Below are 446,019 nucleotides of genomic sequence, written 5' to 3'. Positions count from 1 at the left end.
GAACTCCCCATCTGGAGTCGATGGCTCCTCTGCTTTCCAATTGAAAGCAGACACCGTGAATGCAGAGTCACCTGAAATATTTACCTCTCACTTTGTCCCGACAAACGGGTCAAAACGCCGTCACGCCAAAAACTTTGCTATGTGCAGATGCCACTACTCTGTGTACGCACGTGACGAGAAGAGTGCAAGTTTGGTGAAAGGGGGACTGGATAGGGCATGAACGGAGAGAGCGCTTTTCTCAATGAGTCCAATGTTCTGCTCAGCATGTGCTTGCCTTGCATGCCACCCCCTTCCCTCCCAATCTCTCACTCTATTCACTTCCTTCCTCTCTATCTTCCACAACTACTTGTGCCCCATCCCCCACACATCTCTGCCATACCCAGTCCCTCCGTATGTGGATGGAGACAGCGAAATAGGTCTACTCTCCCTCTGTGCGTGTGTGTGTGTGTGTGAGAGAGAAGAATGTCCTCCTGCTCAACCACTGGCACCACCTGGAGACGGACAAGGGGACTGGATACTTGGGACTGATCAGTGATGGAGCAAAACAAATGAAATTTGCAGTCTTTCTGCGATGCAAAATGGTTTGTTGTAAAAAAGAGCAAAAATCCGTGTAAGTGGTGGAAAGTGATGACCGACCAGAGAAAGCAGCGTAATCCTCGTGTAATTATCACATTTAGTTGAAATGATTGAATGAGGTGTTTATTCATAGTTTGTAGTGTTAAGCTGAATTACACAGCGGCTGCTCAGACAACAAGTGGGTGAACGCAGCTACTGTCTCAAGTCGTCTAAAGTTGAATTTCACATCTTTCATTTTACTTTTGATGATTCTCAGCCAGAAAATAATAATAATAAAAATTGCAGATACATACAGTAGACCAGGGAAAAATGAATGAATTCTAATAAAACACTCCTGCACAAAATCTCACCTTGATGGAGATTGTTATTCAGCATTTGTTAACTTGTTGATTCAACTTTATTTTCATTTTAGAGACAATCCCCCTAACTTTTTAATTCAAACTTCAATGGTAACATAAAGTTGAATTAGCGTCTTTCTAATTCTCCTTAATTAGTTAATTAATTAGTTTTTGGTGTCCCGTACGTGTAACCTGATGCAGACTTCAGTGAATGAAAACCATTTTTAGCCGCTCTGTGGGGCCACTTAATTTGGTTTACGGATTTTAAAAACGTTTCCCTTCGTTATCGCCAAACCTTCGGCGACACAAGGAAACCTCCAAACCGGCCGATTTCAAACACTAATCAAATCTCACAGGAGACACTTCACCCGTCAGACGCCCTCTTCAGAGTCGTCTCCTGGCTTGAGAACTTAGCGGCAGCTTTGGGCAGACAGAATCCTATTAACCATCAGGGGGGTCTTGGCCCACTTTGGCATGCTCGCCCATCCCCCACATATATCCTCCTATATCGCCCCCTCCTCCTAAACGCGCATCCGTCTCTCCCCTCCGGCGCGCTTTCTTGCTCATTCTAGCAATCCATTTTTAGGTGCTGTGTAAACCGCCGGAGTGCTGCGGCCAAACCAACTAACAGATGTGGACAAAACATCCTATTCCTGCCTGTGCTTGGGTTTCCCCCTGCTTGTGCTGCCGTTGGCCCTGGATGAGCCTGAACATGACTAATACACACACACACACACACACACACACACACACACATCCTCCCTCTCATCCCCCAAAGAAGAGATGAAGGGGGGAAAAAAACAAGGAAGAGAGGAGCAGGAGAGAGAAAATCCACTGGGAGGGGGCGGATAGAGGTTAGTGGGCGGGGGATGGGGCCCTGGTTGAATCAGCCCGCTCATGAGTAGTATCTGACTCACACAAACACAGGAAGCAGCGCGTGCTGCTTGTTTAGGGAACACAGCACTGTATTTATGTGATACTCCTATATGCAGGGAATAATAGGCCGTATTACACCGCCTTATTTCACCTCCTTACATTGGTCACTGAGTCAACGCTCCACTTTCCCTTTCAAATAGTTTCATTTCCACATCCTGACATTTTTGGACAGAGATCCAGCCGGTGCATCAGTCATACTCTGACTCAAGCCTATGAAATTTTTTAAAGGAGAAAACAAAGCCATATTTGAAACTTCCTCTGGCAACAACAGCCTCAAAATGCTCAACACTCCTTCCTTTTTTTTTTTTTTGGTTTGGAATTTGTTAAATTGTTACTCACCTAAAATCTGAAAATCTACTCTGTGTCTTCATTAGATTTACAATGAACCCATTCATTCAGTAGTATATTATCGCACAGTTGCCTCAGTTGTGCAGCTACTGCATTACAAGGTTACAAGATGAAGTACCGATCGCAATTTCTTTATTAATGTTAATATAAAATGTGCTCGTAAAATAACTATGGACTACATTTTTCCAAGCTCCAGGTTGGAGGACAGGGTCAGCTATGCTACAACAATTATATGATGACAATTATTTAACATCTTACCATCCCAGACTTTTTTTTTTTTTTTCCCAAAAAACACCTGTGTAGGGACATACCCAAAGTAAATTAAATGGTGTCCATGAACATTTTGGAGCTCATGCATGGTCTTGATCCCTTTTGAAAGCTAAGCCCCCGAAGTTTCTGTCACAAAAGTCACACTCACTGTAAGTGTTCTGTTCTTGAGTAATCAAAGTTGGCACACAGTTAAAAATAAGAAGTTGTTGGGTTCGCCTGAATTTTTTTTTTATTTTGAAAAAAAAAAAAAAAATGTGTTGGTTGTGTCGGCTGTGTTGGTTGAATCCTATAATGACTTTTATCAATGAAATCAGAAGAAAATGACATGTTGCATCATGCAGCATTTACTCAAACTCCTGTAGCTACAGAGCTCTGATTGGTCCAAAAAGCCACTGCTGTCCCATATACTACCCAGAGGAATGTTAAAGGGTTAAATTTAATTTTTCACACGTAATATTAAATGTGGATCATTAAGAATCCTTTTATACTTTTACTGTGAGCCATCACAAAAAATAAATAAATTATACGCCAGAAAATGTGGAGTAAGTATCTGCAGTCTTGATTAATAGGACACATCCTGCAGTCCTCACCAGTAGATGGCAGACAGATTTGGAAAGTAACACAGAGACATGTGACATCCTTGAGAAATGATACCATCTTGTGGTGATCTAAATACATAACCAGCTCTTGTACTATTCTTCCCCCCTTTTACTTTAAAACATGTCTTACAGCTTATTTACACATTAGAGGAAACAAAGAGGCAGCGGCACGTCATCTCATCAGCAGCACGACACAAACAGATGTGTTGACGTTAGTACTCCTCCACATGTCTGGGTGATAAAGCTCACCCTCTGCTCCTGTTGACAGGACGTCTCTCGGCAGCCAAGCGCATTGCGGGTCATGCCCGGCAGGGGGCAGTCTAACCCTGAGAAAAAGTGGATTCGGCACCTGAGTCTGTTGTGTGGCAGGTTTCTTGACACGGAGGAATAAAGTCAATACAGCATCAGTCTAGGAATTGTTCCAGCAACATGGTTTCCAGCCTCATCTATATTAATGTCTGCACACATTTACAGGAGATTTTTTTATTTTATTTTTTTTTAAAAGCCAGTGAACACAGGTTTGGAAGGTGTCCCCGTTTCTTCATTAATTTTCTTAAAAAACAGAGCCTGCATTGAGCGCAGTGGTTTGATGCCTGACAATCAGATGCAGCTGAATTAAGTTACTACTTAATTAACTTATAACTTAATTCAGCTGACCCTTATTGGGTTTAAAATCCAACAAGAGTAGAGAAAGCAAAGGGGGTCTGTCACTCTGACAGATGAGCATATGTTCAGAGCGGCTGGGAGGAGTAATAGATGAGAGTCACCTTGGTGATGGTGCATCTGGAGTTTTAGGATTCACGCTACCCTCTCTGTCTTATCTGATGGATCAAAAGGGAAGGGGGCCCGCCTGCCCATTTTGGGCCTGTCACATCCCCGTGTGGCAGTTGCAGTCCCTAGAGAGCGTGTCTGGCTTGGGCTGCATCTGGCGCTGGTTACTTAGAGGAGCGATCTGCGCTGAGTTTTATCATAGTTTTTTATTTCCGTGGGGAACAGAGAGCAGATTCTCCCGGCAGAGCGCTGATGTGATGACCACCCCGACAAATAAGCATCCGGGCTTTACAGTGGGGGGATGAAAGGTTTACAAAGTCCGCCGCAAAACAGGTGCTAGCCTCAGCTGCAGAGTCCAGTCCCTTTAACATTTGTCTTATTGATTGCATTTTGACTGGCATTCCTCCATCAGGCAAATTGGAAGGAGGGCATTCTAGCTCCTCAAGCTGAGTAAACAGAATTAGGGCGTACAAACATTGGCCAGACTCTGACATTTTAAGAATATCGCCCAAAAAAGTGAAGCAACAGAATATGTTCAGCCCTCTTCTCTTCTACACAGTCTACACTCTACGGCCGTTTTTAAAGAGGCAGTCCAGCAATTTAATATTATATTCCTTCCACAATTTTGGGGGACTTCACAAAAGAAAATTTCAGTCTTTAGACACTCAAGCTCCAAAATCCTCAGAGTGTTAATACTAGTTTCATGACCAATCCTGCTCGTGCGAACTTTGAGAGAGAGCAAAAGAGATGGAAAGCCGTGTCGTACCCTGTTAACACATCACGTTTGTCCAGTAAATACCTGAAGCCAAGCTAACTGAATGAACAAGGTCAGGTCATAGAAATCTACTATCGACTCCATTCAGTAGTGTTTATGTGCTACTCAGACTGTAAACAGTGATGACCAGTGCACAGGACAGGTAGTCCTGGCTTTTCTTATCTGTTATCTTAATATCTGCCGGCCACACCAGAAGCTCCCATATACTGGCCGCTGACCCCAGAGGCTAAGTCATCAGACGATAGCCAATGAGTTCCCAGGTTGTCCATTAGAGCTATTTTAGACTTTGGAAAGCAATTTCAAGAGTCACACAATTCACTATTAAATTGCTTTCGCGGCCTGACTTGTACTGTGAGCGGGTTGCCCTCATGAGTGCCACTCGTGTGACAATATCTGACTCGTGATGGACAGTTTTAAAAAGGGAATGAAAATCAGGTCGTCGTCCTCCTTTCTTGGTAAAATCTGGGGTCTACACCAAACACAGCGCCGGTCGATCACGAAGGGTTCGGAAATTAGTAAGTGTTAACGGGAGCAGCGGTGGCTTACACGGCCCCGTGTTGCGTGCTTCAAGCATGAAAGAGTAGGAGGCTGCAGGTTCGCAGAGGTAAGCTCACATCTGTCTAGCGCCACACTTTTTTTTTTTTTTTTTCATTTTCAATCTTGTAGATTTCTGCCCCAGTCGATGCTGACTCAAGTTGAAATTTATCAGACTCCTTGCAGCTCCCTCTGGAGCCACACAAGGCTTTAAGGCTTTTTAACCACTTTTTTTTTTTTTTTTTCCCCCACACATATGCAGTAATATTCCCAAAGACCCGTGAGTAGACTTTGATGTCTAAAATCCCCATCAGCCACGTGATGCATTTGTCTGGAGAATGACACGTGTGATTCTTTGTCCTTGTTCGGTGTCTACACAGCTCAGAATAGAGGGGAGGGCGGCGTTCAGATAACCAGATTGTATTTGGAGCCTGCAATCCAGCTGTTGTAGCTGGGCAGACCCACAGTGGTGTCTGGAGTGATATCAGTTGACGGATCCCCTCCCTGACACCAGGATGTCCGTCTCTGGCCTTGACCACACCGCAGTGTTGGGTGTCCTGTGTAAGCGGGTGTCAGGTAGCCTATTGATGAATGATTAGAGTTGCTGAAGACGGACTGTGGGGCTGCCACCCGCGGGGGTCCACACGAGACGGATGGGTCCATTTGTAATGCAGAGGGGGGCTCACAGCTGCATTAACTATTTAAGTGTGGTTATCTCAGGGTAATGGTACGCCGGCAGCATTCAAGTAAACTACGGCAAGAGAAGGTGTAGTCCTAATGCTGACGTGTGTGACCTGCTTTTGTTCTGATGATGAGGTCCTTTAAATCGAATCTGACTGAATTCAGCTCATTATTAAACTAATGTTGCAAGGACCTGACAGGAACGGTAATGAACCAACTAGAGGAATATTAAACCTTTCAACAGCAAGTTTTAGGACAGATGTTTTTAAAATAATAATAAGAAAATCATTAAATGGACAGAGTCTGGTTTTAAATCCTGCATTAAAAATTATTTTTATTCTTAATTCAGTGTGAGAGCTATTTTTGATCAATGAGAATTTTTAATTTCTTCTTTTTCTTTGACTGCGTTTTTACGTCTTCTGTAACTTTTGATGGTGATCTGCTTCTGTTGTTATTAAACGTGCTTTATGAATAAAACTGACTTGATTTAAAGCAGGTTCGTAGGGTGCAAACGGTCGTGCCTTTGGCTTACTAAATGATTCAATTAAGACTCTTCACAGTCCACTTGTAATTCATCTTAACCGCACACACACACACTTTACTCTGCACCGTGGGACCAAAGAATCCTAACCTCAGATAAAACTGTGAGGGGGAGAAAAAGGAAAGCTTGGCACAGAGGCTCAGCTCCTCAACAAGCCTGAAATGATATAGTTACCACCGACGGCCTCACAGCCCCGGCCAGTAAATGAAACAAAGACCCATGAAGTGGAGAGGGCAAGTGTCTAAATGACTTTACCTTTGGCTGGCTCTGGTGTTTGTTTTTACTCGTAAACAAGCTCAGCGAGGAAGTTCACTTGTTAAACTTTCTACAGATGGTCAATATCTTTATCTGTTCCTCTGCTATTACCAGCAGGAGTCCTGAATACCGGGAAAATGGAGGGAAATTGATTCCACTGTACCTTTCCTCCTCTCGTTTTGTCACCACGAAGTACGTCTTGTAAATGTACCCTCGGATTCGATTGGCCTGAGGGATGGAGGAGCGGCGGGAGTGGGCCGGGTGCAGGAGTGAGCCATCCATCCTTGGCACCTGGAAGGAGGGAGGAGGTGGCACGGTGTCGTTCCACCTGCCTGCTGAATAAATCATCGCTTAGTCCGTTCTCCAGCTGCAGTCCAATTAACCAAAAGGGACCTGTGAATACAGTTAGGTGGTATGATTAATTACACGCTACTGACAATACACACTGTAGCTCACAATATCCCAAAGGGCAAACACTGAACATGGCTTTACTGTGCAGATTCCGCCTCCCTTTGAAGCATTGTTCTCTTTGAATGCATTATTATTGGCCGTTTTTTCAATTTTGCTGACATACAGTAACTAATTACGTTTGTGTCCAGTGTCTGGTCCATGTTTGAGAGTCTTGCACACGTCCCCCAACAAGCAAACGCATGTATACTATCCCTGTGCTTCACACATGCATAAATCATCTGCAGCGATCTAAAACTTTAGCTCAGCAAAGACTTTCACTTCTTAGATGCAATTCTGCCTGGAATAGTAATTTAAGGCGCCATTATTTCCTTTTCCTTGACCCATGACAAAGCTCTAATGCTTACCACTCCAGCTAATTTAAATAGTGCCTTTAATTGAACATAAAAAGGCAGAGAAGAAGGTGGGAAGGAAAGGTTAATGGGATTGACACAAAGGGCAGACAGCAGAAGAAGTCTAGCCTTAAGTGTCACATCCTCCTTGCATCACGGCCCATACAAGGAGCCAATTAGGCCCGGCCAGTAATTAAGCCAGCTCCAGTGGTCAGGCTCTGGCCTGGGCTTTCCGGTGGTTTAAAGCCCTCTCCAAGACAACTGCTGGTAATGACCTCCATCCTTCTATCAATGATAGGCTCACGCTCTGACGTTTGACTGCTGCCACATCAAATAGAAAGGTCACGGAGGATGTAACAGACGAGAACAGAGGGAAAGGGGAGACAAGGAAGTAATTGCTCGAGGGTTTGGTCAATGGGAAAAAGACTGTTTACTCTTAACCAATCTTCATTCAAGATGTTGCAGAAAAGAAAATCACTGACCCGGTCAATCTATTTCCAGCACGTTTGGCTCGTTTCAGACAAGTGCCGGAAGGAAGACAAACACGACTGTGACAGCCAGCTTCAGCTTAAAGGTTACATTCAGTTTCAAAATGAAAGTTAACTTGTGCAAGTATGCATATTTCTTACAATGTTTAGAAATGCTATGTTTTTCTTTGCACTTCAAATGGTTCAGAATTAGTCATATATACAGCATATACGCCGATCAGGCATAACATTACGACCCCTGACAGGTGAAGTGAATAACATTGACCATCTTGTGACAGTAAAGTGTTCTGCTGGGAAAAGGTTCGACTTGGCATTAATGTGAATGTTACATGTAGCACCCATCTAGATCAGACCAGACACCCCCACCCCATAGCAATGACACTCCTTGATGGATGCAGCCTCACACACACAAAAAGGAACAATTGAAAAAAATAAATAACATGAAGAACAGCACAAGGTGTTGACCTGGCCTCCAAATTCACTAGATCCCAAACTGAAGTATCTGTCGCCTCCCCTCAACCCGTAGGACTCAACGTCCCCCACTAACAACATCCTGTTGCCAGACACCACAGGACGCCCTCAGAAGACCCGTGTCCATTCTCTGATGACTCACAACTGTTTTGGAATCACAAGGACGACAACCGTGTCCTGTTTCAAATAAATACTTGGTTAGCTCATCTAATTCATCTCATTGCTATCATTTCCACCAGCAACATGTAGCTGCTGTCGGTGAACACCGCTGTGTGCTTCCTGCAAAACGCAGCAGACAGACTAAATTAGTGACTAAGAGGTGAACATAGTGGATTATTCAGCAGCTAAAGCACTAGATATGTCCCTCAGGAGTCATTAGAGACCAGAACCGGAGCTGAGAGGCGACTGAAGCGTGAACAAATAATATGTCAAGTGGACAGAACACAAGTGGAACGTAATGTCGCCTGCTGGAAGCCGAGCAAAAACAACAACTGTTGCTTGCAAGTTTGCCATGACAACTTTGTGGGGTGGCAGCATGTCAGTGTGGCGTTTACAACTGGTTGCTAAACAAAATGTTAACATAGGAAATACAATGCTCATGAAATACATTACTTCATGAGACTTAGTTGATACCACTTTTATATCTGTAAGGTCTATAAGGCTAAAGGCAGCAAGAGGTTGAGTTAGCCCATTAGCTTAGCATAATGATTCAAAACAAAGGTAATAGCATGGCTCTAAAACATCTAACAAAACTACTGATTTATCTGAAGGTTGTTCCAGATATACGTAGAAGGAAAATGTGAATTTCCAGGCATGTAGTTGACCTTACTCACGTTTTAGACAAACATTCAAAACTCAGATGTTTGTTCAACAACATCCCGAAGAGAACCATGTGAAAAAAGAGCAGTATACCAAAAGGATCAGTGTAAACTTCCTACAGATCATGTCTGCTTTATGCATTGACTACGAGCAAACAGAGAGAAGCTGTGTACGCTGATTAAAGGACAAAAGAAGCGGAGATGTTGCACAATCCTGCCTAATGCTGCAGCTGAATAGAAATCAGCGACAAATGCTGAAAACATCTGATGAATGCGTGTATAGAATCTGTCGTGAATGCATAATAACTGGATGGTATTGAAGCTGGATTTGTTTTTTTTATTGTTGTTGTTTTTTTCTTTTTTTAAAAAAAAAAAACAAAAAAACAATTTGTGCTCATTGCTGAACACAAGCTGGAGAGTGCAGCAATGTGTCCCAGCTTCTATCGCCACCAGACAAAAGAACAGATGCACTAATTGGAGCCTGAGAACACACACAAACAAAAAAAAATAAATAAAAAAACAACACATTACGAACCAGACACTCTAAATATCAAGTGAGAGTCTTAAAACGGAGGTCAATGTTTGATATTTTGCCACAGAATAAAAGGAAGGATTTATCCAGTTCATTCATTTTTAAAAGGACTTTGTCAATTATAAAACAAATCTATAGCTACATCAAAAATTTAGGCCGTTCCCTAATTAATATTTAATGCTACAACTTAAACACAGCACCGACAACTGATGATGAAAACACAAACTACTTTTGAGACTGAACGGTTGCAGAAACACATGTCCTGATTCAACACGCTTTCAATTTTTATGTCATTTTGCAATAATTTAACTTTAATAGCCATTTAGAGGTTTCGTTACCTGTAAAAGCTAACGAAGCTAACAAAGGCTTTTTTTTTCTATTGCTCCTGGCAATTCCTAACAATTCATTTCATATTCTCCGGGTTTGGAGGTTTATTAGTGAGCGCTCAAAGAAGAACATTTTAGTGGTTTTAATCCCCATAGAAGCAGCTGTGGCAAGAACACAAGCTGAGTTATCCTCGGCAGTAAAGGGGGTTTAGTTCTGATGGACCGGTGAGGAACATCACAAGCAAAAGCAATTAAGATAAGCTGGAATGCTCAGTGTACTTTTTGCGTGTTCACAAGGAGCCATATCGCCTTTTAAAAATATTTCTTTGTGACTGGGGGGGGTACATCTTTGCGCAGTTACGGGATACTGTATGCAAATGTTGCTGCACCTTCATTTGCATTTCAACAGAAGCTAAATCTTTGGCTATTTTGCTAATATAACCTCAAAGGCTTTTTTTTTTTCCCTTTTCTTTTCTTTTTTCCCCCTGTAGCTGGCCATTGATAATCCTGTTGAATAAACAGCATTTTCATGTGTAAATATTTCTGTGGTTTCGTTTTAGGGAGGCTTCTCTCCTACACGACACAGGTTCATCTGCTATAAAATACATTGTAGTTGTGCTCAGCTGCTTCTGAGGATTAAAACCAAACATGACTTATCCTGCACGCTGCCGTGATTGTATAGGCGGGTTGGTGGCGCTTCCCAGATACGGTGTCTCAGTGTATAACAATGACTCTTGGCCACAGTTGCAAACATTTGTCTGAATTGGATTACATTCACACACGCAGGCAACATTCTCATCCTAGATAAACTGTGGAAAGGGATAAAGAAAGAGATGGAAAAAGCACATCTCTGAGAAGCAGAAGTGGCAATTTATTTTGGAATGAAAGGGGAAGTTTGTGAGATCGCTGTTCTTCTTCTTCTTCTCAAATGCGTTCCCAGTATGCGTTTTTCATTAAATTCGTTGAAGGACTCGTTGGAAGTTTTCAGAAAAATGCTTCGTCAGATGTTTGATTTCTCATCACTTGTCATGTCTGTCTGTGAGAAGCAAAAGCCAGTAGGCGGTTAGGTCAACTGAGCCTGAAAACAGGAAGTCCCTTCAGCCACGACATCTCCTGCCAAATCTCATAAACGCTAAGGTGACACATTGAGTGGGTAACCTGACACAAGACTAACTACACATTATTGCCCTGAACTATTGTTCTTTTGAGGTTATATTCATGTAGCAATACCACTGGTGTACACTAGATGGAAACAAAGCACAAAGATTTCACCTCATGTTACAAATTTCTTCAGTCGACGACGAGTTTGGCAACATACGACAGTATTCCACTATGATCATCATCAGACATACTACCCTTTATCACCATCATTCAGTATCTTTCATCGTGAAGCCAACTACTTTAGTAGTAAAAAAAAAAAAAAATCAGTGGACTCAGACAAAGAATAATAAGCAGTGACAGTGGTACTGTCAACGTGCAATGAAATAAAACATTTACAATTCAACTGTTGCAGCTCTAATACAATCTGAACAATCACGCAACGCATTATTTAAATCACGTTATTATGTGTTCCTGCACAGCTCCCTCCTCACGGAAAGCTTGACCAGCACATTCAGACGTTTCTGCCCTTTCGCTTTTCTCAAGACTGTCTTCAAAGCCAGCTAACCGTCTGACCCAGCGATACAGAAAACACAGGTTACTGTCCCATTCAGATTGCTTTGCAGAGTGTGCGGGTCAATAAACTACCTTAGCATGAGAACCTGTGAGAACAATCTGGGCAATTTACGACCAGACTGAAGCTGCTCAGCTGTACTCCATCGAACACAGCTTGATGCTGAAGGGACCATATTCAGAGGCACTAAGACGAATGCCCAGTCACTGACAGCGAGCTAAACACTGTGGTTGAATGTAGTGGAGACATCTTTCTTTCTTTCCCCCCCTTTGGCGGTGCATCACCCCAGCTTATCGACCCACGTCGACCCGGGTTTTTCGCTCGATGTGAAAGAGGCTTTAGAAACTAGCCGTGCTCTCCAGTTACAGCGTGGATTAAACAGAAACGATAGAGGTGAGAGGACACAGATTTTGCCAAAAATGTAAAATTACTGCTTACATAAAAACTGAAGAAATTTCCCATAATGACCCCAATTCTACAGGCAAAAAAAAGGGCCTCAAATGATATTTTTCAGCCCTGTAAGGATTCTGGTTCATGCGCAGGCTAAAACCTGAATATGAGGAGTCTCTCGAGGTTCATCATTTTCTTGTTTATTTTCTTGAGGCACTGGAGCTGCATTAATATATTAAAATGACTTAAAACCGACCGTTGGAATCAGCCTCTTCGAATGAGCAAAGGGATGGCTGTGTGAGAAAGGAGCAAAGCAACCTTTAAGCTTACGCCCCAGGTCCCCAAATGACCCGGACATGTAATTTAAAGTGAAACAGCTGCTCCATGTTAATGCCTGCTCTGCTTTCATCACTGCACTTTAGCCTCTTCTCGTGGTTTCGATCAGTTGAGCGATGAAATATTTTAGCTTAATCACTTGTGTGAAAGCTGCACTGTATCAGTACTCATTAGCAGTAGATTCATTTCTGTGGTGTATTTCCTACTGGGACGTAACATTGATTTCAGCATGTAACTCGAACTACTTCTGTATTTCTTCTTTCTATAATAATTTTGCTCTGTTAATTACACGTTTCCTTATTCACATGGAATTTTATTATTATTATTTTTAACTAAGCTGCTTTCACTGTTTCACAGGCGCTTCTCCAACTGTTTTCTTCAGCCCTCCCGAGTGTTGCAAGTGTTTAGCATGTTCTCCCACACAGAGAGAACAATAGCCTGACAGAGAAACACTTTCACAGGAACATGAGAAAAACATGCTAAATGACAAAATATTCATTGAATAGTCTTTATTGCACTAACCTAAAATAAAAGTCTTTTATCATCCTTTCAATTTATCACATGCAATTTGTTTCGTATTGCTGATTAACAATTTTGTCGGTCAAATGTGAGACAATCTCACACATCCTGAAATGATATTTCCAGTGCGTGGTTTCTGTTAAACCAAGTACACATAGCTCAAAAAAAGAAGCGTTTGCTTGAAAAAATATGATAGGAAATGACTTTTCTTTCGATCACCTGATATATTCCCTGGCTCTAGTTCTGATGACAATTTCCTGTGTGGAGTTGAGGTAGTCTGAAATGGTTTACTCTCAAAGATTAAGGAACGCTGAAAGGGTTCTGTGATCTCGTGTAATATCCCTTCCACAGCTTTGAACGCAAAACCGCAACAAACATCTCAAAGCTACATTGTGACAGATATACAACAAAGAAATGAAACAAAAGTGAAGGTCAGGCTTCCTGAAACCAGAGTGCAATATTGTTTTTTTTTGTTATGGTTGTTGTTGTATGTTAAAAATGACATTGCTACACCGACTGCCACCCAGTTATTACACCACTTTAACATGATTGTTGGCGGGACAAATGTAAACTGAAAAAAGCCCCTGAAGGTTTACGTTTCACGGAGGAGCTTCCCAGTAGGTAGTTACCCTCAGGCAGTCCCCACAACGGTTTGGTCCAAAAGCGGCAGATGCCGACAGCATGGCCATTATTTGTCCAAAATGAAATATCCACCAGCGTGGAGTCATTTCAGACGGTACTACACATAGAACAACGCATGGTGTACATTTATACCCCTAATGGCTTTAATATGTCCAGTATGGTCCATCTGAAGGACTTTCCCTTTCTTTTCATTCATTCATTATAACTGTTCACCTTGTTCTGGTTGGGCTTTTTTTCTTACTTTACTGTGATTTATTGGTATAGGCTCCTTCTCTGTAAAGCCCTTTCAGACGTACTGCACGTCTGATGAATGGCAATGGAAAGAAACTGGTCTAAACAGACTTTACTGCAACTTGAGTGAGAGAAGTCAACTGTTAATTAAAATGTAATTTAATGAATAAACCATCAATCAACTTATGTTATATCATAAGCTGTTATTATGAGCTGGAAGCGGGTCTGAGGTAAATTTTTCTCTTCCTAGCGTTAGCGTTTGTATTTAGCGCCATGTTTGATACTGACTGCTTGGTTTGTAAATAGGAAAAATACACTAAGAGACTGCCAAGGCATTGTCTGAACTTTGATACAGGTGAACATTACGGCAACTCAGTGATACATGAGTAGACAATATGTTTAAAAAAAAAACAATACACTGTATTGATGTGCTCCCTAAATGACTAAAAATATGCTTAGAAAGTATTTTTGCAGTACTTTGAGAAATGCACATTTATGTTACTCACCAGCAGGTGGCAGAGCACGCTGACTGCAAGGCACATAGAAGTTAATAGTGTGTGTGCTGCAGAAGTACTGAGAACGGAAACACTCTGCTTCACCTCTAATACAGTCACAGCCTGGGTGGTGTAACACTGATGTACTAAAGATTTCACCACGCCCATCTCACGACTCATTTAACTCAGGCTGGCGATGATACGTACGCTGAGCCTGTTTCTATACCTTCCAGTGCTCATATCGTCATCTCGCTGTTGTCTCAAGGCACACTTAAAAAACTGCGAACCCATCCTTTAAGCCATATTCGCTGCCAGCTCCAAAGGTTAGACAATAATGTCCAACACTGCGCTTGAAATCAGTTGTCATGGTGAGACTGCTCATTATTCAGGGAGGTTGAATGGCTTTCGCGGCTTAAATCGGTCTACTCTGCATTCTGTCAGCAGGTATGCACAAAAAAATGGAATAATAACAGAAAATGTCAATAGGTCGCGCTCAAACAATAAACATTTCAGAGAGCGCTGGGCGAGAATAAAGCACGTAAAGTGGCAAACAGCCACGTCAGCACTGATAAAAGTCTGCGTACGAGACCGGAGAGGTTACAGTGCTGTTAAGTAATGCTCACTGCTGTGAAGGCCACCTATGGTTACATTTACATCTGTGGAAAACCGCGACGTTGCCAGCCAGGCCGGGCCAGACAGCTCCGTGGCTCGATGCCCAGAACTCTGCTTCTCAGGGTCCCAGAGCTCAAACTGCTTGTCCCAAGCAAGCTGCTAATGTAACCTCTATCATAGCATCCCATAGTATGAACGGCCGACGCAGATTCATACGCAGGCTGGGACACAATCGGATGATATTGTGTAATGTTTCACAACTGTGGCTTCTCGATGCCATCTTGTTGATGTTTGGTTTATGTAATGTGCAGCACATTACTGACCCATCTGTGGTTACAGTAAGGTGTCGTCACAGATGGATGCTTTCATCTGTTGTTGGGTTAGCAGTGTCTAACCACCAGGTTCCTGCTGCTGGATTTAAGTTGTTTTTTTTTTTTAAATGTATCATTTTCACCCCTCCATGCAACGACTATGATAACTCATAAACACATGCAGCCTGACTCACAGTAACATGTATTATGGAAGAATGATAAGATCATATGATTTATGAAGAACATGCTGTGCAGCGCGTTACTGGTTTTCTTCCGTTTGTTCCATGTTCTGCCCCTAAATACGTGATTAACTGAAGAACATTGAGGAAAAATAAATCCCTGACAACTATGAAATGACCTGAATTTCATTGTGGCACTGCTCTCTCTGTGAGCTTTCATTAGAAGCTCCCTCACCTTGCACTGCATCACCACCCTGGCAGGACACAGATAGCTATAAATATGAGCAGGGATATCTACAAGTAACAGCACATCATCTGCCTTGTAAGAGCCTCTACCCACTGTGAGCAACATCACACCCAGCCCCAGTAATTACCAGTTTTATTCCAGAGGCGGTGCACAATTCATTTTGATTTATTTGTTATTTCATTTTTTTTTTTTTTAAACCAGGCTCTGACTCTGCTTTTACTGAAACTGAATCAGTCTCTGGATCCTGAGTCTGTCACCGCGGCACGAGAGCACAGCTAATCAAATCCTGCTGCCCACCCAATTGAGATGGATCACGGTTAGGGGAGAACAGAATAATTCATGGACCCCCGAGCTCATGTGACTGGCCAAGGTGAAAATGGGCAGAATTTTATTACAACCGGAGATTATTTATTAATCCTGCCTCAGCCCTCATCAATTCGGTAATTACAGCTGCTCAGCGCAGCGGGGTTAGTTTTAGATTTCACGTTTTGAAATGTATAAAAACTATTGTGCTTTCCAGTCTCATTGTTCTATTCATTATTTTTGTGTGAGAAGTGAGAACGTTCCCAGTGGAAAAATGCATTTAGCCTTTAATTGTTTCAGTCAAGAGGTGAGAAAAATATATGTCTGGAACTTGAATGCAGATACATAATTAAAAACCTGCGTAATTCTTCTTCCAGCACTTTCTAGCGGACGTTTTGATCTTGTCCTGGTATCTCTGGGGGTTTAAATGAGTGACAATGAAATGATAATAGTAATATCCTAGCGTAGCCTTGTCATAGCATGACTGCGCTGCTGTTCGAGCAACACAGGGAAAGCGATTTTAGGGAAATAGCTGCTGACACGCTCTCCATGCTTGGCAGTTTCTCATAAATTTTGCACACAAGCGCGTAGAAGAAAAACACAAGGCTGTACAAAGTTGTTTATCACAATGTTGTTATTTATTTATTTTTTAAGCGCGGCCACAAGAATGCCAGTACATACTGTAACTAGATGTTCTAGATAATAGGACGCTTGTGCCAAAATGGCTCTGCTTTAAGTGACTATACATGCAGGCTTGCAAGCTTCCTTTCTTCTTTCAGTTCTCTTTCAAATACTTTTACTATACTATACTTTCAAATGCGCTTTTGCATAATTCATTAAACATCACTGACTAAACTATAATAATGTCTGACTTCTTCACAAAAACAAACCATTTTCCACCTTTTTTCTAGTATGTTTTGCACCAATAATCCATGAAGGCATACATTTTGGGTGCGAGCGGTGCACTGTATGGTATGTTAAGAGCATTAGCATAGCTTGTAGACTGGGAGTTCTGCACACATTCAGTGTGTAAAGAGTAAATACAGTCACTCGCAGCCACCTGCAATTGCCAGGTCTCTCGTACCTGCTCATTACTGCAAATTGCCAAGAATCTGCACCGCATACTTTCTGTGCTTTCTGCAAGATAAACATCTACGGCAGTTTTTGAATAAAACTGAAAATTATCGTTGACAAGTTTGGAACCACTTTCTTGGTGGATGTAACACGTTATTTATAAGGTATATTTGCTTATAAGTGTGATAATAAAGATTGTTAATTCCGTATTGATCACTTATAACATTCATTTATTGTGTAACATACAACAAAGTGCTACACAACCTCAGTTAAATCATACTTTTAATAAAAAACAACAAGAAGAAAAGCATATAGACAGATTTAGCGATCACAACTCATTTACTCATTCACTAATCAACAATGCACACAAGATTTAAATGGGGTTTGTACTAAAAAGACAGTAAAAGAAAATATATATCATCAAGTTGTGAACACCAGCAGGGAGGTTCTGGAGTTCGAGATTGCTCTAGAGAAGGTCCATGTAACTAAGTGACTTACACAAGACATATGATCAGAGATACAGTCCACTGAAACATTTACCGACACGCAACTAAGCTTCATATTTAACCCTAAACTGAAGAAGAAGACAGAGTCAGGGTTAGAAAGACGTACCAGTCAGGAGACAATCTGCAGAAATTTGAACCTGGAAATAAACTGCAATGATAAAACCTGGAAGTAACAGACGCATGAGTGACCTTGCTAAAGATTACATTGGATTTTTAAGAGGTTGCCATAAACTCGAGGTACAATGAGATGAAATGAGAGCAATGATTTATTGATCAACTGTTTCAACTCTGTGTATTTATGTATTAACCTAAAATAAAGGTTTAATCAATACGATATTAGAAAAGCATGAAAATACGCCACATTTGTACAGAGCTAAAGACGATGTATTCGAGTTTTTACTAGTTTCACCCAATTCACGATAATGTAAAAGAGATAAGCACCACATCCTCTCATTTGAGAAATGTAAACCGCTTACTTTTTTTGAGTATTTTTGGGATTTGATTCAAAATAATCAATAAAATAATGTCCATCCTCAACTGTTCAGCAGATAAGATACTAAAAAAGTGCAGATGACACTGTAGTGAGGCTTAATGATGAACACTAATCGTTCTTTCATCCTGATTAATTAATTAATTAATTAAGTCTAGTTACAAAACATTTAATCAAAGCTGAAGGTATAAATGTTACCAAGTCCCTCACATTCAGTCTGGGGACTTTCTTCCTTTCCCTCATATTCAGGTATAAATGTTTAATTTATTAGGCCAAAAGGCTTTTATCGCCATCAATCACGTTTTATTAAACGGTGGTTATTAAATTGATTTTGATCCTCTTGAATTATCAGTCCAAATAAAAAATTGTGTAAACAATCGGCCAGCCAGCAAAGGGGTATAATTAGTGAGCTATTTACTAGGCATAATAATAAGATATTTCTCTAATCAATTCTACATTAACGATGATAAAGACATTAATAACCCACAACATGCTGAGATCTCACTTGAAGTCATCTTCAATTGTAATAAATGCAGACAGATAAAGGGGACTGATGGTGGTGGGAGCGATGGATGGATTTTGGTCCTGATAACAAAAGATCCCTCTTGATGAGTCTTAATATTTTTTTAATTAAAAAATATGAACAAATCAAATTTCGTGCTGGAAGAGGAATTCCTTCTAAAACAATATAAATGACTTTTTAATGTTTAATTAGTTGCAGATGATACAGCCTTGTGGTTGGAGACTTACAGATAGTAATGCAGGTAAAGACATGGACAAAACAACAACAACAACAAAAAACACAACTGTAACATTGTCCTCAGCTCTGAACACTGTCTGCTGCTGTGGTTACTGGGGGTCCTCTGAGAGGCACAACAAACAGAGCCCAGATTAAAGAGCAGCTTGAGGTGGAGGCAGCCGGTTCTGCTCGGTTCATTCATTACACGGAGAGAGAGGGAGAGACGGAGAGAGGGCGTCGCAACTGATTAGACTGATGAATCAATAACTGCAATCAGCGGAGTAATGATAAACATATAAAGAAAAGCGATTCCAGTGAACAAGTCGAGATTACCCGAGGGATGATCCGAGGTGATCATTGAACGGTGAACAGTACATAAACGTCCGGAGTTAGACGGGTGATTGAAACGCACGCGTGCGTGGCGTGGATGAGCAGCTTCAGAAACTTCACAGGCTCCTCCAGTATTCACACGAGCAGACTGACAGCGCCAAGGTGCGGCGGCAGTGGAGCTCAATATGCGCTAGTCGGCGCCTTAAGAATGAAATTCAATAGTGAATTAGAGCACTCTGCACTCAGAGGAAGACTAAACCCGGAGAGGGGCCCGCACGGGCTGTTTAACCAGGTGAATCCCTAAACCTCAGCCAATAGAACTCTATAAAGCATCAGACAGAGACCACATCACATCCGCAAGGATCACGCACACTTTTTCACTAAACCGGCCCTTTAGGACCAGACGTCTCAGCGCCTCACTGCCAATAATGTTTTAAAACCCCGTGTGTGCCCGCATCGTTATATATTGCATCTTAAATGCAGGTGTCAGCAAAAAGCGAGAGCCAGAGGTACACCCGGTCGGGAGAGTGGCTACAGTTTTAAATCTCAACAGTTGCAGGTTGGGATTGAGCCAATTCTTTCCGATCTCAAAACTCTTGAGATGACTCTCCAGCTGCGTGAAATCCGCTCAGATCACACGAATTGTCCCTTTCAGGATGAAACATCCATCTCTTTTGTCTGATTCCAATTAACGATTCATTAGACGCGACCCCGGGCTTAACGTATTGATCTGCTTTTCAAATGCAGCTGATCTCAATGTAATTCACCAAGAGGCGATTTTACGCAATCACCGCCCCCTCCCCCTATTTTTTTATTTTTTAATAACTATTGTGCGCTGCCAGTGTCCGTGCTGCATAAAATTTCCCTTTAGTGGAGATCTAATTAGTCGCGCTTTAAGAAAGAAGAGAACATTCACAGCACAGTCTCGAGCTGTGGGAGGGAAGAACATAAAGAAGAAGAGGAGGAAAAGTAGGGGGTGGTCTCTGCAACCTCTGGAGTCTCATTCAGCGCCACTCGCTTCTGGACAGCGTCTGAGCGGCGGAGTTGATCGAGAGACGGGAGATTTGTTCGAGCTTCGAGTCTGGGAGTTAACGTCGCATCTGCGCCTTATTTCCCCCACATCTAACAGTTGACGCGTGCATTTTCACCCCCCATATCTGTCTTCTTTTGAGTCTTTATCCGTGTGGCGCGTTTGGCAAGCAGCGTTCAAACAGCAGGGGAGTCCAGAGCTGACTGGAGCTTTACGCTGAAAATAAAGGCGCAGGAAGGAAAAGAAACCAAACTGGACGAGATCAGTGACCGCAGAAGTTCTCCTCCTCCACTTTAAGCTCACTTGCATCGGAAGGATTAAAAGGTAAGCGTGACGTTTACCACGTTTGCTTCAGTGTGGGTTCAGAGGTGGTATGACAGCCATGCATCACAGAGTTACGCAGCTGTGTTGTGGCTTCTGTATGTGAGAGTATGCCGCACAAACACACAGCCTGTTTGCCTATTACTTGTGAGCATGTTGGTTTGCTTTATAGTGAGAGCCTCATCATGAAAAAGTAGGGACAGTTAACATGGTTCTTGTCTTGTCGTGGCTTTCTCATACTGAGCACAATCGAAAATTGGGACTTTACGAACCCCTTCTTTACGAATGTTGGTGCGTATGCGTGCGTTGCAAGGTTTAGCCCCGTGTCGGGGGGTTGTGGCTGTTCTCTGATCACAGACTCAACAGATGAATCATCTTTGCTGAAAGGCTTTTGGGGGAAGAATGAGGCTGGCGTTTTCTGGCGAAGCCGATAGGGGACTTCACTACACAATGAACCCTTTCATCAGCTGTAACTATGGGAGCCCCCTCCTCTGCAAGCCCCTCTCTCTCTTTTTTTTCCCCCGCTCCACTTGGCTTGCTGCTGTTCCTTACTAGGTCTGTTTTCATCAACGCACAGATGAAAACAGACGGTCAATTTAAACTAATGGAATTCAATTAGGGCAGTGGTATGTACTGGTGCCATTCTCAAGACGCACTGCGCGCCGACACCAGGTTCTTTGCACGAATCCATCTTTGCATTTAATACATTTCAAGTGAGACATGCCGCCCTGGCGGGTCATACGGGTTATAATGCTTCACTTGATTATGCATTTCTGCCAGAGAACGCATTCATTGCTGCTCACGTTTCTGCTGCTGGCGGGCACCTACTCATGATGCTCAGTTCAGTATGGTGAGGCATTCAAAGAATTATTTCTTCAATGTTTGAGCTGCTTCCTCCCAAAGGAATCTGTTTGCACACACTGTTTGTTCTGATACGAAGCGTTTCATTTTCTGTCAGAGTCACGTTCAGTAGATTTGCTCTATTTCCACTCTCTATTTTGTTTTTATTTTCGGGTCTGTTTTTTTTTATTTGGTTCCACTCTAAATCTCTCCACAGTCAAACATCCTCATCTACTTCAAATGCCTCACTGGATTTCAGTAAGTGAGAATGATTTCATTTGAAGCGACTCTCTCCAAAAAAAAATCCCACAACAAGAAGTGAAATCCATTTGGTAACAAATGACAGCAGCCTACAAAAGACCAGTCAGAGTTTCCCTGAACGCCTCTTGAAAACAGCAGTCACCGCACAGAAATGTTCCACCAGGCCACTAACATTTAAATGAAGCAATTTCATTAAGCGCCTGGAATCTTTTGAAGGCCCCAAAACAAGCGTTGAAACCTGTTACTGAACCTTCACTGCAATTACCCTTCCCCTGTTCTTTATTCATACATTCATTCTCAGAGTCAGAATGAGACTCATTGAATATTTGCAGCACTAATTCTCCTCCCAGTCTGAACCCTTTGAGTAATATCACACTGTCTGGAGTGCAAATCTCCTTCAGCAGCCTACGTGTGCAGTAGTGGTTATCCAGGAGAATGTTTTTTTTTTGTTTTTTTTTTCCAACCTTCACAAGGCTTATATCATGCGTCACTGTGGACAAATCCATCCTTGCATGAAGTCAGCTGGATTGTACATTTGTTATCATTCGTATGATAATAAAAATGAGCGGTTTCTTGGCAGAGCAGAGTGTTTCTGAAAGCCTGAACACTTTTATACCTGCTAATCCAAAATCATGATGAGTCACACGCTGCTGACTGTGATTTAAAAATGGAGAGAAAATGTGGACTTCATCGCAGCATATTTATTCTTTATTATCCTGATTTTCTGGATTTTCATCTGTTGGTTACCTCTTGCGTGTGCCGCCTTCACACGCTCTCCTCCTAACACTGCGTCTGAGAAATAAATAAATGTCAGCCACTGTAATTTCCCAAAAGACTCGACGTGCAAATTTGCAGTCATGACCTTTTTCCGCCCTGGACCGAAGCTGCGCGCCGCCCCCCGACAAGATCCACCAATTAAAGCTCCGCGCTCGGTTTTGGTTCCCGAGGTTAGGGTTCAGGCCATAGATCAATTTAGGGGCTGCCAATCTGGAGGTGAGATCTGTATGCAATCTAAGAGGAAGTGCAGCCCCAGAGGCCCAGTTCAAAGAAAGAACAGTAACTGCTGAATGTATTGCTGACTGCTCGAAAAATGCCTCACCCAACAAAAACCTTACAACGCCTATTCTTTGAAGGGGACGCTTGAACAGTTTTGAGTGTACCTGCAAATTCTCCAAGTTTCTGATGTCACAAGACGGTATCCAGCGTTTCTCCTCATTAACAACTTTCTGCAAGAAACAACAAAGCGTCTCATTAAGAATCAGAGCGTGGAGAAGAGACAGACTGACAGCACAAACCGTGCTACTTTTAAACTTTACGTCCCAATGGGTTACGCTGCGCTATAATCCATTCCAGACCTGATAATGCTCTCCCCCCGCCCAGAAAATCATCCAGGATATGTTTGCTGTCATTTCCTCCGTCTTTCGCAATTCGTTCTTCGTGCTGCTGTGAGTTAGTGTGACATTATAGGAACAGGGCGGGATGAATTACTTTCCCCGTGCGCTTCTCTTCCTTTCCCCTCTCACACGGAGCCGAAGGCGAGCGCATACGTCAGCGTCCAAACTCACAGCGAGGGGACCGACTGACGAGGGGAGACGGGGGGGGGGACGGCGGCCTTCTCAGTGTGTTGGACATGTTTTAGAGATCCAATCCTTTGTTGTTCCTTATCACTGCTTCCTGATCATGGAGTGTCCACAATCTGGATCACCTCCTCTACTTTCTCCTCCTGGCCGTCCATCTGTTCATCAGGGGGGCCGTCTGTGTGGCCTTGCCGCGCACACCACAGTCTGATGATCTCCAAAACAACAGCAGGCCCATTCCTCACACTCTCAACACAATCCTATTTCTGAACTGCTGATTTGTTTCGTCTCTGTGATCCCCCTACAAGCGTTTCTCTCTTCTTCTTTTTTAAAGCTGAGTCATTTCTTCCGTGTGTGTCTTCTGGTGAAATCGCTTTGTTGCAGACTTCGGACGCATGAAGTTTTGTTTCGTAAGTTTTTTCTTTGACAGTGCATTAAAGACCAGATGTTCTTGAGCTATAAAACGTGAATAAACTCTCACCGCAGTGAGTGAATGAGCGCCGCAACACGCCTACAGGTTGGACATCTTCATTAGACGCCTGTTGACACTAATCAGAGATGACATCCACAGGCACTCCGGTTAATTTGCAAGATTTACAACGCAAACAATGAGGCAACTAATCTCTCCATCCCAGCAAGAGAGTCCGTCATATAGGAGACACATTTGACAAGACGTCGAGTTAATCTTTCCGTCGTATCAAATATCATAAAGCCGCATGCTGCCCTCTGCGAAACAGGATTAATTTTTAAATAGGATTTAATTTGTCTCCTGTTGAGGGGGAGATTTTGTTCAAATGAGTCAAGAGTTGGACGGACACGTACTGCAAATACACCTGTTATAACTCAGACAATGCCATGTTTTGGTTCAGCCTTCAGTCAAGCTCATGGTTTGTTTAATTACTTTATAAAATAAAGTGTCGGCGGTGGTTTGGCCATCAGCTGCTGCAAACAAAACTGACCAGCGCTTCCTTTCCCATTTAAGCCTCTTAATTTCCTGGTTCGGTGGCTCAGTCCTCAATATTTGTAAATGGTTTCATGACACACATGGTTTCCAATGGGGACATGGTGCTTTTCCTTGGGTGTCGGTTTTGCTGCGTAATTGACAGATTTGTTGATTAGCGTTTGATTAAAGTGTAATTTCACAGGGGACGCTTGTGATTTGGCTCAAATTTTCTAAACCAAATTCCATAAGAATGAATTCCAAATTACAGCGATAAAGGACATCTGCATGCGCCCTGCCCGTCAGCCAGCACCAAGAACAAACTGCGGCTGGTTAACAGGCTTTACTACAGGAGCTGCTCATTCTGTCTGCACTTCTAGTGATAGTGTTGACAATGTCAAATTAATCAAGCATCTGGGCCATACATGCATTTTGCTGTCATGGCTGCAGCTTTGGGAGGACATTAAATAGGTTGTCGTCATCAGAAAATGAATGTGTCCTCTTTCTGTTGAGGCTTGAAAGCGCACACATTCAGAGAAAAATTAAGGTCCTTTTTGTGCCATTCATTCAATGCAACCTGCGCAGGGCATTTTTTCCCCTTCTTTCCAAATCATGTGGCCACATTTGCATGAACATAGTATTCTGTTAATAATCAGAAATATCAAAATAAAACCATGCAAACATGTGATACTGTCGTCTTCCTCAAAGCACTGTCAAGTGCCTCTTGATCACATTATTTCTATTAAATGAATCCAGTGTTGTCAGTACACTAAGGAATAAAACTGCTCCGGTTATATTTTCAGGCAGATTTTGTGCTCTCAAGTTGGCAGAACCACTTTGCGCAAAAAATAAATAACATCTTCTTGGACTTTGCTTCAAACAAGATATTCTGACTGATGCACTGCGGCACATGCTGTACATGGGATCCTTTTATTATGCCGCTGTGAAAACATTTAAGTCTCCGATCAGGATACTTTCAGTCATCTCGAAGAAACGTTATTTATGCAGGTTCAGCCACAAGAATCGGTCTGTTATGGATAAATCTGTTTTGGCAGCTCATAGTGATGTAATTAAAAAATACTTAGCTAGGTTTAGGGGCAAAAAATAAGGATTGAGGGAAGTTTTATTAAAGAAAAATCTGAGGTTAAAGTAAGATTAGGAAAGATTAAACCCCCTTAATTGTCTGTATGAAAAGAGAAACTGTAGTCTCCTGTGTTTACATGTTTCATTGTCCTATCTATCCTCCCCGGCCTCCTCCCTGTGCAGACTTTATAATAGCCTCCTTTGACCATTACGTCCTTTGACTCAGGCAAGAACCACTAGGAGGCTTTGTTAGAACAAATGTCTTTTTTTTATGTGTGTGTGATTTGCTGAAATGACTCCTGTCGTCATTTATCTCAGAAAGACAGTGTCAGTAATTGCTTTGTGTTGTTTGGTGTCAGTAAAAAAGGATAAATCAGCTACTTTTTCATGCAGGTATTCATGCTCCGCCACTAGTCCGAATGAAGTATACGATCCTTTAATTTGGTTACCTGTTGGTTTGGATATGGAGAAGCCACTGAGCTGTCTTTCAGCGAGCTGGTTTAAGATCATCTGGTTCAGGACCTATTTTTCGTATGTTTTGTGTTAACTGCACAGCTTTGTACTATGGTTAATCGGTCACCATAGCAACCTGAAGCGAGTCAGTTTGTTTTCAAGCGATGATTTGAACGAAGAGCATGATCTTCATGCTCACGGAACATAAATATTCTTACCACAATAATAACTTTTTACGGAGGCTACGGTATAAACATTTAATAGTTCCATACATCCCTTGCGCCATGAATTTATATTATGGTGGACGTGGAGGATTGCGTGCATGCTTAAAATAAAATACCATCGCGTCACACTTTGTAAAATGTCACGTGCGGCCGCGGTGCGTGACACCCCCTGGAGGCTAATTTATTAGCTGCATATGGGCTCGTAATCGTGCCGGTTGTTCGCTGACAACCTACCGCCCTCCATTGTCTCATTCCCATAAAGAAATGTTCGGCCTGTGTTTAAAAGGGGGCCCACATCTGCATTTTTCATTGATATTCCCAGTGCGTCAGCTGAGGCATTTTCCCACTTTCTTTGTCAGTCTAAAGGCCTGCCCACTGCTCATGAATATGTATGAGAGTATATTCCGACTGGAGCCCACAAACTCCCGCCCAAGTGCGTTAAAAACCAAATCTTTGTGCAATCAAACCGATCGTATCGTACAGTCAGGCGTAAAGCCTAAACAAAACATTCCTTCTTCTGTGAATTTGAACGGGAAGAAATCTGACTTTGGTTAGACGCTGAGACAATCTAACAACTTATTTTAACAGGGACGGATCTGATTGTGTATCAGGTAATGGCCTTGGATTGATAGATGAGTTAATGAATTTGTTTCAGGCTGAACAGGCAGTCAAGAGGAGAAGCCTGAATACCGATTTTCAGTATTTAGCAAAATGTTCTAGAGGTTTACAGCAATAAAAAAATTGAAGGAATGAGTGGGGGAAATTATCCCCACTCTCCCCACAAAGCGTGACTCCAGGGCCAGTTCCTTTTAGCTGCAACAGACCACTCCAGATTAGTTCTTGTTCTGCACACGAGCGCCTGGCAGAAATCTCTTGCCAGCAGCAGTGGGAAGGCTCTGCTGAGTTCCTAAATCCTGCAGTCAACAGCCACCCATCTCTCCGTGCGCTATTCCTGGCCTTGATTACAATTTGTGAGTCACAGTGGTTGGCTCCTCTTGGAAATATTCAATTAAAGGGTCAGTTGGATGGTATACGCGCGAGCTTCCCGCAGTAACTTCTGAATTAATATAAAGTCGCGGAACTTTTCAGCCAGTGTTTGTGACGAGGCAGGTTGCAAATGCAAATCAAATCCTGTAGAAACATCATGCACCAGGGGGTAATGTGATTTCGCTCCTGTTCTGCTCCACAGTGAAAGCATATGGATCCACCATTCAGATCAGATATTCTCATTAGCCTGCAAATGTCTTTGGGGAAGACAGATGCAATAAGCGTTCTTCCTATAGACCTCACTGGCTCAAAGACCCGTATAGGTATCAGTGATGGCGGACGCTGGACATGATTAATTGCAATCCCATGCTCTGCTTGCTTTGCTTAAGTCCAGTCCCCACAATCGAATATAAACAAAGCCAGACAGGATGCCCAGGGTAAGTATGAGGAAGCACAATGTCATTGTTTCTGAGCAAAATGCATTAACATATTGACTTCTCAGGAGTGCATGCGAGTTTCCCCAGGTCACTGGTGATTGGCCGGTGCAAATTAGCTCAAATAAAACATGCAAGCAATTAAAACAACCCTGCAGGACAATGTTTTATTCAGTGTCTCCTTCACTCTTTGTCAATAGTTCAGACTGGCAATCATATTGCACTCCTCAACAGCATCCACAGAGCTGTGTTTAACAACGTTAAATTGTAAAGGGAGACTGCCATTAGAGGCTTTAGTTGTCTCACTTGGTTGTGTTTCGCCTCATAATGGGGCGGTAGGGCTACTATGCGCACCGCAGGTCCACTTAATGGCGTGCTGATCTTTTAGAGCCCATTACTCAGAGAATCCTTGTCACTGCCCTTGCCCTTCCTCGATACCTCACTTCAGCTCACTGGTAATGAGATGTCTGTATTTACACCAAGTCCTGATTACTAATGCAGAGGCAGCGAGAGGGGAACCGTGTCTACCGTTCCCAGTTTTCATGTCTGACACCTGTAAGTGGGGAATTATTCTCTGTAGCTCATATCACAAACATGCAGGTACACTGGGCTGGATCTGGAGGGATGGCCAAGAAACAGCATCTCTCTTCCACAAACAGAAGAAAAAGACATATACTGTACACCAGAGAATAGAGTTTTTATAAACACTGTGCATGAGAGCTGCTAGAAACAGTGATGGTGAAACGAAATATTCAACGCTAAACATTCCTGAGGAAACATTTGAGGGGGAAATATTTTGTGTTTAAGGTGATTTGGCTCATGATTCAAGTCTCAAAAGTCCCACTCAAAAACCACGATGTTATAGATTAGATCCAGACTGTTGCTTTAACTATTGATTAATCATAAATTTCCATTCTCTACAGTACTATTTAAATACTCACAGCTGCCTAACCCTGACCTGGTCTAACATGTAACAATCATCATGCTGTGTCAGGGCCTTTATGTGACATATACAACGACACATGTTGACAGTGAACATTTTGCTGGCATGTTCGGGTTCAGTTTGAAAAATCGTCAACTTTGTAAATCCAATTAACTTCCAAGGTATGTTGGAAAATAACCAAAAAACTCATTATAAAGCAAAAATTCTACACAGGTGAAAAAAAACAAAAAGCACTAGACTTTAACCAATGAGGTCAGTGTGCGTTTCCTGTTTCCACTCAACAATGTTTTGTTAATGGATTTACTCCATCACTCCCTGAGCTGGACCAAGAACACAAAGAACATCCTTGAATACATTTAAACCAGTGTTTTTCTTTCTTTCTTTTTTCTTTTTTTTACTGCCTGTAGAAAATGTACTTTCAATAGAAACAACAGGAGTGTTCATTATGTCAAGACAATTATGCATTGTAAAATTAATGCAACAACAAAAAGCGAACCCATGACAGCCTCGCTGTGTGGCCAAGTGTGGACAGGCTCTTTAATAAGCTGCTGTGAACCACGTTTGTTTCGCGATTCACGGTACCTGCAGCCCATCTGACTTACACACTGTGTCCGGGCTTTGTTTACAGCGCGGCTGTAATGGGAGCACTGTAGACTTTCCTCAGTCAATACAAACACGATTCCAGACCCCGGCTGCTTCATAACTTGGCAGCATGAAGCTGAAGCACGCATAGACACACACGCAAACGCGCACGTACACAAACACAGCAATAGCTCTACAATGCCTTGGGCTATTCTTCTCTGGATGTCTTACCCATGTAGAGAAATATTAGTACATGGTATGGAGTGGATTTGATATATGGGAGTGTTTCGCTAGATTACTTCTACTGGTTCCACGGACATACTGTGGACTGCAAGTAAAAGAGCACACATTCTCCTTTTAAAATTGCTATATAAATATCTGAATAACCCATATATGCATACAATAATTGCTCCATATGAACAGAAAATGTACTCTTGTGTGTCATAACTGTTTTTGTACAGCAGTAGTAGTAGGTTTTTGGATCATGAACTGCTCTCAGTGGCTTGTTTTCTGACCTCCTGCTTTTATTTTGTGTGATTTACCTCGATCCACACTAAAACAATTAGTTATTAAATTAACTAATCAATCACTCTTGATACTATTAAAATAAAGGAGGAAGAAATACAGATTCCCTTAGATGTTGGTTGTTTTATAACATGAGCTCAACAAGTACAGGTATTTTATCATCTATATCCAACGCGGCGCTGGCTCTCAGAACGTCTAATTAAGGGTATTGTGTGAACAAAAGGCCATCTTCCAGGTGCACTGCGTGGGCACTCTTAACTGCCAGTCTTTCATCACAGCACCAGTAACCACCCATACAGGCTCCAACTCAGGTTTCCTAATGAAATGCTCCATCTCTGTCATCAGACTGCCATTTTCAAGATCTATTACACCCCATACATCCATTGCACTGTTATGCATTATGTGCCATTGCTTTCTACTACCCCGCTGCATTGTTTCAATTACAAGGAGGAGGAGAACCGTGGCCGGAGCTTCATCAGAAACTCATATCATTACTTTCCCTATCATGGATTTTTTTTTTCTGCCTACAGAGTTCGGCTTGACTTCCCGTGTAATTCTCTCACCTTGTGTGGTGGCCTTTCCCTACATTCAAACCGAGGCAGTGATGGCAACAGAGGTTCAGTGGCTGATGTTTAATGCATGTGTGTAGCTGAGTTTTCTTTGAAGTTAATGTGTTTGCAGGGTTTAGCATCCACCGAGTCCAACACACAACACATTTCCTCTAAAGTTGCTCTACACATAAATGACCACAGGGTTGAATTCAGGAATAATCTCTGGAGTGGTGCATGTAATGGCGTAGCGGAGATGTTTATTGGAATTTAGACCACTGCATTTGCCCACAGGGTGCAAAATAAATTACAACTTTCCAGCTTCTTGGATCATCCAATGCGACAACTTGGGCAACCAAAAATAAGAATTTCCAAGCAGCCAATCAGGACAGGATTTAATAAAGTGAGTTTTTAATAAGGGTGAATGTTCAGAGGGAAAAACCTCATTTCAGTTTCATTTCAGTGTCAGTCCGTACTTAAGTATTATTTTCCGTCCTTGTATTGAATGTTAACTTGTTGTCCACTGAATGTCAGAGGAACATTTTACCACATTACACTCAGTAATGTGAGCTATAATTACCAGTGTTGGAGCAGGTACAACAATTCACCCTTTAAACTTCTCACATTTCTCACTTCTTGCTACCTAGCTGAGGCTGCTGTCTCTGGATCCTGAAAGCTGAATTAAACCGTCCAAACACGCACCGATGAATCATCATCATCAGTGTTTTAATGTAAAATATAGTAATGCATTAGTTAAATGGGTTAGTTTTACTGAATAATGGTAATTATCGTATTTTTAAGTGCACATTTCGAATAATTCTCATGTATTTTTCAGTGAATGGGGGACTTTAATGTGCAAAGGAGCATCTTATTACCTAGTCCTACTTTTCACTTGTCTAACAACTTCAATCAATGTGTTCAATGTGAACCTGAAATAAAATCCCAAAAATGTAATGTTATGATGTTTTATCCTGATAATAACAGAAACTACCCAGAGTGTGTTCAGCAGCCAACGCGAGAACAAATGTGAACCTGTGAGCAATCCAAGAGTAATATGGCCTGGGAATTGTTATTTCTGACAGATTTTAATCTATAGCTTCACATTTTGAAGAAGAACGAGCTGAGAATGCCTCTCATCAATTGTTAACTGCAGTGATATGTAGCACTATAATATGAGTAGACATCTAGTGGGAGTCTTCAGTTCTGTTAACTGTACTTGTGAGACTGATGAGATTGTTTTTATCACAATCCCCCAATACTGCCAAAATTAAAGAGTGTTTTTCATCAATGTCTGAATGAAGCTCAACACTTTCCTTATCCTTTCAGGTCACAGATCATTAAACAATACATATAAAATAGCTGGAGGCCTCGCTTTTTACACAACAGTTCAGCGCTGTTCAGCATGACTTGACCGCAAACAGGAGGATTAGAGCAGACAGTGGACTTTTATTTTATTAAGAACTCAATCATCGTTAATGTTTTGATTGTAAGGTGAAAGAAATAGACCTGAAATGATCAGCTCACGAGTCCATAAATGGAGCAGAAGAGAATTAGTATTATAACTAATTTAATAGTCGATTAATTGTTATTTCAGGCGTAATTGTTTTAAATAATGCTGCCAAATAGTCTCCAATTCAGTCTTGGAATTTTCTGTTTTAAGTACAGTTTGACTGAATATCTTTGGGACATAATGTGTACTTACACAACAGCACACTACAGGGATTCACAAACATGGAACATTAACGGTGAACGCACACGACTTACACAAACATTTACCTATTAAAGGGCCGTGCTGAATTATTAATGGTAATATTGGTTAACAAACCCCATAAACGCGATGCTCTGCTACACAGAGTTGCCTGTTCCCTTGAGCTTATTGTGTGGGATGCACAGGATCATTAGGAGTTAATGTGAGTCTGCTTGAGGTCAGCCACCGTAGTGATGAATACACACCGCCTCAAAGGACAACATGCTAAGCTTCGAGGTAACTCGTGTAGTAATGCATTTCTACATGTGCTGTGATAGCGTCGTACATGTGCCACCTACACTCTACAGTCCCCGTGATCATCTGCTAGGTGACTGATTTCAGTATTTTAAATAAATACAACACAATAAATATTTGAAATTATTGCCTGGTTTATTGATTTATAGAATGTTGTTATATTTTAATAACTGATTGATCAGGTGAGAAATTTTAGGCGGGTCCTAAACTTCTAAACCAGGGGTCTTCAACGTTTTTCAGGCCAAGCTGATGAGAGATTAACCCCGACCTATTATATGTGTTCTATATTAAACTCGGCCAAGTGCTATTTATAAATATACATTATTATTATCATCATTTTGTATTCAGTATTAAGCCATCACTTATCCCCTTACTAAAATATGTTGGATACATGTTAATGTGTATTTAAAGAAATATATGAAAAATGTCTAATCAACCAAAGATTTTGAGACCACCCCCTGCAGTACCTCTGCAGACCCTCTAGGGGTCGTGGACCCCCTGTTGAAGACCTATGTTTAAACCGTGATGATTTGCTTCTTTGTTTTGTTTAATGTAAATGTAAACTTAATATGTTTTGGGAAACATTTTGTGCTTCAAACTAATCAAGCAATCGCTTCATCGATCATGAGAATAATGGTTAGTTTCCAGCCTAACAATCTGCTCAGTGAATATGTACAATCTGATTACGTTTCCAATCTCTACTGACAGTCCTCTCATCCCCTCATTGTCTAGAGATCAAGCAAACTTTATCCGTGCTATGATGAGCCTCGGATGAAAATGAAGGGCTGTGAAATCCCTTTATGAATTATTTTCATACACTTGCATTTGGCCCTCTTTGCCTTGTCGCATAGAACATGCCTAATCTACTTAAAACAAGTTGATAGGCTGGTAATATAAATGAGACTGCTTGGCCATCTGAGGATATGTCTTCATTAGGAGCAGATCTGGAGAGAGTTTCTATTAGCTCACTATCAAGATGGGAGACTGTGAGGAGGAAATTACGCATGACACAAGACAAAGTGCGGGCGGCCCAGAGCTGTGCCCAATGGAGGATGAAAAGTCTTAATCAACGACAAGGACTACCGGTGACAGGGCACCATGATCGCCCCATGCGTCACAATGTAGGAGATTATATCCAGCCTCTGACAGATTGACACTTCCTCTCTGAGTTTCCGGCTGAAGAGAGGAAAAGAATGGCACCGTTCCTCTCGTCTCCATTCCCTTTCCTTGCTTTGTTCCGTGCTATCAAAGATCTTCCTCAGATCTAGGTTATTATTTTTCTTGTTTCATCTAAATTACAGTAATAAAGGAAGAGAAGAGTCAGAAAACAGGATGTTTTGTCAGGGAAAATATTCAGTTTAAAGGCCATGATACCTCTGAATGAGCATTTTCGTATCTGTTTCTTGTTTTACTCTCTCGTCCTTGTCGTATCACTCTTATGAATTGTCAGCAGAGCTTTTTAAAACCTCTTCTCTGTGCATTTCAGGCATTCATATGGGCGTTTGAATGCCTAACATTGGCATTTTAAGAGGCTGCACCGTGAAAAATGTTTTCACTCATCTGCTGCAACAAAATGTTCTCTGCAGGAAAGAAATGGCTTTTGGAAAAGAAAGGATCATTATTTCCAGCCGGATCCTCTTGTTAACTTGCACAAGATATGTCTCTAGAAAGAGGATAATGAATTAAGGAGTAGTACATGGGGCATGCCTGACCTTAAAAAGACAGAAATGAAGGAGTTTGTCTCCCGGCTTTACACAAAGTCTTTAGCCGTCTGTTGACCACATTTGTTTGAAGCGTCATCCATTGCCAAGGTTGCTGGCAACTTGTTCTTTTGTCATTCTTCACCTTCATGGGGTACCGGCTGATAATTAACTTGATTTAATAGCCCTGGTCCTCTGAGACGACTGTGCTAATTAACAAACAAGAAGCCGATATTTTCATCTTGCTCTCTAATGAAAAGGCTGCTAATTGTTCAAATCATCGCCCGGAGCTCAGACTGTTATCTGTAGGCTGTACCTGTGCCAATTGTAAAAAGTTATTCATTTTAGAGCATGTATCCTTTACTAAAAAAAAAAAAAAAACATATCAACGTCATTACTCAATTGACTCCAGCAGTGATACAACAGCATCACATTCCTGTAACTCTGTTAAACTCATGACAGATACTGACTGTTTCCTTATCAAACTCTGGTGCCACATCACCCACAGTGTATGTCACTGCATAAATAAGAAACTGACCTGGAGATGATTAAAGTCCTTGTGTGAAACCATAATCACTAACAGCACTAAAAAACTGAGTAGCTTAACCAAACTGCAGCAACAAGTCTCAGAATGAACTGTTGATGTTCATGTCAGGAAATGTTGTAAACATATTTGGTAGATCATATTTTTTGGTAGATCTTCACAACCATTCACCCAGAAACCAAGCGAACCTGTCTTACTGCACGATCTAAAACCGTCGTCCTAAATCCTACCATTTTCGTCGTGTAAGGAGCTAGCTTGGAGGTTGTTGCTGTTTACCGTGTCAAATGGGATTTTGAAAACGGTACCACACAGATAGCAGAGGGGGAGATAAATGCAGTTTGAAAATATGTGTCCAAAAGCAGGATATATGTAAAGATTCTGTCTTCCAGTGTGGCCATAAGCAGGCTGTAAACAAACTGTCTAAATGTGATGAGTCACACTAGTAACCGTCGAGTGTTCAAGTGACTTTGTAACAATATAAGGTATATTACAAGTATACTGTATATTTCCATTTGTATGACTGACAGATGGTTTGTCAACAGAAAACTACAAAGGGTGAAACATGAAACCTTGCATCCTGTGTCTGCTCTGGAGCAGCAGTATTCCCCAAGATCTCCAAACACACAATCTATATACAGTCACAACATTATGACCACTGACGGGAGACGTAAATAACATTAACCATACAGTGACAATACAATGTTTTGCTGGGAAACCTGTGGACATAGCATTAGCGTGGATGTCACATAGTCTTGTGGTCTAGCAATGGTCCACAGAGCCCCCTTCCCTCAACCCACAGGACCTAACCCCCCCACCCCCCCTGCTAACAACATGATGCTACCAAACACTACAGGACACCATTGGAAGACACATGTCCATCCTCTGAACTGTTTTGGAGGCACAAGGGAGACCTGCACAATATTAGGAAGGTGGTCATAATGTTATGCCTGATCTGTGTATGGTTCCCATTTAACGTTGTTTACTTCTCTTTTTGTAGTGCGTAGTAATTAGTCCTAAAACTACTTTTATTTCAAGACGAGCACTTAGAGAGGAGATCAGCTCAAGTGGCTACAGCAGGCATGCCACCTTCTTGCAGCTCCAGTGCAATTTATTTTTTTCTTTTTAACAAGTTTTTCAAAGCTTAAAATATTATTCCGCTTTGCCAGGAAGTCAAAGACTAAAATACGGATCTGTTCGTACTGCTTTTACATTGTTTAGGTTTCATTCAATGTATTCGATAACTGGGTTATCGCAGTCCTTATTTCCATGGATTTTCTGCTAACAACATCAATTATGGCGGGAAGAGAGAGGAACAATTTAGATGAAGGATTACGCGAGGAAGACAGAGAGGATAACTTAATGCGGTGGGTTGAAATGAGGACACCCGTGAGGCACAAAACGCACAACAGAGGTTATATGACTGCACTCATACAGGCTGGAAGAATATAGTGTAGGTTGTGAGAAAGAAGAAAAAAAGAAACAGAACAAAACGCAATTAAAATATACATAACTGGTTTTGATACTTGGGTGATAAATCTGCCCCTGTAAAGGTTAACACCGAGATGATCTACTGTAGATGAGCTACCTGATTTAGTTAAAACTGAGAGAAAAGCAGAGAGACGGTTTCAAAGCACATAAAGGAAAAAGCTATGTCCCATCTAAGGAGAAGACTCTCACTGTTTCAGATCACCTCACCGAGGGTCGTCATCTTTACTCATTATGTGTTATGCCTGACATATTAAAGGCTATTTTTCACAGTAGAGGATGTGCCTCTTTGTTGTTGGAGTTTTGCAGCATATTTTATTGCAGTTTTAGCCAGTGGTTACGTAATGAGGCTTGTTTCTGGGGCTCGAGCTACCACGAGGGACCCTGCTGTCTTCTCTGAGCACGATCCAACAACCTCGGTTTATATGGAGGAGGCACAGAGTGAAAATGCCTGATCCCAAAAGCTTTGTCCAAGATTGAATGCTCAGGAGCGGGCGCAGCATTCTCACAAAAGCATGAGATACTGTAGGTGCAGGACTTTTACTTGGATAAAGAGCTACAGTATACAGGTTTACGAGGTACTTAAGGGGTGATATGGAGTGTTTGTCTAATGCGTCTTTTCTGACCTTTACAAGACAGAGCCTGCAGAAATGACCGGGGTTCAGCGTATTCCTGTGGGCGGTCAGGCTGTGGTTTCAGAGAAACGTATCACAGTGACACTTGTCAGCCTGAATGGTTGGCCGGGAGTGGTGACAGGGCCTGCTAGTCTGCCGTCTGTCTCCACCCGCCCGCCCACAGTGATTAAAAATGGCAGCGCGGCTAAAACCGCAATAACGAGCGCTCCTCAGGGTATCATGTCATGATCACTTTTAGGCAGACTCCTGATGCAGCATTTAAAAAACTTCAAAAAACATTACGCTTCTCTGCTTTTTTTTTTTTTTTTCCCCAGACTCTTGACAAATGCACACCGAGAGATCAGACATCAACAAAGTGTTTACGCCCGTCCAGGGAACAGATGCGCAGTTATCTTGTAATGACACTTTCTCTGTGGGGTGATGCTTTGTGGTCTCATATTGTAATTAAATTAGTGTTGCGATCCCCCTGCATACATTAATCGCGAGTCTTATTTCTGCTTGGCACATGCAGCGTCTTCAAGTTGAATGAAGCCTTGTAGGATAAGCAGCAGCTCTCCACTTTAGCTGTGGGATCAGAACCTCGGGGGAGCGTCGGGGTATATCTTTCGCTTTGAAGCTCCGAGAGCTGCGCAGAGTTCACCAAACTGCCAGTTTAATGGATTGAGCCTGCCTTTCAGAGGTGCCAGAGACAGAGCTACTCGCCGCGCTGGTTAAAAGTCAGGAAACTTTGCCTGTCTCTTTCACTCTCCTGTTATCTATTTGCTCCATTTACACTTGGCAGATGCAGAAGATTAATATATTCGCCGTGGAACTGTGAAACGAGTAAGCAAAAGGCAGTTGGGAAATACTGTATCTATCATTCATTTCTACATTTAGTTAGTCTCAGAGAGCGTGAAGTTTGAACTGCATAAATTAGCGCTGTAACCCTTCTGAGTTTTTATTCGATTTCATGAATTAAAGTCAAACATAATCTTCATCCTAATTCAATAAGAGGTTCCAGGTTGGCCATTTCAAAGGTGTGTTCTTACTGAAGGGTTTACAGCACAGCGGCCGTTACTAGTGTTTTGAGCATTTAAATTTGCTGGTGTGTAAGAAAGTCTGTAAGAAAATAAAATGGAAGCTCACAGGAGACGAATGAGTCACATTATGGTGAGGAGTAAATACAAGAAAGCATTCAGACCAAATGTGGAAAATGGTTGATTAGGGCTTCCATCTCTGAAAAGTTCAGGCTAAATTAATACGACCCAGGTATATAGACTGAATTGAAGAAACAGTTAGGTTTCCTTATTACGGCCCCGCAGCCTCAAACGTAATTCTAGTGAAAAATGGTAGTATTACATTTGTCCACCTTTTTTCCCCAACCATGTGAAAACAGAATGCCTCTTTAGACGTTGTTGTGATTTTATCCTTATTTCCATTTGTCTCCAGGTTGCATTACAAAGAGAAAAACAAGTGTTTCAGTGAATCAGTGCAGAAGGGGAGATGCACTGGGGTCAGAGAAATAGAGCAACTGTACGAGGTACAGGGCACACACTGATCATTTCTGATTTACAACTGATCAAATGTATAATTTAATCCAAGTTCAAATCTAAGCTTCCTACAAAAGTCCACATGCCTCAAATTACTAGAATAACAAACATGGTTAAACTATATAACCAAGTTTCCGACTTTCATTTGAAACTCGTGGAATCAATGGGACAGTCTGTAAATTCAGAAAGCGTTTAAAAAGCCTCTGTCACAGACGATAATATAGTGGCCTATATAATAGCACATTTAAATAGCAGAAAAAGTGTACTCTGACTTGCAAAGAGATTGGCACTAACCAAACAGCAACTCTTCTATGGAGTATGTGTGTGGATAGATAACGTCATATTTAAATATTTTAAGAGTGAGATAACTTCAATTACAAGAAGGCAAAGTATAAATTTAAACCACACTGTGCAGAATACTGGAAAATGTTGAACAAACTAAGCTCTTTAGCTTTGCGGCATCGCAGCCAAACATAATGAGGCCTTTTTACAGGCTAGTTCTGGACCCGTTCCCCCAACATTATGTTCCAATAATCTAAGCTGATAACATCACCGCGCACACTGCAGTTCCTTCACAAGCACCGAGATGAAGTGAAACAGCTCCTGTGAACTCCACAAACACAACCACATGAAACCTTTATGGGACGTTCTTGAGTGTAAAGCAGAAACCCACCCACTTCACCCCCTCTAAACAGCTGGAGGCTTTCTTTCTTTTTGTCAATCATCCCACTACAACCGGTAGGCACAGCTCTGCAGCAGAGAGGCAGCATTCAGAGGTAAAATGTCGGTTCAACTCATCAGAAATGAACTGATACTGAGAAAGTCTGAATGTATTTGGTTGTGCTTAAGTGCTTAAACCAGTGAATCTGCAACAGTGAGGATATGGATTAGAAGAGGCAGCAGTGATGTTTCACGTGTTGGTTTCACTCTGATTAACATAAATACGCCTTTTACTTAGGGCTACCAGAGTCTGCCTCCTTATGTTTACCCTTTTCATCAATTGGTTTAACTCATAACTTAGATTATCCAACAAAATGCTCTATAAACGGCACGTCACCAAAAAGAAATGATGCTCCTAACTTCCATTGTGGGAACCTTTGGGTGTTTCCTCCAAATTCAGTTCTGAAGAAATATCTTTATCAACTATATCCAAGAAAAAAAAAGAACACTGTGACCTGGATGCTTCAGAACCTTCCCAGACATATCTTTACCAACCCAAATGTCTTTCCTTGAGGAGGAGAACTTTTCAGAGAATGGGGCTTGTAGTCCTGAGCTTTATCGATTGGTAGAGATCTCACTGCATGTTATGTCACCATTTCATTTCATCTTTGTAATAGCTTGTACAGACTCGTTGGCCATGTTGTTCATATGAGGACTAAGTGGAAGCCCAGTCAACCCTGAGCTTCCTTGAAAAAAGGCTGTGGGACTAAAAGTGCTGTGGAGTACCTTTATTTGTACTTTATTTCTGTGGTAAACACTCAAGTTTCTCTCTTATGGTGCGGTTATAATAGAGCGAAACAGGAGGAAGTTACCCATCAATATGTGTGAATTACTCCTCATTTAAAGGGAAAAGGAACTTCTAAATTGGACCCTGGAGTAAACAGGTCCAGCGGAGTAACACATGTATGCAAAGTGTGTTTTGGTTTTAATAAAGGGATCCATCATGCTTTTTAAACAGGATCCGAACTGACAACATACTGCAGGGAGACTTATAACAGAACTCAGAAGTGATAAATAAAGGCTTAACAGCTTTAATTAGTTGTCAGTATGAGGTCTGATGATGTGAATCCTCCTCCCACTCCTTAGACACAACTCGCTCCCTTCTCTGTGTTTTAAGGCAGGCTGTCTTCAGCATGGTCCTTCTGTAGCCCCTTATATCAACCTACTTTCCGTCATCCACACACCCCATGCGTAAATTGACGGAGGCGTTTCAAGGTTGCCTCCATCTTTGATCGTCACACAGCGGACCCCATAGGAAATATCAAATATTAAAAGCAACAGAGCTGCTCCATGGCGCACGCAGGGTATGCCATGAGAACGCGCAGTATGATGTGGAAATGCAAAGCAGCGATGCTACAGACTTCCCAACGCAGTTCTCTGGGGAACGTCTTTCCACTTCTTTGAGCAGTCTGCTATTTGAGCTACGGCACGGCACAGCGCTGCAGCTAGAAAGCGGATGACAAAGAGTCTAACCCTGGCATGGCAAATCGTGTGCCATGAGGGGCAGGGCATTTTTAGATTATACCTGGTGATCATACTGAAGGGAAGAGGGGAGGAAGTAATTAGTCATGTGGCACGGGGTGGCATTCATAAAACGTTCAGAGTAATCTCCCAAAGAGTGCCTCCGAATAAGAAAATTCCACCAGTCAGCTTGAGCTTAGAGGTGATTTAGAGAAGTTCTCTGAGCAACGAAAACGAGTTTTACCTCGGTGGATTGTGAAATGGGACGGCGGAAAACTAAAAACATCAATTAAACATGTTTTGTAGGTCACGAAAATGTGAAGCTGAGCACCGAGCCAGCAAATTAGGCTATGGTGAGACAGCAAAGCAATGTAAATGTAAATACTCCAACACAAAAGAATGCAGACACGGCATCACGCACATTCCCCCCAAACAGCCCCTCTGCGTGTTTGCTTCCACGCACCAAGGATAAGTATGTTCCAGCGTCTGTGTGGGTTAAGGCAAATACGCCTTCCTCAGAGCACCGAAGCATCTTCCTTCGTTCACAGAGAATGAGCAATCATTCCCAGGTGTGTGGGGGAGGCACCAACAGTAACACACAATAGACACTTGGCACAAAACATGCCATTTACACCTCAGTTCATGCATCTTGAGCAGATTGGATATTATGGAAAGAATCGGCGTAGACGCACCTACAAACGATCAAGATGGACCGAAGCCTCAGTGTACTCAGTAAGCGGTCTGCGGGATCTCACACCTGTAATACCAGCAGCTGGAATGACTCCAAAATTAAACCAAAATTACACATCATTCTCCCTGCCTCATTAAAACTTCAGGAAAAAGCAGCGGCGGCAATTTCAATTGGCCACGCGGAAAGTGCACCAAGCTGCGACAGAGTTTATCTGGGCCTCAGTCAGTTCAGCCGTGTTGATCGGTGCAGGTGAAGGCGCGACGCCAACGAGCGTGTTTACATGCTCAGGATATTTCTTCAACCAGGCTATTTATTTTTGATCATTTTTCATCAGAACTTCTGATGTAAGTGGGAAGTAAACAAAAGCATCTTGGGTCCACATACCTGAAAACATCAATTGGGGCAGACATTTTTGACATCCACGCAAGTGGTACAGCCCACTGCATCTGCCTTCAGAATCAACTCTACAGCCCACAGCAATTACAGCTGCACTCATCTTTTCAAAACTTTTATTTCCACGCACCATGTTTCTGTCCCTCCTGGAAAGATCTTGCATCACCCGATGTTTACCCCACATGGACAAAAAGACAATACGTCTTCCAACCACATAGAAACAACTGTATCAAGACTTCACATGCTTACTAGGTGATAACATTTCCCTTTGAAGGCTTTATGAAAGGTTTATACTGTCTGTCTCAGTCTGATTGAAAGTTCCTTGTGATCAAGTCGAGTGAGGAGAAAAGAACCAAAAGGTAACATAATAATTCAGTTTTAGACTTAAGTGGTTACATGGTCATTTTTGTGGATGACCATGTAACCACATAAGTGGAACACTAGTGTATGTAAATGAAAAATATTTTGTTTGACTTGTAGTCCATAATTTGTGTCGCCGTCTATGGATACTAACAAGCAAGCTAAGCTAACTGCTAAAGTTACTCAGGACAGATTCAGGACCATCTGCACAACATATTTTCAAGATTGGTGATCAGGTCAGCATAATACCAAAGTGAATTTAAAAGCCTCTTTATCTGGACACTTGATGTGACAAGTATAAAAAAACACTCATACATTGTCTTCAGTTCACATCACCAGCACATTCAGTCTGTTTCTCCGCCGGCCTATGCAAAGCTCCGAACATACCAGCAGCCAATTCAATTCTACATGACTTATTATGTTACAGTTGTTTCGTGCAGCAGGCTCAGTTTTCAGATTAGTTTAATAAAATTTGTTTGCACATGCACCGAACGCCTCTGGCTCTCGCGGGTTAATCAGGAATATAAATACTCGGTTTTAATTTGCACAGATAAACGCCTGCAGTTTTATCAGTTGCGTGTTATGGGGCGGGGGAAAAACAGGTCACAACTTTGCCCGCTCATCTCCACCGAAGAGGCAAACGGGTTATGGAGATGTGTGTCCCATCAGCCATTTCACACAACACCAGAGAGGTCTGTTATATCGATTGCCGCCGCTTTATTGGATCACGAGGAGGACAAATCGTACGCTAATGAAATTAATTGATGCGGTGGAACAGTGTTAATGGTGTTATAGCATTGATTTATTGAGTTAGAAACACAAACTCATCTCCCATTACATAAAGAACACAAATATCATGTATGTACAATCTAATCCATGCAACTTTTCTGGCTCATTGTTACTCAGGGGTTGATGCAGTTCTCTGGTCATTATCGTCATCCCTCCTGTCATTTTCTCCGGTCTTAAAGGCGGTGTAAAGATCAATAAAAGACCTTTTAAATAACTCTTGACCGTTCCTGGCTTTATGACAAGTCTTACCGGCCATACTAATTATCAAATCATATTTAGTAGGATCTCATCATTTAATTTAATGAGACTCGAACAGCGCGTGAATGCAGACGCTGGTGTCCTCGCAGTTAAAATAAAATCAGCATTCTCATGGCCTTCAACAGCGTGATTTGACACCACTGCTGGAAACTCTGATGTCACCCGAAAGAAGGTGGCAGCGCTTTCACGGGGGTGTGGATATTTCATTTTCTGGGTCAAAGCTTCTGTTCTTACTGAAACTTGGTAAAGCTAAAAAATTGATTTGCTGTTTTTTTTTTTTGTGCTTAGTTGACAACAGAGAACCTCTTGAGAGTAGCTTGATCAAAAGATGCTGCTGTGGAGACGTTTGATTCAAATAGAAATCTAAATGTTTTGTGCCTCCGGCATCGGAAGTTATCAAATAACGTCATACAGAAAATACCCAGAAAACGATATTCTTGTTTGCCAATTTTTCATTATGCCAGGTCTCTTGATATGGATAAATGAAGAGGTGACCCGACCCTTCGTCCAGCGGCGCTCACAGAGATGAGAAAAGCTACAGGGGCTACGAGAGTTCACCTGACAGGTCCACGGGGAAATGTCACCGCGAGCACATTAGCTCTTCGCTCTCCTCGCCGCTACTGTCAAATGTCAGTATGCTAATAATCAGGATTTAATGTCAATAACGTTATAACGTGCCAAGCTCGGCTTCCGGTGCTCCTGCAGCATTTTGAGAGAGGCGATCCCCTGCAGCATCCCTGTGAGCGCGCGGCCTCTCCCGGTATGTGCCGAGGCACAGAGAACCAGATGAAACATTAAAGTTTCAGAGGGGGTTTCAGGTCTCTGCGGACACCGAGCAGATGCTGAATGTATGTTCCACGGTATAAATCACATTTTCACCCTTTGGGCACTAACCAAGAGCGTAATGTTTGATAATGGAGGCACAGCAACGAGGCAGTTCCCCGACAGACAGCTACAAAACATGTCCCAGTGTCGTGCAATTATTCTCCATCTTCTTTGCTTCATTCCCGTATATTTATAGTAAATGCTTGCTGTAGCATGCGCACTTGCGTTTTTATTTGAAATATTTATATTCTCAGTACCAGAGTGGATTTAATTATCAAAGTGTATTTAAAAGTGACTATAGGCACCTCACACATTCAAAGAGCCTTGGACGTTCCATTCATTAATGAGAGATTTTTAAGCTTATTCTTTTTTACTGGACACTTTGATCATAAATGCTGTAACGTACAATGAAACCTCGTGAGACGTACTTTTCTATAACGGGAGGCTGCAGACTGAAGATTAACCCAACTCATAATGCACACAACACAACACAACCAAAGAAATGCATCAGAGATCCAGCTACAGTGCAGAGCAGCACACACATGAAATTTTGAAAAAATAAAAATAAATAAATGTATAAAAATCTATGCGGCTGCCAAAAGAAAGGAAAAAACAACAATCTTTTGAAGAAAGTCTCTTTCCACACTCCAGCGTGTGTTGCAGTAGTGTGTGTCGGTGTGTATGTGTGCGCGTGTCTCACTACGTAGTCCAATCACACACCTGCTTCATGTCAGTGAAACATTCCCATGTTGAGATAAATGTCAACAGTACTGTGTAAAACTCTGGCTAAAAACGTACTGTACACCCCACGGGCAGTCTCCAGGAGTTTGGAAGGTTTCACAGCAGAAAGCTTAAAATAAGCTCATTTCTAGTTACGTTCACATTGACATTCACTGATCACATAACAAATATAACTGCATTTGGACTCAAAGGATGTATGTTCTGTCATCAACTTGATAAAACGGGCAAATTAAGAAAACATTCCCATTAACTCAACTAGTGAAATATTCACACACACATTCACACAAAAAAAATGCAATTTAAGTAATGTGTACTTAAATTGCATTTTTTTGTGTCAATAAATGATCACAACAAGAGCAAATATAGAAACGCACAAACGACAATATTTCCACAGGACCTGAATAAAAGGATGAAAAAGGCTCGGAATAAGTTCATTAAAATGTTATGGATTGAGTCAGCCTGCAGATGAATTGTCTGCGTTGTCAGATTATTTGACGAGCTACGGAAAAGCAAAAGACGAAAACAAAAAACAAGCTCTCTCGGCCACCGTATGTCACCGACTCATAATTTAAAACCTCATTGTCTGATCCTCTTCAGCTGTGAAACGTCTCTTTTATTGCTGCAGATCACAGATTACACTATTCAGTGTAAACTCTTGTGTTGGAACGGTTGAGAGAAACAAACAAGGATTCCATAAAAGGGAATGGCCGTCAGCACGAGGTGAATTATACTAATGTTATCAGCTAATGCCACCTTCTGGCCCTTACTGTGGCGTCTCCCCACTGACACATACATCTCCATACACACTTAGTGAGGATGACAAATTCAAACTGATGCTGCTGACCCAGAAACTAAGGTGAGCAACGTCCATCAAGCAACATCTAGCAAGACTCCATCACATTTATTATGTTATTGATTTTCAGCCTTATTTTGTGTAAAAAAAAAATAAATAAAAAAATCCACAGAGGCCCCTCCTCTCAACCCATAGGACCCAAAGCCCCCCCCCATTAACGACATCCTGTAGCCAGGACACCCTCAGAAGACACATGTCCATTCTCTGATGAGTCGCAACAGGAGGTGGTCATAATGTTATGCTTGATTTGCGTAGTATCAAAGTCTAATTGTGTCTGCATGAAGCTGAACTGCAGCACATAGATTCAAGTATGAAATCTATCTTTTTTTTTTTTTTTTTTTTGCATAATATCATGCAGGCCATGTATCAGATTTGCATACAGACATGTAGTGATTCATCAGAGAAGACAGATGCCAAACATACGCACACAGACACACCGAGACACAGTCCTATCAGGTGTGCTGCTTGACTAGGGAAGCGTCCTGTGCTTTCTTCGTTTCCGCCACAGTATTGTTGCTCCATCTGCTGCAGTCAGTAAGACTGACGGTGTCCAGTGGAAAGTGACAAAAAAGAGGGAAAAAAAAAAAAGAAGTGTGTCCCATATGCTTAAGGACAAGAGGAACCATTAAGATCTGAGAACCACTACGCAACCTCACTTCAAAGAGATGAACAACGATACTCGGAGTGCTTTGTCTGTGCCCGTCTTGAGTTTCAGCGCTATCAGCAGACCGTTAATAACGCGCCGTGGAAGAATGCACGGAGAGATACTTTACACAGAATCAAAACTCACACACACGTACATTTGCTTCGGCGCTATGACTACCAGCACAGGACGAGGGCTTTCCTTGTTACACTAAAAATTAAGGGAGCTCTGATTGTGGCGATTACGTAAGGAAATTTAAGCGATTACTACGACGCGGAATCATTTCTAGCCCTCACAGCAGTTACAACAGCATCCGCCAGGTTTATTCTCTGCAGTAATTAGAGCTGTTCAGAGACGTAGCCTGGTCTTTAAGGAGAATGTTCCTTAATTGCTACCTTTGTCGCGACATTGCCGCTGTTTGAAGGGATAATAACAGCCAGTCAAAGTAATTGTTGCTTTATGAATTCATTTGTTGAATTGTGCCGGATTGTTCCCCCTAGAAGCTGGTTATTGTTCTGCACTCAAAGCTGCTGCATCCTCGCACAGATGCTGCTAAATTATGTTGCACGACAAAGAAATAAAAAAATAAAACTGCTCATATGCTCGCGCAAGAAATTCAGATTATTCGAAGTGACGGAATAATTACAACATACAATGTAACGACACAATGATTTCAGCAGCTGGAAAATAATCTGCGCATGAATTAGTGTTATTTAACAGGAAACACAAGCACATTGCAGGAGTGGTCATTACCAAGCACGCATTTACGCTTGCTCGCGAGCGGAGACCTGCATCTTGGCCCCCTGAAAATGATAAGCTGGTCAGTGACAGTGATTACCATGCCTGTGGTTCTCTCCCACGCCCTTCCTGTCAGGGCTGCAGAGATAATGAGACAGCACACATTATTTGGCCCCGCTGTGATCATGTTTTACTAACCTAACCGAAGCAAAGATAACCTAGCCGTTTTTCAATCGTCCCGCGTCCTCAGAATACAAATAAACCCACGGCGCTGCTGTAGGCCATGCCACATATGACCACAGATACATCATCGTATAAAGACTCGGTGACAGCAGAGTGGGAAAAAAAAAAAAATCTATCTGGTTTTAATCAGTGGAAAATGGATTGCTGTAGATTCGAAAATTGCACAGTGCGAGTAAAAGCTGCAAATGGAGCGTGCACATACAAGCTCTAAACATAGACGTTCTCTATTAGCGGTAACAAATCATGAATATTTATCCAGCGCACATGTATGCGCGGACAGAAATCTCAACTTTCCATTAGTCTATTTAAAAAAGAGCCCGTGTGCACTTTGGTGTAAAATGCGACTGCTGAATTAGCGAGGGATATCCAAAGTGTTTATTTTTACAATATAAGGTGCTTAATGGGGAAAGATCACTGCATATGTCATTAAGCACTTTTCAGCATTTGCAGAACATCACAGGCGGTTGAGCGAACCGTCATGCTCTATTAGTGTTTTTGTAAAATCGCCAATTTTTGAAACGAAAGAATGACTTTAATGACCAGTGTGCAATGACAAATGCTGTCAACAATCTGTTGTTAAAACTGATGGGGCTATTGCTCGGGAATTCTGCTCTAATTTGACCTGCTCTCTCCCATTAGATTACTTTCCTTTCACAAAATAATGAATGTCAAAGAATAAATTGAATGCCACCGTAATGAGAGGGGGATCCACATTATTCACACTGCAGACCAAGCACAAAGAGCAGATTAAGGGGGGCTGTCGGAAACACGTTCTCAGCCAGGGTCAGACGAGAAGATCGATTCGAGCATCGCGCCTCTGCGCTAAACGCACCGTGAAGATGGAGTCAGCTGATGCAAACTTAGATTTGGGTGAGGACTGGCAGAAGTTGGGCTCTTTCAGAAGGCAACAGAATAACACTAATAGATATTCTACAGCTTGGTGCAGTTACCTACACAGATCAGGCATAGCATTATGACCACCTTCCTAATATAGCGAAGGTCTCCCTTGTGGCTCCAAAACACTTGTGACTCATCAGAGAATGGACATGGGTCTTCTGAGGGTGTCCTGTGGTGTCTGGTAACAGGATGTTGCTAGTGGGGGCCTTTGGGTCCTATGGGTTGAGAGGGGGCCTCTTGTTCCAGTGCATCCACAGTCACTTGATCAGTTTGGGATCTAGGGAATTTGGAGGTCAGGTCAACACCTTGAGCTGTTTGTCAAGTTTTTTTTAGTTTTTTTTGCGTTGTTCCCTTTATGCTGTGTGTCTGTGTCAGGCTGCATCCTGCTGCCCATCAAGGAGTGTCATTGCTATGGGGTGGGGGTGTCTGGTCTGGTCTAGGTCTCTCTTGACACTCCAGCTTCCACCATCCACAGACAAGCTAAGGTTCATTGGTGATTCTAAATTGTCCGTAGGTAACGAACAAATGAACTTCACAACATCTGTTAGTAAACACAACAAGGTTAATAACTGTGATCCATTATCCATGTTGAAATACCGACTATTAGTCAAGGCTGATGTCTTCATACGGCAAAGGGATCTCATGAAAACTGCATGACGAACGGGGGAAGGATACATAGCAGCTGATAAAACCCAATCCCGAAGTCAATGTGGATGCCTGCTTCATCATTTTCTACAGTCTCTGTTTTTAGGCGTCCTAAAAGGTCAGAGCATTGTGGGAAACAGGGCGACCAATTATGAAAAACTGCATCCTAATTATAGCTTATTATTTTTAATGATGATAAAAATGACAAAATATATACATACACCGGACATAACACCCCCCCTAGAGAAAAAAAAACAAAACAAACTAACAAACAGACCTTATCCCCTGAAATGTAGATACACTCAGAAGGGTGAGCCTTTACACCGATTGCATCCCTAATCAACATCCACTGAGAGAGTTCGGGCTCATTAAACAGGCTCTTTGTGCGGGCATTAATAATGCAGAGGCAATGTGGAAGTCGTGATGTGCTCAAAGACCTGTCATCTCGTTAATGCACCATTAATCACACAGGTTAAGACAACAGCCTTGGGGGCAGTTGACCCCCTCGCCCGTTTAGGGCGCGGGGTCCGAAAAGTGCTCACGTGTTGTGACACTGGGCGAACCCACCTGGAGTACCAGCACGCCTCCACATAACAGAGGGGCTCCATCCCATCAGTGCTTCTCAGCTCCTTCTGTTTGCCTCCTGCTACATTATTTCCATTTTTACCTTTCACCTCCCAATGGGGATTTGCACGCCTTGAGTGTAAATGAAAGAAGTCCTGAATTTCATCACTAACTCTTTTGTTTCACGTGTTTCCGTCCTCCTAAAGAAAAACGAAGACACTGATCTGCAGTGTGTAAGCTTCCCGCATATCTGAAAACATTCTCGGTGCGGTTATATAAACCCCTAGGCCTACGGATTGACACTTTAAAGTGTTTTATTCCTGCTTTCCCTGATTTCAAATGTGAAGGTGCGTGGACGGAAGAGGGGGTACAAGTAATTACAGCTGTCAGGGAAGTGACCTAAATGATCTTCACTACACATTTTTACACTGTATCTGAATACATTTCCCTAAGCCAGGGATAGACTGCTAGTTTGAAGCCGTTCTGACTCGCTCCTATTCCCTTTTCCTCCCACCTGCTTCTTGAACTGAAATCAATGTTCCAGCCCTTTCATCCTCTCTGCAGATTGCCTCAGCCAGGGCAGAGTCTATCAGGCACCACCAGCCTGACATTTCCCTCTAGTTGGAGCACCTACAGGGACTCCATAACTGACTCCGGCCCCCTAGGGATGGATAATCCCAGGCTAAAACCCACAGATTGTGTGATTAATGATATGTCTAGTGGTTGTGACCCTTGTTCTCTTGCTGTGATGCCTCGCGTCAAGCCGAGGGAGCTACGGAGCGCCGTCAAGTGGGACCTGTACAATTATGCACTGGAAAAGCAAAGCAGACCCCCGGCAAACAAAGACGGATCTTGACAGGACCTTTATTAGCAACGCGACATATACAGCAGAGTATATTAAGAGACAAAGCCCGAAACGCGGCCACGGTCGTGTCTATACAGTGTGACGTTCACAAATGTTGCAAATTTATTCAAAATGTGAACTCGTGTGTGGTGAAACTCTCTGCTGAATGTATTCTGTACGTTGTCACCCATGAGGACCCTTAGGAATTTTGTTTCCTGACAATTTTGCTGCATTACATTTGCATACGTGCCGCATTTTTTGGGGCCTGATTAATGTGCTGCATGTAATCATGAAAAACTGCAAAGTAGTTCTGCCTCAGTTGCATCCACGCTCACATCTGCCACCAGCCCTGTGTCTGCAAATGCGGGGTCGCATTTAAAATCACCGTACAACTACCAACGATTGATCAAACTGTTGATCAGGACAAGAATACCTTGTGTCTATATCATAATCTAAAGAAATGTGCACTGCTTTAAGTGCATGCTTGCACATAGATTTGTGTGCATGTTTATAGAGCACACGATACAAACGGACGTATCTTTACCTTTAAGTAGCTATGGCCTAGTGGTGCTTTTGCTAATGTTGTCTTTATGTGATAAGACTGCAAGGACACACAGTTTAGGTGAATCTGAAACTCACATGTGGGTGTAGGTTTTAATTCCAGTCTGAATGTGTTTGTCTAAAACTATCATGTTAGGTGTGTTACGAGTTAGAGAAATAAGAGAACGGCATGCCGTCTGCTCTGTTAAGTTGTTTTTTCAGGGTTTCTCTTTCAGACAAAGTAGGAGCAGTAAGTCAAGGGCAGCAGCCACAGCGGGGCCGCTCAGTGACCAACAGATAAAACTGGGAGTGTACTGTGCAGCTCCCAGCTGTGACTGTGTGCAACTGTGACAGTGTGCAGCAGGGCATATGTTGAAAAGAGCATTCATGCTCAGCTAGCATAAACACTGAAAAACACGGGACAGGAACACTACGTTTTCATAACTGTTTATTTCTTTCTTTCTTTTTTGTACCACAACAAATACACAATAGTCCCAGATGTGTATCATGGAGTGGGTGATAATCTTTTCAGGTCCAAACGTGTAGCACCTCAGGCTGAAGGTAAAGTTAAGTGAGGTTTGTGTGCAGCTGGTGAGAACCTGGTTGATTTTCCGTAGGTTGTACGTCTGGAGCAACATTACGCACAACCTGCCAAGTTTCTGATTGGACGTCCTCCAATGGAAATTGTCCTAGAGACTGGGTGATTTCAGCCAATGATGGCCCTTAATCTGCTTTCACCCTCCCAGACCAAAACTTTAGCGTTAACAACTCCATGCTACCGTGTAGGAAAATGTGAAAAATAACTGTTTTAGAACAGGTATCTCTGGTACAAATGATGCAGGCCTCGTTTAAAAAGGCCTACTGTTGTCTCCTTTCAGTCATTTCATCCGCAAGGACAACTGAGTAATTTATTGGTGAGGCATTTGGACATTGAGGTTTCAGGCAGAGCCACAAAATACTGAGAAAAGATAAATGTTTGATTAAAAAAAAACTAAAAAACTAAAAAAAAACTCAGGGATAGTGAAGTATAATTTTGAAAATCATGCTGTCCTTTGAATACTCATCTCCTCCAAAGTTGGAAAGAACTACTTGTTTCACTCTTGAGCAGCTAATCTCCTAAATAAATTCACCACGCTGCAACACCAGACAAATAAGCATCTGAGCGATGGAGCCGTTTCAAATGCACCGCAGATTAACACAAAGACGGCACCTGATGGGCTCAGCGATCAGCTATTGTTCCCCCAACCACAAAAGATCAGTGCATCACCAGAGGACAAATAACACCCCTGTACTAATCTTCACCAGACGATCACCCAGTACCCAGCTGCCCTATATTTTACAACAAACCTCAGACGGAATCTTTCACGCGATTCCTTTATGGATCAAAGTCTGTCTCAAGGCTTTCTTCTCAGAAAATCCCAATTGCTCAATCAGATACCTATTTCCGCTGAAGAGCCTAAAGTTAATGACCCTGTTCCTCATCTGGGCTCCTCCCTGTTTTCCTCTGCCGTTGAGGGTGAATGCTTAATCTTCGGGGGTAGCTGTCAGAACATGATGAATGCCGGCAGTAGACTGGCTCTCAAAACCTGCATTAATTTTTAAGCACAATTACTAGAACAAAAATTTTTTAATTCAGCGGTGTGAGACGACCACGCGGGGCACATGCACGGCCCAGGAATGAGAAGACAAAATTGCGCTTTTGGCAATGCTGAACGCAATGTGAATGGCGACCGTGACAGACAGTTTTCCCCGAAATGTTTTGCCTGGATCTCCAAGCACAGATGGCGGTGGTAAGGGGGCTGCTAAACCGTCCGATGCTTAGCTGTGGTTTGCAATCAATGCCCCATTCATGCTCCGCCTCATCTCCTTTGATATAAGAATTAACAAGACGGAGGGAAGTGACAATTATCAGGTCCCACGCTTCACTTAAAGGGCCGTCGTACAGAAAGTTAGCTTGGTTGATGCTAAGCTTCGTTACAAAAGGGGAGGGCTGCGTTCTCCCGCTATCTGCGGAGGAGAATTCAACGAAAGAGACTGAAGGGAGAGATAAAGAGGACTAAGGAGGCTGTGATAGAGCAGGGATGGGTGAATAATTAATGGGTTGTATTCAATTGTAAAAGCCCAAGATGCACACAGCAAGCCTGTAAATATGGATACTGCAGAGGCAGATAGCGGCAGAGGGAGGGAGGGAGAAGAATCATTGCATTTCAAAATTCTAGTCTATCAAAGGACCCTGAATTTGAGGTGCCTCCTTTTATCCCTGTGAAAATGATGTTTGTGAGACAAAGGCCTTGAAGTTCAGACACAAGGATTTAACAGCACTAAGGCTATACAGGAAGAACCCTGGAATCAAATATGTTTCCTCTTGAAAGCCACAAAGGAGGCTCAAGGCCGTGCCCAGAGTATCCACTGGTTCTGTGTATCGACATGGCAGGCATGCTATCTATTCTGCTGCGGTCGGTGGGGGAGAGCAATGAGTCAGCTCAGCCTCAAGGTTCCTTATTATACCAAGATTTGTTTGTGGCCTTTAACGAACAATGTACATGGGGCAGATCATCTCAGAACGCTTTCAGTAAGTTTTTCATAAGGTTATGTGTATGTTTAATAGGGCTCATCAGTAGCTAGTCAATATTGCATCCCTATAATCTGCTTGTTTAATTTCCAACACTTAAGCAAACTAAATATGTTGGTAATATTTGTAGAGGTTGTCACTAATAATTACTTTCCATTATCAGTTCATTTGTAATTTGAATATTTTCATGATCAGTGTCCAAATAACTTTTCAAAATCCCAGGGACTGGCAGTCCTCCAGAGAAGAGTTCAGCTATTTATAATTGAGAAGTTACAGTTTAGGAACTAGGTTCAGGAGGTTCAGGAATAATTACATCCAATCTAAACACATACAGCATGAAACCGTGTTTAATACCTGGGCTCTGAAGGCAGACAACAGGTCTGTGTCAGTACTGATGCAAGTTTATGTTTAATCACAGTAGAGCTACATAATGTTCAACATTTCTGACGTAAACGCCTCATTCCCATAAAGCTTTGCTTGCTGCCCGTAATTGATTTAATGTGCTTGAATTATTTTAACATACAATGCACGGATCGTGCTCCCTTAGTGTCCGAAGCAAAAAAAAAAAACATTTCTTTTAGAATCCGCAGGAAAGCTCAGGGGCACTGAGAGTGTCTATCAGCACGCACAAATAACAGAAACTAAACACCTGACCTTGCCAAGTTTCTCAAACAAAAAAGTAGCTGCCTGCTTCAAAAAGTTTCAACATTTTTGCGTGATGATGATGGCCACGTTGCGGCTTTTATACATGAAAGGCTGGGCCACTCAGGGGTGGTATATCAGCAAATAAATGTTGGCAAATTATGCTTCATATATAATTATACTTTTAAAAAAGAAAAACAGATTCAGATGTTTCTTAGTCGGGATCATGGTAGAGTGAGGGGTAAGGGGGAAAGGGGTATGTTTCAAGCTTGTTATGCAAATAAGTCACTGAACTTGTTAACACCTGGATACTGTGGAATATATTTTACTTGTTGTTAATTGTGATGCTTTGGACTGAAGGACAGTTGGCAGGGCAGGAGTAAGTTTGGTGGTTGAGATGTGGAAGGACGTCACAGGGAAGTTGGTCATTCTGATTCTCAACGCAAAGTAAGTTATTGCCAACCTCCTGATACAAAGTTAACAGCTGTGCGGTATTGGAGAAATCCCTGCTCTTATCACGTGCACTGGACTACAACTGGCTCTTGTGCCATTTTACCATGTTTTATTAGCACTGAAAAAGTTAAATAGCTTACAGACTAGCTTCCATTTGCACCAGTGTAGGACTGATGTTTGCTTTCGTAGTGTTGTCATATATAAGAATCTCTCATCAAAGGAACAGTTTCATTGCATATCAAACGGATTTCCGAGAAGGAATTTGTCCACTGTGTCCGAACCTTGTGTTTCTTTGGTTTTGACATTTCTGGTCATCTGTGAAAAAAGTTTTCTTTGATTATTTCATGCGTTGGGGAAATGCTCCAGCATTTAAGGAATTGGAGCCATCTGTTAGCTGTTAACAGGTGGCTCTAAAGCTACAGTGCACATGTTTTCAATAAAAAAAATCATTCATTCATTCATAATTATCAATTTCACGTACACACCACGTGAAGAGCACACGTGGCTCTGGCCAGTGAGCTGTGCTTGGATTGATGGACGGACGGACAGGACATGGTCACATCTCATCGGGCCATTAACACTTTCAGTGACCGTTGCTCATTGACACTGATTGAGAGCCGAAAGAATTTCCAGTGGAGCCAGAGGTCGTCACTTCTCAGTCCTCAGACTGCCTCAGTAGCATGATGGGTCAGAGACTTCTGAAAGCAGCCGGATCACAGCAGACAGGCCCTGCAGCAAACCTAGGGGCAACTGTCACGAAGCCATGTGTTGGACTTGACGTACACTACACACTGTAGTGTGACTGAGTTCAGTGCTTCTTGACTCTAAAAGCTGCTCTAAAGTTGAATTTTAGATTTTTGTTCAACAAAGTAAAGTGCGGTGTGTTTGCACAGCCATTAGTGACAACCTTGAAAGGCTTCACAATAGCAGGATCATAAAACAATAAACGATGAGTCTAAACCCAGAGAATAAGTACGACGTTACGGATCATCCACTGCGATGAAGAAAATGAAAGTGAAGAGGAAACCAGTAAGGGTATACAGGCGGAGATTAAGCCCTGACAAAACCTTGAACTTGCTCTTACATTTTTTTGTGGTTTGTCTACGCTCAGTTGGATGTTACACAAATACGGTTTCCAAGCTACTAAAATATTAATTTGACTGTAACAATCAGGCTGCACTATTTGCTTGCAGAGCTCAGCCGCATCTCTCTAATGGTTTGCACGACACCTTCTGCCAAGAATTACAGAATAGGGCTTGAAAGATAGAGGAAAAAAAGTATCAGGTTTCAATCAGTGGTACTGACAGACCAATTAGCAACGATGTAAAGCCTACAACCTAATCCCCTTTGATTCACTGTTTGTATTCCTGCATTTAACTCCTCTTGGCAGACTCATAACATGCTCTTTCAGCCATGCACCAGCTGCCTAGCACGCACATGGGACAAGAAGGGAGGGGAAAAAGAAAAAATCACTTTTATCAAATCTTTAGTCTGGGGATTAAATCCATGTCATGCGACCAAAGGCCCACTGGACGCCCCTTAAAGCTGGATAGATTCTTCTAAGAAGAGATGAATGGCAAAACAGAGGAGAGATTTCAGTGTCGGCAGATAGCATCAAACAAGCTGTGCTGTGCTCTCCAGCCTTTCAGTAACGACGCCACTAAAAAGTAAAGACGGCAGCATGGGGAAGTGCCTGAAAGATTACTGGTGGCGATGATGAGAGGGACCCATGACGGAAACTCAGAACTGCCATTGAGTATGTGGTCTGCTTATCGCCCAGTGGAATTACTGTACCACAGTACAAAGCAGTGGGCGAGAACACCACGTCCACAGAAGCCTAGAAAGAAAATTACTGTGGAAGAGATGGTAAAAATAACCATCGCTATTTTACTGAGACCGTGCTGCACCAATAACTACACTTCAACAAGCAGTTGGCTTAAGTTTAGGCAAAATGCACGTATTTGCTGGTGATAGTGAAACAAAAAGATCAATACAACTCTGTATGGTTGCAACATTGGAAGTGTACTATCAAGACTGCAGAGCAGGAAAAACAGCTCGTCTGCCCAAAGGTAACAAAACGGGCCTCGCAGAGCAACGCTCACCAATTATGACAATACATGCCGTTTAGTTAATCCATCCAACCAGGTCCAACCAAAATGTACAAACGACAAACCGCAGTTTTACACAAACTGTGAGTATTTCTTGGCTGGGACCAGTTGCCAGGCAACCAGATAAGACTCCAGGAAGTTACTGATGAAAACGGCAGTGGAAATCTTTTCAGACCTTTAGGCTTTCTGGAGCTACGTGATACAGTTGATTCTTAAATATTTAATCATAACAACTAGTTAGTGTTAAGCTAAAATAACTGATCCGTTAATTACCAGCTAATTTGTTACATGACTGTAAACTGAAGGTACTGTGTTTATTAGCGCTGAAGGACAAAACAATACATCTAAAGGACTTCGCCTTGGGCAGTATTTTCCCCCCATTTCTGCACCTCTCGTTTCAGTCCAGCTGTCCAGTGAAACCAAAACATGTTTGTCACGGCTCGGCAGCTTCATCTGTCATGCCTCTGTCACCGAGAGGGCGGTGAGGTTTGAAGTTACACCACATTAAATACCTAATATTTGTGGAAAGGGAAACCGCAAAACTGATAAATACATCTACAAACCAATGGTTGCAACTGAACAGAAAACAAGAGGTTGTGATTCCTGAGGGTTCAGCAGAGCTTTCCCACAGAGGATGAATGAAAGAGCATCAGTGCTTTGCTTGGTCAGAAATGCGTTATTCCTGCCCTGCTGCTGTGACCTCCTGACAGCCATTTAAATCACTCAGGGACTACCCTCTCTGGCCTTGCCCGCGTATCACATGCTGTGTAGTGGCAGGGGTGGAGACAGCCACTTAAATTACAAGAGCCAAATATTACACTGAATTCCTTCAAACACCTGACAATCAAACCAAAGTACTGCACTGATTCAGGCGGCGTGGCTACAGCCCTGATAAGTATCAGCCAGCTATGAAAAACGTTAGGTATGAGTGCTGTGAATTTGCAAATGTTGGTAAAGGTCACACCATTTAATTTGATCTGAATGAATTTAAGCCCTGTGATAGACCGGCCACCTGTCCGTGGTGTACCTTCCTCTCGCCCAGTGACAGCAGGGACAGGCTCCAGTTCCCGCCGCGGCCCTCTAGAGGGCGAGCGGTTAGCGAAGATGCATGAATGAATGAAATACCGCGGTCTGCGTCACTTTGGAAGGCCCACGATGTTGCAGGCTCTCGCATGCAGCATGGGCTGCTTTTTTGTGAGCCACATGTGAATGATGTGTCAAACCACACCCATTTGGCGCAAACCAGCATCGTGCCGGTCAGGTTTGGAGCTTGCCCGGGCTTTCCTGCAAACATCAGAAAGTGATGTATGATGATGTCCACCGATAACGGTGCCAGCGAAAATGAGGTCCAGGTGTTCGACAGTGAAACCATGGCAGGGACGCAGAGCTGTGGCTTGTTAAAGTACATAGTTTTGAGAGTGTATTGCTTTTAATTAATTCTTAACTATCTACTTATCAATTTATTTATGTATTGACTATATACTGTTTTAGTGGTTGGCATTTTTATTGTATTATTAAACGTTGGCTCTTGTTTGCCTTATGCATTAATATGCATTTTTAATATTTGTTTCACTTTCACTTATGTTTTATTCCATTTTTACTAATTCAGAGTTCCTATTTTATTTATTGACTGATTTTACCTTGCTGTTGTTGGTTTTATCCAGCCTCCGGTGTTTCCCCACCGACGGTAGCGTTCCCACAGTTCTTGCTCTTGTTTTAATGAACGCTGTTCTTGTGTGCAGTGCTTTGCAAATTATTAAGTTACGTGTCTGTGTTGGGGAGTTGGGGGAGGGGTGAAGGTGCAGGTGGGATTATTATATAAAGCACTTTCTGTATGAAACGTGCCATACAAATAAAGTCGGTTTGATTGATCGATTGTTCCTAGTTTGTTTTTAATAGAATTTAAATCACATAGGACGAAGCCTGAGACAGGAACGTATGAAACTAACTAAATCCTGGTGATCCCTGCTGTTTGAAACTTTGGCTCGTGGAAACAATCCTCCACTGCTTTCTAATGTAAATTCAAGAGAAAAAAACGGGAGCCTCTGATGCTGTTGTTATCTTTTTTTTTTTGAATATAATGTTTCCTCTCAGTCTCTCAGGAACGGTGAGCCCCACTCTGCATCCTACGCCTGTATGTAAAGGAATGCACGAGAGAAGTGAGCGGTGCTGCTCTCATGATAAAAAAATCCACTTTAGCCATTCAAGCATGTCTCAACACTGAAACCCTCTTTGACAGGGTGGCAGCAACCAGAGGGATGCAGTATTCATAGCATCCGTCTCCAGGAGCGCAGATAAACCCGGGCTATACTTAGGACTCAACGTGTGATTTGAAATATGCGATTCCTCACAAACACATCTTTGCCCCCCTATTGTCACCGCAGAGGGAGGTGCATTCGGAGCGTTTACTTTCCGCGACAAAGCTATCTCCTGTGAGCACTGAAATGTGCTCGGCTCTGTTAGCCCGCTATTACTTGACTATTGGGGAGAGATTTATTGGTTTCAGAAGGTGCTTTACATGGAAGCCAGCATAAGAGATGTTTCATTTTTGTCATCACGTTTGAAATAAATTGTCCCATTATCTTCGCCTTTAGTTATGTTACTGTCTAATTTCCACTTTGTTCAGGAAGTACAGGTGGAAATAATGTAAAAGTACCTAATAACACATTACATTCTGACATGGTTTTGCATTTAGTTTCCTGTTTCATTTTATAAGTTCTTGCTTGTTTTTTTTTTTTTTTTGTTTTTTTGTATGTGTTACTCCCTGTTTTCCCTTGATTGCTTTATTGGTTTCTCCTTGTGCTCGGGCCTGGTTGGTTCCACCTGTGTCTCATGCCATGTGTTTTTTTATTTGACTCCTTGTGGATTTTTCAGTTTTCAGATTTTCTTATTGAACACTTTTTGCCTCGATCCCCTGCCTCATCACCCACTGTCCTGCACCTGGGTCCTATCACAACCTTCCAATCCCGACACATTCACCCTTTACTGTGAAAATTACATCAAAACTTCAGTCATTGTTTTCATATTAACTTCATGTTATTAGTCTCTATCCCATGCACGAGACCAGTGTATTGATCACAGCTTTATATGTCAACAAGTCCTATCAGTTTTCTCATTCTCACTCGGTTAAGACCGGCGAATCAGCTTGTGAGGATTTTGTGGTTCACATAAAAGCATTGATCGATAACAAACAATAAATAATCTGCATTAAAATAAAGACAATATAGCCCAGTGATGGCCCAGCTTGCTTGGCGAGTTGCCTGGTTTCGAGTAAAAGTGCATTATACTGTAGTTACACCTTCATATTGACCACTTCATTATTTCTCATTCCACATTCAGGACATTCAGGTTCGACTGGTCCTCATCAACCACGGAGCTCAGCGAGTGCATTTCGCGTGTTGTCGTTGTAAACCGTGGGCCGACATCAGAAATTAGCTCAAGTAAAGTGGGACACCCGCAAAGCCTCGGAGAGAGCCTTTTTGTTCATTGCTTCAATGCCTCTCACGCAGACTTTTCCAATCTTTCTTCCTCTTGGAGGGGGAAAAAAAATCTTGAATTAGAAATAAAGGAAAATACCAGCACCAAGTCATATCTCTCCTCCACCTCTCCCCCGCTCCAACCCTTTTACCATTAATTGCACATATGTTGGCTGAGCTTTAAGGGATATGGCCATGAATAATTCACATTTCACATACATGCAGTGGGAAGGAGACATGGTTTAACACTGTATGGACTGGAAATGGCATCCCGTAGCCCACAATCTGTATAAAAGTGCATTTAAATGCCGCAACACATCTGTTCTGTTGAGAGATAGATGCAGATCCTGCTGTTTAAACACGCAATATAGGGTTTTTTGTTTTCAGTCTGCACTCACTCTCTGCTGAATGATGAGGGATATAAAATATATACAAGAAATAGGCTCATTATTATGCCACCATGACTCGAGTCTCGCTCTGCATTTTCTTTGTTAGATATTTGTATCTGCACATCCCCTTGGTTTGCCCAGGGCGGCAACACAGACTGTTTGTTAAAGAAATCTCCATTTTGCATGAAGAACGTGTTAATGAGCGAATATGAATCGGCCCCACTATCTCTGCTGGAGCGAGCTAATGGACAGTGTCCTGGAGAGGGGGACGAGGGTAATGGAAAAAAGGGTGAATTAGCTTCGAGGAGGGTGTCTGATGTCATAGAGATTGGATGAGTGCAGATAACCTAGAACATGGAGTTACAATGCATGTAATGAAGCTTTGAGCACACTCCCCTCTGCTTTCTATTTTTTATTTTTTTTTCCCCCCGTGCCCCTGCACTCTTCCTCCCTTGTTTTTGTCTTCTACCTTGAATCTGAGTCATCGTACAAGGAACATTTCACACAGAATTAATGTGACGCCGGCACAAATTATGATGCATCTGCGGTGATTTGTGCCAGACTTGCCGAAGAGATTTCTCCGCACTCTTACTAGAAAACTGTGTAGAGGTGGGGCGTGGAGGTCAAGTGGAGAAACTGCGTGAGATGAAAGGCAATTAAAGACTTTAGATCCTTGATGCCTTGTGGCCACAATGTGCGTCAACACGGGTGCACAGTGACAGATCTTCAGGTTTCGTGTGACTTCCCCTTCAGGAGAATGTACAAGGAGAAGAAACTTACATTTTTAAACAACAAGGTGCATTATTAAGACACGATATAAAAAGAATATAAGATAGTTTGGAGGATAAAAAGAGTCAACAGCATTATGGAAAATGTTGTGCAAGCGTGTGTGAGAAGCATCGTGTTTTCCTCAGTGTCAGTCAGGTAATAAATAAAGAGCTAAAAACAACTATTATTGCAAACCGACACCACAGCGGCATCACACCGCCTTATGTCATACGTAATTCCATCAGTGTAACATCCTATTTGCACATACAGTGCATCAACAAGTCAATTACATGAATATAAATACCGAAACGAGACATTTCCAAAATGCCGAATTACATTTTCTCATCTCCTACCTTGAACTGAGGTGTAAATGAATTGTTTTCTTCTCAAATAGCATCACAAGTGACTCACTGCTTTTAGAGGAGATGTCGCTACTCTACGGTAGTGAGGCTATTTATTTATTTTTTTGCCACTGCCTAAAAATAACAGTCATCAGTTTGACGTCAGAAATTATAATTAAACTCAATATCAGTCGTTAAAAGAAAAAGAAAAAATGTTACAGAACATCACACTCCTCTCCTCTGATGGACTCGTGGACGTTTAATGTGGACAATTTAAATTGGAATGACAATTATTTTCAGACAGCTGTGCTGTGAGTCGTGATACGCTTTTACATTTCTACTACGTGTTTTCCTTTCTCTAAGCCCGTCTATTAGAGGGTATGTCTACACGCAACTACTCCACTCGCACCAGGAAAGTATGTTCCGAAGCAAATGTGACGCTGGACGGATTATATTTTCTATTAACATGAGTAGGAAATCCTCCTAATTAATGCATCTGGGAAGTTGCAAAAGTATTAATAATGAATGGACCTGTGGAATATTTACAGCCAGCCCAGTGCCTACAGCTTTATTGAGCTTAATGTTCTGGGCACCTTTGCCAATTAGTTAATATTAGGTGAAGATCATAGTTTAGTTTTATACGAAAAAAAAACAAAAAAAAAACGTCCACGGTGACCAGAAAAAAAAGTCTTTAGAAGTTTCTTTTTAAATTACAACTTAGGGCTAGACACTAAATATATAATTAAATCAATAAACTTTTTTAGAAACTCATCAACTAGACTTGGAAAATGACCAAAAATTTACAAAAATCTCTGTGGTGACGTAGGCTGTTGCAGCACAGTGATGACATGGCTAAGTTCAGTCTACACCAAGCTTAAGTAATGTCTCCTCAGGGGGACGAAAACAAGGAACTAACACTCAGTGCATGCAGTTACACATGTTCCTCAGTGGTATTCCCATATGGTTTGGTTTCGCCATGTCCAATTTGGAAACAAACTACAATGCTGTGTAAAGTAACTGCACAGAGCATTTCCCTGCTTGTAGAACAAAACATGAGAGGAGGTTGCGCCGCAGCTGGAGGAAGAGTTGTTTCACTCAGCAACAGCAAATACAGATCTCTGGAGCACCAGAGCCACGCCGCCTGACATGAGCCTCACTGTTCATTCTACTGATGAGGACTGTTGGTATGCTCTTAGTCTCGTGTTGTTGCTTCTGCTCATCCATTTATCACAAAGGAAGAACGTTCACTTACTCTGCTACACAACCATTCACTGTGGTGAAAGCGGCCATCTTCTTCAGGAAGAAAAACTAAAAACATTACTTGTTCGTAGTGAATAAAGACATTTTCTTCTCTGCATTTGACTGGCAAGTGAGCGAACTTGGAGGAGCGGCTGGCTATGTGCGGCGTTGGGGGAGCTTGAGGGGTTAGGCATCTTGCTCAAGGCCAAATCAGCCATGGATGACAGGGTGAAAGTTCTGCTCATTCACTTCACCCTTGCACGTTTCCTCCCAGCAGTCCTGGGATTTGTACTGGTGACCTTCCAGTCTATGGCTCGCTTCTCAAAGAACCACTCCACAGCTGTCTACAAGTGTGTATTGCCCAACATTGGTGCAACAAAAACACTGGCACCTTCTTAAGTGCGGCCTACTTTGTTGGCCTTTGATGATATTAAAAAGTATTAGGTTATTATACATCAGTTGAGCATAACATTATGTCCGCTGACAGGGGAAGTGATTAACATCTTGTGACAATTCAGTGTTGGGAAACTTTTGGACCTGGCATTCATGTGGACGGACATGTACCACCCACCTAGACCCCCACCCTATAGCAAAGACACTCTGGTCTTAAAGTGTCAATATCTGAAGACTCCCTTGTCAGAGATTCCACTCCAACCAAACTGGCACATAAATGTTGTACTCGTACATAAATGTTGCAGACTAGCCCACAGACATGCAGGCAACACGCTGTAACGCTCCCCGTACTGATGACTCTATCTCCATCTTGTGATCGTACTGGTCTTCTGGGCCTAAGAATTTCGTCTGCCGAAGCATAACGGCCGAAACAGCAGTTCCCCGCTGGATTAGGACATCACTGTCAGAGAGCGCCCAGCTCCTCTTTGACGGACCTATTAGCACTACCCATGTCATTGAGAGGCTTTGCAGCTATGACAGGATGTAAAATTGAGCGCTGTCTTGCTGCATTCATTTGGTGCTTTACAGATTCTTCAGAGACACTGAATAAAACATGGCATAATCATATAATGAAAGCCTTTAAAGAAGACACAGTGCACTCGTTGTGTGAGCAGGAAATATTTGCATCTTACACAATGCGATATCATTAAAGATATTAGCGGCTGTCGCTGCTTGGTTCAAGAGGAAATAACTGGGCTAGTAATCATCAACAGAATCTGGTGAAACAAATACAAGACACTAACATCGCAATTCAATAAATTTATCGTTGCTTATGTAATTTCCTACTGGTCTAGATGCTATACGCAGCACTTGAAATGTTATTTACGTCATTTGGAAACTGGAATGAGGATTCAGCGTGGTTGAATGAGCAGAAGGACAATCACTGCCTTGTCTTGACGTTATATACGGTGTGAGAGGAAACTCAAGCTAACACTGAAGGGCTTGATTTGAAAAATCGAGACAAACAAAGCTCTTTATGGTGAGGCCGTGGCTAATAATTGGCCGTGTATCCTCAGAAACAGTCTGCCTTTGTGGGAGTTTGCTCGTCATTCTGGTTAGGTGGTGCCTGGCCAGCGGCCAACCACTGATTCAAAATTTAGAACTGCTGTCGGCAATCTTCGATCATTTGGCAGGGAGAAAATTTGGACGTTTCTGAACTATTTCAGAGGGACTTCTTATTCGTCCCTCCATTTCAGCATTTAATCCGATAACAGCTCTCCAATAGACCTACTTAAATCCTCAAGAGCAACTCCCTTCCCTTGTAGACACTAAACTTTTCTGCGCTGGGAACAAATTAAAATAAATTGCACCGAGTTGTGTGAAAAAACAAAAAAAAGGACTTCATTAAAAGAAAACCTGCGTCTATGTGATGGGAAAACAAAACGCTGCAAAACCCTCATCACCCTCACATTTACATTCACTTTGCAAAGTGCACAAGACATAAATTATCTCAGCGTTTGTAAGACGTTAAATGGCTGAGATAGCTTAATCGTTTATTTACTGATGCAAATATGATTAATTTTCTGTAAAATGTAAACAGAATTTAATAGTGATTCATTTAACTTTAATAAGAGTTTATTAGAACGGGTTTCACTCACTAATGAAGAAAACCTAAATCCTAGACACGTTCCAGTAAACACCCTGTCTACATTATTAGTGTATGGCGTTGTGTAATTCCGTTTCGGTGAAGCCCTTACTGGAGTAAATCCTTAGCTCTATCAGCTGTCAGTGTGGCAGCGCTGAAAACAGCAGGGGACTCCGGCTGAGTGCGGTATCTGGAGCTCCTCCTCGTCACACTGAGGGGAGACGCTCGCTGTGTGGATTCTGCAATTTCCCCCCCAACTCCTACTCTCAGCAGACAGCTGATGTTTATCTGCTCTGCCCATCTGGGCCCCGCGACTAAACATCTGGTAGAGCTGCCACTGTGTATGCCGTGTTTCGCAGAGTGATGACAGTGAAGGGGCATTTCTGTCCACCCCTTCCAAAAAGATCTCCAGAGGCTGGGAGGACTTCATCTTTCACACGTCAAGGCTTATTCTTTAATCCTGACTCTGTTACCAGAGCATTGTCCAGCCCTCGAGACATTTATCTGGTTGCTTCATCCAGTGGCGCGCTGTAATTATCATGCTTGTGGCTTTATTGGTTTGTAATCACATTGGTGATGGATGGGCTGATTTGAAATAAGAAGTCCCTTGCCTTCAGCTCACGTCCCCAGTCGTCGTGCTTCCATTATGATCTCTTGGAAAATTATCACACAGCACGAACAGCTACAAACAAACATCAAACTCTTGAATTAATAAGTAATATTTTGCGCCACACATGCTGCAAGTCTTTCCAAAGTAAAGCACAGAGTGCTGCACAGGATCATTATGATCCATATTACATGGAACATTTTCATTCTACATGAGGCTTTTGTAAAAAAAAAAAAAAAAAAATGTGGCCAATGGCGGTTAAAAAGCATGCGCCACTCCGTCGCCATCGCCTTGACTCGCCTTTGAACATGCTTGTCAGTTTTTACTCTGCAGCCCGCTTGTGTGTTTTCGACTCTTTTACAAAACCCACACCGGTGTAGCATCCCTTTCCTCTTCCTCTTCTTCTAGGCTTCCCCTTACAACGAGATATTTTCAGTGACTGGTGCGCTTTCATCCATTATGGATGCTGTGTTTTAGGAGGATGATCCGTGCAGAATGATATAAATATCTCTTTTTGGTTCCCAGCAGGATGGCAGATGCAGCGAAACAGGGCACTGTGTAGTGTTAGAAGAGGGCATCTTTATTATTTGATTTGATGTCGAGAGTTAAAGAAGGCGAAGATGCGCACGTGACTAGGAGACAGCAAAACTGTCTATAATTCATGATTCCTGGCAAACCTCTTGACACCTTGACGCTTCTGAGAGGAAGTATCCAAATGTGTACTCAAAACTGTAAAAAAAATACAGCAATAAAAAGAACCATTACTGCTAGCCACTATAACTCCATTAAAATAATTGCAAATTATGCAGCAAAGTGATGAGTTAGACAGCTGCTGCAATGTAGCGCTACTTAGTGATCCTGAAAGAATTTTTTGCCCTTTGTGTCTCCTGTTACAGGCCACACCACAGCAGGGTGCTGTATGTTAGCATACAAAAGCAGCATGTAGATGGATCTGACACGTACTGTATACATATGTGTGTGTGTGACAGTCAACCAAGAGAAAAAGAAAAAGAGATGGGGACAGCAGCAGGCCTCTCCCACTGTGTCCAGATCCATTGCTCTATTAGTGTGGCTGTGGGGTGGAGAATGTACCACGCTATCTATCTACATAGACAGATAGAGAGGATGGAGAGAGGCCACTGTCAGTGCAAGGGGTGGGAGAGACTGCGAGAAACTGAATGATAACGCAAGGGAGACGTTTTCTTTGATTATCAGAATCACGTGCTCTTCGTTTAACGCTGAACTTCACAGCCTTTTGGTCAAATGTTCTGGAGACAATGTACATGAAGAGAGCAGTGCGCCGTTACAAGGCTTATGGAGCAGTGCCAAGCAGCAGCAAATCAGTTATGCTCAAGGCGCATAGAAATAATTCATCACAGTGCTCTGAAAGCAGTTGAGGCATGTGTGCAACACGGAAGAAAACTCCCGTGCAGAATGCTGGCCCAGGTATTATTTCTGCGTAAGTTTAGGGATCGAAATTCACTGTAGACACCGTAGCTTTGACTGACCGGTGTGGCTCTGAATACGATGCTGACTAAACCGTGTGTGCCACTGCAGCTAGTCTCACACACGCTGATAAAACTTTCACTATGACTAGACCAATGCAAAGCAACAACACCACAAATAGCAAGAATTTCAAAAAGTTGCTCTTCAGTATGTCTCAAACTTCTCTTTTTCTCTTTGCAGGAGACGGCTGTGAAGCCCACTGGCTCGTCCTGCGACTTTCAGGCTGCTCAATACACAGAGGGGAAGGCTAAACGTACCTGCGTGATTCTCGAGAACCAAAGAAGAGAGGCAAGCTTCCTACCTTTGTTCTTGGCGTATGAGAGTGCTCTCTGTGGACCCTGCCTCAGCACACTCTGTACTGTTTAGTTACTGCATGTATCCACCACTCTCAGGTGTAGGAAAAGGGAAAGAAAGGATAAGAGATAAAGAGACCTTCGCTGCATAATTAGTGTTACTGAGTTTGTGTCAGAGCTTGAAACCATGAGAAGAGACTTCTGAAGACAACACCGCTTGGCAAAAATACTGCAGCTAACCTTCAGGACATTTGCATGTGTGTGTGTGTGTGGGTATATTTGTACACACCTCTTTCATTTTCAAAGGACCTGAATTTGTGTTTGGATGCGGATTTAGCTTTTCATTATGACTCTGCGAGCAGGCTTTGAGAGAGCGTGGACTGGCTGCCACAGAGGTGTCCGCTGCTGGGGATTGCTGCTGGCTTGTTATTTCTTGATTGCCCTGGCAGCCAAACCCAAAATGCCAGGCCACACGCACCTCAATTCAATACGCATCGATGGGGACATATCTCTGGGAGGGCTGTTCCCGGTGCATGCAAGGGGGAACGACGGCAAAGCCTGTGGGGAGCTGAAGAAGGAGAAAGGGATCCACAGGCTGGAAGCCATGTTGTTTGCCTTGGACCGTATCAATAATGATAATGAGCTGCTGCCTAATATCACTCTCGGGGCACGCATACTGGACACCTGCTCCCGGGACACCCATGCTCTGGAACAGTCGCTGACATTTGTCCAGGCATTGATTGAGAAGGACTCAACTGATGTCAAGTGTCTGAGCGGAGGGCCGCCTATCATCACAAAGCCAGAGCGAGTGGTGGGAGTGATTGGTGCATCGGCGAGCTCCGTGTCAATCATGGTTGCCAACATTTTGCGGCTCTTCAAGGTCAGTTTCTTCTACAACGTCCACGTCTTACTTTTCATTTGTCTTCCATACTGTCTAATTATGTCTGCAGAGCGCCTTATGCAACATATCCTGTTTTTTTTTTTACATTTAGGTGTAACAACAAACAAAAAGCAAGCAACAATGAATTAAATTATGGTATTAATGTGTTAACATCTGCATGCTGTCAGCAAGGGTCACTTTGCTAGTACAAAAACATATATACACAAGCCCCGTTGTCGTTGCCTTTCTTTTGACCTTTTTATTTTCCATATTTTCACCAGCCATTACACCACGGTTCTCTTCACTAATGATATTAATTTGCCAAAAGGTCCTCAGTCTTGTCTTCTTTTAATTAATTCGGGGAAGTCATGCATTGCACCATGTGCTCATTGCACTACAATTGAATATAGTCTATAAAATGAGCACCCACACTATTCTGACTCAATAGAGGCAAATATTAGGCACAAATGGGAGAAAAACAACATATGACATGACTTCTGACATGTCTGTCTAACTGAACATGTGCATGACAGTCTGGCTCTGAATTGCTCCGTGCTCCTTAACCATTGAGATTTAGTGATTACTGAAGAGTAGAAAACACCATTAAAGCGTCCATTAGTGTAATACAGCAATTAGCGTTTGTTCTGTTTGCACAAGCTTCATCTTTTAAACGAGCCAGATAGAAGAGGAAACCTTATGGACCTATTGTGACGTTGATTCAACAGTGTTTTACCTGTTTGACAAGTAGCTGCTCGGCAAGCAAGAAAAGTGAGAAGGTGAATAGTACAAAACACCAAGAAGAAGCTAGATTGTGTTTTTATAGCAACATGCTAAGACCTGTCGAACAAGCTATGACATATCATGGGGATGCACAGACCTGACCACTGAGTACAAATGAAGTTGGTGATATGCACATCTGATAGAGGAACTGTATCATCACATTTCACTTCAGAAAAAACAAAAAAACAAACAAAAAAAAACTTTGCTCCTAGAAACAAGGTTTTGTTTGTTCAGTATGCAAACACGCGATAGAATCACATATATAGACTCATAGCATCTCAGCACCTTCTCAGCCTGCACAGGACTAAATGCACTGAGTTGGTTTCAATAGCAGTCCAAAAGTCAGCATTTCTAATCAAGGCTGTTCTTAGCACAGACCACAAACTGGACTGCCACCATTAACCTAGTGCAGAGCACAAGAGTTATCCATTGAGGCCAAATAATTTGGGATGACTGCTACACATCATGCTACTCCACGATGTGCCAACAGCAAATGTTCTACCAAACAAGCCTGTTTGTGCTATCTGGACTCCTTATGGAGGACACATGAACCGCCAGAGGAGGGCCAGTCCACTCATGGGCTTGTGAGACATCTTCACACAGCTAATTGGCAAGCCTCTGTTTGGGCAGGATTTTGCCAGTGAGTTGTAATGTGTTCCAAACTGAATGCCAAATCCGGCAGGGAGAACAAATTATTTTGCCTTTTCTTTTTTCCTGCTTTAAGGAGCATGGTGCTGTACAATCCAGGGCCCAGAGCTTTGTGTCAAACTCCATTTCTGGCTTTAGATTGACACCCAAAGGGTGGACAAATTACTCATCCTCTGGGCTCAAGTCGGAGTAAGCAGCAATCCCTTTTGATGGACAAAGGTCTTAAAGGTATCTGTCTAGTGGGCTTGAACTACCTCCCTGACAGGGTCTTGAGAACAACTCGGCAAATCCCACAGTGGGCCAGGGGAGAATGCTGCAGGATGCTGCAACTTCACTCCAACATGGAGAGACGGTTGTTGAAAAGCTACTTCTCATTAAAAGCCCTCACGACAAGAGATAGCTGACACACACCAATATCTGGAACTGACGAACAAGTTTCAATGCACGTGCAGGAAACAAAGCTCTGAGTGTGCTGTAGAGAATCTGTGGTTCTTCCAGCAGGAAAGTTATCTTGGGCAGGCCACGCAAGCGTGTCCAATTCAAGGAACAATCCTAGAATCTCAAGTCTGTCCTTGACAAGATACATGTGCTGTGAGGTAGTGTGAGCAGCCATTAGCTGAGCATGTTATGCATATCACAGCACTGCTTCAGAATAACCAAGAGCCACTAGTGTCCACCTGCACAGAAGTGGGGTCAGATGGAAAGGGAGAACAGGCTTTTAGGTAATGCAGTATTCGAAAATGCATTCATCTCCAGTGGTGGATTGGTATTGGTTAGTGGGCATAGGACATAGGGTGTTCTATGTCCACATGATCAGTTCACATCATTTCAGATCTAAAAAAAAGTGTCAGCAAGTCTTGGATTGGATGGATGGAAAAAATGACAGAGCATGGCAGCATACCAGCAACAAACTGGAAATGAGTGGTATGCAGGACAGCTGATGTAAGCTGTTGCCCGTTTACTGAAGGGAGAACGGACTATAGGAATGATTTGTGCAATGTTAACATATCGCCAACTAATTTTTCTGCTTCAATCTGTTCATACAGCTAATGTGACTTAAAAGCTAAAGGAACTTGGTCACAACAACAGTGGCACCGTTCATGAAGCATGCTTTTATTAATATTTATGTCTGAGGTAATTCATACATTGTTAAGAAAAGGGAAACCCCTTAAAAGCATTTAATCAAGTTATCTTTGCTTTTGCACTGTTGTTTTTGCACTCTTGTAAGGGCCTTGGAAGTGCTCCCAGCTGAAAAGAATAATACATTTTTTTTATTCTATCACAACACAGGTCACAAGATGATACTGCATATGCATAAGGCAAATATGAAATCGTATTTCAGAGCGGTAGTGCAACCAATGCAATGCAATTATGTACATAAAACACAGGGTGACAGTGCTACAGTGCAATGCGACATATAGAACTGCTCTTACAATGCAACACACCGGGGGGATGTTATTGAATGCTGGCCTTCAAAGTTTTCATTTTCTCTCAGTGATGATGGAAATGCATAAAGCTCTGGTGACTAAGGAACCAAATTATGCTCATTCTCTGGCAGTTGCCCAAGGGCAAGTAGAAGAAGATGAGTCAGGTTGAGGGAGAGGGGGTGAAGTCAGAAAGTTAAAACAAAAACCAATTTAAATTCCATTGTTATAAACTTTCATTCTGGCCCTTTTGAGCAAGTACTATTTGAATTTTAATCAGAAAGACCAACCAGAGACCACTATGTTGCAATTCAATTCCTCTGTGCTTGTTGTAAGGATACTGATAAGGAAAGCTAAGGTTGGGTTGTACATTCACAGCTTCATACATTTTCTCCACTATTAGAAACACATAAGGGCATCTTTAGGCAACTATGAAGGTATCACTCACCACCACTCGAATGTCTTCAAAAGATAGAGAGAGCTTCTTTTGGCTACTTTCTTTATCTCACCTGAGCAGTTCATTGGTGTATGCCCAACAGCAGCACAAGCTTCACCACGTTTCCATGTTTACTTGATGATTAATGCACACAGGGTACACAAATGAAAACACAACTTCAACATACCTACAGAATTATTTTGGAACTAACTCTGTTTGCCATCTCCATAATTGTTTCCAGCTCCTTACCAACAGGCCTTTCCTCATTCTCCTCACAGCCTTAGAGTGGCTAAGGGGGGGAAGTGTTTGCTCAGCACTTCAGAGCAGCAAGGATTCCGTCCCAACGGTGTGTCATGAATATTTTACTATATTGTTACGTAATTTATGCCCTGGGATTGGGGTTGAAAGCTCCCTCTCTGCATCATCTCATCGCTGGGTCCAGCTCTTGGTCTGTTTTCATCAGCTGAGTCTTTATACTGCAATATAAGCAGGAGCAAAGTGGAGCAAGCACTTGAGGTAATTAGTGGTTGGTTGCTTATGATACTCAAGACAGACTAAGTGTAATTAAAGCCCGGGGCTTTTGATTGTATCTTTTATACATCACTGAAAACAGCTACACTGACTGGCTTTAGGGATATTGCTGCAGCAGTCAGAAACTGCAGCAGCATGCGCTGCGTTTCAGGTGTAGAGGCTGACTTGCTGAGACAATCATAAGCTTCCAGGGGAAGAGAAGGGGTAGCCTGGGCAACTTCCGTACAGCAGCTCTCTAAATTAGGTACAAGTAGGCACACTCAGTCTGCAGGACCATGTCTTTCCTCTGTGAGGTTGGAGCTGATGGAAGGAAGAGAGCAGAGGTGGTAGATGGCTATAACCAGACCAGGAAAAAAGAGGGTTAACAGGTTGCCTGTTGTGCTGTCTGTAAAGCTGAGACCTAGCATCCGCCTCTCTCTTCCCTCATTAGAAACAGAGGCAGAGACCCTGAGGCAGAGTACCTCACTCCCCCCCAGTATCTCACCGTGTTGAGACAGGGCTCTTATTGGATCAGCCCACAGCGAAGATGAGCTGAAAGCTTTTGAGGCTCTCAAAAATATGCACACATGTGCTTTTCACTTGTTAATGGTCCATGTACACATGACCGTGATGATACATGTCTCTTTTTGTCAATGTCAGCAGTGAATAAAAATAGAGCTGCATTAAATAGCATGTTACACTGTATGTTAAACACGCATTAATCAGCTATTCTTAACGAGAACATCAAACATTAAGAGGCAAGAAGAAGCTAGATGCAACGCGCCAATAGGAACCAAGAAATATTAATGGAATTCAGAGATGATCCGAAGAGCGTGGGATGAACTCATATCACTAGTCAAATGTTTACCACAACTCTGACTTTGTTTACTACCACCAAACTCACCGTGCGTGGGATTGGAGCGTTGGGTGATGGAGCAGCGACGTTGTTGACTTCATTTGAAGCAAGGCAGTGATGGCAAAAGGAGCTAGCTCGGTCCGTGCTCTAGCAATGGTTTTATGACGACTTGCTTCACTTGGTTAATTCGGAAACCAAAGCTAGGAGTGTCCACTAGCAACCAGCTGTGAGTTACAAAGCTATGGCTGATGAGCAAATTGCTCTGTATGAGGGCAGGGCTTGAGTTAGGGCAAATGAGTCTGCAAACCACTACACATGTACAATGTACACGTCCCCCAGGTACGGGTGGATGTTATTATTAATTTGATGCCATTTCTAAGGACGAAGAAATCACTTGTCATTTTCCTTTCAGCCCAAGTTTTGTTGAGAAAAATGTGGCGCTTTAGCTGCTAAATGCTCCACTGCACCCACCATGTAGGTACTGAATCTATTTTTTTCTTAGGCAACAAATACATTGTGTTCATCAGAGTATGTTTGATGCAAAGTTTGGTGATAATTCTTTAAATGTTTGTCACAATGATAACTTTCTACTATAATGACAAAGCTTCAACCACTTGAACTTTATGGAAGACGTAGTGTCGTCAAATATGTCCCAACTCAAAAATACCAGTGTGGCCATATGCTACAGTCCTACTCGTTCGTGCTTTATCAAACATGGACAGTCCACCTGGAACTGGTTTATAATTTCGGAGCTTCAGATTAGGACATAAGAAATCACTCCAAGCGCACTCCCATTTTATCTCAAATGTGATTTGGTGCACATTGCAGCAGTTCATTCATGCAGCCTATTTCTGGAAAAACCAGCCACCCATGTTCCACAAATCTCATATTCTGAAATTCCCAGTTACCAAAAAGTCCAGCACAAACAAACAAGGACCGAACCAAGAATTGCCTAAAAACAACCAGTTGTTTTCAGTGTGTTCACAGACCAGTGGGCATTCCCATGGTTTCATTTGTGCCCCTCAACTTGACTTTTTCAACTGACCAGACCAAATCCATGAAGCTGTCTTTGTCGACCCCAGATTGCAAACGTCCCTCATGTGCCATGCCCCAGCAACAGAAGAGCAGCTCCTTTAGTTCAGGATTAGTTCCGACTCAGCTCACTTTGCCCACCCAAACCCGGGCGGTCAATTCCCAGGACAGTCGTGAGTGAAGGCTGCCCAAAACCATGCCTTTTATTCTTGGCAATATTTTATCCTCTTCCTCCTGCTGTTTGCAAATCCCTCTGCAGGCAACCAAACCACTGCTGGTAATCACCACGCACAGGGACAAAAAGCTACTGCGCCGCTGCCTCATTCTTTGCATTCTTTTTGACGACATGTTAGGTTGTACCCAAATTAATTAGGGGCATTTAATTAATAAAGACTAGCAGGCCTGCTGAGGAAATATTGGCAGGAGAGGGAAATGTCTTTTCTTTTTTAAATGTATGATTTCATTCTGCTGAGAAATTCAAGAATCAAAGAGGGACAATGAGTAGCACAACTCAAATACCAACAGATTTAGCTAATGTTCTCCATGTTGGAGCTGTTACTACTGTATACCACAGCACTTTCAATCTCCCAATTTCTAACATTTGATGTGCGCCTGGTTCCCTGCTCTACATTTTCTATAAAAAGTTGCAGAATCTCACATCTTCACAACAAACGAACCAACAAACAAAGCACAGCTATCGGACAGCTTCTTTGAAAAGAGCGTAGGATAAAAGGCTCGGAGCTGTCTCACCTGCTCAATCTCACCATCAGCCCAGCGATCCATCACTGTCCCACTGTGTGAGGCTGCTTAAAATTTACTCAGACTCTAACAGAGGACTGAACCCACAAAGATGAGGAAACAGATATCATCGAGGAGCTCAAAGAGCTTTAAATTAAAAGTAATCAATGGTGCCATGACAGCTTACCTATTGATTGCTGGAGAGTGATTTTCTTTTTCTTTTTTTTTTGGCTTGAGGTGTCAAAGTGACAGTGTCAGCCGCCGGGGGAAATGAGAGTTCAGTTATTTATTCATTTCAGCGCGGCAGCTTCTGTGCACTTTTCCCGACTGATAAATATAAAACATATGACCAATAAAATGTCAGTATCATAAAATTTTCATGGGGCCACTTGTAAAGTTGCCTGAGATTTTAAAGGGATTGTTCTGTCAGCCTAATGCCGGGCGATATCCTCAGCCTGCCCTGCAGCAGGGACAAAGAGAAGAAGTTTGGCTGCCTTCAGGCTAAGGAGCTTGGACATCATCCAGCCTCCGAACACATGAGACAACATTGAGCCTACCATGAGTCATTGCTGCGTCACACAAAGACTCGCTTTCTGGTTGGAGGCATTCGGGACTGACTGTGAAGACAGAGCATTCAAGTTATAATTTTGAAGTAAATAGCACTGGGGCGAGTTTTAATTGTCAAACTCGGACATACTGCAAAGTGACAGTCAAAGTATTTGACTTCCACGCAACAACCAGTTCATTTTTGTTCTGTCAGTGCCTTATTCAGCTGCCTTGACAATGATAAACAAAGGTTTCCACAGAGCCAGAAAAAACCCATCAGAACCAAGTAATGTATTCGTTATCAGCAAGTGTCATTTATTTATTTCATCAGGGGGCCAATTTTATATTTTATTTTATTTTACTGCTTCATTGAGAAATCATATTCAAACAATGAATGTAAGGCTCAATTCAAAGTATGCATCAGTAGGAACAGGCAGCTGGAGTTGGGCCACCTTATTCACATTGTTGTCGCTCTTGCCTTTCACCAGACAGGGCAGTGACTGAACAACAGCTTAAATAAATTTAGATTAACAGCATGTTAGTCAGACGTGTTGTTTCACTGAGGCACTACTACACTTACTCCATCCAACACCATGTGCCATCTCCAGCCGTTGGCCTGATGGTGGTCGGTTGGAACATTTCACCATATTTCCCAAATGTACTCTTTTGTATTTTGTATTGGTGTGTGTCAGGGATTTTTGATTGAGCTGACTAATAATCCTGTGTGTCACTGCCGCTTCGCGTTTTTATATTTAATCTTTTTAATGCATCGCAGTGCAAATGCTGTCATGTCACACTTTATCATCCAAGGTGACCACTCAGGACATGCAATAAAGAAGGAATTAAAAAGGGGAATGGCTCAGGCTGAAGCAGGCCTTTTCTACTAGTCAACTCCCATAATTACAGTTATTTAGCTATATTGTTAAATCTGTCTCCGGCTGGTGTGATGAGAACAGTGATGTGACTGGCTAAGAATTAATTCATCACACCACCCGTCGTCAGCCCTTGTGCACATTGCACTCCTACATAAATACATGAACCAAAATAGCAGGTGCCCTTGAGACACCCACAAGCTCAAGACGTACTACTTTGCACTTGTCAGTTAAAACAGGGCCTCGGTGAACTAAACACTTACTTAAAACTCACCACCACAGGCTGACGGTAATAGTGATACGCATATTTGCCATTAGGAAATCCGCAAGAACAAATGGCCATGTAGAAGCTACATTTTGCTTTGAGTTTTCAAATCCCAAACATCTGTTAATGAATCAAATAAATACTTATAAATACGGAAAAGCCTACAGAGCCTCCATTTCCCACAATTCAGTGATTATGTTACTTTATGGTGTCAAGTTCTACATTATTTTTTTCTCCTACCTATTCCCCTACCTATTATTTGTGTATATTAAACTTGGCCTAGTGCTATTTATAAATACCCATTATCATAATCATTTTTCATACCATATTAAGCTGTTCAAATAATACAGGTTCAAATATTCATTTTTGTTTTACATAAACAGACCTGACATACATATAACTGTGTATCCATTTTGGCCTCAGTAGTTGGCTGATGGGAACGAGCTGTACTGTTAGCTCCTCTTCTGCTAACATTGCAGCGTGCTTCTGGATTTCACCTGGGGACTTTACAGGCTCTCGGGCCAATTGCGGGGAACCTGACAGAGCCAGCGTGTAATATTCAGCCTTGCGATTGGCTCAGCAGTGATAGGAGCGGGGCCTACTGTGTACAGGAGGCTTTGATTGACAGGTCTAGTGTGACGCTCTGCGTGAAAACGTATCACTGAATGTGTGCTGGCTGAAAGATGATGTCTTAAGCCTCCATTCATCCCTTTACTAAAATATGTTGGATTCATGTTAATGTGTATTTAAAGAAATTTAAATTGGTGGGGGAAAATTAAAAAAAAAAAAAAAATAATAATAATATATATAAAAAATGTCTAATCAACCAAAGATTTTGCGACCCCTCTGCAGGACCTATGCACAACCCCTAGGGGTCACGGATCCACTGTTGAAGACCTATGTGCTGTGTACATTAGCATTGCACAGTTGTCCTTTGAGATAAAATAAAAGGTTATATAAATTATTCATATATAAAAATGAATGGTTTCACTGTCAACACACAAGAAATACACGAAATAGAATGAATTATGTCGCAGCTGTTATATTTATGAATGGCATATGTGACATGAGGAAAAAAATAACCTTCTTGGTCTTTAATGCTCCAGTATACAATAACACGTCTACTGCTCTTACACCAGGTGGTAGCACCAGTGTCTAACTTCACATTAATATTTTCTTCTATTCCCTTGAGCTCTCCCGGCCCGCTCTTTTATCACCACCACAAATCAAGGAAGGCTGTATTTACATGACTTTACAGTGTCTCCCACTTCATGAAGCCAGTGTTCACACGGACTCTGTATCGAAACCTATCGCGTTCACTAATTGTTTGCACGCTTTCACACACACATTACCAGCTGGCACAAGAGGATCAATTCTCATTTACAGGCTAATTATTGTCTCCGGCGCTTCCTCACTCGGTAAAAACACAATAAATACTCACAGACAAGCTGTCTGTTTGTCAACACCCCGTCACCTTGTTTCTTTAACCTGCAATCATTAAGCTATCAAGATCTGAAGACCTTCCATTACACGGAGACACCTAGATATTGACCCACGGCCATCAAGCCGGCCTGACAACCTCTAATTTCCTGACATGTTTACCTTGTATTTTTCCAGCTGAAAGTTGCTATTTGGACTTGTTCGCTGTGGAACGGACCAAATTGGTATCGATTTTCTCAAAATATTGATATATAGCTATAGACCAATACGTCAAGTTTCTGCACCAAATATTTCCAGTCGGTCAATCGGTTTCATGTCTCAGCCTCCCTTTGCTTGCTCATGCAGTGACGGCACACTGCAAACGTCTCTGGCTCCTCTGAGAACAACATCTTAACCATTTGTTATGAAATGGTGTGTCAATACTAAGTTATTCTGCAACACTGTGGGCAAATGAACGTTTTGAAATTCAGTATAACCCGTCTGCCCGTGGCACACATTGTTCCCATGTGTCTGTGTTTAGTAGTTCTCACGCTAACAGTGCAAGTAGAATAATAAAAAGGAATCTCTCATGAGGCTGCTCAGCTGCAGGTTCTTTATGAAATCTTGTTCTTAGGAACCAGCATATTATGTTTCCCAGTGACGCACTGTTTTGTATCCTGAGGTGCTGTGTATTAGCCGCTGCTGATCCACCTCATTTAATAGCGTTTGTTCCAGTTAAATATGCAGTTTGCTCCGTGATGTAACACATCTTGTAGGTCATCTTATCCGATCTTAGATATACGACATTATAGAGGACGGGGTTTTGCACTCAGGGATACCCTTGAAGTATTTAAACACTTTATGCGTGAATGATAAATTAACCATGTGTCCTACGTAAGTAATACGAATACGAACTGGATTATTGCTTTGATTGTTTGAGGATGAAATAAATCCAAGACATATGAAGGTAGTTGTTCACAATGTGTCAAAAAGTGAGACTTCCTTCAAACATAACAACATCGTCAATCGTTTCTGTTAGTGTCAAAACTGCATTAAAGTGAGTAAGGTTGTAGCCAAGACATCATCTCTTTCCATTCGCCTTTTCCCCAATGGAACCCTTTTCTTTTTATGACATGTGGGATACGCTCTCACCTCAATCAGGTTAGCAACCGTTTGTAAGGTTGGAACAGATATGCATGCCTGAAAAAGAAAACCTTTACGTACTTTCAAACACTGTGAAAGACTTGGTCTTGGTCGGTGAAAGTGTTTTTGGACACAGAGGAAGGCTGTCCCGTTTAAACAATATTACTGGTAGGTTCGTCAGCCATGTGAAGTGTAGTGCGATTGTCTTTTCAGAATTAGGTCAAAACCTGTACATGTAATCATAGTAAACCACCCAACTACTTCTTCTTCTACAGAATTTGTGGCCCTTTCACAGCATATGTTCCTTTGTTTTTACGGCACAAACTGGATTAGTCAGTTCACATGTAGTGAAAAAACAACTTTGTTTCTCAGTATTTTTAAAAGGCATTTCTGCAATGTAGAAATTTAACTGTGGAAAAGATATGAGCCCAAATTGGAGGAAATATACAAAAAAGAAAATTCTGCTTTTGATGGCTTACAAGTAAATTAAACATGTTTACAGATACATGTATAATGATAACGAATGATATTTACTCTCCTTCTCTAGCTACACATAATTCCTGCAGGTTACAAAGATTTGACTGCAGGGGCTCTGGGGCCGTCCAGAAGGATGCTGCAGTTTTCTGTCTCAAGCTACTTTCAGTGCCTCAGGGTGGAAATCTCTGCCCTGTTGGGCACCTCCATAAAACTTGAGACATAAACGGAGACATGAGCCACGGCCTCACACTGCCGATTCGTACTAAATGAAATGTCAACAGAGGCGCACTTTAATCCCACTAACCACATCCCATTCCTTATTTTGCCATACATGCCTTTCTAAATGCGGAAGAGGATTTACTACTCTTACTGTCACAACCTGCTGTCTTCGGTTTGACCCCAGATTTACCGTCTTATTTGTCTCAATGACGCGGCAAAGTCAGCAGTACAGGTGGTAAACCCACAAGGCCCCGTTGCCCCTTGCTGGAGCGTGACCATGACTTAAAACCCGAACGGTATCGACATGAGGATGAATACAGTGAGTGGATGGACTTGTTCCAAAGTCATCCAAAGATGTTGTGCCATTAGATGAAAGTGCAGTTTGTGTCAGAGAAATCAATGTGTGTGAACAAGCATTACAAATTACATTTTATATTAATGCTGTCAACGGCATGTTCGGAATACAGATGTTGTTGGTTTAGGCTGTTGAGTTTCTCAGCTGCGCCAAACAATCTTTAAATATTATTTTTTTTTGCGTTTGAATGCAAAATGTTAAGAGATGACGTTCCTGGCAGTGCAGGCGTCAGCGACCACAGGAGTCGATGCTCCTCTTAATTTACTTATCATCCTTTCCCTTTAATTAAGTTTCTTATCTCTGAATGAACTCTGAATAAAAGGTTGAATTAAACGTACACTCCATACACGATAGGACTTTGGGTGCGTGCAAAATACACACACAAAAAAATAAAAAATAGCTCATATTTCAAAGTAAATAAGAATAATCGCTCTTACCGTATAGCTGAAAACATTCCTCTCAATAAGCAATTAATGAAGGAGGAAAAGCCTTTGATAATTATATTCAATTAAAACAAGCAAAGTAATTATGCCCAATGTGACTATGAAGCTTATTCTTAAATAAACAGAAGTTAGTTTCACTGGTGCTTAGACTAAATAAACCCTGAGGAAACTTCAAGTTTAATAGTAGTTCTTGCTGGATCAGCAACACAAGCTAAAGGTCAGTGCTGGATCATGAGGGTAATGGGGTTTTTATCATTAACCAATTTATTTTGAAGCCGTGAAATGGTTTACGAATCTGTCTATAATGTGAGCAATTGAAGGAGAGAAAGTGAATGCATCCGGCCACTCGCTCAACTTGTAACAACACGTGTCTCCCCTGAAACTGATTACCTGTGCAGACAGTGACACTCCTGTGTAAAAGCCATTACCATCGACTCAGTGAATACATTACCTGCCCGTGCACTGTCCTCACAGTTAATAAACTAGTCAGGGTTAATGGAGACATCAGATCCTGACATAGACGCCTTCAGCGATTATGCAGCTGCAGCAGAGTCATTTTTTAAAATTTTATTTTAAATCTCACCTTTGTCAAATGTTTTAAAAGATAACTTTTGTCCATCAAAAGTCTTGTGTCTTTATCACAGATAATGCAGAAATAGTAGCAACATTTGCGGTTGACAAACCACACTCATTTATTTGCCCTAACGGCTTGTCCTCGGCTGTCGCTGGGTCGCCAGTCTATTTAGTTTCTGCAAACACGCTGCACATTCATTTCCTGGTAGTTAAATATTACCCAGTTAACTATATGAATAACATTACAAAACCGAACACCCACATCATTTCTCTTTTTCACACATGATAAATCAACAGAATCTAAGTGGAACTGAATGAGCTGCACTTACACACGATGCACAAAACACAAACTCCAACTCCAGTCCTATAATATTGCTTATGACACAACTATTATTGAAGTGAATCTGACTCAAAATGAGCCTGCACTGGGGACACAAGGGGAGGCGTTGATGTGAGATGTCAAAATACCGTGAGGCTTTCAAGGGCCCGCATCTGGCGGTTAGCCAAAAGTATTATTATCACTACCAGTACTGCTATTAGTTCAGAGTTAAAAGATTGGGTTTTCTTAAAAGACTGAACTTTGAAACAGTTCTCCAGCAGTCTGTGGAGTTTTATGATTTTCAGCAAATTTACCTATAGTTCTAAATATTTTATGCTGCCATCAGTCTTTGTAAAAGCCACACCACGAGTATTACGCCCTTGTTTCTTTTTTAATTCCATTTGCAGGTCTTAAACTTCAAAGATCCACCTTAGGTGAAAAGCCTGGTTTGCTTACATATGGAGAAGTTAGCTGTCTGTTGGCATCACTGTCAAAGCACACACAGGAATGACTAGATTGAAACACTCAGGCAATCAGCCTGCACTGCTTGCAGACGTTAGAAAGGCACAGCTTGATTTTGAGCAGGAGAGACTGCAGGCACACTCACTCAGCCCACTCTGTTGTCTCATAACGGCTGCACACTACATGTGCTATCAATGCTTTTCACCGCCCCACTTCTCTTTTCTGCAAGTTAAGCTGGAAAAAGGCGTAATGAAATATTTAAAATCCAACTATTGGGGTTTGCAGAGGAGTGCATTTCTTTCTCTTTCCGTCTCAGAGAAGTCGTACATGTGGGGGGGGGGGTGGAGCTGGCCTTGGGTCGGATGTAACTCTTGATAAAGAATCGCAGAGTGAGTGTATTAAGACTGAGATTTCGTTCACTGGTTCACAGTAACATGAGCAGAGCCAATGGGAGTGGGCCGTCACCCACTTGTTTACATCACGTCTTAACGGTTGAGGCGTCGCTGCCAGAAGATTCTATTAAACTAGTCTCTGTGGGACGGCCTCTAATTTGATTAAGCAGACTATGTAAATAGAATATAATCTCCATTACATTTTGTTCAGTTCAGCACAGTTATTTGTTGGCAATTGAAATGTTGTGGAATAAGAAGAATAACGGCACTGCACACATCTGCAACCATGTTCACAAAGCTCAAAGCACCTGAACACTGATTTAAATTTTTATTTATTTTCTGTTTAATTAATTTGGCTGCACAAGTCATTTATTTTACATCATTTAATATCATATTTCCCTCTATTAAACTCAAATGTTTTTTGTTTGATCCTTAAACGTGTCATCCAGAAACTAGTTTAAATAAAGAATCTTTTTTACTACAGTTTTTAATGATCTGTCACAGAAAAGAAAGCCATAACCCCATTAAATCTTTCTTTTATTTGGGAATAGGTTCTTAATAGCTTTGTAATAGACAATTAAGTGCTACTAATCAGTTGCCTTTGAGTACTTAAGGGATATTCAGATGGGATTCAAATCCCATAATATTGAAAGGACAGATAAAACTTACCCTAGATTCAGTTTAGAGCCACTGAATGACAACATGTGTTCTACATAAGTGTGAGCCGAGAAAGTTTGGGATAAGGATTCGCTGTATGTTCGCAGTTTCCCATTGTTTAAAACTTAAAAATTTTCATCTTAACACTCTTTTCATTTTGGTCATTCCATCCATATCCATTGGGGGTATAGCCAAAGCACACAGATCAATAGTGCAGTCAGAAGGTTTAAAAGCTGGCAGGATGAATGGCTGCCAGAGTGCTTTGAATTATTCAATGGTGTGTGGATTTGTCAGTCTCCTTTGCGCTGACAGGACTGTTTACACGGCTACATTCAAAAGAGCAAGGACCGAGATGTAAAATAATACAACCGACATGCTTCGCCCATAACATTTCATCTGCCTGTGTTAACTGTTGGAAGAGAAGTAACAAACCATTTGCCAACCATTTTAATGCATTTAAAAAAAAATATATATATATATATATAGGTATAGGTATAGGTATAGGTATGAAACGATAAAAAAAGACAACAAACAGGGGGAGTGTTACCTGTCCAGTCAGAGGAAGTGAGACTCTCACCTCGTGTAAAAACATGCCCGTGGCCAAACTGCATTCAAGTCTATTACAGATATCAATTGACACATTTGCCCCGCTCATGACAGGACACAGAGCCAAACAATGGGATGGACCCAGACACATCAGTGGATGATGCTTTGAATAATGCTCAAAGTGGATTTTATTCTAACGCGGTTTGGCAGACGCTGGAATGAAGCCACGGTCCACATACTGTAATGGACGTGGCTGTTCATCCATCCGTCACTGCACACTACATGCTAGGCTGTCTGGACCGCACAAGGCTCCACAAGTCTGAATTAAAATGAGGTTGAGAATGCTGTCAAGGTCACAACAGGGCTGCATGAAGCAAGGATTCTTCTTGACAAATTTCTGAATATGACAGGTGAAACTTCCCGGCGCAAGACAATGTTGCTAAGGTCCTCTATGTTTCTGACAAATACGGACCAACATTGGCCATAATCAGTCCAAGGAGGTTGGTGTGGAATGTCAGGCCAGAGTTAAGACAACAAGATGATATGGGTGAACTGTGGTCCACCAGCCACCCTGCCTGCTTTTAAGCTGATGATACAATCTCTGCCTGTCAACCCACAGGGGTGGGCGCAAATACTCGAGACAACAACACAAGCTCTTAATGTATGGAGTGCACGGACAAATGGACAGCACGGGAGAAAAGGAAAAGTTTAAGCAGAGAGGAGTGTACTAAAAGGAAAAAATGAAAGGAAAGTGCAGCCAATGATGCTAGTGGGGTCAGGACATTGAAGCCTTAGCAAGACCTAACATCCGCAACTACACATGCCATATTGATACTACTATATGTTTTAAAAAATCTATACAGGAAATAAATCCAGACTCGTAACATGGAGCCATATATTCTGTTCTCTCTGAAAGGATCATAAGTTACTGAGATATACCAGGGATTCCTGATGCACAACAGATGTTTGGATGAAACGCCTATCAAAGAAAAAAACACGAATGGAAGTTCATTTGCAAAAATGTAGATGTATGCTTCTGCAACGGATCCACTACACTGTTGTGCAGTTTTGACCAAGTAACTTATACTTCACAAGAAACTCAATTACTGAATGTGTAGTTCTCATCAGGCCTTTCCACTGCAGCGTACGTCTTTTCTTATTATATTCGGATGCCAGTTGTTTTGATGTGCGTGGCTGTTGGATCATGCTGTTCATTCAGCATGCACCCACACACAGCACACTGATCTCTGCCCAGGATAGGTTAGCGTTATTGTTACACTGACAATATTAGCATCTGAGCGCTCACAGGTTGGCCACTAACATTTATGCTATACCGCATTAACCACTTGGCCACTTCCAATTTTGTACTTATTTTAGAGTAATAACCAGACACCACATGAGAAAAAAAGTTCTACCTGGTCGATGTGTTGAGAACAACCAGCAAGAACTCCCAAACAAGGGCCGCGAGTACAAAATGACATCATTTTGTTCTCGCAACATCTCACTTCTTGTGGAGCCTTTATACTTGCGCACCAATGTGTTTGCACCATTCTGTACTTATTAAACCATTAAACCTCCAGTCAGCTGTGTGGAGTTTTTCTGTGCTTCAAACTATAGTGATGGTGACCGAGTTGCTCGCATAAGAGATGCAGCTAATAACGGTTGGAGAACAGCTGTTTTAACTAGAATAGAGCCAATAGGCCACTGAAGGACATGGCTGTTGGTTCTTAAGCCAACGCCTGTCGTGAATACATGAACATTAGCCAGAGCTGACATTAAATTCCCAGCCTTAATTGTTATTGATCAGGACCCAGTTGCCTACGAGCTTCTAAATCAAATGTTATATAGGAGGCTGAGCAGCCTCACCCTACAAGTGAATATGGAATAATAACAAGTGTAATTGGTCACATAAACAGTCCCAAGTTATATCTATTTATAGTGGCGCTTCCGCCTTTGTAACCACACATCGGGCCTTTGGTGAAGATCAGACAACATGAAGACAAGAGTTCCAGGCCCACGTTAATGGGAAGCATGATGGAAATGTGGCTCTTAGTGTTTCTGCTTCACATACTAATTTCAGAGGCTATAATCTACTGCTATTTATTTATCTCTCTGGTAGAGAGCGAACTTCAAATAGACCTTCAAGTCTTACGCCTCATTCCTGTCACAGTTCATTCTCTAAGTCTGTCCCCGGTGTACTCACAGTTCTTTGTCTTTCACATCATTTGAGTCAATTTGAATGTGAATTAAAGCAGCAGGAAATACAATTTGTGATTGTTAACCATGTTTGAAAACCACAAAATTCTCATGCCAGGAGGGTTTGTTGAGAGAAACAAAAGCACCATTAGCTTCTATTTCTAGCCCATGGGACATACAGCACATCTAGCATAGTAATAGTGCTTGGTAATTAATTTTCAGTAATGAAATAAGATCACATTTGGAAGTAACTAAACTATAGAGGGTAGGCATTGATGTCTCTTCCACCCCGAGTGGCAAAAACATGGCGAGATGTGGCAGTAAATACAGTGAGACCGGGAAAAATGTGGATAATCAGATCAAATTAAGGATAACTGGAATCAACACTGATCCATACAAACTACCACATAACGAATGGTCCACGGACATTCACATGTGGCCAGAAATCAATTATCCATTTATTTACATGGACCTGATTTCAACGGCAGGAAATAGTGTATTTATACTGAACTTATACTGAACTCATGCTCCAACGGCTTTGTACTTGGTACCCCCTTATTTGGAAAAGTGGATTAACCTCAGTTTCAGTTTCAGTTAATTTCAGTTATAGTAAATGTAACTAAATAAAGGATGCCAACGCTCACAGCTTAACTGAGAAGTAACATTAGCTACACAACACTGTAGCGTCTCACTGGACGTTAAGAGGATGACGAGGAGTGATCCCACATATTCCGTTAATTGTTTTATTGTGATTTATTGTTGGAACTGAAATAGTTACTGTTGGACATAACTACACCAGAACAACAACATCGACAAACTTATCTGACAGCCCTCCAGAACGTCACTTAAGAAGTAACTTAAAGTACGACTCCATCCAAAAATACAGCATAAATTAATATTACCTGACACAAAATGTGAACCACAACACCAGGTTTCAGTGCCTGGATTCCAGTTGTTTCTTTGTAATGCAGCAATTCAGCTACTTCTCTTTTCTTTTGAAGTCAGAGATATCTGTAAAAATATATCTCCGACTGCTTTTCAAATCTGTTGGTACGGTCAATTGTACAACAGATCTTGTCCATGTTTTTTTAGTTTTACACTTTAGATGCTATTTGAGACTATGATTCAAACTAATGCTGCTAATCTCCGCACTCTGTCACATGCATATCCTCTATATATCACGTTGTTATTTTGGAAAATAAACTAAAGCACAACACGACCTAGCGGTGAGATAAATCTGCCAATCAATGATCTGACTGCCACTAATCTCTTGCATCAAGTGACTATTTGTTGGATACCAAGGTAAAGTTGTGTCTTTTTGCACACTGCAATGAAAAACACACCACAGCGGGGAAGGACGAGTGGAGGGAATTATAATGAATGCAATAATTCAGAAGTAAACACACAAATTTATGTTGAGAACATCAATCAAATTGTCCTGAGGTCTTGTCACATTCATGTAATTAGAAACAACCTTGACGAAGGGAAAGACTATGAGAGATGATGGCAAAGCAGTGGACAACACAAAAAAGGTCCCCTTCAAGTCAACACCTATTCTCATTTATTCCAGGACTGAAACACTCAGACCTGTCAGCTGGAGCTCTGGGAGAACGAATCTAATTATTTTACTCCGTATTGAGAAACTTACAGACCCTGTTTTCAACTCCAAGCCACAACTATTCCTCATTTCCAGAAGCTCCATGGCAGAACAGTAATTATCAACTTCCACTTTTATTAGCTATCTATAATGGCTCTTAACCAATTATAAAGTGGTTGGAAAATTAATTTTCATGGAGAAGGGAAGGAGGGCAGAGTTCTTTGTTGCCTGAGGGTATCTGAAAGGAATTATTGGTCAGAAAACAGACAAGTAAAATAAAACACCACAAAAGAGTGGAAACAAATGTGAATGAAGAGATGGAGATGCCCCAGTGGCGCAGGGGAGAAAGGGCGCCACACTCATATGGAGCCACCTGCAAGCTCGAAAATTTGTGCTGAAGCAGTCCGTGAAATGGCTTCCAGGGGTTGTACAACCCCAAACTGTTTCAAGAAAAGCAGAGTGTACAGTATATTGCTCAATGTATTTTACCTCCTACCCCAAACTACTGAGTAATAATGAAAAAAATGAGTCTTGAGGCTTTGTTTCTGTTTGTGTTTATCAGGCGTCCACAGATCCCTTCCAGTGTAGGCGTCTAGGGTAATGGATTAGAGGGCTGGTGCCCGTGATATCATGGTTGAGAAAGAACCGCATATTTTAGAGTTTCTTTGTCTCCATGTGGGGCCTGTGTGTTTCGCTGGTGAGTTAGACTGTTACTATACGCACCCCTGGCATCGCCGCAGTGACAGTGGCAAAGCCGAGGGTGAGACAGATCGGCAAAAAGTGGACATGGGAGGATTTAACATTAGCCTCAGTTTGTAGCTTACAGAATGAAGTCAGGTGTAACAGGATTTAATAAATATGCTATCTGCCAACGTTTCACTGATGACATTAGTTCCAACTGTTTAAAAAACACACATGTTTTGGTGTTTGTTTACAGACATACCCTGAGTCATATGTTACATATATGCTAAACCTCCTCAAATTTCACTTTTTCCCAGAGTGCGCATTTGGTCAAGCATTCGTTGATCCATAGTAGGGCTGCACGATTCAGGAAAAAATTTGAGTCACGATTTTTTTGCTTAGAATTGAGATCACGATTCTTTGGCACATTTTTTTTTTTTTTTTTACAAAATGTTTATTGCACTGATGAACCTGGGGTTTATTTTTCCATCCATTTAACTCTTTACCGCTGACTTCTCTCTTCTTCACTGTTTCTACACACTCAACTGCAGGCGGGCTTCCTCTACTGACAGAATCACATGCTATAAAGATGCTTTACCATAGGTCGATGGAGGAGTCAACGGCAGTGCTGCTTTTAGGGACGCTTGAAAAAATCCAGGAAGAAATAGGAGCAGTTTTTTTGTGCTGCCGCTTGTGAAATAAAATGCTTAAGAATCGTTGTGTTTTGAAACGAGATGGCATGTATGTGTGAATCAAGATCGCGTTTTTTTAACGATTTATCGTGCAGCCCTAATATGTGCCATCTTACAGACGTCATGCTTAAAATGGGACCTTATGGAATAAACAGATGTAAAGATGAAACCGTTATCAGATCCTCCCTGACATCTTATTCTTGTTGGTGCTCCCAGAAATCATGCACAGATTGTTTCCATGTCTCAAGTGGAAAGTTGCAGAGTTTCGTCTAATATGTGATGTTGTCAGCTCTCAGTCTGTGGCTTTGTTCAAGGGATCCCACATATATTATGTTGACAGGACAGCTTAGATGCATGGCAGCATCGCTTAAAATTCACATTCATGCATATGTTGAATGAGCTGAAGGAGAATCCATTCAAAACGTTAAGTTGCACAAAACATAACTGTATAGATATTAGGGATTAAAGCATAGACCTCCTGATATTACATTCTAAGTGATCACATGAGTCCTGCTTGTAGCCCACCTCGCCTAATCATGCACTACTTAAGTGGACACATATAGGCTACATTCAGCTGGTGCATGATTGCTTTGATGATTACACCCGTCTAAGGAGACACTTTTGGTATCCGCGTGGAGCCGACAGAGGACTCGCAGCTGAAGGGAACTTACATTCCAAGGATTCATCACTGCGAGTGCCCCTTTTGACTTAGACGTAGTCATGTGATCCATTGATTGGATGAAAATGTGCATTCTTGCAGCTTTAAATGCACTGGTTTATTCATGCTGCGTCAACTTTTGCTTTGTCTTTTAAACTGTGAACCAGACCTTGGATTGAAAGAGTGCAGGTGCTGCTCAAATCTAACACAGCGTATAATCATCCCCCCAAGTGTGTTTACTTCTCAGGTAATTTGACCAGCGTGAAGGTTCCCATAGATAAAGGAGGGCAGCTGTGTGCCTCCTGAGTAAAAGGAAGAAACAAAATGTTGATCTATCTATCTATCTATCTATCTATCTATCTATCTATCTATCTATCTATCTATCTATCTATCTATCTATCTATCTATCTATCTATCTATCTATCTATCTATCTATCTATCTCATTTGTTTCCTTATTCATTGTTGACTTTCTCTCTGACAAACCCTCAGTCAAACAATGTCATTCTATGACACATGTCAAACTCAAGGCCATTGATACCACAAATCCCAGACTGCATTGCAATAGCTGACCTGGCATCAGGCAGGCCCATCAATCAACTTCATTGACAAAGTCACCAGTCTCACGGTTGCCTTGGCAACCGTTCATCGTATCGGTAGACACCACTACAGCTAAACGCCAGTTGGTTAGCACATGAACACTAACATGCATACAAACTGAAAGAGTCGGCCAAATAACAGCAGCATGTTTAACATGGGCTCAGCATGCTAACTTAGCCTCATGGTTAGCTCATTGACTACTAAGGTTCTCTCACCATATTGTAACCACCAGAGCCATATATTAGAGAGTTTGGTCAACTCAAATCATGGGCGCCATGTTAGATACATCGGAACGAAGATTCTACAGTGTAACCCTATGCGGCGGATGTGCTATGTTGAAATAAATTGCTTATTTTCACCATTAACAGGCCTATAAATGTTACTGCCAACGTCTGTCAATACGTAAAAGGTCCTCACTTAACTATCCCAGCGTCTGCTTACTTTCATGTAATCATAAATGAGCCTGTAAAATGCTTTGTTGCCCAAATGGCTAATCAGTCACAGAGCCGTGTTTACCTTCTCCTCATTCTCCTGTGTTCATCCATCTTTGTTAAAAGTTTAGAATTAATCTAGTCTTACTGTTATTTAGTATTGTCATTAGTATTATCATAACATTTGCACGCTAGCCATAATAACTTAGTAGTATCCGAGGCAAAATGTCAATGATGTCTGGCTATCTACATGGACATCAATTACATGCACACATGGGTTTCACAGTATATATGACAGTAGTAAGTCTTTAGTCTAGATAACTAGCTAGCATATGGACAGCATAAGGCTTGGTTAACTCCCCCAATATAGTGGTAGGGAAAACACTGGGATACATTTATACCATGGTGACGTAAGTTAACAGAAAATACTGCTATTGCCAGGCCTCCTAGGCCATTTGTATGAGCTGAAGTTAAGCCAATGGAAAGCCAACCAGTAATGCTGAACTAATTAACAGGACAGGACAGCAGCTCTCTGCGCCATAGTTGCCTGGGATCATTATTCAGGGGTTTCTTCAGGTTTGAACAAGTGAAATTTAAGATTTTTTACGACCCTTTTAAGACCATTATGGGTTAAACTTAACACCCACACTAAGTATAAAAATAAGGAAAATCAGAGTCCTAGAATTACTTTAAAAATAAAATTTACCGTCATTCAACCATCAGCCCGGGACATCCCTAGGGAGGACTCTATTAATGAGGAAGAGAAACATAATAGGCCAGGGTCGGAGGGGATCATACTGCAAATGAAGCAGTAAATGGATGTAAGGATTTAAGACTTGATTAAATGTTATTTAAGTTACTTGTTTTTAAGTGTTTTTTTAAGGGCGTAAATTTGGATTGTCATATTTTACGACTCCTGCCTCTCTTATCAGTTGTCATACCATGATGTGTCTCATAATGCCACTGAACATTTTATTCTTTCATCACTGAAACTTGCTGCATAAAGACATTTTTGGAATGACGGTGCCACGCAAGGTATCTTTGAGCAAAAAAGCACATACAACAAATCTCAATGAGGACAACTAAAATTGCCACCAGACTGGCACCAGATTGTCCGTTGCTGCAAACTACTGTTTGTTTTCAGTTCTCTCAAATGTACAGCGAGAACTGGAAAAATGTGGATTATCAGATCAAATTAAGGACAATTTGATGTGATTCAAACTAATGCTGCTAATCTCCATGCTCATATGTCGCCTTTTGCCACTCAGTGGCCGTAACTACGCAGACGTCCGCTAGCTGTAGAGGGGATACCCTATGGAACCCCTGTTGCTAGGCAACATCTTCTTTACTATAATTGTCTACCTACTCTTACTTATTGCCTACATTGCTTTTTGTTCTTAACACCGGTACACTTTGAGTAGGAGCTGCTGTAACGAAAAGTAATTTACCCCTGGCATCGATAAAGAAACTCTGATTCTGAAGCGCAAATAAAAGTGTTCAATTGATAGTTGTAGCTACAGAGACTATGGTTCCATCAAGTGGGAGCATAACAGGCTGAAGGAACTGCTGGAGAAGCAGGAAAACACCAAAGCCAATGAGGTGAAGGATAAGGTGTCTTCAAAGAGTCCCAACAAGATGTTGGACCAGCTCCAGCTGGAGGTCAATGACCTGGAGAAGGAACTCAGCCAGAGAGACCAAGAAATCCTGCAGCACCAGAAGGAGAGGGAGAGTTTCTCTGCAAGCCTCAGTGACAACAAAGAGCTGCTGGCTGAGAGAAAAAAAAAAAAAAAGATGGAGGAAGAGAACGAAGCTCTGGAGGAGCTGAAGAAACAGCTGGAAGAAGAGAAGACAGAACTGAAAGAGCTAAAGGAAAAGAGAGAACTGCTTTCCAGTGACAAGAAGGACAAAGAACATGAAGATCCAGCAGAAAGGAAAAAAACAAATGAAGAAAAAGAAACAGCTAGAAGACAAGAATAAAGAACTGGAGGAGACAATTTAAGAACTGGAGGAGATTATGAAAGAAATGGAGACAAACAGTTCAGAACTGAGGAAGACAATCTTCAGTTGGAGTAAGGGATAAAAGACTTTGACTCCAAAACCATACGTCTGGAAGACGAGAGCAAGAACAGGGAACTGGAGAAAGAAAGGAGAGAACTGCAGGAGAGCATTAAACATCTTGACAAGACTTAGAAACAAATGAAGACAGAGAGTGAAATATTGACATGGCAGAATAAAGTCTTGGAGCGGGAGAAGAAGAATCTGGAGCAGAAAAATAAAAGACCTGGAGGGAAATAAAAAAGATAGTGGAGAAAGGTGAAGAACTGAGAAATAAGTTAAAAAACTTAATAACAGGCAACAAAGAGCTGAAGGAGAAAAATAAAGAACTGGTGGAGCGCAACAGAGAAATGGAGGAGAAAAAACAAAGATGTGGAGGAGCAGAAAAGAACAATGGAGTAGAGAAATAAAGAACTAGAGGAGTGGAAGAGAGGGATGGAACAGAAAAAAAGGAGCTGGAGGAGAGAAAGAATGAAATGCATGAGACAAGCAAAACACTGAAAGAGGAGAACAATGATATGGGACAGGAGAAAAAAAGACCTGGAGGGGAAAAATAAAGATCTGGAGGAGAATATGAAAGAAATCCAGGAGAAAAATGAAGAACTGAACGAGAGGAATGCTCTTTAGAGCAAGAGAAGAAAGAACTGGAGGAGAGGAATAATGAAACGAGGGAGAGAAATGAAGGAGAGCAATCAACAAATGAAGGAGAAGAATAAAGAACTGAGGGAGAAGAAGAGAGAATTTGAAGAAAAATACAAAGAACTGAAGAAGAAGGTGAGAGAAATGAAAGAGGAAAAGAAAGAAATAGAGAGAAGAAACAATACTCTGGAAGAGAGAAATAAAGAATTTGAGGCAATTAAAGAGATGGAGAGAGAGAAGACAGAAACTGACTGAAGGAAAGGAAGAAGAACAGTTTCTGGAGCTGGTAGAGTGGCCATCTTCCTTCATCTTCTTAATCATCCACCTAAACTCCCAACCCTCCACTTTCTTTCACCCTTGACCCCCCTCTCCCTCCCCCTCCCCTCTCTCTACCTTCCCTCCATGACCCCCACCCCACCTTGAGTCCTTGAGCAACACACTGAACCCCCAGTTGCTCCCAGTGTGTGGCACTGGTGAATGTGTATGTGCGTGTTTGTGTGAGTGAATGGGTAGATGCGTCTGTTTTCCTTTGAATATCAATAGGTACGAAAGCAAGACCATTTACCATCATTATAAGCGATTAAAAACAAATTAAAACTAAACCGATTGTCTACATGTCTGCTTCTCTGAACAAAGTACAACTGCAACATATTTCCAGCTGTTCTAGTCAATGTTAATACATTTAATTGTAGAATTAATCAGTGGATAAGGATGATGAAGATGGAGATTATTGTAATTAGGGACAGGATTAATATTGTTTAACAAAGTCTTTTGTTTCTATGTGATATATTTGAGGACACCGGTGCAGTGATGGAAGCACACTGACCAGTTTTCTCACAACATAAAATAATCCTGAAATAAGATAATCCTTTGGATACTGTTTTTCTTTAAAGTTGACTTTACACTATGGTGAAATAACCGCACGTTGTTGTACTTTAAACGCCAACACATTGTAATACAAAAATCAATACAATCCACTTGAATCCACTAAATGAATTACAAATTCACATGTTGCCCTTCACAGAATATTTAGTAAAATCGTGTTAATACAAAAGGTTTTAAAGAAAATCTGCGTCAATTTGGAATTTAATGGAACTTTGTTATAACCTTTTATTTGATGAATACGCAGAGAGTACATTAGTTCCTAATAATGGACTCCCCCTTCAAGAGAAATAGTCACTGATCTGAGTCCATAAAATTGCTAAAATTAGTAACCATAGTAACAAGTACACCATTGCGAACTGACAGCGGTATTATGTAAGTAATGCCTCTTGATGTGTCTGTGATCAAGAATCAATACGTTTATTGGGAGGACATGAAATAATTCATGACTCAGGGGAGACTGTCCCCGTCCTCTTTCTGCAAAGAATGGTTCTATGATTATCACTGAGAGACTCCAGTTTCAAGGAGTGAAAGAGGGGAGAAGAAACATTTGAGGGACAGAAGTTAAGACTGTTCTGTAAATTGATGCCAGATTATATCTGAGTCCACTTCTCCTGTTTTCCATTTCCAAGCAAGGGCAGCCACTTGACTGCCAAGAAACACTTGTACCCAGAAGCCTTCTGCTGGCACGGCCAGGAACTGACTGCCCAGATATACCTGGACTGGAGTCATCCAGTCACCCTCCCAAAAACTGCCCCCACCTGCTTCCTTTTTGTTGACTCGTCAAACATTAGGACAAACGGACCAGCTTTGTTGATGCTCTCAACAAGCTGTTGCTTAAAATACGGCCCCAGCCTGAATCTCATCACGTATCCTGCTTTGTCTTTGTCATATTGACTTGAAGAGATTCCTTCACTGGAGTTGGACGAGTGGCGACTGTGGAGACGCCAAAGAACCTCGGCGTGCATCGTTGGACCCTATGGCTAGCCAACTGCATGTGGGATTTAACTGCATTTATTCCCATCGAGGCAACATTTTTTTTCTTTTTTTGGAATATTTTCAATATGCTTGGTTGTTACCTTCGACAGGCCTTATCCAATCATTAAACTCCAGCATCTTTGGCCAGGAGTCAGTGAACTCACATTTTCCCACTTTGCTCCTGGATGTGCACCATCTCATGGCGTTGCACAGGTACTCACAGGGCCCCAAGGTGATCTGACAGTCTGAGCATGAGCATTGTTGTTTGTAATAGTAAGTTATACGCTCTTGGATACTTTTTATCAACGCTTGATTGCTAACAAAATCCAATACTTCATAAAATCGCGCTTTGATACTTTTAAGGGTCTTAATGTTCCTTTTTAAGACCCCTGTTATTGAATGGTTGGAAATCACTACCAGCACTGACTCAGACGTAAAACAGCTCTGTGCTACTGGTTGCTCAAAAGGCTGAAGTTGTGCGTTCGTTGTCAAGATGTCTTTAACGGTCACCAGTTATCCAATTTGAATAAATCAATGTGGTGAATATATAAAAAAAACACACACACACGCTGACTGACGTTTCCTGCTGTTTCCAGTTATGCTTCTTACTGCTACATTGTTACATGCTACTGTAACTAATTAAGCTGCTGTCAGCGGGCCGCGATACCCGCTAAGAAGCCAAGAGTCCAAACTCGGATTACTTTAAGCTAGTGCCCTTTCATTACATCAAGGCCTTGTTCAGTCAGAAATTTCTGCTTCAGGCCTTGGAAACTGCTCATTATCCTGCAGCTTCAATTGCCAGTCACAGAGGTATTGGGTCTTAAACATTGGAGCTCACAGAGGAGAGGACTTTCTCTTCAGCTCATTAGACACTAGGACCCCCATTTACAAATGCATTTTTGACTCAAAAATCTGTATTTACCAGAAAAGACTGCTGGGAAATGCAGCCTCAACCGCACCACTTAAGCGATGCCTATGGCATTATAAGGCACTTAGTGTGACTCTGTCAACCAACATCTAACAGTTTTTAGCCTTAAAGCAATCCACATCAGTTTTGCTTTAGACTAGGCATCAGTCAAGACTAACACATTTTATAAACGTGTAAAAAAAAAGTGTTACATACTATAAAAACACAGAGGATAGTCCTTTTACTGCCACTGAACTCTACTGCATTGTTACACAGGATTCGCTATTCATTTATTAAAGTTCTCTTATAGTTGTTCTAAGATCATTTGGCATTCTGTATAAGACTCCAGTCTGCACAACAAAAATTTGGAGACAGAACATTGTTTTGTACTGGGTTTTCTTTGTGTTCAATACAGAAACTGTCAGAAGATGCCCGAATATATTAGGGATGTATAGTGGAGAGCGCGGCCTTTCAATTCAACTATTTCTGGGTGAAATGGAGCATGGCATCTGTTCAGGCAGAACACTGCAATCATGCACTCCATCAGGCGATCAGTATTAGCTTCTGCACTCACCAATCACATTCAACGAAGACGTCTTCATAATCTGATAGCGCGGTTTCTGACTGTGCTGATCGTTGAAGCTTGCACGCCGCCACTGACATTCTTTGAAAATGTGTGCTGATTGGACGCAGCCAACAATTTGATGTTTTTTTTTTTTTTTTTTTTTGTTATTTGAGTTGCACCTTCCTAAAGAGAGCTAACACTTATTTATGTGCAGATATATTGCTGCTGCTTCATATAGCAATATTCATAGCCTTCTTCACAAACAGACACATGGAGCGGACGCCTCTGATGAATTCTTGTGGAAAAACCTTTAGACAATTGAATCAGCTTGAATCTGTCAGTCACTTCCACTTCACAGCTAGAGACATGTATGCACTTGACTTTGTTGTGAATTGATTTGCTCTGGACAAAGTCGGAATGAAATGGCCTGGTGACATAAAGGTAAACATTGGGAGATAATTAGCCTAAATAGCACTGATGTCTTTGTCAACAACTATCAGCTTGTAGTTCTATCAGCCGACAGATTGGGCGTCTCAATGTGAATGAGAGGCATAGTTTTACATTCATGTAAGCCACATCAAGTATTTAAGGCACAGCACTTGATCACTAATAGAACTTAATGTTTTGGCATAGACTTCAGCCATGTTCTCATCATAGGTTTAATAAACGCACAGTCTGTTTTGGAGGAGAAACTAAAATTAGTGTGGGTTCATTAATAATAGAACCTACTTTACATACTGTGTGCTTCTCAGTTCATGGGTAGGGGCATACACTTTAGGATATGCAGCTTCCACTAATGTGTTTTCTGGGTTTTAGAAGTGAGTGAGAGCCATACGCCCAGAGTGAAAGTTTTGGTCTGAATTTCAAATGAAACTGCATTCAGTGGAATGACAGCCAGAGGTGAATGGGGATTAGACCGCAGTGAGGCCGAGTGTGGATAGCTCACTCTTGATAGTTTATCCAATCAAGAGGAAGGGAGACCCGGATGAATCAGACGGGCTTATCCACAGAGAAAGTGTAATAAATTCAACACTCTCTCTCATGCTCAGTAAACAGAATGTGCTTTTAAATTCGGGAAGGAGATATTTGGGTGTGTTTGGTTTCAAAATGCTAATCTTGATTCAGAGTTATTTAGTAGACCTGTGCCTTCATGAAATGAAGGAAAATACAACAAAGAGATGGAGCGCATGCCACTTCATGGTATACTCTACATCAGATGAAAGGAAACAAAACACATGACATGATAGTCAGCTGGTCTAATATGTAACATTCAACAACATGTGATGGATTAGCTAACTACAGAAGAGCCAAATGCTAAATAAAGACATACATTCAGGGCAGCATGAATGTGTCATCGCCCTCAGTAACGTTCATCACACACATATGCTTACAATCATCCCCATTTATTGTGACTCCTGCTGCCAGGCGTGCTGAATACATCCCAAAAAGCTCGAACCTGATTGTCAGAAGTGTGGGAGTTGATTAGACAGAGGCCTAACAAAGCAGACACTCGGTTCGAATCAAACTGCCTACCGCAGCAGCATCGCCACAACGCACCAGCACCTTAAACAGAGAAGATCCGCTGGCTTTCCGGCCTCAAAATGAGGCGGCTATGTCAGCATTTGGATTATTACAGCGAATAAAGTCTGATTCGTGGTTTGGTGGTCAGTGCCTCTGAGTCATCGTCGTCATGTATTCTGTCTGCCGGGCTTCCGACAAGAACTGTGAAAATTGGTTTCTCCACATACAAAGCAATGAAACTAAATGACCTAGATTTCCATTAACTTTATGCTCTAAGTGGCCGTGAGCAACCCAGATAAACAATGCAGGTGCATTTCCATTTAAAATCAGCACGAGCCATTATACTCAACTCACCATCTACCCCAATTATCGACAGAATATAGTAAACACACGTCCTAATGAGGCCCACGCTGCATAAATCTTAACTTCTGTGATGAATAGTATCATTAGGTAAAAGATAAAGTTTGAAATGGTCTCTATATTCAGCTACTTCACGTTAAAATATGTCATTATAAGAAATGTCTGAATAAAAAGTTTAAGTATTAATGCTCGACTTTATTGTTACTATTTAATGGTGAGCTATTCAAAGGATTGATCGACATCTCGGAAACTAATCAATAGATCAGTCAACTAATTAGGGAACTAATTGTTTGGAGCATTCGCGGACAAATAATAAGAAAGAAGTGCTACACTAGCTGCTCTGTGAAGCTGGCAACAGAATACTAACATGCTCATGATGACAAAACTGACTGGTGGATAATTAGCTCGTGTCATGTTCCCCAACATTACGGCGCTAACGTTTACCAGAGAGCATTAACACAACAAAATAAACTCATGGGAACGTTGTTGAATTAGAAGGTATTTGGTTCAGAGTATAAATACTGGAAGCACTCATATTCTGACCGGTTGTGATTTAAGATAATACAGACTTATGTATTATTACAATTCAGCTTGAGAACAACATCAAACGTTATCACAGTCGTAGAGAGCCTCACCACATGCAGTACGCTTTATTGTTTGAGATCTGACCATGTCCTTTGTTTAGCTACTAGTACATATCCCCAAACAGACTTAGTATTTTTCAACTAGCAGCAAAATTCTCAATGGAGAAATCTTTATCTTCATATTTAGAAAGGATATTAAAACAATATGTTATACAGCTGTTTTCGCTGGTGTTCATATGTAAATTCAAAACGTGACAATCCCCCGACCTAACATTTGGTCAGGAAAATTAATTTACCAAGTGTTGCATTTTGCTTTTCATGAACTGTTTCATGAACAGTGCAGAACTTCTATGCACATATTTGTGCACCTTCTTTGACCGTATATCAGTGGAAATTTTTCAAAAGCTAAAGGTGCATAGATCGGATATTCTGTAACAGCTGTGCAGTGGCGGCTTGCTGGAGGTGGTTTTCATTACGAGTAACGCCTGAGCTCAATGTCCTCCAACAGGTTTCTTTTCGTCAATCTGAACTTTGATACTATTATGTTGTTATAAAAGTCTATGGCAGCTGTTCATCCACTGGAGTGGAGTCGCTTGTCTAGACTGCTGAACTAATGACACTCTTCGCCGAATGTGAACCTATATGATGAAATTTATCATGCTTTGATGCCACTTGTCACCCTCCTCGTCTTTATTTTCATCAGTCTGAATGATACCTGGCCTTGCTCTGCTCATCTGTTGGCACAGCAAAGCACATAGCACTTCTATCACACTGGCACAACAACAGTAAATAAACTACAATCAACATATCTTGAATACTTATAATTGGATTGAGTCATTTAAGTTAAGTTCTTTAACGTTTTTGAGGCCATGGACCCCCAAACTGATGGAGGGATTAAGTAGTGACCCCTACCTATTATATGTGCTCTATATTAAACTTGGACCAATGCTATTTATAAATATACATTGTTATGTGTATTTAAAGACATTTAAATTTGTGGGGGAAATTTTATAAAAAATGCCCAAAAAATGTTTAATCAGCCAAAGATTCCCAGCTAGGGGTCACAGAGCCCCTGTTGAAGACCTATGATTTAGGCCATTTCTCATCTGGTATCTCATACAGCAAATGTCTGCTAAGGCCATTTTTCAGCCATTTGTCCAAAACATGAGAGAAATCATCTTACCACGTCTAAACGCTTTCCAAAAATCCATTCAGTCTTCCACGGGTTGCAGGAGCTGAGGTTTTGAACATCTCACAGCCACTACCACAAATGCCTCCGAGATACAACGGGCTCTAAAGATGGCCGCCTTAGTATTTCAGGGGGCGTAACACTTTGGGGCACGGCACAAATATATTTCACCAGATTAGACACAATTTCATCACTGTTTACCCACCTGGGGCAAAGCTGAGCTTTAGGATTCAGAATGAGAAGTCAACAGACATATAGTAGTAAGTAGCAAGCAAAAAAAAAAAAGAAAAAAAGCAGAATATTAGGTCGGGGAAAAAGGCTTTGTCAGACTCTGAAATGTGCAAAAAAACTGCAATAAGTCCAGATATTATTCTTCAATGCAGATATTGACTGGCTAATTTCTCTATTAGAATTAATAATTTATTTGTGTAATACATATTTTGTAAGGACATCTATGAAAGTACAGTCAGAACTTTCCTTCTACACTTGGAAAGGGGTTGCGTGATTTCCCTTCTGATGAAAACAACAGCCCAGAAAAGTTACAACAATGACACTGATGAGCAGACATCCCACACCTGCAGGGCCTAATGAGACAAGAAATGACATTTGTTTTCCCACTTTCCGAGTAGCCGACTTTCTCGCAGCTGAAGTGAAGCGGGCGAACACGGTACACAGTGACAAAACAGTTTACTGCCGTTTGAATAATAGGACACAAACTGCAGAGGTGTAGGAGCTTTTGCACGAAAGATAATCATATTTCTTGTGGCCCCTGCAACTTACCAAAGGCACCAAATCCAATAAATGTCAGCAGATAAATGAGAAAAACCTCTCTGCAAAGTTTGGAGAAGGCTCAGTTCTGAGCACACAATAATGACTTGTTCCTAAACAAATAATAAGCTTATTTCCATTAAGTCATGTTTCCCTTAGCATTATTGATGAGGGTAAAGCAATGTCCAACTAATGTAAACAGTGTTGAGTTATGAATTGAAATAAATGCGCAGTCATGCCTTCTGTGGAAAGGATTTATATTCTCTACCCTTCAGCAGAAACATCAGCAGAGCTATCGTTTGTTTTTCTCCCCTCCCCTGTGCACTATTTACCAGCTGGGAGGAAGTAAATCTCCTCATCTAAATCAATTAATCAAATAACACACCACAGTTTACTGAAGAAAGTCCTCGCAGTCACAGGGGTGTACTCAAACAAAAACGCAATGGAGGAACAAATTAGCCTAGGTTAAATATTGTAAGCTAAAACAGATGGATTTGCAGATGACAAGCGATGGAAGGCCTCTAGGGTAGGACCACGTCGTCATGAGTGACCTGTTGTCCATGTATTTCTGTTTCAATCACACATATTCATGTGCACTGAAGATATATATCCAATAGATAGGGTGTGATGGTGGTGTTTTAGCGTCTTGTCATCGCTTCACAGCAAGCTTTCATAAGTTTAGGTTTTGTCATGTATTTCAGCACCTATATATAAAACTATGAAACATCCTGTATCCAACTGGCACGTAGCCTATAGCAAACAGGACATAGATCCAACAAGGTGTTGAAAATGCTCTGCAGGGATGCTGGTCGATGCTGACTCCAGCAGATTCTTCAGAACCAAATTTACACACATCCTGCTTTACCTTATCGTAAAGGTGCTGTGTTGAAGTCTGGGGACTGCTTTGGCCTCGTTCATAGATCTGTCTAGAGATGATACAGCATTAAGAACACTACTGTGATGCAGTAAAATATGGAGTTTAAGTTTGTTTTCAGGGGAAGGTATGAGTGTAGTTTTAAGGAAATATCTTCTAAGACACAACATGCTTCTCATCGTGGAAAACACTACAGCTTCCTGAAGGTTTTTTTTTGTAGGGGTGGAGGGGTTGCTGAGTCAGATTTAATGATAGGCTGAGGGCTCCGGGAGCCGAGCATTAACCCAACAACTCATCTCCTTGAATAGTAATAGAGCATGTCTTGTTTTGTTGTGTTGGTTAAAATCCACTTTCTACTAACAGAAACTTCTTTCAAGCATTCTCCTTTTCTGTATATTCAGACTGATTTATCAACACATGGAGAAGGGGAAACCAGCTAATAGTTTTCATTATCATGCTATATAAATTAGTCAACTGTGCTAACTTGTTGAAAACCTTTGAGAAGCGTTCAATGTTGTTAACTCATCAGCACGGTGATAAAGGACTGACACATGGGTAAGCTAAAAACACATTTTCTTTCTTTTTTTAATCGAAGTATCCATCCATTATTCTAGCGATGCACTTTTGATTTACTGCTAAATAATAAATGGAACTTCAACAAAATCAAAATGCCATATTTAAACATGGCATTTATGAATAAGGAACCTATTTCACCTCAATCAGGCATAACATTAGGACCTAATATCGTGTTGGTCTCCCTTGTGCCTCCAGAACAGTTGGGACTCATCAGAGAATAGACATGGGCCTCCTGAGTGTGTCTTGTGGTGTCTGCAAACAAAGTGTTGTTAGCGTTAGTTGAGGGGAGGGGCCTCTGGGGATCATCCCGCAGATACTTGATCAGTTTGGGATCTAGTGAATTTAGAGGTCAGGTCAACACCTTGTTCTGTTCTTCATGTTTTTTGAGTTGTTCCTAAACAGTTTTTGTGTGTCTGTGTCAGGCTGCATCCTGCTGGGGATGGCTGCCGCCATCAAGGAGTGTCACTGATTGATGGGGTGGGTGTGTCTGGTCTGGTCTAGGTGGATGCCAGGTCCAAAAGTTTCCCAGCAGAACATTGGATTGTCACAAGTTGGTCAGTGTTATGTGTGTCACCTGCCTAATCGTTGTAAGTAAAGATTCATTCATTGTTACCATCATTACTGCTCTCATCTTCTCTGTTAAGGTGCTCGAGCACACCGTGTGCTGCCGTGGTAAGCAGAAAACATTTTTACAGTGTGAACATACCGAGTCTCTGTTAAACGAATGACCCCACTCATGGCGTCTAGGCTTGGGCTGAGCAGAGGCATTCCTTTCAGCTGGAGTAGGACAGAAATGATTCCAAGCAATTTGACACAGACATCGTATGTAATTTATGACGAGTCGTTGCAGAACTGGTGACATATCATTTGTATTAGCTATAAACCACTAGGAAAGCAGTGGCATTCAAGAAACAACCCTGATGTACCATTAGGACCTAGGTATGCCAGTGTAACAACAGTAGGATTCTGCACAGCGTCTCAGCCTCATCATTTTGGTGCATTGTGATTTTTTTATTTTTTTTTACCATTTGTACTAGATTTGACAAGCTGCGAAATGTAAAGTTTCTGGCTGTACTGAGCTTGTATTGTTGGGATCTCTGTGAACTCACTGTACTGAGCTCTTGCTTGAATCCTTAATAGCCTTCCTGATACCCAAGGTCTTGCTACTCTCCCCTGACCTCTCTAAATAATGAGGCACTCTGACCCAGAGGACTGCTGCTAACAGCCGGGTATTGCTTATCATACTACTCTTAATAAACTGTGAAACATGTGGGGCAAATTTTTAAACTTTCTAAACTCCCCGCACAGTTAGAGCGCAGGAGACTCGTGCGGAAAATCACTGCTGTAGTGGATATTATTATATATTATGTGTGTCATTTTCCCTACCCGCTGTACTTACCCTCTTACAACAGGATCTGTCACTCTCAGAGATAGCATATCAAAGGAAATGAATGCATGCTTTTCATTTTGTCTGCCCCAGAGACATTCCTATATAAAAATATGCAAGATCTTATGATACACACAGTATGATAAAAAAAAAAAAAAAGATGAGATAGATTTTCCGTCACAGTCGCTGGGGTACTGCCAAAGTTCAGATAACTTCTAAAGGCGTTTTGTCGACTCACCAGGCTGCGGTTGCTTGAATTTAAATCTCTGTTGGAGCCGAGATGTAAACCTTTCAGACGGCAGTGCAGTGGCCCTGCTACTCTCATCATTTAGAGGTTTTCAAACCACGATATGATTCTGCCTGGGAAGTCCCATTAGTTCAGATAGGCTGGGATGTGTTGCCTAGGGGATGAATGTCCTGCAGCCTAGTTTGACACAGTGCTGCTCTGATCCAGCGGCCGTCTCTCTAGCCGTGGCTGCCGCTGTGTGAACTATCCGTCCCACATAGAGTACTACAACGTCTCCCTGTGGTCCCCTTTAAGCTAGAAATCGTCACAGGACAACAAACTATTGATTTTACAGCGTCCATCAAAATGTAACACACACAACAACCCGCAAAGCTTCTTCAAAACTCAAGTGTACTAATTACCAAGATTTTTTCTGATCGCATCCTCTTGTTTTTTAAAAGATTAATTACTGTTTCTGCCTTTTGGGAGAGCTGAAATCCTGATCTTACCTCTGTACTAGATGGTATTCAACTGCTGCTGCTATCCAGAAGTATGAAAACATGGCTCAGAGGGACACTTGACAACCCAGAAACCAGCATTATGTATAGACTATCTACACAACAATCACCTTTTAATCTTGTTTTTTTAATTTAACATTTCTGTAGTCCGCACCATTTGTACACGATAAGCCTCGGTCGCTGAAATGCCCTGTTCCACCGCATCAGAAAAATGACAGCAATGGTCAAACTATTAAGACGATTCAATTGGTGTAGCTATATACGTGATGCAAATACATGTCAGAACCATTAGAAGTGGGATGTATCAGCATGGGAGCCAAGAAAAAGTCAGAGGAGGTTGAAATGTAACCTGTTGTTAACTTTGTGAAACCCAAACCATTTTTTTTTTATATGTACCTCACACAGTTGTTTAGTTTCCTCAAACAAACGGACTGAGAATGAAGGTAATAATCTCACAAGAGGATAAAAAGACTGGTGTGACAAAGAGGAAGCCCAGTCACTGGTATTACAGTAAAGGTAAGGTAGTAAGGTACAGGTAAGGCCAGACACGGTCAGTGCTCAAACCCTTAGGACACCAAACCTTCTTGTTCATTTTTAATGAGGTATAATTTGTTTCATGAAGGTCACCGACACCAAGTGTTCCAGTTGATGCTAATTTCACTTTTCAGCCAATAATTTACTTATGTGACTTACAAATCCATACATTAAACACTATTACAGCTGGTGGGAACTTTTTTTCAAAGAGCAGTTTCACAGAATGCCATCTTTGTGGATGATTGTACCATAATGTTATAGATAAACACAGCAATAACAACTTCACAACAAATTTAATATTGAGTAATGGTTACACAGGTTAAAGAAAACGTATGCAACCACACACTACTTCAACCTTCTTTTGTACATCTAATCTTTCATATGGTTCTGCAGCTTTCAAATGCAGTTCAATTCATCGACATCGAGTGTTAGGATGCTGTACATTGTGTAACTGTGTATCTTGTATTGAAAGTCTGGATGATTTCCAAATAACTTCTTTGTCAAATGTTGACACCGAGTTTCCTTCTTATGGTTTTGTGTAATTCTTTAGATCGCAGAATTCCTCACAGGAAGCTCTCTGCTTATTTTGTACATGCAAACAGTTTGCTTATTAAATAAGTAATCACATTTTAAATTGGAATCTTGTGTACGGCAATTACAGCTTGTGTCGGCCATGTTTGTTCTTTCAAAGCACATGTATGAGGGGCCTCAGTTCTAAGAGTGATGTCGAATTGCTGGAAACCCCCTGGAAAAAAAAAGAGGCGACAGACGCTAAGTGCGAATCATTTCTGTCCAAATGTTAGCTCCGCTTTTCTCCCCCTCCTCCACTAATGGCTCCAAAACAACCAGCTGAAAGTGGCGCAGCTAAATACGCTGAGCCAGAGAGGACGTATTTAATCATTTGGGAAAAAGTGGAGTACTTTCTTGTTGTTAAGAATGATAATGAAGTGCAAAACCCTCTTGTCTTTTTTTGTCCCTGGGAGAATATAATGAGAGAGGTGGCCTACTTTAACAAAGAATCTATCTTTTGCAGTGCACACACAAAAATCCAGACAAGACAAATATAGATAACATAATTAAATCAAACAATGTGGAAAGAAAATCAGAATTCAGTTAGACAGGGAACTCAAAATGGTGAACTGGATACTGAACAGCAAAGCCCTGGAGACATTCGAGGCATACACCGAGGATCGTTTCTGGGTGATGTTGGACTGTTATTTTTGTGGTCTGTGCTCAATGTCATGCTCTGGGGGAATTCAAATGTGGGTTTGACATGCAGAATTTTTAATTAATGCTCATTCAGTACAGAAAATTGCATGCTTCATTCTTCTGGTTCATCTTCTTAAATGTTCACTCTTAATTAGACTAGTTCAAAGAGTCAAACGTCCCACATGGAAACCTTATCAGGTGTTTGAAGACATTTCAGTGTCAAAATGTTCCAGATTTTTTTATTTATTTTTTTTAACTGTGAAAAACAGACAAGAGCAGTTTGTAGAATAGTGAGGCTGTGTAGTATCAAAGCAGCAATGCCCATATACACCAATCAGGCATAACAGTAACAGTTGTGACTCATCTGAGGATGGACATGTGTCTTGTGGGGTCTGGCAACGAGATGTTGTTACTGGGGGTCTTTGGGTCCTGTGGGCTGAGGGGAGGGGCCTCTGTGGATCATCCCACATATACTTCTGGAGAATTTGGACCTTGTTCTGTTTCTCATGTTTATTTAGTTGTTCACTAAACTGATTTAGTGTCTGTGTCAGGCTGCATCCTGCTGGGGATGTCTGCTGCCATCAACGGGGGTCATTGCTATGGGGTGGGGGTGCCTGGTCTGGTCTAGGTGGGTGTTACATGTCGAAATAAGATCCACTCAAATGCCAGGTCCAAAAGTTTCTCAGCATACCACTGAATTGCCACAGGATGGTCAATCTTTAGTTACAGCGACTTTAATTTTAAGTAATTAGGACACTCTTCTGAGATGTTCCTGTATCTGCCTCACTGTCCATAAATCATTGTCTTCTTCCATCTTCCAAGCCACCACGCATGGGGATATTTTTGAGCCCACTCAGTTTTCGCCACCTTCCCAGCAACGAAAGGGGAATTAAAATGTACGTGGATCTGACAGACAGACAGAATAACAGATGAACACCTGTAAGCGTCACGACCTTGATTGTGCTTCTTTGTGGCAGGTGCCATCATAGCTGTTATTAATAGAATAGCTCCTGACTGCACTACAGCGGGCTGCCTGTGTTGGAAGCATTCAAAGGCTCTGATCGCTGCAAACTAATGGCTTTCATTTGGATCTGACAGCTTGGTATTTGCACTTGCCTCTTGTATTGATAGATTGCATAATTTAGAGTCATTTGTTTACCCAGCCTGTCTTTCGGAGTGTGTGCTATTTCGCCTGTGTCGAGGTATAAAATGACAGAACAGGAATCGGATCTGATTAATAGGATGAGTTATAATGTTGAAGCCAATTGCTGCAAAATAAAATCTGTGTGTGGGATTTGGTCACCACCGCTCACTCCCTGTGGGGCGTCTGGGTCAGTGTCATTTCAAGGCAGGTTAATCAAAAGTCTTGACTTGGACACATCAGTGGAAACATTATATGTAGGATTTGCGCTAAATCTGATTGTTCCCCACTCATGTTACCCACGGTTGTCACTGTACCATGGTATAATCATACCAGCATCCGCACAGACGATAAGCTAATGAAATCTGCCCAAGTAGTCCAGAGGGAGTTGATATATGATGGCAATCTGTGAGCATCCCTAGCACAGGGCCAAGGAGCCTCTTGATCAAAGGATCCAGCGTGTTGCTGTAGGGAGGTAGAGGAGCTGCACTAAACACTACAAGAAACTCACCAGTCCATAGCGACGAAAAGACAAGCATATGAGAGATTATTTTCACACCATGTGTAGTTTCTATGAGGACAATGGAAACAATAGCCTGACTTACCACAAAATCCCTGCTCTTGTTTTCAACCTAAATCTGATATGCTCATGGCTTTCGCCGTCGTTTCTACAAATAAGGTTTGTAAAGACGCATGCCGTAACCGTTGAGTAGGTGCTTTTATTCAAATATAGCTGAAGCCGAGCAAGAACAAAGATTCTTTTAGACTCCATTCACGTGTGGAAATCATTTTGAGAGCTACATGTCAAAATGACTTCTGCGCCTCCTGCAGTGGCACCGGGAACAGAAACCCATAACCAAGACTAATGCGCTTTTTATGTACGTCCTTCGTGTCAAGGTAACCAACAGCATCCGGCTTTATGGGCGGAGAGAGGCGCAGCGGGGAGGAAATAAAAGAGCCCATGCTCGTAGCATGTTGAGCTTTATCTGGCTCAACAGAAGAGCCCCCCATCTTTGGTACTATATACAAATATTGCATGTATTCTTTGAGCTGTTCAAGTTACAGTGACTGATACAGCAAATGACAACAGCAAATGTTCCGCCAGAACTTCTTCACTGCACCATAATTAAGTACGAAACTGCAATCAATCAACTTGCTGACAGCACGGTACCACAAATAAAAACACTATTGTCGGGGTGATAATGCCGCAAGGCAATGTAGCCTCCACTGCTCTAAAAATGCAAACTAGAGAGATACTATTGAGTACTCGTATTTAAGCTGGCCATCTTTTCTCATGACTGTGACTTGGGAACAAAATTATGTCGGCAGTTCTTTGGCAGTTGCCCAAAAGGAAGTGGAAGAAGATGAGTCCAGTCGAGGGAAAGTGGGTATAGTGAAAAAAAATTAAAACAAAAACAGGCTGATGAATTACACATCAAAGTGTGGTTTCATAACAAATATAATGATGGCTCAACTGATGAAGAAATAATGAAGGAATCTCCCACAGATGCTCAATTACACATGGATCCCTGAAAATGGGGAGCGGTGTATAAAAATGGTTTCATTCCTTCACTTTCCCTCCAATTTGGATTTGAATGCCTTCAAACAAAGGTGCAGTCTACACGTCGATTTTGTATAGATCATATTTATTGTAACTTCAGTATGGTTTGGTAAAGAGGCAGTGCCTTGGTGAAGTCAAAAGAATGAAGACAATGTCACTGATTAAAGTTTCAATTTCAGGGGTGAAAAGAATCATGATAGTAACCATTATGGTGGCTGTGATTATTTTTGTCTACAAGAAAGTACATTATTTTACTGACACCAAATGTTCAGCATTGAAGCATAAAAATATACACATGCAGCAATATTACACCTTGATGTATTATATCCATGAACACGTAATAATGTGCATCAGTGGAGGGCAAGCAGCACAGTAGAATAGATTCTCTCTCGGCTTGTGTCAGTAAAAAAACATAAAATTTGAAGGCATTTATTTGAAGACGAATAAGTGTTCCACAAAAAATCTTCACAATGCAGTTCAATGCAATCGAGTCTGCGTCCGTGTGATGAGAGACAGAGTGATGTCTACACTACGCTTGACAGATTGAGAACACATACATGCATCATGATGCAATCAAAGGCAACGGATGTGTATGGTTGCCTTCTTTCTTCACAATTCAAAAGGCAAAAGCAAACGTACAAACGGAGCGCAAACATACACCACATGCACTGAAAGACACCACGTTCCCCCTCTTATACGATCTGGCAGTTTCGGCCTCGTTTTAATGACAGACAGCCAGTATGAGTGGCATGTGGTAATTCTTGCCATTAGTTGGGAGCGGGATGCCACATTCAAGCTGTGACACTGTAATGCAATGTGATGTATTACAGCAACCCAGCAGCCTGCTCTTATGCTAATGCGTATGTGCATGCAGACTTTTGTTACGGCCGGAATTTATGTTGCTGTGTAAATAATTAAAGAGCCGTGTTTGCGCTGCCGCATTCAAGCACAAGTGGACCGTTGATACCGCGGCTCGCTCCAAGGATTTAATTGACTCTAAAGGAATGTCCTCATTATTAGATCTTGGTGGCATGTTTTGGTCAGATGAGTGTGGGAGAAGAGGTGAGGCAGGGAGAGCCTTATGGGCTCTGTAAAATTGGCAAAGTAGTAAACTGTATAGGAGCTTGATGGATGACTTGGAAGAGAGATGCAGGGTAATATTTTGGGAGGGGAAATCTCATTTTCTCCCGGCTAGCTTAAGGGAGCACTAAACTCAATCAAACATAAATGTAATCAAAGATGTCATCGCTCTTTGTAGCTGTGGAGGGATCCCCCTGACCGCAGACTCCTGGTCTCTCTCACTCTCCCCTTCTTCACTCCATAAACATACACATAAACAGTCCGGGGGGTTAAGGTCGCTGTGAGGTTACAGCGAAAAGAGCGAATGAGGAAACCACTTTACAGCTTCTGTTTGATCAAAGATAATCCTGTTTTATCTTTTTTTTTTTTTTTTTGACAGAAGCTCACATCAAGCAGAATCAAGGGTGCAGTTCTCACACAAAACTATTCTTTAAAGTTGGAATTAATTATGTCGCGGCCTCGCTGTGCGCAAACACAGCGCAGTCATCACCTTCCAAGTGAATATAATAAACATTTATACATTCAGACAAAATATCTGGCTCGTCATTTCACACATTGTTTTTATTTATTTGAGATTCATTATACTCACATTATGCCTTAATTGCGACATAGAACTCCTTGTAATATGCTGGAGTGGGTTTGCTCTTAACATGTTACAGAGCGTGCACCGAACATATGGCTGTTCAGGGTTGTTCAGACAGCGTCAATTTGCTGCCTGACAGGAGCCAGACAGCCTTCTGCTGTCGATAGCTACTATATGTGCAAAGCTTTGAGCTCCTCAGCAACAAGAATACATTACTGCACATTACGTCTCTGGGGAGCAAAGAGCCAAGGGAAAGTATTGATTAGCAGGCTTTCCATTTCTAAGACACTCCTAAAGCTGCAAACTTTTAAGATGTTTCCTTTACTTGACAAATGTCAGTCTACAGAAGGACAGGTCACGTTGGACGTTGCAGGTTTGCGACATGCACATTATCCAGTAAGCTGCCAGACTGGCCCTGAATCTTTTATTGAATGTGGTGACAATGCTGAGCAGAATGCTGGTGGTGGCTTGGTTTCCACACAGCTGGACACCAGTAGATACTTGGCAACCACCGTACCTTCAGCTTCACTGTCGCTGGAGCTGTAGACGTGCAGTGAACCACACAAAGTGCAGACGATTGGTCTCAATAAGTCACAAAAACCTCATGGAGGACGTGGTCTAAAGGAGAGATGTTTTTGTATAGCCCACGACAATACTACATTTTTCTTCATGATATGTGTTTCCTCTTGGTCACTGATGAATGACCATCATGGATGAAACAAAAACTGTCTTTGAGGATAACCAGGGAGGAATTATTTGTCTGATATAGTTGCCGTTCTTGAGGTTTCCAATAGAGTGCTGAATGTGAGTGGAAGACAAATAAGGCTGAAGTGAGCTAAAGTTAGAGTCATTACACAGCTGGTACAGACAGCTGCCAGGTGAAAATGAAAGTGATGTGTTCCATCACAGGGATGCAATATCGATGAAAGAAAAGAGGTAGCCACACGTCCGGAGTAGATTTCTGGTAAAAATGAGAAATGCCTTGCAGGGAATTAGGCAGATAGAAGTACACGGCACAGAGGGGCACATTTCTTTACTAGCTTTATTTGTTTTCTATTACATACGTATAGATCCCTTCATCGCCCACGTCACTGTGACATCACGATGTTAACTGTAGGCAAAAAAAGAGCGAAGATTGATGTGAACACTGTGACTTTCAACCATGAAAATGTCATCTTGCTGTATTTTTTTGGTGCTAAAACCAAAAAATCAAAAACACTAACTTCACGTTTTATCACATACCAGCCACTGCCAGTCGTAGACAACTTTGGTTTGGCTTTAGCGATTAAAAGAAAGGATTGGAGTGAGATTAATAAGATTCTCAGATAAGATTAATATGTAATGCATCATGAGTTTCAGCCTGGATAACCTGATGGGGTAGACTAAAGCGTGACTGAAATTACGTTACATTAAGTTAATGTTTATTTAGGGGATTCTTGTTACATGTTAATGCTGCTAACCGCAGTGGTTCCACTTACTTCTTGTAATATCTTTGTAAGAGAGACTTCACTTGATAAAAGAGACCAGACTTCATTCCCTCTGTGTCGTCCCTTAGTCAAATAGTCCATCCAGTGAGTGAGAGTGTAGGGGTTAGTGAATATAGTCCCATCAGTCAGAGTCAACTTTTAGAATAACAATCACGGTCTCAGAGAGTGAGTGTATTAGTATATTCAGTAAAATATGCATTGTCCTCGTCCATTCTTGCTAAAACAGTGACAAAATATGCTAACTGCCATTTACAGGCTACAGTGTTTGAGATGTGTTGCATCCAGTTAAGCCCCGCCCCCCAAAAAACATCATAGGTCCATAGGATTTAATCTATTACTAGTTACTTACTTCGAAGTCTAACTGCTCTACCATCGACAGAAATCAATCAAGAAAGAACATACTCATTTATATGAAAACATATTTTTATAGTCAGTTCATAATTTGTTTTTGATATATTGTCGACCAATCTTTAAAAAAAAAAAAAAAAATCTTTAAAATGTTATCCTATTTCGCCAGACGTGTACTATAATTATATAAGTGCCTCAAGCAATCCTATAATCTGTCTATTGTGGCAGAATGTCACTGTAATCTGTGGTTTGGTGTAGGTTCTACACACTGTTTGATGTTACGTCTCTCTGTGTTGGTGGACACGGTCCCTTTAAGGTAGACGGTTTTCGCATTTATACGTTTAAAACGGGGGGGTTTTATGGAATGAAGAGGGAAATGGTCCAGGTCCTCACAATTTCCACATTATATTTGTTCTGACTCACTGTTGTAAAATAAGAAGGCTCTTCTTCTCATGACGCTGCCAAGCCAACCCTGCTTAGTTTCCTTAGGTTTCCTTTTCTAGCACAGAAACAAGCTGTAAGGTATCAGCAAGGCTTAAATAAGGAAGAACTGCGCTTCAGGAAGATGACACGTCCAATCCAGAGGGATGGGAAAAGAAAAAAAAAAAAGCTATTTGTCCTCTGACTTTACAAATGCAGTGGGCCTTTTAACTGTGCTTTGTACTGCATGCTTGTGCTTCTCAACCAATAAATCTGTGTAATAAAAACAGATTTTTAAAGAGAGGGATTTTCTCAAATTGCAATTTCCCAGTGCAGCTGCATGATAAATAATGTTTACCAAGGGTCAATTACCATATCAAGGGATATTACTAGCTGAAGCGTAGTTGTGCGAAATGAATAGAAAAGGAAAATGTTCACAGGTTCACACAAAGGTCTCTTCCATTAAGGATCAGTTATAAGAGACGGGCGGATTATAGGTTCTGATTTACGCCGTGGATTTTTCTGTTTACTGACGGAAACGTGTCAGAAGCAGAAAAAAAAAAATCCAAATGAAGTGATTGCCCGAGCAAACAAAACGATTCATCGTCAGTAACTCTGTTTTTGAAAGACTGCGTCTGCCAACATTTTCTCGATTGTCAAGTGTATGACAATGCGACAAAAAAACTCAGGACGATGGAGAACCATCTGCACATTAACGTCTTCACACACATTGATCGGACATGGACCTCGCAATTTCTTTATTATGTACTACAACATCCATCATCAACAGCAGAAAAATGAAATGCATTACTTAAATGACTCTCTGGGGTCCATTGAAAAGTGGCCAGGCTCTGTATCGGACGGCACGTTTCATTTGGTCTAAGTATTGATAAGCAGGGCCGTGACTTTGAGTTGATTGAATTTGATTTGAAGAAAAGGTCATGTTTAATGACTTGCGAGTGCTTTACGCCAACCTTGATCCAGTCAAATATTAGGCGGTAAATATCGAATAGGACCCTGTTTAATCAAAGTGAACAAAGATTTAATTAGAGTTTATTTTTTTTCTTTTTCTTCCAGATATTCTACTCAAGGCAGAGTCACGATCCTTCGCACACTGCATGATTAAAAAGTGTCTGGTGTCTTTGCATATTAGATCTTGAAATTCATTTCTCACACTCAAAACAACCAGATATTTTCTTGGCACAACTAAAGATAGAAATAACTTTTCCGAGTGCTATCTGACACCCAGAAATGAAATAAACACCAGTTTCTTATCAATCAGCGCTTGCTCCAACTTGACTCTAATTTCCACTCTGCCATCTTGATTTTAACAAGGACCAACTAGTCTTTATTTTAATCCGAATGTATATAATTCAACAAATCAGGAACAAATATATACATATTTTTTTTTAAAGTTTAGCATTACACTTTGAATACATTAATATTATTACAATTATATTTGATTTAATAATATTTTAAAGTAATATTTTAAGGTTAACAGTCAGACGCTTATCTAACTGTAAAATATATGTCTTTCAAATACAGACAATGAAACGGCAATAACTCTGAAAATCTTAAATGATTGTTCCTGTCTGGAACGCAGAGCCTTGAATAACTACCACAAGTTAATGAGGACTTGACGATAATCAGCGAAATCACTTGAGCTGTCAAAGAAGGCAGACAAAAAAAGTTGATGTGATAAATTATCTTCAGGGACCACTTCAGTCCTGTTGTGCACACAAGGCACAGAGGTACTTAAAGAGACTCTCATTTTGCTTTCCTATTAACTACCACTTCTCTCATCTCTGTCCTCCAGCCTCAGGCAAATTGACTCGTCACAAGAGCCTGGCCCCAGACTGGGCTAAGATTGGTTTAGACTCTTTTAGACTTTTGGGAATTGAATCCAATACTGGAAGGGAGTGTTAAGTGTTCTTGTTTGTGATGTGAAGCATGGCATCAAACCATGCTTTATACTTACAGCAGAGAGGAACTGGCTGGCCAACGACATATATAGTGCTGTTATTTATTTATTTACTTTTATGTCTATGCAGTCTCTTATACACTGATCAGACATGACATTAAAACCACTGGTAGAATACATTAGTAACACTGACAATTAATCTTGTGACAATTTCACACACACACACACACACAAATGGTTTAGGAACAACCCATGTGGGATGCACTGGAACGAGCCTGATCCACAGAGGCCCCTCGACTCAACCCATAGGACCCAAAGACCCCCACTAACAGCATCCTGTTACCACACACCACAGGACGCCTTATACAGGCTATAACGTTTGACAACATTACACAACAGGATATCATCTAGATCTCTGCACCAGATCAGAGAGAATTGAATGAACCACCCTGCATTATCTCATGGGGAAGCGGATTTAAACACAATAGCCTGTGGCGTAACTACTTTTTAAAAATCTCCCGATTCACACTTTCAGTCGAGCAAGTGCCGCTAATGCACCTGCAAGCTGTCCTCCAGAGAGTGATCGGGTGTCTGTTATTCAGAGATGCCTGGAGGGTGAGTTTTTTTTTTAAAATACCTGTCAACAAGAGCACGCTAGCAAACGTCATCGTGCGCTGAAATGCTTACGGGTGCTTGACAGCATTGTCAGCTGTGCCACGCCCTTGTAGGCTTGTTTCCTCTCTCTGCTCTGGGAGGTCTGATAGCACCGTTACAGATTTTAAATCCTAAATATCAAACCGATCAGTTCAGGAGATTTAAGAGTGGATGAGTTGACGCCGGAACACCTCCTCTTTTTTTTTTGTGGAAACTTTTTGATGTTTTATGTCGCGCACAGGAACAAATAGTGACCAGCTCTGAAGAAACAAACAACGCCTGCTTCATTCCAAGAGGAGTTTTTTTTTTTTTTTTTTTACAGTCTTGCTGGGTCGTCTAGAATCAGTCCGAGTCGCACACTGATATCACAGACTTTCCATCATACCATTGCTCTATTTATAAGCCTCCCCATACACCAGTACTGCTCTCCAGGGAGGTCATTAATTTGCCTCTCTGTCAGTGGTATGCCCCACAAAAAGTCCATCAAAACCTGCAGACTCCTTATCTATACGGCTGCATTTGCTACACAAGAAGTTCTAGTTGTATGGATTCTCATTAGAGAGGCTGTTTAATTACTCCCACAAACACTGTAAAAAAGCCATAAGAGAGGCGACCCTCTTATTTTTGCTCCATGTGTTTTAGGTTTACTTCTCACACGCTCTTCTTCATTGCCGTCCTTTGATTTAATTGTATGGTGGCGTGAGACAGAACAACGTGGAGGGGCAGATGTTTTCCAGCTGAGATACAGTGGTCACCAGATAAATGTAATGATACACTGCGCGTCGCTGATAACCTCGCGCTGACGCGTGTGTGCCTGCTCGCTCCCTGCTCCCGTCACAGCATTTATCAGTGAACTTCTACAAGAAGTCGAACCCATGACCGGCACGCGTTCACATCGCGCCCCTCATTCCAAGCGTGCTGCCACAGCGCCTGCGAGAGGTGTTTAATGAACTGTCTTGTAAGGAGAGGGCTGCGCTTGCCCATCATCCCTCCCCACCGCTTCTGCATCACTTTTTTTTTTTTTTTTTTTTTTTTATTTACAGCCACATCTCGTCTGCTTTTTGCTGAGCTACGGCGTTTTCCTCGGATTGAAAAAAAAAAATCGCCTCGGAGGTGCGAGCAGTTCCTCCGTAGAAAAAGATGCATCATTCGTCGGGATTTGCACGTAACAGGGTGTGTGACGAACACACAAAGAATTACACAGTAAGACAGCTGTGATCCCCGACGCTAACACCCAGCTGATGCACTGAATTTGTCCGTGCACACGGTGAGTCATATCTGAGATACAGAAAACGCTTTGTCGGGCCTGAAAGCTAAACTGAATATAATACCTAAAAATATTTTTGGGCGCGCCGTGTAATTGCGTCTAGAAAACCAGCCACTGGTCAATGGTTCTTTGTTGGAAACAGCTGGGAGTGTATTAGATCACATTCATTGTTGATGTATTCAATATTGATCAGTCTACACATGAATACAAACCTTAAAATAGACTGAAGGGGTTTTCATATGTACAGTATTGAATGATTGCCTATTGCTTGCACGATTCACAATTAAAAATTAATAGTGATTAGAAAACAGCTGTATTAATTCGGCCTAATTTACCATGTATATACTGTATAGTATGTACACATACAGTGAGTTTGTTCTGTGCATTTAATCCAGCCAGCAGACTTGGAGCCGTGGGCAAAGTACCCAGGGAGCAGTTTGCGCGGTTTTAGGTCCTTGCTCAAGGCACAGACAGAGCAGGATCGAAAACAGAGACCTCATGGTCCCAAAGCTGCCGTACTAACCACTAGGTTAGGGAAGGCACCCGGGAGCAGTTGGCGAGGTTTTAGGTGCTTGCTCGAGGCAACTCAAACGGCACGGACATCGAATCCCTCGTGGTCCCAGAGATACTCCTCTATCAGCTTGGCCGCTTCACCTCCTAAAAGTCCGACTTCACCTTTGGTTTAAATAAACATGATGCCAAAATGCTTTTGAGAATTTGCTGCAAGGATTTTTAGACACTTTTGTTTAGATTCTCCCTAGATCTCCTATGTATTACAGTCTGGGTCTAACCCACTGTCCCTGGGCTGCACTGGCTGTTTTTTAAGGTCATTAAAACAAGCGGAGCCATGTGAATGAAACTGTCTCCCAGCCACGGTGAGACTTGTCACAACTGTAGTCAGAAGATTGATTCAGATGGGAGAATTTTACTTTGTAACACTGTCATAATATTATCAAGTTGTCTATCTCATTCCAAATCATAACATTTAAATAACCGAGCCTGGCAAACCTACACATGTTCATCCTAAATCTAACTGAAAACAACGGTCACTGTAGGAGACTGAAATCCCAGTCTCCTTTCGAGCTACATCCAAAGCAATGAACTGACCCACATTGTCAAGAAATACAAACACCAATGCGCTGAGCAGAAAGAAATAGCTTCTCTTGAGCAAACTCCCAAACTGCAGAAGGTTTTAGGTTACTGCCGTGCAAAACAAACACAATTAATGTAATGCTTAAAGGAGCAGGAAGTTGCCTGGAGTAAGTGTTCTCATATTTATGGAACTAAATTAGATCAAATCTATGCCGTTTGTTCCCTTACAGATGAAACGCTGCGGCGCGAGGCACGTTACATTGATCTCAGCTGAGAGTCACGCAGAAAAACTCACCGCACGGCCTCGTGTGTTGCGTTTAATCTTAAAGCTTCCTGCCAAATGGCGTGCACAGGAAGGAAACGGCAGCGGTGCGGTGACAAAAGACCACGGTCGAGTTGTAGAGATAAAGGTAAAAAAAAAAAAACATTTGGTGACATGAAGCCCGGCAAAGCAGCTGATGAGTTGGAGCCAACTGATACAGCTGAGTGAGATAAAGCTAAGAGCACTGGGTGAATCCAGATGGAGTCCTCCTGCTAAATAGCGCGCAGTGACAGCAAGAAGAACAACTTCAGCTGATGCACGAGCAGCATTTTTATGCTCTTCTTGTTTCTTGCGGGAACATTTGGGTTGGGGAATATTTAAGAGGGTCGCCATGGCAACCGGAGCCAGGAACGTCCAACTATCAGCTGCGATGAGCGGAAACGCTTTACATGTGAACGGAGTTTATGGTCACAAAGTCACCGTGATGTCGGAACTCTGTGGTGGGTGAGTTTTGATTTTAGTTTGATGTGTAGGAGGGAAATGACATATCTCATGCGCCGTTTATATACTGGTTCTCCACAGAAGGTAGTAATTAAGTCAATGCAATATCCTGTATATTATTCATTTACTTATTTATTTATTGGTCTCCTTTGATTTTCTGTCCAATTTTACATTTTCCTGGTGAAAGACATCACTCTGAAACACATGACTTGTATATATTCAGTACTTCTTGATGGAAATGGCTCACAAACACATTTTACATGTTTACCCGATTGTGAACGTGAAGTAGAAAAAAAAAAACTGATCAAAGCGTGCTTGTTAAGTAGAATATGCTGTCAGACAGGAGTTACTTCAGTGGGAATACTTTCAGATCATTAGCGACGAAGATAAAACATTTTAATAGACACTGTGAGCATACCAACCACCGTGGAGGGGGAAGATAGGGAAATCTGCATATGTGCACTATGTACATTTCAATAAAACAGCTCTTGGTGGAAATGTCACTAATTCAAACTGACAGAATGAAAGGTTGTACCTGTAGTGCAAATTTTATAGCTGTAATAGATCTTCTCCGGTGTGTATTCACCTAATCCTCCCAGCATAGCCTGGCAAAGTTCCTCACTATGTGCATGAAAGACGGAGGGAGATAAAAGCTCATGCAAACAGATTAACACCCACTCCGCCAGTGGGTTATTTTGAGCAACTCTGGCAACGCTGATACAGAGCACCGACTCTTCAGATTCTCAGGTTTTGGTATATCTAAAAGCGAAGCTAAAACACACGCAACTAGACTTGTGAGAGTTATCTTGAGGACGTTCCACTATTCATCTGTCCGGCTTCTCCAGGTCTTGAATTTGTATTTCAGAAACAGCCTTGTAGCTTATCATGCCTCAATAACACTCCCTTGAGTTGTGAGTCTCCACGAAAACTTTCAAGGTTGAGAAGCTTCAAAGTTGATGCTAGCTCACCTTAATGTATACAGAATAAAACACAGTTTCTCCTTCGGTATCACTTATCCTGCTTTACTGTTTCTCCCCCAACGTGCTTCCTAAAGCAGAATAAGAAGCTTTGGTGAGGGGAACAAAGAAGGAGCAGATGATTTGGGACATGGAGCTGATGCCTAAATCTGGAAATGTGGTGATCTGCTACTTATATGAGTTACCAATGACTTTATATCATGTTTTCATTCAGTGATGCTACATTCAGTAATAACAGAAAGTAATAACGTTGTTCATCTCGTGACGATTCAGTGTTCTGCTGGGAAACCTCTGGACCTGGCATTTATGTGAATGTTACTTAGACATGTACCACCCAGCAACGAGCCTCCTTAATCCCAGCAGGATGCAGCTCGACAGAGACACACATACAAAAACAGTAACAACATCCTGATACCAGACACCACAGGACACACTCAGAAGGCCCATGTCCGTTCTCTGCTGAGTCACAACTGATTTGGAGCCGCAAGGTAGACGTACACGATATTGGGAAGGTGGTCATAATCTTATGCCTGCTCGGCGTACGTCATTCAGTACATATGCAGCATGTTGCAAAGGTCAAGAATCTTGAGCCATGATGACTCTATTGCTTTGAGCTTAACGCCATCGTTGGCATGCCAACACGCTCACAGTGACAATTCTAACGTAGCAAAGCAAATGTTCCAGAGCACTGCAGCACAAACCAAAGTCATTATCATGCGTCCCCTCTTGTTGGAAAGTCATAATAAGCAAGTTTTTTAAAGTAACCACACTGGTGATTAGTGGCGGTTGCTTTTGTTGGCTTTGGATTTCCGCTCCGTGTGCAAAGTGAGACAATGTAGTACCAATATAATATGCTCTACTGCATATTTTATAAAACTAACTACGTCCTATGCAGCTCCAGAGAAATATATTTAAGAAAGAATACTATAAGACATCAGTTTTATATTGCTTCCCAGTCATTAATTTAGTGGAATCAACATGATTTTATAGCCATTAATTGTATAGTGTGAAGGTAACATTAAAGATTACTTATGTTTAAATAAAAACTATGCGTTCTTTAATTTAGCCTTGATGCATTTAAATATAAATCTGGTGTGACAAAGCCACATAAAATAGAATACATTTCACACTTATTATACATGAAGGAATTGATCTGGTTAAAAAAATAAATAAATAAAAAACGAAATGAATTATAGTCAATGAACATGATATTTGCCATCAGGTGAGGAAAATGTGATTCATCGTGAACTCATTATTTTTAGTTAGCCCCATCTTCTTAGTTTGTTGTCACCGCTTTCACCCATCACGCTGCTGCCTGTCAGCCTGCTGATGATGTTTACGGCTTCTGCTGACTAACTAGAGGCCTTAACAATAATGAGGTGGCTATGGAAGAATGCATGTGGCACCGTCATTATGCGAAGAAGTTGAAAGGGGGCGGTTTGGTTTTCATGTCGCGGGAGGCACCGTGGCGGCGGTTAGCGCTGTCGTCTCACAGCGAACCTGCTCTTTGATGTGGGTTTTGCATGTTCTCCTCGTGCCTGGGTGGGTTTTATCGGGGTTCTCCTGCTTCCTCCCACATGCTCGGAAAATCGGCGTTTCAGGTTCTTTGCCCGACTGGGATGAGCCCCGGCTCGACCCGCTACAGGGTAAGCTGTTGTAGATAACGGTTGGATTTATGCAGAAACAACAGGTAATGCACTGTTGACGGTTTGTGGACCACCTCTTGATGTTTAAGACACTTTGGAGATAGGTCAATGAATAAACCATGAATCCGGCATAATGTTCAAGACTTGTTCCGAACCTCCCCAGAAATATTAAACCCATTTATATCCCAAGGCAGCGCTGAGAATTTACTTCTTCTCCTTCGCTGATGTCTTTCGAACTGCTGTGGTAGGAAATGCCTGCTGCCTGGGGACAGGAGAAAGAGGAGGGCACCAGTGCAGGATTGTTGAATACAAAAGGGACATTAATTATGTTAACTGCAAATACATCCAGACGTTTCATTATATGAGATGTTTTTCCATGTTTATTAATCATCTGGTGCGGATCTCCTGGGGCTCTCCCAAAATAGTCTGGAACTGTTGAGCGATACTCTGATACTATTGCTAAAACAGACATTTGAATCACACTACACCTTTTTTTTTCTTCTTCATGTTGTTAATGCCGCAGTCCGAGACAGAGACGAGTGTGCATTAATTGGACTTTTTACCACATCCTTTTAAATTTTGGGATAAACAAGTGCTTTATTGTTTATTCGCCTCATTAATCACAGATGCCATTTAGTTCAAATCTCGCAGCATTCTCAACCTTTCGTTGAAATCATTTGCATGCTTAACGCAAGTAATAATTCAATTTGTAATGAGATAATTAATCATAGTTGCCACTGCTCAAATTAATGATTGCCACTGCTTCACAAATATAATAATAATAATAATAAAAAAAAATTCTGTGGTAGGAACAGCACACAGTGGCTTCCAAAATACGGGGTAAACAATAAGTGCGGGGGTCCATCAAATATTTAATTCAGCTGCATGCTTGTATTTTTTTGTTTTTGCCAAAGCAAAGTATGAAAAATGAGCTACCTATTTGTGACGGAAGGCTGAAAATGAAATGGAACGGTCCACCCCGGCAAGAAAGGAAGTTATTTCCTTTCTTTATTTATTTTTTTCGTCTAGTATTGCCTGCCTGCTCTTTTTCCACAGTCACAAAGATTTATGCAAAATGTAACAACGCAGACATGGCTGCTGGCTGCTCTTTTGCGCTGGGCTTGGTATGTTGATGCCTGTGTGGGTGTGTCTGAATGCCGAATTGAATAAACGAGCAATGACAAAAGCACTTGTGTAGATCGGCGCGTACATCTTGTCACACCCAGGGCTTTCACGCAACCGCAAAATCTGTAAATCAGGTCAGGAACAGTCAAGTGGGAGAAACCTGAGGATGCTTGGTTACAAAATGCGAACCGTGCAAACAAAGTGGAGTTCACACCGAATCATCCCATTAATCAATTAGACCTCTGACGTACGGAGATGTTGTTCCACCTTCACATTTCTCCACCCCTGCTATAGGAGGTGGAAGTTTGGATCTTTCTCTAGTATAAAGAAACTTAATGAAGGATCTAGAGATTTGCAGCAGCTCAGTGTTATTTAAGACAGTTGTTAAAGTCACATTAAACATGTTGCTTTTAAATCTTTGCCTGTGGATCAGTGGCTCGTGCTGTAACGCCATATAAAATGTGGGAAAAACATTATCATGACGAAAACATGAATAATACTAAATACTTTATTTCTCGTCACAGAGATGAACTCGTTCATTGAAACCTACAGATAAACCTCAGCACAAAGTTGAAGGCTTTTAGTGCCGTCTGAGATGTTTTATTTCTTGGTTATTTTCCATGAGTTCATAATGACAGAATACTCTTCAAATAGTTGTTAAATCAGGCCCTTATTTACCAAACAGCATCAAGGAACATCTGCCATTAACAAGCGCTGTAAACATGACTGTCACACTTACGGATCTAAACAACACAGAGGGACCCAGAAGTATTTGGACAGCGACACAGTCGTCATGATTTGGGCTTTTTGAAATGAAACAACTGAGATGCAAAAAAACAGAGCAGACTTTCAGGTTTAATTCAAGTTGTTAACCAAAAATATCCTAAGAAACGTTAAGGAAAAATAACCATTTTTAAACAAAGTCTCCTCATTTCAGGGGCTCAAAAATAATTGGACAAATTAACTTCACCATGAATAAAATGTTTGTTTTTCTTAAGCATTGCTGAGAATCCTTTGCAGGCAGTGTCTGCCTGAAGTCTGGAACCCATGGACATCACCAAACACTGGGTTTCCTCCCTTGTGGTGCTTTGCCAGAACTTTACTGCGGCAGTCTTCAGCTGATGCTTGTTTGTGGGTCTTTGTGCCTTCAGCAGAGTGGAGGAAGTGAAATGCAGCTCGATCAGGTTGAGATCTGGTGACTGACTCAGACATTGCAGAATACTGCACTTCTCAGCCTTAAAACACTCCTCGGTTGCTTCTGCTGTTTGTTTTGGGTCATTTTCCATTGTTACTGTGAAGCTTTGTCCAATACACTTTGCTGCATTTGAGCAGAAAATATACCCCTATATGTGTCCACCATGTTTTACAGAAGATGTGGTGAGCTTTGGCTCATCAGCTGTTTTGAAACTTCTGCATACTTCCTTCTTCACATCATTCTGGTACAGGTTGATTGCCAAAATCGCTTTGGAGTCAACTGTTTACTTACTTTTGGTCCCTTGAAAAAGAAGCAGCTACACATTAAAGTATGTGCCAGAATATCAGTGGGGAGTTGTTATGTGTCACACTACATTATTTTAATCAGGAGTCAGGGGAACGTGTGAAGTTCCTGCATCTGAATTCCTCTGAACCCCATTAATAATGCACAGGTTGAATGTTGAACATACACTTGACTGTATTGAGGATGTAAAAATGCGATGTGAATAAATCATCATAAATCAACACACACAGGAAACTTTTACACAAGAAAAAAACATAACTGTAACACGGGTGTAGAGTTACATCTACTGCATCAAACGTGAGACATTATATAAGATGGAGTAAATAAAGAGGGATTTTTTTTTTTTTGACGCAGGTAAAACTTTTGAACGTGAAGTGCTGTGAGTGGTCGGTGGGTATAGATTCAATTCTTGGCATGTTTCAACCGATGCAGAGAAGGAAGGAAAAAGAAACAGATAGTCCTAGAAGAAATCAGAGCCTGTTACTCTTCAGTCCATTACTGCATAAAGTTCATTTGACTGGTTCGGTGAATATTCAGTTGCCAATGGAGAATTTCCAAACCAACTTCCTGCCACAAAAAATTAGTGGGCAGAGAAGTCCGTCTGGCTCCCAGCTACAGTGGACTTGCTCCCTGAACTGAAGTTTGGAGCGGTGCCTGCGTGCTTTAACACCACTTCGTATGTCTCTTATTTTGCTTTCACCTATTGAGAACAATAAACACGTTAGTTGACAGAAATACCTGACACTTCCTGTCTGCCTGATATCAGTGAGTGTTTTTATTTTCACACACTGTTCACTCGGTTGGGCGGAGGCCTGCGCGCTTTCTGTTGCCATCACTTCTGTTGGAACGGAGCTCAGTGGGAAAAGGATGAAGGGTCCCTTTTACAGTTAAAATCTTGTGCTAAATTAGGGTCGTGTGACAGTTGAAAGGCAATTAAGAAGCTGTTGATCTGTCGTTGAGGAAATACTCTTCTTGCAGCGAGTTGTAAACAGGGAATGCCAAAAAGAATTCAATAAACAATCGTGCTACCAGATTGGAATTTGATCCTTGGCACGAGCATCTGTGTGGAGCTCGAATTGTTCACTTTATTCTCACTATATTGATCTCGGTAACAATGGGTGGAAAGACCTCAGTTGGCTTTGACTCAGCAGATTCATTCTGCAGTTAGACACAGGGTCAAACGAAGCGGTAGAGAAAGCAACCTTTGTTACTTGGCAGGCGTGAGGCGTCTTAATGACCGACATGGAAACTGTTGAGTAGCTGAAAATAAGAAAGCACATAAAGGACAACACAATGGCCTTATCAACTTAACCACAGGTTAAGAATGGAAATGGACGCTGCAGGGATTCAGTGACAGGAGGCTTCACCTTGGAAGACGTCCAGCGTTATATTCAGCTGGTCCTTAATTGAACACTGAAGACTGCCACTGTGTGTCTGGAGGTAATTTAACTCCCTAGAACACGTGTAAAAAAAACAAACAATCATGTAAATTAGCAGCAAGAACAATATAACTGAGTTACAGAGGTCAGTCTGATTCAACCATTGCCTAATTCCTTCCTTTACCAATTACTACTGGCTAATGTTTGCCATCCAGCAATGCACATCCAGACAACAACAGAGTCTGATCAGCATTAATCACTGAAATCTGTATATGTTTAAGCAGTGGGTCTTTCAGTTCTCACTGAAGAAAAGTTGGCTTCATGGACAGCAGATTTTGTCAGCTGACATCACAACTGCTATAAGATTTTATCAGCTGCAGCTAGCCACGTGACAGCTACAAACTATACACAATAAACTATACACAATAAACTGCCTCAAAATGAGGGCACATGATGATATATAAAAAATGAGCCTACAGAAAGAGAAATAGACAAGGTTTTGAGGGTGAGGACGACCATTAGCCTTCGCAAACAAAAATGCCATCTCAGGTAATGATCTTCAGTTGTGCCTATGGGGCTGTCAACTTTCCTAAACCAATTATCATCAGATGTGCTGGTGCTGGAGTATTGTTTCTATTTTGAGCCGCTTTATAAGTTAGTTGCATAATGACGGTCCCCTCGGCGTTGAAAGGTTTATCACCGATGTTACAGCAGATGCACAGTTTGAATAAATTCCTCATTGTTACGCTCATGTTTTTGATTTCCAAGTTATCGCTTCTCCCGGCTGTCTGGTACCTTAACAGTGTAGAAATACCACTAAGTCATATCTGCCATGTTTTCTGATGAAGGACTGCATACCACTGTCCTCAGCCATGGCCTTTAAAACGTATTGACAAGGAAGGCGTCCGATGTGGCGTGCTGCTTTCAATGCAATGCCATGACGTAAAGACAAGCGCGTTGTGCACAGTCGTGGTAGCAAAACTATGAAGTTAGAGGTTTAGGAACAAAAACGGTTGATTGCCCTGCCCCTTTGGCAGATGATGATTCAGCTTAATTTGATGCGCAGAACATTTATTTTATTTTATGACCATACCACACACAAGTGTCAGTAAGACCACCACACAAGTTAGCTCACATTAAAACTTTTTCTCCCTGTTTTAGATTAAAAATATTCCGCCAACGTTAATGCAGAAAGTTTTTACTGAAACATTTTCAAAGCCAGACTAAAGCTTTTGATTTTTCTTCCCCGGCAAACAGTGCAGATGTATAATATGTCTGTACAGTTCTAATGAGCATCATTACTCCTGCATTGATGCAGTGCCAAATGAGCTCATTGAATTTTTAAAAAGCCACAGTTATTTAAAGCAAGTGATTTGAACATTAGATCTGCATCAAATATCTGCTTGAGACTCACATCACAGCAATTAAGCATATTTCCCGAGCCCATTAGGAATTAAATGGATGGCGCTCAGGTTTGGGGGCGTTGGTGTCAGCAGAGTAAAGGAGTTCTCTAAACTTTGGGAGGGGTGTATTGGTATTCTCTGTATGTAAGTGACATGGTCACAAAAAGCTCACATGAGAGGACGGGAAGCTCAGCTGCTTCAGCGTCGGTCTGAACAGATGGTTAGTGTACACAGAGTCACTAAAATGGAGTCTTTTCTTGAACAGCCTACTAAGATCTTTATCACTCAATCTGGCTGCGAGTATAGTTCACCATCCTCAATTCAGCTGCTCAGCTCAGTTGTCATACAACACAGCCCTGCCAAGACACATCACGACTTTATTTTTTTTCTCCTCCCAATACCTCTTTCTTTTGATTCTCTAGAGGCGGAGCACAAAAGGCCTTTATAGAGGAATTTAATTTCTTGAGTCAATGCTAAGGAGTGACTGTGTTCTCGTAGAGGAAGCACGGCGTTCAGGAACAACGCCGTAGTCCAGTGAGGAAGAAATCTCGCCAAGACAAACACGATAAGCTCTCCCCGCACCGCTTCCTGACAGGATGCTGAAATTGTGCGATTGCTGCAGCGGTGAAAATCCCTCAGGTGAAACATAAAGCACAGCTCCCACTTATTCGGCAGATATGGGACAAGACGTGTCACGACAGCACCACAATACATGGCAGGAGCCAAATTAAAAATGCAAAGAAAGGAGGAGATGCATTCAAAAATATTGCTCGTTCTCGTTTTTATTGGATTTAAATGAATGTTTGTCAGAAAAACAATTTTCAGGACTGGATGACTTTTTGGGATTTATTTTAATCCTGATTTTCATGTGCATGCCTCTCAATTCTGTAGCATCTAGTAACCAATATGGTATCAAGTGCAGTCGTGAATGTTTGTCTGGGAATCCTAATCCTAATTATAGGTTATATGTTTAAAAAGAAACCTCTGTGAGGAATGGATTCCTACCCGTGTTATTGCCTTATATTTTTATCACGAACTAACATACTGTATTTGCAAAATTAACAGACACATTAACATCCTTCCCTCTGACTCAGAACTCGAGGAGGTTATTGAAGGTGCAAATGGCTAAAAGGCCCATCTCCCCCTGTATGCAAGAGCACTGAAATATCTCCAATGAGATGTCATTAACACCTTCCAAACACCTTTGTGCAACACTTCACTTTCATCCCGTTTCAGTTCCGCCTTATGACGTCAAAGCAGGGTGAGAGAAAAAAAAAATGTTCACGCTTTCATTGCTTCCACGAGTGAGAGAAAGAGGAGATGTAGAAGGAGGGGGGGGAAAAAAAGAGTTTTGTGTACCATTAAGGCAGACAGGGAACGAGCGCGGTCTCCCATGACCTGCTGGTGTTATATCATTAAAGTCAGCTGACTGCTGTCGGCCTGCTGGGTGCAGAATCAACATATGCCACAGACAGTTTCAAGGTATCCCAGAGGAACGTGTGAAGCATGTCAGTTTCTAACACCTACGTCATCCAGGGCTCGCAATTCACAAAGCGGTGCAAGTTGCAGCCCAACACGAGACGACTGATGCAAAAATAGTGTGTGAGCAAGGCACTGTGTCCATACAGGGGAGGCTGACATGCAGCATGGACATGCTCCATTGTTAGCACATATTATTTAGCACACAAACATTTCCTTTTACATTCCCTTCTCTCCTTCAAAAACAACTTCCATAAATCCAGACCACACACAGTCTATCCCTTTTGATATTAATCTTTAAAGCTCAGTGACTGCACAAAATAAAATAGATTTTACGTGTCTTAATTCGCTACAAGGTCCGACCGTCCCGCGCCCCGCTCCGACTTCACCCCGGCTTCACCCTTGCGGCAAAAATGAAAGTCAGGGTGGAGTTGCATGAGTTGTTGGGAGCTGTAGGTCACGGGCACAGACGGAACAGCTGTGCTCCTAGCACAGGCTACAGCAACAAGCAGGGAACGCAGTGGAAGCAGGATCAGTGCGAGGCTGCAGCTGACCACATCAAAGGCCTCTGCTGTGTGAAGCCAGGGAGAGAGGAAGCCAAGGTATCACTCCCTCAGCAGCCTCTCTGAAGTTTGTGCAGCTAATGCTGCCTGAGCAGGACTTTTAGTCACACACCGTAGCACGGCTGAATGTAAGCAAGTGGATAGCACAGGTAAAAAAAAAAAAAATAATAAAAAAAATATATATATATTTATATAATGGAATCAGTTTTTCATATATATATAAAGCAGACGCACAAGTCTGTGAATCTTAAAAGCAGTTATAAATGAATGCTTCAATACACTGCAGGCTTCTAACGGTTGTTCAGTGTCACACTGAGCTTGTCCCTCCGTCCACACATCCACACATCTCAGTAAGGATGCTCAAAGGTGTCACTGTTGGTCTAAATCGCCAAAGCTACAGACAAACCATGAGATGGATGACATTTCATTCACGTGTTCCTCACCAGACAAGGAAGTGAACAGTTTTGACCTTCTAATTTATTGTGTGAAGGAAATGGAATTGTATTTGTAATAAGAACCCTGATAAATTCATTATGCAGCAATCAGGCATAACATTATACTAATATAGTGCAGGTCTCCCTTGTGCCTGCAAAAAGAGACGTTGACTCATCATAGAAAGGACCTGGGCCTTCTGAGGGCGTCCTGTGGTGTCTGGTAACAGAGGCCTGCTCAAACTTTATGCTGTTCTTCATGTTTTTTTTTTTTTTAGTTGTTGCTAAATCATTTGTGTGTGTGTGTGTCTGTGTCAGCCTGCTTCCTGCTGGGGATGGCTGCTGCCATCAAGGAGTGTCATTGCTACGGGGTGGGGGTGTCTGGTCTGGTCTAGGTGGGTGCTACATGCCTAAGTAACATCTACTCGAATGCCGGGTTCAGCAGACGTTTCCCAGCAGAACACTAAATTGTCACAAGATGGTTGATTTACGGTGGTTTTAATGTTGTAGCTGATTGGTGTATATCACTAGTGATTATATATATATATACATTTGTCAACATCATTGTGTATTACTTACTGCGTATTACTTGACAAATGGAAGGAGGAAAAAGGGCATCAGCACAAAAAGTGAATCCACATTTGAAGCTAAACCGTGAAACACATTATTTAGCGTCATAAAACACGGTCAGTTAGCTTCCAAACTGTGCAGCACACAAGCCATCGGAAGATCAGAGAAGCAACGGCGGCCATAAATCTGAAATAAGTGGAGCAAGCAAAAGTTGAGACTAAAAGTTTCCTGCGAGAGGCAGCGGAAAGACTTCTGTGAAGAAACAGGACAGAGAGGACGGAGTTAAACCTTTTAGAGGAGCCGCGCATGGAGTCAAGCAGAAAATTGCACTTTCGAGCTTAATCTGTTATTATGTGTCAAAGAACAGATACATCAAAGGAATAACGCCACTTCCTTAAACTGCTACTTTCTAATTATCCAAGGTCAGCCTCGGACTTGCTTTTGATCATCTTCCATCTGTCGCCATTCTCTTTTATTTTCCAAGAAACAATAATGCGAACTGCGAGACCAACACAAGCTTTTAAGTTTTTCAACACCAAACAAATCTCACATTTTGTCAGAGACGAGTGTGAATTCATGAAGGGATTAGTGTTGTTTGACTGCTGGGGAAAAGACTGGAAGTATTGTAGCTAAGCCTGTGATCATCACGACTATTTAAAGCAACAGCGCGCCAACTGTAGAGGGTGAAAACCACCAAGGAGCAGGAGAAAGACTTCAACAGATGTTAGGTGTCATATTATAATCGTGTTTTTTGTACACCAAACTGCAAGCATCCGTCTTGCCGCATATATATATATATATATAATTCATTTGCATGTATTATTTATATATTTCACAACATGTAACCCTCTCCGCTTCCTTATTCTCCTCTCACAGATCCCTCAGGTGAGCTACGCCTCCACGGCTCCGGAGCTGAGCGACAACTCCCGCTATGACTTCTTCTCCCGCGTGGTCCCCCCAGACACCTACCAGGCACAGGCCATGGTGGACATCGTGAAAGCCATGCGCTGGAACTACGTCTCCACCGTAGCTTCGGAGGGAAACTACGGAGAAAGCGGCGTCGATGCGTTCATTCAAAAGTCCCGAGAGGACGGTGAGTCTTTGTTCAAACACTTCTACAAGCATCGCCGGGTTTTTTTAAACCGATTAGAAAGCGGTTCTCGCTATCTGATTCTCATTTTGTGAACCGCCGCGAGTGGGTGAGCAATTCAGTTCGTCAAATATGTGAAAAATAACAGTAGCTGTGCAGGTGGGAGTTATTGCTTAAAAAGCAGGACGTCTTATTGCTAAAGCTAAAGCATCGTGAGCTGAAAATGGTGAATAGAAAATGTCTTTTCATACCACCATAATAATGCTTAGTAACCAATTATCTGGTTTGGCTTAATGTCAGGCTGACATGAAGAACATGTTGGCTAACTGTCTTCTTAAATGTAGACGACAGTAACAGTTTTCATTTAATAGTGGCTCATCGCTGCTACAATATTCTTTGCATCTTATCTGACAATCGATATTTTTCACTTAGTTGGATTTCATTGATTAATTCCTTAAGGTATAATTACGTCTGAAAAAGTGAAAATAATAAAACTGTTACCTACACTTCTCATAGGATCAAGGTTGTGTTTAGAAAGTTCTTGGTCTTGGCCAACAACCAACAGCCTAAAATCCAATATACTTGTTCTTCACGACTGACTAAAGGTTGCATCTCTAATACAGACATGGCTGCTGGAGTCTGAATTATTTTCCTGCTGTCTCCAGGGAATACTCTCAGCTCCGTGCTGTCGGTGTGTACGGTAGACGCGGTGAGGCAAGCGAATTTCATTTTTACATACATGGAGGCAGCGCCAGAGTGAAACATCTTGAGGAGAGGGTATTATACAGGGTTGGGACTGCAGGGAGCGTGGTGCGGGAGGCTGTCGACACACAAGAGGTCCGACCCCTGACCTTTCCTCTAACAGAATGTAATCCCTACAGACGTGTCCAGTACTCTCTATGACACTACTCCCCAGCTCAAAGCTGCTGCCCATCATTAGTCATCATGGAGAGTAAAGCCCCCCTACACACGCACTGTTTCTAGCCCAGTTTCCTATTTATATACAGTTCTCGCAAAGGAGACTAAACTGCCCATGGGACAGAAAAAGCGTGTGAAAAAGAGTGTTCAACAGCAGCAAGGGCGTCAATAATCACGTTAAGGAGGAATGATTTCTTTGCCGACAAATTGGTGTCAAGGCGCAATATTTGACCACAAGCCACTGCAACAGATTCAAGTTACGATAAAATGCGTTTGAATTAGGAAATGTATTCAGCACTTTCACTGCTTCTTCACTGGAGCGTGGATACAGGACATTTCAGAGGTAAACAAATGTTTGCTTTTCACAGGAGGTAAATGTGATTCAGCTCAAAGCTGGACAAATGTTTTCAGAAACAGATGATTTCCCTAAGCTCACATGAATCTAAATGTCCCCCCCTCGAGGCCCTGCTGGTTATTTGGGTAATCTGATAACCAACGACCAGCTCAGGTTGAAACACACTCCAGACACACAAAGAGATGCATTTGAGACCCCATCGCTCAGACCACATTTGGAGAAGGTCTGAGCCACAGCAGTGTGGAAACACAACGGGTCCCGGGTCACATTCACGGCTGCCCACTCAGCATAGCTGCTCTTGTGTACTGAGTTTTGCCTCATTCATTCAGAGGAAAATGCAGAACCGCTATTATGAATGGAAAGGAAAAAGCACCGTGAATTACATCTATTTATTAGTAATGAGAGCTTATAACATATTAGCCTTGTAGTTGTTCACTAAAATAACAAATACATCTAAACAAGAATTAACACAGGGAACGACTGCATATGAGAAGGCTGTGTTTAATTCTGTCAAAAGAAAAAACGTACGGGCGTCTACGTGATTAGTGAAAGATGAGATCACGCTGGTGTATGCAAAGCAGTGATGTGGAGTTAAGTTATGCAGTTTGTTGGTAACTGGCATGTTTGTATTTATTTATTTATTTCATGTACAGAAGATTTTATTCACAGCTGAAAACCATGCAGTGATGACACTACTGTGAATTTGTCACATGTCTGCTCATTTAGCGGCCATGAAAACAGTTGCAATCAGAAATTCATCGGGTTCAAGAAATATTTTCCATGTGAATGCAGCAAGTGTTTCCTTTACTGTCTCATACTATATTGAGCCAATGAGCTTTTACTTTTTCAGTGTGCTGTACTTTAAAATATGTCAGCTCTAAGCAGTTATGCATTCAGGGATATTATTTCCTCCATTTTCCTGTGATAATGAGTTAATTTCCTCAGTTTTCTCAAGATCACAGGTTATTTATCTTGTAGATCTTGTAGATAATCATCTAGCGAACATTAAATTACACAACAAATGGCTCACCTTACGCTGTGGCAATTACATTAGGCTATATTGTCACTACTACATTATTACTTACATTAGTGTTAAGGGCGTCCATCATGGCTTCTTGAGAAAACAAAACTTAAATAATATGTATGAATGCATGGCCGCTCAGGGCTCCCGTATTAAAATAGTAACCTAACCTCCTATAATTATGCAGTGATGTGAAAAGGCAGCAATTCAACGTCGCTCACACGCGGAGGAATATTAGAAAGGCTCCGGGGCATGTTTGACTGAGGCCTGGAGTATGTAAATTAAATCTCGTCTCATCCTTGCCTGGTCTGATGTCCCAGATGTCAGTAACACTGAGGACATGTCAAGACAAAGATAACATGCAAAACACGAGGCTGGTAGTTTTCGGCGTCTCGCCACGGAAGGTCAAACGTCTGTCTTTGCAGATGCGGCTCCTAAAAGCCACTCGTTCAAGTGTGTTTGCTCAGGAAACGCATGGAGTCTGACTTATGTTTTCAACATAGAGTTCAGTGCCACTTCATTCACCTGACAGTAAAAGACTTTTTGTCAGGCGAACACTGTCAACCATGCAAACGAAATCACCGTTCTGGAGACACACTGTGCTTTTTCCATTGCCTCGCGACTGTAAACAAGAATTTAGACAAAATATTAGTCACGTCAGAGCGCCCGAACCTTCCTTCAAATGTGACAACTGGAGCGAAACCTTCTCATGTCTGCTTTTCCACGCGCTAAACTATTTTCAGATTCCTGCGCGCCTACCTCCAGTTCGGGCTTTGATTGATTACGCGAGAGGGAGATGGAGGACTAACAGGCAGCTCTGTCAAAATCAAAGCCACAGGTATTTGGCTGCTTAATGGCTTCTGCAGTTGTCTGCTCACATAATAAAACAGCCAGATCAGAAATGGCCAAATGTTCTATCTCATTAAACAGCCAAAGGCCACGCTGAGCAGCACCCGCCTCTCGTCGCAGCGTCGCAGCGTCCCGTCCCTGTGCTGTTTAGCGCTGAGGAAACCTCATTTCAGCTCTCCGCGTTGCAGCAGGTTCAAATAAGGTGGAGTCTGTCACGCGATAAAATAAAACCGCGCATTTATTTTGGTTGTTACTGAGTAAGTGCTCGCCACAGTCACTGGAACCATTCAGATTCATTAATTGGAGTCAAGTTTTGCTAATCCATTCAAACAAACAGAAAAACTCATTACACATCCATTTGTTGCATGCGTGCTTGTGTGTAATTGTGTAATAAGCATTTAAAATGGATTGAAAGGGACCGAAAGTCAAATTGAAATTAAATTAAATTAGTCAGGAATAAGCAAATGCTTTGTTTTTGACTTGTTTGTGTACTTGCCTGGTCAATTACCACTCAAATTAACAAAAACTAAAGAAGAATTTCATTTGCCTGAATTACATCACCCCCTACATCATTGTTAACCAGGAAACATCAGTTTTTAGTGCAGATTTAATTTAGGTACCACTATTTGTCCATTCTCCATTTTCCAAATATCTCTCCAGCTACAGACTCTCTATCATCCAGACCGTGATGCATCTGCAGCACTTTCTCAACAAGTCCAGTGGCCTTAGTTTTCGCTGGTCGTCTTGGGAGGACTTCCTATGTTACACAGTAGTCATGTTTCCATCGAGGTATTCTGAAGTAAATGAAAGCCTTGGGAATGGTTGATGAATACAGAAAAATATATATTTTTTCTTAGAATAAAGGAATAAGTTTTTCCTTCCTGCTTGAAGTGGTTTTTGGCTTTTTTAAAACACGCAGTTAATGCGCTTAAACAGAGATGGAAACACCTTATTCCAAATAAGTTCTGATGTAGCGACCTGAACTCACAAGACACCAAAAAGTCTCTTCAACATGTATAGTTATGTATAGTTATTTGTGTCTCTGTACAGAGGTGGTTGATACTAGCAGACGGCTGAAGCAGTTAGTTTCTGCTTTTAAGTTTCGTCTTGGGTTCATGACCTCTTCCACTTTTATGTGTAACACAGCCTGTACCACACTCTTCTATCAATACTATGCAGTTTATTCACTACAAAGCAGTTGAAACAAAAGGAACTTCTGAGAATGAGACATGTTTAATTTGCTTGATAAAAAAGAAGAACTTGTGGCTGTGTCAATAATGTCTTCCACATCATGACGCAAATCACCAGGTTACAGATCTCCACATTTAGACTATGAAAGAGATACAACAGAGACAGCTGTTGTCACAGCAAGTGTTGAAAATAACAATAGAGGTGCTACAACAGACTAAGGTACTTAACCTATATTTTCCACCAGAAGCAACTGACTTGAGATATCCAGCTGATACGTTTCAGGTTGCATTCAAATCTGACAGTAGGAACCTTCTAAACAGACAAATCTTACACCACTACGTAGACTTCAGCAGGCTTTAGAAATCGGCATTTTGCAGGTATAAGCTGAGCCAGGAAATTGACAGAGAGAGGTTAATCATGGGCCTAAGCTTTATATCGTGTTTCAATAACAATCCAGTCCATCATTTACCAATATCTACTGTACAGCCTCTTCCACAACAATTCAAATTTCATATTTTTGCTCAACTCAAAGGACTTAATCTTCAACATTAGCACTTTATTTGTTCTCAAGGATATTTTAGTCGAGATGCTAGCACTGAGTCGACACAGATTGCCGCGTTGCCCCTCAGACCATATGCTTGTGGGGTGCTTTCGTCAACAGACTGCAGCTGGTGTTTCTGTGGTGAGATTTAGTTAAATCTCTGGTGAGCTCAGAGCGGGTCTCAACCTCATAAATGGATATGACATTTTTAATTTTCCCCTCACAATATGCTGCAGTTAAATATTTCTGTCTTACTCTCCCTGGAGGGGAAATGTAAAAATTTCACACATAATGTGAAAAAAAAAAACCCAAAAGATCTTAAAGTTAAACGTAGTCCAGCCATTTAAATATGCTTTCAGTTTAACTCCATATATGTTTACTTAGTGGCAAAAGGGAAGAGAAGAAAATATGGTAAAATATGGTAATAACTGTATTTGGTGTTCCCCAGAGTACAAGCCCTCACAGGCCGATCTATGTTCACAAAGCATTGTTAAGCAATCTGTGTGTGTGTGTGTGTGTGTGTGTGTGTGTGTGTGTGTGTGTGTGTGTGTGTGTGTGTGTGGAGGTAGTCTTGGGGGCTGGGGCAGCGATGTACGTGTTGAAGTGTTGCGCTAGATAACACAAGGTCTCCGGCAGGAAAGAGAATCTGATATCATTTGATCCCAGCTCACTGGGCTTTCAAGTGGAAACAGAATTAAACTGGAAACTCGCACAGTATTTGATCCGACTACGGTGGACCTGAGTATCGGTAGTGTGGAGCGGAAACGGTTTGACATTGGGGCAGTCAATATCTCAGAAGAATAACCTTCGATGTTTCTGTGAAAGCAAGCGTGAACTCTATGCGAAAAGGACGAGAGCAATTAAGACAGCCAGCGGGGACTGCGGGGATGCTCCTTGTCCTTGCAGTGCAGTATCCTGTCTTAACGGAGTTAAAATAGATTCAAATGTTTCCTTTAAAAAACAAAGCTGTGAAAACCAGGAATTAGAGGTTCTGCTCACCAAACACCGCATGTTTGTAATATCCATTGAAAAGTTTATTTTTTCCAGCTGAAGAGCACTATGTGAGCACTCTGTTCTTCAGCTGAGGTATATCAGGAAAACAATCCTGTGATGCATTAGCGTCAACATGCGCCACGCTGAAGTGAAATCCTGATCCTGAGCTAAGCTTTCCACTGGATTTATTTCTGATGACTACCTTATGTTTTCTCAAATTCTGCTTGCTTCTACTTTTTCTGTAGCTTTTAATAGCATTTTAACCATACGCGAGATGTGCAATATTGTAACAAGAGCACATAAAGGGGCGGGAACTTTGATCTTTTTGATCTTTTTGTGTCGAGACAAGTCTCGTTATTAGTAGTAGACTGAGAAAATGATCTGCAGTATTATATTGAAGACCAAATTGTTATACAAATAAACCGACATACTGGAGTACATCTTCATAAAGAATGGTGGCGCTATTCATCTAGACCATGTGACATCATCGCGTTTAAGTGCCGCCATCTTTGTGTCCGAAACGGCCACAGTGCCTCACAGCGTTAACGGGGGAAGAGGTGATGAATTAACTTAGACCTGTCAGTAAAAAAATAAATAAACAGCCTACAGAACTTTAGATAAAGGCTGAATTATTTTTATTGTTAGGAAACTGAATAGGCAACTATGAACAAAATTGTACAAAATAGTATGCTAGGTGAAGTGGTGTGGTGGTCCGTTTGAAAGATTAGCAACATTGCGGGCTTACAAACAAAACCAGCTAACATATATGTAAAATGGGCGTCTGTATTTTTTAAGGCTTTCAGGCTCTCCAGTGTACGGGGAGGGATTGTGTATCTATAAAGCTCTACTCGCACAGGATTAGTTTTACATCCTGTGATTCATGTGGTTCATTCACACTCTGGAACACCTGAATTGAGTTATTTGGATGGGTGAGCCAGAAAGTAGCAATCACTTCCATGGCCACAGGTGTATAAAATCACCTAGGCATGCAGGCTGCTTCAACAAACATTTGCGAAGGATGGGAAGCTCTCAGGAGCTCAGAAAAATGACAGAGCGAGGTCAGCGGACGCTGAGGTGGGCAGTGTTCAGAGGTCGCCAACTTTCTGCAGAGTCAGTGGCCACAGACCTCCAAACTTCATGTGGCCTTCAGGTTAGATCAAGAACAGAGTGTAGAGAGCTTCATTGAATGGGTTTCCACGGCCCAGCAGCTGCATCCAAGCCAAACATAATCAAATTCAATGCAAAGCGTCGGATGCAGTGGTGTGAAGCACAACGCCACTGGATTCTAGAGCAGTGGAGACGTTCTCTGGAATGACAAAGCAGGCTTTTCCATCTGGCAATCTGATGGACCAATCGATTGGCTGTTGCCAGGGGAACGGTACTTGTCTGACTGCATTGTGCCAAGTGTGAAGTTTGCTGGAGGATGGGTTATGATGTGGGGTTGTTTTTCAGGAGCTGGGCTTGGCCCCTTAGGTCCAGTGAAAGGAACTCTGAATGCTTCAGCAAACCAAGAGATTTTGGACAATTACATGTTCTCAACTTTTGTGGCAACAGTTTGGGGATGAACCCCTTCCTGTTCCAACATGACTGTGCACCAGTCCACAAAGCAAAGTCCGCAAAGACATGGATGAGTGAGTTTGGTGTGGAAGACTTTGACTGGCCTGCACAGAGTCCTGACCTCAACCGGACAGAACAGCTTTGGGATGAATTAGAGCGAAGACTGTGAGCCAGGTCTTCTCGTCCAACATCAGTTTCTGACCTCACAAATGTGCTTCTGGAAGAATGGTCAAGATTTCCCACAAACACACTCTTAAACCTTGATCCTTCCCAGTAGAGTTGAAGCTGCAAAGGTGGTGACGTCACATTAAACCCTATGGATTAAGAGTGGGATGGCAGTTCACATGCGTGTAATGGCAGGTGAGCGAATACTTCTGGAAAGATATATATGTAGGCCCTACAGCGCATCAACAAAACTCAACACAATCCCCTCTAGGGACACAGCAGGTCTAGTAAATAACTCTCAGAGGGAGAGGAAGAAGAGGCACAACTGATTAATGCTATGCGTGCAAGCTTCACACACAGAATCTGCTTTTGTGGCGTTCACGATCATAACAGCCTCTGCTTTTTAACATGCTGAATAGCGTCACCATCCGGACACTTTATAAGCCGGCAGTACGTCAAACAAGCATTTCATCTGCTGGACTGTCACTGAAACCCTCCATCAAAACACAGCCATCCAGATAGCAGTGTTTTCATTTGGGTCTTTCCCATCCCTCCAACCACCCCCGGGGATTACTGCTGGAGTGTCATTATGGAAGATGATTACAAAAAAAAGAGGGGTAAAACTGTTTTTCAGTCCACAGTCTTGCAGTCGTCACCAATGAAATGCAAGGCTGTCCTTGATGCGCCGCTCCTTTGTTGCTCACTAGATTTCTTTCAGTTTGTGCTTCTCTCTGAAAAGCTGCTATGCCTCCAGTGTCCTTATTAGAGAGTGTACGGTCCTCTGCAGTAATGGAGGCTGACACTCTGTCATTTTATTCTCACCTTGCGAAAACTAGTGTGATTTTCTTTCAGTGGACAGTGTACACGGTCCTATTATATCACTTACGTAATCACATTTAGCGTGTTTTGCCGATGGTGACACCCTTTGAAACGAACAGATTATTAATTTGAGGCCCAGCTTTGAAAGGAAATCTCAGATATCCTGTCTGAGTTGTAGTTTCTTATTTATTTTTTTCTCGTGGTGGGCTTTCCGATACTAATATTGTCATCTATTATTAAGTGAGCGGATAATTTCAAATTGCAATTAATCTGATTTATGCTTTAAAATGACGGCTGCAGCAGGAGTGGAGGAGGGCAAAGGCAGCGCACAGCAGCACCGGGATGACAGGGAGATTATGCAAATGTTAGAAATGAGGGTTGTGTACTGCACCCTTTGTCATGACGGAAATGTCAAGAGGAATGATTTGAATACTCATTAGCTTGGAAAGCCTCGAGAAAAAAAATATTGTCTGAAGAAGAGTTTTCAGTAATATTTTGTTTGGGAAACACAAACAGCGTATTGCGTATTATGTAAATGCACCTCATGATGAGCTCTAACAACGACCAAGACAAAACTGTTGTAATAAATTCATTTTCATGTTAAAGCCTTAATCAGACCGGATAAACAATTCACTAAATAAGGTGTTAGCATTATGTAAATGTGTAATGTCAATAGTATTTCCTGTATTCTTTGTGTAAGAGATGGATAAAAGAACAAAGGACAGATGAGAGGTAGGAAAGAAGGTGTTCATGTCCCCTCGGCTCAGCATGTCAAACACAGGAAATCCCTGTCAAGGCTAAGACAGCTGCTCCTCCTGCTTCAGGCCTCGTTGAGTCCTGATGAGTGCCGCGTTAGGCTTCTGAGGGTTAGGAGAGACATTAAGAAATTTACTGCGCATCCACCTGGATCCCTAAGTTTTAGCTCGGTATCGAGCCTCACCCGTTGAGATTATTCAACTTCTCGTTTTCAAGACACTGACACAACAGCCCAAACAAATACAGAAACGCAAAAGACATCTACTAAAACTAACATCACTTCAGTTACATTGCTATGCCGCTCTGGCCATTTAGCGCTTCCCTATTTTCCACTGTTCATTGCCTTGTTTGATTAGCAGTCGGCAGCGTTCGGCAAATGGTTCCCCGTCTTTAAAACTGTCACAGCTACATTTCCGAAGACTTGCTTTATGTTTCTTTCAACCACCTGGTGTGCAGCTCTGCAGGCGGTTGGAAAAGCAATGAAGGGTTTTGGCTGCAGGTTTGCAGGGAGAGAAAGATTGTCAAAACTTTGCCACAGATCTTCTATTTGCATAATGTGCTTTATCTCTATCATGTACCAGACTCTTGCCAACACTGCATGGCAGAAGATCCCAAACTCTCACTGACAGCACGAAACTCTAATCTGCAGGTTTACTTTATCTGCTTGCAGTTCCTCAGTTATCCCATCTTACACTTGGCTTGCGCTAAGTATGGGTTGACATTTTCACAGATTTCTTTCAGACTGAATAACTGAGGGCAGGGCAAATGTCAACCCATTTCAAGCCGGCAAACGACAGTTAGCGTGAAAAATGGACAAAGACGACATGTTGCATTTGTAGTCAGTTAATGCAGATAATTTGCGTTAATGAATGGATATCAGTCATTTCTGAATAGCCGATCTTGCCTGCGACACTATGAGGCCGGAGGGACTGAAATTTCTATTTTGAAACGATAGCAGTTGAACAAAAGGGAGTTCACCCGAGGATTGTTCATTACAGTGTCTTGGAGACACTGCACGCCCTGCAAGACGAGTCTGGCCCCTGCCTGTCCTGGGGCCGACAGAGGCAATATTAGAGGTGAGGACGCTTTATCACAAAACGGATGAACCTTCAGGTTGTTGGATCATGCCGCATCTTAAGGGACACCTGTGAGCACAGGTACAGTCTGATGGTGCTGCACATTTTGTAAAGAAACACGGACGTAGTCATTTTGTATTTTCTGCTGCACGTTCTGATTCTGAAAATATTATTTTTGGTTTGTAATAGGCCACAGTATCATGTCAGAATATCACTTAGTACAGATTGTTTAACGTTTCTATAAAGTGAACTATCCTGACATGGCCTTTTTAGCTTTTAAATCTTTTAATTTCCAGATCCCACCTTATAAACTGCCCTATTCAGTGCGTTTGTAACATATATCAGCACTGCATTTTTGTCCAAGCCCAAGCCTTTCCTTTACATCAGCTTCCGCACAGGCCTTGTAAGTAGAGAATGCAACTTGTGACAAGATGTTGCTAAAATGTCAGCAGTGTGGAAACATTTTAAATTGGAAAGCAGTCCAACAGCATTCTGCAAATCATTGTGCGAGGTGGTAGAGACAGAGCTTCTGCACTATCATTTAAACTAGTATTTGATACATAACATCGGGTCCATCTCTAGGAACATGTCTGTCATAACTTTCCGTACTGCAAAGTGGTGTGTACTTAAGTTGCTTATTTTAAGCACTAAAAGAATCCAATAGAGTTACAGTAAAATATCACAAAAGAGTCAAATCTTCAAATTTCAGAATCTGGAAGCTGGAAATCCCAATTATTTTACCAGAAGTGAATGACACACACACAAAAAACAGATCAATTAGTCTATAAATTGTTAGCTCTATGCAGCAGGTGTACTTGTTTTGCAATTTAATTGACACAATAGAAGTGATATAATGGAATACAGAGAGCATACAGACTTGTCATTTTCTAAGTAACAACATTTTAGAAAATTATGGAAAGTCAAACACACCTCGGTGGGAATTAGTAAGTGAAGTAGTAACCGTAGTTATAACCACTGGCTACGTATAACGCTGCAGTTCTTTGAATGTGGCAGCGCACAACGTGCTGCTGGCAGGCATCAGCAGGTTACACTGAAGAATGCCAGCAAAGCAAAAGAGCCATTTATCACATCTGAAGCACTGATTATTAAAAAAAAAAGAAAAAAAAAAAAGAAAATCAAATGCTGGTGCAGGGAAGGTTTGAGCAGCTCGTGGTATGTGAGTATGTGCTCCTCAAGGCCTACTACAGCTCTTCACCAGAGCTCACGTCCGATTAGACAACACGTCTTCGCGTCACCAGAGGAAGCTGTGTACCCTTTAAACTACGGTTTTAACAACATTTTCAAGTAATATCTATGTGGATTCTTCCTGGTGAGAGGAAGGTCCCATGGTTGTCAGGTAAATCAGTTTACCACAGTACTGAAAAGCTCATTTCACACTGCTTAGGGGTCTGCCTTTGATTTATGAATCATTTACACTCACTACATTCAGTCATTCTGAAATCTATCTTGGAGTTTCACCAGAACCCGCAGTCATACAGCTATTTTATTCAGGAACGGAGCAGACAACAACTCTCCAACAAAACAAATCAGCATTCAGGAATGAGACAACATGGCCATGGAATATGAAAATATTTTCAAAATGTCAATATATATCTATATATGCATATTATAGTGTGTACCCACTGGTACACGTGTACAAGAACTTTGCTATTAATACGGTTAACTTGACTCTTGTGTGAAAAATAGGGCAGTGTTGGATTTCTCAAGCTCCTGCCGACACAGACAAATCATTTGTGCTTACGCCACTGAGTTGAAATAATCGTTTTTAATGGGTGTCATGGCAGCTAAAGAAACAGCGCTCACCCTGGCTGTACCAGAGACGGCGCATCACAGAACACACAAAGAAATAAGTGTTCTTATGAAGAGAGTAAAGTTAATGACAGCATTTGAAACTGACCCATTGTTAACAGTAGCCACTAATACAGAAGATGGTATCTATTCAGACTGTGGCAAATGAGCCCATTCTGGTAAAGGACGACAATGTGCTTTCAGTATAAATACTCCACAGTGGAGGACCTACATGTTCACAATATGTAACTCATAGAAGGATCGGTGGGGGATGAATAATATGTACAAAATAGCACGTTGTGTCAGTGCTACCCTCTTACCCTCCAGGAGCTTCCCCTGCACTGTGGTGATAAATAGAGAGTGGGTCCGTTTCCTTCAGGGACTTACCGCGCGCAGATATAAGAACAGAGTCGCTGACAGATGTAATACCAGGACTCTTTGCCATTTGGCTTAAGAAAATAGCCATGCCAACAAATACTTTCAGTTGATCCATCAACTTTGAGGCCAAGAGTGTAACTATAGTTCCACTCCTTCGTGTTCCCACATATGCTTTCACAAACTGTTAGCAGAGTCATCAATACAAGCTTGAGTGGATAATGTTTTTCTTCCAGAGACCAAAGACTAAGCCCTTGCAGTTCATAAGAGTCAATTTGGCAGCAAGTCCAGGGCACAGCACCTGTAGTTTTCCCTTTTCTCTTGGGTTATTGTATTAAAGGTCTCAAATTTATTTGACTCGGCTGCTGGTCCGACGGGTTTTCCATCATGTCAAACATGGGGATGATGCAATCTGAATAAAAAGGGAAGACAGTTGGGAAACAACGTTATCCACGGGTCCTGGAAGCCTGTGTTTAGTGTTGTAATTAGAGAAGCAGCTTTGGGACCTTGTGGTCACTGATCCTCTTTATGTTCATGCCTGATGTGCCTCGAGCAAACACCTAATGACTCCCGGTGCCTTGCATGGCTGCCCACTGCTCCAAATGCGCCTGGACTGGTTGAATGCAAAGAACAGATTCCTTGTGCGAGAGAACACGTACACGGCAAATAAAGCTCATCTGATTTGATTTAGTCGCTGGAGGTTTCATTTGCATCAGCTGAGCCTTCTTCAACAAACGGATGTTGTCCAGTTCTCAGAGCACTGGGGATTTCCACATTTCATATTTTTTTTCTAAGCACTTAAAGAATCGTTGTCCTTCATGGCTTATAAGATTAAACGTTTATCCTCAATGTTGCTGCAACTTTCCATTTGACCATAAGCCTCATCTTCCTCTGGAGATCGTCACAGAGTTGAAGATAAATTACTGCTTTAAAGTTCACGTAGGACAATAATATGATTTCTAGTAAGCAGATGGGGAAAATTTGTTGTCATACAACACCATGCAGATGTCTCTCATTAACGTCGGAGCTTTTTCCCTCCAGAATGTTTCACTTCCTCTTGTTTTGTTTCAAAAATGAAGAGGAGCCACTTTTTATCGAGGTTGCAGAAAACTCTATGGTTATTCACGTAAAAATAAATACATAAATATATAAATAAAAGTATAGAGGTGTCTTGTGCATGGGCAGGATGACCCAAAATTAGTATCCTAGTTTAATTACAATTACAATGAATAAGCACTATGATCAGCAGTTACAACACTTAAATAATACGTTTGGATTAATTGATGTCTCTGATTCAGTTTAGCTCATGTGTTAAACTGTCAAATAATATAAATTTGAAATTATTTTAGGGTATAGCAAGACTGTTTTATCACTATTTTATCAAAGTCCCAAATGCAAACATTAAACTTGGCAAAGCTGCTGTAGGTTTTTGTGCTGCACATACCTGGAACAACTACATATAAAACTAATTAGAAATAAATCTGCTTCTGAATGTAACTACCTTTAACAATGTGACACTGTTGTCTGCTTGTTTATTTTATCATTTCTGTGTCTTTATTATGTTTTATTATACTCTTGACATCACTGAAAAATTACTTCTCCAAATTTAGATAAAGGCCAAATGAAAAATTTAGGCTTGGGTTCAGCTCTGTGTTGTGCTGAGGGAACGATCCCTATGTATAAACAGAACAGCATAAATTAAACAGATTCACAGTGTTCATTCTGCAAAGGTGCTTTACGGCTGAACTGATTCAGGTGGTCTTTTCTGGGTTGTTTACTTTGCCGTGGCTCGATATTTGTGCTTTGTTTGCTTATACATTAAGCGGCCTGGCACACCTCTAACTATAATAAAGACCAATTCAACAGAGTGGATTCAGAAAACACATTTCCAAAAAGCCATTCTGAACACAGACCCATTTACTGCAGTGGTACCCTAATTCATTTTTCATTTCGAGCTCCCCCGCTATATGTCTGGTGTGCTCTCCGGTATAGGTGTTTATTTACACCTGACGGAACAAAGCCAGACGGGGAGCCTGCGTTTGTGTGCCGCTCGGTGATACCTGAGAGGAGAAACTTGACCCTCGCCAGCCTCACGCTAAACACAGGTCAGCCTCATTTTCCCAGCAGCACACAGCGCTGAACCCAGAGCTCATCACGTGTTCCAGCCCAGAGCTGCTGCCTGATGTTAACCTGTAGACTCAGCAACTCCTTGATGAGCTGCCCAGGCCGAGCAGAAAATGCTTTCACACACACATCATTGTGTTCGAGATTAATTTTAGATGGAGATGCATTGCATACGTACGCATGCAGCGCAAACACACAGTGACTACAGGATGACTTATTTGATTGAACGGGGTACGTGGAGGTTATAGACGCGAAAAATGGCACAGATGCTCGCTATAATAAGGACAAATTGCACTGATACATAGGTGGAATCGGGGCCATTCATCTTCTCCCTTCTCATACGAAAGCCATCCGTGTGGTTCAAATAGTGTGCGGTCTCTACCAAGTGCTTCTTTCACATAGCAGCGTGTTCATTTGTGTTGTCTCCTACGCGACGCAGGCGGCCATTTACAGCCCTCAACTCATCTGAGCTACGCTCTTAATGTTGCAGAAATAAAAGAAACGAGTAGTTTGGGGCATCCGCGTGGCTCAGCAGTCTGTAATAATTATAATGGGATATTATACTGTAATTGATCCCCTGAGGAGAAATTCATTTCTTTTTTATCCCCTCAGTCCTACACACTGAGGTGAGCACACAGCATCGGCAACAGACCAGAGCTTCAGGGACACTGGGGGGAAGATTTAGTGTCTTGCTCTGGGATACTTTTTTAGCAGGGCGGTCGCAGTGGAGGGGGACTGAACACAGGTCTTTTCAGTTCAGGGTCAGTTTCACTAATGATTTCAGTCCACCGTTTCACTCCCCCTCTGATGGGAGAGGCAAAAAAAAAAACACAATCTGGAAAAATAGATAGTGTACTAATATGAAAGCAAAGGACGCTTCCTGCAGTTCGCCCGGGCTAACATTTTGCTAGCGGGAGAACAGGCATGATTTTACTTCCACTCTTCTTTTTCTTGCTTAAAATCAATTCCATTTCATTTTTTTCTCTCCCTCTCAGGGGCCTCAGAGTGTCCCAGTATGCGCTGGCTGAGAGGCTGCCAGACACCAGGCAGGTTGCCAGCTTCTCGCAAGCTTCTGATCAACTGTTTTGCAAGAAATAGTTTGTTAGACAACTTACTGAATCATTGGGAGGTAGTATTTATTACCGTTTAGCACTGTCCATATCACTTTGTTTAGCTAGCTCCACACTTTTCTCGCTTTGAACTCGCCAGACAGTATCTGTGCAACGATCAGACCACGGAGGCTGAGCACTGCCGGCGTACCGGATATAGGGAACGATCGATTGATTGATGGAATAACGCTGGTGTTTCAAAGCAGATGGGAATTTAAAGCTCTGTGCAACTCCAACTGGACTGGTAATTATTAACTGATTGTGTCTGTAGCCTAATGAATCACTTGCTCCCATGCAACAGAGTTAGCTCCTAGCGTGTTGATGTTTTCATTTATGCTGTTAATGTTGTCCCAATAAATATGCTACATACACCGATCAGACATATCATTATTATTATCATCATTACTAATATTGTGAAGGCCTCCCTTGTGCCTTCTAAACAGTTGTGACTCATCAGAGAATGGACATGGGTCTTCTGAGGGTGTGGATCATCCCACAGATACTTGATCAGTTTGGGATCTAGTGAATTTGGAGGCCAGGTCAACACCTTGTGCTGTTCTTCATCTTTTTTGAGTTGTTCCTGAACCGTTTGTGTGCGTGTCTTTGTCAGGCTGCATCCTGCTGGTGTCATTGTTATGGGGCGGGGGTCTGGTCTGGTCTGGTCTGGTCTGGTCTGGTCTAGATGGGTGGTGCATGTCTTAGTAACATTTACATGAATGTCAGGTAAAAAAAAGAAAAAAAAAAGTTTCCCGGTAGAACGTTGAATTGTCACAAGATGGTTATCTACTCCACTGTCAGCGGTCATAATGTTGTGGCTGATCGGTACGCATATATACTTTCACCACATGGCACACTTGGGTGTATTTTGTGTGCCGCTTTGTGTCTGCACAACTGTTTACCAGGCACATGAGCCGTGCTGCTGTCAGCCTCAGTCCTGGGGAATATTTAATGTGCATGGCAGCAGTGTCTCTCTCACTGGTGACAAATGAGAAGGAATATTAGTGAGCTATTAGGAAAGCAGAGACTGGGTCTGACAATGAAAGACACAAGAGAGGAGGGCCTGCGGTAACAGATATTTTTAGAAGTGGTTTTTAAGTGTGGCTCAGAAGGCAAGAGTTGTATAGGATGAGAGTTAGGAGGGACGTGCACTGATCACACAGGTTTCTGCAGTCGCAGCAGCATAAAGGGAGCTGCACTTGACACTGTCATTTTATGACCAGCTTGTCGATTGAGGTTTTTTAGCAAACTACAACAGGTCGCCATAACACACTGGGCAGATGATCCTTTATATGTGAAGACATGAATAATAAAGTTAAAGCAGTTTGGTTCAGTTTAAGCAAACGAAGCAAGCGAAGTGGTTTGTAGACAGGAAGAGGGGGACTCCTAAAGTAGATCTCATTAATCACATCCTGCCCAGTGGTAAAATGTAATGAAGCCTAGTGTTTTACTGAAAATTTGATTTCTATAAAGAGGCTTGTTTCATTAGATAACATTAATATAAAATATGAAATGAGCAAGACCTATAATTAGCCCAATTAAAAGCTACTCAGACTGTGTGAGACAGTCATCTTGTGGAAGCATGGCCGAGCTCAATCTGGGTGATAAAGGTATTTCAGCATGTAAACACTAACTTGGAATTTATTTATTTATTGCTTTAACCCTGGCGGATAGAGGCATCTCGTTCAGTGGCTGCTTTGTGCCCTGGAATTTGTACCGAAGTCTGCGAGGGCCGTGTCTTTAACTATCCTATACTTAAGAAACGATGGACAGATGCACAGACGAACGGATGGTATCAGTAGCAAAACAAATGACCGTGTCCACACTACAGCTAACAGAGTTGCAACACTGGCCCCGTGGAGGGCTCGGTTTGAGCATGCCTCAGCTCCCAGAGGCTGGCTTCATATCCCCAGGAAGCCCCTGGTATTCTCTCTGGAAGTTAAGCAACGCTGCAGCCGGCTGCCGTGACACAAAATGAGAAGAAAAGGAAGGGATGAGTGCTTTGCTTCCATACAGCAGATGTTGGGGGAACGGGGGACTAAAGTACCAGTGAGGCAAAGACGCTAGAATCTAATGATTGATTGAGTCTCTGAGAGCAGAGTTGCGGCTGTGCTGCAGCTAAATTTCCCATGTGGTGTAAGCGTAATGACACAGAGAGGTAGACGGATAAACCTCAGCTTCAGTTTAACCAAAGAATCAACAATCACAAGCACGGAGATCGCAGAGAAATATTGCTAACAATGACACGCTTAACTTGTTTATAATGACGCATTATTTACATATTTAATTCCACTTATTGGTCCAGATCATCAAAACTCCGTGCAGGCCCACAGGCATGTAAACAATCAATCACTGTGGAACACATGTACAAGTTTGTCTTTCGGAACAATGGTTCCCTAAATGGACACATCCATCTCTCAAGCATTTGCATATCAATACTAGTGTTTGACAAACTCATCTTCATTGTGTAGTAAACTGAGTTGCATTGCCAGTTCCGCAGCAACACTAGATCAGCTGGCAAAGTGAAACACCCGTGTATAACTCTGGAAGCAGGGCATTCAGCAGTTTATCACCTTGGGAAATATGTATTGACAAATTTATTCACTGTGATGTTCTGGTTAGTTTTAACAAGTTAAAAAAAAAAAAAAAAAAAAAAAAAAAAAACGCTAAATTAGGGCTCGGTTTTGTCTGCGCTGATGAAAAAGAATGCCTGACTACAGACGGAAACGACAAACCCCCAACAACAAGGCTCGGGCCGCTACACGCGAAGAAGCGAATACATTCCTCCAGTGAAGGAACAGCTAATTCATTAACCAGCCAAGTGAACGTACCTAAAAGGCACAACTGTCGTCTTGTACTTGTGGCCTGCATGACCACAGGAAACCTACACACACAGCCTCGCTGAAAAACAACCCCAGTGGGACAGAGGAATGAGAAAGAAAGAAAAAAAAAAAAGAAAAGAAAAGGGAAACATCATTAAATTCATCCAAAAGTGGGCAATCAAAACAACAGCGCAGGCCACTTGTGTGAAGCCCCTCACTGACCGAACCGGAAGTGACTTTTTGTACCCACGAGCAAAGCGGCTCAGCATCATCGCTAATTTAATGGCGTCCCCTATTTTTTACTCATATTTCCAGTTTCACAACCTATTAGTATCTGAGCCGCGGCCAGGCTTTGTTTTATGGTGTGAGCCCGGCTGCCGTGAACTGGACTAGAGGGTATTATTCCTGCACTGATTGTTCACTGTGCAGGCTTTGTACTGGCTCACGAAAGGGAAAATCATTAGCATGCACCTACTCTCTGTGGCATTTTGGCCGGGCGACAAAGCTGTTATCGCGTATTGTTGCATTGGGAATTAAAAGGCCCGAGATTGTTGGTAACCAGGGGATGTCCTCTACTGACCTAAGGCTCGTGTTCAATAGCGTAACCTTTCTAAAAGGGTGAGGACACTCTTTAGACTAATCTGTGGAGAATTACCCTAGTCGTTTATTTATTGTGCTGGAGGGCGCCTTGCGTCATAAAGTAATCAATTTCACTAGTCAATACTGTGAGTTTACCAGCGAGCAGTAAACTAATTTAAAATGGAAATGTAGCTCTTATGTTTCATGTTTTATTTAACTGGCTGTCTTTCAAACATGAATCAATCCCCACGCTAAAAACCAGGATTTGGAAAAACTTAGAAAACATAGTAAACATTGCAATTAAAGTGTAGCGTAAATAAGAAATATGACTCGGAACGATTGGAACTAGTTTTTCAATTACAAAATTTATGTACTTCCAAATGCTACCAAATTTCCCTGGTCTCACTGGCAGGACCATAACCTGAATTGATGGGTAGCCATGTCTCCAAGTTGCCCCTTGTGGTCCGAGGAAAGATTTTTTTTTTTAATACCTTACATTCCTCATGCTGTGAAATACTGCACCTGTACGCGTTTAATAGCGCCTCTATCATAAAAAAAAGTCCGGAGTATTGAAAAAGATTTGTGTGAGTTAAAAGAAGAAAAAGGCCCAAAAACATTTCTGGGGAACCGAGATGTTACACAACGGAACGCTGAAATGACAGCATTAATGTGGAATAAACTTTAACTTATTAATTATTGTAATTCAGAAACTTTTCTCTTTTGTCTTCCAATTAGGTGGCCTGTGCATTTCCCAGTCAGTGAAAATACCACGTGAGCCCAGAGCTGGAGAGTTCGACAAGATTATTCGCAGGCTGAGTGAGAACCCCAACGCCCGAGTAGTCATTATCTTTGCCAACGAGGACGACATCAGGTGAGTGCAGTGAAATCCTGAGTGCCGTCAATTAACCCAATGATGATCCCGCTACATCACAGCCAGTGCTGGAAACTTTCTTCACAACATTTACTTGTCAGTTTAGTAAAAGCTTTTGATGATGTAAAGTCGTTTAATAGGTTTAAGTGAACATCTGAACTGTTAAATGTTGAGCAGCAATGTAGTGTTTCAGTAAACACTATATTGGCATTTTCTCGTTAATGATGATGTTGTGACAGGCACGTAAACACTAAACCTCTGCGGTCAATGTTACAGATATTTTATTTCAACTTACTGACATCTTTATTTACACATTTTGTAGGTTTGTAGTTTTCACACACAACTTTATTACATGTTGTAATGTTAATGCAGTAAGAATAGTAATTTGTTGATATATAGAATTTGTATCACATGAGGATTATAACTAGAGTTTCTAATATTTTGTCCAGTTCCCATGTCCTTGCCATTCCACTCATAGTATTACATCCAGACCTACTCTCCTGCCCCCACTGGCTTCATTGCACAAAGTAACGTTACATTTGTTTTTAGAGACATGACACATTAGTGGAAATTCATTAGGGTGAATAGCCTGAGCTAACTATGAATTAATTAGTTACAGGCTAAATCAACACACACAAAACACTGGTGCAGCTTCGTGTGGAAAAAAAAAAAAAATCCCATCACCCAGGTAGTAGGCCGGTCGTATTCTGAGAGGAAGTGGGCAGTGATTTGAGGCTGTTGATGACCGGAGCAGAAGTCCCACTGCTCATTGACTTAATCCGGTCCTGATAACGGGTAATAGTCTGGATATATAGTAATTACAGAAAGCCAGGGGGATTTCAGCACAGCTTGGTTGCTCTATCCTTGAACTCAGGCAGTGTGAGCCTGCAGCAGCTTAATAGAAACCCAAACCTGCCTACAGAGAAAGACACCATGTAAAGTGATAGAAATACAGAAACGCGTTACCTCATCTCAGAGTCGTACAGGAAATAATAGGTGTGGGTTAGTTTGTCATAATGTGACCGGGTGATGAGAAGATTATTTTACTTTTACAATGATACAATGAAAATATGATAATATAATATATGATAATTGAGGTTTTCAGGTGACGTTTAATGATTGAGTTTAAGCAGAAAACAACAATATATTTGCACCAACACTGGAAAAATTAAGGCGGCAGCGACATCAATGACGACGATAAATATGGTGATTTACGTAAAATATGTTGATGCGTTGCAATGATTACTAAATCAGCCAAATATCAAGAGCAGATTCATTAAACAGACCCAGACACTTGAGGGACACTTGTCATTGTTAATCCTGTATACAGGACAAATAACACAACCAGTAAGTCAGAACCGACAAAACCCTAGAAAGAGAAAGCAAAGCGGTCCAAGTCCATTTAATAAAACTGAAACTACATGTAGCAGAGCCGCTGACTGTTTGGACTACTACGCTGAATTTAGCCTGGTTGGTGGTCCGAGCCTGGGACTCGTCCTCGTGGCCTAATCAGTTGTGTTTGAGAAAAGAAGAGACTCAAGAGCAGATGCTAATTGCAATTTTCAGCATGGCAGCGCTGCCTTCCGATGTGTTCACACGTCGTAATCCGAAAATTACACAAAATTAAAAGACGTGAACTTCAATCAACGTTGCGCTCTGAGTGGGTGTCAGCAGCCTGCAGCGCTGATCCCAGACTCTGGGCTCTAACCTGCCGGCCAGTTTACATGTTCTCCTTGTTCTCCCTGCTGCGTTTCCTCTCGGCGTACACATGTATGTCTGCATGTACGGATGCTGACCCTCTACAGGATAATGACATAATGATGCATTTCCAATTACAATCAGCACAAGCCATTAAAGTTACATCGTAGCAGTGACTTTTTAATTCATACGAAAAAACAATAATATCAACTTTGTTGAACAGTATCATTTGAAATACTTATATTGTGTTTAAACACATACATTATTGTGTTTGATTAACCTTTATTGGGATAGGTTCTGTTATATTTTAGTAGTTAACTGACTGCTAATAAAATAGACTACATGAATTGTTATATGTATGTATATATTATCATAAAGTCTATTATGTACATACAACATAAATAAAAGGACCAGTTACTTCTCACAGTCATGAGGACTTAACGTGTGTAGGGACTGAATCCAGCCTGTCAAAGTCAAGGAAACAACACCTTTACTTCTCACTGTGTTATTTTCACATCAAACTCCTCAGCCCGACAAGTCATGTCTCCGTCTCCTGAAAGTGAGAAAATCTATTTCTCTCATTTTAATACATGGAGCACGTAATTTCATCTTAAGACTCATTTCACTAAATTTCTAGAGACCAGGCTCTGGGGAAAAAAAAAAAAAATCATTACTGATGAAGCATAAATCATTGAAGTCATAAAACTACAGTAAAGAGACGTAAAGTTGGATGAGTCACCGCTCACCCACGCGTTTTATAAAAGTAATTATTTTACACAATTCAAATTGTCTAAATCGTCAAAACCACAACCTGATGAGATGTGTCATGTAAAAGCTGATTGTCGTCCACAGCACAATATGCTCAATATTTATTTTGTCTGAGCATCCTTGGGGCAATATAACGTTTCACATGCCAGGTGGCTGTGTTTAAATTTTATGTTGCTGTGCTCAAGCTTTCGTGATGTAACTCTGACGCTAAGGCAGAGCTCGTTGGCAGTTTTTTTTTTTACGACTCCCAAACTTACGTCTATTGGCAAAAAGCCTGGACGAGTGTGGCACGGGGATCGTTCTGCAAGAGCCAAGAAGAACTCTGCTGCCCGGGGAACGGATTGAGATCCTGTGCTGGCTTCTCATTTCATTAATGTGCCTTTGAGCAATTTCGTCCAGACTCAAAATAGAATATTCTAGTCAGGTAACCACACGCGTGGCAGCCACACTCTGCCTTTAGGGCGCATGTAAACAGCAACATGAGTTCACTGGTAAAGTGTCACCATGAAATATTTCAGAAATTTTATGGTGGAATTATCTGTTGCTCTCTTTCTCCGTCCCAAAGGCGGCTCCTTCAAGCAGCTAAGAAGGCCAACCAAACGGGCCATTTCATCTGGGTGGGTTCAGACAGCTGGGGCTCCAAAATTGCACCAATACTGAACCAAGAAGAAATGGCAGAAGGTGCCGTTACCATCCTACCCAAACGTCAATCCATCAAAGGTATGCAGACTCACAGACCACTGCTTCACAATGATCACGGTTCCTCACCGTTTTCTTAAAAGCAAATTAAATAATGTGGATGTTTTGCTGCTTTAATGTGAGCTGTACAGTTAAATTCTATATTTAATATATAAATTATATTTAATGAAAGTGCTTCACTGCAGTCAGACTAAACATCAAGTGTCGTGTCACAGCTGTAGTTCACCTTGAGTAAATCAACGCTGTGTCATATCGAGTACATTTTGTTGTTTTACTATAAAACTATAATACCATCATGTTAACATGTTGTTACAGTGTAAATACAGTTGTGTTTTGGGCACATTGTAAGTACCTGCATGCAGGTATTGAAATGCTTTTTAAATTGACCTTAACTGGACACAGACACTGGAGTCCACTGAAATGTGAAAACATGAGAAAATAAAATCTTGTCATCTACTTCCTGTAGGATTCGATCGCTACTTCATCAGCCGAACACTTGAGAACAACAGAAGGAACATCTGGTTTGCAGAGTTTTGGGAGAATAACTTCCAATGTAAGCTGAGTCGGCACGCTGTCAAGAAAGGATCTGGCATCAAAAAGTGTACAAGTGAGTCTATATTTAATAGACGAGAAGGTCAACGTAGAGCACTCCGTGTGTGTGTGTGTGTGTGTGTGTGCGTGTGTAGATACATTAATTTGTCAGCCGGGATAAACCCAGTCCCACTCCTATAATTTAGGCAAAATGTAACAAATATGAGTGAATGGGATTCTCTAATTCTGTAAGACGACTGAATGTTTCCTTATAAACATTCGAGTGTTGGTTTGCTCAATTTGCAGTGTGCGACAATTGCAAAACTCCGCCACTGCATGTGCTGAAGATGTAATCAATAGTAAATCCAATCAGCATCTTAAGGAACAAGGTTCAGGTCATTAAAATCACAGGGCTCTCCAACACACTGCATCTCAAGCAGCTCAGACTGACTGATTTAAAGCTGGCACCCGTAATGTTTCCAGCTAATCAATTCTTCATGTAGCTGTCTATAGGCTGGAGTAGCATACACAATCTTTAAAAAATAAATAAATAAATAAAAAGAACCATGCAGGGCTGCTGAGAAACATCCTTCTATTCAGGCGTCGTGACTAAGGCGACTATTATTTCTTCTCATTAAATGAATCACTTGTTTTCTGAGTAGTTGATTAAACTTGTAAATGTAGCTCTAAATAATAGACAAAACTTCAAACATTTAACTCCCATTCAAACACTGTCACATAATGATATATTTTAACGTGATATCTACGAGTGAAGTTCAAACTTTTACCCCTTGATGATCTTCATCAAAAAGGTTAAGATTCTGTTTACGTTACGGCCTGAGAGTGAAACTGACGATCATCACCTAATAACAGATGTTTGGAACAACTAAAAACTATTTTTTTACATATTATTACATATATTATTACTACACAAAACTACCACAAACCCTTAATGTTCCAAAAATAAACATCAAATGATCAGATCTGAAAGAAAAGTATAGAAAAGAAAAGAAACAGATCAAAAAGCTTGATCAGCCTGTAGAAAAACAGCCCCTGTAACAAGCGGCAGCAAGCAAGGGCGGAATGGAGTCGTGCTCAGCTTTGAGTTCTGAATCCAACCTTAAAACCTGTCGACAAGTGACAGGAAGCAGCACTGCCAGTATCATGATTACTTTAAATTCCCTTAACAGAGAATTCAACCTGACGCAGTGAGATCCTCAGAAGTAGCAGTTGATGAGAGAGCAGTCAAATGCAGAGGAGAGAAATATCTCTTCTCTGCTAAGAAAACGCTCCATGTTCAACTCATATTGAACAATTACATTTTCATTGCTTGAGGGCCAGTGATGATTTGTCCCTCAAAGTTAAAAACAAACTTTAAACATAAAAGTTTTAACAAACAAACAAACAAACATTGCTTTCCCATAAAATTTCTGAGGAAGTATGAAGGCAAAAATGAGGGCACACAACATTTGCTTTAATACTCAAACTATTTCACATATGGGGATAAAGATTAAACCAGAATTTGAAGACCTTGTCGTTGTTTCAGTGGTCCCAACCCAATGAAATAATTACTACTATAATTCTTCAGCGCTCCAGTTTCCTTATTTTTGTATTTGGTAAAACGTTGAATTTCAAGCATAGCTCGATTTCGCTGTGACTGTAAACGCACTGATCGATGCACTTATGTTCAGACCTGGAGCATGAGACGCAGACATACATTACCATGCCTTCCCTGCATCAAATTAACAATAACAACTCAAACTAATGTGTACAATGCAGTTCAGAAAAGGTTATTTTACTGCATTTGGACGTGTGAGGAAAACTCCATCTGGTGTTATTGCCTCTGTTTTTACAATTATTCTTTCTTGGACAGTTTCCAAAATAACTTCCAGTGGCACTAAATAAAATGATGACTGTCAGCCTTTTTCAGGCTTAACAGTCCCTCTGTGTCTTATAGAAAAATGACTTAGTGGCTGCTTGGTGAAAAAAAAGTAGCTGCTGAAGACACACACGAAAAACAAATCTTAGTATTTTCTCCATCATTGCTGCTAATTTTACAAACCAGAAATGTGAATTATGCTAAGAAACCCAATAAACTTAATAATAAACTGGAAAGGAAATGTTTTTTTGTACAATATTTGTGGCAGCGGCGAGGCAGTCATTTGCACAGTTGACCTCCTGCTTCAAAGTATTTCACCTCCCTCTAACGTTCCAGACGATGAACAGGGCTGGCATCTTGTTTTGGCTCTCAAGGACGTAGTGGAGCTTGTTGTGTATCATATCTGCAGAATCAGCCAACAACACCAAAGACACCAAGAGCTTTTCTCAAAAAACTGCCTCCTCCCCCAAACATTATTATTTGTGGCATAGCCCCCTTATGATTAGTGTCTTTGGACCTCTTTTTTTATGAATGAATATTTGAGGCAAAACATCATTGGTGTTCTTTTAATATTTAAAAAAAAATGAAAGGACATTGCCTACCGTACAAACGTCTCTCCACCACAGCCGGATCTGAGACAGTCAATTAGCTTTGGCCTCACAGTAGAAGTTTCCAGCCCAGTGAAAACCATGCAGCTGAGACGGTGCAAACTTGTATAAAACACCGGGGTCATGGAGGAGTCGGCTGGAAGTCAAATATGTTGGATTTAAGTTTATGCCGCCTGTTTCCATCCGTACATCATGTGTTATTTCATTTACTGTCAGCTTGTAATGTGGGCACAGGTACTTTCTCTCATTGGCGCGGGCTGAAACTCCTTTAAAATCCCTGTATGCAGAAAGAGCCCTGGTGTAAACTGAAAATGAAAAACACCAAACAGGAGATGCACTGAAGGAGGGCAGCAAATAAACTGGATGAAGCTGAACCGTTTGGTGGAGACTTAATTGTCAGCGCTCAACAGCCGTGTGTATAATAGCAGAACAGAAACGCTGCAAACACACATTCAGGCGAACCCGCAATTGATTGTTGTATTCATCAGGTGTCATAGTGGAAGCTCTTGAGTCAAATTGCTGCTGCCCCTTGTCTTCTGTTGAGTAGCCTCCAGGGCACGGTACATTTTTACAGCCAGGAGGTACAATCTTTTCATTCAGAGCCTTTTGCAAGTACCATCACCACAGCCCCCATTGTTCCCATTGTAGGCACAGACATTTCTGGTTTCCACTTGTGGTGTTTCTTAGCTACTAATATCAAATAGTAGGGCAGGCTGTAACCCTTAGAATCCTGTTTGTCCTGTGACTTTATTTCTAAACAAATAAAAAACACTCTCTGGAGGAAAAAACCTGTAGAGGACTAGTCCTAACATGATAAGATGGGCATGTAATTATTCTATTAGTGGGATATCAGCGCTTTTAATCGCGCAGCACCAGTCGCTGGCAAGTGATTTATGTACCATAACAGCAGGGCAGCAGCAGGTCATCTTGCAGGACTGAGGCATTAAAGTGAATCTGACTTAGTGTGCGGGAGGGAAAACTACACAAAGAGCAGATGTATGATTCACATTCTATTGCTGCTCCCTTTCCCTGAGTCCTTGTATCTCTTGTCCCTGAGGACAAGGTTTATTTTGTAGTTTCAGAACTACATCGTCACCTCCAATCCGCAGGTCGTTTACCGCTGTATTCCCAAACTACGTCACAAACGTTACCAGGACTGTCCAGAACTAGAAACTTTGCCGCTGGAAATTCTCAGTAATATTTGAAAGAGAAATCACTGAAGTCACACAGCTGTTGGTAAAGCAGCCTTTTCATCTCAGTTTCTTAGCTGGCAACAAGTTATTTAACCGCAAATTATGTAAAAGAAAAAAAAACAAAAAAAACACACGCTCAACTCTCCCGCCTGACAGACACACAACTCCTCCACCAACCTGTTACACTGACTCACTTACGTATATGAATACATCTGTATAACTCTACTTTATTTTATTTTGTTTTACAGTGCTTATTCTACTGTTTTTCTATATTTGCACTAGCCAAGAGATACCGCCAAAATATTGTCATGACAATAAATGATTCTTGAATCTTGTATGTTTAATAGTGAAAGTAAGAGCATTTCCACATTTGAATGTGAAGGGAACTCGAGGGACAGAACAGCTGTGTAGCCTTAAGAAAACCACTAATCAATGAGGCTAACGGGGAAAAAAAAGACTTCAATTTACTAGGGAGCATAAATATTGGACTCTGGAGCAATGGAAGAAGGTCACGTGCTGAGTCCAGACTGACCCTGTTCCACAGTGATGGGGCATCAGGGTCAGATGAGAGGCAGATGAAGTGATGCCCCATCATTCCTAGTGTCTAGTGTACTGGTCTGTGGGGGCAGTGCTATGATCTGGGGTTGCTGAAGTTACTCAGGTCTAGGTTCAACAACATTATGTTCAAAGAATGAGGTCAGCTGACTACCTGAATATACCGAATGATCAGATTATTCCATCGATGGATTTTTTTCTTCCCTGATGGTACAGACATATTCCAAGATGATAATGTCAGGATTCATGGGGCTCAAATTGTTAAAGAGTGGTTCAGGGAGCATGAGGCATCATTTTCATACATGGATCGACCACCACAGAGTCCAGACCTGAACCCCACTGAGGATATTTGGAATGTGCTGGAGAAGGTTTTGTACAGTGGTCAGAGTTCATTCTCTTCAGAACAAGACCTTTTCAAGAAAAAATAATGCAACATTGGACATAATCTGACGGCATTGCAGAAACTCATCTAACAATGTCACAGTGAATGCGAATGCAAAGCTAAAGGTGGTGCGACTATTTTTTTTGGCCCTGCAGTGGAAATAACACTGTGTAAAATACTGAAGGTTTAACTGCAGAGTCCAGGCAATAAAAATACTGCATCCTTAAATAAATGATCCATGATGTGTTAAAAAAAAAAAACCTGAGCTGCTTTGTTTTGCAGGGTGCAGCGAGCTGGTCCTAAATATGATTGTGTTGCGGAATAAATAAAACAAATAAGGTTATATTATTGTGTTCTTACACAACCATGTGTGACAGCGTATCGCACAAACACATTTAAAGAAAAATAGAAAATGTTTTTTTTTTTTGGACAAAGCAAGTTGCTATCGATTGCAGGTCATGTACGCTTACAAGATCCATTCATTACTTGCTTGCTTTAATGTTTTTGGTATTTTTATTCTTCTTCAGATATTCATATTCAAAGTATGACAGTCATTAAGGCCACAAAGCATCAAGATGTGCTGTGTCTACTACTAAACAGAAGGATTATTAGGAAACAGTCATTTCAATGATACTATTCAACCTGACTGTACTTCTCTAATAAGAGCAAATATACATTAAACACACAAAGTTACGCTTTCAAATCTAAATGTTAGGACGTTTGAAGAAGTTAACTTTTTATAGTATTTTAAAATTAAGAACTGCACTAGCCAGTTTTTCAAAAGATAACACTATTATGGACCCAGGCCCATTCTTTTTTATCAGTGACATAAATACAGCCTAGCTTTGATTCTGACTGGAAAATAAATTAGGATCTGAGGAACTCCCAGTCACACGAACTAATTAGATCTGGTAGATTCATAGAAAATTCAATCAGAAGTTCACCGTGTCTCCAATTCAAATGTGAAACGATAGCCGAGTAGAATTCAGCAGTTTTCAACTTTCCTATCTGATCTGCTCACCATCACCGTACTGTTAACGGTCACAGTATTTCACGCTGGTGAACCATAAAATGTGATCCTGTTTTGCAGAGCAGAATGAACAAGAAATGGTTGCTGTAAGGCCTGAACTTGTGAGAGGAGACAAATTAGCGGTAATAGAACGACACTGCACAATATCAGCGCATGGCACATCTTTACTGATCTGTAATGAGCGCGGCTGACACGTCAATCAGAGTTACTTTGGGGTGAACAGAAACTCTCGCCCTCAAAACTTCTCGTTACATGGAAGCGTGAAGGAGATAGTTCACTGCCTTACGTGTCCAGCACATTTTTCATTTTATCTTTTTAAAAAAAAAGCAGCTTTTTAATCTTTGCATCCTCATATACGAGTAGTAATTGTGGCAATTTGCCAAATGTCTGGCGATTTAATGCAGCATTTACACAAATTGAATTATTCTATCTGACTGTGCTGATGACAAACGCGTGAGCTTCTGCAGGTGGGATGCTTCTTGTTGACGTCACTCTGCTGCTTTGCATCCCTGAAGACATGAACAATCAAGGCCACAAGATGCAAACACACACCTCCCTGATTGTTGGAATTCCACACCCACTGAAAACATGAAGGACACCACTGAGTAGTGCTCAACAGCTGTATGTTTCTCTAGAGACACAATGCAAATGTCAAGGTTTGCTCCAGTGTCTTTCTTTTCCTGTTCTGGAACGATTATCATTGAGCCTCCATGGGCTCTAACAATGCGGCGATAACGCATTTAGGAACCATCATATTTCATTGTGTTTCTACACCGAGGTATTTCCTACAACTCTTTATTTTCAAAGGCAGCTGGAACTAGAAAAGCTCATTTGATATCTGAATCCAGCAGCTGAAGCACAGAGTTCACTTCTGACCGACCGTGTCTTTGGTAACAACGATGACAAGCCCTGTCAGACACTGCAATCTATTTTTATCTTGTTAGGAGACATTGGCCAATCTTTTAATAAGAAAGTGGGAGGGGTCTGTAATGGTTGTCAACTGAGGTCTGTCAAACTGTTCACTAAGGCCACATTGGGAGATCATTTTAGACACTAGGAAACTTTAAACATTCATATGAATCCTGGGCAGAAATAAACACAAACCACAGAAAGAGGAAGGATGGATGGATGGATGGATGGATGGATGGATGGATGGATGGATGGATGGATGGATGGATGGCTATAGCTGCCCCCTTCCTGTTTGCTTATTTTGTTTCATTTCATCAAACTAATTTAAACATTAGTTAAAGGTGTGGATATTTTTTCCCTTTATAATAAAAATCTTGCGTTATCGGTGACTTATGTGTGTGACAAACATGCAAAAACATAAGAAATCAGAAAGGGGGGAAACACTTTTTCACACCACTGTATATATTACAAGGCAGATTATTATCAGCCATGTTTTACACGTAACCGAACCACAACACAACAAGTCTTCTAAATCTGCAGGCGGTGGGAACATCCACAGGCTAACAAGCTAACCAGCTACAAAAGCTCCGAAGTTTTCCGTCTCACTCCGGTACATAAACAAATCTGACAACCCCTAAAGCTCCGAAGTGGTCTGCTCGGTGCGTTCCTGCAGTCCGGTGTGCACAGGCAGTGTCAAAGGCAGTCAGTCTGAATGAGATCACAATCAGCCAAGTCAAATCGAATACACAGTCAACATACACAGCCAAGTGTAGCAACGCTTAAAGCATATGATTAATAAGGGTGACCTGTTACATAAGACCTTGTTGATGTATTCATTCAAGAGCGTTCAAAGTTATAATATTATTAAAATATGTATAAATTAAGTATTTATAATCAATCCATTCTGCACTTTATTTTGCAGGCGGTTTATGCTAGAAGCTCGTAGATGTTTTCTACGAAATCACTTTCTCCCTCTGTTTTCTGCAAGTAACAAACAACGATTTGTTTTTCTGGACTGAGACAAAACACGTGTAACCAAAAGCTCCAAGAAGAGCTTGAATCGATCCTATAGACACAAACACAGCAATGAAGCTGCCTCCTGCATAGATGTAGTACAGTACATAATGACTTTGGTGGTGATTATTCAGCTGTGAAATGTTACCTTCTGTAAATTATTCTGGACATGCTGTAGTGTGACGTGCTGGATAAAATAAACTACATTCAGTAAGAAAGGACCATCCAGTGTGCTCTGTCATCTAGGCACATTAGTTGGACAGATGGCACATCATTTCCAACGACATAAAAAAAGAAATCGCAGAGTGCACAAGTAATAGCGTTAGATTTTTTTTTAGGTTCTTTTACCTGACATGAAAGGGAGGCACAAAAAAAAAAAAAAACCCAATTTACCTCCATTCAAAGGAAGAGCACACAGTACGACCCGAGGCCTTCTGGATCATCGTGTTCTTTCTCAAGCTCTATTTCTTCAAGTTTTGTGGAAAGAAGTTCATGGCAGACAATGAAAATTAGACACCTGTAAAAAGTATGTTTGAATTTGAATAAAAGATCTAATTTAGATACTTATTATTACATTGAAAATGTTAATTTATTCAGTGAGTATCCTTCCCCAACTATTAAATATTCTACAACAACTCTATTAGCCCACACATCTCCCAGGAGAGGAGTGTTAATGAGAAAACAACTGACTGGTAAAAAAAAAAAAAAAAAAACACCCCTCCACTTGTAAATTATCATCTTCAGCCCCACCTCACTCGTTCCAAACCTGAAATCTTGGGTCCTACATGATAATTTCTTTCACAATTAATAATTTCTTTTACGCCTATAAAACACATCGGCCCCTGGCAAAAGTCACATAAGGACATAGTAACTTAAAATGGCTTATGACTTTATTTCTAATCATTCAGTCTTTACAATAAATGGTTGATTTTAATGTTAATGCTTTCACATTATTTGTGTACGCAACAAGACTTTTATCCAAGCACAATCTGACCTTTCTGTGCTAATTAAATGATAAAAAGCAATGAATGATACGAGTTTATTTTGGTGTCATAAGCATTATCTAGATGCCTTTCATGTGAACCATGAGGTTAGAACTGTGACAAAGGATTATCAGAACAGATGGCTTCATTTTGATTGGTCAAAAGCCAAAGACTATTGTTTGTCCGGTCTGTACTACTTATGAAAACTGAAGCATTAGAGAATGTGGAAACTTTATATTTTAATTAATAAAAAAAAGCAGTTGTAGTCAGGGTTCAAAGAGCGACAAAGACGTTAAAATGAGAACAGATGAAGAAAAAGAGGCAAACTTTCTACGACAGCTTTCGGTAGATCGGGCAGTAACGTGCATTCCTTTCTTTATGAGGGTGACACATGAAAGCTATTTAATTTATAAAGTGACGGCTGGTGGAGAACAGCAGGTAAGCTTTTGGCAGAAGTTTGTCTTGAAACTAAACAATGATCTTTTTATAGACCTAACCAAGGTGTTTAGTCACTAAAGTTAACCAGGCAGCAATAAACAAAAACAAAAGCTAGAATTCATATAATAATAAAATGTAATTGTAAAAGTATATCTGAAAAAACAGAGGTCTAACACAGAAACAATAACCAGTCTCGTAGCCAGTTGACCACTCCACATTTTTAATGTCTGGGGTTGATCGCCAATTGACTTATTGTTTTTTTCAATCATTTTTCATTCATCTCCAGATGTAGCCATGTTTCTTTGATTACTATTATTTTAAGATCCAATCCAAAACAAAATCAACTTAAAGCAGTGTGGCGCATGTTTAGAGCACATTTCCATTGAGATTGGAGTGAGAACGTTTGTTTAGAGCAGATAAACTTCAGTCTGGCGTCTCGGCACCACGCCAGTGTGATTTCATTTTGGAGGCTTGTTTCAATTGTTAGGGAGAAACAAACAAACTAAAAGAAAATGATGAAAACAACTGGACAATGCAACTGGATAGTACTACAACCAATGTGAGCTATTGTGTTGTAAACTAAATCAGTTCAACTATTTGGTTTTTACTCTTCCATCCATGCCTTCGTATCTCCCCTCATAAAGCCGGGCCAAACTTTTATATTGATCCAGCAGATCTTCACCGGGGCATGATCAGTTCTCAGTGGGGCGGCTCTACACCAACGACCCCACCCTACAAATGTTTTGCACAGAGGAAAGTTTGGGCTAACCTCCAGACTAGACCAACTTATCAAGTATCCAACATTATTTAGACAATCAAATGTCATGCTTTGACCAACCAAAGAAAAAAAAAAAAGAAGATATTTTTATGCATAAAATCACCTTTTTTTGTAAACAGTCATGAGAATTTGAGAATTTATAGCTTGTTGTTCGAGTACTTTTAAATGTGTTTGTGTCTGAATGGAAGGAGAATTTAAACTTTCAGAGCTTCATCACTCATGTCGAAACTTCTGCAGGAGCACAACAAAAAAAAGAAAAAACAGAGACAAACAAAAGCCACTCTTTTCAAAATGAAATGTCTCCGCTGAGATAGGAAACCGGCTGCCACAGAGATCGTACAAGGCCTGCGAACAAAACACGATTCCACTTTGTTAACTGCTCCACGTAGTTTTTTTGTGTTTGCCGACCGTGACGCACTGTTTACATTGTCTTGCGCCGCGCTCGTCTCGTCACAAATGAGACAAAGGAGCTTTTGTTGAACGACAAAACACGGAGGTTAAGCTTAATTGAAAGAAAGAACTTCATCAACTTGCTCCCTTGTTGACTGCGAGCAGATCATGTAAATTATATATTTGTGCATAATTATTAACAAATGTCAGAGCAAAAACAACCCGTGGGTAATTAGGAAACCGTTTGCAAAAACACATGGGTCCAATTTTGAGCAGGGCAAAATTACCACACCAAGCTGAGTGATTATGGTCACTCTAGCTACTTTTGCACATTATGTGTTATTGGCATGAACTCTTAAAGGCTTTTTTTTTTTTTTTTTTTTTTTTAAAGGCACAGATGAAAAAAGTTGCTGTAATACAAATCACTCAATTTTCAAATATGTTTTCTTCTCTGAGAAGAAGCCGAGTACAGATCAAAACCAGGGCCTTTAATTATTCTAATAAAGCATTAACCTTCAAACACACGGACGCTGACCATCTACGGAAGCAGATGCAAATGAGCTCTGTGTTGACTTGAATAGGCTCCTAAGGCACCGTCACAAAGAATGAACTTGTCGTGTCAAACGTCATCTGCGCTTTCCACAATCTCTCGTCTTCGTCCATCATATTCACCGGGATCCTTTCAAATGTCGACTGACTCTCAAAAACACATCTCTCTCACGTTCAGGGCCATTACCTTGCAGACAATTAATTTCATGTTAAAGGAGTCAGAAAGTAACCCCGGTGCTTTCAGAGAGCAACAGGAACGTGACTCGTCACTATAAGGGAAGAATAACAGCGTTCAAGTGGGTTTTAAATAAAACATACTGCCTGTGTTCACCCTGTACCTGTAGCACAAAACTACGTGTTGGAACAAAGTGTAAGAGCCGTAAGAGCTTGTCCTGTTCCTGTTCTGTCAAATCTCTCACCATTTTGTTACGCTGAGCTTTAAACATTAAAGTCAAAAGAGAAACTCGGATGGAGGTTTCGAGGGCATATTTAGCTGCATTTGCAAGGAAATTAAAGGTTATTTTCATCTGTATTTACTATAACGACATAACAAGGACACATTACACAAGGGAAATTACATGCAATTAGCTACGGGCCATTTATACTTACAGTTCTTCTTCTAGTTTTTACAAATCCTAATTTGCAAACAAGCCATTCTGGTGCAGCTTGAAAATAGCTAGTACGACATTGGTTTATAAAATGGATCAAGCTGGTAATCGGCGCCTTTCTTGGCCATTAACGTATTTTCGAAGCTTTGGAACAACCCCCGCATTGATTAATACACACCTGTCACAACTAATTACATTAAAAGTGAAAAATGATTGGGCCTGTCTCGCTGTGTCTTCCACTCCTCCTCTGCCACTCTATCATACTCTGCGCTCGTGATTAATAGATGTGAAGGGGCACGTGACGTGGCGTGGATAAACACAGAGATCATGCGAACAGAAGCTAAGAGTGAGAGGAGCTGATTCCCCGGCGTATTAATCCACATCTCAAACGTGTGTTTGTTTAAAGCCCATTTGTAATTAGCGCTGTTGAATGACGCCGCGAAGTCTATTTGAATACATGAACCCAAAGAGTTGTTCAGAATGATGTGGAGTGGTGGAATCGGTGATCGACGGACCGTAACGAGAAAGGCTGCACAAGTGAGCGTTTTAGTTCTGGTGGAGAGATATTCGGTGATTGATGTCCTGAAGAAATAGCATACAATTACCGGTTAACAGGAACAATTCAATGCCAGACTCCACATAAATTAAACGTTGGAAAGAAGGATCGTGTCACAATCAAGTAATCAGGCCTGGTGAAAGGTTATCATTTTCTTGATTTTACACACGCTAGCAATCATTATTTAGCTCTTACATTTTCCTCAGGTTTTTGAGCCGCTTCTTTGTTACAAGTATTGTTCCATTCATATTAAATCTGGTCATTATTGTCAAGACTTCAGTGACTCAGCCACCACAACCCGGCACGGAAACACATATAAAACATATAAGTTAATGTTAATTAGTGATACTTAGCTAATTCATGAAGTAGTAGTGATATTAGTATAAACCCATGAAAGCAGCCCCGTGTATAACATCGTAAATGTCTTTTTAAATGTTCTCTTTCAGATCACGAGCGGATCGGCAAAGATTCATCGTACGAGCAGGAGGGGAAGGTGCAGTTTGTGATCGATGCTGTGTACGCCATGGCTCACGCTCTACACAACATGCACAAAGACCTCTGCCCCGGGAAAGTTGGTCTCTGCTCCAGGATGGAGACCATCAATGGAACACTGCTGCTCAAGTATATCCGCAATGTCAACTTCACAGGTGTGTGTGTGATGCTACTTCCACCTCTGCGCTGCAGGGAAACACACTGCACACGAAGCACATGGTGTTATCACCAGTTAATGCTGCATTACATTTGAAAACAAGCAAAACTGATAAGTTCAGGAAATATTTGTGCCATCAAAGGCATCTAATGTAAAAGTAGCGTAAGTATTCTGTGACAGACAATACGTGACAGTTGTATCATTCTGATGCATTTGTCTTGAGGCACCTATAGTGAATTTGACGTCCTATTTTTGGGTACGCCAACATGCTCATGCAGAGTCTTTGTCAGTATGCAGTGGTCTCCAATTATCAGGATACTGAATGTAATTTATTCCCAGCAAGCATAAGAGGCAGAGATCTGTAGGAGGGCTGACAATCACCCGAAGAACAGCATGTTTTATCATAGTTGGTGATGCACAGGAATTGTGCTTTGTGTGATTTCCTGCCTTATCTTGTCAGCGCTGAATTACCCACGCAAGAGATCTGCCTGAATGGAAGTGCACTGGCTGCTGAGTTACAATTGTTCGCAGATGAGAGTGGGAGTTAACAGATAGCACAACAGAAACAGAGATCACAAGTTTCACAGAGGTTGTCCTATTATCCTATTTAAATTCAGGTTTTTAGTGGTACTGTCAAACAGAGCATGCAGCTATCAGCGGAGACACACTCGAGACGGGATGTGTAAGTTAAACACACGTAGAAATGCAATTATTTTTTAAACTATTTCCCTTATTTGGAAATTCACTCGGTTTGTTAGCACTGCAGTGTGTACACACCTCTCAATTGACTTGTCAAAATCTGAATAGTTAGGGTGTAGAACACATGGACTAAAATGTTGTAGTTAAATGCACAATCGCTGTCTATCACCAGTGAACAAAAGACAAAAATGACAAAAACGCAAGAAAAAAATGACTACAATTAGATGAACAACCTTGACGTAACAAGGAACCAAAGTTCTGTTTATTCTCTTGTTCGACAACTTAAGCTCATCCCGCATTGATCATTCTTGATCAGATAGAGGTGGGTGTCTGTTTCACATTTGTAGCTCTTCAGTCCTGGTATTGTTACCGGAACCTCCCGCGGGTGTACTTTTTTTTTTTTTTTTTTTGTCTTGGCCTTATGGGAAAGTGTGTTTCTTAAAGGTTGCCAAAAACATCAGTTTTAGTATCCAGAATTTCTGCTTCACTTTGTCTCATTAACCAGTTATAATTCTACATGGACAAACACAGTTGGTTGCATTTGTTGGTTATTTTTTTTAAACGCTGTTGCAATACGTGCATAAAATTCTTATATTTTACATAATATATCAAAAACTTATTATTCCCAATTACTGGCTTTAGAAATGATTATCAACCTGTAAGATCAAAGAGGACGGACACAACAAGTAGAGTTCTCTAATTAGAATCTACACAATTTACACTCCGATACTGTAAAAATGCAATTAAGTATAATGTAGTAACAAGTAACAAGATGTGCTTCAACAACTAATTACAGACCTACATGTACAAAAACTGTACACATATAGTCAGCAAGTGTACGGATATAACCTGCTGACTTGTGAAGATACAATAAAAATGTATTCAAAATGAGCTCCAGCTTAGGTTAGCATTAGTGGTTATAACAGCTTAAGTTAATTATACGACAGATGAGTAGAGGGTCATGCAATCAAGAAGAATGCAAGATGAGTGGTTTGACACCACTTCAAACCTGCTTCACTCTCACGGATGATTATAGAGTAACAGATACATTTATTTCTAAGACAATTACAGAGTAGGATCTTTGGGCAAAGGGCAGTTATTTCCCAGCCAAGTACGTGACGGGAATAATTCACAGTTTAAATTAGGATGATAAAGGAACGGATGGAAAAGAAAACACTTCAGAGTCCAGCTGCCGGTATACCTGGCTGCAGATTGTCCGGGCAGCCCAGAGAACACACCTGTCAGTTCGCAGGAGGGAGGCGAGAGACGATGTCCTGCACCAGGAAGTCACACCCTTACTTTTTAAAAATAAACCTTAACAAGCCTCTCCTGGTGAACGTTGTCACTGTCAAGTTAAGCAGGTAGTGACTCCAGAGACTGTTGTCCCAAAAAAAAAAAAAAAAAAATGACAGTCTATTATTTGCTAGAAACCCTCTCACAAGGAATGCTTGCAGTCACCGTCATGACTCTCGTCTGTGAGGAACAAAGGCAGAATTAGGACAAACTTTTGCTCCTTATTTCCTATCAAGAACCAGCAGCTTCTTTTAACAATAGTCTTTCTTAATCTAAAACGTATAGTCATTTTTAAACACACAAGGATCCCCGTTCCAATAAAAATTCCTAAATTCAGCTGCTAAACTGTAAGACCTAAAGAAACAACATCGGCCATTATGCCATACAATACATCTCGAAATCCTGCGCACCAGGCAAGAGTGAGTTTTGAAAATTAAGTTTTCTCTTCAGCTTCATCTGAAGGGGACGTGTGAGCAGAAAGGAAGAAAAGAAAAACTGAAAGATATGGAGCCAAAGATTGATGTTGCACAAGAAAGTTTTCTCTATTCCAAGTTGGGTTTTATATCACAGCACAGAACATGTAACGTACCTCAGTAATAATTAGCACCATTGCTAATGGCAGCCATTATGAAAACTGGACCAAGAAATCTGAAAGACAGTTGACATCCTGAAAATTCAGCCGATCATCAGATAAAAACATTATATCACGGATATTAAACTTCAACTAGCAACATCAAGGACAAATTCACACCCTGTCCTAAAATTATTAGGGCGTAATTGTGATGTTCAATTGGTTGAAGCACATTTTACCCACGGTTTTTACGAGCACGTTTTCCAGCTGATAAAGATGACAAACCATTTTATTTATTTCATCTACATGTTGACCTACAACCCGTGATAACTGTGAGTGTAGGCAGCCAATGTATGAATAGCTAAATTAAAAGCAAAATTGAAGACTAACCTGAGGCATTTAATTCCTCGCAAGTGGCTAGATTTATAAACGAGTTATAAAGGATACAGAAACAAGAATAGGAATTGAGTGTGGGTGGATGTTTTTTGTAATAATGTAGTTAGCATAACCTTTATTGCGAGGGATAAGAAAGTTTAACTCGGCACTGGTGCACGTAGCATTTAATTTTCATCCCTAATGGATGCTGAATGGAAACTCTGCAGCTCTCAGCGCTGTTTTACTGTAGGCCGCATCTTCAAAGTCAACGCTAAGTTCACCTGTTCCTCAGTGTGCTTATTACTATGTAAGCAGGTCAGTCCTCATTTGTGTGAAAGTAAAAAGAAGAAAAACAAATTGCGTGGGTTGCTATCCTTAAGTCATATTTGTTTAGCGCTGTGAGAATTGATCTCTTCTCTAGATCTATACGCTTTAATTCAAAGCGCAGTTTAACAGGCGTGAGCTATAGAATTAAGTTCTTTATGAATCATTTTATTCATGGCGTTATATTACTGGAAGACTTGTCAGCACTGAAGCCATTGGGTTTTCAACGAGCGTGGCCAGAAAATCAATGTTACACATTACCGGAATACTGCATTGCTTGCTTCGCTTTTAAGAGTCGTTCGCAAACAGGAACGAGGAATTTAAAAGGTCTGTAGGAAAATAACAGGGGTGTCCATATGATCCCAGTGTATTCTGGGAATTGTCTATAGGCATCCCTGCTGACTAAATGAAAGAGGAAACCCAAGCACTAAAGATACCGTAGAAGTGGATACTTATCGATGCACGGTATTAAGACTGAAATCACTACAAGACTGAAGGAAACGGCTGTTACTGTTACTTTAAGGAATAACTCCTCACTCAGTGGTAGTATTTTTCCTGAGGACATCTTGTTTTACAAAGCAACTCTGCAAGACATAAACCTGAGAGTAAAGAGGTGTTAAACATGCTGTGATTAAAGGTTGGCTGTTACTTCAGGGTTTCAACGCAGTCATTTAATGCTGCCTGATTTATTACTAATGTTTTCTTGAGGTCGGTCTCAAGATCATATATCACTATATGGTACAGTAAGCTGCTCTGACATTACTAATAGCCATTAAGCACTGTTAAAGGTTATGCCGTGGATATGTCTTGGCCCTGTGAGCTACAACTTTTGAAAACAACCTATAAAAAGAATTCAAATGAATACGCATAATATACACTCACTGGCCACTTTCTGCTTGTTAACACAAATAGCTAAATCAGCCAATCACATGGCTGCAATTCAATGCACTTATTCTGTTGCCTGGTCTGACAAGCAGCTATTTCAGCTGCAACATTCGGATGGCAGGGTCAGAACTTGGCGTAAGCATAATGGATGGACTGTGTGCGCTTGATGGGGCCCAGAGGGAGCGTGTCATGGGGGGTGCTTTGTATGACCTGGTTTCATACTGACCACAGTACGTCTGTGCCCGGCTTAAAGAATCTTCGGGCGGACGCGGTCCTTGGCGTCTACATCCCTCCCTCAGTGACAAGGACAAGGAAACACCTTGCGACACGATCCATGCCACTGTTGCTATGCAACTGGCCAAACAACCTAATCACCTTGGACACTGTTTTGCCAACTACTTTCTTTAAATTGCTAATTCTATGATGTTTTTGATTACACTGTTTATTTTATTTTGCTAGATAATAGTTATTTTTATTTTACTTTAACCTTTTTTTTTCATCTTTCTTGTGGTTTTTAAGAGTGTTTACTTTTATGTGCAAGAAGCTACCGTGACAAAGTAATTTCCCTCGTGGATCATTAGAGTCTGTCTAAGTATAGGTCTAAGTCTTTGGGATGTGGTGGAACAGGAGATTCGCATCATAGATGTGAAAGAAATCTGCAGTGATGCTATCGTGTCAATATGGAGCAAAATCTCTGAGGAATGTTTCCAACAACTTGTTGAAAGTATGCCACAAAGAATCAAGGCAGTTCTGAAGGCAAAAGGGGATCCAACCTTTTACTAGCAATGTGTACCTAATAAAGTGGCTGGTGAGTGTACATCTGATTTGAAGCTGCACATACAGTACGTCCTGTGGTAGTGCACAGAGAAGTGTTAATTTAGCTCTGAAAACATTTATATTAAGTCTTCCATTTGCCAAAGAGAAATGAGATGGTTATTAAACAAGCTATTTGCTTGTATTTTTCTGGCTGCGCTTGAAAACTGTGGTGTCTTTTTTCAAGTTAAGAGGTGAAACTAATCGATTCAGGCAATCAAATTAGTAGGAACGTACATCCCACTCAATTCCTTCTCTTGCTGAGATGGGCAAGAAAATCTTCATAATTGCAATGACTGCCTCCTGTTGTCTTGACATGCCCTCTGGTTAATGCACCAGGATGATACTAATGCAATTAAATCCTATGGGTTTTGATGAGACTTCTGACAAACACAAATCTGCAGGAGGAATAAAAACATCACGACTCAAAGCTCACAGGTTTTCCATGGCTGACTCGCGGGGTCAAAAAGGATTCAACAATCAATACAGTGACCTACTAAACCACTCTGACAAACAGTTCACTTTTTCTTAAGACTTAGAACTCCGTCAACCCCTTCCCAAAAGCTGGAATATATAATACATCCCTTTTATTTCTGCAAAACGTTGCATGTACTGTCCAAAACGCTGCAGATCAACGAGATTATCAGTCCCATTTTAACACAACTGCTGAGTATTAGGAGATTAGCATCAAAAGGCGGAAAGCAAATTCTGCAAGACCAAATAAACAGAGATTGGGATGTTCTTCCTCGGAGACGCTTCTCATCTCCAAATCTGTGAATATTCGTTCCCTCGCAGCACAATTTTATAACGAGTTGCAAAAGCTCGAGAGGGGGATCGTAGGCTGGCTCAGAAACAGGCAGAAACAGGAAGCAGAGACACGAGAGAGACCTCAGAGTGGTAATCAAAATCAGCGCTGTCGTTCGTTAGCACTCTGAGTGGGGACCTTGTGGATAACAGGCAATGGGGCAATAAGCAGAAGGGAAGAGTGTGAAATGATATGGGAACATGAACAGACAGCAGCCCTGGCCCTCCTCAAAGGACCAGGACAACACGCCTGTCAAAATCTATTTTCCTCCCATCATTAACACTATGAACAGTACTGACTTGAAGGCCCCTCACAACCTCATTTCATCTCATCGCTCAACAGTGCAGTTACAATCTACCTTCAAAACAAAAGTAACAAGTTTTGTTTCCTTCCTTGTCTTCCGTAGGAATTGCTGGCACTCCGGTGATCTTCAACGTGAACGGAGATGCTCCTGGTCGCTACGAAATCTACCAATATCAGATCACAAATAACACCACGGAATACAAGATCATTGGTCACTGGACAGATCAGCTCCACTTAGACGTAGGAATATTTTTAATATCAAATAAAGCATGTGTGTATGCCAGAGTTTTATTATAATATGAGTAAGGCATTAGCCACTGACATGAAGCCAGAACAATTCATCAGGGATCTAAATATTCAGAACTTCTTTACTTACTGATTTGGTTTTGACCAAACGTCATGTTGAAACTATATAGATATGGTGACCCAGATCACTGTAGAAAGATACTGATTGGGGGAACTGGTGAAGGGAATAATTATGGCAATTACTTAGATGAAAATAGAACTACAGTGAATTTGCCACCATGATATGTGACATTTACAGCAACTCCGACATATCTATACATAGCAGAGCTTTATTTTTTGTGCCTTCTCATAAATGATCAGTGTTATTAAATATTATGTTTAATACATCTTGCTTATGTCGGGCTTTATATGGCCATTGTCAACAGAATAACATTAATAATAAATCGTCCATTTCCTGGTTGGATGGAGAATTTATAAAAACGGAGGCGGACAGATGCCTTAGGTCAATACACAGCGTGTTGTCCTGAAAATTTCGGTATGTTCACAATAGAACAAAAAGGATATTTTTGCAGTGAACTTATTTTGACATTTGCATCATTTTTAATCCAGCGATCCCAGCTTCAACGTATACTACATATGCATGGGGCACAGAATCTGCTGAGCAGCGCACGTTAACATCAAAACCGCTCCGTTTTAAATGCCAAACTCAGGTCGAAAATGAATCTGTATGCGGCACTTTTGTTGTTATGCATCATACATGAGTCCCCAGGTGTTCTTATTTTCAGGAGCAGGTATGGTATTGGATTATTGTCGACATCAAGGACCCGAATCACTGTTGCACGCAGTCACTTACCAGCATCCCCTGCGTGGGAGAGACCTCAGAGGAAAATCAAGAGAACCATATGGATTTTTTTTCTTGTACTCAAAAGCAATCTTGTAAACTATCCAGATGTTTACTCAAATAATCAAATTTTCTCTATCCATTTCTGAACCCTGCTTGATTTAATAAGAACTCGTAAGCAAACTGTGTTGTACTAAAAATAAATAAATAATGTCGATGCAGTGGCACAGGGACAGGATGCTGCATAGCACTGTGTGAAGACTGCAGCACCAAGCAGCTTGATTCTATTACTTGTTGTTCGGTGCAACATGTCTCGGAAATAATTAAGCAGCAAATTCATTTCTAGTTAAGTTTAAATGCAATGACTTGCAATGAATATCCTATTTACTGCCTATTTACTGTTTCTTCATCCTATCATGCACTTCTGTATATGTAAACTAATCTACCAAGAGTTAATTGAATTGTGTTCTCATGCATAATATAGCGTCTTGTTTAGTATCCAACTAGTAAAACAATGTTAGTTAGCCAAGTTTGGTATAATCCCATTTTAAATAGGCTCCTTAATTCACATTATGATACCGCCCAAATATAATACATAAAGAAGTACACAGTACATGTGAACAAGAGAATAAAATTGTGCAAATAGGATTCGAGATGTCAATAATGGAGGTGTAGCGTGAGCAGCATTAGTGGCAGTTCTGTGTCTCCTCAAAAGTCTCACAAACTTTCCTAAACTTCATTCTTATACTCTTCCCTCTAGATCAATGAGATGCAGTGGCCTGGTGGGTCACAAGAGGTCCCCTCCTCTATATGCAGCCAACCCTGCCGTCCTGGGCAGCGCAAGAAGACAGTGAAGGGAATTCCATGCTGTTGGCACTGCGAGAACTGTGACGGTTACCAGTATCAGGCAGATACGTACACCTGCAAGATGTGCCGCTTTGACTTGCGCCCCAACGTGAACCACACCGGCTGTGTTCCCATTCCCATTGTCAAGCTGGAGTGGAGCTCCCCTTGGGCAGTCATCCCTGTCCTCATTGCTGTCTTCGGCATCATGGCCACTCTGTTAGTGGTTGCCACCTTCGTTCGCTACAACGACACGCCCATCGTTAAGGCGTCGGGTCGAGAGCTGAGTTACGTGCTGCTGACGGGCATCTTTCTGTGCTACGCTACGACGTTCCTGATGATCTCCACTCCCGACGTGGTCATATGCTCACTGCGGAGGATTTTCCTGGGCCTGGGTATGAGCATAAGCTATGCAGCACTGCTCACCAAGACGAATCGGATCTACAGGATTTTTGAGCAAGGAAAGATGTCAGTCAGCGCCCCTCGATTCATCTCCCCCGCCTCCCAGTTGGTGATCACCTTCAGCCTGATATCAGTGCAGCTCCTCGGAGTGTGCATCTGGTTTGGCGTTGACCCATCACAAGCCATCATCGACTACGAGGACCAGCGCACCTCTAATCCTGTAATGGCCCGTGGCGTTTTGAAATGCGATATATCAGACCTGTCTCTTATCTGTCTGCTGGGCTACAGCATGCTGCTGATGGTCACCTGCACAGTTTACGCCATCAAGACGAGAGGGGTCCCGGAAACGTTCAACGAGGCCAAGCCCATCGGCTTCACCATGTACACCACCTGCATTGTATGGCTGGCCTTCATCCCCATCTTCTTTGGGACCTCACAATCAGCAGAAAAGGTAAGTTCAATAACACATTTGGTGGAATTATTATTGAATGATGATCCATATTTGCTCCATCCATATTTCAGATACAGATGCCAATGCAGGCTGTAAACTTTCACCAATTGTTCTGTATTTACAAAAACTCCAATGGCAGCAAGTCGATTCAATTCACTTGTGTATGTCAGATGTCGTTTTTCCATTTGGAGTTCTTTTATATTTCCTGTGCGTCTCATTGTTAAGAAAATGGCCACTCAAATTATGTTTGTTGTGTCGCATCAGCCACTCGTGTTTGTGGTGCTGCCGCTATTCATCATGAGCTGATGGGCTTTGTGCTCCTCTGGGGGATTACAAGGCTCTTAGAGTCGGCTTGTGAGGATGATTCATTCACCTCAACTTTGCTCAGATGTGTTTTCTTTAATTGTGCTTCCATTTGTGCGCATGTGTGTTTGAATCAGCATCACTAGGTGGGAATACTGAGTAGTCAATCACTGCACATTCATGCACACAAAAATAGATAATGCATGTTTGTGAAGTAGCATGGAATTACTGCGGCTGTTGATGTTTCTTGTCAGTTGAAAGTGAATCACAAATTACCCCGCACAAGTGCTACTTCTGAGGCTACACAACACAGTCCTACATTAAAAAAAAAGAAAAAAGGAAAAAAAGCGGAGAGTGAAAAAGTAGCAATTTCAAAAGCAGCATCAGTATGGGAACTCTACGAAGCTGCACAATAACAAACTTGAATGCAGCCTTTAGCGTGTCAACAACACAAAAGAGTGTGTTACAAAGAATGCAGTGGATGAAGACAGATGTATATTTAGAGGACATGTAAATGCTTTAAGAGGGACAAAATAAAAAAAAGTTCTCTCTTTCATTTTCTTGTAAATCATTCTTTACAGAGTTTGTGCTGAATCTAGTAATTGCCACTTACAGAAGTCGTAGACTTGTTACGCCATTAGGACAAAGACAGAAGGTCATGTTAATTCAAACCATCCCAACCCATCAGACTGATAACACTCAAAAATGTTTTTCATATTCTCTAGTTTTCTGAAATGGAATTCATTTTTATTTTCCCCTGATGAAAAATGTCCAGTTTATTTATTAATTACTATCTGATATATACCATTAAATATGAATTCATTCTTATCAGTATTTGTATTATTCAAATACCCATTTGTGCAGTAATTAATCATTCACAGCATGGTTATATATGTTGCATGATTACAGCCTCTAATTTGAGTTGTTATATTCCAAAAAAACTGTAACTGAAAAACAAAACAAAGAAAAAAAACTTTAGGATAAGTCAACTGGATATTTTTGTTCGTTGTAGACCTCGTCATACTACAAACCCAACCTCTGTATGTCCAAAAATATTTTGTCAGATTATTTCAAACGTTATTACAAAGGAACCGTAGAACATACAAGATCTCAGAAGCTATTTGGAAGTGTGTCCCTGTCCAGATGTTTTGTGTTTAAGTCAGGACAGCCCTCTCTGAACGAGGAAGACCAAAAGTGAGCGATCCCGCTTTAAAGACACTCCATGATGGGTTCTGCACCCAGTCCGGTTCCTTCACTGCCCATAGAGCAGATTGGCAATCATTTGGACATGTCAGGGAAAATTTATGTCGCCAAGGCCGATGGAAGTGGACAAGGGTCTTGGCTCCTCTCACAGAGTGACTCCACTCTGTACTCCAGAGGGCTAGCAATATTGTTCCGAACTCACCCCAGGCCATGTGTAATCTTCTCAGGAGATTACAACTCTCACCCTCTATCACCGGGGAATGCTCATGTGCTTCTTCCAGTATGATGGAACACTGGGCTCGTCTACTGACATCTTTTTTTTTTTTTTCTTACACTGACATGCCTTTAGGGGGCTAAATATCTGCCTTTGGAGTTATTTTACATGAACATTGTAATTTCTCAATGACAGGTCATGGTATTCATGTCACCTCTGTTTTACCACCTGTACTCACTGAATCCTCTGTAAATACTGTATGTCATGAAAAAAAAAAAACACTGACAATGCTGTACAAATGTTGTACAGCATTGTCAGTGTTTTTCTCACAGACTGTATGCCATAACCACATGTTGGAAAACCCATGTATAACTGGTGACATGTGGCTCAGAGCCCTGTTGGCTATTCCCACGTCAAACAACTCAGTCATTGTTGATGTCTGCAAATTTAATGTCAGGACCAAACCTCAGGCTAATCTGTTTGAAGGATGTTTCTCAGCTGTGTTTTACTTTACACTGACTACTTCGTGTTCATCAAACTTCATAGTAGAGGCAAAGTCAGCTGTTCTCCTCTTACCCCTTTTTGTTTCCTAAGCGTTACTCACACCGCAGTGTTGTAAAAAGGTGAAGCATGATCACGGTGAATCAAGCCTTTATGTTTCTATGTGTCTTGTTTATTCATGAAACTACCATTTTAAATTCACCAAAGCACATTTTCAGGTTTTTTTTTTTGGCCTGCACTTGGTTTCGTGATGCGCTAAGTGGCAGTGTCTAATGTGAGACGCCCATTATGTTTTTACGTAACCAGCCAGAGGTGGACTGTGTGTATGGGTTCTGGGAGGATGATTATCATAAATGAAAAATCACTTGCGAGCTCTTTTAACATGCTGTAGTATGTTTCTCTCCACTCCCTAGTTGTTGCCTCTAGCTATATATCTACAACCCAGCTGTGAGCTGCAGATGTCACAGGCTTCAGAGAACACGCAATCCTTATGCTGTCGTCTAAAACCTTGGAGTGAAAATGCTGATACACAGACCTCACCGACACCCACTGGGGGGGGGGCTCCTTCTATTAGATCTATATCATAAATAAACAAACACAGAAGTTAAGGGAGAACTCAGTGGGGATGAGATTTAGGAGAATATGAATAAAGGTTAAATATGCAGCAGAAAAACAGAGCGTGAGCTGTTGATTTTTTTTTTCTTTTCACATATGATTTAAATAAAAGTCTTTTCTAAGCACACAGTAACGTAACCAATGTACTGCGTGGAAAGTCTCCACTGGGAGAACTTTTTCTGCATCTAAATCTGACCCACCATGTTTTGTAGTTTTCCAGGCTCTGAGTGACACAATCCTCATTATTTATTCAGCCTAACTTTCTTTCGTGCCCACCGTCTCTTCCATAATACAGATGTACATCCAGACAACAACCCTGACCATCTCTGTCAGTCTCAGTGCGTCCGTCTCCCTGGGAATGCTCTACATGCCTAAGGTCTACGTGGTCCTCTTCCATCCAGAGCAGAACGTACCCAAGCGCAAGCGCAGCCTGAAGGCTGTGGTCACTGCAGCCACCATGTCCAACAAGTTCAACCCCAAAGGCGGCCTGAGGCCCAACGGAGAGGCCAAGTCTGAACTCTGCGAAAGCCTTGAAACACAAGGTTGGTATCTCACCTGTAGTCACAATAAAGATGAAAATACTAAAAAAGAGGCAACCAGGAGTGGATTCTATTCTGATACACTTGTACACAAGTGTATCAGCTATATAATACATGTGTTTACTTGAAATAATCAACTCCTTTTAGGTGAGCGTAACTGATTTTGTACCTCAGCAGTTCAGGAAATTAGAGAGCAATGTGTGAGCATTCAAGAAATTAGGCTGTTATTTCAAGCAGAATTACACTACGGCTTCTTTTTGAATACACAGTAATGTTGTAATAATGCAAACAGGTTTTAGCCGATTACTTGACGAGAGAGAATAAGAGCCGCCTGCACTCATCACAGGCTGCGCTCAGAGGAACAGAAGAAATACAAGATGTTTGACAAAGGTAGAAAGTTTTAGCAGGGATATCTTGCAATTTGAACACACGGAGCAGCAAAATAGTTCCATTCTCGTTCACTCTCACCACGCTGGATTTGTGAATCAGGAGGTGTGACAGGGTGCCCACACTATTCTGATTTTCAAAGGGACTGAAAGGAGGGTAGCTCAGGGATGGAAAGGCGGATATTTCAATCACCGAGATAAAGTGTATGAGTAGGCAGTCCCTGTGTGGGGGCAGGCTTAAATCCAATCAGGCCACCCCACAAGCTCTGATAACCGAGGGTTCTGATTTTATACCCTGACAAGCTGAACAGCATACAACGATGCGTATTAGGACTAAAAAGCCTGCTCCCACACTTGCATGTAAGCCTTTTTTTTTTTTTTTTGTGCTTCTGAATGGAGTTGTTATATCTTATCCAATTATAGAGGCCATTTATAGGTGCTTATTCTCACCCTCTGGTTTGAACTGTGAATCTAACAACTGCTCTTTGTGCTTACACGTCAGACTGTGTTGAGGGAGGGGAGCCTTGTGAGGGACTTTAGACACTCAGGTAACCTGACTAGAAAATGGCTTCGCCCTTTTTATTATCTGTAACAACATTCTTCCTGTTAATGTATGCTAATGTTCACCACAACCCCTGTGCCTGCCTATACCGTGCACAAAGCATCCCGGCTGCCCCTGGCTAAAACACAGCACCCTGAATGACACGAAGGGGTAAACACGCACGAACAAAACCACTCTTGACCACCAGACATTTCCTTGGATAGACGATTTTGGCGCGAGGTGCTGTAAAATGGCCAATCAGCATGGTAAAGCCTGTTAATGTGGGAGGATGACACCACTCTGCCTGAGTGTAGGAGACAAGCGATAGCCATGTGTCCCCTGTAATTTGTTTCCCTGTTGACAAAAGGAGGAATTTGTGGTAATGGGACAACAACAACAATAAGAGTGAACGGGAAAAGACAGATGGGTCCGCCAGCTCCAATTCTTTCTGGACCATCTATTCTTTATCTTGGCCTCGCAGCACATAAATATTCAAATAAGGTTCATTTATCAATGCTTCTCTTGGAAGAGATGCTCTGGATGAAATGGCAAGAATACCGCCCCCATTCACACACCCCAACATGGCACTGACAAATCTACAGAAGCGTTTACCATTACACGTCTCCCCTCTGCAGCACTTTTGCCCCGACTGTGGCTTTCAGCTATCTTCTGATTGGATTCATCCCCTCTGACATATTCAATCAGCCAAGGCTGCAGTGGGCAGATTGGTAGTTTGATTACCACCACGAGCATGCTCGCTGAGGACGGTTTTTACTTAAAGAAAAAATTACACATGCGCTGACACTTGCACACAGATGTATTGTATGTGTGAACACAAGCATGGTGGCACACATGCACACCGACACTGGACGTATGACAGCCACATCCAACCAGCAGTTTGGGCTTGTTATGGTCACCGTGGTCCACCCTCTGGTCATATGTCTTAAATCGTTTTATTCACAGCTAATATAAAACTAACTAATACTAATACTGATACTGATACTAATATAAAAGTATTATCAAATATTGATGACAGCACTTACAGCGCCAAGTCAGATCACATATCGCCTTAAAAGTAATGTACAGCGAACACAATTCAAAACCGTATCACACTGACTGTTGCATGCTTTGCTTGCTCACAGAGATGTTCTCAGGTCTTTGCATGCGAATGGGTACTACTGCATTTTAAAACCCTGTTGTGATCTGCTCAGTGACTCTGGAGCATAATGCATTTAGAATTAAATTTAATGTTGGCTGTGAGAAAAAAAAAAACAATCCGGCAGAGTTTTCTAAGTGACTGTTCTAATAACTATAAACACACTGGTGTGACCGGTTACTCTCACTGTATCTGGTTTAACTATAACCGTCAAATGTCATGGTGCTATGTTGTTAAAATAGCTGCAGTCCTATCATATACCATGTAAATCTGAACAGATTAGTTGAAAATGAAACACATATTGACATATGCGTCAAGACATTTGGCAAAACGATCCAAAGATGTAAATTAATAACATCTACACAAACAAAATCAAAAACAATCAAAATCTAACCTTTAAATATATTTCAACTACAAAAATCTATTTTTCCATGTTACCTTTTGAGAAACTACGTTAACAGCTTACATGACAGAATTTTGTCCTGGAAATCACAGCTGATTTTCCCACCAGGACTTTGATGTACACATCTTCCACACTACTTTGTGAGGCAGCTGTTGAGCATTTGGACTACTGATTGAATCAGGAGAGTATAATGCTGAATCAGGCCCAGGAGACTTCAATTGTGAGTCTTGTAACCTTTTCTATGAGAAACTTGAATGGGACCTCAGAGACCAAGACACCTTCCCCATCTCTTTAAAAAATCAACATCTGTAGAATGTGTTCATTTCTGCACCAAACTTGAGCTGAAAGACAAACTAAGAAACACATAAACATTAAGGCTTTGAACAACAATCAGACAGGCAATAAAAGCTGTGGTCGCAAGTCACATTTTGCACTGCAGCTCAAACGATTTTTCAGACGAGAGCCCGGAGTTTTACATTAAAACACTCCACACATCTCTTAATTGTCTAAATTGATTTTTAGTCCAGTTTGAGCTGTCTTCACCTTCACAGCTGATACATTTCAACTTAAATGCAACAGGATGAGATTCCTTAATAAATAAACAAATATAAAAATAAACAAGGAAGTTTCAGTATATAATAATAAAAAGGATTTACCAACAATCTGGGTTCTGTAAGTTTAACCATCCTGTGTCTATTTGAATGTCGCTCTGTTTAAACCCTTTTCTTCTTTCTCCTACACCTTCACTTGCAGTGTTGGCCTCCAAGCAAACATACATAAGCTACAGTAACCATGCCATCTAAGACAGAGATGAACCGTGGACGGGGATCAAAGGCCCGGCTGAGGAGGAACCACCTGATTCTGGGGCAAACTGGGGGAAAATACTGGAGAACTGTCAAGCTGCAGCGGCAGAGAGGACTGGGGTGGAAAGATGGGAATTTGTCACTCCAAAGGATGTCATATTTTTCTAGGGAATCAGGTAAAGGCTTAAATGCCAAATTTATGGGGAACTAATAGATTGCAGTAGAGATGGGAGATGTAAAGGAGCTTGGACAGTTAATTTTCCTCTTCCCACCCTTCCTTCCTGAGACACGTGTGAGTCTTGATCAGTGACGTGTCCAGACGCAGGCTGAGTGAACCACCTGGAGCCTACAGTGTGTGTTTTAGTTTTTTTGTTTTTTTGCTCTCTGAAGTGTATAGCACATAACTTCAGTTCTCTCTGAGGCTGAATTGTTCCTCTTATTTAAGAAAAAAAACAACAAAAAAACAGGGAAAAAGTGTTTTTTGTCAAATGCAGTTGAAGAATGAAACAGTATAAAAATAGAGTAATTATTTTTGGTTACAGTTTTCACTGGAGTGGAAAGCTGCAGTACTCTTCAAACTGTACATGCCTTACTACCGTACATTCAGTATTCCTATGTGAACTAATCATATCTGAAACACCTGAAAAATAAAGCAGTGGGTCACCCCAGTTGTTTCTAAACGTTTCATAATAATGATGACGACGCCATCGTCTTGGCAAACCTAGTGTACAGTCCCAGAGCATGCTTATGGGAGCATCACGTGTACTGTGCTGTGTTGTCGACGTCTATGGAATGCGACATTTGTCATGGTTGTCATTCACAGTGGAGATGTCATTTTGGACTGTTGCCTGCTGGGTTACCCTCTGCTGGAGAGAAAAAAATAATAAAAAAAAGTAATCAAACACAAAAGGAGCCAAACTTGACACAAACTGGAATGACTTTATGGTTTTCATCTCACTCCATATGTGTATATCAGTCAGGACTTGGAGACTTGACGGTGGGTATTTTAACATCCCAGACTTATTGGCCCTTATTTATCATGCACTTGTTAAAGTCTCTGTAAAGTGGTCATATAATTGTTAAAATTTCTTTCTGAGACACTAAATGCAGGTTGATGAAACGCTCAATATTTTACCTCCTGAGACTAATATGACGTTTTAGGTTTTATTGCAGTTTGTTATTCTGCTTCATTTAAACCCATTGTCCTTGTTAGTGGGCGCTTTAGTCTGACACCTAGCAGTAGCAAAGGGTCAATACAGTAGTCAGTAAAAACACGATCGCGGGCATTTCATCGGACTCATTCTTCAGACAATCACAGGACAAAAGTGGACGAGGAACAAAACCCCATCAAATTATACAGTTAAAACTCATTTATTTATGCTTATTAACATTTGAAGTTTGACGTGACCCGCAAACTTAACAAATTTTATCGATAGCAACGAGCTACAACTTCGCTAATTAGCAAGAACTTGTTTGAGGACGTTGGAACTTCATTGTTCACAATTCTGGTTTTGCTCAGCTATGTTCAGGTATTCAAATAAAGAGTTCTATATTTTGTAACACATTGCTAAAAATATATATATACACACATATACATATATACACACATATATACACACACATATACACATATACACATATACACACATACACATATACACACATACACACATACACATATACACACATACACACATACATATATACACACATACATATATACACACATATACACACACATATATATAATCCCAAATTACTATTTTCTGTTGAAAGACGATGCTTAGTTGTTATACGTCTTAGGTCCTACTGATCCCACGTACCTTGGAGAAATTAAAAATGCATACGGAACAAAAGCTCGGAGCTCAGGAGTTTAATAAGGGGTATAAAAAAAACTCATCAGCTTGTTGTTATAGCAGACATATTATGATTAGAGCCTCATGGTCTATGATAAATAGGACAGTAGCTATGCATAGGGCCTCAATTATATAGTGTGTGGTAGATGCATGGATAATCAGTTTCCTGCAGGAGATTTATGGTCCTCATTTTTTTCTTCTTCTGGGTTATGGATTTTGAGGCTGCAATGATAAATGTGGGTTTTAATAGTATTTTTGATGTAAAATGAAGCTCGTCTAGCTAAGTCCCATTAAATGTGACCACGGACAATATTTCTTCAGCTCGACTCAAATCATTCTGATCAGGTATTCCAACTCTAAATGAAATGATCAAACTTTTTAGTCTGTGCAGTGTGGCTCTACCCACTGTGGACCGTTGAATCCCATGGAAATGCAACTTTAATAACAAGAGTGAAATTAATCAATAGAAAAACACAACCAAGAGGGCTTCCCGCATTGATCGCATCTTGGTTCATCGTTCCAAACTTCCAAGTTAGAATAAGTTTTAAAAAATTTACCCAACACGCAGGCAAACACGGGCCCAAAGAACTGAATTATTTCAGAAAGATCAAGTGTTCGTTATTAAGCGTCAACATTTCCGAAATTAGCATATCATCAACGGTTTCCTCAACCGATATGAACGATCTCTGACGACGATTTCTGATCAGTCCTGTGGTTACATGAGGTATTTTCTTCCTGACTATACTATCATTTTCATTTTTAACAGAGATTACTAATGTCCCTGTAAATGTAGCCAATGACTACACCTCACATTCTATCAGGACATAACGACTAATTGAGCAATGTTAAGTTGAACTGGGCCATAAAAATAGATAAGAAGAACTTGTCTGAAGCTAAAAGTCAATTTAACTGGCAACTTTTTACATGCTGATGCCTGTGGCATCTCAGGTTTGCGTCTGTTTCAGAGCTGATAATGCTCCATACGTACATTGATTTTCACAGGAATAATAACATTTTGTTTTTAGATCAAAAAGGAATAGATGCTCGATAAATAAGGGCCAGGACCTTCATTCTAAGCCTCATACTCATTAAACTGTTCCTGCCATCCTCTCCGTGGACCTTCCATGTTGTTTGCGTTGCATCCATTACCTTTCCAGTGCATTTTGTTCAAGTATTACAAAGTAAGAACTCAATGTACAATTTATTATTAAGTGTTAACCCCATTTCTGTCTCCAGTCTCTGAAGTATTTGTCATGAACAGTTAACTCTGGAATTTGTCTCATTAAATGTTATCCTCAGCGATGCAAAAATCTGTATGTTGCATGTCAGAACCCACAAAAAGTCACGTGAACTATTTGAGAGAAAGGCATAATGTCCAGAGGGAAAACTACTGCAGAGGATTATAAAGAAATATTTTGGTTTAAACAATGATTCTCTCAGCTTCAGCGAAGGTGTTGCCGCAAATGTTTTTTCATCATTTGATAAAGTATTGTTTGTGGGATTGTTTGTGTTTGTGAATATGAAAATTTCTTGTTTGTTCGTTTGTTTTTTTTTGGGCCACAACTTCCCTCCCCCCGTTCCTTCCCTTTTATTTTTCTAAAACACTTTGTCTGTGTTACAAGATAGACTATGTAAGTGCTGACTGAAATTAAATGGCAAGTTAATGTGCGTTATTAAATTGGATTGATCATGTCTGCTTTATGTACTGAATTATTTAAAAAAAAAAAAAAAGAAAGATAAAAAAAAGAGTTACAGTGCCTGGATATTTATGAATTATCTATAGAAAAAAAATACAAATGTGTAGAGCATGTTCATTTTTATACAAGATATTTCTAATAAAAGACTGTTTTGCTAATACTGTTGTGCTGCTTCTTTTCGGTTAGATCATCACAGAGAAACAGTGGACCGCTCTCTCCAAGGTGACAGTTATTTTCTACCTCAAGCAAAGGAAAAAAAAAAAAAAGTTAAAAATATCTAGCCGTTATGTTTCAGGTTATATTATGCGAATGATTTTATCAACATGATTTATGAAGACCGGGAAACCACAATCAGATCACACACACTGCACCTCATACACGGCAATGCCCCGCGGCCACAGCCTGCGCTCGTATGAAAGAATCAGGACTTTCACTTCCATAATTTGTACGACTAAAACCTTAAAGTGAGGTGATTTACCAGGAGGAGCCGACCAGGGACCCGGAAAGAAAAATGTGTTTCACCATCAGTCAAAACTACTAAATTAGAAAGTAATATAAGGGGGGAAGATCTCAAGGTTGAGCTGTGACTTCCCCTCCAGTATGTTCCATATATACATTCAGCTTCGCAGACACTGTCACAAAACAAGTCTCATGCAGCATAGAATTGGAGGATTGTGGATCAATATGGTCAGCCGCACCTGGAGCATAGGCCTTGAACGAATTGAGAAAATATCATAGTATCTATAAAAGTTGACAGAAATATGAGCCCTTCTGAATGAAAAATAGATCTCGCGAAACTATATTTATGGTGGATTTATTGCAGGGCTGAAATTACCAGGTGATACCTGTGATCACCGATATGTCACTATCATTAGCCTTCTGTGTTCTAAGTGTCTCCCCCTGCCCTGTGCAATTAGCGAAACAGCAGCATGTACAAAAAAGTCTATTTTATTTTTCTTTAATATATAGCAGACTGCCCAAGGAGGAAATGTACATTTTTCAAGGCCCACCCCCCCCTCCTCACTCCCTGCTGCTGGAGTCTCCAGACTGCTGCAAAGTGTCGCTGCTGTTTTGGTCTGTGGAGGCAAAACGGTAAATGTTCTTTAGTTTTCTTCACTCACTTGTCGTGCGAGCAAATCTATTTTTACTAATATGAGAAAAGACTAACGAAAAACACAACTACATAAGAAGCGCCTCCTAAGTCTTCTGTGCACTTGGTTTCAGTTTTTCAGTTTGAACAGCCAAAATGAACAGCTGTTCAGTTGCCCCTTCAGCATCTGCTGGGGGTAATCAATCAGTTCCAGCTGTTAACTACAACGCTAACATTTTTTAATTAACTATTTAATAATCAAATAAACAGCATTAGTTTGTAGATTAACATGTTAGTTAAGGCACAGTTTATGCGTAAAACTGGGAAAACTAGACATAAATATAATATGAGACCTGCTTCACGACAGTAAGATTTAACATTCATTTTATGAGTCTACAAGAAATCTAATGACTTTCATAAAATGAAATAAACACTAAATATATATAACTTGTTCCTTTCGCAAGACATTTCGTCTTCAATAGAAACCCACAGGATACATTATTAGACGCCTTCAGTCTACTTAGGCGTCTCAGTAAGCAATGAGACATGGCATGCATGTGTAACACTAAGGACCTGACACTTAAACTCCTGAGAATAATGCGGCTTTAATTAATGTTATTAAATACCAGCGATTTCCCTCTCATGACACTTCAGACAGAATGCCTGCTGTGAACATTTCTGCAGCACCACCACATTTGGTTAATATAGGCCAAATTCGCCACAGCATGTCCAGCAAGCTTAATAAACTACATCGTAGCCACAGCATATTATGAACGGTTTCAGCGTAGAAAATTGGCACCACAGGAGACTGATTTACTTGTCAAGCAGGTGCAGAGTCATTGAATGCAAGAAGCCCCCAGGCCCAAGGGTTGATGATGCAAGACTGGTCCAGAAAGAGGAAGTCCTCGATATGAATGCAACTCTTAGCTATTCTGCACGCTGTCTGATAACCACTTGCCTTTGGAGGCACTTTGCACATCTATTAGGAGCTGCTATGACATAATTTGTCATCAGTCATAACAAATTAAACAAATGAGTACACGCATGAGTGGCATAACCTGACGTTCTTTGAAGCTACAGTGGGAAGTTTGTTTCACCCAGACAGCCCTGGCATAGAATACAGACACTAATATTAATGCCATCAGAAATTGCTTAAAGCCAGACGCCCACTGAAATCAAGGTTGTGTACCGACTCCTCTGCTGAAACTTCCTCATTCTGACTCACCGTTCTGACTTTATTCTCAGTTTATTTTTGTAGCATTCAACGTTGTTCTCTTACCATTATGGAGCTCTGAATATGATGAATCAGGCAAACAACCAGTATGTGTTTGCTGCCAACAGTCTCATTGACTTTCTCGCCTTGATTGTGACTCACACAGTATGAAACAACACTAAGATTAGATTGAAAACATCTAAACTGGACTGAAGTGATAAATAATGTGAAAGAATGCGGAAAAAAGAAACAAGGGGAATGAACGTCTCCGATGATGAAATACTTCTTGTCTGATTCATTATGCAGACAGTTTGAAACTTCTGTGGTGTTTTTGTTTTAACTAGTCGAAAATTCAATGTCTAGACTCAGATCCTGTCTAAAGAAAAGAATAATATCTGGGTCTGCTACCTGCTGCCCCAGATTTGTCACTCAGGGAGGTCCATGAAGACATGGTGACGACACCAGTAGAGGGTGTCCCTGGTTACAGCGTGGTGAAGAAGTGGGTGGGCCGCTACATTCAAGGAAGAGGAGGTCAGTGATTGGAAGTTTAACAGTGATAATCTGCCGTGTATCACTTCTGGAAGTAAAAGACACCGACTTTAAAAAAAAAAAAAGGAAATATGTGTCATAACCATTGACTGTATATAATCAGACAACAAACAGCTGCACTCAACCATATTTCACTTGTTTGGCTCGGTTTTAGACTTCAACAAACACAAATAATAAAGCCCTCTTCTCTGGTGCTGGGACCAGCGCAGCGATGGGCAGTGACTCAGGGAGACGGTTCGGTAAAATCACTGAACAACCGCACCAAATAACTCGGTGCTGTTGGTTTTACTGTGAGACGGATGTACCGAGCAGTACATCTGCTGCTCCGTGAAATTTACCAGTGCTCCTTAAAGAGGAAGATTTTGAATGTACCAATATAAACAAACAAACTCTGACCGCAAAAATGGTGCTTGTGACCCACAAGGTCTTCAACATAAATTACTATATATGTTTTTTTTCCCCGACACAAATTTAAATTAAATTCATATTAACATGAATCCAACATATCAAAATATTTAAATATCTGAACCTGTGTATTATTTGAATACCTTAATATCGGATGCAAGATGATGATAATAATGTAATACTTATAAATAGCACTAGGCCAGGGGTCGACAACCCACGGCTCTGGAGCCGCATGTGGCTCTTTCGTCACTCTGCTGCGGCTCTCTGTGGCGAGTGTTGCGGAGCAAGGACGCTGATCAAAGTCGTTCACTTTTTCACTCTAACTACGTTGGCAACTATTCACTCAGTGGTGAATAAGCGAGAGCTACACAACAACTGAATGACATTAAATGCCACCCTACACTCATGGTTGTAACATCAACCAAAAACAATGAACTCCCATAGTGCGTTGCAGCACACATACTGCTTGCTATCAAGTATTTCCTTCAAATGTATTTTATTTGAGTTTGTTTATTTTTTTTTTTTTAAATATAATTCTAATTTTGAATTCATGGTGATCTTATAACATTAAAATAAAATGTGTTTAATTTTTTGTCGCTCAAAATACGTCACAACTGCCGATGTGCGACACCCGTCGGCAGGTCCAGCCCGTTATTTATTGAACTTTTCGACAGGGGGTAAGACAACCGTTGATAAATCCCTATTATGTATGCATAAATACAATTTTGTTTTCTCTGTAGCAGTTCTTTCATTTCATAAATGCAACACACTATAGTTTTTTTATACATAGGCCTAGCATAGAGGTAAAAATTATATATGCAGTGTTATCTTCATTTCAGATGTCAAAGGGGTTTTGTGGCTCCCACTGATTTATTTTCTGTGGGAAATGGGCCCAAGTGGCTCTTAGAGTGTTGAACGTTGCCGACCCCTGCACTAGGCCAAGTTTATGTAGTAGGTAGTGGGTCCCTCCTTAATCTGATCAATTTTGGGGTCCTTGGTCTGAAGACCCCTGTCCTAGGAACACAGGAGCTAATGAATGCAGCTAAATGACCAGTGTTGCTCAAGCTTTTGAACAATTTATTCGGTTTAATGAATTCGTACTTTATTAGATTAACATACTAATACATCATTCTCAAACGCACTTCACCCTCACCCCCCTAGAAAAAAATGTCTCTTCAAGCTCCAAGAGCCCAGTATATTTAAATGTGATTTTTCAAAAGATAGTCCAACAATGTTTCTGAACGTCTTATAAGTATCAAATTAATTTTGCCAATAAACACATTACTGTCCACCTGTATGCGCTACTATTTTTTTCTTTGAGCTACTAAATTTTTTAACTTGCTAGCACCAGTGCTACCACCTAAAAAGTAAGTGTACATAATTCTATCATAAATGCCAGGCACTGCTGAATTCTTTGTAAACCTTTGGTAATCCTAGCCATCACGCAGTAAGCAATGAGATAAATTCTTCTTGCTGTATCAGTCAAGGAAGCATTGCCACTCGGATTCTTTTTATATTTCCATTGAATATTTCCACTTCCAATTACCCATCGTGTAAGTTAATAAGTAGTGCTCGTGAGATCATTTCGGGAACACAGGCTGAAAGTAAAAAGGTTTCCTTCATTTGAAATATCGCTTTAATCTTTCCACTCTGCACAGCTGACCAGCTCGTGGGTATTTTCATTCTATCCCCAGGAGAAAAGCAATAAATGTGGCTAAGATGTTTGTTACTCACTGAATGTGGTGAAGACACACAGCCAGATGGGAAGGCTGTGGTAAGTGTGGGCCACGGTCACCCTTGTTGTATTCTGGTACAGTGCTGAATGAATTAGGTCAGAAACACTTTTTTCATGTCTCTTTGTGGACAGACACTTTATGGTTGCCCCCCTTTTTGCTCAAATATTCTCGGGCTGCCCCCATAGCTGTATGTGTCGTTCCATTAATCTCAACTCCATGCACATGTGTCTCACTCTGTGTGACTGATGCAGCTTCTGTCAACTAATGCTGGCGCTAGACAGCGGTTTACTGTGAGTGATGAAGCCAGAAAGCAGCAAAGCTCTAATGACAATGGGAATGAACTAGGCCACTTGGAGCTACCTCCCTGCTATGTGAGACTATATTTTATCATGACATGAATAATATATAACGCCTGTATTCTGACATAAAAAAACTGTTTTTATGCTTCTTTTACAAAATCGCGATCCGTGTCATGTATTCATATGTATGCCGCATATATGTGAATCGACTTCGTTTTGATGCATGAATCGACTTCTCTTCCTTTTTGTTCCACCTTTTTTTCTTTCTCTCTGCCTAGCTGGGCTCAGTCAGATGGGTCCGCGCTTATGAGCAAGGTTCCACTCAAGATTTCTTCTTTCAGACAGTGGGTTCGGAGGTTTAAATAATAACTATGAAATAATGGCACTTTCTTGAGAGGGAATGGTCTGTCATCTGGATTATGGCCTCTCAACAGGGCGACAGTTTTCTGATGGGAAAGAAATGTTGAAATGTGAGATTTAATAGAAGTTAACTCTAACCGTGCTGCACAATTAGACCTCACTGTGAAGCCAGCACTCCAATTTATGTCTTCCACGTCTGCACGCTTGAACCATTGAGGATTTGAATGCAGACAGCGGATCTCCTCACACGGACCCTTCTGAAAACAATATGCTTATAGGCAATGTGCTCAGTCTGCATGGTCAAAAATCTTTGGCTCCAACTGATAAAATTCATGTCACGCAGACCCTTGTGGACCTGCAGTGATAGACAGCATGAATAGGCCTTAAAAGATTCTGCTGGTACTGGGGGTCAGCCAAGTGGTTTGTTTCCAACTTCTGACCCTGATTCAGCCGAGTAATTCTGTCATGAAAAAAACCATTTGATGCATTCACTATATATCATAATCAAAAAACACATATTTGTTGTGACTGTAAAAGATGTATTACACACTCTTCTATTCTTCAGCATACGAGTAATCATGTCATATATATGTGCACAGTTGCTGTATTTAAACTGCTGTTGGCACCCGAAGGCAAAGGGACATATACAACTCAACATGTGACAGATTAGTAGCTGGATCCGTAATCAGCACCATGCTACAGTCATTACAGTGACTCATCATGTAACATGAAATCACTTGTTCAATTTGTGTAAACCAGAGCATCAGTCTGCTTCTTCATAAATGATTAAAGGGCTTGTGTATCTTAGGAGGACATGCGGTACTTTAGCGTACGGTGTGTGTGTGTGCGTGTGTGCGTGTGTGTGCAACTTTACTGTGAATATTCTCGACAAGTTGAGCACTTTATAGACACACTCCATCAAATAATCAGACGGAGAAAGACTCTACCCTGGAATCTGATAATTGAAATTCAAATGAGCACATATCTACAACAAACATTTAAATCACCCGGGAAGAAACCCATTATATATAATAGAGCCCTTTTCCTGGACCTCAAATAATCTTAAACTGCATGACAGCATAATGGAGCCCTATTGAGGAAGGATAAATATTCTACCAGCTACACACTTGGTTCCCCCTTTGAAAAAGAGCCGACAAACACATCCAACAACAACAAAAACAAATAAAAAGTCATCGCTTTTAACGCTGAACTCATATCAGCAATGGAAACGACAAACAAGTCTTACGAAACCAGAATTGTAACAGATAAAAGGTCAAACTACTTCAGCCTATTATAAAAATAAATGTACATAGTAACATAAAGTATATCAGGATAAATTATATCATATAGCATTTGATGAGTACTTTTACTTCTTATAATTCAGGTATATTTTACAGATTTTCAAAAGTAAGCAGAATTTATGATACCACTGATATGTAATCATAAAACCATATAACACAGTAGAACTTTGTGAAATTCCCCAGTTTGGGATGAATAAAGCATCAATCTGTCTATAATGGACAAAACACATGCATATTATCATCGTTTTTGCACAATAGTGGCAGCATGTCCACGCTAGAAGGATGAATTAAATGACCAGATCGAAGGATGAGCCCCCTCATTCATCCAATTACACTTAAATGTTTGGAAAAGTTACTTTTAATTTTACTTTTGATTTAAAAAAAAAAAAAAAAAAAAAAAAAAAAAAAAAGGGAAGGATTTAACTATACCGTTGGGTCTGTGTCTGCAGAGCTGCAGCAGTCTGTCGACTATGAGAAGATGTCAGTCAGAACTTGTACATGCCCAGACAGGAGTTTAGTATATTCTCAGTGCTATTTTTACCCAGGCTCCACAGCTGTTTGGTCTCTCCCTCTCTCTCTCCCTCTGTCATATCATAATCTGACTGAATCATGTACATAAATTAGAATTAGGCCCAACAATGTACACTGCACACTAAAATTATTAGTGTGACACATACATATACATGTGCTGCCTGTCTTCTTTAAATTAGAAATGCGGCTACCCTGCTGTGCGTGTGTTTTTGTATATGGATGCTGCTACACTGGTGACACTATTACAGCTCGTGATTTAGGGCTGTCATGACTCTCAGCCATTCCTCTTCTCATACGCACCACTTTCCCTGCTCATTCCTCGGCTTTACCCGCCCCACAGTAGGTATTTACGTGTTCAGTTAACTGTGATACTGAAGAGGCCGGCCCATACGTCTCCCTGAACCCTCTGAATAATTTAGCCTAACAGCCATTCCTATAAAAACCCCATCTATATTAATGAGCAGCCTCCAACCATTTGGATCACCGCGTGAAGGCTGCGGTCCCTCCATCATGCTTGAGGTGTCGTAGAAAGGCCGCCTTCACCAAACAATCTCAAGCAGAGTATGTGAAAGATGGATACAGTGTGAAAACTAGTCTGTTTAAATTTGAAACCAACGCTACAGCTTCTGCTTTCGTCTCATGTTCTCAGATCTCCAACACAGTCCAACCTACAGAGGGTACGTATGTACAGGACGTCACAGCACGGGGAAGTCTACGTGGTTACAGCCACTGAGTGGCAAAAAGTAGCACATAGTTCACCTTTAGTGTGAAGTAATATTAATTTATGCTGTATTTTTTTGTCATACTTTAAGTTACTTCTTAAGTTATGTTCTGGGGGGTTGTCAGATACGTTTGTTGATGTTGTTGTTCTGGTGTAGTTACGGCCGACACTAACTATTTCAGTTCCAACAATAAATCCCAATAAACAGAATATTTGCAATGATTCCTTGTCATCCTTTTAACGTCTGGTCGCTACAGTATTGTTTGGCTAACACTGGCCACGTTAGTATTCGTGGACCATTTGTTATTTGGTGGTTCATACGGATTACTGTCAAGTCCAATTGTCCTTAATTCGATCTGATAATACACATTTTTCCCGGTCTCACTGTATTTACTGCTACATCTCGCCATGTTTTTGCCACTCAGGGGGGCGTGGCCCCGGGCGGAAGTATCATCAATGCATACCCTCTATTGCAGGGGTCTTCGACGTTTTTCAGGCCAAGGACCCCAAACTGATGGGGAGATTAAGTAGGGACCCCCTACCAACTATATGTGCGTTATATTAAACTCGGCCTAGTGCTATTTATAAATATACATTATTATTGTCATTTTACATTCAGTATTGAGCTATTAAAATTACACACGTTCCAATTCCAAACAGCGGGGTGGCCGTGTAACTCCCATAAACATACATACCTTTATCTTTACACATAGCTAAATGTAGTGACAATGAATCATCACCACCACCACCAGTGAATCACAAATTAATATTAATCATAAGTGATGACACATTTCCTGATCTGATCCCAGTACTGGACCTATTTATTGGAAGTGATTAGTTTAGAAAATACTGCTGAACATAAAAACTGTGTCAATATGACAATGCTGTCATTTTATTACGTGGACTCCCTGAAATTGTTCTAAATATTAAATAGTTTACTGACACATTGCCTCTTTTTGTATGCAAAACAGCACACACATGTCCTTAACAGGCATTGTTCTTAGATGCAGAGCTCATCTTCTGCTGAAGTCTGCTGAAACATTTGTAACTTGTCAAACGTGAAGTCCAAAGAGCCCCTCTGCCCGCTGAATTGTTCAGCCTCAGCCAAGTGGCAGGAAGTTAACTGCACCCAGGGATCAATTTACTTTTTATCCGTACTCACTTTGAATCGTTTATGAGAGGTGGGATGTCTGCAGTTTTCCTCCACAGAGCAGAAATGAGTTTGATTTCATTTGTATAACTAATGTGCACGTCTAACGCCATCAATTCTGCAACAGTCGAGGGATGGTACAAATACCGAGGATCTATAAATATGAGGCCTGTTTTGTTCAAGCAGATTCAGATCCAAGTAATTACTTCTGGAAAGTAGATGACATTTTTCATGAGATGAGAGTGGTGTGGAATTAACTTCCTCTCTTATCTGTCTAAATACTTAGTTGCCTCACTTTTCTTTCTTCTACCGTTTGATCTGGAAAAAACTAAATGCATACATACATTTATCACCAGATATACAGTAACAGGAAAGTAGATTAAAGTATTACTGAATATTTATCATTCCTGCTTTTCTCGGGTAGTTTGGAGTTTGCAGAAATAAACTAAATAAAAAAAAAAAAGAGTACTTCATAAATGTAACAAAGCTTTTAATAGAGGCAAACACAAACTCACATTTCTTTAGATCTATGTCCTCCCCCATCTTCTTCTTGCCTAAGCGGAATCGTCACATTCTCTGTTGAGGTTTTCAGTTGTTGCTGTTAAATCAATTTTATTATTGGCTGTGAAATACTGCTGAAGGAACAGCAGATTTCCCCCATTGATGCCTTTATGATGTGTCAGCCTCAAACAAAGCTTTGGTATGAAGCCATTGTTGGGGGAAATCATCTATTGATCACCACCAGTTGGTGAATTGCTTTGAAATGAAGATTAAAGAGCAGTACTCTGCAGAATTACTCTAAACTGCCCTGCCCTTTCAATCTCTCCTTCTCTTTCTCTTGTTCCAATAAACATCCAATAATACTACGCCATTCCTCAGCAGAGCATCTGCTGCCACAGCTGGTCATTTGTCTTTTTGGTTAGTAATTCACTTACCGAAGGGAGAGGTGTACAATCCAAACTCTCATCAGCAGGAGTGTGGTTTTTCATTTGAGAGCAAATGAAATGAACACAAGAAACAAATGAGCCAAGGAATAAAAATGAAACAAACATAAATAGATAAATAAAATCTCTTCATGGCCAACCACAGTAAATTCCTCGTGGAGTGTTGCTGTATGCCACAATGATGATGTTGTGTATGGAGCAGTTATTCACTGTCAATATGCAACAGCTTGCATGTAAGTAGCGTGTGTGGCCACCATCCAGTGGAACAGTTTGCTTTCCTGTCCACCACCTGTCCTGTCAGTGCATTGCTGACATGTCTATTAGAAGAATATGAGTTTGCCCCCAAGATTCCTCGATGCATTTCGCCATCTGTAGTCGGAGTGAAACTGCAGTGATCCCCATGCTGTGTCGACACAGACAATACACCTTTCTTCTGCAGACAAAAGCTACCATGAGCACAATCTCAGCGGACTGGACTGGCAATATACACCGATCAGGCATAACATTAAAACCACCGACAAGAGAATCTTCTGACAATTCGATATTCTTTACACTTACAAAATCAGCAGGGGATCCAATAATTATCTTTAGCGTATATAAGCTGGGTCATCACAATAGCATGACATGTTTGTGAAGGTATAATATATTAATGATAATGTGTTCAGCTTATTGCCTCTAAAGGCACGTCGATGAGTAAAGCATGTATTTTGCAGGTAAACAGTTCCCATATTCCGGTGAAAATATTTTTCTTTATTTATTGTTCTTCAATAGGTTTTGATATTGCTCCTGCAAATCATTCCGTCGTGACCTTTTTTGTATGGTGCTTCATTAAATTTACAGCTTGGAAAAGAAATGTAATGAGGCAATCTTCACTTTCAATAAATGGAAATCATTTCCGCACACCAAGCACCTCTGGTATCCTCTAGAAAGTAATTCCAGAAACAATCACGCATCTGCAAAGACTAAAAGAGGAGACATTTGCCACAGATCAGTGACATTTTGTCTAAAGCAACTTAGTTTAAACACGGTAGGTGTAGGATAAAAACCTTGAACCTTGTACATACCAGTCATGGCACAAAAAGATGCTGAAGTGTTCCAAAGTGTTGACAGGACTTGGATCCCTGTTGGCAGCTTTTCAGACCATGTTGACTTAGAGTGCACCGGTGAGAGAGATCATTCTGATTGCCATTGATGAAAACAGAAACGGAGGCGACGAAAGAAAGAAAGCAAAATGACATGGCTTCTCTTGTTTTTCATCTGCATGTCATGTGGACATTAAAATCTTTTCATATTGCCATCTGCAGATACAAAGAAGTTTTTGAGGCAGGTGCAGAGCACATGTGGCAGCTGGCCCTCAGGGTGTCGTCTTTGCAGCGTGCTCGAGAGCAACTTTTTGTTCCAGACACCTTCGCTGCTGGTTGTTCTTTGATTATTTTAAGAAATCCTGAAGCAGTGCGGAGTTCTTTTAGTGACAAAGAACCACTGTAGAATTACCAGGTCGGTGTCACTCAAGAGTAGCTTCAAAGTAGGTGCTGCTCATCGACAACGAAAACCTCCAGCATGTGATGATGCATTTATTTTTAGTGCGTCTATTAGAGGCATTTGAAAATAGTCACCTTCTCCACAGGCTTTACCAGCAGGAGGGAGGAAGTGACAATATTCTGATGCCTCTCAGCATGATACAGTCTGCCAAAGAGTAATGTGTGGTTACTGAAATTATACACAGTGACAAAAGCGAACCTTGAGAAACAGATCTGATTCCATCTCCAATTTCAGGCTGATATGCTGCTAGCTAATCCTTTTAAACAGTTAGCAGCAGAGGAAATTATTGCTCACAACATCATAACCTACTGCATGCACAGAAGATGACTTGTAATACATTTGCGCCTCTCAATAAATTTCATTTAAGTCGTTTGCATACTGAAACACAACTTTTTAAATCTTCAAGTTATTACATCGTAATGCAATATACTGGGACGGCCGCAGGTTATAAAAATATTGTTGAATTTTTCTGCATTTCATTTCTTGTGTGTCTCTTGTGTAAAACAAGTTATATCTAATGCAACAAAAGTGAATATTCATTAGGAAGCAGTTGATATTTTGTCACCAGTAATAAGGCGACAGAGAACTTGTGCAAGATAAAGAAGAAGTGACAATAAATTGAAGTCTGTTTGCTTCAACTCAGATGTCACGTTAATTAACATTGAACTAATTTTAAAGAAAAAGGAAGTGAAAAACAAAGAGAGAGTGGGTTACCAGAAGGGCTCGGCTCGCCTGGTCTTTTTTTATTGTCTGTTGTTTGTTGTTGTTCAAAGGATATATGAGGGATCAGGAAGCTTTGGACTCCATTGTGTAGCTGGTGGTGGATTAGCGTGTGTTTGCAAAGCCTGTCTTGGCCACGAACTCCAGGAAAGATGAGAAGATGAACTGTCTCACCACATGTTGCAAAATCAAATACAACCCACAATGGCACACAAGAGAATTCCCACTTGGGCGTAAGACAGCACCACAAAGAAATGAAGACACTCAGGACGCCTAAGGCTAAATATACAGGAACAAATCCACTGCAGGATCTGAAAATAATAGACTTGTATCTTGATAAACATAGTAAATTGGAGAGATCACAATCTAGCACATTAATGTAGAATAAAATTTTAATTCCTTATTGTTTGCTGCATTAATTAATTCCTGCGTACTCGATTACATGTGGCCTTTGTTTATTTTTCCAGGTAAAAAGATTCCATTGATGTTTCTCAGATACATGTAGCCACTCTCCATTTTGCTGCTTATTCGCATTTTACTACAAAATTTACGCTGAGTGCCTCTACTGAGCCAATAAGTCGCTCAGAACACATTTCATCGTACAAGTCCTCATTCTTTGTACAGCATATAAGCAGGAGGGGTGAATGTAATTCTGTGGTTCTATTTCCGTGTCCATGTTTTTTTTTTTTGTTGTTGTTGCCGTTTTCTTTTTTAGTCCTTACAGAGGCAGTGCATTAGGCTTGTTTGGAGCCAGGCTTCTTTTGTAGTGAATAATGGTTTTCCGCACAGGGAAAGAATCCAGGTTCTGCCAATAAAGTGACAGAGGTATATCATAGCCCTCATTAAGCAGAGCTATTATGAACCTGCTGGTGCACAGTGTCACCAGACAGGATGAAAAACTGGCTTGCTGGACTTCCACTCCTCTGGTCTGGGCGGGTGAACAATGCAGCTTGCATCTACCTTGATATAATTTCAGCAGTCCCAAAGAAATGGCTCCATATTTATGCTGTGACATTCATGTTTAGCTATAAACCATCTGCTCCAGGTCCCTGTAAATCCATCTATTAAGAAAAACACACAGGAGGAGGAGGAGGACTTCGTGGACTTGATTTGATATTGGATATCTTATTTGAAAGGAAGCACTTCAAATAGAAATAGAACATATATATATTTACACAAACATACACACACACTGTATTGTATGCCACTTGTCATAACTACTGGCAGAACATTGCTGTATGTACCATGTAATAAATGGCTAATGTTAAAAATATGATACAGTATCACTGTACGAAACAACAAAACCATGCAGTGATTAGTCAAAGATAAATTCTGTGCATATAACAGAAACGTATGAACCAGTATATTTCAGATTCAAATTAACACCTATACTATTGGCTGTACTGGTGTTGGGCTCCCTGCTTAGTGGTCTCCTTAGAGGCTAGAGACTATGTGAACGAATGGATGGGTCAAACAGCAGGAACATAATTTCCCATCCGGATCAATATAGTAATAATTATTATTATTATTATTATTATTATAGAAGAGTCTGGTTTGAACAGGTTACCCTCTATCCTCTCAATAATAACAGTAACAGCCACAGAGCTAAATCTTATGTGAGACCCATAAACACGTTACATAACACAAAATAGGACTTTTGCTTTACAGTTTATAGCTTTTAATCAAGCCCTACCCTTATAGGAATCAGAGGCAGAGCACACATAAGCAGGTCAGGCCAGGCCGCCTATTAAATAAGCATTTAAATGAGCTCAACAGTGCACCACTTTGATCAACACAAACAAGTTGTTAGATCTTCTTTATGAAACCAGTGCCACAAAAAGCCATGACCCTGCTAAAGGTTCATTCATGAACTACCGTGTCGTACTCATCCACTGCGTCACAGCACTGCAGCAGTACTGTAACAGAAAGTACTACTTAATAAAGCACATGAACTCACTATGTATGTCGGGTATCTAAGAGTTCACTTGATAGAACAGAAAATATCTGTCAGACTGAGAATACTGCAAATATGTTTGCACCATAAGAAATTACACACCACTCCACTTAGTGAGGGACACGCTGCATAAGTTCTGAATTATTTGAAAGTTCAGTTAATATCACATACCGTGTTTTTGTTCATAGGCTGAATATTCATATTCATATATTCATAGGCGTTACATGTTTCGCAAGGTACACACTGTCTATTAATACGTCCAATCCTTTTCCTTTTTTTTGTTTTTTTTTTACTAAATAAATAAATATAACCGTACAAGTTTCAAAAACAGTGGGACAGGGATATGTTTACCACTGTGCTGCATCACCTTCAGACAACAGGACAGCTTTTGACTTCTTGTCATCTTAAATGAGCTCAGGCCCCAGGGAATACGACAGGGATCCTCAAACTTGTATGAGTTTCAAGATGGATGCAGCAACAACCTTTGTTCACAACAGTGGTTTATTACAAGTGCTCCTTGTAATGAGAATCGTATCCACTTTTAATGCTCAAAGGATGCAGGAGTTTGTCTGAATGAAACCCCAAGATACTGGTGAACTGCCCATGCAGTCTTTCACATGATGTACATCAATCAGGCGTATAATTATGACCACCATCCTAATATTGTGTAGGTCGCCCTTGTGCCTCCAAAACAGCTGTGACTCATCAGAGAATGGACGTGGGTCTTCTGAGTGTGTCTGTGGTGTCTGGAAACAGAATGTTGTTAGTGGGCTTTGGGTCCTGTGGGTTGATCATCCCACAGATCAGTTTGAGATCCAGTGAATCTGGAGACCAGGTCAACACCTTGTGCTGTTTTTCATGTTTTGTGAGTTGTTTCTGAACAGTTTTTGTGTGTGTCTGTGTCAGGCTGTATTCTGCTGGGGATGGGGAGGGTGATCCTGGTCTTGTCTAGGTGATACTGACAAAACGAAAGCACAAAGAATTGAACCAAATATTGAATATATGATGATTTCACACATTATACTACAGGGGTAGAATCACACGATCTGTTTGACTGAGGACGAAGGTGAGGATTTTACCAGAAGTGGCCGGCATTATGTGGATTGATGATCTGAACAAAGCAGTGATGTGGCTGCGTTATTACTGTAAAGCTCTTAAAAAAAAAAAAAGAAAGAAAGAAAAGAAAGAAAAAAAACAGGAACTTAAACATGGCTTCTCTACATTTTTTGTTTTTTTTCTCTTAGTTATGTTTACTTTGTAAGGTTGTCCAAAGTTTACAGTCTACAGTCATGAATCACAGAAACCGTCACTGACTGGACTCCCTGCACTCCTCAGCATTTATTCTTCCTACAACTATGCTTTGAGAAGCAGCTCTGTCCTGTCCACTTCTGATTTAATGCTGAGGAAACATAATACATTTCTAAAAATTAAAGTATTATTCATTAAGACTGTTCATTCACTAAATCAGATCCTCCAGAGGAATGGACATTTAACTGTATGACACATTAATAGTATGAAACAACACTGAAATGTATCAAAATCTTTCTGTGATAGAGCTGAACTGAGCAACACATGTGGGAGTTCAACCATTTTTTTTTTTTTTTTTTACTTTTAGGTGACTTAACAGTGAACACCCTTAATTCAGCAAGAGAAACTGCCATCTACATGCATCTAACAGCAGGTGAGCAGCTCCACAGCAGAAATGTACACAATCTTCACTTAAATGCCTTATTTCAAAAATTTGGCAGTTATTTCATGTGTGGCAGACGACTGTAGCAGGCATCTATTTATCTGCAGCTGACTCAGTGCAGTCCAGGAGTTAACAGACAGCTACATTCATGCTGAGCAATTTCACTGAATCTCCTTTCTTCAAAGTAACTCTCTTAACAAGTGAGAATCAATCGAGTGCTTCGAAATACGCACAATCAATTCGAATTCAAAGTGCCTGACTGTCGAGTCAAGTGCTATAATATGTGCCACCCCACCTATCTCCCACTTTATGGTCTTGCATGAATCGTTTGAGGTGTGAGGGTCAAAACTACTCACAACTAATTAATTGACAAGGTGCATGATTAAAATGCCAACAAGAGTTTATCCTCACTCTTGGTATTAAGGCAGATGGACAGTGATTCATTTCAGCTCAACATATACATATCTAATTTAAGCAGCATGTAATGTATTCTACACATTGTACAGTCTCTTATTAAGAGATGAACCAACTTGTACTGATCAGTTCCATTCAGTGTTACTGATGAAGATGGTTTACAAATCATACATGTGTCACCTCGCTTCATCCTAGAGCTTTTCTTTCTTTCAAGCACACATTCAGAGGCAACAATACACATCTTTATTAGCTATATATCTATGTGTCACCTATATTATTGAGCATTATAAAGGGTGTTCACTGACAAAACAGACTTGATCACATGGTGAGTCTGAAGTTCCCTTCTGTGAAAGCTGCCTTGGGAATTTATATTAAAATCAAAGTGTGAATCAGTCAATCTGTTTAGTCCAGACTGAGTCTGACCTCCACCTTCTGGTATCTTTGTCCACAGAACCAGTTGTGTGTCTGCAGCAAACTGTCACCTAGCGACCAACAGAACAGAATTGACAGCAGGACGACATCAGAGATGCTGTCAGGGATCCACTGACCTGACTGCTTTGCCCCAACATCTGTAGAGAGCAAATCAAACCAATGAAGCCACCAGGAGCCTCATTAAAGAGGTTCTTAAAATTATCTCTGCCACTGGTCAAACATACATGTGAACTATCAATCAGCAAAACACAGAGAACTTTTTCAGATCTGGTAATGCTGAGTTCCTATGACTGATTTAGATGAGGAACGCAAGGAGTTGAAGACCAGTAAACATAATCCTTTGTCTTCTGGAAGCATTTTATTCTTCTCATTTTGTTAAATAGGTGTTCATTTATGTATTTAACATGCAAGATATTACTATTACTATCAAGAGCACTTTTTCATCGGAGTATAGCATCGAGACAGTTAAACCTCCGGGACATTGATCTGGTTGTTGTTAAATTCATTAACACCAAAGCAGCTGACACTGTTTAACAAATCCCTCTTGATTAACAACAGGTGCGTTAGAGAGACAACAATGAGACAACTGCAAAACAGGAATGGTTGCACAGGTGGAGACCACTGACATGTTTCCCTTCCTCATCTTTTCTGACTGGTTTTCCACGAGTTTTCCATTTGGCACACTACTCGTAGCATGAGGCGATACCTGGATCCTACAGAGGTTGCACAGACAGTGCAGCTCCTCCAAGTTGTCATGTTAATATGTGCCTTTGCCAGAGGGTTTGCTGTGTCTCCCTGCACAATCTTAAGAGCGTAGGAGATTCCAAGAAACGGGCAGTTTCTCTTAGGAAGCTGGACAGGGACATGGAGGCAGTGGTGTAGTCTACAGGATACACAGGTATAATGTATACCCATTGGAAAAGGTCCCGAATTTCCATACAAGCGCTGAAAAATGTGCAATACGTATCAGCATGGTTTAGTGACATAACTTTCACTTTCCCATTCATGAATTCACCTTCTCTGTGTTACGAAGTGGGCACTTTTTGACCATAGGACGTGGACGTGGACCCAATGTTAACTACAGTAAAGTTGTATGGCAGGCACGAGTCAACAACTTGAATTGGTCCAACATTATTCAGTGGAGAAGGAATGTGGAGGGAAGAAAAAAACAAAGAAAGAAAAGAAAACGCAGCCAAATGACACTATTTCAGTGTTACAGTAAGTGTTGCCCTGTTACTGCTGCCACTAACGCTGGCGTTTTGGAAAGGGAGCCTGAAGACTGTGAAGAGACCACAGCAGCTTTACCTGATGGTAGGGAAGGATCTGAGTACCTGGTAAGTGGAACTCATATGCTATAATAATAGTAGCTTTAACAGCAGGTGATTGGCACATTGAATTATATCTAAAACTAGCTAACTGGTGGTTTGGTTGAAATGAAGGTGGTGCGGCTGCTGCTGCTCAGGGTTGGAGTTTTGGTTGGTTAAAGTGGAGAAACTGAAAGTTAGGTAAATATTAGCAACATTTAAATAATGTATATGTACAAACTTAATGCTATATACGTTGTTGACAAAGTTCATAAAATCTTCAATAAAAATGTAATTATTTCACTGTCATCTTAAAGGTCCATTAATTAAGACATCATGTACACCATTACAAGACTGTTAGATATACTGTAGTTGCCACATAATTTGAGCTAATGAAAGAGTGGAAATTTGCCTCCTTTTGTCGATTTTTTCATGCATTTTTTTAGCCACGGCTAAAGATTGTGAACAGTTCATTAATAGGTTTTGGCCCTTTTTAAGCGGTACAACTGGTACTATAATGTTAATTACTGATGTTTTTGTCTACTTCCAGGTTGTGCTACCTGTAGTGCAACAAATACAACTGGCATCCTCACAAAGAGGAGGCGTCCTTTAAAATCCAGTCCTCAGGCGCTCGGGCATTTTTCTCATACTACTGATGTTGTAATGATTCAAAACTGGTTGAAAATCTGCAGGTACGTTAGTGCCACTTGATTGCTGAAACTTTATTTTTGTAAGTGTATTGTTATTTATTCATTTTTCCTTTATTTGAAACTTATTTGACTTGTCTTGCCGTGTTACTCGCTGTTCAATGGTTAATTACATTCCAGCTGTTAATATCTATTATACATCTTGTGTTGTTTACAATACATTTAAATTCAGATAATACATAACCAGTCTTTCATGATCTCAGTTATGTGTGGATGCATACTTTACTGGTGCTCAGGGCATGGTGCTATGGGACAAATCAGAGTATACCATCAGAACAAACTAGACTACACCACTGCATAGAAGGTCCTCAACCCTTTGTGCGAGGAGGAAGAGGATGAGCACTGGCAGAGCCCTACACAATGACCTCCAGCAGGCCACTGGCGTGAATGTCTCTGACCAAACAGTTTAGAAACAGACTTCATGAGGGTGGCCTGAGAGCCAGGTGTCACGTCCTGGGAACTACTTGGGACCAATTTGAGTAGCTGCAGTACATTATACAGATTTTCAGGATGTCTTTGAATTCAGCCCTCTATGGGTAGATCACTTTCATTTCCATCAAATGATGTGGCATCTTTGCATCACTAACAAATTATCACCCCCGGTTCCTCTGATTGAAAAATATCAGTCAAATATGCAAGACACTTCACCCTATTTATAATCTTACACCAAACACAGATGTCACTGGAAATTGGTTGAGATGACCAAGTCTAGTGTTTGTTTGTCAGATACACAGGGTGAGAGCAAAAGAGCTTTGTCAACTAATTAATTAGTTTACTCTGGAACAACAGTATTAGTCACACAGAAAATCATGATATTATTCTGTAATCCGTGGTCCTTGCCTTTCCCAAGCAGCCGTCCCTTAAACTCAGGCTAACATCTCAAACAGCCCAGTGGATCATTTATCACTTCATGGGTTGTACAAACTTATCCACAAATATGATTACCATTTTGCAAAGAAATGTACTCCAACTAAAATATGAACTGTCTAGTCAATATTTACTTAAATAAAAAGATGGCTAAAGAACAGAGATACAGATAAAGACAGTATATGTTTAAGTCAGACAGAACTCAAGTCCAGTCCTTCCCTTTGATTCACTTTTCACAGACAGATGGGCAGTTTCCATTCAAATTCATACTAGGTTTTCCAAGTATGAACCACAAAAAAAAATATTATGGTTAATTAATCCGAAAATTGACTCTCATACTGGGAAACTACTCGGAAAGTCTCAAAAGAGTTCATGTATGAGTTGCTGTGATGGAAATTTACACAGTGGGACTCTACAGAGAAAGGATACAACAGGGAGTTGTCAAGTCATTAGTTTAAGCTCTGAATGTTACCGTTGTGTCACTTCAGTCTCCCAAGCACCTCAAAACATAATTTTGAGCAAACACAGATACCAATAGAGATATTTTTTATGCCAATCTTTTGTCATGGATTCCTTGATGCTCCTTTTCTCTTTGTTGTCAAGCAAAAGCATGTACAGCTATTTTTTTGTGTGTTTGTTTTTATAGAACATCAAGAATGTGCTGCAGTTTTAAAATATGTCCCCTAGTTAAGGTTTCATAGTACTAATACATGAAATACAGCAAATGACGAAAATGTTATAGAGGAGAAAACTCACAATCATTACTGATCTCTCACTCAATATCTGTCAGTGCTGGTTTACTGGAAGATTGGACCAAAGGGGTTTCACTAATTGTTAGGGAAAGCACAGGGGATCCATCAGGCGAGTAAAGTAAATTAACACCAGCCCAGAAACAATAACAGCGAAAAGCGAAATGAGGTGGTGGACAGACACTAGTGTCTCAGATTACTAATGACTAACATTAGTACGTTAGTAATGAGTAATCTGAGAAGATTATCACTACTTCCCATTCAATCAGTTTAAATCAGTGGTGTTGGATCATATTGAGACGGAACTCATCTGTCACACTTTACTGATGATGTTGAGATATTTAACCTGAAACTTTAAGGCAGATGAAAGACAATGGCCAACAAACACAACTCACAAGAATAAGTTGAAGCACACATTTGATCCTGTTTGAAACTGAAACTCAGATTTTTACGTCAGTCTCAATCAGTGTAAACAGACAGACAGTCATTTGAAATCTACAAGTCCCTAGCCAGACATCTTTTTCTGTGGGCAAGAGACTGGAGTGGATGGTTCTAATGGAAGTGACTCATCTGATGTTAATGTTACGGAAACGTCTACAAAATGCCTTTATTTCCTCCATCCCAGACACTGATGGGCGACATCCATATCCAGTATACATGGGAGGGAGTATCAGCATGCTTTTGTTCTATGTTTGATTTTGACCCTGGCCATGGAGATCTGCTTCCTAAATACCAGCAGGGAGAAGAGACGATGTTCGGGAAGAATTACGTCCTTAACGACGTTGCTGGCTCTGCGGAGGCAGCGTGATCTGAGGGTGTCTTCCAGAGAGGGTAGGGGGAGTCCAATTATTTTCTGGGTTGTGCTGATGACTCTCTGGAGAGCTCTCCTGTCGGCTGCTGAACAGTTGCCATACCACATTGTAATGCAACACTTCAGTACAATTTCCATAGAGCAATAGTGTAAGGGCGCAAGCAGCCACACAGATACCCTTGGTTTTCCTCTATGTCTTTAGGAAGTAAAGCTGCCTTTAAGCCTTTCAAACCAGGGATATCACCTTTATCTCTGAGCACTGTTTCAAAGAGGATGAGGTGATTTCAAGAGTTTTTCTCAGATCTATTGAAAAAGTTATCAACATCCCTGGAATGGATTTATTTTTTCATGTCTGTATGTCGTGACCAACGTCAACTTTGACAGTACAAATATAAGTCAGCACAAGTAACCAAAGCAATTGATAGTTGCCGCTGAAACCAGGTCTGCATTCAAAGCCATCACGACAGGATGAGAGGTAAATGGGCTGTAGAGAAGCATCCACTCGAAGTGACAAGGAGGGCACAAAACACATTCCCCTGGTGCTTCTGAAGAGCTCTCAGTGACTGACAGCAGCATGTGATTTCTGTGGATCTATTCTGAACGATCTCTCTTCTTCACTTTTCCCACAGATGAGGGCATTTTCCTGCTGGTCAGTGAAGTGCAATCAGAATTCATTTAACCTCCACTTCAAACATCCAATAAGAGAACGTACTGGTGAACTTTACTATTAACAACTGAGTCCACTTACAAACACATTCCCAGTTAAAGAGAATGTGGCCTTGTCTTGTTGCGGGAGAATGAAAGGGAGGAGGCTGGATGGAAATTTTGCCCACCTTTTCTGTCATGTCTGAGCAGTTCTGTGTGTTTTGCATTTTAAGAAAATGTGAAAAAATATTTTTCAAAAAAAAAAAATGAGAAAAGAGAGAATGTGGCCGTGGTTTCATATGGCCTCTCCTTCCTTGTGGGTGTTCAAAACCCCTATGACAACAACGCAAACATTTGTTATTAGGAGTGCTGGTGGTATACCCTAGAGATGGATACATGAATACATTTTAGATGTGTACCATGCTGTAAAATGTGGATGTTTAAAATGTTTACTGTTACTAAGAGCTCACTGTATTAGCAGGGAGGAAGTCACCATTTTGATGCAGATGGCTTGACCATAGCTATTACTAAATCATATAGGCTTACACAAACCATTCAAATCAAAAGTATGGTATATACTTCAAAGTATACACGTGATAAAAAAGTGAGGTTTGATTGTTTGCAATCCTTACCCACACTGCATCTGTGCCAGAAGAAGTTAATATTTTGATTGTTTGTGTGGTCATGCTACAACTTTCCTTTCCTTTAGGAAATTTAAACAGACTGAATTGGATTCGATCAGAGGAATATGTTCCTGAATACCAAAGCTACCAGGAAATTGTTGTTTCCCATTGCTTATGATTGTGCCTCCAATTGCCCTCCAAATTTAATAACAAACTACATTGCTTTCTGATTTAAGCCCCTGCTAGAAGAATGACATGATCCATCTGTGACCACTAAAAACTTGACATTTCTAAAGCTGCTTTATGTTGTGACAACATCAGGTTTTATTTGTTTTAAGGACACAACAACTTTGCAAAATTTTGTAGAAACCCCAATTCGTTAGATTTAGAGAAAGACTATGGTTTTGACTGTTGGAAAGCATTTTGTTTGTTTTTTCGTACTTTCTTTGGGTTGAGAAAACCTCATGCTTTGGAGTAAAATGCTTCATTGGTTAAGATTGTAGCCATTATTCAACACAATAACCTTAAGAAAATGCTGTTGCCACTATAAGATGTTTTCTTGATGCAGCTGTCCTCCAGCTCCTAATTATTTTGACATTGTTCCCGTACGTTATTGTCAGCTCCTTACTTTATTGTTCCAGTTATGGTCACTATGGCCTCCAGCGTCTTTTGAAGTAATCATACCATTTTTTAGGTTTCTGGATGAAATTACTGATTCTCTATTCTTTTAGAAGGTCCGTGTATGACCTGGGTTTAAGAGTGAAACCATCCTATAACAGCCATCAACTAAACTGAAAGATGGGTAAGTGTATCATTTGTGACTTCGTTTGAACCATAGACTGTATAACTGCCCCTAAAAAGTGAAGCCAAAGCAAGCAGAGCTCCCCCTGGTGACTGGCAGCAGTATAGGTCATAAGCTCCACCTCCTCCATGTTAGTAGATGGGACCTAAGCTATACTAAAACACTAAAAAACACTCAAATTACATTTTTTCCAGTCATTTCAGTCAATACTGTATAATGTTAATGCATGTTCAAGAATTAATTTTTTGCATTTCGCTTTAGTTATTTGACGCTAGAGAAACAGGGTGTGACATAATGGCAGCTCCAAAGTTGTAATGACTATTTTTAAAAATAAATAATCCAACATGGGCGGCACAGTGGCTTGGTGGTTATCACTGATGCCTCCCAGCGGTCCAGGTTCTAGTGCAGCTCGGGCCTTTCTGGGTGGAGTTTGCCTGTTCTCCCTGTGTCCGTGTGGGTTTTCACCGGGTACTCTGGTTTCCTCCCACCCTCCAAAGACATGCTCGTTAGGCTAGTGACCCTAAATTGACCCTAGGTGAGAGTGTGACTGCGAATGGTTGCATGTCTCAGTGTTGGCCCTGCGATAGACTGGCGACCTGTCCAGGTTGTACTCAGCCTCTCGCCCGATGACAGCTGCGATAGGCTCCAGCATAATAGGTTGTAGAAGATGAGAGGAGATAATCCAACATTTCCTTGTAACTGGTACCATTAATTAAACAAAACATGGCTCCACTCTCCGACCGTATTGTGCAGACTGTGGCTCAAAGTCACAAAACAGTACAGACGTATCCCTGGGAAAATAGCGTCAGTTTGGCCAATGCAAGGAAGTAAAGTAGTTTAGAAATTTCAGCCAAAACCTTCAGTTATATTAGACTCATCTCATCCTGCCAAGATATTAAGGATCACAGTTCACCCACTGAGACTTATCAGGTCTCATTTATGCCCACACTCTCCTGCCTGTCAGTTCAGTTAAAGAGGCATCCCTCAGTATTTGGATGAAAAGCAAAACTCCCATGGGAATGCAACAAAGAAAAGCAGGGAATATATTGTGCATTGTTATTAAGTGTATTCTCTATGCAGTAGGAGCAGGAAATATAGAGCCCTGGCATTACTGTAAATCACTTTCTCCCACGTTCTGTTTACATGTGTGAAGGTGGCACCTTTGAGGCAGTTCTCTCTTCTTTCATTTTCAACTCTGATCAGCAGTGCATGCTAAAGAAGGTGTCTCAAAGGGCTAAGGCATCTTTTCTCTTCCTAAACTGCATCTCAACTGCAGGTAATCCACTTTCTTAAAAGATTCTCATTCAAAGCACTTTAACTTATGACCTAGGGAATATACAGTAGTGGTCCAACACAATCTACTTGAACATCCAAGTTTCAAAAAATTGCATCAATACAACAAACCCACTGCCTGATCTATATGTTGCATCACTATTTAAAGTTTGCTTTGATCTGTGCATGGTCACAGCATAGCTCTTGGTTATGGTCGGCTCTTCATAGAAAAAAGGAAACAAGCAGCATGCATGTCTCTCACATTACACTCCGCTTTTTTGACCATCTGGCACAAACCCGGTGGACTTGGCGGCTCTATAATAATGTCAAAATATTTTTACTATGCAGCTCCAAAACTTTTCCCTTTGAATATGAAAACATGAATCTTTGGACAACTTCTCATACAAGTCAATTGTCTCTATTGGGCGTTAACCCTCGTTAACATGGTTTCTCTTTGCTTTATTAGAAGAAACGGGTTTCAGTTTATTTTTCCCATAATTTTTTTTTTTCCCAAAAATAACTACAAATGCAGTGATCGTCAACACTAGGACTGCTGATGTTATTTGAATGTGAAAAAATGCTGACTTCCTGGGTTCAGCTGCTAATAAACTACAGCCACTTTATGTCGGTCTTATTGGACAAATATCTGGCACCACTGAGAAAAGAAATAAGTTTGGGTTGTGAAAGCCTTCATTGTTGGAGTGAATTAAGTGTCACTTTTACTTCCTTTCCTGTTCCCCTTTCTTGTTTTTTTTCTAGTTAAAAGATTAAATCTGTGATTCACAACAAAGTAATGTAAGGAAATATCAAGAGCCATGCTACAGGTTATCATGCTTTGTCTTCATGCGTTCATTGTACATTTTCCATTTTTGCCAAGTTCTTTTAGATGGTGTCTGTGATGCGATGGAGTTGTTTTTCTCTAGAACTTCACAAATTGCTGTTATGTTTTTTGTTGTTGTTTTTTTTTTTTTTTTTTTTGCTACAAGTTCCACTTTCCTAAAGGCATGTTCAGTTTAAATGTATTGTTTGAATTTGTTTGACTTTTCTTTAATGCTTGCAATGTTCTTTTTTTTGTAAAATATTTTAAGAAAACAATTTTTCTTTTGATTACGGCAAGAAGATTTATTTCATTTATTTATTTTTTGTATGTGTTTGTGTATCCAGCAAAAGAAAGGAAAGAAAAGGAGAGACAGAGGCACTGAGGTAAAACACTTCTTAACTGCTTTTGGGCCCTTGTTCAAGTTGTCGTCACATCTGCAGGATGCTTTCCTGACTACGGATATTGGTCTGTAGTAGTCACCAGTGCTTTCATCCAAAAAATAAAAAAATATTTTCCCTATAGGACCCTTTAAAGGTTACAGTTAAACTAGTGGGCATGTGATGTGATGTTGGTGAACAATGACGACACATTTGCCTCATGATTGGCTGCTGTTTGTTTGACAATTTGTAGCTGTCTGAATTCAGCCTGAGTCATGTAATTTCAGTACACAAGTCTGTGGAGACTCAAGACCCAAATAATACAATATAATGCATATATACATAGAAATGTTCACAATATAATGACTGTACTTATTTTAATTAAGGGCTAACAACAATATAGCGCAAGCACCATAAAGCATTGTGATGCTGAAATTTATTACTTTTTGTGAAGTGACAAAAGTAAAAAAAAAAAAATGAAGTTTAAAGGGGACATAGAAGGCCAGCTCTATACAACAGTCTGTAGCTCTTGCTAGCTTCATAGTCTCCCAGCTAATAACAGCTCTTCCATTTTTCCCGTTTGAATGGCAACTACAGACCAGTGCCACCTGCTGGTACGGAGAGTAGAGTATTCAAGTGTAAGTCTTGTTCCGGGCAATGGTGACGATGAGGTAACGTCACAGAACCTTAAGACATGGACATTAAGACAGGAATCTTGTCAGCAATCACTGACCATCACCAAATATTAACAACCAACAACCATCAACCATCATGGACAGTCAAGTTTTCTTTTGTTCTAAATTAGAAATTGAGTTTGCAACTGGATTGTTCTGGTTCGTCATGTTTAACGTTAAGGGTTTCACAACTTATGCTTTTGACTGTGTGATAAAAGTCAAATCAACAACAAATACTTGATGATGACGTCACTAATAAAAGCACAGCAGACAACAATGAAATCGGTGTTATTGGCCTGAACACATACAGTACTGTATGCTGAGAACTGACAGCTTATGCACTACACACTGTGTGCTGCAGATATGTACAGCTTATATAAATCGGCACCGTCAGTAGCATTTAATAGTACTACACAGCGTGTTGTTAGATGTTATAGTGTAGCTGTTTGAAAAAAAAAAAGAAAAAAGTGGTATTTCTCTGAACCCTTTTCTAGGTACTGCAGCTAAAAGTCTAATAACTCGTCCTCTGTGTTACCGGCGTGCAGGGTGTTTGGTGGAGCTGAATGACTGCTGTCGAGAGGATTTGGACCGTTCCTCTGCTGGCGTTAGCGGATGCCCTTTAAGATGAGTGTTCGTTGTAGAAGTACTTTTGTTGATTTCAGGACTTGCACATTTTGCATGTCACGTTAGTATGAGCTTCATCGTTGGTGAAGAATTTCCACATTTACTATTACTATTTCCACATGTGCAATGTGTGTGTCCCACTGGGCTCCTCACCTTTCTTTTCAGAGCCGTCTATGTTGTTATCATGACGTGATCAGTGTCTAGGTGAGGTGAGCAGTGAACCTGACTAGTCTGAGCAACCCCTATTTTACATGCGGTAATGGAATGTAATAACCACATATTACTGCGATGATGACAAAAACATGTATTAAATATTAAATATATTAAATACGTCCATATGTCAAAACACATTAACCATCTAATAAAATCCATTGTGTTGCCCTTTATTAGTGATAAAATACTGCAAGGATAATATTTCTTAATCAAAAGCTGCTGCATATTTAAAGTTAGGGAAGCATGTGGTGGTCGGTAAGATAATAATACAGCTTTTATCTACATAAGTAGCATAAAATCTAAAACCAGAAAAATAACGAGAATGAGATTTGCAGAAATTTCTCCGGAAAAGCACAGGGTGACACATTAAATGTAATTATGTCTGCAGGCTGGAAAATTCTCACAGAAGCCCACCGAAAAATAAATTCTGTGATGCTAATGGAAGCTCTGTTGTTTAATGAAATGAAAGCTTAAAAATGCACTTTTATGAGGGGGTTTCTTCTTCATCATCATTGAGGAGCACGGGCCCATTATTATCACAGGATTATTTATTTCCATCATTCCTCAGCATTGCCTACTTGAGGAAGGAGCTGTAAAGAAGAGCTATGGTCTCTAAACGGGGAGATATACAGCAAGCAGGGCTTCACATGACAAATGAGAAGCTTGGGCCACACTTATTTATGGCTACTTAAAGCCGTCACTTGGAGATGATAAAGGGTGACCGCTTGATTAGAAAGTGTTAGATCGGTTCAGTCCTTGTGACCCATGACAAGAACAGATGAGCAGGGGAAACCTGACGATAACGCTGGTGAAACTGTTTTTTTCGCGACAGGTTCACTGGTTTGAGATTTCGGCAGAACAGAAAAGGATGACAGGGGAGGATGCGGATGACAGACCGTCTTGAGAGGTGCACCCGTGTCTGTCTTTTTTTTTTTTTTTTCCAATCTAACATTTACGATGAGTGACAACAAGAGGAGAGCTGCATCGAGTGTCATTCAGTCATTGTCAAGCTAAATAATTTTAAGGTAAAAAACAGAAATTGCGAGATGAAATGGAAGAGTGCAAAATGTAGTGGGAGGGTGTCTGTAGGTCTCGTGGGTGATAGGTGAAGAAACTGATTTGAAGAAAGAAAAAAAAAAATCAATTTGCAATCACCTCCATTACTATATTATGACCTTAACATGAACATTTCAAACATGGTCCTTGGGGCATACAGTTGGAGTGACATGGAGGGTAGTGTTGTTTAATCATTCGGTCATTTTTGCCTTAAAATCAACCTCAAAAATAAAAACAGACTCTTAACAAGAGCACTACGGAAACACAAGATTACACTAAACGAGCCAGCTTAATTCCATTCGCATAGCAATGCCAACGAGCCCAACCTATATACTCCAAGAGAGCTTTGAAATTTGATACCATGAGCACATCATGTAAGATGGCTTATCTGCCGTCTTCTGTATTAAGTGGGTCTCCTGCTGCAATGCAGTTAAACAGCAGTTCAAAGACTGATAGGCACTCTCAGCCCTTTTTTTCTAAATTGCTGCTGCTGTGCCATCTTGTTAAGTGGATGGTTAAGTATCATGGTCTCGCTGAAGCGTGTTCTGTTGGCTGATGGACCAGGATTTGCTGAGAGATAGGGAGCCACAGATACCACACATTACCAGCAACAATCTCACCAGAGTGATCACAACTCAAACTGCCACATGAGTCTTCACACCGAGCCATTAAAGAAAGATTCAACTCGGCTGTTGTTTCTGTCTTGTTGTGGGGAAACCGTGGCAGTTTTCTAAGTTCAAGAGAAGGAGGAGGATCTGCAGAGAGATAAAATAATCTATTATTTGATTTGCAGCTCATTAGTACACCTAATCACATAGCTACCCTTGCCCTGGCGCAGTCATTTAAATGGTTCCAATATATCGTGAGTTAAAGTTCATAGCCTCTGTCCTTTAGAAGTCTGTAAAACAGAAGTAGCTGTATTCATTTTGATTTAATTAATTAGAGGAAAATAGCCCAATATTTTATAATAATGAACCAGTTTTTTTACTGGCATGACTTCCTTTTAGGATGACTGACACTGAGACACAGCAAAATACTGTTGGGATGTGTAGGTAACAAATACAGGTTGAGCAACATACTGCAGACAGCTGTGACCGCTGCTGTGAGTGGATTACCAGTAATAACCTGCTCCTCTGGCTAATATCAGTGCACCCAGAGCAGCTAATATCAGCCTTATGGGCACTGCTTTCGCTGTGTCAGTGAAATCGTTGCAGTCATTTAACTATTAAAAAGCAGAATACATTGACTATATACCGCTTTGCTGTCAACATTATATAGGCATTTAAAATAGCGTGATTATAATGTTGAGCTTTAAAGAACTGTTGGTTTTACAGTGTAACTAGTTATGATTTTTGTTGACCAACTTTTGTTTTGGTCTAAAGTGTTGGAAAATCATCAGATAAATGTTCATTACATCATTTCCCAGAACACAAGTTATCACCGTGAGTCAAAGCTGGTGGCCATAAACGCAGCACAGATGTCATGGGGGACAGAAAGCAGACAGAGTTGTGAAATGAACAAGGGTTAAAAATCTCTGCAAACTGCTGGGGTGAGGAAGAGTTGTGGGCGTTTTGATTTCATATGCTGAGTTTTAACCCTGTTCCTCGAGAAAAACTGATTTCATTTCGACAAATGTTTTCGTTTTGCGACATGCAAAAATCAAGACTTGGACGATCCACTGAGGGTCAAACATAAACATTCATGCTCAGCAAACCATATAATTGTGTGTTCTTTTCAAAACTTCCATCTTTCATTTGATGGACTATTTTTTTTTGCAACTAAATTCAACATAAACTGGCGCTTAAATTTAACAATAATTAATATTGATCAGGCAAAAGACTCTGTCACATTGGATAATACTGCACGGGAGAGGTGGTGATGGCTTTAGCTCAGCTACACAGTCCCCCAAGAACCCTTTTCCATTTATCTCAGTGAAATAGCCATGGCATATAATCATATAGTGCCTTTCTCACATCCAGGAAAATGAATCCATTCACTGGATTGAAAATAGCTTAAAATCCATGAAGAAAATTACTGAATTAAACCTGGATTTAATATACAATATAATTATATGTGTTCTTCATTTTCACAGTCTACTTTTTTTTTTTTTTTTTTTTTTTTTTTTTTGCAGTGGCTCAGGTGAATTTATTTTCAGTTTCACCCGGTGGAGTAAAAAGCACTGAACCCACACAAAGAAGAAAATAGGCTTTACCACAAGACATTGATCAGAAAGTCTTATGTCCCAAAAATATAGAAGCATCACAGGTTGGTTGATAACTACAACAGATATGGTTCATTTCCACGCTGCATAGACACTGCTTACAATGCCACAAAGACATCCATTCATTTTCTTTAACCACGTATGTGGATGGAGCCTATTCCAGCTGTCGCTGGCCAAGAGACCAGATACACCCTGGACTGGTCACCAGGGCTAACACTCTCACCTAAGGCTAACTCAGAATTACCAATTAACGAGTATGTCTTTGGGCGGTGATGGGAACCCCCAAATGGTTGGTGGATTCGAACCCAGAACCCTCTTGCTGTGAGGCATTATTGCTAACCACCACACAAAAATTGCAAACCAAGGAAATTTACTGCCATCTTGTGGAATCAATAGGGAAAAGGCCAACCAGAAATGAAATGGCAAGTCCAATACTATGAAAAATGGAGAAAAATGGAGTTTAATTAGACACGAGCATCACCAACGCAGCATTATCCACGCTACTCTAAGAGCATCTACTTCAGACTATTTCTTTGCAACTTGCAAAACTGAGGCAGTGGCAGCCCTTCACTGATGTCTTGTAATATTTATACAGTCCAGACTGAAGTATGTAGTGAGACTACAAGGTCGATATTCTATCCTATGTTGAAGGCTGCGCGGCATGTTTGTGTCAATCCCAGGCTCTTTGATATCACCGTGGTATGGTGTTGATCCTGGCTGGACAAAGAGAAATGCCTCCTCTTAGACACATGTTTAAAAATCCTAATATTTATGCAGAGGAAAATTGCACTGAATGCCTTTCAGGCTAAGTATAAGCTCTCAAGTATGCAAAGCGTTGCTGTGATTGGTCAGCTCTTAACGGGACTAATTCAAACGTAGCTGTACTGAGGGAGCATGCAGGCAACGATCAGAACGCCAGAGTTAAAGTACACAGATTATTTGTCAGTGAGGGGAATTAATCAAGCTTGGAGCCTTTGGATCTGTGAGTAATGAGTATGGAGATGGGCCACTAGGAAGATGTGATGAGGATTTAGGATGCAATTCATGGCAGGGAAGTACGCTTTGTCAAAGACAAAGCTGCCTTTTGTCTTCTTTTTTTGGACAGTGATAATTCAGTCATATCCCTTTCCCATGTGACTTAAATGAAACCAGCTCTCTTACCACAACTTTGGATGCATGCAATACAACACATGCCGTGACTAAAACCATGGAGAAATACAGTGACAGTTTATTTTCTGTTTCCATTTGTTGCACATCATTTAAATTGTAAAGTTCTGATTCTCATGTTACATATCAATAATAAAACATTAACATGAATCTGTGGAAAGACCAGAGGGATGATGATGTACAGTCTAAACAAAAATGCACACACCGAGAATTATGTTTGTCCAAGGACCAAATATGGGCAGTTTTAACCTTGTATTGGGGAAAATGGGGAAAAAAAAAAAAAAAGAATTTTCTGAACAATAAAAAATGGGTTATATTCATTATCATCTGCTTTAAAATAAGCAGATGATGGTAACTCAGTTCCTGAATAAAAACAAAAAACTGAAGGCAGAATTGAAAATGCTGATTAAACAAAAACTCAAAGATGCTCCAGAATAACAATAATCACTTTTGTACTTGGTCAGACACATCAGATAGAACCATTCGATTATATAGCACTGCACATGTAGTTAATTGCCTCGGGCTGAATTTCTTTCACTTGATTAGGAACATATTTTTGCTGGTTTTATGAGTGAATTTCATTCAAAGCTACAGCTGTTTCTGTTAAACAAAAAAGTAGCACTTATTTTAGTTCTTGAGAAGAATAAATGCAAGAGAAGAAGAACTATAAGACATTCACATGCATATGGTTAATGTAAGGCTACAGCCAGCAGCTGACCTTAGTATTGAAGCCAAGTATTTCCATAATCATCTTAAACTGGAACAAGCAACTTCAAGTGTAATTGCCATGGTGACTTTTCCAGTATTTATGCTATGATGAGCAAACAAGCTGCTGGCTCACATTAATCATGCAGACATGAGCTGGGTGTTGAATGTATTGATCTTCTTGCAAGTGTTTTCCATGATGTCAAACTATTGATTCAAGTCACATTAATGTATAAATAATCACCAGTGACACATGTTACACATTCAGACTGGGATTAAATTTGTACGTCTCATTCCTGATGCATTATTTCTCAAAATTCCTTGCTAAGCCACACCAACACACTATATATCCACGTCCCTATTTCAGCTGCATAAGCCATTCAAATGAAAGCTGCATTTGCCAGGCCTTTTCTGCTGTGGACAGCACATCACCTCTTGTTGTTAATAATCTCATCAAAAATAGCTTTTCATTACTGAGCAAACATGCCTGGAGTGTTCTGGTCTGAAGCCCAGAACTGAGGGACCCGAAATACATTTCTACAAATTTTATTCACCACCTCTCTAAGAAAAACCCTAAAAAGCCCAATACATGTCATAAATATGGCAATTCTTATCTTGATGATGTACAACAAATGCAAGTGTCGCAATCTCACATGTGTCAGGCCGCTGCGATAAGACCTCAAACAGCGGTGGACTGGTTATCAGTAAGGCATCTATCATCGTTATTTCTCAGGAGCAAGAAAATATTTGTGTTCTTTCGGCTGCTACAGAAGACATCCGTTTGGCTCAAAGAATCAATTAAACAGCTGTAAAACAGCCAAGAAATTCTACCAAATCATTTACTCATGGGACAGCCCTGATGTAAATGTGATAGATTTAAGAGGTTTGCTTTAAGTTCTTGTTTGAAATATTGAATTTCAGAGGAGTCAATTGTGACTTCATGGTGTTATGTTAGGAATGAATGTATGTGAATGGATGTAGCATCTTCTGCCTATGAATTACAACATTTCAGTGCTTTAGCATCTAGCAAGGCCGCTTACATTTGCCCCATTTCATTATTGTTAAATATTTTACAAAATACTGTCTCCCATCAAGAAGGTTCGAGGTTTGAATCTTGCTTGTACTCTGGTTTCCTCCCACAGTACAAAGACATGCATGTCCATATTGTCTGTATTTTTGTATTAGCTCTGCAATAGACCGGCAACCTGTCCAGGATGTATGTAGACAGACATGTAGACTGGGAAAATTCACAGTTGCAGCAGCCATGTACAGGCACTCAAGGTCATGCATACTATATAACAGAAAACACGATACTATATACACACAACCCTACCTCTTACTCCAGTAGAGGCCAACTGCAGGCCATGGTTCATTTTTAATGGAATATGGCCCACACATGGAACTTGCACTTGACTGTAGCGTCATGAATGCTCCAGCCTTTCCACAAAACAAGATTAACCAAAAACGACTTTTGCAACGTACGACTAGAAATGGCAGTTCCAAAGAAGCAAGGGTATCAAGTGAGTGTAGAAAATTTCAAGAGAAAAATTAATAATTCTTTACAGCAAACGAGAGTAAGTGTGTCCGGTTAATATGCAATGAAAGCGTATTAAAGAGTATAATATACGACAACACAATTAAACCCAACGACAGACCTACACTGATGCCGAATGAGAGCAGAAAGTTAAGCAAAGGGCAGCTTGTCTGCAACTTTGCTCTATGCTAACACAGGAAATGCCACATTAGCCAGTTCCAAGGAGCTACACACACTGTCCAGCAACCTTTCGCAGACTTAATAAAAGAATGACTCACTAAAGTTCCAGGATTAGTGATTCTATAAAAAAGGAAGGCATTCAGCAATGTTAACAGGTCTAGAAACACAGTTATGGTGCAAATTGAAGACTTGTCAAGTGCATGTGATGAGAGCACGGATTCCACAGACACCTCACAGCTGTTACGTTTTTATCAGGAAGCTGATGATAACCTACTTTGAGAACCAGTATGACCAGCATCTATCTCTGTAACATGCTTCACATCTCAACCACTAAACACTAGCATAATTTACTAATATTCTTCTGCTAATACACCTCACCTGAGTGGCCCAGCTTTTGGTATATTTTTCTAAGTGACTGTCATTAAAAACCTTTGAACACCCAGTCTTACTCAATGGCTGGATTAGGTCCATGTGTTTAACTTTGACAAGAACTGGGTGGACGTAAAAACAGAGGGACAATTACGATTAAAGCATGTACAACATATAAACAAACAAATCAGTGGTCTTGACCCTCGTTCCTAGTACCTAGTAACCTCAGCTTGCTAGCCAAACATATGTGATAACATGCCGCTAACACAGACAGCCGAGTATCCTCAGCGAGTTACCATAGACACTATAGGATTTCTACCTATTTCCTGCCAACAGTCATTTGATGGCTTATGGCGACAGGACACGTCATCAGTGAGCAGACAAGTATCAACAAAAGCATAAAAACTGCATAAAATATTGTTAACTTTAACTGATATGATCATTTTCCAATCATTCCTACCAGTACCACTAATCAAAACCTGATCTTGTCTAGACATATCAATTCTGATTGTGTAGAAGATAAGATCCTTTGCAGCCCAATTAGGAATAACTTGTCTCCTTGTTGAAGAATGAGTGACAAGGTCTTAGCTGATGTACTGTTGAGGTTTCCCTCAAAAGAGAAGTCTACACTTCAGAGAGCCAGGCCAAGCTGTCTAGTTAGCACCTCAGCGGCAGCTTTCTGTGGTTCCCCATGACTGGAATGGAAGCTATGCGGCGTGACATTTCATCAATATAAGGAGGATAGGCTGAGGGGGTTTAATTCCTAATCCAGGTGGTTTATGTGAGCTCTGGGCAATTCAAGAGCCTATTCAGATGCATTACTGCAAGTGGAAGGACAAGCATGACAGGACACTGGCACCGCTTGGACCTTGTCTTAGCTGATTCTATGGCCGTTGAGACACAGACATCCTACAAGTCAAAAGCTTGCACTTCCATCTATTATTCAAGTTGTAAGTTGTAAGAAGCAGCTGTGGTGGAAATGTCACTCATGTATCCATGTCTTCAGTTGTGAATTACAACAAATGGGTTTACCCTCTGTACAACATACAGATTAAGAAGCTTTACATTACCAGACTTGATCAGTTTAAGCTGCCGTGAACATTGAGCACACAAAAAGTATGATAATGTTCACATGGTTTATGACAGGTGTTGTGTTAGCGTGCTGGGAGGCTAATGTAACGTAATGTTATGTAATGTAATGTAACTAGAATAGTTACAAGCATTGTGTTTACTACTTACGTTAGCATGTTCTATGAACATTAACCATGAATTGTCATTAGTTAAGGGGGTATTTTGTCATCAGCAAAAGTTAAAAATAAATAAATATATTTCGGTCATGCTAAATCACCAGAGTCAGTGGATGTCATTGTCTGTGTTGTTTGTGTTAAACACACTTGATGGTAATCTGTTCCGTAGTTGTTTCTCTCGTACAGAGTGGTGAAACCAACAGACTGACAGACGGGACAACACTGGAATATCCAGAGCCAGGCTGCTAATGTGGCAAAAAAACAAACAGGTTTCCATGGAGAGAACATAACAAGAATTAAATATAGTTACCTCCAATAAGGAAACAAAATCAACAACTGCAAAAACAAAGTGTGTTAAAGTCAGCCGCTGATCCACATTTCTCACCTTCAGTCGTGACATTTGTTGTAGTCAATATTTTCTTATGTATGAGAAGCGGTGTCTATTTCACATTTCAAAGACAGACGCAGTTAAAGTCGGAACTGTCGTCTGAACATGTGACGAATGTGATTGACCTTGAGAGCACGAATGGCTTGTTCTTCATTTGATCTTCTGTTCCCAAAGTCACAACAGTCTTAAAGCCACAAGAAGAAGAGCTTGTACCACATAAATGCCATAACCTTGATTACGTAAGTACAGTGAAGACAAGGGGATATGTTCCTATATTCCAGACAAGGCTCAGGCTCAATCCAGAATTCAACGGAATTTGCTTCAGCACCAAACCAGATTAATAATAAAGCCTGCCCATAGCTTGTTACCTGCCAGCCATCACTTAAAATCAATATATTCTTTTCTCTTTTTTTAAAAAATTCTGCACATTTTAAATGCAGCCTGTGGCAGCTCAAACTCTGATCTGTATTTTTTTAATAACATGCCAGCTATATGCATTAGCTATTAACACACCATACTGAACTGGAAATGAAATCCCTACTAAAACAAACATCTGCCTTACTCTTTCACACTGACAGTTATATGTGTCTGTAAAGTGATATCTGCAAGAATCAGGGACTACACAAACAAAATGAACTCACCAATCATTTTCTTGTCAGCAGCTGTTCTGTGAAAGATGAGTATGCTGTCATCAGTAATTACTGCCGTGAGAGATAAACTTCACCACTAACTTGTCATTGGTAGCCCTTCCCTCTCCCTCTGGCTATTCATCCTGTCTTACCTCATCCAGTGGCCCCTCCACCACTTCTCCCCCTCTCAATAATAACCCACCCGCTTTGAGCATCCATCTGCCTAAACTAAAGAAGCCTCTCTCTGACAGTCACTCTCAGGGCACAAGCTTGCAGGCAGCAAAATTACACTGGCTTTCCTCGGGGGTAGGGATTTATACCACACCTGTAAACGAGTGGAGTGAGAACAGAGCGGTGGACAGGTAAACCACTCTTCTCTCTTTGTCTTTCTGTCTGTTTGATCAATGGTACAACCTAATCATGATTCAGCAATCACTTATTTAGGAAATACAAGCGGTGCAGTTTAAGAATTGATAGGAACTGAACAACTAGGTGTTTACTGGACCACCCTGAATGGAATCAAAGGTTTATGCTTAAAAGGAATTCAGATCAAAGTACTGTTTTCTTGTTTTTTTTAACTCTTTGCCTGTTCTGATAATGATGCATGAAAGATCGATTCTGTCCACTGGTCTTCTGTCCTTTCACCCTCTCTGACCATAATTAATGCCAAACTAGTGCAATGAGTGCAAATATCCCTGCGTGGATATGAACAGACAGAAACAAGCATCTGTAACCAATAAAAAACATATATATTCTCACTGTTATCAAGCCGAAGTTATTAAGATCACAGCGGAGACATCAGTGACCAAATTTTTAAACTATGACAGAATATTGTGAAGATCACACTGAGGGCAAACTACATAGGTTACAGCATTAGTGGTCAGTTTCTTTCTTCAAACAGCATCAAACATTTAATTATAGATTCTTGCTTGTACAGAATTCTACACACACGATAAATAAAACTGAAGGAATTCTTTCAAATGACTGATCTCAGACACAACTTGTTGATCTGTAGACTTTCTTCTTGTCCAATTTGTGGTGAGTAGGCAAATTCAGCCACAGCATGGAATATTCATTACTATTTATTTATTACAAATGAACCAGCAAAATGTCATTGTACACAAGTCTCGAAAGATTCTTTAACAAACCCAAAAAACGTCATTATGTTGTTTAACAGATCAACCTCAGCTAATGTTACGGGTTAAGTGCTTGGCAGCGGAAGAAGAAACAGCATCAGAAAAAGCTAACACGATTAACAGATTGGTGTTAAATCTGTGTATAAATGGTATTGCTTTCAATTTAGTGCTTTTCTACCTATTAATACTCAAAGCGCTGTAAAGTTAATGACACATCTACACACACATTCTCACACCTGTTCCCATCACTGGGAGCAACTGTGGCTTCAATTCGGCTTGTGGCTTCAGTTTATGGAAAACTAAAATGTTTGTTGGTGGCATCAAGTCATTTTTGAAAATTAAGTGCTATTAAATTTACACTATTGCAAATATACACTCAAATGAATAACAGAGGATGGACCTTGCCCAAAAATGGTTCACATCTAACTATAGCTTATGTCTTAGCTTAGCTGTGTGTCATCCATGTTTATTGTGAACCAAGTATGCGTCTCAAAGATCATGGTCTTAATGTTTTTTAAGCCCTCAAATCCATCCTAAATATATACACAAGCTTTCTTTAAGAAGTCTTTGCTCAACATGTTTTATTACATCAAGTAACTGCTGCCATCCATATAAGAATGTGTTTGTAAGGATATTAATTACTTCAGAAAACAAAACTATTAAGAGTACATATATTCTTCAATACATGTACTGCCAACCAGAAAGTCGTAAAAACATTACAGTCAACCTCTTGACTTTGTTTCCCGTGAAAGCTGAAAACAATAAACAAGGAGGAAGTAATGGGCTTGGCAGTTTTAAACGAGATCCTATTCTGTGCTTACAAGCATTTTTGGCTATTTTGGTTCAAGCAGTTCCTGTAAAATGCAGCCGACTGTCTTTAGATACAGCAGCCTGAAGGCTCTATAGTAGGAGAAATCATTTTGAATGAGGCTTTGCCAAAAAACTATGAACTGAATAGAAATAGAGACAGAACTGCCTTTGCCTTGTTTCTGGATTCATGACACTGTTCTTTCTGTTTGCAGGTCACGGTTAACTTGCAAAAATGTGGAAAAGAGCGAACAACACCGGCCCAATGAGGAACAGACAAAGTACAGTGCCACAATACTTACATCCTGCCTATTCCTGTTCCTTTGTAGTGAACAGGCTACAGACAGTAATCTGCCGTAACAAACAGTGCAAAGGAAACTCATAAACATGACCAATTGTGGTGATTCACAGAAGGCATCTGTCAGCACTGTATAGTGGTCTGTTCCCTCATCCTGAGACACATTTCTGACATGTACAACATTTTTCTAGATGCTAAAAATACTTTTATTGTCTTTCAGGACACATTTTATGGGAAAGGTTTACACAAATAGAACGTGTGCATATTTGTTAAAGCCTGCAGGTCACAGGCAACGGATGAAATTGGGGCACAGGTGGAAAATGTAAACACAGAGTTAATTATTGTGATCAAAAAATGCCAATGTTGCTTCCTAACTTTATTTTGCAGTTATCCCCCATACAAAGTAACCCAACGTTTGTCTTTGAAACAAGCACAATTAATTAATGTCCCTCATACAGTAAAGTGTGGGCCTCTCAATTCATCTCCAAAAGTAGTGGGAAATGAGCTGCCATTAATCCTGCCATAGTATAACATATTGCTGAAGTCAGCAAACAATAATGAAGTTAGAAAAGGACTCCAGGTTGGACACACTGATAGATGAAGACACATGAAGACGTATGAAGACAGGGGCTGACAATGAACGTAGCTGAACATTCAGCTGCTAAAATGGAGCTAAACTTGAGCCGAGGTTGGACCTATATAAAAATACAATCTTTCAGAGGTGCAAACATTAAACACAATTACATTTACTACATAATTCATGAAAACTTTTACAGTTTGTTCACTTGAGAAATGGTCTCTCTTTTGGTGTTTCATTCAGGCTTCTGTGTGCTTTCCTTTACCACATTACGCCACACTAGGTCTTCACTTCCAGCCTCTTTGCCCACTGTTTAATTCAGACTCAATTATGTTGATGTGTCTCTCCCTCCTCATTCTGTTTACATCCATCTTCCAAAGATCTTCTGTCGTACACCACTTAATGTCCTATCGCCGCAGCACGGCCTTACATCGTGTATTTCTGACTGATCTTCTGTCATTTGTCTTCACACAGATTTCTCCATAGTTCACCGATATATTCAGCATTTTAATGAAGTATCTGGCAGCAAGTCAGGTGAGAGAGACTTTTTATTTTCTGATAGACAAATTTAGAATCTTTTCTGTACATTAATCTGTGATAATGGAGCAAATATTTCATACTACATTAGGTATTATTGAAGATTATGACTCATCCCATCTTTGTCTTGATGACATGAAACACAAATTTACAACTCTGACAAAGCATGACGTGTTTGACAAGATGGCGGATATTTCCACCCTTGTCAAAATAATCATTAATCCCCAGACTGGAGTTATTCTTTGTTGACTTGTGTGTGATCCTCTATCTTTGCACACTTAAGGAAAGACAATGTCCAGCAGATAACCGGGTTGCGGTGTATTTACATACTTCTGTGGGCATATTTTAAATGTGAATAATTATGGAAACCTTTTTGACCTTTTTAAGAAATTGCCACGAAAAGTTTTTCTAATTTAATCAATTGTTTCTTTTCTCTAAATTATATCATGTTAAGGGGAATAAATTTGGTTTGTGGAGATTTTGCTCTGCAAAACTGAAACTCTTGAGCAACAACAAAAATTACCACTTACAATGGAAGATCTACATTTTAGCTATGCAAAATAAATCCAAATGGCAATTAAAGAGTGTTTACTTTCTCCCTGCAACATTCCAACAACTGAAGAAATAGCCAACATCCAAACTGATATTCATAAGCAATGTGCCTAAGCAATTATACAATAATAAACAATTATATAAACAATTATAAAATAACAGAGCTGACCTACACCTGGCACCACAAGAAAAAAAAAAAAAAAAAAAACGGAACTGGAAGCAAACTCGAAAAACAGGGATCTAATTGTCTGGTATTGCTTCTTTTCAAAGCACAGAGAGATTTCTGCACAGTACTTCCCATTTGTATAGACCCCAAAAAGATAACACCGCTGTCAACACACAAGCAAAGCCATGTGTGCATGCGCACACACCCACACACCAAATCCTCATTAGGACTATATTTGACATTCCTGACATCTGCTGGTAGAAAAAGACAGAAAGGAAAAGAAAATCTGCCCTGTTCCACCGGTATCAGCACTAGGTGTTGGTTGTTTGTTGTTGTTTTCAGGTAATTTACTAATGTGTCTGTGGTATAATTTTCTGTCTTTGTTTAGCAGCTATCCGGAGAAAATCTAAGACCCCTGGGGTGATCATCACGCAGTATGTAGTGAACATGCCAGAAGGAAAAAGCACCCCAGATTTCCAGTGTAAACCAACCCCAGTAACCACAGATGAAGGTGGGTTTCTCTATATTATAGATGAAATCGATATGTCTTATTGTTATTACTGTCGAGGAAACAGAATGAACCGGTTATGTTTCTGTTCTTCGCTTCTAATTATGAACTCAGACCTAAACAGAAGATAAATTCATAGATGTGAATAAGATTCTTTTACATGTGCTTTAGGAAAATTAGCTGTTTTCAAAGCTGTGGTTCATGGGGATCCCAAACCAGATGTGTCATGGAGAAGGATGAAAGGAACTATTTCAGACAAAGAAAAGTTTCGATGTAAGTACGATGAGTCAACGGGGGAGCATATATTAGAGGTGAGTAAATAAATGATGACAAATGCTCTAAATAGTTATATGTTCATACTACAAACATCAATGAAATGCACTAATATATTCCACACATTCAATTCAATCAGTTATTTATATTTCCAGATTCACAAAGTGTCTGCTGCAGAGACAGACACATACAAATGTACTGCTGTGAATGAATATGGCAAAGCTGTTTGCACGACAACATTAAGCGTGACTGGGGGTAAGAGTTATTCATTAAATAAATTTCTTGAATCACATGCATTTATTGTTTATTGTCATACGGTCCGAGTGGGCAAGTGTACCCTCATCATGAAAAAAAAAAAATGAAATACATTTGTGATTAGTTTCATTAGTAAAAAAAAATACTATGCTGTCCTAAGTGACTCAATTTGAATGTATAATTGATATATCTTATAATTTATTGTTTATGTTTTAGTGAACAATAATTCAAAAATGCTAACATGGATTCAATTAAATGAAATTTCCCAGATTAATAAAGCATCTATCTGTCTATCTAATGTTTTCAGCTTCAACAAATCCAGCAGATTTCAGAAAACTGCTCAAGAAAAGGCAAGTATTGTAAACTAATAAGATTTTATTCTGGACAGTTCTACATGAGTGTGAGTATTTTACATCCAAATGTCTTTTTTTTCTTATACCTCCAGCAAAGCAGGGAAAGCAGGTGGAGAAAGTGATGAACGGTTCTGGGATGTGATGCTGAATGCTGACAGGAGAGACTACGATAGAATCTGCTCTGAGTTTGGGGTTTCAGACTTCCATTCGATTCTCAAGATACTCGAGGAGAAGAAGAAGGAGAGAGCACAGAAAAACTTTAATGTAAGAAAACACACTACACCACTGTCTGTTAATAAAGAAAAAACAGTCATGTCCATTCATAACATTCACCGAGGCATTACTGCACGTCTGTTCTACTGCTATTATCAGTTGAAATTAGCAGAGAAACTTCATTTGAAATATTTACTTCAGACAATTAACATCTACTTTTGTTGCTCATTTCATCTCATTAATTCACAAGGTCTCTCTGACTCCCTCCTTAATCGTTTGTCTGGCTGTTCCCCATTTGTCATATCGCTATATTACTTTCTTATGTGTACCCTTTTCGGTATTATAGTAGAGTCCCAATATGGTAAAAATTTCTACAATGAAATAACAAAGTTATATGAACTTTCTACTACAATTCCTACCATGCAAGGGGCACCAACGTGGCAGTAATGATACAATACATCAATAACAGTATGTAACCGATCTTATCTCACTGCTCTAAGTACTGGGCTCTCATTGTTGCAGCAGGAATGAAACCTCACTCTTTTCCTGAACTGCTAGAAATTATTTAACTCTGCAGCCAATCTTTCAGTACTCTCACAGGTTCCCCGGCTTAACTGGGGTCCATGAACCAGGGTGTGATCTCTTAAAATAGTCCAACATAATTACTAAAAATGAATGAGATAAGGCACTGCAGATATGACAGAGTAACCTTAAATGGAAATATAATAATATAATTTCTCATCCACCTCTTGTACAAAGAGCAGTCAGCGAGTGCTTATTTCAGAGTCAGATGATAATTTGAAAATAATAACTGCAAAATGTTGATCAGTTTTGATCTTGTTTCATTTTTTCTATGTACCCAGCAAGACGGTGGTAAAACTCCCTATGATGAAGATCCAACACAGAAATATGGCCTTAAGAGTGTTGTGAGGACAAAGGATTTGGTCATTAAGGACGTAATGCAAAAGGACACAGAGCTGAATCGAGGGGAGGTTGAAAAGGTCAACCTCCACAAAACAGGGCTGGATCGAGCCGATGCAGACGAAGACAACTTCCTCCCTACAGACTTTAAAAGTAAGTCCAAAAAAAGATCAGTATTTTTTTCCCACTCCTGAGGTTTCTAGCGTGGTGTATCTTTTGAATGTTACGCAGTCCTAAAATATTTCCATAGACTACTGTTTTCCCACAGAGACTTATTATCTTATTCAAATGCATGGTCACATTTGCTCCTCATATTCACATAGAACTCCACCTTAATCAAAAAGGCATCTCCAAACTCTAAGCAACATTGTTTTGTGCAACAACACATGGCTGCCCCGGTCATTTTTAGTACCCTGTCTTATTTTAAAAGACCTGACAAGCATTTTAGCACTATGGATTAAAATGTGCACATCAGGCAACATATTAAAGATGAGATTTGACCGTTTTATGTAGTTTTATTTTTGGATCCTACTTTGATGTCTAACAAGTTCATCGAGTGTGGAACTGAAAAAAAGTTCTCATGCTATTTATTCAATTAAAAATGTAATCAAATTTGTTTTGTCCAGTTTCCAACGTTGACTTCGCAGTCAAAATTCAGGAGCTTAAAGCCCAAGAGAGAGAGGACGCCCTCTTTGAGTGTGTGCTGACTCATCCACTCCCTAAGATAACCTGGATGTGCAAAGGCAGCATCCTGGAGGATGGAGAGAAATATGATATAACTGTGTCAGACCACAGACTCATTCACAGGCTGCTGATCAAGGACTGCAAGCAGCTGGACAAAGGAATCTATTCAGCTGTGGCCGGCATCGCATCCTGTAGTGCCTGGCTGGTTGTGGAAGGTAATTATAGTACAACATTACAATAATAAAACAATTAATTTGTCAACAAGCAACCTCCTACATATTGCCATGATTAGGAGTGCCTTAATGTGTATGTATGTTGTACTATATAACCTTTAAGCTGACAATAACCCATCAGTTGAGACGACGAAAGCCCGTAAACCTTCAGTTGCTGGTGGAGTTCGGACTGACCTTGAGAAAGTGGCCAGAGAGCAACAAATAAAAAACCGAGAGGAGATGGAGAAGATTTTAACAGCTGTAAAAGCCAAACATGAAGCAAGACAACTGAAAGGCAATATGGCATTAACCACTAGTGGAGGAGACAGTAAAATAACCGAAATCACTGGACCAGGTAAAAATGCAAGAGCAGTAAAAGACATGTCTGCTGCCTCAAAAGCCAGTGCCCAGTCTGAGCAAGGGGGGAGCAAAGGAAAAACAAAGAGCAAACCCTCAAAAAGTGATGGCACAGCATCTCATTCAGAGATTTCAGACTGTGTAACAAAAGCAGCAGGACAAGGGAGAGTGGATGAACCCAAGATCAAGAAACACACTAAAACTGGAGGAGTTGATTTTGACAAGGCGACAGGTAATGTCAATAATAATTTAACTATGGTTTAAATATGTGTTTACATTAAAAACATATAGGTTTACTGCATCTTAACCTTTGAGGAACAAAATCACTTCCGTCAACCAAACAGGCATAACATTATGACCACCTTATACACATAGGTGTGCAGGTATCTCTAGTGCCGCCAAATCACTTCTGACTCATCAGAGATCGAACATGAGGAGGTTATTCCAGTGCATCCCACAGACACGTGATCACTTTAGGATGTAGTGAATTTGGAGGCCAGGTCAACACCTTGAGCTGTTTTTCATGTTTTTTTTGAGTTGGTGGCTGCTGCCATCAAGGAGTGTCATTACTATGGGGTGGGGGTGTCTGGCCTGATCTAGGTGGATGGTACATGTCTTCGTACCGTCCCTGTGAATGCCAGGTCCAAAAGTTTGCTATTTACTTCTCCTGTCAGTGGTCGTAATGTTATGCCTGATTGTTGCATTGTATTCAGAAGATCCAAGGTTACAAGGTGTTATATGAGCCAGTAGAGATCAATAAACAAACTCGATCACTTTTCTAAATAACTGCAATAAATGTTAAAGAATTTAAAATATTAGCTTGGAATATGGCTGGCTTAGGGGGCTGAGTATGTTTATTACTGGCTACCCCAGATGCAAATGAAGGAGAAGAGTCTGAGGAGAATGAGGACACTAGACATGAGATTAATTCAAGAAGCATACAGCAAGATCAAGACTCAGAACACGTAAAAATGGGTAAGAAACAAAGTGCGTTGCCACATCTATAAATATGTGCTGTAACAGAGCATTTATTCTGTTCATCATGTTTTGTGTCTGTCCAGAGTCTGGTGACGAATGTGCTGATGTGGACCAGCCTGGAGTGTTTATCATGAGTCAGCATGAGGTGGTTGAATCGAGTGGGAATAAAAACTCCACTGGGTCTGCGAGACACAGAGAGAAAACAAAGAAGGTCCAATGGAAACAACAAATATCTGGTATTCTGAGAAAATATGGAAATTAGCTACTACGTGGAGATGTACTCAAAAGTAGACATAACCAAACCAGATATACTAAATGCTACACACAAAGAAACTCCAGTTATCTGAAATTTTCTGTTTCTTTGCAATGTCAAAAGACTATGGTTATATACAGTTTCCTGGATTCCAATAAAATCACTAGTTTGATCACAAAGTTATTGTTGTCTGTGATACATCTGCCACAGATGTTAAAATAATTTGTGGTGACACCGTTTTATCAGATAAAACTGTGATGTAAAAGTGTTTACAGTATTAAAAATGTTGAGTAGCCTATTAAATTTTGTGGTTGTTCATAGATTTTAATGAACTAGAAAGTGAAGATGAACTGAGTTACACTGGTGAAGATGAGGACCAGGATTCTTCTGTCCAGACCAAGGATCCAAACTGTTCAAAGCAAAGTCAAAAACTGAAGGACGCAGTAAATGGTAAGAGACCACAAGCAGGACGTGACTATGTGGAGGTGTTGTATGGGTTACAAGCTAACGAATAACTTTTAGGAAACTTTTACTACATTAAGGATATTCATATTGTTGCACTGTGAATGTTGTTCTTTTATGAGAGGAAATGATTTTGTTAATTATTTTGAACTTTCTGGGACAAAGCACAATTTTAAAACAAATTTTAACTCTGTGTGAAGCTAATGACTAAATGTTGTTATTTTAAAAGGTGAAGGTATGTGCTCTGAAGACAACACTGAGTGTGATAATACAGAGGATGTCAACGACTCTTCCACACATACAAGGCGTAAAAGACAAGGACCACTTATAGAAGATTTGGTGACTGGTGAGTGATCAAATACGTGTCACATCCAAAATCACTGGAAAGGCATGTAGTGTCAAAACAGAATTAAGAGAGAGATACTTTGAATACTAATGATAAGTGGTTGTGTCACTTTGCGCTCAATGTAACCCAACTTTACTTGTAAGGGACAATATGGGCCAAGTGTTAAATCATAGTAAGACTGGTCTACAGAATTGCTGTTAGAAAATTACCTGACAAATTCTAAAGATAATGTTTAGCATCATCAAATAGTATCACTGAATTTTATATCACATATGACTTTATTAACTGAATGCAGAAATCAAATCAAATCAAAGTAATCTTTACATCAGAAAACGTTTATTGTCTGGTGTTTATCTAATTTGTATTTATGTTAAACATATACTGTTCACAGTTAATGAAAATAATCTAAGGGAAACCAGTTCTATATTAACTTAAAATTGTAAATATCATGTCAGTATCAAATCACAAATACATTTAGGAAGAAAATGCCACAACTGCAATGACGATTTCCTCTCCAGTGACTCACAGTAGCAATTACCGCTGCATGTTGTTTATCTTGTTCTTGCTGATATGCTATTTTGCAACAGCATGCAATGCTAACATGTTTAGTGATGCTCATTTTCCGCACCTGAGGGCTCCGTGTCGGACTAGTGGGTAGTCCGTTTTCTTTTAGCATACAATACCCATTTAACGGTTATTATAAAAGCATTCAAACAAAGAAGGTAAAACAATAATGTAACAATTCTTGTGAATTTGAGCTCAAAACACTGTAATGACAGATTACAAAGTTCAAACTGCTCCCTGTTCTCAGACCCAGGAGTTCAGTTCATCTGTGGTTTGTCTGATGTCAACTCAGTCATCAATGAGACCGCTGAGCTGACATGTAAGCTCAGCAGTGAAGACTGTGAAGGAGCCTGGTTCAGAGACGGCACAAAGGTTAGTCATAAAGGTCAAACCAATCTGTGGTTTAGCACTGTGTTGTTGGTCAGAAAAGCGCATCATCGTGCTGTACAATCGATTTCTCACAAGTAATCTGATTCATGGAACAAAAAACCCAGTTTCCTCTCTGCTATGTTACTGTGTTCACAGTGAAAACACTTTAGTTCATACTGTATGGACTGACAAGTAAATAATTTGCAGCGTTTGACAGATATCATCCTCTGACAATCAAATTCCTGTAAACTTTGCTGCTGCCTTAATTTCCCACCATAAAAACACTATAAACAGAGCTAATCAAATGTAATTTGCATCAGTTCGTTTGTGCAAGGCCATCATGTTTTGTTTTGTTATATTACATGGCAGAAGCCCAGAGCTCAACACACACACACTTTTTCAGCTTTTAATATTTCACAGGACATATTTCAGCTCAACATGTTGACATCTACGTGCGTTGCCATGGTTACAAAATGATCCAGTGTAACATAGGCAATATATTGCTTACAGACCTGGAGATTGGTTTCTTAACGGTTCAGCATCGGTCGATGGATTTCACAGAGATGTAAATGTATGTCAAGACGACCCATCTACTCTCACACAGTTCTTAAATTGGTCTCATTGCTTTTGCGTTTCAAACGCACTGCTGCATTTGCACGAAGGGAGACTGTGACCCTCCTTTTGAGGAGAGCTAAACAGCATCCAGTAATGCCTGAAAATGCTTTAAAACCAGCCCAAAGAAACTCTATTAAAGGAGCCGTTGCTTTGGTACAGAAATTGAACAAAACGGCTGCCGGCTAGTGACAACACACAGAGACATGACTCATGTAACCTTAATCTAAAAGTCTGTCACTTTCTTCAGGGAGAATATGTTGGCACAGTTGGTGCTTGAAAATTACCACATGTGACACATCACAGCTGGGCCCTGCAGTACTGCTGATCCGAATAAGTGATAATAATTGTCATAACCAAGTTTGTTTATTTTAATCTGTTTGGTGGATTTCTTATCAGATATCCCCAGATGACAATTTCTGCATCACCAAAGACGGCCCGGTGAATAAATTATTCATAATCAAGTGCAGGGAAGAACATTCTGGGAAATACCGCTTTGAGGTAGATGGTCGTAAAACAGAGGCAATGGTCAGCGTCAAAGGTTTGAGAATTTGCCATGACCACAACAATGAACACCAAATCAAAGCCATAACAGCATTGAATAACTCTGATGCTTTTTCAGATCCCCCCAGGTTTGCCCCAGAAGACCTCAGTGCTTTCACCGAGCCAGTGACAGTTAAAGTGGGGTACAACGCCGCTTTCAAACTCCATTTTGTCGGCCACAAACCCTTAAAGATTCAGTGGTTCAGAGAAGGAGATGAGCTCCAAGATGACAACAATACAAAGATAGAGAAATCTGAGAGTCACAGCCGCCTGCTCCTGAGCAGGTGCCAGAGAAAAGACACAGGAGAGATCAAGATCAAACTGAAGAACGAACACGGCTTTACGGAGGCAGTCTCACATCTTATTGTGCTTGGTGAGTCAATGATGGACAGTGCAGAAAATAATGTACTAATGACTAAATAAATCAATCACCTGACAATACTAAACACACTAAGTATTCTAAAATAAACTCACAATTTAAAAAGGGGCAAAAACATATATAAATGTTTAACAATAACCAAACAAAACGTTTTTACAAATTATTCCATTGATAATAAACAGAATCATAGTTTTTTATTCTTCTTCTTATTTTTATATATTAGGTATTTTTATTATATTTTTTCATTATATTTATTACCAATACTACATCCACAATAACATGTGAATATATAATCCCTTTAATTCCTGTTTACAGTTTGCACTTAATTCCTACAGTCATGTTTACATCCTCCAGGGACGGTTCAGGATAGTTAATATATTTATGGCATAGATTTTCTATATGTATATACTTTGTATTGTTCTCTTGTTGTTGTTGTTTTTTTTGTTTGTTTTTAAAAGTTTCTTGCAAACATTATGTTGCTCATTTGTGCCTTAAATTGACCCCTGAAGACAAATGAAGTTATCTGTATTACAGCGAATATCACAATACTCCTGTCGTGATCTACACATAAACTCACTCATCCATTACTAGTTGACATTTATATGCAAATTTGCCACATTCGAGATTTAACCATCATTATCCATCAGTCAAAGTAGTTTTCCCCTTTTTTTAAATGAAACTTTTTTGATGTTTCAGACAAACCGACTTCCCCCCTGGGTCCTGCCGAGGTAACCGAGAGCTCGGCTACATGCATTGAATTCAGATGGCGGCCTCCAAAGGACGATGGTGGCTCGCCAGTGATTAACTACATAATGGAGCGTCGGCAAGTGGGACGAAACACCTGGAAGAAAATAGGGGAAATCCCAGGTGTGCCCAGCTACCGTGACAGGGACGTGGACCGTGGACGAAAATATTGTTACCGCATTCGTGCAGTGACGACAGAGGGTACAAGCGATGTGATGGAGACTGACGACATACAAGCTGGCACACTTGGTGAGCCGATCTGATGCTTAGGCAACACGGTCCGTCAGAGACGTTTGTAATTAATGATTTTACCATCAAAAGTGAAGATGTGCTCCAGATCTATTCATGTAGGCTGCTAGGAACCACTAGTTATGTCCAGAGTTCAGGGATTGAAAACTAATCCAACTTGCGACCTTTCAACCATGCCAACACAACAAAAACAAACACATTCACAACGCCTGTAGGCAACGTTAAGCTAAATTATATTAAGAATATTGAGAATATTTAACTGACCTATAGATGTAAAAACAGGTACTTAATTAAGAATGTCAGCTGGAACTAAATATATAAGGGAGAAATAAGGCAACACAACTCCACTGACCTTTTCAGTGGTTAGAAAAACATGTCAAAATGTCACAACACTGACATAAAGTACAATTAAAATCTACAGGTGACCTCCCATTTTTTTCTCCCACCATTACGCCACTATAACAAAAGTTTTATGTACACAAGCTTGATGATGGCACAGCAGTAAACTGAGAAAAGGAACAAAAGTCGAAAAGGCTTAAAAGGTCACAACCAGCACAGGCTCCTTCACAACACAAGCAAAACACAGTACAGGCACAATGCAAAAAAGGTGGACTTACGGCCTGCAGGTCTTCTGGAAGAATACTCCACAAATCAGCCACAGACACGGTAGCAAAACTTGAAGTTATCCTCGAGTTTTCAGAAGTCCTTCCCACGACCCAGATCCAGTTTACTCCACAGGCTGGAAGAAAACATGTGAATGGCAGAAACATGAACTCCTGAAGGTTTAAGTCCGTAGATAAGGTGTTTTCCCCCTTTGATTCAAAATTCCACGTTAAGATACAGTAGTTGTTGTGATTTTTTCCCCCTATAACTGCTGGATTAGGTAGTTAATTTAGCCATTTGTCACAGGGCAACCAATTTTAATACTGTATCTGTAACTCACATAGTCATTGGTGCACTAGAGAAAAAAAAATAGTCTAATATAAACAGTCTGGAATTAAATCTCCCGACATGACTGTTATGATATTCAGTAAATAGAAACGACATCAAGAAAAAGGTGTTAATTTAAACTATGACCTTTCTAGATGTAGTTTGTGGTTCAGTTAAACTAATTACAATGTGTTTATTTCGCAAAGCTCGCCGACTAAAGGTTAAAAACATGTGCAGTTCAATAGTACTACAAACAACATGCATGGGAAAAGGTGAAAAGTAATTTAACACTAATATATAGCAATATAAAAATAGTCGGCATAAATGACAAGTTGGTTTATGTGTTAAATATTGTTAGCCTTCCTAGCTGAGTTGCGTAACTGCGTTTGCGCACATCAACATAATATGTTATATTTTTATAAGTATGACTAAACAATTCAAACCTTAACATAAAACAAATAGATATGATGGGCATTAAAAAAAATACCAGCCTCTGTCAGGAAGTAGTTTAGACAAATTACGTTTGTTTATTTTGCACGTGGCTCAAGCTAACGTTACCAAACATTTCAAGGGTTAACTTGGTCCAGTCCCGACTTTTGAAAAGCTCTCAGGTTTCTTGACAATACTTACTATTAAACTGACGACACACAACAAATTTATCTTTGTTCCGTTCAGTAAGATGCGCTTGTGTTCATCTTTCTGAAGTTGTTTATCCAACACCGGAACAGCGCCGAGACTTTCTTTAATTTAATTGGTGGATAAAGTGCAGGTGTGGTTTACACTAATTAAAGGTGTAAAGGTTTTAAAGGTAAAGATTCAGCATAAAATTAGGTTGAAAATTAAAATAACTGAGAGAAAGAACTGGTGATAAAAAATAAAATAAAAAGAAAATTGAAGGAAACTGCTGACAAAATAATGTAGTAGACTAGTCGCATTATTTTGTCAGCCTCATATATTTGTCTTGTCAGAGCACATTATTTATTATTTAACTTGACTCTAATCAGACAGTGTGATAATGAACCAAAGAACCGAATAAACTGAGTCGATTATTAATATTATTTCCGGCTGTGATTCTTCCTCTATGTCCGTGTCATTACTGCCCTCTGCTGTTCTTTGATTGGTTCTGTTATGTAGCTATAAAGTCAACATTTTAGTCAAATTATATATATATAAATTATATATATTAACGGTCCAAAACTCAAAATATATTTGTAGTTAATCAAGACAAAAGTTGCAAATGCTTACTCTTTAAAAATGACAATAATTTGGGCATTTTTCTCTGGATAAATCCTTCACGTAACATATTTTTCTATTGTCAACATATGGCTGATAAATATAATTTCAAATACCACTGTTAATTATTTATTTAGAAAATACTGTTTTAATGTATTCTGATTAATACGTAAATAAAATATTTTTTGTGGAAGCAACTTGTATCCACTGAACTAATCTGTCTAAATGTTAGATACGTATAATGCATCATTCTCTGAACTAACAATAACATCTTTGACAACTAGCTATTTTTTCTATGCTCTTCAGCTTTCCCTGGCCCCCCTGCACCTCCAAAGGTGGTCAGCGCCTTTGTCAACTGCATTAATCTTTCGTGGTCTCCGCCAAGCAACACAGGAGGTTCACGTATTCTGGGCTACATTCTAGAGAAACGCAAGAAGGGGAGTAATCTCTGGACTGCTGTCAATGCCATCGATGAGCTAATAAAAGGCATGCATGTTTACTATACTTTACTTCAAACCGAGAGCATTAACAGTCATGTCTTCATCTGTTATTTCTTTTCTCTAAATTCACCCCTAGAGAAGAAATATGCAGTGAAGGATGTTGTGGCAGGTTTGGAATATGAATTCAGAGTTTCTGCCATAAACCTCTCAGGACCTGGTGAATTTAGCAACCCTTCAGAGTTTGTCTTCGCGCGTGATCCTAAGAGTAAGTGTTAGAGCTGTTTCGATGCTGCACTAAATAATAAACAACAGGCTGAAGAAAACATACCTTTGTGTGTTTCTCATTTAATAATCTTATGCATCTTTTATATTCAGTAAAACTCAGTATTTCTTATTTATAACACTACAGAGCCTCCCGGTAAAGTGAGAGGCCTGAAGGTCACAGAGACGTCTTACACCCACTTGGTCCTCACTTGGACCAAACCAGAGGAGAGGCCGGGCGTACAGGATGAAGCGAGGGGATATTTTGTTGAGATTCGGCAGGCGGATTCCATTGAATGGTCCCGCTGCAATAGCACCCCCATCATCACGACTTCCTTCAGGGTGAAGGGGCTCAAGTCCATGGACATGTACTGGTTGAGAGTGGTCGCAGTTAACGATGGAGGAGAGAGCGGACCCGAGGAGCTCGTCAACTACGTCCTCGCAATGCCCTCACCTGGTATGTCTGTGAAACTGAACGTTGTGCTAGTCAGTGGCAGATGTGCGTCATTATTTTGAAGAATGACAAATACATGGTTTAAATCGACCTTTTAAAGTTCATTCTTTCACTGGACTATCACCCATCTTATTGAGAAGTTAAATTTGAACTAAAACCACTTGAACTGTATCTGTTCATTACTTTAGTGAGGCCAAAGTTCACAAACAACAAGATGAAGAGTTTCATGGTGGTGAGGGCGGGAAACTCCGTGAGGATCACTGTAAACTTTGAGGTGAGATTTATATTTCACCTTCTGAAGTAAACACTGTTTTGCAAAATGAAACATGAAATGAATGAAAAGAAAACTGCGTGTACATGAAATACGGAAGACATGACTAATGTGTATACATTTACACAGGCGTCCCCACGACCAGAGATCATGTGGCTGAAGGACAACGTGCCGGTGACTAAGAGGGTTACAGTCAGTAACTCTGATGGCTCCTCCCAGCTGCTCATTCCCTCCTCTGAGCGCTCGGATTCAGGCATCTACTCCATTTTGGTGAAGAATCTTGCCGGACAGGAGACGTTCAGTACAGAGGTCAGGGTCACAGGTAAAAACTGAAGTCAACTAAGATTATTATTTTTTTTAGTTTTATTTTTTCCATTAATGAATCTGACTGCATTTCCAGATGATCCAAAGCCTCCTGGACCAGTAAAACTGGAAGAAAACGTGCCTGGCACCGTGACGGTGATCTGGGAACCTTCCCCCGATGAGAAGCGCGATGACCGCCTCCACTACACTGTATCCAAACTGGACTCTGCAAAGCACTCATGGGCCACCGTGGCTGACAGACTCTTCAACAACAAGTTCACAGTCTGCAACATCATGGCGGGGAGGGAGTATAATTTCCGGGTCTATGCTAAAAATGACATGGGCATATCTGCACCCTCAGAGTCACCGACCTGGGGGAGGGAGAAGAAAAAAGGTTCGTTCATGCATCTCAAATTTCAAATCGCAGCCTTCTCCAGAAAAATATAATCACAATGTGTCTCCTCTAATGTAGAAAAGTTGGTGATAAGTGTCCCGACCACAAAGGACTGTGATTTGCGATGTCCTCCAGCCTTCATTGTACCTTTGAAGCTCCACACTGCACCCAAAGGTTATGAATGCTACATGAGCTGCGCAGTGAAGGGAAACCCCAAACCTCGTGTCACGTGGTACCGAAATCACATCAGTCTCAACACCAACACCAACTACTACATCTCCAACACCTGCGGAGTTTGCTCCATGGCAATCCTCCACGTGGGTCCCAAAGACACGGGCGAGTACACCATCATCGCAGAGAACAGCTTAGGACGAGCTGAATGCTCCACCACACTCAGCGTCAGAGGTGAGCGGGAAAACAACACTTGCACTTAAAAGCCAGGTGGAATAATTAACGCCAGTTCATTTTGTCTTTCTCCCATACAGAGTGAAGAAGCTGAGGACGTTCCAGTGTTATACGAGCAACGTGTATTTTGAAGATCTTGTAGTGGTCGTGCTGCTTGGAAATCATGTGCCTGCTACTCTGCTGTAGACTGGACAGTTACTGGAATGAAGATAAAACATATTCACTATTAAAACATTACATTTGTCTAGGTTTTGAGGATTATTCCAGCTTGTCCAGTGAGTCAAATCAGAAAATCAAGGCATGGTGTTTTAATATATTAGGTCAGTTAGGTCTATATATATATATTAGACATCGAAACTTATTTTCTTTCACTAACAAGACCACAGTATATACAAAGAAGTTTTTTTTGACCAGGTTAAGGGGAGGGAAACGTAGGAGGTATGAAGGGGTCGAAGGGATGGGAGGGAGGAGGATGTTGAGTCCGATGGTGGTCCTCTGATGTTCGAACGGACCAGGGTGGGGTCATACCTCTAGAAGCTTTGGCTCCGTGCGCCCCAGGTTCCTGCAATGATATTTTAAAGGAGACGAGAGAACAGAGAGGGTTGGGGTGGAGGGATTTGAGAACTGTTAGACGTGCCTGTATAGGAAGGTGCGGGTAACTGGATGATTGAGGTATGGAACCAAGTTATACAACTTCATTTAGACTTTGTTTTTATTTTTTTTAGCTGATTATTAAAGCATATTTATGTTATGAATAACAATGTCTCTTTGAACGTTCTGTTTTTGCAGCCTAAGGTCTGTTTCACTTGCAGTGAGAGTTCCTTTGTATGGTTTTCACAACAATTTTCCAATGCAGTGAAGAAATAATGAAAGGTTATCCCACAGTTGTCCACAAAACAGCTTTTGGAGTCAAATCACTCCAATCACTTCTTAGCCCCTGAAAGCAGCGTGTAAAAATGCTTGCAATTACTACAGATTCCACCAATTTGAAAAGATGAGAGTCTTTTATGTCAATATGTATTTCACAACAGTGACTTCAGTGTGTTGGTGTAAAGAGTTAAACTAAAAAAGGCATAGAAAACACATGAATTGACTTGTATAGAGATATATTTAACAGTAGCATTCACACAGTTTGTTTACGCTTATGCATCACAGAAAAAAAAATGGTGAATCATAAAATAAATGATTCCGATTGCAATAAATATTGCATCTTAACAAAAATATTTGTGTAAATTAAATAAATCTTACAAACGTCTTTCCCAGATATACTGTATATGTTTTTTTTTATGTTACCAAGATAACTACAAAACATTCAAACTCTAAAGAGGATATCTACAATAAAATGGTTCCATTATTATTAAACACAACCACCTAATGTTATAGTAGATGAACAAAACGATTCTCATGACAGATTACTCCCTACTGTAGAACCATACAGTATGTGAAAATAAAACTAATTATTTTGCTTAATTAAATTGCCCGAAAAAAAAAACAGATAAGGAGAAGGAGGTTTAAGAGGAGTGCAGATTTAACATTGGGGCTACTTAAATGCATAACACGGAACATGACAATAAAATGCTAGAAGAAAAAAATAATATTCCTTGCGTTGTGGCTCTGGCCATAGTTGCAGATATAAATAAATAAATAAATAAATAAATAAATAAATAAATCGGACAGTGGATGCGCAGAGACGTGCAGTGTTTCTATTAGATGACAGTAGCGCACATGGTATCCAGGGCTCAGCCAGTCCCGGTGGCAGCCCGGCCCCCCACCCCTCCCTGCTCTTCCTGAATGAACGAGCACATTACCTACGGTCCACGCCTCCCTCTCCCTCGTCTCCAGCTCTACGTCTTCATCCACAGCTCGCTCGCTGCAGCCTCTCTGGACTTTATTGAGCGGTGATTGGAAGCGGGCCGATTTGCGCAGCGCCGTTTAAAGGAGCCATCTGAAGCGAATCACCGCTCACAGCGCGATCCAAGCTCTCTGACCCACCGGCTCCTTCAATATCACCCCTCTGCCCGGCTGGGACATTGTGTCCTTTGTTGAAAAAAAAAGAAAAAAACAATGACAGCCAAGCATCGAAAGGGGAAGAGCAACCACAAACATGAAGATAACTTTTTCAAAAATGACGTTATGGAAGCAGAAGTTCGCCCTGGAGGGAATAACTACACGCTTCTGCTGGTTTTACTTGGGATGATTGTAATTGGCGGAGCCGCTGGCGCATGGTTCTGCTTCCAGCAGCATCAAACTTTAACCTACCTGACAGACAACCTCGCTGGCATGCAGATGAAGATAGGTAAACTGCAGTCCTCCCACGAAGAACTGCGACAGTCAGATAGTAAGGTAAGGACCCGCTACAGCGAGATTCCCTGTGAGAACATGTCTCCTGAGCTGGCAGCCATCAGTAGAACATTATCCCCTGTCTGATGGCTAATACATGAATAAATCTTAATTTGTATTGGCTTGTAATTGAAACAAACTCTTTAACAAAGCAAGAAAAGGCCCAACAGCATGGTGCATGTGCACGTTGTCAGTTGCAAGTAGGGAAAGTTAAGGAGCGCAGGCCTCTATCAGATTTCAAAATGCCAAGAGCCTCACTGGAGTGAGTACAAAACATGCACACAGCTGCTCACGTTTGTAATGAGGATTATTCTTGACCTGCTAATGCAATGACTTTGACTTTATCACTGACCCAAATATATATATATATATATATATAAATAAATATTTAATATTTTCAGTGTCAAATGTAGTATAATACCGGTCAGAAACATGCTTCCAAAGCTGCCAAAATAATAACAGTAATAATAATAACAGCTAAATTTAGATGTGTGACACACAACACCAGCTCAGCGGTTGTTTACAGGCCCTCTGGGAGATTGTAGGAGAACAGAAAGTCATGTTTACTTCACTTGAACGTGTCCACGGTTGTGGGGACCACTCTGAAAAAAGAAGTGTTTCTAGTTAATGCATCAGCGAGTTTGAACCTGTTATGTCACTGTAAGCTGAGGTGCCAGGCTGCACTGAGCCATGTTTCTCTGCGCGTGTGGAGAACATAAGTTTTCCAGCTATTTTTGATCTGCTGAACACACCTCTGGGTGGACAGGCAGAATTTTCTTTTTTTTCCCCCCCAATAACTTAAGCTCCGCCTTCAGTCGATGTGGCAAAAACTTTACATGCGAAACAGCTCTGCTAGCTCAGTCCTGCTGGGCAAATACTTTCTGTGTGAGCACTAAACAATTTTGTTCATCACCAATGAACAAATATTTGGATGCTATGGGTGAAAAAAAGAGCATTTTTGGTGAATTTAATAACAGTTGCACAGAATTACCACACAACCCAGCGTTTGAACCCTGGTTCGCCATGATGTGATTGGGAAAAATCACTTGCTTTCTTTTCAGTGTTTCATGTAGTTTATTTTCTCCAGTTTACTCTGATTTTCTCAGAGGCTCGCACACGATCAGACATGTGCTAAATAGTTAAAGTTGAGATTTTCGTGTGGCAGAATTCAAAATAAAAGTGATATCATTCCTCGAAGCGTTTGGTTTATTGACAGGGGACGTGCTTAAACAAGTCTTTTATAAGATGATTCTGAAACACGAATGCTGCTGCGGCGCATTAATAAATCAGTAGCCTCGGGCCTGAGTATAGAAACTTGATTGGGGTGTTTTATCTAATTTATGGACAATTTTACCTGATTCGATAAACCCTGCTGCGGTAGAAGCAAAGTCGTTGATTGCTGTACAGCCCATAGAAAATTAACATAGCACTTTGAAAAGAGCGCAACCCATAATGCTTTGCGTAGTCTCGGAGTGCACTTACAGCTAATAGACTATCAAAGCACCACTTCAGCGAATTAGAGTCACTCGGCTTGCCTCAACATCACCTCTGTTCCTTGTTCCAGCAGCACCTTTCCGAGAGCGTGGAGTCCCGCCTGAATGCCCTCGAGGACTCTTACGCGCTGGCCCAGAAACAGGTGGGCATGGCCCTGGCCACGGCCGAACAGCTCAAGACGTCCGACCTCCCCGCTCAGGTGCTGTCGCTCCACACCGAGATGAAGACCCGCCTGGCGGAGATGCAGCACGCCACAGTGTCTCTGGAGCAACTGAGCCAGCTGCAGGCCATGCTGAAGGGGAAGAGCGAGGAGTTCAACGGAGTCAGGGATCAGGTGCAGGGTCTGGCCACGCTGACCGGCGACCTGTCCCACAAGGTCGAGGTGCTCTCCTGGAGCCTGGAGGAAGCGGAGTCGAAGCTGGAGGAGAAGGCCGGGCAAGTGAAGGCACTGAGCACCACCCTGGATGGACAGGCCGCCGAGGTGCTCCGACTCAAAGAGCAGCTGGCAGCCTATCAGGCTCAGCTGGATGCCAGCACAATGGAGATGGTTACTGTCAGGTAGGTCGTGTGGGAAAAAAAAAAAAAAAAAGGCAGATTTTTGAGCAGCAGAAAATAGCTCACCTCCTCTGACCCATAACTTTATGTTGACATTGTCAAAGCCCTCTTAGCTGCCACTGTCTGCGTCCCTGTGTTACTCCAGACCAGTGTTGGTATGCCTCATCTTCACATTGTGAGATTGTCCAGATCTGTGTAAACATTTCCTTTGTAGTGGTGAGATTTGGAGCTCAAGTGTTGGTGTTATATGTCCGTTGTATTGTACCTAAAACGGGCCCTCTTTGAAGCTAATGCAAACACGAGGGAAATGTCACGCTTGAATAAAGTGATGTCATGAATACACTGGGGTGCCGGTAAGAACTTATAGGCTTCATGGAATACTTTATTACTGTTATTATGTAGATGTCAATGATTTATTTAAAGTCTAAAAAAAAAAAAAGCACAATTTGAAGATCAGCGTTCGCTTCTTACCGTAAATGTCTTCTGTCTTTCAGAGAGTTGCTTGAAAATGAACAGTCCCAGCGGCTCCAGCAGGCCAGCGGAGAGGATCAGCCGAATACGGTACGTCACAGTCTGCAGGATCACAACTCAGCAGCTCAGGGTCTGCACTCTGAACTCGGCTCTACTGAAGAACACACAGAGCCACGTTACCGAGGCAACCGGCATGTGTGTTGCAGCCAGCCAGATTTAGCCTGATAACCCAGCTAAAAAATCACTCAGTCTGATGCTGATGTTTACAGATATGTTAAGGTTAGGGCAAACCACACGATAGTATGCATCTGTGATTACTAATGTGCGAATATTAACATAATATAGATTTTATTTATTTATTTATTTTTTATCCAATCAACCAAAGAAATAGTCTTACAATTAGGGATGTCCGATAATATCGGCCAACCGATAATATCGGCTGATATTAGCCTATTTTTGTAATATCTGTTCATATCGTTATTGGTTTTACCACAGATAACATAATACCCTGTTGTGCTGCTGCTGCTTGTGGGCTCCTGAGGCATTTACCGGCGCGCGATTGATGACCTTATCAAATCGCACCCAGAGCCAAAACAACAACAGAGTGTAGCTAGTGTGGCTAACAGGTTGCTTGCTACCTAAAATTAGTCTGGGCAAAAAAAAAAAAAATGCCTGCATATATCGGTATACTATATCAGTTGATATCGGAATCAGAAATTAAAAATGTGGACAGTATCGGCTATCGGATATCTGCAAAAAGTCAATACTGGACATCCCTACTTACAATCTGAACAAAACCATACTGAACTGAGTATTAAATATCTAAAATATCCTAAAATAGGGCTTTTGGTGTAACTGTATCCAATATATTTTTTTAAGATACTTATTGAAAATAGACAGTTTTAGAAGGAGTTGTGCATAAATAGGTTGTGCTTGAACAGTAACAGCAGAAGATGCCCGACATGCCTCAGCACACATACCGTCATATGACACATGGTCTCTTTACTATTTCTGTTCCCTGTGTGCCCGTAGGGGAGCCTAATGACATTTTTATCACCATTAATTTGAAGCAGCTAATTGCCTGGCACTGAATCTCTAACGCCTTCCTATTTGCACTCATAAATTAATACACAGGTCACTCTTTCACGCGTCACTTCAGTCATGTTAAATTTACAGAGACACCTGGAGGTTCAGACAGCCGACCACTGAATAATTTCCTGTGTGAAGTGATCTAAACTAAAATAACTTTCCCTCTCATAGCTGGCGGGAGAAACTCAACCTCCTGCAGAGCCTCTGGAAGAGACAGAAGAGGAAACGGCCCCCGCAGCTCCAGAGGCAGCGGCAGAGGATGAAGAAGAGGGAGCTGCACTGATCGAAGGAGAGGGAGCTGAAGCACCTGAAGAAGGGGAGGGAAATAAGGAAACTGAAGAAGAGGAGGGGGCTGCTGCAACTGAAGACAAGGAGGAAGCATCTGAGGAAGGAGGCGAAGCTGAAGCAGCTGCATCGACTGCAACGGAAGCAGCAGGACGAGAAGACGAGGCGGCCGCAGCGGCTGTTGAAGTAGAGGCTGCAGCAACAACACCAGAAGAAGAAGAATTGGACGCAGCTGAGCAAGATGCAGCTCCCGTCGAACCAGATGACTCTGTGACAGAAGAATCTATTCCTATGGAGGAGGCAGAGGCAGAGGCAGAAAAGGAGAAAGAAGAGGTAACACAAACAGAAGATGATGGACAACGTGTAGAAGAGGAGACACCAGAAGAGGAGAACCAGACAGCCGATGAAGAGGAGTCATCTGAAGGAGAGAAGGTTCTGAAAGAGTCGCCTGTCCAAGAAGAGAGCCATGAAACAGGAGAGGAGGAGGAGGGAGAAAAAGCAGCAGGGGACGAAAATATAGAAGCAGATGAGGAGCTCGAGAAGGAGCAACTTAACGGAGAGGAGGAAGAACAGCAGGATGTAGCTGCTGAAGAGGAGAACCACAGCGAAGAAGAACAACAGGAAGATGAAGAAGATGAGTCATTAGAAGAGGATGCTTTGCCAGAGGACAAATGTAAGTTTTGTTTTGGATAAATGCCTTTGTCGACATCGATTATAATAATAATTATCGTACTTTTCTAATGCGCTCATATTCCTCTTAATATTTTCTGTTTCACAGAGTCACTGGATCGGACTTTTTAAGCAGCAAACATGTCCTTCAAGAATGGAAACTTTCTCCGATAAACACAGTCTATAAATCCGACAAATCTTGTAGGAAGGCATCACCGGTTGCTGTTGTTTAGGTGCAGCATTCACTGCGTGGTCGCCCTCTGAAAGGCCGAACTCATCAGAAGAATTCAGTCACTATGCTGGAGCCGAAAACCTGTACCTCAAAATCCTCCTAGACGGCTGTTAAGAAAAATGGGTCATTCAGGGTTTACCTGCCAATAACCACCTCAGTCGCCTTAATCCATAAATCGACAGAGAATTTTCCATTCTTCATTACTCGCTTTATTGTCGAGGTTACGCTCTGCAATAAACTGGAAAAGCCATTGAGAAGCCAAGAAGCCAGTGCATACACCGTTTCAGTCAGTGCACTCGAAGCCATAAGTAACGCCCGTCTTTGTGACATTAATGTGTGTGTTATTTTCTTTTTTTTTTTTTTTTTTAAGCGTCACTGCCTGAAATGTATCACATAAACAGCTGCAGTAAGTTAAGTGTCCTAGATGTTTACACAGGCAGAACTGCCAACTGTAGCGCCTACAAAAAGAAGAAGAAGAAAAGCCTCTTTCATAAGATAATCAAGAAAAATTCCTTAATGTTTAGTGTCATAGTTATTAAACTTTTTTTTTTTTACTTTTTGAAGTACATATAACTGGATGCTCTCTTGTCGTAGTTTGAGTCATTGTTTTGTTCTATTTCTTTTTTTTTTGCACTTTTTACCTAATTACAATTCCAGCCTGACACAGCACACCTTTAGTAGTATTGTCAGATACAGGGAGGTCAGAAAGCTCGAGCCCTCTACCAAGAACGTTTTATCATCAACAATTTATGCAAAAACGACATCATTTCATTTTTCCTAAGGTCTTCCACAAATAACAGCCGACGATCTATGCATTAATTTTGGAAAATTGCAGCTTTCAAAAGAACAGGGTGAAGAACCTCAGGGACAACTTGTTTTCCAGGTGAATGGACGACTTATCACGGCCGAAAAGAAGTTAAATGAACATTTGTAGCAGCGTGTAATACGATGTAACTGCTAAACGGCAATCAGTTTCATGCCAAAACGATGAGTGAAAACACTGCAGCAGTTGTTTTTTTTTTTAAAGCCACTTCAAGATCCAGATTAAATAAACTCATCAAAGAGCCACATGACGGGTCAGTGAATAAATCCTAGAGTCGAACAATAGCAGAGATTCACGTGCACAGATTGAGTTACACAAGATCAAACAGAAATACCACTTCACTCTGCAGTGTCCCACTTTGGAGCTTGTGGTTGTTTCGTAGCGGGACTCTAAACGTGGATCCGAACCACTTCCAGAAGGACGAGCCAAGAGAGATGGTTTACCTGCACACTCTCTACCCCGCTGAGTGAAACACAAAGCCACATAAGAGGACTTTTACAAACGCTGATAATGTGAATCTTCAAATAAAGCAGTAGCAATTGAAAGGAGTTCTTGGTAGTGCAGTAAGACTTTTTAGCTCTGCTGTGCATTTTTACTGATGCTGATATTCACTGCACTGTTTCTGTCAAGGCAGTGTTTACTGTCAGTATTGTCATGGTTTTGAAATAAAGCCTGGTTCTTTCACGTATGTACTGTATGCCTGATTTCTCTGCCGTTCTGCCACATTCAGTGTGTTGGTTGCTGCTGCGTTTCCTCCCTCCTTGGATTTCGTGGAGAGAAAACATTGACAGATAACAGATTAACAGAGCTTTTTATAGGATATTCGTCTGTGCCATAGTGCTTGATTGTTATTTTTTTATTATTATTCCTTTATTGATCCCTTGTGGGGATATTCCTTCTCTGCATTTGACCCATCCATTCATTCGCACATTCGTGTGCACAGTTGGGGCAGTGGATTGCAAAACCGAGCCACCATGTTACACTGTGTGACATTTACTGACATTACTATGTACACTGCACTGAAAAAGTCATGACTGTGCTGTGAGTAACTACAAGATAATACAGCCTTTAGTCCTGTTTGCTAAGTGTTCGCTAAAAGCTAGTACTCATTTTTGAAGAATTAATTAAAAAGAAACGGGTATGCGTGTCTTAAGAGGGAAACTATGCAGTACACCGAAGGCATAACATTATGACCACCTTCCTTGTGCCTCCAAAACTGTCTAACTCATCGGATAATGGACATCAGCCTTTGGATCCTATGGGTTGTGGATCATTCCACAGATACTTGATCAGTTTGGGATTTAGTGAATTTGGAGGCCAGGTCGACACCTTGTGCCGTTTTTCATTAACTGCCATCGATGAGTGTCATTGCTACAGTGTGGCGGTGTCTGGTCTGGTCTAGGTGGGTGCTACATGTCTAAGTAACATCCCCTTGAATATCAGGTCCAAAGTTTCTCAACAGAACACAGCAGAACTGTGTCACAAAATTTTCAGTGTTATTAACTTAATGTTCATAATGTTATGCCTGATCGGTGTATCTTACAATATGGCACAAATAATAATGACTAATATTAAAACAAACTTGTTGGGGGGGTCACACCATTGGCATTTTCCATGTTTAATGTGTTCATGTAGTTTATTGTACATTAACATCCCTTTAGGTCTAATTTAGCTCTGCCAGAAGTGACAGAGCCTCTTTGAAGAGTGGTGAAACCTCACTGAGGCTTTAGATATAGTTTTGCTTTAGATATATCAGTGACTGAGAATCTTCACAGACATACAAAGCACGTACAGTATGTTTATTTCATCAGTGTATATAAAGGACCTCTAAACCGACATGCTTCACACTCGTAAACATATCAGATATCATGCATTTCCTTGCGCTTCACACTAGGCTGAAAATAATTCCATGTTTAAGTGCCATGAGCCATTTTGGTGTACAAGTGAAGCGTGCATGGACTTGCTTGCATCAGACCCTGGTCAACAGAAAGTCTGAATTGATTGTGTATGCATCACTCAGACAGGAAGTCTCTCTCCCCCACTCCCTCTCTCTCTCTCTCTTTCCCCTCCAGCCTCATTTTCTCCAGCCTCTCCTTCTCATCACTGCTGCAGTGTATCAGTGCCTCAGTCTCTGACCTTCCACAGGGACCATGCAAGCATTTGTTCCCAGGTAAGTATCAAAAGGCCTGAGTCATCCTGTTCTATTCCTGGATTCGGATTTATGCAATTCTCATTTTCAGATGTTTCAGTCTGACATGTGAGCGTCCTAATGCTGAGTAACTATGTTCTGTACATGTGCTGTAGGCCTCTGAAGACCGATGTAATGTGAGCTTGGAGATAGTTAGACGACTGAACGTTAGTTTGTCTCTTTGATCGAGTCTTTTTTAAATGTACATTAGTAATTATTGCCTTGCAGCTGTTTTTTCTTATACACTACTTCAGCTAGCTAATTATAAATGTTGAGTTACGTGGCTTAAGAGGAGCAATTTGTTATAAATGCATGGTGCTACTTAAGAGTAAGTGGACAAAACTGACTGATTAATTATATGTAACTATACAATTATTAAGTCTGATTGTACATGTTGAAATATCTCCTTTGTTCTATGCTACTTTACTATTTGCGGTATGAGCCTAGTATCTGAATGCAGTCATGAAGTCCACGTCCTGAGCTTTGCACATGATATACAGTGTGCTGCTGACCAGCCCACTGAATCTCAGTCAAGACTCAGGGTGACTCCACAGCTGAGAGATCAATACCGGTAAAAGCGTAGCAGAGGAAGGGCGAGCAGCTCCGGGGGCTAAAACACGAGCCTCTCCACTGTTGCTTGCTCAGCTCTTTGCTTTGTGCCTGTGAAGCCACGGGCAGATATCGTGCTTGCATCTCTTCAGAGAGTCTCGCTTACATAATTCTATGTACCTCTTATTAAAGGTGGATTTGAGAGATGTGCATGATGCTAGCAAAGATTATTCAAAAGAGTTCAAATTAATAGCAGGCCAAGCTTGCTGATTCAGCATGAGGTCAGAATAAAAGATTTACCTAAGGAACTTTTAATTAATAATTTCATTTAATAACCGGAAATAATAATATATCATAATATTTCATAACCTATACATATTTCATAACCTATACAATTAGCACAATTGCTGCACTTCAGATGTTTTGGGGTACTTTTGTGACACCTAAAGTACATCATTACAAACACTGTAAATTATTACTTAATTCAATAATGCACCACTCATAATGATTATAAATAGAAAAATTGTATCACTTAATTTATCTCACATTTTACTAAAACCTACTGAATTGTACACACAAAGAGTAGTCTCTGGTTGAGACTTATTATTTTAAGTTATACTGTGCTTGCTTGCTGCTCAGACACTTTGTGATTGTAACTGAACCTTGACCTGCTTTATTTCCTACTACTTCTTTCTTTTTTTTTCTTTTTTTTTACTAATGCATTTTTACTTGGTCCCTTCATTGGTTTTATAATTGCTGATTGAATTTTCAGTCTTTTTCATCAGTATTAATATTATTGTCATCATTACACGTTCTTTCTTCCAAATTTGTCCTGATTGGATAATTTATTTCACACTGTTATACTTTTTTTTTTACTGGTTAACTATGACAAGTTCCCTTTCTTATCTATCGCATCATATGATATCAGATCGTATTGTATCGTATCGTACCTTACCTTACCTTTTCTTATCTTAGTGTATCGTATCGTAGCGTAGCATATCGTAGCATAGCATATCGTAGCATAGCGTATCGCATCGTACCTTACCTTTTCTTAGAGCATCGTATCGTAGCGTATCATATCATATCGCAACGTATCGTATCGTATCATAGCGTATCGTATCGTATCATAGCGTATCGTATCGTATCATAGCGCATCATATTATATCGCAACGTATCGTATCGTATCGTGTCGTAGCATATCGTACCTTTTCTTATAAGGTATTGTCTTGAGTCCTCATTTCTCTGGCTGTGCCCTCTTGTAGACATATTTGTGTTTTTCACTGACACAGGTTGTATCTGACTCCGGTCAGGGATGAAGAAGCAGAGTCTCAGAGGAAAGCCAAGTCTCGCCACGCCAGACAAACTCGCAGGTCGACGCAGGTAAAATCCTTCACACAAGTTTAGCCTTCAATGGATTATGTTTCACAGATGTGAAGCCATTTCCTGAATATCCTGCAGGGTGTGACTTTGACAGACCTGAAAGAAGCTCAGAAGACTAACAGTCTGACTCTTCAAGAGAGAGAGGAGGAGGAGGAGGAGGAGGGAGGCTCTCTGGATGACAGGTCCTGTCTGAGGAAAGGCTTGACGGATGACAGGAGAGTTCAGACCAGCCACGCAGAGGAAGCGACCCAGATCAGTCTGAAATGGAGGAAATTGGACGAGGTCACCCAAGAATTATTCATTCAAACGTTTAGTGGTTATCTCCTAAATTATAAGATGTTTGTGGTTGTTTATAATATTTTGAATCATTGCATTTTTCATGTCCAGGAAGGGAACGTTGATCCAAAGTTAGAAATCCTTGCAGAGTCTCCTAACCTGTCATATTTGGCTGCTGCTGCATCATCCTGTGGTGTGTCTTACAGCAACAGCTCCTTCAGTGGTAGGAAAAACATTTTTAAACTCGTGTCATGTTGAGATTGTCTGAACTTTCTCAGTATGTAAATAAGTACTGTGTTAAGCTATACTTTGTTGCAAACTGCAAAAATACAGAAAAAACATCCAGAAAAGTGTTGTTATTGCACCAAGCAATAATTTATTTAATGTGTTATCAAGTAAGTTTTTGTTTTTAGTTTAGTTAATTTAGAGTACAGTTGGGTTTATCTCACGATTCATCTTTTAATAACGTGACAAATCTTAACCCTTACAAAAAAGTTGAATTAATTAGTTAATCTTAAAGGACACTGTAGTTGTTGACATTAATGGTAGTGATAAAGTGATAAATACAATATGAACACTTCCTCTTTATGTTCAGTTGGTGAGAGGTGGTGGAAAGATGAGAATCAGAACCTGGTTGAAGATGCAGCACAGCTAACATTTGCCACAAAGCACCAACTAAGACGCCAAATCTGTGAAGGTACAGACTGCACTGCAGAGGTACGTGGAAGTCTTTATGCACCTTTATTTTCAATCACACAGCTGCAGAGAGACTTCTCAATATATTTTGTACCACTAGATGGAGCCAAAGGATTGTGCAACTATTATTTTTTTATGACTCGTTTTCTCAGAAGAACTCTCACCGCAAATGACCGCTTAATACTCAAGGATCCCATGGGAATGCCTCGTGTGCGGCCGTGATTTATTTAAGCTTTGTCAGGTGTTAAATTCCTTTGCAGGTGAAAATCTCATGCCTCAGTATTGCCCTGCGTTAGTCGACATACATGAGGTGCAATGTTTCATGTTCGCGTTCTGATTCTGCCTCCTCTGAAAGCTGGGAAAGCTTCAAAGGCAGCTCCGCTCTGATCTCTGACGCAACATTTTAACATGTGCTGCAATCACCATGAAGCTTGTGTTCTGAGAATCTTTTAACTAGAAGAGCTGGTTAATATCTCATGGAAAGGCAGTCGGGGAAGAGGAAAACCCCCCCACCGCTATGACCACCCCTTGCTCCCTCTCTAAGTCCCTTTGCTTCTTCACATCACATGGCTGAGGTGTCTCAGCATTCCATACCATATTGGGCAAAACTGAGACGCTCTATGCCTCTACTCAGCCTTTGATTCAGAGGGATTGACTTTCTCTTCTCTCTGTCTCGCGTTCTTAAATGATACCACTCTCCCCACACCTGTGTGCGCGATACAACCCGACCATGAACCTCACCGCTAATTCCTTGCAATCTGCCATCTTGTGTCGCAGGGGAGATAATCTACTGTCGGTTTTTGAGACAGGAGATTAAAACAGATAGCAAAACGAAAGGAAAAGAGAAATTACAAGCTTTTAAAAGATTGTGCGAACAAGATTATAGCTGATCATAGACGTCCTATATGTCATATAGTGTGAGTGGAAGGTGAATTCTCCGTGAGCTGACTCCCGGTCTGCGGTCCAGCTGTCCCCCGTCCTGGAATCCGAAGCAGGGATCTGTTAGAAACATGAGAGTCTCTTAGCGTTACCAAGAGGACTATATCTGTCTGTGATAATCATAAAGAGCAGCAAGGTTTCATTAGAGGCATGACAGGCTGCCTATGACTGGAGCTGACCTCTGCATGACTCCGTGATGATCTGAACAGATCCTTCCACGTTTTTTTTTTCCCCCCACCCCCGAACAACAGAGGAAAAGACAGGTGCAGAGCCAGAATCTCTGCTACTTGGTGACAACCAAACAGAGTTTGCGAGAATACATCAGCAGCCAGTCTCTATTCTACACATTTTAAGATAGAGGGGATTAAGAAATGTCATGAACCTCTTTTACATTTGCTGCAGGTGTTTTCTGGTATAGGCATTCATTTACTGCATAATGTTCCCATATGGAAATTACTGAATCTAATTCTACAAGATGAACTCCAAGAAACTTACGGTTCATTAGGTTTGTTTCAAACCATCTGTCAGAACATAAAACAGTGCACCGGTGATGCTCAAAGCTTAGGAACCGAAGCTGTCTGCACTAACCTTTTAAGAAGAGCTTAAGCACGGGTACCTGGGGAGTGAGCGAGCACCTCTATCTGAACCTTATGTGTGTGTGGAGTATTCCTTTCACCCTGATCTCTGCCTCTGTCTTTCCATCTTCGCCCCCTGTTTCAGTTCACTTCTTTTCGGTTTTATCTTCCCTCCCTGTCTGCTCGCCCTGAGCGGGGATGAGATGAGGGAGCTTAGGAACAGGGTAATGCTGCGAACCTCACTATAAAAGGAAGATAGCAGTGATCCGGCTTGGAACGGAAAATGAGAAGCAAGGAAGGGAGTTTCGGGGGGCAGCTCTTAGTGTTCGGTCCAGGGAAGTATTAGGGAATTATATGTGTTTTGTTAACAATTACCCGAGTTAGGTAACAGTTAGACTGGCACCAGTAATTTAGTTTGACCTGCAAAAAAAATAAATAAAAAAATGTTCTGAGCTGTCTGTAAATTCATAACAAGTTAATTAGAGTGCTTTGTAGGAAGACTTTGTCATATTTGAATCCGACCGGTTTTGTCCACTCACTAAGCTAACAGCTTCATCACTCTTCTGACAGGAGTGACTCTGAAGAGAGACGGAACAGCAACATATTTCATCAACCCGTGCCTACTCACAAAAGTAAAGTCAACACAGCTGTGCAATAAAACGGATTTTTCTTTTTTTTATTAACCTCTGGGGGCTGAAGCACGATGTAATAGATTTTAGGCAGAGGAGATAAGAGCTCCGTGCTAACACCGTGTAGCACTCACACTAACAACACCTCCCCTTCGTCGCGCTGTGGGGCGCGCAGTTACCCGGCACTCCGTGGCTGTTGACGGCTCCTCAGGTAGTACTGTGCGCTGACCTTCCTGGGCACAAACCGCTGCAGCCCCGACTCCCCCGGCTCCCCCTCGACCCCCCCCCCCCCCCCTTTCTCTTTGTGCTCCACCTCCCCTTATCCCTGTTCACATCACTGGACAATTTTAGACCTCAGTGCCGAGTCCGTCTATAGCAGAGCCTCTGGCAGGCCGCCACAGAAAGCTGCCAAATCTGAAGAGAGCTGGGAGAGGCAGGGGGCCGTGGGGGATTGGAGGGGGGGTGTGTATGGGGGGGGGGTGAGTGGGTGGTAGTGGAGGGACCGGGAGGGTGACCAAACAGTGAAAGGAGAAGGAGGGAGAGAAAGCAAGAGAGGGAGGGAGATGGCAAGAGAGTGTATAACTTTGGGAAACACAGGAAGAGGCAGCACAAACTTTTCTCTCTTGGTCGTGCTCTTCTGGACATTTTTTTTTTTCCTCCCCCCCTTACATTTCTGACAGAGCGGAGACAAGGGATAATCATTTGTTTGCCTTCCTCGTTAAACACTCGTTTTCTCTGTTTTTGTGATCTGCAGAGATTATTTTGTTTTGGTGCTCTCTGCATTTTTATCTGATTTGTTGCTCAACTGCCCGGGCTTTGAAGAAGACGTGACTGTGCATCTGAAATCCTTCCAAACTTAGGCGTAGCTCTCGCCAGGTCATGGGAGTGTGAGGCTAGACTGAAACACACACACATACACACACTCACACACACACACACACACACACACACACATATATATATATACACACGTACATACACACAAATACACACTCACCTGTTGTTGCCGAGGATTCCCCTGCAGCGCGGTCATGGACATCCGCGTCACCGTTGCTTGAGGGAATCTGTGCGTCCGTTGCGGCTGTTTTCTGGCGGCGGCCTAGGTGAATGTTTCAGTAGAGGTTGACCTGCGTGTCCGGGTAGAGGAAGGAGATGTCATCCTATTACCCACGCACCAAGGACCTGACTCGCACCAGGAAATCACTGACAGAGTCCCCGCCGTCCTCTCCGTCCCCTACAGAGAAAAACTACAGAGTAAGCAATTTTTTAACAACTATCAAACATGTCCAGCAGGAAAGATTTGATCTGGTCGTTTTCACCTTTTAAAGTTCTGTCAAATGCAAAGTGATGCTAATAATTTATCTCCACGAACTGGTCAATATCATTAATATCCTTGTGTCTGTGCAGAATGAGGGTCGTGTAAGACTTTCAGGGTTTTATTTTCTATAGACGTGGACAGATTTCTGCAACAATTCCAATAATTAAAGTAAAAATTTCAACTGAACACGCAAAATATTCTGTGGTTTCAGCTCCTCCGATATGAGAATAAGTTGCTTTTATTTTCTGTAAACTGCATATTTTGAGTTTTTTGAAAGTCTGTCATCTAAAACGAAGAAGTTAAGGACATCGTCTTGAACTGAGAACTTCTCTTATCTTTAGAGCATAGCTGATTAACTGATTAAGGAAATAAATATCTAGACATGTGCTGTCGTCTTTAATCATTTCAGATTGTGAGTTTATTTGTGCACGGCAGCATGCATGCACACGACTAATTGACATGATCTCAGAATTGACCTTCAGGCGTGTTTTTGCTCCAAAGCACCGAGCGTCTGACCACATTTTTTTTTTGGAAAAGTCTTTCGGACTGAAACATTCCTACCGTAATTTCCTGTTATTTTTTTCCCCCACTTCTGTCTAAGTGGCTTATTCTCCCGGGCATAATTTGACTGTTGTGTTTATGTCAGTGCATCAGACTGAGCTGAACGCTGTGTGACAGGCACATTTAAAGGGGAAGACAGAAACGAGAAAACACGTGACTCTGTCTATTTAGAGACACGCACGGTAATGTCATGCAACGCTACAGATGTGCTCGCTGCAGCTCGGCTCCCGGCAGCGTTCGCCTCCGAGCGCGTGTTGTGATTCTTTCGCTCGCTTTTCAAACAGCCCCGCTCCGCCGTATCCACGGTGAACCTCGGGCTCTCCGTTATCCGGGGATGTCGGCTCCGTCTGAATTGGCAGAGTTGTGCTGGGAGAGAAATTCAAAGCAGAGGCTCGAGGAGTCGGGCCGACGCAGTATTTGCTAAAAACTTGCTAAAATGTTCGGATGAGACCCTGATTATCTTTAGTAAAATACAGCGTGTGACAGCCGCGCGCAGCGGGAAGAAAGTAAACAGGGACGCATTTTCGCGCACTCAACATTTGACAGATGTGTACAGTGGTGAAATCAAGTACTTAGTGCCACCTTCAAATAAGGCTGTGTTTATCGTGTTCGTGTGAGGAGTCCCTAAGAGAGATCCCCTCATGAGGTATTCACATGAGGGATAAAGATGATAAATCTATAAAATGTAATTCCATTTATATGTATTTTTACGATTCAACAATTCTGAGGATAGTTTATCATTTAACTTTGCCTTTGCACTTCCCACAGTAAGTTACATGGTCATTGCTAAACCGTTGGTGACTAATAGATGAGAAAAAGAGACGGTTGCCAGGCAGCGTTTATCCCTCACGATTTGTGATGTGACATTGCGACCTGAGCAAGAGTCAAGAGTTCCAATTGGAGGCAGAATCAGTGCGAATTTCATGTGACTTTTGCCTGTGAAAAGCTTAAAAAAAACACACATTTTTAAATATCAAACAGGTTGTTCCAAACATTTTTTTGTTTGTTTGTTTGACTTTTGTTTTACAAATGTGCACAAAAAGGTGAAATTACTCAGCGCATTAAAAAGAAAAAAAAGTAAAACAGGTGCCACTAGGCCAGAAGGAACGTAACCAACAGTATAAGAAGTTACTCAAACTACTTGTTAACATTTCCATGCTGTTGTTTGAGTAGAAGATCTGAGAATGTCTTCCTCCATTTGATGTAGGGTATTTTTAAATACGTGATAATACAAATGAAAAAAAAAAAAACAGATGCCCTCAGGATAGGCTGAGGTGAGGATGATGGAAACCTGTTTTTATGGCCGTGTGTGCGGATTTAGTCCCAGCGCTGGGAGTGAAGAGAGAGAGCGGCAGAGTGTGTGTAGCTTAGCTTATTTTCCTACTGCAGTCGTCCGGTCGACTTTGAAAGAGTGACGCTGTGACAGAAAGAGGGAAGAAGAAGAAGAGGAAGAAGAAGAAGAAAGAGGTGAGAGGGAGTCCTCTAATGAGCCTTTCATTGGCTCCTGCAAAAGCGCTGTTAACATTATCATTTACACACTGTGAGCTCACGCAGGCAGGCTTTTCGCGACACCCGCCAGAGTGCACGGTGAAGTTGGCAAGGTACAAAATTGGACGCAGTTGTGTTCACACAGTGTTCGTGTTTCAAGCGAGCGATGTGTCAGAGGCACTTTCCACCAATCTAACGCCCCGTAGGTTGATCATCTTCTCCCACGTCTGTTGGGCCTCGAATCGTTCGCCGAACTACATGCGCTGCTTCTGACTTCCTCATTTTCTCCTAATAAGAGTTTCAAGTTTGTGCGGCTGCCATCACAATTTCTGCAGCAATTTGTAACTTCAGTTCAGCATGAATGCACTTATTAGCTGTGAGGACTCTTTGCTTGCTTTTTACCCACAAGAAATCAGGTTCTATAATCCCCACAAGGCACCTTTAAGATCTCACTGGAATTCAAATTTGAAAAACCTAATTTCTCCCATTGCATAAGCCTTTACTGTGGAGTAGGTTTGCGTATTGGAACTGGTAATCCGGAAAGGGATGCTTTGTGATAGTTTATTCGTGCAGACAGGGGTCCAATCACATCCGTTGATTAACGAACGAATACCAGATCCGCCCGAGGAATCTCCTTGGTTTTGCTCAAAGAGAACGGAGTAAGCGAGAGCTCTTCTTGCCTCCATCCTTGGCCCTTTTTCATCTGGGGTCACGGAGGTCCGTTTTTTCCTGGTTTGCTCTGCCGAAGCGCATGACCACATAAGGACAGGCAGCGCTGGCTCAGTTATGTAAACACTAGCTGAGGAATAGCTCCTGTGACGCTGCGTGAAATATCCCCCCCGCCCACCCACCCCCGCCACTCTCCTAACGCGTACGCAGGAGTAAGGATTCCTTTTCAAACAAATTGTCCTCCTAAACTAAAATATTCCGTTAACTGCATCTGTTTCTTCTCTCCGACAGCTCGCCCGCACCACACAAGATGTTTACTGTGAAGCATTTCTAAACAGAGGTGTTTAAGGGCTTCTTACCGTGGCAGGAGAGCTGCTCCAAATCTTTAAATTTAGGAGAAAAATTTACAAGACTGCAGCACGCGCCTCGGGCTGGTCTGACCTCATACCACGGCCCCCTCTCTCCCTCACTCTCATTTACAATCATATATTAACCACAAACAGCTGAAGTCACCCTCTTCTCACGCCCCCTCGTCTGCAGTACATTGATCAAGCTTAATACTTTTGTCCTACTACGGTGTGGGTCTCCCTTGTGGCTCCAAAACAGTTGTGACTCATCAGAGAATGGACATGCTTCTTCTGAGGGCGTCCTGTGGTGTCTGGCAACAGAATGTTGTCATTGGTTGCCTTTGGGTCCATGTGGATCATCCCACAGATACTTGGTCAGTTTGAGATCTAGTGAATTTGGAGGCCAGGTCAACACCTTGTGTTTTTTGAGTTGCTCCTAAACTGTTTTTGTGTGTCCGTGTCAGGCTGCATCCTGCTGGGGATGGCTGCCGCCCATCAAGGAGTGTCATTGTTATGGGGTGGTGGTGCCTGGTCTGGTCTAGGTGGGTGGTGCGTGTCTAAGTAACAACCACATGAATGCCAGGTCCAAGCATTTCCCAGCAGAACACTGAATCGTCGCGAGATGGTCAATGATATTTACTTCTCCTGTCAGTGGTTTTAATGTTGTGGCTGATCGGGGTATATACAGAATGTGGTCACAGCAGGCCACTCGGCGGCTGCGTAGACTGGACCAGCAAAAAAAAATTTTAAAAAAACTGCCAGGACAGTGCGATATCAGCCTGTTGTCTGAGGTCAGACGGTGGAACGTCACGCAGGAGATTCTTGACTCCTGATGTCATGTCATCTTTATGCTGCAGGGCATTTGCCTGGCAGCCGCCCATTCTAAAAGATTAAGCGGGCCCACTGGGGGAGTTTGACCCGCGTGAACTCTGTCAGTGCAGCGTTGGGATGAATTATATCTCATTCCTGCATGCACTTCTTCCCTCCGGGACTACAGGCCACCGCGGTAATTCAATTGGAAGTTTTGTTTTTGCTCCATCTCAAAACGGAAAGTATTCTTTGTTTGGTCTTATCAAACAAATAAATCTGGACTTTTTGGTGCACTGTGTTGTTTCCATGCTGCGCCGAGTGATTGAACTAACTAACTATGGTTTGTTCTTTGTTTTCCAGCATGACAGACTGTCAAGGTAAGGACTTAGCTTTTTTTCCCCTCTGGCATTAAGGAACAGTGCATTCTGGAAGAAATTAAAAATAAAAGCCAAAGTGTTTAAAACGATTCGGCCTAAGTGCTCCGTGATCGTGTACTGACTGCGAGCTGTGCTGCCTCTTAGATATGACTCCAGTGGAGACAGTGCAGCAGACAAATCAGCGGGCCGCACGAGCGCTTACACGCGGAGGGAGACGAGGCTGGCTGCCCTAAACAGACAGGAGCAAGACTCCGCTGTCAAAGACTATAAGAAGGTAGTAACTCTTTCTGCTGTTTAAACAAGCACATTCCCTTACAGTCGGACTGATTTACGCATCTATTTTTATAATGTTCCTGCTATGGACGCCTTGTGAAGGACTCTCAGGAGGCCCGCGAGCCTTACCCAGAAACATTTATTGAAACAGCTCGATCGAGAGGAATTACGATGACACAATAGATAAGTGTCGCTCCCAGCAGGGAGCACGATCTCAAGAGTGGTGCTTGAGACACAGATCTGGCCTCAGCGCATTCTTTGCAGCCTGGCACCAGCACTGGGAGGTACAAATTTGAGTGCAAGTAACCTTTATCTTCAGCTGTATCTGAAAGAACATCACGTCTGGATAGGAAGGCGGAACAATTACCACATAGTTCCAATAACCAAATTAGACTTTTAGGGAACAATTCCTACAGAGAATTTGCACATAAAATAAAGTCGAGGTCCAACAAAAACAGCATAAAAAATAAAGTAACATGAGGTTGTGAGGTTGATGGGATACTTACTACGACTGACAAGGCAATAACTTAAGGAGTTTTAATATCTGATTCAATTAAAATCACGCAGCTTATCCAGTTTGCTCCAAAAATAGATACTCTGCAATGACTAATAATTCAAGACACAATTAAAAAATGAATAACTGAATGGTTTAGCTAATAAAAATGTACTTTGTTTAAGGTCTAACTATTTTAAATATGATCAGAGGTCTGAAACAGTAATAGTGGGAATTAGACAGTTTTTGTTTAAATCATTGACAAAAGCATTTTATATGTAACATTAATGTTTACAGATGGCTAAAATGTTTTCATGAATTAAATTGAAGACTTTTTTTATGTGTTATATATGTGTCTGATATACAAACAGCCATAGGCATCGTTGGGCATTTTGCCTTGTGGTGAAACATGAAGCAACTACTGCTGAAAGGCCCTTATAACCCAAAAGCTCTGAAACTGAAACTGTTCTTCTTTTTCAGCGTGACTTGACTTTTATACAGATACCGAACACCATTACAAATAAGCTTGCTAAAAAAAAAAAGTTTCTCAGAAACACTAAAGAGGCGCCTTCAAGCTGCAGAACTTGCCTGTGAATCTGCGGGGTTTTAGGTTTTCTTCAATGCCAGAGTAATCCGGTGAAAGTTGTCTGCCCACCTATGGCTGCACAGCAAACATGAACTCTCAATGTCTAATTCGGCGTATTTATAATATCGCCTATATGTTACACATATTACCATAAAGCCCGAAGCTACATCAAAGTAGCGAAGATGCTCCAAGACAACGTGTTACTTCCTGTTTATGTCCACCAAAGCATTATGGGAGAAAAATCTTTTCGGAATCATTGAAACATCACACAAGACAAACAAAAATTGTAATTTCTCAATTAATAACAGTTATAAAAGTTTATTTAAATTGTGTTTATTTAGCATATACTTTCTGTTATTTGTGCTTCAACCTTTAATAATGTTACACTGATACATGATGCATTTAGATTTTTGATTACAATCTCAAGCTGAAACCTAAATACATTTATTCCTTAATCTTCTTCTTCTTGTTTTTCTTCTTTCAGATGTATGCAGAGGCTTTGCATGAGAATGAGAAACTGAAGTCCAGGTTGCAGGACAGCAAACACGAGTTAACCAAGATACGTTCCCAGCTGGACAAAGTCACTCAGGTACCTCTCGAAAACATGTTTAAAAAAAAAAATCTCACTGATAATTGAATTATTTTCATTACTTTCCTGTAATCACATTCAAGCTAAAATAGAATCATAATTCCTCCCAGTAACATCTCCGCTCTATCTTTTAGAGGCACGACAGGATAGCAGAAAGATCTACAGTACTTGATTCTGAGAAAAGGGTACGTGTCTCTGGTACTGATGGATGGATGGGTGTCTTTTTATTTCCTCCAATTTTCTCGCCTGTTTCAAATTATAGTCCTTTCCCTCTTTAGGTTTCTGGGGGACCATAAAAAGTGTAGTACTTTCAGTTGTTTCTCTGTATTCACAGGAAAAACATGCTCTTGAGAAGAGAGTGTCGGACATGGAAGAAGAAATAAAGGTCAGTCCCTACGCCCTGGATTTAAACGACTCGTATAAATATTTTTATTATTTCTATTATTCTCAAATACAAGTTGTGCTTTATTTATCTCAGCGTTGTGATCTCCAAACACCATTGTAACACTAACGGTTCTTGAAGTTACCCACCTCCAGCAGAGCCCATTTCGCTCATGCTAAATCAAGCACACCTAAAGTGTTTTTACAGCGCTGGGCGCACATGTAGCGCACTCCAGGGTTGTGGCGAGCCAGGTGGATTTGGAGTCAAGGAGAGGGAAGGTTAATGCTTCAGGCTCATTAGCCACAGTGTTCTGCTGGTCCACTTCCTGCCAGGCTGAGGAGGAGTCTGCACTGCTGCTCCCCTGCTCCACTTATCCCACTGTTGGGGTGAACATTGTGACCTAGTTCCAGCTGAATACCAAACCCCGTCCAAGAGCAAAAGACCTAGTTTTGTGAGACATTCCTGTGCTGCTCTGTGTGCATTCTGCTCCACAAAGAAACAGAGGACGCAGCTACAGAGAGATTTCAGGCTTGCCAAGATGTAGTCTGCAGTGTATATGTGCAAGCAATAACAAATAAGATAAATTAAACATAAAGTAAACCCGTGGCTCCAGTCTGAAGAAATATATGATATATTTAGAAAGTGACGAGGATATTCCAGCACAGTACAGCGTGTCCTGCCAGCGACTGATGTTTGACCCCCTTGTTGTCATGGTTCCCTCAGAAGGACCCCCCAATGCGATTCCGCTGTGGGTACCAGCCCTGAGAGCAGGCAGTCTCAGGGGAGGGGGGATGGGTGAGTGGTTGCTACGATCTAGAGGAGTGATTGACACCTGCCTGTCACGTCACACGTTTCTGTTCTGTTCCACGTGTGGATTCATTATCCTCTCAGAAGTGCGTCAGAGAGCAAAGTAGAGGGCACAGGCACAAGACCACTTAGTTCTTATTCTTCAAGATGCTAAGCACCTCGGGAAACTGGCTTGTTCTCACTCACAGTCACTCGATCACATTTAGCAAAGTCCAGAATTTGCACAAGGGGGAGCTGTTCAGTCAGATTTGTGCCAAACTGCACCACCTACTGGGCGGGAAAAATACCAGCAGCTCCCAAAGACCTGAAGATTTATCAGTGTTGACTTTCACAAGCAAACAAGTAACAGCTGGAATCTGAACACTTAAAAAATACATAAAATTGCAAATGCGACGCTCACTGAGCACAAGTGAGAAAATGCATTAAGCTGTTACTGTTCTTGCTTACACACCAGCACATCTTCTTCTCCAGTTTGATCTTGCTTTTCCTACTGATAGGGGGTGCAATTTGGGTTTAGGACAAACTCCTCAGCTTCACGAACGCTGCCTCTCCCTGTTGTCAAGTGTCTCATGTCAACGTCATTGTGTGTCCTAGTTTTACCTTTCCAAAACTGTGTCTCTGTCTGAAGCGTGAGATCACTTTCTTACATCTCTTACAGACATGCTGAATTATTCCTGACAGTCTGTAAAACGTAATGAGCAGAGAGTGTGCAGAATTATCTGCAGAACCCGAGAGTGTGGTCAGATTTGATTTAATATCAAAGAGCTCAGTATTAACAGAGTGTAATAAAGGATGCTGGTCATTATGCATTCTCGCCTCACTCTGTCCTTTTCTTCTCCGTTGCCAAGGGCACCTCTCCAGAAACTGCACTGTTTTATTCCAACACCAAGAGAACATTACATGCATGAAGACCCAAGCACAGCCTGCATCAAATTGCTCTTTAGAAATGTTTTTGGTGTCATAGGAAGCGTTTGGTTTCCCTCTTTATACATAATCTGTGGCCACATTCACCTCGGCAAACTTGAGCTTGGGTGGCTTGAAACACTGTAAGTGCCCCGCGTGTGTGTGTGTGTGTGTGTGTGTGTGTGTGTGTGTGTGTGTGTATGTGTGTGTGTGTTTTGGTTCCGTGGCTTAACTTCAGGAATTGCGTCAAACCACAGACGTCTCAGTCCAACCACTCTGAGGTTTACCTCAAACAGCCAGGCCAAGAAGAGGGAGGGGAATGAATCATTTCCATTCCTTTGACTTTTAGTCTCTTGTGCAAAGTTTGAAACAGAGTAGAGTGTTGGGTTTGGTGAATTTCAATGAATTTTAATTCCCTCTTTTTACAAAGCTATGCACACAATAACAGCTTAAACCTCTCCACACAAGGCCCAGTTTTGATGAGCACACACCCGAGGAGAATGGACTTAATCATTTCCATTTCTGTCTAACTTTGCTCTTTCCTTTCAAAATATCCCTGTTGTGTGAATATTTGTTTGCACAAGTATTTCTCTGATAATTCCCTCAGTTCTTTCCTGTGTAAGTGTCCGAGTGCATGCCTGTGTGACTGGATGCGAGTCTCTTTGCACATGGCCTCGTTCCCCGCATGCTTTCTCTGTCGGCCGCCCCTCTCTGTATGTCTCTGCTCCTCTATGCAGGCTTTCCCTGCTCTGGCTCAGGTCCAGGCCTTGCGGAGGGTGAACGAGCGTCTCCTGGCTGAGAACAGAGCCATGCTGCGCGTCCTCACCCGCCTCTCTGAGACGGCCTCCATGCCGGAGACAGAGGACCTCTGATCCCCTGAGACCATCTGCCCTCCTTTCCTCCCCTCCTCCCTCCCTCCCTCCTTCCTCAGCCACATAACTTCTACACTCCTCTTTCCTTCTGGTGCCTCTACAGCCTCCTCTCAGGCAGGTCCTGCACCCTCTCGATGCTCACTCCCTTCACTCTGCAGCACATCCTTCGCTCCACTCTGTTTCTTTCTTTCTTTCTTTCTTTCTTTTTTTTCATTTCACCCAATCTCCTTTGAGAAACTCTGCTGCCGCCAAAACAGTTCTCATAAATCCTTCTTTGAAGTGTATTTATAGCTGCAGTACATTCGTGCTGTTTCACATGACAGAAACACTACATTAAGACGACTCTGCATCATAAAACATAAAAGCATTTACAGCAGCTACTGATTCCGCGGCAAATATGCAGGTCCTGTTTAATGTGCTGTGTAATCAATGCAAAGTTGTTTTCCTAAGGAAATAGGCATTCTGGAAATGAAATGTGTGAGATCATTAGCTTTCAGAAATGAACGGGAGACGCGTCGCGGGGTGAGACACAGCCGCAGACACACAACTGATTTAGTGTCTGTGTGTATTTCTGCTCATGAATCGTGATTATATAACTTTTTTGGGCAACACGCAGATTTGCAGATTGGTTAATGTCTGTACGCCAAATGTGACGCTGCAAAGTTGAGGCAGGAGGAAGCGACCGGCTCTAGTTGGGTGATGGTTGCTGTTTGTTAGAGTCACAAAGTTACAATGAAATTCGGTTTGGCCTAAATCTTCAGTAACAGCTTAAAGTCAGGTGTTTATTAATTAATCAAATAAATGTTTTACAGATGATGACACACAGAGTTCAGGGGTGCTATATTTCTTGGTTTCTTGCCAAAGGCTTGACAAAAAAAATAGAAACCATTAAATATTCAGTATCATGATGAGAGAAAACACTGTCTCTGTAGCCAGGAAATAGCTAACTAGCATGTGACTGTCCCTTGAAACCGGAGCCAACAACAGATTAAATAAACACCAGTTAGTTTCAGAGGCACTTATAAGCAGATGTATTTATTTATAGACAGAGACAGCTGTTTCCTCATGTTTTCAGTCTTTCTGCTAAGCTATGCTAACTAGCCACAGCTTCATGTCTTCTGTAAAGGATGGTGTCACCCTTCTCCTGTTGTGTATTCCCAAACTGTCGCACTCTTTCTTTTGACTGTGTTTGTGTTTCGCTGCGGTGGAACTTCCGCACAGGGTCATTGTGGAGCGTGACAGAGACAACAGGACAGAAAACTGCCTCCAAACATGGGATTAGCCACAGGTTAAGAACATGATGATGCCAGGTGCCGTTGCTCAAACAAGCACCGTGTCCGAGCTAGATAGAGCAGAGCGTTATTGTTTGTCACCAGCAGAGGGGAAATACTTTGACAAAGAGGGTGGTTATTTTTAGTTGTTTGCTCCACACGAGCGACATGACCTAGATTTTGGGACGCTGACCCTCTATCGGTTAGTTTCTTTCGCTCTAACTTCGGTCGACGTTACTGCATGATGCCGTACTGCAAAGCATGTCCTCATTGCTTGGCCTCAGACTTTAGTGATCGGTTAGTCCACTTGTTGTTTGCAGTGGTTTACGATATTTTATCCAATTCAGCGCATTATCCCACTGAACTGTCACTGTATCGCCTGAAGCTTTTAATAACTTATTCAGGAGCCATGTAAATCACAATCAAAATGATCTTCTAATATCACTCCTGTCCTTGTGTCGTCCCAGATCTTAACAGAGCTCAAGTCAGACAACCAGAGGCTAAAGGACGAGAACGGGGCCCTCATTCGAGTCATCAGCAAACTGTCCAAATGAAAAAGACGTCTGAAGCTGCTGTTCTGCGTCTGTGGATACTCCAACCACAACGTGGCAGTTTAATTATCCACAAGGTCCCAGGTTCTGACTCCTCTCTGCGACGGTGACGGGCATTTTTCAGAAACAGACCCTGATAATGCCCGCTGGAACTTGCGAAGATCCAAAGAGAAGTGTTAATTACTTTCTGTACACTTTCACAGAAGGAGTTACTACAGTTGCCTCTCCTAGATACGTGTTGTTTTTACATAGATTATTTCACGTGTACAAAGCAGGACCAGGCGTTTCCAAAGGTCCAGTCCAAACAGATGCCGGGTTTTGCATGTAGATACTGTACCTGATATTACACACCAACACATTGAGACTTCACACTGCTACATTGTGCACTGCTGCAAAAAAAAAAAAAAAGAAAAGAAAAGAAAAAGAAAAAGAAAGCGTTTTGATATTATCTTTACTGACTGAGACTGTTTTGAAGAGAGGCGTAAAACTTCTCTCATTAGTTTTTACATTAGCTTAGTAAGAGCAACTCATTTCACGTCTAAGTATGAACATTTTTCTCTCCGTGGTGAAGAAATTGAAGCTTAATTAGACGCATGTTTTGGGTTTCTCAGGTTTGTTATTCAGCTGTTCCTGTGGCCACTACTCAGTGCCTCTTAAATTTGGATTTTATAGCATAACAGTAAACCCCAGTCTTCCTTTTGGAAACCCGCGGGTGTGTTTTTCTACAGTTTTCTTATCCAACTTACGGTTCAGTGTATTTTGGCCCAAGGATACATAGTGAATTGCACAAAACAAGCCTTTGGTAAACCCACAGTTCCAACTGGATAAAGGTTTCCGTCCAATTTGTAGCATTTTGCATATTACTTTGTGGTAGGATTTGAGAAATATGTGTGTTTTTATTTTATTTTGTATTGCCTTGCAAGTGATAGTGGCCTTACTATATACGGTATTTTAAATAGACAGTACATTAAGTCTGAACAGTAGAGTACTGGATTGAAGCACCTTGTAGAATGCGTCACATTCAGAGGAGTACAGTCTCCATGAGAACATGATTTAGTTTTACCACATTGCCACGTCTTGGTGTGTTTTCAGTTGTCTTGCTTCTTTTTCCTTTTGTCCGTGTGTCCTTCTGTTTTTTATTTTTTTTATTTTTTTTAATTCAGTAGCTTATCTTCAAAACATCAGAACAGAGGAAAAACCCGGAGTCTGTGCAAATGAAAATGTCCTTATGTTTTGTCATAGAGATATATTTATTTATTTATGGATTTATTAGATTTCCTCTTCATTCTTGGTTTACTCTGTTTTGTTTTTAGGAATACAGCGAGTGCTCGTAGTTGATTTGTCGGCCGTCTCTTTGTGTCAGGTGATGAAAATGCAACTACCAAAATCACTGAGTCATCCCTCTCTCTAAAGCCTTTGTGTGGCCTTCAATGCACAATTCAAAGGACGAGTCTAGAGTGCTACTGCTTTAGTTTGAGTTACTTTGTACTTTGTCTCCACAACGTAAGTTTTAGCCCACTTAATCTATTCAGTGAATTATTACACGGTAAAATCCAGCTAAATCAGCTCCAATGTTTGGATGTTTCACGCAAAGTTAATTCGTCAGTAATAATAATCCACTAGTTCTGAATGTATTATCTTTACTTGTAATCAAGTATTTTTAAATTGTGACATTGTTACTTTTACTTAAAGATCTGAGTACATAATCCAAAGTATTACGCCGCAGCCAGCACTTTTCATTATGTGGCGACTACTCATATTCTAATTTAGATGCAATTTAATAAATTCACTTACAGGGTTGCCAGTTTATTGCAGCATCTAATCTAATACTAGAGCACCGTAATAAATCAGAGCTTTATTAAGATAATAGTGTATTGCTTGTCGGTTATGCGGTTGCCGCGGTGACTGGGGCTGGGACCCACGAAATATCAGAAACCTTCAAAATCCCTCAGTTACACAAGAGACGGTAAAACTGTGAAAGAGCACGCTGTTCGCGATAGTCCCTCATCAGCCAGAAGCTTTATCATATTTTATGAATGGAACTGTTGAAAAAAAAAAAGTGAATTTGCATTAAAATCCCTTTGGAGTCTCTGGACGGAGTGTGACGTAGCTATGAAGGGTTTTGGTATCTGTCTTCTCTTCGCCTGATTGGCGAGTTGACCAAAGTCCTCAGTGTTTCATGTATTCCTTGAACAATGTGACGGTTTTGGAGTCCAACCAGGGCAGCGTGCTGCGACACTGGTTTTACGTTTGGCCACATCCAGTCACGGATTTACTCAGACCTACGAATGGGCTACGACACGTGTAGCTGCTGCAGACATATTGACGTACGCGGAATGTTTTTTTCTGAACAGTTTGAAATGTGTTGAATGATAACTTATAATTGATATGCACACGTTGGTTCACTCACTTGGCTTATTAAAGTGCAAAAGGATGAATGCGTTTGTTTGTGCCTTTAATACGCAATCGGAGGCGGCAGCACATTGAACACAAAGCAGTCATGGTAGTTAAAAGGCCTTTATTTCCTATTTGTTTTTACAGAACTGGTAACACATATGATAAATTTGTAATAAGTTGTTATTTGGTTCCCTTGATAACTTTATAAGGATCCCCAACGTTTGTCCACATAAGGGTCAAGAGGAGCTTGTGAGCAACGTTTGTGTCCAGTCAAGGGCTAAAGCATGCGATCCACAGTAGGCACAAGTACTGACATGAACACGCGCACCACGACACTAGACACGAAGAAACACAGCTAGAGGACACAACCTGACCGTCCTCCGATGGTTTAAAAGAGGATGGAGAGTAAAGAGGTGACGAAAGGAAAGAAAGAATCTTGAGAATACAGCTGCACCAGGGATGAGAAGTGGATTACTAAGAGGGGAGTCTGGTACGGTCTTGCATGTTTGGCAGTATACAGTATGTCCATGTTGTAAACATGAAGGCCGGCATTCTTTACACTCAGCAAAAAGCAGATTCAGGGGAAATCAGTGAGCCTGCTTCCTATTCAGCATAATGACACTGATGGTACGTAGTCGGTCCCACACAAACAAGACAAAAGACACCAACAGAAAACGTGAAAGAGCATGGCGACACATATCTGACAAATACAGTCCTACATTCTACATTAGAGGTATACATCACAGAAACTAACCAACAACAACAAAAAAACAAAACAAAAAAAAATTTAAAAAACGACAGAAGAAGTGATTACACATAGGCACAAGAATACAAAGAAGAAACACAGCGAGCAATAGAGGAGACGTGTTTCAAAGTGGCGCCTTCACCTGCCGAGAGGCTCCTCGACGCGTTTTTGACGGAGATGGGGTGAATGAGCTTTCGAACTTTGGATGGTTTCCCTTTTTAAATCCCAGTAGAACGGAAAAAAACAAAACGACGACAACAAAAAATGTCCGAAGCCGTCTCTGCACGGTTTCAGATGCGCTTGTGCATAAGGTTCAAAACATCTACACAGTCATCAACAGAACAGATGAACCCCCACATTTAAAACCACAACTAAGGTCGTTGCTGGAGCATTACAGTCACACACACGGAGATGTACATTTAAGAATGAGTGATGAGTCCCATGCATGCAGACCTGTACTGTATATTGTGTGATCCAGTGCTGTGCTGTTGCACCATGTCTGATAAAGGGCCTACACTGCTTCTTCTCCTTCTCCTTCTTTATCCCACATACACAATCACACGCAGCTCCCAGTCTCTGTCCCCCATAGAACTTGTCCGGTGGTTATGCGACCCGAGCAGGAAACAGAAAATAGGAAATAAATCTCTTGAATGTGCTCTAAGGTCACACCCGCAGTCACACTTGCCTTCACATCACCTGGCGCATTCTGGACGGGACAGAGGTGGCGACGAGTGGAGGCAAGTGCAGTCGGGTGCTTGGCAGTATTTTAGAAATCTAAAATACACTGAAATCTTGTATTTAAAATTGAATCTCAGTGCATCATTTGGTCACAGTCAATAGCGTTAATGGGACGGCGAAGAAGTTTAATATTGCATTAGACAATGTGCAGCATCGGCGCAACACACTGGAGATGGTTGCCAGTGGAGGTGAGGCGGTTCAGAGAAAAATTTGGCGAGGCTGAGGCGAGCTTGAAGGAAAGGTTCGTCGCCTTGGCAAATTTGCTCATTCGCTTGCATGCCAAGAATTAAATGAGAAGGTCGGTGTCACCCCCTTATCTGCTAAATTAGCACAGAGAGTGGGAAACAATGGGGGAAAAAATCCATCTGCAAGTACCCCTAAAGCTCACTGATTAACATGTTATATAAGACTATTTAAAGTCGAAATGGAAACGGGACAACTTTGATTTCCATTTCATGTCTTTTTAGAGGTGCTGTTTTCACATTTAGACAGGAGCTAGCTAGTCAAGCTAGCTCTTTCTCCTTGTTTTCCAGCCTTCCTGCTACGCTAAGTCAGATATCTGTTCAGCTGTGCATTTAGCATTCAACCAAACATACAGTCTCATCTAGATCTTGGCACTAAAGCAAATTTGCATATTTTGCAAAACTTGGAACAGTTTCCTTAGCTCTGTTTCATGTGGATGACATAAAACAAATACGTGTAAAAATCAGATGCATAGTTCTATGGGAGGGATTCAGGCTTACAACTTGAGTTTCACTGTTTTAAGTTTCTCTCTTTTCACTTTAACCTTTTGCTGCTTGAGCAGTTTGCTAACAAATAAATAAACAAAAATATCCGTGAACCACAAACTACCAGGAGCGTGTTATTGATTGTACATGTAGTCACTAGTACATTCTTCTGCTAAACTGGAAGAAGAGAAACTCAAAGAGTGGCCCAGTTTGGTTCATAAATTGCACTCAGCCCAAGAATAGAACACACTCTCATATAGACACATATATATATGTGTGTGTGTGTGTGTGTGTGTGTGTGTATGTGTGTAATTTTAGCAATATTACTGAGAACCTATTGTGATCTTATGTCTATTATTTATACTATCAAAACGAGGCATATACGTTACTAATCACAATACTGTAAAATCAGCTACGTCTATGAAACAAGGACATCAACAGCTCTGAAAGTAGAAAAAGACACACTCACTCTACTAAACTCACAACTGTTCTCACGTATACAGTAAAATGGATTTTGCCCTCTTGATGAAAAAAAGACCCTTTGAAAGGAATGTAAAAGAGAAACACTGGCCAAGGAAAATGAAGACATTTTTGATTTTTTTTTTCATAAATAAACTCTAGCTACTCAGCTGAGCTCTAAAGAGTTAGTGCTTGAGTTTTATGGCTTTAGTTTTATCTTATTCATTTATCTTGTATACACGTATACACATATTGTATAATCATAAAACACAGTAAAAGAGACACAGCCGAGAGTGAAGTGTTTCAGGTCATTTAAATAGAAGAGATAAATAAAAACCTCCAAGTAAAGACAGAGAGAAGAAGGGATTCCAAGTCATCTGTGTTCACTGGAATTGGATTATTCATATTTTGGCCCCTGGAAATGCGTTTTTATATAAAGATATGACCCAACGTATTCCACTCAGGGTCAGCACTGGCACAAACACCTACAGTCCACCTACAGATCATGTAACTGTTCAGTCATTTTCAGAATAACACAGTCTCAAATCTGGCGTTAGAAAATAGTCCTTACAGACTTGGAGATCCCTTATCCAAAACATTAAAAGTTAAAAATTCCTCTTTTTTTCTTTTTGTTTAAAAAAAGCAACAGCAGTAAAATAATCTCAGATAAGTGCTGAAACAAAATTAATGGCACATAAATGGCATCAAATTAAAAACAGAAATTAGATCACAAGGAGTTAGATAGCAAGCATGCGGCTACATTTTCATCCTACATGAACTCACACACGGTACTGGACGACACACTTGCTTAAGAATTTCAGGCGTGGAAAGGTTCTTATTAGTAATAGTACTCTTAATATTTGTATGACATTCTCTCCAATGACCCTCATGGAAAATAAATACACATTTGTTTCATTTAGAAAATATACAGTGCATCTTTTTTTTTTCCCTTCGTCGTGTTATTAAAATGACAAATGACACCCATTTACGTACACGAGATATTTTTGCTTTGTCTCTAAAACATGCTCTTATGTACAGTAGTTTGTATAAACATGCAATATCACCGTGTATGAACTATGTATATAGGCAAAACTACACACCAATGGGTTGCTTGATTGCTTCCATGTTGCCTTTTCTTTAAGTGTTGCTTCATTAACTGAAGAAAAAAAAATGACACGAGATGACAAACAGAAAGTCGGTCTACGATGGTTATAAAAAGAAAGAAAGAAAGAAAGTCCAGCAGAGAGATAGATACAAGAGCCAACATTCATTAAGTTCCCCGGAAAAGCTGTGTGGATGTCTAAAGGGTCGCCCGAGACCCACGCACACAGTCAGCGGGTAGTTTTTGCTGTTGGAGCTCTCAGACAGCACTGATTTGAACAGCTTGACCAGCAAGGAGGTACACCGGGGTCCACACTCAACGCACATCAGAACTTTAACTAACGAGTAAGCCTTTGCCAATTTATTCAATTTCTCTTCAACAGAATTTGAATTTACAAATATAGAGAGCCAAAGAGAAGCCAAAACTTCTGGGTCAAGAAAGAAAAGCCACTTTTCTTTGTAACGTGCGTAACCTTTAGTCCCACAAACCGTTTTTTACTTAGACTGTTGGTGTTCTGGGTTTTCATCACGGTCTTAAATTTTGTGAAGATTTCAGAAATTAGAGAGTCATTTTACAGACTTAATTTTTGTGCTATGAACCTATGAAACAACATCCTCCATTCCACTCCACTCCAGTAGGTGGGAGTAAAGCAGAAGGCGCTTTTATTTGTGCAGCGACAGTTAGCACGAACAGCATCCAAGCTTCACTGCTCTTGATTTACTGCTTTTCAATGCTGGAAAGAGATGGACTTTCTGGAAGGTAATGTAGACCCTTGTCCCAGCAGTAGTACCCACAAAAGTTGCTAGCGTCTATGAAAAGTTCCAGCAGTGGAGATGCACCAAGTATCTACAAAGGGCGCTGGTTATAGAGGAAGTTCCTGTGGTGGAAACAGGGCTATTGTTGTTTATTTTAAAATAATATTTCAGGAACATTTTTGTTTCAGGTAGTTTTAGGAACTTTTGTAACCAACTTGAATTCAACTACAGACGCTAGCATGACAGAGCTTCATCGGGCACATCTTTGGCTCTCTACACCGAACCTGATACATTCTGTGAAGAAGCCAGGGAGCAGCATCGGACTTTAAATGTGTTTATGTATGAGGAGACCTGTCTGGCATGCCACATGTGCAGTAAAAATTCAATCGCGCAACATTTTTTTTTATCAAAAATAAACAAATAACTACATAGATCAAATTGTCAAATTGCCACAGAACAGAATAACACCCATTAGTGCAATTAAATTCAACAGTTTGGTAAGCTGTGTATAAAATACACATGGATCAGAACCTTCTTCCAGACCACATCCTTGCAATCAGGTGAGAAATGGAATATCTAAGCAATTAAAACGCACACACAAAAAGCTGAGGCCGAAAACAAACAAGAACAACGACTCTTTGCTCTTTTTTTTCCTTTTTTTTAAACCAGCAATTGTTCCTCACACAAATAATTAAAGCTCTGGTTTCTGAGTGTACTTAAACGTAATATTTTGATTTAAAGTGCTCAAGGAATAAAAGCATCAAATAAGAAAAACAAATACAAGTGGATAATTAAAAGGAAAAGAAGAGACAGAAAAAATAGAAATGAAGAGAACAACACCGTTAACTGGAAGGCGTCCCTGGTAGTTGAAAATTGCTTATTTTGTTACTTGGAAGGCTTGTCTCCTTTATGACTGTAAGACGGTTATAGGGATTCCTTTGAAGTAAAACCCTTGTGTCAAGTCCATGACTAATGGCAGTAGCACTGAACAAGTGAGATACAGAATCAGAGGCGTTGGAAGTGGAGGTGGAAGCAGGCAGTAATCGACGCCTTGTAAATATCATGTCACTGGCGGTTGGGATCAGTCTGTGTTGTACCCGCTCTGATATTTCCACACTTTTTGTTGTTGAGATGACAGTCAAAAAATACAGAAATACCCTTTTTTTGTTTTTTACTTTTTTTAAATTGAAAATCCATTTTTCTCTCTTTCTCTCTCTCTCGCTCTCTCTCTCTTACACACCTGACGCACCATTTCATGGAACACTACGTGAGCCTTAGGTCACCGAAGGGCCCAGCTGTGTCTGGATCCGACACTTCTCCCTCTCATCCAGTGGTGTATTTGAATAATAACGACCCGTTTAGAAAAAAAAGGCATGGAGCTTCAGTTTCCTCTCAGTTTTCCTGAGACGATGGGCGGAAGGTTAACCAATCAAAAAAAGGCAGTGCGTTTGTGGGTAACTGGACATGTGCCCTATCCCTACTTTGCTACCCAACTCTAGGAATGTACTTCAAACCAACAGAATCATCTAGTATGATAACTGGCAGGTGTTGGAACATGGTGCACAAGACACCTAAGGAATGGACCTGCTTGTGTTATTTCTCTATCATATGGCAGTATAAAGCATTTTATTATTAAGCGCTATTCTAAGCAAACTGTGTCACTAAAGGGAAGGGGTGGGAAGTACAATATGAATGTGTATGTTTTTATCCCCTCTATCACCACATTTCCATACAGCACTCTTACTCTTCTACATAGTCTACTCTGTATTCTTATTAATGGAACCACAACCCCAATACAAAAATAGATCTAAAGGAAATCAACGGAGTATCTGTCCATCCTGTAACTTCTTTTTTTTTTTCTGTGACATGATTTCATATAACATGAGGCTTTTTTTTTTTGTAAGTATTGTTTCCCATCATGTCGAATGGTATCTATGGATCTTTTTGAAAGGTGGCAGTAGGAGAGGGGAGGTGGTGGAGGGAGAAGATGTACAGTTGGGGGTATTCTTCTGGAATATACACTGATATGTGGGAAATGGTGGGGAATGCATGGGTGGGAAGGTGTGGAGGTGGTGGGAGTTTACTTCTTGGCATTCAGGGCTGCGAGGGCGGCATCCACCTCTTCCTCTGGCTGCAGTGGATGCCACTGGGCGATGGGGCGGCGGGGGTTGGCCAGCATGTCGGACCAGTGTTTCAGCCCGGCCCCCGTGGACTTGCTTCCCACCCAGATCTTCCCAATGGCATCGTTCTTGCCAATCTTGTCGTAATCCAGCACTGTGATCACAGCTTGGATTTTCTGGGAAAACACAGGAAAAGGGATTACAATGATGTTCTGAGAACTGTGGTTCACAACTTGCAGTGAGAGCTGCGTGGCGCCAAATGTCAGCGGCGGTTAGAAAAATAGAGATGGTCACATTTCTCCATACAAGCTGGATTCATCGGGGTTCAGATAAAGCGTATCGATAACTTGTGCTCATCCATGCTCACACTTATCAGTGCACTTCAGAGACTAAAGTTTTCCGCTTCATATAGCCAACAGAAATAACCGTTTATACATTAATCAGCTTAGATGGCTGGGTTACAATCTACATTTTGAAACGCTCCAAATAAAACCAATAATTTAACTTATCTTTGTTTCTTTGTAATCTTTTTTACTTGCCTAACATTGTGTAGTTGTGGGGGTCTTTGGGTCCTATGGGTCCTATGGGTTGAGGGGAGGGGTCTCTGTGGATCATCCCACAGATACTTGATCAGTTTGGGATCTAGTGAATTTGGAGGCCAGGTCAACACCTTGTGCTGTTCTTCATATTTTCTAAGTTAAACCATTTTTGTGTGTGTGTCTGTGTCAAGCTGCATCCTGCTGGGGAAGGCTGCTACCATCAAGGGGTGTCATTGCTATGGGGTGGGGGTTCATGTTTAAGTAACATCCACATGAATGAACACCAGGTCCAAAAGTTTCCCAGCAGAACATTGAAATGTCGCAAGATGATCAATGTTATTAACTTCTCCTGTCAGCGGTCGTAATGTTATGCCAGATCTGCGCAGGAATTGATAAAGCAGATGTTTCTGTCTCTCTTGATAGTAGATGATTTTCAGCCATTTATTTTTGTGACTGCTTCGTTCCTAGCTTAATGTTTTTAATCACTGTAAAAATGTGATGTTTCACCTGGTTGCCTGGCAACCTGATTGTGCTGACATAACTGCACGGCTTTGTACTAAGCTAAGCTAAGTAATTGTTTTCAGCAGCCAACTGCATATCCAACACTTGGAAAGGAGGTGAGTGAGTCACCAAAATGTCAAACCATTGCTGAAAAATAGGCTTAAATATGGTGAGAATAACAAAAGTGTGCAAATGTTGGGACGCCTTCTCAGTAATCGCTCAACTGCAGGATGAGAACCAACTCATACCAGTGTAAACAAAGTTGTAACAAAACTCCCCGGTGTATTTAAAACTGGGGCACACTATTTTTCTCATTAATTTATCTTTATGTGCAAGAGGCAGAATCTTGTATTCAGTGGTTTATATATTAAATACCTTATTATGAAGAGCTGCAGACTGGAAGTAGTATTATATATTTATTATAACTATATCTCAGCTGTGAATACAGCTAGATTTATTGGAAATATACCATGCCATAACATAAAAAAAATGAACATAAGTAGACAGTGGTGTTTGTATATTTTTTGAATTTTATGTGCATATAATTATAACTTATCTAGTCTATCTGAGGCCACATATGTAGCGAGCTTATATTTACTTTTTCACTGTAATTAATCTGTATTTCTATGAGGAAATGTTGCTTCTTAATAATGTCACACTATGCGGTACAGTGCTTCTTTTCACTCCACGTTCTTACCTGCATTTGCTCAAGAGGAATCTCAAAGCTGAAGGACTCATTGTAGTAGGGATTCAAAGTGTTCTTCTTCACTGTTGTCTTCTTCTTCTTCAGCCTCTTCCCGTTCTGCAGCAGGTTAATTTTCACGTAGGGATCTGGAGAGAGGAACAGTCCAGAAACGTGATTGGCTGATAAGCATACCTTGCACACGCACGTTTGGGTCGCAGTGCTGTGATGCACCAACAGATGGGGCCAATGCTGAAGCCGGGAGGAGCGTGAGCTGCTGCATGGTGGGTACTGCAGCGTCAGCACGTGAGCAGAGCGCGACCGACTTAATGGCTGTGCTCAGATGGCACTCCGTAATACACTCAGGTCTTGCAGCAAGGGTAATTTTATCCAGAAAAGTAGGACTATAATATCATTAAACGCAAAACAATGATGAGTAAATGTGATTGTCTGACGCTCCCTTCTGGGTAAAAGATAAAGCAGCCCACCTGACAGTCCACCCACGTCCATTTTCTTCAGGTTCTTAGCCTCCAGAATACAGATGGTGAGTTTGCCAGCAGTGGGGACGTAACGCAGGGAGATGCAAATGTCACCCAGCTTCTCTGGCTGCGAGAAGGAGGAGGAGGAGGAGGAGGAGGAGGCAAGAGAAGAGAAAGTTAAAGGAGATCTGAAGCAGAAACTAAATCTTCTCTCTGCTCCATCACTCAAATACACTGTGTCTTATATAACACTGTAAATATACACGGTCAGTCAGCACCAGTAATTCACAGTGCTGTTACTTCTCTTAAACCAGCAGGAATCTTTTTTTTTTTTTGTGAATAAGATATCTGCAGCATGTAGAGTAACGTCACAAATATATTGTACAGCATATCCTTTACGTCAGCTGATACACAGAAAGAAATTGCAGAGGCAAAACTACAGATATGTTTGAGGTCATATGAAAAAGGTTCTCTACTATATTTGATAAGGATGCTTCTGCTCTTGAATGACGCCCGTGAGAATCTCAGTATTTTCTGGTTACGAGTCGCCTTTATTCAGCGGCTGTCTTATCATTGCCTTTCAGTCTGTGCATGTATGCTGTACACGCTCTGTATACACTTGATGCGTACAGATACACATGTACAATCTATTCCAACTCAGCAAACTACCTTTGTAGAGTTGAATACGTTGACTGGAAATATCTACATTCTTCATATACATCGATTATTATATAGCCTTCTGCTGATGCTAAATAAAAAGACTATGTTTGTGACTGAATGGACCACGGTAAGTACAGCTACAGGCTCTCGCTCTCCTTACCTCCTCTTGATCTGCGCTGTCCAGGTCTCTCCACTCCTCAATTGGCTTTGCCAGGTCCAGGGTGTTCATGGGTATTTTAATCTCTCCAATGACATCATGTTTGGAGAAGCGATCAAAGTCGTACACAGACATAACCAGAGTCTTCCCTCCCATCTCTTGGAACGGTATCTGAAACACAGCAGCCGATCCAATTTTACTCACTTACAGTATGTCGTTTCTAACAAATCCTGCTGCAAATTTTGCCGCACATTTATGTTATTTTATGGAAAAATATGTGTAAAATCAGTCATATCGGATATTATTGGCTGTGACTTTGACCCGGAGCTTAGAGTCGTCTGGCTCCATAACATGCTGCTTCAGCACAGCTGCCTCCCTTTGACGAGGTAAAGCTGTTTGAATTGTTTTTATAGAGCTGTGTCAGCAGGCAAGGTGCACCGGAGGTGGCCCTCTCCTTTAATTTGATTCTCTATCACCCTCTCCTTGTCAGACACCTTCAATATGTCTGCTCCTTTTTATCACTGTTGGCCAGAAGTGTTGGAGTAAAAGAAATCAGAAACTAAGTACCTGCTAAGCCCTGCAAGGAAGAGGAGAGCAGGAGCAGCAGGGCACCTTTAACAGGACCTGCCTACGCATCAAATGTCTTGACGTGTGTGTTGCTTTAATAAGTAATAAGTAAAAGGTGATCATGACTTTTTTTAAGCTTACCTTAAAGGTGAAGGTCTCATTGAAGACAGGATTGAGAGTTTTCTTGTGAACCTTTGTGTCAAACTTCTTCTTTTTGTCAGGGAGGACAAAGACCTTGACGTAGGGGTCCGAGGTGCCACCGCTGTCCATGGAGAGCAGATCAGCTGCTTGCAGGATTCCCACAGCCAGCTGGAAAATAAGGAGTTACGAGATTAATAGACAATGACAATGAATTTTAACATTCGACAAAGAAATACCAGTCCAAAACCGTTGCTGCATGCTCCTGGTTTATAATCCTGAACCAAACTAATCTCTTCGAGGACTCGCCTTGTTCTCCTGGAAGTCATAGTCGATGGAGTACTGCAGCTTCCCCAGCTTTTCCTTCTCCTTGACCTCTTCCTCTTTCTCGTCTCCCGTGAGCCCAGGTTCCACATCGTCTTCTTCATCGTCGTCGTCCTGAGGTTTCTGCAGTGACAGAAGGGGGACAGGCAGCGGAGAGAGCAGTGAGCGGACAGATCCTGCGGTGGCAGCTGTGCTGAACACCAAACCTGGGGTCCCAGCAGCCGGGTTAGTCACAGCACCTACCTGCCACTTACCCCAGTGTACTAGTGCAATCTGTTCATCGATGACCACGGTTGCAACCTGACTTGATTTCACTATTCCTTGGGTGACACCATTTGCTGTTTTCTTTTCTTTTTTTTTGTATGCGTGAATGTTAGAAGGGCGATAAATCTGCTAAAGTGCGAGGCAGGGAATTTCTCCTCAACTGAAAATGTTTTAGAAATGCCATTTCAATAGAACCCTTATGTTACTGTGGTAAGGATGCAGAGACACAGAGAAAGAGTGAGATCAAAGAGAGAAACAACAGGGGAAAAAAACAATCAATATACAGGGAGTGGACAGAAAAGTAGGAACACCTGACATTTCAGTGCAATCATCTATGAAAGTGTTGTAAAAACCTCTGGAAGTCTGTTTTGCACTTGTGAAAATACGCTAAATACGCAAAATGGATCTGAATCACTTGTGTTGTTGCCAGTGATAGTGATATTACAGAGAGTGGACAAAACAACACAAGGTTAAGAGGAAAGGAACTGCACTGCAGCCACACAGGCATCTACACGAATACGACTCATCCCAAATGAGTCATATTAGGTTGTTAAAAAGTCTAAAAATGTCCCACACAGAAAAGGGCAGGATCAGCAAAGATGAGTCAAGGTAAGACGACTAAATAATATTACGGGATATTTAAAGTCGACGCTTTATTACAGAGCTACTGCATTACACTACAGTGCTTAGCGTCCTTGTTATTTTGTCCACTCCTTGTATAGTACTTCCAGTCCAGGCCGAGTGTCCTCGCTGAGAGGAAGTGAAGGACAGAGCTACGAGGCGTGGATGTGATTTCATCAAACCACTGACGCAGTGAATCCTGACACTTCACTTGAAAAGCTTTCAACCTCGCTAAAAACTGCAGATGGAATTTGTCTGATAACGCTCGCGCGCTGTTACCTGATCATGTAAGCAGTCTGACAAACAGCTTTAACACAAGCCAGACTATGTTAATGTCGGCTGGTTATCTCCCCCTGACATCCAAAAGTCTCATTAATGTGTTTACAGTTGTGCTGTCGATAGGCTTCTGTGCTGGCTGCTCTAAATAAGTGAATCGCCGATTTAAGATTTAACGATTAACTCCGAAGGAAATCCAGATTTTTCCAAGTTGCCGTGTGTTACTGCGACTCTGGATCGTACGCCCACAAACAAATATCAGCAGATCACTGACACTTGACTGCTCCTGAAATAATCAGGACACAACGGAGGAGATAAATGAAATCTTTGTGTTATCGTCCATCTTGCCTTCACAGCACGCGCAGAGTGTTTCATGTCTTCGGAGGCGAGAGACTAATCGAGTGAGAGCAATTTGCGCTGATATGAATATTAAAGTAAACGTCTGTTTACTGTAAGATGCTGGATTATATCTCGGTACGGACTACTTTTCCACTGACGTCTTCGTAAGACTGGAGCGTCCAGCCGCTCACTGATGAGCTGGAAGAGGAACAGGGCATACACGCACACACAGGTAATGCACACACCATCGCACCCCCACCACACACGCATTTGTTTACATGCAGACTCTCATGCATGCTTAAAAACTCTCTCCCTCTCTTTATATCTCTCTCTCTTTCTCACACACACTCACGCAGACACGCACACTTACACAGTATCCTTTTATGTGGCATTCTCTATGTCTATTGCGGTAAATGCTTTTCATTCGAGCATGCCAGGCCACACAATGCAGGATCCGAGTTTATTTCTGATGGCAAATGTAAATGGATTATCTCATGGTTTCTAAAGAGAGGCAAACGTTTTGTTTTTGTTTTGTTTTTTTCTCCTCTTCTGGGCCCAGATATTTCTGTGTGATGTGTGCACATCCATGAGGGGATCATGCTACATTGAGAATTTTCCAGTTCTTCTCAAACTTCCAGTGGGGGTTCAAAGATGAAGACATGGTGTGTCGGAATGAATGCCCTTCGGTCAACTCCGTGTCGTCAAATGCGAGCTCACCACGGAGCTTAAATTATTAAATATAATTCAGGAGCTGATTGTGGCCTTAGCTTTGGGATCGACTGAAATCAGGCCTCTGCAGTTGACTGCAAATGCGGGCAAACATTCTGGCCCTCCATTTCTCTTCAGTGAGACCCGAGTGCTTCAGGAGGGAGAAAGAGGGCATCAATGACTGTCACCTTAGTATGTCAGCAGCATGGTTCATCCAGGAAAGTTACTCTCAAGTCAAGTTGTGGCCATTCAATGGTACCTACTGCAAGGGCATATGCTGGTCTTTGTCAATTGATACAAACAGCTTTATCTGCCGTGGAACTTGGAGCGTGTTTGCACATCCGGGGTACGCCGTGTGATTTCTACACCCGGGTCAATGTCAATCTGGAGAGTGGTTGTTCGCTGGGCGTCAGTTTTTTCGGCCGTGCCGCACAATCGAGGTTTGTCACGGTGGAAGCACGCTCTAAGCTCGCAGTTAGGTAAAGTTTATTTCGCTATTATTTGACAAATATCCAGCTTAGCCCTTGCACATGCATGTTAGTGATCTCTAGTGAGTTGCTCAGTGCACTCGGTCATTCAAAGGCTCAACCGTAGGATGAGTTTCATGTTCATTTCAAACCATCGACACTTAAACAGATACTGGCTCTGTTGTTTTTTGCCAAAAATAATAGCAGTCTCTGGGTATTCAAGACATAGCAGTTGGTGCGGCATATCAGTTTCAGTGGATCTTGCGAAGCAGCTTAATCGCTCCCATAGAGTCCTCAAGCACCCGCAGCACCTAAGCTTGCAAAAAACTAAGGAAGCCATAGCACTCATAGTCATCATCACTGCAATCCAACCCCTCCAAGCCCAGCCCTCCCCCAACACCACCACCACCACCACCACCACCGCTCCCACCCCAACCCCCGCCCTGGTCTGCGCTTACTCAGAGCGGCCAGAGAGGGGCGCCGCGTGCTATCAGACCTACCGTAGGCAGAGAAGTCCACCACAGTCAAGATACACGGAGCACACATAAGACACAAAGCAGGAAGGAGGAGAGCAGAGACAAAGGCAGAGATTGAACTCACAGCAGACACCAAAGAAGTGTAATCACAGCAAATGCAGTCAGCTACACTGTGGGGAGTGAGGAAAATGACAGACAGAGGGGCCTCCTCATGAGCACAATCATATCTCGTGCGGCAGGGCCGTTATAAATAACCAACTTTTAGATGTACTCTTATCGTACTTCGTCAAATCATCAGTCATGTGTGTGAAAAATAATAATTACAGGCCCTAAACAACAGTGCTCGCGCTAACTACTAATTTTCATAATGACTCTTTTATGATGGCGAGAAACACAATGGTTGGGCTGAATAGATACTGAATAGGGTCCTGTCATTTTCCACTCAAATCCCAAAGCACAAGAGAAAGAGCAACAATAACAGTCATGACAAATACATAAAAAAAGAAAGAAAGAGAGAAATAAAATAAATAATAGTCATGGTGGATAAATAATGTAACCAACACCTGCAGAGAATACACTTGACCGGGTTAGACATCACAAATCGAATACATATCTAAATTAAAAAAAAGTTGAATGTGATAAATTAGCTGAATCGAATTATCCTGACAGCATTTACAGGTTAACAGGTTTATAAACGTGTCAAAGTTATTAATGGTTGGCCTGGCTTCGTATACAGTGCAAAACACATGACCTCCCGCAGTGGAACATACCTCTCCCCCTTTCATGTTCTTCATCCCCATGTCACCCTTCCCCTTCTTGCCCTTCTTGTTCTTCTTCTTCTTGCAACAGCATTTCTTGATGATGCAGAAGCAGCATGTTAGAATGAGTAAAGCAGCGACCACGGCAATGGCAATGATGGCCCAGGACGGCACTGAGGAGGATATACAAACCAATGTAGAGATGGCACATTCAGAGGAGAAAAGCAAATACTTTGGCATTTGACCAGCCGATCGTTCAGCCTACTTCACGGCAAGTCCCGGGCCAAATACATTCAGTACAAGGTGGTAGGTTAGCAATTAGATTGGGTGAAAATTAGATCTCTCCACCATTAGGAAGAGCAGCCAGTGATCAATACTGAATAAAGACATTATGAGGCTGCCAATGCCTGCAGCAAAAGTGAAAATCTAATTCCAAAATCATTGCTTAAAGTCACATCAATAAAAGTTGGTTGATCTGGAGATGGTTTGGGGCTTTTGCCCGGCACTCACGTGGGATCTTGACGATTTCATTCAGGAACTTGTTTTTGATCTCGTCGAAGGCATCGTTCTTGTTGACTGGCTCGGTGGAGTTGTCAGCGGAGACTAATGCGACGGAGGCTGGAGTCTCAGTCAAGGCACTGGCCCCCGTTGGCTTAGCTGCGACCATGGGCGTTGTCTGATGCTTAAACAAGTTCCACTTCGTCATTTAGGCTGCACACACAGTCCCTGAAACACAGCAGGAAAACGCTGTTGTTAGGAGCGTCAGCGACTTGGTTCCCACCTGCACCACACTGTCACACGGATATCTACTCATCGAAGGGTTGAAGACACAGTTCTCATGTTTTTGGAGACATTTGAAAAACAATTCACGAATAAACATGACTTCAGTTGCCAGAAAACAACCCTAAGAAACAAAGTATTACAGCCTGAATGGGTAATAAGGTTTGTTGCATCACATTACAAAAGAACTGTTTTATATCAAACACCATGCAGAGCCAATAAAGTCCCAGTCTCAAAAAAGCATCTAAAGTTGGATGTAGCTCAGGAAGTAGAGGAGCACAGCCAGATATTTGGTTTGATTTAACTTCACCCAGGTTCAAGGGCTCTTTTGGCCAAACGCTGAACCTCAAACAGCTCTGACCTCCCTAAAATGTTATGGTATCAAAACCAACATCTGCCATGACAGCAGACACGGTCAAGGAAGTTGAAACCGGTTTTGTTTTGCAGGACCCTCAATTTGCATGAAAGTTGGTGAAAGTTGTAGGGGTTTGTTTACATCTGCAATGCTGATAGTTAAGAATGATTTATTCCAGAGGGTGGCTGAGCTGAATACACTGAGTAGAAAGAATAGAATAAATTACACTCATACAACATCACAGCAATAACCTTCACAGTACAGACGTGCTATATATATATCACTAAAATGCTGTTGTCTCATTCATATGCAGAAGGTAAAAACAATATACACAAGGTCAGTTTGTGATATTATTACGTATTTGGGTTAAAAAAAAAAAAGATTTAGTGTGTCACTTAGACAAGTGTATTGTAAAAACGTCTGCTGATGCAGCTGCAATGAACTATATTTATAGATGTAGGATTTTTCAATGAGGGGAAAGGAGACCCCGAAAATATATATTATTCTTACAAGCAGCGGAGTATGAATTTATGTATGAATATGCCAATAAATAATGCCTGAAGGCAATTTTTCCCCTGAAAACAAGTCCCCCTGAAACAACTGGAGAGTGTTATTTGACATTTTTACGTATTCCCTTTAAAGGACAGAGCTATTGGTGTGGGTGTATATGATGTATAGCGCCCGACATATAAAAACACTTAAATGTAAAATTTGATTTCATGCGTACTTTAAAGTCCCTAAAGGATTGACTGTATTAGTGCATAGGAGCAGAACTTTAATACAATATGCTATAAAGATACATTTTAGAAATAACTACTCAACGTAAAGATGAAGCAAGTTGAAACATAATATCAACATACTGTAAATGATTACATTTGCATACTGTATATTGATCAAAGTGTAATGATGTGTGAATTATGATTTTATAACAACTTGTCATATATTCTAATTAGAAACACTCATTAGTAACTACAGTATTTTCACATTTTTTTTAATTTCATAAAATGACAGATTCAGGCTTTTCACACCAAAATCTGTTATTTTAGAAAAGATATTGACAATATTTATGACTTTTTTTTCTTTTCTTTTTTTTTTTACTGATGTCATTCTGCTGCAGCCCACAGACCGAGAGAGCTGTATTTGATAGGTGTTCAAATGTAGAAAGAAACAAGATGAACAACTGCGAGCCGCTCTCCAGCGCTGTTTCCGGAGGGCCAAACAAATGTTCAATCAGAGCTCTTATCGGTTCCAGAAATCACAGTGTGACAAGTGCGGCTGAAAGCAGCCTGCCAACGGAGTGATGAGTGACCGTGTGAGGCCTCGATTCAGAAAGCAGAGAAAGATGACAATCATAACAAGAAAAGACTTCTGCTGTTTATTTTATTCAAGTCACGGTGACACGAGGGGCAAAAAGAGGAATTTCCTATTTCTCAAGTGCCAATTCTCCAAGTTGGTGCCAGAGAATCTGCTTCTATTTATTGCTGCATATAAATTATTCAAATTGAGGCTGACAGCAGGAAGCACGAGCTTATATTATTCAGGGGCCAGGACCAGTTTATACATCTTGAGATATATGATGCTAAAATAACTGAGGCTGATGTTAGCAATGACGAACATCTAGTGAAAACACACTGAGCTGGGAACTGAACTATTGCACAAACATTATTAGAGTTATTGAGAAAATTGAGAAAAATGACTCTGAAATGCTTTCACTCACCACACGTCTGAAAATGAGTGGGTTGTTCAATAAAATAGCAGTCACAGTCTCACAACTCTCTGTTATAGCTTACTGTAGTTGTGGTGCGCTGACTTCTACTTACATCCGAGGGCAATGTGAATTTTATCCTGTTTGTCCCTCATATCAGACCAAGCCAGACCAATGAAATTAACATTCATGGATATGTGCTCAAGCATTTTATCTCCTGCACTCCGAGGGCGAACAGCGAGGACGGACAGAGAGGACACGGACTTACACTCCTCTTGTATCAGAGCCATTAGTTCCACGGCCAGACCTGACTACCCGCTGCAGGAAAATCAACGTAAAACACTTTTGCTTTGAAGAATGTCGTGTTACACCACCAGGTCAGGCCTTTTAACAAAATTAAATAACCTTGGGAGGAATAGTCTGGTAACTGAGGCAGCACAAAATACAATAAACCTAACCTAGTGAAGGGCATATTGCAAGTCTTTCAACCTCAGCGATGTTGGTCTCTGCATTCCAAATATGACCAATAGCAGCATTGGGTGAATTAGCTTGCACAAAAAAAAACAAAAAACAAACAAACAAAAAAAGACCTATGGGGTCATTTTTTAAGGGAGGACTATATCAGGTAACAATAGCTCAATCTCAATGAAAATTGAGGCAGACCGTCTTGATTAAAAATGGAAGCAACAACAGAAACAATGGTAAAGGTCTCCAGCCACGCCAGCAGCTCCACAAGAATGCTCAAATGAAATGCAGGTTTCATTTGTTTTGCCATGCCTGTTTAGTTGCTAGCATGCTAACATTTGCACCATGCTATTGGGTTTCAAATTATTGCACAATAATTTTTAGGCTGATGTCTAAGGGAAAACTTCACATAAGTTATTGCTGACTGCTTATTCCTGATTTCATAAATGTGGAAACATCTGATTCAAACCCACGAATGTTGATCACTGTTAGTTGATTCATGCATGTGAATACGCAGAATTTGTAGGTTTTAGTGAAGGAAGGTTTTTAGTTTCTGTTCTAGGAAGACTTGGCCAATCACATTATAGTGAGAATTGGTTGAATGAAGATGAACAGCACATGTGGTGCAGCATCATACAATGCTGCTGTGTCATCCTGAATTTCTCCAGAGGAGGATCAATAAAGGTTAATCTTATCTTATCTTATCTTATCTTATCTTATCTTATCTTATCTTATCTTATCTTATCTTATCTTATCTTATCTTATCTTATCTTATCTTATCTTATCTTATCTTATCTTATCTCTATTAAACGGTGAACTGAATCTAAGCTATCCTCTTGTAGATACTCTATACGACAACTCCTTTCTCGCATCTCAGGCTGTTAATCAGACTGTGACAAATGACCTGAGCGTAGAACTGGAAATCTTGGCCTGGATTTCGTTTATCTGGTACTCAGATATCTGCTTTCTACACCAGACGTCCCAAGAGGTTGTGTCATAAGGCGATAGCCAACAAATGCCCAGACTGCACAAAGTTGAACCTTTAGTCCATAATATTTCGGGCTTAGAGGATAATTCACAGAATAACCTGACACATGTTTTATTTGAGGGATCACCAAAGGATCAGTTCTTTACGGAGGATGAATGTTTGTACTCACAACTATCCATTGAATAGTCATTAAGATAAATCAGTCTGTTCCAAAGTATTGTACAAACTGAATGACACTGCTGTCCAGGGGGCCATGCTGCTACCAGGTTATTAATCAAAGGGACCTCAACTGCACTCGTAAATAACTACACACGTTATATATAATCCATAAAAACAACCATTTCTGACATACTGTTGGTTAATTTAATTTTAGCTTTAAAACTGTAAAACACCAAGACAATGGGACTCTGACTGGGAGGTGGCTGGTACAATCCCTGAACCAACCAGGGATTAAATCCAGGGGTAACATAAATACTAACACTGCTTGTCCCAGTAGCGACCAACACAATGACACACTGTAGCTGTTTGCTTGCAGGTGTAAATATACTGTATGTGTTACTGTGTGCATATGGAGAAGGGCTTTTTAAGCTCGGCAACCTACAACCAGGATAAAATTTTTAAAAAATTGAAAAATGAAAGGCTTCTTATCGAATATAGATTTCATTCAGAGCTCCATTTCTCAATGTGAGTCTCATTTCGCAAGAGTTTGAGTCATCAGAATTAGTTAAAACAAAATGGCTCGGCTGCGCAGCCCAGAGCAGCGCCGCTACAGGCATGATCTGTCCCTTATCACTAAACCCACTGCACTGAGTTGGATGGGGATCAAACACACTAATCTATGCAGCACAAACAAACTGAGAACAGAAACCCAGCGTACCAACACAGGACTTTTACTGAAAACGATCCGTGGCACACAAAGCTGAATTCTACCAGGCGAGATGCTTGTGAACGTGAAAGGAGATGGCTTCAGTATATGTAAATATCACTACAATAGACTTACTAAACATGCATGAACTGAAATCCATAGGAGATTATTTACTTTTACCTCATATGGAAAATCCCGATTCTTTATTATAGACAGTGGAGATAAGATACGAACTGAAGGAAGCAACGATGGAGCAAAGATCCCCAGCTAGACTCAAACCAGGAATGGCTGCAGTTCCCCGGAAAATCTGCCAGTGTCCCTTGCAGCGTATTCAAGGTGATGAAATGCATTTGCTTTATGCAGTAATTAAATCATCATTAGAGGGAGAATATGAGTTACTCCGACGATCAACAACAACAACTCTATAGGCTAAACACTCTTACCTAATTACCCCGCACCTGTCAAACGCTACTGCTAAGACCCATGGTTCCTCGCTCTAACATATAAACACATGACTAAGAAATGCTGCTCCCTGATCTGACATGCTGTTTTTGACACGCTAACAACACAATGTCACATCCTCCCCAGCAATGGGAAACCCACAGCCTGCAGCTAAGTCAGCTATAGATGATTGTGTTTCTCGGGGGGCTATTAGCACCCAGGTCAGATCCAAGAGAAAACCACCTACAGAGAGAGAGTTGAAGACATGCGGCTGTTTCACCACACAACAACAGATACCATGGACAGCAATTAATTAACAATCTACAGCCAGGCGGCTGCAGTTTGTTTTCCCCTGGCGCCTTTCCCTAGACGACTTTCCTCCATGGTACTTCACACAGCTGTCTGCCAGTGACCAGTCTATGTGCGGGTGTGTGTTAAAATCAGAACTTTATCCCAGACTCACAATTAAATGCACTGAATGGTTCAAAACCTCCAAATGTCTTAGCCCCCACTTTCAAAATGGCTTCTCTAAATGGAAAGAAAACTGGTCACGGGGGCATGTGATTCATGCTCGGGGCAACAGTCAGGAGCAGTGGGGTGGCAAATTAACTATTGAATATTAGGCATTGTGAAAAGGTTGTCGTACCGAACGAGAAACAACGACGACTACTGTGTGGCTGTTACAGGCCGCCAGGCGACCAGGCTCTTCACAGATACAACGCAACGTGAAGAATGTGGCCCCAATGAAATCCTTCAGCCCCCACTGAGACCCCCGCCATCTGTGACATTACGGGTTATGTGTGGGTGGGTGGAGTGTTTGGCCTCCAGCTGAACTAGCTGTGCATGATGTGCAGCTTCATTTCCTCTTACTAATGTGACTGCTGCAGTGAGACGGGCTGAAGAAAGACGTAAGATTCTTGCGTAGCTTTACATAACAGAGACAATTCATTTCATAATTTCTTGTGAATTTAGGCCAAAGCAGCCTCTGTGACAAGTGGTATTTCTTTTACATACGATCTCCTCTCTCTCTCTGAGAAGTCGCCCGTTCGTGTGCGCGCTCATTTTTTTTTTGCATTTGTGCCTTGCCGTGCTGACTGACTCTTTCATCCGTGCTATTTTAGGCATGAGCAAACTTGCACGAGACACTGAAGATATCATTTAAAGTGTAATTGTTTAAAGGCATTGCATGCATCCTGACTTCGCGATAAACAAGCTTGGAGTGACTGGAAAAGGAGAACATTGTCTCGGCGTGCACTGAGTCACAGCTGACCTCTGATCTGTCTGGACTTTTCTTCCGGAGCTGAAAATGGGCAGTGGAATATTTGGAGAATACGCAGCATTGTATTTTATTAGATCCATCAGACAGAGCATTAATTCAGCCAGAAAGCTGAGCTGAGATGGTGGAGTTGTTTCAATTAGAGATAATGTGCAGCTTTGTTCCTGAACCCTTGATACTCTATGGTAATTCACCCTTGCTGCGATGGAGTATAGGCTCCTGCAGTCGTAATTGTTTCATTTTGGCCAAGTTTTAATAGGATTATACAGAAGATACTAATGACTGCATTTCTTGTTATTTACCATAGAAAGGGAAGACATTGTGAGGAACTTGGCCTCAGGTGAACCTAAAAGTAATTTCGGTCGAATAAGTGATTAAAGTAAATTTGATTTATCGCACTGAAACTGTGCGTCCACTGTACTTGCGCTGTTTTAGTCTTTCATTGCCATTTTGAGCAAACGTGCATGAAGATCCATCCCGTAAGGCCACGTATAGAATCCACTGTGCATAGCTCTCCTGCGTCACTTTCACACAGAAGGTCAACTGAATAGGTCTCGGCTTGCCTGAGCGGCCAGATATATGCTAAGTGTGCAGCAGAGACAGATTTCTGCAGCGTGGCCGACTGTGGCGGCAAAGCACTCCCTCTTTTGTCATTTCATGGTGCTAAGCCAAGAGGCTGACAAAAGCTCTGGCAAATCCGAAGACACAGCACAAGGTGCTAAACATGTGCCGGGGCCAGATTCAAAAATTCATCACCAAGAGCCTTCACCGGCCACAATGCACCGATGGGGGTGTGCTAAGCATCTGTCAGGCTGCATAATTTTACTTAACAGCGATTAAAACGTTAAAAACTCGAAGCATCAGGGCACCGACTTCGATGTACGGCAAAGTCCTGCTGTCCGGCTCTCTTTAAATGGTTCATTACTGACCCCTCGTTTGAATTAATGTGCCACATGCTGTGGCATTAAGCATTTCTCTGCTCCAACAAACAGCAGAGTTACACACTCGGTCGGCAACTGATCTGCAACACAATAGGCGAAACTGCTTATGCAACCATTCGGGACGCGACATTTACAGAGGCACCTGACCCCTGCATTTAGCCTCAGAGCTGCATAACTGTGCTGGATGCAAACATAAACAATACAAGGATCCCCAACAAAAAAAAAAAAAAAAAAAAAACTGACCATCAATCAGAGACACCAACAGGGCAGTTAAACCTCTATGTCAACAAAATCCAAGTGCATCAGGAAATCCTGCCGTTGCTGATCTGGGGACAGCAGCAGAGATAAGGAAGCCAAAAAGGTGCTTTGCACATCATCTCACTGAAGAGAATTAGAGAAAAGCCGCTCCTTAAATATATCTTATTGTGCGCTGACCTGAAGGGCGGTCCAGAGAGGCTCATTTACAAACCTGCTTGTGTAGATAAAACAACGCTTATTCTCACCTGCAGCTGAATGTGACTCAGCTATTATCAGGAGGCATCCTTGAAAAGGAGATGGGAGGTGCCAGGGTTTGAATGCTGAGCGAGGGGCTGCAGGGATCATTTACAGCCGGTTGCCATACATCCTCCCTCTCCCCCTCAGCGCAGACCCTATCCCCGGCCCCTGATAGGCCGATTAATCATTCTGTCACAGAGACAGTGACCCAATCTGCATTTAAGGCTGTGTAGAGGAAATGTGACAGCGTGGAGAGCTTCTGCAGCACTGCAGATAGGCCACATCTAATAGCATTTACTTTTAAGAGGGGGAAAAAATTGAGAGTTAGACTGCAAGTGTAAGACCTCTTTTCAGCTTAGCATTATGACACTAAATTTGTAGCTTGAGATCTTGGGGTAATTTGCGTATGTCTTATTTCTTGTCTTGTGGAGAGTTAGAAGAATCACCGCACGAACATTAACAAGTTAAAACTGGTCAACTCAGCTTTATATATGCAATAAGGAAATAAAAGGGAAAGCTATTAAGCCATTTCTTTACAGGAAAATACAATATATTGATTGATTGATTGATTTCTGTTTCGCATACACTATATGATAAGAAATGCATTATATGTATGATAGTAAATTAAATATGTTTCAGTTTTTCAGTGGACTCTTGGTCAAATTAAAGTGTCGGGATGTCAGCTTGAGCTCTGGGAAGCTGTGACGGCTATTTGTTCATTGTTCATTTTAGATTTCCTTGAAACTGAACAATTACAAGAAAATAATCGCTGATAATGAAAACGATTACGAGTCGCAGACCTTTTTGGAAAGAAAGCAAACAGACGGTCAGTGATTCCTTCCTTTATCCTAAGCTAATGTAGCTAGTTGTAGCATCATGTACTGTTCTCAAACTATTAATTTAAACAACAATCCGCATAAACGAGTAACTTTACACACAGCTAATCTCAGCAGAAGATCATTGTTAGTATGATGAAACATATTGAAAATGTCTCTCTCTGGTCATCTGGTCGTCTCCTCCAACATAAAGCTTAAGGGTTCGGAAAAACAAAACTAAAAAAAACCTCACAACCGGCGTATTTCTGTCTATAAGATTAAAAATTGCACCATCAGCGCAGTAGGATGCTGGGACCAGTGACTGTTTAACACTGAAGCTTTCTGCCATCGTCTGCCAGCATCGCACCGTCACATGGGCCGGAGCCAAGACCGGGAAGCCTCTGCTCTCACCTGGAGTGAGAAGCTGACAGCAGCTGAGCAATCACAGTTGTGCTAATGTGTCAAAGAGGACATCTCTGACTCATTCCCAGCGTCCAGTATGGCCGTGTCATTTAAACGGTTTATGGTTGAAAGTGTGAGCTGAGAAAAAATATGTCTATTTAATGAAGGTGCATAAAAGTTTGAAAACAACGGTGATGCGGCTGCAAGAGGGCACACCCACTCTGGAAACGAGCTGCACCGTTAGAATAAGCCTCTTTTCTTTCTCTTCCTGTCTGAGTAGTTCCAGCATCCTGGCACCAGCTGCCTTCTAGGTGGGAGCCAACGGAAAAAAAAAAAGGGAAAAAAAAGAAATAAGATTGGTTGACTTCAAAGCTTCCTTTCATTTTTCTGGTTATGTATGAGAGAGTATTTCTTAGTGTGAGAGCCACTGGGAGCGGCTGCCTGAGGTATGGACTTAATGAGCCTGTCTGAATGTTTTAGAGCCGGGTAAAAAAAAAAAAAGAAAAGACAGAAAGAAAGAAAGAACCTTCAGAGCATGCTCCGTATCAAACAGCCTCCTGCACTCTTGATATTGGAAGAGTAAACATATACAGGTACAGTATGTACCAATCTGTATGAACATATAATAGGATCCCTCGCATCCTCTGTTTGTTTACTACACTACTGAAGCCTGAGCCATCATGTGACCACTCTGAATGCAAGCCACTGACTGTCTCTGATAATTACAACGCCAGATACTCTGTTACTTCAGGACAAAATGAAGACAGAAGAATGAATAATTCTCTTTGTAAAAAATTGTGTTTTGTTATGAAATTGATCGCTTGCACCTGGCTAAAATCTTCAGACTTTTAATGATGCTAAAAAGCAACACAATTGTTATGTACCCTCACTTTGTTATAATCATACAATTCAATAATAATAATAATAAAAACTCTGCTGTGCTAATGACTGGCCCACGTCAGAACTGTAACAGTCAGCATTAGGCTGTAAGAAGTACCAGCAGCCCAAGATAGGTTTTGTCCTTGGTACTGTAACCTCAGTGCTGCCTGTGCTTCATGTCCCATGAGAGACAGCAGAAAAAAAAAAAAAGAGCATCCTGCAGCACTTTATGAAATCCCCACCCCGCTCTCTATACTCCTCAGCACAACTGTCAGCCTCTTTTTGTGTCTGACTACTCAGTCTCAAAAGATAAAGAGAACTGGGGCTTGTGTCTGTTTTGTTACACTGCAGATACAACACAATAGCTTTTTTTTTTTTTTTTTTTTTGGAGGGGGGGCTCCACAGCGTTGTTCCTCTGTTTCAAGGGAGGTTGTGATAGTGGAAGACCTGGTGTCTCTGAAAGGGTAAGCTGAGCATCTGCTGGCAGGGCAGCCTCGCGGACACTCTCCAGGAAACGAAGGTACTACACCCACGAGCTAAATTAAGGCACGATCAATGAGAATATTCGTGAGCCGAAGCTACACCGTCACGCTGCTCCCTCTGAACTCGTCACACACACTTCAGTCGAATTGCCTCCTGACAAGATCCACAGCTAGATCCTGAGGCAGATCAGGACCTAAAGCATGTTCACAATTCACGAGGATTGTGAAATGGATTGGAAGTAAAGTTAGGACCTCATTCAGCAAAAAGTAACATGCACACAACTAAAAAAAAAAAGAAATGCTAATGAAAATGGAGCAGGTATAAATCGTTCGCTACAGCAACAACCACGAGCCTGTAACTCTATTCCAGATTCCTCAAAGGACATTTCCAAGCAATGCTGAGAAGAGAGTCAAAATACACCCTTACCAGCACTACTGTAATTCCTTAATCCTGTTCTCCACAACAGGCAAACCCATTCACCAAACAGGCACTTAGGGTTAATGTTACAGTGCCTTAATTAACGTCCCTCGACCGCTCTCCCATCAGCGTCAGAAACTGCAGTCCTCTTCGTACTGTTTCCACTGCTGCAGTACTTGTTCTCCTATACACACACACACTCACTGTCATTCTCCCTGTGACTACCCCCACCTCGGCTTCTCTCAATCCCCTCCTCCTCTCCCTCTCTCCGCTCGCTCTATCTCGTTCACTGAAAGGAACCCCCTCCCCTCCTTTCACCTCTCCCTTCCCCTCGCTTTCTCTCCGTCTTCCATCCTCTCCCTACGCTCCGGCACTGCTCGCTGCTCGGACGGCTGATTTGTGATGCTGCTCACAAGGTGCTGTATGCAGCAATCTGTGCCCTAACGCATAAGGGCAATCCGAAAGCATCCGCACGCTCTGCCGTCTCGACCCCTTCGATCAAACGGCAACAGTCCTGGGGGACTCCAGGGGGGTTCGGACATGTCCCTGAGCTCCCAAGACTGCATGAGAAAGAAGAATAAATAAGCAAAAAAAAAAAAAAAAAGAAGAAGAAGGAGCACTAGAGATGACACCTCTAGATAAGAGGGGGAAAACAACAAGAAGCATGTCACTTGCGATGTGCTTATTGCAGCAGTTGTTTGCTACTTTGGTCCCTCTGTTCATTTATCTGATTTATGTCTTTAGACTTGCTCCGCTCCCTCTGTCATCAAGGATGATTAATATTTGCAGGATATGTATACCATGGTATAGCTTATATAAGCACGTAAAAACCTCCCTCTGAGCAACAGTGAAAGCTCATTGACGCTGCTCTGTGTAAGCTTCTGAAGCTTCAAAAAGAGGATGTTCCATGTCCAAATAATTTTCAGGTACAAATACTGCAAAATCGTCACTGTGCCACGGCGACCCCTTCCGCTACTTTTTCCCCTCTTACAGTCGGCGCATTACTTCTCGTAAATGACACGATGTGACGTACTATTTCGCTTTAACACCAACGGCGAGCCAGACGGTTCGGAGCCCTCTGGGTTTTGCTGTGTGTCACTGAGAATTACCATTGTCCCCTAAGTGAATCACCAACCTTATTGGCCAGCAATGAGCACTTGAACCGAAAATCAATAAACTCTCAATCAGCAAAAATGAAAGGCAGAGAGAGAGCGAGAAGAGAGAAGAGAGAGAGGAGGAGAGGATGATGGCTTTTTGTAATTTCAAAACATACAAGCAGAGAGAGAGAAATGCAATTTGTCCCCTGTCTGGGGTAATGTCGTTAGTCGGTGTTCGGTCCAGGCAGTAATGTATGGTCGCTGGTTGGGAATTAGAGGTGATATGGTAATTAAAGGGGAGGTGAAGCTACCCCGATGATACATGAAGAAAAATGGGCACAGCACAGCCCTGTACATCTTCACCTAGCATTTGCCAGATTGCCAAAGTGTGCAAACTGATACAGTTCATGTTATCTTTTCTATTTTTAACGACATCAAAACCAGCAATGTGTTGTGTTTTCTCCAATCTGTGGTGCTCAGCACAAAACCAATCCATCCCTATATACTGTTTTTTTTTTAAAGGCAGAGTAATTTAATGAGCATTAGCACATAACACTTAAACAAGGGTAAATGACGCATTTATTGCAGCAAAGCTTCCTCTGCTTTTGTTTTCATTTTATGGGTTGTCTGTCCCTCAGCTGCAGTGCTTCTGGCAGTGTAACTTTGCATTAGAGCTTTTATCCAATCATATTTCAGCCATCATGTATTGACAGAGTCAAAGAAATCTGTCTAGGCACTCACAATTAAAACCGCAGGCGACTGGAGCTTGAAATACGCTGTAATGACGCAGCGGACTTCGTAGGTGAAGCAGGATATTGTGTTGAAAGGCCTCCCAACTGTGGAGCTACAGTAGCTAGCCTGAGCCAGACGTGGAGAGGGTGTGTCCGCCACCTTCAAGTACTGGTGGGTAAAATGAATTATATTTGCATCGTTTATGTACATTTATTGCTATTTTTGGTCAACATTGCTTGATTCTGCTGTATTCAACTTTTTATCCACAACGATCATATCAAGAGGTGTTTTTGAAGAAGGTTGGTGGGCACTGCAGGCCTGGGTGGAAAATGCACGACACTCCACTGAGTATTACGGAGCCGCAGGACGGTGGCTTTTGTGTGCTCGGGTATTTCTGTACAATAAGCTATGCAAGGCCTTGGCAGTGTGGGCTGTGCTTGTGCTAGCAGGCACGCTTCATTGTCGGGTTTGGTCTATTCAGTAGGTTTGTTGACAGCAAGTACAGCCTTTACAGACTTCACAGAGACACATCAAACTCAGGGGGTGGCTGCTTCAGCTCTTCCTGCAGCACCTCGCCTCCATATTGTTTTGTGTAGGGTGAAGCTAAAATGGCAGCCTTCCACTTCAACTCGGACTCAACGGCTCAACGGTTCCTGTTCCCTGCGCATCAAACAAGGTGGTGATATTCAGGGCTTGCGGTTGAATCTATGAAATCCAGTCAACCTCGTACTCCTCTGTGTACTCTTTGCCACATTCGAAGAGATATCAGGCCAGTGCCCTGAATCTAGGACTGCCTGACACAGTGTCTGATACAGGAACAGGATATTGATCCAACTGAGATTCATAGCATGCTGGGTAAACCCACAGTGAGCATCATTGGCACCTTTCCCCTGAGACACGAAACACAGAAGGATGGTGATTTGTAGTGACAGATGACTACTATGACTCTTCTCAGCATATTTTATGCTGCTGACTATTGCTGCCACAGCAGATTATAAATACGCTAATAATTTAGTAATCATTAGCATAATTTCATTGAGTAAGAAATTTAAAAAAAAGGGAAAAAAAAGAGAGAAACCATCAGACCTTACTTTGAACTAAACAGGCCAAGCCTCCAGAGACTGAGTGCAACTTAGAATACATATTTAATAACGCATGCGTGTTGTGGAGACTAACCGCGAGGAGCTTACAGCCATGTATTAGAAGCTGCTCAGTCAATGACTATGGGAAGCCATTAAAATTCACCACACTGCTTTTCCTTACAAAATCACATGCAGCACCATGTGTTTCTCTGTGCAGTGAGTCAACTCACATGGAGGATGACTGTATTTTAGAAACAGCGGAGCCTCGCAGTGGCTGGAAAACGGGGTGCGCACTATAAATCCTAAACCATTACGGATGGAAATACGAGGAACACATCAAAAAGAAAAATGCTCGAAAGGAAACCGCTACACAAAGTGATGGAACATTAGGGGGAGTAATGGGCTTGATTTGTATAAGCAGCAACATTACAGATATACTTTCATCTTTCTTACTGTGAAGCTGGTAGTCCAAACCCAGTGGCTTATCCAAATTAAGCTCATTACTCCCTGTAGTATCTCAGGACACGTCTGCTGAGGCATTATTCTGTGTGCGTTTTCCCTATTTGTAGGTGTTATTTATTAGACTTGGAATGGATTTTCCTTTACTATCACTCTTGTGTTAGCTTTGCCTCCAGGGGCCACCGTAGAGTAAGAAAAACAGGAAGAAAGCAGAATGGACAGCAAAAAAAATAAAAAATAAAATAAAATATCCGCATGCCTGTTTTCTGTGACATGCAAACAAAAAATGCATTTGCATACAGAAATATGTGCCCCGTTACCTTCACAAACACATAAAATATTATCTTTATTTGTTACCAACCTCAGAGTCAAGACTCATGTCAGTAGTGGCTTTAAGCATGAATAAACCAAACACTGGTGCTGCTGCTGCTCAAGCCCTTTAAGTAGCTGCTGCCATCATGTTGTAGAGTGACAGAGAAACCTCACAGCTAGAGCCATGCTTCCTTAATATGCCCCCAAACTGCTGTCAAGAAAGTGCTGCAGTATTCGATTTTGCAAATGTAGTTTGAACAATTACACAAATCAGCACACATATTTCGCATTATTACATTCTTTAAGTTCATTGTTTTAGTTTTATGACCCACATCTTCACTCTAGTTTAATTCCATCAATCCTGTTTTCACCCACGCCAGGCAACTCATTTTGACAATTTTGAACTGTTTTATCGTGCATATAAATTAAAGACTAGCATATGAAGTGCAGATATTGTACATACTCTATATTAAAATATAATGTATGGACAGCTCGGTTAAATCTAGTAGAAGCTTGCTCTAACTGATGGCGCTGCATATTGAAGCAAGTAACTGTCTACACCAGTCCCCAGAGTATGTTTTCTCATTCAGTAGAAGCTGAGCTGATCAATGTTCTGATCAACATCACAATGAGGGTGACACAGGGCAGTGAGGGCTGAATAATGGCAGATGGACAGAGCCAGTATAAAAGCAGCAGCCAGCAACCGTCGTTGCAGGCGTGGCTCTTGTCCGCTGGGCTTTATTAGCTTTCTGTAGCCCCGGCAGCACTGGAGCTTCCATCACTCATGGTAATGACTCTGATTAATCTGCTGAGTGCTGGAGTGTGCATGGCATGCTGGAGACTGGTGCACCAAGAACAAAATCCAACAGTAAATCATGCTTGTTCACAGCGGCCTGCACCTTCGTCCTCACCGTGCCTTTCCTGCTTGCTACACACTGCAGAGAGCTCCCTCATCCCTGGCACATGCAAAGCTCTTTTAAGAACAGATGGAAGAGGAGAGGGAGAGGAAAACCCAACGCTTCATGCTGACATCTAGTGGAATCCACAACATGTGATTACATAAGGGTGAGATCTATTAACATAATCGTGGTGCTGCACTGTCTAACAGTGCTGTGAAAAAAATGTTGGCTCTCTTCCTGATTTAAACACAAAATGCAGGGTTAAAAATTAAGGTTTTTATTGTTAAGAAAAAATCCAAACCTAGGTGGCTCTGTGTGAAAAGCGGACTGTCCCCTAAACCTAATAACTGGTTGGGCCACCCATAGCAGAAAACCTACAATCAAGTGTTCACAATAACTTGCAATGAGTCTTTTCCGTTCATTTTTGCAGAATTGTTGTAATTCAGCCAAATTGGAGGGTTTTCGAGCATGAACCACCATTTTAAAGTCATGCCAAAGCATCTCAATAGGATTCAGGTCAGGACTTTGACTAGGCCGCTCCAAAGTCTCCATTTAGTTTCTCTCCAGCCTTGCAGAGGTGGACTTGCTGATGTGTTTTGGATCATTGTCTTGCTACAGAACCCACGTTCTCTTCAGCATGAGGTCACCAACAGATGGCCAGTCATTCTCCTTCAGGATTTTTTGGTAGACAGCAGAGTTCATGGTTATATTTATCACAGCAAGTCTTCCAAGTCCTGAAGCAGCAAAACAACCCCAGATAATCACACTACCACCATGCACCTTCCAAAAAAGTTCAACTTTTGTCAGTCCACAGAGTAGTCTTGTTTTCTGTCAAAAATGAGATCAGCCTTTCTGTTCTTTTTGCTCTGCAGTGGTTTTGGTGTTGTCTCTCCAGGCCATTTGTGCCCAGTCACTTTCTTATAGTGGAGTCATGAACACTGACCTTAACTGAGGGAAGCGAGGCCTGCAGGACCTTTGGATGTAGTTGCAGGGTCTTTTGTGACCTCTTAGTCACAGAAGTCGTTGCTGTGCTCTTGGGGTAATTTTGGTTCGGTTGGTCACTCCAGGGAAGATTCACGACCGTTCACTGTGGTTCACAGAGCTTTAGAAATGGTTTATAACATTTTCTACACTGATGGATCTCAATACCTTTCTTTCTGATTTGTTCCTGAATTTCTTTGGATCTCAGCATGATGTCTAAGTTTTGAGGATCTTTTGGTCTACTTCTCTTTGTCAGGCAGATCCTATTTAGGTGATTTCTTGATTGAGAACAGTAATCAGACCAGGCTGTGGCTAGAGAAAGTGACCTCAGGTATGATAAACTATAGTTATGTTTTAACAGGAGTGTTGAATGTTGATAATAAAGAACCTTCATTTTGCACTAATATTTAAATTTATTCGACGACCTGAATCATCTGAGTGTGACAAACAGAGAGAGGGCAAACAGTTGTTCACAACACTGTATTCGGTTCTTCAGCCCAAATAATTTTGTATGAAGAATAAATAACTATAACACAAAATAAAATCCATTTCAGGTCAACTAAGGCTTCATCCCACAGCTCAGCACAGCGTTATATTATTGGACAGCTTCAAAAAGCATCCAGCCGTGGAGAGCCTACTATTCTGGCCATGCCTTCAGTGGACAGTAAGAGCACAGAGGCAAGCTGGATTTCTGAAATGACTAAGAATGGATGTTGTTTTTGAGGGGGGAGCTGTAGAGGATGGAACAATGTGCAGTGATCTGTCACCGCTTAAAGAGGACGGTCACAGCAATGATTCTGGACAACTCTGATGGAGTGAAGAATCCTCCCCCCCCCTCTCTTTATCTCACAACCTTCAAGTTCACAGAAATCTCTCAGCGCCTCAAATCAAGTCAAGCACAGAGTATCTTTGGCAGTGCAATACTTACAGCCAAAATCTCGAATCTTGAAATGTGTCTGGAAGTAATCTGAGAGGGCTGTCAATCAGAAATCCTGCAAGAGAAAGACAACGTGAGCACAGAGAGGCACACTCACTCTTTGAAACACAACTCTGACATATTTCTTGGAGTTCTGAGAAGTTGATCTCAAACTTTCACTGAATCTAAAACCTCCCTTGACTGGAGATAGTTAAACCAATGTGTGCATAATTTCTAGACAATCTATGGGATTAAATCACACTCAGAGAACATCTAGCTTTATTAGCATTCCTCAGGCGTGCACTGCAGAAACCTTGCTGAAATCATTTTGTGCCAAGATAGGAGTATTGAGAGCTGTCTCCCTCTCACATAAACAAGTTGACATATGCCTGAATCTAGCCGTTTTGATCTGCGAAGCCACAGCACCAATGAATTAGCGCTGACAGCTAACCGTTGCACACTACTGCTCACCAGTTATTGAATTAATTCACTGTCATTACGATAATAGCACCCTAATGACTATCTATTTGAAAAACACAGAGCATGAGTTCACAGCACAGGCTCGTGAAAAAAACACAACCTTTCTGCCAAAATATCTGCACAAAGCATCGCATCTCCAAAATGTTATAATGCATGGCTCAAAAAACGTAGGAACATATAGTGTATTTTAAAAAATACTCAAATGCATAAGATAACCTCTTCCTGAGAGGTTAATGAGAAGATCAATACCAGTCCTAAGTATCAATTAGCAGCAGGCTAGCTTAGCTTAGCATAAGGTAACGTTATCCTCCCAGAGCCGTCCCTTTCTGTCAATCTGCACACAAAGTATAGATCATATGCTTAACTATGCTCACCATCTCCAGGCTGTAGCAAAATTAAATGAATGTTCTTCCCATAACGTTAAACTGTTCCTTTGAGGCACTATAATCCCATCTAAGATCTTCTGTGGATTTAAACATTCCGGAAAATCACAATTTGCTGACAAGATTGTCGACAAACTGTTAAGATCATCAGTCAAACTGCATCTGTTCCCTCAGACCTTTGAGGATATTCTATTTGTGGCCCAATTTCCTTCTCCAGTTTTGGCAAAACAATCAATTTCATGAGTCACTGGACTTAATTGCTTTATTGTAATTGTATCATGAAAGATATCCACGGGGAGAGATAACCAACTTCATTTGGTGCACTTCAGCGAAGGAAAACACTCAATTTAAATGTGCCATCACCAAAGCCGATTTTCCTCTGCAAATCATGTGTATTGTACGTGACACTGACTCCTTGAAACGTATTCAAACTGATGATTTTTCTATTGTGGAGGCTGTTTAAGGAAGTTATACCCTCCAGACCAGCTCATCATCCAAACCTGCTCATAACATACAATCTGCTCTAGACACAAACACTATAATAAAATAAATCTGTTCTCTGGCTTCTGCTGCTGACCTTTTAATACTAACACAGAGATGGCTGATGAAAAATACCAGCTCTACAATAAAGGATAACTTCAAAGCACACAATTTATTTTTTTGTTTTGTTTTTTTCAAAAATGTTCATGACAGTAAAATACCTGCAGTCATTACAAAAAAAAACTTTGAAACTGTCAAAGTAAGCTGTTTGCTGCTAGCTGACAACAGCGACAGAGAGGAGAAAAGCTGTGCTTCAATACTGTTTCTGTGAGATTTCAAGAAAATAAGTGGCATTTCCTTTGCCTTAAATAGAAAGATCGAGTGACACAACTCAGTGTAAGATAAAAAAAAAGAAACAACTTAAAAATATTCAATCCAACCTGATGAGAATCACACACCTTAACATGAAGGTTCTTGCCAGTTATAATCTCGTGTATATAATACCTTAATCTCACAGCAGAAATGAATGTTTCCCCAAAAGGACAAATGTAAGGTCAAATCTCACTTAAGAGAAAAAAGTCTACAACGTTCATAAATTGGTGAGCTGACAGGCGCGACAGGCTCTGATGTGCAGATTCTCAGATACAATCACGTTAAAGGGAATTGCCTCTTGGTGAACATAATTGGATCCTTCCCCACCTATTTATGTCCCCAAGGGAGCAAAGTATGCAGAGGAAAAACGAAGGAGAATCTAATGACGGCTGTGCTCTTTGGTTCCTGAAACCATCTAACGTCAGTGAACCATACTGGCATGGGGAGTCTTTTTAAAATGAGTGGTTATTGATAGACTTTGTTCAGAAAACACACTGAACAATGCTGCGTCGTGATATGAGATATTTTGTCTTATATTTGTCGTATATCTATCATGCTGTGACTGATGCTAGCTGAAATATATCATTGCTCAGCCCTTAAAGGCTCTGAAAACTTATTTTCTCAGCCTGCTTCCTATTCCATGTGAGGGGGCCCTTTGTGGCAAAGTATTTTCCTGCAGTGTTACAACAGGTTTGGTTATTTAACGTGTGAAATTGGACTCAGGTGGAAAAAGCTGATTATCCATCAGCGCTTGTCCTATAGGGTCGTGGATGGCTGGAACCTATCTCAGCTGTCAGGTGTGCGGCACACACTGGACAGTTCACCAGTCCGTCACAGAGAGACAAACAATCATTCACACTCAAATGCACACCTACAGCCAAGCTACGATCACCAATTAACCGAACAGGAAGCCGGAGCCCCCGGAGAAAACCCACACGGCCGCGTGGAGAATATCCACACTGTGCACGGGCAGGCCCCAGCTGGCCGGCGGGTTCAATCTCTGAACCTTCTGGCTGTGAGGAAACATCATTGCACCACCGTGCCTGCTAATTTATCAAAGATATTTAATATGCAGCTGAGTTTTTAGGAGCTTTCAGGGACCATTACAATACAGTTCTGCAATTTGTTGACCTGAATGTGGATCACATTTGAATATTGCTCAAAACGCATTAGTGTGCTAATGACTTTTGATAACATCTCTTAGATATCACTGGCAATGAAATTCCCCATCAGAGCTGCCTTCTTCTGCACTTTTATTTAAACGTGAATCTTAAAGCCTTTCTGTCATTTTCTGTGCTAGCTGCTGTTTCTATTGAGCCTGTCCATGACTGTCAGCTTGCCTCACGGATTAAACAAGTTCATGGCAAGACACTTGAAATAAAGATTTTCTCTAATAATCCGAAATGGTAAAATCGCACTGATGTCTGATGAAGAGTACCATGAAGTCCAAACAACTGGAAAACTCAGTGCTCAGCTACAGAGCCTTTTCATTCTTAAACAAGATTACTGTGAAGCTTCTCAGACAGCACTTGAATTGGTGAGCCCCCAAGGATCCCATGTTTTCCGTTTCCCTCCCAGGCTCTCGTTTTTCTGTCTGTGCCTGTCTCCGAGACACGTGGCTCTCCATGACTCTTGCTACCGAAGACTTCGGGGGACTCTCAGCTGCCCTGGGTCTCTGGAGCGTAGCATATGAACACTAGAAGATGTGCATGTGTGAGCGAGGAGCTTTCCACGCAGGAGGGATCTGGCCCAAATTTAATCTCTCTATTGTGAGTATGGAGGGTTAGAAGAAAAAAAAAAAAAAGGGCCGTGCCTACTGAAATCCCACTGGCAGTGCTGCAATGCAGGGGTTTAACATTGAGCCAGAAGGCAAGCAAACACATTAACGTACTGGCCTTGGGATAACACACATTACATTTTCACATGACACGAGCCCACACAGATGGATGAATGCACGTATGTTCACAAAGCTCCATTTGACTGGAGATACAGTCTCTTCGTAAATAGCATTTTGGGAAGTGTGATATTAATATTATTAAATGCTGTGACGTACACTGAAAGCAGCTTCTCCTGTGTCCAAGTCACATATAATACTGTATCTTAGCACTTATTTAGCAACGTGAATAACAGTCAGCGAATGTCAAATGCCTGAAAAGGTAATTATTAGGTTGGGAAACGCGCAAAAATTGTGATTTTGAAATCATTCATTAAGAGTTTTTAATCAAAAACTGAATTCAATGCAAAAACCTTGAAATTGATGATGTTAGTTATACGTCATATGATATTAAAACACACAAAACTTTCAAACAAGAGTCATCACAGGCGGGTGGAAGTCAGATATAAATAAAAATAAATGAATACTGATCTTGAACATGCCTTTAAATCAAATTTGATATATTTTTAAAGTGTATTTAAATAATATGTTCTGCACTTTGACATCGAAGTTGTTTAATTTTATTTCAAAAACGCTGATGACTCATCCTGCACTTGAGGGCGTACACTAATTCTACAGCGAGTGAAATGCTTTGTCAAATTTTCATCTCCCTTCCTTCCCCACCATCTCTCTTTGGCTCACAGCTCTGACATGTGTGGGCGTACTACCTCAGGCCACTGGAGCTGAGCGATCAGAACAGATATGACTCAGGAAGGGGGGCAGGGGCGGCTGGGGGGGGCAACCTCCTTTGTAGGAAATACATACATATGCAGGGAGCTTTAACAAATTCTTTGTAAGATTACAATTTTAAAAAAGCGGCATCAGCGGTTGATAGTCTGAGTATTTAATACAATATATGACAGGGAATTTGACAGTAAAAAGCTGCCTTATTTGCTTTTAAGAGTGTGTGATAATATGCTGCTAAGTCTTGACTAGTGCACATTGGAACGTGACAAAGTATTAGATTTATGTGAAATCCATTTACTCATTAGATCATACACAGGGACTTTAGGTTATTCTATTTCTATTTCTTTGGTGGGAAATATATGTCATATATAAAACAAGGCTGCCGTGGGCTTCACTGTTAGCATGTATAGTGTAAGGGGTGAAAAACGTGATGGGTGGCTGCTTACATGACAGATTGCTGACTGTGGAAGTGTTTTACAGTCAGCAGAAACAAGCAATTGATGACACTTTGGCTTCTTCAGGTCCTCATGGCGCCAGCACAGACAAGCCAGAGAAACAGCATTGTCCATCAAACATTTCTAGCTCATTTCACACTGCAACTCTGTGTTAGTGTTTACAGGATATTGTTTTGTGACTCTATAAGAAACTACACTTATTGTACAGGATTTGTGAATTTATTGTACATGGCGGTGTTGATTTTTACATCGTGTCTTTTGCCTTGGGGTAGAGCCTCAGCTCTCCTCTGCCCTGACACGCTGGTTTATCTCTGAGCCTGCCATCGTATGTGACACCTCAAGAGCTTCTGTGATTGAAAATGGCTCCCATGCCTCTTCTGCCACCATCGGTTGGGTTCAGTTAAACATTTCATTGCTAGTAGCAACTCCCACTGGCACCGCTCTACAATAGTGGAACAGACATTATTATGTCCAACATTTTGTCAGATCTGTCACAGAGTGAATATTGGCTGGTACCTTTTTCCCACCTATGTTGGAGCATTATCTGTAGGTCGACCTTTTATTAATGCTGTTTAGATGATGAATTAGCTCACATATGATCAGCCTATCAAATAACCAGCTGACCAAGCTAGCCAGTGTACTAAAAACTTTTGTCTTTAAAACTGAATCAATCCGCATAGAACCCCACATTAAAATGTCCAACTTTACAGCAGTATAATTAACAAATTACAATAGAAAAAACAGTTTAACTAATTTGCCTTGTCACGTGTATGTTTGTTTTTGTTGATTTAACAAAATCAACAAAACTTAAAATTGTATTATGGCTAAAAGTAATGCATAATTAAGTACTTGACAGGTTTAAGTGATGAACGGGTGTCTAGTCACCACCTACCCACCCAGTCTCCACTGCTTTGTCCCCCTTTATATGCAAATACTGTATATATTACATACAGTGTTACATTACTGAGACTTAAAACAGCTTAAAGCAAAACAGTTTCTAATGGAATCTACGAAATTACTTTTCCAGTGTCACAAAGTCTTCAAAGGCCTCTTCTTTCAGCCTTCATTGGAAGTGCAATTTGCTCTCTACATAGCCTATACGTACAAAGATACAGAAGGATTAAAAAGAATGACAAAGCATCTGTAACCTAGCCGCCTGTTGAAGGCACTATCCTGCAATAAGAGACACAGAGATCGTATTCCATTCAGACGAACAGGTTAAAAACAGCCGCACTGGGCCACAGATATGTCACAGTTAAATGTAAAATGGTTACATCCAATTACTTTCAATGACCTGCCTGGCACCGGTTAAACAGCAATTGCTCCATCAGCCACATGACACAGCATATACACCGACAAGAACGATTCGGTTTTGGCACCATTATTTTCGGTCCTGAACAAACAATGATCTCACTTCACTTAAGAAGTGAGTCCTATTTTTCACAAACCTACAGTCCATAAATCCCGGTGGCGAGAGCCTACTTTCCTCCGGCTACCTGCTTCACTGGGAGACAAGACCTGTACTTATGTGCAGAAATAAGGCAATTCATCATCCAGTCCCAGTGAAATGGTCAACAACGGGAAAGAAACAGCACACAATTCCAGATTAATTGTTTCTCTTCCCTTCCCTGCCCAGCGAATAAAACATAGAAAGAGAGATTAAATATTATTAAGGAAATTATAAAATCTATCAATTTACTTTGTGCGTTTGAGCATAATGCTGCTGTTATCATTACAAGATATGCCGGCAGATCTAACTGCACAACATCGTGAGTTTATTATCTTAATGGAAATAATTTGTTGACTATTACAGGAGAGGACGATCTGCGCAAAGACAAATGGAGAAGTGGAAAACCCACACAAAAGCCTCAAGACCTGGATGTCTCTGAATTACGTACTTCCTGAGAGCAGTGTGATGCTAGAAAAACAACAGGGGAGCTCCCTAGGGGACCAACAAACTGTTATAAATGTCAAATAGGTTTTAGTAATGTACTGTGCAAGCAGCTTTTTTTTTTTTTTTTTTTTGGACAGGGCCTTTCACCGTAACAAACCATATTACCTCCCAAGGTCTTGCTATAGCTCGGGGAATGATCCATCCTGATACTATCCAGTGAGTGCCACACACTAGAAAGCTAACACAACACTTTGAGTGTCACACACATGCACTCACGTTATGTCATGCATCCGTCTGGATTTTGAGGTCTGAAATGGCTAACAATTAAGAGGCAAGAATTTGTCAAAGATGTGTCTTTTTTTTTTTTTTTTTTTTTTTTTTTTTGTTCCTTGTAATGCGGTCAAAGGTATTGTAGGACAAACGACAGACAAGCCGCAAGTGGCAAACTCAGTGGCTGCTCGCGGGGATCATTCACCTTCAGACTGTCAGTGAACTCCATTATAAGACGGGCTCAAATCTTAGAAACCACGGCGCCATTAGTCGAACACAGACTGAGTGTGACAGCTAACCTCTGATGGCGATCTCCCTGCGCCACATGAAAGCGGGCTACAGTTGCTGCATAATCAAATTGTCCTCAGATCACAGCATAGTTAGCCCATTGCAAAAAAAAAAAAAAAGAGAGACACTTATATTATAATAATAAATTTATGTGGTAGTTACAGACACATTTGAACCATCTAATACGCTGAAAACCTCTTAAATAATAAATAGACAACAACATTCTGCCATCTGTGACTGAAACATATCTGAATACAGATGAGCACAACACAAACGGCCGGGCTTTAGCCGGCTTACTGCAAGTTGTCGCTTCCCACCGCGATGATCTCTCATTTAAAGCCTTCAGTTCCTTTCATTTACAGCTGCTTCGTAGGTGAGGAAATTGCTGCGGTTCAGTGCAGTCTTGCCCTCTTCTCACAACTCATCCACTTGTGTATAAGAGAGTGGTGTTACTTACCTTTCTAAGCTAATGGCGCCGGCGCCAGCACATTTCTCATGTATTCAAAAAAAAAAAAAGTCACTGTCTCCACTTGAGTGATGGAAATATCTGACCTACGAACACTGCAATACTTAACTGAGATCATCTGTAAAGTAGACGGAGAGTCTTTTTCAATTAAGTGCTCATTAAAAACTAAATTAGGCACTGACCTTTGAAACATACTTGCGAAGGGAAGAGGAGAGAACTGTAGACGTGGGCTTTAAAAACATCCGTCTCTAATTAAAATGAGAACTCTGAATGTTATGATTCAAGGGTGTCACACATTTCGCTCTGAGAAGATATCACATCTAAACGGGAAACATCTTAATTACACCACAATGGTCATATCATTTGTACTTTCTTTGATTTGAATTTTGGTTTTAAAATGTGCAAGCTGCATGTGTCAAGATTGCATAAATGTTGTGCGCTCTCAGCTGAAAGATGTTAACTCATATTTGTGATGGATACGTTAAGGAAACACAGATTCTTTTCAACTATCATAAACAAAGACATAAGAGGAGGTACAGTATATGGGGAATTTGGGGTTCCTGCAGCCAGGTGGTGGTGTATTATCACCTGCCCTCACATAGCCTTGTAATCTGAGAGTGGCATCAACAATCAATGGAAGGAGGGTAAGAGAGGACAAGACCAATCGATGCCAGTTGGAAACACTGGTAATTGTGCACTTATCAGTTTGGAGCAGCTAACTGCTATGAACTTCAAGGAGCCTGAACTTAATGACAAACAGATAAAACCTAAGTTTTCAGAATTTTTATTAAACACTCATCTCAGTATTTTAACTACTTTTGTTCATGCCCATAAAAAAAAGAATTTAATATTGAAATCAGCAACTGTTTCCTAAAAAGAGAATAATTGTATTTCCTCACTGTACATTATGGTGTGTTATTGCAAAGAAATAGCCTGGAAATCAGGCCTGAATTTCCCAACCCACAACATTTTTGTGGGGTAGACTGTTGGGAAGTGATTCTGCTCCAGAGTGGTTTGAGTGGTTTCTGTGCAGTAATGGACAGAAGAATAGCACCAACGTAGTAATCCACGTCTTCCAAGCGCTGTTGAGTTGATTTTGTTTACAACAGAGCATCTCTGACTGGTGTCAGGACTATACAATTGAGTGCGGAGGAAAATTTTTCTCTGTGTTGGTTGAAACATGGCCCCAAATACAATCCCACTGGCATGTTATCAGACTCATGCTTTGAGAAGAATTGAATCTGTCTGTACAACTAATACAGTAGTAACACAATCTATATTTTCTTCTTAACCAGTTCCTCTATACAGCTATATGTGACCCTGCTGAGCAAAGGTTTACCAGGAGCAGCTCAAATGATAAAAATCCTGCAAAGCCAAACTGGCATGTTGCCATGGCAGCAGTGAAGAAAGGCCGATTGAACATTCAGGTGATCTCCAAAAAAAATCTAAAAAAAGGACTTTCTGACTAGGAAGATTCATGTGAATACCACTTTGAACCTGCGGATGACTGAGTCACTGACGTCTTATTGTTGCTGCACAAACATGCCAGAGGTACCGCAAGTACTCTCACCTAAACTTGGAAAATGGTTTTGTCACTTGAAGCAGCATTTCATTGTCACAGAAGCCTTTGAGCAATTACAGATATTTTTGATTAACATGCACATTTGCCATAATAATTATATCCTGACTCTCCTTATCCATTTTCTTTGCTCTTCTTTGTCGTCAGGGTAATAACGGGAACATCTGCGTACTTGCTCTTATTAACACTTGGAGCAAAACAACCCAGTACTATGCTGTTTTACACAAATTTCAATTTGAAATCACACCAAAGGCAGAAAAATTACTCCTTGGTCCAAGTATAAAGACGATGCTAAATGCTCACAATCCCAACATGTTGATCATAGTGTCCAGTATATTTACTTAAGCTATATTACCTGAGAGGGTGTGCTTTAACGTCAATGAAGCATGACGATGATGCGGTCAGCACCCAGGCGCTTGTGCCAAGGTCCGCAAGCAAACCGATCAATTTTGTAGCGTATTTTTCAGCCGTTTCCTGCTACAGCTCTAACAGTTACAGTGTTGCCATGGAGATGGATACAATGTTGCCACAGACTTGGCGGAGCAATATTTTTAGTGATGAGTCAGCCGTGCTGTAATGCTGATTTATAAATGTCTTATTGATCAACCAGATTGTTTGGTCGGAACTACTTGTATAATTTGATTTTAGCATGCTAACATTTGCTATTAAAACACAATAGCATGGGGGAGATAGAAATGTCATTAGTTTGGCTTTGATATAAACCAACATGTCGGTTTTGGTCATGATAGTGCTCGATAAAAAGCGACGGGATCACCAGCGTTGTTGCAATTCATCTTCAAATATCATGGCAGTCCATCCAACAACCGCTAAAATATTTTGTAAAAAGTCCAAAATGTCAATGTGCTTTTGGCCTCGAAGGAACGTTCAGTGGGTTACCAAAGCCATCAATCTTTATCCAGCACAAAAGTCAGAACAAAATCACACCGCAATCCATCCTGTTCCAGTCTAGACTGGACAAACAGACAAAGTGGGTGACACACAGCCGTAACATTGCCCCCCATAGAGCCACACTGCTAGCAGGCTAGAAATATGAGCAGAAACATCTCGACTATAGAAAAGTGCAAACTAAACCGTCCTTCAAAAAGCACAAAAAGCACAAACAGTCAAACAGAGTGCTGCAACAGAAGCATATACTTTTCTGGCAGCTGGTTAGAAAACACAAACAGGCTTGGCAGGTAAATTTTACCACAACTTGCTTTACTTTGTGGCCAAAATGCATTTTGAATTCTCCAAAGCAGCCACACTGGGTCTATTTTATGAGTCATCAAATTAACCCAGCTGGATGTTGCACTGCTAACAAGGGAAGCAAAGCACTTTGGAAAGGGAGGCTATTAAATGTCACTTCTGGAACTGCAAACAGCAACCACAGTGGCCAAATGACGTCATTATCCCAACCAGGAAGCATCAGGACTGGAAAAAAAAAAAAGAAAATGCTGCAACATTTATTTTCAAGCTGATATATGGAGTGACTATCTTAACAACCATGTGCGGCAGCAAAAAGCATCAAAACCACTCATGATGTTCCCTTTAAATAATGGAAATCTTATCAGATAATTTTATTACTGCTAAATAAGGCCGGTCTGACAGAAAGCATCAGAATAACTACACCGCATTAAATCAGGTTTCGTCTTCCATCTCTGTTGTATCCCAACAGATGTGAGTTAATGCCCTGACAATTAAAACCCAGAAACCCTTGAAGAAGCACGTAACACACACCAAAGCTTTCCACTCAATCTGCAATATGTGAAATCTTACACAGCCAAGTGACAGTATTCTATCAATTATTCAGGAGGAGAAAGGCTCACAAAAAACTAGCGCACCCCCGGCTATGCAGCAGTAAATCACTGTACAGCACACCATCTGCCGCTTGTCAAAGCCAGCGGTTGCTGTGTGCACAGGAGAGTAGTACAACATTGATCCTTGAGTCCAGGTTGATTTCCATTGTGAATGATAGATTAGAAAGTGCAGGTAAACTGATGTGTGAATGAAATGTGCTTTGTTTTTTCTCCAGATATTAGTCATAACTGTGTTTCACTTTCAAAGCTGTTCAGTGAGTGTTTCATGCACAATGTAAGCAATTTCACCTGGACTACGGTGCAGGGCAGGAGAGGAAAGATTTCAAAAAATATATTTATACATCCCTTATTAAATATTGAGCACCTACATGATGGGATGTAAGAATGATTCTCCTTCTCAACTTTGTGTCCTTCGCCCTCATTGGTGTTTCAAGCCTCCAGGGACAAAATGTCCCGTATTCAGCCTTAAATAATGCAACACTTCATTCTTATGACTAATGTCTGGCTTGTCTACCATTTGACTAATCTCTGACCAAGCTGTGGCTTCAGTTTGTAGGTTACTGTGCTCAGACTATTTCTGGTCAAAATTAAACTGCAGACTGCTTTACAGTATTTCTGTTAACTGATACACAGAAACAACCATGGGCCAGTAAATGTAAATAACATTCACAGTTCAAGTAAGCTTTGACTTCTCCAGGAGAAGTTGATTCCTCTGAGCTCCTATTTTTGCAGCGGTTTTGATCAACTGTCCTCGTGTAGTAAAAATAGCTTCAGTCTCATTTGGTATCTGTCAAAGGACAATGACTTGGTCCCAGAGTCACTCAGTATTCTGAGGCACTTGCTTGCTGTGTCTACATTCACCATATTTCACCAAACCAGCTGAAATAATCTTAACTGTTCACACATGGACGTTAAATATGATGATCTGATAAATTACAGTATAAGCTTATACATACCCCCTAAACATCATAATAAAAGGTCCACTTTGATGAATCTGCCAGAAACATAACAGAAGAAGAAGATTGGCTTGAACAGATTTAGGAATATTTGAAAGACAGACCCAACATTGTTTTGTTCCCACCATGTTTCTGCCTTATTTATGGAAACCCGTCACGTCACCTGATGATGTTTTCCCAATTTGCGGCAAACAACTTATCTTAATACAATTGTAAATCCTTTCTTATTGGAGCTGTTTGTTATAACTGTGGTTGTTCAATGATGTGTTTTTATTAGGATTTGACTCCTTAATCCTTCTTCAACGGGGGGTCCACAGAAGTACTGCAGGAGGGTCTGCAAATCTTTGGTTGATTAGATATTTTTTATATATTTTCTTTTAAATTTCGTCCCCACAAATTAAAATTTCTTTAACTACACATTAACATGAATCCAACATATTTTAGTAAGGGGATGAATGGAGGCAGAAGATGTTACCTTTCAGTCATTCCGCGATACAGAAGCTGTCTCAACAGCGCACTTTTTCACACAGAGCGCCACACGAGAGCACACAGTGGGGCCCGCCCCCATCGCTGCTGAGCCAATCATGAGGCCACATATTACACACGTGAACTCTGTCAGGTTCCGAGGGGCTATTCAGTCCGCAGGTAAAATCCCAGAGACGTGCTGCAGTATTAGCAGAAGAGAAGCAAACAGTGCAGCTCGCTCCTATTGGTCAACTACTGAGACCAAAATGGATTTCCTTGTCACTTGAACAAAAAATATAAATTAAAAAAAATATATATAAATATTTCAGCCTGTGTATTATTTGAATAGCTTGATAATGTACGCAAAATGATAATAACAATGTATATTTATAAATAGCACTAGGGCAAGTTTAATATATAACACATATTGTAGGTAGGGGGTCCCTACTTAATCTCTCCATCGGTTTGGAGGTCCTTGTCCTGAAAAACGTTGAAGACCCCTGCTTTAATTGAAAGAGTTGAAAAGAGTGCAAACTGCCACAATAGCACACTCAGTACACTGCATGATGTCCCCAACTGAAATGAATGAGAACCAAGTCACCGCGCCTCTCATTATGTCTCTGATTATCAGTTATTCAGCATGTCAAGCTCAATATTGTCTTTTGTCATTCAACCAGTCAAAGAGCGGCCAATCTAATTATTTCCTGGGTTTACGTTGACGGATGCCTCCGTGCGAGACGCTTAACTGCAGTTCATCCAATAATTCTCTCCAGTAGCTCTACTTTGATATGTTAACTTAAATATCCCCTACAGGCATGTTTGTATATGTAAATGCGGCACTTTTATTAATCATTTGTGCCTGATATAGTATTTCCGTAAAAAGGTTCAGCAACTTGCGGAAAAATTTAAAATAGCATCTACACCTCCTTCACCTTGATCCTCCTTAATCTACAGTATGTTTATGTTAATAGTGTTAATTAAGTGCAACGTCTGGATATAAGATACTTCCTCGCTGAATGTGCAGTATTGTTTTCATGTCACGCTGGTGTAAGTTGCCTATTGCACCAGGGTGTCCTACTGAACTAGCTGAAGGTCAAACATCCAAGTGTACTAACATCCTGTTTTGAGTGGTGCCGCGCTGCAAGCTAAAAACTCCTACCATGAAGTCTTTTCTTCTTTCAGAGGTGTGACAACAGTATATTATTCAAATTTTACACTCCGATTAAGGTCACTTGCCCCTCTTTAGTCACATTACCTAATGATACTGAATAGATTTCTCATTCTCATTCATTCAGAGCAATTTATTAAGAAGAGGACTGCACCTCCAAACAGCACTCCAATTATTAGCCGCATCACATTTAACACAATTCATTTTCACAAAAAGCGACACCGGCAGGGTTTGACGTCATCCAATACGTTCATTAAATACTGATGTCTGTGAGTGATTTTGGTTTTACAGATGAAGGAGTAATTATTCCAGTCAGTACACCCTTAGACTTTAAAGTCAGTGTGATCTGTGGGTGCGGATGCCTGTGTCTAAAGGTGGCAAAAACTCACACTAAAAAGGTTTGCTAAGAGGATTTTGTGCTTCAATGTGAAGCAAACAGACAAACAAGTGCAAACAAAAGTTAGGTTCAACTGCATTTTGGATGTGTCATTTTGCAGAAATTAGTAATATACTGCACAATGCAAAGGTTGGCGTCGACTGACAGCTTAGCTGGCAGCACTGCCCGTTTTAAAATGTGCACCGGCACATAATGCACAGTTTAACTCCTATTGAAGCTTAACTTTCCCATTTGGATTCATTTCTTCGCCTTATAATGTGAAAATGGTGAGTCTGCACAAAAGAAAAGAACGTTTGTAGAGAGATTCTTAGACTTTTCAGCTGCATGCCGGGAACAAGATAAGGAGAAATTGTCAATTTCAATGTGTGTATGGATTACTCTGTAATTCACTGTTTCACCGCGCTTTTAGGCCCAATCACCTAGTCACCACAAGTCTGTTCATTTCTCATAGAGCTGAGGCACCGGGGAAACCTGGCCAACCTGGGGTCAGACGACAAACTTGCCATCTGAGCTGGAGCCAAGCAAAGAAGCTGTTCACTTATTGCTACCAACAAACAGTCTCCACAGTTTCTTGTTTTCCAAGTTATTTCAGTTCATTTAATAAAAAGGAGTGTCATCCTAAAGCTTTAATGTACAGGATTTCAATAAAGTTGAAGTTGCGTCCATTGTTGGGAGCTCCTACTTCTATTATGGATTCTAGCTAATTAGCGGCTGCAGGTAGAGATGATGGTATTCCCTGTCACAACGATCATGACGGCAAACACTGATGCAGGAGAAATGGGTAATTTGCTTGTACAAAGCTTATAAAATACAGATAAACGGAAGACAAATGGATGAAAAAAATGCCAAATAGCGTGACAGCTGGACATTAATTATGAAAGATTCTAAAGTCATGAATATTAGGAGCTAGTTATTGTAACAAATAAAATGAATTATCAATATTAGAAGCTTGAGATTTCTGAGAAATTTCGAGTGATAACAGAAGTCCATTGCATCAGTTACTCAGCCTCATCCCAAGGGTAGAAATGCCCAGACAGTGATCAAAGGGCAAGACAAATCAACAGAGAAATGGGGCTGGTGTCAATAAGGAGTGAGGACGTTTTTCTGCATAACATCTCAAGAAACCTTCGAGTGTGATAAACGTGGTGAGGATCGCAGTGTCAGCCTTGGCTGTGATAAAAGAGAGAAAAATCAACCGGCTGAGGTGCAGCTATTGTGAGGAAAAGATCTGCATTTGATCCCGTTTCCAACTAATTAAATCTGACCTATCAGTCATGATACTAATCTTCAGTTTCTGTGCGTGTCTAATCTGAATACTCCTTCCAGCAGTGATAACAACTATCAATAATCTGATCACTTATTTATGCCGATCAGACACAACATTATGACGACCTTCATCAGAGAATGGACATGGGTCTTCTGGGGGCCTCCTGTGGTGTCTGGAAACAGGATGTTGTTAGTGGGGGTCTTTGGGTCCTATGGGTTAAGGGGAGGAGTCTCCATGGATCATCCCTCAGATGCTTGATCAATTTGGGATCTAGTGAATTTGGAGGCCAGGACAACACCTTGTGCTGTTTTTCGTTTGTCATTACTATGGGGTGGGGGTGTCTGGTCTGGTCTAGGCGGGTGCTACATGTCTAAGTAACATCCACATGAATGGCAGGTCCAAAAGTTTCTAGAAGAACATAGTATTGTCCCAATGTTATTGACTTCTCCTGTCGGCGGTTTTAATATTGTGGCTGATCGGTGTATTCTCTAATATAATATGAAACAGTCTTAGTTAAGTTAACGCTGGCTTAGTGAGACGATAAGTTTTTTTCTAAAGATGAACGTGCATACAGACAGTGTTTTTCTTTAACACACATTTATAAAGTAAATGTTGACTGCACAATGTAATGGCTGTAGTAGATTGACACCATGTGCGTTTAGATTGCTTCCCTGTAAGCTCCGCTTTCGCTATGCCATTGTGTCCGCCATCACGTACAAAATATCTTGAGAAAATGACTCCACTTACGGCACTGAGGAAATGCATCCTTGCTAGCTATTAGTAGCTTTTCCCAAGAGGAAAGTGAGACCACTGTGCAAACAAAGCAAAGGGGGTCCTGTTGTCAGAGGAAGCAACGAAGGTGAAGGAAACCAAGGAAATATAACATCAGCAGGCATTAACTTGATGGAGAGAACGATCCGGGCTAGAGAGAAAATTCAGTCTGCATTATTCCCCCCAGATCAGCAAGTAACAACCTAAATATTAATACATCCAAGTATTTTGATGTGCCTTTATCATGGCACTGTTTAGGGATTACTGAGTTAATTTTAGTAGATCAGCAAACTAAATAAATGGCTACTGTGTCAAGATGAGGAAGACAAAATCCCAAAAATATCAGACTTGCTTCCACGGTCTCTTAGACTCACTGCAATGAGGGGGCGCAAACCAGCCATGTCCTAGATAAACAGTCCCCTGCACTGCACTGAAAGACGCTGTCAGGTTTACATAACTGCAGACAATGCACGAGGATCACATCCACGAAAGGAACACGGGCTAAAAACCACAGATGATTTCCTTTAAGCAAGAAAAATGGGTTTCAAGATGGCTAAGAGTTTACTTCAGTAGATTTGAGTTATCCCGTTATGGAAAGGATCCACTCCGAATTGTACCGTTTCCTAATTTTAGCTGGAGCTGCTCAGTCCTGTGTGTGTCTGTGTGCGCGCGTGTGTTCAGTGCTGGCTGGTTAAAGAGTCACGTGTGACAAACCACTGCTGTGTAACTGACAAATACAAAAGGACAGTCTGAGAGGAGCAAGCCTTAAACACAATAAAATGACAGCAGAGTGAAAAGGTGAACACTGCTTTGGCCTCAAGGAGATGAAAGGAACAAAGAGTCTTCAGTCACACCGGATGTTTAATTCCTTTCTTGCTGCAGTAAGGATACAGAAATGTATTTTGGGTCACTGACATGACGAAAGACTTAGAAAATTTAGAAGCTGCAACAGACGTGATTCACGTTGAATTAGTGCATGGCACCCTCCAGCATACAGCGGGATACACGGCCACTGTGCCGTCATCTTGATCACCTGCCCCCCTTTTTGTTTACCTATTTCTCCTCCTGAGCTGTCAGATATGATGCAGCCACTTCCATACAAGCTCCTGGCAATTTGCACAGCCATGCTACAGTTCACGAAGCATTCCTGTTTAATGAAAACAGACACACAGTTGGTAGGATGACGTGCAATGTCAATCTCTGCACCGTGAGTCTTTTTGAAAGATGGCTCAGGGAAACGCTCCAGATGAGAGTGAAGATTGCAAAAGCGTCGTCCACGAGCTGCTCTCCGAATAACAATGCCGAGAGATTGTTCATGGAACTGCACAAAAGGATGTGAGCAATTATTTTGATCAATATAGTGCAATGAATGGCGTGTCCCTCTTGCGAGGCCCAATTATTACCAGCCTTATCATGGAAGGAAATAGATTTTGCAACCCTCCATCGCGCTCTCGGAAACACCAGACAATTTGCTGTCAAGTCAATAATCTCTTTGGGAGGGAAGAAATCTGCAAGATTCCCCTTAACTTTGCCGGAACACGTAACCAAAGCACAAAGCGTTCGGACTTTACTCTTCAAAATCCAATTGTTTTTGTTTGTGTCTGACAACTCTCTGAAATGTGGTCTGACTCGACACACGTTAGCTGAATACAAATGACCATAAGGAACATTTTATTCTGGGAATGGCAGCAGCACAATGACCCGAGTGGAGAATGAGTGAGGACGACAGCTCAACACTCAGCGGAGCACCTTCAGCTTTACAAAGCCACGTAAGTGACTTGCCACTCTAAACAACTTGAGTTATCCGTTTAAGTCACAAGCTAGAATAGCCTCGGAGGTATGCCGCCATCAACTAGTCAGGAAGTAGTTTATATCTGTGTCTGTCTAGACCTGAATTATAAAGTGGGTGAATTTGAAGGAGGCTGGGAAGGAACGTAACAAAGGGTAATTATGAGAATTATAATTACAGCATGTCTCGCTGAGTAATGCCACACATTTTATGACATTGATCTCTGACCAAAGTCTAATGATACTTGAGTGGACATTTGCGCTTGTACTGAGATATCACTTTCAAGGTCTTGTGCAGACACACACCCAAGACACACTGAGGACACATTTACGTGACCACAATCCTTCAGCTCCTCCTCATATAATGTGGTGACTCTGGTTATTGCTGCACTCAGGGCTGATTCAAAAATGGGCAAAGAGGTGGAGGCTGAGTGGAGCTGAGACAGACAATTAGGAATGCCCTAAAGTTTTCTAAACTTGATACAATTTAAATGATTGAGTTTTATCCAAATTCAGCCCCAGTGCAGTTGTCCAGAATGTGGAACCTGGAGCTACAGAGACCAGAATAATTGTTGTTTGTACCAGGGTGTACACATGTTCATCTGTGCTGTAAAGTAGTATTTTAACGTGGAGATTATGGAGTTTTTGGTACTTGTCGCCTTCATTTTTCATCCCCGAAGGTGTTCACTTAGTTGTGGGTTTTCGTGACTTTAAGAAAAAGGTGTTTGTCGTGAAACTGACCTTGAATTTAAAATGGCATTTGTGTGACATTTGTGTGTCATTTCATCATAATTATAATATATCATCCAGTGATGTTATGACCAGATTCTAACATGTGCATCCTCTTGGATTAAAGGATGAACTGATGAGAATTTTGTCATAACCCATTAAATATTTTTGCCAAATCTTAGCAAAATACGTCCAGGTTTTTCTGAAGATGTTGCACTCAAGACTTGATTTCCTGCCAAAACACTCAAAGTGATTTGACTGAAGGTGAACATTACAAGATCCGTTTCCGAGATACTGCGTTCAAATCGACGTGAACAGGCACGATGGGAGAAAAGCTGCCGACAACCCGAAGGCATTAAAACTGTGGAATATTGAGCCCAAATGTTTTGTTTGTTTTGCAAAATATAATTAATCCTTAAATTACATACCGCTTTACCAAAGTATGCTCTACAGCAAAATACATATTTAAATGTGTCCATGCCTCTCAGCTCAACGTACATTAAATGATGAGTAAGACGCTCTTTTACTTTGATTTTCTTATTCTTTGTTATCTCTCAGCTCTAACCACAGGGAGCGTGGTAGCACTACTCTCAGAACTCAAGATTTTTTCTGTTCTGTATGCCGAGTCCTTCGCCTTCACAGTGGCCTAAAATAATCTCAAGCAGCCCTTCATGTTAAGCACCTACTCACACAGCTATAAAAAAAAAAAAAAAAAAAAAAAAAATGCCTCCATTCTCCTGATTTCCTTCCCTGGCTTATTACACTCTAATGAAAACCATTAATTATCGCATACCTGATTTGTAAACGTACAAAAAAAAGAGTCACAGATCAGAGGAGCTCTTCTATTATAGGGAACAACTAAATTACTAAATTCCTCACAACAGCAGCCTTTCATTCCGGACGACACAAATTATTTGAAGCTCGGATTAATTTGTAAGAAGAATCTTTATGTTGATGTCTGCACTGCTCCCAGCGCTCTGCGTGTCAGATGGACAGATTCTTATTTGGCAACAATAAGAAATGGCAACTCTCACTGAAAAACTCCCTTGTGGGAATGGAGAGAGAAAGAAAACAGAAAATGTCCCCTCATTTCTGAGATTTCACAGGCCAGGAAAATATGTTTAATGAGGCTTTGTTGTTTCTTTGAGCAGCGAAAACTTCAGATCCCTTTCGGAGTGAGACAGAAAGAATGAGAATAGAGAGGGGAACACACACAAAACCTCTTAAACTGCATTTTAAACACGCACAGAGCCTGAAGGTATGTTTCTAAAGACAGACTGTTGGCAGGCTATCATAAAGTCAACTGTCATTATTCAGACTGCTCCCGAACTAGCAGCCATATGAATCATCTCGCTCCTTTCTACAATCAATTGTCTCAGCCTCTACTTGCACCTGATGATGTCTCGGTTGTAATTTTCTTATGTTTTTGCGGCTCAGGCGAGGCTGAAATAAAACTGTCATTAGTACCAGCCGCCTAGCTGTGTATATAGAGGCACCGGGTGAACTTCAAATGGCCACGTGCAATCCTTCAAACCCCTTGATAAGGACAGATTTCCACAGCTGCGTTTTTTTTTCAGTTTTTTTTTCTACAGCAAATAAAATCCAACATAAAAAAAAAAACACTCCAAAGGCTTCAGCTTTATTCCACAAGCCTGCAAAGATTCACTGAGAGGAGGCGAAAGAGGATGTGAAAGATGCTGCAGCACAGCAGCTTGCCAAGAACTAAAGAACCGCTACAGTGATGATGACGTCCGGTGACAAGGGTGCAAGTTGAAAAGCGTGATACAGATGTGGTCAGAGGCCAGGCAATATCACTCCGGAGGTCCTGGGCTCTGACAGTACAGAGGACTAACGTGCTACATACAAGAGCCTGAATGCTCGTGATATGTGACAATTCACATTTAATTCCCATCTGAGAGCGATCACCCTCTTGTTCCAACTGTATCGTTGTCAGTCACAAATATGGAAGTGTGGAGATTGTCCAAAATGCAGGGAAACTGTGTTTAAAAATGAAACTGAGGAGAGGTGAATAGAGATTATCTCTGAGCAGGTTTCCTGTAAAACACGTCCTCCACATAAAAACAGCCTCACCACATAAAAAAATAAAAAACAACAAGCTAGCATCTGAAAAGAACTAAATATAACTCCATCCTGCAGATTAAAGCAACTCCCCCCACCTCCTGCTCCAATTCAGACAAAACAGATGAGAGCTACACCAGATGTGTCATATAGGAAGGTGTTTTGCTACAAATTGGATGATTAACAGAGCAGTGCAGCCAGCATTGAGACATTTGGCTGTGGTGCACAGCTCAGTGGAGAATGATTGGCTTTGAGGGCTGAGGGAGCAGATGGGACAGGGAGACAGAGCTTTACCAAAAGACGGAGCGCTCTTCTCCTTGGTTTTACATCACAATATCGCCTCCATGCTGCTCTGTGCTCAGTCTCCACTGAGCGGCTCCCCGTTTAAAAAATATAATAAAAAAAGGGAGACCTTTCTCTGTGCTATCAGTATGGCAGCAGCTTATTCTTCATAGCAAGTTATCTCCGCCTTTAGCTCCACCCTCTTAACATTAATTATGCAGCTCAATGCAGCAGTCCCTGCTGCAGCTCACCCACACTACAACACTCCACTGCTTTCTCTCGGGTCCTTCCCTTTCTTCTTTCTCTCCTTTTCCTTTCAAAATTGATTTCAATCCATAGTCAAAGACAGCATTTTTCCTTCAGGCATTATCCTGTGAGTAGTGCACTGTGGCAAGGAATAAAGACATGACCGAAGCAATTTTGTCTGATTTTGCAAGGTTGAATGTTCACATACTTTTTTTTTTCTTCTTTTTACACATCCACTGAAAAAATAGTAAATCAATTTCTGAATGAGTGTGTGCAATCTAACGCGGGTTGATGCAGAAAAATGTGACAATCAAGCGATTTCAGAGGCAAAACACGCTCGGATGTGGCGAGGCAAACACATTTAACAGCGCAAATACCTGCCTGGCAAGGTGTGATTGACTCAACTACTCCAGAGCTCAGCGAGAGACACAAGCAGACCATGTCACAGGAAGCGGCGAGAGTCCACGCTACGCTATCTGGATCAGCTACATCAGCTGAGCAGAGGAAAACCAGTGAGCATACAACGGGGGAAGCTCTCACGCTTCAGCCCCACCACCCCCCCAGGCAGGCAGTGGGTTGGAAACACAGCAACTGTTTATGGAAGCAGAAACGAGCTTCTTCTTCGCTTCCCGGAGCTTTTCACGTGATTGGGATGCATTTCCAATCTACATGCGCGTGTAAATGCACACGCTCGTGCGTGACTGAGGGAGTATATCCTGCCTGGCCGAAGCTGTTTAATTATTCCAACAGAACTTCAGTGCGTGGCTACACTATTTTAGTCATTCAGTGTACACGGCCCGACTTAAAACTGAATAAAAAAGTGTTTTCTTTTCTTTCGCGCTAAGTCTTAGATGAAAGTCTTAGCAGTTATTCGTGGGATTGTTAGTTCATATCTGCCACGCACGGCTTCATCAATGAAATGTCAAACCACAGGGAAACAAATAGCACATATTTAAAGGCACATGCTGTTCGCCTCTCCATTGTTGCCATTTCAATACGTTCAATAACGTGTCCGCCTATGTTTACAAAGATGCTACCTCTGGAACAAAAGCAAACAGCGTGGCAGATGTCCCTAATGAGGAAAACATGGCCAGCGAAGGTGGAATCATTCAGCCGGTCTCTGGCAAAGCGAATGTGCTGTACGCTTACATAATCCGGGAGGGGGGAGCATGAATTGACTACTCCCTCTCTCTCTACGTGACGATGTGCTGGCAGGCGCAGGTCGGCTGTTTTGCCACGTTTCGCCGCGTTTCCTCCACTCCTTTAATCGTCAGGCGTCCAGGATGCATAATGGAGGGTCAAACGCTCTTTGCGCGGCTGCTGTTCGTCAGCGGGCAGCCCTCTATGCTGTGCAGCTCTGCTGCTGCAGGGGTCTTTTCAGTGCATGGAACCGGATGGTGAGCAGAGAACACAGCGGGGGCTGGGCACTGCAATGTACTGCAGTGCTCGTAGCTCGGTTAAGCACACCCACTCTCTTCCATTCTTGCTCTGCCTCTGACAGTCTCTCAATCTCTTACTCCATCTCTCTCTACTCGTCCCTTGTCTTGCTTCTCGTCTTTACTTTGCCCTCACTGTTTTTGTCCATTTCATGTCTGATTTATTTTCTCCATGCTTTGTCCCATGCTGTCTGTTATATTCTTCATTTGATCTACCTTGCAATAAAAGACACATCCTACAACCTTTAGTCAGTGTCCCTTCATCCTGGTTGTAGAGAGGTACTTACACACACATTTGTATTAACATTGACTTGTATATTTCTTTCTAGAGGCTTAACTTAACGGTAATCACCATTAAAAAAACAATAACCCCACCTTAACCTTGAACCTCACCCTAAAACTGAATGTGACAATCTTATGTTGTTTATTTTACGTCCCCAGAAAACAGGTGATGCAAGTACACACACACACACACACACACACACACACACACACACACACACACTAACTGTCCTTCTGACCGTCCACCGTGTTTATCAAGGTGTCATTCTAGCGTCGCCCAGAGAGTTGGCTCACCTTAAACATCTGCAGTGTCCTCTGTGCCTATCTGTACATCTGAACAACACAGCATAGCTTGGCGGAGTTATTATCACACCTCTTCTCATCCTGACACGGAGAGTCAGGGCGCTGTTGCTAACTCTGGTTTTATGTCACAGTGACAGCCGCTGCTGCTCTGCTATGTTGCCTACACCATCATTTACAGGGCCACACTAAACGCCCATGCCATGCAGTCTGGGACAGAAGGTGTTACGCTCAGTGGATGAGTGATGATGAGCCCTGCATCTGTTCTCTTCCTCCAAAAACTCCGCAAGGTTCAGAACGAGTGACGGAATCGAACCTATGCACGCTGCCAAACAAGCTAAAGGCATCATGAAGGTAAACCTTGAAAGTAATCGAAGAAGAGCTTTTACAGATGTAAACACCAGCATATGAACAGATTTGTTGTTGCTGTGACACTGCAAAGGTTCAACTAGCTGCTAAACACTGAATCATTAAATATTGGTAAATTGCCCTTTAAAAGTCTGTTTCCCTAAACCAGTCATTCTGCCTAGTGAGAAAAGGTCAAACCTCTGACATCTCTCTCACTCGCGCTATCTTAAAGAAGGAAACCAGCTAATTTTTTGGAACAGTGAGGGGTTTCATTTCCGTTTCCCATCAAAGAGCTGCAGTTTCTGATTATCACTATCTGAATGAGTTTCTCAGTATGCTGGCGGCTTCCTGCCAAGACACTTTAGTGGTTGCTCTCAACCATGACATGAGACAATGCTCGGCATCACAATGCGTCTCGGAGCTGCATGAGCTACAGTTATTGCATGTTTTACATGTTCTTCTCCAAAAAAAAAAACAAAAAAAAAAAACACTTTGTCTCTTAGCACCTTCTAAGTTTATTTCTGGGAATGGATTAGTAGTCACTGTTAGCAGATATATAGTTACAGTGCAAATAAATGAATGTAATAACCAGATGTCAGGCTTGAATCACCCTCCTGCTGCAGGCAGTTTATCATACATTTAAGTGACATTTAGAGCTTTGCAGTGATAATGAAAGCAGGGCAAAACTACACTACGGATACTCCCAGCTATAGCACACAGTAATAATACAGGTAGACAAGGACAATAGAGAGGCTTTCCATGTGAAACAGAGAGCAGTCTTCAGTGCGTATGCCAAAACACAGCTCCTCAAGATGTTCTAGAAAAGGAAAGGTGCATGAATAATGAAAATGTTTTCTTCGCATCTGAGACTGAAAAGGCAAATGTGAGAGTGTGCACAGCCAGCACACAACAAATACAGACTTTTGTGTAAGCAGACAGTTTATTACAACTTTCCATGGTTAGAACTGTCCACCGACTGCCTGCCAAACACAGGCTGGTTTCAAAGAATTTGTGTGAAGCACTTATAAACAGTGCCTTGAGTGTGCTCTGTCCATGGTGCTGAAAATTTCTTCCCAGCCTGCTCTGAAGCCCCACAAATAACTGAACCTTGTATAATTTAAATATAATTTATGGCCAGTTAGCGGTATCAGTAATTCTGGTTTAGTTTATGCATCTACTATCACTGGGTGAAAGGTATTGCTTCAAAGGAATGTGGAAACACCACTACATATATGTATTCATCATCCTCTCTAATGCTGCTTTTTAGCATACCCACATAAAACAACCACACAGTCCTTCCATTATTTCCTCCCATTCTGCAGCAGCAGGCCAGTTTACACGGGCATTTTCAACAGGGAAAACACACAGTGCCCACTGCTGGACAGTGTCAAATCTTCAGTCACAAATGATGAAGGTCAGGCTTACACGGGGTGTAATGAATAAGTTCTGAATATGATTAAAGATGACAGATGATCATATAAAAAAACACATATTAGTAAATGATGTATTTGCTTGTAGCTCCAGTTTCGCTTTCCTTTGTTATTTCCGTAAAATTTATAATTATGATAAATCATATCTTCGGCGTTTAAATAAAGCAAAAGATACACAAATATATTATTGATGATTTCATCATTGCTTTGCTGCACTTAATCCAGTAAGGCTAGTTTAACCAATCAGAGTGCCTAGTTTTGCTGCAGGCTCAGGCTGAAGGAAGTCCCACAACACAAGACCAACCGAACTAGAACTAATCACCGTGTTCAAGCGCCATCAGAACCAATTCGGTCTGTTATCTCAGAAACCCCACTGACATCCAAAATGCACAATGAAAGCATGCATGACAAAACTCAAACGGGCTGCAGCAGTCTTTTAGGCACACAGATCTTATCAGAGGGCGCCAAAATTACAGTAACGGGGGCAAGACTTAATTCATCCCAAGCTGAGATGGGAGAAAAAAACAAAACAAAACAAAAACAAAAAAAATCAAATCACTGAGAGTTGTTTTCGGAAAGCACAGCCTCGCTCAGCCTGGCACTGGCTGGATGCTGAGGCAGCTTTGCACAGGGATGTAATGGGATACTGCAGCACTAGAGAACCGTGTGCACAGAAACTTGCCTAGGAGCATCAGGGAGTCCCGCACTAACCTTCCCCCTCCCTCCCTCGCTCGCTCCCTCCCTCTTCCCCTGCTTTTCATTGAAGTGTTTAAAATAAAGAGAAAAAAATCCCCCAAAAAGTGTAAATCCATCACTATACTAAGATGCCATTATGCAGGAAAGACTAGAAGAAGGAAGATAGGTAAACCATTCAAAAAACAAGACAAAAAATTAATAAATAGGTAAACGTGAAACAACTTCAGAAGCAAATAAGCGCATCATGCCTATAGTGGGGGAACTGCTTACCTTAAGTGCAGGCTGCTCCCTCGTGGACTTTGAGCTCTTCTCCTTCTCTGCAGGCTCCGAGACACTTTGAGATAGAGAGAAAAATAATCAATCTCCTCTTACTTTCTTTCCAGTTTCAGAATAAATAAGTCTAACACAGCCCTGTAGACACACCTTTACTCTGTCCGCTCTAAACTCTGCCACATATATACACACAGACACCCATTCAAACGCTACCCCAACACTGGAGTATCCAAATTGATAAAGATCTGCTCAGGGGAGGGATAAAAAAACTACACACACTCACAACACACTGCAGTTTTTTTTCTTTCTCTTGCCCACTCGTTCTGCTGCTTTTTTTCCTGCCGTCTTTGCCTTCACTGCCGCCTGATTGGCCAGGCTGCTCTTCAATAACATAAGCTCTCTTCTTTAATTGGAAGGGGGCCAGTTATGTGGTGCACCAGGAACCCTCCCGCCCAGCTCATCTCTCTCTTTTTTTTTTCTCTCCCTTTTTTCCCTAAGTGCCCGTGGAGAAGAACGCTGAGCTCTGCAATTTCATACGCATCGTGCAGAGGGGAAAAAGGAATGGAGGACAGGGGGAGGAGTAGAGGGGGGGGGGGGGTGTGCGGGAGAGAAAAAGGAGTCTGAGTGGGAATGGGGGAGAGCATCGGAGGCGAATCAGTGGACCGCAGTGGGACAAGCAGAGGGTGCATGTGGACAAAGAGGCGAAGAGGGGGCTGCCGGGTGCGGCGAGAAAGGCTTTGGACACCACCAGCCGCAACGTGTTGAGAATGACAGCGGGTGAGATGAAGAGAGATTTCACTGCACTCACTGCAGCGCTGCTAGACGGCTCTGGTGCAGTGTGGAGTCTAATTGCCAGGCATTGAGGGGGATGGGAAGGGAGGAGGAGGAGGAGGAGGAGAGCAGGGGTTGGTTGCAGTGACACCAAAGTACAGTCTTCCAGCTGGGATATTTGGGGCTGGGGGTTGGGGGGGAGGTGTAGTGTAGACAGTGGCTAATGCCTTTTCTTCATGAATTACTGAAGGTGCCCCAAAGGAGAACTGGAGGGCTGCAGGGAGCAAACTATTGAGTACAGTCTCGCAGCTACTGAGGTTTATGGTAATGAATAACAACTGAAGTACAGACTGTGCACTGTGTCTGGAATTATCTCTTCTCTTTCCACTGGAGTTTCATGATGCGTTAAAAGGTTTTCGTACCGGAGAAAATGGATGTGAGGGATTGACTTTGCGGTGTCCGATTCCCCGCTCCTCTTTCTTTTCGCTCACATCTGGTCGATTGTGTCCCGGATGCATCAAAGCACAATGGCCGAGCTGATCAATAATGGATCATACAATACCTCGACCATCTGGAGAGGCTACAATGAGCACTTCAGAGGTTGTGGGACGACCACATAGACATGCAAATACGCCGTTTGCTCAGTAAACAGTGTAAATGTCTCGTGGATGAACAGGCAAATAAAGAGATACCTGATACTTTAGGCCCAGTGTCCATCACTGTATGTGACGTTAAACCAAAAGAGACGGGTAAACAAATCCCAGTTAGATCTTCATTTATCAATACATGCAGATGAACAGGTTTTGAAAGCAGCCACCGAAACCGATGACTGCAGAAGTGACACCGACATAACACCCATGTGTCATTTACTCGCAAAGGTTCGTGTGATTTCAATGTGATTTGCAAAAACAAACAAGACATTTATTTCCATTCAATCGATAACAGTTTCACACTGGAAAAGAGGATCATTTTGGCCAAACACCGTGGGAATAAGACATAAAGTGCATAAATGTGATGGCAACAAAGAAACTTTTGCATCAGTCATCTGTGCATGCCTTCCTTCATCACTGTGGTCTCTGCTCTCTGAGGTATGCTGTAGACTGTGATGGAGATGTCAGTGTGCTTGAAGACCTCCTTCAGTATCTCCGACACTCTCGTCCAGTCCAGTCGGTCTAGGCCACAGCCGATACTGTCAAAAAGAGAACGACAAGAATGATTTAAACATGATAGGGACTAAACATTAAAACCTTTAAGCGGATCTATATCAGGCAAAGTAGCATTTCTCTTGATAAATAACAGCAGATGATACGAACCGAGGCATCGATATTCTTGTCACTCCGTTCTCTACGCAGTGGGACCTCATGTCCTCCAGGCTCCGTGTCAGGCTATCATAGGTGGGTTTATGGTTATACTTTTTCTTTGTGATCTACAGTAAAATAACAGGAAAGCAACGTCTTAGAGGTGCACCTCTGTTTTCTCAGATATTTCTAATTAACTGTGACATCTTTACCAGGTAGTAGACGAAGCGTTTGTCTCTCTTTAGTACAGCACACTGTCCTGTCAGCTTTTCTGTTGGGGTATCAAAAAAGAATTAGAGGAAGACACAATTCAAATATAACGGTTTATAAATTATGTATTAAAGTCATTAGAAGTTCTTGCTACGAGAAAATAAATGTCACAACCCACGGTCTTTAATTTTCCACAAATTAGAGAATAAATAAAGAATATTTGTGGGTGGCATGGGCTTTTAGTGAATCAAAAAAAAAAAAGAAAGAAAAACACAAAAGCCGTCTCTACCATAAAGTGGTCACAATAACCTCACCCCGGGTGAAATTTTGTAATAAAAAGGCTGACTCACTCTGTTCCTTTAACTCCTGCACGCCTTTGAACTTCTGCTTGAACTGCACCGCTATGCCTGCCCCCATGCGGCAGTCCTCACTGATGCAGTGAGCCAGAGCCTCGTCTCCGGGGCAGCGGAACAAGTTCCCGGTGACATAGTGCAGCCTCCATTTGTCTTCTGCGCACTAACCAGGAGGGGGCAGCAATACACCGTGCCACGACGCACGAGCGAGCACGTTGCAGTGACCAGAAAGGGAAACAGCAAGTTAACGTTTCCAATTTAGCATATGAATATATATATGTGTGTGTATATATTTGCCCTCTAAATGCAAGCGTTACCTTAATTGTGCCGGAGCTGTCTGGTTCCTGGACTTCAGACGACATTGACAAATTTGGGTAAAGCACTCGCAGGCTGACTTGATTCGAGTCGTGGACAAACCTTAAAAGAAAAAGGCGAAATTCAGCCTCCGCTGCTGTTTTACCGTTTTGCCGTGTGACAGTAAAGCTTCGTGAACAACTTACAGACGGCTGACTGCGGACAGACGTTTAAACGCCACGCACATAGGACCGTGCTGAGTTGGTTTGTAGCAGCAAAACACCGAGGTTTAAAAGTCTGCCTCTCGCGAGACAAAAACGAGACTTTATCAAACTGACGCCCTTTGAATAACTGGTTTCACTTTTGTACAATCATCCACCAATCGGCGACAACATTGTGCAACATGAAAAGTCAGTATCGTTGACCGTTTTTGTGACAATTATATATTCTGCTGGGAAATATTAGACCTGGCATTCATGTGGATGTTACTTGGACATGTACCACCCACCTAGACCAGACCAGACAACCCCACCCCACACCCATCCCCAGCAGGATGCAGCCTGGCACAGACACACACAAAAACGGTTTAGGAACAACTAAAAAATCATGAAAAACAGCCCAAGGAGTTGACCAGGCCTCCAAATTCATTAGATCCCAAACTGATCAAATTGTGGGGTGCACTGGAACTAAGTCTGACCCACAGACTTAAATACAAAGCCGATAATACTTTAATATTTTTGATGAATCTTGACATTTCTCATTAAGCTGAAGTTTAAAACGTGATGTGTGTGTGTACAGCTACTTAAATTTTTCTTAGTCTTCATATTAGTGGATGATATCATTTATTACTTTATTTAGTTCAGTGTGATTAAATATGCTGCTGATCTTCAGGTCAACGGGAAGAGCCTCGCTTCAAAACTAAAAGCAGAGCGACGTAAATGGAAGTAAGTCTGCACAAAGTCCAGTGAAGAGGTTAAGTCATCCTAAATAATCCTAAATAAGTGAAAACACCCATGAAGACTATGTTTAAGTGTGTTTATTGAATACTTTTATGTTTGTTTCATGACATATAACACAAAAGAACCAACATTATAACTGCACAATCCATAAGATCTACAAACGGATAAGCTAGCAACAGATAAACAATAAATATGTGTAAGCTATACATATTAAACCTGAATACATGACCGCTTTACCAGCAAAATACAGCACACATCTGAATTTTCTACACACACCAGCACACAGCACAATGCCATGACTGTTGTTTTATTTTATATACATTCAGTATAAACGGCATACAAAACCACAGCACGAACGGTCACACATGAGGAATGTTCGTGTTTCAGGCCGATAGTCTTCACCCCAGCTTTAGGAGTCAGTGCTGCTTCTTCGCTCGCTCATCCAGTCCCCGGGGTTGACATCCATCTGTAGCATCTTCATCACCCACTTGTCCCTCCGTGCTCCATCAATGAACTCATCCAGCGAGAGCTCCCCTAAGTGAAGAGACGCAGTTTATTTTATTTTTTAATTCTACTTTTCACCATGCCTTTGTTCGGTAATTTGAGAAGGAGATGCCCTTTGTACAGATACAACCACCCTACGTTTCAGTGTACACAAGCAACAATGAGCACGCGCACTGTTACACTGTTACTTTCTGCGGCCATTGCGGCAGCCTGACAGACCTTTTAAATCATCCACAGACCATTTTAAGCTGTCAGAACACCGTTGCAAAGACTCACCATCTCCATTTTCATCAACCAGCTCAAATATCCGGTCAACCACTTGGTCTGGGGTCAGGAGATTACATTCCTCGTCCAGCTCTCCGTGGCAGGCTTTCTTCAGTCGATAAATAGACTGAGATTGACAAGAAAGGTTGTTACAATGACTCACACACTGACTGCAGTTCATTACAGACATTCTTTGAAATGTTTGAAATGGTTCAGAGTTAAAAATTTATATTACCTCCACAATTTCAAGAAGCTCCGTCTTATCAATGCATCCGCTTCCATCTTTGTCGTACATCTTGAATGTCCATTTAAGCTTATGCTCCAGTTTTCCCCTGAGGACTAAGTTCAGTGCTGCCACATATTCCAGAAAATCAATGGTGTTGTCCTGTGTACATTAGGAGAGAACATCCAAATGAAGCTAATCTGATGAAAGTTTTTAGCTAAATGTTATTTGACCTTGATCATTTCTGCAACATGGTAAAAATAAATAAATAAATAAATAAATAAAGGGCATTTCTTCCAGAGACAATAACCAGTAAAATGTACATTTGCACTGAATTATTTTCAGAATGAATTCTTTTTTCGATTAATGTTTGGCCATTAACCGATCAGAAAACAATGAAATGTTCACAATTCTGAAGACTGAAGCTTTGCCTCTTACAGTTTGCCAATACGAGTTTTTCTTTCCACCCTTGGATAAAAAATACATCTTTCACAATATGGACTAACTGTGAAAAATGCATCCAATCAACAAACATTGACTCATATTGCAGCAAGAGTAGTTAAGAGTCCTTTCTAAAATGACTGTGATAAAGGTCTATCATGCCACAAAACAATGGTTTGTACTTACGCCGTTCTTGTCAAAAGCTCGAAACATGTTTTCAATGTAATCTGAGGCCTCCTTGTTATTTGTGACACCGAAAAAGCTCTTGAACTCGTGCATGAACAGAGTCCCACTTGGGCATTCCACAACAAATTTTTTGTACCACTCCTGCAGCTCTGCCACATCGATTTCCTTGTCCGGGTCGCTCTCCTCACTCAGGCGCTGACCCATGGTGGGAAGATATTCTCAAACTCCCTAAACGCACAACAGATGATTTCTTACATGAAGCTGTTTCGTCGCAGTTAACGCTTTTCAAGTGTCCCTCTACATTACAAATTCAGTCCAGTCTAGTGCTCAGTTATGTTACAAAGTCAATGGCAGACTTTATAAAATAATCAGTATTGTATGAAAGTCCATACACACTGAATCGTTATTGGGCTCTCTATTGTGGCAAATCCGTTCTCAAAGTGAGGATGAGTCCTACATCGCTATGGATCACATGATAACGGATTACAAATGAACACTTGTCAAAATCAATTAGTACACATACCGATCATGGGAGGATTTCACTGTGCGGCTCCTCATACTAGACAAATGTGTGTTAGCAGTGTGAAAACACTAAAAATAAATTTCATTGACCTACATTTATTAATGACGGAATTAAATTCCTTGTGAGCATAAAGGTAAAAATCATGCTAACGTAAACTAAGGGTTAAGGTTTGTCGGCCGTGTAATGACATCAAAAGGGCCAATTTAAGTGATTACACGTCAAGAATGCAATGCAAAATGAAGTTTGAGGTTTTAAAGTGAAACCTGTGAGGCCGAAACCACTGGAGTTGACAGCAGACTTGGATGGATTATCTGGGATAAAGCATAATAAGAGCTACTGCAGAATAAGCATAAGGTAAAAAACAAAAAAATCGATATCTGGTATGAGCTACACAGGCAGAGGTAATGATACAACCAATTATAGGTCAGTTTACTCAGATGTTGTTTATTAAAAACAAAAAAAAAAAAAAAAAAAAAAAGCATTTGTAGTATGGGAAATGCTGGGTGTAGTGGGGATTTTTGTGTGTTAATCTCTCCCAGAATAGGAAGTTCCTGCTCAGACTGATGATTCACCCAGGTGTTATCTCAGAAAGCCCTGACCTTCAGGTGCCTGGTTATTTGGCGTTACTGTGAGTACTGTTTACATGACTGTTCCAGTCTCCCAAGGAACATAATGCATGTGTGGTTACTAATGTTGGGCACTCAATTACACCTTATGTGCTTATGTTTGGGAAACCTGTGGAAACACTGAGAAAGACCATGGCGGCTGTTTAAGCATCAAGTTAGTTCATGACTTGATTTAGAAATGTTTTCAATATAATGACATCATCACCGTTAGTGGCAAGTAACAATTATTGTTTACAAGAGAAAGCCTGGCCTGGACCAATACCTTCCTGGCTCATGATATGTGCTGACAACTGGGGTAATGATAATCTTAGCTTAGGAGTTTCAAGGCCGCCGAGGAGTCACTGGATGTTACCATGTCTCAGGATTAGAATGATTCACAGCCTCTGCTCTTACACAAGAGGGAATTTTAATTTCACCCATATTTTTCCATTTCCACACATTTTATAAGGGGTCCTTCTATAAGGATGATACATTTCTAGAGGTGTGGTTTGTCGTCACACAGTAATTTCCAGTGGCATTTGTACTGTATACTATCAGTAGGTCATCTGTTTTGGCTCAGTAAGAAATAAAGCTTGCAACATGCCTTATTGTAGAAGCGTATTAGTAAAGAACCTTAAATATGAAATGGTTCATAATACATAATAAAAAAGTATGTTAAAATTAAGATTGTGGTGCACTTAAGACTAAACTGAAGTGAAATGAATGTGAAGTCATGTGGGAATATATATAAAATCTGGATCAATCAACCGTAAGTGTGGCTCAGTCATTCTGACGATATGAAACACAACTTGATTTGCAACTCAAATGAACAACTCCCTTAATATTAACTGTACATAGTACACTTCAAATGTTTAGCATTTATTGCTTTCAATGAAAACTATAAACACAAGCTCAAGCCTTCCATTTCCAGCAACTATCAGTCTCATGAAGGCAGTGGACGTGTATAACAAGACTACAAAAACTCATTTACAGATATGTGCTGTAAAAATCCTAATTATCAAAAGTGACAGTTGTACAACTATGGTATGGCATACTCAAAGTGTAAAAGTACCTTTTGTTTACAGAGTTAGATGCAGAAAATGGACACCATCAAGCCAAACCAATACTCTATCTAACCAAGCTGGTTACTACTGGCAACATTATGTTTGGTCGGCTTCATACAGTGACCAAGCAAAACCAAATTTAAAATTTCCACATCGTTCAGGGAGTCAACGTTAATGCATGTAAGTGCAACATAATGTTAGTAGGAAATATAATTTGTGGTGTGTGCTTCATAGAAAAAGCAGACATCTGCGAATCCATTCACAATGGCAGGTGTCCTCATTCACACGGAGACAGACACATTCATCAGAAATACAGTCAAAGCTCAAAGCAATGTGCTCAGGAATAAAACACAAATCCAACTATGAAATGTATCCTTTTTTGGGAAATACATGCCAATTTATGAAATTACTGAATATACATGTTGCCAATAGTTATAATATCCATATATATATATATATAAAAATTAGATTAGAAAAACTTCTAGTCAACAGTGAAAAAGGCAGTCTCAATGATCATTTTAAAATCATCTCCTTCCAGTTTAATGACCAGGTGATGTGTGGCCTTGAGAGTTTGTAACTTAAGAAGATCCTCAGGAATCTCAAGGGTCCACACTGCTCCTGGTCCTGAAGCCTAAAGGCCCACAGTGCTACAGATATACCCTTGGTGTGGTATCATACAGTGTAAAATAGTCCATTTGCAGGCTGCTTTCAGGTCAGTCATGTTCTCCAGGCTTTATTGCAGTCTCTTCACTGCTTGAAATGTCAGCACCACCCTCTGTTGACAAGTCGGGTGAATTACCAGAAGATGGGTCCTGCTTGTCGCTGGTTAAACCCTCTCCGTCACTGCTGCTGCTGCTCTCCACATTGTCCTGCTCTACGTTTGCACTGTCCTCTGATGGAGCAGGCTGCTCAGACTGGTCCACGGGGCTGTCACTATTAACTTGCTCACTGTCGACAGCACCGGCCTCAGATGAGTCTCCTTCCCCTTCTGAAGGTTCTGTCAGTACGCTGCTGGGCTCTGAGGAGAAAGGTACAGAATAACAAGAGGTATTTGGCAACTGAGGTCTAGACTATCTTTATCTGGATTTCAATTGTTGAGAAATGCATCATAGGACAATCCAATCGAGTGCAGTTTTTATTTTCTCTGTATCGCTGAAAATCTCCAGCAATGAAACATGCGTTTACCCTTGCCATATAATAGTCACAAATACAATGACCTTTAGGACTTAAAGGCAACTCCAAACTCAGAGTAAAAGCATTGCAGTCACACTCTCCTGTGACTACAACCGTCTATGAGTAAAACAAACAGAAAGTGCCTCAAATAGTTTTGTACCAACAGAAAAAAATGAAGGCTAGAGAGAGAGAGAAGTACAATGCCTGGCACATTTCCCATCTCTGCAACAGCTGGGCATTCATAATGTGAGGGAGTGAATTTCATATCATTGGTTTCAGAGAGTGGCCACACACCTTGACAAACTGATTCGAAGGCAAGTAAAGCATGCAGTGCGCCCCAGATGAACTAGTTCTAATACAGGGTTGTATTTTCTTGTATTCCCAACATTGTATGACCACTAAAAACTGTTATTTATACATTTCCCTATTTAGGTTTTTTTCGTAGTCACTTATAAAATAAAATTGAGGCCATCATCCAAGAGATTTGCACTAGAAAGGTCCATGTTCTGTCTTTCAGTTCACTTCTGTATTTACATTTATAAAAGGATTTGCCTAAACAGCAACGTATTGCCTATGTACCAGCTTAAGTTAGGATGAATTCACACTTACCAGGATTGTCTGCAGCGCTAGGTGTGTCACACGATGTCCCACTTTTGTACTCCGGACCACAGGAGCTTCCTGAAGACGCCGGTGTCTCCGTCATACTCTCTGGCCCTTTATGACAAGAGGACTCGTTGTCTTCACTTGCAGGTTCATCTTCTTCCTTCTCATTAAACTTCAGCCTCTTGGCCTCTTGCTTGACAGAATCAGAATCCTCTTCCTCCTCTGGGTGTTTGTTCTTTATCCCACTGGATGCTCCGTCTGACAGCGAGGATTCACTGACACAAAAAAGAAATCAAAATGACTCAAACCGAATTGTTAGTCATGCTTTTGTTTTCAAGGCATTTCATTTTGAGCCTTGGGATCTGGGCCTGACACTTATCCTCTTACTGAAAGTCTGTCAGCATAATACATACAGCAAATATGTGTCATACTTGACAATTACCTGACACGGTGCTCCTCCATTTCTTCCGTGGTTGGCTCAGACTCTTTGCTGACTGGACAGTCAGGGAGCCCATTGGTGGACAGTGATGTTGACAGCGACAGCTTTGGTCTGGTCAGTGGCTTTGGTGTGCTTGGTCCATTCACATTTCGACTGCAGAAGACAAGTAGATCATATCATAAGTTGCATCATGGGCAAAATAAGCCAAAAACTAAATCACAAACTTCACCTTTGTGGAACTTGATCATTGAAAAATGTGTTGCTCCCACCTGTCTGAATATAGAGGAGAGTTACCAGGAAACATCACTCCATTCATTCGGCTTACATTGGACGCTCCATTTTTCCTTTGAACCAAGAATGAGAAAACAGCAGAGTGTTAGTGGCACTGTTTGTGCAGGGAATAAAAGTTCAAGCAAGCTGTATGTCCATCAGAGGCAGCCTAACAGAAATACTGCAAAAATTTGTACTTACTCCGACGTGGGGTACACACAGCTGACGACCATTACATTCTGCAACACATAAACAGTCATTTTGTCTGTGAAGGTTCTCAGTCATACAGGTCATGGTAATCCAACAGGCGTTGAATAAAGGCAACTGGACAAGTGGAAGTTCTTGAAGACGTTTCGCCACTCATGCAAGTAGCTGAGCTGAAGAAGCTACTGGGATGAGTGGCGAAGCGTCTTTAAGAAATTCTACAAGAAATTCAACGCCTTCTGGATAAACAGTCATCATAAGATTAACTTTAAAGTCACTGATTGTTCATTTAGAATTGATTAATGTTTATGCATAAGCAATATTAAATGTTCACACTTTAATACAAAGTAGTGTAGTGTAATTTAGAGTAGTGTTGTGTAGTCTTCACCTTCTCCAAACCCCTGAGAAACTTGTCTGTTCCTGTGTAGTTTCGCTTCGGGTCAGTAAGCAGCTCACACAGACGCTGGATGGTGAATGGGATTCTGGAAATGTTATTAGACATGGGAACACAGTCTTTAGTCAAGCCTGCAAGGCTCCACTAGAGATGAATGATAAACCTTCAGGAGTGGTTGCCTGTTTGTTTTGCTGCTTCCAACAGTTTAAACTAATCTCCTTTTTCAATTTATCACAAAGTAGACAATTGGCACTTAAGCTCAGCTTTGGGTGAGTTCATAAACACTTCTGACTGAGAAACATTAAAGAATTGCAGCACACAATGTGTCAGATAAAATTTGAGCTTAACCACTTTTCATTCACTGCAAGCCTTATCTATATTTCTTATTATGTGGTTACATTTGCATCTCAAAGATAACATACAAGAATGCCAATAATTACAATTATTAGACTGTTGTGTGGTTTAGGTTTCCATAAGAGGCTGTGACAGAGGATTTGCAACCCGCAAAGCGTTTTATTGTACAGTTCACTCACCCATTGTAACCATCCACTATTTTTAAGACCCTCTTCTTCATTTCTTCAAAGGGAACATACTCTACGTTGGGATTATGTGGTCCTCTCTGCTCTGGTGTCGAGGCGTGGAAATCATCCATGACTTTTTCCAACTTGAACATGAAGTACGTTTTGAACTGTGGCCATGGGATCCTGCAAGATATTAGAATTGCAAGTCTGCTTATCATGCACACAAAAACAATGGAGTTGTTTTTTTTTTGTTTGTTTTGTTTTTTATGTGTCAGCTCCTGTAAGTTACTACTCACATTGCTTGCCCTGTCTTGGCAATATGACACAGGAACTGCTCTAGTAAAGGGCAAGTCTCCTTCTTTCCTTTCTTCTCGAAATCTGTAAATGCCCACATTGGAGAACAAAAAAGTTAAGAGAATATAGTTTATAAAGACAACAACTAGTCAAATATCCCACCATAAAATCGTCAAATACCAACTCAGGCAACTACACGGAAAGTTCATGGAAGTCAGCCTTTTATTGTTAGCAGTGTGGTGTGGCGTCGCCGAGCTAGCTGTTTACACAAACAATAAGTGACAGTAAGAACATGTCTGGGTGAAAAGTGTGGAATAAAGCTGACTCCCTTCTTGCAGAAGATATCGTTAAACTGATCCGACAGAGAAAAGAGAAGATCAGGTGTCTCTTCTGGTTGTTGTTAAGCCAAGTTACGGTAAGGTGCGTAGCGCAATTAGCAAACATTAAAGATTTTGCTAAGGGCCGCGTATAAAATATACTAAAAACAGAGCATTTAACGATGTAATAACGGATGACTTATGTGGATAAGTGTAAACATTGCCTTGAAACGCTTCCAATAACGTGTCGACGTCCATAGCTGTGTCCAGTCACAGGCAGGAAATACTCGCTTGTTAGCAATGAGTTAGCAGGTAGCAACCTCTTCATATATGGCCCATGGTAGCGAGCCGACAAAAAAAAAAAAAAAAAGACCAGTGGCTTCTTCTTCTTCTGACAGCTTTGACCTTACTGGGAGTATCACTGCCCCCTAGAGGAAAGAATTATTACAACCTTCACGTTTCAGTCCTTTGTAAACAGACCTTCTGTATCATGCAGAAATCTGTTTAAAGTTTTTTTTTACAATCAGATGGTTATTCTTGTGACAAAAAATAAATAAATAAAATTCACAGAAAAAGACAAAGAATGTGCTGAATGCGCAGATAAATTAAGAGTTTGCCTCCACCCTAGAGATTTGATCAAAGTTATCAAAAAATAACATTACTCAAGATGTCATCATATTCAAGTGTCCTGACACATATACAAGGTCAGGCTAGCGAGAATGATGTCATTTTTGTAGTAGTAACTGTAGTAGTAACTGGAATGAATCATTGTGAGGCTGGAAATGTGATCACCAGAGATGAACACTGATAAACCAAATAAAAATACTTTGACTTCATGTTACCTGACTGAGGTTATGTGTCGATGATAACTGATGAGGAGGTTGTTTGCTCAGTTTGGTCACACATGCACATCTGAAAGGCAAGAGTACAGAAGAAACAGACGCAACCGTCTTTATATACAGTATATAAAAAAGAATAGAATGGATGTTTATTGTCATAGTTTAAAACAATAAAAGGCAGAAAACCAGTGAGGTGATCTATCAAAAAAAAAACTAAACAAAACACATTTTTTTTTATAGCTGCTCCTAAAATGTAGAAATGAAACAGGGAAGTAAAAAAAAAAAACATGTGTAAATATCTTTGTCTTACAGGAATTAAAACCAGCCACCAAATACGATAACACGATAACAGATGACCAGGTGACATTATCACTAATGAACACTACTGCTTAGATTACATGAATTCATTACAGGGTATTCATATTAAATTTGAGCTTCATATCAGACCTAGTTTCTGCTTCCTCACATGTGACTAACGAAATATGTGAAACCCAACATTTACGTGTAAATAAAAAATTATAATAATAGTAATAAAGAACCTGATGGATACAATAGTTTTAATAAGTCACTGTCAGTCCTCCTTGCAGAGATGCGAAAACCTATTGAAATATTAAATTCACATCTGTAAATCTACTGAAGTTTATAAGCATTTTGACATACTGTTAATTAGGTTTCTATCAGTTAACCACAGAGGTTCATGTGAGATTCTGTGAGATGTGTAGTTATGCGAGAAATGTGTGACTGTTTGTAGGCTTAAGTGTTATCTTTTATGTCCTTTGTAGACCCCAGGCAGATTAGTGGTCACCAAGGCAGCAGCTAATGAGGAACCATCCAATAAACAATAAACAATAAGGTTAAAATGAGTCAGCTTTTGTGATGCCTCGTTCAGTCTCAAGTGAGTTTTGGGCACCACCAGGTGTCACTGCACTGCTAAAGCATCCTGTGTTTTAGCACAAATAAAAAGAAAGGCTTCATCCACCCTTCAATACAGGTTCATTGATGAAAATAACACTTGGCCTTTTTTCCCTATATGAGTAACCATGGCAACAGCTCTGCATTGGCCTACCTTCTGTTGACTTTGGTGAGAATAGTTCTCTGCACGAGAGGTGTGAGTCACATTCAAGACAAAGTGTTCTGTGGATTTAAAGCAAATATCTGCCATATTCCTAACTGTGCCACTTTGTAGCAGCAGACTGTACCGATGTTATATTTACTCGAGCAGCCTTTTCTTAAGATCCTATCGTAATTAGCAGCCAGATCAATGCAGCTATTTAGTCTTGCTGTGAGTCTGAAGTCTGACTCATCCTTCTCTGAGAGTGTCTTTGTTAAACTGAACTGCCGTCCTGCAAACTCCTGACGCTGGGATTTTGAAACTACACCACTGTTTATCATTTCACACAAAACCTTAAGTAGCTATAACTAAAGGAAACAGACCCAGTTGGTGAGTATCGATGTGATTGTCCAATTTGATGGTGATGGCTGTCATTCTCTGCCTGACAGAAGCTCAGCATAATTTTCACCATAAACCTCCATGTAGAGTAAAAAGAAAGGGGAGAGAGACATCATGGAGAGATAACTGGCATTAAGACACCATTAGAAAATCCAATGTGTGTTTATTTTGTTGAGCAGAAGTCAAATTTTATGTGGAAACTCACAGACAGAGGAGGTCTCTCTGAAAAGCAGAAGGATCCAGAACCTGGGAGAATATGTTCTTTTTACATTGTTCATGTTTGAGTGCAATTGATTGTCTCATATGATCGTATGATATGTTGTAGTTTAAATTAACTTGCTTGCGCTCTGTGTATGTATCCACTGTTCCCAGGTACCATGAACTCATCTCCAAGTGTGCTGTTTTCAGGGTGTCGATCCAATGGGACACATATCCCTGCTAAAATGATTCTGGCTGACAACATGTCTGAACCTCTGACAGCGACAGAACGAAAGTAGTCTCATGTAATCTCTTATTTGATATGACATATCTCCAGTATAAGTCCTTACATCATTTTCAAAAGTAAGGAAGACTCAGTTACCTTTAGTGTTGTCCTAAAGTCTCAAGCAACCTTTTCCCCACATTGTGTTATTGCATTGTTCCCTGTATTTGCTACAAATTTTCAAAACTCCATTTACCAAAATCTTGGCCTGAAAGCCCCTAGCTATTTGATTCTCCAAAGCAGTGGTTATTTTTAACGGACAGAGTAGAGAGAGTATCGAGTTTCAGATTCCTGAGTACCTACTTCTAAGATCTCAGCTGGGCTACAGACACAATCTCTCTGATTTAAAAACAAAAAAAGAAAAAGAAAAAAAAACATTTTATCAATAGCTGTACTTCTTCAGAACTCTCAGGAAGGTCAACCTGCCACAACAACTACTGGTGTCAATCCAATATCGCTCCACTGAGAGTGTCCTCACCTCACCCATGGTATCCACATGTGGCACAGCAGCACCCTAGCAACAAACAAGATGGCCCTGAAAAGGATCACAACAACTGCAGAGAGAATCAGTAACACACAGCTGCCTGAGGATTCCTACCAACCAGCACACAAACAGTTTGAGCTGCTCTCCTCACTGAAGAGATACAGATCTATTAAGGACATGGACCACAAGACTGTTGAAACGTTTTTACCCCGAGATATCGCAACACTGAACTATACACTGAAATCTAATACTTTATATATCGATTACGCATAACACCACCTTCCTGATATTCTGTAAGTCTCCCTTTTGTCTCCTAAACAGTTCTGACTCATCAGAGAATGAACATGGGCCTTTTGAGGCCTAGCTACAGAATGGTGTTAGTGGGGGTCTTTGGATCCTATGGGTTGAGGGGAGGCTTGATCAGTTCTGGATCTAGAGAATTTGGAGGCTAAAACCTTGTGCTGTTCTTCATGTTTTTTGTTTGTTTGTTTTTTTTTTTTTGTTTTGTTTTTTTAGTTTAGTTTCTAAAGCGTTTTTGTGTGTGTGTCTGTGTCAGACTCCATGCTGCTGGGGATGTCTGCTGCCAACAAGGAATGTCATGGCATTTGGGTGAAGATGCCTGGTCCAACATTTTCCCAACATAACAATGTATTGCCACAAGATGACGTTAATTACTTAATTATTACATTACTTAATTAAAAAACACTTAATTACTAAATCTATTTACTTAATGTTATTTACTTCTCCTGTCAGTGGTCTTAATGTTGTGGCTGGGTCAGTGTGCCGCGTCTCTCTGGCGAGCACTTCCGCCCTCCTCTTCAACACTGCGCATGTCCGCTGTTACGTAGGCGCATTTGCGGAAGATGCGAAAATCAACAAAGCAGCCCGGTGGCCTCACCGCAACAGCATAAACAGCCAGAATTTAAATATAGTTCGCTAGTTCGGCGTCAGTGAATGTATTTTCACTCAAGGTATGTGGAGGCTTTAGTGACAGAAAGTTCTCGGCCACCCTGGTTCGCTGTAGATGCCGCAGTCCGTCAGCGGGCGTCATCGTTTTTCTGTTGTGACGGGCGCAGACCGGCGAAGCGACCAATGAGTCAGCAGCTTGGGGTTAATTTTACCTAACCAACCTGTATATATACAACGATAACAGCGCCGTACGCGGGAAAGGAAAACGTCTGCGTAAGAGATCAGCTACTTTTGCTCTCGGTTATTCGGAGTCAGGGTTAACGATGGCAGTTCCCGTAGCCGCGTTACAACTGAGCACAACATCCAGCCCGGGTCTCCTGGATCACAACATTCACATCAGCGACAGAGATTTGGGAAGCATTTCCAATGACACTGAAAATGTCATTTTGCCTTTACATTCTCCGTGGACTTTCTGGCTCGACAGGTAGGGTCGTGTTTATAATTGTTTTTCCATTTTAAGTACGTCAACCCTTTGTTGCTGACCTATTAAAAGGGGACAAAGAAGGGAGGTGACCAATTTATAAAGAATCGCTATGGTCAGTCATTGCAACCCATATAATATTATAGGTGTGATTAACAGGGACTGGCTACCTTAATAAATGACAGAAACGTAATATTACAACAAAATGGTGTTTATGCAACTCATCTGCCAACTTGTTTTTCCTCTGACCTACATAACTGAAATAAGCCAAGGGGTGTAATTATGACCTACAGGCTAAATATAAAGAAACTATTCCATGTCAGACAATGTCAGTGTGCGTTTTCATGAGCACAAGTGTTTTTATTCTGTTGAGTCACTGCTCATATATATCTGTAGCTCGATGTTTCTGGAATAAAACTTATGTAGGTCAAACTTTCCAAATGGAACATTCATTTTGAAGCGAATGCGGAGTAATCAGAGTCGAACGCAAGCAACACTGTGGGAAATCAGTGCGTTCAAATGGGGTCAGTGTTGTTGACTGTTTACTGGCTTATTTGTCATCTGATCTCCCCCCAAGTCACCCCCCACCCATAACCTGTCTGCTCAGAGGACAGCGCTCTGCAACTCGTCTGATTAACATGGCGCTCTGAAAATGTATCTAGAAACATCTCAAGTGAAAGAAACATTGCACAAAACAGGTTCAATGTGTTTGTTTTCTCTTTCAGATCTCTGCCAGGAACAACAGCAGCCGAGTGCGAGTCAAACTTGAAGAAAATCTACACTGTGGAGACTGTCCAGGTAAGATCAGAGTTGGTATATGCTATTTTACTAGGCGCTGAACTATGATGTGTATAAATAGCAAGTTGATAGCTAAATGCCTCGTCTCCAAAGTAATGCATAACTATTTCAAAACTAGTGTCATTCATATGTGCTGTGTATATAGGTCAAACCACATTTTACGCTCTCAGTTAGCCCGAGGTTCAGTTGCATTGTGACATGTCATCAGGTGCTTCAGTGACTAAGCACTGATTTAGAACCACTTATGTTTTACCACATTAATGTGTAATTACCCAATTGGAATTGGACACAGTTATTTACTGTGTGTCATAGAAAGTTGGTTCATAAATGATTTTTCTTCGTATCAGTGCAGTTAAAAGCAATGAGGTCAAGAGCAGAAGACTGTTGCAAATGTGAAATATTAACTGCATATTCTCTAAGCCAGTAAACGTTTCAATAAAATAACCCGTTTCCTCTGTTCACCCTGGCACTGGAGTAGAACTTTTGGAGAGTTTACAACAACATACCGGGCGTCTCCAGCTTGCCACTCAGATGTAGTTATCATCTGATGAGAGGAGAGAGGAAACCACTGTGGTGAGTTGAGGCTTCAGAATTATGTCCACTTTCATATTATTTTAGGGTATTTTTATAGTGTGTAATATTCTCTGCCATTTTCCATACAGGGAAGAAGAAAGCAATGCTAAAGGTGGTGTTTGGAAAATGAAAGTACCAAAGGAGTTCACTGTAAGCGATACATTACATTTTATGTGTTTGTAATGTACAGCTATTGCTTTCATTATTAACAAGTTCTATATGTCTTGTCCTTATATTTACAGAATGCTGTGTGGAAGGAGTTGCTATTGGCTACTATTGGAGAACAGTTCAGTGATTATTGTGCCTCAGGTAAATTACCAGATTCTCTTGATTGACACACAGAAATGTTGTTATAGAATTATTTTTATTTAAATTTGAATTGCTGAAATGTGACTGAAATGGTTTATTCTCATTCTTTGGTTCTTACAGATGATGAAGTAGTCGGAGTGAGCGTCAGTGTGAGAGACAGAGAAGATGTGTTTCAGGTCTGGAATGGAAATGCTACACGCGCCAACGAGTCAAACATCATTGGACGAATCAATGAGCTTCTTCCACAAGTACCCTTTAAAGCCGTGTTCTACAAACGTGAGTATTTTCTGCTCTCTATTGAGATTTTGTTTTAGTTAAAGGACCAACAATAATAATGCAAAATGTGAGTATTTTGTTCATATTTCATTTTATTTCATTACAGCACACGAGGAGCACCATGCTTTCGAGGGTGGTCGAGCAAGACATTAGCACATTTTGCACATCAAAATCCTTGAGATATTGAATATTTTTATTCTGCTCATGTTTCGGACCATAATACTGGGGCACGTTTTGAAGCAATTGAGTTGCGTAACGTGTCATCAATTACCTCAATGTAGCCCAAGTATTATGACTCTCAATGAAATTTTGCATCTTCTGAGCACAATTACCATTACTTTAGTTAAAAGCAAAAACCATGGTAATTTCATTTTATCTAAGCCTGTGTTTATATGTTTTTATACTGCAAAGTTTTAGAAAACAGCAGATCATGTACAGTCAGATGTTTTTAGGTGTTTTCTAGTATAGTTTACTGAGCACAGGCAGAGATGGGTCTTTGAATTAAATCTCATTTTTGGATTTAAGAGGAGGCCAAGTTCCACAAAGCAAACCTTGATCTTACTGATACTTTTGTATTCAGCTCTTTTATTGTTTTTTGTATATTTCAGCCAAAATCCAGTTGCCTCTACTGGACAATGGAAATATTTAGTATGCTGTAAGGCTAAGTTTGGAGCAGAAATTGCACATTCTTTTTTTTTTATTTTCTTGAGTAGTATATGAGTGGAAGGTGATACTGTATGTTACAATAAAATGACCTCAGTGCACAAAACACCTTGAGTAGATGGTTAGAAATATATGCAATCATTTATATCCTGTAGAATTTGCTGTGTTGAGATTTTGTTCAAACCTCTGCCCTAAATCAAGCACTTTGTTTGTTACCATGTATATACAGTAAAGACACCTGATAGTCCCTCCAGGATTATAACGATTTATGATACCTGAGACCAAATGCTCTTTGGTTTTGTGTCACCTTGTCCGACAGATGTCTAAACCTGTTTTGCTCATTTTGTTGTTCTTTTTACTGCTTTTAATATGAAATGAACTAAGATGTGTCTGCAAACTGTTTTTTCTGTGTGTTCATTTGACCTGTGCTCGAGTTAAACACCTCAAAGTTTGTAAAGAAGAGAAAACTAACCCCAGGAAACATGAACACACAACACACCTTTCATAGGGGGAAAAAAGGAAACATGTTTGCGTTTTTATCAGCAAGTTTTGATATACTATATTTGTACAAATCACAGGTGTCCACAGCAAGGCCAAAACTTTCATTAGGATGGCTTATTACTGTTTCCGTTTCTTTAAATCCAATGCTTTAAGATGTCTCTCTGTGATATGTAATTGGCTGTGTTATAGAAAATCTCATTTGTGTCATAGAGATGTTCATGTGTTTTACATCTCACCAAATGCGCCTTTCCTGTATGTTTTTGGTGTGATTTCTGCATTTTGTATGACTAGTGCAGTAATACAAATTCCAATGGAGATACAGAGTATGCACTGAAACTCACAAACGGACTGCTGTTATGATTTATGAATCAAATCAAAAGTATTTGTAATGCTGATGGCTCTGCTCGGGTTCTCTGCTAAAATCAATATTGAAAGGAATCTAGTTTTTAAAGCACACATTTGTGATGTTCAGTGGGTTATGTTAAAAATTTTACACACATATACTGTAAGATTACAAAATAACAACACTGCTCCCTTGCACATATACAGCTGACTGCTCAGACCTTGTAACTGATTGTTGATCTTGGACGGTGCCTTGTGTTTATCAGCGGTTTACAGTGTTAAAGTCCTCTGTGTTGAGCATGTTGAAATTGTGTCTAGTCATGTTTCTAGTTATATGTTGTAAATGAAAAATAAAGACACCTAAACTTCCACCTCTTGCTGTAATGTGGTAATTAAATCAGATAACATATAGCAACATATGGGTTGTTTATGTTTAGACATTTCCAAAATATTAATTGTGTTGTGGGTTGAAGTAAAGTTGACCTTTGATTTTGTTGAATTCATTTCTAATAGGCCCATGCATATAAACAAAACTTATATTCTTTGTATCGCTGTACAATTCTATACCTTAATATCCAAAGACAGTGCTGCACATTGCTTATATCTACTTTGTTAAGTCTACTAATGCAGTTTATGGGAAACATTGTATTGCTCCCGTTTTTTCTAACAACAAAGCATTTTATCTAGCCATCAAGCCTTCATGACATCCCGTTAGAAAATGTCTCCCTCTTGTGGTATTCCCAAATAATGGCATGAAAATATTTTATGTGAGGGCTTCATTTGAAATAATGCATAGATTTAATCCCTAAACTGATCATTATCATGTTACCTATTATACTGTATTGTCTTAAGAGTTTTTCCAGTGACCTTCCTTATAGACAGCATCATATGATAGCTTGTGCAATCATATCAACTTGTAGTTTAGGTCGACGTTGCCAGCTCTACTCAAATTACTGAGCAGGATTCTTGTTCATATATGCAGAGAAACATATATGGTTTTGCACCGACAAAGTTTAATCATCTCATCACTAAAAAAAATAAATAAAAAATACTGTCGTTTTTTTTGCGTCATATTTTAAACAGCTCCGAAAGAGTCCGCGTGTGGACATGACGTCACCATTGTTTACTTTTACCTAAGCCACGCCCTCTGTTAGCAGCTTGCGGCTAGCTGGCTACAGAGGAAGGCACAGCACCGAGGGATCCTCTTCAGACACCACCCCGAGTCAAAGACTGTCCGCTCGCATACAGTTCTGTGAGTAAACGACATTTAAACCGCTCGCTGGCACCTACTGGGGGAGTCCTTTCTTTAACGGCATCTTTATTGTGATATTACCGGGTGACAAACTGAAGGTAGGAGAGAGAGAGAGAGACAGAGAGAGAGAGAGAGAGAGAGAAACGTCTCCTGTGAGCTAGCGTCAGGACGGTCTGGTGATGCTAGCCATTTTTTGTTGTAGCTACTGTTAACGCCATCCGCAGTGTTGGTCATAAACTGTTTGTTGAGAACAGATTGGATTTCAGCTCAGGGACAGACAAGAATAAGGCACATTTAACGTGTCAGACCTCTGAACTGAACCTCCCGTATTCGCCGGTTGTGTGCTTCATGTTAGCTAAAAGCTCGAAGCCTCAGGCTGCAGTGGTTGGTGTTAACGTGGTGTTAACGGGTACCTGTTCCGTTCGCATCGCGTTGATGCACATTGTAATTACACGTTACACATGTAACACACTTATTATTACTATTTATTCGCAGTTTTCGCTGTGTTGTTCTGGTGTTTTTGCTCTGGGTTTAAAAGGTGGTTTGTGCTTTGCGCCCTGGAGGTAGTTGGAGGTAACTTGAAACAGCATCCGAAGCTTCTGAAATATGGCCTGAGTACATTATTAATAACATGAAAGCTTACTAACACAAACTGACTTAACCCATTGCTTGTATGCACATTTAAATACTCGTGCAAACATAGTGATTACTTTGTATATGATACCGAGACTCTTCTTGACTGGGTCAAAAACTTATGTAATAGCGACCATAAATAGTGCTAAAAAAACTTTGTACGTAACTGAAACATTGTCATTGTCGATCTGTTAAGTTGTTAAAACAATACATTGATTCTCTGAGATTCTAGACAATGTGGTTGCTTCCATTCATTAGTGTCACTTACATAAAATACTCTAATATGTCGCTTCAGTCAAGGGTATTTCATTTTTAAATGTCTTTGCCATAGTTCATGCCACATTTTGAAAAATGTATGTAAAATAGAAGTTTATGTGCAAAACCCGATTTGTACTTTTTTATGCTTTTTCTGAAAGAAAGGTTACTCCATTACCCCCTTTGGCAAGAACAGTAAAAAATCATCATATACTGCTTATTCAGCCCATCCCAAAAATAGTTATTCTTCAGCACAACTGAATAATGTCTGTATTGTTCTGTACTTTATGATATCCTGTGATACAATTTTATTATTTGCCACCTCTTTCCATGTGGTTCTTATGACTAAAATCTTCCCCACCCTCTTCTAAAAAATGTCTACAGGAAACGCTGCCCTTTGTCTTTAGGGCTAATCCTAATCCTGAAAGCAAAAGCAAACAGTGGAGATCTCCCCACCAGCTGCCTGTCTTGATCCAGTTTTACTTTTCGTCAGACTGCAGAAATTAACAAGTTTTGAACCATCTATGTTAAAACTTGTCTTGGAATGACACATCACTGCAGCTAGACATAACTTGATGTTCTAAACTATTAGTCATTTTCCAGTGTGTTTTTTCTTCTTTAGTTTGTTTCATGTGTCGGTACTATTTCTGCTGGGACTTATCTAAGTATATATGGCCTAATCAGATCATCTGTTGGATTTTGCTCAACGCTGACATGGACTCTCAGTCGTGCAGAACTGATTGATCTGATTCACAGATTGGTTCTAGGGTGTGACTTTTGGTAATTCTGAAAATGATGACATTATCCTTGAGGCTGTGCGGTCTGTTTTATTTCAGGCTGTCTGTTTAGCTTTCCATCTGCTTATAATATTTGTTTGCCTACTTTATTTACCTTTGTTTATGCTGCTTAGCTTTTGACTCAAACACTCCCAAGCTGTATACATAAAAGCCTACTTGTGCATTGTACTACCTGCCACAGCCGTTTATCGCACCACCTGGTTAATGGTAAATTGTTCCAGACGGAAGATATGTTTGCACATAAACATGGAACCAGGGCCCCTGTGTTTACAGTAGTCATGGCAGCCCTCGGTTATTCAACAAATAGACCGAACATCTTCCTCTCTCTCACTTGTAGAAGAGCATGTTTGTATTGCTGGGTAGGGCTACAACATTGTAGTTCCTAACTTTACGTGAAGTGAAATTCTCTCCAATTCAGAGACTACTTATTAGTATTGTTAAATTAATTCTTAAGAACGGTTCTTTTATCTCACTGTGAATTAATAGCCACGTCATAAGCACCCAGACAGCGGGTACTCTGCTTATTTGCTTTCTGAATTGTATCATGTCGTAATGCTTTACACGGTTGTTTTCATTTAGACTGGTTTCCTTCACAGGTCAGTAAAGTCCAGATGCATGAGTCTCGGTCAGAACCGACAAGCCACACCATTCAAGCTAGTCAGACTGAAAACGGGAATCATACTGAGAATGAGAGTCGACTGAGGAGTGGCCAGACTCCTCCTCCAGAGGCGCCAAGGGTCAGTCATTTTCATCTACCTCTTCAACAAACCAGTATTATTAGGTTTTATATTCTTGTACTTGGGGTAGTGAGTGCATAGCTCAATTTGTCTGTCCATATTCCACACGAATGCAACATCATGTCTCATAGAGTAGTGAGTTTGCACTCTGGACTGTTGGCTTATCAAAAATGTAATCAGAAGATTTCACCTTAGGCTTTAGAAATTGTAATCAGCATTTTCCTATTGTTTGACATTTTACAGGCAAATTGATTTATTGTCTAAGAACATGATGCATAATAGTGGGGGAAAAACAATTGTCAGTTAACTGGCAGATTAATCAATAATGACCTGTTATGTTACGTGTTCAGAAATGTTTTCTTTTTATTCTTCGGAGAGCGGTTTTGTTACGGTGTTACAACAGCGCACAGCTGCATGGGGGCAAGGGTAAATGTTTGTCCTCACTGCTACAAATATGTTTTGCAAGTGATGCAGCTGCTTTCTTTTTACTGAAGTGAGAATAGTTATTGAATTGAATCCAGTTCGCCGTATGTATTTTTCCTGTTTAATAGTCCTGCACACACCACATAGATGGTGATGATAATGATGATAATATGGGACACGGTGTGCGGGAATTTGATCCGAGTTACTTTTTGAACATGAGACCGTGTCCCTGAACCTCTCACTTTGTTTGCCTCTGTTGCTCCAAACTGCAGTGTTTTATATTTATGTTGAAGGGGAACACAGGGATGGGGGGAGGTGGTGCTGAGGCTTAAAAGGGGAGGGAGAGCACAACTCCTGCTGGGCGGAGGGATCAGTGTTAGATTGTTAGTTTTGTTTGTGCTCACATCACGTAGGTTGGTGAAGCTTGTGTTAGGTTTTCAGGCAGAACATTGTTGCTGAGCAGTGTTTGTCTTTCTCAGTGCCCAGACAGACTTTTCAATGGAGACTATCAGGTTTGTGTAACTCCTCCTTCAAATGTCCTGTGATATTATAGTTGCAGATTATTTTTAATTGCAGCCTTCTTTATTTTACATGTTGCTAAGTAAAATGTGGATGTGTGCCTGCGCATGAAAGTGATCTTTGTGTTTGTTTAGCGTTGTTGTGTTCATTTCACCTGATTGTGTTACCAAGTCTATGTTCTTTTTGCAAACATCACTGCTTCTTGAGCCACACCCATTAGGGCACATTAGTAAGTCTTAAATCTCGTAAGGGTACGCATATTGTGTTTATTTTTCAGCAAGTTTTCGGCATTTCTGTTTGCTGTCAGTCACCGCAGAGTTCACAAGACCAGTCTTGCGGGAACAGATCTGTGTTTACACTCAGTTGCTCACTGGTATGACTTTCAACAATAACAACAACAGAAGATGTTTGGACTTGCTGGCTACCATAGCAACAGGGATTAGGCAAAGGCTGTTGTTGTGTTGATGGTGTCCACAGAAAAATAGAGGGGCCAACTGGCTCTGTCTGTGGAATGGACCTGTTTTCATCGCTTTGGTGGCCACCTCTGCAGCATTGAATTTCATAAGAGAGGACAAACTAGGAGGCAGTCGACTGTTATTGTTAGCCCCGAGCCTGTGTGAAATTCACTGTCAGTTTGTTTACCCGTTTCAAAACAGCCTCTGCCTTGGAGAGAAATGTTTGTTTGTGGTTCAGACCTTAATTAAAATATGAATCTCAAGTTCTGTTTTCGTAAACAGGCTCTGTATGCTTTTTTATTCATTATTTATATCTGTGCAATTTTGATTACTCTGTTTATGTTGACTGTAAACATCCCTTGAGCTGCGAGGCTTGACAGCGTGGGGGAGGGTGTGGTAATTTGCTGAATGCCTAGCAGAGGATGTTGTTGTTGTTTTTCTGGTGCTGGTTGTTGTTGTTTTGAAGGAGCTCTAATTCCCTGAAGGCACCCAGTGTTGTTGTTGTTGCTTTAGTTTGGTTCATTTTTAGCTGAAATGGCAGTTGAGCTTGTTTAGCTTGCCAGACAGGCCAGTGAGGTCAGAATGATAAATAATCACTACTGGGAGTAACTTTAAATTCTAGTTTGAGTTTGACCAAGAGGCATAGGAGTATAGGAGTACAGCTGTAGTGATTAGTTACTGAATTGATCAGTTAATCAGATGGTTTTATATATATATATATATATATATATATAGTATGTTAGTATGTTTTTAATACCTTAAATACAGACATGTTATTTTGTCCAAGGTGTCACGAGATAAGAAAAACATATATGAATAAGACTTATACATAAGATGAAAATAAAATAAGAATAAGGTAGAAGTAAAATTTATTAAAAAAATATTTAAAAAAAGTACAGGTCCAATTTACATAGAATATAAAGTTATACTTTAGCATTCAGCTAAAGTATCTCCGCATATGATTAGTTCAAGTGTCTTGTGAGCAAATGTGCCTCAAGTTCTCGGATGTAAGGATTTGAGGATTTTTTTCTTTATCACACATTATAACAAACTGTATATCTTTGCCTTTTGAAGTGTTACACAAACAGTCTGAAGACATCGGCTTGGTCTGTTGGAACTTATTATTTTATTTTTTACTATATTCTGACATAGAGGGAGCATAATTGTCAGATTAATAAATAATGAAAGCAATTGTTATTTGAACTCATACGCATGAGGAAGTTGGACAGTTTGACACGTGTGTGGAGCTTCAAACAGCGTCATTGTCTATGTACCGTTGTCTACTAATAACAGTCTGATAATGCATGGATATGTATGGCTGGTTTTTCTGGATTCTTATCTTTATCTTATGTTAAACGACACATGTATCGAGGCATCTATGAGTACACAGTCTGCTTGCTTCCCCTACCTGATATGCTGTTTTTTTGGCTTTACATCCTGTAGTGAGAGTGCACATGTTCGTCTGTGTGTACGCAAATGTTTACATCTTACAAATAAGCTACTATCCAGCTGTGAAAACCCTTTTAGACTTGTTCACTTTAGTTTCAGTCAAACGTAATTAAGTTGGATATGAGGATGCACCACTGAAAGTCATGTTTATTTTAGTCCTGCCAGACTTCTGTTCAGTAAAAATCCTTTCCCGTACTGTACAAATGTACAACCAAAAAAGCCGGTATATTGTAGACGTGTCTTTTAGTCCCTTCGACCCATTGAAAACATTTAAGTTTTTTGTTTTTTACCATCGTGTCCCGTCACAAACTTGTCTTCCACAGTGTTTTCCCCGTTTTCTGCCATAGCTTTTAACTCACCACACTGTTGTGTTTTCTGAAGGTTCCAGTGTCGTTGCCCATGATGACCCCACCAGCAGAAGCTCCACAGCAGCTGCAGCAGACACCACAGCAGCAGATCCTCACTCCTCAGCAGCTCCAAGCCCTGCTCCAGCAGCAGAAAGCACTCATGTTACACCAGGTAAAGCACATTTCCTTGTTTTTCTTATTCCGCGTCGAACACCTTCCCTGTATTTTTGCCTAACCTTAATTTTATAATTTTTGTCTGCAGCAACAAATTCAAGAGGTCTTCAAGAATCAGCAAGAGCAGCTAAATATGCAGCTGCTGCAACATAAGAATGCTGGGATTGTTAGTCAAGAGGTAACTTTTGTTTGTTTGGCATCCTTTGAATTAGCTCACGATTATGTAATTACTATAGAACTATTAATTACACAGCAAGGACAATCAATGCTATTAATGCTGCATCACTGTGGGGCATTCAGTGTCCCATTTGCCAAGAAAAAACTATATATATATATATATATATATATGAGGTTGTGGACTTGCATTTGCATGACAGCATGATGTCATCAATGCCCTGATGCATGCATCCACTTGCTGTTAGACATAAATGTAAATTTTATATGAGATGTCGGCACTTGTCTGAGTGCACAAGGCAGCAAGAGTGGGTGTTAAGGCAAGGAAATATTTTGATAACCTCTGTCAAAAATGTGTTTCCTGTTTGAAAGGAAAACCGGCTGTTGTACAGACTAGAGAAATGGTTGGTGGTGTTTGTTTACGGCCCACAGAATATTATGGAGAAGATATTTATTGATATTGTTCTGCCATAGCTGACGGCCCAGCAGATTGCCATCCAGCAGCAGCTGCTTCAGGTGCAGCAGCAGCATCTTCTCAACCTGCAGAGGCAAGGCCTGCTGTCTGTCCTCCCCACCAGCCCCGCTGCAGCCCCAGGTATCCTCTCACACAGCCTTTAATGCACAAGGGTTTAAGGACCTATACGTCTAAACACTGAGGCCAGACTCAATATAAAGTTTCAAATACTGACTTTATTTTAATTTGTTGCAATGTGGCAATTTCAGGCTGCGAGAATGGTAGCATCATGTCCCCCGGTGGAGACACCCGAGAGTCTTCCAGTCAGAAATCTACCGCAAACGGCCATCAAACGCTTCTGAAGAGGAAAGAAAGGTGTTTACAGCATTTCTTATCCAAACTGCAATATATTTCGTATGTATACGAACGAGCCTGTCACAACATGTTGACTCCAGGATGTTTTATTGATTCTTTACTGTTCATCTTTTCACAGTGGATCACTGGATGATAACACACAGAACAGCCATCCTCTGTATGGAAATGGCATGTGTAAATGGCCTGGCTGTGAGACCGTCTTTGGAGACTTTCAGGCATTTCTCAAGTGAGTGCTGAAACGTAGCATTCCTCTAAAGCCGGCCCAGTGTTTATTCACATCTATCAGAATGTGCAGCAGCACAAAGAAGAAACTGTTATTTGCCATCGCTTAACTATTACCCGTTTCCTATTTGACCTGTTTAAGTGTTAAGATTATATTCATGGCTTTTTATCTCTTATTCATTTACATGCATTAGTGAATGCTTGCTCTGTATCAAAGCTCCTCTGCCTGTACAACACCTGCTTTTCCCGGAGCATGTCATGAAATAGTATTTGTTTGTTTGCAGACATTTAAACAGTGAGCACACACTGGATGACAAGAGTACAGCACAGTGCCGTGTGCAGATGCAAGTGGTCCAGCAGTTGGAACTGCAGGTGTGCATTTCATTTATTTTCCTTTAACATTTTATATTTCTGTTTTTTTAATCAAACTTCAGAGAAACAGAAGCGGTGCCTTTAGATAGATACACGCCACGCGATTCCAGGAAAGAAGTAGTTCCCAAACTGACTTTGAAATTTGTAGCACCAACTGTGAATTCACCAACTTCTATTTTGGTCTCCGGCAGCTGAAGAAGGATAAGGAGCGACTGCAAGCTATGATGGCTCACCTGAAGTCCTCTGAACCCAAACCTGCAGCCCAGCCTGTAAGTACTTGCCGTGGCACTTTCCATCAATTAAAATAAGTATTGTTTTGCTTTAAGTCGCACTAACTTAGCTGTTTTGGTTTCCTTTTCCAGGTGAATATGGTGTCTAATGTATCATTCTCCCAGGCAACATTACCCAAAGGCCCGCCTCCTATGAGCCTTTCTCAGAGTGCCACAGCACCATCCACACCCTTGACGCCTCACTCTGAATCCCCTTCAGTCCTCACTCCCAATAGCATGTTCACTGGAACCCCTGTACGCAGGCGATACAGCCGCTCTGTGAGCCAAGGTATCGGTGAGGTCACGCATTACGTTAACTTTCACTTAATACACATTTTATGGTTTATTCCGCTTGCAAACATTCCTCAGGGACACAGAAAAAGAAAAAAAAAAGATTTCAGTAATCTCTGCCAGAGTTTTATTTGAAAGAATTCTAAATGTTTTTTTTCCTGTGTTTCCGTTCATTGTGTACACGCATAAACATTTCTGGTTAATATCTTTCCACAGATATAATTGACAATAAGGAATTCTACTTGAGCACAGAAGTTAGACCTCCATTTACATATGCTTCTCTCATAAGACAGGTAACATGCAAGTAACTCATCCAAGCACTGTTTAAAACATGAATTCACAGCTATGCTTTCCGTACTGACATCTTTTATGCGTCTTTCAGGCTATTTTTGAATCCCCTCGCACTCAGCTGACATTAAATGAAATCTACAACTGGTTCACAAGAAACTTTGCGTATTTCCGGCGCAATGCAGCAACGTGGAAGGTATTGTAGCATGTCAGACGTCACTACAGAAACAGTTTCGTGTAACTGAACTAGTGACTGCATACTTGGTGTGGGCAGGTCCTAAATTTATTCTTTTCTTAAATCTTCCAGAATGCAGTTAGACATAATCTAAGTCTCCACAAGTGCTTTGTACGTTTGGAGAACGTGAAGGGAGCTGTGTGGACGGTAGATGAGATTGAGTTTCACAGAAGGCGGCCCCAGAAAGCTGCGGGTAATGGGTACGTATGCTTTGGACACAAAGTCTGGTCTTTTTAGATATGACTAGAAGTCAGCTGCCTGACATAAAAGAATTTGACCTTGTAGCTACACAGCACACACGATATTTACTGTAAATAAAGGCTTCAAAGTCTGGAAGAGTGCTCTGATAATAAGGAAAAATTGGCACGCTGCACAGGGGATTCATTCATTTGTCCTTCATTTATACGTCAATTACAGCTATTCAACGATTTAAGTTCAGAGACAAAGAAGGATTAAATAGAAAATGAACATTAATATGGGATAAGGGCCGAGTCAACATTTTACAGGACATTTCAGATCTAACCAGTGCAGACAAAGAACAAGCCAAAGATGAAACCAGCTAAACAAACGGTTTGATCCAACTTTGTTATTTTTTTGTGAATAGAAAGGGCCACACCTGTTGCATTACGTCAACTTCCACACTGCTTTTACCACTCCCCTTATTAAACCACAATCAGAAATTCATAAAAACTGTCACGTGGGAGGTTTGATTTCTGGCACGTTGTGTAATGATGACTCAAACACTTAATTTGCGTTGATTTCATTACACATAAACAGCCCTGAAATCTCACTCTGTAACTTGGCAGCGCTCACAGTTCCGGTAGATGGAACTACTTAGTTACTGTTGCTATGTAAGTCAAAAATAAAGACTCTTATGAAGAGAAATGACTGGGCTCTGGGTGGCGTGATGCTAAGTTAATAGTTAGGGAGTTGTTGCATAAGTGTCAGCTTAACATCTTTTGTGTGTTAAAGATACGGTCCTCCACATTTTCATACCAAATACCACTGTGTTCAGAGGGAATTTGCTAGTTCGTTTGGTTGTTGGTACAAAGCCATCACAGAAGTACGGTTCTTAACCTCAGGCCCTTCAGGTGTTGACTCTAAATAAAGCTGTTGTATTTGTGTTTGAACAGATCTCTGCTGAAGAACTCCCAGAACCGCCAGACCTTAGCTGGGTCTGCCCTACAGGTGAGAGACATATTACAGGATCTGTTTTTGTATGAATGCTGCTATGCAGTAGTATAAATATTTACATGTGTAATGTAGTATGATAAATATGGCAGCTGAAGATGTTACTTTTTTTTTCCCAGAGTGGTGGTCTAGACAGCAACAACTCTTTCTTCAACCCAGCCTCTATGGGCAGCATCCCGTTGCACTCCCTGCCTCATGTTCTCCAGGAGCAGATGAATGGAGCCCTTGCTAATGGATCTGGATACCAAAGTGACAGCAGTGCAACACAGTCCCCTCCACAGGCTTTGTAGGTGTCCCTGTCCCTTGACCTCTTTGGTGTTCCTGACTCAGCCGTTATTTAATCTGACGTTAATCATATTCTTTTTCTGCGTGTTGATCAAACCAGCATTAAAGAAGAGCAGGAGGACGAGGAGATATGTGAAAACTATCCCTACGAGTCCCCGGAGAGCACAGACGAGCACGGCCACAGCCCAGAGATGAACCGAGATGAAGACAACGGTAGCCCAGAAAGGCCCAACCTTCATCTTGACCGCGTGCCTTCTCTCTGACTGTGAGGTTCTCCGCTACAAGGCCGCCTCACTCCCAGTCTGTGTCATATTCCAAAAACCACAGCTCTATTTACGTAACCAAACATTCTGTTCTTGGGGAATTTTCATTCTGGTATTTATCAGCATTTGTTTTTTTGTTGTTTTTTTTTTTTTCCCAGTTCTTTTTGTACAGTTGAGTGAGATCACAAAAACACATCTGTGAAACTGTCTGTGATTTTTCTTATTTTGATATATCTCTACACAAAAGGACCATGACGAGCAGAAAAGCCAAAGGTTAGGGAACAGCGATAATTAGCACTTAACGGTGAAAGTTTGCCCCCTCTTCGTAGCTACTTTATGCTATGCTGAGGTCACACTACCTGATTTTATTTTAGTAGTCATGACAATTTCTAGGAGATGTTTTAAAAAAGACGTTGCTTTAAAGATAAAAATGTTCACTGCCAACACGATCTGATATATTTGTATTTAAGGTATAAACAGTTGATCAAAAGAGAATACGTAGCTTCTTTATACTTGCTGGTCTTTTCCACCCTTTCCATGAACATTGCTGAATTTTGCTCGAACTGAGCTTGTAAGAGTAGATACTATAGATTTACCATTATTGTAAACAAATGCATCTCTATGAATAATAAATTCCTCATGATATATGTGAACAAACGTACGTGTCTTCGACTGCATTCTGTCAGCTGAGGTTTATGGGGAAGTGGCTAAGGCAAAATAACGTGTAGCTGTGCTTCCTCATTAGTTGTTTGTGTTGTAAAAAAAAGTTTTTGAAGATCTGAAGGTTCTGTCCCGTGAGGATTCTCATACAGTTGGATATATATTCGGTCTTACTCACCAAAACATTAGGTGTGTCGCTGAGGTCAATGCGAGTCCTTCCTCAAAACACTTTCAAATTTAGTATCTTATAGTTTCTTAAATCCTGTAGTGTGTACATGCTCACTAGTTTATAGTCTTCTTCTTCACTGTGTTTGGTGGTGCACACTTTTGTGCACTGCTGCCCCCTGTAGATGAGTGAAATACCAGACGTATTCTGAATAAAACCTTAAACACAAACCTCCAAAGTTTCAGCAATAGCAGAATGGATTGCTGGTGTTGCATTATTATATTACTCGATCAGTATTATTAATGCTTTAAACAGAATGTTTAACCATGCAGTTGGTCAAGATAAAGCATATACTGCCGGGTGGTTTAAACTAAGCCATACCTTAGCATTCAGTTTGTTACAGTAAAGTGGATTACAAATATAAAATCTATAAAACAAAAACAGGAGAAATGCGCAAATTGTACAGCACAATGTGGGTGTGTGCACGATGTGTTCCAGTACAGAGGGGTCACTGATTAACTGTAAAGCTAACACAAAGCTGGATTCTCTTCAAAATCTACTAAATATTTCTCTCTGTTGGTTAACTGAGATGAACAAGTCTTTAATTTTAAGGCCATTTGGGCTGTGACAGTGCTACACTCAATTAAAAATTAAAAGTCTCTCCTCGGTGCCCCTTACAAAGCCTGTATGTGATAGTGGGTTGTTCAGTTAGGTTTAATGCTACTTAGATTTAAGTTTTATTGAGCAATCCATCTCCATTACACACTTCCAGCGTTGCCTTCCCGGCGCCCAGCATTGTTAATGGTGCTCTGGAAAATTGAAACAGCTTCTCTGAAAATTTAAGGGAGTAACTCATCTAGAAGAGACTCAAGTGGGTGTTGGGCAATTAAATTTTTATGCAGACAGTGGTGCTGTCTGCACTTCGGGAACTCTGCTGCTCATATTGTCCTTTCAGAGAAAACTAACCGTGGAGGAGAACATGGCCATGTTGGGCTGTGCAGACAGCGCCATCTGTTACGAGCCACTAGGGGAAATGGGGTGTAACATGAAAAGAACCAGGTGGCAACAGGTTTGAGAACTGGACGGAGAACATTTACCGAGAGCGGACTTAAACAAAACAAGAACATAAATAAGGAAACGCAGAAGCAAGCAAGCTTTTAAACAGCACTCCTGACGGGGACGGCCGAACATCAGGCTTGACTTTAAAGTTGTCCAGGCCCGATAACTTGAGGCAGATTACACATACGCAGAAAGGTTCTGGCCGTTTAAAACCATCTGCACTTATAACCATCCCCGTGTGTGGCAGGGAACGGGGCGGATCCAGCTCTGCCCTGCGTTCTGACAAGTTCAAGAACAGGAGCAGTCATCTTTCCTGTGATGAGTCATACCTGCCCGACACAGGAAGCATTGTTTGACGCGATTAAAAAAAAAAAAAAAAAAAAAACCTCGAAGCTCTTACATGAGTCATTAACATTACAGCTTAGAGCTGGCAGTGATTTGTGGTTGGAGAAATTAATCTCTCATAAGGTCATACTATTTACATAACTTCTCTGATCTTCTATTTGACTTGGCCACCTCCACCAGATGGCTCTGCAGCTCCTCCGCCTGCCTGTCTGCGCTCTTGTTTGCACGAGTTAATGCTCAAGAGTTATATACAGTACAAGAGTAAAGCGAGCGTCCGTTTACCCCTGTATAAATACATCATGGCAGCCGGTGAGAGCTTCTGCAGCTGAACATGGGGAGATGAGAGGTGTGAGCTATTCCTGAGAGCTACCCCTGTTGTCTTCCACCTCTGATCTTTAAACATGAAGACCTTTAAAAAACAATGTGGTGCTGTCTCAATTTTTGCAACACGTTTCCATGCATATATGTAAAAAAAACTTACAAAAAACTTACAAAATTACCAATGTTTTCTTACTGACTTAATGTGGAATTACATATAGCTTACATGTCTTCAAAATTCGACATTGTTATAATAAATAGAAAACAGCTTTCACAGTTACAGCCGCATTAGCCTTACAGAGTAACTATATGCCAACATGCAGTCCCGTCCAGCAGACAGGAGTAAAGGGGTCGAGGGGGTGGTTATGAACTTTATGTTGAACCACGATCCTCTTTCCTGACGTCCTGTACGTCAGGTCCGTAAAGCATGACAGTGTGGGCTGGAGGCATATGGCAGGCCGGGACTCTTGGAACATGATTTCAAACTCCAGCTGTTCACAACAAACTAAGTTTAATCTGGTTCAAGTGAAGGGAACATGGACTCGACAAGTCGAACAGCGTCAAGTGGAAGAGGGAAGGTTATCAGACGCTAAAATGTGAGTATAGAATTAAAAAAAATAATAAAAATGTTGTGAGATTTCTTTTCTGTATTACTGTATGTAATATTAATGTGAACCACCTGACAACATTAATGAGTTTATGTGGGAAATCTAATCTGGTTGTTCCACAAATTAAATAACCCATAAAGTAGCACAAAGTTGAGTTTTCCAAAGCATGTTCTCCTTTTAGATTTGCTCATTGGACATATTGTTCACTATGCACACTCCTCGCCTATATGTTCATTTGTATGTTCCTTGGGCAGAGGGAGGAGAAATGCCTTTCTATTTTGGGTTGCAGTGACTCATGTGAATCTGGTGGAAGATATATTCAGGTCCTGTGCTTCAAGGCCATGAAAACGCTTTGTGAGCCTAATAGCGTAATCCTGAGCCATATTTGAATGTTTTTGGAAAACAAGAAAAAACACCATTTTCAGCAAGCACATTGGTATTTTTATTGATATTGTAACAGTCAGTCAAAAATTTACTTAAGCAAATATACTATTAGGCTAACGACACACTGTTGTTACAGTTTGAAAAGTTTGGAGGGAGTTTTGGTGTTTTCATGCGAGAGATGTCTGTACTACTTTTTTTTTATTATTATTCCTATGTGCTCTTCACAAAGTCAAATTATAATACACTGTAACTACATATTTTTTTTTTTTTTTTTTGTCTTGTTTATTGCTTTTTGTGGTGGATTGGTTTAGTTGTTCATGGTGATGAAAGAAAGCAAACGATCTATATAATATTATACTGTATATAACTACATTCTGTCAGCAGGTGTAGTTTAAAAATCCCATCAGTTGTTGTTGTGGCAGAAAAGACCATCTTATACAGTTTTTGTATGTCAGTACCTGCTTCATTGGATTAGCTCGGATTGTATCAATTTGAAACTTTGAAACATGAAATCAAGTCGTAGAAACGAAAATAATCTTAAAGGGGCTTTCTGGACTATTCATAGAGAAAGAAAAGTTACATGTAGATTCAGTGATTCCCTTCCCTTTTAAATAAATATTTGCAAAGCTAATATTTTAAAGTATGCTGAATTGTGTACATCATGTTTACTTGTTTTGTGCATTACTGCCCCCTGTAGGTCAGTAGAGTCCTATGCTAAATAGCATATTACTTTGTCCTAAAGGTCCTAGATAATACACTTTAATATGACCAAAATGAAAGCACTCTTTGCACAATGATGATTGATACTGCTGCTGATAACAGAAGTATAAATGCAGAGTGAAACAGAAGCAGCCTGTGATAGCACTGGAGCAGGTCTTTATAGATATTTGCTGCAGACTAATAATCTGTTTTTGGAAATGTTCCAGCTATGAGAACAAGTCAGAACAAGGAGTTTCCTGGACAGTGGTCAGCCCCATTGTGTTCACCTACCGAGTTATTCAGTGTAAAAACATACTGGATCCCAGTAATGACACACTGCTCTGGGGTCATATAGGAGATGAAGCCCTTAAAGGGGCCTTGAGTAATTCCAAGCCTGTGAAGCGTTTTGTTGTCATTGATGAGACTGTCAGTGAGCTGTATGGCTCCCAGCTTACTCGGTACTTTGAGGCCAGAGATGTTGTCTGCAAGATTCTCCCTCTGCCCACTACCGAAGAGAACAAGTGTATGGAGCTGGTGACCAAGATCCTGGAGGAAGTTCATCAGTTTGGCCTCGACAGACGCTCAGAGCCGATTATAGCCATCGGAGGTGGCATGTGCCTGGATGTGGTGGGCTTGGCGGCATCTCTCTACCGCAGGAGGACTCCGTACATTCGAGTCCCCACCACTTTCCTGGCCTACATCGATGCCAGCGTGGGGGCAAAAACTGGGGTCAACTTCGCCGGTGGGAAAAACAAGCTGGGAAGTTACGTCCCACCGATGGCAACGTTCTTAGACTGCTCATTCTTCCGAACCCTCCCTCCACGTCAGATCTCTAACGGGATGGCAGAGATGTTAAAGGTGCTCGTCACTGCATGATCGCTGGTCATGAGTGAGTGTTGGTCTGGCATGTCATCAGAATCTAACAGCTTACTTCAAACTGCCCCCATTTTGTGGTTTTAATATCTACAGCACAGATATGTGGCCGAGGCAAGTGTCCGTAGTTGCATGTTTTGACAAAAGCTGACTTCCTTCCTCCTTCAGACCTGAATGCCGGTGAAAACTATGAATGAGAGGGCAGAAGTCTCCCCAACTCCGCAAATATATCATGGTTTCTACAGACCTGTGTACATTAACACATTTTGATACATGTAAAATATGAAAGGTTCTGTTTACTGTGCACAATGACTTCAGGCAAACGTGTAGTTTACTTAACAGGAACCTCGAATATGAGTTGAAGATTAACCAGTGGGAAATCACAATTAGCACACTTTTCTTTTGTGATCCTTCTAGTGTGAAGTGGAAGTTTAAAATCTCTTGTTTGGCTTTAAACATTAATTTTCTGTTCATTTTGTTTCAAAGAAAGCTTCAAATTTGCCTCTTCAGAGGTTCTGTTTACAAACCAGGAAACGAATAAAAACTTACAATCTAGGGAACAAATGGACTGCAAGACAGGAAGCGTATCCAGAAACACAACTACAAAAACAGGTCGAGACCAAAACCAAGACGACAACTCAGGAACATGAGGAAATGAGCGGTAGGACAAACAGGAGGGACATCACAGACAACTGGACAGAGAACAAAGGGAAAGGCAGAGCTATATATACACATAGACGGAGAGGTTAACAAGACACAGGTGAAACTAATGAGGGCGAAGCACACAGGGAGAAACCAGTCCAACAAAGCGGGGAAAACACAGTCAACAAGACATGAAACACTGAGGAAGAACTTTACTAAATAAAAACACAAAAATAAAAAATAAAAAATAAAAAAAATAAAATAAAAAAATTTTGATCAAAACATAGATGAAATTGTGCATATAACAATCCCTTGCATGGAACTGTTTATCATGAGATTCATTGCATTATGATAGATACTGTACACCGATCAGCCATGACATTATGACCACTGACAGGAGAAGTAAATAACACTGACCATCTTGTGTTCTGCTAGGAAACTTTTGAACCTGACATTCATGTTGGTGTTATTTATACATGTACCACCCACCTAGACCAAACCAGACACCCCCACCCCATTAGCAATGACACTCCTTGATGGTAGCAACCATTCCCAGCAACAACTAGGAGCAACTAAAAAGACACGAAGAACAGTGCAAGGGGTTCACTAGATCCCAGACTGATCAAGTATCTATGGGATGATCCACAGAGGACCCTCTTCTCAACCCATAGGACACAAAGGCCCCCACTAACAACACCACAGGACTCCTTCAGAAGGCCCATGTCTATTACCTGATCAGTCACAACTGTTTTGAAGATGCACGGGAGACCTACACAATATTAGGAAGATGGTCATAAAGTTACGCCTGATCATGTACGTATGTCTTTCCCACCATTTGTCTCTAACCACTGCCGTTGTGTCGATGCGTTTCAGATGGCCCTGATGAAGCACAGGGGCCTATTTGAGCTGCTGGAGTCTGAGGGCAGCATGCTGCTGAACACCAAGCTACAGTCCTGTGAGACCAGCGGCAGCTCCGAATCAGAAGACAGCGCCACAGCATCCATGCGCATCGCCATAGAAACCATGCTGGAGGAACTGGCTCCTAACTTGTGGGAGGACGATCTGGACAGGCTGGTGGATTTTGGTCACCTCGTCAGTCCTGAGTTAGAAATGGTCAGGAAGTGTTTTTTTTTTTTTTTTAGTATATGCTAATATTTTAGAAGATCAAGTAGAGTCAAAAAGGTGCTGATTGAGTTATAATGTATGAATTTGTGAAGACGTACAAGCATTTGTTTTCTGATTGCACAGAGGGTACTGCCAGCGTTGCTTCATGGTGAGGCGGTCAACATCGACATGTCCTTCATGGTGTACGTGGCCCACCAAAGGGGGCTTCTGACAGCAGACGAGAAGAACCGCATCATCCGGTGCATGCTGGGTCTGGGGCTGCCTGTGTGGCACCAGGACTGCACCCTGGCTCTGGTGCAGAAGTCTCTCAAGGAGCGTCTGAAGCACTCTGCTGGCTCTCTGAGGATGCCTCTACCCACGGGACTGGGGAGTGCAGGTAAAATAATGCCCGCCTATATCACAGTCTGCCAACAGTCTTCGAGCATTAGTAAATTGGTAAAAAAAGTTCTAATTTTTTCATTTTGTAGAAATCTTCCATGACATGATTGAAGATGATATCCTTTGCAAAGCTTACAAAACCTGGACTGATGAGCTTTCCTCTACTGGGAACAAGTGAAAAGAAATGTGTGTAAAGCTGTATGTAAAACAAATGAAAGCATTGCTTTAGCAATAAGTAACAGATGGATGTTTTAAACAATAAATAGAATATATCTAAAGAAATCAGAATTAAGATTCTCTGGAAAAAATAAAAAAATAAGACGAGCTCCACCAACATTCAAATAAAACTTTTAATATTTCTCACAAGATAGTTTCCACATTGAGTACCAATGAGTTTGAGTTCACTAATCTTAAACCAGTGGGTACAGTAACTATTGCTACATTCATCTGTTAAAAAACTGTAACAATAAGAACAGTAGCAACATCAGCAGTTTTGTGTTTGTGTGAACCACAGGAATGAGAATTAGACGTAAATTGAGCTAACACGGTTCTCAATTAGTGGTTTACCCATAATGTGCCATAATAATTTACAAAGTCATTATAAGAAATCAGTAGGAGTGATGGCTTCAACATTAAGTGCTACCACCACCACGTATAATGCTAATCACTAAACAGTCACATTTCAGGGTTGTTTGATTTATCTGTTCTGGGTTCAGTCAAAGATCAGTGGTGCAGACAATGGTTCCTCCACAAGGGACAAGCTGCAGTCCACTGAAGCCTCAACACTGACAAAAAAAACAAACAAAAATAAAATATCATTTACCAGCTTTTTCATGTGATTTCTAGAGCATCTCTTGGTCTTTATCAGTGAGTGGAAAAACAATACGAGATGCAGAAGAAAACACAGGAAAAAGCCATTATTAGGCAAATTGTTGAGTAATGTTTTTTCTTTCTGATTACTCTCTCCACAAACAAGAATGAACCTTCAGAACGTACTTGTTTGCATTTCACTGACAGCCTGATTGCCATCATGCTCTACGTATTGCTTGCAACTACACGGAGGAGAAACACCACAGAGAAAGGTGCTTCAGCTGAACAGTCTAAATATTGCTATTTATATATCCATATAAACACACTGTGTCTTTAATTTTGGCACACATTTTGGCAGTTACAACTGTGAACTACATTCACACTAGTCTCAAAAGGCATTCTACATATCCAGTACGACTTTGGAAACACTGCCTTCGGTATAGAGATAAAATAAAATGCACAGCTACAACATACAGACTTCCAAAGTGTTCAATACTAAATAAATACAGGCAATGATGTAAAATAAATATGATGAATAAATAAATTAGGAAAGAAAATAAGACAATGTGTCTGCACACGTGACAGTGGTTCTGTGTGGATGCACTCGAGTAAAGCCGTGGACTAAGAGAAATCCTAAAGCTAGCATGCTAACAGTGATAACACCGAGAGCTGCTAGTATGCTAAAGTGTGCTAATTACTACTTTTTCCATAATCCAAAGTATTGGAGGCACTGAAACTATGACCTGATGGTGGAGCCTGAGAGAAGTTAATTTGATCCTACATTTGATCCTGACCTTAACTTTAATGTCCAGGGTATCTCTAAAACCTTTTGGCACCACATGCTCTCAGAATTTCATGGCAATCTATCCAACAGCCGGGGCGACATCTCGGTGGAAAGACCCTCAACACATTCCTACGAAATGCTGTTTCGTTATATCTTTTTTTTTTTTCCTTCCATCACATGGCTTCTGCATTTCAAGTGGTTTAACAAAACAACAGATGTTCTGCTGGTTAGTTTCTGCAGAAGCTAGGTATTTGTTTCAGATTTACTTTGGTTGCTCTAGGAAACACAAGCTGGCTGACTAAATACTGTAGTCGTCGTTAAGGCTGCGTGCAGCTAATTAGGGAAAATAAACAGTGAAAAAACTATTTAAGTAAAAAATAACAGTAGTGAAGGAGTGTTATAACTGATTGATTCAGAATTTATTAGATTATTTATATAGTGTATTTTACTCTGTATTTGTGATTTTTTTTTTCCATAATATCTTATTTAATATTGAACACTTTGGGCTTCCACAATGACAAACTCTTTCTTGTGGTTCTGGAGACATTATAGTGTTGTCTCATAATGACAAAAGGTCCTATCCTACTACTTTCTAATGGACCTTGGCACTCTTCAGTAAGTCTATGAAGCACCAAACACCAGTATAAGCATCAACAATTACTCCTCTTACATCACCAGGGTAACACAAACAACCGTAAGGCACTTTAAATGAAAAGATAATTACTTTGACACCGTCTCAGGCTAATTCCTAATCACATTTTCAAGATACGATGATGCTTTACAGGCACAACTTCAACCGTTGCATAGTTCGACAAAAGGGAGGCTGTGCTGTAACAGGGCTCTCAGTGTATGGCAGGTAGTTATGAACGAAGGCGTACTTATTGCAACGCGCTACAACTGTCGAAAACAAAACTGCAGAAATATACAACAACCATAAAGTATCTACGGTCTCATACAATAGTGTGTACGCATTTGACAAGCCAAATACAATAGTTAGTTTATGCTTAGGTAAAACGAAACGAAACAAAAAAAGCGAATAAACCACATTTCAGTTTTACTTTAGAAGTCGTTCCAGTGTTTTGACAATGTCATGCATTTCATACAAAATCCAAAAGCAGTCTCCTTATACTCCTTGGCAATATAAATGTTCACATAATGGGACAAAAGAAATGAACATGAAAGATCAATGAATGGGTATAAAAAAATAATTTAGGTAACCGAGATCAGCATGTCTGAAGTGCTTCCGTCTGTCTGATCACTACAGAGAAGAATAAAACAGATTAATCTTTCTTATATTAATCGAAGAACTAAGATTTATTAAACAAGACTATATTCAGATCTATCGAGTGACTTTTAAAATTCTGAAATAAGATTCAGCTAGTTTTGAGACTTAATTCTTTAAGTATTTCTGTAGCTTTGGCAGTAAGGAATGTATTGATAACATATCTGGATCAATCAGTAATAGGTAGTTACTGTGTTATTACTGGAGTGTTTCTGATTAGGGCACTAAATAAAAGACTAATCACTACCAGTGAGGAGTGGGTTAATTTGAATTATCTAGAAGTAGACATTTTGGCTTTTAGATTTATATATTTTTAAAATGTGCTTTTATTCATTGGGTCGGGCTCTTTTAAATTCCTTGTTATAAATTAATCTTTAAGGGGAATGTGTACACAAAGTACTGTTAACATAGGTACATAAATAAGATCAAATCTACAAATGATTAATGTTTGTCAAGCGAGAAATTTCAACTGGAAGACTGACAAAGACGCAGCTAACAGCCAAACCATGTGCATAGCAAAACGACGACGATGTATACACATCTTAATAAGGCATTGGCACATTCAAGTTCAATCTAAGACACAAAGAGTGTAAAGCACTATAGTAATAAATAGAGTTTTGTCTTCTATTATTGCTAGTGATTTAAAAATCAGTGTTCACCACAAGATATCTACATTTCTGACCATGATTTATAATTTCCCTAGATTCTTTGGAATCAATAGAAAAAAAACATAATCTAGTCTCTATCCAAAGATAAATGCATATATATATATTTTTTTAAATATAAAAACTTCTATTTGTGTAACTCATTGTCATCAAAGTATTGATTAAAGCAAACACTTTAAAATCAGTCCTTCAAATCAGGGTTGAGGGCTTGAAAAGGCATAAAAAAAAAAAAACAAGAATAAGAAAAGACTTAATACATGTAAACACGGGTGGGGGAGAAAAAAAAAAGAAAGTAAGGACGACAAATAGAAGAAAGCCTCTCCAGCAGCAGAGGGTATGTCGACGGGAAGGATGGGGTGGAAGATGCTGGCGAGGCGTCTTCCAATAGGGGGTGCTAACAGCCCTGCTCATTCTCATCCATGCTTACGCTGCTTTTGCGACTGCTGTCCTTTGAGGCGTCTGGGGACACGGAGGAGAGCAAAGGGTCCCCTCCTCTCACCGGCGATAAGGTGTCTTCCATGAGGATGTCGTTGAGTTTGGAGCCCGGCTTGCCGTGAGTGCTGTAGTGGCCTTCGGAGAAGTTAGAGTGGCCTTCGTTTAGCTCCAGAGTGCCAGGGGTTTCAGGAATGCAGGCGGGGTGGTGTTGGTGATGAGGGTGGAGTGTGTACAGGTCCTGGTGACAGTCTTCCAGAGCAGGTTCCTGCTTGATGCTTCGAGGCCCGAGTTCAGCTGAGCAGAGCGCTGACGATGAGATGGCCAGACCGTGAGCCCGTGCCTGCATCTCCAATTCCTGCAACACGCACGCACGGGTTAGCCTACGAGTTTCACTGCCATCATGACTATCACACTCATATCTATTAAAAAGCAGCATATAAACCGAGGGTTTTCCCTGGTTGCTTTCAACAAAACTGACTGAACCGCTTGTCTTAACTTTTCAAACACTGCCGCGTGCTTCAATTAATTGCCGTAACACAGTATGAACAATCATTCAGTATCTGCCTCGCAGAATCACAAAGATCCTGGCGCCTCTTGTGATCAATTTGTCACCAGCGAATGCAGGGTTATCAGAGCACTCTGCTCGTATTGCCGGGGGCTTGATTTTTTCTTAGAAGTGTAATAATTTCTGCTGATGTTTGCCAGAGTTGATCTTTCTTTCAGGTCAGGCAGGGTTAAAAAATGGGACGACCTCTTTCACCAGCAGCCCTGTGTCTGGTGTAGTTAACAGCGTGGTTTTAATTCGGTTCTCTTTACTCCTCCTTCCTCAAAGTCTTTACCTCAGGGGTGTTCAACGTTTTTCAGGCCAAGGACCCCAAACTGATGGAGAGATTAAGTAGGGACCCCCTACCTACTATATGAGTTCTATATTAAACTCAGCCTAGAGCTATTTATAAGTATACATTATATTTGTATTCAATATCAATACAATTCAATATCTTTACTAAAATATGTTGGATTCATGTTAATGTGTATTTAAATAAATTTAGATTTGTGGGGCAAAATAAAAAATATATAAAAAAATGTCTGATCAACCAGAGATTTTGTGCCTCCCCCCCTGTTGAGGAACCAATGCCTTACCTGTATCCTCAACATGAGATGTCGGTTGGCATGCTCTAGCTTCTTCTGCCGATTCTCCAGCTCCTTGGCCCTCTGCTGTTCCCGCTGCAGCTTCCTGATATAGTCCACAGATGCCTTCAGGATGGTTCCTTTGTTCCAGCGCATGTCTCTGAAAAATCACAGAGGAGTCTGTTATTCTTACATCCAACAGATCCCAAGTTTTGACAATCAGCAGGCTCGCCGCCATAAAAGGAGACTGAGTCGGACACTATTAATAATGTTGAGTTTTAGAGTCGGAATCAAGTGACTCTCAAGTGAGTGTAATTTATCTCTGCTTGGTTATAAAACTAAAGGCCCGAAGAGAATAATGAGGAGGAACAAGGAACAGAGCTGCTGTGGATGTCACAGAGGTGAGTTTTATGTAGGAATGAATGCTACACTGAAAATGGATGTAGGAGAGATCAGCGGGGGCATGGGCGGTCATAAGGATGACCCCGGACTCCCTGAAAAAATGAATGCTGCATCTTTTAAAGGTTTTGAAAAAATCCAGCTTCACAAAACTAAACGGGACAAAATCGCCACCTTAGATCCAGCTTCTCCACAGCTGTGGTCAGAGTTGCTGTAACGTTCGTCTGCAAGTGACCAGAACTGAAATGTTGTCTTTGAGACGGCATTAATGTATTTAAATTCTAACGCTTCTGTGCACATTTAAATTAACTTTTTCATAATTACTTGAGCCAGGTCTGTTTGTGAAAGGCAGTATCAGTGTGTGAGCGTGTGTGGGTGGAGCACCCAGCTGAGGTTTAGCAAAACAACCATGAGTGGATAGACACAACAAAAAAATGGCTGTTGGGATTTTCCCAGAAAGACACACAAGGTCAAAGGGCACAAAAGAAGAACAGAGGGAGCTAAGAGTTTTTTTTTTGTGCGCGTGTGTGTGTTCAAACTGTAATTATAATAAATTCTTGTTAAATTTATGAATGTATCACAGTGGATTTCTTAAACTGTTTTGTGCCTTAACTTTAAATCAAGTCAGCTAAACCCCAGGGAACTGTGTAACTAAATATGGTTAAGTCACAGGTTACATTTTATGTTTTATATTCACATTTCACATCAAAGCAAGATCCGGGGGGAAAAAAATCTACAAAAACGTATTCTTAAGTTCAGCTGGAGCTAATACTCAGATCAAGCGGGCAGCTTCAGATGTTACAGTATTTTCCCTACAAAATTCCCTCTGTGTCTTCTCAGACACTGTTTCCTTGATTAGCTGCCACAGAGGCACACAAAGGCGGGATTTTGTACTAAACAGACAAACATTTTAAAAGAACCTGACTTGATATTAGCGTCAGCTGAACTTTACAACTTTTGCACAACACTCTGGATGCGGATGATTTACAATTGTATTTAAATGTACATGTGAATTACACTTAATGTAAGTTTACTTGCACTCGTTCTGAACAGATGTTTTGTCAGTTGTAATTAAAAAGAGTGAATAAAATAAGTAACTTACGGGTCATTTGATTTTGGAATTAAAGTTCCCAACTCCTTGATTCTATCATTGATGTTAAACCGCCGTCGTCTCTCAACTACAAAAAAAGAAACAAATAAGTTAATAGATGAGCTCAAGGATTATTTCAATGAAAAATAATTGTCAACAAATAAAATAGCCGCATGATAACCACATCAGTGCTGTCAACACTTACTCAAATTGTGGTTGTCTTTCTTCTGCCTTTCCTTTGCCATAGCCCGTACTTCTGCTTCAGAAACAATGACATGATTAGCAAATGAAATCAGCGGTGCAGTACAATTTTAGAAAATGTGCAGTTTGGAGATAAATAACGAGACGTACCCACGGGGAACCCTTCAGGCCTTTGATAGTTGTCAAATTTGCCACAGGATCCAGACTTATCCAGCATATGCATGATGGCCGGGGATTGTGACACTGTGTGATGAGTAACAACGCTTTCATTATTAAAATGTACGGATACAGTGTAAAAATGCGTAATAAACAGGAGTTTTACAGGAGCTCATCCAATTATAAAGTTATTAAATGCTACATGATGAGACGCACAAAGGCCTGGAGAGTGGATGGTCACATAGTGTATATATATTGTTGGAGAATAAAAAATATTTTCAATGCAGATATTAGGGTGAATTTATGCAGCCTTATTTGAAAAACGACAGTAAAGCATTTAATCACGTGTATGGCTTTTACTTTGCGACTGCTTACCAGAGTATTCCCTTTTGATGTTGGGCAGGTTGGCAGGGCAGGAGTTGCTGATGGGAAGACCTTGCTGGGACATACCCTGATTACCATACATGTCCATGAGGTTTGCAGGCACGGGGATCTGGGGGGGGGGGGCGCATTTGTTAAAGACACTGAGCAAAGATCACACCTCCCTTCAATTGATGCTAATCAGTATCACAGGATGAGCGTAATGAGAAGGGTGGTGACATAAAACAGGCCCATTATACTGTGAGAAAAGGTCAGATGATACACTATGCAAACAATGATTTTCTTGCCGAGTTAGATGTGCGGACCAGTCTGATATCTTGATGTGAATCCACACAAATTGAGATTTTAAGGAGGTTTGTGTGCAAAATAGGACAGTGATCCCTTAAATTACTTCAAACTGGCATCAGAACTACCTTTAACTGCATCTTACACCGAGATTAAGATTTAGATTTTAACCCCGAAACACCAAAAAAAAAAAAAAAAAAAATAATGACCTTTCAAGCACAGTTAACACACATACCGTGTTTGCCATCTGTAGTGCTGGGTCCATCAGGCCGAGGATGTCGTCACTGTAACTGGACTCCAGACTAATAATGTCATCAATGACATCATCCATCTAAGAGGAGGCGGCGCACAAATAAGTACAAATAAAGGAGTGAACAATCGCTGAGAGTAAACCATCAGTGCAGAAGGCGAGACCTCACCTCTTTCTCGCAGTTAGAGTTGAGGGTCAGTAAGGCCATAGGGCTGTTGGGGGCGCTGTTGCCCGGCCCTGGCGGCATGCCCCCGTGGTCAGAGGACTGGTTGTGGCAGGGCAAGCTCAACGCCTGAGAACCTAACTTTCCCAGGTAACGCTTCACCTGCTGCTGCTGAGAGCGCTGGATGTGATATTTGGTCGGGTTCTCCAGGTGAGTCTGGACCTTTTGGTGAAAACAAGAAGAGCAAAAAAAAATGAGTACTGGATTAAGATTAATGGACAAGTTGATAGCTACGCAAATGCTCCCTGGACATACTCCCCCAGAGAGATATGTGCATTTATTATCTTTTAGTAGATTAAAACAGCTCTAAAAACAAAATAAAGTTTTTACAGGACTAAAATAAACGTGACAGACACTTCAAATCCTACAAAGCGCTGCGGATTTTACTTTTGAGACACTGCCAAGAGCTGCGATCTCCAAAAGACAAACCTCTTCTGTGTATTTTTCTTCAACATGACTACCTCTGCATTCACAATTCCTATATTTTAAGTAGTGAAGTTAAATAGCATCTCACTGCTCTCCTTGTTAATGGATGAATCAGATTTCTGTGGATCATTAATCTCCACACAGCGTTAATGACCCAGAAAAGCTTCTGCAGGCAAATAAACAAACCTCAGAGACTGTGTTTGTCGGGCTGTAAAGCATTTAAAACCCAACCACATTAAATCCTTCCCGTCTTTTCCCTGAATCTTTGACGCAATGCAATGAACAAGACCTTTGAAAATATCGAATATATTAAAATACTGACACATTGTGTAAAGACACAAAGCATCAGCATTGTCAGAGGCACTTCTGTATTGATGTAGAGGCAGTAGATCACAATTTAACCTGTATATATTAATTTTAAACATACCTCATAAGGTTGGTATCCAAGCATCTCAAGCATCATTTCCCGTTTTATGCCGCCTGATTTAAAATAAAATAATAATAAAATAAATAAACTTCTTTGTTAAACTACAAGTACTGTTGCTGCTTGCTTCTCTCAGTTGCACCAGAAGACTAAGCCTGCAACTGTGAGGGCAGACTCATCCAGCTCATCTTTTAAAAGGCAAGAAAAGTAATTAGTTATGCATGTCAGGGAATCTCAAAGAATACAATGAGCCTTTTCAAATTTGTGTTGTTTTATGTAAAATCTGCATTTATTCCTTTATGGTGTATCACTTGACGTGAGGATGTGCTGCTAATAGTTAGAGTCTTTGTTCTGCAAAGCCACCTCTTTCATTGAAACTTGCCCAGGGCAGTTACTTTGCCCCATCCACTTTTTAACCCACTGGGATGCCTGGCGTGCGTTCCCCGTTTAACACAGCACAAAGAATAAAGTCTACTTCATCCGTCCGCGGCCCATGCCTTCTTGTGTCTCTACATGACATTTTTAATCGACTACAGCAGCGACTCAAAACTAATGAATAACAGCCTCGCCTAGCCTACTTTATGTTTCGTCGACAGATGCATTTGTTCTGCACAGGCCCAGAGGACAGGGTTTATTAACAGAGCTCACAGGCTCTTGATGAACTCTTAGCTAACTCTGACATTTCCTTCTTCTCTGTGAAAGATCCTTCAGTCCGCGCAACGCCGCTTGCTGAAGGGATAAAACGGCAACGGATTTCAAGACGTGTGCAGTCGGCGCCACTGCATTAAATTCAGTGTGGAAATGAAATGTCAGATTGATCCAACTCTGCTGACATGAATGTAGTGATGGTCATTTAACCTGTGTGTGTGTGTGTGTGTGTGTGTGTGTGTGTGAAGGTTATTATTTCGTGTCTTCCGCATACTTGTGACCTAGTTTACCACATACCACTCTCTTCTTTGATGCCTGTAATTTGACACTGCCACACAGTTTTAATTTGACACTGTCACACAGTACAGGTGCACCAAGGTAACACTTAATGCAGCCACATTAAGTAAGTTATGGACTGGCTTGGTCCACCCATTTATACAAATGTGGAGGGCAAACATTCACAATCACCTCTGAATTACAATGAATTAGAGTAAAGTGGCAAATCTCTCACAACACCATATAATAATATGTAAACCTAAACCTAATCGACTCTGTAAAGGCATCATTTATGGCAGAGCAGTTGTAGTAAATTGCACTGAATCGTACAGGTGCACCTAATAAAGTGGTTACAGCCAGCACTACAACCACGAGGTCACCAGGCCGATTGTCTTTCTGTCATTGTCATTATTTTTCCAAAGAAACTCTTTCAGAGCCTCTTTTCCGTGCTTTGGTCCAGTATCATTGTGCTGCAGGGGGACACTCATGTGAGCTACATTACCACAACGTTTAACCCGCAGGTTTGACTTTAGATCACTCTGGGCTATAAATTGTCATCACCACCTGACACCACAGAGGGGGGTGCATTCAAAGCGCGTCAATGGCTCATTAGGAAGAACGACATCACGCTTTGGGTAAAAGAATGAGATTCATTAGCGCTGGGGTCTAACAACATCCTTTCTTTACTTTGTTCTAATTATAGCATTTAGCGTTAGCATATGGTTGAAGTATATATGGGTAAAGTGATAAACAATAACATCTTTAGGATCATTTCCACCTTTATCTGATCATCAGTAATGACGCACCTCTGACTTAACTTAATTCTCAAATATAAAATGATATGCAGAGGAGTTGATACTGTTAATAGACTGAACACATAGCAGAGAAACTCATTTCAGATGGATATGCTTGAGTATCCATGAGTAAACCAGTTATTACCAATACATGCTTATTTTATCAATAAGATGATCAACTGTTTGGCAAAATAAAATGTCAGAAAGCAGTAAAACATTTAAGGTCTCACAGAAGATTGGAAAAGCAAACAAAAGCAATTCTTTCGGACTTTCGGTGCTAAAAACTGACTTTAATGATTAATCATCTACAAATTTATAGTAGTATATGAGCAAAGACCATCGCAGAAAACCTTCAGGTAGTAATTTAGATAAAAAGTGACCAGTAATGTATTTGCAAAATCCTAATTGCAAGTAATTCGGATCAGAAAGGATTTACTTGTTAAATATAAATATTCTACATTTTGTTGAAAGCGTCTTGAAAGCGAAGCAGAGACGCGATGAATCCATCTGAAAGGATTTAATACATTTCATAATAAATAACTTATCATTTCAGAATACATATAATATTGAACGTTTGAACTCTGACCACAAAAGGAATCCAACACATGGACATAATTTGGTTTTGATATTTTGTCCAACACTGACAAATAAAAATCACTTGCAACACCAGCGTCCATCCAGTGTAACGAGCTACTTTACCCAACAGACGACAACTACATCTGTTTCTGTCTAGAAACATAATCTAGAAATTAGCATTAAATTCTGTCTGTCTTGTCAGCTTATTCCCATCACCACTTCAACACGTTAGGTGTTTCAAGTGAATAAGTGTGCTGTCCTTCCCATGTGGGAACAGTTTTTTTTTTTTTTTTTCTACAGCGTCTGTGTTTGAGAAAAAGAGGAACCAGAGCTGTTATAGCCACTGCTGAGTCTCTGGAAGCCAGACTAAATTTTTTTTTTTTTAGTTCAGTTCAGATTTATTGATATCCCAAAGGAAATATATTGTATTTATTTATTTAGCCTTGAATCACTTTCTGTGGCTTTTTGGTTCACATCATGTCCTCACTTGTGACAATCTGGTGAGCCAATGAATTCAAAGCAATATAAGGTGTTACGAACGAGTTTTAACTGGCCCATTTTCTACGGATGCTAGAAATAAATCTGCTTTAAAAAACAAGCTATACAGACCGTAGACCTTCAGGCACAGGATGCAGACTAGAGCTTCCGAACTGTGATTAGATCTGTGCTATAAGTCAAACTTTAGTCCAATATTCACTGTGTACATATTTAAAACGTGAGAAGCAGCATTGCACGAGACAAGGCCCTCACATGCACAACTTGTCCAAAGCAAGAATAAAAAAAACTAAATAAATTGAATTGTTTCTAAAATGGATTGTTACACGATCCGCAATCATGTTGTGTGAACAAGATGCATAACGTATATTCTTAATTGGTGCCTTTTAAATTTGCTATTTGCGCTTTGCAATGAAATCAGATCATGATTTTGATCTGACATAGAAGTTATTAGACTGTGATTCAGTCCCAGTGTAGAACTGGATAGACTACTCTTACTCTTACTGTTCCCCCTCATTCCTTTTTTTAAAAATTATTTTAAAGTAAACAGAAACCTCTCCAAAATATACAACATGAATAAAAATAACGTGTCGCCTTTAATAATCTCTTTTAAACGACTGTACAGCACATGTGTAAGTTTTGACTATTACTTTTTTATTAATTTATTTAACAAAATGCAGCAATTTACAGCCACCGTATGTTTTTGTTTTCGTTTTTTCTTCTTGCTGCTTTTAAATCTTATCAATGATCACACAACATCTCTCAGATTTATCTTGTGACCCTTTGGGGGGGTCCAGACCCCCAGATCAGACCCCACAGCTCTAAGCATACGTTTGCAGAAAGAGCTGTGTCACACACAGACACAAAGAGCCACTGGCTGTGTCTTTCTATGTCTGTTGTTCACACATCAACACAACTGATAGCTGTCTAAAAATAGACAGGGCCCCACACACACACATACGTTTGTATGGCCATCTTTGTGAGGACACGCGTTGGCATAACGCATTCCCTAGCCCCTTATCCTAACCTTAACCATCTCAACTAAACGGCTAACCCTAACCCTAACCATAACGTAATTCTAACCTTGACACTAAAACCGGGTTTTAACCCACAAACAGCCTCGTACAGACGTGAGGACTGGCTAAAATGTCCTCACTTTGCACAAATGTCCTCAATCTGATGGTGTAAAACTTAAACTGGTCCTCGGAAAGACAGCTGCACAAGTACACACCCACACACAGAAAGAGAGAGAGAGAGAGAGAACCTTAAAATAGAAACAAAGAGCATTATGTGCACAATACAAGTTTAAAACGGCCCCAATTAAAAAAATACAAGCACAGCAATATAAACCTATTAGAGCAGCACATGTAACAGTTGGGTCTCAGTCCTCAGTCTAATTCACAACACTTCACAATGTTTACAGCAGCCAAAATGCTTAGCAGCTCACTGGTCAAAATGTCTTACTTTTCTTCTGTACATTTTGCAGCAAAAAACTGAATAGTTGTTTATTAGGGACTGTCAGTTGCACAATAATTGCATTTCTCTCTAATTTCTTTCATTGCTTTCAATGAGAAATAACTCAAATAACAACAACTGGGAGATTTATCGACATTGTTTAGTGCAGTCCTAAGTGAACCCATAGACTCTTTAGTGCTGACAGTCAACAGATATGAGCATTGTGCAACTTTCTGCTATTCCACATGCCCGACAGCGACTTGCCTGCTGGAGTCAACAATAAGTACATCAATCAACGATGGAAACGTGAAGTGTCATGGTCGAAATGCAGTCACATAGCTTCAGTAAGTATCTACCCACATTTATTCTACCCAGCTGACCCCGCTTTATCTCTGCAATTAAATGATCATTTAGTTTTTCAAGCTTGTGTTGTCCTCAGGGGCTTCCTTAATTATCACACATAATTAATAAAGTGACCTTACTGCATTAAGCGAGTTATCGAGGCACCTTAGACCTCAGGCTGGAACACCAGACCTAGTCAATACATACTGCTTCTTTTGTTATGATGGGATAAGTACGAGTGTGACAAATGATCTGTTTTTAAGGATATCATTTTCATGGCTTGTTGACAAAGTGGACGCAGGCTGACCTTCTAGCAGGGACGTCGTATTGAAATGTTCAAGGAGGCTAATCACGATGACGGCTTTGATTCAGCATTTGTTCAACATGCTGCGAAACATTTAAAGCTGATCGGCCTGTTTGCCTAAAAAAAGCCAATGATCTGAGTAAACTGGTTATGGGAGGATCTCGCCTCTAGCAGTCAGGCTTTGAACTTTGGTTTGCCCAGCTTCACTTAATGTCCTCTGTCCAAAGTACATTGTTTGGGGAATGTGACATCAACTTCTAACTCGCAGCATCTGTAACCACAGCAAACAAAAAAGCTTGGTGTTTATCAGCTCGTTTTTAGCCATCAGCCAGCCCGAGGGCACCGGCAGCATAACCCCCAAAGAGTCAGAAACACTGCAGGAACAAGCACAAAGCATCCCGCTGTACTGGGAGAGTACGCAGAGTGAAAACAGAATGACAAACACTGATTTGTATTTTTTTTAACTTGCATGCTACAGGCATTCCATGATGGTTCTACCAGGATACATTAACGAGACTGCCCCCATTTGCTGTGCCGGCTAGAAGAATGGGCCACTTTGTCTCGCAGTTAAGCTGCTAACGTTCTCTGCAGAGTTCGCAGGCAACAACTGTGATGTTAATGTGAGCAGCTACATCACAGCGACCTGCGGTCTTCCCCTCTTCTGACGTATTGTCATGCTATTACGCAGAAGCCTGGCAAATTACCAGCATGATACAAACCTTGGGTCTTTACGTGATAAATGTACAGATAAAATGAGCAGAATTCTTGGGGATCGGTTTTAAAAGCAGCTGAAATGATCAGAAAGCCACTAATAAATCACTGCAAATGAATTAATGTGACAATATTAACCAGTCACGGTGAAAATGCACAACATTACAGCGTACAACGAAACAACTGCAAGGCACAATTGAGATCAAAATCACAAAATTAATTTACAAAATCACAAATTAATCAATTCTAGTTGCAACAATTTACAAATCCAAACCAGACTGAAAGCTATCTGTGTGACACCTCTGGTCACGAGCTACGCTCATTGTATAATCCAAAACATTTTATGCAGAAGACTACTTCTTTTTCCCGCACCACAAATCCTTTGCGAAAAAATCTAGAAATCATATTTTAACCCTTTTAGGAAGTTATCCTACGTAAATTTCAAAGCAGTGTTTTTTTTCTCTTAAATATGCCATGGAATGAAAGCAGTGGGGGCTAATTACGAGCATTCTTCACTGAATTAGCGTTCGGTGTGTGGTAAGGCTGTGCTCGCCTTTGTCTTGATCCCTAAACTGATCCCTTACTTATTCCCCAGAAGGTCAGAGGTCACTTGGTTAATTAAGGGTCCAATCAGTCTTTAGATAAACTCATCTGAGCTTAATGTTTGCACTTTTTGAGGTCCAGCAGCTCTGCCTGGTACCCCTGAGCTTTGTGTGGACTCCGCTAATCTACCCACAGACAGGGGAGCAGGTTAACACAGCTCAACAGCGTCGAGCTGGAGCGGACTTTTCATTTGAGGACTTCAGTCAATGAAGAATTTCTGTAAGCCCTTGCCAAAGCAGAGAAATTACTCTAACTTGATGTATTGTATGCGGGGGCGGGTGGGGGGCGAGGGTTCGGGGTGGGGGCATCCTAAACCTCTCAAAGAGCTGCGTGAGGAGGGTAATGTTTTCAATGGATATACTGTATTTGTCCAACACTGCTGGACCATGCCACACACCTCCAGGGCAATGAAAGTGTAGCGGAGCAAGTAACCATGAAATCTCTGAATGGTGTTGTGGAATGATTTCCCTCAACAACAGCTCACAGTATCAGTGTTTTATACTTAATCTGAGGTTACGCGGTACAATTTAAACCTCTGATGCATCCTCTCATCAAAACTCCTGTTTTTATTGAGAGGTCTAGAAATAATTTCTTACACTGCCTGCACAGCACAGCAACTACATGCTAAATGGAAAATAATGTTGTCTTTTATCTTTGCAGCTATCACCAAGGCCATGAGGGCTGCTTCAATGTTGTGTAACTTTTGTAGACATTAAATCCAATTCCCTAAAAGTACCCTGAGGTGTAATGCAAAGATTTATAATCGCACGTGTATTAAAAAAGGGGAAATCAATGACAACCGACATCCTATGTGTGTCTGTTAAAGAAATGCCACATTCAAACACGAGCACGATGTGTCCAAATGACTAGTGAAACAAAAGCAACGGCATCACAATGAAAGCCCAAAACTGCAAGAAAATCCTTAAAGTTTGCATGTAAAACTTTCCAAATCACAGTTGTTCTACACCAAATCAGAGACTTAAAGGGGTAAAAAAAACATGCGGAAAACTCTACATTTGACTCCAAAATAGCAATAAACCAGAAATTCTCCGCCGCAGATAAGCACCTTGGCACAACACAGCCCGACACATTTCCAGATTTGATATTCCAACCGCTCTGAAAACACACGCAGACGAGACATACGGGATGACTTACCGAGCTGCCTTGTTAAAGTTCACCCTCAAACACAACGCTCTCTACTCGTACAGAAAATCTTAACAGTCTCCTGTCCCTCTGACTGCCAGGGAATCAAAGCTATGAAAAGATGTGAATGTAGCTGAGCAAATAGGATTAAAGATGGCTAAATCCAAATGGCTGGAAGCACAGCATGCATTAAAGAGGAATTCTCTCAGGAAAGATAATCCCCATATACGCATTTTAACACACTTCACTCACTCCTGCGCTTTTTTTTTTTTCTTCTCCTTCTGCACACAGTCATAGTAAAACCGCGATTGCCTGACTGTCCACACACGAGTCAATAAATACTATAAATACAGCTGGACCTTTCAGACTGCAACAATGACACATGCGGCTTCAATTTCCAGAGGTGGAAACTTTATACGGACACTGTAACAACTTTAACAGCTTGCTAATTATACACGCTGCCTCATTCACCTCTTTTTGCCTTCTAGCAGAAAAGCAGAGCACGCTTACCTTCAGCACCTCCATTGGCACCTGTGCAGCAGGCGGTAAAGTGACCGGCACGCTGACATTGATGGCAGGGGTCTGAGTTGCTGTGGTTTGTGGGTACTGGGAGGCCTGCTGCCTCTGCTGCTCTCGCCGCTCCTGCTCCTGGAGCTGCTCCCGCATCAGCTGTTGCCGCAGCAGGATGCGTGATGTCATGGCCGAGGAGCTCAGCGGGGGCTTGGAGGAGTTGTGCTGGTCCGACGGGCTGCTGCGAGAGGGGCAGGAAGACGGCAGATGAATGGGCAGGTAGGGAAGGGGCGAAAGGCAGAGAGGTCGCTCGGAGGAGAGACGAAAACAGACGGAGGGTGATAACGCGGAGAGGGCAGAGGGAGGTCAGACGGGGAAGGAGAGGTCGAGCAAAACAGATGAGAATTAGGTAAAGGTGGAAGACGGAGGGAAGGGAGACGGAATAAAAGGTTAACATGATGAAAGGGAACTGGCACAGACGATGGCTGAAGGGGCAGAGATCAAAAGGAAAATCTTAACTGTAGGCCTGCAACAGTTACTCAAATAGCTGAATAGTTGATGAGCGGTTGTTCAGACAAACAAGCAAAGAAATCACACTGGACTCTGGGAAAAGACAAATTTTCTCCCTGTCCTGTTGTTTTATAGACTGAATTGTTAGTGTGAAAAAATCACTTAAGCACCAATGCGTCAGTTCAAATGTGACACTCAAATAGGAAAAACTTCGACTGTGGCGATTCTGGGGGAATAGAAATCTGCTGCACTCGACATCTGCAGACCTAAGCGCGACAGAAAGAGGAACCTGTTTCACACACAAGGTTGCTTCAGTTTTCCCACTCCCTTAAATTTAGACGGCTACTCCCCAGACAGAGTCCTGCGAGCCTAAAATAGAGAGGCTCTGCTGAAGCAGAAGTTGTCGGGATGAAGCCTTCATCGAGTGAGTGATCCTTTTGATAAAACTCTGTTAAACGTCTGGCCAATCCAGCTGTGCAGTAATCGCACTAATTAGCCAGCCGAGTCAAACACGGCCTCGGTCTGCAGAGTATTCAGTGGGTGTTGAGCCCTGGGCATACCATAATCCCCCTCCCCAGCACTTCATATAATCTCATTGTCTGATACCACACCCACTGAACCCTGCACCAGATTTCAGACGTATTTTATAACCAAAATATTTACGACAAAGATCTTAAATGGCTCCTTAATTGATAAATGAATCAATTAACAGAAGCATTTAAGCACCGCAACAGTTTGGGTCTCGGTGTGAGGCTAATTCTTCTTCTCGCCCCCCTCAAGTTCCTTTGTACTTCATCCAATACATAGAATCAGGTTTAGTGTTCATATGCATAATTCCCTTGTCTGTGAGGCTTTGGGTGACTGTATTTCCTTTCATCCCAGGACTTTCAAACAAAAGTCACTGGATCTGATGTTAAAACTCTTCATTTCCATTGCCAGAACTGAAGGCTTTGATTTATTTTTAATCCACTTCAAGACAACGCCGGGTTCATTTCCTTCTCTTTCTCTATTTTCTACAGTTGTAGATGTGGCTTTTGAACTAATTTGAAACTACAGTGAAAACAGCAACACAATGTGGGTACTAAATACTAATCTTTTGTCATATATTCTATTTGTCAATCCCACAGTCTCCAGCTCCTTGGATGTGATTCATTGCAAACGTTATCGTTTGAAGCCACACACACTCTTCGTTGATGACTTAAGTGCATTCACATACAAGTTCATACAATTTTAAAGGAACTCTATACTTTTACATGGAGTTTATACACTTCCATCCCACAGCTACGGTTGAGCAGCATATTGTATATTTCATTCCACTACATATGTTTGAAGTTCCTCTGAAGATTCAAAATTTAAATAGGAATGTTAAGATGCACAGTAGTGTACACTTTATTAGTTAAAATCAAACTCACTACATACAGCACCAACAATTAGTTAGTGCTGTGACAGACTGTCCGGGGTGTAACCTGTGGTTACCTGGACGACAAGCAGCAAAAGATAATGCCTGAATGAATGAAGCATGCTGTCTATTACTGTGGAATAATGAATGCATTTACTTTTGGTAGGTACTTCTTGTGGGTAGTCTATTTTAAAACATAAAAAGCACGTAAAGCAAGCTATATTACTCATTTCAAAGACAGGACGCTGTGAAGAAGGCTATCTTCAGTTTTTAAAAAACACAAACGTGCCTGACAGGCTTTCATCCCTCAGTCATACAGTTTGAGCGTTAATAGCTCTGGCAGTGACTCTTCTGATTAGAGCATCTTCACACCACTCTGGGCGACCAAAATGAAAATGCAGTCTTCGTCACCTCCAACACGACGACAAGAAATAGAAGGTGTAGCAGCTGCTTCCACCGTTTATACTGCCGTGTCTCCACCTCACAAGAGTGGGCAGTGTGAGAGAAACAGATATACACACTTGCACTGATGCATGGCCACACAAGAGGTGCCAGAGGTGACGGATAGAGGAATATTTTTGTTCAAAGCGTAGCTCATAAGAAATTATATTTTGTACGTGGTACGTGGCAATAATTTCCATTCTGCTTGATATCACACATGTTGTTTTGCTTTAGTAGAAAGCAGTTTATGTCTTCATTCATTCATTATCTCCAACTACTTGTCCTCTAGAGGGCCAATTTAGCTTCACTGATAAACACAAATTTCTTTGGGCCGTGGGAGGGAGCTGGAGCTCCTGGAGAAAACTCACGCAGGCACAGAAAGGCCCAAGAAACTTGCTGCTGTGAGGCGTCAGTGCTAACCACTACAACACTGCAGTGTTTGTGAGATCCTGCAAGACATAAATACTAAAAAGTAACCCTGACACATACTAGATTTGACCAATTTAAACATCTATAATCCCCTGATGCTGAAAATTGCAATGCGACGTCAATTCAAGACCGGAGATTCTGAAAACACCACAATCATGTTCAGTTATTTCAACCATGAAGCTTTTGCCGCTAACAGCAACATGAATACCTACTTATGCTCAGAGTTGTTTTGAGCTACATGCTAATGTAGTTCATAGTAATGTAAATTTAAATAGGTTATAAAAAAATTCACTGCCTTAGAGACCAAAACAGTTTTTTTTCCTTTTTTGTATCAGTCGGTAAACATGTTTATTTGTGCCAACATCTTAATATAGAGATCTATGATTATTTGCTAATCTCTAAACCAATATAAATATATCCATGATAATTATTACTCATTTCAGCTAAATATATATAACATGCAGCACTGAAGAGTCTAACTATACTTGAATAATAAGAGGAAATGAATCCCAACATGCCACTAATAGAGGGTTTATTTAATACATTCTTGATTATCAGATTGACTTTTGTGTGTGTGCATGAATGACCAGAGACCTCCTTACAAATCAAAGCCTCCCTCTCTCTCCGTTTCTTCTTTTTGACCGTTCGATGGCTTTTTGCCAAGCGGACCACTGAAACACATAAAAAGCTCTTTTGTCCTTTTTAACTTTTTTCGCTCTTGTGTGTGCGCACACCTCCTCTCATGTTTGTGTGTATCTCAAAGGAAAAAAAACCCTAAAACAATGGCTGTACAGTGCCGAGGAGCCCCACCCACCCAACTCATGATTCCTCTGATTGTGCTCCTCCATCATACTCCACCATTAGTCAAACAGTCGGAGCCTAGTGCCTGATGCGGGATTTAATGACTTACTGACGGACAGCAGCTAAATCAGGATATTAAGCAGCTTTGCATCCAGAAAGAAAAGAGGAGAGCGCCAGTGTTCACGGGAGCAGGCAGAAGTCTGATCAGAGTCAAAGCGCTGAGGAAAATAATTTGTCATGCAAACACGCTGCACCTCTACTGGCAATTGACAGGAGATTGTCGAACCCGCCTCCCACTTTGCACACCTTCTGACCCTTTGTGACTAAAGAATAGCTCTACCTAATGGACAAAAACGGTACAGCAGCAACCTCCCAGAAGAAAATATTAACATTTCACAGGCCAGTTAAGATAGACTCTACATTTATCTGACAAAACTACAATTCTAATAAAGCCCAAACCGTTCAGCACATGCACAGGGAGAAATCTGCAGCAGCTACAGCTGTATTTACTGCCACATACACAGTAGCTCTGTGCAGGTTGTCCTTGCGCACATACAGTAATGTACACACATTCAAATTCTATAATCCCATCCTCACACCAGCATGGCAACAATATCTGAGGCGCCATACTCACAGACAGTCAAATGAGCAAGGTCTGTACACTTGCACTCCACCGGCCTCCATATTTGTTTGTTTTCTCCTGAAGGTGCACCACCCGCCCTTGGACCGCAATGAAAGTCATGCTGGTGGTGCAGCGCTGAAAGTGTGTCAGAGGGGGGAGGCTCCGGGGCCCGGCCTGGAATCTCCAATCGCCTCACAGAGTCCCAGGCAGAGGACCAGCCCTGTCCGAGCAACAGCAGAGCACACGAGAGGAAAGGAGAGGGCAAGCGCCCACTGGAAACACAGTGTCCATCAACCCGCTGCTCTAAAACACACAGATACTATTTCACTTGGAGGCGTGCGTCAACGTCAAGCAGTACTCGCTGTCCTGTGAAAACCTTATTTTCATACCTGACCAAAGAAGACACGCTTTCCGCCGTGTTGCCAAAATATTTACGAGATCATTCAAAGGAGCTTACTAAATTTAGGTTTTAGTTTTACACACTCAGCTCCCCAGCAGTCTGCAAAACCTGAAGAAGCCACGGACTGGTGAAACCCCTTCAAGAAAGCTAAATACACCCATCAGGCGTAACATTATGACCACCTTCCTAATATTATGTAGGACGTCCTTGTGCCTCCACAACAGTTGTGACTCATCAGAAAATGGACATGGGCCTTCTGAGGGTGTCCTGCGGTGTCTATCAACAGAATGTTGTAGGTGCAGGTCCTATAGATTGAGGGACCCTGGTCTGGTCCAGGTGGGTGCTACATGTCTAAGTAACATCCACACAAAGATCCGAATCATGTCAGTGATCATAATGTTGTGGCTGATCGGTGTATGTATTGGTATTGATGTTTGTACATGGACTGCAAGTGAGTTTCATACTAGCTGGCTGGATTCCCATTTATCTGCTGAACCCTTATTTGAGTTTAAGATATGCACAATAAAGTAGCTATCTCTCTCCTTTTTTTTTTTTAGTGTCTACCAGACAGCAGATGCTGGCCTCCTGGCAGACAACACAACCTCTCTGCTGGAATACGCCTCAGTGATTATGACCCTACATGACATTACACTGATCCACATGGGCTCCCCTGCTGATCGCACACACTAACACACTGGAGTTGGCTGCAGGTGGCATCATCCCAGTGATAATGAGAAGCATCTGTATTGCACGTCTAGAGCATTAATTACAGGATGTTGGTATTGTACCAGAAACAATGCAATGAGAAATTACCAGTGGTGCCAAAGTCAATCAGACAGGGGGGCCACCGGACTGGATATTTATTTAAAATGAGAAACCATTCATTATTGTTTTATCAGGAATCGTTAATACGGAAATAAGATTTGAACTCTTTCCAAGCCGCAATAAAGACTTGCAGTTGTGTTCAAAAGACTTCTCCCCCCCGAGGCTATTTTACCAACTGGGGCCAATGCGACACTACTTTTGTGAGACATTGTGAGATCAAAAGTCCACAGTATGGATTCCTAACGTTATTTGTATGTTGTATGAATTCACTTTTATCGACACTTTAAAATGATGCCAGAATAAAGCGGGACTTAGCGAGGCTAACGTGATGGTTACTATACAGCGTAGATTTTGCGTAGAGTTTGTCAGTAAAGTTGGAAGGAGGGGCTGATTGACATACCTGTTTGATGCCAGAAGTTCAGCTATTGCAATGCAGTCTGGGATTCGTAGCATGGATGGTGTGCATGCAACATGCAGGCCAATTCTAAAATAAAATATTATGTTGCAGGTCGGATACAATGAGTTTGACATGTGTGAGTTAAATTTAACCATGCAAACCAAAGACCAACCATATAAAGTACGACAATATACAGTATATTATAGTATTGCCAACAGCAAAACCCATATTAAACCTCACATCTATAGTTGAGTCAGCTGATCAGTCATTAATAATATAAATAATACCGTTCATTGCTTAGTTTGCAGATGCGCTGTTTTTATTTGTGTTAAGTGATGATATGTTTTAGGATTTTGAGTCTTTGAGTTGTCTCCAGGTGTTTTAGAAGGGTATTATATTAAAAAAATAAATACTTAGTGGACTGATCAGTGATATAAAATCCTATGCTGGGCAGCTCTACTTGCCTCACACAATCTGGTGTAATGTAATGCACATATGATGTAACACTGATAGACCCTAGGCGTGTTAACTGATATGCTAAAGGGTGTGAATTTGTCATTTCTATTTTTGTATTAAATGTAAAAATATCCCTGTGTGTTTTTGTGTCCTATATAGTTCACTGCACTATACATTGCACCATTTTCTCTTACAAAGTGGTCAAAACTTGACCCTAAAGATAATTTTTTTCTGATTTCCAAGCCATAAAATTGCTACTGTCTACAGTGCAGTACACAAAATACTACTACTTCCAGAGAATAGCCTCTACAAAACAATCACCTTCTCAGAAAAATTGTGTAAGACTGATTCAACGTGTTAACGATGGAGCATTTTTGTTTCCTGAAAATGAACATGGCTGCTGAGGGATCCATGGCTTCAAATTATAGAGGCACCACAAAACAGTGTGTGCTGCTGAAGTGTCCATGCAGGTTCTTTGAACGGTGCTTCCAGGAAGCGGCTACCGGTTGGAACAAGTTGCCGGGTCTTATTTCTGTAATTAGGTTCAGTTCATAATTCCCCTCTCTGGTTTTCAGTAGGATGAACCACTGTAGCTCCTGCTCCCTCTCCTCCCTCTGTGCTTTAACAAGGAGAAAACACAACGACCAAGGGCAATCGGAAGGAGGAGCTGAGACACTTTTCTGCAGCAGGTTGAATGAGGGCGCAAGGTTTTCGGGTTCACTTAAACAAGGGCATTTTACAAACACGTCAAAGACATTTTTCCGGGAACTAAATAACTATAATGTCCTCAGTGTTCCCTGGAGGTGTGTGTTATGGACAATCAGCACATTCTCGATAGTAATGGAACCACGGCCGTTATACATAGCTCAAAAATATGAACCAATTTCACACAAAATAACCATGAAAAAATGCATGAAACTGCGGGTTCCTCTAACCTAAATGGAAATTACCAGAGTTCCTCTGCATGGGTTTTCTGGAGAAGTGTTTTTGTTGTTCAGCTGCTCTTCGGTGCAGGACAGAACTTTCCATATAGAAATCAACAGCCAATAATCACAAATAACAAAACTATTTAATAAAAGTAAGTGATTACTTTAGCTACATGATTTTGAGGATTACGTCTTTGCTTTATCTGAATGTAAAAATAGTATCTCCGTTTAAGTCCAAAACACATTTTTCTCATCTAGTTTTCTGCAGACTAAGTAGCAATAACAATATTATTTACTTCAACTTTCAGGCAGTACTACGACGCTACCAGTACAGCTTAATAAACTTCTCACTGACCAGCGTTGTAGGAGGTACTGTTGTCTCATTGTTGTTGCAGTTCCTAATGGTCACCAACAGAGGCAGACAAAGATCACAGGTCAGTATTCGTGAAGCTACAAAGGCAAAATGATTTAAAAAAAAATAATTCAATCCTGAGTTTGTGAGAATTTTCCAGTGTGTTACTGTCAGACAGACACCAGCTTCAAAGAACCACAGAAGAGATTAGGACGCAGGAAGGTGATTATGACTTTAGGACAAGTCGTTCTGACAGTGTTTTACTCTGGCAGCAGCACCTGTCTGTGTCACTTAGCCCCTCCGGTCTTTCTTAGATCATAGATGAGACTGTTCGGCCTCTGTGGCATCTCCGTCTGGGACTCCCTGCAGGAACAAGCTGCTCCGAACACCAACTTTCATAACCCCCACCCTTTGACTCAGCTCTCTGTCACTGCCAGATTTATTTCCTCCGATACGCAATTTTCTTGATTGCTAGCGTTGACGTGAGCCAATCTGCACCATACCATTACTGTACAAGACCTTTCAAAATATCTTCGATTTTAGATATTTGTTATTTTTGATAGGGAAAAAAAATCCTGACATATTGAAATGTGAAATAGATTAATTTCTTCTGGGGTACAGGAATCAGGAATCAATCATCAGTCAAATGTAAGGCACGTCAGTAAAGATCTACCATTATATCATTATTTGAAAACATATATATAACTATTTCAGCGGTTACTTTTTCCATGCAGATGGGCATTAATTTAAGTGTATATATCACAAAATGTAAGGTTTTGTTTCCATTTTAGACCTCATTCTTTTTCTTGTTGGTCTGATCTTTGGTCAAATATTTCCTGACTCCACATATTAGTCAAACGAAGCTCTTGCATGTGTTTGGTTTATATTAAACGCAAAACAAAAGTAGCTGCAGCAGGACTATGTCTCTATTGATCGAAGTTTCATTTGGTTGCCGGCACAAAAACACACCTAAATCTCTAAATCCAGAGATAAAATAATGCGTATATAGCTAAGTTTGTGTTAAATGCCTCCTATCAACAATACACGAGAGCACTGATTCATTAATTCATTTTAAGTATTTGTACAAGAACATCGAAAGATCTTCAGCTTTAGTCAAAAGCAAAAGTCAAAACGAAAACATGCATTCGAAAGCACAACTAAAGCTTCCAAGACTTCCAAACTTAGTTTGATTGAGGGTGCGAAGAGGAAAAGATCCCCCCGCTCAGATATAACACATTCACTGCTAAATTTACACTGCTTATTTACACTGCATAGAAGACTAGTTTCACCGCCTGCCTCACATCTATATTAAGCACAAAAAGTCTGGCACGTCGTCTGCAGCAGTCTGCATGCTCTGTCAAACTGATACGGAGGGAGCAAAAAAATAAATAGATCTGTGAGCTAAGATGACATCGTGTCACAGTTAAGATTTCCAATTTAGAAACAGCTGGGACATCTATTCCAAGACATCACACAATTCAATAATCAATCACACTAATAATATCCATTTTGCGCAACAATGTCTCATAACGCAGTCATCGTGACTGTTATTACGCTGGGTCATCCTCATGTGATGGGAAGAGGAAGTGGGATACCTTCAATCGAAACAACATTTGAGACAGTTTCACATATTCTGAAGGAAATAACATTAAAAACACAAAACAATGTGTGATTCTCCAGAATCACACACAGCGCTGATACTTCAGCTTTCCTGAGAATCGAGTGCCACTGCTGCTGCTGCTGCTGCTTCCAGCTGCAACACAACAGCTCAGATTCAACCCATGTATGTGCAACAGTGTAATGACATTTCACTAATGAAGAAATTGAAGAAATTAGTTTAAAAAATGCTGAACTGTGCTAAAGGTCAGGACTGTCCGGGATGACGGCTGAATTTGGGAAGAATTCAGAAGGAGGGGATGAACTACACAAAATGAAATGCTAAGTACAAGAGAAGGGAGGGGAAAGAAACAACGGGAGTCTAGCTAACGTCCGCAGTAAAAGCTGAATACAGTGGCGCATTGAGTCTCTGCGTCTCACCCTGACAATGACGCCATGTATTCCTACCTCTAAACTACACAACCGCAGCAGAGGTGTAGACGCAAAATACGTAATATTCTCTTACGTGCAGATGCACGGCGGTCATCATCTTCGACAAAGAGGCCACATGACGAGTTTCATAACTTCCAGTTACATCACTACTCAAAATAGTTTGATTGTGTATTTAAGAAGAAGAGTCACGATAGTTAGGCACAACTTCAAAACAAAACTGTTCCCTAAGTTGCTGACCTAGAGTTGCGCGTTTTGCAAGTGAAATCAAAATACATCACAGCTGTTAACATGTCTAGATTTTCTTTAAAGGAGTGGTTCAGTGTTAAGTGTTATACTGAACATACAGCCAGGAGGCTGTTAGCTTAGCTTAGCATAAAGACAGGAAGCAAGGGGGAAAGGAGGGCAACAAAACTCACTATTTAGTTCACTGAATATTGCGTAGAGTTTAATTACATCTGCCAGAAAATCCAGGAAGTCATGACTATGTCCAAGAAGTAGTCTGATCCATAACCAACGTTAACCCATTCATTTTCTCCACAGACTAAAAAACAAGATACAGTACTTTTTACTTTTTAAGGCTTAGAGAGGCGAGAAGGAGAACAGAACCAGGCCAGCTGTTTCCAGTCTAAATAAGCCAGGATAAACTGGCTGCTACCACATCTCTCACAGACACAAGTCAAGACAGAGCATTTTCCAAAGTATTGAACTATTCCTCTAATTACTTTCTAAGGTCAACAGACACATCTTATCTTATAGCACTGCGTTGCTAGCATATGAGTCTACAGACTGACTGTGCAGGGCTTCCAGAAAAAGGTGAAAGGTCAAATTAGACGGCACAGACCTGACTCAGCTCTTTGCGGATTGTTTGGGAAGGCCTCTGTGTGCAAAAGCTGGAAATAGCTTTCTGATAAGTCAGTAATGGAGGGTGTTTGTGTTTGTGTCCGTGTCCTGAGGAACACTTGTGTATTGTTTCACCTGTATTTTCTTTTTTTTCCATTTTACATAATTTACACAGAGGCTGACACTTTAAGGCAAACTTAATTTAAACAGATCTGTCTTGGGTTGCTCTTGTATTCTGCCAGCGTAAACATCTTTCAATCACTGAATATTAAGTGCAGAAGAAGAGAAGAGAACTTAGTGTTAAATTGCAATAAAACAAACAGTATTCATTCATCACATGCTGCCACGCAAAGACACTTTAAGGTTTTTAGAGTAGTCTGCTTAAAAAAAACAAACAAAAAACAAACAAACAAAAAAAACAGCCATCATCCTGCTTTAGGAGTCTGGGTGAGGCTGAGCAGCATCTGACCAAACTCTGACCTGTCTGCTCCTCTGCAAGCTAATATTTGAAGTTGATGTTGACAAGACAACACCCAAGTGTTGCATAACTACATGCCAGCAGGATAACCACAAGGATAGAGAGCTGAGTCCCGCTGCAGAGGGATCGGCTCCGGTAACATCACTGGAGAGGGGGGTGGGGGGGAAGCCTCGTACATGCACAGACTCCGGGCGAAACGCAAAGTCTGCAGCGTAATTATCACCTAAACACCAAAACCGCTCCAGCGTGGGAAATAACTGTCCACAGCCAAAGGACTGACCTGTTTTTCAAGGGCTGACTCTTCAGTTCGTAATACGTTTTAGGCTCCTCTTGGAAATCCTCTCCAACCTCGAAGTCGGGAACTATTCCCGATTCGGACTGCATACTTGTAGATGTCAACTTTTGGAAAGGTTAAACCGCTGGAAGAAAAACACGCAGACGGCCGATATTTGTGCCGCCGTACTTCGCTCAGTACCAACCAACTGTCAACGCAAGCCGCTTCTGTCCAGGACCCGGAGCTCTGTAGTCCTCCGCGGCGGAGAGCAGAGCGCAGTGAACGGGCTGCGGGCGGCGCGTCAACTACAAGTACCAAGATGCAGCTGGGCTGTCAATGTCAGCATGCTTTTCATTGGCTGTAACATCCGAGAGGGGATATTTGCAGCCTTATTTGAGCACACAGAGAAACTGAAGTTCATTTCAACTTTCATTTATTTCTATAATAACTATAATAATCAGCATTAATATCCGATTATATCTATTTGCTTGTGTTGAAATGCTTTAAGAGACATCAATCTCACATATGACCTTAGCCCGCCACAATCATCTAATATATACATTTAAATATCAATGTCTTAATTGAATTGAAGAGGGAATATTTGCGCATTTTCACAGGCAAAACTGCAGCCTGTGTGACTCCAACACGCTATTTCAATTTTAAAGAACAATTAGGATGATTGCACAAGAGAAGCAAATCAATACAGGGTCAATTGCCACAATTATTCTGCTCAGAGGATCAAACCCTCTGAGCGCGAGTGTGTGCAGAGTGACCTTGAAAAACCCGCAGCGCGTTCAAAGTATGAATCATCCCCTGGTGATGTCATGGACGGTCATTAAAAGGACCGAACCTGATCATCATGATGATAAACTGGAGAGCTGCAGCTACCCACAAACTTGACGCGTCCCATTTTGCATCAAATCAACACACAAAACAGCACGCAAGCCACACAGACATAACAGTGAAGTGTAAATCCATTGCATTTACAGTCTGTCATTCATGAAATCAAGCGCTCAGGTTGGAACAAACCTGGAGACTCTGTCGACCCTCATGTCTGTGTTTCTCCCCGCTTCCTGTGCAGACAGACTGACCTGACTTTGCTTCTGCCCTCCTCTTCAACCCCACGCGTTGCTCCTCTGCACACCCAAGTTTGGGCTCTTCAGCTGGACTCCTGGCCATCGCTTGGGGGCAGTATAGAGCTAAGAACGCCTGGGCAGCGAGCCCACGGGGGGTTACTTTCTATTACAGAATGGAAATTCAGTGTGACTTCAATATTTGCATTCGCTTCATCCTGCTGAACTGGTTTAAAGTCTGTATTTTACCAATGCAAACAGAATGCAAATGTTTTCTTCAGGAAAGCACCGACCTTAAAAATAATTTAAAAAAATAAATTAATAAAAAACTAAAGGCTTAATGAGAGGATGATAACTGAACACAGACAGAATAAGAAAATAAGTAGTATTTTTTATTTTGTTATTTTTTTAAATTGTGTTATGTTCAGAGATATAAGACAAGAAATCTCATTTACAGTCTGAACAAGAGACATGATGCTGCAGGGGTTCACATTCAGATAAAGAAGACAGCGCCAGGCACACAATAGACTAGACACATACATATTATTCTGGGTGTTGTAGTTGAGTGAATAGAGGGATTCATTACTCAGAGCCCCCCAGCTGTGGGGAGGCCCCCAGAGTTTGTGGACTACAATGCCCCATGTAATTCCTCAAGTGGGTACATAAATATTTGATATTCCAGTTCAGACTGTTCTGTCTTTGAAGCACACTTTGGAAGAAACCTGCAAAAATATAATAAATCCTCATTTCTATACATGACACAAGTGAACAGCGGATATGACGATGTTTTCCGAAGGAAAAGGAAACGAGCAAAAATGAATTTACATACTAAAAATTGTGGAAAATTAGATTACGTCAGCGACTTCCATGGAAAATTGTTGTCTCCATTTCCTCGAGTAAAATATATAATAGTGTCAGTGTTATTTCTATAGTCTATAGTCTAAAGTTGGGATGAAACAAAATACTTTTACTCATGTGCTACACCTATAGGCACACTTTTGTATTAACATTGTAAACGTTTGAAATATGATGCAACCCAAACTTCAACCCTGCTAACTTCAACATTTCAATACTACTTTGCAATGTTCTGCATACTGGGGAAAAGCAGGATAATTCTGCTGCTGCAAAAAAATAAAAATACTTCTTCTAGTTAAAACCACATTTAGCTGCTGGTACGTTTCTACTCTCAGATGTGCATTGGTTTTGTAAAGATAGCTTAACTTTGTCACAGATTTAAGATAAAACATATTTGGTCAAAACATATTTGACATATTCTGGCAATTTGTAAACAACGACAGAGTTAAAACAATCCGTTGGCCTTGTGGCTCAAGTTAACTGAATCCATGGACGTAATTATACAGGCTAGCTCCTCTGCGTTTACACAGTGACGTGCAGATTTAATGGGCAGTGACAGCCTGTGCAAACACTACTGGTTAATAACCTGCTTGGACGGAAATGTAGGTCAATAATAGCAGAGAAGACGCCTCTGCTCAGGTGACGTTGTTTTCTATACGTGCACATGCCGTCATCAGTCACTCGCCACACGAGACTGTCTGTAAACAGTCAAACTAAAGGAGTCAAAACAAAATCCGCAAATATGAGCCAGTTGTGTCCGGGTGCTCCAGGACACTGCGAAGATGTGGATTCAAGTAAACAGGCCTCGTCATAATAACAATGCAGACATGTGAATGGTCCATATTTCTTAAGTGAGGAAACAGATTAAACACAATATATAAACTATATTCTGCTTTACTGGAGAGATGTTAACCAGAAATGTTCATATTTCAGGAAGCTTAGTTATAATATGAAGCTCTTCTATCGTGAAGTGCACTTCCAAAAAACAAACCTTCTGCTTGTCATTGCTTCTAAATCAAGGCACCTTTCTTTACTGTGAGTTTACAATAAAATAGCTATTTCCAGTTGATGTTGTTCAACTCGTTCAGTTTCTATTGTTGTTACAGAGTACAGTGTGGTGAATTTGCATAAAGCATGTGCCTATACCAGCATTTTATTGTGGTTAAAGCAAGACTGAAAGTAAGCGGCACACACAAAATTGTGCATAAAGAAACTGCATATTACATTGTCATCATTGTTCAAAAACAATGACGGCTGAATACCACTTATAAAGTATGGTATGTGTGTTCATCTTCTTTATTGTGGATGTCTTTGTTGCATTACAAACTTTATTATAAAATGAATGTTTACAGTGAGAAACTGACATGCTCGTTATCACGCAAAAGTGTCCCGGTTCTCTGAATTAATTAAATTAACTGCTTCCCAGTCATAATAGAATTTAATTACTAATGAGGGTGAGGAGGGTAATGGGGGAATCCCACTCTTTTGTTTATCAGTCTTTTTTTTTTTTTTTTTTGGCCTGTAAGGAGCAGACTCACTGGACAGATGGTTTTGGGGGGATCTTAATGAGATACTTATTCATGTCTGATGCTAGAAATCCAAGAGCAAGGAGTAAAGGGGTTGGGGGTGGGGAAGCCTCGGCTTACTGGAAGCCTCCAACATTTGCACGCGGACTGCAGCGGCGCTACAGTTGTTTCACTCATCCGTGATCTTAACTGGGAGCCAGTTTATTAAATTATCACGATATTTATTTATTTGTGACACAGTCGGATGGGGACTAGAGATTGCCGTGCCCGTTTCTTTTGGAAAATGACCAGCTGAGCCAGAGTAAAGACAGTAATGAATATTTTAGTGGAGCCGTCACTCCTCGGCAGGAATGAATATCACATGTGAAACACACACTGATGATGTGGCTCGGCAGCAGTGTGTCTGAAGTGTGCCGCACATGTCATAGATGTGCAGTGATCTGTGGAATGACATCAAGGTACAGTAGCAGTTGGCACCCATAACAGGCACCAAACTGGTTTTTGTATTTGCTGCTGTGTGTAACTTCTGCACAACACATGGCACCAACAGAGGCGTTTAAACTCACACAAATTATTTTTGGTCATTTTGCTCAGTGACTTGAACCAACATTTTAACAAAGGCTGGCTCGCTCCACAGGTTAGGCTGTTAAGACTTTTGAATACATTTTTTTTGTTTTGTTTTTAGCCATGTTTGAATTGACAGTTTCTCAATTTCCTGTGTTTGGCCAGTTTCATCTGAACACATCAGTGTATTTTTTTAGTTGTTTTTTTCTCAGTACTGAGAGCTGTCAATAGTGTGAAGGACAAAATTGTCCACGCAGACACATCTGAAGCACAGACAGAAAGTAGTTTAAAGGGGACTCAAATGTGATCATGAATAATTAAATGAGGGGTGTTAAAGGAGTACAGTAGCAGGCTGGGACTGGAGTATATGCAACCATCTGGGTGGAGCTGTAGTGACGGAATGGAAATGTATGTATTTAGTCACAAAGTTTGATGCTGACTATTTAGCGCTAATTAAGACATTTTAAGAGCATATACACAGGTTATATTTGAAGGCTGGCCTTCAACAAACATAGTCAAAGTTAAGCTTATAACTGATTGTGTTGTATTTACTGTGTGCAGTGTAAGCTTATTATACATGTTCAATGTGGACCTCAAGAAGAACAGCTGTTGCCAAGGTAACAATGAGGTCTAATGAGGATGCTACTATGAAACAAATGGATGTCATATGACACAAAGGGGCTTCTAAATGAGTAGAGAGTAAATAGTGTTTTCTTTTCAGGATATTTGTAAATGTGGAGCTAACGCAGCACTGTAGGCTTCTAGGCTTTTTAGCTATCCTCTATTTAAGATGCTGCCTGATGTGTGCTGGCTCTGAACTGGGCAGTTTAAATGATAGCAAGGGATGCAGCAACCTTCAGGGTATGTCACTTCATTATTATGGGGATCCAGTGAGAACCAGGCCGGCCGGCAGCTGCTGGGGGAGAGGGAGGGAGAGAGCGAGGGAGGGGATGCAGGGCTTGTTCACATAATAGCCGGCGGGTGAAGGCGTGGTGAGTGTGTCTCAGAGCGAGGCGAGTGTGTGCGCTACAGTAGTACACCGGAGGATGGACAGCGGCTCCACGGCGGCTCCCTTACCTGGCAAAAGCGGCCGCGGATACAGCTGATCGGGGACGATCAATATGCAGAGGAAGCCGCACCTTTTCCGAATCTACAGCGGGATTTAAGGAGCGCAAAGGTAAGGCGATGTGCGCGATGTGATGGGAGTGAGCCCGTCTCGGTGAGCTGTGAGGAGACAAAGTAGACCGAGTCGTGGATACGCGTGAGCCGAGGAGAGAGAGGGAGCATCAATGAAGGGCTCCAGCAGCATGGGTTTGGCTCGCTGCACCCGTGTCTGCTGAGTAAAATAAGAAGCAGTGCGGTTTAGTTTGACACATCTGTCTAGTCATGGGGTGCAGGTGGAAACCACCCATGTACAGTGTAGGCTACAGTAGCACATTCATTGTTCTCGCAGCACAGCGGCTCTGCTGGGCTGGTCTCTTTATGTGGGGTGAAGCAAATGTTCAATGATACTGGGATAGGTTTAAGTTGATAAAAAGTAATTAATACGCTGGGTTGAATGAACAATGCAGTGGATTACATTGATAAAGGAAGAGTGACTTGGTGAATATTAAAAATGCTGGATGAATCATCATTTTAGGCTTTTCAGCAGAGTGAATCATCCCTGTTCAGTGATTTCTCTATTGCTGGACATTCATTTTGTGCCTTTCATTCATAATTGTCTAGCATGTGTGATTTTTGACAATTGGTAACCCAGACAAAACACTTTCAGTGAGGATTTACAAGGAAATAAAAGCAGTTGTTACAGTTTTGGTGCAAGTAGGCCAAGCTATCCTCCTTGACAACTCTGGGTTTGCTTCTTGCAAATTTATGGCTCCTGGCATACAAATTTATCTATTTTTATACTAAAAGCGGAAACAAAAAAAAGGATGAGACCTGCTAACACTGACCTGGTGATTCTATCTCAGAGTTGAAGGAAGAGCCACATGTGTGTGGGTGTATTTAAAGCACCGGGCAGTGTAAACAGGAATTGTTGTTGTGATGGTTATGACACATGTCCAGCGTGAAACTTCACCGCTCTTCCTATGCGCCGGAGAGGATGTCCTGTGTCATTTATCCCCACGGTTGAAGTTTTGAGTAATTCTCTGACACCGCCATGGTTCACTCAAGTCAAGTTAAGGCCACTGCTTCAGTACATTCAATAAAACCAGCTACAACTGAGCGTGAACATCCTCATTTGTTTATGAGGTAGGGATGCTCCTGGTGAGAAATGTCTCAGCACTCACTTAGCAACCCTCCATTTAGAAATCAAAGCCTCCTGGGGCTTTCTGAGAACAGTGCTGAAGACTTAGCTATTTTTGGACGGCCAAGTAACTTGTATACATATACTTAACATGGATGGACCAAATCTAATATATATATAATATGGTGAAAGCTTGTAAAGTAGCAGGGCAGCATAACTGAAGAAGCAGGCTAGTGAGGGGGTTAGAGCTTTGTCTCAGTCGTGTGCACGTGTCCTGGAAGTCTTTATACTTTTACTGAGCATGTTGCGATCCTCGATTTGTGTCAAGGTAAAAACTGAATTTCTCTAAATATATGTCTATATACGTATATATTTTTCCTGCTCACACCTAAACACAAGCCTTAATTTTGTATATAACACTGCATTTTGTTACCTATCATATCACACACGCCTCATTCAAGTACACCGAGAGCATCGTGTGATTGGAGTCATATTCCTTACACGCGTGTGCCAGCCTGGCCGAATGAAGACAATTCTGATATGATGATCCTCACGGGGTTGCAGAGACACTGATTCTTTGTCCAGATCATGTAGTTCGGTCATGTTCCATTTCCTCCGCACGTTCGCTCTGTGCCATGTCCCTGAGCTCTGCAGAAAGTCACCGCAGTACTTTGTGATGAAACTCTGCAGTTTGTGGTTCCAGGGCTGTGGCTGGGGACACCTGACAAAAGGGTTACCGGGTGAACACGGTCAGGTATAATTCCTGAAAAACTGTTTAAACACCTGGCTTTTTGATGACATTTAGCTTCGAATACACTTACTACACAATACAGGTTCACGTGTTCACAGCTACAACCGGCTCAGTTCCATCAAGTGGAGATATGACACACCTTCATTTGACTGAATTTACATCGGTGTCTCTTTTGGTTGTCAGATGGACTCAAGTGAATTTGACGCGAACATTCATGCTCATCTGAGGATTACTTTGATTTATGCTTAAAATATTTGTAAATGGCCTCTTTAGTTTTATTTTTAGTAACATTAGCCTGCATGTTAAACCGAGATTATACCAGTTGAGACAGGGATTATTCCGGCTAAACATCAGCATACTTATCTACATCGCTGGTGTCAGGTTAAGGCTCAATGAACTATTGTATAGGTTTGTTTCTGTTATTATATATATATATATATATAAACGTCTTTACACAGTTTTACACAGTGTTAAAGTCATATTTTAGCCAAAGAATACGCACTGCCTCCATCTTTGATTTTCTTCTGATTGTGTAGCTTTCGATGTGTTTAACACAGTCACAATCACTCAAGGTTAGTTCTTACAACAGCAGCCGAAACTGTGATTTAATTTTCAAGCTCTACGAGCTCCGTTAAGGAAAGGAAGTGATAGAAACCATGAAACACGAAAGACTCTTTGATTACTGTGCGTTTGTTTATGTTTGCTTGTGCCAGCACTACCACACTACAGAGAACAATAGAAGCAGATATAACCGCTACCACTGTCACAATTGCTGATGTACAACATGTGGTTCATGCTGCTTTCATCTGCTACTTTCATTAGAACCCTAAACCCTACATAAGAAAATATGTGACAATGCCCTGCTGCCTCCGTGCGCGTCCTTTTTGTGGCACAAATAAGAATTTGTACTGCATGATGACATCATTCGCACTAGTCTCTCCCCTGTGTTACGACATTTCCTTGTTGCATCAAACAGATACTGTGCTATAAAACCAAATTTATACTTCTCCCCAGGTTTAATTGTCCTATAATACCCCGAGCCACATTGTGCTCGTGAATTTCCTGGATATCACATACAGCCAGACAGCTTCTCTTTGCCAGATGACGGTAGACAGATTCGTTCTGACCGCTGACAGCATGAGTCATGATGAGATATGAGATGAGGAGATAATCCTGTGCCGTATCATTCAATCATTCAGCCCGTTGCCTCTGTAACCAGGTTGATTTTTGTTTTTTTTGCTCTGTGCTTTGATTCCTCTGTTTCACTCAGAGGGTTTTTATCTGGTGTGGTCCCACTATTTTTAGACTAAAACACACTAATTAGGCTGCCAGTGAGTGAGAGTTGTTTGGGAGAGGTGGTTATTGCCCAGCGATTCAAACTAATTGTTTCAATTTTATTTATTTAACAGTGTTTCAATAATGTCGTGAAATCGGGATTACAAGAGTTCTTGGTTTAGCATTGTACTGTACAGCTAAGTCACAAATAAAGGAAAATGAATGCAGCAGAACTAGAAACATTATTATTTTATTATTATTTTTTGCAGTCTTTCTTCCTGTAAAAGCCCAACGCCTACATAACACAACAACTGACAGTTCCGTCTAAGATGTGTGAAGCTAGTAGCAGCCAAGGTAGCCCTGAGCACAGAGAAGACGTGGGCTACAGTTATCTGGCAACCTTCCTAGGATTTTTGCCAGACTCGTCAGTCTTCTGACCCAATAGTCACTGACCTAAGTGACAGCAGAGGAAATTTATCTCTGATTCTGAAAGTTTTTAAGTAACTTTCCACCCTACATATTCTGTACGATTCCTCGTGAACCCAATGGTGTATGTGCTCATGTGTAATGTCTGAGATTTCCCGTCTAACAGGTCAGGGTAAGATCACAGAGGAACTGCAAGATGTTGTCTACGCTAAAACACAGAACTTGGTGTTTTTCCTTTCGCCGCCGCTTTGTATTAGATGTCACATCCTGTTAGGTCGTCTGTTTGCAGCCACTTAAACACACAAGCAGATTTTATTTGGGTTTCTTGGGGCTCTCTGCCTGTCTGTGTGGGTTGAGGCGGCGGCAGATGCAGCGTCTCGTCATTTGTTGTCCAAATAATTTGAACAGTTCATTTCGAAATGAAGCCTCATCCTGTCTGTGACTTCAACAGTTGCAGCAGGTGTCTCCAAAAGAGCGTGTAGCCACGGAGAGCAGACGACGGCTTGTTCGCGTGATACCAGCTTTCATCAATAATGCATGAAAACGGGAAACTAAGATAAGACGGGCTGCAGTCTGGACATGACATTTAACCACTGTGACGTATTAACTGCTGACAGCGAGTTCACTCGGGAGACAGAGAAATTCTGCCTGACATTTTTCACTGTTAAGATCTAAAATGTAAATGAACCATTCAATTTCAGTGTCTGTTTATCATCAGGGGGATCTTTATTATTTTTTTTAATCTTATCAGGTTGTGTCTCTTAACAATGAACATGGTTGCTATAAAGTTGTATTTGAAGCTTTTTTTATGTTAACACATAACAAGCTGCCTTTATGCCAACCTCAGGCTTCTAGATTAGACCCACACCTGTAAATGACCAGTCTCTGGAGGGACAAACACAAAGACTGACAGTGCTTTCATATTTTTTTTTTTTGCATCCTTTTCACATGAAGGTTCGACGCTTCTAGTCCAAGGTTACCCTCTTATTGTGACTGAAAACAGTGCAGTCTGCCGCACCTGCCCTCATGCAGTATCCTGAAGGTTTAAATGATGTAATTAAATAGTGTAATTATTTCCCATCCACCAGCCTTAAAACGCAGCCAGCGCTGATCTGGGTGTCACTTGTGTGTGAGTTGTGTTTAATGAAGAGTCTCTTCTGTGTGTCACCAGTGAGAAGTTGCAGGAGTCACTGGGTCGCTCAGTCAGATATAAATAGAAGTTTGCTTTGTAATTATAGCCCTTAAATGATTGATAGTGTAGATTCCTAAAAAAAAAAAAAAAAAAAAAAATCCACCCTCTCTTTTCATCTATATTATATAAGCGACTGAATTTGTCTCCCATCTGCTGAGCTAATAACTGCTTAGGAAAAATCCTCAGTGGCACATGTTTCCTCAAGAAGCCATTTTCTGCAAATGAACTTCAGCCACACAGAGAAGTAATTATCCCTGCTCCACCTAGTGGTCGGTGCCTCAACTGTAAAGCCCGGAGTACTGTCATGCTTATTACAGAGACAAATTATATGACCCTGCAATGATGCAGTCATAACTAAATCAAGCTCAGATCAATGCAATAATACTCTCGTGATTGTCGCAAGCAGCCTCACTCCAAATTAATTGGATTTATCGAATGGAGACTTTTAATTTAGATCATGAAAGACAATTTATGGCCGTGGCGATAAGAATGTCACATTATTCTGGGGGAGCAATTGTTTAAGTGCTCGTTAAAGAGCAGTAAAGATGGTGTAATTTAAAGTAGTGTATGCCCCCCACCCACCCCCATTCAGGAAGAAAGACAATTTGTTGAAACAATTATTAGTACAGTAAAGGAGGCAAGTGTGTAAAGGAGAACACTATAAGTTGTTTTTATCACTTTAGTAGGGATTTCCCCTGTCTCTATCATCCAATAACTCAGTTAGGTTGCATGGGAAAAGGATGAAGTTAGTAACCTGATCTCAGACCCATTCAGCCACAGAAGAGGAGGCGGCCCACCACTTATGACTCTTTTCTGACCCATATTGTTGATATTAAGAAGCCTAGACTGTGGTCAGGAGTCTGACACAGCTTGCCCCCATTAAGTCAGCTGCTGGGTTTACACTGAATAAGCCTCCACTGCACAAAAGCAAAGGCCTGGCAGCTCAGTCAAACGACCAGGATGGAAAGAAGGGCTGGTTAATCCTGATGGCGGCTGCTGCTGCTCGGTCAGAGCTAACCGTTTCACGGCCTGGATCGAGACCCTTATTAAAAAAGATGAGACCTGGTCAGGGATGCATCCACACCTGCACGCTCCTCGGAGAGGTTTACCAGGTACAGTGGCTGCTTCGTTCGCTCCAGGTGTTAGAAGTTGCGATCAGCCTCATTCTGTCAAAGGAGGCTGCTTCTGGATCTATCTGATGTATTTTTTCCTGTTTGGGAAAAGGTTTTGTTGTAAAACTGCTTCACCTCAATCTGTCAATTTCGCTGGCTGTTTGATTTATGAGTGAGTGTACAGTACTCTCAGCATTTCCCAGTAGGTCAGCCTGATTTTGTCTTTACCAGGAACTCCATTTGAAAGGTACAGTGGCGAATAGGATCTTGCAAAAGCAAACAAACCCCATTTGCTTCTTACTGTGTGTGAACAGCTTCCAGAGAAACAGGGGCAGAGTTTAATCAGAACCAGTCACCATTTGCAGTGGTCAAGACCTTTTGGTGATCTTGCTATTATATAGAAGCAATACACAAGAACAATAATTGATAGTTTTCAGTAACAGCGGGAGGTGAAGCAAATTTGAATGACTTTATAGTGATCGCAAAGTTTAGATTTGGAAATGAGTGGTTTAAAGGAACAGTGGTTGAAGCATAAATGTCTGAAAAGCTCAGGGACTGAAAGTTAATCGTGAAACGTTCAAAATGGAGAAACTTCAAGTCCGTCCTTTGGTTTCTATGCCAACAAATCCTTGTGACAATGGTTACATTGTTATTAACAACGTCAGCGTTTTTTTTCTTGAAAGGGATCACTGCATATACCACGGGGGCTTTAGTCTCCTGCACAGTCACATTTGGTCAAAAGCATGACTAAAACACAAGATCCTTATGTCAGTGTCCCTTGTGATGGTGAATAGTTTCCCATCTCTTTCACAATCCTTACACTTCCTCTTTTCCTTGCTCCCCCCCTCTGCAGATGACTGAGGGCAAACTGTGCCAAGTGCAGCTGCTGGATGACAGGAAGCTAGAGCTGCTGGTTCAGGTATGAATGCACTTGAATTAAAGCTACAATCGTCAGTATGTTTTATAATAACAATAATAATAACAGTCCAATCACTGTGATCCGTGCCATTCATGTGCAATGGATAAGTGGTAATTTAGCGACTTACTAGTCAACATAATGGAGCATTTAGCAGATGGGAATCAGATATGAGTTCAGATGTGAGTTAAGAATGAATTTACATCAGGGGCCGTGATAATGCGTCAAAGGTGATGAGTTGACAAAGGTGTGTTATTGCATGTTTAATAAGTAGGAAGACAACCTATTAACCAAATGATCACATTGACTGACTTCTGAAGGGAAGGAAGTAACAGGAAAAGAAATACAGTTTCTTTGACGCATTTGCTTAAACATGCCTAAGTTGCATCGCTCACTGTTACATCTATTGCTTAAAGTTTTGCATTAGAGTTGATGTCTATGTCACAAACCTCCCCCCACAGCCGAAGCTACTGTCGTACGAACTCCTTGACTTGGTGTCCTCCCACTTCAACCTCAAAGAGAAGGAATTCTTTGGTCTTGCATTTTTTGATGACAAGTAAGTAAACTTTGTGTTTCTTTTCAGCAGCGCGAATACTTACACATGTGTCTTTCGAGGTGTGCACGAGACACATCTGAAGCTTGAAGCTTGTTTGTTTGTGCAGTGGTCAGTGCAAGTGGTTGCAGATGGACCGCAGGGTTCTTGATCACGACTTTTCGAAGAAGCCTGGGGTCATCTCCCTCAACTTCCTCGTCAGGTAATAATTCATCTTTTCATGCAAGGCGCAGACTCACCAGTAGGGAGCACTACTTTGTTGACACTGAGTGTGAGGCTTAAGCCGTGGAGAAAATGTTCAGGGAATTACTGTGATTAAACAACCTAGCTCCGATCGTTTTGAGGCTGTATTCATGTCCCCAATCCTGTGACTTCTGCACAGTCTCCTAAAACAAAACCCGCTTTACTATCAGCCGCTTTAACAAACAAGTTGTCTCAGTTGTCAAGTTATGCTGTCTCTTAACTTGTTGAATCTGCTTTTAACCTTCCCAGGTTTTATGTAGAAAACATAACGCAGCTTAAGGACATCATAACCGTGGAGTTATTCTACCTGAATGCAAAATCTGCCGTCTACAATGTGAGTGTTCTCTCTTGTTCCTCTTGTGTTTTTCTCCTTTTGCTCCCCGATGAGTCACTGTCTCTGGACCCTTGCAGCACCTCCTCTCAGCAGATAGTGGCTGCGGGGCACAGTTTTCTTACTCTCTTGGCTGGAATGCAAAGCAAACAGTATCAGAAAGACGAAAACACAGGGTTTCATTTTGAGGTTACAACAGGGCAACACAGAGTCTATGTGTGGACCTGAAAGCGTCCTCTCCACCGACCACATTTTCTGCATTCTATTCATTTTTTATTCTGGTTGTCTATTATGTCTCTCAGGGGATTATCGAAGTGGAAAGTGATAATGTCTTCAAATTAGCAGCAAATGCTTTGCAGGTTGGTGCTTTTAATAGTCTCATACGCATACAATAATTGCTGCGTCTAAAAGCATGCTCTCTAATAACAGTTTTTTTTTTTATTGTTTGTAACCAACAGGAGGCTAGAGGAGACTATACAAGGTAAGAGCACATCATCAACAGGGTAAGGAGTATTTAACAGCAGCAGGACGAGTTAATAGTGAGCTTTTAGCGGAGACATTCAATAGGTCACTTGTTTCTTTTGTGCAGACAACAAAAATCAATAGCAGTGTTATGTGAGGCTCACCACAGAGTGCCGAGAAGCTTGCACCAAGCAACTAATGAATCACACAGACCTGATAGAAGTATTTCATAGCTGAGACACCTTTACAAGCTATCAGCTGTATTTAACCAAGCTCGTGATGCTATACACGAGTGTGTTCAGAGGCAACACTGCAGGTCACTGTAATATGTTTGGGATAATATACAGACACCATTAAACCAGTAGGTTCTTTATTGTGGTTGTCATCAAGGCCACAGCTTCCAGTGTTTTATAATTGTACACACGGTGAATATTTAATAGACTCTATACAGTATTTTATAGATGAAATATAGATTTAAAATTTGACTTCTTGTAGGTAGATAGTTTATTCTTGGCAGCATGGAGGAGACTGTACAGCCCCTGTACATGTCGGGAATATGAAATGAGCTAAATGTGACATGGCATTGGAGGTAGATAAATTCAGGTCCAATACTGTATTGCAGGTACTACTACATAAGTATTATAAGTGAAATGTACTTACTGTATCAAAGTGTTATCATATTATAGAGGCAGAATGGGACTTAAGTGTCACATTTTGTGCATATTTTGTTTTCGAATTAATGTGAGAACCAGAAGAGCGAAACCAAACTGTAATCAGACAGCGTTTTGCAGCAGCTGGCATAAGGTTCAGTGAGGTCTGCCGAGGCTGGTGGTGTGGTGAGTTAAGATGAGAATCTGGTGGGGCATTGTCTTAAGTAGATGTTTGTTTGGTGTGCGAGCTGTGGTCAGTGGTGGCTGACTAGATGAGCCGGGGCTGGTTACAGATGAATTGAATGTAAGAATTTGTACCACAGTGCGATACTAAACAAGCGAGAGCTGAATGGACGTGAGGAGCCGAGGTAAACACTGATGAGTAGATGATTATGGGTTGATTGGCAGCAGAAGAGGGAGTCAAGCGCCACGCCCAGACAAACGCACACAGACGCAGAGAAAGGGCAAACAGGGGACAAAAGAGAAACACAAGGATGGGGAGGGAATGGCAGGAACAGAGGGGGCGAGGGAGAGCTACAGCTGAGACGATGACATACTGTAAATGCCTGAAGAGTAATAAGAGAGAGCTATTGATTACCTCAAAGCTCCATTCTTTGTCATCAACTCATCTTCCCGAACTGTCACAACTATTGTTCATTTCTGTTTCAGTGATGAAAATACTCGAGCAGATTTGAAGAAACTGCCGACTCTTCCCACCAAAGTGCTCAAGGAACACCCATCTCTAGCATACTGGTATGCCTGCAGGAAATTACTACTTGAACTCTAATGGTTTTTAGGCAATACAGACGGGGACACTTTTCCTTTACCGTCCACTCACTTTATCAAATAAATTAGAGCAGATTCAAATTTATTCTACTATTTATCTTTCACCACCTAATATTATCGTCCCCTGTCTTCTTATCATTGCAGTGAGGACCGAGTGATTGAATATTATAAGCAGCTGAAAGGTGTCTCCAGAGGACAGGCCATTGTGAAGTAAGTATTGAACAGAAATGCGCTGCCAGTTTTTCCGACGCTCGTAAGCAGACAATAAATGTTATAAGGCTTTAAGTTCATTAATCTTCCTCTCACCTCCATTAGCCCTTCCCTGTCCCTTCCTCTTTCTGGCACGCCTTTTCTCATCATCTGATAGAAATCAATAGCTCCTCTCAGTTTCAGTGAGATCCCACTGATTCACCGCTACCAGGATCGAATTCCCGCTGGTCTCTTTTCACATACCCAAAGAAAGCCACACGCAAATGTTGAAAAGCAGCTGCCCTTTTTTTAATAACTGTTTTTTTTTTTCCTTTTCTTTATCTTCTAGGTATTTGACATTAGTGGAATCACTGCCAACATACGGAGTGCATTATTACGAAGTCAAGGTATGTCTTCCTCTGTGATTAATAGGAAATGACAACTCCTTCACCTGGAATCAAGCCACCGGTACAAGCTGTGTTCTTGCCTCACAGGATAAACAAGGGATCCCGTGGTGGCTTGGAATCAGCTATAAGGGCATCGGCCAGTATGATCTGCAGGACAAATTAAAACCTCGGAAGGTAAATCATTTCCCTGGCCTCTAAAATTGCTGTTCCCTCTCTGCGTCTCTAATGTGAGAAACCGTGATATGGTACGGGTGAGGACGGCTGCAGTTGCACGTGGTGGGGTGATTCACCAGCTTTAATTCATGCATCATTTAACAAAAGCTGAGCTTCAGCCGCAGCCGACGAGGCCAGACTTGAAAAGGTCTGTCAGTTTGCCTCAATGAGGCTCATGAGTTTTTAATAAAGTGCTGGGGAATCATACACAGTGAACTTGCTTTTCTTGTTTGAGCCTGCGAGAGTTTACAGGAGAAACACCCATGTCTGTCAGCGACGTTTTCACTGTGTGTCTGCGCGGCTTGGTGCAGATGTAAAACAAATAAAGTTATAAAATAATCCATTCCCTTTTATTTACCAACCGGGCGAGCTTGCCTGCTGCTTTCCAAAATTTTGCAAGCAGTCGACTGCATGTTGTGCTCCGAGGAGGAGAAGAGGGAGTGAGCAGGTGATGTCAAACGCCAAAGGGGCCGGGTTTGGGCGTTATCATGCTTGTTCTGAGAATACCTGAGGAGGCACGTCAGGAGCTGACAGGACACAGAACAAAGTGTATGTCTGTGCTGACAGCAAAGCCAGAGAGGATTTACTAACTTTGCAAAGAGGACGTATGAACATTTATTCTACTGGTAAGATGAGATACGTGCTTCTTTTTTCTTCTGGTCAAATTTCGAGGGAATACTGCAGATAGTGTTGGACTGTTGTTTTAGGACATTAGGACACACTAATTAGTGTGTTGAGTTGAAGAGTAGTCACTATTTAGAACTGTAAATAGGATATTTACCTCTCTATACTTTAACGTGAGGCAGACTACACCCCGAAGCAGCCACGTGTGATATTACTTTACCGTCTGCTTACGTTTATGTCTCATTCGGATCCTGTCCAGACGCACAGTGAGTCAGTGACACGAACAGATTGTTCTCATCTGGCTGTTGTCAGTGAACACCTGGGTGATTCGAAGATGAGCGCAATGAGCCGTGGAAAGTGTTGTATACTGTGATGAGTCTTTATGTAATGTCCCCTTGTGGCGTTCTTCTCCCTCCAACACCTGCATTATTGCAGACTAGGCATGCTCAGACTGTAATGACAGTTCATGTTACAGTCTGGCCGTTTAATGGCTGTGGGCGGCACATGCTAGCCGAACCACCTGCACTGATCTTTTTTTTTTTTGCTAATAGTTTAATTTAAGGTCAGTGCTGATGGTTATCATGTTCTAGATAATGAAAACTCACCAGGAGTGAAGGCACAAATGCATGCACATTAAGCCATTATGTCAGGCATTACACAACCTCTTTTTCTGACTACATTTCAGGTGAATCTTTCCTAACCAGAAATGTTTTCTTTATTATTATTATGTTTTTACCTCCAGCTTTATCAGTGGAAGCAACTGGAAAACCTGTACTTTCGGGAGAAAAAATTTGCCGTAGAAGTTAATGATCCACACAGGTGAGGGGAGATCCTAATATTTGTAATTCTTAAAATGGCTGAGGAGGTTACTCCAGGTTGCTTCAACTTGTCAGCGTTCACTTAAAGTCTTCTGCATCTCATTTTGGCTGTTTTTTTTTTTTTTTTTTTTTTTTTTTCCTGTGGTTCGTTTAGAAGAGCAGTAACCAAGCGCACCTTTGGGCAGACAGGCCTCCTCATACACACGTGGTATGCCAGCCATTCTCTGATCAAGACCATTTGGGTCATGGCTATTAGCCAGCATCAGTTCTACTTGGACAGAAAGCAAAGCAAAGTAAGCATCGCTTATGAGTCGTGGCCTGTTTTACATGTGGATATAGAGATATTCGGTGATTTCTGTTTAACATTACTTTCTTCATTCTTGTAGGGCAAACTAGGAGCGGCAAGAAGTCTGGAAGAAATTGGCATGGACCTCACAGAGCACGGAGGGGCCAAAATAAACAAACTGGGAGATGTCGGCCTGAAGAATAACTTCATAACAGCCAGCAATGGGAGCTTGGTGTCTACAGGTTGGTTATTATTATCTCAGTTCACTTCACTTCACTTCACTTCATACAAACAAGTGCCGATGGGTGTGAGTTTCAGATGCTAGAATTGCACAAATTCCGCGTTTTCAGGTTCTGCCGACTCCGAAATGAGCGAGGAGCAGAAGAAAGAAAAACTCGCTGAGCTGAGAAAAAAAGAACAGGAGATCCAAGATATTTTGGCCAAGAAAACAAAAGAGCTGAAGAAGATTTGTCTGAGGGAGGCGGTGAGAAATCATTTTATATTACACTTCTTCTGCGTTGGCGCTTTATTTTGTAAGTCTCCACAGCATCATTCAGTCTGCTTTATTAAATCCTGATGTTGTGCAGTGGCCGATGGATTGATTGGCCTTGCCGATACTTTCAGTTCATCTAAACGTCTGGGGGACTTGTGGTTTTTTGCTTCCAGGAGCTCACTGGCAAGCTGCCAAAAGAGTATCCCCTCTCTTCAGGTGAGAGACCGCCACAGGTCAGACGGCGAGTTGGCACAGCTTTCAAGTTAGATGACCTTTTCCCCTACAATGAGGTCTGTATTTAACTGGTGCACTTTAATCATGTCCAGCACATATAAATGCCCTGTCTGTTTGTGTTATACTGTTTAACTGCAACTGTGACTATTCACTGAAGCTCACTTATTGACTACACAGAATTTCTCCAGTATTGTCCATTACATCAGCAGGACTTAGTGAGTAATTTGCAGGATATGACTGTAATGATCTACAGCTCATGATTCCGTGTAATGAAAATACAGGCAAAAGCAATAATTTTGGGAACATGAACATGAAATGAAAATTAGATGTTTTATAGTTTTTTGTTCCAAAAAGAGGCAACAAAAGACTGGAAAAGCGGTGTCATGCTAAATAAATAAAAACCACCCAGTGCAACATGTCAGAACTACTTGGGTTAATTGTCAGCTGGTTAGTAACATGACTGGGCGTAACTAGCGAGGCCTTCACAGGTAAAGATGGGATAGTTTTCAGTCAACTAGTTCAACAACTTAAAATTAGGTGTGAAATTGCATTACATTTGTGGGTTTTATTATCCTAATATTAAAATATGTTAGGAGAAGTGTATTCATGCAACGGGAAAAGACAAAAAAAAACTATATTGACTACATTGATAATCATAATCATTGGGCCCTGTTCAGCGTGACATTAAAAAAGGATACATGTTCAAGATCACCTCTGAAAATGATTATTAGTCATCACAGTCTGTCACTGTATGAATAAATGTTCAGGCTTTACCACACAAAGAAATAAACATGTGAAAACAAGACCCAGGGACGCTGCTGCCTTCTTTGGGCTTGAGCTCATTTATGATGTACAGAGGTGAAGACGAAGTCTGTGGTCTGACAAAACATAACATAAGTTGTTAAAAGGCAGACATGACGTGACACATGTTCCAGTACAAATTAAAGGTGTTACTGTAATCAAAATTAGGCCAAGATATTTCTAAAAAATAATGATAATAATAACAACGTACTGTACTATTAGCGACCAGCCTCTTTGTCTCATTAGATCTATGCATAGTAACATATTATAAGTAAATAACGTAATGAGGTGACAACGAAAGACTCATGTACTTGCTATGTATCCGCCTGTTGGGATTTGTGCAGGATCCCTTCCTGAGGAACCTGGAGAGCAGATTTGCCCTTCAGCAAAAGATTGTGGAGGCGGCTAAGAAACTCGCAAATGAGACAGAGATATGTAAGACAGTCAAGAAGAAGAGGAGAAGAAACTGTCTGGATGCCATGCACAGACTCCAGCAGATAGAGGACGAGATGAACCAGTACAGAATCAAGAAGGGGAAAAAGCCCACACAGAGGGCCTCCCTGATCATCGCAGGTATGGAGAAAGCCGATCTTGGGAATATTACCGCATTGATCGTTTGGTTATATTTGGAGCGTACATTGAATTATTTTCTCTTTCTCCAGATGAACTCATCCGTTCAGACTGCAGCTCTCTGTCTAGTCTCCCACTGGATGACGGTGAGTCAGACAACACACATTCTGGTGCTGTATAAATCATTAGACCTGCTACCGCATTGCTGATGCTTGAAATTAAAAAACAGACTCAGTATTTCCCCCGTGTTTTTGCTCAGACGACTCAGACGGCGCGAATCAAAGGCCAAGGTCGCGGTCGGTGCAAGGTTCCCCTCAGCTCAGTCCGATGCGATCGCTGGGAGCAGAGTATGACGTGGAACGACAAGCGTCTCCACGCGAAAATCACCACCACAAGAACCACAACAGGTAGGGAAGAGAATGTTCTGCCTTAAACTTTGCTGTTTGTATGAGGGTAACCTGTTTCACAACTTTTGATTCCAGTTGAGGCTGACTCGTTCTTAGAATGAAGAAATGATATCATGCATTGACAGAGCCCACAATATTTGTCGTGTCATGTTTGCAGCCTCATTCCTATCCTCACATGTCATCCTCTTTTTGTTTTACCCTCTCCTAATACTGAACCCTTCTAGATTAGCTTATGATGGCCAGGAGGCTTCCCATTACTACAAGAATCCAAGAGAGGTCTCCTCCACCCACAGTAGTCCTTATAAAACCCTTCCCAGACCTCCTAGAGATCCACGAAGCATGCCTCCCACCCCGGTTATGACCCGCAATGCCTACAGCAGCAGCCAGCTCAGGTGTGATCTTTGCTCCCCTGCACTGCCATCCCAGTCTCTATCCTTCTTCTAACACAACCCCTGCTTCTCTTCTAGTCCCTATCTCTTATAGAGATCCCTAACCTTTTAATTTAACTGCAAAATTCAAATATAATGTCCCATACATGACTTCCGGGATGCAGTTAAAAAGTGTTGTCCTGTCTCCAGGTCGGAGGGGTCTCCTCATTGCTTCAGGCATCGCAGTGGAAGCCTGGAGTCTCAGCCGCGGCCCAGAAAAGACACAGACTCGGAGAAGGCCGTCTTTATGTTATCACCAGCCCACCGCAGCAACAGCACTGACGTGCTGGAGGATTGCTCATCCTACACTAGCCAGTCCAGTCTGGATTACTGTGGCGCAGCCAACTCGCACTACAGCACCCTGGACTCTCGTACCTCAACCATGCATCGTCTCCACAGGAAAGTAGAAGTGTATGGTAACACCGGGAGCATGCCCAACTTGGTCCAGCACCATTCTGGCTGTAATTACTCGTGTGACACCTCGACACACTACGCACCCAGTGCCTACTACGTCCCTGGCTACGCCTGCCCAGACATGGAACCTTATGCTAACGGGGCCTACGTGTATGAGAGTGAAGTCGAAGGCCACTACAATGTCAACCCGTCCTATCAAATGAATGGGTTCCATGGACATGACAGATTCAGGCATTATAGCAGCGATGGGGCAGATAATCTTTCTCAGAATCCTTATGCAACGGTGAGGCCACCGCGGAGCAGAGAGGGCCCCAGAAATGAGCTGTTGGCAAAGAACATGCATAAGGCCATGGTGGCCGAGCATCTACGAGGATGGTATCATCGCAACAGAGTCCCCAGAGAGGGAGGGAGAGGCCTGCTGACTGGATATGACTTTGACAGCGGCTCTCAGCTTAGCCTCGGCTACCAGACAATGCCAGCAGCCTTTAGCCACTCTAGCCGGACCACCTCCTTCTCCTCAGGTGAGATTTTTCTCCTTGAGCAGTGAAATTCATTGGCATAGGGAATAGTTATTTCAGAAAATTTTCTAGTTAAGTCTGATTATTAACATTAAAGAAAGAATCTTCTATTTTATTTACAGGTAATTTTGAATCTTTATTAAAAATGGTATTTAAAGTGTCAACTGAAGTTAGTGGACCTCACATACAATTGAAAATGTATCTCAAAATTATCTCAGAAAGTGTGTCTCAAGTTTTCAGTGAAGTTGCGGGGGCAGTACCGTAATAATAAACTGCCATATCATCTACGACACTGAGGCTGACCTTAAACAGTGTTTTCAGTAACAACAGTCAGTACTCCAACATGTGTGTTTTTCTCCTGTTTTCAGTGTCCTCCGTGGAGAGTGCAGGGAACTGGCGCAACCAGCTAGCAGTCGGTCTGACGGAGTTTGATACACCTGACACTCTTCAGTACCCTCATCCTGGAGCTCCAGCATCTCTGTACAACCGGAGTCCCACACACAGCAGGTGAGTGCTGCTGTTCACCTAGTCTCCACACTGTAGCTGTGGATACAAGCGGACATCAGTCAGTCCCAATCCAGGTTGTTTGCTTAAGGATAAAACGTCGGTTGGATGTCTCTCCATTGCTCTGTGTCGAATAAAGCATGCATTTTCCTGCATTGTTTTAGAAATACGTTTTGTCTTTTGGATGCATTCTACCTATTGAGCCTATAGAAATGTACTCACAAGGCTCCTCTCTCTCTTTCTTCCTTCCCTCCTTCCTTGACCTATGATTAATGCTCGTGTGTGCAGAGTTTCTCCAGAAAACAAAGAGTCTGACACAATGGCTAAAAAATCTGAGTCAGTAGATGTGGTTGGTGCTGAGACCACTAGCGCAGATGAACCATCAGACAACCATTCTAGCACTTAAGGGTGAGACCAGACACAGTGGGCAGCTTTGTGTCGTGTTGGCAGCCATCTCCATTTTGACATCCCTATCTCCATTCGTGTGTGACTCCAGTCCAGCTTATTTTATTCATATAATCAAACCATCCATCTTTTCATACTGTGGCCTCTTTTGTTTCTTCAAACACAAAATCTTTGTAGCTGCTCAAAAATGTATTTTAATTTCAATGATTATGCACCTGACATACATCAAGCGGAGGCTTGGAGAATGTATCATATGGTAGCAATTCGTGCATTAGCTTTGATGCCAACCGAATCCCCATGCACACATAAATCATCCAGCAGAACAAATTATTTGCTCAGATTTATAGAACGGAACCAAATCACACAGTATGTGCATGATAATCTGATGGCACTTCTGTAAACTAGGCTTGTTTTAAATAAATAACATCAATAATATTTAAAGTAAAAGTATAATGGGAAAATGCCCAAACACAGGCTGTCATATCTAATCCCTGCAAACAATTCATATTTAGCAGAAATTCACATTAAAGGAGTGCAATTAGCCTTTAATTTCCTCATTAATTATGCTAATCCTAATGGAATAATCAATGTCTGAAACGAATTACGTGCAGTACATGGCGGTCTAGCAGGTCCGTCTGGAGTGAAAAGTAGCCTACATTTCCATTTACTCCATAAAGTCTTACATGAATCATATTTCCATTTTCACTCCTAAGTTTTATCTGGAAAATTCAGTCTCATGTTTCCTGTCCTCAGATGGCCTAACAACCTTCTTGTTTCATTGATTCGACAGATTTCACCCGGACGGAAGCTACATGAGCATCCACTGAAAAGGACCAAACCAAACTTTGGCACAAACAAAGCCATGGCCAGCAACTCTTGAAGGGAATGAAGATGCAACACAAGCTGTACACAAACCTTTCTTGCTGCCATAAACCCATCTTTGGAGATATTTTGTTGGTTAGGTTTTGGCAGAGAGGTGTACGCTGTTCCCTAAAGTTAGCTTTGAACACAGTGGTGACACTCTGGAATGACTTTCCCATGTGCCTTGGATTGGATGAATTGTACAGGCAGATGAGAATGTGTCAAGAAACTTTAAGAAGTTGCACAACCACACTGGATTCAAAACCTATTGTGTATTAAAGACAAAAGGAGCGGCAACATGTGTTTTTACTGAATCAAACTCCATGTATTTTAACAGGAACAAGCTACTGCCTTATACAAAACAGTAGGTAACAGAATAAAACCATCTTCATCTCAGTAAAGTATGATAAAATAGTCTTAAATATTCAAACATTCAAACTGAACACAAAGCTTGAACATGTTGAGAGCTGATATGATCGTCATTAGAGCAGGCTGTGTATTTGATTCATTTCCATTTCTTTGTTTCTCTGAATCTGAATGTTATGTCAATATTGTTTCTAGAATCATTTGTCCTTGTTGGTGCAGTGACGTGTTTTAAAATGCATGGTGAGAAAACTGAATTTTCTTTTTAAAATGAAAAACTTCATAATTTTTATATCAACAGAAGACCACTGCCATAGGAACCATACCCACGTCTCGTCAAACTCACACATATTTGTACAGTCAGTGTGTAGTTATATGTTAGATGTTGTCATAAAATATTTTCCACTGGGAACAAGGAGGTGAATAAATGTATGTGTGACATGTAGATGTCTGCTGAACACTTTTTTTGAAGGATGGTGCAGTTTGTAAAGGTTCTGATCTTAAGTTACAAAGTAATCCTTAAAGCAATGTAGTTTGATATTTTGGGAAACTACACTGCGAAATCAGCATTACTACAAAGAAGTAAAATATTCTTATATTCAATCAAATCATCTTATATTGAGTAAAAAATGCCAATGGGTTAAGTTTTTTTGCTTGACAAAATATAAGATGTATTTCTTTGATACAAGGATTTTTTGCAGTGTACAAGGCTCTATCATGTCTGTCCATTGAATAGTAGGCTGCAACAAGCCGTTTAGCTTAGTATGACTATGACAGATATCCTGTCTGAAGGTAACAAAATCTGCCTCCCAGCACACCTGTAGTCATTCTAAAAGAGAAACCAGAAGAGTTTCTATTATCTGGGAGACAAGGAAACTAGGAAGAGCAAACCACTGCAGAGAGCAGACCTCTCTTCATGCTCTCATGCTGGTCTATTCAGTTTCTATACAGTGAGATGTAGATGTTAAACAAGGACAGTCCTCTTTGCCATTTGAACATTGTCATTATGTTTCTCTTCTGCTCCTGCATTGGTTTGGTAAATTGAACATCAGATTGGACTGATTTCTCTGAACAACCTGTGTGATTCTGAATAATGGGACACAAATTAGGGTCACAGGCACTCACCGGTGACCCAACACTGTCCAACACCTGACCAGTGGCTTGGTGTGTCATCCAACATTTCATCCAAGAAGGAACCTTTAGGGTTCAAAGATTAAGCCAATCCACAAGTATCAAGTCAATTTAATAAATGACTGCTTGAGTCTGCCTCTAAAAACGAGTCCATTCCTCATAGATGTGTTAAAGTGCACAGTTTCATAAACTTGATTGCCTGGTGTGAAAGCCGGTTTAGTCACCGTTGCTATTTTCCCCCGATTCATGACAACTTGACAACCGTACAGGGGTAATTTATTTATGAGGTCACCTGTTTAAGTTATACCAAGGCTTAAAGTTGTGCATAATTAATGACGTGGCAGCTTTGAAGGACAGATGGGTGTCCTCACAGGTAGTCATCTCAATGCCAGGGTGTAATCTGCCCATCCCAGCTAAACCTCTTGATGCTTAGGGTGGTGGCTTGGACGGTTGCCACACTCCCTGCTAAGTGGTCAAAACTGCTCTTCAGGGGAATCCTATCGGTGGCTCATATCCCATTTTTCACAGCTTCACATTTTGCAGAGACATGAAATAAAATCACTTTGACAGATGTATGAATGAGTGAGCTTTAGAAATGAGGCTCCCCGCTTCCACTTGTTGCCAGTATTTAGTTTAGGTGGTTGTAATATAAACCAGGTGGAAAACAGGTTAAGCTGGAACATATAATACAATATATATATATTTAGATACAAATGTGTTTTTATCGGTTGCCACTAAATATCAATTCCTTTTAGACACACATCAAACACACGCAATAAAAGTTAGACCATGCCCTCTCCTCATCTGCGAGTGTCCATTTCTCTAAAGACAAAATAGCTGCTCTGGCTCATGGTTTGTTGTTTCATAGGTTATGTCTTCTAGAGAGCTCTAGGGGAAGCTCTGTTTGCAGTACACATGTTGCCCCACCACCAGGCCCGTGAAAATGATCCACCTGCTGCTGTCAATCCCGCACTTTCCTTTTGCCCGAAGCAACTGTCATCCCAAAAGATCCTGATGGCCAGGCCAGCTGGGAGAAGGGGCTGAAAAAAGAATAGCATGTCTTTCCTCTGCTTGTACCGTAAATATCTTCCATGCAGTTCACAGGATTTAATTTTAGACTCCGCATGAGGCAGGAGCAAACCGTTTCTATCTCAAGTCAAAGTCAGAGGCTTCCCAGTTTGCTCGGCCGCGAGTCCACAGACCAGACAGCTCTTACCGTTTCTCCTGATATCAGCAGAAGAAAGAAGTTGTGGCAATATGTCTGACGCCAGAGACCTTGAGGATCTCAATGAAGAGGATATTGACGAGGATGAAATCCTTGCAATGCTTTCACCTGAGGAGCTCAAGGAGCTCCAGAGTGAGATGGATGTTATAATCGCCCCAGATGAGGCTGTCCCTGTTGGACAGAGACAAAAGGACCAGACAGAGAAACCTCCGACAGGGACATTTGATCACAGATCCTTGGTCGATTACCTCTACTGGGAGAAAGAGTCTAAACGTATGCTCGAGGAAGAAAGGGTGCCGGCTACTCTGCTGCCCAGTGAGGTAAGAGCTCAAACTTTCAAAGGTTAATATTCGGACCATATTAAAATACCTGCAGTAATATATTTAGAATCATTTTAATTCCCTGATTTGTTGTTCATTCAGAAAACGTTGAGGGAGGCAGCTGAAAAGAAAGAAAAAGAAGAAAACGCAGAAGTGAAGTATGAGGTGTATGAAGTGATAGAGGAGGTGATTGACGAAGAAGCTGTAGATTGTTCTAACGGAGTGGAAATAATTGAGGAGATCATCGAGGAAATAGTTGAAGAAGTTGATGAAAGGGACGAAAAGGATGAAGGGATCGGTGTGAAAAATGAACCAGAAGAGAAGCCACCTGTGGAAGAAAAACCTGAAGATTCAGATAAACATGAAGAGCCTCCACACGATACAGAAAAAGTACCCAAACAAAAAGCGGTTGATACTCAGTCCTTGTCAGACACAAAGGAGGAGACTGAGAACTTGGCACCAAAACATAACACTGAAGAAAAAGAGGAAAACACAAAGTCAGACATTCTGCTTCCTGCTGAAGAACCAGGGACAAAGGAAGCCAATGATGTGCTCCCACAAAAAGAAGAGAGAAAAATCAACAAACTAAAAATTCCCAAGCTGGCACTCAATACCATAAAAATGACATCAAGACCTTCGGGAAATGAGACAAACTTGGAGACAACACTTGACAAGGTCCGTAACAACAACCCGTCTGTGACCGAGGTAAACCTCAACAACATAGAAAACATTCCCAAAGAGATGCTGCTGGACTACGTCAACGCCTTGAAGAAGAACAAGCACGTGAAAACATTCAGTATAGCCAACACCGGTGTCGATGAAAACATTGCTTTCAACCTGGCTAACATGCTACGAGAGAACCGCAGCATTACGACTTTGAATATCGAGTCCAACTTCGTCACTGGAAAGGGCATCGTCGCCATCATTCGCTGCCTCCAGTTCAACGAGACTCTCACGGAGCTGCGTTTCCACAACCAGAGGCACATGCTGGGTCACCATGCGGAAATGGAGATCTCTCGTCTGCTCAAGGCCAACAATACCCTCCTGAAGATGGGCTACCACTTTGAGCAACCGGGGCCCAGGATGGTGGTGACCAACATTTTAACCAGAAATCTCGACCGCCAGAGGCAGCTGAGGAAGGAGGAGCAGAAGCAGCAGCAACTAAAAGAGCAGAAGGAGCTCATGCAGATGTATGAGAACAGTCTAAATCTGCCTCCTGGTTTACTTGAGATGCTTGGGTACATACCCCCGCTAGAACTGCTACAGGAACATGGACTTGTTCCACCGTCTTCAGAGCTGAGCGCTGTACCCCAAACGCACAATAAGACGGAGCACCCACAGGCACCAGAGCAACAGAAGCAACTCAAACACAACAGCATTCCCAAACAACCCAGTGATGAACCGACAAATCCACTGAGGGACGTTCAGCTGAAGAGGACTCCTAAGAAACGTGATCCATTTCTGGACCTGGACCCGAGGGATGACAGGAGACCAGAGAGGACAAGCTTCCAGCTGAGGAAGGCTCCCAAAGCGAGGGAAGTAGGCAGTGGACAAATGGGAGATGAAAGAGCCAACCTGACTGATGTGATAAAGACTCTGAAGCCAGTCCCTCGCAGACGGTTGCCTCCCAAAGTTGACCTCACGCCTCGTGATCAGCTCCTAAGTGAGATCAAAAAGAGCAACGTGGCCTATCTCAAATCTGTGAGTACACAAGAATTATGGGATCAGTCAAGTCAGTGTTTAGGAGATTAACCAAGTCAAAAATGTTGTTGTAAATGCGTCAAATATTAATTTTAACTGCCTGAAAACTATTGAAGGATCATCTAACCTGATTTACTGTGCCAACAATCTAAGTGGACTTTCTGTTCTTTTCCTTTGTTTGCTTGCAGGTGCCGCTCCCTAAAGTCCTGGAATCAAGTGAAACGAGTCTCTTGTGAGACTTCAGCTGTTTTTTCATTACATTGTGGGTTTGCTTTACACATACTTTGTATTAGTCACTCCACACGAACAGTAGCAATGAATGAACTATATCATCATACAAGGAAGACAATGGTTAGTGCCACTCCTGTGTGATGTCCCCACATGATTTGGCCTTGAAAACGTCCCAGTGACAGTACAATGTTTTTAACATTTATACTTTTATGGCGAGGAAGCGCCCTATATTTTAACAAATCATTTGTGTGTCATCTCTAAATGCACAGTGTGCTTAAATGTTGTTTATTCACAGAGGATTGTGTCATTAATGTACAGCAACTTCTTTAATTTTGTGCTGATATTGAAGAGTAAAGTAGGTTTATTGGCTTAAATGTTCAGTTGGAAAATTTGCACAAAGCTGTTCAACTCATTTTACTATAAACAAACTTGACTCTGTGCCTCGGGATTGTTTTCCTTAATTAAATTTTAAGAGCTCTGTTTAGGAATGGCGGAAGTGGTAAGGGACAAGTATCCTGAAGGAATAATTTTTCTGAAAGTTTTTTCACCCTTGGATGAGGTGTTTTATACCATAAATGAGAATTATAAATAATATTTCTACCATTAACTAAAATACCTCAATTTACTTTGGTTGAAGAGAATGTTTACTACAAATACAAGAACTATTTTGTCGTCGTCATCTATATATCGTCAGCCTAACAGCATAAATGATAATTATTTGACTTACTGTTCAGATATCAATAAAATATCAATGTGCTTACTATTTTTTTTTTCTTGATCAAATATGATGTAGGCAATTATGCTATTAGGCTTACGACATGTAGCACCATTGGTAAAACAATAAAAACAAACAAAAAAAGACTGCAAAATAAATAGATTTATTTTTATTTTAATATAGGATAGCCATGTCTTTCTTCGACCACTTTCCAAGAATGAAAAAGTCACATAAAAACAAAATATATAGCAACCATAAAACAAAAACAATCTCTCTTCAATTGTCATATGCAATATTAGCATGCACAAACAGCAGTCAATATGCATGAGTGGAAAGCAAATGGAGACACATATGAATACATACTGGCAGTATAAAATGAACCTTTGACAATACAGATGACACTTAGTTTTACAAGGAGGGATTTAATGGAACAGTAATGAGCGTCTATGTCATTCAGTTATTTCTAATGAAGAGAGAACAGCCCTGAATTCCATCAGTACTTTTGCCTCAATACCAAATTCAAGCACTTTGTATCCTGCAGCCATTCTGTACATTTCTGCATGCTATAATACGATAGTTTTGCCTGGGATCTTGGCACAAGGGATTGTAACATCTTATCCTGTGTATTAATGAACGCGAGGATGACACAACACAAATGACAACACATGTCGTGACATTATAGTCAAACAAAAGCTGCACTTGCCAGTCACTTTTTCAGTATTGCATAGCTGTGATCAGGGGGGGTACACTCAGGCCAGCCTGCATGGTCAGGAAGTGTATGCACAGACAATGGAAATGTTAACACTCCAGTATTATTATTACTCAAGCCATATAGTTATGTCTACAGTAGAAGCAGACTGGTCTCAGATCAGTATTCATACAGCTCCTATAGTGACAATTTATTGCAGTTCATTAAGTGGTTCATACTTAAGTGGGTGTCGGGTATGTAACATAAACATGCTTGTTTTGAGGTAGCAAACTGAAAGGTTACTTCATTTAGTATAACTTTTTAAATCAAACGGAATTGGTATCTACTGACAATGGCATCAGATATTCTGTTCAGGTGTTTCACTTTATTTTAGTGGAGTAAATGCAGTCATCGTGTAGAACATAGTTCACAGGGGAAATGGCTTATTTTTTGGACGTAGGGAATGCTCAGACCTTTGGTAACCTTTAGCGCGCATTGCCTCCCCAACTTCCAATCTACAAAATGACTGTGCAATAATAGTTTTATCCATCTGTACAAGATCAAATCCAAACATATAATACCACAAAGCAAAAATGGGAATGCAATAATTTTACATAAGGGGAATATGAGTGACGAATGGGGCGAAGCTACAAAAATGTTAATCCATACTGTATGACACCAGCTCCTCGTGGGCCACTCTTGGCTGGAGCCTTACTTCTTCAGTTTACTCTCAATAAAATCCTGAATCTTGTTCACTTTCTCCTCCTGTTGATCCAGGAGATCCATGATGACACCCATGGGGGTCTTCTTCAGCCCCACGCCTTCGATGTTATTCTCCAGTCTGTTCTTCATGTTGCGCAGTCTCAGGGAGGCATGGATCAGGATTACTGAAGGAAAAAGGAAAAAAAATAAAAAATTTATTTAGAGTTTTTCAACTCAAGATACACATAATGTCTCAAAGGTTATGACTGGAAAATAAACACAACAAAATGTGATACAGCTGTAACTCAGGCTTTAAAACGCATGTGTACAGATAGGGCAGATACTGAGTGCATGACATCAGCCGGTAAATGTGGTTCTGTTCAAATCAACAACCCATAGCAACCCGTCAACACAGGCAGCAGTGGGCAGGTCTCCTGGGACGTGATCCTTGTCTATCCGCCACGCTGTTAGGGCTGCTGCATTTGCTCTAACGATCCACCCACCAATTATCTAAACCACTCTGCTGACGAACCGACTCTAAAAGTGTTTCGGAGAGCTGCAGAAAATCCACAATGTAGCTCTCCTTTAATTGATGACTTTATTTTACAATCTGTGTCATTAATAAATCCACGTCAGTAGCATCGTGCTTCTGCTGCTCAAATTCTGGAGTGAGTCAGGATGAGAGACTGTTTGGAAAAACCTTGCTCACCCACAGGATAACCTCCATTATGCATCCCCTGTGTGACTCATAGGGCCTCTTAGCAGATTTCCTAGCATAACGTTAGCCAAATGTTGGCAACAGACTCCTGGGAACAGTCCGTACACCGCACCGGCTATGAAGCTCCAAAGTGAACTAAAGAGTCGGCAAATCTTTAGCTTTGAAATATCAACATCAGTCAAGGAGAGGGCGCTGAAAGAAAGAAAAGAATACCTGTGTGATGTCTCATAGCTAAAACTAATTGTATAACTCAACGTAGATTATCATAAAATGCACCTACTTGCCAGTTAATTAGGTATAGGATAAAAAAATAAATTCTAATATCTCAATCCCCAACTAAACCTGTTATAATGTTCAGTTTATTTTGAAACAGCAGAAGACTGGTGGTAAATGGACTGAGGATGTAGTTGATGGGGCTGTTAAACTAGACCGGATTAAAAACTAAAGAATTTCTGTTACTAGCCCACTGACTAATATGGGTTTGTCAAAGTGACAGAAACGTGTGTCAGTTCAACACAATACTGTTCGACGGCACTACAAACCACACCCTCACAGTTATTTTTTTTACAAATACTGAACATTACATAACCTTCATAAGGTAAGATTAAGTGCAGGACTGTTATATCACAAAGTGTTTTTTTATTAGTGTGTGCAACAGTGTTAGTGTTTTTGTTGTGTACAGTACTGGAATTGGTACGGCAGATTTTATTGAGGAACTTTGTAATTTAAATTTGGGTAATTGCTCTTTAAATAAACAGAGCTGTTACCGTTTATTTACTATTGAAAATGACACAACTCAATTATAGCCTTATTTATGTTATGTGTTGTTCCACATATTAGTCAAAGAAAATGACATGGGCCTGCTGTGTAAGAGAGGACGACAGAAATATCATATAATAATATATAATAATATAATTGTAGCTAAACGAAAACGCTAAATGTTTAGTGAATGCCTTATAAACTGTGATGAGGAATTATCTAGTTGAAAGAAATTAACCCATTTTTTATTCCCTTGACAAAGGCACACATGGAAAGCTTGCGTCACACACTGCATACTCACACAGCAAAGGGAAAGTGATTCCAAAGATGAAAACCAAGACGCCGCCACACAGCGACAGCACAAAATAACTTGTGACCATGACGCCAATGACGAACAATGTGGGGTTCTTCCTCTTGAAATTCTTGATGATGGCCTTATTCTCTCCGGCCCACACTGAACCCATGAAGACCAGGCTCACCACACCTCCTCCCAGAAACATGCCCAGTGGATTCAGGAACCTGCGTATGGAAACAGGAAAATGTTGTGCTTGTATTACTTCTTTTCTTCTAAAACCTGACACCACGCCTGGTCTAATAAAAGGGCAGAAGCTTCCAGCAAGGCCTACCCTCATAATTTCCACTACATCATCCTCTATTCAAAGACTATCAAATCTGTTGGCATGCAATCTGCAGTCATATTAGGCGCCTCTGGGCCAAATGTAGCATCACTGGTTTCATGAACACACCGAATTTGTAATATTTCTTTTAATTATTCAAGTAATCTGTGGTGCATCCTTGGAAACTATGGAGCACTTGCACACGGTTTAAGGTAGCTGTCAATCTTGGTGAGAGTCAGAGCTACTTAAAACATAAATGTTTGAAAAGAAAATGCTTGTAGGTCAAATAAGGCTTGAATGTCTAGAGAATATAAAAGGTTTACGGAGCTTAAACATTGGCGCAACTATGCCAGGAAATTGCAAAAATAGCCTGTGTGGCAATGATGGGTGTGGGTAGAAAGGTATGCAGGCTAATTAAACACACTGATGCTAGCCAGCCTGCCGCCAGGACTTACCCTACGATGAGAAAAACCACCACGACCACGGCGAAATAATTGGTCTGGTAGTACAGCAAATTGCTGATCACCCTGTTGTTCCATTTTGTCAAATCTCCGAACTCCGGTCTTGCAAATCGGTCCGTCCCGGGGAAGAAATCATCCCACGGTCTGAGGGGCGCAAGCTCCATCTTGGCTGCCATGTCTTCGGCGTGTAGTCAAACGACGCACAAACACAAACACAGCAGCACGCGCTGCGTCATATTTTGACAGGTCAGCTGATCCGAACGTCGAGGAGGGATTAGCGACGAGAACACGGACTCTCGCGAGGTATCAAACGAGAGTCATCCAGTGGATGTGTTTGGAGCTTTCGTCCTGCGCTTTGAATGCGTCACAGCAGCGCATTATGTATTATTTATCTATTTATCGATTATTATTTGTCTATTTATTTGAGTATTAAATTATATTTAATTAACTTAAGTGTTTGACACAGAAACATAACATGTAAAAGGAACAAACACCCATGACAGTTGTCTTAACACGATTAAAAGAAAGTAACTGAATCTACTTCAAAATAAAATGACAATATAATTTAAAAAAAACGAGGTGAAAGAATATTAATTAATACAGTGCTTCGAAGTGAATTAGTCATTCCATAGTCTGTGTGAGTTTTGAATACAAAGAAAAAAAAACAGAAACGTTTCATACATTATTAGTAACAAATATAACATAGTATTAAAAATGCTGTGCATTAAATGTAATGCCCTGTGCTACTTAACTACAATATTTTGAATATTAGTACTGAAAAATACTATGGCATTTACTACTTTATTTGTATTACTTTTATAAAACCTCCCACAAGATACTAGAATATCATGAAGACAACGCTGTAGCGTCTGCTTATTTGTGCAGTAGGACTTTGGCTTCGCTCTCGGCGCAGCGCAGCTTTGACCCTCGTGAACACAGCAGTCAGAATCGAGGACATGGGACCGTGAAAGTATGGCGGATGCCGAGGAGCCGTAAGTCTCAATGGACGGAAATCATCATTTTAACGTAGTTAAACCTCCGCCTTCCGTCATTAACCCGACCCGCTTAACACCCCTTTACTTTCTCCTTCCAGGGAGAAGAAAAGAAGGAGAATAGAGGACCTGACTGAGAAGTTAGTGACGAATGCTAAATAAAGGTCTCTGTCTGGCAGCAGGATTTCGTTGCACAGAGAGCAGCGACTGCTGGCCCAGGAGACGTAAAAACACATCTTAAGCAAAGACTAGCTTTAATAACTGCTTTAGCGGTTTGCATAGGTTTTCCAGTTACACGATGTGTCCATTTGCTGAGTAAAAGCAGTCAGAGCAGCTGCGTTGAACCAGTCATCCTCCTTACAAGATAAATCTGCAATGACTATTAAATTCATGATAAAGCTGCACATCAGTTTCATACCAAACACTCGTCAGTATCGCTATGTAGTGTTCAAACTGAAAAACGTGACAAATAAAATATTATATTAGTTGCCTTCCTAATAATTGAAATATGAGTACGTTGTCCCATAATGCGTTGCAGGAAGGAGTGCTACTGTACAGCTCAAATACATGGTGTAAAACTAACAGTGGCTCCAGATGGAGGGCATTTGAGATGTACTGTTGGATGCCTGACTGGGGAAATGATTTCTCTTAAAACATAACTGAAAAATGCATTGATTTCTTGTGTTGGGTCTGCAAAAATTGTTTATACAGTATTTAAGTGACGTACTGCATAGTGCTATTATGCATGCTTTTGAAGATCACAGCTATATTGGTCGTGGTATAAGAGTCTTTTTCTGATCAACTTCCTGGACTGCTGTCAGTCACATATGTTTGTTCGCAGTACATTTATGTAATAAGAAATGATAATATCTAATAAGAAGTATTTTTAGCATGTCACTTAAAATGATCTTGTACACATTACCTTATATCACTAATAATATTACACTGACAACACAAGTGCTGTGACTTCAGGGCGAACACTAAATGGTGCTTGATGTTTCATAAATCGGTGCCAAATAGCGGTTTAATCATTTCACATGCCCTCATACTTGCCTGTATAGCAGATTGAGAGCAAGTATTTTCTCATCGAGCTTCTTACCCTTTATGTGCTGCTTGATCCCACTTGACTCTTAATTTTAATTTATTTTAAGTGCATGGTTAATGAGGGATGAGTGGCATCATTAGAGGGTTCAGCAGGGAGTGTGTACTAGTCGGAGCACAAGTTCAGTGTATATTGTTGGGTTGTGTGTTCAGAATGGCTGTAGATGGTGGACACAGTGTTGGGAGTGGCGACTGGGAAGGACGGTGGAATCATGTTCGGAAGTTTCTGGAGAGACCCGGCCCGTTCACCCATCCCGACTTTGAGCCAAGCACTGAGGTGACACAAGAATACTTTTATGAAACAGTCATATGTAAAATCAGTGTGATCAGTTGTAACTGTAAGATATTTTTTTGCAAAGGCAGCTCTTTGAACGTTTTGATGTTTCTTTCGTATCAGTCTTTACAGTTCTTGTTGGAGACATGCAAGATTCTGGTCATTGGTGCGGGAGGACTTGGATGTGAACTCCTCAAAAATCTGGTAAGGCATAGGTTTAATCGTTGTTGTATTAATGTAATTGAAGTGTAAACTGAACAAAACAAACTGTTTCTATGGGTTTTTCCTTATTGTCTTATTGTCTAATTTTAGGCCCTGTCCGGGTTTCGCCTCATTCATGTCGTCGACATGGATACTATTGATGTGTCCAATCTCAATAGGCAGTTTCTTTTCAGGTATGTTTCACTGCTTTTTTTAATCCCCTCTATGGTTTTAACCATAGATTAAGTGGAAGAATACATTTTCTCAAATGTGTTTAAGAACCCAAAACGGGTTTGTAGATTTGTCTCTGGAATTTTTCCAATTTGATAATATTTCCCCTTAATATTCCTATAATGCTTATCCCAAGAATAATATACATAATTTGTTGAAAATTATTCAAATGTGAATCCATTCTTGCATACATTATATCGTTTATGCATTCTTTTAGGCCTAAAGATGTTGGACGACCGAAGGCGGAAGTGGCTGCTGACTTCGTCAACAGTCGTATACCAGGATGTAAAGTCATCCCGTATCCTTTTCTTCAGCAGTTCTCCTCAAAAGGATTTTGTTTGTATAAAGTTATTCTATTACAACTTTAATTCCTTATCAATAACCTGCAGTCACTTTAAGAAGATCCAAGACTTTGATGAGTCTTTCTACAGACGTAAGTATGTTTTTTTTTTTCCCATACAAAGCCTCTTGGCAGAACCCACCAAATAAAACACTTGAGGTCACATAGTTTTTCAAGTACTCATCTTCTCTTTGCAGAGTTCCACATCATTGTTTGTGGACTGGACTCCATCATCGCCAGACGCTGGATGAATGGGATGCTGGTAGGAAAATAGGAATTGCTTAATTTTTTTTAGTGCTGTAGTTACTTCATGCAACATGTATAAATGTATACATACAATATACAGTACCACTTTAAAGCATTAGCAGCCCTGAGAGATTTCTTCATAAATATGATTCAAAACATCAGGGGATTTTAACACGCCCTGACAGCAGACAAAGAGAACTCAATCAGTTTATTAAAGAAAATGCTCCAGTATTACATATGTGAAGTGCAAACGTTAGAGCACCTCTAGGCTCACAAGTTAATCTCAAGATCAGACTGGAGTCCATCTGTTCTGTAGTGTTCCTAATCAGTGTGATGAGACCCAGGTGTCGTTCAGGGATTTGTCATATTCTGATCCTTAGAACACATTTTTGTGGAAGTTCATGATGGGATGATGATATTTAGTAATGTGCAAACTCTTTAAGGGGCCCTGTATCTTGCACTGTAATTTATTTTGTCTTCTCTAGATATCCCTCCTGAGCTATGAAGACGGAGTCCTGGATCCCAGCTCCATCATCCCCCTCATTGATGGAGGGACAGAGGGCTTTAAAGGAAACTCCCGAGTGATTCTACCTGGCATGACTGCATGTATTGACTGCACACTGGAGTTGTACCCACCACAGGTAACACACCTTTCACCAGTAATGTGTCATCGAGATCACCATGAAGAATCTGTACATATAAATGTCATTTTTTTTTATTCTTAAGGCTCTTTATACTTATGCACTAGTGCACTAGCTGTGTCTTTTTTGTTAGTAATCTTTGTTTCTTCTGTTTGCTTCACTTTCAATTGGCAACTGAACCTTTCACAGAGTCAAACACGCTACTACCCCTCACAGCTCTTTTCTTCTGCATCGCCGAGTGGTTCCATTTCTAGGATGGTGCACGTTGGTTACTGCACAAGGGTCTGTGCAGGTTCCGCATATGATTTCCGCTGTCGTCGTAGCTTTTGCGTCATCTTAACGCATAAGTCTAAACTGCCTATTAGTGTATCATGTCTGTGACAGAATAGTCAGAGAACATATCCACAGAGAAAACAGCTGTGGTTTGCAGGCGTTAAATTTCCATCTCTGAACAGCTTGAAGCAGTTATTGTGCACTGACATTGCGTCCATAATTAGGTTGCTCAAATTTGCCATCCACAGATTAATTTCCCCATGTGCACCATCGCGTCAATGCCGAGGCTGCCAGAACACTGCATTGAATACGCCAGAATATTACAGTGGCCCAAAGAAAAGCCATTTGGAGGTACCTTAAAATATTCCCAACTTTCTAACTGAAACACGTTCATTTGTGTAACATTCCTGCGTTAGAATCAAGGCTAATAACTTTTTCTTCTCAACTAGAGACGAGTTTAGACGGCGACAATCCGGAGCACATCCAGTGGGTGTTTGAAAGATCCCAAGAAAGAGCTGCACAGTTTAACATAACAGGAGTGACGTACAGACTCACGCAAGGTGAACTACGAGAAAATAATTTACTCAGCGCTAATGTGGCATAGCAGTTGTTCTTTTTTGTTGATCATTTTCATGGTTGTTTGGCTGTCACATCCGTGACTGTGTAGGAATTAAACTCACAGGTGTTACTTGTGTCACAGGAGTTGTGAAGAGGATCATTCCTGCTGTGGCATCGACTAATGCTGTTATTGCTGGTAGGAAACCAAGATGTTTTTGAGGCATTAAGTATTGCCAGTAGAACTGAACAAATAGGTGTTGACATTTCTGAGGTGAACTGTAAAACTGCATAACAAGCTAATAGTTCTTGCAAGGCATGTACATATTTTCAATCAATTTCAATTTTTTTCTCCTCAGCTGCCTGTGCAACAGAAGTTTTTAAAATTGCTACAAGGTTGGTGGACCCACATTCTCAATGTCTCATTCTGCTGCTTTGTCAGAGTATTATATAATATTTCCTTTTATGTTTTCAGTGCATATATCCCCTTAAATAATTACCTGGTCTTTAATGATGTGGATGGGCTCTACACTTACACTTTTGAAGCTGAGCGAAAGGTTTGTTTTGCTCCTTCTGGATGCGGTACAGTGTAATGTACATAATCACTGAAAAGTGATGTCTCCTTAATTGACAGGAAAATTGTTCAGCGTGCAGCCAGGTGCCTCAGGATCTCCAGTTCCCTCCTTCTGCCAAATTACAGGAGGTTTTAGAGTACCTGACAGAGAACGCCTCTCTGTGAGTACTCAGAAAAGATGAAACACTTGAAGTGACACATAAAAATAACAATGATCACGTCAAGGTTGAATATCCTTTTATTTTCCCCCAGACAAATGAAATCTCCAGCTATCACCACAACTCTGGAAGGAAAGAATAAGACCCTTTATCTGCAGGTAATATAAGCCTACACTGCACAATGTTTGGTGACCTGTATTTTATTGTGATCGACAATTAAATTATGATTGCAATTCAATTCCAGTCTGTTAAATCCATTGAGGAACGAACCAGGCCAAACCTCTGCAAAACCTTAAAAGGTAAAAAGGAACTGTTATTCAGACGTCCCCAATGTGTTCAAAGTGAGTTGTGTGTTAAGATCACGTCTAATACTGTTTGCTTTTCTCCCTTTATCAGAGCTGGGCTTGTCAAATGGACAGGAACTAGCGGTAGCCGATGTCACCACACCGCAGACAGTACTCTTCAAGCTCAATTTCACGGCTTGAGCCTCTATTACAACAAAACAGCACTGATGCATCTGAATGCAAACTAGATGTTTCATCACATTGTTACTGTGATGTTGCAGTAGCACATTTGATATGAAAATGTACATAAGATGAGCAAGTTGTCACTTGTGGGATGGTTTTGGTTGTATGAACTAGGAATCATTTAATAACACTGTTTTTTCTATTAGTAACGTTGTTGGCTTCTTTGTGTATTTGTCTTGTGTTGACCTAAATTGTAGCTATTCACCTGTCAAAGAAGAATCATGATGTGTTATTATACCCCAATAAAGTTTTATTATTATTAGGATGTCTCTTTCACCTCATGTAGTTTTCTGTTGCAGTCTTTCTACGTTTATAAGCAGCAGATTTGTAGTTTATTATCATGACTGTTTAGGTGTTTTAATAGCAACTGGATTACACCAACAGCTTGAGGTGCAAACAAAATAAAAGGCACTCCATTATGAACTAGCCAAAGAAGTTTCAATATAACCGTCTCACCTTATTAATATGCAAATATATGCAGAAAGATGTACCATTCACCAGATCACAGAGCTCCTGCAGTGTTACTGTAATATCATGTTTCTACTGTGAGTCTTGAGTCATGTTTGCATACTATGTCAAGTATTGTACAAATCTGATAGTTTGATATGATACAGAGTTGCAGCAATTTTTGGAGCAATTGAGAAGCCAGTATTTTTTCCTTGGAAAGTTTATTCAGGATAGCTTAAAAAATTAATGTACACACAAATGTGTACGTTTAGATTATGTTTGTTTTTTAAGCTACTTTTTTGAGCACAGGTGTCAAACATACGGTCTGCGGGCCAAAAGCGGCCTGCCGGCGGGTCTAATCAGGACCGCAGTATGAACTGCAAATGATTTGTCCACTGTTTTGGAATGAGAAGTGGACAGAACACAACAGGACTGAGCAGCAGACAGCAACGCACTTATTTTTCTTAATAAATTTAATTTTTAAAGGACAGTTTATTAAATGTAAACATTCTCCTGATTTACTTGTCCTCTATGCACTAAAACAAATGGAAAAAAAATACTTATGGGTTATTTTTCTGTTATGTTATTGGTGTGGCCCGCTTATGATCAAATTGGGCTGAATGTGGCCCCCGAAGTAAAATGAGTTTGACACCATTATATTAGAATGTGCTGGCTAAGAAAGAGCTAGTAGCTGGCATTTTAGCTATCACCACTGTCAAAACAGCAACTGGCCATATTTCACAAAACGTTGTTCAACACTTTCTTTGTCTCTGAGTTAAATTAACTTTGTTACAGCTGGACAAATCAAAGGCTAGCTGATTATGTCTGTTTCCAGTCTTTATGCTAGTCTAAGCCAAGCTAAATGGGCGAGTAGCTCATCTGGCTCTAGCAAACAACCAAAAGGTTGCTCAAAAAATACTACACTGCAATTAAACGTGCTTATTTTCATATCCAGCTTTGTATAGGCCTAATTTTCTAGTAAGCCTTTATTAATTCTCAGTTTTACAGTCTTAATTAAAATACAGCAAATGTTACTTATTATTTTTAAACAAATTAAGCAGATAAGCGTTAAATGTGTTACGTGTTAAAAATAAATCTCACATTGCTGATTGACAATGGAACATTTTTTTTATAAATATAGTTTTTCTTTTTTTTTGTCTTTTTTTCTTTTACCCTGAAAACAAAAAAACAAAACAAAAAACAAACAAACAAAAAAAAAAAAAACTAAGAGGTGGCTACGGAACAACTGCCAGAACTTGGCCTTATTCAGATGCAGTTTATCCCTTCGGTCCACTGTGCGACAGGATGTCGATACCCATTTTAAGCTTCTTAGGGCTCTAATGAAAGTGGCCACATATTGTCCGGGAGACAGATGGTCTCTGTCTTGATTAAGTTTTAATTTTCCTGACGGGTAAAGCTGTCAGCCTCGTCCCGCTGCGTTCACTGAGCGAACACATCTCTCACATCATATCCTTCCTGAAAGGTACAGTATAACTCCAGGGAGAGGAGCTGATGTGTGAAAGTGCAGGTTTTCACTGCGCTGATGTGTTGATCAGCCGCGGCGATATTCGGTAACAGGCGGGCGGTCTTACGTTTTTTTCCCCCCTTTTCTCTCGCTTTGATTTGAGGCAGAAAACTTCAGAGAGTGGAGATAAAAGCACTTTCGACAAACTTTTGTAACGTTGCCGAAAACGACATGGTGTGCATGATGTTAAGACAGGTGGATGCTTCAGCAGCGGATTGTCATGTACGCCAGTAACCTGAGCACAAGTAAGTCACTGGATATTCAAAATAAATAAATAATGCAATCATTGTCAATATTTATTTTAATTACTTTTGCAAAAGCAATGTAATCAGTGGTGTTAATTCAGCACGATGAGTGATAAAGGAAACAGTTGTTGCATTAGATGAATGCAGATTAAATGATGAATGAAAATGCCTCCTGCAAATTAATCAGTGACATTTCACTTCATGTTGTCCTTGCTCTGCATTATTTATTGCTGTAATCTGACTTAAAAAGCCCATGTCCCAGTTCTTCTGTGACTCATCTCGAAAACAACTGGCTTTGGAGGGAAAGTTTAGCTTTGCACATGGAGCGATGTTCACAGCTGAAGAGGATAGTATGACTCAAAAACGGGTGCAAGGACCCCCTCTCATTTGCCTCTGATCACGCTCTCATTGGCATCTGGATGATTTGGCCTGGCTTGGTGATGTGTGAGTCCTAATTGTGCAAATAAGTGCAGCGATCTTATGGACCACACATCAGAATTAGGAGCATTTAATGAAGTGTTTTATTTTACATCATGGTCACATGGTTGGAGAAAACCGTTGACCCAATTTTCTTAAACTTCTTCTTCTTTTAATGGTGCAGACAAGAGCAAGATGAACATGCTGACACAACCAATGCACAGCTGCGTCCTGTTTCTCTGTACAGTAAGCGTCTTCATTCAGCTAGTGTCCAGTGGCAACCAAAGCTCCCGAGGACAGACAGGTGGGTGTCAGACACAACCAGACCAGCTGCACCCCCAGAGGGCCTCATTACGACTCGTGGTCAATGGCCTGTTGGCCTGGTAGAGACCTCAATTAAAGCAATGAGATCCTGAGATGTATTAGAAAAACATGTTAATATGAAGGAGCTTGCCGGATATTCTCAACCAAAACAGATTGAAGTTCTGCAGAATTTCTTACCGTTATTATAAATTACATTATTTGATCATTTAATCTATAGCATGCACCTATTTGACACTTAGACTCCTGTAGATAATTTAATTCAGTGGTTCTCAGTTGGCAAATCTGGAGTTTAGTGGCATACATTCATAGTAATCTTTTAGATAGCTAGAATAAACTAATGAAAATTAAATATTTTTTGTTGGCTTGTTTGAGCCTCTCTCATCTGTACTATATATGAAATATATATATATATATAACTTATATATGAAACCATATAAGATTTTTTTCTACTCTAAGATGGATTTTGAATCAACCCTGTAATCATGCCAGTGTCATTTGTAATGAAGAAATCCGTCTATGTTGATGCTTCTTTTCAACCACTTGGTGGTGCTGTAGCATTACAAAAGTATTACGTGCCAGTTCAGACCTGCTTTGCTACTGTATGAAGTGACAGTTTTATTTCTTTCAGGTTAGCATCTAATAAAATGAATGCAATTTGGCTGCAGCCTCGTGGCCTGTGAAGGCTTATATCAGCCAGGCTGAATGTACTATCACGCAAAGCCCAGAGCAAGAAATGATCATCTCTCCCCTCAACATTTCTTTCTTTCCCAGGTTCATCACAGGAGAGGACGGGGACTTGTGAAGTGGTTGCTGCTCATCGTTGCTGCAATAAGAACAAGATTGAAGAACGCTCTCAAACAGTCAAGTGCTCCTGCTTCCCAGGACAGGTGGCAGGGACAACAAGGGCTCTGCCCTCTTGTGTTGAAGGTAATATTACTGGGACTCTCTTCCAGCCCTCCTGAACTGAAATATTCTGACATGATATGAAAATATTACATGCTGAAGTAGAGTCAGTTTCACAAGAGTCCACTGATACTGAGGCTTTTAAGGACTATAGACTGTGACACCTGATTGGGAAGTTTTTTTCTCCAACTCACCCACCCCCCCCTCCCTTTTTTTTTTGGCGGTCAGTCTAAAAAGTGACCTTCTGTCGCGGTGTTTCTTTTTCCCTCCAGCGTCCATTGTGCGTCACAAGTGGTGGTGTAAAATGGAGCCGTGTCTGCAGGGGGAGGAGTGCCGAGTTCTCCCTGACCTTACCGGCTGGTCATGCATCTCTGGGAACAAAGTGAAGACCACGAAGGTGAGGAGAGGCCCTGCATTAGTCTGACTCACGGTGGCACCGGCCTGACAAAAGGCTTAATGACTTTAGTTCAACGCTCGGTATTTATAGATGCTCAAATGCAGTCACGAGTTTAGTCGCCTACTTTTTCACCGCATCGCTCCTTTGCAACCAGCGTCCGACAGCCTTGTGAATGCTCATCATAAAGCTTTATGTTAGTAAGCTCTCCTTTGATGCTGAAAGATTCCGCAATCACACATAATCACCGCTCCCATTGGACGTATCAACCCTCTTGCTCTCACAAGGCACAGTGGGCTCAGAAAACCTAATTCTATAATCTGGTGAATGATGGGGCCAAGAGGACAAACATGAAATAAGCTGCAAACTAATACTGAACACTAAAACCCATGTAATTAAATCTGACGGCCAAAGGAAACGCCACTGCATTTTCAACTACACTTTCTCAGAAGTTGCCTTTATGTTGAACCGTTTTATGTGTATGGTTCTTTTACAAAGAATCAGGGGCATGTAGGCGCAGCCAGTGATCGCTGGCTACGCTGCAGTCTAGTAGCCATCAGATTACGCTCTTAAACAGTAGAATTAAACTGAGGTTAAGCCTTTTGTTCACGCATGACGCACGGACAGGTTGAAGTTATAGTAATTTTAGAACAAGGGTGCCTCTTCCATTTCACATAGAAGTAAACATTAACTCCTCTCCTAAAATGTCACAAGCAGATTTAATCAGCTGTGGCTAACGAGAAATGCTCAACCTCCATGAATTTCTTCGTTTCCTCGTTCGCTATTCTGTTTCGTAATGGATGCTTAATAGTTTACTCAAGCGTGAGCAGTAAATTGAGATTTAACACGTTCCATTCATTTGTTTTTGTTGTGTTTTTTTAGGTGGCGCGGTAACAGGACAGAAGCGGTGTCTCATCAGTGCACGCCTGCACTGGCCTGCTGCAGACAACATAACTAATGCTGGACTCGGAGGACAATGAATCAGATGGAGAAAGGAGCGATACAGATCTAGTTAGGTGTCTCTTGACTGATCTTTAAACTGCGAGAATTCATTATTTTCTTTTCTTTTAGAACTCTTTTGGTATGTGTAAATCCCTTGCAGTAGACAATCTATTAGCAGTTGACTTAAGATGAAATGACGCAGCCCCTTTTCCAATCCACACAGGCAGTTTCTGCACAGGTCTGTATCGTTGTTGTTCTGTGCTTGATATGCTGGGCACATTGTGATGCTCTCAATCAGAGTTTGGACGGGCCTGCTGGCAGACACTTACAAAGAGATTTTGTGGATTTTCTGTAGTCAAAATGGGAATCCAGCTTGTGACTCTCCCTCAAAGCAGGAGCCCGCAAATACTGAGATATTTATGATTATGTAGCATTTGTAGATGAAGCTGTCCCTTAACTTCACTCTGAGTTTCGTAAAGAGGTCAGATCCCCTCGGACTAGTTCCTCCAACGAAGAGGCACTCTGACAAACACGCCTGCATACGTACATAAGCGTGCGTACACGGAGGCTGCTTTTCAACTCCACTGGTTGGACAGGCCACCACCTGCAACGCTGTGATGGCATGCACGCAGGCACGAAGCTGTGATGCAAAACAAGGGCCGTTTGAAATGCTAATCGCGGGGAGAAAGGGGAGAGAAACAGGGGAGAGGAGCTTCTTCAGCGCTTAGAGTCTGTACATGCTTTTTCTCTCTAAACTGAGTGGCCCTGCGGTGGGGACTGCTTATAGTAATGATGGGAAACAATGGCGATACTCTGCCTTGAAGCGAATCGTAGCCGCTAAATGAACACAGTGTTTACTGTTTTTACCACTTCCATCGGTTATCCTCTTCATATGAATAATATTCCTTCAGGACCCACACTGATTGCCTCACTTTTATCTCTCAAGTTCAGCCAGACACTTTGCATTCTACCTTTGCCGCGAAGGGACATTTTATAATGGCACAAACATAGCAGCTGCAAATCATTCCATCTGAGGCATCTGCTTGTACGAATGCCACATGCTGTGCTGGCTTAAAGGAGCTGAATTCTAAGCAGTTTGCTAAACACAATTATGCATTATTATTGTTTTGGTTGTGACAAGATGCTCCAGTGAGCTGTCATATGGTTCAAGTATTTATGCATGGATTTGCTTTATAAACACTTGAGTTTTAATTGTTAATGTTAGTGCTGTAGTGAAAAAAACAAAACAAAACATATTTTTAAGATTCGTGTAATGACATTTCTTCACAGCAAGAAGGTTCGAATCCATCTGCCTTTCTCTGTGGAGTTTGGCGTGTTATCTTCATTTGTGATTCTAAATTGTTCGTAGAAGGGAGTGTGAGTGTGAATGGTAGTTTGTCTCCCTGTGTTGGCTCTGTGATGGACTAGAGACATGTCCAGGGATGTACCCCGCCCCCCGCCCACTGACAGCTGGGATAGGCTCCAGCCCTCCGCAACCCTCCAGAGGACAAGCAGTTACAGAAAATGAATGAATGAATGAATGAAGGTAATTACACTTTCTACAAAAAGGAAGGTGTGATGCAGCTGTTAACAGTGTTACAAAACTGAACTTACAAGCAGAACGACATTGGCTGATGTTCTTCTGTGAGTGTTAAGTTATGACATGTGTGTGTTGTTGTTTTTAAACATGTAATACATGTATATAACGTGTAGTCATGATATTCCTCAGAGCATAATACAATAAACTCCAGCTATAGCTCAAGCTACTGTGTGGCAGGACATTCTACAGCCGCTGCCATGAATTAAATTACGCCGTAGAGGTGTTTGTGGGGTTTTGGTGAACCTCCACCAAGCTGATCTGCTCAGATGAAGTTCTCAACTCTTAACCCCACAAATTCTAAACTGTTTCCATCCATCTCAGTTGTGAGGATTTGCTGCATTGCCTTGCCAATATCTTTCATTTTTGTGGGTGTCAGTCAAACAGCATATGCAATCTGAAGCCATCACTCCAGGCTTTAGAATGAAAATTATCATTGCAGTCGCAGTTTTTAACAATTTGTCACCCTTGATTTTGCTCAGCTTTGACAACTGAGGCCTCTCTTGAATCCAAGCAGAGCAGAACTATGTTAATGAGTCAACTCTTGGAATACTCCAAGACATATTTAGTCTGCTCTTAACTTCTAATGGTAATACTGTCTTATTAAACATGCTTCTCTGTGACTGCTTTAACTTCTCAGCTTGAACTGAAAATTACGTTTACACACAGAGGAGTTGGATATATAATATCTCTCTGCAAGTAAAACTCCTAAACTGGTTGAGCTTGCCTAGAAGTCTAACAGCATGTCTTCCTCCCCTGTACTTGCTCATTGAACCATTCCCTTCCTTGTACTTTTGAGTTCATGTTATGCAAAGCTTATCGAAGTTAAAGGTCCCAAGATGCCCCGACTGTTCTTAAAGCCCGAATAGACCTGGACAAGAAAGCTGTGGAAAGATCAGGGACTCACAAAGCTACATTTTCTCACCTACTCTACAGGAGGAGCAAAAAGAAAAGATGACTCCACTGGGAATTAACACAATAAGATGAGGTGTGACTTCCATATTATTACCATCTTTGCACTCTCTGCTGTGTTTACTTTTTGACAGACATGCTGAGACTATTTTCTATATATATATATATGATCACACACACACAAATATAAATTAATAATTTTGTTTATTTATGGCAAGGGGCATTATCTTGTTGAAACATCTGGTTTGGACCTCGAAGGAACAGTGCACGTGCAGAAGGGAACATATGGGTTTGAAGAGTGGCTCAATATCTGGACAATGTTTAGTTCAATGTGCCATCACAGACAGTGGGATGACCAACACCAGCAGCACTCACGCATCCCCAACCATGATAGTGCCTCCACCATTTGTCACAGTAGGTACTGTACATGCTGGAGATAAGGCTTGGCCTGGTCTCCTGCATACCCTCACATTAGCAGGAGGAAGATAACGCTGGAAAGTGGACTCATCTGACCACAGAATCTTCTTCTAATTTTACTGACTGTCCAGTTCTTGTGTGCTTAGGCCCAACAATGGCGAACTAACCTCTGTCTGGGATTAATCAGTGGTTTCTTGACACACTGGACACCAGTTTGGTTTGACCACTGCTGATCATTTGGCAGTTTTCCCTGCAAATGCGGCTCAGGATGCAGTCATTTCTTGCTGAAGAAACCCTTGGACGCTCCAGACTTGGTTTGCCTTCCAAGCTGTTGGTTCGTCTGTATTTCTGTAGAGTGGATCCAACTGCTGAAGGACTGCATCTGCACTTCCTGGCGTTCTGGCGGCAGCTGTACCCTTCCTGGTTGAGAATCTGTGTCTTCAGGTGTGTTTCCTGCATTAGGTTATTTATTTTAGCCATTTTTGTCTCTGAAGAACTTTCAAATGTACTGACTTTATATAGACAGGAAGTACAGCAACTGAAAAATGTGTCTTTTTATAAAAAGCATAAGTATTTTTATGGACCCAAAAGTTGGAGTTTTTAATGGCTGTTCGAGGATTTATTTGTCTGTGATTGTACTAAAAGAAATTACACTTAAGACGTAAGAGTGATTCTTAATGCGATATTTCACAAATGCATTTTTTCCACCACTGTCTGTGTATGTATAGTATATATATATAGTATGAATACCGGAGTAAAAAAAAAAAAAATAGTCTTAGCATATTACACCCCGCTGGGGTTTATTTCAGTGGCAACAGCACACATCCACAGATTTGTGCTTATGCTGCTTCCAAAGGAGCTGGTGTAACAATTCACTGGCTGACTTTTAGATGTGTCACAGATAAACTCTGTGACTCACACATAGTCTTAAAAGACTTTAAAGAACGTTGTGCATTGCTACTTGATCACGTTCTATCATTAAAATAACCTTAAAAGCCAAAAACAGATTAATCGCTAAACGAATTAGGAAGGAACTTCATCATGTCACGTCATAATATATTTAAAAACAAAAATATCACTTCCGAAAATCAAATCAGCCAAAATACAGTATAAATGCGAGTGTTATAGGATCTAGACTCTTGGCTGAAACAGGCAATTATACTGATGAAGAGATGATTAAATATCCACAAAACAAGACAGAAATAACCCCAGCTTTGAGACATTATTCCAGGGGAATAAAGAACGCCCGAACAATTCTCTAAACTGGATTTCTCCAGCCTCACAAATAACACATTTCTGACAGCTTATTTGATATTATGTTGTGGTTGATATGTGGCAGCCGACCCTCCCTCTCTTGCGGCTGACTATTGGGGACAATAGTTCATGTTTACTAACAGAAAATAAACTGTCCTGGGGCACATGAAAAACATAATGGAAACGCACTTCTCTTCCTCTTTAACAACTTTTCCCTCATCTACAGGAGACACTTATAAACACAATAAAACATGTAAACACAATTCTGCTTCTCTCTCAATATATGCCGTGTGTGTTAGCGTGTGTGAAACAATCTGCCTTATTTTACAGCAGAGAAATTATGTAGGCGACTCACAGCAATAGACTGGATGTAGTTTGGTCACGACTCACGGGTTTCATCTGTTTGCTTTGTCATTATACATACAAGCTAACTGGAATAGAGATTACATTTTTTTATTTTTTTTTGCTTAATTAAAACAGAGAGACGTACAATTACACTTTAATGAACTAACGTTAATTGGACACAATTAATGTTATCAACCGTGTGTAATGTATTCACATGCATTCAAGGCTCTTGGCTGCATGCTGCAGTAATGAAACAGACACTGTTATACATCCACACTGAGAGGAGAGAATTACACTGCCAATAGTGATGCACTGAGAATCACTCCGTAGCTTGGCGGGCATATCACTTTTAAAGCTTCTTTTTCTCTCTCTCTCTTTTCTTTTTGTGTTTTGTTCCTGAGACAAGGTGGAGAAAGTCTACATGATTTTTATGCTTTCCTCGCTCAGATAATAATGAGGTGCCAAACAGGTGATGTCTTTGTGAATATGATTTATTAAATATTTTTTTTGTTAATGACTTGTCAAAGGCTTTTCCAGGAGTAATTAAAATATCTTAAGAAATAAGAGTAAAAGGAACATTTTGACATTTGGGCGACTGCTCCGACAGTTTCTGTGTGAAGGAAATGTCATTTCTAGTCTGCACACTTGTAGTCCTTAAGGTCTAAAACAGTGGGCAGTGTATATAAAGATGTATAAACCCTCCTTGACCCCACCCATGTTTTTTTTTTTTTGCTCTTATGCTTTACTCAAGGCTAATTAAAATATGTAAAGCATAGGAAGACCATGCATAGGATGGACACATCACGGCAACCAACTGTCAATCAGCTTAACTTCGGCCTTGATGTAATTTAAATAATTGAGTTGTATAAAAATCCATCCCCAATTCCCATGTATCTAGAAATTAGTCCCAGGGACCAAACATGTTTGCTGTGAAGTTTTTAAGATGGAGGTCTACGGCCAGCCTCAAGTGGTCTTATTTAGCACTTCAGTGCCAGCTTCAGTTTTCAGCCCAGAGGTTATCCATCTTCTTATCTAACTCTCATCAAGAAAGAAAGTAAGTTTACTCCCAAAATTTCAAGTTACACTTTCAAAGGTTTGGACTCAGCTATAGAAGCGCCACTAAAACCTTCATTTTGCTTTCAAAATGTGTGACCGAGATGCTCTCATCAACTTTTAAGTACTACGCATCTGTGCAACGTACTGACAATATGTTCACGAGAGCAACTTTCACACGGGTGCAGCCTAATTTCCTAAACTATTTTGAATGCGTATTGTACGGGTGATTGTGATTTACTGTCAGTTTCCATTAGAGTCAAGCGTAGGAGTGAAGTGCTAAAGAAAATAACCCACAGCAAGACACCTCAGTTAGGAGGGAGGATTGGACATGAGTCCGTTGCTGCTCATTTTGCGTCCTTCGGCCCCGACAGATGACTCTCACGTTATGTCATTGCCTGCCTTGAAACAAGCAAATAAAAATGTTAAATTGTTTCCATGGCGATAAGCTCGACATGATCCTAACATAAAACAATTTTAAGAACAGACTCTGTAAATAGGTGGGTCTCACAAGCAGAACTAATTTCATTTGAAAGTCTAAGGCACTGGAAACCAAAACTACCAGCTTAAATCCTACAAAAATAATAAGAACGCACACCTATCTTACTCAGCCTTGAGGCACTTCCATGTCATGGTAAGTCTTTTCAGCGTCTCCACAGAGCCGAATCGTTATACCGAAGCTATTTTTGCATATACCTGTAGTTATTGTGTACTATACCCTGTGTTGTTCACAATAGCCTGACAAAAAGCAGAGGGAGCTCATCTTTAATTCAAGGCAGGCTTCCTCACACAGAGATAAATCCTCTTCCCACTTATAAGGGAAAAAAGCCTCCAAGTAGTCATCTCTCTATTCAGCAATTATTTAGCCTACCTGTATGCTCTGCAATTTCAGAGGTAGATTCAATTTTATGTTTCCGTTAGGCATTTAGCCGCCGCCTTTACCCAGAGTGACACCGAGTTCCTTGAATTGATGCTCGACGACAATGCCAGCGCTTCAGCCTGTAACATATGGCTGACACACACTTGTCACATTCACTCCCAAACAGTCGCATCAGGTTCCCACCAGGTTGCACAAATTACCACACCTGGAAACTAAACATTTTCTTGTATTCTGTCTTCATCATGCAGCGTGATTTCATTACAAAACCATTTTTAGCCCTCTGATTTGATTTACTCTCTCACATTTGCAGGCGTGACTGTTTGTAAAAAAAAAAACAAAAAACAAAACAAAAAACATGCCAGCAAAGACACGAAACGTCAGTCGAGCGACCCTGCATTGGTTTGACACGAGCTGATATAAAGCTGTGCAACAGATACTGTGCTGGTGTCATTGTAAATCTGTCTATGTTTGCTTTGTGTGATCAAGTTGTTATTCCTTTGTGAGGACCTAACGGCATGAAAGGCCCGGTATTCTCTGCATGAATCATTTAGATGAAAGCCCGAGGAGGAGGGGGGGAAAGGAGCACGAGGCACCTGATGTCAACTTTAATTAGAATCCAGTTTGGTCCACGTTACCTTGACTTTAAAATCCCAGAGTCCTGCAGGGGAAGAGACAGTTC

General features: G+C 41.1%; 18 protein-coding genes and 1 long non-coding RNA gene across 44 annotated transcripts; 12 read left to right on the top strand and 7 right to left on the bottom strand.

The window, feature by feature from the left end:
* Positions 1-20,039: 20,039 nt before the first annotated feature.
* On the top strand, positions 20,040-182,791 carry LOC125021174 (metabotropic glutamate receptor 4-like). Of its 2 annotated transcripts, XM_047607133.1 has the most exons (12): positions 20,040-20,488; positions 66,302-67,294; positions 129,296-129,512; positions 149,301-149,436; positions 152,468-152,622; positions 153,068-153,208; positions 165,451-165,651; positions 171,825-171,961; positions 173,569-174,504; positions 177,636-177,882; positions 178,768-178,813; positions 181,119-182,791. In XM_047607133.1, exons 2-11 carry the CDS (start codon positions 66,761-66,763, stop codon positions 178,803-178,805), a joined length of 2,742 nt encoding a protein of 913 aa, XP_047463089.1. In that variant the 5' UTR covers positions 20,040-20,488; positions 66,302-66,760; the 3' UTR covers positions 178,806-178,813; positions 181,119-182,791. The 2 variants fall into 2 exon arrangements, with proteins under 2 accessions (XP_047463089.1, XP_047463080.1); XM_047607124.1 differs by lacking the exon at positions 178,768-178,813 and having other exon boundaries at positions 20,041-20,488.
* A 2,972-nt stretch (positions 182,792-185,763) lies between these two features.
* LOC125020773 lies at positions 185,764-236,893 on the bottom strand. 3 transcript variants are annotated; one of them, XR_007114257.1, is made up of 4 exons: positions 236,665-236,893; positions 235,722-235,843; positions 187,433-187,601; positions 185,764-185,797 (listed from the first exon to the last, which is right to left on the bottom strand). It is a non-coding gene; the product is annotated as an uncharacterized LOC125020773 (long non-coding RNA). The 3 variants fall into 3 exon arrangements; XR_007114261.1 differs by lacking the exons at positions 185,764-185,797; positions 187,433-187,601 and adding an exon at positions 206,987-207,067; XR_007114265.1 differs by lacking the exons at positions 185,764-185,797; positions 187,433-187,601 and adding an exon at positions 230,631-230,765.
* On the top strand, positions 221,990-240,553 carry LOC125020739 (immunoglobulin-like and fibronectin type III domain-containing protein 1). 4 transcript variants are annotated; one of them, XM_047606231.1, is made up of 26 exons: positions 221,990-222,118; positions 223,915-223,980; positions 225,049-225,108; positions 226,218-226,340; positions 226,509-226,648; positions 226,766-226,865; positions 227,173-227,482; positions 228,295-228,505; positions 228,979-229,251; positions 229,373-229,837; positions 230,479-230,580; positions 230,667-230,819; positions 231,158-231,286; positions 231,528-231,644; positions 232,456-232,580; positions 233,589-233,730; positions 233,812-234,105; positions 234,808-235,104; positions 237,574-237,753; positions 237,844-237,972; positions 238,117-238,425; positions 238,611-238,696; positions 238,823-239,015; positions 239,094-239,390; positions 239,469-239,795; positions 239,876-240,553. In XM_047606231.1, the coding sequence occupies exons 7-26, from the start codon at positions 227,285-227,287 to the stop codon at positions 239,878-239,880; spliced, it is 4,032 nt and encodes a 1,343-aa protein (XP_047462187.1). In that variant the 5' UTR covers positions 221,990-222,118; positions 223,915-223,980; positions 225,049-225,108; positions 226,218-226,340; positions 226,509-226,648; positions 226,766-226,865; positions 227,173-227,284; the 3' UTR covers positions 239,881-240,553. The 4 variants fall into 4 exon arrangements, with proteins under 4 accessions (XP_047462187.1, XP_047462179.1, XP_047462171.1 ...); XM_047606223.1 differs by having other exon boundaries at positions 226,221-226,340; positions 239,469-240,553; XM_047606215.1 differs by having other exon boundaries at positions 239,469-240,553.
* Positions 240,554-241,662: 1,109 nt separating this feature from the next.
* Positions 241,663-248,441, top strand: zgc:66479 (uncharacterized protein LOC327541 homolog). 2 transcript variants are annotated; one of them, XM_047606259.1, is made up of 5 exons: positions 241,663-242,138; positions 243,703-244,187; positions 244,679-244,745; positions 245,916-246,702; positions 246,808-248,441. In XM_047606259.1, coding segments are annotated over exons 1-5 (1,620 nt in total). In that variant the 5' UTR covers positions 241,663-241,859; the 3' UTR covers positions 246,810-248,441. The 2 variants fall into 2 exon arrangements, with proteins under 2 accessions (XP_047462215.1, XP_047462206.1); XM_047606250.1 differs by having other exon boundaries at positions 243,700-244,187.
* Positions 248,442-249,903: 1,462 nt separating this feature from the next.
* LOC125017940 lies at positions 249,904-253,826 on the top strand. The gene is made up of 5 exons (XM_047601515.1): positions 249,904-249,923; positions 251,780-251,860; positions 251,927-252,152; positions 252,258-252,369; positions 252,742-253,826. The coding sequence occupies exons 1-5, from the start codon at positions 249,904-249,906 to the stop codon at positions 253,062-253,064; spliced, it is 762 nt and encodes a 253-aa protein (XP_047457471.1). The 3' UTR covers positions 253,065-253,826.
* Positions 253,827-255,508: 1,682 nt separating this feature from the next.
* LOC125011494 (protein phosphatase 1 regulatory subunit 12B-like) lies at positions 255,509-269,720 on the top strand. Of its 3 annotated transcripts, none has more exons than XM_047590751.1 (8): positions 255,509-256,239; positions 260,539-260,555; positions 260,700-260,829; positions 262,392-262,496; positions 262,631-262,681; positions 262,831-262,881; positions 265,326-265,574; positions 267,199-269,720. In XM_047590751.1, the coding sequence occupies exons 1-7, from the start codon at positions 256,138-256,140 to the stop codon at positions 265,458-265,460; spliced, it is 591 nt and encodes a 196-aa protein (XP_047446707.1). In that variant the 5' UTR covers positions 255,509-256,137; the 3' UTR covers positions 265,461-265,574; positions 267,199-269,720. The 3 variants fall into 3 exon arrangements, with proteins under 3 accessions (XP_047446707.1, XP_047446712.1, XP_047446711.1); XM_047590756.1 differs by lacking the exon at positions 265,326-265,574 and adding an exon at positions 263,602-263,673 and having other exon boundaries at positions 255,513-256,239; XM_047590755.1 differs by lacking the exon at positions 265,326-265,574 and having other exon boundaries at positions 255,514-256,239.
* Positions 269,721-272,643: 2,923 nt separating this feature from the next.
* LOC125011451 (synaptotagmin-2-like) lies at positions 272,644-328,569 on the bottom strand. Of its 7 annotated transcripts, none has more exons than XM_047590693.1 (11): positions 328,368-328,569; positions 328,082-328,145; positions 302,080-302,143; positions 284,793-285,008; positions 284,295-284,455; positions 280,359-280,496; positions 280,053-280,220; positions 279,348-279,515; positions 278,537-278,654; positions 278,064-278,197; positions 272,644-276,502 (listed from the first exon to the last, which is right to left on the bottom strand). In XM_047590693.1, the coding sequence occupies exons 4-11, from the start codon at positions 284,986-284,988 to the stop codon at positions 276,287-276,289; spliced, it is 1,299 nt and encodes a 432-aa protein (XP_047446649.1). In that variant the 5' UTR covers positions 284,989-285,008; positions 302,080-302,143; positions 328,082-328,145; positions 328,368-328,569; the 3' UTR covers positions 272,644-276,286. The 7 variants fall into 7 exon arrangements, with proteins under 7 accessions (XP_047446649.1, XP_047446633.1, XP_047446681.1 ...); XM_047590677.1 differs by having other exon boundaries at positions 328,235-328,403; XM_047590725.1 differs by having other exon boundaries at positions 280,359-280,487; positions 328,235-328,403.
* Positions 328,570-329,751: 1,182 nt separating this feature from the next.
* Positions 329,752-331,355, bottom strand: oard1 (O-acyl-ADP-ribose deacylase 1). Its single transcript, XM_047590738.1, has 6 exons — positions 331,217-331,355; positions 331,034-331,133; positions 330,714-330,879; positions 330,366-330,424; positions 330,169-330,281; positions 329,752-330,044 (listed from the first exon to the last, which is right to left on the bottom strand). The coding sequence occupies exons 1-6, from the start codon at positions 331,255-331,257 to the stop codon at positions 329,897-329,899; spliced, it is 627 nt and encodes a 208-aa protein (XP_047446694.1). The 5' UTR covers positions 331,258-331,355; the 3' UTR covers positions 329,752-329,896.
* A 676-nt stretch (positions 331,356-332,031) lies between these two features.
* guca1b (guanylate cyclase activator 1B) lies at positions 332,032-334,040 on the bottom strand. Its single transcript, XM_047601686.1, has 4 exons — positions 333,588-334,040; positions 332,973-333,122; positions 332,750-332,864; positions 332,032-332,503 (listed from the first exon to the last, which is right to left on the bottom strand). Exons 1-4 carry the CDS (start codon positions 333,789-333,791, stop codon positions 332,379-332,381), a joined length of 594 nt encoding a protein of 197 aa, XP_047457642.1. The 5' UTR covers positions 333,792-334,040; the 3' UTR covers positions 332,032-332,378.
* Positions 334,041-335,573: 1,533 nt separating this feature from the next.
* Positions 335,574-355,101, bottom strand: LOC125006530 (serine/threonine-protein phosphatase 4 regulatory subunit 2-A-like). The gene is made up of 11 exons (XM_047582649.1): positions 354,980-355,101; positions 340,837-340,906; positions 340,219-340,422; positions 339,680-339,761; positions 339,396-339,566; positions 338,857-338,950; positions 338,466-338,503; positions 338,264-338,338; positions 337,998-338,147; positions 337,562-337,830; positions 335,574-336,797 (listed from the first exon to the last, which is right to left on the bottom strand). Exons 3-11 carry the CDS (start codon positions 340,250-340,252, stop codon positions 336,493-336,495), a joined length of 1,218 nt encoding a protein of 405 aa, XP_047438605.1. The 5' UTR covers positions 340,253-340,422; positions 340,837-340,906; positions 354,980-355,101; the 3' UTR covers positions 335,574-336,492.
* On the top strand, positions 344,094-348,471 carry LOC125006535 (eukaryotic translation initiation factor 4E type 3-like). Its single transcript, XM_047582662.1, has 7 exons — positions 344,094-344,641; positions 345,364-345,436; positions 345,915-346,009; positions 346,099-346,159; positions 346,252-346,318; positions 346,439-346,594; positions 346,701-348,471. Exons 1-7 carry the CDS (start codon positions 344,481-344,483, stop codon positions 346,745-346,747), a joined length of 660 nt encoding a protein of 219 aa, XP_047438618.1. The 5' UTR covers positions 344,094-344,480; the 3' UTR covers positions 346,748-348,471.
* On the top strand, positions 349,252-360,217 carry LOC125006517 (forkhead box protein P1-B-like). 4 transcript variants are annotated; one of them, XM_047582615.1, is made up of 17 exons: positions 349,252-349,352; positions 351,634-351,774; positions 352,677-352,709; positions 355,002-355,139; positions 355,230-355,319; positions 355,790-355,910; positions 356,039-356,144; positions 356,263-356,370; positions 356,651-356,738; positions 356,930-357,007; positions 357,101-357,296; positions 357,515-357,591; positions 357,681-357,782; positions 357,894-358,021; positions 358,955-359,009; positions 359,132-359,298; positions 359,398-360,217. In XM_047582615.1, exons 2-17 carry the CDS (start codon positions 351,649-351,651, stop codon positions 359,558-359,560), a joined length of 1,776 nt encoding a protein of 591 aa, XP_047438571.1. In that variant the 5' UTR covers positions 349,252-349,352; positions 351,634-351,648; the 3' UTR covers positions 359,561-360,217. The 4 variants fall into 4 exon arrangements, with proteins under 4 accessions (XP_047438571.1, XP_047438561.1, XP_047438591.1 ...); XM_047582605.1 differs by having other exon boundaries at positions 357,101-357,302; XM_047582635.1 differs by lacking the exon at positions 352,677-352,709.
* A 2,260-nt stretch (positions 360,218-362,477) lies between these two features.
* Positions 362,478-367,117, top strand: LOC125013919 (2-epi-5-epi-valiolone synthase-like). Its single transcript, XM_047594876.1, has 5 exons — positions 362,478-362,704; positions 364,027-364,657; positions 366,188-366,427; positions 366,563-366,815; positions 366,907-367,117. Exons 1-5 carry the CDS (start codon positions 362,559-362,561, stop codon positions 366,993-366,995), a joined length of 1,359 nt encoding a protein of 452 aa, XP_047450832.1. The 5' UTR covers positions 362,478-362,558; the 3' UTR covers positions 366,996-367,117.
* Positions 367,118-367,149: 32 nt separating this feature from the next.
* On the bottom strand, positions 367,150-395,066 carry LOC125013910 (microphthalmia-associated transcription factor-like). 2 transcript variants are annotated; one of them, XM_047594865.1, is made up of 10 exons: positions 394,819-395,066; positions 383,614-383,854; positions 374,853-375,068; positions 374,669-374,764; positions 374,143-374,260; positions 373,762-373,854; positions 373,616-373,666; positions 373,423-373,498; positions 371,934-372,081; positions 367,150-371,148 (listed from the first exon to the last, which is right to left on the bottom strand). In XM_047594865.1, exons 1-10 carry the CDS (start codon positions 394,920-394,922, stop codon positions 370,753-370,755), a joined length of 1,539 nt encoding a protein of 512 aa, XP_047450821.1. In that variant the 5' UTR covers positions 394,923-395,066; the 3' UTR covers positions 367,150-370,752. The 2 variants fall into 2 exon arrangements, with proteins under 2 accessions (XP_047450821.1, XP_047450811.1); XM_047594855.1 differs by having other exon boundaries at positions 373,616-373,669; positions 394,819-395,065.
* A 4,745-nt stretch (positions 395,067-399,811) lies between these two features.
* On the top strand, positions 399,812-418,749 carry frmd4bb (FERM domain containing 4Bb). Of its 5 annotated transcripts, none has more exons than XM_047568373.1 (24): positions 399,812-400,007; positions 406,682-406,747; positions 407,206-407,300; positions 407,407-407,499; positions 407,790-407,874; positions 408,174-408,230; positions 408,330-408,352; positions 409,653-409,736; positions 409,914-409,979; positions 410,308-410,365; positions 410,453-410,539; positions 411,945-412,021; positions 412,175-412,313; positions 412,407-412,548; positions 412,657-412,790; positions 412,973-413,089; positions 414,179-414,407; positions 414,497-414,550; positions 414,664-414,811; positions 415,036-415,203; positions 415,390-416,174; positions 416,540-416,678; positions 416,964-417,083; positions 417,871-418,749. In XM_047568373.1, the coding sequence occupies exons 2-23, from the start codon at positions 406,682-406,684 to the stop codon at positions 417,079-417,081; spliced, it is 2,964 nt and encodes a 987-aa protein (XP_047424329.1). In that variant the 5' UTR covers positions 399,812-400,007; the 3' UTR covers positions 417,082-417,083; positions 417,871-418,749. The 5 variants fall into 5 exon arrangements, with proteins under 5 accessions (XP_047424329.1, XP_047424339.1, XP_047424313.1 ...); XM_047568357.1 differs by lacking the exon at positions 399,812-400,007 and adding an exon at positions 405,689-405,828 and having other exon boundaries at positions 412,178-412,313; XM_047568348.1 differs by lacking the exon at positions 399,812-400,007 and adding an exon at positions 405,690-405,828.
* A 1,781-nt stretch (positions 418,750-420,530) lies between these two features.
* lmod3 (leiomodin 3 (fetal)) lies at positions 420,531-423,352 on the top strand. Its single transcript, XM_047580967.1, has 3 exons — positions 420,531-420,980; positions 421,083-422,681; positions 422,870-423,352. Exons 1-3 carry the CDS (start codon positions 420,693-420,695, stop codon positions 422,915-422,917), a joined length of 1,935 nt encoding a protein of 644 aa, XP_047436923.1. The 5' UTR covers positions 420,531-420,692; the 3' UTR covers positions 422,918-423,352.
* Positions 423,353-423,771: 419 nt separating this feature from the next.
* Positions 423,772-427,804, bottom strand: LOC125005558 (PRA1 family protein 3-like). The gene is made up of 3 exons (XM_047581003.1): positions 427,567-427,804; positions 426,796-427,013; positions 423,772-425,202 (listed from the first exon to the last, which is right to left on the bottom strand). The coding sequence occupies exons 1-3, from the start codon at positions 427,746-427,748 to the stop codon at positions 425,027-425,029; spliced, it is 576 nt and encodes a 191-aa protein (XP_047436959.1). The 5' UTR covers positions 427,749-427,804; the 3' UTR covers positions 423,772-425,026.
* A 663-nt stretch (positions 427,805-428,467) lies between these two features.
* LOC125005552 (NEDD8-activating enzyme E1 catalytic subunit-like) lies at positions 428,468-433,950 on the top strand. 2 transcript variants are annotated; one of them, XM_047580980.1, is made up of 18 exons: positions 428,468-428,564; positions 428,666-428,704; positions 429,819-429,942; positions 430,063-430,143; positions 430,252-430,334; positions 430,589-430,669; positions 430,761-430,804; positions 430,909-430,973; positions 431,443-431,598; positions 432,120-432,222; positions 432,321-432,431; positions 432,572-432,625; positions 432,786-432,822; positions 432,902-432,983; positions 433,061-433,161; positions 433,253-433,316; positions 433,403-433,457; positions 433,555-433,950. In XM_047580980.1, the coding sequence occupies exons 1-18, from the start codon at positions 428,545-428,547 to the stop codon at positions 433,641-433,643; spliced, it is 1,389 nt and encodes a 462-aa protein (XP_047436936.1). In that variant the 5' UTR covers positions 428,468-428,544; the 3' UTR covers positions 433,644-433,950. The 2 variants fall into 2 exon arrangements, with proteins under 2 accessions (XP_047436936.1, XP_047436945.1); XM_047580989.1 differs by having other exon boundaries at positions 428,521-428,564; positions 428,666-428,728.
* A 1,641-nt stretch (positions 433,951-435,591) lies between these two features.
* LOC125005567 (chemokine-like protein TAFA-2) lies at positions 435,592-440,645 on the top strand. Of its 2 annotated transcripts, XM_047581015.1 has the most exons (5): positions 435,592-435,902; positions 436,504-436,623; positions 437,415-437,570; positions 437,819-437,943; positions 438,823-440,645. In XM_047581015.1, exons 1-5 carry the CDS (start codon positions 435,857-435,859, stop codon positions 438,832-438,834), a joined length of 459 nt encoding a protein of 152 aa, XP_047436971.1. In that variant the 5' UTR covers positions 435,592-435,856; the 3' UTR covers positions 438,835-440,645. The 2 variants fall into 2 exon arrangements, with proteins under 2 accessions (XP_047436971.1, XP_047436979.1); XM_047581023.1 differs by lacking the exon at positions 436,504-436,623.
* The last annotated feature ends 5,374 nt before the right edge of the window (positions 440,646-446,019 follow it).

The sequence above is a fragment of the Mugil cephalus genome, chromosome 1 (assembly GCF_022458985.1).
Source record: "Mugil cephalus isolate CIBA_MC_2020 chromosome 1, CIBA_Mcephalus_1.1, whole genome shotgun sequence".
Lineage (NCBI taxonomy): Eukaryota > Metazoa > Chordata > Actinopteri > Mugiliformes > Mugilidae > Mugil > Mugil cephalus.
The sequence above is the reverse complement of the archived record's forward strand: the minus strand, read 5'-3'. Positions and strand labels throughout refer to the sequence as shown.

Excerpts from the sequence above, each read along its gene's own strand:
- oard1 (XM_047590738.1), bottom strand. The coding sequence starts at position 331,257 with ATGTGCGTGGCGTTTAAACGTCTGTCCGCAGTCAGCCGTCT. Across the intron at positions 330,282-330,365 it reads AACGCTTCGTCTACTACCTG|ATCACAAAGAAAAAGTATAA; the intron begins GTAAAGATGTCA and ends ATTTTACTGTAG. Across the intron at positions 330,045-330,168 it reads ACAAGAATATCGATGCCTCG|TATCGGCTGTGGCCTAGACC; the intron begins GTTCGTATCATC and ends TCTTTTTGACAG.
- frmd4bb (XM_047568348.1), top strand. The coding sequence starts at position 405,703 with ATGGCGGCTGCTGCTGCTCGGTCAGAGCTAACCGTTTCACGGCCTGGA. Across the intron at positions 409,737-409,913 it reads CACCCATCTCTAGCATACTG|TGAGGACCGAGTGATTGAAT; the intron begins GTATGCCTGCAG and ends TTATCATTGCAG. Across the intron at positions 414,812-415,035 it reads CACCACAAGAACCACAACAG|ATTAGCTTATGATGGCCAGG; the intron begins GTAGGGAAGAGA and ends GAACCCTTCTAG.
- LOC125005558 (XM_047581003.1), bottom strand. The coding sequence starts at position 427,748 with ATGGCAGCCAAGATGGAGCTTGCGCCCCTCAGACCGTGGGATGATTTC. Across the intron at positions 427,014-427,566 it reads GTGGTTTTTCTCATCGTAGG|GTTCCTGAATCCACTGGGCA; the intron begins GTAAGTCCTGGC and ends TTCCATACGCAG. Across the intron at positions 425,203-426,795 it reads AATCACTTTCCCTTTGCTGT|TAATCCTGATCCATGCCTCC; the intron begins GTGAGTATGCAG and ends TTTTTCCTTCAG.
- LOC125006530 (XM_047582649.1), bottom strand. The coding sequence starts at position 340,252 with ATGGACGTCGACACGTTATTGGAAGCGTTTCAAG. Across the intron at positions 337,831-337,997 it reads ATGGAGGAGCACCGTGTCAG|TGAATCCTCGCTGTCAGACG; the intron begins GTAATTGTCAAG and ends TTTTTGTGTCAG. Across the intron at positions 336,798-337,561 it reads TAGCGCTGCAGACAATCCTG|AGCCCAGCAGCGTACTGACA; the intron begins GTAAGTGTGAAT and ends CTTTCTCCTCAG.
- LOC125006535 (XM_047582662.1), top strand. The coding sequence starts at position 344,481 with ATGGCAGTTCCCGTAGCCGCGTTACAACTGAGCACAACATCCAGCCCG. Across the intron at positions 344,642-345,363 it reads TGGACTTTCTGGCTCGACAG|ATCTCTGCCAGGAACAACAG; the intron begins GTAGGGTCGTGT and ends TTTCTCTTTCAG. Across the intron at positions 346,319-346,438 it reads CAGTGATTATTGTGCCTCAG|ATGATGAAGTAGTCGGAGTG; the intron begins GTAAATTACCAG and ends TGGTTCTTACAG.
- LOC125013910 (XM_047594855.1), bottom strand. The coding sequence starts at position 394,922 with ATGCAGTCCGAATCGGGAATAGTTCCCGACTTCGAGGTTGGAGAGGAT. Across the intron at positions 375,069-383,613 it reads TGCCAATGGAGGTGCTGAAG|GTCCAGACTCACCTGGAGAA; the intron begins GTAAGCGTGCTC and ends TTTCACCAAAAG. Across the intron at positions 373,499-373,615 it reads GAAAGACAACCACAATTTGA|TTGAGAGACGACGGCGGTTT; the intron begins GTAAGTGTTGAC and ends CTTTTTTTGTAG.
- zgc:66479 (XM_047606250.1), top strand. The coding sequence starts at position 241,860 with ATGACAGCCAAGCATCGAAAGGGGAAGAGCAACCACAAACATGAAGAT. Across the intron at positions 244,188-244,678 it reads ATGGAGATGGTTACTGTCAG|AGAGTTGCTTGAAAATGAAC; the intron begins GTAGGTCGTGTG and ends TCTGTCTTTCAG. Across the intron at positions 244,746-245,915 it reads GAGAGGATCAGCCGAATACG|CTGGCGGGAGAAACTCAACC; the intron begins GTACGTCACAGT and ends TCCCTCTCATAG.
- lmod3 (XM_047580967.1), top strand. The coding sequence starts at position 420,693 with ATGTCTGACGCCAGAGACCTTGAGGATCTCAATGAAGAGGATATTGAC. Across the intron at positions 420,981-421,082 it reads CTACTCTGCTGCCCAGTGAG|AAAACGTTGAGGGAGGCAGC; the intron begins GTAAGAGCTCAA and ends TTGTTCATTCAG. Across the intron at positions 422,682-422,869 it reads ACGTGGCCTATCTCAAATCT|GTGCCGCTCCCTAAAGTCCT; the intron begins GTGAGTACACAA and ends GTTTGCTTGCAG.
- LOC125011451 (XM_047590693.1), bottom strand. The coding sequence starts at position 284,988 with ATGACGAAGTGGAACTTGTTTAAGCATCAGACAACGCCCATGGTCGCA. Across the intron at positions 284,456-284,792 it reads TGAAATCGTCAAGATCCCAC|TGCCGTCCTGGGCCATCATT; the intron begins GTGAGTGCCGGG and ends TATCCTCCTCAG. Across the intron at positions 280,221-280,358 it reads ATGACTTCCAGGAGAACAAG|CTGGCTGTGGGAATCCTGCA; the intron begins GCGAGTCCTCGA and ends CTTATTTTCCAG.
- LOC125011494 (XM_047590751.1), top strand. The coding sequence starts at position 256,138 with ATGTCATCCTATTACCCACGCACCAAGGACCTGACTCGCACCAGGAAA. Across the intron at positions 262,497-262,630 it reads AGCTGGACAAAGTCACTCAG|AGGCACGACAGGATAGCAGA; the intron begins GTACCTCTCGAA and ends TCTATCTTTTAG. Across the intron at positions 262,882-265,325 it reads ACATGGAAGAAGAAATAAAG|GCTTTCCCTGCTCTGGCTCA; the intron begins GTCAGTCCCTAC and ends TCCTCTATGCAG.
- LOC125006517 (XM_047582605.1), top strand. The coding sequence starts at position 351,649 with ATGCATGAGTCTCGGTCAGAACCGACAAGCCACACCATTCAAGCTAGT. Across the intron at positions 357,303-357,514 it reads CTCTGTGAGCCAAGGTATCG|ATATAATTGACAATAAGGAA; the intron begins GTGAGGTCACGC and ends ATCTTTCCACAG. Across the intron at positions 359,010-359,131 it reads TAGCTGGGTCTGCCCTACAG|AGTGGTGGTCTAGACAGCAA; the intron begins GTGAGAGACATA and ends TTTTTTTCCCAG.
- LOC125017940 (XM_047601515.1), top strand. The coding sequence starts at position 249,904 with ATGCAAGCATTTGTTCCCAG. Across the intron at positions 249,924-251,779 it reads ATGCAAGCATTTGTTCCCAG|GTTGTATCTGACTCCGGTCA; the intron begins GTAAGTATCAAA and ends TCACTGACACAG. Across the intron at positions 252,153-252,257 it reads AATGGAGGAAATTGGACGAG|GAAGGGAACGTTGATCCAAA; the intron begins GTCACCCAAGAA and ends TTTCATGTCCAG.
- LOC125005552 (XM_047580980.1), top strand. The coding sequence starts at position 428,545 with ATGGCGGATGCCGAGGAGCC. Across the intron at positions 430,974-431,442 it reads GCTGGATGAATGGGATGCTG|ATATCCCTCCTGAGCTATGA; the intron begins GTAGGAAAATAG and ends TGTCTTCTCTAG. Across the intron at positions 433,458-433,554 it reads CCTCTGCAAAACCTTAAAAG|AGCTGGGCTTGTCAAATGGA; the intron begins GTAAAAAGGAAC and ends TCCCTTTATCAG.
- guca1b (XM_047601686.1), bottom strand. The coding sequence starts at position 333,791 with ATGGGTCAGCGCCTGAGTGAGGAGAGCGACCCGGACAAGGAAATCGAT. Across the intron at positions 333,123-333,587 it reads GAGCTTTTGACAAGAACGGC|GACAACACCATTGATTTTCT; the intron begins GTAAGTACAAAC and ends TAATGTACACAG. Across the intron at positions 332,865-332,972 it reads AGCTTCTTGAAATTGTGGAG|TCTATTTATCGACTGAAGAA; the intron begins GTAATATAAATT and ends TGTCAATCTCAG.
- LOC125021174 (XM_047607124.1), top strand. The coding sequence starts at position 66,761 with ATGACTCTGCGAGCAGGCTTTGAGAGAGCGTGGACTGGCTGCCACAGA. Across the intron at positions 152,623-153,067 it reads CAAACGTCAATCCATCAAAG|GATTCGATCGCTACTTCATC; the intron begins GTATGCAGACTC and ends TACTTCCTGTAG. Across the intron at positions 165,652-171,824 it reads CCGCAATGTCAACTTCACAG|GAATTGCTGGCACTCCGGTG; the intron begins GTGTGTGTGTGA and ends TGTCTTCCGTAG.
- LOC125013919 (XM_047594876.1), top strand. The coding sequence starts at position 362,559 with ATGGCAGGCCGGGACTCTTGGAACATGATTTCAAACTCCAGCTGTTCA. Across the intron at positions 362,705-364,026 it reads AGGTTATCAGACGCTAAAAT|CTATGAGAACAAGTCAGAAC; the intron begins GTGAGTATAGAA and ends GAAATGTTCCAG. Across the intron at positions 364,658-366,187 it reads GGATGGCAGAGATGTTAAAG|ATGGCCCTGATGAAGCACAG; the intron begins GTGCTCGTCACT and ends GATGCGTTTCAG.
- LOC125020739 (XM_047606223.1), top strand. The coding sequence starts at position 227,285 with ATGTCTTTTTTTTCTTATACCTCCAGCAAAGCAGGGAAAGCAGGTGGA. Across the intron at positions 227,483-228,294 it reads GAGCACAGAAAAACTTTAAT|CAAGACGGTGGTAAAACTCC; the intron begins GTAAGAAAACAC and ends CTATGTACCCAG. Across the intron at positions 230,820-231,157 it reads ATGGAAACAACAAATATCTG|ATTTTAATGAACTAGAAAGT; the intron begins GTATTCTGAGAA and ends GGTTGTTCATAG.
- LOC125005567 (XM_047581015.1), top strand. The coding sequence starts at position 435,857 with ATGCTTCAGCAGCGGATTGTCATGTACGCCAGTAACCTGAGCACAA. Across the intron at positions 435,903-436,503 it reads CGCCAGTAACCTGAGCACAA|ACAAGAGCAAGATGAACATG; the intron begins GTAAGTCACTGG and ends TTAATGGTGCAG. Across the intron at positions 437,571-437,818 it reads TCTGCCCTCTTGTGTTGAAG|CGTCCATTGTGCGTCACAAG; the intron begins GTAATATTACTG and ends TTTTCCCTCCAG.